The 576716-nt window shown below is 35.8% G+C and overlaps 1 protein-coding gene across 2 annotated transcripts; it reads left to right on the top strand.

Annotated features, from left to right (window-relative positions):
• The first annotated feature begins 319681 nt into the window (after nucleotides 1-319681).
• SLIT2 (slit guidance ligand 2) lies at nucleotides 319682-576103 on the top strand. Of its 2 annotated transcripts, XM_084285500.1 has the most exons (37): nucleotides 319682-319928; nucleotides 321556-321627; nucleotides 322824-322895; nucleotides 339574-339645; nucleotides 466556-466627; nucleotides 476398-476469; nucleotides 480568-480639; nucleotides 483447-483610; nucleotides 486044-486182; nucleotides 501514-501585; nucleotides 502339-502410; nucleotides 502943-503014; nucleotides 504853-504996; nucleotides 505125-505288; nucleotides 506043-506066; nucleotides 509569-509719; nucleotides 516429-516503; nucleotides 519621-519764; nucleotides 521681-521824; nucleotides 522981-523147; nucleotides 523987-524119; nucleotides 527219-527287; nucleotides 529826-529897; nucleotides 530147-530218; nucleotides 531611-531682; nucleotides 534009-534172; nucleotides 540436-540560; nucleotides 540689-540786; nucleotides 542163-542302; nucleotides 554940-555033; nucleotides 556952-557089; nucleotides 557183-557423; nucleotides 557750-557880; nucleotides 561913-562067; nucleotides 568867-569155; nucleotides 574459-574670; nucleotides 575764-576103. In XM_084285500.1, the coding sequence occupies exons 1-37, from the start codon at nucleotides 319753-319755 to the stop codon at nucleotides 576003-576005; spliced, it is 4587 nt and encodes a 1528-aa protein (XP_084141626.1). In that variant the 5' UTR covers nucleotides 319682-319752; the 3' UTR covers nucleotides 576006-576103. The 2 variants fall into 2 exon arrangements, with proteins under 2 accessions (XP_084141626.1, XP_084141625.1); XM_084285499.1 differs by lacking the exon at nucleotides 506043-506066.
• Nucleotides 576104-576716: the final 613 nt, after the last annotated feature.

Genomic DNA, 576716 nt, shown 5'->3' with positions numbered 1-576716 from the left:
AGAGCTCTAAGAATAAGATTTGGCCTCAGAATTCCCTCTTTCCTCCAAACTATGCTGTAAGTGTGGCTTCTTGCCCTTTTTCTTCAGGCTCTGACAGATGTTCTCCAATGAATTTAACTGCTATATGATAAGATGTGTTATTCACTTCTTACCTGTTTTCTTGTCTACCAGAATTTACTGGCTCATAGCAGGAGAGGTAGAAGTAAACATGCTTTGTTACCTGACTCATTCAAGCTCACAGCTCAGAACATTAATCTGAGCAATGCAAGACAGTGGATTTATGTTAAAAACAAACCCATGAAGAAAGACGGTTGAGGCGTAGGTGTGTATCTGTTTTAATATTTTCAGCTTGAGCAGAAGAGCAAGGAACACAGCCAAAAGTAGTAATTTTGTAAACTAGTAAAATTAAATCTACTGGAGACTCTAGCTTTGCTGATCTGGATACTTCAGGAGTAGATAAGCTTTCATAGATGATATGAAGGCCAGTGTATTCATTGAGATTGGTTTTGGCTTGAATAGAGAACACCTTTCCTGGGCTACAGGCAACTTGTTTGGTCTAGAAGCTTCCAAAGAGAAAGGAAAAATGATTTGATCCAACCAAGAAGCACCTCTCTGGCACTTTCTTCAGTCCACATCACCTTAATTTGATTGTCTTCAGCAGAGGTATTTATGATTTTTAGTCATAAATGACAGAAGAATCAGATTCAGTGACAATATGGCTGGACCATGCTGAACTAAAATTAGAACTAAGCAGTATAGTAATCTGTCTATATTGCTGGATTTTCACACATATGTGTGGCATTCAGCTATGTACATCATGAGCAATAATGATGAGGTCACCAAAAAAAAACAGTAGGGATGTGATTCAAAGTTCTCTGGGATTCCCACCTAATGGGAACGTTTTTATTTAACACACCAAGCTGTTGGCCAGACACTAAAGATGAGTTTCATGCTCTCTGCTGTCAGAACAGATATCTGCCCCCCCTTCTCCAGCTTCTTCCAACCATACATGCCTGTTATTTACCTTCTGTCAGTGAAAGCACTTCTCATTCCCCACAGTGAACTAATTAAGATATCAGTAAATAAACACTAGTCCCTCCTTCCTACATCCCTCCCTCCCCCAGATGAATAATTTCCTATCATGATCTCACCAACCCAGTATCAGAATGAGCACCAGTCAGGAAGATGGAATGACCTTTTAGCTGAAGATTGAAAAATGAAAAACAGTATTGCCTTTTCTGGGTAGGAAATAGCTATTAGACTGGCTCTTTTGTGATGTGAAATCCTAACCTAAATCTTTAGGCTGGATTTTGAAAAGAATAAACAAGTTAGGGCTTGATACAACAGAAGGCTAAGAAACATTCTGGCCATAAACCAGTCACAGAGTCATAGAGTGGTTTGGGTTGGAAGGGACCTTAAAGATCACCTAGTTCCAACCCACACCCCCTGCTATGGGCAGGGACACCTCCCACCAGACCAGGTTGCTCAAAGCCCCATCCAGCCTGAACCTTGAACACCTCCAGGGATGGAGCATCCACAGCTTCTCTGGGCAACCTGTTCCATTGTCTCACCGCCTTCATAGGAAAGATTTTCTTAACAATATCTAATCTAAATCTACCTTCTTTTAGTTTAATGCCATTAACTCCCATCCTCTCACTACACGCCCTGATGAACAGCTTTCCTGTAGGCTCCCTTTAGGTACTGAAAGACCACTCTAAGATCTCCCTGAAGCCTTCTCTTCTCCAGGTTGAACAACCTCAACTCCCACAGCCTGTCTTCATAGGAGATGTGCTCCAGCCTTGATCATCCTCATGGCCCTCCTCTGGTCTTTTTCTAATACCTCCCTGTCCTTTTTGTGCTGAACTGAACTGAAGCACTCAGAACTGAACACAGCACTCCAGGTGGGGTCTCAAGAGAGCAGAGAAGAGGGGGAGAATCACCTCCCTTGACCTGCTGGCCTGTCAAACACTTTAACCTACATTCAGCTTTAGGGACCAATGTATCGGACTCAACCTTTGGTAAGAAAATGGTAAGAAAATAAATCCTGTAGGCTCCTATTCAAATATATGACTGTTTTTATTTTAAAATGTAGATATTACTTTAGACAGTATTTAGATAATTATGTCTAATTACAGACAACATAGAGAAAGAAAAAATAGAAGAGGCATTTGGCTTTACCTTTCAGGCTTTGTACCAACTTTGAGAGCTATAGCCTACCAGCACTTAAAAGAAAAAACAATGTTTAGAGAAAATACAAAACCTTAAATTAAATATTAACATTACATTTCCTAATTATTCATTTGTTTTTTATTCTTAAAACCACTGTCACTTTAGTTGGCAGGAAGATGCTACTTAGTTCTTGATCCTCAGTATCCTAAGTCATAATCATAAAAGAAAACGTGAGAGTAATACCATTTCTTAGTGCTGTAACACTGTTATAACATGCATGTTAAATGAAAAATATTCATTTATCAATTTAGAATATCAAGTTGCTATGGTCTTTGCAGTGTTACTATTTGACACGTTTTGATTCCTAATACAAGGAAATTAAATCTGCAACTTGTACCTTGCCAGAGAACTAACAGTTTTGAAAGTCCTTTTTTTTTTTTTTTTTTTTTTTTTTTTTTTTTTTTTTTTTTTTTCCCATCTGTGAAACAAAATAATTAATATAGCGATGTAAATGCAACATGGTTAATCATGGTCAGTACTCTGCAGTTGCCATGTAAGGGAAGCTGGCCAAGCAAGCCCACCAGCACTATTTTTTTGACCTGACCTAGTATAATGAATGAGAATGAATGTCTAGTTAGTGAGACAGAGATCCTGGCCCTAACATACTGGTGTGTGATTCCAAGGTACATGTATTTGACAGCCAAGAAGATTGTTTCACTGGATACCTGTGGAATTGCAAAGGGGAAATATTAACTATTTTTGTGTTAAAATGTAATGACAGATTTATGCTTATAAAGCAGATAAATAACAGAGAGAAAGCAATGACTTTTTTTTTTCTCATGCTGCCAGTGGTGTTTCTCTGACAGTCCTATACTTCTTCTGAGAAATTCAATTTTAATATTATATGTCAGATAAAGATTCCAGACATACCACACACATTAGCTGAAGTTCCATTCCATTGCTCATCCTCCTCTGCCTGTCTGCAAAGCCTACGTATTTTCAGTATTTTTCATTTTTTCTTGAATTTGATTGTACTGTACAAATGCTGAGCAAATCATGGCCTGTCAATAACATTGACAAATTGTACTGCCCTTTTTCAGAGGGCATACTATGCAGATTTCACAGATGTGTATCGTTAGGCAACCAGACACACAAAAATGTGCACTTGAGGTCAAAGCATGAACAATCTTTATTTTCTTTCCTTCTTCCCCATATGCTGTCATTCATGTCTCAGGATACTACAGCTCTTTTTTATCACAGCATCCTCAAATACAAAGCTAGCTTGGTAACTGCCAAGTCTTGCATGTTCTGCAGCTTCACAGCTGTGGTACATATGCTTGAGTGGAAATGACAGGAGAACATCATATTAAGTCAAGCTCAAAATGAAAAGCTCTAGGCCACCTCCAACTGGGGGACTGCAGAAATGATGAGATGATCAACTAATCTGATCTTAAAGAGTCTTTAGAGACAGAGGGAATCGTTCCAAATAGTTCTCAATGCAATTAGACAAGAAAGGGAAAAACTTGGGAAGGGCTACTGCAATAAATATCTTTCTAATAAAAGGTAGACAGAAGTGAAAAAAAGAACGGTTGCATTGGGAATAGATAGGGAACATTTTCTAGTTTGATATAAACATTTAACAAATAAACAAGGAGAAAAGATTACAAAGTGTCTTGTGTAGAAGATTACAGGAGGGAAGACACAGCAGCAAAAATTGTTGGGTATATAGTGACCCGTATTCTGTGAGGACAATGAGCTAACCAAAAGCAATTATACTTTTAATTTTATAAATATAAAAGAAATAGGGATTATCTTTCAAAATCATTGACAATGTTTAGTAATCCTCATGCTCACATCTGAATGACATTATGTCCCAGTTAGCTCATGACTATGTCTTTACAGCTAGCTAAAGCAAACAGTACAATTTTTCTTTCTCTTTATTTCTGAGAATATATTCCCTACAATGAGGAAACACTGACCGTAATGTAGAAATAAAAATGATGCATAAACAGCTATGATTTTCTTCTAATCATTATTTTTCCTGATTATATTTGAACACATAAATACCTTCAGGTACTGAGGTCTAAGGACCAATAAAGGTCCAATAAAAGGAATTCTGAGGTCCAATGAATATTGACAATGAATAATGAAAATGAATACTGAGGTCCAATAAAATGAATTATTTTATCCAACCATGTAGTTTAAAACACAGTAGCATTTGTTACTAATTTATGTAAATAAATTTACTAAAAGACTGAGATAAGTTTGTACGGGTTTCCTGATATGCCAAAGAGATGTAATACTAATTCCTTATTTATTACCAACAATTCTTGTATTCAGTTAATCTAACAGAATTCTTAATCTTTACCAATGCATAAAAACTAATAAAGGTAAACAAGTATACAAAATTTGCATATTTTCAAAAAGCCAAACTGCATATAAATTTTCATCAAGTCCAATCACCCACCAATGATCACAGAATTGGGAATATGTAGATAACAGAAATTGTGGATGTTCCACAGACAGAATTCACTGCGTGTGTACTAAGAGTCATCTTCAGAACACTGAAAGCCCTAATGCAGAAACATCTTGCATTATGCCTCTAACTGCCTATTTTGCCTACCTATTTTGTCTGTCACTGATGTTAGGCTAGTTGTAAGCCAAGTTTTCTGGTTTCCTTCCGAGAGGAAGGAAAAAAAGAGAAAAGATATCCTTCTGCTGATACAGTCTTGTTCTCTACTTTAAGGTATGGAATTAATTTGCATTCTTATCTGTGTTTTTAATTATTTTCTGAGTTGTATTAATATAGGCTCTCCTGATGTACTGGGTCTGGCTGGAATGTTAACTTTCCCGGCAGCAGCCCATACAGTGCCGTGCTCTGTACTTGTAGTTGGAACAGCAGTGTTATCACACCAGTGTTGTGTCTACTGCTGAGCAGCAGTGGCACAGCATTGGGCCTTTCTCTAACCCTCCTAGGGGGTGGGCAAAAAGTGAGGAGAGAAACATCACTAGGGCAGCTGACCTAAACCAATCAAAGGGATATTCCATACCATGTGGTGTCACACTCAGCAATAAAAGGTGGAAACAGGAAGAAGAGGGGAGGGGTGGGCTCTCGTGGAGAAGACGTTGGTCCTCCTCTCGAACACCGGCTGCGTGCGTTGAGGCCTTGCTTCAAGGACGTGGTCAATCATCGCTCATTTGTGGGAAGTAGAGAGTAATTTCTTTCCTCTGCACTTCCATATAGCTTTCATTTATTTTGTTTGTTTGTTTTCCTCCCTTCTTTTTATTTTTCCTTTTCCCCTCCCTTTTCCCCTTTCCCTTTTTATTTCCCCCTAGTTAAATTGTTTAGTTCATAGTAGTCTTTATTTAATTATTATAATTATTTCCCTTTAATTAAATTGTCCTTATCTCAACCCGTGAGTTGTTCTTTGCTTTACTTCTCCCCCTCCTCATCTAAAGGAGGGGGAGTGAGAGAGCGGTTGTGGGGTTTAGCTGCCCAGCACAATAAAACCACCACACCTGAGCTAAATTGTTATTTTCTGACCACATTTTAAACCTCTGATGGATACCCTCTTATTATTTTGCAGTCTTCCCTCGGGTACATAACTTCTCTCAATTTATTAGCATCTGCAAATTCTGTTAATGAGCTGTTTGCTTCCACCTCCAGATCACTAACGAAGTTTAAATAAAACTGGATTCTACACTAACCCTTTGTATCCCGATTCTCCATGATATCACACCATTGATTTAAATGAAATGACATCATCAAAAAAGTGAAGAAAAAATGGAGATTCAAACCCTGTAGTAACTATCAAACTACATCACTGTTTTTTCACTGAGGATGTTTGAGTTTTTTTAAACATTTTGAAATCCATTCATGAAGATAAATTCTGGAAGGAATGTTGCAAGTAATTTTTAAAAAGGGAGTGTGGAGGACAGATAAGCAATAATAAATTGTGACATAGTGACTTTCAAGTAAGGCTATGGGTGGATTGTTGATGTTATGTGGGATCTCTGCTGATTTTAAGTTGCTGTAATCTATGAAGAATTATTGAGTACAGTAAAACTCTGAGTACAGATAATAATAATAAAACTAGATGTTAAGAGCTAGCTCCCCTACTTTTCTAGACTTCATCAGAGGAAAGTTTGATAAAGGTGATTCCAAATTAGAACTAGAAATCTACCACATTGACTGAAAAAACACTGCTTAAGATTTCAAACTCTATTTCAAGAAGCACTAAAAATAATCAGCCATGATATCTGAAATCCCACTTAAACTCACCAGCTAGAGTAGAAAAGCTATAGTCTATATTTTCAGTAAAGATGCTGTATCAGAAGAAAACAATCATTACTTACATATCAGATTTCCAAAAAGATCCTTGCAGTAATTCATTTCCCCTTCCAGCTCCTCACTTCCTGTCTTGCTTTCTAACGACACAGCAAAGAATGAAGAATTCCACAAGAATCTTTTTTGTGTGTCATGTACAGTCACATCCTTTATTTAGCAGAAGTTTAAACAATACATTTTTATCAACAACGAATTACGTGGATTATTTATTTATTTATTTTTAATTTGCCTTCTGGTACTGACTTTTTTAGGATTTCTGTATTAAATATAGCTCATCTTGAATTGAACTGGGAGCCTTCATCTATAAATGAACAACTGTAGGTCATGGAGGTCACATAAATGTCTTAAACTCCAATAAACAAAGAAACAGTCAAAAGACTGGATGTTAAGTGCTCTTCTGAGAAACACCTGGTGGACATTATAGAATCACAGAACCACAAAAGTTGAAAAAGATCTCTGAGATCATCTAGTCCAACCATTTACCAACCACCAAAATTGCCCACGAAACTATGTCCCTAAGTACCACATCTACACTTTCTTTAAATACCTCCAGGGTTGATGACTTCACCACTTCCCTGGGCAACATGTTCCAATGCCTAACCACTCTTTTCTCCTAATTTCCAACTGAACCTCCCCTAGTACAACTTGAGGCCATTACCTCTTGTTCTATCAAGAGTACCTGGGAGAAGAGGCCAACCCCCACCTTACCATAACCTGCTTTGAGAACTCTTCTCCAGACTAAATAACCCCAGTTCCCTCAGCTGCTCCTCATAAAACTTGTATTCCAGACCTTTCACAGTTTCATAGCCCTTCTCTGCACATGTTCCAGGACCTCAGCGTCTTTCTTGTAGCACGGGACCTGAAGTAGAATGCAGTACTTGAGGTGCAGCCCCACCAGACCTGAGTACAGAGGGACAATCACCTCCCTGGTTCTGCTGGCTACACTATCACTATTCCTGATACAAGCCAGGATATTGTCGACCTTCTTGGCCACCTGGGCACACTGCTGGCTCATGTTCAGGCAAGTGTCAACCAGTACCTCCAGATCCTTTTCCTCCATACATTTTCCCAGCCATTCTGTCCCAAGCCTGTAGTGTTGCATGTGTCTGTTGTGAATAAAGTGCAGGACCTGGCACTTGTTTTTTTTTGAACTTCATCCCATTAGCTTCAGCCCATCGATACAACCTGTCTAGGTCCCCCTGTAGGTACTTTCTACCCTCTGGCACATTGACACTTCCTCACAACTTGACATCATCTGCAAATTTACTGAGAGTGTACTCAATTCCCTCATCCAAATCATCAATAAAGATATTAAACAGGATGGGCCCCAACACTGACACCTGGGGAACACCACTTGTGATCAGTCACCAGCTGGATTTAACACTATTCAACACCACTCTTTGGGCCCAGACAGTTTTTAACCCAGCAAAGAGTGTACCTGTCCAAGCCATGGGCTGCCAGCTTTTCCACAATACTGTGGGAGACTGTGTCAAAGGCCTTTCTTAAGTCTAGGTAAACTACATCAACAGCCTTTCCCTCATCTGCCATGCAGGTCATCTGTTCATAGAAGGAGATGAGGTTGGCCAGGCAGGACCTGTCTTTCATGAACCCATGATTTCTGGGCCTGACTCCCTGGTTGTCCTGCACATGCTGTGTGACTGCACTCAAGAAGATCTGTTTAATAGTACTGGTATTAAGGTCGGGCTGTAGTTCCCCAGGTCCTCTATACAACCCTTCTTACAGATGGGTGTCATACTAGCAAGTCTCCAGTCATCTGGGACCTCTCTCTGTTTGACCAGGACTGCTGATAGATGATGGAAAGCAGCTTGGCAATCACATCTGCCGGCTCCCTCAGCACCCTCAGGTGAATCCTATCTATCCCTATGGACTTGTGACAGTACCGGTGGATTAGCAGGTCTCTAACTTTTAGGCATTGGAACAGGCTGCCCAGGGATGTGGTGGAGTCACCATCCCTGGAAGTCTTTAAAAGACGTTTAGATGTAGAGCTTAGGGATATGGTTTAGTGGGGACTGTTAGCGTTAGGTCAGAGGTTGGACTCGACGATCTTGAGGTCTCTTCCAACCTAGAAATTCTGTGATTCTGTGATTAACTGTTTCCACCTGAATTATGGGGGGTTTATTCTGCTCCTTATCCCAGACTTCTAGGTCAGGAGGCTGAGTATCCCAAGGATAACTGGTCTGACTATTAAAGACAGATGTAAAGGAAGACACTGAGAACCTCAGCCTTTTCCTCGTCCATAGTAGTCATGTTCCCCATTAGGTTGCATATGTTCTCAAGAATAAAGGTACTGTTAATAAGTCCACACTTGCGAATATTTAGCTATAATGATTTGCACAACCATCAAGCCAAGGTGTTATTAATCTCCATACAGCATTGGTATGGATTATTGTGTCCATATTTAGGCCCCCTAATTTAAGCAGGATATTAAGAAACTGAAGAGCACGAAGCAGAGTGCTACTAGGTGGCCAGGAGCCTGTAGCACAGAAACTATGAAGAGACTCTGAGATATCTGGGCTCATTTAGTCAGGCAAAAAAGGAGGGTAAGGGTAGCCTAATAGCAGTCTGCAACTGTTTGAAAAGCACTTAACAAGATGACAGATTTTTCCTCATTATCTACGTCCTCTGAATATTTTTTGCCTGCAAAATCATGTAAGAATTGTAAATCATGATATGATGCACAGCAAAACCTGTTAGACTTTTCTGACCTGCTTCTTCAGTAACAAGTGACTATTACCTAATCTAGTAATTTATCCTCAAAAGAAATGGAAATTGGAATCATGGTGAACTCTAGAAGTTTTTCATCATTTTCTTATTTCCATAAGAAAGGTGCATTTATAGTGACCAGCTGCCTCATTTTCCTAATGTGAGATTAGAATATTTAAAGGATAATTTCTTTTCTCCATTCTACATGGTGATTATGTTTGTCTCTGGTTAACGAGGAGGCAAAAAGAAATTTAAGGCATAACCATGAACTGCAGATAAATGACAAGAGTTATGAAAATCAGCTTTGAATTCATTTAAACTTTATACTAAAAACCTTACATTATCCAGTCTCTCATAGAAATAAGTTCTTCTGAAAGGTTCTAAAGAAAGATTAAAACTTCAATTGTCTATAGTAAGATCAGAGGGGTTTAAAATTGCATGATGATTTCAATAATTTAAAGGTTGCTGTTTTAATTATATGGGTGTGTACACACACACACACACATATATATCTCACTGGTACTGTCTGAGCCCTCTACAAACTCAGTGAATGTTTTGCAGACAGAAATTCATCAATACTTTGGTTTTAAAGGAAGATTTCAATAAATGTATTATGAAATATCAAGAAGAATTTAAACTTAAATCTTTCAGAGATTTTAACACTGCCTCCTCCATTCCACAGAAAGTCAAGAGGAGCTTTACCCTTTGCTTATATGGGAGATAAGCATCACATCAAAGCACGATACTTTTTGAAAAATATATTCCACTGGTATTGGAACATATGTTAGTCAATGAAGGGAAGTGATGAAAGACTCACTGATAAAGACTTTACAGAAGAACAGTATGAAGTGCATAGTGGGGCACAGCTGTGCATGGAAAAAATTCCACTTAAAAGAGAGTTCCAATAAACTCTTTCTTTCTATGAAACTGAAGAGTAGCACTGTCATCAAATGACATTCACCAGTTTAGCCAGAATTAAGAGACCTGTGTTACTATCATAGACTTAATTAATAGCCTAAGTTAAGCACCAGGCATGTTTGTTTTAGAGTACATCCAATTCTCTAAAGTGAATGAAATACACCAATGGAAAATGATTAAAAATGGTGCCAGGAGGATGATCAAAGTATTGGAAAGCATGCTTTATAGTCTAAGACTCAAAATCTATCTGTTTAGAGCATCAAAGGGAAGCTTTTGGAGAGATTTGATCACAATGAATCATAAGGGACTGACAAATTTCTTAATGAAAAGTTCTACAACATTTCACCCAATGATGTAATAAGATCCAAATGTTATTGTTAAAAAAATTAAAACCAGAAATATTGTAATAGTTTACAAAATTAAAGATTATAATCCACTGGAAGGATTATTGTGAATCCTTTCTCTTTTAAAATATTTTGCTTTTAGAAGTCAACTATTATTTAATAATTAATTCAGGGGGTCTGTATTATATCGAGAATAGAGTAGAAGATTGGAATGTTCTCTTCTGGCCTAATAATTTTGACTAATAGATAATTTGAAAGTGTGTTAAAAATTTCTGGATATAATGTAAATGAACAGAAATATTCCAATGACATTAATTGGTGAATGTGATACAGTTTCATTTTTTCAACAGCAAAAACATATCTACTGCTCTCTCTTTCTAATTAGGATAATATTTTTTTTCATGATGTCAATTATTCCCTGCTAACATTAAATAGAATTTTACCAGTCTACCTTTAATATATTGGACAATTAAACACCCATCCAAAATTCTTCTTTTCCATAAAATGGCACATACAGTTCAATTAAAACTGCAGGAATGTGAACTGTTTTAAAGTCCCATAAGCTTTGAAAGCTTAGAGAGTTTAAGAAAAGTCATTTCAGAAATCCTTCTTCAACTATGTAAATGCACTAAATTAAATACACTATTTTTGTTCTAAATTCATGTAGCAAAAATGTTCTTACAGGTTTTCCAGATAAAACAGCTGATTCAAATATATAAAGTTCAAAAGGTTTTCTACTAAAGGAGCTCTTTCTCTGCAGTTTGGATCTTTAACAAAAAGCTTAGTGCAGCTCTCATTTCAAGATCATTTCTTATGAGGGTTCAAAAGAGCACAGAGTAGACTTTCCAATATATGTTTTCTCTTACGTTGCCTGACATGCTACTATTGCTCTTTGTCACTTTATCAAGTTACTTTTCAATGAAAACTGATTATTGAGGCTGACAAGAACAATGGATTTATTCTTCTCAGAGGATGTTAAGCTACACGTTTGGAGAAAAGGGACAATCTTAAACAGATGTAAATTCTATTAAACCCTGAAGCTTTTAAAAAATATAATAAAATTTAAAAGAAAATTAAGATTTTTTAAATTGTAAAATATTGCTTATTATTGTACAGTGAAACAAGCAGTCCTTTTGATTTAAGAGGTCTTTATATTTTCTGCATTTGATGTAAGATCTTCATAGGGAGTAGGAATTGAGGGATTGAGATTTTTCTGTCTTTGCTACAGAAGGTGAGAGACCACATTTTTCTTCTATGGATTTTCTAAACAGTTAGTAAACTTGAATGGAGATACCTTATAAATTTCCTTCTCTATAACAAGGCAAAAATGGGAGAGGCACAAAGGACAGACCAAGTCTATGTTTTTGCCTGGTTGAAAAATTTGTTTTGTGAGAGAATGTACTGCAGAATTTAAATAGGGGAAATAAAACATTATTTATTTTTCCTATCCTGATTAATTTATTTGTTTCACTCACAGTTGTCCATTTTCCTGTTCATTTCCTTATGTAATTTGATGCATATATTTTTTAGAACCTAATAAAAATTAACACTCCTTCCACACAGTGTAGATCAAACATCAGATCAGGTCGTGTCTGACAGTGTTGGCAATAAGGATAATATTGTAAAAATAAATTGTGCTTGGCAAGCTCTCATGGAGGCATTGTTTATCTTGTTTGCTGTTTTTAAGGGTTAACTAGTTGGGCCTCCTAATTTTATCAGGAGGAATCTAAATTTTTATTTTTTCTTTTAAAGATTTGTATAAAATAATGTTTATGTTTATTTTCAGACTTCAGACTAATTACCAATTGCTACATTTTCTAATAATAAGTAATAAGTGACTGTTGAGTAGAGACAGGCCAATCTTCATAAGCTTTTTTTTTTTTTTTTTTTTTTTTTCTAGAAGAAACAGTTATTGGAAAATTAGATTTTCTTGAAAGATTTTGAAAATTCTCTTGGTTTTGCTACTTTCTTAGGCTGCCAATATCCAAGAATCAGCCATTATCTTCAATTGACATCAAAAACAAAGAATGGTAACAAATCTCACATAGCATGCTGCAGGATATATTAATTTTGCAATATGAATTTATCCTGTGATCTGAGTTTTGTATGATCCGATTCCTCAAGAAGGAATTTTCTAAGTAACAGGGAAGTGGCACTTAAAAATAGTTTTCCATTCAGACTAATGGCTCATGGTCTAAACCAGAACATATTTAGAAGAGATAATGATGTCTGCAAGAATATTTCAAAGCCCCTTTCAGCTCCGATTCTGATACACCATGGCGCCTTGTCCACAGCAGATATAAGAATGATTTTTCTTCTCTTTGCTGCTTGCTTGACAACTCAAAGATCCCAACAGGACCACAACAAAGGGATCTTTGATCCCTTTCTTTGCTCTCTAGATTTTCGTGTGCTGGTTGAGTTGCTATGTCCAAGACAGGACAAGCACTGGCCTGATGAGAACTACATGAAAAGGGCCACATAATTTGTCTTGCAGTTACATTATTTATGCCATGTTGGTATTATTTGTGTTTTCTCAGCAGTGCTAAATTTGTGGTTCATGTTCAGTTTTTGATCTGTTAAAAACTGTATGTCCTCTTCTATATAACTGTAATTTAGGCACTCACTTCTAACTCCTATGCCAGACAGCTGAGGATACATACCTGTAGAACTCTGCATTCATCCTTGCTGAAGGTTTTCTGTCTTTCTAAGGATCGTGCTGGATCCCAGCACTGTACTCAGAAGTACCTTCAGTCACTCCCACTAGTGGATTCTGTGTACGCAGTCTATAGTGTATGAAACAACTTCTAATGATATAGCTCCCATCCAGATCACGGTGAAATCCTACTTAATATATCCTTCTAAATTGACATTGAGCTTCAAAACCTGGTTTCATCCATCCACATGCTCATCTCAGGGTAGTTTCAAGTAATCACGCAAGATAGGAATCTTAGTGAAGTCGAAACATATAGCACTACATAAGGTCATTAAATCTTTTAAAAATGGGCCATGATTGATTATAAAAAATGCTTAATGTTTTTTGTTTGTTTGTTTGTTTTTGTTTTGTTTTGTTTTTCTGTTTGTTTTGTTTTGTTTTTCTGTTTGTTTTGTTTTGTTTTGGTTTGGTTTTTTTTAATTTACTTTTTATCTTCTAGGTGGTCAGAAATAATGTATTTGTTTAAATGTTTTACAGGAATTAAAACTAAGCTTGTCTATAATTCATCAGTTTTTCCTTTTAAGAAGACCTGCACCAGAGAGTACCTTCGTAGAGGTATTTTTTAATGGACCCCAGACAGCTTGAGAGAATCCTCTAAGTATATGAAGGTGAATAAGTTTCTAACAGTTACTCTAACTGCAGTCTGATTGTTCTTTATCTGTGAGTTGTGTCTACAGAGTTGTCACAGTCTACTAGATAGGAAGTGTGGGAATAGGTCATAGTCCAGGAAGGGAATGATAGTTTACCAAAACCTAATTTATTGTCCTCATACAGAGCTTGGTGCTGCTGTGGCTGCAATACTGGCCCACTAGCAGTCTTACACCTGGCTGATAGTTCTGGTGCTCATAGACACCAATGCAAAATTCTCCTGACTTAGTAGAAGTATTTCCAGGGTTGTCACATGGACCTTTCCTTTAAAACTTGAAACCCACAATGTGAAAACTAGAGGGTGGATGTGTTTGTTTAAGTCTTCTTAGTTTCTTAGTTAACTTCATGCCAGCATGCCTTTCTTCTGTTGAACAGTCATGAAGCTATCATGTAAGTCTCATTCTTGCACAATGGAGCAAGGTGCACTAGGGGAGAAAGGAAGGAAGGAAGGAAGGAAGGAAGGAAGGAAGGAAGGAAGGAAGGAAGGAAGGAAGGAAGGAAGGAAGGAAGGAAGGAAGGAAGGAAGGAAGGAAGGAAGGAAGGAAGGAAGGAAGATAAAGAAAGAAGTGTTGTTTTTATGTTTGATACTTGCTTTACAATAACTAAATCACCTAAATCACCTTGCTTTACAATAACTAATCACCTAAAACAATAATTGCTTTAGGTGAAACTTTAAGAAAGATAACATTTATCAGATTTGTAGCACTGAGAAATCACAGGTTGGCTTCAATGGTTGGGTTTGACCACGGTCCTTCTTTTCTTTTCATTTCTTCCCAAGAATGTTTATAGCAAATAAGAATTATTTTTTACTGACATTTGAAAATGATTCTTCTACCTAAAAACAAGGAGAACTTTCATTTATTAAGCCAACATTTCATCACAGTTTTATCCACACACTGATTCAAAGATCACCCTGATTTTACAGAGGGAAATTCAGAGATCCCCCCTAAACCTTTCCCCTAATATTATGTGACAATATCTTAAAACCCCAAATCACTAATAGTGAAGATGAATAATTCAAGAAAGTTTTAATTTGTGGTACCACCCTGAAAGCTGCAGCCTGAAAATAATTTAATTTTGTTGTGGTTTAACCTCAGCAAGCACCACACTCTTCGCTCACTCTCCCCAGCCAAGATCGGGGAGAAAATCAGAAAGGTAAAAGCACAAGAACTGATGGGTTGAGAGAGAGACAGTTTACTAGGTAAAGCAAAAGCCACATGAGCAAACAATGACAAATGACATTTGCTGTTTCCCGTCAGCAGGCAGGTGTTCAGCCACCTCCAGGAAAGCAGGGCTCATCGTACATAATGTTTTCTCGAGAAGACAAACACCATCACTCCAAATGTCTTTCCCTTCTTTTTTCTTTACCCCAGCTTTTATTGCTAAGTATGACAACACATGGTATGGGACATCCCTTTGGCCAGTCTGGGTCAGCTATCCTGGCTGCCCCCTCTCAGCTTCTTGTGTACCCCAGGCTCCTTGCTGGAAGGGCAGTATCAGAAGCTGAAAAGTGTTTGACTTTGTGTAAGCACTGCTCTGCAACAACTGAAAACATCAGTATGTTATCAACACTGTTTTCATCAAAAATCCAAAACACAGCATCATTCAAGCCTCTATGAAAAAAAGGTAAACCTAACTCAACCAAAACTATGACAAATTGCTGGTAATAAATATTTTAGTCAATTTTACTTTAAATGAGTAGATAGAGAACTCATAACCCTTACAGACAAAAGGTAGTAATAAGTAAAACACAGAATTACTATGAAAAATTAATTAGAACCCTATTTTTGCTTTGTTTATTTCAGTGTACTTACCAGTATTTTCTGTGTTGTCATTTCCATTAAATTTAATATTCAATTATAATTTTAGAGATATTTTCACAAAATAGAGAAAAAATGTGTAAAAATGAATATGTTTTAAAAACTGTCTACTAGAGGCAAAGTAATTCAACACAAAGATAGGCATCAGACAGGCTACTGTCTTGACTATTTTGCAGTGAATAAATTTCAGACTGATTACATTATATTTAAGCCACACGTGAACTTTTCAGAAACTCATACTAGTTTCTTGTAATACTTTTTTATGAGAACTATAACATTCATGCTTGTCATATTAGAACAAGCTTGGAGGCAAAAAATGTTGATTAATTAGTTCAGAAAAGATGTTAAACTGTTATCTAAATTAAAAAGAAATCAAAATGTTTCCATTCAATAGATATTTATTTTTATTATTTCTATACTAGAATAATATGCACTGTGGTTTTGCAGCAACATTTGTTAAGACTTTTCTTATTTATACAAACTCAATACAATTCTAGCTCATGCTCTGTGCCTGGTATCAAAGACAGTGAGAAGGGACACCCTGCTAGACATACCTGGGTGAAGAAATAAAGCAATAACAGCCAATGTGCCACTGGGCTGAATAGCACCTACAAACATATTAGTCTCATACACCATCAAAATTGAGTTAGCGAGGCATCATGGAGTTCAGAAATCTTTTATCAATTGTGGCCATTCACATGGGAAAGCGTTGAACTGCCTGGCTGAAAAGGAAAACCCCACCCTATCTGGGAAAAAAGTCGCTCCTAGTTGTCGGACAAGCAACTAACAGTTTTGGTCCCAGTCAGGCCAGTTGTTTGCTGTTGCTTTCAAGGAAGGTAGGCCATTAGGAAATACGAAAAGTAGCTTTCACTGACCTGTGTATGCCTCATGCTTTTAAAGACAGACAGGATTTAAAAAATGATATTCATAGTGTTCAGCTCAAAAACAGCATAATGGATTCATAAAATAATGAGCATGGCTGCAAACTTAAATAATTATAGTATAGTATATGCTTTAGACATATTTTGATATAGTTAAATTGCATCTTGCATCAAATAACACAAGAATGGTATTAGTTTATTCAAATTACTTGTCTAATCACACTTGGTATTCTTGCTGTGATGCAAATGGTTTTAATTTGCTATTAAAGAATTCATCTTGCTGTTATCTATATTATTAGGCATGAACAAGAAATAATAATAATAAAAAAATTCTCTTCTTCCCTGACAAATTTCAGATCTGAGTTTTCTGAAAACAACCTGAAGAACAGGAAAATTAATGGGTTATATATAATTGACATTTATTTTATTTTATTTTACACCAAACATATTGAAAAATCCTGACAATGCATGCAGGTTTTATGCTCTCTTATCTGAAACTTAGAGAGGTAGATATAGAGGAAGCAGGACTGGAAGCAACTTAATAAGCACAGATAGTAGCAGGAACAAAAGCAGAAATAAAGAGCTACGTGACAGAGCTACATGACAGGCTTTTCCAAGTCCATTGATCCTAAGTCAGCTGATGGGGGGAGCATGATCTAACAATGCTTTTCTGCCAGTTATTGCACTTACCTCATTGTCATCAATCTCATCCCTTCCCACCACACAAAATAATGACGTACTCTGTATCCTATACAAAAATTCAAGTTCCACTTAAAATTACTGTATTACTTCCCTCTACTCATACTGAAGGGTTTTATTCAGAACCTTCTAATTTCCAGCTTCAATTTACTAATGAAACTTTTGTTTCTCTTACATAAACCAAAACCAAGCTGTTCTCCCCCTGCTTGTCTGTACTTTCCTCCTCAGTCTTCTATCTACTGGACTAAATATCATTTCAGTTATATATTTATTTTTTAATTCTCTTCTCATAAAGTAAATAATTAATTTATCTGACTATATTAATGACCCTTTTCTGAATTCATTCAAGTTTGAATTTATTTTTGTCACATAACATCTACCAAAATGCTCACAGAATTCTAGATGAGGAATTGATACTATATCAATGGTATTTCATGGTGTATCTTTGAAGTGCTTTTCAAGACACTTTTCTAAAATATTATTCATGTTTATTTATTTATTTATTTTTTATTTATTTATTTTCAGCCCCAGCCTGTTACGGGGTCTCAATAGTCTAACAATCAATTAATATTAATATATTCCCAGATATTGCCCTGTTGGCAATTGATGAGAACCTTGTATTTTGTGTAAGTTTCCTATGCCTAGAACATGAAGAAACAGGCTTTTGTTTATTTTTTCTTCTTTTTTTTTTTTCATTTTTTTATTTTTTATTTTTTTTAAGACAAAACTTTGATTTTTAAAAAAGAGAGCTAAATAACCAATGACTTATAAATAGCTAAGATAAATCATTATTTCTTGACTTGGAAAGAAACTAAAATCGAACTATTTTTACAAGTGTATTGAAATGTTTCTGAAATTGAAATTGGAGTTTTATTGACATAAAACATAACTAGACATTAACAGCATGCATTATATTAAATGTCTTAAATGGATTTTCTTCCCAATTTGTCTCTGTGCTTATGTGAATTTGGATGTTCTTGAACTTATTTAAAGTATTAATTCTTTAGAAAAATGTCATCACTGTTTTGTTTTTGTTTTTGGTTTTGTTTTTTTCTGCTTTGAATACTTAGGAAGTCTAATCAAGATATTCTATATCTCTTCTTTAATTTGTTAAAATTTCTCCTCAATCTTCAAAGCTTGTAAGGCAGGAAATAATGTCCATCATTAAAGCAAAACATGGAACATGCTTTTGAAAGAAGAAATGATTAAACAGACTTAGTTAAAAAAATAAATAAAAATAAAAAATATAAAAGTAGCTCACAATTTAAAGAGAATAAGACATCTGTTTTTAATCTGTACATATCCATCACCTGCATTTGCTACACAATTAAGAACCTTGTAAAGATCCACTGTGTGAAGAAGAGCTTTTCAGTTACATAACTCAGAAATAATGCCTCATAAATAAGTACTTGTTTTACTTCTGTAATCTATATGTGGTCGTATACACCTAAAATCACACAAATATGTAAAAAAAAGTGTAAAAAGAAAAGCAATCTTTAATTGGGTAATAAGGAACAGACTGATTTACTAATTGAGTGTATTACACAAGTGTGTTCATACTGCTGTACTGTAGTTAAAGGCTTCACTAGTGATTCCAACAGAAGTCCACTAATTTAAGCACTTACTAATTTGTGATTGTATAGCTACAGAATATACAGTAGCTCTGATCTGAAAATTACCATTTGGTGTAATTAGACAGTAATACTGCCCAATTGCTTCAGAAATGTTGTACATTTTGTTGAAAAAGCTGATTATCACATTAGATTGAGACACTTGACAAAGAACATATTTGCACAAATAAAAATAAAAATAAAAAAGGCATAACTTGCTGATATTCAAAAGGTTTTCTTACTCTTCCTGTAGACAATTGATTTTGAGTTGGAGTTTTGCTGCAATTCCAATTAATATTTCCCTGTTTGATTTTCTAGTAAAATGGAAGGCAGTGGAATCGATGTTTTTACCAATAAAGATATATGGGTTGTGGCCTTTATTCTTCCCATGGAGTTCTTTGTTTCAACCACCAGTATCTTGCTATCTTGCTTCAACACTGGAGGGGCAGTGGGGAGGGAGAAGAATGCTATTGATTACAAATATTCTCAGAAGCCCAGAAGAACCAGCATGCCAGTGATCACAACCCATTTCTGAGAAGAAGCTACTCTTAGATTCTGAAGTCTTACGCATGCCCACAGTTTTTCTACCTACTTGTAAACTTGCTGCAGCAAGTAGGACACAGTATTTCAATTTGCTGGTTTGTTTCTACATTGGGAGGAAAAAATAGATGCCTTTAGATACAGAAGCCCCACGCAACAAGAAAATGGGAAAGAATAATGTCATATGAATACAAACATTTTTCAAAGTAGACAACACTTGGTACCTAATGCTTACTTTGTATCTTTAGGAGTACATTGGATTGGATAAGCACAGCTGTAAAGGACAATAAATGCTTTATTCTCAAAGAAGAAAACATTTAAAGAAATGGTTTCAGATCATGAACATTTTTCCAGGACAGTTTACTTTACCAGACCACAATGCGTACTGGAAAACCTGTATGGCAGGTGAAAAGGACTTAGAGCCCTATATGCTTGTATGTTATTCTTCTAGTATGCAATCAGACTAATCAGACAATCAGACTAACAGAATAAAAGCCAGTCTAGATAGTTCAGATATGATCAGTGAGGTAACTTCTGGAAAATGTGTATATCATTTACATTTGGCATTTAACACTCAAGAATAAATTACAGATTATGGCCAGTATGCCTTCAGAAAATTGGTTTCTAGTGTCAGATTTCAAGCCAAACTATGATCAAATTGAATGAAATGGCTTCCCATGGTACCCCTTCCTGCAGTGGGTAAATTCTATCCTCAGTCATGTTTGGTACACAAGGAGAGGGTCCTGCTGGGATGTTAAAACTTCACCCTTTCTCCAGTGTGGGAATAAACAGTCAAATTTCATCATTTAATCTATTTAAATAGAAAGTTGTCTGTGTTATAGTTTGTATCTGTTCCTGAATATCTACATTATCTAACAGTAGTTCTTAAAACAAAACACCCAGGTCTTTATCACCTATTATAAGATGAAATAAGAATCCTTTGTGTGTTAAATTTTATTTTTTTCTATGGCTAGTAATGTCTGTGAGTGTTTGAGAACTATAAATCACTATGCTGATGTAATACGATTCAGTGTTTTTCTGACTTTTCTGAAACAACGGTGATATAATTTAAAGTGGCACCATTAATCCACAATAAGCTGCAAGGCACCCTTTCCATTCTTAACCACACAAGAACAGACCAGAAGTCCATCAGTCTGGCACCTTGCCACTATGAGCAACCACTAACAATAGCTTCAAAGGATGCTGTGAAATCCTCAGAGGGAACCTTGCTAGATAGACTGTTTCATCTTGGGAACACGAAGACTGTTTCATTCCATGTGGCAAATGTTTTGTCTCCTGGATCTCCTGGTTATAGCTATTCTGATTTAAAAAAAAAAAAAAAAAAAAAAACTGTTCTGATTTTTATCTACTGTTTTTTCTCTATACATTTAAAATAACAGCGACTATAATGTTCAAAATGTATTATTATAAGAGAGTACCCTTGCTCTCTAGTGAAGGTAGCATCCATTCATAAGACAAAATTACAATTGTATCTCGTTTTACTTATTTCAGAGAGAATAATGCAAGGATCTCAGTCCCTGAAAACAATTTAAGCTACATTACTGAAAAACAGCATGCAATATTTCATTGTAAAATTCATGCACGTCATCTTACAGCCAGCAATCGTTCAAAGACAGGCAGAACTTATTGTTTTTCACCTTTACATATCCTAAAGGGACAGCTGAGAGTTAAAAACAAAATTTTAAAAAAATTAAATTGCTTTTGAGCTAAGCACTTGTATGCCAAGTCTCAGCATGGAAGGAATTTTAGCTGCTGAGCAACCTCATACAATAGTGCTTTAGAATAGAAATGCGAAAGAACAGACCCTTAACTACAGTATTGTGGCTCTGGTATGGGTGCCACTGTGATGAAAGTACTCTGATATAAAAGTGTCTGCCATGAAAATAAAGACAGAGAGAAGGCTTTGTAGGTGGAACTTGGTTTCTTTTATGTAAAGACTGACCCAGGCAGTCAGAAGGGGAGAGTAAGAGGGCAAGGCCCACATTATGTGGGCACGTAGCTGCCTAAGTGGGGAGTCAGGGAAATAACTGTGCAAAAGGGGAATATTTCCAGAATCATTTCCCACACCTGTGGTAACATTATTAATTTTTCACAGCTTTTCTGTTTTCTCAAAGATGAGAATAAGTTATCTATTTTATTTATTTTATTTTATATTTTATTTTAATTAATTAATTTATTTATTTTAAAGAAACCTCTTAGCCTCCATGCAAAATGCCCAATGCAGTATTTTTAGAAATACTATTGACCTTACCCTAGCAAAAGAAGACTTAAAGCATGATGTCTTTAATAAAGACAAGTTCTTTGTCCTTGAGCAGTGTGGATGATGTCACATCAGCCTCATGAATGTATGCAGAATTACCTACTTTAAAAAAATATATATAAAAAAATACTTGTGGCTCTCATGGCAATAGGAAGTTTTAAGAAGATTACAGACCTAATGCAGAGAAAGTGACTTTAAAGTTTAGAATTAGCTCAACCACTTATCACTTGTTTTTCAAATCGCTGTTAATATTTTTTCAGATGAGATCTGTTTAGATAAAAAAATGCAGTTTTAAAAGAATAGCAACCAGAAAGTTCTGTTCTGTTAATTAGAGTCATCATGGAAGTATTTGAAGTATTAACAAATATTTCAATCTTGCATATGCAGTCTTATTTATAAGAAGTATAGTATTTATCTGACTATCTAGAAACTCTGCTGAGTGACTGAAAAAATAGGTTGGTCAAATGCTTTTTTTTTTTTTAATATTTATTTTATTAAAAGAGAGATGAAAATTATTTTGAGTTAGAACTTAAATATATATATATATATATATATATATATATATATTTATATATATATACCAGATGCTGAATATTTCTTTTTGTTGCTGTTACCAGATTTGTAGTTCAGTTCAAGCCAACTTCCTAAAAATTCAGAAAGTGATGTGGAAATGTGTGCTGTATTGCCAAAGAACAGTGAACCAATAAAACATAATCTCTGATTCCCTATGAATACATTAATACATTTCACTTTCATAGGTTTTACTACTGTATGATTTTGAAATGGAAGGCTCATGGCTTGTTTAATTCAAATGTATGAGAATTTATACAATTATGCTATTTATTAGTAGTACTCATCTAATAATACTGGGAAGTGAATAAAAGTTTTCCTAGTTTTGTGAAAGAACTAGAGGTTAGTAAGGTAGGCAATAAATTAATCGATGCATGTAGGTTAAAAACCAGATAACTGCTCATGTTTAGGAACTTCTTTCTTGCCATGAATCTTGTCTTGCAAAGGTTACATAATGTGATTTTAATTAATTTTATTATTAAGATTGTTTTTCGTACTACACCTTCTTTTAAGGTGTAGGAGATATTTAAGTTTATTTAAAGTGTCTATAACTGAGTCAACAGGGTTTCTTCTAGTAGGGAATACCTATGAAGTAACTACTTTAATTTTTACTGGGTGGAGTTTGTAGTTTGCCACTTGAGGGCATCCTGTCATTATGTTCTGTAATAGAACAGCAAGTCTAAATTTCCATAAAGATGATGTATTTCTGCTGAAACACTGTAATTTACCTAAAGTGCTAATGAAGCAGTGGAACTGAGAGTTTACTGTACTAAATAGGTATTTCCAAGAGCATAGGTCAAACAGGTTTGTATTTCAGGAAATATTAAGTCAACAAAGAAAGAAAAGTATCACAGATGCAAGTAGATGGAAGTTACCTGGCAGATACCAGTGTAGATGTGTGCTTTTTCTACAGATGTGTAGAAGCTTTGGCAAAATTTGGTCATGTCAGACCAAGTTTGTTGACCAAAGGCATAGAAAACCAAAGGATTTTCCTCCATTCTTCACATACATTTTGGCTTTTGGTAATAAGAATGATAGAAGGGGTTTCAAGCCGGATGAGACAGTAGGCTAGGCTACGACAAAAATAGGACCTCCTTTACTTAGTTTGGATCTTCAGTACTCAGTTACTTCAGTAAGTGTAGATGTTTGGAAATTACATATTGTTATACGCATGTTCTAATTTTTTATTTATTTATTTTTTTATTTTTTCTTTTCTGGGTGGTCCTTTGAGGACCCAGGAGTTGGACTTGATTATCCTTGTGGGTGCCTTCCAACTTGGACATTCTGTGACATTAGTTTTTATGACATTGTTTTCTATGACAGCTCTTAGATGTCTTCAGACCAAATTCTACAGCAGCTATTACATCCAGGTCACCTTATCTATGGTTCTGTTATCCAGTGGAAGTCTAATTGTATCATTGTATATGTTAATAGTATCACTGTAAATGGTTCACTTGTTGTTGTTTTTTTTTTTTTTTTTTTTCTTGTTTTGTTTTAACATGCAATGTTACCTGCAAAGCTTTCAGCTCTTTATAGCCTTACTAGATTTGGCTTTGATGGTATCATAATATGTTTTCTTTGTGCTGTGTGAGTATTTGTAAATGTTAGGGACACAGAAGTCGCACTCATCAGACTAGAGTCCGATAACAGATTCTAGTCAAGAATTGATGGTAAAGTATATGCCATATTTCTCTTTCCTCTCTGCAATAGCTTCCTTCATATTAAATACAGAGCACTGATTACGAGCTGTGTCAATGTAAAATTTCCTCTTTCCATGCCTGGCCCTCAGTCAGACTTTTTTCTCTCCCACCTTATAATTTTTCTCCACCTAGGTCAGAAACCACATGCTGTCCCTTTATTAACCTGCCATTTAATCAGCCCTTCTCACTAGACCCATAAACACAACCCTTACAATAAAACTTTATGTGCAAGAAATGTGCTTCTATTTAACAGTCAGTTTAACCTCTCTTGCCTTTCGTTTTTCTTTTCGCCTTCAAATGATACTCACAAGGGGAAAGAGACTCATTCACACTCTTTTCCACATGTTCCTTTCATTTCCAATCACACTGTTCAACTGACTGAAGTCCTCCCAAGGAGGATCTCTGACTGCTGTTTTATTCTGAATCCTCCAAACCACCCAACCACTTCCTAATCTCGCCATTAAAATCCCAGCCCACAGCTGCAGATTGGCTACTCCCTTTTGTTGTGGTCTGTTCCACATTGCTTGCAATCCTAACAAAAATGGTCTTGGGAGAGCTTCCTCCTCCAGTTCTCCATGCAAGTGTTTCCACCACAGTTTTGTCATGTGGGTGATGAGGTGGGTGAGGTGTGAGGACAAACTATTACCAAATACGTCTTCTCCTGTGTGTCCTGGTTTCAGTTAGGACAGAGTTAATTTTCTTCCTAGTAGCTGGTAGAATGCTATGTTTTGGCTTAGGATGAGAAGAGTGCTGATAACATGCTGATGTTTTAATTGTTGCAGAACAGTGCTTACACCAAGCCAAGGACATTTCAGCTTCTCTGTCTGTCCTGCCTGGGCACCCCCTAGGCTGGGGGTGCAGCAAGAGCTGGGAGGGGACAGACCCAGAGCAGCTGACCCAAACTAGCCAAAGGGGATACTCCATACCATTTGACGTCATGCTAAACAATATATAGGGGTGGCTAGCTAGGGGGAGGAGGGCCGGACTGCTCGGGGTTACGCTGCACATTGGTCAGCAGTTGGTGAGCAATTGCATTGTGCATCACTTGTTTTGTACACATTATTATTACTAGTACTATTATCATCATTATTGTTATTATTATTGTTATTATTATTATTGTTATTATTATTTTCCTGTCTTAATAAACTGTCTTTATCTCAACTCACAGACTTCACTTTCCTGTTTCTCTCCCCCATCCTGGAGAAGGAGGGGGGAGGGTGAGCGAACGGCTGTATGGTGTTTAGCTGACGGCCGGGTTAAACCACAAGACTGTGAAATGGCTTTGTCCTCCACCCCCTCCTGGGGCACAGATGTGGGCTTCCAACTTCATCACCCTATGACACCATGCTATCAGCCAACCACTTGTCTTGTTTGTGGAGCAGAAGATGCAAATGAAGTCATTAAGTCCCAGATTTGCACCTAATATTTAGGTTAGGCCTTGGAATTAATTTCTTTAATCACTTGGTTCATGAGTTCGTTTGCAAAGTCTAATTCTTTCTTAAAGTAAATACATTTCCAGTATTTTCTGGTGAGTTACTTCACCTAAGATGTTTGAAAAGGGTATCCTTAAAAAATTTGATTATAGTGTTACTCATATATGTTACTCATACAGGCTCATGCACATCCATTGTAACATCAACAACAGGGGAGAGAGACTGTGGGAGCATCCTGGCAACTCCTGCAGACTGTTCATCCTCACCTCATTACTCTTCCTGAGGCATCTATCACTGCTTCCCATTGGAGAAGACTTACTGGTGGAGATGGATTTTTTTTTCTCTACATAGGGTTGGTTTAATTTTCGTAAGGAAGGAAGGAAGGAAGGAAGGAAGGAAGGAAGGAAGGAAGGAAGGAAGGAAGGAAGGAAGGAAGGAAGGAAGGAAGGAAGGAAGGAAGGAAGGAAGGAAGGAAGGAAGGAAGGAAAATGCAGACAACTTCCCTGATGAGTCAAGAGAAAAAAAAAAAAATCACAGAATCACAGAATCACAGAATTTCTAGGTTGGAAGAGACCGCAAGATCATCGAGTCCAACCTCTGACCTAACGCTAACAGTCCCCACTAAACCATATCCCTAAGCTCTGCATCTAAATGTCTTTTAAAGACTTCCAGGGATGGTGACTCAACCACTTCCCTGGGCAGCCTGTTCCAATGTCTAACAACCCTTTCATAAAGAAGTTCTTCCTAACATCCAACCTAAAACTCCCCTGGCTCAACTTAAGCCCATTCCCCCTCGTCCTGTCACCACGCACGTGGGAGAACAGGCCAAACCCCACCTTGCTACAGCCTCCTTTAAGGTATCTGTAAAGAGCAATAAGGTCACCCCTGAGCCTCCTCTTCTCCAGGCTGAACAAGCCCAGCTCCCTCAGCCGCTCCTCGTAGGACTTGTTCTCCAGGCCCCTCACCAGCTTCGTCGCCCTTCTCTGCACCCGCTCAAGCACCTCGATGTCCTTCTTGTAGAGAGGGACCCAAAACTGAACACAGTACTCGAGGTGCGGCCTCACCAGAGCTGAGTACAGGGGGACGATCACCTCCCTAGCCCTGCTGGTCACACAGTTCCTGATACAAGCCAGGACGCCGTTGGCCTTCTTGGCCACCTGAGCACACTGCTGGCTCATATTCAGCTGACTATCCACCATCACTCCCAGGTCCTTCTCTGCCTGGCAGCTCTACTACCACTCATCTCCCAGCCTGTAGCTCTGCTTGGGGTTATTGCGCCCCAGGTGCAGGACCCGGCAATTGGCCTTGTTAAACTTCATGCAGTTGACCTCAGCCCATCAGTGCAGCCTATCCAGATCCTCCTGCAGAGCCTTCCTACCCTCAAGCAGATCGACACACGCGCATAGCTTGGTGTCATCTGCAAACTTACTGAGGGTGCACTCAATGCCCTCGTCCAGATCAGTGATGAAGATATTAAAGAGGACCGGCCCCAGCACTGAGCCCTGGGGAACGGCACTAGTGACTGGCCTCCAACTGGACTTAACTCCATTCACCACGACTCTTTGGGCCCGGCTATCCAGCCAGTTTCTAACCCAATGAAGCGTACACCAGTCCAAGTCAAGAGCAGCCAGTTTCTTGAGGAGAATGCTGTGGGTGACGGTGTCAAAAGCCTTGCTGAAGTCAAGGTAGACCACATCCACAGCCTTTCCCTCGTCCACCAAGCGCGTCACTTTGTCATAGAAGGAGATCAGGTTCGTCAAGCAGGATCTGCCTTTCATAAACCCATGCTGACTGGGCCTGATCATTTGCTTGCCCTGCAAGTGCTGCGTGATGACTCTCAGGAGGATCTGCTCCATGAGCTTCCCTGGCACTGAGGTCAAACTGACAGGCCTGTAGTTTCCCGGGTCTGCCCTCCGGCCCTTCTTGTAGATGGGCGTCACGTTTGCTAGCCGCCAGTCAACTGGGACCTCCCCCGATCGCCAGGACTGCTGATAAATGATGGACAGTGGCTTGGCCAGCTCCTCTGCCAGTTCTCTCAGTATCTTCGGGTGGATCCCATCCAGCCCCATCGACTTGTGCACATCCAAGTGCCGTACCAGGTCACCAACCAGTTCTTCGTGGATAGTGAGGGCCACATCCTGCTCCCCATCCCCTTCCACCAGCTCAGGGTACTGGGTATCCAGAGAACAACCGGTATTGCCACTAAAGACTGAGGCAAAGAAGGCATTAAGCACCTCCGCCTTTTCCTCATCTCTTGTAACTAAGGATGGAGATTCTCCTTAGTCCTCCTTTTTGTGTTGATGTATTTATAAAAATGTTTTTTGTTATCTTTAACGGCAGTAGCCAGATTGAGCTCCAGATGAGCTTTAAGAGCAACAGTTATATAGAAAAATGGCAAGGGGGGGAAAAGAGATTTCCCTTTTTCTGAGTATACCTTTTATTGTGCACATAGACAGAGCTTTTAAAACTGAGTTCTTGTTTCATCGATGTCAGCTGAAAATAGCCACACTTCAGTGCTTTCTGTCTCTTGAAGTGGGTGGGGTTAACAACATCTCACAGGAAGCCTATATACATGCAAAAATTATATATTTTATCAAAAGCTCACTGCTAATTACAGAAGGGAAAAATAACATGCTATTCAATTATATTGTAGTAATCTAGGTTATCATATGCTTCCTGTTTCTTACTTAGGTTCAGAACTGTATATATGTCCTGTCTGTCTAAATTAAGTACACCTGAATAAATATAGAGACCATAAATAAATATAGAATACAATGCAATGCAATGTTATACAATGCAATTTAATTAACATAATAAATCTATTATGATATGATATAAAATAATATAAAATGATACGATGTAATATAAATGTGATATAGGCTCACTCAGACAAAAAGTACCCATATATATGAGATTCTGCTTTGCCAGTGTCCTGCTAAATTACCTCATGAGAGTTTGCATCAGCGATGACCCTCAGATTCCTGTCTGTAAATATTAGGAACTTTCAGCCACAGTGTCTGGAAATCCATTAGTGCTGAACAATAAATTCAAAGCTGATATTATTAATATGTTTGATCTAGCACAATCTTGGTTGAAATATGTAGTGTTAGTAAGATAATATATATTTTTTCTTCAACTATTAGTTAAGCAGGGTCTGTAATTTTTGAAAACCTTCAGATTCTAAGTGATGATGATATGCAGCATATCTATAGAGATTACAGATGGAGATGTCTTTGTTTAGGTATTTATTTTACAGACATTTCTGAGAGAAAGGACAAGTATACAATTAAGTGTAAGGTAGCAGGCTTACATGTATATGAGTTGAGAAGCACCATTATTTAACATTCAACATTTTATTTTATGTGTAAGTTTCCTGCATCCGACCTTTAGGAAATCAACAGCCTCTTTAAAGTGTTGTATTCCTTCTGCAAACATATCTGCTTACTTTAAATATGACTAGTAGTAAATAGTATCTGACAAAATTTTGGAGGGCTTTTTTCCAATACTATATTTTTCAGGCTCTTCAATATTCAATTTATTGTCATCACAAATTTTGCTAAGTCTTTAATTCTCCAACTTTTGGATTATTAGAAGCTGTAGCAACATCAGCAGAAGGTCACTAGACTTTGTCAATCAATTACTGTTTTGATTCCTTTTCCTGTTGTCATGACTGCTTTAACCTGTCATGACTGCAATTTCTTTCACGCATCTGAAAGTAGGTATCTACTGTAACATATCTTGGAAAAGTTCCTTGATCTACTTAACTTGCCTAGGTTTTTGATTTTGTATGCTTTGGACTCAGAGGTGTCCATTACATTTCTGTTCAACATACAGATAATGACACACACTAAGGGAAGTTAAAAACACAAAGATGTGCTGCTGGATAAAATCACAAATTTTATGTGTTTGGCATGTGTCTCTGATTGAAGGATAGGCTGTTAATTCTAAAAAGAGAGATCTAGATCCAGCCTTATACGCCTCTCTACAGTGCTAGAGATTACTGCATCTTAAAATTTGAAGAAATATACCTAAATTCTTGCAAAAGATCAGGATCTCAGATTAGAAAATCCAGAAAGGGGAAAAAAAAAAAAAAAAAAGCCATGCTTTTTTTGCATGGCTTCTATAACAGCAAAAAGAAATCTAGAGATAATGGGTTTATGTATAAGACATTTTTTTTTTCTCTAGAAAAAAACTTGTCAAGCCCATTTAAAACTCATTTAATATATTTCATAAAAGATCTTTTATCAGACATCTTAGGATATTTCCTAACAGGAAAGAAGAAACTGAAAGAAGCTATATCCCATCCAAGTAAAAAGCTGCTTATTCTCCATAAAATGAAATGAATGCCATGGCCTATTTAAGTGGCACAGGGGAACTATTAATTGTGAAAAAAGATGTAGAAATAATTCTGTAATCCAGACAACATCTCTGGCAATAAATACTTACTATACATGAGCCCTCAGCATCCATTTTCACCTGAAGAGTGTATCTCTCATGTTTAGATGTACTCCATGTACTCAAATTTGTTTATTTACTTCAGAAACAATTTATATACTGCTTTCACGTAAGCATTACATGTCTCCTGGAATTTGAGGTCACAACCATTAAGTCAGTACATGTATTTCTTCAAGAACACATGCAGGAATACCTAAATGTTTCCAGATCTGTCATCTTGAGGTCTTTAAGAACTGAACAAATCTTTTAAAATAATTTCAAATACAGTGAAGAAAAATGTTATGACCATGGCTGTAAAATTCTTATATATCCACTTGTATATATGTCTAAGTATCTTTAGTGTGAGATGGAATTAAATAGGACTGTACTTACAAATTTAGAGTATCAGTTGTGAAATGTTGCTGAGAAGACAAGATCAGACCCCATGTTACTTGTCAATTTATACTTTCACGTGGCTCTGCTCCAACTTTTGCTATTGAATGTCATTGCCTTCTCCTCATCCTGTCATTTGCCTGAAATTGGTGCCCAAGAAGACTCTTTTCTGCTGCGTGCAGACTTTTATCTGCAGGCAAGGGGATTCAGGTGTGAAAAGCTTAGTACATACTTGAGATTTCTTCCTGAAGAAATATAGATTCACCAGTGCACTCCAGAGAAACCCTTAGAGTGGTATAAATTGGTTTGGGAACACGATGTGCACGTTGGCAGGGCTGCCAAATATGATGTAGTAATAATGGTCATTGCATATCTTTTTACTCACTGGTGAGTTATGGAATTTTATTATATTACCATGATGGTCAAGAATTAAAGAAAAAAAAAATGTCTGATCAAAAGCAAGGTGTTTGGTTTATGCAGTAGGTCACAGCATACAATAGTATGAGTATGTCTTAAATCTCATGCAAAAATGGAAACATTCTAAGCTGTATTTATATATGAATGTTTGGTCTCTCAACTAGATTTTCTTACTCTCATGTTTAACTAGAAACCTAAACAAGAAGATCTAAAAATGAATTTTGATTAGTCCAAGTCCATTTATTCATACTGGAATGTGGAAATAATATTATATCTGTGAAAAACAAAAACAAACACAAAAACAACAAAACATCTACATGTAAAACATTTATGGCAGTGGTTTGGATGTTTTTGGTTTTTGTTGTTCTTGTTGGTTTTTAGCTTTTGGTATATGAGCCATGTAAAAGTAAGTGAAAGAAGTGCAGTAGATATTGCCTCTCTTTGTGTGCTGGTACCCAAATTCACAAAGATACTCAATAAAGCCTTAGGAGACAGTGTACTACATGTTGAACACACCATTGTAGGGTGCCTTCACATGATGACAAGTACCAACTACATTGTATACCTTCTTAGGGCATTGAGACATATGACATACAGAATTTCTTCTTAAAGAAAAGACTGTAATGAAAGCAATAATTTGAACCTACAAATTATTTGTGCTGCTTTCTGCATTTTTCATGTTAATTATTAAGTGATACTGTACAGTGTAAAGTCAGTAGAAATAATTCCAAAGACATAGAAAATGCTTAGTAAAATTCCTAAACTTGCTTGTTTCTTCTGGAAGTACACACAACTTTAAAAAAAAGTGAATGTCTGCACTCTGCTGAAAATTTGTCCTGGGCAGGATTGTATAACTTGTGAACTCTGCCATATCAGATTCCTTTGTCTTTCTATCCAGGGTCTACAGTCTGTGCAGATTTGATTAGAAGGCATTCAAATGATGCATTGTTTGTTTTCAGAAAAGGGTACTTAACTGCAAGCCCTATTTGTCTATTTTTCTATTGTCTTTAACATAATACTTTCACTGTTATTAAATTGCTTAACACAACACAATAGTTCATATCATTTATCTTGCAGGCATCTATTCTCTGTGTTTGGATCTTTGTAGAAATTAACTAAATACTACCTTTTAATCTCTGATATCTGTTACAGAGTTAGGAATATGAAGCTAGGACTATGAACCTGTATAAACCCATATAGGTTCCTTCAAGAATCCATATAAACTGCCTTGTACTCTGGAGTGCTCATCTTCTAAGGACAATAGATGTCTTCAGTGGCAGAGTTATAGTTCTGGTCTTTCTCCTGGGCATGGAAGACTATTTTCATCCAAGAGTAAATGTTTGTTAGCCTGTTTTATCACCATTTTTTTTTTTCCCTGTTATTACCATTTATCATTGCTGTGGTAACAGCATTGTGACCAAGGTACATTCCCAGTTTCACTGTCACATAAGAAGGAAAGAGAAAAGAGATGACCTACAAATTTCAAAATGATTTGTATGTCAGCAAAACTTCTTTCACTCCTTCCCCTTTCCAAACTAACATAAACAACAACAAAATGGAAATCAGATGTTTAGAGACTGATATATTTAAAATATTTTGAGAAAAAATTCTGGAGAAAATATTTTTTATTTCATTTATTTATTAAGATGAAACAATAAAGTTCAAATGAATCCATACAGGAAAACAAACAAGCAAACAAACAAACAAGTCATTATGTTCAGAGATTACGGAAAAATTACATGTGGCCACTGACCACATGAAACTGTTGTCTTCTGAATCTGATCACAGGCTATCAAAACCAAACTGTGTTTTAAATCCTTCGGTTTCTACATGGAAAGCATTCTGTCTTGGCCAATAATTGCAAATAAAATAGTGATGGTCTTTCTATGCCTTAATACCTTTTAGAGTAAATATCCCTTTTTTTGCTACTAAATGGAACTTCGTATTTCATATCGTATTACATGTGATTCATAACTGCAAACAGATTGCAAACTGTGCTAATCATTCATTCTGTGCTTTCTTTTACTAGAATAATCCTCTTCAATCTATGTATGTTGATATCAGTCAATATATTTATCTTAATTTTGACAAGGTACATGCCTAGTACCCCTAGTACCTATTGTGTGTCTAATATTTTCTCTGTTTTACAGTATTATCTAAACCTTCATCTATATTTTCTTTTAAACTTCAGGCAATACTAACCAACAGTGCAACAACAGCCAAGTTCTTCACCAATATAAACAACTCTTAATATGATTGAATTTGAGACAGGCAGCTTAATCACCTACACTAAAGTGCACACGGCTTAGATCAGTGCAAAATGGGTATATTCAGAAGCTGTTGCCAACTGCTGGCTTCTTCTGTCCCCTACATTATTACTAAGAACACTGTGTAAAACATTACAGTTGTGAAGAAAATAAAAATTAACCCCCTTTTATTGCAGTGAACATAATTCATGACAACCTTTTCATTGTGTTGATAATATAGCACTGTATAGCATGTCACTGCACTTTGAAAATACTAAAGCAAAAGCTCTGATATTATTTAAACTCTCTTAGAAATTACTGCCAATTATGATAAAAAATATTTTCTTCAAACTGTTCAGTGATAAATCAGACAATATAAATTTCCTAATGGTGAGTTATCTGAAGTGTCTGACTCTCAATTATCAATACAATAATTAAATAAATTATCATCAGCTAATTGACATAAATTATGACAGCTGTTCCTAATCTCTCTCCCTCTCCATCTCCATCTCCATCTATCTCCCACTCACTCTCCCTCTCCCTCTCCCAACTTCCACCACCACACTACAGGAATATATACAGTATTTCTTTACTAGTAGTTTTAGTATATGTAAGCCATCAAATTCCTTAATTTATAAATTAATTAAGTACATGTTATAAACAGGGTTTAAGTACCAGGAATTTGATACATTCATATTTTCCATTTACTCAACTACAATTCCTGTAGTTTTCAAAGATTTTCAGTTTCAAGGTGTTTCATCCTCAGCTGGAAAATACAGGCAAAGCAAGTATTATACATTATCAAAAAAAAAAAAAAAAAAAAAAAGTTATCTGACAGATATGTATACTTTTTTTTTTTTCCACTTTTTTCATGACAGTATTCCATAATACATAATTTAGTCTTTGTAGTGCTCAGTGTAATGAGGAGAGAGAGACATGGAGAATTATTAGGGATTTAATCAAATGCTTTCTAAACTCTTTCAAGAACAATGGAGACATTCAGTAGAACTGGAAGACATGTAAAAAGTCAAAATTTTCCCTGCAATATCTCTCTAATTCATGCCCTCTCATTGTGTTTAGTGAAAAACAGCAGACTATTTACTGTACTAACCATGACTGTGGAAATTATTAGTATTTCATTAGTCTGATAAAGAAAGTACAGGCAAGAGATGTTTAAAGGACCTGAAATAAATTTCAGCGTTGAACTGACATATTCAGACTAACTTTTTGGCTTTTTTAACAATGTTCAAAGAATTTGATAACATAAACTGCATCATTTTGTTAGTAATTAATATGCAGAGGGAACAAGAATTCAGTCTTTAAGGTATAATCTTCTAAATTATATGCTAGTTTTATATTTTTTATTTATTATAATAAATAAACAAGGTGTATATCAAATGACATTGACTCAATGTTTTCAGTAACAGGACTCTCCATTTCAGTGATGACACAAAATAATAGAGAGACACAAATTAATTAAGGCCAGAAATTATATTTTATATTTTGACTATTATAGGTAATCTGTGATATTTTACCCTACTACTAGCTACAAAAAATATTGGATTGTAAAAATTAATTGAGGAAAACTTCACATCAAGCATGTAAATTAAAAGGCTTATTAGAGTATAGTTTAAGTAAGTTTAAGCAAAAGGCTTATTAAGTATATTTATTAATTGAAAGGTAAGGATTTAACAAATACTATTTTGCTGGAAAAAAAAAATAAAACAAACAAAAAACCAAAACAAAACCAAAAACAAACAACGACAACAAAAAACCAGCAGTATGGATATTTAGATTATTCACGTCGTCTAATTTTACACATCTCATATAAGACCTGCAAGCAAAAATCTAGATTTCTAATATAGTCATAGATAATGCAGGAGTTTGCCATTGCTCTCTGAAGGAAGCAAAGCCTTTTGATGTTAATGACAAATTTTAAAATGTGGATATTCACAGAAGATCCATTTCAGCAAAGACAAGCATGAGAACACTGAATGGGAACTGGAGTATATTCATGGGCAGAAAGACCACCACGGGGAGCAGGCACATGCTCTGTCTGGGAATGTGAACCAGGGGGATTGGATCATAGCAAGTAGACAATAAAGAGACTTTGCTATAAAATCAGACCACTCTACAAACCTCACCACACACAGATCAAGAGAGATGACAATCAGCAATAATTAGCAGGAGCATTATTTTCCATGCCTTTAGAAGAGTCCCGTCCCTGTTTCATAGTTCAAAAGCCAATGTTAAAAGAAGAGATTAGCATCTCCTCATATTGTTCTAAGATTCTTATCCTATGATTACTTTTACAAAATATATTTTTTTCTCTCTCTTTTTATTATTATTATTTTTTTTCCCTGGGAATCATTTAACTAGACTGGGTAAACAGATGCACAAACTAGACCAAACTGCTTCCAAAACTGAATTGGCCCTGGGAGGGGCGTATCCATGTTTTCTGGTTCTGTACTGGTGATAATAAGATCTCATGGGACACATCTGGTACAGGTAGAGGCTGTTCTGGTAGGTCTGCAAGTTAGCATAATTTGGTTACAAAACAGACAAGCAGACCATAGGTAAAGGAGACTGACCGTATACAAGAGGAATAAAACGACAGAATAAAATGACTTCTAATTACTGCAAATTAGATTATTTCCTAAATCTATTGTAGAGGAATGCAACTTCTTACATGCATTAAATGTAACCTGTGGAAGGGCCATAAAATATATAAGCAATAAAACAAATAAACAAAAACTTAAAAAGACAGAAGCAACAGATTGTTTTATCTTTATGAAGCTATACTTAATTTGCAAACTAGACAAGATTGGTCAAATGAATACAATGTAAAATCATACAGGGGACATGAAAATTTCCACCATGTTAATGGAAGAAGATTGTCTATAGAGATCAGAATCTCTGAACATGTGGTAACCAGGTACTACAAGTTCACAGTCTGCTTTGTTGTTGTCAAACTATTTCAGACAGGGCTGGGATCTGCAGCTGTGTTTGAGAAAGCAGACCTCTGTGATAACCAATTCTGTTAGGTAAACTTCTCATATTATTAAAAGTTCTTTGTTGTGAAATTTAGAAGAATGAAGGTTGTGTCCAAAATAATCAGAGTTGGGGATGGGTGATGCAGTCGATTTATTGAATAGAAACTGTCCAATAACAATTATAGTTCAAACAGTGAATCAGAGAAGGAGTCGTGGAGCAATTCCAACACCATTATCTTTATTCCAGAACTGAAAAAAAATTATATATATATATATATATATATATATAAAAGTCTGAGAACCCAGATGTACTGGACAGATGCAAAATACCAGGAATCCTACAAATCAAGCAAAATTGTGTTTGTTTCTCACAGGATGCTAAAGATAAGAAAGGAGTCACAAAGAGCACCAGGATGAGAGAAAGGAACAGTGATTGAAAACAGAAGTTAAAATAATCTTCATTTATTATACAGTGACTCTAATCAGACTCATGTGCAAGTCAGGATGTCTTCAGTTGTGATTTACAAAAAGTGGGATATGCAGTTTCAGACCCTGATACGCTGTGAGTATAAATATTAAGCATGTGCTTAGTGCTTATGCTTACTGTGCACTCCATTTAGATGACCAAAAATGTTCTTTATTTGATATCGATCTTTACACAAGCTATAACTGAATTGCTTTGTGTGCAAAAGAGAACAAGAGACTCAAAAGGTTGCTGCTGAAAATGGTACTCCTACACAGCTGTTTCAGTAAACAAGAGGTGGAAATATATTTTTTTATTATCTGCTACATGAAATTGAAAGGTTGGAGATAATGCATATAAAAATCATTCTGCAGATGAAGTGTAGGAAGTAAAGGAACAGCAACAGCATTCAGCAGTGGAGTATTGGCTTTCTTAAATATCCAGTAATCTAACATCAACAGCTCAGTTCAGACCTCCTGAAAAAAAAAAAAAAAAAAAGAAAAAAAAAAAAAGGAGGAATGATGGATTTTTACCTAGTCATGAGCCTTGCCTGTTGTACAGTGGGAAGAAGTCTTGGAAGGAGAATGATGGCACCCCACAAAGCTGCTAGGCTTAATGAGTTTGTAAATGTGAAATTTATGAAAATGCTTTATAGTCTCTGTAAAAGGAAAATATTACTCAGATCTTACAGACATAGCTAACAGTCTAGGCTATTAAATCACTCCATAGTGAGACTGATCAAAAACTGTTCATGTTCACTTCACATTGGAAAGGATCCATGATTAAATTAATACTTTTTATGAATAAATCCCAGGGTGAGTGTTAAAACTGACTTCAAATTTCCCGTCCAAAAATGTATATAGCTATTTATTTTCCTTTATAATAAAAAGTAAATAGGCTCAAAGCTTATATGAAACAGTCAAACTGACCCAAAACAATTGGGTTATTTGAATACAATTGCATACAAAATATTGTATTAAAAATTTTGTCTTTATTTTAGGCCTTTTTAATTAATCCTTTTTTTTTTTTTTTTTTTTTTTTTTTTTTTTTTTTTGTATGGGACAGAAAATCAATTTTCCAAACCCCTCCTTTCCTTTTTGACCCTTCAGCTTCAGGAAAGTGAACAACCAACAAAGAGCTTTTTCATCAAGACAAATAATGTCAAGGCTTTCATTGGAGAAGTTGATTGCTTTTTCTTGCCACCAGGAAAAACATACAGTTCTATGCAAAACTCACAGGCTCACAACTTGGTGTCATGACCAATGCAAAAGTAAACTTTCTGGCTAGTGTAGGGAAATTCTCTCTTTAACATACAAAATTTACAGGTAGCCTACATTTCAAATGGCCAAGGAAAAAGAAGAATGATATTTGGACAACTGAGTCCACAAAAGCAAGGACCTTGGCAAAATTGCAAAATTTAACATCTACAGTGTCAACGTTGGTAGATACTTTCTCACTTCTCAGATCCCTTTGTACATATATTCAATGACTTTCTCACTGGAAGAAAAAAAAAAAAAAAGTCTGAAACAAGAAAAAGGTGAAAAATAAATAAATGATAAAAAATCTCTCAGAGCAAACATTTGCAATATTTTTTTTCCTGATGCCTAAAAGGACAGAAGAAGGAATATTAATCTGTGATAAATCTGAAAGGACTGAATGCTGGAGTACTGTACCATTATACATGTTGAAAGATGAAGGGCTCCATCTCCTAAGAGACTCCTCAACATACAAAGACTTGATGGTGAGATTAGACCTGAAGTATGTCTTACTGTCCTGCTGGTGAAAAAATGTCAAAGGTTCCTCCTAGCTTTGCTGGGAAGGAGAACTTTGGCAGTTCTCCAGCCTACCATTTGGTCTCTTGTCAGCTCCATGGTAGCAGCCTTCTGTGAGCAAAGGCTCAGGACAATAGTCTGTTTAGACAACATGCTGACTATGGTACAGAACAGAAAACTGTTTGCAGTGCAAGTTGATTTGGTTAAAACAATTCCTAAGAGCCAAAGTCACTGAAAAATTACCAGGAATCAAATCTGGCTCCTGCCCAGAAAATGGAATTCCTTGGATGTCTCTGATGTCTCTGCTTCAGAGACTTTGCAACCTTTCCAGGGCATATCAGAAAAAGTCACTGGAAAGCAAAATGGCTATGAGGAGACAGATATCTACCTCAGGGGGACAGTTCATGTCAGAGTAACTGAATTCAGAGATGCAAAAGACATATGAGGTTAACCTGTTTATTTGGTCACAGAGGGGAGGGAATTATTGTTAGTTCATTCGTCTCCTTTCTCATCTTCTTTCAACAGTTCGGAGTAATGGGTCCACTCCTTTGGAAAACAATTCTATAACTTGTCATACCTTCTTTTTGAAGGTTTTTGGAGATGAAAATAATTTTCTTAATCTCTTATATTATTGGCTTTGTCCACATATACAATTTTCTATGACCTCAGATTGGTTAGCCACAAACTTATGGTAGTGAGGAATGTATTCCCTCCCATATTCTTGCTTGCTTTCCTTCTCTAATGTGAAAAAGGCAGGGGAAAAAAAAATCTTACTTCTTAAGTTAGTTTCTTCAATCTTACAGCAAGAGGATTGGGACTCTTAAAGAACTATAACTAAGTTGCCCAGAGTGTTGTGTCTCCTCATTGGAGACATTCAAAATTCTCGTGGGGGACTTCAACTTCCCTGAAATATCCTGGAAGCACAACACAGCTTCCAGGGGCACAGTCTAGGAGGTTTCTGGAGAGTGTGGAAGATAGCTTCCTGACGCAGCTGGTTAGTGAACCTACCAGGGTTGGTGCCCCGCTAGACCTTCTCTTCACAAACAGAGAATGGAGGATGTGATTGTTGGGAGCTGTCTTGGGCAGAGTGACCACGAAATGGTGGAGTTCACTATTCTTGGCGAGGCCAGGAAGGGGACCAGTAAAACCGCTGTTTTGGACTTTTGGAGGGCTGACTTTGAGCTGCTCAGGACACTAGTTGGTGGAGTCCCTTGGGAGGCGGTTCTGAAGGGCAGAGGGGTCCAGGAAGGCTGGGCGCTCTTCAAGAGGGAAATCTTAATGGCGCAGGAACGGTCTGTCCCCATGTGCCCAAAGACGAGCTGGCGGGGAAGAAGACCAGCCTGGCTGAACAGAGAATTGAGGCTTGATCTTAGGAGAAAAAAGAGGGTTTATAAGCTTTGGAAAAGTGGGCAGGCCACTAGGAAATGACTTTAAGGATGTAGCTAGGCTGTGAAGGGACAAAATTATGAAGGCCAAAGCTCATCTGGAGCTCAATCTGGCTACTGCCGTTAAAGATAACAAAAAATGTTTCTATAAATACATCAACACAAAAAGGAGGACTAAGGAGAATCTCCATCCTTTACTGGATGCGGGGGGAAACTTAGTTACAAGAGATGAGGAAAAGGCGGAGGTGCTCAATGCCTTCTTTGCCTCAGTCTTTAGCGGCAATACCGGTTGTTCTCTGGATACCCAGTACCCTGAGCTGGTGGAAGGGAATGGGGAGCAGGATGTGGCCCTCACTATCCACGAAGAACTGGTTGGTGACCTGGTACGGCACTTGGATGTGCACAAGTCGATGGGGCCGGATGGGATCCACCCGAAGATACTGAGAGAACTGGCAGAGGAGCTGGCCAAGCCACTGTCCATCATTTATCAGCAGTCCTGGCGATCGGGGGAGGTCCCAGTAGACTGGCGGCTAGCAAATGTGACGCCCATCTACAAGAAGGGCCGGAGGGCAGACCCGGGAAACTACAGGCCTGTCAGTTTGACCTCAGTGCCAGGGAAGCTCATGGAGCAGATCCTCCTGAGAGTCATCACGCAGCACTTGCAGGGCAAGCAGGTGATCAGGCCCAGTCAGCATGGGTTTATGAAAGGCAGATCCTGCTTGACGAACCTGATCTCCTTCTATGACAAAGTGACACGCTGGGTGGACGAGGGAAAGGCTGTGGATGTGGTCTACCTTGACTTCAGCAAGGCTTTTGACACCGTCTCCCACAGCATTCTCCTCAAGAAACTGGCTGCTCTTGACTTGGACTGTCGCACGCTTCGTTGGGTTAGAAACTGGCTGGATAGCCGGGCCCAAAGAGTCGTGGTGAATGGAGTCAAGTCCAGTTGGAGGCCAGTCACTAGTGGCATCCCCCAGGGCTCGGTGCTGGGGCCGGTCCTCTTTAATATCTTTATCACTGATCTGGACGAGGGCATTGAGTGCACCTTCAGTAAGTTCGCAGATGACACCAAGCTATGCGCGTGTGTCGATCTGCTTGAGGGTAGGAAGGCTCTGCAGGAGGATCTGGATAGGCTGCACCGATGGGCTGAGGTCAACTGCATGAAGTTCAACAAGGCCAAGTGCCGGGTCCTGCACCTGGGGCACAATAACCCCAAGCAGAGCTACAGGCTGGGAGAGGAATGGTTGGAGAGCTGCCACGCAGAGAAGGACCTGGGAGTGATGGTGGATAGTCAGATGAATATGAGCCAGCAGTGTGCTCAGGTGGCCAAGAAGGCCAATGGCATCCTGGCTTGTATCAGGAACTGTGTGACCAGCAGGGCTAGGGAGGTGATTGTCCCCCTGTACTCAGCTCTGGTGAGACCGCACCTCGAGTACTGTGTTCAGTTTTGGGTCCCTCTCTACAAGAAGGACATGGAGGTGCTTGAGTGAGTCCAGAGAAGGGCGACGAAGCTGGTGAGGGGCCTGGAGAACAAGTCCTACGAGGAGCGGCTGAGGGAGCTGGGCTTGTTCAGCCTGGAGAAGAGGAGGCTCAGGGGCGACCTTATCGCTCTCTATAGGTACCTCAAGGGAGGCTGTAGCGAGGTGAGGGTTGGTCTGTTCTCCCACATGCCTGGTGACAGGACGAGGGGGAAAGGGCTTAAGTTGCGCCAGGGGAGTTTTAGGTTGGATGTTAGGAAGAACTTCTTTACTGAAAGGGTTGCTAGGCATTGGAACAGGCTGCCCAGGGAAGTGGTGGAGTCACCATCCCTGGAAGTCTTCAAAAGACGTTTAGATGTAAAGCTTAGGGATATGGTTTAGTGGGGACTGTTAGCGTTAGGTCAGAGGTTGGACTCGATGATCTTGCAGTCTCTTCCAACCTAGAAATTCTGTGATTCTGTGATTCTGTGATTCTGTGAAAAGTCATTTGGGCATGGTCCTTGGCAATCTGCTCTAGCTGGCCCTGCCTGAGCAGGGGAATTGGACAAGATGGCCTCCAGAGGTCCCTCCCAACTTCAACCATTCTGTGTGAAATATGGAACAGTTTTTTACCACTTTTTTTGTTATTTTTCATTTTTATTTATTTATTTTTTTATTTATTGGTAATGCAAATATGAGCCTTTCCTGCCAATAAAACAGTTTAATCTGGGGCCCAACTTTGCTGTAGCGAGGTGGGGGTTGGCCTGTTCTGCTGTAGCGAGGTGGGGGTTGGCCTGTTCTCCCACGTGCCTGGTGACAGGACGAGGGGGAATGGGCTTAAGTTGAGCCAGGGGAGTTTTAGGTTAGATGTTAGGAAGAATTTCTTCACTGAAAGGGTTGTTAGACACTGGAACAGGCTGCCCAGGGAAGTGGTGGAGTCACCATCCCTGGAAGTCTTCAAAAGACGTTTAGATGTAGAGCTTAGGGATATGGTTTAGTGGAGGGCTGTTAGCGTTAGGTTGGAGGTTGGACTCGATGACCTTGAGGTCTCTTCCAACCTAGAAATTCTGTGATTCTGTGATTCTGTGATTCTTAAATGCTTCTATGCAAATGTGCATATCGTGGGAAATAAACAAGAGGAGTTAGAGATATGCACATACCTGTAGGTCTATGATATTTTTGTCATCATGGAGACATGGTGGAATGGTACCTATGACTGAAGGATTATAATGGAAAGATACAGGCTCCTCAGGAAGGACAGCAGGAGAGAGAAAGAAAAGGCATTGATCTCTATGTCAATGAGCAGCTGGAGTGCATGGAAATGCACCAGCAATGCCTGGGAATGAATGAGGAACCAACTGAGAGCTTATGGGTCAATATTAAAGGGAGTGCAGGAACAGGTGACATAGTGTGGGTCTTCTACAGGCCACCCAACCAAGAAGACCAAGTAGATGAGGCCCTCTATGGACAGTAGAGGGCCATATTCACAAGTCCTAATCTTCATGGGGGACTTCAATTACCATATCTCTTGGAGGGACAGCACAGCAGAGCACAGGCAATCCAGGAGGTTCCTGGTGATAATTTCCTTCTCCAAGTGAGAGAAAAGCCAGTGAGGAGAGAATCAATGTTGTATCTCTTTCTCACCAACTGTTGTGGTTCTGCTCAAATTGGCAGCCGAACTCCACCACAGCCGCTCTCTCACTCCCCCTCCTCAAAGAGGAACGGGGAGAAAATATGTGAAAAGGGGCTCAAGGGTTGAGATAAGGACGAGAAAATCACGCAATAATTATCGTAACGGACAAAACAGACTCGGCATAAGGAGATAGTAAGATTTATTGCCTACAACTAACAAGCGAGAGAAGTGAGAAAACAAAGGAAAAAGCAAACCAAAAGCACCAGGGTTATGGTCAGTCTACAGCACTTCTTCTCTGCCGCTCCTTCTCGGTCACTCTCGTCCCCTGTGCTGTGGGGTCCCACCCACGGGATGCAGTCCTTGATAAACTGATCCGGCGTGGGCTTCCCACAGGCAGCAGCTCATCCAGAACTGCTCCAGATATGGGTCCGCACCATGGGGTCAATCCCTCAGGAGAAGACTGCTCCAACCTGGCTCCCCTACGGGCAGCAGCTCCTGCCAGGTCACCTGCTCCTGCGTGGGCTCCTCTCCATGGGCTACAGGTCCGGCCCGGAATCTGCTCCAGCAGGGGTCTTCCACAGGCGGCAGCCTCCGTCTGTGCAGGGCCACCTGCTCCACCGTGGTCTCCTCCACGGGCTGCAGCGTGGAACCCTGCTCCACCGTGGTACTCCATGGGCTGCAGGGGGACATCCTGCTTCACCATGGTCCTCACCACAGGCCGCAGGGGACTTCTGCTCCAGCGCCTGGAGAACCTCTCCCCCTCCCTCTACACTGACCTTGGCACCTGCAAGGCTGTTTCTCACTCCCGGCTGCTGTCTGGCACAGCGTTTTTTTTCCCTGTCTTAAATATGCTCTCACAGAGGCGCAAACAACATCGCTTATTGGCTCAGATCTGCAAAACAATGGGGCCCTTCCCAAACATGGGGCAGCTTCTAGATCTTTCTCACAGAAACCACCCCTATAGCCCCCTGCTACCAAAACCTTGCCACGTAAACCCACTACACCAACAAGGAGAGACTCGTGGGGACTGTGAAGATCAATGGCAGCCTTGGCTGCAGTGACCATCAAAGTGGAGTTCAAGATCCTTAAGGAAGCAAGGAGGGCACACAGCAAGCTTACAGGAGAGCAGACTTTGGCCTCTTCAGAGATCTGCTTTGTAGAGTACCGTGAGACCAAGCCCTGGAGAGAAGAGTAGCACGAGAAGGATAGTTAATATTTGAGGATCACCTCCTTCAAGATCAAGATCAATGCATCCCAACAAAAAGAAAGTCAGAGAAAAATTCCAGGAACACCTGACCAAACCTAAACACAAAAAGGAAGCCTACAGAGGATGGAATCAAGGATGGGTAACCTGGAAGAAATACAAAGATGCTATCTGAGCAGCCAGGGATCAGGTTAGGAAAGCTAAAGTCCAGATAGAATTGAATCTAAAGGGCATCAAAGGCAGCAAGAGGGGCTTCTATAAGTATGTCAGTGATAAAAGGAAGACTAAGGAAATCGTGGGTTCTCTCTGTAAGGAAATGGGAGACCAGGTCACCTGAGATATGGAGAAGGCTGAGGCACTCAACATTTTTTTTGCCCCAGTCTTCATCAGTAAATGTTCTAGCCATACAGCCCAAGTTGCAGAAGGCCAAGGCAGAGACTGGGGGAATAAAGAACCTTCAACTGTAGGATAGGATGAGGTGCAAGAACATCTAAGGGGCCAGAAGGTGCACAAGTTCATGGAACCTGATGAGATACCTCTGCAGGTCCCAAGTGAACTGGTGGATGAAGTTGCTGAGACACTATCCATCATATTTGAGAAGTTGTGGCAGTCTGGTGAAGTTCCTATTAACTGGAAGAAGAATTTTTTAAAAGAGAAATATGGAAAACCTGGGGAACGACAGACCAGTCAGTCTCACCTCTGTGTCCAGCAAGTTCATGCAGAAAAACCTCCTGGAAACTATGCTAAGGCACACAGAAAATAATGAGGTGATTGGTGGAAGCCAACATGGCTTCACTAAGGGCAAATCATGCCTGACAAATCTGGTGGCATTCTACAATGGGTTACAGCACTGGTGGGTAGTGGAAAAGCAGCTGACATCTTCTACCTGGACTTGTGCATGTCCTGGATTTGACACTGTCCCACATGATATCCTTGTCTCTAAATTGGAGAGACATGGATGTAACATATGGACCACACAGTGGAATTGTCTGACTAGTCACACTCAAAGAGTTGCCATCAATGGCTTGATGTCCAAGTGGAGATCAGTAATGAGTTGTGTTCCTCTGGGGTCTATATAAGGTATTATTTATATATATAATGATGGGATCAAGTGCATGCTCAGCAGGTTTGTGGATGACACCAAGCTGTGTGGTACAGTCAACACCCTGGAGGGAAGGGATGCCATCCAGAGGGCCTTGATGGGTTCGAGAGATTGTCCCATATGAACAACATGCAGCTCAACAAGGACAAGTTCAAGGTCCTGTATCTGGGTCAGTGCAATCCCAAACATGGATACAGGCTGGACATGGAAACATGGAAAGAGAACAGCCCTGCAGAGAAGGACCTGAGAGTACCAGTGGATGAAAAACTCAACATGACCCAGCAATGTGCACTTGCAGACCAGAAAGCCAACAGTATCCTGTATTGCATCAAAAGAAGGGTAGCTAGCAGATTAAGGGAGGTGTTTCTTACCTTCTACTCTGCTCTTGTGAGACCTCACATAAATACTGCATTCAGTTCTGGGTTCCCCAACGTAAGAAAGACGTGGACCTGTTAGAGAAGGTCCAGAGGAAGGCCACAAGATGAGAGAGAAGGACTGGAACATCTTTCCTATGAAGAAAGGTTTAGAAAGTTTGGGTTATTTAGTCTAGAGAAGAGAAGGCTCTGGAGAACCTTATAGTGGCCTTCCAGCATTTAAAGGGTACCTACAGGAAAGATGGTAAGAGATTTTCTATCAGGGACTTTAGTGATAGAACAAGAGGTAACTATTTTAACAAAAAGAGGGTAGGTTTGGATTAGACAAAAGGAAGAAATTCTATACTATGAACATGATGAGACATGGGAACAGGTTGTTCAGAGAAGCTGTGGATGCCCCACATCCACAAGGCCAGATTGGATGGGGCTTTGAGCAACCTGGTCTAGAGGGAAGTGTCCTTTCCCATGGGAGGGGAGTTGGAATTAGATGATTTTAAGGTCCCTTCCAACCCAAGCCATTTTATGATTCTATGAAAATAGAACTCTTCATGAGCTCCCTTTCTAATAAAAACTTTTGTTGGAAGAATTGCCAGATCCCCTTAAAGATTAAAAGAAAATTACTTAAAAAACTCTCAGCATGTTAGAACAATTAATAGGTCAGTATCCTATTTTTCCTAATTGGCTCTGTTCATTTTAGTGTTAATATTTTCCATATCTACACAATGACAATAAAAAATTTTGACTTAATATTTAGGTAATACAACTTTCTATGTGATGTTGGTATTATATTACACAATTAAGAAATAAGTCCTGCAAGAAAAGCTTTTCTTCACACATTTCTCTCTGAATATATATTATTAAACTATTGAAATGTTTCAGTCTTATCTGCTCAGTAAATTTACATTCCCATAACATATCCTTAATGTCAGAGTAAAATGTTTCTTAAGTTCACTTTTACATAGCAGATAGAGAAGGGCAGAGAAAAATAGCCAATGTATTTTTTTGTCCATATAAACATGACTTTGATTGTTGTTTTGTTATTGTTGTTGTTGTTTGTTGTTTGTTTGTTTGCTTGATATTTATATATAGTTGATAAGTTGATATAGTTAAAATTCATTAAGATCTTTTAATGTCCTAACTGGGTGCTGCTTTTAAATGACTTACACTCACTTGATAGCCTTGTGCAGGAGGAACCAGAATAGAATATTGCCTCTGCACTCAGCATGTTGTCCTCAAAAGAATGCTTAAACAGATTTAGAGAGATTTAGAGAGCTAAGCTAAAGAAAAAACTGTGAGATGTTTGATTTCCAGAAAACTGGAAAAGTTATGGTCTGTAACAGACTATTTAGAATATAAAATGTAAAGAGGTGAAAAAAAAAGGTGAAGGAAACAGCAAAGCACAGAAACACAAGCTGAGAATAACATACATGTATTTAAGCATTTTTCAGTCCTGTCTAATCTAGTTCAAATAAACTGAAAGCAACAGTATATAAATGTTCATGAAATGAAAAGTAGGTATTAAGAGTTGGACATCAATAGTATTGTGCAAATCCTTTCACATCTATGTAAATTCTTAAAACATTATTTTAGAACAGCAGATATCCAGTGCCTTTTTTTTTTTTTTTTTTTTTTTTTTTTAGGTTAAATGCACTACAGATGTGGCTACAGTAATTTCACAGTTTAAGCCTTGGGCAAATGGAATTTAAAACGGAACTTTGTCACTAAGACATTACACAGTTCTTTCTCCACTGAAAAAGACATGCAGTAGGTACATTAACTCCAAACAATCATTACTTAGCACAGTACCTCTTAGTGCTGGCATTTCTATTTCCCTACTGAAGCATTATGTACTTATGTGGCCCCTATTATTATAGTTCTCCCAACCATTTCTTATGTATTTAGCCACACGATTACCCTTTGAGACAGAAAAAAAGAAAAACACATTTTATGAGATGAGGAAACAGGACTCAGAAGATTGGTGACTTATCTAAGGTCACAGAGCAGTGGCATGAAGTCAGCCTTCTCAAGCAATAGGCTTAGTGCCTTCACTACTGAATTGACCGGATATGCTGCTTGAAACAGTCTGCATGTTGTGTCTCAGAAAATACATTATGAGATGAAAGAACCTGTTGCTGAGATTAGAGCCTTTTCTTACAAAATATTGATTACAGAAATCCCAATTCTCTTAGAAAAGCAAGTAAAAAACTCATTGATCAGTCATGAGTTTCCAATTTACTTGAAGAAGTACAATATTATGTAATTAAAAGTTCATCCTGCCAGGTTACAGACCAATAAAGAGTGGTTAAAACATGAATTCATATTTTTCACTTTTGATAACCTTCATAACCATACTAGAAAGGGATACACCAATAGTACCTTCAGTCACAGTTCAGTAGTGAACAGGAAGTACCTTGTGCTTACACAATAGCACACATGGAATTTCCCTTGGATTTTTCCCAAAACTGCAAACTGACATGTGGCACTGCAAAAGCAGTCCTTTAGTTGCAATTAAAATATAGTTAATTAAAATATGATATATATCATATAAAATATATGTATTATTTATATATTTATTAGTTAATATATGCTATGTAGAGATAATATAGTTAATAAAGATATAATTAAAATATATCATTATAATATATAGTTAAAATATATTTTTTAAAATGTTACCTGGAGTTCATTTTTACAATACAGTTTTCTTAATATTTCATGGCATTATAAACACATGCAGAGACACACATATCTACTCCAAAATTTTCTGTTGAGATCCTCATTGACTAAAATTCCTGAGGTCTGCCACTGCTTGAGATGTGAGCATTTATTTCTACCTCTATATCAGGCATGGTATGGGAAAGCATGATGCCATATAAATTAGTGACACTACACCAGTTTTGCAAGTCTCCATCTCTCTGAGAAAAAACAGTTAGAGCCAATGTGTAATGTGTATACATGCAGAATAATAATAATAATTAAAAAAAGAACTGAAAAACAAAAACTCTTCTTTTGAAGGGATAAGTAACCACAAGAAAAACTATTTCCCTTGCACAAAACATTGGATCCAATTCAGCAAATGCCTTAGCCTGTCTGTTTTGAAGCTCCAGAGGATGTCAAGAACATACAGAAGGCTATTTTTCTGAGCTGAATCTAAAATAGGAGAGTCCATGGAGAAGAATTTGACAAAGCATCTTAAAACACAGCAAAATATGAATCATCTGTAACCTATCTGCATGTTTTAATTGTTCGGGTGTCTCACATTCCAGTATCCTATAAATCCGTCGAGCTGACAGCATTGTAAAGCTAGGAGCACGTTTACAAACCCATTGTGATGGTATTATGTTATGAACACCGTTCTATTCACTCCATTCTGGTCTCCAAAATTGCAGTTAATTGGAAAGGTGTTTTTGCTTGCAGTATAATTCTTGTCACAAATACACTTTGTTAATGTCAAATGAAGCTATGAAGTGATGATGTGCTTACAAAGTGAATCAAATGCATTGAGTTACTGTGAAAGAGCTTTCTCATTAATCACTGCTGAGAGATAGTTCGATTAATGTTTTGAGGGCCAGAGATGCATTTGTAAGAAGAAAGTATAGCATGTGCAAAGAAATAACTTGAGACATCATGTCCATAATGCTTCAAGACAGGAATGAGAACAATAGCTTTATGCAGTCTGAAGCCAGAGGTTGTCCTTACCAGCCCTCTTTGGGGCTGGAGGTTGCAAAAAATATGGTAGGGCATCTTGTCAATGGCAAGTATTCCCCAGGCAGTCCCCTGTAATGTTCATTACTGTTGACAGTGCTAGTGAGTGCCCTTGTACTAACGAGAGGGCAGGTAGCTGGCTTCCAGGCATCAATACATTGCACTACAGGGATCCCTGCTGCCCAACACTGAAATGCTGACAAGCCTAACTTCTGTGCAGGGTGTTTTGTCAATGTTACTGACATCTTGCCTTTTATGAGTACATCTGGTGTTTGGAAGACTGTTGAAGAGTCATCACCCAATAAGAACCTGGGAAGCTGCCCAATGTGTAATGAATAATAATGCTACCTAAGCATTTTATTTTCTACATGTAGATGCTGGACACAATAAAGAGTTAATTAATATCTTATAACAAAATTCTAAGACAAATGCAAGGGTACTATATGGTCTTCTTGTTAATCATCAATCACCACTGCTTTGCCTTTGGAAGTCAGCCCAGCTCCAGCTGCCTTTTGCTTTCCTGGCCCCTCTCTCACACAGCTTTGACTGACTTCTATTCAGACCTTGAATTTAACTCCCTACAGCCTCCTATGTTTTCTAATAGAAATGCTATGGCTCAGCCATACCCTACTGTACATCTCCGTGGTCCTTTCATAAGCTTGCAAATACTCCAAGCCAGGAAACATAGTGGAGTTCTGTTTGTTAGTCTCAAGTGAACTCTCAAATGCGCTTTCAGAGAGAAATCTTTCACTCCAGCTTGTTTTTTCTTCTCAGAAGGCAGAGTCAGGGACTGTGTGATGATGACAACATTAGCATATTCAGCAAGTGCTATCAGCTAAGAGAGAGAGGCAGAATAAATAGAAAGAAGAGCTCTCTAATACTAACTGCATTTCTCGCGTGACCATGTTTAGGTGGATATATGTTGAACTGGTTCACTTAAGACAAACTAAAACAAAGAGATTTCTAACTTATTAAAATAATCTGCCTGTGCCTAATGAATACGCTGCAGGTCAATTCATTCAAGTTTGCTTTAATCACTCTTATCAAGCTGAGATTTACTGCTCAAAAGTGAATTATTTGTATCAAAAACAAACTAAACTGAAGTTTTCAAAGGGGTAGAAAAGTATACCCATGAGTATGCTTTTATATTATTTGGAGAATTATCTTTTGAAACTGTAGGCTGTCAAATCAACTTTGATCTAAAGTTTGCACTGGTAAGAATTCTTCATGAAAGATGCAAATCATATACTATTAAAAAAATGCCATAAATATTATTAAGCAAACTCAAAAACCCTTTAGAAAAAAAATTGACATGGGAAAAGAAAAACAGTAATCTTAAATCCTTAAGTGGACAAGAAAGCAAAATAAGGATTAGGTTTATCAATTCAGTTGTCCTTTTCCCCAGCAGGAGCAGATGAGGGTGGAATTCTTACTCCATACACAGTGTAAGAGGGGCTTTAGGTATCTAAGAAATATTAGCAGATAGAAGGCTGCATGTTTACGGGCATGCCACTGATTTATTATCGGATGAATTTAGGCACTTAAAATGAAGCAGCAGCTCAAGAAATGCTTGGAGGGTCTGCATGAGTCTTACCATGGTATTTAAGCTGTTCAGTTCCTTAGTCCAAACATTAAACAATACAGCCCAATTTGCCCATGGCCATGGTGATGGGCATCTTCTGTGTAAATCTTTGCAATTTTATTTTTATTTTTAATTCAAACAAAAACATCAATTTATTTATTTATTTTTTTTTTTTTTAAATTGCAAATATCATAAAGGTAGCATTATAGTTTTGATTTTCTTCAGTGACAAGGTCTTCACATCTTGACTGACCTTCAGCTTACCATTGTCTTCTTGTCCTCCAGTGAGTTGCACTGCACAGAGGTTGGTTGTTGAAATCCCAGACAGTTTGTATTCTTCGTTATTGTTCAGAAGCATGATCAGCTGGTCTCTTGGCTCATTCATAATTTTGTTTCTCCGTCAGTAAATTAACAGGCAAAATAATGGTATCATGGTACCCTGCAGACAACTTCATATGCTTATCCAGGATGGTTGCTATCTGGAAACTATTGACCACAGATTAAAACAAACAAACAAACAAAAAAGTAGATTAAAAAAGGGAGATTTTCCCATGCAGAATTTATGCTGGAAAACCTTTTTCTGAGCATGCTGGACAAGTCCATTAGGGTGCAGTGAGTTCACTGTGCAGTGGAAAGGATGAGGGATGAGGGCCTTCAGCTGAGACAGGAAGGAGGACACTCCTGTCTCAGGACATGGTGAAATCAGTGTGCAGACAGTAGCTGGGACTGCCAGCACGCTTATGATGTGTTAGATTTGAGATCTAGTGACAAATTTTATTGTAGGAGTACTCTTGTCACAGAAGTCCTCAGTCCTGAGTCCTCTCTGTCACTGTTTTGCCTTGGTTTCCTCCTACCTGCAGAAGCCAAAACTTAGCTTGTCTGTCATTTGAAATGACACTTTGTATGCAAATACTCTTGACAGTTCTATTTGGAGATAGGTACCTTGGGTTTTATAATATTTCATTTAATCAGTTAGTGGATATGAAATATATGTAAATACATTAGAAAGATTCCTCTGTGCCTAATGCCTTAGGCAGCTAAAATTCCTTAATCAGTCAATGGACTAACTAACCTTATCCAGTCTGATCTGTTTAATTCTGTATATAAAAATTGACTGTGAAATATTAACAAAACACATTACACAATATACCTTCCATTTAAGCTCAGGATGTTTGCTTTTTTTAGTAAGCTTTACCAGCTTACTAAAAAGAGATCATGAGAAAATAAAATAATATGGATAAGCTCACTGACAATCTCATTTCCTTTGTCATAATTAATGTTTTCTCCTTCTTGTTTGCTTGGTTTCCTGCTTTGTAGCCATCCTGTCAATTTTTATAAGATTTATTTTTTTCCTTTAAGACTATAATATAGACTACTATGTGTGTTTGGTAGATATGTACATACAAAATGACTACAGGGTCCTATTATAATGACTGTGGGCAAACATTAGTTCAACAGAACTGGTAAGGATGACGTTAGTGTTAAAACTGCTCTTTTATTGTTTTGCTGGACGCAAGAATCAGATGGATGTGTGTACACATATGTATGAGTATATGAATATATTAAAACCCATTTAGAAAATTAGAAAATTTTTAATGCTAAAAATTGATACTTAGGAAATTACTACTAATAATGGGATGAGTAAGAAACTACCCATAGATGGCAGCTGTGCAAAGAATTGTACATTAATTTCAAGGATTTCAAGGAATGCTTATATACAGAGCAATATATTTTGTTGTGATGTGCAAATAAAAGCAATATTACCCAAATACCCAAGCCAATGCTTTTTTTTTTTTCTTAAGTTAAATTTTGTTTTGTTTTGTTTTGTTTTGTTTTGTTTTGTTTTGTTTTGTTTTGCTTTGTTTTGTTCTGACTGCAGCCTGGTTTGGTTGTGCCTGGAAACTCTTCTTGAGATCCAACGTTTACAGAAACCTTTCAGAAGTGGTTAAAAAAAAAAAAAAAAAAAAAAAAAGACTAATATGTGTTGCTATATGCAACACAAACTATGAAAATAAGGGCATTGACTGCTTCTCTTTAGAACAGTAATTCTAGGTTCATATTTGACTAACTATAATATTATATGAAAGATTAGGAAAAAACATCCTTTTGTTAATGGCAAAGTCTATCTCATGTTGAAACCCCCTAAATGCACACTTTTTTTTTTTAATGAGGAGAAATTAACAAAAGTGATCTATATCCTCATGGGATTTACAATGTCTAACTGTTTGGATTTAAATCAGACCTGTCAAAGATTAAAAGGTGTTTACTGTCTATATTTTTTACATATGTCAGATGTTTTCATTCTGATAATAACTGTTCTTCATTGGGAAAATAGTTCATCCTTTTACAAATTTTCATATATATACATGTATATATAATTTTATTATTATTATTATTACTCTAAAAAGGTCTTTCTCTGGCCTTAACTTATGATAACAAGGGATAAGATGCAATTGGCACCATTTTATCAGTTCATATGAAATAAATAAATCATAGAGAATTTAGAAAAGTCAAAAAACAAGATTTGAAGGCAGGTAGAGGAATAAGGAATCCCAATAAGAAAACAGAGGGAGGCATTATTGGAGGAGGACCAGGAAAAAGTGGAGCGAAAGAAACAAATGGGAGGTGCATAAAAAACTATTAAGGAGAAAACTTTTATATTGGAGTAAACACCAATTTGCTAGTATTCTGTCTCACTGTTAAGATTTATTCTAGAATTGTAAGTAACTTTGAAGAAGCCCTACCATTTTTTATTTCTTTGTTTAGCCCTGAGTTCTCTTCTCCTGCTTTCCTTCAGTCCTTAAGACAATTTCCTTTTTCACTAGTATTTAAGTCACTCAGAACTGATGTGTAGCAAAAATAAGGAAAAGAAATGGTTCTTCCATATGGACCAGAAAGAAGAGACTCTGGTGATGGATCTTACTGCATCTTGCAATGAGTGTAAGGAAAGAAGCCACTGACCCAAACAAATTATTGCACCTCATTGTGTGCAAGTGTTCTTAGTGTTCAGCTTTGTAAATTAGGGTAGGCCAAAAATCATACAGCTACTGTATGTGATATTTTGAGAGAAAAAAAAAATAATAATAAAATAAAATAAAATTAAGTGCTTGTTATTGCCTTCCAAAATTTCTGATTTGTAATAATAATGTTTATTATTTATTAAAATAAATAACTGTAGCACTTCTCGTTGCCTAAGATTTAATAATGACCCAGTGTTTCAGTTCAAAGTCAATCTTCAGTATACTCAATAACTACAACAAAAGCTTATAATTTGTTCATACGTCATACTTTCAAAATTTTAAAATTATGGGGGGTTCTTCCTTCAGCTCTTTTCCAGCCACACAGATGAGATGGTTGAATCTCAAAGGACCTGTGCAATATAAATAAATTTAGTCAACAAGCTCAGAGGACTGATTAGCTGAAGATAACTGGGATATTTTTGAGTCCTGGAACCATACAATTAAGATGTGAGTTTGCTACAGAAATATCTCATGACAGCTATTAAAAGAAATACAAACCATTTAAAATAAAAAATGTTTCTGGCAGTTTTATGTATGAACATCAAGACCTATAATGCCATTTTCCATATAAAATAATAACCTAGAACTTCGGAATCTTTTTAGGTCTCTTAAGCTCATTTCTGAATAAACTTCACTTAAAAATATAAACACTAATATATTTATAATATAATTTGAAAAGCTATACTTGTTTAAGAACAGACAATATATTTTCTGATTAGACTCGAGTGTATGGAACCACATTATTTCTGATGTTTTTACCAGGCTTTTGTTTGGTTCACTCTATTTCTTTATTTAGATCCCAGTCAACAGTAATTACAGTTTTACCCAAGTAAAGATAAATTCATATCAAGAAAGTTCCTTCATGTCTTGCCATAAGCATTTTTTTCTCCATTCCACAGCACATAAAAATGGCTTATCTAGGCACAGGCTTATTCTAGCACAGAGTATATGCAAAGTCAAAGTTTATAATGTCGGGGCATAATGGGAAAGGAGACTGATCCTGAAATTTCAGCTGTTAGATAAACATAGTTAGCACATTGATAAGAACATAGTTAAGGCTGAAGTTCCAAAACACCAGAAGCATTTTTGTATTTCAGTGTTTAGAGACTCATAGGTGTTACTCCCTGTGCATCTAATTAGGGCATGGCCAGCGGAATGGTTTTGGCTGCAGTAGACCTGAATTAAGCCAGAAGGTACTCCCCTCTCAGCACTACAGGTTTAACTATTCATCTGCTCATTTTTACATTTTAAAATGCAGGTTGAAAACATGCTTATCATCTGCCTCCAGAGATTTGTTGTTAATGTTGTCACGGTTGTTTGTGCTGTTGTCTCTTCTTGCATCGCTAATCCAAGGCAGCACACCTTCCCCTGCATTGCACCAATCTGCATGGTCATCAAACCTCTGCAACACTGATGAGCAAAATGACCCCAAATAGGTGAAATCCCCTTGAGTCTCTGGCTATCCAGACCACTGCTAAGTGTATTCTTTCCTTCTCTTCTCTTGGTATGTGAAGAATAATCTAAATATTATTCTGAAACAGCCTTCTTGCTACCAATTTTTAGCAAACAGGCTGCTCTTACAGACTGTCTTGAAGTGAATTTGTATCTTCTGAAAAGCAAGCGACATCTTGGGGCTAAGCAGAGCAGTATTCAGACCTTAAGAAATACTATCCAGAAAAAGGGAATGGAATGGCAGGGCTTTTAACTGTAGGAAAGTATTAAGCCTAGTGGAAAAGATTAAGCCTAGGGAAGAAGAGTTCTGGCTTCAGGGACAGGGCAGGATGTCATATGGAAGGTATAATTGAGAAGAAGAAAGGAAAAGACTTAAAAAAAAAAAAAAAAAGAGTTCAAATAGGAATAAAATACAGAAAGTATTTCTCAGTGTCTTCCAGACCCCTATACTCTGCATCTAGAAAAAAGTTCTGCCTTCACTGAAATCAGTAGCAAAATGCTAATTGAGAGCAGGAAGACAGGATTTTGCCCTGTATGAAAAACTGCATCCCTAGACAGACAGAAGTTCTGTTTCTGGAACAGGAAAATAGGGACTATTTTCCCTATTTTCTACTTCCTTAAACGTATGAAGGATTCTAGCTATTACCGCATGAGCAGATGACCCCACGTTCAGTCTTACATATACAACCAGTGAGTGACATTGCTAAAAGGAAAACTCAGCATATATAGAGCCAGATGTGCTGATGACATGAACTAGCAGCTGCTTTGGGGTCTGCACTGACGTAAGAGATAAAATCTGTCCCATGGAGGAGGGTAGCACAACTGAACTCTGTGTGTGTGGCTCACATTTCTCAGTGGTGGAGCCATTTTAGGAGGCTGGTGGAGTAGCAAGAGTCAAAACCAACAGAGAATATGATGCATACTGCAGTCTTCTCTCAAGTTTCTGATTCTTTCTTTCAGAGTAGCACAACACAAAGTAATTTAATTCAAACAGCAACATGATTAAGAAATGAAGAAAAGACAATGGAGTTCATACATTTTTGATACATTGTCTTCAAATTAGTAAATATTTTCTCTTTGTGTCACTTTGAGAAAATTGCAAAAAATACAGGGGTGGAAAAGACAGAGAGGCAACTGTGCTTATTCTTTAGCAAAATATTCTGAAGAACATTACATACATTTCTCCAGCCTTCTACCTGCTCATGCAAAAAGGAAGAACTTTTTGATGTTGTTTTATTTCTATACAACATGGTTTACTTGATTATTTTTGTCCTTGATCTGAATTGAGATAATTTCAGTTCTAGTGAGGATGAAATATAAAAAAGTTGGCAACTTAAGAGTTTCAACTAAAGGACTCATAAGTTCATTGTTATGCAAAACTCTTGGTTGTAAACATTTCCAGAAGATTTCTGTAATTCTTTCTGGTCAGATGGTAAAAACATCCTCTCAGAGTGTTTTTCTGGCCTTGTTTGCTTGTAGTAAAATGAAGAGTAAAATGAATCAACAAGATTACTGAAATTTTTAGACCTCAGGGAAGATTTCCATGACATTAAATTAGAAGAGATATTTGGTGGGTGGAGGGTAAATTGCAATTTTGTCTCTAATACTCACCAGTGGTGGAAAGGAAAACTTGTGGATTTTTTCAGTCCTTAGGGCTGGTTCTGAAGTCTTGGGGTTAGCTAGTAGTGGGTCTTGTAAATCATTCACATGAGCACCTGAATTTCTTAAAAGACATTGTTACAACTAAAAGCCCCTTCTACAAAAATAATTCAGAGACAATCCCTTAATTCATTTTAATGTCAGCTTCCACAATCAAGACAAAGGGTTGGAGCAGTGTACAAGATCTTTTCACTCTTCTGTAATCCATGGTTTAGCCTCTGTTGTTCTGTTTTATATTTATTTTGCAGAATGGTTAAACATTCTAATTCTAAAAGAAATCTCCACATTCTAAAACAAACTGTATGCCAGAGAGGTAAGTGATGAAACAATATACCTTTGCACAGAAGCCAAACACGTGGCAACCACCTGAGAAAGGAAGGTCAAGCATGTTCTGCTACTGCAACAAGAGCTTTAAAAGATTACTGTTGCCTTCTGGCCTGTAAAAATAATGCAACTTTGAGCAATACTGCGCACAGTAAATTTTGTCATTTTCCCATGGACGTTTTATAGATTTCCTCTGCTTATGACTTCAAAGGCTTTGTTTGCTGAGCTTCCCTGCGTTTTCATATATTAAAATTTGTAAAATAAAAATAGATTTTCATGTTTAATACAGTTAATAATGTCCCTAAAAATAATAATTAAAAAAAAATAAATCAAAGTTTTCAAAGCAATATGTGTGAATATTCACTTCTGGTTATTTGACCTTCCTTTAAAATTTACTGGTATTTCATATCATATATCTATTTGTATAAGTAAATATCCTTCTGTAACCCAAACCTGTAAATTTCTAGGGCTGAGACTGTTATATGGTTTGTAAATAATGGACATTCCCTTAAATCTTAGGATATCTTACAAAGTAAATTTAATAATGAGTTTTTATAAACAGAGTTAAGTATATAAAGAAAAACATTGTCACAATACCATTATAACTACTGTTCTTTACTTGTTTTTGTTGTGGCAGAAACTGAAAAAAGCCCACCAAGATGATGTCTTAAGGATCATGTTAGGCACTTTGTATTCTAATTATGATTCCAAAAGCTGTCTGTTTAAATTCACAAATTCTGTTTAACCAGAAGGTCTTTCTATCCTTATTTTTTCCTGCTTAGATTTAGAATTAAAATTTTGTCTGCAGCTAGCACAAAATGAGTATTAGAAAGCTGTTTCTGGTAGTGGTTACACAAAGTCTAAAAATAGCAGCAGCAGCAGTAGTAGTAGTAATACCAATACTAATGCTAATGGTAGTATGGAAAACTGCTTTAATGGATAAACTATTTCTTTGGCAGTTAACAACTGTTACTGATCTATGAACACTAATGAGTGCTAGAAAATAAACAAACAAATAAATAAATAAATAAGAAATCTAATAAAGGTCCTTGGTAGAACAAGAAGAAAATCTGATAGTTTTAACAGAAGTTTTAATAAAAAGTAGGAAGTCTATCAAACAAGATCTTTCTTTGACCTGAAAGCATACAAACACAAAGGCAATCTACTACATTAGACTTCAGATTAATTTAAATCTAGCTACTATTACAGTTAGGACATTTTCTTCTACTCCTGGGCAAAATTTTTCTTGCAACAATACAAATCTTTGCACTAATGAACATGGAAGATTAATTACCTTAGGATAGATATTAGTAGGTGATCTTTTCTAGGTAGTAGGTTCTTATCTTTTGACTATTTACTTAGTGACTCAAGGGCCTTTCTTGCATGCTGGACCGATGGGCTGAGGTCAACTGTATGAAGTTCAACAAGGCCAAGTGCTTGTCCTGCACCTGGGGCGCAATAACCCCAAGCAGAGCTACAGGCTGGGAGAGGAGTGGTTGGAAAGCTGCCTGACGGAGAAGGTCTTTGGAGTATTGGTTGATAGTCGGCTGAATATGAGCCAGCAGTGTGCTCAGGTGGCCAAGAAGGCCAACGGCATCCTGGCTTGTATCAGGAACAGTGTGGCCAGCAGGGCTAGGGAAGTGATCGTCCCCCTTTACTCGGCTCTGGTGAGGCACCTTGAGTATTGTGTTCAGTTTTGGGCCCCTCTCTACAAGAAGGATATTGAGGTGCTTGAGTGAGTCCAGAGAAGGGCGACGAAGCTGGTGAGGGGCCTGGAGAACAAGTCCTACAAGGAGCGGCTGAGAGAGCTGGGCTTGTTCAGCCTGGAGAAGAGGAGGCTCAGGGGCGACCTTATTGTTCTCTACAGGTACCTTAAAGGAGGCTGTAGCGAGGTGGGGGTTAGTCTGTTCTCCCACGTGCCTGGTGACAGGACGAGGGGGAATGGGAGTTGCGCCAGGGGAGTTTTAGGTTAGATGTTAGGAAGAACTTCTTTACCGAAAGGGTTGTTAGACATTGGAACAGGCTGCCCAGGGAAGTGGTTGAGTCACCATCCCTGGAAGTCTTTAAAAGATGTTTAGATGTAGAGCTTAGGGATGTGGTTTAGTGGGGACTGTTAGTGTTTGGTCAGAGGTTGGACTCGATGATCTTGAGGTCTCTTCCAACCTAGAAATTCTGTGATTCTGTAAAACAATCGGTAGACTCTATGGAATAATTTATGCTGATGCATTTGCTTCCCAGTGGCTCCAGGACCTTACCCTCTCTAGGTCATTGCCATAAGCAAAGCAGAATAAATTTTTGATCTGAATGGTTATAGCTCGTGAATGATTTCTATAAACAACTCACTTCAAACATTTTGAACACTAATCTCCACTTTTACTGTGTAACTGCACATTTTTTCTTCCAGTTGGCTTCCACCTTTCATTTTGTTTTTGGAGAGAGGTGTTCTTACACAGAGAGTATCTCAGTGGGATTAAAAGGATGTTAGTAGGATTAAAAGGAGGTTTTATTAGGATTAAAAGGAGGTTGTATGTGCATGTTCCTTCCATGCTGAATTCAAAGGGATTAAGGTGAAGTGTGACCAAGGGACATGGGCCTGACTTAACAGTATTGCTGACTATGTCTATAAAGGTTTTAGAGTCATGGTGAAAAAAGCAGTGTCCCACATGAAGCAAAATGGAGAGAATGTGAACAAGTACACATAAAAAGCACTTCACTACTTAATTCTAAATGTCCATATGAATCTCATTATAGTAGTGATAACATACTCAGAAAACCTACACCTCTTTGAAATGAAAAATTAGAGATATTCATTGCCCACAGTAAAACATGCTGCCTGTATTCACCATTCTTAACAGAACTCCAAAGTATTGCAACCCTAGGATGCTGTTAGCAGAATCATATGTAGACAGAACTGTAGTCTTTTTATTTTTAATGGAAAATTAAGGAAAAGTGCTCTATCTTCTTCAGTGCTTACTTTTGTAAAAGTGAGAAACTTCATTTATTCAAATGATATCCAAAACCATTAGTTATAGACTAAACCAAAATCACAAATTTCCACTTGGGACTATAGATGAACAGTAAATAAAACACAAATGACAGAAGTATTCTTCATTACAAATGTTTTCAAGTATAATTTGCCTCATAAACTCAATCGAACAAGCTGTACAATTTTGAGGCTAAGACAGACAGTATGCTATCAATTAATTTTCCTCATTTTGAACAATGTTATTTTTAAAATTATATGAGAAATGCACAACTGTTACCTAGGTTTTTATCTTCTAGGCTGTGGGTGTTAAGTTACTCCAAATTTTTTTGTCAGAATTCTGGATCTTAGGTCATTTATTTGTGATAATGATATCAGTGTACAACTAGACACTAGCTTCTATTTGTCCTGTTTGTTTTTGTTTCTTTGTTTGTTTGTTTGTTTTTGTTTTTTACTCTGCCTTGTTGTATTGGATTTGCATCGCAAGGTATTGACAGTTGGGATCTATACTGGTGGCCTCTGTGAGAAGAGATCGGGCACTACCCCAATGTGGGACAGAGGTAGTTCCAGACAGGTCCTGCCATTGGCCAAAGCTGATGCTGGTTGCATCTCTGAGATAACATATTTAAGAAATAAGAAAAAAACAGTAGGCACCAGCTATGAGAGACAGAGCTGAGGAAGACGCAACAGAAATAACCCTGCCAACACTAGGATGAGTGAAGAAGAAGGGCAGGAGGTGCTCCAGAGGCCAGAGCAGAAGTTCCCCTGCAGCCTGTGGTGAATCAGGACCATGGTGAATCAGGCTGTCCCCATGCAGCCCATGGAGGACAACTTGGGAGTAAATGTCAACACTGCAGCCTGTGGAGGATCCCATGCTAGAGCAGGTGGACTTTCCCTTAAAGAAGCTGAAGCCTGTGGAGAGTCTACACAGGAGCAGGCTATCTGAAAGGAGCTCTGGTCCATGGGGGACTCATGCTGGAGCAGTTCATTCCTGAAGGATTGCACCCCCTGGCATGGACCCATGCTGTATCAGTTCTTGAAGAACTGCAGCCCGTGGGAAGGACCCACATTGGAGCAGCTCATGAGGGACTATATCCCATAGGAGGGACTTGAGCTGAGGAAAAATGTGAGGAAGGAGCAGTGAAGACAAACTGTAAACAAATGACCACAAACCCACATCATTTTTTGCCATTTGGGGTGGGACAAGGAGGCAAAAGAGTCAGTAACAAATAAGTGAAGTCAAACTTGAACATTGTTCAGTTACCCATCTTCTCTAGAGCACAGAATATATTAGACACTTACGCTGATTACAAATCTCCTTGTGTTATGCTGTTTTGTAGTTTCGTCCTAACTTAGTGTGCAGCCAAGATGAAAGATAGTCTAAATTCAGCATTTAACCTGGAAAACAAGTCAAAATCCTTTTTTTTTTTTTTTTTTTTCTATCTGCAAAGTTAAATAAAATAAAACTCTCTGTTGAAAAGGGTGCCAAGCTGTCTCAACTTCTCTTTGGCTGTAGAAGGCCTATGACAGCAGATGTATGTTGTCTGCATGCCATTAATTTTATATTTCCTTGCCTTCCAACATTTGTTTACTTTAGTAGAAACTTCCTCTTGAATGATCAGGCTTTCCAGTATTTCAGATTTGTGAGGTCTGTGTTTTTGTTGTTGTTTGTTTTTTTTATCTATGCTGCAATGTCTTTTTAAGGCGTTTTACAAAAAGGTTAGTTTCATGTCTGTTAATCATTTTTCTTTTAATGACTCAGGCTAAAAAGCAACATTCCAACACAGTGTGAAATATGGCTATGTTTATTATTAACAAGACCATCTTACAATATAATACACACCAGTGCATAACTTTTTTTTTTTTTTTTCCTGAAAACTTTTATTTCTTCTAAAGTTTTTTCTTCTTAGGGGACTACCTTACAGCTGTCACTCCATAAATTACTGCTGAATTATGCAGAAAATCTTACAGACAGTTTTACTTTAAGGTAAACTTTGTTTAACAATTGATTCTGTAATATTTTTTATGAAAAAAATATTTTATGAAATTTTTATGAAAAATGGATAAAAAAACACTTTGTGCATATGAATCTTATTACATATATATGTCCCGAATTCCTGCAGCTTTATATATATATATATATATATACATAATATATATATATTTATATATATATATATAATATATAATATATATAATATATATATTATATAATATATATATTATATATATTATATATTATATATATTATATATTATATATATAATATATTATATATATTATATAATATATATATTATAATATATATATTATATATTATATATTATATATATATATATTATATATATATTATATATAATATATTATATATATTATATATTATATATATTATATAATATATATATTATATTATATATATATATATTATGTATATATATATATAATAAACATATAATATATATATAATTTATTTTTTATAATGGACCAGGCAGTGTTATCTTATTCTGATGTGTGAATCTTATATTTTTTGCAAGAATATTATCCACTTAAGTAAGTAGAAAGAATTTCTCTCCCCTTAATCTTGGATCCAGTTTCAATAAAGAATCCAATTTAAATGAGTCAGTATTGTAAAGCATACTGTAATCCGTAATTCTGCTATGCTACGTCCCTAATTCCTGCAGCTTTATATATATATATTTTATATTTTTATTGTATATATATTTATTATATTAATATATTAATATATAATATATTAACAATATTAATTATAAAATATATTAATATATGTTTATTAAATATATATAGTATCATATTATATATAAATATAATATTACATATTTTATATATAGAGAGAGAGAGCTGTAGGAATTAGGGACATCTCATAACATAGCATAGCAGAATTACCAATTACAGTATGCTTGGTCCTTTATCTCAAAAATTTCAGGTCCTTTTTCATGGGATTGTCTTAAATATTCTTCCTTACTTGATTAATAGGAATTGAGACAGGAACATAAATTGCTACTGAAATTTATTATTAATTAATAGTAATAATAAATAATACATGGAAATCTATTAAAATATGGTTCCTTATGACACACTTAACTTAGACGTTGGCATACACACAAAGTTTACAAAGGATTACAGATCATGTCCAATGAACTGCAGCTGTTTTTATCTTTATTTTTGTCTTGTGTTAAAGATAAACTCTATATATTCCCTATATTTTTCATTATTTGCAGGTGAAAATATCAGTACGCTATTTAGAGATGAAGTATTTCTTGGTCAGTAGACATAATGTGTTTTCTTTTGTCAAGATTCTTGAGGAAATTCTATAATGAGCCTTTTTTTTTTATATTTGCATACAGCATAAATCAGTCTCTGGATAGATGAAGAGACTTGGATAAAGCAGTAAAGGAAAAGGAAAAGGGATGTTTAATCTGTCATCTTCAGAAACTTAGTTGAAAACACGGGTTACAAACTATTATTATTTATATTCTTTATAACTTCATAGTGCTTTTCATTGAAGGATTTAAATGTTTTATTGCAAATATTAAGTACCTATACTGACAAACACTTTAGATCTACACATTACAGACAGGATCAACAGGGCAGGAATTTAGCTGGAAACATGGTGATATTGCAGGACAGGGAACATTGAGTCCACAGCCATAATTTAAATATAATAAAGAGAAGTTTCAGGCAGAGTTTTGCTTATCAAAGTACAAAGGGAACTAAATTTACATGAAAAGGAAAATCTAATTGAAGCCTTTTGAGAAAATGAGGCGAAAAAAATTCTTAATTTGATGTATGCATGGTGAAGAAATAAGGAAAAGGAAATGGAAAAACGTTCAAAGTCACAATGTGCTCCAGAGTTTGTACAGAGCGTAAAAGATGACAAAACCTCAGTTCTCCTGGTAATGGTGATCTGGTGCTAGGGATATTCTTCCACCAACACTGTGTCAGCAGTTTACAGAACAGCACTAAGTCAGGTTGCCAAAGTGTAAAAGAAACTTATGCCTTGATCTTTAGTTTTAAGTAGTTTATATAATATAAAATTATATTCAGATCTTCTTTGGCCACTGATTCATCCCCAGCAGGAAAGATGATGAAAAGACACCATTTGCTCTAGGTATTCTTCTACAGTTTTTAATATTTGTACGTGTGTTCATCTTGTTTTAGCAAATTGATTCCAGCTTAATGATTCACTTATGGTAGCTTCTCACAAGCAAATGCAATATGGTGTTAAGAGAAGCTTTGAATGGGCCTTCTACGTGTGCCAGGTGTTAAAATACTTGCACTTCTTTCACTCCAGTAATTGGCTTTCATCTGTACACATCAGGAAGCAAATATTACAATTTTTATTAGGCTGATAATTCATATTAATAACAATAAAACTAACTTCTCATTTCAGGTGTAGTCTATCACCCTTCCCTTTGGTTTCTCAGAAGCTACAGAAAACAACCATAACATATACAAATTAACGTAAGCAACGTATATAGCCAAAGATGGCTTGAACATTCTAGACTCAATGTGAACAGATCAAAAAGATGATTTAATTTTGCTTACAGGGGATGCATAAGCACTACTGCTTTCAGGTTCGGTGTGCTGATAAGCCTCTGTCTGTATATAGCAACTTTTCTTCAAAGATGACAAAACATGCGGAAAATATTAGACCAAATGGTGGAATTGACAGGAGATTAGAAAAAGTCTTCTGCTTAGGATATAGTGACAGGTACTTAGGTCTTTTACCTTGGACCACAAAATAGATGAATAAATAAATCAGGATTGGAATTTTATGTTTGGCAATAAGAAATTGGTGGTTTCCAGAGAATTTTTTCTCTTCTTCCTGTTTTGATTTGATTCCTTACATATGTCAGAAGTGCTTTGGGTTTTTTTCCTCATCAAGGGTGTATATAATTTTCCATCTGGCAGTCCAAAATCTGAGGAAAACTTAATACAAATGTGTTACTATGGCTCGATCCAGGATAACACCTACACAATTCAGTGGATGAGTTCCTTTTCTTGTGGACTCTGGACAACACCCAAGTGAAGAGTCACATTTATAATTTCCATCAAAAATATGAAGAAATAAGGAATGTTAGTGCTTTGATAATATATATATATATCAAAGGAGGAATAAAATTGTGTATTCAAAACCAACACAATTAAGTCTTAAAAGTCTCTTTCCCCTTCCTCCCTTGCTCTCTGTATATATGCATAATCAATTAAAGACATGCAATACCATTTTCTTTCTAAATATCCTCAGTTCTCTAACAGGAAAACAGCCCAAGTTTTTATTTTCTGGAAAACATACTTAGTTAGCACGGATAAATATTTTACAACTACTGTTTCAGTGACTAAAAATTGTTTTTACTGTATATTCAAGGACTTAAGGATATTTCATAATACAAACATAAGAAAAAAAAAATCAATTTATCATAGAATCATAGAATGGCCTGGGTTGGAAAGGACCTTAAAATTCATTTAATTTCACCCCCCCTGCCTTGGGCAAGGATGCCACCCACTAGATCAGGTTACCCACAGCCTCATTCGATCAGGTCTTGAACATGTCCAAGGATGGGACATACACAGCTTCTCTGGGGAACCTGTTCCAGTGCCTCCCTCTGAGTGAAGAATTTCTTCTTAATCTCTAACAGAAATCTCCCCACTTTTAGTTTTTTAGTTTAAAACCAATCCACCTCGTCCTACCATTATCTCCCCAAAATAAAAGTTGCTTGCCGTTTTGTTTTTTTTTTTTTTTTTTTTTTTTTTTTTTAAGCTCTCTTTAAGTACTAAAAGGTTGCAATAAGGTCTCCCTGGAGCCTTCTCTTTCTCAGGCTGAACATCCCCAGTTCTCTCAGTCTTTCTTCATAGGAAATATGATTGTTGATTAAAAATATGAGGTACATTGCAGTTCACTATACTTTATGTTATTAGTATCAAGTCATGATCAGGACTCTTCCATTCTTCTTTTACAAACAGAGAAAAAGAGATCATTATTACAAATAATTTTATGTGATATCTACTACTTTATTAATGATTAAGGTTTAAGTGGACACTTCCAAAGTTAAAACTCACTCCTCTCCATAGAAATGTAGCAGAATCACACCTTAATAAGCACAAAGGAGGATAAATTACTCATTGAGAGTGTGTAATAGTTTAAATATAAAGGTTAGAGCTGACTTCAGTTATTACTTCAGTAGTAATAACTTCAGTTACTACTACAATAGTAAAATCCATTTACTTCAGGGTCAGTGGTAAACCACTGCAAGTTTCCTATGCAATAACTCATTGTTAAATGTATTAGTGGGAATAGGGGAGTAGAAAGCTTCCAATCCCACAGAAAATTTCAATTACAACAACAGCAACAATAGTAATAATAATAATAATAATAACAACAAAGTCAAAATTTTATATTTCATATTTTAAGGTTTATAAAAATGAAGATCTGCTATATTCTTCATCTAAATATAGTCAGATTTAAAATATATAAATAATAAACCAGTTTTAAAAGGCAATTTTTTCAACAAATAGTGCATCCCAAGGTCCAGATTAAGCCTAATGGAAAGGGAAAATCTCAGTGAGCCATACAAATGGAAGGTAGGAAGAGAGAAAAGGAAGAGTTACATTAGAAACAACAGCAAAGTATGTGAAGTTGCAAAATTTTAAAAAATATACCGTTAACAGCCTACTTGCCATTTTGTAAGAGAGTCTCTACTTGCAAGAGAGCAAAATTCCTGATAGAGGAATTACATACAAAACAGGATTAAGAAAGAGTTTACAAATCTCCATACCATTCTTTTCTCCTACAAAACAAACTACTTTACTGAATGTCTGTTTTTCCTCCTTATTTTCTTTTTTAAGTACATTTTCAAAGATGGGTCATTCATACTTTTTGACAACCTGTTTTCCCTCCAGATCCTCTTCTGATTCTGCTTAGTTTTCCAGCATTAAGAATCCTACTACCTCTTCAATGCCTCATGCATCTATCATGTTGTTTTTTTACAATTTTGAGAAACAGGAGTTCCTGTGTCATTTTGATTGCTTTGTTGTGATATAGAAAATGTTCTACCCCCCCCCCCCCCCCCCCCAGGAACTATTAACGTTTCATTAAAAAGCTAAGCAAAGCAAACCAAAAAAAACTACCACCACCACTAACAACAACAAAAACAACAACCCTTCCTGTGTTTGGAAGTTGTACTTTACTCAGTATGGTTTGGACAGAATCAAATCTCTAATTAGCAATGGAGAGGATGTTAGCCAGTGTATATGCAAGGCCTGTTTTCCCCTTAGGCAGAACATGCCCTTGATTTAAAGACAGAATAACTATGAGCAATAGAAAGTAAACTTTAACAAGAAGCCTTTATAGTCCTCTATAAAAATCACTAGAACTGAAACATTCACAAAATACTATAAGCTGACAATAATTTAGATAACACTATCAATCTCTCTTTTTGCCTTTCTTAGCGAAACATCTGTACAAACTAGTCACACAGCTCATCTAAAATGAGAAAACATGAAAAAAAATAAGGTTGTGTCACTATACCCCTATTTCTGCATCTTCATTAGCTTCATTTACCTGCTGAATTTTTAAAACTCTGATTGTCTTCTATTATGTTTATATGGTGTCTCATATAATGCAGACTGGATCTGGTTAGTTTTTTGTTTGCTTGTTTGTTTTTCAGGAATTGGCATTATTAATTAGATTTTATTAGTCTTTACAATCGTGTATTTACAAGTACTTACAATTAAATACAGTCCTTTTACATCTCCATAAATGAAAAGTTTTTCTAGACTCATCTCTAAGTAGATGTAACATGCTTACAATATATTATGCCTAATAGAATGTATCTGTTGTCACTGATGTTGTAAATTACTGATGTGTCATTAAAGTACTGCTATCACTTTCTGGAAACACAGTCTTCAGAGCCTGTCTGACTGTATGTGTGTAAGAAAAGTGGCTAGCACATTGTGGGTGTCATTGGAATGTAAATGACACCAACTCTACTGTATATAGAACTTTTGCTCAGCAACTCGAAATGCTGCATTTATCATTTATCATTATATCATGCATTTAAGACTACAGATGTTCTCCATAGTGAGTATCACATAGCAGGAAACCGTACTGAGAATGTCTAGCAACTAACATCTTGTCATCAGCTGATTGTATCAGGATGATCAGGACTTTCCAGGGTTATAAATACCACAGGTCTCATTGTCAGATGGGGAAACTGAGGCAAAGAAATATGAATATCTCACTTGTTAGGTTAGTGTTAAGTAGCAGTAGGAAAAAAAAAAAAAAAAACAAAACAAACAAACAAAAAAACCCACCAACAACAAAAATTTCATAATAATGTGTTTTAATTTAGGTGTTTTAAATACTTGTATAATTGCTTCAACCTTCTCTTAGATCATCCCTACTACCAGGCTGTATTAAATTTTTTTTGTTTAAAATTAAAGTTTTGTTTTGGTTTTGTGCAACTAAAAATATAACTCTTTTTTTTTTTTTTTTTTTTTTTTTTTTTTTTTTAAGTATTGTAACTGATAGTTTCCTTATGCATCGGATAGATAGGACTCAAACTGACCTCTCTTTTTTCCTTGCACAAATGTTCTTCTTGCCTGCTTTAGAAAACAAAATGAAGTACCGACATCTCTTATTCCTATGATTATTCTAATGTGTATGTGTGTAAATCAGAATTTATATGTACATAATAGAACAAAGATGTTGTTACATCTTTTACTATTTTTTTCTCAATGTACATTTACACTTTTTTTGTTCGTTTGTTTTATTGTACTTAGAAATTCTGTATAACTGCCATTAGTTCCATAGCTTTCTTATATCTGTGACATAACTTTTAGTATCCATTTTGTTTCTTCCAGTCCAGCAAAGACAGTAAATAGGAACCCATGCTTCAATGCATATAGATGTTTTAAATACATATTCTTGAAATCACCTATATATAAGTGGTTTTCTAGAATATACAACAGTGCTGTTCATTTGATGTTTACTTATAGGTTAGCCTCCTGCAGGGAAGTAATAATTTTACCCCTACTTTCTCCTTTCAGATTCTTCCTGTAAACATATTCCAGCAGTAAAACTACCAACTTAATACCCTTCCAGACTAAAGCTGTGTCTGAATGCATTTACAAATTATTTCTGAATAATTGCTTAGTCCATAGTCTGTTGTTTTCTGATATTAGGAATTATTTTTTTTTTCCAAATTTCAATTTGTGGCATCATAAAAGTTTGGGACATCTGATATAAATTAAGATAATAATGTTAATAGTCATAAAACTACCTTCTAAGTATACTTCTAAGTATAACACTTTTCTCACGTATATTTTATTTTTTCTTCTGATCTGTTTTTTGCTTCCATGTTTGTTTCCACTACATTTTTGTTAAGTATGAATGTTAATCCATCACAAGATAGGCAGCTGCTTTACTCTTTGGAATGAAATAATCTGCCTAATATGAAACATTATCTTAAATACTCCTATCTGTACTTTGTGTGATGATGGTATTATGTACATGATGTTGGGTGATAGGCTGTAAATATATATATTATTTCATATCAAAAGACAAAATAAGTAACAGCTTTTTTTCCTTCTCCCTCCCACTTATATTTTTAACAGATGTCAAGATTATAATCAGTTTATATATATATATAAATATATATTTATAAATATATTATTATTTATATTTATTAATATATAAATATAAATAATAATATATAAATATATATTTATAAATATATAAATATATAAATATATATTTATATTTATTAATATATAAATATTAATATTTAAAAATATTATTAAATATTTTATTAATTTATTTAATTTATATTAATTAATTTATTTAATTAATATTTATAATATTAATTAAATAAATTAATATTAAATAATGATATAAAAATATATATTTATAAATATATAAATATATATTTATAAATACATATTTATAAATATATATTTATTTATATTTATTAATATATAAATATAAATAATAATATATTTATAAATATATTTATATATATATATATATAAACTGATTATAATCTTGACATCTGTTAAAAATATAAGTTACAGTTCCTGGGTTGTCACTGATGTCCTTATCCAAAACCCATTAGAAGAGTCTGTCCAGTAACTTTAATGGCTATTGATTAAACCTTGAGTAGAAGTGTCTTGCAGTACTGCTTCTGTCTTGTATTCTGAAAATATCTTTCTCATTACATTCTCCCCAAAATTTTTCCTTCTTGGGAAATAGTATGTGATTGGCACATTCAAGATTGTGATTTGAATTCAGTTTAACCACTTTTGTGTGGTTAAAGGCTAGGGAGAACTAAGTCTATTTTTTAAATCCAGGTTGCTCTGTTGCTGCATAATTTAGACATTCTCACACTAATTGCCATAAACCAACATCTCCTTACACCTGCAATCATCAGTGAAGAAAAAATGAAGAAAAATGACCTTGAAGTGAATAGTAATGAGTATAATCAAGTGGCATCTACATATATATGTTGAAGCACACGCATGCACGTACATGCCAAAGGCTTGAACCAATAGTTTGAAATAGTTGCAAACATAAAAATGGAGCTCTGCTGACCATCACTTTGTTGAGCTGCCATCATCCGTTTTCCCATTACTAAGAATAAAATATTTTTGCCAGCAGCATGACCACAATGGCTTTTACACTAATTCCTGCTTAAGTTTTATTCCTGTTTTAGCACATTTGATTATTTAAATTTGTGAATTAGAAGCTCATGTGGTAACATTTGTAGATTTCATCATATACCTTTGGCTGAAGTAACTTTTCTGTGAGCACATCTTTGAGAGAATTCTAGTATTTTGGATTCCTAAACAATTAGCAATTGGATTCCCAACCTGTTAGCAATGAAATTGTTAACAATTACTGTTTCTTACAGTTAACACTCCAAATATTTTTTTTTCCTTTGCACCAAATGCAGAATTTTCACCATAGCACTATGCTAGCTGATGGCTGAAGAGTCATATGCAAATGCATTCTTTTGAAAAAATCTTATTTTAGATCAAAAAACTTAAAACACTGACATGCTAACAGAAAATGAGATTTTGTGGGAAACAGCAGATGATAAGCTTCCTTAAGTGTACCACTGATTGTGTTTAAACTCTGAAGATCCAGGACACTGAGTATTTTAAATTACACCATTAGTAGAAGCAACAACAACAAAATAGTTCAGGGTAATTTGTGAGAACTTTTATGTCATGAAGCATGTTTATTCTTCCTCCATTGGCTTTACTGTAATGTGTGTGATGTGACAGGCAGAGAAATACATCTAACAATCCCCATACTTTTTAAAGACTTTCAAACACTCTAAGATAGTTTTTGTGTAACATATGTGGCACATTTTATAACCTTACTGATGAGCTGTGAAATGAAAAATGTGAACAGAATGTGGTCCTTCTGAAATGTATTTGAAAAAGAAAGTGTGCCATTGTGTTAAACATCCTATGCACCAAAAGTGATATTAATGTTGGCATTATCATGGCATCACAAGCAACAAAATCTTATGCTAGCTCTGGTTGTAAGGCTGCCTTTCTTGTCTATGAGTTCTGCTCTAAGTGTTCCTGTCCTCTTCCTTAGAAAATGCAACTGCTCACCATCCCTTGCTGAGGTCTAAATCCACAGATTAATCCAAACACCTTTTTTTTTTTTTTTTTTTTTAAATGTATATTTAGTGTGTGTGTGTGTGTATGTGGTTTAAATTTTAAAACATCATCCGTTTTCCCATTACTAAGAATAAAATATTTTTGCCAGCAGCATGACCACAATGGCTTTTACACTAATTCCTGCTTAAGTTTTATTCCTGTTTTAGCACATTGCTGCTGCTAATAGTTACAGATCCCTGTTTTCTGAAATGTTCCAGGAGCACAGTGGCCCATCTCTCTAAATAAAATGCTTAAAAAGGCTTCTGCATGAATTATGAATAATACATTGCTTTGTATACCTTCCTCAATTCCTTTTATATTATAAAACAATTTTATATGGAATCGTATGTCTAAATCTCAAGTATTAAAGCTTAAAAGAAAACAGCTTCTGAGAGGACAAAACATCCAGACAATTTGTGTCCCAAAATAACTGACCCAGAAACAACTCCAAAACCACCATATAGCAGCATCTGGAGATCTGTGAAGAACCAGATGCTGCTGCAAAAATATCTTCCACAGTTTGACATTTGGTGCTGTGACTGACGTCCAAAATACTGTTGTAAATATAATGGAACATACCACCTCCTTACCACTACTTTTTTTTAAAAAATAGAGGAAAACACTATATAACATGATTTAAGATTTCTGATCAGTTTATATACAGGGAAATTACAAGAAAAAGATCATGTGTAAACAAAATAAAGAAATAATAATTTAAGTATCTTGCTCTGTACTTGAGTTCCTAGTCATTTCTACATAGATGAACTCCTATAATAACTCTAGATTTGACCCAAAGGTCTTGAATTAATTCACAGAGTTTCCCCAAAGTCTCTTGTATCAGAACTTCAAGATATATTTGTCAATTTTTTAAATTTTCAGAATACCTTGGAAAATTAGCTTTTTTTTTTTTTTTTTTTTTTTCTTTCTAAATATGAGTATGTTTACTTGGAAGTTTACTTTCAATGAAAGTAAACATTTTAACTGATGATATTTATCACTGGTAATCATTTCAAAGTAATTTAAATCAGCCTTCTGCTTTTAATGTGTCCATTTGGAAATACTCACTTTCCTTTCTCCAGAGGCAAATCTAACAGTATACACTCTCAGGTCTGGTATAATTTTCCCTGTCTTGCTTGCCTTCTTAACTTCATATGAAGTCTTCTATTAGAATCAACCTTCTCATCTGCTGAGGGATGGGCTGAAGATCACCTAGACCACGTATCAGGCAGAGAATAAAAAAAAGACTGACTTTGATCATGTTACAAGGAGTGGTTTGGATAGAAGAGGCTCAGAGTAAAGTGAGAAAAAAAAACAGAATAGGCTGAGTAGGACGAGATAAGCAAGTTAACAGCTGATGTTTATCAGTTAAAAATAAAGGTACAAAAAAGAATATTAAGCCAATCTTGCCAATCTTTTCTGAACTCATTTGAACTAAAATTAATTCATAGTAATGAGTTTGAAATCAAAGGTTACGTTTCTGTTGTTTACCAAATTTCTATGCATTAAGCATTCTTGGTAATTTTTGTGTTTGCTCTGTTAGTCAACAACTCTAAAATAATAAACTTCAGGGAGAAAAAAAAAAAAAAAGTCATATTATTCTGCCTTTGCCCCAGGTGAAAGCAGTGCACACAGGCAGTTCCCATGGCTCAGCCAAAGTGTTGTTACTGGTTAAGCCATGATAAATTTTGCAAATGTCTTAGCACTCATGTTAGCTCTTGCACGCTCTACAGACACTCACAGAGAGGAAGTGGGGCCAATCCTCAGTATGTGCAGATCGGAAAACCACATTGACACATCCTTAACTTGGTTTCCATTAATTCCTAATTGCTTTAAACCATTTTAGCATTAAGCACATGCTTAACTTACCGTAAATTATATTTTAGATAGGAAACCTTCAATTTAGAAAGAAAAGGACTATGGCAATTTATTGCATTTCTGGGTAGCAATAGTCAATTGTACTGTGACTGAAGCTTACTACATCAAGCTTAATTGTCTCACTATTACTTAATATTTTCCCCATCTGTTAGTAGCCACCTGTTATACCCTATGTGGATTCCTGATTAGAGCCTCTAGACATTCCTGCGATAAGAAATAAATAACACTCCACATAATAACAATGAGATTTTCAAGATACACTGAATAATTGGGTCATTCATGCATTCTCTGTGTGTGGAAAAAACAATAGCAAAGAAACAAAACCAACCAACAAAAAGAACACATATAAAAAAATCTTTATACATTCAACCTTTTTTCTTTCCAGAACAGGAATTATTCACTATTTATACCTCAGAGATGGTTGCAGTTGGCAAAAATAATCCTAAAATCTTGGAAACTGGCTAATGATCTTTGGTTTTCTACTTCAGATCCTTTAGAGGGACCTAAATATGCTCTGGAAAAAGAAGAAAAAAGACCCTATAAAAACTGGAGGCTGACTTCACTAGCCAGTTTGGGGTAATCTTGGCTGAAGAAAATTCTCAAAGTAGCAATACATCTTAAGTAAATTGTTTGTTTTTTAGCAAAATCCAAATGTTTTTGCTGAGGAAATGTAAAACAAGATGTTTTCAGGCATTCCTGAGACACTGAGATATGAGAAGAAAATTGAAATTGACCTCATAAACCAAGCATATGTGGTTGCTTTAATCCAGGACTGAAGCTGAAGAAATGACTTGTTTCTGCACCCTCTACAATATGCTGTGTCTTAAATGCATAGTTAAGATATAAGTTTCCCAACCAAAAGCTCAAAAAAAAGCATAACAGTGCCAAGAACAACTCCCTGTCTCCTGTCTGAACCATGGAACCACATTAAAAGTTTGTTGTTGTTGTTGTTGTTTTTGTTGTTGCTTGTTTGCTTACTTTTATTTTGGCATTTTCCTATATTGTTAATAATTAAACTGGTTTATCATTTGAATATAAATTCATTTTTGTTTTAATTTTCCATTTTTTTTATGTCAGAAGTAAACACACTAAAATAGAACCACAATGAACATTTTTATAAGACTAGCAAATACACCCTGTGATTCCTTCCTATCTATAATTTTGAAAAGTCCAAGTGGTGGTGTAGGAACAGAGTGCCTTTGTTGAAAATATGATGGGAATTGGATCACCTCAAATTCACTTGGCACTATGGCCAGCATGGTTAACCTAGAGGTGGAAACAGTGGTGACTGGGGGTACTGTTACAGGAACATGAAGTATGGTTCACGGACAAGACAAAGGGGACCTTTTGCTTGGTGTGATGCAGATGCAATTTTAGAATTAGAAGAGTCCGTGGTGGTCTGTTGAAGGGCATGAGTCATCTGCCTTAAGCCAATATTAACATTCAGCAGCCAAGCAGTGGAGAATAGGTCTCCCTCTGCTCCTTTTTGAGTTTCTTGGCTTGACACATCCACAATTGTTTGTACCCACCTGGCAGTTTTCATAGCTATTTGAGCATTCCTCTTGCTTAAGTGGTATCCTGGGGTAGCACAAAACTTAAGCCCCATATCCAGAATTTGCAAAGTTAATACTTTTGCACAATCTTGGGGCTTTATTTGGAAAAGGATTGTCTTGCTAAGTTAGAAATATCTACCATGGTTGGTGATCGCAAGTATTTGACCAGATATCTCCAATTGCATTGGAAGTCTTTGCTTATATAGGCAGAATGCTTGTGTACAAGGACCAAAAGATTACTTCCTATTCTCTGCATCTAAAAGCTGCAGTAGGTTTGGCAACAGATCCATTCCATCCAGCAACTAAAATCTTTGTCATCCTACGCACTTTTTAAGAAAGCAGTATGCTTAAAGTTGTTGTTCCTCTTGATACTGAGGAGACAGTGTATTTTTATTGTTGTTGAACATCGTGTCATAATATTAAAGAAATATTAAGTCAGGACTGTACTTCATCACCCTATTCCCCATTGCCCACATGTATTGCATACAACACTATAATGCTTATCAGTTCATTATTCCCACGCATCTGCAAGAGAACTACAGCAAGGAAAAGTTACTGCTCCTCTTATATATTCCTGTAGGGCTGCATATTCCAGAGTATCATCTATCTACATATAGTTTTGCAAATTCAGGTTTAAATGGGAAAATACTACCTAACTCTCACAGCAGCCCTACTTACCATGTTTTCTAGTATCCTACAATATCAAGAAACAAGCTGTAATTAAAATACATAGATAATACATAATTAAAAAACCTGAGACTTTTAAGCAATATTGTTCATTCATCACACCCATCACATCCATAAATCAGAACAGTCATACAAAATTTATTTGAACTTTGCCAAACCTCTTTGGCTAGTAAAGTAGTCTGGCAGTATTCTGGGAACAGATATACTTTGTGGTATTTCTGATGCAGTCCCTGCCAAAACCTTGTAATTCATGAAAATTGACAAAAAAAAAACTAAAAATCTTGAACTTGAGGAAAGATTCAAGTAATTTCTTATTATTTACAGATGGGATTTCTATTTCCTAGTCACCATCAGTGAGCAATAATAATATGGAGTAGCCAGATTAGTATAAATGAAAATCTGGGTGTTTGATGAGCCAAATTTTCAGTTCCTCATTGAAGACCAGCTGAGTTTTCACAGAACATTTAAAAGCTTTATCTTCTAATGAGGTTATTTCACTATAGTGTCTTAGGGAGTTTAATATAGTCCCTATAATTAAAACTTGCAAGGCGTTTCTTGGAAGTCTCACAAATCTGTGAGGTTCTGTTTCCCATCTCTGCACATTCAATATGGATCATGAAGTCACTTCTTCGATGGATGTTCCAACTACCTGCTGTTGCTCCCTGTAACAGGTTCTGATATTAACTGTGACTAAATGTTCTCATTTGTCCTCTTCTAGTATTTTCATGAATTTCTTGGTTTATATGACCCTTCAATTTTTTGTTTGTTTGTTTGTTTGTGCAGGCAGCTGGGTGGCATGAAAATGATCAACAAGACATGGTATTTGAAAAATATTTGGTCACATGGATTATGAATAAAAATTTTAATTCAATTTTTATTGTTTTTGTTTTTGTTTTTTTTTTTAATTATTATTATTATTATGCTAATCTCCTTAGTGAAAAACTGTGTTCAGTCAGGCAGCAGACAGTATATTGCAACTAGTTGGCAAAAGTGGCAAAGGGAACAGTTTGATACTTTTCAATAATCTGAGGCTAATATGTCTCTGATTTGTCAAATGGCTGTGACTTACATCTTTGGAGAAAGGAAAAGTGAATGACAAACAGATTACATTCCCAAGGAATGTTACTAAATATTAACATCTAATTCAAATTTCTAAAACTCTTTAGAGTTTAGTCAAATTTCTAAAACTCTTTACAATTAAAGCTAGAAAAATACATCAGTTAACATAGTATTGAAGAAGAAATTAAACAAATATTAGTAGAACATTGGGTGGTGAGGAGCAGAGTAGCAAAGGACACAGGAGCCAATGAAAGGAATATGTTACAGCAAGTAGAACAAGAAGCTAGGGATAAAACTATGAAAGTGAGTGAAATAAAAACCCAGAGAAAATACTCAGATAGACTTTAAAAATAATTTTATCAGCAATAGGAGGCCTAAGAGAAAATTGAGCAGTGTGTAGGTTGGCATGTTCAAGGGATATGAGGACATATTTAAGTGACAAGATTATTTTTTCATGTCAGCCTTTATCAAGAAGATGATGAGCTGTTAATTAATCCTTGAGCAATTTTTGCAAGAATTTAGAGTGAGACATTGTCAGAGATAAAGGATGGGAACACTGCAGTTACAACAGTTTTATTAAGTATTCTGATGCTTCAGGGCTGATGAGAACAGAGTGAGCCTGAATCCTTCATACGTTATTTTACATTGTAAATGCCAAGGCTTGGTGTATCCCAGATCCCAGTCTGCAAAATACATGTTGTCAGAGCTGCTGTAAATCATGACTTGCCTAAGAATCCCTTTGGCTGACAGTTTTCAGTCACTTTTTTTTTTTTTTTTTTTTTAATCTGGTCATATTCACTCCTGAAAGATATACTTATTTTATTTATTTATCCCTACCCCCCGGACAAAAATTCCTGATGTGTCCCTTATCTTCTCAGTATAAAAATGTAAACAGGGAACTGCTGAACTCTGCTACATTAATTTTTCATTGCTACTATTCATTATATTTTATTTTTTCCAGGTCTTATTCATTCTGAGTTTGTTCATTCTGATTTTTTATTTCCAGATTTAATATTCATAATAATACGGGAGTTTAGTTATTTTTTCGATAGTTCCAGTGTTTTGATGGTTGAATCTTCTATAAACTGTTAAATCAACCTTAAGTTTACCTCTTGAAGACACTCCTTCACCCTTAATATGCTTACTGTTTGTTGTCTTTTTGGAGGCATGTCATTTTTTAACTTACTAGCATACTATTTGCATTGAGTGCTAACAGGTTTCTTGTTAGCATTTTATTTTTTTTTTCATAGTTAATTGTTAGGAATGTCTTTCACAAAGACAAATAGTCTTTTGTTTATTTTAATTTTGGATTGATACTCAGAATGAATGTTTTAGAATAATCTTTTATACCAGCATTAAAACATGCAAAGCCAGAAGTATATGATAATGCCAAACTCTAAGACAAATGTAGGCACCTTCCTTTGTCAGATATGTCTCTACTACACCATTCACCCAAGTGTGCCTCTGTAAAGTGCTGTACCATATGGAAAGCCTTGACCTCACACATCTTTTGGTACTACATCACTACATCCTTGGTTTTTTTAATGCTATATGCTCATTTTAGGACATTAAATTTATGGTGCCATTATGCATGAGCATATATGATATAAGGGATGATATTGTAAAAAAACAAGCTGTTAGTTCTTGCAATAAATCATCAGGACTCCCTGATACCCATCTGAAAGTCCCGAACTTTTCTATGCTCCTAAAATTAAGTGCTCTGTTAGAAGGTGAGAATCCCTCTTCATTGCATGAAGCTCTGAAAAGTTGTGCTAAGATGAATAACTTATTCAGTGAAAATTTTTGTTTCATAATGAAAAAACTGTTGAGGAAAACTTACTGTTCAGAGGAAAAATCACAGAATACCAAAAGAAGTATAAAAACTGTGAAGGAAAATCATTTGTCTTCAACGAGCTCTTTTAAGGAAATAAAAAATATAGTGGGTAATTAGACTAAGTAACAGTGATGTGTTAAGATGCTTTAAATTCCCCTGTCAAAGTTACTCAACAGCTATGTTTCTAGCTAGTTTTCAGAAAAGGAGAGATAAACTAGCAATGCTTTAGAAACATTAAGATAAAGAAATAATGTGAGGATAAATGACTAAGTTTCAATGTGACTTTATATATCTTTATATAAAGGTGTCAATGGGCAGGTACTAGAGTAATTATGCGTTTATCTGCATAAGCAGAGAGATGAATTAGCAAAAGTCACAGCTGACGTACAGTAATTAAGGCAAGAAGTACTGAAAAAATCAGATAATTTTGCTAAATTACTCAATTAGCAGAACTAAGGAAGATGAAGTTAATGTCATCAGTGTTCACTGGAAGGAAATTCTGAGCTGCTCTGACATTGATAAAGCCTAAATTGAATTTGATTAAATTTGAAATTAGTAAAGAATAAAATTCTTTATGGACAGCTCAGTGAAAAGTTGTCTTAAAGCACTGATTCTGTGATTCTGTGAAAAAAAAAAAAAATTTGTAAAAAGCCACAAAACATGGGAAAAATAGAAAATATCAAATTTAAGTTATACAAAAAAAGATAACTAGGAAAAAACAAGCATATCATTTAACAAGGCTAGATAAGGCTAGATATGTAGAATGAGAGCCACATGAAGAAATTATTATAAAGAGTAGTATTGAGCTAAATAGTAATGACATGAAATAATTACTTAATCACTGTAGATAAGAGTATCTATTGCACAGTGCTATTTTACTTTCTCCCTTCTTCCCTCCTCCCTTTCCAACCCCCCCCCCAAATAAGAGGTTTAATAGAATAAAAATTTCAAATACATTTATCTAATCAATCAAATTTACTTTCCTTGTGTATTTTATTTGCAAAAGTGGATTTAACAGTATTTTTGAGACAAGTTGTTTAAAATTATTTTTTTAAAAAGAGCAAACTTTTTTTTTTTTTGGTGTATAAATTATAATTATTATTATACTTATATTTTATGCAGGATAAATAAATAAACTAGACATTAACTCCTGTGTTTATGTCATAAATAGATTAATATTGGTTTTAGACTGGCAGGACTGCCATCAGATAAATTATTGTATAAATCTATATTTTGTTGTGTGAAGCATCACTAGGCACAAAATAAGAGAGCAGAATGATTTTTTGACTAAGATAACATTTATAATTCTCCAAGGAAGAAGTGGAAGAATTTATAAAACATAGTCAATTAAATGTGTGTCTTCAAGGATATATATTACAGGTTTTGTGCTTGCTTTAGTTATGAAGGTGCTCTCCCTTTGCCAAACCTTTTTAAACCCTTTTAAATAAAAGTTACCTTTAGAGTTTATTGAATTAATTCTTCTAAAAAATATTCAGGTTCAGTTTATGTGTTTGAGTTTTGTGGTTTTATCAAATTCACTAACAATTAGAAAGCTCTAAATGCTTTTAAGACAAAACAATAGAAAATTAGGTAGCCACAAAGTCTGGATTTTAAAATAGTAAATACCTTGCAGACTTGCTCAGACCTTCATGGGTATTACCCTTGGCTGAATACCAAGTTCATAATAGATCTGTTTGGTTGAAAATATTTCAGTTTACATAGTCAAAATGAAAAATGTTTCAGGTTTTCCAATCACAGAATTTATTTTTTAGCTTAGTTTAGATTTAGGAATGCATAATGTTTATTTGTGCTTGCAAGTGTGAGGAAACATCCCAACAGTAACAGATCTTAGTAGGACCTGACTGCTCCTCTGAAGTCCCAGTATGACATCTGAAAAAGAAACACATATGCTCCTTTGAACAGCACAGTAAAATTTACCCTAGTGCAGTCTGGCTAGCAATTAGCAAAGATACTAGATTGCATTTACAGCCACAGACTGCCTGGCAATATTTTGCTGTCTCCACATCCCTGTGAAAAGGTTATGAAGGTTTGTTCTCTCTAAGTAACTGAGCAGAAGCCAAAATCCAGTGCTTGATCAAAACAGATATATTAATACAAATATATTTCTTACAGTTATACTTTAAGTATTATTTTTAAATAATGATATATTTTAGGAGAATAATATTAAAATGTTAATTTACATGGATCCTCCAGTTAAAACTTTTTACACCATTATTTTCTTTTTTTCATTTTTGCAATTTTTTACTTGTTTTCATTTTCTTTTGCTTTTTTCTCTGTTTTTGGTTCTTTTAGGTTTTTCTTTTGCTTCTTTAGTTTTTTTTTGTTCACTTTTTTGTTTGTTTGGTTGGTTGGTTTTCTCTGATCTCTTTGCTCTACCTTTGTCTGTCTCTCTTCAGCTGCATTTTCAATCATGAACTCATATTTTACCACTACACAAGGATAATCCATCATATTTTTTCCGTTTCTTATTTTAGCTCTTTGCAATAAATACAAAAATCACAGACTTACCTATACGAACAAGTCCAAGTTCAGAAAGAGTGGAATGAAAATTGCTGCAATATTACACAAGCTCATCCACTTTTAATAAGGACAACATGGTAATGGTTATATTGTATTAATATTATATACATTGTAGACTATCAAATAAGAATAGACACGTTTGTTTTGTATTGTAAGTTATGTAAACTCTTTTTTTGTCTTTCCTGACCAAAATCAGTTTTATTCATTTGTCACCCTCTAATTTGACTTATATAGAGAAAGATTGTTTTGCCTTAATTTGTTGGAGATAAATAATTAACTGTCTGTAAAATAAATTTATTTTGAATTAGTCCAACAGTTGTGGCTTTCTCTGTTATCATCTTTAGTTTCTGTTTTTATCTAGAGTAAATCACAAATAAATGAAATGACTACAGAATGATTTTGCCAGATTTAGCTAAGTAAGCAAATGACTTCACATATTAGCTCTTCAAAGAAAAAAAAAATATATTTATATATAATTATATATATTATATATTGTATATTTATAAATATATTTTATATATAGTATATAATTATATATAATATAATAAATAATTATATTACATATATTATATATAATATATATAATATTTATTTATTTATTTATTTATTTATATATACAGTATTCATGATTACTGGTAAAACCAGGAGAAAATCATCTAAAATATTTGTACCTGAGTTTCAGCAACACCCATTCTGTACACCATAGAGTTGTACCTTTGTCCTAGTTTCAGCATTCTACCAGCTACTAGGAAGAAAATTAACTCTGTCCTAACTGAAACAAGGACAACCTTAAAAAGAAACCAACAGTAAGAGCTGCCAGTTAGAATCAGTGTCAGATCTGCAGTTCTCCTTACTGCAATATCTGCAGTAGCCACTGAGGTTTTAGTCCTTCATATCAATAATCGCCACATCCTCTGACTTTTGTTGCACATAGAGGAAACTAAAAAGATAAAACTGAAGCTAACAAGAAGAGCAATGTACCTTTAATCAACGATATACACAATATTGTCACTCACAAGCTAAAAACATTGGGTAAATAAAGATTTTCATGAGAACTGTGCTTAAGGGATTTAAGGTGCTCATTTCCAAGCTAAACAAAAGTTTTAAACTTTGTAGCTAAAAATCCAGCCTCACCACAAACAAACAGTTTATGTGCTGTTCCTTGGGTTGAACTACTCCTTTCTATTTCTAGCCGTGTAAGTGCCAAGAAAAAGCGTTGCCGCAAACTAGTGTTTCCAAAAGTGTTTACTAATATTTTTCCAAGCATTTGTCAGACTAAGCTGGATATATCATATAAGCCTTTATTGCTGCCACCTCTAGAAACTATTTCAGTGCTGTCTCAATTTCCCAGTGGCTGTTGCTGAATAATTTACATTTACATCCACAGGATATAGGAACATTCCAAGAGCCCAGAAAAATAACTTTCAGTTAAGACAGTCCACGTGTTTCAGTGGCTGCTGGCTCAGAGTCTGGGAGCATGCTGGTTCAGAGTAACCAGAGGATATTCACCTTGAGAATACGGAAACATTCTTATGTTAGTAATTCTACACTTGCTTTATCATTTGAAAATAACTAAGCACAACAATAAACATTTGCTTTGCAGACATGCTATTTTTGACAAGTGATCTTTCTAAATTTAAATTTCAGTGCATGGGCCAGGTCATATGTGGCTTTATTGGTCATCAAGATGCATCATATTCCTGGATGCACAGAAAGTTAAGAATCAAGGCATGAGAATAAGAATTCCACAGGCTGCTGAAATCACATCAACACCTGTTCCTCCATAGCTGATCTCCATAATTACAGAATCACAGAATTTCTAGGTTGGAAGAGACCGCAAGATCATCGAGTCCAACCTCTGACCTAACACTAACAAGTCCTCCACTAAACCATATCACTAAGCTCTACATCTACATGTCTTTTAAAGACCTCCAGGGATGGTGAATCAACCACTTCCCTGGGCAGCCTGTTCCAATGTCTAACTACCCTTTCGGTAAAGAAGTTCTTCCTAACATCTAACCTAAAACTCCCCTGGCTCAACTTTAGCCCATTCCCCCTCGTCCTCTCACCACCCATATAGGAGAACAGACCAACCCCCACCTCGCTACAGCCTCCTTTAAGGTACCTGTAGAGAGCGATAAGGTCGCCCCTGAACCTCTTTTTCTCCAGGCTGAACAAGCCCAGCTCTCTCAGCCACTTCTCGTAGGACTTGTTCTCAAGACCCCTCACCAGCTTCGTCGCCCTTCTCTGGACTCTCTCGAGCACCTCCATGTCCTTCTTGTAGTGAGGGGCCAAAAACTGAACATACTACTCGGTATACTATGGTGCGGCCTCACCAGAGCCGAGTACAGGGGGACGATCACCTCCCTAGCCCTGCTGGCCACACTGTTCCTGATACAAGCCAGGATGCCGTTGGCCTTCTTGGCCACCTGAGCACACTGCTGGCTCATATTCAGCTGACTATCCACCATCACTCCCAGGTCCTTCTCTGCCAGACAGCTCTCCAACCATTCCTCTCCCAGCCTGTAGCTCTGCTTGGGGTTATTGCGCCCCAGGTGCAGGACCCGGCACTTGGCCTTGTTGAACTTCATACAGTTGACCTCAGCCCATCGGTGCAGCCTATCCAGATCCTCCTGCAGAGCTTTCCTACCCTCAAGCAGATCGACACACGCGCCTAACTTGGTGTCATCTGCGAACTTACTGAAGGTGCACTCAATGCCCTCGTCCAGATCATCGATGAAGATATTAAAGAGGACCGGCCCCAGCACCAAGCCCTGGGGGATGCCACTAGTGACTGGCCTCCAACTGGACTTGACTCCATTCACCACGACTCTTTGGGCCCGGCTATCCAGCCAGTTTCTAACCCAACGAAGCGTGCGCCAGTCCAAGTCAAGAGCAGCCAGTTTCTTGAGGAGAATGCTGTGGGAGACGGTGTCAAAAGCCTTGCTGAAGTCAAGGTAGACCACATCCACAGCCTTTCCCTCATCCACCCAGCGCGTCACTTTGTCATAGAAGGAGATCAGGTTTGTCAAGCAGGACCTGCCTTTCATAAACCCATGCTGACTGGGCCTGATCGCCTGCTTGCCCTGCAAGTGCTGCGTGATGACTCTCAGGAGGATCTGCTCCATGAGCTTCCCTGGCACTGAGGTCAAACTGACAGGCCTGTAGTTTCCCGGGTCTGCCCTCTGGCCCTTCTTGTAGATGGGCATCACATTTGCTAGCCGCCAGTCAACTGGGACCTCCCCCGATCGCCAGGACTGCTGATAAATGATGGACAGTGGCTTGGCCAGCTCCTCTGCCAGTTCTCTCAGTATCTTCGGGTGGATCCCATCCAGCCCCATCAACTTGCGCATATCCAAGTGTCGTACCAGGTCACCAACCAGTTCTTCGTGGATAGTGAGGGCCACATTCTGCTCCCCATCCCCTTCCACCAGCTCAGGGTACTGGGTATCCAGAGAACAACCGGTATTGCCACTAAAGACTGAGGCAAAGAAGGCATTAAGCACCTCCGTCTTTTCCTCATCTTTTGTAACTAGGTTTCCCCCTGCATCCAGTAAAGGATGGAGATTCTCCTTAGTCCTCCATTTTGCGCTGATGTATTTGTAAAAAGATTTTTTGTTGTCTTTAGCGGCAGTAGCCAGATTGAGCTCCAGATGAGCTTTGGCCTTTCTAATTTTGTCCCTGCACACCCTCATAACATCCTTATCGTCCTGTGGCCCGCCCACTTTTCCAAAGCTTATAAACCCTCTTTTTTCTCCTAAGCTCAAGCCACAATTCTCTGTTCAGCCAGGCTGGTCTTCTTCCCCACCAGCTCGTCTTTGGGCACGTGGGGACAGACCACTCCTGCACCATTAAGATTTCCTTCTTGAAGAGCGCCCAGCCTTCCTGGACTCCTCTGCTATTCAGAACTGCCTCCCAAGGAACTCTTCCAACCAGTGTCCTGAGCAGCTCAAAGTCAGCCCTCCGAAAGTCCAATACAGCGGTTTTACTGGTCCCCTTCCTGGCCTCGCCTAGAATAGAGAACTCCACCATTTTGTGGTCACAGCTTCCAACCCCCACACCTCCCACCAGTCCTTCTCTGTTTGTGAAGAGAAGGTATAGCGGGGCACCTCCCCTGGTAGGCTCACTAACCAGCTGCATCAGGAAGCTATCTTCCACGCTCTCCAGAAACCTCCTGGACTGCTTTGTCTGGGCTGTGTTGTGCTTCCAGGATATATTTGGGAAGTTGAAGTCCCCCACGAGAACAAGTGCCGACGATTTCGCAACTTCTGTCAGCTGCCTGTAGAACTCCTCATCTGTCTCCTCACCCTGGTTCAGTGGTCTATAATGGACCACGACCAGGACACTAGCCTTGTTGACCTTCCTGTCAATCCTAACCCAAAGGTACTCAACCTTGTCATTACCAACCTTGAGTTCCACAACATCGAAAGATTCTCTAATATAGAGAGCCACACCACCACTCCTTCTGTGCTGCCTGTCCCAAATTGTTGCTGTCTTTCCCATTTCTTTCTCACCATTCATATTTGACATTTTTCCATGCATTAGGAGCCCCACACTCACTCCTTGTTTTCTTTTGGGGCTGTTTTCACCTGGTCCTGTGCTACCAATTTCAGATTTTCAAGGAAAAAGACACTTATGGAACAAGTCAAAGTACCAACTGCACACTGACAGCTTGCAAAACATTGAGTTCTGGTGGCTGCAAGGAAGGCTGTCACGTGGTGTGGGGAAACAGTTGCTTCCTTCTGCTAGGGAGAGGCCATTACTGAAGTCCATAAAAGACCCAAAGACCCCACATTATTCAGGGCAGGGTGGAGCATGAAGCTGGGATGAGGTGGTTCATACATCCTCTTAGACGCTGGGGAAGTGGTCATAGCCCTCCATGAACCTACCAGAGCTCAAGAAGCATTTGGACAAAGCTCTCAGGCACATGGTATGACTTATTGGATGGTCTTCTGGGGACCCAGGAGTTGGACTTGATGATTCTTGTGGATCCCTTCCAACTTGGATATTCTATGTTTCTATGAGACTACTGATCACTGTTAAGCAATAAAGTCTTACTGAGTGACAAGTCCACCTAAAATAAACTATGCAGGTTTTGTCCTCAGTCCATTTAACTACCCAATCAACTAAAATTCATTGCTTTATATGACTTCTGATTTATCTGTAAAACAGCATTTAATAATTGTCACCCTACATAAATTCCCTTTATTTTCTTCATTTTCCTGTGGAAAATATAAATAAAAAATGAACAGACTACTTACCTCTTTTACAGAAGTGTTAAATATCTGGGTTGTGCCTATCCATTACTGACATCCAGAAATGCAGAATGCTCAATAACATATTAGGTCTGATTTTAAACTCAATATTGTCAAATTAAAACTGAGGTAATTACATTTTTAAAATTTAAGACTTGCTCAAAAGGATAATATAAGCTAAATGAGTCTCTTAATTGATATCATTAGGCCTGCTCCAAGGTATAATATAAAGCAAAAGAGACTTTTAATTGTTGTCATTCACTTTGGGATCAAGTCCAAAAAGTGAATTGTAGTTTTCACTTCAAGTATATCATTATTCATATGTGCAATCTAGGTAATATCAGAAAATAAATATATATATATATGTATTGTGGTTGCAGTTTATTCTGTTCAAGCTGTTATTGATTACTGGTTTTCCAGAACTGCCTTAGCTTTTCTTGATGAAGTCCAGGAAGAGTGCTAATTAAGGTGGCAACCTTATGTTAGTTCAGAAGTATAGCGATTACTCTTTAAAGGTAATATTGCAGAAAGCAGACAAAAATAAATTGAATAGTTCAGATCTGAGTAGTAATATGATGATATTCCTGGATTCACTTTCAGAAATGCCACATTTACACATAAATGCAACTATGGCATCAATTCATTATATTCTAAGATGAGAAATGAATAGGACCTGTGAGGAGAAGGGGATGGGTAAGTCTGAATATTTGTTCCCCACCAGACAAGAATTAAATTGAAGATGAATGCATCCAGTTCCTCTACATGTGCACAGTTTTATCGTAAATCTGAAAAAAATCTGTCACTATCTCTTATCAGTACCTATTTGTCCTTAAAAATCTGATTTAAGGTACTGAAATCATTATAAACAAAGCAGTTTTATGATCTCATTAACAGATCTCAACAGTAAAATTATATAATTTGTCTGAAAAAGTTTTGGTTGTTTATAGGGGAACACATGAGAGGATGATTAAGCTGACAGACACCAGACAGTCATGTCCTATCATACCAACTCTGGTACGAACATAAATTTAGAATACAATAATTTTGGATACTTTCAGTGTCTGGTATTGGCTCGTCATTTTTCTGACTCTTGCACAGCCCAAATGGGAATATATGTCTAATTTAAATATGTTTTAATTTTATATAAATTAGATGTATACATCTAGTTGTCTTTTCATAAGATACAATAATATTGTACTCTAAATTAAGTAGCTATGTTTATAGATCTGTGAGATCTTCTTCAACTGTCAGTACATCATGACTTTGAAACACGGTAAAAGCTGTCATTTTACTCCTCTATGGTGATTCTATTCAGATAAATAAATTCTCACACATCTTAATAAGTAGGACAGTGGACTTATGTTTTACATTTACACCTGATAATAAGTATGATTTTACTAATAAAAATATTGCAATTATCTATGAGGAAACGAGAACAGTGGATGCAGGGAAGAATTTCATAATTATTATGAAAGCATTCATTCACATTTCCTATCAGTTTCCCACACTTGCAAATGGCAAAGCCAACTATTTCATATTAGTTATGTTGATGTCAAGGCCTTTGCTTGAAGAGTATCTGACACTACTTCAGTTCAACAGATTGCTGAGTTATAGGTGGAAACTAAAATGAGAAACCTGGAGGAATACTGATAAAACATGTTGTTAATGGCATCTATCCAGTCCATGGATATAAGCATATCCATGGTCACCATGGACCATAAGCAGTCCATGGTCACAGTTCTGTTAAAGTAGTTATTCAACCTTAGTGAAATCTTTATTTATTTTTCATTATCAAGACCTTGAAGGATATCATTCTCACTGAAATTTCTGTTGTTGTTGTTTTTCTTTGTTTGTCTTTCGTGCTTTTTGTTGTTGTTGCTGGTTTTTTTTTGTTTGTTTGTTTGTTTGTTTTTTTTGTTTTTTTTTTTTGTTTGTTTTTTTTTTTTTTTTTTTTTTTTTCTTAAGGCTACATTTTAGCTCAAAATCCAAATTATTCTGAAGGAATTTTCTCCCTTAAAGTCTCTGTCAGGCCCTTATATGCTCCAGGATGCATGCAATGGCTCAGTTCTCCCAGTCAGAGAACTCTCAGTTCTCTCAGTTAGCTGTGCCCACATTTCCTGTTACCTTCCATCCTGCCATCATGTTCTCCTCTTGTTTCAGCCATGGTGGTCATAAAGCATTTTGTGTGCTCTCCTGCTTATATACATATTATTGAAAATTACTGTCACTGAATTTTCATTCCATTCCATTTCATTCACCACAGGGTGAACCAAAAAGGGATGCTCTGAGAACTTTGTATAAAACTGTAACTCCTAATGAAACAGTCCATCTTTCTCATCTGTATTACTTTAAAAAATTTCAGCATTTTTCATAGCAGAAATGCATTTTTGTCTCTATTTGAGGAATACCATGTAAGAAGAGACCCGAAGTCTACACAATTTCAGTAAGAGTTTTTGGTCACCTGGTGGGAATAGGTCAAAGAAACTTCTGCTGTATTATATCAACATAAGCAAAAAACTATTAAACCTTGCTTGCCTCAAGGTTAAATAAAGTTCACAAGCTCTAAGTTGTTTGTTTCATATGTCACTCTAATACATAACAATGAAAGACAATTTCATATGAAATACTTATCTTTAGTTAACTTCCACTTTTTCAAACCTTCAGTTTGAAAAATGCTCACCATACTAGTTCTTAGTTTCACTTTTGTCCATAAGAGTTTTTTTGTTTGCAGAAGTAACATTTATTTGTGGAATTAGCACTAATCTTGATACCACAAAATCTATCAATTACATAATTCCAGTGGAAAATCATAGTAAAAAAATTCCACGGCCTTCAGTTATTCCACATGAAAACAACTCAGTTCAGAACCTCTGTGCACAGTACTTGTATCTATAATTCAATGAAAGATAAAAATATATAATGAAGAGCATCACAGAAATTATCACTAGCCTGGAAAATTCTTCAGGATGTGAGCTTAAGAGTCTCAGCATTCAACTGTAAATTTGGCCTAGTCCCGAGCCTAGGCCTTCTGAGGCTCTGATCCACTATTGCTAATGTGCTAATTGCTAATTGCTAACTCAAAGGACATTACGCCCCTTTTTCACTTAGAGGTAGCACCTGAGAGGTGTACATGTACCCTTCCTTAAAAAACATCAGATTATACAAAATTTCTTGACTTTACAGTCAGAGAAAGAAATTACTTAGCTCATGCTATTCTTGAGCTGGACTTTCTGGAAGTTCTTACCAGAATATATGACTAAATATGTTCTGTATTCACTAGCCATGTTAAAAATAATAACTAACTAACTAACTAAAAACATTTAAGGAGGAAAGGGATATAATTTTCTGATTTATATTCAAAATACTATTAATATTTGCATTTAGAAAATAACTGCAAATAACTGTTATGTTTCAGGGCAGCAACTGACTGCCCAAGAAGAACCCTTCACTTAGTCTCTTTACTTCTTTCTACTTTTCTACTGTGGAGCATTGGAACTTGGCTACAGATAGAAAACTGAATGGAATCAAAACCAATATATCTAATTCCAGCAATCTAAGTCATATGGTCAGAATCTAACTTGTTTTAGCTATCGAAGTCATTTGGTTATAATCCAACTGACCATTAGATCAAACCAGGTCCTTAACTTAGTTTGGCAGAAATACATAAAGCATACTTTTTTACCTTCTAACACATCATAGATCACTAATCATTAAGCAGAATCACCCCAGAATAAGACATCTAATCAGTTCCCAGGGGCAATAGTAGTTGCTGTCTTAGCAGTTGCTGTACAAAGCAAAATATATACTTATATATATATATATTCTACTGAAGACTGGAATGTTTTGTTCTTACTAATGATGTTAGGATCAGTATAGTGGTAGTGGAGTAAGTGGCCTGTGGTTTAGACAAGGTTCAGATGATTTAGTTTTCTCTCTGATCTTGAACATTGTGAAAAATGTGTAGGAAAAAAAGAAAAAAAAAAAGAAAAAAAAAGAAAAAAAAAAAAGGTGTGAAATCCAGCTACAGTCTATGCTTTTAGAGATAGACATATTTTGGTTTTCAGGTTTTCAAGTCTAGAATATCTCTTTGGAATGTGCAAGTATGAGATTTCAAATGTATTTCTTTTCAGAGATGTAAATCTTTCTTAGGCAACTGCATTCACATTTTTGTTTAACACCTCAGGCCGTATTTGTTATTTAATCTGCCTAATGTCAGAAGGAAGCACGGTTCTATAAAGCCATGTGGTGATGAATAATGCTGCTAATGGAGTTATAAATTGAGACTAATTGGTTTACGTGATTGTTATTAAGTCCTATTTCATCTGGTTAATGGAATTTTGTTTGGCAGGGGAACAGAGCTAATGTTACCAGATAATTTTCTTTTAAAAATGGTTTAAATTTCAGTCTTCTGGATCCACAGGTTCTAAATAAGTCAAGACCATTCTCCCTAAAAATAATAAACAAATAAATAAATAATCCTCATAATGTATAAGCACAACAAAATAAAAATGTTATCAGTGACTTTAATATTTCAGTGCATTTTCACACCTTATTAGCATGTCTAAAGTTGCCTCTAAAAATGGTCAAAATATTCCAATCAGTGAAACATTTCAGCAGAGACTTTAATCCCATCTCACTATTGCTTGAATGGTTTCAAATGTCACATAATGAACAAATAAATTGACTTTCATGAAAACCAGATTTAGCAGGAATGCATGAGTGCCTAGTTAAATAAGCAGATTGGGACTTAGGGTTACTTTTACCCAATTTGTTGTTTTTCAAGTGTAATAGTTCCTAAATTAGTCTCAAAACATGGATTGGTTTGAAACTTGAAATCAATACCCACATGTGATTTGAAAGTTTATGTCTTGCCTGATCATTTTAAAGTTTTGAGGACTATTTTTAATTATCAGTATAATACAATGTTGCCAAGTATAATATCCAAATAGAAATTTGTCTGCATCAGTAACTGAGGCTTCCCTTAACCCTTGTCAAGAAGATTAAGAGCACCATGCTTAAGATTAGGTGGAGTTCAAAGTTCATGGAAATAAACAATATTAACATGGTATTCCCTATTTATAAGGCTCATCAAGTGTATACTTCAGCACATTATATCAACAACAGTAGGACATCGTTTAACAATCACAGGTATTAAAAATAAAATGTATATGAATTGATTCCTATGAGCACAAGAAATAATTAGAATTAATAATAAATAATTAGAATTAGAAATAATTAGAACTTGTACTAATAAAATTAGTAATTAGTAATTAGTAATGTCCTATAAATAAAGCTTCCCTAAATCATCCAGTGAAGTAGGGTTCAGACAGCATGTATGCTTGTACCCCTATAAAAGAACGTGTACAAAGATGTGTGTGGTTGCTGCTAAAGGATAGTTGCATGAAACTATGTCCCTGAACACAGGCAGCTGTTCTTAATTGTGACAGCAGCACAAAGGGAGAGTGAAGGTTCTTAGACACTTCATACTCAAACCAAGAAGCTATTTATAGACCACAGCAACATCTTGAAAGCAAATCTGGAGCCAATGATGTTTAATATTCTCTCTACAGTTATCATCACCAAGCAACCTGGCCTCTGCATAGCATACCAGCTGTAGCTTCTGAAAGGCCTTCAAGTGTAATCCCACACTGAGTGAATTACAGTAACAGAATCTGGAGGTTACAAAGGCAAGGATAACTTTGGAATGGTGCACACCAGAGACCTAATTATAACCATCAAATGCAAATGCAGGGTGGTGATTTTACTCATGCATGTAACGGGGAAACACCAGCATCAAGAAGAAACTGGGGGAAGGAGAATATGAAGAGTAATAAAAAAAATGACATGTATTGACAAACTGTTGGCAAATACTACCAACCCTGAAAGCAGCTACCATTTCTTCTGTGTTGTTAGATTATGAAAATTCCAGTGTCAACTCAAAATTATTCAGAGTTAAGTCTCAACCAATTTATTCTCCAGAAAACAAAAACAAAACAAAAATACCTCACTTTCATAATACATTTGTTTTTCTTGGGCATTTATAAAATTCATTTTTGTTTTGCAATTTATATTTTTTTATTCTGAATTTCTGAACATGAAGAATGAGTACTTCAAGAAGTTTCAACACTACATTAGCAGAAAAAGGGAAAGCAATCTGTTTTTAAATTATTTGCATAACATGCTTTTACTCCATTTTCTCAATTTGAAATTGTAGATATGCTGCCTATTATTTGAATAACAGTAATTGTTTAAAAATAAAAAAGGTTTGGGATTTAGAGTCCATAATTTAAAGAGCATAGGTCCAAGAGTTTATTTATTCTGACTGTACATGTTGGTCTAATAAAAAAATTATCTCTCCCTACATACAATACTTTGTAATATTTTCAGATGCCTACACCTATGACCAATGAACACAAATGATCAATAGTATCCTTTTAATTCCTTTTAAAACAGATAGTTTCATGAAGCAAAGAAGAAATTCTATGTTAGTTTTTTGAGTATACATACTTTTGAATATGAGTAGTTCCCAGAAAATGCAGAGGTTTGACTGGCTTTTCCTAGTCAGAAGACTATGGTTGGCAGAATCAGGGTTCCTCTGGAAAAAATGATATTCCAAGATGCTAACTCATATTCTAACCTACTGAGGGGTCTTAATCAAAAGCTTTTTAACACCAGAGTCCAAGTGATCCCCAAATTCTAATTTTTCCATGTACTTCTTGTAATATCTGAGTCCAAAAGATGGTTATACAATTAAAATTTTAGGCACAAATATGTTAAATTTCATGTGGTCACTTTCTATCACCACCTACTTTGATTGATTTTCAAAACCATTTTGGAAAATGTATTCATAATTACTCAAGAAACAACATGAAACTTTTGGAACCATTCTTAGTTATGCAATGCAGTCAGAAAAGCAAGTTTCAAAGAAGTTTAATTAAAGAGCTTAATAGTTTTGAGAATAATCTCGGCTATTAAATACTTTGAAAAACAACTATGATCCTTTCAGCAGTATTATTCATGCAGAAAAGGGAGATCAGTTAATAGCAGAATGTCAAACCAACTATCCATTACCTACATGTATGCGATCCACTATACGTTGTGTTTTTCTGGCACAGAACAATCTAATTTGTTTCATTATCTCTAAGCTCTTACTGGAAGACTGTATGTGTGGCTTTAAATTCTCTTATCCCTTCTGACTTTTTAATATTGTTTCAAATAGAGATAAACCTGGAATTGAGATTTGAAAAATCTGATTGAGAACAGGTATGGTAAGTATCATTTGACCGTCTTGTTGCCCTCACGATACTTTGTATTGCGATCTTACAGAAGATCATTGTGAGTTTATAAGTATAAAGACATATTAGGAAGAATTAGATAACATTTATTTCCTGAGCTAATTTATTGTTAGACATGTTTTACAAAATACTGAATCCAAATAAATTCAAAGGAAACTGGTATCAAATCTTAATTAAAAAGTCTGTTCTACTCTCTGCCTGGTTGTCACCTCTGCATATGACAGAGACCAAATAGCCAGGAAGCAGACATAGATTAAAAAGTTAGGATTTAAAGCAATTATAACTAGAGCTGCTTTTTTATTATTTTCATTTATTTATTTATTTATTATTTTTTCACAATATGCTGCAACTGGGAAGGAAGAAGAAAAGACAGAGGGAAAGACGGGGTCATGTTGAAACTAGACACTAGAAACTAGGGTTTAGATTTTTGTATATATTTATTGTGGTTATTCATCTCTCACATTTAAACTGTTCTCCCTCTTCTCTCTCTCTTTCTTTCTTTCTTTCTTTCTTTCTTTCTTTCTTTCTTTCTTTCTTTCTTTCTTTCTTTCTTTCTTTCTTTCTTTCTCTTTTCTTTCTTTCTTTCCTTCTTTCCTTCTTTCTTTCTCTCTCTCTCTCTTTCTCTCTTTCTCTCTTTCTCTTTCTCTCTTTCTCTCTTTCTCTCTTTCTCTCTTTCTCTCTTTCTCTCTTTCTCTCTCTCTTTCTTTCTCTCTTTCTCTCTTTCTCTCTTTCTCTCTTTCTCTCTTTCTCTCTCTCTTTCTTTCTCTCTTTCTCTCTTTTTCTCCTCCTTTCTTCCTTTCTTTTTCTTTCTTTCAATTTATTTTAAATAGTTTCTGAGTGTCATTACAATGCCTGCTGTAACTGATACTATCCACATGCTTTGTAGCCTTGATCCTGCACAGAGAACTGCCTTAGAATTGAGTACACCTTCAGATTCCTCAGAGTGAAATCAAAGCTCATATCAGGAAAAACAAAAATGGAGATGCATGACGCAAAGAGAAAAAGATGAGTCAGAAAAGAAACAGCTCACAGAGAAAAGGAGATAATTGAAAAGGTTATTTATTTGGAGCAGAGGGGAGACAGAAAAGGAAAAGGAAACCAGGAACCACTACTAGGTGTTTAGGAAGTCCGTTCCTAAATTAAATTACTGCTGAGGAGTAGTTAAAAAATAATAATAAGTGAAGAAGAGACAGAGAGAACTGACAGTTTTTATAGCATTTCTTGGCCTTCTGCTTTTGTACTAACAAGCCCTAAGTAACTTTAGGGTCCGTGTTAAGACCTTATTTTTTCCTGGAAGATTGGGTACCCTAGTACTTTTTCAGTCAGAAGCTTGTGTTTAGTGAGATGACCACGTCATTCTTTCAGTTACAAATTATTCATATCTTGATCACCATGAAACCAGTTTGCTGTAATGTGTTTTTTATGCAACTACTTCTTGCTATTATTTTGAAGTGCAGGCAATATTTACCACTAACACTCTTTAACCAACTTACCTACTCTTCACTGGATACAAGTAATTTATCTCGTTACAGTTTAGTGTGTGGATTTTAAATTTCACAGCCACAGTAATTCTGAAACCTGCTTATGTGGAATTTTCATGTTTTCATGCAGAATAACCAATGTTATTCTGCACTCCCATTGGAGGAGACAAGGACAGGGATTTCCATTTGGTGTCCTCTACTCTGGAACTTGATTCTGATCCATTTTTATTTTTATTTTTATTTTTATTTTTATTTTTATTTTTATTTTTATTTTTATTTTTATTTTTAAGTATATATTTTTTTATTTTTTACTTTTATTTTATTTTTTGAACCTGGCAAACATCCTGTATAGTTAGTTTCTCTCTCTTTTTTTTTTTTTTTTTTTTTGGAAGGGGGAAAAGGGGTGATGTCTGGGGGGGATGAGACATGAGCAATGGATGAGTTTGCAAAATGCAGGGATTTTATTCTTGCAGTAATGACTGTACTTGAGCACAGTGTAAGTCTTTGTTTAATGACTCAACTGTAGTTTAAAATTTGCTTTATTTTTTAATATTTATGCCTAATATTTTAAAGCACTAAATGTAATTGTTAAAATTTTTAATAAATTGAAATAAACAAGATAAAACCTTTTCAAATATTTAGTTTGTTTCTTCCATTTGTAACAAACAGTATTTTTTTATTTATTTGCATTTTTCTTCCCTTCCTTGACTACTATGCCGAAGGACATTTCCTATTTTATCTCTATGCTTCTGAATTTGTACTCTTTCTCTAGTAAGAATGTCATGACCAACTCAGTTGTCATTTATCTACATTTAAACTATCAGTCTCTGATGAGAAAATGCCATTTTGCATTACTACATAAAGTAATGCCTTTATGTTGTAGCCTTATGCCCTGCATTTTTTTCTTTTTATAAGCAGACACAAAGCAAGACACAAGTAAAGGGACTCATATGATTGTGAACACAGTGGGACTGCACAGTTCTTGAGTTTTCTTTTCATTTCCATTTATTGTGTGTAATGTTTTGGAAGGACAACCTCCCAGTGCTAGGAAACCAGCCACCATATATTGACACTTCTTTCTGCCTTGGTCACGTCCAAGTCAGCTCTGACTTTCTCCTGGTCTCTTCCCTTTTCCTCCCAGAGGTGAGTGCTCAGGTTTCAGCTGTGGGCTAGTGGCTGCCCAAGGGCTTCTTGGCCAATTCTATGGTCAGCCTGAACAGCCAACAACGTAGTCCCATCAGTAGGTTTCAGCTGTGGTGCAGAATATCAAATAACATGAGAGCTTAGTGTGAGATATCAGAGTTTAGGGAGGGACAAAAGTCAGTGTTACCTGGCAATGAAAACATGCTTGGCTGAAATTATGTGATCTATATTTCCATTTCCATATATTTTCCATAATATTTCTATTAAGTCCATCACCACAGGACATGGGAGCTGTCTAAAACATTATTTAAAGACATAAATAACTTGTAAATATTGCAGCACCATTTGGATAGCCTATTTTAATGATTATCCCTTTTAATCCTTCAGAGATTAATATTTATTTATTTATTTATTTTTAAGTGAAATAAATGAAATAAAATGTTTCACAATACTTATCTGTCTTTTTTTTTTTTTTTTTTTTTTTTTTTTCCTGCTGAATTATTGGGAGTGTCTGAGTTATGGATGGGAAACTTCCTGATCTCCCTTGTAAGAAACCATACCACTACAGAAAATATGTATAAATAGATTACATCTTCTATAATCTGCGTTGCTTGTAGAGCTTGCTCTTACCAATACTATTGCTAGTCATACATCCCCACAAATAGAACCAACCAGTGACACTTTGACCCACTCCAAGAAGACTGATATTACTGACTCTTGCTAACATGCAAGAATGATATTTAATGTAGCAGGGAGTCAAACAAATTAGGACTGCATATTTAGTAAAAACTGGGTCAGGCTGACTCAGTACTGAAAAGTGCAGGATCACATTGGGTATTTAAGAATGTCTGGGAAATAGGGTGGGTTGTAGAACATGTCAGGAAACTCTGGAGTGACTGACATGTCAGCAGTGCGAAAGTTGCCAATCCGCACCCACCCTTCTACTAAGGTATTTAAAATACACTGGAACATCTCTTTTCCTTAACCCCCAACAAGAATGACTAAGAGAGGGTTTCCTGTAGTCCTCATAACCCTGAAGGACAACAATGTCCTCCAGTAAATTCACTGTACTGCATCAATGTGATCAGCCTCTAGAAGGGGAAGGAGGTGGGGGTAGTTAATGGACCAGACAGTCTATGATCCCAACTGAAAAATGCAACTTAACTTCAAAATATGATGAACAAACAATCCCAGATTAAGCACAGTGGTGACTTTCCTGTTCCCATATTTCCCTGCTGCCGTGATTTTACATGTTATACCATGGCAGCCGTGCAAATCAATTATAACTGGAAATGACAACTCTTCCAGTAATGCATATCACCATTGTTTAAAAGATGCAGAAAGCATTCCACAAGTAACATACAATCTCTTGCCTCATCTCCACAAAGAAAAAAAAAAAAATAATAAAAAGCATTCTTACTATGCATACAATTAAACCCATGAGAACCAAGCAAGAGTACTGACAATACAGCATTTCAAAATGTAAACTGTATTGTGAATGGTACATGTTTTTTTACATGGTACATTCAGAAATAATGTTGAAGAACAAAACTGTGGAACACACAAACTTGTTTTAATATAAGATATGAAATACTTATTTTAATGTGGAATAGATTCATTTTCAGGTAATAAATATAAATATACATTTTGGATTTTTGAATAGATAAAATGAAACGCCAGTCATTGTCTATTTTTTGTATAGGTTAACAGATATTGTCTATTGGATTTCAGATCTCATTTATATGAGAATGAATCAAGCTGTACATTTTATTTTTTTTTTCATGAAGGTTGTCTTACAAAATGTATCAAGTAACATTATGTGATTTGCAAACTTTCTGAATTTTGTTATAATTTCTTTACTGTAGGAACAGGTAAATTAGCAACTTTTATTATTTTTAGTTGTCAAGCCATTTTTTCTCCAAAACAGGGATTATTTTTTTCTCAAAATTAGATGTGTTTTTATTTGAAAATGAATTTTTACTCTCAGGAAATTAGTGTTATTTTTGCTTCAAACTGTTGCAAGCCTTAGGGGAAAAAAATAGGATAAAAACAAAACAAAAAAAAAAACGAACAAAAAAAACAGGTGCACTTCCAAATTACACTGAAACAAAATCCTAAACACCAACAATTTTCTATTTAATTTCTGTATTTTGGAGATTTTCAGTAGTCAGAGATTATACAGATTTGTCTGATCAGCAACATTCCTGTCACATTGTATAATATGACAGTGTCATCTTCACAGGATACTTTGTCCACATTGGTGCTTTATTCTAAGGCAGTAGAGCTAGGTTACAATTTTTCATAGTGACAGGATTAGAATACGTAATTTATAGGTTGCTCTTCCCCTCCCACAGAAGAATCTCATGCCTGCAGTGGACCTCAGGCATATATATAAATATTTTAGATACTTATACTTCTTTCCTTTTGCATTTCTTCAGGATATGGTTTCCAGCCCAAATATCCAATATAAGCCATGATGATTAAATAAATATATTGTGTCTCACCAATGGTTTTAACCATGTGCTCTCAGAGGCACTTTGTTCTTATGACGACTGTTTAACAAACTCTCAGATCCAGAATGGAAAATGTCAAATAGTTAAAAGTATACACCTCCATCTGCACAATAAACAGAAGGATTTCATTTGCTGACACTTCAGGTGCACCACAGCTCTGTTTCTCTCTTACCTACTTCAAAACAACTTTGTGTGTGTGTAAAGTATCTGAGATGGAGTACAAGCAGACAAAAAGCTCTTCCCCAAAACATAGTTGTGTGGATCGAGGAACCAAATTTTTTTTTTGCCACAAACTGTTACATTTCCCTTTCCAGCCCTTGGAAGCTTAGAGGAGTGTATTCCTCAGGCAAAACCAGAGATGATCAACGTGCCATCAACTGCTCTGACTGCTTTAGTTCTTAGGGATTGATTAGGTGGGAGGTGCCTGCTTACATGTGCCTTACATGCTATTTTTGTAATGTCTTTCAATTAATTGTTTTCTATGGTTGCTTTGTAATGAATTAAGACTAAATTTAAGAGTAAATGTTGTAGGAGGTTTTTCCAAGCAAATGTCTCTACAGAATCTAGTTAGAATTACAGCTCACTTTTTCTCCTAAACATAGGGTTGAAATTTCATGAAATTTCAAGTTACAGCTCTAAATACATATGGTGAAATTATAACCAGAGAGGAAAAAAAAAAAAAAAAAAAAAAAAAAAAAAAAAGGCTGAGCCTGGAGATTGTATAACTGTAGAGGAAAGTTTAAATTACATGTTGCCACAAAGACTGAAACAACACCCAAAACCTTGCAGTATTGCATCTTTACCACCAAATATACTGGTAATTCCTTCCTTCCAAAAATCTGTTGCAGAACAAGCTCTGAGATCACACTTCATTTAGTAAAGAGCTTTGATTCTGAACCACTAAGTCCAGTTAGGGCTTACTTAACGTTATCATTTTGTATACCTATTAAATATTTAGCTTATGAATTAGAAATTGAAACTAAGGGTAAATGATAGCAAAATATATTAAAATAATTTGAAAATCCTCCTAAAGTTAATATTTTCCCCTTCTACTCATTCTGCTCTTTTGAGGAAGGATAATTTTCATGCCACCTCATAATAAGCAGACTATATTGCATTGAATATATTAATATATTGTGATACATGTGACTTGAAAGATATCTGCAGATACATTCACAAAAGAACATGAAATCAGAACTAGTTTTTCCTATACTAGTAATTCCTTATGACTTTTTCCTTGTTATGCATCTTTTAATAAAATATTTATTAAAAATGAAGTCATGATTTTATAATAGGATTCCACACAACATGATTTTGGTTGGGAACATGTCCCATTTATCCTGATTTTACACAGACGGAATAATAATAATAATAAATAAAAAAAAAACTTACATTTTTATTCGAAATCTGTTTCTTGTGTTTAATAAGTAAAATCCCTTTATTCAATCAGTGTTTTGTGAACAACCTAAATCTCAAAGCCTGAGATTAGTGAATATTTCTTGTAAATCCTTTCCTGTTGAGGAAAGGATTGCTAGATAAAATCTGTAGTTGTGTTATGTGACTGTTGGACTAAATAGGTTATTGGGTCACAGGAGACCATTAGAATGATAAAATTTATTAACTTTTTTAGCTCCTTATCAGCTGCAATTAAGAAAAAAAAATAAAAAAAAATAATTTCAATTACTAATACAGGTTGTCTGGATCATTTTTATCCCAGACATGGTTCATGCTATTGGATTCATACCCAAGGATCAAGTTGGCCTTTAAATGTCAAACATGCATCTTTAGACATCTTACATTTAATAAATATGTATATATTTATTTTTGCATGTATAGATTTATTTGTGCTCTCCTAGATGGCTACCAGAGGCATTGTAATTCAATAAAACCTATATTAGCTGTGCAGAAACAATGCCACACTGGTGATTTGCACTGTAAATGTTAGTCAGATCTTCCATTTTGACTAGAGAATGAGAATGTATGTTGATTTCAGCTGGTTGGATAACAGGAAGGCAATTTACCTTAGTGCAAAGTTTAAACTTTCTAAAGAACAATGTGTAAAAAGGGTCCATAGGGACCCTTAAAGTTTACACTTTTTGCTGTTGCTTTCTCTCCATAAAAGACCAAAGAGGAAATCAGTCAAAAACTCTAGCAAGGAGTTTTCCATTCTTTATGAGGGAGTTCTCTTTCCTTTTAAAGATAGAGTGCAGAGAAATGCTTTGTCTCTTATTTTTTGCCTGGTTTTCTTACTCCTAATAGGTGTTATTCTGCTGATTTTTTTTTTCCTGGGATCACAGATATGTTAAGAATATGAATCTTTTGAAATGATGAAAATAAATTGGCACTGGCAGATAGCAGTTCTGTTTAGAAAATTTTATTCTGCTATCAGCATGTGTAAATTACTGAAAGTGTGTGAGTGTGTGGATTACCGAGAGTTATGGAATTTATGCCCTTCATCATCTTCTTCAGATGATCTTCATAGATAGCTGGGCAAAGGAACTCCTGTTACCATATACCATAAAAGTATTTTCCTTTAAAATAGTATAGCATACACTGTATGGGATAGTATATACTGTATATATATACATATTTATATACACTGTATATACTGTACATGTAAGGGATACACTGAAAAGATATTTGAGCCTTGGGTCTGCAACAGAATCTAGTATAACCTTCCCTCCATGATGCATGTTAAGAGTTAATCAGTTCAGAAACAGGTTCTAAAATAGTAAGTAAACAGGAGAACAACATGATGTTAAGTGCTGAGAAGTCAAGTGTGTCTTAAATCCACTTCTCTGTGGGATTCGCATGATTTGCTGAGAGTTGTAGAGGAATAGTTTTATTCAGTTTTTCCTGGAAGCCTGGAACTTAATGCTACAGGTAGGACCTCTACTATCCTAAAAATAGAGCAGGGCTACTTTTGTAAAGCACAGCAATATGGTGATACTTCTTCCCCTTCTGTGGGCAGAAGTTCAGTGGCTACACTTTTAACCCAAACTATGGACAACATAAAGACGGTTTCTAAATGTTAGAAGCATAAGTGACTGTTTAGGGTGGGTGACTCTTTGGGCTAAGGCAAAAATGTCCATCCTGCAGGTGTCTACTTCTGTCCTTTGCCACAGTGAAACCTGGAGTGCAAGAAAGGAGTGTTAACAGATGAAGAACTGGATCTAAAGGCAATATATTTAGTGTTGTGTTTTTGGTTTTTTTCTTTGTTTGTTTGTTTGCTTGTTTTTAAATCCTTGCCTGCTTGTCTGCTTCTCTAAATAAGAGGGTATAAGCAGAGGTAGGATTGGGTTAGACTATGCAAGTGAACAGATTTGGTGGAGGTCTGGATGTGCCAGGAGGTGGGTGAGTTACATTTCCAAAAAATAAGCATGGTGAAAGTCTTAGGATGACGTTACCTGAGAGAAGAGTTCCCCATCCTTACTCAGGTTCAGCTCTTTCATGTTCCAACCACACATCCATCAATATTGCCACTTGTGTGGTAACTCCAGTGAAAGTGACCACCAAATAGGATCAAACTGACAACAGAACAAGATAGCTAAGTAAATAAGATTCACTGTCCCCTAAAACCTCCCTGATCTAGCTTTTCTATCTCTACTGGTTGTTGAAATTTCCCTGGATCCTCCCAAATTCATGCTACTTCCAGCACACAACAGTTTAAAAATTATGTATAAATTTTGTAGCATTCTGTTGCTGCTAGGATAAAGGACATCACTGGGAAGCAAAGAGTATAAACTTACTATTTTCAGGATGGCACAATTGGTTCTGTTTACTTTTCAGAGCAGCTTCATCTGGCTCCTGTTGAAATTTATTCCTCTTTCTGCCTGAAGCTTTCAGAATAATCTCTGTCATGTTCTGGATGATATTGCCTTAGTAACATCTATTGGTCAACATGAAAGCAATTTTTTTTTTATGCTGCAGCTCTCCCATTCTGGTAAAGCGTATACAAATGCAGTCCATCTGAAACAGCACTAGCAGAGTCCTTGCAGGCAACTTAGTAGGCAAATCAAGTCTCTGGAACTGAGGGAAAAATACATGAATACATGGCTGGTCCTCAAGCAGTCTTTAAAATTCCCTACTTCAGCATAGCAGCATACAGTAACCTGAAGGCTGAGTAAAAGAGTATTCTTGTCCTTTCCTCTCAATCAACACATTTTCAACTCCTTTCTGCACTGAACATGGCTTTAAAAACAGAGCTGGAAAACTACGTTCCTAGAAGGGACTGTTGCATGATGAGTAGGGCTTTCCTTATGGAAATGTTGCTTGGGTTTTAATCCTTTAAGGTAACAAAAGGAGACATGACCTAGATCTTCCACATCTGTATAAGTGCTGAATCTAACAGCATATGAAAACTGCACTCTTGGACTAAAACCAGAAAACAGTAGCTTAAATAGATCACCTGCTGCAATGAACTTCTCAAAAGAAGGAGCTGGAGGAGAGATCCAGATCAGAACCAGAGCAATCTGTGTATGAGATAAACATCATGCTGCTTGCCTCTGACAGGACCAGGAAGCCTGGGAACTTTAAAACCTTAAAAGTAAGGCATGTTAAGCTATGATTTTCAGACTTTGTTTTTTGGCTAAGATACAGAACTTCAGTGCAAGTTCCAATTTAGCCACCTGCTTTCTTTTTAGACCTTTATAAGCTCCAGGTCTCATCAGAAACAATCTTTATTCTCCTGTAATATTCTTTGATGATTACATGCTCCTTAGAAGCAAAGCATTTATGTTAATGGGAAGAAAATTGTCCATTTCATCACACCTTCTTTGCAACTTTTCGTTGACATGTTACAAGAAGCCAGGGGCTCATTTCATTAACACTAATCTCATTCTTGTGTCACCTACTTTTGTAAACTGGCTACAAATTTGTATCCTGCAAAGCACAGCACAGTATTGGTAACAGGTATTGCCAGTGTGTACCTTCAAATGAATTATCAGCTATACATGTATGTTGTGTTTGTCTGCTTTGTGTCAAAATGCCTGAAAAGGAGAAGCTGGCTAACTTTGCATCACTTTCAGAAACAACAGTTTCATATAAAGTGAATTAGCATTTTTCTTTTCATTAGATTCTGATTTGAGTAAATAGGTTGCAGAGGAAGAAACAAGTATAAGAGGGATCCATTACTATGTAAAACTACTGAATGATTTTAATTGCAACATGAAACAATTTTTTTTTTCAGTTAAAACAAAGTGAAAATACAGGTGGTAATTACTTCTATTGAGTTCACTTTCAGACTATGCTTCCAAAATACAGCATAGAGGACCTAACTGGAGAAATATGTTTTATGATATGCTCCATCTAGACAGACAAACACCTCCACAGTTCAAAACCATCAAGAATAATCAGAAACCAGCATACTTTGTGTTTGAGTAGCTGTTCTGGACTTTAGTACAGCTGAAACTTAAAAATACAATAGCTTTCCTAAAAATGCCATGTAGTTTTCAAGAATGATAATTGTTCTGCTTGGTTTTTCTTTACTTATGTTTGACATTTTGAAACAGTTATAACTGACATTATAACTGACTACCTTTCAGGTTAGATTGCATTAAGTTTCTAAACAACATCATCTCTATTGATAGTATTGTCTATCATTGACATCACATTACCTTAAGTGTTACTGCCATAAGAACTCTTGTAATTAATTATGGCCAAATTGTTAAAGCATGAGATATCTTCACATTTGGAAAAAGATGAAAACTTCTCATCATATGTGAAACTTTCTTAAGCTGGTTATACCTTTCAGTCATTCAGAAAGTGACACATATTGCAGATAAGAGCATTCATTGTGCAGTCCAGGATACAGGAAGAAGTAAGGTTATACCCGTACTCAGAATGACAGAATCACAAAATGGCTGAGGAACTCTGGAAGCCATCTGGTCCAATCCCACTGTTCAAGCAGGGACACCCAGAGCAGGCTGCCCAGGACCATGTCCAGGCAGCTTTTGAAGATCTCCTAGGAGGAGATTCTACTACCTCTCTGGCAACCTGTGCCACTGCTCCATCACTGGTACAGCACAGAAGTGCTTCCTGATGTTTAGACAAAACCTGTATTCCAGTTTGTGCCCACTGCCTCTTGTCCTGGCACTGGGCACCACTCAATACAGTCTGGCTCCATCTTTGCTGTCTATTGATCCAACCCATATTTCAGTAGCTGCTCTATGAGCATCTTATTGGGGACATTATAAAAGGCGTTAATGAAGTCCAGGAAAACAATATCCACTGCTCCCCACTCATCCATTAGACAGGTCATTTCTTTATCAAAGCTTTTCAGGTTGGTTAAGCATGACCTCTCCTTGGTGAACCCATGCTGACTACTCTTGATTATTTTCTTCTCTTTCATGTGCCTGGAAATGGTTTCCAGGCTTAGCTGTTTCGTCACGTTCCCAGGTACTGAGGTGAGGCTGACAGGCCTGTAGTTCCTCATGTCTTCCTTCTTGCCCTTGCTAAAGACAGGAGTGACATTTGCTTTCCTCTGGTCTCTGGACACTTCTCCCAGTTGGCACAGTTGAGCAAATATTATAGAGAGTGGCTTTGCAATCACATCGGACAGTTCCCTCAGCACTTGTGACCATCAGAGCCCATGGACATGTGAATGTCCAGTTTGCTCAAGTATTCCCTGATCTTATCCTCTTCTACCAAAGGTACATCTTACTTGTTCCAACCTTTCAGCCTGAGATTCCTGAAGGCATGTCTTCTGGTAAAGACTGAGGCAAAGAAGGCACTCCATGCCTCAGATTTTTCACTGTCCCATGTAGCCAAGTCAGTTTGCTTCATTACTTTTAATGTCAGACTGAAGACAGATAACAAGAAGGACATAAGACTGTTCTTTGTCCCAGGAATGTCCAAAGTCACAATACATGCAAACAAGATCCTGTGCTCCATTTTAGTCCTCTCCTTAGCATTCAGCCTAGGTCTCAAAGGCCTTCTTCATGTCCTCAAATCACCCAGTGACAAGTATTACAGGTGTGATGGATAATGATCATTCTTGCATCTAAGAAAGATGAAAAAAACAAAAAAACACATTTCTTCTAAAGGGAGGAAAACATCAGTTACCCACCACTTGGTTTCTGGCAAGAACAACCAGACACAGTCATTATGAAAGTGTGCTCTGACATGATCTTTGCCTGTTGGTCCTGGAGAAGCTACACCAGAGGTTTGATAGAGAGTATGCCATCTCGTTCATAGCTCTGGAGTATTTTATCAGCAGCCTTCTGAAATAAAGTCAGTCTTAGGCAATCTATGGTAGGGAGGCAATATCAAGAATTTCTGCACCAAATGAAACCTTCTGTTTTGCCAACAGCTTTTGACACCTATGAACAGTAATCTCAGAAATGTCATGAGCTTCTTCAACAGTCCAGATTAACTGAGCATGTATGGCCAGAAGTCCAGCAAACACTCCTGAGGGAATACTGGCCTGGGCCTTTGCCCTTACCACTCTTCTGTTTTCCAGTCACAAATGCCTGAGACATCTCAGCTGTGTACAAACACTTGGGATTTTAGAAATATTTTGAAGAATCTCTGGAAAAAATCCTTTTTTTGGGGGGAGCCAAAATAATAATAATAATTAAAAAAAAAAAAAAAAAAAAAGAAAGCTTAGATTCTAGCCAATCTCTACCTACAAATGCATGCAAAACCAAAACTGGCCCAGTTTTCTGAACAATATTTTCTTTGTGCATTTTCTTTAGCCCAGTTAACAAGCAGTATTCAACAGAATCTCTTAAAAGGTGGCTAACTTAGTAAAATAATTGATCATTTTTTTTAAAGATCTGTAGCAGAAGAAATGAAAATAAGAAGGTTTAAATGAAAATAAGAAGGTGTAAGTAGCAGTTCTGGAGTGAAGTAAATTCACAAAGACAGCAAAGTCTTACCAGTAAAAATGAAACAATTAATGATGCAGGCAGACCTAGCAGAGGAAACCTAAGAACAAGTCTAAGGCAGAAGAAACAGAAATCTAAAACAACATTTGCAATTTCTTTTTGTTTTCTTTCTTCATTCAAAACAGCATGAAGCTGTGGTAGATGTGGTTCAGGCTGGATATTATGAAAGGTTTTTCACTGAGAGGGTGGTTGGGCACTGGTACAGGTTCCCCAGGTCATGGCACAAAGCCTGTTGGGGTTCAAGAAGTGTTTGGACAATTCTTTCAGATACATGGTCTGATTTTTGGGTGCTCCTGTGTGGACTCAGGAGTTGGATTTAATGATCCTTACAGGTCCCTTCCAACTCAGAATATTCTATGATTCTATGGTTCCATTAAAAGTTTACTTCAAGGTTACTTCAGTGACATCCTTGAAGTATGATTTCTCCTGAACCCACAGTTGAAAACACTTAAATGCCTGACAAGACAAATGGTTTGCCCATCTGTAAAATTATTTGGAAATAATAAAATGGTACATTTAGATAAAACCAAAGACATGGATTAAACTTTAAGCTTTTTGGCTCCTTGTCTTATTTTTTGACATAGTTTTGTGGCAGTTCCTCCAGATGAAATACCTTGGGCTAAGTAGGGCTGAACAGTGTCCCTGGAACTTGGAAGTTGGTGCCTTTAATCTTCTAAGCACATACAAATGAATATTCTCACAGATGGGTTTTGTCCCATGCCATTGGTTTGTGTAAGACTGGGGCTTAGAGGATAGAGGTTTTTCTTCTCCAATTGCTCTTGCCAAATATGTTCGGACAAGAAGCATGAAATTATTTTCAAATAATCTGACTTGTGGTGGTTTAGAATCTCCTCCTGACACTTTTAGGCCACTTAAAATCTCATGGGATTTCTGGTCAAAGTATGTTCTGCTTTCTCATGAACACAGTCAGCAAGGAGCTAGTGACTCCAGTAGAAGTTAAGGTTGATTTGAAGCACAACATTCATGATTTGCTATATATATGTGTGTGTGTCCGTGTGTGTGTATTTGATTAATTTAGTCATTTATTCTTTCAAAGTTACAAAAATAAAATCCTCAGAATGATAGCATTCAAGCAGTTTTCATGGTTATTCAAAAGGAAATTATTTGCTGCATGTATGGTGGAAATTGCCTGAGTAATTCTCTATTTGTTCTCTGCCCTGAATCTTCACTGATCCTGGAGCACCAGTAGGATTTATCAACAATTCAGAAACTATCAAAAGCAAGTTCTAAGCTGCCTACAGTGATTATCAGGACTTCACAAAACCCCTGACTACACTAGTTATGTGACTGAATTTCCAGAGCTTCAGAGGAAGAATATTTCAGAAACAATACCCTCAGTCTACAGGATGTCACTAAATGCTTTGAATTAATTAAATCAAGAAACTTAAACCATTTTGAATTGTAAAACTGAAAGTAGCTCAAAGTTCTCAAAATGTCTAAAGGGCAGCTCTCCAATGGAAAGTTTTGCAGGACAGAGACAGATAAATACTCTAGGGGAAGCTGTCAGTACGTTATTAGTGTCATCAAGTTACTTCTCTGTGGACCAGAGTTACCCAATAACCGTAGAAGCGATGGGAGGGGTGACAAAGACTATAGTAGTCAGTAAAAGGTTGTATGGTATTCTTTTTTTTCCTGCCTGCCCATTTATTTCTTCATCCCACTTCTCCATAAATCCTGTTTTGCAAAACATTTTTAGGCTTCTTCAACAGTAGAGAGTCCAGAATCTTTTTAAGGCACCAGGCCCCAGCTGTTTCTTGGTCTAAATTCTCCCTCATTCAGATTCTTGTTTTCCCAAGTGTAGTTTGCTCCTCATACATTGACTTTTTGCTGCAATTAAAACTGTTCTCACTAGAGTATTTTTTCCTGATTTATCATCCACAGAAAAATCAAACTAGCATCATGTTAAAAACATGAATTAAATGTTACTACACGGATGCATTTAGCATCTAGCATCCAGGTAGTTGCTATTGCGTGTCATTACTATTATAATTAGAGAATCTTTATTATTTTCAGTCTCTCCATCATGCTACAGTCTGACAGTATAAGCATGCCCTGAAATTGATTAGAAATGTCTGTTTCTACTCTTTCTTTGTTCCATTATTTAACTGCCTTTCTGCTTCTCCTGCAGCCCAGAAGCCCTTTGTATCTTGAAGACAAACCCGAGTGAGTTTTAAAAATGCTTGAGTATCAGAAGTACAGAGAACAGCTGAGTATTTCAACAGATATGAGAACTTCATATGGCCCTCCAAGACAAGATTGCTACATGGGATTCAAACATTTCCTTGGCTTGGGTATACTTCAGGGCAGATATGTTTAGAGATAATGAAATTACTTAGGTCTGATTTGGTTTTTCATCTACATAATAGCTTACTCTTTCACAGAAACCAGAAGATTTTCAAGGTCTTCCTATTCCGCATTACATCGTCTATGAGAAGGAATAGGCCATCTATCAAGTAATTATTCTCATACTTTTATTCGATAATCTCCTTATGGTAATGGGAGAGTGCTTAATTAAAAACTGAAGAAAATACTAAGGGCCTCAGAATTTTATCCATTGTTTTTTAGTTTGTTGTCTTATGAGCTCTTGCAGTGATGAAAGAGTGCCATAGGGTACATTCTCAACAGTACTCTGTAAATCTGGCTGAGTGACTGAGAGGTTTGTGTTACAGTGGCAGAATGCTTGCTTGCTTGCTTGCTTTCTTCCTTTCTTTCTTCCTTTCTTTCTTCCTTTCTTTCTTCCTTTCTTTCTTCCTTTCTTTCTTCCTTTCTTCCTTTCTTCCTTTCTTCCTTTCTTTCCTTCTTTCTTTCCTTCTTTCTTTCCTTCTTTCCTTCTTTCTTTCCTTCTTTTCTTCTTTCCTTCTTTCCTTCTTTTCCTTCTCTTTCTCTCTCTCTCTCTTTCTCTCTTTCTCTCTCTCTCTCTCTCTCTCTCTCTTTCTCTCTCTCCTTCCTTCCTTCCTTCCTTCCTTCCTTCCTTCCTTCCTTCCTTCCTTCCTTCCTTCCTTCCTTCCTTCCTTCCTTCCTTCCTTCCTTCCTTCCTTCCTTCCTTCCTTCCTTCCTTCCTTCCTTCCTTCCTTCCTTCCTTCCTTCCCTCTCTCTTTCTCTCTTTCTCTCTTTCTCTCTTTCTCTCTTTCTCTCTTTCTCTCTTTCTCTCTTTCTCTCTTTCTCTCTTTCTATCCTTAAGATTCTGCATCTGTAATAATTTAAATCCAATTTACTTGAAATGAGAGGTCACAATGAAATCCATTACACTAAAAATTAAGACATATAGCTGCTAAGAATAGGTCTTTGCCAGGAATATACTTATTTACAATGGTATTTTTTGTGATAGTACTTTACTAGATAGCAAAAAAAAAAAAAAAAAGCAGTAGATGATCTTGTTTAAAAATGTATTGCAAATTATTGATTTCTTTAAGATAACAGCAAAGCAAATGTGAAAAGAAGGATACTGATCATATACACCATGTGCTTTCACTGACAGTAAATACGCTATTTTAACATTTTCTATTAAAGGTGCACTTTGTCATAGTGCAGGGGGAGATCCATACTGATTTATATCCCTCATAAGCTATTGGCTTTCCTTGACAAAAAAAAAAAAAAAAAAAAGGATATTTGTAAAAATGAGGTACTGTATTGATCAGTGTTGGTTAATGGATTTAGAGTATTTTATTTGGTGAATGTATTTTTCTGCACAGTGATTTTCAAATAAGTTAATTAAATGTATCTAACCAATTGTGTAAACCTACTGGAGATATGTATTGTTGGAAGTCACTAGTTATCTCATAGATAATGATTTATTTATTTATTTATTTATTTATTAATGCTCAGTGGTTGATACACCATCATTCTTTTTTTCTTTTTTTTTCTTTTTTTTTTTTTTCGTTGCTGTTCTGCTGTTACTTAAACTCATACTTAAACTGAGCGAACACCAAAACGTTTTCAAATGTACACATGTACTTTAATCATAGAATCATAGAATGGCTCAAGTTGGAAGGGACTTCAAAGATCATCTGGTTCCAACCCACCTGCCATGGGCAGGGATACCACCCACTAGATTAAGGTTGCTCAGGCCCTCATCTAACCTGGTCTTGAACACCTCCAGGTATGGAGCATCCAAAGCTTATCTGGCCAACCTGTTCCAGTCAATGCCTCAGCACCCTCTGAGTGAAGGTGGTATTCTACCCACATCTATCCATTAATCTCTGTTATGATGGGTTTTAAACATCTTCTGTCCATACTGAAGATATGAACATGTCATTTAGGACTCTTAACATTGCACATGGCTTCTAATTTTAACTGTAAACAACAACAGCAAAAATGTTTTCAATAAAATATTTCAAATCTTTTTTTCTTCCTACCTTTTTTCTTTTTTTTTTTTTTTTCCTTGTTTTGAAGTAGATGCTCAGTTGCCATAGTGTGGCTGGGTTTAGTGATGCTATGCACTTTTATGTGGTTCCACATATAAATCACATATATCACACATATAAATCACCCTAGTAAGACCTACTATTCTGTGTAAAGTGGTTGCTGAAGTTATTCTGAAAATATTAAAGAAAGTTTCAGATGAACAGGAAAACAAACAAACAAAAAAAGCAAAACCAAACCAAACCAAACCAAACCAAAACAAAACAAAACAAAAAAGAAAACAAACAAACAAACAAAAACATTAAAATATATTACAGTTTTCTACAGTTTCATGGGTTGTTTTTCTGCTATTGATAGAAAATAGCATAAAAATGTCTTTGAGAAGTAAGGCTAAAAGACAGTTTGTGTTCGCTATTACTAGTATGAGACCTTTCACATAGTTACACAACTGTAACTCCATACAACAGTGGATAGAAGTACCCAAGAATAATAAACAAAATAAAATCAGGGGAGAAAAGGAATGTCACCAAGAAAGATTAGCAGGGATTTTGGCTCATACTTATGCTGTCTCTGCTAGAGCGGCAAGCAAAATTCAAGAATAAATTTCATTTATTCCTTTTGTCATGTTACTCGTTAACACTAGTAGCTAAGCATTGAAGATTTGATTCCAGACTCTCATAGCAGTCTGCAGGTCAGGAAATCACATAAAATTAATTTCATTCTTGTAGAAAGAAGTGAAAAGAGAAGATTAAGTGGTAAACATCAGATACATTAATACATTCTTATGATAATTCTGATACTACTCTTGTTATGGTTGTATGGTCATTCTCAAGTGTTACAGAGATACAAAAAAAAATAAAAATAGAATTGTTGATGGAATATCTGATAAAATTATTTTCACTGCATCAACATTACACCAAAATTTAAATGCATTACATCAAGAAACAGTTAAAAGGTATGCATAATATTATGTGTTACTTGGAATACAAAGGTAATAATTGAATATTATTTTCTAAACTACCAGTATTCAGCCATCTGCTGAAAAAAAGATTTTTTGAAATTTATACTGTTAAACTGAGGGTTTTTGTTTGTTTGTCTGTTTGTTGTTTAATGGATTTAAGACTTTTCACACTTCATTCAGAAGTAAAGGAGGAAAATTCTAGAATTATATTCCAACTAAGGAACACTAACCCATTTGTTACATGAAGCTGTTTAAGCAGAAAAATAAGGCAAGACATTATTTTTTCTATTTGTGTTTAAAAAAATAATCAACTAGAAATAGATAAAATGTAAATTCCAATTTGCCAAATACCAGATAAGCAATAAATAAATAAATAAAACAACACCAAAAATTTGAAATTAATATTTATTTTACATGTAAACTTCCTCCAGTAAAATTTCAACATTTGTCACACTGTTCTTGAAATTTACCCCAATTCTTGAAATGGTAACAAATTTCTAGCATTATTTGTATACAGTCTCAAAAAGTTTGGTAGGTTTAGTTCAGCTGTTGTGAGTCTACTCTTTTAACTTAATAGTAGGCCATATTATATGAAATGCTAAAATCATGATTATAAGCAGTCACCTTCACTGGTTTCCATCCACTTTTTGTTGTTGATTTGTACTTGTTGTTTGTTTGGTTTGGGGAATTTTGTACTTTTTTGTACTTATGTAATTTTGGGAATGATATATTTGTTCTATATACCAAAAAGACAGCTGTATACTTCGTTATTCTATAACAGATTTATACAAGTGAATAAAACACCAAGATGAACATATGCAGATATTTAAACAGACTGCTTCAATTTATTTGCTCTTTGGAAAGCAAGGACATCACTAAGTAGCCATGTGGATATGAGGAATGTCTCCAGACCTCATTTTAAGAAACATATACCCCAGAACTCCTATTATAATTGGACCATAATCACGATTTCAGTGTTAGAGAAAAATACAGTTAAGGAAGAATCATTTTGTAGTTCTGTTACCTATGTCTATCTGTCATTTTTCCTCGTACTGGAGTGGTGCTAGATAAGATTTTATTTCTACCTTCAGAATCACTTGTATATCTTTATATGTATATATATATATCTTTATAATCGACTGAAAGCTTATTAATATTATATTAATATTATTAATATTTCTTATTAATATAAGAAATAGAGACACATGCCAATAGAAAGAGTTTTTTTAAGTGAATTGCTGCAGGTAGTAGAATGATCATAAACAACAATGTAACACTCTACTATGAATATTGAGACAGAGAGAGATCTAAAGTATTGTAATTCATAAGCCCTTATCAGCAGACACAAAATACATGCTATATGGCAATGCACCTGACTATTTGATGAAAATAATAGGCCTCAACTGATATGTAAAGTTCTTAGTGTTATGAGAAAGCTGTAGCATTCAAAGGATCTCATGCAAAAAATGAATCTGCGGCAGCAGAAAATTATAGCTATCTCAGATCTCATTTCACAGTAGTGATATATGTGAAAAGTTATGGCATTTAGCACAGAGGTATGTGAGCTCTGAAAATTTTACTGGAAAATTAGAATAAATAATGTTCCCCAGCTTTTTTTTTTTTTTTGTTTTTTTTCATCAGATCATCAGATCCTTTAACTTTGAATGATAATACCGACTTGACTCCTTCTGAAACAGATTAACCAAAAAATTGGACCCGCAAGCTAACCTTGAGTGAAACTTTGCAGAAGAATAACTGGATCTCCCGAAGAGCAAGTTATTTTTTAGAGTATTCTTTCCTACATGTACAGAACCTGGCTTCTGAGTTTTCCAAGTTTAGTAGCCATTTGTTTCAAATGTTATCATAGTACCAATACATACTGAGAGACATATTGTGTTACAACATTGCTACTTGCAAAATTACACACACACTCTTTCCTGTTAGGAAATCCAGAGCGTAACACCATCATTATAATTAGCACAGTCCGAATATTGCTATGCAAAGCTGGTTCAATATGCACAAAGAACTCCATGGCAATGCATGGGTGAATGTCAACAACTCCAGCATCCTTTGTTATACCTACACAGCACACTCAGTAATTATAAGGACAATAGTTCTTGATAACTGATCTAGGTTTTCTACTGTTGTCATATACAGAAATGGAACAGCAAAAGACTTCTTGATAAGACTGTGTAGGAGATTAAGCTCTATGTGTTTGCCCTCACTTCCCTTCAGGCATTTGCACTGTGGATAAATGGAATAAAATAAACAAGTATAAAAATAAATGACAGTAGACATTTCCAAATGAAACTAATGCCAATGCATGAGGCAAAACCCAGTATTTGTGGCAGGATACAGAATATGTAATTTTATTTACTTAGTTAAAGTGACAAAGGAAGTGAATATACAAAATATTTAAGGCTTCCAAATACACAAATATTACCTCTTGGACAAAACAGTATTTGAGAAAATAGGACCTTTTCAGCGAGTCTGATTCTTTTTATGTAATCACCAATTACAAATGAAGGTTATCCTCCAGGATCAATATTGTTCATAAGGTAATAATTGATATGCCTTTTGTTTTTAAAATCTTCTTTATGTTTGTCTTTTTACTGTTTTCAGTCACAAACAATCTCCTTGGTAATGCCAGTGGTGCTGTTTGCATTGACGTCAGTGAAGTAATGCTACTGTAAATGAGACCAGAATTAGTTCTGTAACAGAACAGTGCTGCAGAGCCCTCCAGATGAACAATGATACTGTTTGCATTACAAATTCCTAAAAATTCCTAGAATTTACTGCCAGAAACAGTTTCACACTGTGGTTTTTGCTGATAATTTAATCAGCATTCTTTCCTTCCCAAAATAGGGGATTTGGAATCAATTCTTATAACTAAGATGCTATGAATATTTGAGGAAACATTAAGGTTAGTTACGATCTTAAAGAGGGAACTTCAAAGAAATAAAAAACATTATATGAATACAGACAACTGTTTCATTTAAACATGAAAAAATTGCTAGTGAATTTTGACAAAGAAATAAGAAAAAAACAAAAAAAAACACACAACAACAACAACAAAAACTTAGTTTTAAGAACATCTAACAAGTACACAACAGAATGAGGCATATCCAGTATTTCTGCAATAAGACCATTCAGGAGCTTAAAATTAAACAAGTGCTAAGAGCTTTACTGGCCCATTGCCAAAATGCTCAGTAACCGTGCAGTTTTTCTTAAGGTTTAAATAGTATTGAGGTATTTTCTGTTATAATATTTACTATCTTCCCCTGATGATTGCTCAATGTAACAAAATCATTGTACTTAAGAGAGGAACATGAGATTTCCCACTGTTGTCCATTTTCCATACTGGAAATTAATAATACATTCTTAGTCTGTGAATTTGATTCTTCTCTTCATTTATCAGTTTTATACCAATGGAATTATAGTGAATAGCTTTTTATTCTGGAGGACTTCACAAAAAGCTTTCTGAAAATCAAAATAAATTACATTGACCTTAGTTTATAGTCCCTGATCACTACATTTAAATAGGTTTGTTTTGTTTGTTTTGTTTGTTTTATTTGTTTGTTTTCTGAACATATCTAATATATCCCCAACTGTTACATAGTTGGTAAACTATTCTTGCTATAATCTCTGTAATGCTGACTTGCTTTGTGAACCATGTAAATGATTTCAATATAAGAACTAAAACTAGAAAAAAAAAAAAAAAAAAAAAAAAAAGGAAAACACAAAACCCCAATTCCCACCTTCCCTATAAATCCTTAGTTACAGTGGTAGCAGAGTAGGAAGAGGTTAAAGCAAAATCAACATGTTTGTTCATTAAAACAATCTGAGTAACTAGAAGTAACCATGGCACCAAATTAGTAATTTAATGTCACTTTTTCTTATCTTCAACAGAGAAAATATATATATATTTTTTTTCATTTCTAATTTATAGTGAATCCAGTGTGCTAATACTGTAGCAATTATCCAGACACTGTCAAGAATATATATAAACAATTTATTTCTTTGTAACATTTAGCTTAGTACTTCAGAATAATATACTCAGTCTAGCACAATTAGACACAATAAATATGAGAATAACTATTCTGATACTAACCAGCAATACCGGTTGTTCTCCGGATACTCAGTACCCTGAGCTGGTGGAAGGGGATGGGGAGCAGGATGTGGCCCTCACTATCCATGAAGAACTGGTTGGTGACCTGCTACGGCACTTGGATGTGCACAAGTCGATGGGGCCGGATGGGATCCACCCAAGGGTACTGAGGGAACTGGCAGAGGAGCTGGTCAAGCCACTGTCCATCATTTATCAGCAGTCCTGGCGATTGGGGGAGGTCCCAGTTGACTGGCGGCTAGCAAACGTGACGCCCATCTACAAGAAGGGCCGGAGGGCAGACCCGGGAAACTACAGGCCTGTCAGTTTGACCTCAGTGCCAGGGAAGCTCATGGAGCAGATCCTCCTGAGAGTCATCACGCAGCACTTGAAGGGCAAGCAGGCGATCAGGCCCAGTCAGCATGGGTTTATGAAAGGCAGGTCCTGCTTGACGAACCTGATCTCCTTCTACGACAAAGTGACGCGCTGGGTGGATGAGGGAAAGGCTGTGGATGTGGTCTACCTTGACTTCAGCAAGGCTTTTGACACCGTCTCCCACAGCATTCTCCTCAAGAAACTGGCTGCTCTTGGCTTGGACTGGCGCACGCTTCATTGGGTTAGAAACTGGCTGGATAGCCGGGCCCAAAGAGTCGTGGTGAATGGAGTCAAGTCCAGTTGGAGGCCAGTCACTAGTGGCATCCCCCAGGGCTTGGTGCTGGGGCCGGTCCTCTTTAATATCTTCATCGATGATCTGGACGAGGGCATTGAGTGCACCCTCAGTAAGTTCGCAGATGACACCAAGTTAGGTGCGTGTGTCGATCTGCTTGAGGGTAGGAAGGCTCTGCAGGAGGATCTGGATAGGCTGCACCGATGGGCTGAGGTCAACTGCATGAAGTTCAACAAGGCCAAGTGCCGGGTCCTGCACCTGGGGCGCAATAACCCCAAGCAGAGCTACAGGCTGGGAGAGGAATGGTTGGAGAGCTGTCTGGCAGAGAAGGACCTGGGAGTGATGGTGGATAGTCAGCTGAATATGAGCCAGCAGTGTGCTCAGGTGGCCAAGAAGGCCAACGGCATCCTGGCTTGTATAAGAAGCAGCATGGCCAGCAGGGCTACGGAGGTTATCGTCCCCCTGTACTCAGCTCTGGTGAGGCCGCACCTCGAGTACTGTGTTCAGTTTTGGGCCCCTCACTACAAGAAGGACATCGAGGTGCTTGAGCGGGTGCAGAGAAGGGCGACGAAGCTGGTGAGGGGCCTGGAGAACAAGTCCTACGAGGAACGGCTGAGGGAGCTGGGCTTGTTCAGCCTGGAGAAAAGGAGGCTCAGGGGCGACCTTATTGCTCTCGATAGGTACCTCAAGGGAGGCTGTAGCGAGGTGGGGTTGGTTTGTTCTCCCACGTGCCTGGTGACAGGACGAGGGGGAATGGGCTTAAGTTGAGCCAGGGGAGTTTTAGGTTAGATGTTAGGAAGAACTTCTTTACTGAAAGGGTTGTGAGGCATTGGAACAGGCTGCCCAGGGAAGTGGTGGAGTCACCATCCCTGGAAGTCTTCAAAAGACGTTTAGATGTAGAGCTTAGGGATATGGTTTAGTGGGGCCTGTTAGCGTTAGATCAGAGGTTGGACTCGATGATCTTGCGGTCTCTTCCAACCTAGAAATTCTGTGATTCTGTGATTCTGTGATATTAACAAAAAGAAAAGTATATATTTTTCTTTTTCAGAAGGAAATTCAATATGATATGGAATCATCTGTCATTTCTACCTCACATATGAAAAGAATTTCAAAACCATTGAGACTTAAACTAGAACAGGAAAATCACTCTGAATGCAGGTAGGCCTAACGGATCTGAATATTTGAAGAAGAAATCTCAAAAGGATGGGCTATCATGTGTAGCACTTGACATACAAATTTTGAGTTGCCTAAGTCACTATTCAGTAACAAGATTACACATTTTATTCCCACATTTGTAAGCAGGAGATGCTCACCACAAAATATTCCATGAACTACACTTCAGTATAATCTAGTCCCAAATGAAGAAACTTACCATCAGTTCTCTGAAGTCTGAATTGCCTAGAGTCCAGGGAAATATTAAAAGTGAGGGGAGAGACATTAAAAGAAATGTAGGGTTGTGCACAGAGAAACTCCAAGCTTTGACCACTCAGGCTTTACTCAGCTCTGGTAAGGACACACACTTGAGAAACTGGTGCCACTAGTATTTTTTCAGAAGTGTTAGCTGGTCTGTGGAGGTCTGCTGAGACTACATGCCGATTGTGACATCTGCTATCCCACTTGTCATATGTGGATCTGGAGCAGGAGCTCCAGCCCTCAGAGCAAAATCTGCAGAAGCTTGTAACCAAGCTTTCTGGTTTGGATTAGTACAATCACATCCTGTGGAGAGCAGGCACAGATGGAGGGCTGTAATACACATTCACCAGTGAGTTAGAACCAACACAGGAAGGATGTAGCTGATCTTACACTCCTGAATCTGTCAAGTGCCACTAACATATCAACAAGTTTGTGCATCTGACTTGTGCACTGAAAAAGTGAAAAGCTCTTCTCTTCAATCCCTAATTCACCATCATAAGGAATATTCTTTATTCCAGTGAGTGCCTATGGATTTAGCTGTAAATTAATATTCTTCATGAATTGATCATCACAGCAAATTAGCACGTTATAGGAAAAAAAAAAAAAAAAAAAAGAAAAAGCTACATAAAACCACTTAAACACACAAAAGCATGACCAAAATTCAGTGTTGATAGCAGGGTTTCTTTAATATAGAAATGTCAACAAGCTTAGTATGACATATAAACTTGCAGATAAATGGTTAGAGCTGGTGTCCTGGTGGTTCTCCTTTGCTTGGAAGAAAGCTTTGCACAAATGAATTTTGTATGAGAGAAGCTCTGTCTTACTAATTTCTAGAGGAAGCATTTATTGTATTAGAGTCTCTTTCACTCCTACTTAGATTTGTGGTGGAATTGTGGGGGAGGACAGCTTAGTACAATGATCTACTTGTAAGTGTATACAAATAAATGTATATGTTTTAATTGCAATATATTAGAATATATTTTCATATATTAGATTGCAATAAAGTAGCACTTATTTAATTCCAGGAATAAGGTTGCACTAAAAATGTACATTTTAATGTGTTAATACAAATGAGAAAAAAAGCCAATACCATGTTTTAAACTGGTATAATGTATACGTGGGAAAACTTGTTTAACTATTTTATATAAAAGTATGTTTTTGAGTAGTGACACAATTCAGTTTAATGTTGAGTTTATGTATGCAGAGGAGAGAAGAATCAGCTTCCTGAAAGTTAGTTTGATAGTTAGTTTGATAACCAAAGATATTTGCACTGCAGCAAGGCAGAAGTACAAGGGTGAGTAGAGAAGAAAAACTATTTAAAGAGTTTTGTCTGTTTGTGGCAGCTGAGATAGTCCGGTGAATCCTGCCTTGTTTCTAACTATTGGTGCAGGGCATGGATTTTGTGTGGGCTCTTTGTCACACCTGCCAGCTCAAATGGCACTAGATGCCTCTGTGTAAGCATCTGCATCTCTTTACATTTCAAACACAGCTGGATATCTAGATCTTCTCACACCTTGAAATGGTCACAGCTGGGTGTTGGCTCAAAGCCTCACTTCCTCATGAGGAGGGTGGAAAGAACTGGACCTGAGCTGTAAGGAGTCCAGGTTTTCAGGTTTTCAGTCCAGTGGGAATATAGCAAGCGAAGAACTTTCTGAAAAATCTGCCCAGAATTTCCAAATTAATACTCAATGGACACAGATACAAATCATGTTTTTTCTTCTACATCTAAATCAAAACTTTTACAGTCTCCTCCACAGTATAAGTGCAGTTGTAGCTGTATATCATATTTCTTTTTCATCGTTTCTACTCCAAAATCAAATAAACTATCCTTTTAATAGTGACTGCACATTTCTTAATTAGATATGACTTTAAAAATGAGATGTATTTCCTCTTTTTGACAGTTCTGAAGGACAAGCTTTTAAGCGGAACTGTCTATTTGACCAGCTGGAGTTTTGCCTAACTAGTCACAGAAAAGAATTGCATGACCTTATGTGTCCAGTACTATAGGAAAATGTAAATATCTCAGCTTCCAAAAACTCCACTAGAAATTATGAGACATTTTAAACTTCTAACCAATACAGACATTTCTTACTTAAGACACATATTTTTAGTTCAGATTTATTAACAAAATTTGAACAACTTAATTCAAAGTAAAAAGTTCAAAGTAAAAATATTGCCTCTGGGAGTCAAATACTTTCTGTTGCGAGCCAAACCTGACCTCTGAGTGTGTTCCAGATACCATAGACTCACTGCTTTCTGGTGGGAATTATTTGCAACATTAAGTTTTTATTAAGGTTATAAGCTATTGGATCCAATTTTGATGTAAATTCTCATCCTAAACAAAGTAATTATAATTAAGGATGCATATTAAAAAAAAAAAAAAATGTTTTATTGGAAACATTTGTTTCTCATTATAGATTATTTTGGTTTCACATTGTTCTGCCCCATTATTTTCTTAATATTGATCATTGCAGCTTCCATTTTGAGTTTATTCACTGGATTATATTGAGAAAAACCTATATGCCTTTGTTTTGACCAAAACTATGGAACACGAGAGAGCTTGCTAAAAACTATCAGCAGCAAACTGTGCAATTGTAGGTCACTGTTCATACTGATGTGCTAATCTGATCTGTGTTGAAAAACCCCAAAGATTCTACGAGAAAACTGTAAGAAAATTATCTGTAATGGATTTCCTCCTCATTTTGACTCAGAGCAGGAAGAAATGTTATGAATCTCATGTAAATTGCATCAGAATATTTTGCATGTTAATACTTATATTCAGGAATCTTTGAGAAGAATGGTGCTGACAGAAGGACAAAATAAGAATTCTGTCAGAGACATTTGACCGGAATACTTTTCTACATTATTTCATTTTTGCACACTTCCTTCCAGTGGTTTCTGAACTTCATTGTGATGGTAACAGGAGTGGTAATCACTGTAAGTCTCACGAAGTCACCATAATGGTGATGTAGTCTGGTTCAGCTGTATCGAAATTGAATGTCTCTTGATCTGACTAAGTCCATGGAATTCTTCCAAATGACTAGGGTGAGTTGTCTGTGTTTACCCATTCTTAGGAGGACTCTTTTTGAAACTGGCAAGACACAATTAACCTAGAAATAATAGAAAAAATGGAAGGCTGTAGCAAAGGCTTCTCGGAAGCTCTCCCACTCCAAATAAATGTTAGTCTCCTCCAAGGACTCTGCTGGCAGATAGTTCATAGAATGTTTGTCGTTTGTTTGTTTGTTTTTGTTTTTAATTTACAACCGCACAGATTTAATTGCTTCTATCTCTGGAGACAAAACGAAATATTATAGTAAAGAAAATATGTTTAGATTATTAGATTGTTTTAATTTAAATAAATTGTCAGATAAATGTCAAATAAAAGACATTAAATTTTATACTGAAAATAATTTTTGAAGAATTATTTATATTTATTAGTTATGTAACATCAATTATTTCAAAGAAGTCTAAAAATAACCAGATATATGACTGCATTCCAACAGGGCTCAGCACATGAAGTTCCCATTCCAGCAGCATCAATAGAAAGTTAGATTTTCAAGAGAGGTTTTCTGTTTCTGACTATTATGCAAAGTAGCCAAATTTAATGCAAAGCTGGAGACATGCCAATACCACTGAAAATAATAAAGTACTTTCATTAAGATACCTATTTGCAAGTTTATAAAATATCAAGAAAGTGTTTCAAGGAAGTATTTCCTTCCTCCATGTATTTCTGTATATATTTATATATGAGAGCACTGTATTTGCTTTGGATTCAACAAATACAATCTGATGCAATATAGACCCTATAAAACATAAATTATCACTGTTGATTTAGGTTAATTTATCTACCTGTCCTTCTTAAATCCTTTCATATAAGAATTTCACAAGTCACAAAAATATCATGAAGCATAGCAGAGGTCATATGAAATGTGTGTGGCTTCACCTTAACTAATGTGTGGCTTCAACTAATGGGAAGATAAAGATATAAATACTTTGTCTTGTTATGGCCCATTCCTCTGGGAGATAAGCACTGATAAGATCTGTAGGGAAACACTACAATATGTGTATCTGAACATATGCTGTTTGTTTCTGATTAAAGCACACAGTGTAGGAAAAAGAGCAAATATGTATATAGACATTACATCGTTCATTAATACTCTGTACTAACCGGTAAAAACCTGTCTCTGTATTAATGCATCATAGAATCATAGAATCATGGAATGGTCTGGGTTGGAAAGGGCCTTAAAGATCACTTAATTCCAACCCCCTTGCCATAGGCAGGGCTGCCACCCACTAGGTCATGTTGCCAATGGCCTCATCCAACCTGGTCTTGAACACTTCCAGGGATGGGGCATCCACAGCTTCTCTGGGCAACCAGTTACACTGGCTCAACACTATTTGAGTAAAGTTCTTCCTAAGATCTATTCTAAATCTACTTTTTTTTTTTTTTTTTTTTAAAGTTTAAAACCACTACTCCTTGTCCTCTCACTACACTCCTGACAAAGAGTCCTTACCCAGCTTTCCTATAGGCCTCCTTTAGGTACTGGAAGGCTACTTTAAGGTCTCCCCAGAACCTTCTCTTCTCTGGGATGAACAACCCCAACTCCCTCAGCCTGTCTTCATAGAAGAGGTGCTCCAACCCTATGCCATACTTCTGAATCTGAACATTCCTAGAGCTGTAACTGGGAAAAACTCATCTTATGACAAAATTATATCTGAATTTATTTAGAGTATTTGGATCTGGGAATTTGTGTTAAGCTCATCTTTACCTAATACTAAAACTCTTTGATTTTCCTAAGTAAGACCTTCCATTTTTCTTTTAAGTCTGCTAAAGTCCATGGAATCAAAAACATTATAAACAAATAAACTTGTTATAAATGAAGTCTCAACTCAATCTGAATTTAGTAATATTTATAAAAGAAATATTTATAAAAGGTATAAAAGGCAAGTAAACAGCTCCAGGTCTGCGGAAAGTCTACGCTCCACCAACATGCACACATGAACATCAAACATTCTAAATATACAGAACATGGCTTTTACATACTAAACCCGAGCACACCTATACATATGTACAATCAAAAAAGGTAACAAACAATCCTTTTTTTCCATTCATTTTCTTAATTACAAACAAGTCTTCATTTTCCATTCCTTATGAACAATATGTCTTGCTTTGAGTTGTCAAGCAACTCGGTCTTTGGGCCTTATGTATCCCGTTCTTCCCAGATCGAAGAAAAGCATATCCACCTCCTTTTCAAGGCCAATAGGGCCTGGGCCAAAAGGCACGTCAGCAGGGGGCGTTAACAGCAAAAGCCTTCAATGGCTGTAGCAGCAGAGGGACTGATGGAGTGGCAGTCGGATCAGTAAACAAGCCCACAGCTCCCTCACTGTCTGGCAAACCACACGTTTATGACTGTGGTCCCACATGGCTCTTTAAGGCCTCAGAGATTGCTCGTCAGGTGCCGAACAACTCCACTGCAACGTTTTTAGTTGCCGAGTCCCACACCTTGGCATCAATTTGGTCCCATATTTCAGGATCATAAGCTGTCTGTTAATAAGGAGAATAAGCAGTAAGGTTACCAGGACAGTCTTTTTCTAAGGACGTATGATTCCCCATAATGTGCAGCTGCTTACCAGCGAGAGGCAGTTGTGTGTGCAGGTCCGCTTCTCTCAGCTTGAGCTTCTCTCCAGCTCCAGTGCACCTATTTCCAGTGACTTTCAGTATGAGCTTCTCTGAGCATTTTGCTGACTTTGGCCGAACCTATCTTCATGAGGTGATCAATGTGCCTGTTTCCGTCCTGGTCTCCGTCCTGCTTGCCTGTTCCTTTTAATTCCTTCTTTCTACTTCTTTATTGATGACATAACTTCATTGTGTTGACTTTTTTTTTTTTTTTTTTTTTTTATCTTGAGGACAGGCTCCCCTCTTATACCCTTCTCTCCACCGCAGTTCTTTTCAAAACAACTTTTCATTGGTCAAACAACTTTGCGTATAACAACAACAGCAAACACCCAGAAACTTCCATGCCTTAACGGCTGGAGCACAAGCACCCCGAGACTGCATGGAGTCTCCTGAATAACCATTCTGTGTTCCCTCTAAACTCTTTTACATTCCTGTTGGCCTCATCGTTAAGAGTCTAATCTTATCATCAACCACGGGGCTTTCCAACACCCATGGCCAAACTCCCACATCTCCCCCTTCTTTATTAATATCAACTACTTTCTCGACACGAATTACCACTCCATATATAACAAACTGAAACTAGAAACTATGAAAATTAGTAACTTTCCAGATCCTAAATGTGCTGTTTCCAAAAGATCAGGTAGGTGAGGAACATTTCTCAAGAAGCAGAGTACAGGGATAGATGAATTCCAGAAAATAAATAAATAAATAAATTTACTTAAACCAACAAATTTCTAGACCAGAAATGTCTAAAATAAACATTAGTAACACGGGAATGACCACTGAAAATTGCACATAGCAAAATGGCAGAAGAAAATGCTCAAGCACTTTGTAGAAGTGTCCTGGTTTCAGTTAGAACAGAGTTAATTTTCTTCCTTGTAGCTGGTAGAATGCTATGTTTTGGCTTAGGATGAGAAGAGTGCTGATAACACCCCGATGTTTTAATTGTTGCAGAGCAGTGCTTATACCAAGCCAAGGACATCTCAGCTTCTTGCTCTGTCCTGCCAACAGGCAGGCTGGGGGTGCAGTAAGAGCTGGGAGGGGACAGACCCAGAGCAGCTGACCCAAACTAGCCAAAGGGGTATTCCATACCATCTGACGTCATGCTAAACAATATATAGGGGTGGCTAGCTGGGGGGAGGAGGGCCAGACTGCTCGGGGTTACGCTGCACATTGGTCAGCGGGTGGTGAGCAATTGCATTGTACATCACTTGTTTGTACATATTATTATTAGTAGTACTATTATAATCATTGTATTATTATTATTATTATTATTTTCCTGTCTTATTAAACTGTCTTTATCTCAGCTCACGGGCTTCACTTCCCATTTCTCTCCCCCGTCCCAGAGAGGGAGGGGGGACGGTGAGCAAACGGCTGCGTGGTGTTTAGCTGCCAGACAGGTTAAACCACGACAAGAAGTCACATGAAAACATTTGTCATTATTTTCTTGGTCCTCTGTCAAAATATAGGATCCACACTATTATCAGCATACATCTTGTAGTGTATCATGCAAAGAGCAAGAAGTGGAATGTGGTTTTTATCTCAGCTTGTAATAGAAAACCCAACAAATCTCAGAGAAAAGGCTACAAGTGAATTATGAGGGCCTTATCATCTTATTTAGACAACATATTTTTCTTCTTGTAAGAATGATGGTGTTGATTTAAAAGTGTGGAGAGGAACACAAATGAAAAATAGGAAAGTAAACTAGAAGGATTTTATCTCCCCCTATACCCTCTCTACTTCCTCCCCCCTTTCACTCCCCCACAATAAAAAAAAAAAGTAAAAAAAAAGTATACTTACTCTTTTCTTTTTACCTTTCAGAAAAAAAGGATTTTATTTTTATTTTTGTTTTATTTTATTTTTTAACATGATTTTATCATCTGTGGAAATGATGACCTTTGATACATCAAGTGATGTTTTTCTTTTTTTCACAACCTTTAGTTATGCGAACATCTAGTTTTGTTATCCTAAGTCTACACTGGAGTTTTCTGAACTCTCTGTCCTTGTCACTCTCATAGATGAGATGTAGCTCAGGCATGAAGGTCCCTAAACTCTGGCTTTCCACAAATGACTGGATTACAAAACACTTAGTTTGATTCACACATCTGCCCAGTCTAGCCAGACAGTTTTAGTGTCCTGCAATGAGTTACTACTCCCCTTTGAGAACAGTTGAACTTCGGTAAGGTGATTTTGAAATAAGCCCAGAGTTTACTGACTGAATAATCAGTGAGCATGTTCATGAGAAAAAGCTTGAAACTGCCTTTGTCAGTGTAGCTAAAATCCTGAATACCCTAAGAAAGAACTCCTTTCCAGGTGTTATAAATGAGGTCTCAATTCAATCTGAATTTTGTAATATTTATAAAACAAATATTTCTAAAAGGTATTAAAAGGCAAGTAAACAGTGCTGGGTGTGTGGGGAGTCTACACTCCACCAACACGCACACACAAACATCAAGCATTCTAAATACACGTATACAGAACATTGCTTTACATAATAACCCAAGTATGCCTATACATACATACAATCAGGATAGGTAACAAACAATCCTTTAAGTTCCATAACTTAACAGTCTCCATTTTCCATTCCTTTTGAACAACGTCTTGCTTTAAGTTATCAAGCAACTCAGTCTTCAGGCCTTATGTATCCCGTTCTTCCCAGATCGAAGAAAAGCATATCCATCTCCTTTTCAAGGCCAATAGGGCCTGGGTCAAAAGGCACGTTCAGGTCAACAGGGGGCGTTAACAGCAAAGGCCTTCGATGGCTGTAGATCAGTAAAGGAGCCCGCAGCTCCCTCACTATCTGTCAAGCCACACGTTTGTGATTGTGGCTCCACATGGCTCTTTAAGGCCTCAGAGATTGCTCGTCAGGTGCCGAGCAATCCCACTGCAACCTTGTTGCTTCTAGTTTCAGAGTCCCACACGTTGACCTCAGTTTGGTCACATATTTCAGGCTCATAAACTGTCTGATTGTTAATAAGGAGAATAAGCTGTAAGGTTACCAGGACAGTCTTTGTTCCTAAGGACGTATGATTCCCCACAATGCGCAACTGCTTACCAGCGAGAGGCAGCTGTGTGTGCAGGTCCGCTTCTCTCAGCTCAAGCTTCTCTCCAGCTTCAGTGCCACCTATTTCCAGCGACGAGCTTCTCTGAGCGGTTTGCTGAGTTTGGCTGAACCTATGAGGCAATCAAAGTGCCTGTTCCCGTCCTGGTCTCCATTCTCCCAGCCTGTTCCTCTTCACTTCTTTTTCCTGCTTTATTGATGTAACTTCATTATGCTGTCTCTTTTTTTATCTTGAGGGCAGGCTCCCCTCTTATACCCTTCTCTCCACAGCAGTTCTTTTCCAAACAACTTTTCATTGGTCAGACAACTTTGAATGTAACAACAGCAAACACACAAAAACATCCATGCCTTAATGGCTGGACAACAAGAGAACCAGCTGGGGAACAAGAAACCCGAGACTGCATGGAGTCTCCTGAATCACCTTTCTTTGTTCCCTCTAAACTGTTTTATATTCCTGATGGCCTCGTCATCGTTAAGAGTCTAATGTTATCTCAACCACGGGGCTTTCCAACCCCCATGGCCACATTCCCAAATCTCCCCCTTCTTTATTAATATCAACCATTTTCTCGACACGAATTACCACTCCATATATAACACAGGGAAGCATCCTAATAACTGTTAAATTTAAAAAAATAATAAAAAAAATAATAATAAATAAAATAAACCCTACACATGATTTCTCTAAATTGTGAGGAAAATAGAAATTCCATGCTGGGTCTACCTGGAATTTCAAAGGCCATTGGAATGAACCTGGAATTTCAAAGGCCATTAGAATGAAGAACATCTGCTTCAGAGCAGGTCCCTCCTCAGTTCAATATTTATTCTCCACTAATTAGACTCATTAAGCATATACCTTACTTGCCTGCCTGTTGGAACATACAATTATTGCTGTTAAAAAAAAAAAAGTAAAACAACTTGGACTTGGACAGGGGCCACTTCTATACTTTCATATTCTGTTTAGGGGAAGAGATCCATGAAATCCCATTGTCTTAATGATTCCTGTTCTTTCATAGCTTGTACTTCTCTTTGGGGTTAAAAGAAGAGAAAGGTAGTTAAAACCATCTAATTCTTTCATTGTGCCACATTGGAGATATGTGGAATAAGTTGGAAGCTAGCATAACCTCCTAAAAAAGAACATTTCTGGAGTTTACTGAGTACTCTTCATTCTTATTTATACTTCTGTGAATGCTTTTTTTTTTTTTTTTTTTTTTCTTTCTTACTCTGACATTTTAAATTTACATTCTCTATCTGTCTGGACCTATACAAATTAAAACAGTCAAAAACTATTAATACCCTAAATATGAAAATATCTTTTTTTTTTCTTTTCTTTTTTTTTTTTTTTTTTAATAGTTTGAACTATTTTACTCAAAGGAAAGCTCTCCCGAAATAGCAAATGTTTTTGCAAACACTTTGAGTTTGGATGCCATTTCTTCTTTGATTCTCTACTTGACTTAAAAGGGAATGTATCCATGGATGTCACTGCATTTAGTAAGTGGAAACTAATCTTTCATCTGGCTTTAAAAATAGAAAGAAAGGAAGTATACTTATCTGAATCATGATCAGCTTCAGCCTTATGATGCAGAAGCTACAGAAACCTCAGGAACATTTTTAGGCAATGCCAATAAAGACTGAGGAAAAAGAGATAGATATTTCTGAAGAAAATAGAGCTTTAAAGAACAACATATAATAATATGTAATATTGTGTATATGATATGATATATTTTATATATCATATCATATATATAATATATGATAATATATAACATATTAACAATAATACTCTCATAATTTATTAGCAATTAAACTACAGGGAAGAACTGAAGCCGATGTAAGATGATATACTGCCATTAATATAACTTGTTATAAAGTTGTGAGTGAATTACCTTCTGAATTCCAGAGAGACCTATGTAGTATCAGAAATACTTACAGCCTGGCTGCCATAAAGTTAGGTCTCTGTCCAATAATGCAATCCACTCTGATAGTATGGATTTCTGAGCATAATTCCTGTAACTGAATGCACAAAAATAAGTAGGTATTCAACCTGTCTCATTCACAAAGCCTTTATGTTAAATGTGGGAATGTGATGGCATTTAGTTAAAAAAAAAAAAAAAAAAAAAAAAAAGGCCCGACAAACCTTTTTCTAAAGTATTACGCTCTCTTATTTATCAACGATAAAGCTGGAGATATCCTGAAAACACTTACCTTGTTACTAAAATTGCATAATATAATATTGTGATTGGTTCCCTTTAGTTTAGATTGGTTCTGTTTGGTTCCTGCGGTTGTTCCTACGGACTGCAGCTGCAGGATGGGTAAAAAGATTCTGAGATCTTATTTCAATTTTTCTCTGTCCAAGCTCTCAGGACATATGCTTAGTTTGCAATTTTCAACCAACCTTTCATAGATGCCAGGAACCACAGCAGGATGTTTTTAGGGTGCATGTGAGGAAGGGTTGGTTGAATGTGAGGTCATGATATGAAATATATGTAATCAACTCTTTTCCAGCTATATCTCTTTCCATTTAAAACATAAAACCTGTGGTTCCTACTATTGCTTTATTTTTCTTTTATTTTAAATGCATCCTTTGCAGTAAAGCCAAACTGGCTCTGTCTCCTACTAAAACACTCCCCCAGAACAAATGAGCATTTTTTTTAAAGCATGGGGATAGTGGAAGAATTATGATTCTGTTGGATAAAATCTGTTGTTTTTGTTCTTGTTTTGTTTTGTTTGTTTAAAATAGTTACTATTTTTTCCATGAGAAATCAGACACCTTGTTGGAGTTTTCTTATAGTAAATATGAGGTCACTGGAAGGAAACAGGCTAGATGGAAGATCACCATGGTATTAAATTACTTCCATCTTCAAACATTGTAAATCCTGTAGACATAAAAAGAAAAGTTATGATAAGAACGCTAACGTGTCATGTATCTGGACTTTAAAATGTTCTTATGCTAAGGACTTTATTCTACTGCCAAGATTAAGGAACATGAAGTCATGACTCAGGAGCTGGGCCCTGTCAAATGCATTCTTCTCTAGAAATGTCCTCCTTACTCTTGAATTTTCTTTTTCATTCTCTGTAGAAAAGATGATCTTGAAATATTGACTGCCCATTATAATTTCTTATACAGACATTTTTTTAGGCACTGACTTGACACTATTTCTAAGACTAAGATGAGTGTCAAAAATGTAAAAAAATTATTTTCTGTTTATTAATTCTCCCTAAACAGACATCACGTTTTCTTGGTTTTAGTTCAAATCTATCTCAGGCTGTAAATCCAAACAGACCATTTTCTATATACATAGATCTGCAAGTGCTTACTATATGTGCAACTTTACACATATAAATTACTTTTAATTTATAGCAATTACTTTCAAAATGTGGTTTTCCAACATCATTAAGGTGTTTTGTTTACTCATCTTACATGGTGTTCTCTTGGTTGATGGTTATAAAACTCCTAAAATTATAAATTTTTTCAAAAATGCTTTGTAAAGATTTTTACTACAGTCATACATATCATTAAAACATACATTAATTACGTCTCCTTCAAAAATTGTATGACATAAAACTGCAAAGTGAAATGAATGCAGTTCAAAAAATGTAGTATTCTTCACGGCATTTCTGTGAACAATGACATACAGATAAATAAATACATGAGTAAATTCCATTCTTAGAGCACCAAGTATTTACATTATTATAAAGAGAATTTCTTGTCTCAATTGCAATGTTACATTTTTTTTCTTTGTTTACTTTAAGGAACCTATAATTACAATTCTACAAATGCACATTTTCGTATAAAAGGATTAATGTGTCTTGTGGATTTCTATCAGTTTAGTAGAGATTGTTCGTTGCAGTTCATTGCATGCACTGAGAAAGGTTGAAATGTGAATTAATGTTTTTTTTTTTTCTCAAGGAGGTCCTGCATACTTGCCTAACAAAATACATTACAAATATAACAAAAACATATCCACAGACCACAGATATAAACATTTTACAAGGGTAACTCCCATTCCCGTCTGTCTTTTCCTTGTGTATCAAACAAATCACTGCAATGTAACAAAGGAAAGGCTGTTCCTTAAGTTGCTTTTCAATTGGAGCCTTGTCTTTATCTATGCATAGAGAGAATAAGAAATGTTTATTTATACATGTGGCTCTTTATAGTTGCTACTCAAAAAGTGCTGCATACAAACATCCAGAATTTCTCTAGCAGAAGGAACACCAATGCACACATTGAAGATAATGACTATAGGTGAAAGTTCCATTTGGCAGTTGTCCACACAGCCTGAAGATATTAACAAGGGGGCTTTAGAAAGAGATGCCAAATTTCTCTTCATCACTACCCAAAGCATTGTTAGAGAGATGTCTGGCTCCAGGTTCAAGTATTTCTTTCCAGCTAAAAAGAACTCCAGGAGTTTTCTTTGATTCTGCCTCTGATGGGCCCCCAGTAGCCCTCCCAAGATGATGATGATGAAAGACAGTGAGGAAGAAACCTAGAAATTTCTTAAAGAAAATCACCCTCTCCACAGACATTCAGTCCTGAGGACTAAGCTAAGAAAAGAGGAAGAAAAGACCTAGGCTGGGGGACTCATGAAACTGATGCTTCTGACTGTGTTGGAAGAATATCAGATTTGCACAGTGGTAACAGAGCCTTCATTCCAGTCCTCGCTTCTTATTAGAATATTAAAATATCTTAACAAATAGAAAATATATATAAAATATATTCTCTTCACATTTGATTCTGTTCAACTTTTCCCTACTTTAGTCTTCTCCACAGTTGAATGAATAATAACATTTCAAAAAGATTTACAGAAGAGTATCTTAGAATTTCTATACCATGTTAAATAATTTGAAACAAAGAAATTTTCCTTCATTGATTTACCTAAAAGGTCCATCTACCTTCTCAGTCAATACAACAGTGGTTTTCAGTCAGCTAAAACCATACATTGAGAGATAATTAAATTTATTTTCCTGTAGAAAAGTTCTCTCTTAGTGCTTTGTGGTGGTTTTACCGTGCTGGGCAGCTAAACCCCACAACCGCTCTCTCACTCTCCCTCTTTTAGGTGAGGAGGGGGAGAAGTAAGAAGTAAAGCAAAGAACAACTCACGGGTTGAGATAAGGATAAATGAATTAAAGGGAAATAATAATAATAATTAAATAAAGATTACTATGAACTAAACAATTTAACTAAAGGGAAATAAAAGGGGAAGGGGAAAAAGGGAGAGGGAAAGGGAAAAATAAAAAGAAGGGACGAAAACAAACAAATAAAATAAATGAAGGCTATATGGAAGTCCAGAGGAAAGAATTTACTCTCCACTTCCCACAAATGAGCGATGATTGACCACGTCCTTGAAGCAGGGCCTCAACGCTCGCAGCCGGTGTTCAAGAGGAAGACCAACATTTTCCCAACGAGAGCCCACCCCTCCCCTCTTTTTCCTGTTTCCAGCTTTTATTGCTGAGTGTGACATCACATGGTATGGAATATCCCTTAGGTTGGTTTAGGTCAGCTGCCCTAGTGATGTTTCTCTCCTCACTGTTTGCCCACTCCCTAGGAGGGTTAGAGAAAGGCCCAATGCTGTGCCACTGCTGCTCAGCAGTAGACACAACACTGGTGTGATAACACTGCTGTTCCACCTACATGTACAGAGTACGGCACTGTATGGGTTGCTGCCGGGAAAGTTAACATTCTAGCCAGACCCAGTACATGCTTGCAGGAGATATATTGGATTATTTCCATGATTTCATGGATTTAGTTAGGATAAAGTTAATTTTCTTCATAGAGGCTTGTATGATGTTGTGTTTTGGATTTTTGATTAAAACAGTGTTGATAACACACCAATGTTTTCAGTTGTTGCTGAGCAGTGCTTACATAGAGTCAAGGATTTTTATACCTCTTGTTCTGCCCTGCCAGAGAGGAGGCATGGCATGTACAAGGAGCTGGGAGGGGATGCAGCCAAGACAGCTGATCCAGAGTGGTAAAAGAGATATTCCATACCATATGGCATCATGATCAGCAATAAAAGCTGGGGTAAAGAAGCACATAATTTTTAATGATGGCATTTGTCTTCCCAATAAATTATTATGCATGATGAGTCCTGCTTTACTGAAAGTGGCTGAACACCTGCCTGCCAAGGGGAAGCAGCAAATAAATTCCTTGTTTTGTTTTGAATTCATGGCTTTTGCCTTACTTAATCTTGGTCTTTATCTCAACCCACAAGTTCTTGCACTTTTCTGATTCTCTCTGGCACCCCACCTGTGGAGAGTGAGTGAGTGACTGTGTGGTACTTAGCTGCCTGCTGGGGTTAAAACACAACACATGCCAGTATATATTCATATACAATGTTGTAGAAAGACAAGGTATTTTCAGAATGGAGTAGGCACTGTTCTATTCTTCTAGTATCTATAACTTCCAATTTTATTTTTTTTCCTCAGATATTTATGGTTGAAATAATAATTCCAACTCCTAAACCAACTATTACAATAACTCTCCTTCTTTCCAACCTGTTGATTAGAAAAGATGAAAAAAAAAAAAAAAAAAAAGAGTTTAATCTTAGGAAGGGAAAAATCATTGTTGTCTACTGAAAAATCTTGAATTTTAAAGCTAAGTATCCCTGTAGAAAACTATGGGGAAAATAATTAGCTGCAGAAATATGGTCATATGATCCTCTTGTTTTTGTTTTATTTTGCTTTGTTTTTCTTCTTCTTCTTCTTTTTTTTTTTTTTTTTTTTTTTAATGTGTGGCAAATGCATTTATGTGACCAAAATATGGTTATATATGTACGTAGTACAAGAATTCAACCTTGCAACCCTGAAAATCCTTTGTGTTCATTGAAGACAAACAGTAATTTTGTGATGAAATTAATCTCACCTAACTGTAAATGCCAAAAAGAAGTCAGAAAATATTCACTCTTAATGACCCGATTCTCCTTTCTGACTGCAAAGTGAGCTGAGGTTGTATAGTTCATATGTACCATGTAGAGACTTAAGACAAAACACTCACTATTTCTTTTGTCTTGATTTTGAGGAGAGAAGATATCACTCCTTGATTAGCAAACAATATTTTCAAGCAACCAAGGCGACTCAAAGAAGGCAAAGAATGCTTTGCTAAATTTCCAGGTTGCTCTTTAAATTGTTCCCAAAGTGCTCATAATATTCTACTTTAAGTCTATTTTCTAGTACAAAACTGCTAACACTACAAAATTATGAGTTTTGTTGGACTTGTATTGTCAAAATACAAATGTAAATGAAATGGACTGGTAGACAAGCTACAGTAACAGTGTTATATCTCTTGTGTTTCCAGTGTTTGTTGCACCCAATACTGTCACTTGCATTGTAGTCTGTGTTACATCTTTGTGGGGCAAAGGCTTCCTCTTCTGAACTAAAACCATTTCCACCATAAGAATGTGTTGTGACTCCACAAAATCACAGTAATGTGTCCCTGTTTGTTGGTAGAAGTGAATTATTAACTAATTACCAGTTTGAAATAGAAAACTGAAAAATACAATTTTTAATATCTACTAATACCTAAGTATTTACTGAAAGCATTTTAAGGTAGATATGCAGAGCCTTGGAAACAAGAACAAAATGGAGAGTAGACATAGGAATGCATGTAGTTAAAAAACTCAAGTAATGATTTTTGTAATAAGATATTGTAGATAGACTACAAATGGTTTAAATTGAAAAAGAGTATTGATAGTAGGAGATTAAAACTAATATGTAAAGGTAGGAGGAAAGGTAGGTAGGATTTCAGGAAAATCTTTTTATATCAAAGTATAACAAGACTTTAGTTTGTTTAAGGATGATTTCACTCCAAGACAAATGGAAAATACAATGATTTGCTATGTATATATTTATATGTATATGTACATATATCTATTCTTTCATATCTTACAGCATAAAAAAGCCCCTTTTCTGGGGATTTTGTTTTATTAATAAATATTTTTTTCCTGAGTGATGAACCTCATTCCAACAGCATTCTTCTAAACCATGTTGTTTCCTCTAAATCAAATATTTATGAACCAAAATTCTAAGATACAAAATCTCACGTTCCACTCTCTAACTGCCTTGCCTGGTAGACATAAAATATCTTCCTTGAAGGGATACCTTTCCCTCACAGCTGAGAGGAGACGCCTCCAGAGGCTGGTGGGTCGTGCTCCATCTGCAATTGCTTTGTCAATGCCGGCGTCTCGAGCAAGGGATCCCAGCCGCTTGGCTTCCCTGCCGTCTAATTCCACACAATTGGCTCCAGAGTCCCAGCACCGGAGCAGCCAGGTGACAAGCTGCTCACCTATACAGCGACCAAAATCTTTTCGCACATCTCGTAGCTCGCGCTCGTTTAGGCTTCGGGTAGTTACTGTTGCTCTTTCGGCATCCTCATCTTCCTCCTCCTGAATCCTTGACGGCCCAGCGTCGTTATCATCTTCGTCATCTCTATACTTAGTTTTGGCAGAAGCCTTACCTGGATTGGCAGAAGACTCTCTGCGTTCTAAACGACTTGAATTTCTGTACCATATTTTCACCTTCTCTACAGGGGCAGCTTGCACTGCTACTGCTCGTTTCTCTGACTTTGTTACAGGGTCTGCCACAGGGGTTGGAATGCCCTCTGCAGGGTCAACTTGCACTGCTACAGCTCGTTTCTCTGACACGGCCACAGGAGCTGGAGCGGCTACAGGAGCTGGAGCAGTTGCAGGAACCGGAGCTGTAGCGGCTACAGGAGCTGGAGCTGGAGCTGGAGCAGTTGCAGGAGCTGGGACTGGAGCAGCAGTAGGAGCTGGAGCTGGAGCGGCTTCAGGAGCTGGAGCTGGAGCGGCTTCAGAAGCTGGGACTGGAGCAGTTGCAGGAACTGGGACTGGAGTAGCGGCCGGAGCTGGAACTGGAGCGACTGCAGGAACTGGGACTGGAGCAGCTGCAGGAGCTGGAGCTGGAGCGGCTTCAGGAGCTGGAGCTGGAGCAGTTGCAGGAACTGGGACTGGAGTAGCGGCCGGAGCTGGAACTGGAGCGACTGCAGGAACTGGGACTGGAGCAGCTGCAGGAGCTGGGACTGGAGCGGCTGCAGGAGCTGGGACTGGAGCGGCTGCAGGAGCTGGAGCTGGAGCGGCTGCAGGAGCTGGGACTGGAGCGGCTGCAGGAGCTGGGACTGGAGCGGCTGCAGGAGCTGGGACTGGAGCGGCTGCAGGAGCTGGGACTGGAGCGGCTGCAGAATCCACCGTAGGGGTCACAGTGGCCGTTGGATCTGTCACAGGGTTTGGAGTGGCCGCAGGGTCTGTCACTAAGTTGACAGCAGTATCAATGGCAGCTCGATAGGCATGAGCCAGGCCCCAGCACGTTACAATGATTTGTGTTACTTTGGAACTGCCAGAATCATTACACCTTTTTTTCAAGCATTCTGCCAGTTTTTGAGGATTTTGCCATTGTTCAGGGGTGAATTTCCAACACACTGGGGGTGCCAACTGCTCTAGATGCCTGCCCATATCCACCCATACTCCCTGCCACCCACAACTATACTGCCTCCGGGCAGATCTCCGGATGAGCTTCATAAGTAGTTGTTTAACTTTAAGCAGAATCTGAAGTGCATTCATGAGGCAGAACAACAAGACTATGGTATTCTGAGTATTCCAGAAATATTCAATATCTTGGAGAGCTATTGTAACAAGCTCAGGGGATAAGAGGGTGGTGAAGGAGGAAGGCAGAGTGACCCAGGAGGATACAGGGGTGGTGAAGGAGAAAGGGAGAGTAAGCAAGTAAGGAAAAATATCCTCCCCTTTCCCCTCCACAGATTGACTCTCTAATGGAGAAAAACAATAGGTATAATTGCTAATAGTTCCCAAGATGCTGTTTCCAAAGTACAGAGTCCACGATGTTACTGAGTATAAATACCAAGTTAGAGTCATGACCAGATATCTTATCGTCTCATAAGCCATTGCTATAACACTTAGTACCATAATGGTCTGAAACCAGGGCCCGGAGAGGAGAAACAACACTACAGAGAGCAAATACGGAAAATAATGTACTATAATACTCAATTTGGAAAACAGGCACAGCAGAGTTGTGATTAAAGCAATCAGCATCATGACAAGTGACTATTAAGCAGGTCTAATCCTTACACCAATTTTAGTTTAACACACTCTGATCAGATCTGCCGTTATCTCAACCTTTCGGGCCCCACGTTGGGCGCCAAAAAGACTGTCGTGGTTTAACCCGACCGGCAGCTAAACACCACGCAGCCGTTCGCTCACCCTCCCCCCTCCCTCTCTGGGACGGGGGAGAGAAATGGAAAGTGAAGCCCGTGAGTTGAGATAAAGACAGTTTAATAAGACAGGAAAAAAAAAATAACAAAAGTAATAATAACAATAACAATAATAATAATGATGATACAATGGGGATAATACGAAAGTAATAATAGTATGTACAAACAAGTGATGCACAATGCAATTGCTCACCACCCGCTGACCGATGCCCAGCCTAACCCCGAGCAGTCCGGCCCCCTCCCCCCGGCTAGCCACCCCTATATATTGTTTAGCATGACGTCAGATGGTATGGAATACCCCTTTGGCTAGTTTGGGTCACCTGTCCTGGGTCTGTCCCCTCCCAGCTCTTACTGCACCCCCCAGCCTGCCCGTTGGCAGGACAGAGCAAAGGCTGAGATGTCCTTGGCTTAGTATAAGCACTGCTCTGCAACAATTAAAGCATCGGGGTGTTATCAGCACTCTTCTCATTCTAAGCCAAAACACAGCATTCCACCAGCTACTAGGAAGAAAATTAATTCTGTTCTAACTGAAACCAGGACACATTCATATTGTAATACCCTTTTTTCTGAGCTATTTCCCCAATTCATAGGTCCCTTAATTCCCTGAAATTCCCTTTTCCCCTGGTTACTGCCCCGATTCTTCCTTTACTTCATGCAGTCCAAAGTTTGATTTTTCTTGTAAAGCTCCTTAAAGCTTAATTTCCTAATTGTAATTATGAAGTTAGTAGTTATATACTTATCAACTTTATTATATAATTACCAATGATTTCTGCTTTTCTTTCATCATTGCTTCCATTACTTAGTTAACAAGTACTGCTTTTAACGTTATGCATCTTCATATTTTTTCTCACATACCCCAAAAGTATGGAAAAGTATCCCACTCTTTTATACTCTCCTTCAAATATTTTCTAAAGAGTTTTCTTTAAGATTAACCTACATATTGATTGTTACTCAACAACTGTTATGTATCAGATGTCAATCTCCCTTTGCTGTGTTTCAGTCTCATTTATTGTTCTTTCTCTTACAATTATTAACTCTTACAAATCTTCTTCAAATCCCAAAACATAATGTGTATAATAGATAACTAAAATATATAAGCAAAACATTAAGTATCCATGGAAATATTCCTGTTCTTTCTCATTTCTTTTTTCTTCTTTATACTCTTATTCTCCACCTTTTATTTCTTTGATATCTTCTGATCTTCCTACTGCACATGGCAAGGGACTTTTTATCTATTCTTCCATCATCCTAAGCTAAACATAACTAAAGCTTACTAGTTGTCACTTCAGACCTCTGTCACTATCATGATACGAGCATTTAGTACTAATAACAGACCTGCAATTTTTTTATGACTAAACATTAACTTTAATCTCTGATCAAATAGAGAACTCCACTATTCAGAGCTCTCAATACAGTACCTTAAATAAAAAAGTTAATAATCAGTTAATTAATTAATTAATAACAAGTAATCAGTATCTCCAATCCAGAACTAAAATAAAAATTTTATTTCTTTTTTACTGTCTTAGGCTGATGAACTCCATATCAATAATAATACAAAGGCAAGAAAATTTTAATATTATTATTCATGGGTTAAGAAGGATTGGAAAGAAAATGAATCAAAAGCATGAAGTGTTTTCATCGTTTCTGTTGCAAGTCACTTCAGAATTTCACTTTTGGTCTTATTTATTAAGCAAAACACAAATTACTCTGATGTCAAGGAAATATAGCAGGGAGGAAAATGAAACAAGAGTACTTAAGTACTTACCAGAGTACTTAAGTATTTCATGTTATTGCAATGTAGATACAATGTTCTTCTAAGAATTTTTACATTTTTGAAGAAAAAAGAAAAGAAAAGAAAAGAAAAGAAAAGAAAAGAAAAGAAAAGAAAAGAAAAGAAAAGAAAAGAAAAGAGAAGAAAAGAAAAGAAAAGAGAAGAAAAGAAAAGAGAAGAAAAGAAAAGAAAAGAGAAGAAAAGAAAAGAGAAGAAAAGAAAAGAGAAGAGAAGAAAAGAGAAGAGAAGAAAAGAGAAGAGAAGAAAAGAGAAGAGAAGAAAAGAGAAGAGAAGAAAAGAGAAGAAAAGAGAAGAAAAGAGAAGAAAAGAGAAGAAAAGAGAAGAAAAGAGAAGAAAAGAGAAGAAAAGAGAAGAAAAGAGAAGAAAAGAGAAGAAAAGAAAAGAAAAGAAAAGAAAAGAAAAGAAAAGGAAAGAAAAGGAAAGAAAAGGAAAGAAAAGGAAAGAAAAGGAAAGAAAAGGAAAGAAAAGGAAAGAAAAGGAAAGAAAAGAAAAGAAAAGAAAAGAAAAGAAAAGAAAAGAAAAGAAAAGAAAAGAAAAGAAAAGAAAAGAAAAGAAAAGAAAAGAAAAGAAAAGAAAAGAGAAGAAAAGAGAAGAAAAGAGAAGAAAAGAGAAGAAAAGAGAAGAAAAGAGAAGAAAAGAGAAGAAAAGAGAAGAAAAGAGAAGAAAAGAGAAGAAAAGAGAAGAAAAGAGAAGAAAAGAAAAGAAAAGAAAAGAAAAGAAAAGAAAAGAAAAGAAAAGAAAAGAAAAGAAAAGAAAAGAAAAGAAAAGAAAAGAAAAAGCAGACTTTATGGAAGCACTTCAGCAATTAAAATTCCTCTCTCCCATGTCAGCTTTAACTGTCAAGGTTTGCAGTAGCATTGACACCAGTTCCAATTTATTTTCCCTTAGGCAACTCGTGCTTCTCTATATCAGAGAGATGTTATAATACTTTGAATCATTATAATATTTCTCTCTCTCTCTCTCTTTTTTTTTTTTCTTCATAGATTCATAAAGATATTAGTAAGAATCAAAAGATATCTTTTCTAATCTGCTTTATATCATAAACTATTATCTGTCATATAGTTACCCAATTTTGAAGCCTGCAACTTCTCTTTCACTAAAGTTTAAATGTGTTTACTTTGTTCTCCTCCAGAAACACATCTTGCCTTGATCTGAAGACAATAAAGTCCAGTGCATAATCCACTGTTTCCTTTGAAAATTTCTTCTTCAGAAGTACTAATAATTCCAAGCACTTTTTTCTACATATTCCCCAAATGTTTGGGTGCCAATTTTATTTTCAAATCTAAGTTCCATACATGTCTTACTGTAAAATGAGCTGTTTCCTACTCATTTTTCCCTGATCATTCTTCCAAGGTTTGTATTATCCCTTATTGTCTCAAGCATACCAAGAGCCCTTGGTCTGCTGGGACATGTTCCTTATAATTAATATTCTGTATATCTGCAGGTAGGGTAGCATTCCTCATTTCTCATTAATTCTGTTTGTATAACCAAAGTTTTCCTGTTTCTTTATTATGGATTTATAGCTTTTCATTCATATGATACATTCTACAAAAAGTCCTACTTTTCATTAATGCTTTTTTATTTTGGTGTTCCTCTGTATCAATTATATTCCTAGTATTCATCACATGTGAATGACTTCTTCCTTTGAATCATGTCTTATTTCTGTTATTAGTGCTGATTTGCTTTTACTTACTTACATTAAATATAAGTTATGAACAGTAGCCAAACATCAATGTCTAGGCAAATAATTATTATATTGTCTTTATTTCTCGTCATGAAATTCACAATATTTTGATTCATCCAAATTACAGTAACTTTTGTGTTAGGGTTCACAGATTTTTAATGTTGTATTTATGTATTAATGTAATACTGTTGTCTGCCTGAAATTTTAAACATTTCTTCCAATGCAGGTCCCTGTGTTTATTCTTTCTTCACAGTAGTGACAGAAAATGAACACATCATGCTTTTGTGCAAGTCTGCGGTCTGTCACGAAGTCCTACAACCTTCTGAACAACATTTTTGAACATACTTAATTGCTACTAGTACCAACCATCCAAATGATTAAGAGCTTTACAATAGGTAACGTCTGTAATAAAGGATATCACCATTTTTGCCCTCTATCTTTTCTATCTTTAGTATATAATCTAAAACCTGTGATTTTAGATTATTACACTGAGATTAGATTTATTACATTGTGTAAGTTATGGAAACTGGTTTCACTATTTCCATCTACATAAAATTTTTTTGCTAACAAGAATTTCTGGTTTGTCTCATTTGTTACTCACATTCCTAGTATATGGAAGCTGAAGAACATCCTTTTCTTTATGCTCATTATTTTTCATGATATTCCAAGTCTTAGTTTTACGTTTGACTTCCTCATATTCTTAAATGTGTAGTTAGGTCTTCATGGAGCTTAAAGGGAGCTTAAAGGGAGCTCTCAGTTTAATTCTGTTTAAATGTCACAGTAAGCACAGCAAAAGCTGTGAGATTAATAAGGATGTTCCAAGAATATTCTTTGTGCTCTAGAATATGTGGGCTCTTTGTGCCTACAACCTATGGTTACCAACTGACCTCTCCTGCACAGAAGAATAAGTCTATTTTACTTAAGTCAAAAATCTTGCACAGTATCTTAAATGAGTAAAACTATTGTCACTAATCACAGAATCACAGAATTTCTAGATTGGAAGAGACCTCAAGATCATTGAGTCCAACCTCTGACCTAACACTAACATCCTCCACTAAACCATATCACTAAGATCACTAAGGTATAACCAATTTAAATACCTCAGACACAAAAAGAAAATAAAAGAAAAAAAACTTTTAAAGATTTTCTGTCATGGAGGGGGAAAACAAACTCAGTGTCTGAGAGCCACACTGCTATATGGTTTAGTGTATATCTCTGTGCAAAGCATTACTTGTATTCTGCATTAGAAGATCTATTACCCTGCTACATACTTTGTGTGTTTCTGACTTATGGTTATGGGAGTGCAGGGGACATAGTAAGGATGAGAATGTGGAAGTGAACAGAAAGACTGGATGCTTACTCATGAACTGCTTATCAGAAAAGTTGTCTTTCAGTAGCCACTGTCAGAACCTGGTAAAATATGCCTTTGATTTTTCTTTTATATTGTGAAACATGAAATGTTACCAGCATATATTTTTCTCTGCCAGATACTCAACATATTTGCCTTTTGTGGAATGACTGAAACTGAAATTGTCTCCCTATATCACTAGGGTGATACTTCCTACATTTTCAGATCAGAATTGGACTTTTTCCATAAAGATGTTATCTGATTTATGGACATACCTACTGTGATGTCTGTCAGGCACTGACTTCCCACCTGACCATTGCAAACAGCTGCAGAGGAGTAACAAAACTGGCAACCTAGTTCCAGTGAGTGGGAGGTCAATAAAACATCTGTCTTTCTTATCTTATGCTTATTTGCATGACTGCATTTTTTTCTCTTTTGCTGGTCAGAGTCTTTTAAGCATTTCTGTAGTGCTTGCTTCACTGCATGTTTTCTTAGGTTTTCAGATTTCTGTAACTCATTTAGGACTTGTTTTATTTCAAACAGAGTGGGTAAAGTGGATGCAGATTTTTCAGCTTATACATTTCCAGTATATCTCCTAGAGTTTAGATTATGATAATAAAATCAGTAGGAAGCAGGTTTATGCAATTTACATGTATATAAAAAAAAAAAAAAAAGTAGTGGCTACTTCTACAGAGATATATGCTTGAAAGCACATCTAATATAGCAATAGCAATGCTAAGAAAGAGAAGAGTGTGCAGCTTCATTGATATTGTCTGGTATATCTTCATTGTCTGGTATATCTTTCATTCTTAAAACCTTCCTCTCTGTCAGTGCTATGAACTGACAAAACTGTCTTTCAGAAATAACATTAAATCATAGGAATATCTGCAATGCTCATATCTCATCACAAGGAGAAGATTGTGTCAACCCAGTGTCAGAGCATGCAAATACCTTCTAAGATGATTTCTGAATTCTCACATTTGAGGGGGGGGGGAGGGGAGAGAGAAAAAAAGAGAGAGAGAATTACGGAATTTAAAATAATATGTTATCTTTCTTTTCCCTTTATGTTGTGAGGAAAATCTACCATTCTCTGCTTCTATATTGTCCACAAAGTACAGTTGCAAGTACATTGAGTGTCAGACTCACCTCTCTATTTCAGTGAAGCCTTTAAACTCACTGCTCCTATGCAGCCCCTCAGAGCAGGCTGAGTTGCTGGTCCTTGGGTACATCTCCCATCACTTTCACAGTGCAGCTCACAACATGAGAGGAAGGGAGGTGGTGAGGAAGGTGTGAGGATATGGAACATGCCAAGGACTTGCTTCTACCACGGTAAACATTTCCTTTGCAGAAGTACATTATGATACTGATCTTTCAGTGAATCATCTCTAAGCATGCAGAGGATAAAAAGGTGATCAGAAGTAGTCAGCATGGATTCACCAAGGAGAAATCGTGCTTACCCAATCTGATAGCCTTCTATGATGGAATGACTGACTGGGCCAATGAGGGAAGAGTAGTAATTACTGTCTATATTGACAAGGTAGGTAGGCAAGGCTTTTGACACTGTCTCCCAAATCATACTCACAGGCAAGCTGAAATTGTGGGGTAGATGAGCGGACAGTGAGGTGGATTGAAAACTGGCTGGATGGCAGAGCCATCAGTGTCACAATCTAGTTGAAAGCTTGCAGCTAGCAGTATTCCCCCAGGGGTCAGTACTGGGTCCAGTCTTGCTCAATTTATTCATCAATGACCTGGACTAAGGGACAGAGTGTATCCTTAGTAAATTTGCTGTTGACACAAAACTGGGAGGAGTGACCCATACACCAAAGACCTATGCTGCCATTCAGAGTGACCTGGACAGGCTGGAGCATTGGGCAGTGAGGAACCTCATGAAGTTCAACCAAGGCAAGTGCAGGGTCCTGCACCTAGGGAAGAATAACCCTATGCACCAGTACACATTGAGAGCTGACCTCAAAGCAGCTCTTTGGAGAAGGACTTGGGAGTCAGCAATGTGCCCAAGAAGGTCAATATTAACCTGGGCTGCTATAGGAAGAGTGTCGCCAGCAGGTCAAGGGAGGCAATCCTCTCCCTCTACTCAGCCTTAGCAAGGCCTCACCTGGATTATTGTGTCCAGTTCTGGGCTCCCCAGTATAAGAGGGTCATGGAGCTCCTGGAGCAAGTCTTATGGAGGACTGTGAAGATGATTAGGGGACAGGAGCATCTTTCATATGAGGAGAGGCTGCGAGAGCTGGGCCTGTTTAGCCTAGAGAAGAGCAGACTGAGAGGGGATCTTATCAGTGTATACAGATATCTGAAGGGACAGCATCAAGAGAATGAGGCTGGACTCTTTTCAGTGATGCCCAGAGACAGGACAAGAGGCAATCGGTTCGAAACAAAAACCAGGAAGATTCATCTGAATATGAGGAAAAACTTTTCTATGAGTGTGACAGAGAACTGGCACAAATTGCCCAGTGAGGCTGTGGAGTCTCCTTTTGTGGAAATATTCAAAACCCACCTGTGTGTGATCCTGTGCAACATGTTAGAGATGACCCTGCTTGAGCAGGGGGGCTGGACTAGATGATCTCCACAGATCCCTTCCAACCTCAACCACTCTGTGTGACTGTCTGTGTGGGACTCTATATTTTTGCACCTTGATCTTAAATGCATGTGTTTGTAGGGGATAGGAATTTGTGAAATAAAGGTGTAAAGAAAAGGTAGAATAATAACATGTCACAGGGAAGAGAAATTTGCCTTTGAAAAATAAATTGGTAGGACTCAATCTCCATTTTTATTTTTATTTTGTTAAATGTCACTCTCATCTGAGATTTAGCATTACATGAACAAATCAGCACCAGTTAGAAATATAAAACTGTATTATATTTTTTAAAAATAGAAATTATATTAAATAATTTTAAATATTTAAATTGTTTTACATATGCCAAATTTTATCCACTGTGCTTCAATTGAAAGGCATTAACTAGCAAATGACAAAGAGAAGAAATACTGAGGTAAAGTCTATAAATGAAAATAAATGACATTCAGAGGAAAAAAAAAAAAGAAAAAGAAAAAGAGTGTAGGAAATACAAATTTCTTAGGAAAAAAAAAAAAAAAAGGAAACTGTGAACAGAATAATAAAACAGCAAGGAATGAATGGAATCTACCAAAAACAAAAGAAGTACTTGAAATTATTTTGACTGAAAAGTAAAAAGAAAGAGAGGTATTCTACTGAGGCTGCTCCAAAACAAAGCAGTTTTGAATTAAAAGCCAGAGTAGATAGGAATTTCTCTACTAAACATTATCCAGCTATTTCTGCATTTAGTTTTTGAAAACAGGTCAATGTTGGCAGTCAAGGGAATCCACGAGCTACGCTGTTCAAGACATGTCAGAAATATCTTCCTGATGGTAGTGGATGGTGTCCAGAACCATTTTCCACAATGAGAAAAAAAAAAAAAAAAAAAAAAAAAGAGAAAGAAAAAAAAATTTTTTTTTTCCTGAATATCTGGTAAATATACAAGTATGACATGTTTTATCAGTTGTGGAAAGCAGTCCACCTGAGTAAAGATTTTAAAATTCAATTGAAAATAAGAACAAAGAGTAGTTTTGAACAGGCATAGGTAAATAAAATAAAATAAAATAAAATAAAATAAAATAAAATAAAATAAAATAAGGAGTAAGAAAGAAGGAAAAAAAAAAAAAAGTAATTGAACACCTATGCAGCCATACAGAATGTACCTGTTTATGTACCTAGTATAGGTACATAATATAGGTAGTTGTGCAGAAAGAAGGAGAAAAGCATAGAATGAAGTAGCATAGGCATACACTCCTGGATATGTTTTAATAAGCAGGTTAAAACGTGTATGACACATAACCAGAAAAGATGGCCAATACACAATAAAAGAAAGAGAGACTAGATCCAAAATAATTTAGAGTCCAGGCACATAAAAATGTCTTTTGCAACTGTCTGCATGAGAGGGGAAATGAAAAGAAAAAAAAAAAAAAAAAAACACATTGAAAAAAAAATTATTTCTAGAGTCACCTAAACTGTCAAACATACGAACATAGACAAAGTGTATTTAGTCATTGCACTTTTTTTTTTTAACATTGCATATTTCCAAGATAGTATATAAGACTGATAGAAGTGAATGATGTGAATTTCTCTGTAATATGCTCAGAAATGTCAATGAAAAATTTTGTTTAAACCACATCCAACAGACTTGTGAAAACCAACCTACCATGAGGAGAAGGTGGCAAGATTTGACTGAGGTGCCATCATACAGCTTTGATTAATAGGATATTAAATAACACTCAGTAATTTGACTGGTCATTAATTAATCTCTTCTTTCCTGTTGATAGATCTTATACCTCTATCTATATCACTATGTCAGACATTTGATATAAGGCATTCAATCATTTTGAACATTTTTCAGATTACTCAGTTACAAACCTTGTGACTGTTTTATCTCATGTAATTTGTTTTATGACAGCCCATTACATTAAAACGTCTAAAGGAATCTAATGAATTGGTTACAAAACTTTTACAGTTAGCAGTAATTAGCATGAACACCTGTGGTGTTTTTTTTTTTTTTTGGTTGGTTGGTTGGTTGGTTGTTTTTTTTGTCTTTTGCTGCTAAGCAAAAGACAAAAAAACGGATTCCTAGAGTGATGCCCTCATTACAGAATAGAAGAACTATCAGGTGTTACTGATGGCAAAAAAAATAAATAAATAAAGTAAAAATCCAGACAGACCACTGAAAAAGGTGGAAAGACACATAGGAGAGATCCTATTTAGGGTTTTGTTATGACAAACCACAAACAGCAATAATAAAACTACAAAAATATGCATCCATGGAAATGTCCTGAATCTCTCAGAGTGGACACATTCACATTAAGAGAGAATTCCAAAATTTCACAAAGGAGTAGAAAGTGCAGAGAATATGCTATTTTTTTTTTAAATAAAAAGGTATGTATTCATACACAGGGTATGCAAATAAGCATGTAGGAGGTTTTCAACTGGGGATCGTTTGGGGATGATGTAAAAACTTTTTAGAAATAGAGCCTCTAATCTTCCACTTGAACTATTAGACTGAATAGCTTTGTCCTGATAGACCACCAATGAAATCAGTTAGTCTTGTAAATACTTATATAAAATTAAATGAAAGACCAAAAGGCCATGACCTCAGCTTTTTAGGAATATCGTCTATCTATCTAAGCATTCTTCCATATATCATCTATCTCTTTAAAAACTGATATTTTACATTTTACATAGTTTGTACTTAAAAGATATCATAGGTTGGATCACAACAAATCTCTGAAACAATTTGCAAATGTATAAGCAGTGTTCGTAATGAAAAAATGTCTAGAAGAGAATATGGATGTGGACTTTTTAGGTACTAGGCCAAAGGAAGCTAAAATGCTGTTGTCTCATTCCTGTTTCACAGTTTTGAGACCCCAAGATGACTGGGGAAAAGAAAGGAGACATGCGATAGGCCCTCATTTCTTGTATTGCACTACATTGTTTCTGTAAGGAGATTCACAAGGGACATACACTGCTCCCAGAAAGAGAAATGAGAGATCAAGAGAGCCACACTCACTTGTTTTCCCTGCAGGCTTGGAATCAAGATGTCTTGGTAATTGCCAGTAAAGATAATAAAAACATGTAAGAACATAATTAAATAGAAAAATAAAATAGCATTAGAAAATCAATGATGATAATAATGATAACTAATGCAATTGACATCTGGCACCACTTTGCATCTGTATAGAGTAACTGAGCAGACTAATTGAACCTGTGTTTCTTAATTTTCAGGACAAGCCTTAGTATCTAAAAATTAAGCAAGGGAGGTTTTCTGAAAATACAAAAATCTTCAGAAGTTATATTGTAATTTCCAGGAAACAGCTGGAATGATTCATGACCTTGTGAGTGCAATAGTTGCAAATCATATAATTCTGCTATATGGATAGTAAAATCATAGGCCATAGTTTGCCTTGATTTTATCTCATTTCACTATACAAACTCACAAATATTATTTCCATTTTTTTCTCCTTTTTGCTGTCACAGGCCTGATTTAACTTTGTATAAGTAAAGCCAAATAAAAGACTTAGACCTGGGAAAATATTGTCTTGTAGCATAGTGTCCAAATTTAATTTCCTTTGGTAATATCAACATACAACTATGTCATACTGTTTTGGTAGCAGACTCTTATCTTGGACTTTTGATGTCCAACTGTTCTCTACTTCCTCTAAGAAAAAGGTCGTGATCTACCTTGGTGTGTGTCATTTTGAAATAATTTGAGTCACACAACACTGTTATGATAATCAGAATCTAGAATTAAGCATGTAAGACTAGAAAAGGAGAAAGTAGTTTAATAGTGTATTATAATGTCATGTTATAAAAAAGCCAAGCTAAAAAGAAATTCTATGGCAAACATCACTGTCAAATTTCAGCAAATAGTGACTGAATACATTTTGAGAGACTCGTAACTACTATTTAGTAGATATTTTCCTGGAGTATCTTTCATATATATATATCTTCCTCTCTTTCAAGATAACTAGGCTAGTCAAGTAAAATTTATAATAAAACATTTATCTCCATATAAATAATGTTTTTAAAAAAATCTGCACAAGACTGAGGCACCTAGTAGAAGTTAAGCAATTATTTAAAAATAAACTCAGCTAAGTAAACTACATGCAAACAAGCAAACAAACAAAAACAGTCCCCCCTCCTCCCCCCCCCCCGCCTCCCCAAATTTAATGTGAATATTACCCTTAGCCATTTCCAGACTCACAGGCAACACGGCAACACAAGTTTTGCACTATATCTAATAGGGCCCATTTGTAATAGGTAAGGGAAGAAGCTCACAAATACATGCATCTTCAGAGGGAAGGTATATACATGTAGCCTGATTGCTCAGGCTATATACAGTTATAGTAGTATGGCAACAGGGGAAAGATTAATTCTTAGGTAGTCAGGTCATATGCTCTATGGATCTTAACCCAAAGAGCTGATGACAAAAAAAAATCCTGTTTGGATACCAAGACATAGTGTTATATGCTCACATAGCAATGCTTAATTCAAACTTTGAGATGCTGCATTATGTAAGAGCATAAAGTTGGTAATGCTGTAAACCTGTATCTCCATGTAGATATTTTCTAATTGTGTAATAAGAAAGGCATAGATAATATGGCAAAGTTATCTGGCAGATTATAACTTCCAGATAGAAGCTCCAAAAGCTAGTTATGTGGACAGCAATGTGCTTTCACTGAAAGTAGCAAAGGTTAAGATCTGTCCAGGGATTCAATTATTTAAAGTGATAAAGAAGAAGACACGTTCAGTAAAATGATTGATATTCTGCCTAACATCTTCCTCAGGGTGTCCCCAGACTGTTTTGATCACATCAGTTTTATGAAGATCAAGCTGAATGAATTTCCCTCCCACCTCTTGAACCGAGAGGCTATAACGATCTTTGTCCCAGCAATCCCTGATCCAAGGAGATGACAAGGTAAACCAATACAGATTTGTACAGCAGTAAACAAAAGGCTCCTATTCTCCTAAGTCATTCAGCTAGCATGCACTTCTAAGGTGTAAGATTGCAACCAGAGACAAATCTTTTATTCATGATACACACGGTAGCATTTAACCCACATAATGTGGCTGAAAACAGAAGATAATGGACTAGCAAGCCACATCACAAAGAATACAAGTTAGCAAAGTTACATCAAATAGGAGTTTTTGATATAGGGTTACAATATATATACCTCATATCTGTGTGCAAATGAAAGTAGCAACAGTTTAATTAAGGGATAAAAGATCTCCTTTTTGAGACTTGTGGCAAAGCCTTAACTGATATTTATGTAGTCTGTTTCAAATTAATTATTCTATGTATTCATATGTAAGACCAAGCTTAAAAGATCATTTACATTACAGAATCACTACATTTAGAAGAAAAGCAATTAATTTAAAAATAGTTGGATGAAGCACAAAATGAACACTCCACTTACTCAGGGATGGAGTTCATCAGAATCAACACCACCTTAGTGTAGTCCTCAAATCCTGTTTAAACCCTTGGGGACAAAGTATCCACTGTGTCATGATTCTGAGGGTACTTGCGGCCCTGACTGTGCCTGCCCAGACTCAGCTGGGCTTCCCCAACCTGACTAGTGGCCAGGGAGCACCATTTCAGCCTGGCTGGGGTCATCAGTCCCTGCCCCAGTGATACCATAGGTGTGTCATCTCTTATACATGTACGTGTCTTCTCCCACTCCTGAAAACAAAACAACAAACAAACAAACAAACAAACAAAATAAAATAAAATAAAATGTGTCTGGTTCCCTCATTTGCCATGTCTGCTGTGGGACTCTGTCACTAGCACCCTTCTCTACCCATTGTGGCCAGGCCCTGCTCAGTGAGGGCAACATCTATGGCCACGACTGGCTCCCAGCTCATTGGCTCCTTGTGCAACAGCCATGTGCTCATAGCTCCCTTGCATGCTCATCCAGGTCTTTTGAAGTTACCAGCAGTATAGACATTCAGCCACTTGAATCCAGGTTGCCTTTGTGGGAACACAGACATCATTATTAAGAAATTCAGGCAATTGTGCTTCAGCATTAGTGAAGTCTTCATAAACATTTGTATAATATTCTTAAAACTACATGTATGTTCTAACTTCTGTGCATCAGGAAGGATGCCACTTTCCTTTATTCGGCTGGGGAAATTGTCTACTGGTGATGGACATCCATCTTCTAAGATATATCTGGAGTTGTTTTTTTTGGAAGCAGAGGTGAGGCTTACTTTTTTGAGCAAGGCACTGCACAATGCTACGGCTTTCTGGGTCAAGCTTGAACAACAGTGGCAGGATGCTGCATTTAATTTAGACCTCCCTTTTGTCAATTCATAGTCTAAAAAAATGTTGAGTTCAAGATTGAGTATACGCTCATGAAATTTCAGACAGCACTTCAGTCTCCTAGAGGACTTTTAATTTAATTTTAATCTTCTGTGGTCATTTTTACTCCAAATTCTTTGTTTAAAAAGGAAGTAGGAAAAATTGATACTTTGAATACTTAGGATTCATCAATGACTCTGTACTCTAGGAAACTTTCATTTACAGTGTGCTTCCTCCTCTTCCCAACATTATAAACAGGGAAAAAAAAAAAAGAAAAAAAAAAGAAAAAAAAAAAAAAAGATCTGGCAAGGTAGATTATTGCCATTGGCATGTGATTGCTGAATTAACAGGAATTAACAGGAAATATTTGTTGCAAGTGTTTCTGTTGTAATTGTAAGAAGCCTTGAGGGTTAGGTTTCTTAAATGGGGTTAAACTACAACATGACTAAGAAAAACTGTTACTTCTTAAACAGTCTTAGATGTAAAAAGTGTTGCTTGATAAAAAGGTCTAATGTATGCCAGAGAAATGATGAGAGAAAAGCAATAACATTACATCAAAGAGCTTCCAGCAGCTGCTGAAAAATGAGCACCCTGAAGCTGTGTTCTTCAGTATACCCTCACCCTGCACATCTCAGAGTTAGGAGGAAGATTGACAAGGAAAAGGAGATTGAATGGGACTTCCCTTCAGGTAAGAATAACACAGAGGATTTACTGCAGCATTATTGGATTCTAAATATTTAAGTGCTAGAAGACTTTTTTCTACTATGCTGAATGAATGGAAGAAAGAAGGAACTTCTATACACTTTAAAGAGCTCACAAAAACAAACAAACAAACAAAAACAATATCCCCTCCTCACCCGCCCTCTGTACCAGTATGCTGAGTTGAACAGAAGAGATTTCTGCTTCAAAGAGGGAGTGTGTCAACTTTGGGTCAGCAGTAAAGCTCATTCAGAATGATAAAGACAAATGTTTGACCACTGCCAGTGAGGAGTCTGTGTTAAACAGGTTGGTGCATCTTCCTACAAGGGCCATACAGCTTCCAAGACTTTTTTCCTATATCTTCTCTTTTCAGTGGTTAGAATACAGCATGTGCAGATAAAAAGCCTCATATTTTAACAAAAACATTTCACTTTAGCAATCCCATTCTTGTTTGTCTTTGTCAGTTTACTCCTTTTATACAAATTCTCCATGAGTTTGTGAAGAGATTCAGATTATCCAGAAATGTAATATTAAACAGTTGAAATAAAGAGCAGTAGAGCAATAAAATGATGTGTTCATCAGATGGCAATAGTGGAGGGGGAAATAATTTAAATGTTCCATATGCATCTCCTTTCCTCACTTAATGATAAGATTCAGGGACAAAAAACTTGTCTTTATTATATGGGAATAAGAACACATAAACAGGATAAAAGGGAAAGTGGAGAACTATGAAGAACCTTGTTGGCATTACAGTTTTCTGCTCCAGTCATGTTTGTTATTAATAAAGTATAGTTTTAAGGGAGCATTTTAAATATAAACACATCTGTTGCATTAACAATGGGTACCAGCTCTGACTTCCAGATACCTCCACAAGACACTTTCTTAAACTTAAGGGAAAATATATTATGCCTATTCTTTCCTATACAAAGGTGAAGTTTACAACAAGCAAATTAATGCCACCTGTTTATAGCGTATTGTACTTTGTATTGCTTGCAGTTAGTTTATACGCACAACAGAATATTAAATATTGATGGAACTGTGGACTTAACAGCTGTGTTTATTAGTGGTTATATCTTTTAATATACTTCACTTTGCTATAGACTATTAGGTTACATTCTATGCCTATAAGGCCTATAAGGCATGAAACACGAAATGGTTGCCATTTGAATCACTGTGAAGTATTAATATAATACAATAGACTAGCATAATAGACTAAATGTGGTTACTACAAGATTGCCTCCAGCTGTGAAGGAACCAGGTCTGATATTTCTACAGTCTTGCTATGTTTCTTCATTGCTATGTTTCTCTGTTCAATGTTTCAGCCCATTAATACAGGTAAAATGTTTACAAAAGTGTAATGTCAGCAGAACAGAGTAATTCATTTGTTAATGCATGTCTCAGAGGGAAAACATTACATTTCTTGTTCAAACTAATGTAGACTAAAAACAAATTAATTTGTAAGGTATTTAAATACTTTGTTGGACCATAATTTGTTAATTTGGTTGGTATTAATTTTTTGCTTCCATTGTGGGCATTGACAGAGAGGTTTAAAAAGTTCCTCTGATGGAAATCAACAATCAATTTATTGTGAAGACCAAAATCAATTACATACTTTACCAGAGTAAAAATATCTACATCAAGGAGACAACTTCTTCCTTCCACATAACAGCTACAGCTACATTGATACTGATACAGATACACTGATTACTACTGATACACTGCACAAACATTGACGTTTTCTTAATTCAGAGACATATTCTCATGATTAGAAAACACAATAGCAGAATTGACTACCCTGTCTTATTCCCACTGAATTGTTACAATAATTGTTACAAACAATCGTCCAATTGTTACAATAGCAACAATAGCGGATTTATATTAGAGAATCATTCTACAAGCATGGCTTTGACACTATCATCTTTTGATCTCTACCTTTTCTTTTGTTGAACTGCTTAGTGTATTTATGGCTAATATTAAGATATTGATAATCCTTAGTCTGGCAAAATGGCTTATTTCAGAACAGTTTAACTATATTGATGAAGATAAAAGTTAACAAGCCTTTGGTAATTCATTGTTCAGCTTATGCACTGATTAATGAATCTTCCTTATACTATGTGGTGTACTTTAAGGTTCTTGGTGCTCATGGCTTCACAGACTCTCTTATGATGAAAGAGTCTTCTGAGCCTAATGATTTAAAAAAGAGGCAAGCTCTTTCTAAACAGCAAAGAGTATATTCCTACTCAAAGCAACTACAAAATCATGAATTTAATGTTTTTATTTACTAATAAACTTCTATATATTCAAAGAGCTGCATGTTTAATAAATAGGGATAGACATCTTTCTAGACTTCCCAGGAACATGCCCAACCCCTAGAATTCATTAGGTTATGCTCTATGAAAATCATTATTTATTGTTAGTGTACTTTGTTATTTTTTTAAGTTACATAGAATAAAAGTTACAAAGTTTTAAGTTACAAAGAATAAAATTTACATCTACAAATGTATCTTTTTTTTTTTTTTTTTTTTCCTAAAGTAACCTGAAATCTGATTTTTAAATGTTAAAGCATTTTTCCTTTTTTGGTAACATTCTTCATATGTTTGTTTTGAGGTTAATAGTGTAACATATGCTTCTGTCAGTGATATATCAACAAACTGCATTTATACTGCATAGTATGTTCTCCTAGCCCACCACAGCTGAGGTCTGATTGAGACTGTAGCCTCAAGTGACTATAAACTAAACAATTATTTTTTTAAACTAATGTGTATGCTTCCTAATGATTCACAACATTAAACTCTCACTTGGCAGGACAGCAAAAACTCTTATTAATTAATTTATTTATTTATTTTGCTCTAGGCATAGAAATTCTGCAGAACATTTTTTTTAAATGGTTGTGGGTGACCAAAATGCAATTTAAAACTTCAATGGTATTTGGTCAGGGTTGCTTGCTTACTTGTAATTGTTTCCAGAATGTTTGTTTGGAAATTTGTTAGATTATGTATCACACGCAATAACTCTATATGCCAAATTCACTGCTGTAATACTTGGCACTGCAATTGGTTATGCTTATTTCAGCACCATGTAAAATAGCTAGTTCTTTATGTAAGCAAGAATAAAGGTGATTTCAGTCTATGGCTCTTTTTTTCCATATGCAATAGCATTAAATGAGTTGCAGCAGGAGTTATTACTGACGATATGTTTTGTAATTTGTTATGGTCACTTTTTCCTCTTTCAACAAAAGTAAATTTTTTTTGTCTTTTTCTTTTTTTTCCTTCATTTTTTTTTTTAATTTTCTCTATCTTTTTCTTTTTAATTTTCTCTATCTTTTTCTTTTCTTTTCTTTTCTTTTCTTTTCTTTTCTTTTCTTTTCTTTTCTTTTCTTTTCTTTTCTTTTCTTTTCTTTTCTTTTCTTTTCTTTTCTTTTCTTTTCTTTTCTTTTCTTTTCTTTTTCTCCCTCTCTTTTTCTTTTTTCCCCCTCTTTTTTCTTTTTTTCCCCCTTTTTTCCCCTTCTTTTTTCTTTTTTCTCTTTTGGGGGGAGGTTTGAAGTTATTTTTATTCTGTTAGCTGGAATAAACTTCAGATTATTGTAACTGAAGTCTTTCATACACACAATATATTTCAAAGCTAAATCAAGCTTTCTTGCACATCAGAGATACAATCATAGAATCAGAATGGTTTCTGTTATAGACGGCCAAACCAGGATGAGGAGACGGATGAGGAGTTCTACAGGCACCTGACACAAATTGAAAAATCTTCAGCGCTCGTACTCGTGGGAGACTTCAACTTCCCTGACATATCCTGGAAGCACAACACAGCCCAGACAAAGCAGTATAGGAGGTTTCTGGAGAGTGTGGAAGATAGCTTCCTGACGCAGCTGGTTAGTGAGCCTACCAGGGGTGGCGCCCCGCTAGACCTTCTCTTCACAAACAGAGAAGGACTGGTGGAGGATGTGATTGTTGGGAGCTGTCTTGGGCAGAGTGACCACGAAATGGTGGAGTTCACTATTCTTGGCGAGGCCAGGAAGGGGACCAGTAAAACCTCTGTATTGGACTTTTGGAGGGCTGACTTTGTGCTGCTGAGGACACTGGTTGGTTGGAACCATCCCTTGGGAGGCGGTTCTGAAGGGCAGAGGAGTCCAGGAAGGCTGGGAGCTCTTCAAGAAGGAAATCTTAATGGCGCAGGAGAGGTCTGTCCCCACGTGCCCAAAGACGAGCTGGTGGGGAAGAAGACCAGCCTGGCTGAACAGAGAATTGTGGCTTGAGCTTAGGAGAAAAATGAGGGTTTATAATCTTTGGAAAAGTGGACAGGCCACTAGGGAGGACTATAAGGATGTTGTGAGGCTGTGCAGGGACAAAATTAGAAAGGCCAAAGCTCATCTGGAGCTCAATCTGGCTACTGCCGCTAAAGACAACAAAAAATCTTATTACAAATACATCAACACAAAATGGAGGACTAAGGAGAATCTCCATCTTTTACTGGATGCGGGGGGAAACCTAGTTACAAAAGATGAGGAAAAGACGGAGGTGCTTAATGCCTTCTTTGCCTCAGTCTTTAGTGGCAATACTGGTTGTTCTCTGGATACCCAGTACCCTGAGCTGGTGGAAGGGGATGGGGAGCAGGATGTGGCCCTCACTATCCACGAAGAACTGGTTGGTGACCTGGTACGGCACTTGGATGTGCACAAGTCGATGGGGCCGGATGGGATCCACCCAAGGGTACTGAGGGAACTGGCAGAGGAGCTGGCCAAGCCACTGTCCATCATTTATCAGCAGTCCTGGCTATCGGGGGAAGTCCCAGTTGACTGGCAGCTAGCAAATGTGAAGCCCATCTACAAGAAGGGCCGGAGGGCAGACCCGGGAAACTACAGGCCTGTCAGTTTGACCTCAGTGCCAGGGAAGCTCGTGGAGCAGATCCTCCTGAGAGTCATCATGCAGCACTTGAAGGGCAAGCAGGCGATCAGGCCCAGTCAGCATGGGTTTATGAAAGGCAGGTCCTGCTTGACGAACCTGATCTCCTTCTATGACAAAGTGACACGCTGGGTGGATGAGGGAAAGGCTGTGGATGTGGTCTACCTTGACTTCAGCAAGGCTTTTGACACCGTCTCCCACAGCATTCTCCTCAAGAAACTGGCTGCTCTTGGCTTGGACTGGCGCACGCTTCGTTGGGTTAGAAACTGGCTGGATAGCCGGGCCCAAAGAGTCGTGGTGAATGGAGTCAAGTCCAGTTGGAGGCCAGTCACTAGTGGCGTTCCCCAGGGCTCGGTGCTGGGGCCGGTCCTCTTTAATATCTTCATCGATGATCTGGACGAGGGCTTTGAGTGCACCCTCAGTAAGTTTGCAAATGACACCAAGTTAGGTGCGTGTGTCGATCTGCTTGAGGGTAGGAAGGCTCTGCAGGAGGATCTGGATAGGCTGCACCGATGGGCTGAGGTCAACTGCATAAAGTTCAACAAGGCCAAGTGCCGGGTCCTGCACCTGGGGCGCAATAACCCCAAGCAGAGCTACAGGCTGGGAGAGGAATGGTTGGAGAGCTGCCACGCAGAGAAGGACCTGGGAGTGATGGTGGATAGTCAGCTGAATATGAGCCAGCAGTGTGCTCAGGTGGCCAAGAAGGCCAACGGCATCCTGGCTTGCATAAGAAGCAGTGTGACCAGCAGGTCTAGGGAAGTGATCGTCCCCCTGTACTCAGCTCTGGTGAGGCTGCACCTCAAGTACTGTGTTCAGTTTTTGGCCCCTGACTACAAGAAGGACATCGAGGTGCTTGAGCGGGTGCAGAGAAGGGCGACGAAGCTGGTGAGGGGCCTGGAGAACAAGTCCTACGAGGAGCGGCTGAGGGAGCTGGGCTTGTTCAGCCTGGAGAAGAGGAGGCTCAGGGGCGACCTTATTGCTCTCTACAGATACCTTAAAGGAGGCTGTAGCGAGGTGGGGGTTGGTCTGTTCTCCCACGTGCCTGGTGATAGGACAAGGGGGAATGGGCTTAAGTTGCACCAGGGGAGTTTTGGGTTGGATGTTAGGAAGAACTTCTTTACCGAAAGGGTTGTTAGACATTGGAACAGGCTGCCCAGGGAAGTGGTTGAGTCACCATCCCTGGAAGTCTTCAAAAGACGTTTAAATGTCAAATTTAGGAATATGGTTTAGTGGGGACTGTTAGTGTGAGGTCAGAGGTTGGACTCGATAATCTTGCGGTCTCTTCCAACCTAGAAATTCTGTGATTCTGTGATTCTGTGTTGGAAGGGACCTTAAATTTCTTCTAATACAACAACAATATAATTTTACTTTTTTTTTTTTTTTACTTTTTTTTTAGTACGTTTACACGATTTTAGAGAACAACAGGAATAACATTACATAAACATTGCATTTGAATATTAATTTATGAAAAAAATAATATGTTGATGTTCTCCAGTTAACTACTCGTAATATCTTGATGTTCCGAGCAACAATTATATGCCTATTTGAATTCATGTTGATATCTGAATCTACTGAATCACAGATTCATTTACATTATAAGGTACCTCTCAAGATTTTCTAGTCTAATACCCCTGCTCAAGAAAGGTCTGCCACAGCAGGTTGTCCAGGGCCAAGTCCAGTAGGATTTTGATTATTTCCAGAGATTGAGACCCCATGACCTGTGTTTGTAACACATGCCACAGCCACAAGGAAATAGTGTTTCTTTGTTTTCTGACAGAATTTCATGTGTTTTAATGTGTACCTGTTGTTTCTTGTCCTGTGTCAGTGGACACTACTGAGGGGAGTCCAAGCTGGACAGTCCAAGCTCTCTCAGCCTTTCCTCATAACAGATGATTCAGTTCCTTAATCCTCTTTGTGTCTCTGCACCAGACTCACCCCAGTAAATCCATATCTTTCCTGCACTGGGGAACCTAGAGCTGGACACAGAATTCTAGGTGTCTCTTACCAGTGTTTGAGTATAACAATCAATTCCCTCAACCTGCTGGCACTGTGCCACTGGCACAATGCTGTGCAGAAGGCATTAGCCATTTTTTCTGAAAGGGTGCATTGCAGGCTCATGGTTGACTTGTCCACATGGCCTTTGAAAGATACATATCTACAAGCCGCCTCATTTTCCTTGGGTCACATTTTTCAGCACAATCTAAGATAGAAGTCTGAAAAAGTATAGGTACATCTTGTTTACAGGTAGAAAGTGACTAGACAGAAGACAGTTTGTGAGGATGTTGTACTGGCACTGGCTGGGATGGAGTTAAAATTTCTTCATAGCTCCTACTGTGCTGTGTTTTGGAGATGTGACTAAAACAATGTTGATAGAACATCAGTGTTTTGGCTATAGCTGAGCAGTTCTTATACAGTTTCAAGGCTTCCTCTTTTTCCCATTCTGACCCCCTGATGAGTACCAGGGTTGGACATGAAGCTGGGAGGGGAGACAACCTGGACAGATGACCTAAACTGAACGAAGGGGGTGGGGGGGATAAGGTAGCCATTTCTTGCAGACTGTCTGGGCATCAGTCTGTGGGAGGTGGTAAGTAATTTTGTATCACTTGTTTGTTTATTTTTATTTGTTGTTATGTGCTTGTTGTTTTTGTTTGTTTGTTTGTTTTGTTTTGTTTTGTTTTTCCTTCCTCTTTTCTCAACTTACGAAACTATCTTTATTTTGACCTATGAGTTTTCTTGCTTTTGCTCTTCCTATTCTCTCCCCTGTCCCACTGTGGCTGAGGGGACTAAGTAAGCAGCAGTGCTTAGCTGCTGGCTGGAGTCAACCCACCACAGATGTCCACAGTTTAAGCCCATGTTTCCCATCCCAGCTATCATTCTGATTTACATATAACAGAAGGCTTACATTGTTTGGCTCACTAATTTTCTGGTACTGTGTTGACATACTGCTAGAGTTTCCAACTGTGTGAACATTTTGTATGAATAACAGCTTTTAATCCAGATCTATTTATTAAAAATAATCCTAAGGATTTACAGTGGGTAACCTGCATGTCACTTTTGTGTGGCATCAGCTAAGACAGTTTACCTTCTCTGTCAAAACAACTATAAATGTAGGCAATTTACTAGTGTGATTTGCATAACTTTTCAGGCTATGTTAAATAAATTAAATATGTATTATTCATGATAATCTACCTCAGAAACTTTATTGTCAAATAGACATTCTGTTGATCTGCTACTGTCATATTCACTTGCAATATAATATTTCTAATACAAGGCTCAGAACTTTTTGGTTCAAAGAATAGTTATAGAAAGAGCAAGAGTGGGGGTACTTGATTTAAAAAAATTAGACTTCAAAAACCTAGAGACAGAAATGTAATTAAATATAAAATGAATTACATGTATATTATTCCCTAAGATGTGTCATAAAAGTTATGAAGAAAATAAATAACATTCATGGGTTTTAATGCAACACAAACAGACAAAAGATTTCATTTCTACATTGGTGTTATAGAGTTGAAGATTATTTTTTTTGCTGAAAAACTTAAATCCTACTTCTAAATAGGTAATGCAATTCTTAGTATTTAGAGCTTGAGTAAAGCCTAAAATAATGAAGAAATCTTCTGAATATTTTTCAAACTTTCCATCATCAAAAGGTTGTCTGAAAAGTAGTCTACAAAAGGGAAGAGACTTTGATTATGCTCAGATTTTTCTACCCTAGTTTCAGTCACTTAACTCTAGTATTCAGATTTGGATACTTTTTCTTTTACACTCCTTCGTGATCACTCCAATATCTCAGGGAGGTGAGATTTTGGAGATCCACTGCCTCCTCTTTGTTCAGAAGGACAGTAGGCCAGAAAGCATTTTCTATCTATCAAAAAACCTATCTAAGCAAATCTAGGCTGAAGAAGTGGAATGTAAGAAAGTATAAATACATTTATGGAAGAAAGTACTGAAAGTATATACAATCATAATCTGCCATCACTATATTAGTTTGCCCTTCATTAGTCTATCTGTAATTTCCATTCCTGTCTCTAATCATGTATGTAAAAAATAAAAGAAACACCATTAGGAAGAATTTCTGCAAATGAACTTTGAAATGTTCTTAGTTGTACTAATGTGCTTCACTTCCTTTCATTTTCCCCCAGCACATATACTTTGTGGGAGAAGCTATCTCACCCAGAAGAAAATCCAGAATTCTGTATTTGTAGCCTATCAAGTTATGAAATTTTAGAAATAAAGGACCAAGCTTAAAGTACTGTTCTTATTTTAAGTTGTAGTCTGGGACACCTACTTGAGAAAGTCCCTTCTGGATAATTGACACAGGAATGCAGGTTTCTTTTTCCCTGTTTTCAGACCTATTTACACCTTAAACTAAAGGAACTGAAGAAAAGCATTAACACCTTTTTGCAAACCAGGAACACAGATGAAAACTTAAAGAAGCTGAAGCAAACTAAGTGTCAGTAATAAGTAGTAAACAATTCTAAATGTGAATGAATATATTTTAATTTAACAAAAGTCAATAAAATCCAAAATAGAAAAGATAATAATGAATATTCTTCCAAATGACACAGGTGAGAGCAACAGCATCCTTATCTCAGTCTGTAAATCTTCTCCTTTTCTACAGTTTTCTTCCAATCCTGTGGGAGAGAAGAGTAAACAAGAGACTTGTTGGGTGTTGGCCAGGATCAACCTGACAGAGTGGCATGATTTTTAACTAATCCATAAAATATTCTGCAACTGGAGAATACTGATACCTTTATTCATAAACAGAAAAAAAAAAAAAAAAAAAAAGAGGGAGGAGAAGAAAAAAAATCTTTCAAAAACCTTTCTAGGCAAATATTAGCTTGTTAGCTTGACTTCATTGCTGTTTAACATCATACAATAAATTTTGAAGGAAAGGAAAATTCATAACATGACAGTAAATGGAGAGTATGGAGAGTATGACACATTTTCAGTCTGATTTTATGAAGGCTATGTTGTATCAAATATTATCTTTATTTTATGGTAAGAATTATTAGATGAAAATGCTGCAGAGTTAATCTATTTACATTTAGGTACAGAAATTAAATACTGCCCCACAAGAGATTATTATTTCAAGCAGAAACGTTAGAATTAATGTGTGCTACAAAACAGGGAAGATAATTGACGAGGGAGACAAGTGAGAGATTTTTTTAATTTGTGGACTACAGTAGCTGGGAGTCTCGACCAATACAGAAGATGGCAGGATTATTATGTAGGAAGAATTAAATGGCAGTGCTGACTGGTGTAAAATAGAATGGAATTTAATAGTGCAAAGAGAAAAGTCATTCATTTTCTATACTGTGAGGAGAGAGATTTACAGGCTTTTTATATCTTAATTTCTTAAAGCAAAGACTTTAAGAAGACAGCATTTCAAACACTTTAAGAGGATAAACATCAAGATACAGATGAGCTACTTAAGTTACAAAATAACACCAGCGCAAGATCAAAAAAGTTATAAATTAGTCATGAATATATTTTGATGCAAATTAGAAGACATTCTAAGCATGTGAAAAGTGATATTCTGGAAGCATTCCAATGAGACAAAAGAAATCTGAATGATTTTACATGATGTTTGATATGTTTATGAAAGGAGTGAAAAGAGGTAAATCTAAATCTAGATGCTTGATTTAGACTAGGGCAGTGATACTACAGTCAAAAAATATTGGAAGAAGGTATTAATCTCCCTTGAGCATAGAGTGTGGTCTACTTCCTCAGTCTAGATTTGATAGCGAAGTCTTCACATCTGTGGGGACTTATGATTTAATGATAAATACAATCTATTCTATCTTCCCGTGATACATCAGACTTGTGACTTTGGTCTTTTAACCAGTGTAACTAAGAAAACATGATGGGTGATAGTAATAGGTGACTCCCTTCTGAGAGGTACGGAGGCACCTATTTGTTGACCCGATCCACTCTTCAGAGCAGTGTGCTGCTTACCAGGAACTCATATGAGGGATGTCACCAACAGACTTCCAAGCTTCATATAGTCTACTATTACCCACAGCTATTATTTTACATGTGCACCATTCATACAGCCAGGAGCAGCCTGAGGAGTTGAAATACTCATAAATATAATACATTATTGACATTATTTATTATTTGTGTTGTGGTACATAGAAGATGAGAGTAAAGATTTTTTATTTTTTTATTTTTATTTTTTTTACTATATGTTGTGTAAGACTAAAAAAACAGTATCTCTTCAAAAAAATTAAAAAAATAAAATGTAAACACAAGCTGTTGAAGAAGTGGCACTCAGATATTGTCTAGTTCAACTTTGTTTTAATTTATGTTTTACAGAATATATGCAGTTTTGGAAATCCTTACTGAACTGTTGCCTGAGAGACAAGTAGATTTTGGAGCATTACAGTGACTGCACTCATAGTCTAAACAATTTTGAAAGTATTTTAATCCCTCAGAATTGTCACATAAATAAATATATATAAGTAAATAATCTCTGATATGTAGAAGCTATTAATTGTATTGAGAACTTCTGTCTGACCTGGAAATCTGCATGTGGGTATTGAAATATGTTTGTCTTGAACTTAACGGTGAAGTCACAATCTCTACTGAAGAGGGAAAAAAAAAAAAAAAAAAAAGTAAATATGTATCCTCATTGCTAGAGAAGTTAGAGAAGTGAATTAAATTTCTCTTGTTGTGCATTGCAGAAATGCTAAAAGCTTTACTTTCTGGGTTTCTGGATTTCTTTGCTATTCCCACAGTTTTGCACAAATAAAAAAGGTAATTAAAATGTATACTCCTTTAAATACTAATACCAATCTCAAAAACAACAAAAAAAAGTTATCAAATATGTACATTTTTAGAACCTTTCACAAATATTTGTTTGTAAACACAAAGATAGGATGGATTTGGGGGCTCACATAAAAGCTGCCACAGACATTTACTATCTAGGAGAAATACTTGATTAGCTATAGAGAAATTACTAAATTTGTAAGCATATGCATCACTGCTCGCAGGACTCCTTAAGTGTGAGTCTCAGGCTTGTCAATAGTTTGAAATTTTCTGAGACCAGTGCTATAGATCTGTACTTCAGAAGACAGATTATCTGCCTTCCAGTCTAGCTTCTGACATGAAATTCCCAACTTGCCTGATGTCTAGCAAGCATAAGTAATGGTAAAGAGTCAATTCTATGGTAAAAGCAGAGCACAAAGTAATGGCAGGACAGACTTAGTATCCTATTTAAACAGGGCAGGAAATTGTTAGTACCATGTAACAGTGAATGCAATAATTTGACTGAAGTATTCTTAACACAATAAACTCATCAATAAGCACCAAGGTTGAAGTTCTTTGATTTCACAGCTTGGCTAACACGAAAACACTTTCTGGGACACTGGGCTTGCATTGGCTACATATGATGCTACTGAATCAATTGCACCAGTCTCATTAGGTTTCTCACATTTCTTGGAGAATTTTGCGTTGGATTTATGTGGCAAGGTCTTGCCAGTGGACAGGGTGCTGGGTGTCCTCTGTGAGGAACTGCCAGGGACTGCCCAGTGCTGCTCACAGCTAGTTCCAGCCAGCTCCAACCATCCCACTGCAGAGCACAACAGACACCATTAGCCAAGCTGAAGGCACCCAGTGTCCACAGGTTCACATGTTTAAGAAAGGGCAAAATGCTGCAGAGCAGGATGAAGAGTGAGGAAAAATACTGTGTGAAAAACAATTGAGGGAACATTAAGGTCAGTGAAGAAAAAGGAGCAAAGTACTCCAGGCACCAAAGAATTCCCTACATCCCATGGAGAGGACCATGGCAGAGCAGGTATGAGTCAGAGGAGAGGTCCACATCATAGAAGGTATCCACACTGTAGCCCCTGGAGGACCCCACGCCAGGTCATGTGCGCATGCCCTGAAGGAAGCTGTTATGAAGCCAACACAGGAGAAGGTTCCCCTTAAAGGTACTGAAGCCTATGCAGACAGAACATTCAATAACCTGTTGATTATTGATTATATATAACCTGGTGACATAATAGACATGCTGATATTGATTGTCTTAATCATTCTAAAGTAAGAAATTATTCTCCTAGTAGAATGAAAATGAACCTGCAAATGTATGTGTGTATTACAGAAAATCCTGATATAACCTAAAGCAATGTAAATCTGTATTTAAATAGAACTAAAGGACTTTATGACTCTTAGGAGAGGAAAAAACAAAACAAAACAACAAAAAAAACCAACAACTTGGTAATCAAAGATCAAAGATCATTTTTAGTGGCAGTCAGACCCTTTGTTTATTGAAGTAACTTGAAGACCTTTTGTTTATTTAGCTAGATAACCATTTAAGCCCAAATCTGCTACAGTGTCTGAGGGTAAATTTAATTTTGGTTTGTATCCAGTAGACCCTGAAAACAAGGTGCTTATAAATGAAGCATAACATTAAAAATACGCATTAACACCTAGACATAACACCTAGACATCTTAATTAAAAAAATTGTCTTCACTGACCACAGTTTATTCCTTAAAATGGATAAATTGCCTTCTTACCTGTGTTATAAATGAAGTCTCAAGTCAATCTGAATTTAGTAATATTTATAAAAGAAATATTTATAAAAGGTATAAAAGGCAAGTAAACAGCTCCGGGTCTGCGGAGAGTCTACGCTCCACCAACATGCACACATGAACATCAAACATTCTAAATATACAGAACATGGCTTTTACATACTAAACCCGAGCACACCTATACATATGTACAATCAGAAAAGGTAACAAACAATCCTTTTTTCCATTCATTTTCTTAATTACAAACAAGTCTTCATTTTCCATTCCTTTTGAACAATATGTCTTGCTTTGAGTTGTCAAGCAACTCGGTCTTTGGGCCTTATGTATCCCGTTCTTCCCAGATCGAAGAAAAGCATATCCACCTCCTTTTCAAGGCCAATAGGGCCTGGGTCAAAAGGCACGTCAGCAGGGGGCGTTAACAGCAAAAGCCTTCAATGGCTGCAGCAGCAAAGGGGCTGATGGAGTGGCAGTCAGATCAGTAAACTAGCTCACAGCTCCCTCACTGTCTGGCAAACCACACATTTATGACTGTGGTCCCACATGGCTCTTTAAGGCCTCAGAGATTGCTCGTCAGGTGCCGAACAACTCCACTGCAACGTTTTTAGTTGCCGAGTCCCACACCTTGGCATCAATTTGGTCCCATATTTCAGGATCATAAGCTGTCTGTTAATAAGGAGAATAAGCAGTAAGGTTACCAGGACAGTCTTTTTCTAAGGACGTATGATTCCCCATAATGTGCAGCTGCTTACCAGCGAGAGGCAGTTGTGTGTGCAGGTCCGCTTCTCTCAGCTTGAGCTTCTCTCCAGCTCCAGCGCGCCTGTTTCCAGTGACTTTCAGTATGAGCTTCTCTGAGCATTTTGCTGACTTTGGCCGAACCTATCTTCATGAGGTGATCAATGTGCCTGTTTCCATCCTGGTCTCCGTCCTGCTTGCCTGTTCCTTTTAATTCCTTCTTTCTACTTCTTTATTGATGACATAACTTCATTGTGTTGACTTTTTTTTTTTTTTTTTTTTTTTTATCTTGAGGACAGGCTCCCCTCTTATACCCTTCTCTCCACCGCAGTTCTTTTCAAAACAACTTTTCATTGGTCAAACAACTTTGCGTATAACAACAACAGCAAACACCCAGAAACTTCCATGCCTTAACGGCTGGAGCACAAGCACCCCGAGACTGCATGGAGTCTCCTGAATAACCATTCTGTGTTCCCTCTAAACTCTTTTACATTCCTGTTGGCCTCATCGTTAAGAGTCTAATCTTATCATCAACCACGGGGCTTTCCAACACCCATGGCCAAACTCCCACATCTCCCCCTTCTTTATTAATATCAACTACTTTCTCGACACGAATTACCACTCCATATATAACACCTGTAATGCTGTGACTTACTTGACAAGAGACTAAATGAAGATGGGGTGAGGTAAAAAGGAAAAAATAGTGCTCAGTAACAAAGCGTAAGAAATCCTGAGAACTGTGTTACTTTAATACTTTTCTTTTGTTAGGCAAATAGATTTTTATTTTTCACAACCTGCAGTGAAGCAAAATCTACTTTCAAAATACATAATTTCTTATTTGTGTCATCATATTCATTCCAAATGAAAGTTGTTATAACTGAGAAAATACTGTTTTGAATATTCGTTACCTAAACACTCAGGAAACATCTTTTGTTTGAGCACAGTTTTCTCAGAAATAACAGCAGCAATGACTCCCTTGTGGTGGTTTGCCCCTCTTCATTTCAGCTTTTGTTTCCATATCTCATTTATTTTTTCCATTCCCAGCACAATATTAATAACTTGCAAGGAAGCCAGAAGGTATGTCCTCAGAAAACAAAGTAGAATAATTGGAATATTAAAAGCACAACACCAGAATAACAAGATGATCTGTGAGAACGTTTCTAGTTCAATTATGGCTTGGCAGCAAAAAGAATATATTCCAATGCACTGCATTAGTCTTTATCTAATCAGAATAACAATTAAAATCTGCAAAAAAATTCTAATCTTTTCATCTGATCTTTCAGTTTCTTCTGGGCTTCAGATATACATGTATGTAGAACAAATCCTGGGAAGCCTCCATTATTCTGAGTTTTTGGAGCTCAGCACTTCTGTTAATTTCTTTGCTGCCTTCCTCTTCTTAATCTTTGTAGCCACCAAAAAATTTTCTGTATCCTGAAGCAATTCCAAAAATTCTTAGAATGTTTACAATTCACTATATTTGGTGCTGTATCTTATTGAAAAGTCTTATTTGTATAATTTTCCTCAAACTGCCCTGAAGGGAAGGTGGAGGAGTAGGATGAAAAAAGAAAACCATTAAAAAAAGAAAAGAAGACAGGAAGAAAATGGGAAAATAGTAATTTTAACAACACACACACACACAAAAACAAAAAACAAAACAAACAAACAAACAAACAAACAAACAAAACAGCTTTTTCTTCTTCTTCTTCTTCTTCTTCTTCTTCTTCTTCTTCTTCTTCTTCTTCTTCTTCTTCTTCTTCTTCTTCTTTTTCTTCTTCTTCTTCTTCTTCTTCTTCTTCTTTATATTGAATGTTTTAATGCACAATATGGAGATTGTCCTGAGCATTGAGTACTGGGGGAAATACAGATTGAAACTTAGCCTTGACATTTGAACCTCAAGACCATATGGAGACTTCAGAAACACTCCTGTGCTGAGCACCATTCCTGGATCATTCTTTATTTCTATATAGGCACAGAATGCAAAAGCAAATCTTAATTTTCAGTCCTGAAAAGCCTGCCAGAACCGGTGTAAAGAATTACAGGGCAAACAGCTGCTGTGCTCCTAACCATGGCAAGCAGGAATGACATGCCTGCTGCCTTCCCCAGGGCATTCTGCCATTCTCTGAATGCTAAGTAACTGGGGGTTGCACCAGCACATCAGCAGGCTTTGTCCACTCAGGCCAAACCTAATGTAAGCCACATCAGTTGAGCGACACATAAGTGGTCTGTAAAACACATCTGTGTCTTTAATTACTAACTTGGAAAAAGCAACAGTGACCATATTAGTATGCTGGCTGCAGAGACATAAATGCTAATTATCAAATGTTCCAATGTAATAGAAAAAAAAATAAAAAAATATCATGTGGTTAAAAGGCTTCCTTGAGGCTATTGAAAGCAAAATGTAATAATTTACCTTCATGGAATTAATTTGTTTGTTCTCTCCTTTTGTCTGAAATGTTAATTATTAATTTATTAATTTTAGTGTAATAGATGTTTAATGCCTTTCAAAACAATGAAAATAGCCCTAAACAAGATTTCACTTTGTATTTATGCATCTTTTTTTTCTCTCTGCCAAGGTCCTGAAACAGACTTATAATTTTATTATCATCATTGTTATTATTGTTTTTCATGTATTCTCTAATGAATCTACTTGTGTTTGAGGTAAAGAACATCTAGCAAGAAATACGGTATTTGCTCCCAGAACTTAAATGTTGGATGAAAACAAAAATGGGCCAGCCACATTAGAGCACAGAAGTTAGTTTTTAGAAGAACTGCTTAAAAAGTTCCTCACACTGAAATAATTGCTCAATTTAAATTTAAATAAAGCTGATGATCCCAACTGAAAGACATTCCTAAAGTTCGACTTCTATGAATTTCTGACTGAAATGGAACTCTTAGAATGAAGAAAAAAAAAAAAACAAAAACACACACACACAACAAACAAACAAACAAAAAAAACCTCTTCCAGTTTAATGATTGTATTACAAGGGAAAAGGATAGCAATACTGACATTAAGCCATTACTCTATTAGATTTTGTTTATAAATCTTGGACCACTCACTATCTTGTGTAGGTACGTACAATTCTACTGATTTTTGTCATGTCTTCGTTCTTCCCTGCTACGCCCTCATCTGTTCATTTGAAATATCATCCTAAATTGGATCCACTAAGAATGCAGTTTTTAAAACTAAAGCCTTCAATGGGATTAGAATACCTTAACTTTCACAGTAGTGTGCAGGAATATTCCACTCTCCAGCTCCAGTGTATCCATAACTTAGCTTTGACAGCATTCATAATAACATATTTAAAGTATTACTTATATCACTCAGGAGACCCACAGAATTATGGGGTTTTAATAACAGACTATTCTATCAGCCGCTTTATAGATCATAAGAATACTATATCAATAGTATTTTTCTATACTGTAAGATAAGATTGCTTGGCATATTATGTCCACATAATTGCTATCAGCTATGGCTAGCAAGAAAACGTATGCATACATATGGTATACACACTTATGTATGAACATATGACAACACATTTCACAGTTCCTCAGAAGAATTATGATATTCATCTATGGTCTCTAGACACCAATTTTGTTTCCTTTTTCACTGTGAAGTCTCAATAATCTCTGCCTAAAGTCATTGAACACCAGTATGAGACAAAACCTCACTCAAACGATTTCATTATACTGCATAATTAGACAGCATTATCCTAATTTTGGTTATGGATATTGGTAGACCTTCAAAATACAAATGTGAATAGTCTTAGTACACCAAGCACCTTTTGTACTACATGTACAAATGTACATGTACATGTACAACAACATACAACATGAATGCACAACAGTCTCCTAAGTTTATTTTCATTAGCACAGTGCAGTTAGAAAATATCCAAGAAACGCCTGTCTATAATTTAACATGTTACAAGGAAGGAATGCTTAAAAACTCAGCTGAGTGAAATGCTGACTTTTTACCAATATGACCTGTAAGTTTTATTCAATGCAAGGAATGACTTAGATCAAAAATCAATCCAATTGCTTTATTGTTTAAAGTTACCAAGGTACAAATAATTTAATTGAGTTTGGGCTTTATCTTGATCTGTAAATACATAGCTGAAGAAAGATCTAGCTCATTAGGTGATCCAAGAAAGTCGTATTGGTTTGAGTTTTAGCTGAACAATTCACTGCTTGACCACAAATTTGTGCTTCATTAAGATCAAGTTGTAGAGCATGTGATTTCTTCCAGTAATGGTGTATCATTTGCCAGCAACAGAGGAAACGTTGTGCAAAAAGCAGAAGAAAAGAGACTGAATCTGAATCCTTGAGGAACATTGTTTTGTTCTGCACTAAACTAGAAGTAATCCAGTGTAACAAGCCAATCTGCTTCCTCTTCATGGATACTTTAGCAACGAATTATAGATGTTCTTTTGCTCATCATTTTAGGATTTCTAGGTAACTGAAGGGTATGATCTACCTTGTCATATGCCATAGTCAGGCAAAACAGCAATATTGTAGTATATCCCATGGGAAGTGCTACTAGAGAGAAAATGAGAAATTAATATGTGCCTGTAATATATGCCAAGGTATCATTTGCAGCAGTTAATAGACGGAAGATTAAAGTAGAGAGAGCTGGAAAGATACAGCTTTCATGGGTCCTGTTAATAATTCTTGCTTCATGTCACAACATTATCACTCTGCAAGAATTCCAGGATATGACTGTACTAAGAATTTGCTCTCTCTCCCTAAAGATACGGATTACACAAAAAGACTTTTTCCAGCTCAGCGTGATAAACAAATTTCCACCCTATCTCTTTTTCTCTAACTTGCCATAACTTGTACTTGCCTCATAAATATTGAAGGAGCACTGTTAAGACTGGTAAGCCTAAAATTAAATCTACCAACTTCATCTGGTTTGCAAGTGTGACACACTGCCCTCTCCCCTGTCTGTTTATGTTGTTGCTGTGAGCAAAAAATGCACTGAAAACTGCAAGCAACCTTTTCTTGAAACCCAGTGTTGTGTCAGCACAGGTGTCAATGTAATCTACATATCTGAGGAACTTCGAAGCAATAAATAGTGAGTAGGTTGTCTGTTAACCTTAACTCTGTCATTTCCATGAGCCTGCTTTAGGTTCCCATCCTTGCCTGTTCTTTTCTTGTATCCCAGGTAGGATACATACTATTCTTTCCCAGTTTCCCTAGTGGCAGCATCATGAACACTGTGACATGGGAGGAAAAAGTCTTCTTGTACCCAGAAACACAGAAGCCTTCAGAAGGCAAGAAAATAATTACAGTGAAAGTCATGAACAAATCCTTCATTTCTGTTACAGGGCATGCTAAATTTCCCAGAGTGAAAAAACCTTTACAGACTGACTGCTGCATAGGGTTGGTCACAGCAGAGAATATGAAGTGCAAATACCGAACTGAGGAAAATCAAGGGTGGACGAAAACATCGATGGAAGAAAACTTCTCTTGATAAGTGTAACCTGAGATTTCCCAGGGGCATGCATTGCAGCCAAATTTTGTTGCATTTTCTTTAAGGTGGTAACACCACCAAAAGTGTCCTCTGGCATCAGGGTAAAAACTGTACTAAAAACTACTGAGTGCCTGTGCTGTGTCCTAAAAAGATGCTGAAGTGTCTCCATGGAACTGTTGCAGTAACAAGATAATGTAAGAAACATTTTCACTAAACCTTACTCTTGAGTATTTCATCTTTCTGTTTCATTAAAGAAACACACCTTACTGAACATTGCAAAAATTCAGAAAGCTTTTTAAAGAGTAGTACTGGTAAGTTTCGCCTTAGTTGTTCTTAATTCAATTTGGTATAGGAGGATTTGACTGAAGTCTTCACTATGGGTGTTGTGGAGAAAATTGGACTTCCTTTGAAATGAATCCATGTTGTCAGTCTCCCCAGAGATCTTCACTTTATGTGTGTATATACATGTATATGCATGTACATATCACGTATATATGTGTATATTCTTATACATGTGTATATATAGAACAATGAAAAAAAAAGTAGTTGTGTTAATTTTTATATGTCCAGACAGTCCTTGCTGAGAACTGTGTGCAACAGAATCAGGCAAACTGGAGAAGTGCTTAAACAAAGCAGTCTCAACTCAGATAAAAACATAAAAGTAGCTTGCTGCCTGTCAGTCACAAATTAAAGCACACAAAAAAAAGAGCTTGCGTAAGAGAAATCTAGCTAGGGACTGTTCTCAAGTAGTGAAACTGAGAAGCATAAAGTAGTTTTATGAGACATTTTATGCATTGAATCAAAAATACATGAATTTAAGCACTTTATGAGAATCATCCATTCCAGAAAGCAATATGTATTTGTTAACTTGGAAATTTCATATTTGATGATCCTTTTTTTGTAAACTAGAGAATATCTTTAAATTTATTCAGCTCATTGGCAAACTAGCATTTCTATGTGAAGCATAAAACAGTTTTTCCTGTAGACTTTTCTTCAGGATAGCTGCAAACCCTAACTAGAGATTTTCTTACTAGTTGAAGAATGTCTGAGGAACCTAGTTCTGTGTGGAATTGTATTGTCTAATAGAATAAGAGCTGTGGTGCTGTTTTTACATCAGTTTGGAAATTTTGTTTGGAGATTTAGAGAATATGACTAAAATAGACATCTAACAATTTCTGTGGTATCATTGTGTCTGATACAGAGATGGCTTTTCTGTTATGACACCTGGATGCCAGGCAGTAAACTCCAGGACAGCATAAATGTTCTTACAGCTCATGTTCAGGCAAGTAAATCATGCCTAAAGAGTTTTCCTTCTCCATCTAACCTAGTTTTTTATGACACTTGGGGCAACAGTCTATCTAAAATGGTTATTTTTGTCAAATTTTGTTTAAATCTGTCAGTAGTTCCAAACACGCAGCCATGATGGTGTCCCAAGACTAGTATTATTAGGAAATCATGTTCAACACTCCAACATACAAATGTTAGGTTAGGAACAAGCCTGAGGAAATAGGCTCCACTCTGCATACAGGAGTTCCCAGTCAACTGCAGATGCCCCTCTAACATCAGATTAGCCTCAGCAAACTGCAGATGCACATTGAGAACTACAGTAACACCCCAAGGACTGGTTGGAGTCCTATTGGGCTTTGCTTAGTTTTCTTTTCCCTCCTCTTTACACAGCAGTTAGTAGCTCACATTCAGTATTTATCCTCACACCTCTCGTTACTCAGACAGATCAGTCTGAGCTATCAATATAAAAAACAAACAAACAAAAAATTCATACTTTATGGGTATTTGCCCCTTGAAAAGCTTGTTCTACATTGTATCTTGATATGTTGCTTATACCTGGAAAATGGATCTTCCTGCTGTGGTGCCCAGGTCAAAAGTACACACTGCAAATAATTATGTTTATCATCAGCAATGGCTCTTTTTTCTCATAAGGTATGCATATTTCTTTCTCACTTTCACTTTGTAATTTAAATAACAACTGTTGTCAGGTGTCTTTTCCCCACAGATACATGGCAAAACAGTTTTTGTAAACTCAGCTAAGATATATTATCTTATATTTTATTTTGAAGATTTAGCATTATTTTTTTATGAAACTACTTTTATCCTTCTTTGATATGTGACTGAGTTGTCACTCTGACCTAAACATCATGACTGGGATTGATATGCATTGGCACCATCAGAGCATAAATACAGAAAGAGGTGATTTTGACTGCACACAACCAATTAACTGACTAGCAAGATCTGCTGCAATAAAATGAAATAAATAAAACAAAACAAAACAAAATAAAGCAGCCTTTAGTCATGATTCCAGTACTCTTCTTATGGTTTGGAAGGCAAAATTGAAAAAAAAAAAAAAAAAAAAAAAAAAAAAAAAAGCTGACTATTTCTGAAGCAAGAAGCTGCAGGCTGTTTTATGGGAATCTTTAACCATAAACCACCTACTGAGCCCTGTAATTTACTTACACTGCTTACTGGGAAGATGATGTCCCAGGGACTTTAACCTGGCATCCCAAGGGTTCCAAGGCCTCTTAATTATTTCCAGAATATTGACAAAAATATATGGGGAAGCAAAGTGAACAGGAAGGACAGAATGCTCAAACAAACCAGTTGCTTTACCAGAAGCAGAAAGTCTGACCTTTTTTTTTTTTTTTTTTTTTTTTTTTTTTTTTATGAACGGATGTGAATACAACTAAATCCTCAGACTTTCTGCATTTTTTGTTCTCCAGTTTATTTCGATAAAAAAGTAGGGGGCAATGAAAAGAAAAATATGACAACCTTATTGTCATACATGATTATTTTTTTTTTCAGCCTATGGCATCACATTTCCTCCAAAAACTCTGAGAAGTCATCAATATTCATTCTGTTTTTCATAGTCTGTGACTTCAGACCACTTCATAAGGAAGAAATCTTGGTACTCAACTCTACAAAGAACAATTTGGATACTATATGCAAATATATATAAATATCATACAAAGTTTAAAAACATTATAATAACAATGGAACTATAGACAGAGACCCCCAAATCAATTGAATTCAGACTTGTAGAGGCCTACCTCTTTCAAGGAGCCTTGGATAACTGGAAGCAAATCCAGCTACTTCAGTTAAATGCTCAAGAGTTAAACGAGATGAAACCCGCTCCTGTCCTAAGTCTACTATTGGAACATGGGTATTTTTCAAGGATTCTTTCAATATAGCTATATAATAAAGTCTTTCTCCCTTGTTCTTCATTGGAACTATATTTTATCAATAACAGTTTGGCAAACATGTTAGGATTTCTGATTAACAGGGCATAAAGACTTCCTGAGACTTCAAAGAACAACTTATGTATCTGAAATTTCACTCGTTTGCTGTTAGACATATAGACATATCTTGGATTGTTATTTCTCAGTAATAAATTATATTAGCAACTTTCTCCTATTATTTTTCAGATAATGATTTACCTCCCCCTTCCTTTTTTTTTTTTTTTTTTTTTTTTTTTTTTTAATGTACACAAAGTTTTAAAACAAGAAGGTAATGTTCTCTGGAACTCTACAAATTAAAGCCATATTGTGATATGTCTCAGTTGATGTTTAGAATAATAGAATATTGGTTTCAAATCTTCTGTCACTAGCAATCCAATTTTTTTGCTACTGACTGTGGTACTTTGGTCAGTAATATGGAAAAACAAACAAACAAACAAACAAAAAAAACAGTTTCTGGTAAGATTTCACATGCACAGAAACTAAGCTACAAGCTTATTCTGCATTCTAGACAAGACTGTATGAATCACCTTTTTTCCTACTTCCTCAGTTTCTCTCTGGCTTTTCAAAGAGGTCTGTTTCTCTCACAACTCCACAGCCTGGGGATTCACATTCTTTCCAGTAATTCTGTTTTGTTATGTATTAACTTTTATTACTTTTATTGCCTTTGCATGAAAGTTTAGCAATACATAATTATTTTAAGAACATAATAGTATTGCTTCATTCAGACCTTTTTTTATTCCATTTTCAAAAGGGTCACTAGCAAATGTAAATTTACTATTTACAATCTAATGCATGTGCTATGTTTTGACAAACCCTTTTTGAGTTTCAAAAAGAAGAGATATCCATTAGTTGCCCTACTGGTAATTCTAAAATTAAATTTCAGATACAGATGACATGATATTGCAAGACAGCTTTAGTTCCCCAAAATGTGGTATGGCAAAAGAATAAATTCACCGAGTATCAGCAGCATTCCAGACCAGGGATTGTTGTTTTAGAGGGTAAGGGTTGTTTTAGTTATTACCAGTACCCCAAATTGTATGCAAAGTCAAACTGAAAACTCAGTGGAAATTTTCAAAGGAGACATACATTAAATACATTAAATACAGAACTACAGTGAATCACACTGGACCTAAACACTGCCTGGAAACCTGCTCAAAAACACAGAATTTGTTCCAAGCTATAACTAATCCCAAGTCTGTATATGATGCTATTATTGAACTTTAATTAAAACAGAGCCAAAAAGTAGAAGAAAAAAAATGTTTAGTTGTTGAGAGCAACAACTTACTGAAATTGTTCGCAGTAGTGAGCATTTACAGGGTGCCCATTAGCAAAGGAGCTTCGGTCATACCTTGTCCCCTTCCTCTCCTCGCTCTGTGCTGTTACTTCTGTACCAGGGGAGATTCTGCGCTGTTCTGCCCACTCCAGCAAGAACCTGTTTAGCGCAAGGACTTCTGAGGTCTGCCTAGAACAAACTAATTACAGTGATACTAAGAAAAGGTTATACTCTGTATTATTGGAATGTATATTAAAATGTATCACGATTTTAGAATCTTACAACATCATGATCATGACTCATCATGTATCATGATTCTAATTTCAAAATAAAAGGTTACTCCTTGCTCTTCCCCTCTACTCCTTCTTGGACTGCTTTTGACATTCTTCTGGCTCTGTATGAGATTTCAAATCACTCATTTTATGTTGCTTTAGGCTAAGTAGACATTTCTTAAAATCTGCAAAAGATAAGTTGATGTAAAAAGAATTATCAAGAAAGGCAAGAGTTAAACACTGTCTTGGACTCAAAGTGTAAATGATTACGTCACCTGAAGTCTATGTCAAATACCTTGAAATGATTTGCAGAGCTGCATGTGAGAATGTCAACCTTTGTTCCCCAGAGTAGTTTAGTGACAGTGACTTTATGAAGTCTAACAGCAGTGTCATGAATATTCTCAAGAGTAGGTGGGTGGCACATTCATTGAGAGATGTACAGTGGATTGCATACAAAAATGACAATATTTTTGAATAACTACTAAAACTGTAATAAATCTGCCACCACTTTACATATTTTAAGCTCATTTGTCTCTATTTGAATCTCAACGATGTTTACCCCAAGCTATTGTTTTAGCCAAGGCAGCAGTATTTTCTTAGCCAGAATCTCTGAACTTGTTGAAAGGAATATATTTCAGGCTAATTTTTAACCTAAAATAACCCCCTTGCTGTATAAACAAATGAAATAGCAACAATAAAGAATGATTGATCTCAAATGTATTTTTGTTCAAAGTAGGTGTCCTTTGGGTCAATTATCAACCTTAAATGTAGCACCACAGGAACTCCGTAAAAAGCAGGTTCCATCTAGAGAAGACATGAATTGTCTGGCCAACCTGACAATCTATATAAAAACCATTTAGAAAAACCAAAATGATTCAGTTCTGGCTTGCTCTGTAATTTAAGACATTATAGCCAAAAATCACTACAGTAGTGGTTTGGCAGATAAGGAAAAGGAAGGGACTTGTAGTTGAAACTCAGACCCAGAACACAGAAAAAGTGGTTTCTATTCTTGGTTCAGGCGCTGACTTCTTCAGTGGCCATGGACCACTCCTGAAAGGTGAGTGCCCAGGGATCCCAGTGACTTCATCTGGGAAGTGGTTGCTCACCATTTCTAAGAAACAGTCCCTAGACCTCTCTATAATTTAGTTTTCCTCTTTATGAAATGATGTTAAGAGATGGTCATTTCGGGGCAAGGCAAAGCAGTGGCATTATTTTATCTTTCAATAGTACAGTTAGGGCACAGGACTAGAATAAGACAGGCATACCACTTAGGTAAATAAATTATTCAGCTTGTTTTCACTATTTATTATTGGCACTACTGGTACAAAATGTGATGTTGATTATCTCCTAAAATCTTTGATGTTTTTCAGTTGTTAGGCACAGCAGTGGGTTTGTGCCCTTTCAGCAACCTTGTATTTCAGGAAACAAACTTCTCTTCCAGCTCCTCAGACCAGGAACTGAGGAATCCTGGTTTATAGTGCATAAGGGTTACAATCACAGTCTCATGACTCTCATATTTATGTTCTTTGTGATAGCCCGTTCTTAGGCTAATACTTCCTATAGTAGTAATTCATTGATTTTACAAATTTGTTCAGCATTCAGCTCATATTCAGCTTTGCAATTAGCATCCCACATTCACACATGCATACTCATGCTTTCTATCACACATACAGATAGAATAGTTACATTTCTAGCTATACATATAAACAGATCTAATTTCATCTAGTAATGAAAAGTGGAAAACCTTAGGAGTACCTACCCTGGCTTTCTTACTGATTTTGCTATAAATACAGAGTTATTTAATCAACTGGAAATTAATTTACTTTGCCCCACAAACACATTTCTTACACAATAATCTATGACGTAAGATGAGTACCTAGAAATCTCTCTGTATGATACTCCTTTTTTCAAGAATCTTGCCTGTATTTTTTTGGTGCCAACTATGAGATCATTAACATACAATATGGATGATTTGGGCAGTTTTAAGATTACAAAACTTCCTCATCTCCATCTCCAAAGATTGTCACAGCTGTAGTTACCCTTATTAGCTAAGATCTTAAAATATGGAATAATATTTTATACATCATGAAACATTTACTGCCTAAAGATAGTCTAAATCACTTCACTGGTTGGTATAAGTCTCCCCAGAGAAAAACATTATTAATATATGTAATTAATTTGGTGAGGCAATATATACAAAGATATGCCACAGTGAACTCATTAATTTCTGTAGAAATAATTATTTACAAATATTCATCTAGTTCCCCAGGACATGTTAATGAGTTGGAAAAAATGTTTACATTGTATGATTGGCTGCAAAATGGCTACTGGCCTTATAAAATAGTACTCCCTTTTTATGATTTCCAAAGAAATGCTAACTCAATTGCATCTGAGTTAATGCAATTTATTAGCAGGTAATTTATTTGCTGAAAACTGCAGGTTTGAGTCAGCTGAAATTAGTAATAAATACAAATAAAAATTATCACATAACAGGCTAAAAAATGAACACCTCTCATAAAAATGTCATTCTGCCATTTCATTTTAAAGTAGCATTTTCACTGGTAAGGTTGCCTTCAGCTAATTTTCAAAAGGGTTAAAAGCTGAAATAAATTTCAGTTTTTTATGCCTCTAATGTATTTGTATTTGTTTCACCAGGGAAATTTATGCATATTTGTTGACTCAATATAATTTATTTATGTATTTATTTATTCCTGTATGGTACAGATAAATCTTGTATTGTTTCCATGGTTTTGCAGCTTGAATCCTTTATCTTTTTTTTTTTTTTCTTTTTTCTCTTGACTTTTCTTAACATAAGCTGTTCCATCGGTAACATGTAATAGATGAAAAAGGGTTCCTTTGACTAATGCTTTCTTTCAGAAGGTATCAATTTGCTAACTCCATAGAGAATTTCTGCATAGATTGAAAGTCTCAACACTCAGATGTTGAGACCAACATTTGAAAAGCATATTTTAATTGTATCTTTTCGTGCTAGTTCTGCAAAAGATTCATTACACGTAATTTGTCCTTTCCATTGACTACTTCTGTGATTTGTCAGTGTGAGAGTTTCTTTCTTTTTTTTATTCTTGGCTTCTTGTTTCATGTTGTTCAATTCTGGCATTGACTCAGGTAATTTTGTTTAGGGAATGTTGACCCAAGATCAAATCATGTTAATGGGCCATATTCAGTTGCCTCAATGCAGACATCTCATGCCATTTTTACCCCCTAAGGTATCCAGGATATCTGCAAGGAGCTGGCAGATATCCTGGGCATGGGCCCCTCAGGATACCCACGCATTTCTGGAGTGCCTGATGGAAGTCTGAGATACATCCTCAAGGGAAAATCCTAGATGAAGAATGAAACAACATCCCTGACTGTTTACTCTCAACATATATTTTTGACTCCCTCACTGAAAATGCCCAATGCTATAATTTTGTCTGTTGTGTAACATGTAATCAAATTTTTAAGGACCTGTGCTGTTTCTACATATTTTACCATTATTTAAGGGAATACAAACCCTATGGAAGTATCCAGATCACATTTATTGCTAATGTCAGTGATGACATAGATACTAATGTGAGCAATATAATAGGGATTTCACTAACTTGTGAGGTTTGTTGTGTTCATGCAATAAAACAGAGCCCTCATGGTCTCTTTGCAGTCAATCTTCTTCCCTAAAATTTTTCAGCATAATGAGGTCATATAATCCTTGTTTGCAGACAGTTCTGTGGGATTGTATTCACTAAAACAGAAAGGCACAGTAACAGAAAGATTTTGTTAGTAAAAATAAAATAAGACACAAGAGAACTGTTTGCAGATAAAGTGTCATTAAGTCACTTATCCATAAAGGTTGTAAGTGACAGCAATAGCAAGTAGAAAATGAGAGATTAGGGTATAATAAAAGTAAGGCACACTATTTTTGTTAAGTTTCAACATATGTACTGTAAGTTTTATGAATTTTAAGCATGAAAGGAATGCAGTGCTTGGCTAATTGGGGCTTCAAATTGGCTATGAGCCAGTCAGGACTATAGGGATTCAAAGTCTAATAACCCTACAAACTCTTCTATGTTTTGCAGTGATTACTACCCAGTTTTAGAAAATGATCAGAATATTTGGGGACAGCTACGGTGTGCTGAAGTTTCCTCTTGACATTTGAACAAAGATGGCATTTGTGTCTTTGTTTTGTTCCAATCAGTTATTTCAATTCCACAATTTTTATTCTTTGTACCAGAAACTGTAGAGGCCACCAAAATTCTAAAACCTGATCTAAAAATGTCAGGGATTTTTAATTGATAGGCTAACTAAAATAAGCCTAGATTAAAGATGTCAATAACTATGAAAGTTAATATAGAATTTGCAAGAAAATTTGGGTCTGGGATTTCAATGAAGATGATTAATAAATCAAATGAAAGTAGGTTCTTTGAAATGTCTTTTGTTATCCAAAGTAATAAGAATTCAGAATTCAGGTGGTACAAATGCAAAAAAAAAAAAAAAAAAAAAAAAAAATTTAAGTACATTGATTTTTTTTCATGTAGATATTTCTTATATTCCATTTCAGAGCCTTGCTTTTGTTTTGAACCTGGCTTTCAGTGGAATCAATGACTTTTCAGAAAGTTGAAAATCAGAACTAGCTGTCACAAATACAGCTAGAAACAGTAAATAAGATTATGAGCTTAAAGAATTTATAAGAATTACAAGCATTTATGTGAGCAACAAAACTAACAAAAACAGATTTCCTGTGGCTTTATCTCTCATGGCTTGGTCTCACAAAGTTTGAGTGTTCACAATAGTTTTCTCTCACACAGATTTCTTGTATCTGATAAGTACTTGAGTTCATGTAATATATGATATTTTCATGAACTTAATCCTATACACACACAGACACACACCAGAAATCTCCTAAGTGACAATTCTTTAACAACTTAGAACCGTTACATGTAATCAGACACATTTCTTCTCTAAACGTCTAACCCCAATTTTAATTCATTGTGCTGTTTTGTAATTATGTCAAAGTCTCTTTTGGATTCTCCAAATCAGCTATACAGCTGTACATTGATTAACATTCTTTAAGCAGCTAAAATAATTCTAACTAATTGCAGTATTTTGTTTAGAGTTAGGATCATAGAAAGGGAATTTGAAGGAAAATAAATAAATGGTGTTTCTAGACTTTCTCAGATGTATATTAAAGTAAAAAGCAAAATTAGAAAAGTGAAACGCTGGAAAGAACTCTGCTTGAAGGAACAGCCAAGGCAATCTCCTATGGATCTCAAATGAACAACATTGTCCTGAGACTGGGGGACTTAATCCCAAGGATTAACAACCCGCTCTACCTTTTTCTTGCTATATTTTGTCAAAAATGCTAAGTTGTACTTTTGTAGTGTGTCTGGCTGTTTTGAGTAATATAGCATAGGCCACTATACATCTCAATGGAGCACAAGCAGTAAAGCTAGGAGATAAGAATACTCCATAAGGTAGACAACCAAAGAAATATGAATATAACTTTAGATATTAACATAATTAGAGTGTGGTTGTTCTCTGTAAATCCATACCAAGGATATATTTGTATAAGTGCAAGGATAATGAGTAAATTAGTATTACCATAGACTCACTGCTAAGGTATTCATTTGGTATTCAGATACAGCAGGGGCAGGCTGAACTATCATTTGGGAATGATACCTCAGCCAGCATACAATGACATTTTCAACCTTTCTGCCTGCTCTCTCCTGCCCTGAACTTCTCATTACACCTCCCATTTAGCTCATTCAGATTGTATTACTGGTAATGCTAATATCTCCATATTTCCTCCAAAGCACATTTTAAAGCAATTATTAGAAATTAGCTTCCTATTTCACTTCTCATATCAAAGTACAAAGTACATAATTTTAATATAATTAAAAAATCCATTGGCAGTCAAGGCGTGCCACAGATGGGACACTAATCAGTTCATATTTTCCTGATGAGAGCTACATTTCTGCTGAATTTTGACCCAAAGAAAGTAAGAAAATGGACAAAATAATTAACCCTCCGCTGCTTTTCATGAGGCCAGAAAGAGATATAGTGACATAGCTTGAACAGACATTAAGAGATGAGACATGCAGGCAGCACAATGACTACACTGTGCATGGCAATGGCACAGACCAAGATGGTAGGATTAATTATATCCTCTCTGCATGAACTCATGAATTTTCTCATTCTGTAAACCTCAAGAATTGGTAATTTGATATCTAAATATTCAGTGATTTTTGCTGTTTTTCCTGCTTTAGTTTGAAAAAATAAAACGCAAATTCTTTAGCTATCACTGAAATATAACACAGCTTTTTCTATTTTTAAAAATGTTTCATCTTTCAAAATCATTGTTGTCTTCACATGTGGGAAAATATGCAATCAGGGAACAGGCAGTGAAAAACTGAGTAAACTGATACCAGTAATAAATCTGATGTATACACAATGAATCTTAAGCCTATACCTGATCAGTTACAGAAATAATCAAGTAGGATGAAACGCGTAAAGGAAATACTAGAAATACTAGATGGAAAATGTTAGAAGTTGAGCTTTTTTCCTTTCCAATACTTGTATTGGAACTTGGAATGTCAAAGGTAGAGATGAAATGCCTGAAACAATAGCATCTATCAAAATTGGCATCCCTGGAGACTCTGATGGCAGATCAGGAAACTTGAAAGTAGACCAGGCATCAGAAAAGGATCTAGTCAACATCATTAACAAGCATGGTTTTATCACTGGGTTCACAATGTTAATCAGGAAAAAACAAAACAAAACAAAACCAAAAAGAAAGAAAAAAAAAAACAACAACAAAACAACAACAACAACAAAAGAGGAAGAAAACAATCCTTTATTATAATATTCACACAGCTGTAAACTTTCCAGTTTGCTCTCTCTAAGAAAAATCCAAGTGAAGCACAACTCATGAAGTGCTTCCCAAGATATAATCCACAAATACAGTTTCCAGGAGAGGGCTCCAAAGCAACACTAGTACTCCAGGGAAACTGCCCAAATATCACTGTCCCACTCTGAGAAACAGTTAATTAGTGAATAATTAAATAGTTCATGCCCTTCTGAACCCTGTCAAAGACTTGAATGTGTTCTACACTAAAATGGAAAGATGAAGCTATGACCTAACATAAGTTGTTAGTATTTTGACTTAGAAGCATACAATTAAAATGGAAATTAAAATGGAAAATAAAATAAAATAAAATAAAATAAAATAAAATAAAATAAAATAAAATAAAATAAAATAAAATTAATAAAAAGGAAAAAAGTGTTTGTGATTTTTTTTGTTTTGAAATATATAATTATATACAATATGTATAAATAATACAAATACATGAATAATATATAAAAACAACATTCATAATAAAAATAGAAAAACAATTATTCCCATATATCTTCTTGAGCTATAAATTTCTGTTTATACGGAAGCTGTCCCATTCTTCTAAGGGACTAACAAATAGCTGTGCTGTAGTTCTTGCTCCTCAACAGCTGGAAAGAGAGAAAATGGGAATTAAGATATTTAAATTTAAATTTAAGATATTATTAAAATGAGATATTTGAAAAGTTTTAAACTAAGAACCAAAGCACATTAGTGATTGAGACGTGCCTTTAAATGGAATATATTATTAAAGTTTTTTTACTTATACCTATAAATGAGATATAATTTAAAATATTTTAAAGTTAATTAGTGATTAATTAAAGTGCCATCTTTTCCCACTAATTCTACTACTACTGAGTTTAAGATTCCTATCAGGGGCAGGTGTTGAATGACCTGAATTTACACTAAGGACGTATAGTCTCAGCCATATTAGACAGATTTAAATTCAAATCTTAAATGTTGAGTGTTTTGATTCTGTGTTTGATTTAGGCCCAGCATAGCATCAGATCCAAGCTGAACAAAGATTTAGGTTTGAAACCAGGATCTAGGGTTTGGCCCTGTCTCCAGTTAATTCTATAAAGCTGGCTCAGGGATTTTTAAAAGTCTCTGCTGAACTTTGTGAAAGATGGATGAGGTGAAATTCCCAGGCACAAAAAATAGAGGTGTAATATGTTACTGTATAATGTACTATACTCAAAAGACACAGCTTATTCCACTCAGGCACAGCCAGAAGAGACAGCAATGCCAAAAATCCTAAGGAAATATAAGGTTAGTTTTGAAATTTTTGGTTTACTTCCAAATATTTTCCATCTTCAGGCACACAGCTAGCCAGAGCCTATAAAAAGTGTGGAAACCTAAACATTAAGTCTGCCATGCTGACCTCCCATTTGTAACACCCTTCAAGTGATAGGAAAGTCTTCCCTGTGCAGTCCCTCCTGTTACCTCAGCTGCTGTATCTGTCTGCTGGACTGCACATTAACTTCATTATGAGATTGGACGTGGTAGTTTGCAGAAGCAGGCCACAGGATTTCCCACTAAAGTGAACTGGGACACAAACATGCATGCCTATTGTATACTGTCTGTTGTATACTGTGAGCAACTGCCTAGAGGTGCAAATTTATGTCAGATGATGCAAGAAGCAAGAGGAAGCTGGAGTTCCAGCTGGAAGCTGACAACCTTGTGTTTTTGCAGGAACATTATTGTCATTACTATTATTCCCTCTGAAGAGCATTCTTGCTAATGTGCTTTTCTGATTTTAAGGAAAAAGCTATTTATATATTTTGCAATGCTAATGGCAGACCCACCTAACTTTACAGTGGTATGTTTCCAGTGAGTTAATGCGTGTAACAAGGATAATGATGCCCTCCTGGTCCTATTTTTGAAACATGTGCATTTTATTAATGATTATCTCATGATTTACAATGCAATACAAAATGCTGTGGTACCGGATGGGTGATCTGCTAGTCAAAATGCTGAATTCCAAAGAAAAGGCACAGATGTTACCATGACAAAATCCTTGCCTTTTGAAACATATTTCTTCATTCTCATGAATCTCAAGCTTCACTAGTACAGTCCAAAAAAACTAAAGCACGTTTCTGGGCAAACAGCTATTTCTTTTCAGATACTTCCAGACTTAAAACCTGACTCATTATAAAATGGCTTTGGATCATTTCAGTTCGTCTGGTGAACCGTCTATGAGGGCTGAGTTAATCCATCGGAACCCTTCTGCTCATTCCAACTGCTGTTTAACATTTTGATCTGTCAGTTTAATGCTGTTCCATCACAAAATATATGTTCCCACTGAAAACAAACATCTTTCATATTAGCAATTGAGACAACTTCAAGGGATGAGGTTATCATGAGGCAATTACACCCCTGAGGAATTACAGGCACTTATATCATGATAACCTTATCTTCAATGTGCCTTATTAAATAATTACAAGTCTGCCACAGCAAACTATAAATACTCATAAGCTTCTCAGCTATAGGCTTATCACTAAATAAAGGTAAATGTTTATGTGAGCCTGGCAACCTCTACCACTTGCACTAAAGCCTCTAAACAAACCTCACCTTTCCATTTAAATTATGACAAACAATGAATGTTGAACTAGTTTTCTCTGACAGGATGTTTGCCATTAGAGAGGGACTTAACAGAAGTGTGAGCTGTTTCTCAAGAACATTCACAGAACGTTTTAGATCGGAAGAAATCCCCACAGGCTCACTCACTCCATTATGAATCCCTGCCGAAGTTCTCTGAAGTGCATAGGACTATGCTGATAATGTTTATATTAAGAATGGCTCTGACTCAGAACAGCATTGCTCATATTTTTTTTCCAGTGCTATTTTCAATATCTACACTGTAGGTTTTTCTATAGAAAACGATACCTCCTTTTTCCACCATGTAATTTGTCAGAACTCTGCAACAGAAAAATAGAAATAAACATTTTCTATGAATACATATTTAAATTTCAAAACCATTGAACTTGTTCATGTTCAGACTTCTCCTCTTCTCTTTCCTTTATTTTTTTTGTGACAGAATTTACTGGCAAAAATAAATTTTAAGGTTCAGTGATCCAATACATACCAAAAATAAATTAGCAATGATATGTGATAAATCCAGCCTGCACTGGTTGATTTTATGACTGCAATTAAACAGGAAAATAATATTCTAAATCATCCTGCACATAGATTTTTAATGTGTCCAGCTATATTTCTTTTGACTAAAAAAAAGATCTTTATATTATGCTAATAACGCCAATAATACATAACAGTACTTAACCATATTAAGAACAATGCCACTGAGATACACCAGATCAGATTGTGAAATTCAGACCCAGTGCATTTCCAAACCTTACAGAAAGAGATAAATGTCACAGGCAAGTCAGAAGAACTGGGAACAGCAAACCAAACTGAGAATAGTTGGCACTGAGAGCAGACTAAGTAAAGAGCTGTTTGCGGCAAAAATTTCCCATGTTTCATGATATACATAAAAGAGCAGATTTTACAGACTGTACAATGAGAAGCAGATTAGAATCAGAGTTCGTTTAGCTATCCTACAGACAGGAGTGGGTAGAAGAGAAAACTATTCTCATAAATGAGGAACACAGAAAGAGAAATAGTCCATGGTCTCTTGTAGGCAATAAGAAGGGTAAAAGAAACAGAGTAGGTATTTTTATTTTTTTAATGTGGAAAAGGGCCTCAAAACTGTGTTGTTGTATCTTCAGTGTTTTATAATATATCAGTAGATACTAAAACAATTAACAGTGTGACTCTAGGAAAATTCCATAGTAAATGCTGTGAATTTGACCCAATAAGCAGTGAAAATTTAATCTGATAAAAATTTAAATCAAGGTGAATTAATTTGACCCCTTTAGGTTTCCATCAACAAATTTTTACCTTCTGGGCATGTGATATAAATGAACTTTTCAAGTATTCGACATAGTGATAGTTTTCCCACATCAAGTATTCAACATAGTGATAGTTTTCCCACATCCAGTAGTCATTTGAGATAAAATATGATTATTTTTATGTAAGCCTAAATCCTACTTTTTAAAATGAGTATGAGAATTTGAACTTTCAACCTATTTTGTTTCCAAGTGATCATTTTTTAGCGAGATATGCTTATTCAATTCTTAAAACATATCAAGTTGGGAGAGGGATATTTATGTATCATATTTGTTTTTCATAAATCCACACTGATGAACTTACTCTCTTCTAATTACTTACAGACTGACAGCTACCACTGTATTAATCACTCAGCTTGCTCCACACAACAATACAATTTACAGGTCTGTGGTCCCCTATGTCCTCTTGTTTTCCTTTCCAAAAATAACCCAGTGTAACAGCAATATTTTTGTTGATTTTTTTTTCCCATTTGACTAGATTTTACTGCAATGAAATCTCAGAAATAAGTGACCCTTTTGCCTTTGTGTTCAGGAACACATAAGAACTGTAATACAGCTTTCCTTCACTGAAAACCAATATATTTTCCTATTATTTTTTAAGGGACAATTCTGTTAAATTTAGACTGAAATTCCTAAATGTGGGTCATGACCTGATGATGTCCATACCTTTTCCATGTATGTGGTAATCATGTTTTCCCATTTCTTCCCATGCTAGAAAGCTAAATTAGTCAGCAGGAGAAGGGGACAGAAATAAAAAAGGATTGGCAGAAAGAAGCACATCTACCAGAAACTGACAAAAAATGGGATTCGATTAGCCCTGATCTCTAAGTTTCCCAAAGGGAGAATTTGCTTTGTCCAGTCCTGCAGATAAGTCTTGTCTTTTTAGCAGATGGTTTTGTCCTTCTCAAACACTTTTTTTTTGCGTGTACTGTCAATGATAATCAGACAGCATCAAACGGATGTCAGCAGTAGCAGCAGCTTGAGCAAGTCTTCAGTATCATGATGCTTTTTCCCTCCCTGCTACTACTCCCCCACTGTCCTTTTCAGGAGAATTTTTCTATAGTCAGCTGCCCAGGCTGGCTCCCTGTGCAGCTGCACAGATAACGTTGCTGGTGCAAGGGAGTGATGGCGCACAGATATGTGGAAGCAGCCAGTCTTGGGGAAGAGGGAGGAAAAGAAGAGCAGTACTTCTTGTTGCAATATGAAGTTTGTCAAACCCCATTATGCAGAGCCCAGACAAAGCCAGTCTGCGGAAATACCATTGCTGTTTCCTGGGAAGGTAAATACAGGGCACAAAACGTGAAGTGGACACATCTGAAGAAGAGGTATGCCCTCTCATTATGGTCTCTAATGTGAACAGTGCAGCTTTACCTATCAATCTGCTCTCCTTTCTACTATTATACATAGTGAGGAGATAAAGTTTCCTGGGCCACTGACCCGTCTTTGAAAAAGGTCTATCAATGGATTAGAGTGTGTCCATGATATTTTTTATACATTTCTTGGTGGACCATATTCACCAAATTAACGAGGTGTCACCTATCCTATAATGTCTTATTTGTGTCACAATAAACCTGAAATTGAGTTTCATGACTCAGATAGAATTTAAAAATACAAGGTGAAGTTGATGGGAGTTAGGTGCATAATCCTCTAGGCACTTTAGAATATCTTTGATGTAGTGGTGAGGAAATGAGGAAGAGGAATTATCAGTTTTTCAAGCCTTAAGATACATTACAGCATAGACAGCTTTTGCTGCTTTGCTATAAACTGTGATTGTGATACAAGGAAATCCATGGTTTGATTTACATTCCAAGTATTTTGTGCTCTAGAACTCAGAACAAACAAACAAACACTACATGCAAACACTAAAACACTACAATGCTACATGCATTATATATGCATTAATAACTACATGCAAAAATGCACTAAAAAAAATGCACTCCCTTATTTAAAAAAATAAGGGAGACAGTTATTTGTCAATATTGATAGATACTATCACATATTGATCATGTGACTACATGGGAAATTTTAGGTAAGCTGTTCTGTGTAATTTTACCAGTATTTCTTTGCATGAACTGCTCTATGGGTCAAACTGATCTGAGCTCTCATTTTTCCCCAGTCCCACTAGACTTCAGTTTTCTCCTGCTTATCCTAAAGTACTGTACCAAGTCTGTGTGCTGAACTCATGCACATTCATTATCTCCATCTTTTTCTTTGAGTGTATGTTAGTCATTTGTCAAACAGCATGCCCAACTACTTTTTTGTCATTCCTCTCTTTCACAACAGGCCTTGTCTTATTCTACTTTCCACCTGCAAAAATAAATAAATAAATAAATAAATAAATTCACAGCTTTCACAAATATTTTGTTATCCTTGAAGATTTAGAAGACACCCATGGCAAAAGGGGTAATAAGAGCTTCTTAGTCCTCACTGGAGAAAGTTCTGGCGAAAGAGGAAGAAACAATAGGACCAAGACCACTTCTTTTGTTGACCTCAGGACATGTATTTTGTATCTCAAGAAATTACCCCTGAGGAAGGCAAGCAAAGAATAATGACTATTAAGGCAGTTTTATGTTAGCTAAACTGTCTAAGGAAGGAAAAAAATAAAAATTAAAAAAAAAAAAAAGCCAACAGAGTAACCAGTATTTTAAAGTATTAAAGATTTTCTCTGATGAATCCTACTTGCATAATGATAGTAAACTACTAGCTTACTTAAATCCTTTGCTAACATCTAGCAAATCTAGCAATTTTTCTCAGTTTCATCTCTTATAGAACATATGGTGAAAAGAAATCACACTAACATTAGAGATTTATACCTTTGCTCCCAACCTGAAAGCTTATCTGTCTGAATCTTTATTTTGTGAAGAACTGTACCATAAGGCTTGGGAATCACAGTTAGAGGCCTGAAATAAAACAGTGTGGGATAAGTCCCTCAAATCATCATGCCTGAAAATCATAAAATTGTTGCTTTGTTTTATTACTTGATTACTGCAGTAGCAGTTCCTGCTATCCAGTTGTCACTGATATCAAAAAATTACTCAGGATTAAGGTTCAATTTACTGGGTCATAACCATGTCTGGTGCAATCCTTCTGTGTCTGCAGTAGATATATGGCAAAGATCAATAGCCAAGTCAGTCTATCTGGAGTAGAACCAGCAGGACTTGGTATGTTATTCATTTGGCAGGTCTAATACACTGGTCTAATTTGGCTGTTAGCTCATTGAATAATCAGCATCAGCATAGGTATGGCCCCATGAAATTTATAAGCCTCTGTAAAGACTTTTTTACCAATACTTGGGGACTCGTGAGGGTGGTCATCCAATTCAGATTATATTCTTGCTATATGTATGTAACCATTTCCCTCACAGTATCCTGCAGTACTATTAGAAGAGCAATTTACCTGGTTAGGGCTTTCATGTACTAACTGTAGTGAAAACGTGCTCCAAGAAAAAGCAAAATGCAATTGGAACAAAAAAAAAAAAAAAAAAATGTATTGCAAACCACATAGCTACCTAACTGACAATGTCCATTTAATCACTAAAACTCCTAATGTATATTTTAAGAAACCAGCATTAAAGTAGGACAATTTATTTTGGAAGATGCTTGATAAACACATTAATGTTTCAGCATGATGCCTTTCACAATTCTGTCAAATATGGATTTTTTTCTGTGTTAGTTGCATATTTAGGTATTTCAAGAACATCCATTTTCAACTTGTTTCTGTTTTTACATTCACTAGGGACCTGTGTGAGGATCTGAAGTACATATATGAAACATTCAAGACCAAATGGACCAGAAAGATTACAAGACTAAGGAGGACACCTAAATTAAACATTTATTCAGAAATGATGTAATCTAGCACATGTCAAACAAAAAGTTGATTTAAAAATGGCAAAGATGACATCCAATCTCACAGACTGCCTTTGAAAATGAAGGTTGTAGACCAATTTCAGTATAGTTGTTAGCTAATAATATGTGCAGAGGCATCATGAGAGATATTTTATGTATTTAGACATCTATTTTGATTTCTAATGCAGCTGCTTATGCTGGTAACTATTCATCAATGTGAATAAGATGTTTTAACCTGTCTGTTCAAATTTTGCTCTTTACAGCTGAAATGCTAATACATTCACTCAAAGGGAGTATTTTGTATAAAATTTATAACAAATTAGTGATTTTGCAAACATTTCCAGATGCTTGCCTCCAGAGCATATACGTGTCCTGGTTACCTGCAAGATAAAAAATTGTTCTCAATTTCAACAGTGTACAGTTTCAAGATAATTCACAGTTCTGTACCACTGAAGGATAGTTTTAAATATGTACTGTGCCCAGTATATATTGAGGCCAAAAAACTTGAGGCCAGTTTTTTGGAAAATCAGTACCTGAAGTCATGAGCTCTTTTGACAGTCAGACTGCCTTGTTTGAATTTGAAATGGGTATTGGGTCATCTGAAGTTGGAGCTTTGAAAGCATTTCCTAAGAAGTTTTGAAAGTCAGGAGATGAACCCAAAACATGTGACTAATTTTGTACTTCCACACTGGGGCATATGGGATAATGGTTTCTCCAGGATCCTGTGCCTGAGTTTAATCTGGCTTTAATTTTTAATACATTATGGATATGAATTTTGATTTGTGTGTTTAATTTATCAGACTTCTTTTATTTAGGCCAGTAAAAGCTAGCTAGCAGTCTCCTTTGACCAGAACCCATCCTTATGGACATGGTTTTGTTGCATCACTTACTTATAGGCATCATTCAGTTTGACAAAAAAACATCTTTACTTAAGAGAGAAGGCTTTCATTGTTCAGTACGCTAGGTACAAAAGATTTTAAACCACTTCACAGAGCCACAGTGATGTTTTCTGTCATCTGACAGATGGATCATAATCTAAAGTGGAAGATGTGAATCAGACTACCTGTTTAGACAGCATAGGAAGTTAGGAGTATAAAAGTCTGGAGGTCATCATCTTCAATGAGGAGAAACTCAGTTCCCCTATTTCCAAGATTCACTTCTCACTTCATTATCACAGCTTTTGTTTTGTTTTGTTTTGTTTATTTGGTTGGTTGGTTTTGTTACTTTTTTTTTCTTTTTTGGGGGGAGTGGAGGGCAGGGGAGTTGTTTATGTTTTTGTTTTTAGCTTTGAATTTGCCAGAGATTTTGCCATTCTGTGGTGCTGCCAGGTGGTTGAGAAATACCTTTCAAAACAGGTGAAGACTTATTAGTCATTCAGAACACAATATCTAGAATTAGACCAGGGAGAAGTAATGAAGCTTCCATATATCTCCTATGATGAAACATTCTGTCTCCCTGAGGCCAAAAGACCCAGAATTTCATTCTGTCCACTGCAGGAAGCATTAGCATTCTTGCTAATTAGCAACTCTTTAGTTCATTTTTTCATACTTGGAGCCTTGGATACTTCCACATGTATCAATACCTTTCACCTAAAATTGTTTAAATATGATGCTTTATTTTATCACTTAGAGCATATGTGGAAGGTGACTTGACTACTAAATGATTATTCACTTTAGAGCAGTCATTCTATCTGAGACCTTAGACCTATCTTTGTTACTAATATTATTCTCTCTCTTGAGAAAGAAGCCTTTTTTTTTTATAATCTCAGTACCTGACCAGATAAAAAGGCATGGAAAGAAATTAGTCACATGTATTCTTCACCAAATAATAATAAAAATAAATAAATAAATAAATAAATAAGCACACTGTGTGTCATCAATAACAGTCAGACCAAACTGTGAAGTTATTTTGAGTACTAGATCTGTTAGTGCAAGTAGTAGATCTGTTATAACACTAAAGACACCTGATTTATTTTTCTGTGCAAACTAAATCAGTACTGCATTTGTAGTCTCAAAAAGGAAACAGTATATTAAAAAACAACCTTTATATTTTTCATGAGTTTGTAGATCTTTTAAATGTACACATGAAAGCAATACTTTGTAAACTCTATTACAGCAAGAGGAATATGCAAATTAAATCCCCTTTCTCTTGTTAATAAAAAAAAAAAAAAAAAAAAAAAGACTTGAAACAATTTTTTCATGTTTTACCATTGGGTTAGCAACTTCACACTCATGCAATATTGTTCAAGCCTTTTCATGCCTCACCTAGCAGTAGTAATTCAATTCAATGACTCTGTTGTATTCCACATTGCAGAATGTCAGAATGTGTTTCATGCAATGTCAGTCATTTGCTAATTTGACAAATTATTTCAGATTCAAATAGTGAGAATTCCTTTGAGGATATTTAAACCCAAAGCACAAAATTTGTTTCCCCAAACTCAAGTTTTTTAACCCAAGAACTAGAATGAGCAAAGCCAATTTCACTACAGATGTCAATCAAGTTATGTGTGGATTCTTGACCTTCCTTCCAGGAGGAAAATATACCCACAGTGTATGTACTATTTGCCAAAATTAAATCAGAGGACATTACTGGTTTTAGGATACTGACAACTCTAAGTTTTTAAAAAATGTTCTCCCTTCATAATAAAACAGTGTCTGAAAATACAATCCCTACCTCCCCATAAAATTACAGACATATTTTTATTAACAGATAAAGACTTAAGATGTTTTAATGTGAGATGAAGCTCACTGAACTTAAACATAGTGTTTATATTTCTATAGGAATAATTTGATAACTTGAAAGCAGCTTTTTTTTTTTTTTTTTTTTTTCTCCTGCTACTCATTGCTGACTTACTATGCTTGCTTATGAAGGAAGCAACCAACCCTTTTGCATACTGCATTGTTCTCTGACTTATCTTTCATCAGCTATTTCTAACAAAGATTAACATAAATGTTTAAGTAAATTCAGCATCAGACTTCCAAAACCATTAAACATCTTAAACCATAGATGTTCCACCAAGACCATTAAGACTTTCTATAAAAATCTCCTTTCCTGAAGAAATTGATGTATTGGAAATAGAGATAAACTGGATAGGAAATGTGACCTACTTGCCAGTGGACAAAATGAATTTATGAAACTGTTAGGTTTGCATTATATGTAGGTTAATTCCGTCAGAAGGCAAAACCATGATGTATTCTGGTGATAGTATCTTTTATTCTTAAAAAAGCCATATATTCCCTGTGACAGACAATTGTTCTCCTTACATAGCTTCTCCAGAGCTCCTACCTATTACCATTTTTTTAATCCACTTCAGATCTTTCACATCTTCTGATGAAACAAGATGCTCACATGGAATGTGCCCTGTCTACAACTATAGTGTTATAAACCTTATAGTGAAAAGCCTAGAGCTGAAAGGTCTCTAACTCCTATTTTAAAAGCGTAATCATTTATAGAAGCTGTGGAAAGCTTATTTTCATAATGGTAAATACAGTTTAAAATGCTTATAACACCATGAATCTCCTTTCCATCTTTGACATTATGAGCAACAACTGTACCTCTCTCGGAGTCATTGATTCCATATACAGCATTTATATCATCCAACAGCCTGACCCTGAAACACATGTCATGGGATTTATATCAGATGTTAACATGTAGGAAGTTTCACTGCATAATCAGAAATTGAGACCTGTAAAACTAACCTTAAACACCATTGACAGATCTGTTGTCCATTCAGTTCACTCTCACCTCATGAAGCTAAGTACAATCGCACATATTTAAGAGATCTTGTAAAGATGATAAACACCACATAAGTGTTAAAAAGCCCACTAGGGAGCCATCAATTTGAAGAAGGGAACTTAAGAAAAAGCAGTACACGTACATGTATAATACAATCTAAACTAGAGGGAGCGTATGATATATATCTAGCATAATCTCCCCAGATTTGTTAAAAAACCCACACATCAGACTGAAGGGAAGTTGGTTTTCTCTAGAAGACAGCACAGCTGGAGATGTATAGTCATATAAATGCTGCTATTTGTGGATGGAATATATTCTACAGTGGGAAATGTTCTACTCTGTTAGTGGAGAAATACTCCACTAATAAATTTGTTTGATTAGATGTTAAAAATTACTCTGTGGAGGCAATCCTTGCCTTCTTTTTAGATTTTATTTTCTAAAGATCATTCTTTTCAAGGTTAACTTTTAAACTTTACTTTGACAAAAGTTTTTGAAGTGTCCTTTTCTGCTCATCACTATCAGTCATATTTTTTGGGGTCATGTGTCACATCTGACATAATTCAATGTGACATTATTGTTCATAACCCAACAGACTGCACTGACTGATACTGTCCAAAGAGTTTGTGCTAGACCTGTAGAGAGCAGTGTGCCAAATAAGCAAATTGGCTTATGAACAAAAGCTTCAGAAGTGATCAGATGATTGCTGCAAGGTTCCCTGTAAGAACTTGATCTTCATTTCTTGCCTGAAGGTGAACCATAAATGGCTGGAGTAAAAGGGACAAGAAAGGGAAAATAAGCCTGCTAAAGGCAAGAGAAGTCATGCGGCAAGAGGTCAAATAAATTCAGGCTTTTTCTTCCAAACAGTAATGCAAATGACAAAAAATAGGAAAGAAGACAAACTGACAGTAGTACTGACAGCAGTAGGGGTAAAAGTTTCATAGCAGGATCCATAGCTTTTCTTACATTTCTTTATTAATTGTTGAAAACTCAAATATGTCATATTCCTTTATAAAAAAATCATTGGTACTTTAAAGTCATTGATCCTCCAAGGCCATGGTTCTGCTGTCGGCTTCTCTGTAGTCAATTAACTGAAAATCCTACAAGACCCTTTCCCAAGCTTTTTCATCTCTAGAACTTTCTGCCAAAGACAGAGATTTCAGTATGTAGTTAACTTGCACTATGGCTTGTAGTTTATATGCAAGCAAAATGTCACTGGACCTACCCTGCAGTCACCTCACAGAGTCCAACTCCCTTACCTGAGATTCCAGATTTATTCAGATTGCAAACAGGCAGCAATGGGAAGCATGCATGGCATGCTTTCCATTACTCACCAGGCTAGATGCAGCACTCAGCTCTGAAATAAAAGTTAGCACTTGAAACATCTCACAAAGACACACACACACGCACACAAAAAAAAAAAAAAAAACAAAAAGCAAGATGATGGATTCCAGTTATACCTCAGAGAAAAAGAAAGTTTCAAGCAAATGTTTCACTAACAGGCATCTCTTACTAAAGAGAACAATACCAAGCAAAAAGTCCAAATGTTCATTAAGGACCAAAGTTACATCCATGAAGTGTTTGTAGCTGGGTTAGATTTTCATGTAGGAAACAAAGCATTTCTTAGTTCACTGTGTCGTACAAAACCTGCCCCATTGTAGTAGTCATAGTCATGTGTCCTCTGTTCTGACCAAAAGCACAAAAGTAAACAAAAGTTTTCTGTGAGTTAACAGATGTCAGTTCTTCAAAGTTGTTTACATTTGTTTTGTTAAAAAAAAAAAAAAAGAAAAACAAAAATCAAAAACAAACAACAACAACAAAAAAGAGAACTACAACAAAAACATCAAAACGCTGCTGTCTTCATTACCTTGAATTTTTCTTTGATTTTACACTCTTAATCCTACTGAGGCATGCCCAGCTCTAAGAACTGCAACTTCACAGCTTGATAGGGGAAGACAAAAGAAAAATTTGGTTTTGAATACTACTTGGTCTCTGTAGATTCCCAAGAATCAAAATATCCAGTGAAAGCAGTTCCTAAGCTTGAGTTACTTTCTCTGGATATTGTTCTTATAATGAAAACAATGTTTCTAAAGTTCAGTCAGTGAAAAAGTAAACCAAAATATATTTACATCAACTTCTAGTTTTTACAATTAATGCTCTGAGCAATTTGAAGATAATATGAACTTATATTGTGTATCCATAAATATATATGTCACTATTTCTAAAAAAAAAAGAAATAATAATTAAAAATAAATTGTGAAGAAATAATTATGTTGAATAGATTCAATATTCATACTAGTTTCTTATTAAACCAGATTAAATCAGATCTGAAGAAACTGATGCAAAAAAAAAAAAATAATAATTTTTAGGTATATGGTATAGTATTTTAAAATAATTCTAATATATGCACAGTTCTAATAAATGCACTTGGAAGAACATGAATTTACACATATTTGGCTTTGGAGAGAAAACAACCATTCACATGGTCTCCTCAACCAGTGGAATTTATCTGTAAGAAGCTTGCCAGAATAATAGCACAAGAATTTGCTGATTTTTTAATGCAGTTGTGTGGCTAGTGAATTATTCAGTGACTCAAACTGCCCATGGATAATTCAAAACTTACAACCTCTGGAAACTAAATACCTCATCCAAAGCATCCTTTCTGTTTTAATGTGTTTTTTGTTTTTGTGGTTTTTATTTTTTTTTCTTTCTTTGCATTAATTTTAAAAATAACCAGGGCATTGGGTTCTTTGTTAAAGTGTTCCTAGAAAAAAAAAGTCTTTGTATGAATTCCTCTTCACTGTTAAGGCAACCCAAAACTGCAACAACTGAAAAACCAGTAAGAAGTAGGTAGAAGAAGTAAGCATTTGCATGGTGTCACACAGCAGGGCTGTGACCTAGACACTGTTCAGGCCTGTTTCTAAATCTGAAGGTTACCAGTTTCAGAAAGGAATTCTCTTATGATTGCAGTAAGACTAGTAGTCTACAGTCTAACTATAGGGGTAGACCTAAGCTTGAAGTCCAAATCAAGATATGCATTTCACAGAAGATATCTGTTTGGATGTGGTATTGTGCCTCTTTGTACCTCAGTTTCTTTCAGTAACCTATGCATAAAGTTACTTTATGCCAGGGAATTTGAGTGGAAGTGCAGAGGTGAGGCTTTTTCCTTCAGAAGTACCGGGCTGCTGCATGGCCGAGCTGTTAAATTTTCATATACAGTACAAACAACTTTTTGCTCCACTCATGTGGGAAGAAGCAAAAACACTGGATTCATTTGCTAGTTGCTGTTTCTTCACAAAATTCGATTAAAATAAGAAGACAGATAGATGTCAGACTTTCCCACAGAAAGTTCTTCAGACTTGAAAATTTATCAGGAAATAGTGTAAGAAGCTGCTCTTCCTGACACTGGATTAGGAATGCGATAGGATGTGGAAAAAAAAAAAAAAAAAACAAAACAAAGCAAACTTTTTTTTTGCAGGGTTAAGTACACCTTCAGTCTTAGACCGTGTGGTGGTTTTACTCAGGTGGGCAGCCAAACTCCACCACAACTGCTCTCTCACTCCCCCTCTCCTCAAAGAGGAAGGGGGAGAAAATACAACGCAGAGAACTCGAGGTTTGAGATGAGAAAGGTTTAATTAAAGGGAAAGGGGATGGGGAGAAAAAGAAACCACAGAAACAGTAAGTCCGCGCGGAAGCACAGAGAGAAGGGAAAAAATTATTCTCTACTTCCCATCAACAAGAGATGTTCAGCCACATCCTGGGAAGCAGGGCCTCAAAACACGTAGTGGTTGTTCAGGAGGAACAGTCCCCTCCCCTATGAAAGCCCCCCTTTTTATTGCGGAGTGTGACATCAGGTGTTATGGAATATCCCTTTGGTTGGTTTAGGTCAGCTGCCCTGGTGCTGTTCCCTCCCCATCACTTGCCCACCCCCAGGCTGGTGGCTTTTGGGGACTTGGAAGGAGTCCTGATGCTGTGCCAGCACTATGCAGCAATAGACACAACACTGGAGTGATTATCAGTGCTGTTCCAGCTACGAGTGCAGAGCACAGCACTGTGTGGGCTGCTGCAGGAAAAAAGGTGACTCCAGCTCAGACAGACCCAACACAGACTGACCTCACTTAAAACAACTGGTAACATTCCCCAGGTCCTAGGGTCATCATTGCCTGATGAGATAATCAGAATATGTCTTATATTCTCCTTGTGAACAAATTATATGTTAGTTAAAAAGATGAAAACAGAAAACAAGGAAATGGATGGTAGATGATGGTTTTCTGGACCTATTGTATTGAAATAAATGGAGATTTTGCTTCTGGATTCAGTGTACAAACTTTCATAAAAATAACAAAAATGACAAAATAAAATGTGGTACATTATTTAGCATGTGGAGCAAAACTTCAGAAGCTTACTCGTTCATGAAGAAGGTAACTGCTTTTTCCAGTAACAGCTCTGAAACACAGGTTACTTGTGGAAAAAGAGGAAGCAACTTTGCCCATTCTTTCATGACCCCTTCATGTCCCTAGTTTGTGTAATTCCTTATTATATCCTAATAGTCACATAAATGTAATGAGTCTTCCCACCCTTTCATATGTTGATGTAAATTAGGGAGCAAATCTTTAAAAGACAAAAGGGTTGACTTATCCTATAATGTGGCAAAAACAAACAATGAATCTTCCCATTTTGGACCATCTTCATTATAACCTGCTCATGTATTTGCGTAAGAAGTTTGCCCTACTATTGTAATTTCCCATCTAGGGAAAGAATGAGATTCAAACACTTCATTCCCCAGAAAGATGGCTGCTTAATCTTATTTTCCACCATAATCTTGTGATTATGGTGGAAATCTCATTTTAACAGACACATCATCAGCTTCTTTCTGCCACTGGAAAGCATGTGAAAGAAAAACTCTTTCTAAACACGTCTGTTTTTTTTTTCCAGAGTCTATCAGGAACTTTTTTTTTTTTTTTTTTTTTTTAAAGATAGTTACAAAACCTTTTTCTTTATGAAAAAAACATTAATGGAAATTAAATGCAAATTAGGTAATCATAATTTAACTAACACATTTGACATCACTTCTGACCTGTAGTGTTTTTAATCAGATGGCTATTGTTCAGAATACTGAAAAATAATAGGTCAATGCCTTTAAGTATCATCCATCATACTCTGACATTTTTCCTTCATGTGTTGCCACTGAATGAATGTGTATTTACAGTGCCATTTGATGTTACACTTGATGAAACTCTCATCTCCTGTCTTTGCTATTATCAATAGACAGTTAAATTTAATTCTAACATTTCTATCTGACTATAGAAGAGTTTTGAGACTTCTTTGAAAATTAAATGGAAGTTTTAAGCATTAGGGGGAAACAAAAATAATTTTCTTAATGACAAAACATGAAATGTTGAACATTGCTCATTGAGCTCAGGATTTCAGACAACAGCAAACAGAAACATAATCATACTCTATCATTTCATCTCTGCCTAGTAAAAAAAATCAAACATTTGTTAAAATAATCACTTTTTTATAATTAAAGCCATTTTATTAAAATTTTGTTGGACTGCAGAATATCATTGTGCAAAATATTTATTCTGCTTATTCTCTGCAATTCCTAGAAGATATAAAACAGATGCACAGAAGGTACTCAAAGTCACCATGTTATAAACTATTAACATACAGCACATTTTCATTAAAAAAAAAAAAAAAAAAAAAAAAAAGAGCTCTTTCTATTCCATAGAAAAGGTGACATCTATTTCCACCATTCAAATGACTGAAATCTTATTAAGACTAGGGAAGAACATTTCTTCAAATGTACCAGATTTTCCTGTGGCATCTTGTAGATCTAAAATTTACATACATTACAAGTACAACACAGAGACTGTTTTCTTAGTTTTTATTGAAGACATAATTTGTGAATATGAATATGAAATTGTGGTCACAGAGAAACTAATGGTTTGTTTTTCAGTTTACCTGAACAGATGAAACAGGTGAAAGCGTCATTCTCTATGATTCTCTATGATTCTCTAGAACACCATTTACTGTATCTGTGTTGTTTCTTTGCAACAACAACAACAACAACAACAAATCACACATTGAAAAGTCTTAATTTTTAGATTAAAAAATCAAACAAGTTGTACACTGAAACTGAAAGTTACTATTCTGTGCTTTGTATGAACATCAACATTTAAAAATATTAACTATGTCCCCTTCACTGCAACCCTAATTATCAGACAGATGTATTAAAGAATAAGAAGTATAAGCAGGTTAAATTGATTAATTAAATCTGTCAGAAAACAAAATATTCAATAGCATGACAAGGTTTTGTAGACAAGTATGTTATCTATATTGCATATTGTACCAATTCAATTTGCAAAACTTTACTTGCCATTAAAATATAATGTAAGGAAGACTAAAAAGGCCAAATTCTGACATCCTTATTCAAAATGAATAAGGAGTTTTCTGGAGGTAGATAGACAATCTACAGCATGGAATTAATAGGCATAGGAAAATTTAGCAATATATTAAGGAATATGCAATTATTTTGCATTTGCAAACTCTGTAGAGTGAGAAATTATTTACTTTGTTTAAATGATGTGTGCAAGTATTATATATATATATATAAAAGAAAAATAATGTATAATTAAAAATATTTTAAAAAGTAGAATATATCAGAAAGAAACTGCTGACAGTTATATTAATTCTCTCATAGAATAATTCACTAAACTGTCTTTATTACCTGGCACTTTCAGTCTAGATTGAATAACAAGAAGATAACAACTGCAAAATAGTTCTTGTACTGGCAGTGGATTGGATTTAATAACTTAATATACCAACTATTTTCTACCTCCCTTTCATTAGAGGACATTTGAGGGTGGAATGAGGTATCCAGAAAAAGTTACCATATTGACTTATCTTTTCATCATGTCATTCACTGAATAATTTATCATCTAAATGTATTTATGGAAAAAAAAAAAAAAAAAGAAAAAAAAAAAAAAAGTGAGAAACTTCCTGAGCTGTTAAACCAGGCTGAATTCTTTATTTATGATTTTCATGTGCTTTTGTCAATAAAACTAACAGTGTGAGAAAGACTTATAGATGAGAAAGGATGGCAGAACACAACATGAAAAAGGAAGAAACAGGTTTTAGTTACATCTCACTGGTCCTTACAGAGTAAAACAATTGGAAAACAATTTTAATTATAAATATGAATCATATTTTCACTTCATAGAAGGCATGAGATGCACTGCAGTAGAATCCTTTACTCAGCCATAGAACTAATGTTGCATGTTGTGAAGTCAGACAAACAGTATAGGAAATATCTACATCACTAAAGACAGAGGTACAGGTTGGTTTTCTGGCTAGTTTGAAAATCCAGTGTAGTAGAATTCTAAAACAAGTACACATACTGTATAAAAAACTCATTCTCTTGAATTTATTTATTTATTTATTTATTTATTGCTGACAGAGGTGAGTAATACAGAGGATGCAGGGAAATATCTAGCCAAAACAGTAACCAGATCTTTTGCCCTCAAGCTCCCTCCTGCTGCTCACAGGGTCACGTTGATTTCCCCACAGTGGAGTTACTCTTTTAAAGTACTTTATAAGATAGAGAAAAGCTGCAGGTGGTCATTTTCTTCTCTCTTCTAATACTTTCCCTGCTTTCACAGTAAAATCTAAAACCTATCATAAAAGGCAGGAAAGGTTCTGAATTCAAATTAATCTAACTTCACCGGCACTGAGTGTTTTGTGAAAACAAAAGCTTAAAGTTTTGTTAAAACAAAAGCTTAAGCTCATTTGGTTTGTCTGAATCCCAGAACACAGGTTTATGGCTCATCAGGACAAAACAGTAGGTATAGGCATGACTGCAGCTAAAACTACAGTCCCAGTGAAGCAGTTGTGTTCCTTCTTAAAGTTCAAGATGTGCAAGCCAGTGAAGTGAAAACTGGTCCTTCTGGAGTTTGGATAGAAGATATGGATAAAAGTAGACACACATGCTGCATCTGTGCTGCTGACTGTGATGCAGGGATACTGCCAAGTCAGCTTCAAATTAGGTAGTTGAGACACCAGAAGCAGGATTACTGAGGCAACACGGACTTCAAAATCAGATGCCCAGCCCACATGAGAAGCAGAATAAATTAGCCCACACTGAGCTCATCGCCGCTTTGGCTAAAGCATTTCTTGTCTCTTTAACCTACGCTGCAGTCTCCAGAGCAGACATGACCACAGTCAAAACATAAATGACTTAATATTAAACCTTGAAATTATAGACAGAAGTATATCTGAGAACATACGTATGGTGATATTATAGGTAAACAAACTGATGATATCTAACTGAAAATGAGCAGTTTGATGTCAGGTGATCTTTTACTCCAAGCCTGCAGCCGTAGCCTGGAGACCTTAGCCAAATCTACTCACTTATATTCTTTATTTTTAAAATTGGATGGTTGCTTACTTATATATCCTGTCTGGGAAAATTATTGCAACATTTGTGAGTCACACCAAAACCAAAGCACATCTGGAGCAGGTGACTGGTAAGGGATATGTAGGGAAGAGTGTAAGAACAAGATTCCAGAGTTTTCTCCCAGGCTCTAGCAAATTGCAGACCCAAAGGGAATGCCAAAGAATATTTCTTCAATAAAATTTTGGGTGACTTTTGGATACATACAAACTTCCTGGCATTCCTTGTCCTGCAGTGAAGATATACAGTATGAAAAAATAATTTTCTTTTGTCTTAAATCACCATTTACTGATTTCTTTTGATGTCTGCTAGCTCCTGTCGTGGAGGCCAGAAGGAACAGTTCTTCCCTATGCGTTTTCTCCATGCCACTTTTTTTTTTTTATGCATGTATTAAATTCTTCTTTGGTCATTTCTTTTTAAAATAAAGATCTAAGAACATACAGGCAATCTAAACAGAGCCCTGGTCCATTTAGCTGTTCTCTCTCATCATTCCTTTTTTGTTTGTCCATACTTTTTCAATTCTCTTACATACTTTTTTGAAATGTGGGATGACCTTTGTGCATAATATGGAAGATATGCACATACTAAAAGTAAAGTGTTTCCATGTTTCCTGTTTTTGTTTTTTTTTTGTTGTTGTTGTTGTTTTACTTTTTTTTTTTTTGGCAATTATTATTTATTTTGCATTATAATCAGTATTTGTCATTGCCCAAATTTTTCACAGAAATATTATATTATAAATCAAAGATTTAATTCCTGAATGGTAGCAATCAGTTAAGAGCCTATTATTAAGTATTTTAATTTGTGTATTTTTTTAATTAACAATTATGCATTATATTTTCTTCCATTTCATAACTCATTCAAAGCTGTGTGGTTCTTCTGTAATTTTTTGGTGATCTCTCAATTTATTACTCTGATAACTTGGTATTGCTGACAAAAGTTTTTAACTTATTGTTCATCCATTTTTCCAGATGTTGAAAAGCATATACCCCTGCACAGATTCCTGTGGGATTTCATTCTCTCCTCTGTAAAAACTGCTCTTTTATTTCTACCCTTTATTTCCTACACTTTAAGCAGCTTTTTTTTTGTTGTTTTTTGTTTTTTTTTTTTTTTTTGATATTACCTTCTCTCTCATCCCAAGGCAGATTAGTTTCTGAAATATCCTGACCAAAAGGTAAAACACATGGTTAATTATTTTATTTTGTTTAATCCAGGTATAGTTATCAACCAAATTTATATGTGAAACATATTACTAATATTATCATGATGCCAGCATCCAGATAACAAAAAATGTTCAGAATTTGGTCTGCTGTAGCATGAAAGAGTGAAAAAATCATTAATAATGGTAAGGATGTTAAAAAGAGAAAAAAAAACTCCTCTGGTAACCTTAATCATTGAGGGCAGTGGCAGGATATTTTACAAAAGTAACTTCAGGCACTGTACTTGCATTTCAGGCAATACCAAAACAAAAACAAACAAACAAACAACAACAAAAAAAAAACCTTTTGCCTACATTCATGACATGGCAGCTTAGAATAAATTCATTTAGAACATTGCTAAGAAGAAAATTATTAGTGTCATATTATGCATTTGTGAGCTCCATGGAATACAGTGTGTGTCAATCTCTTCAGGACAATGCACAGCTCTCCAGAGCTAGACACAATCTGTGATTCTCGGATAACAACAAAAATTAAGAGAAAGTTAGAAGACAATTTCAATTATTTATTTAATAAGAATATTAACATAAACAATGCCAATTTAGTTATACATTGTTAATTAGTTACATATAAACTGACCACAGACCAATCATATGGAGTTAGAACATAAATTAATTAATAGGCATCTTGTGATTGTCCACCCTCTACTTTCTATTAGAGGGATATTACAAATTTTTCATTCTTTCATTACTCATATAAAAGTTTACGTGAGACATAAGCCAATCAGGTCTGATTCAGGATTGATTTCATCATAATGCAATGTTGAGATGTAAGGACTCACGTATATCTATACATGTATATCTACAGCTCATTCAATATATTTGAAAAACAAGACAAAATGTGTAAAACTTCAATTTTATTATGTGTGACTTAGAGAATTTGAATTTCCACCATATATTCCACATTAGAGGGGAAATATATCCGTATAAATAATTCTTTAATTTTGTGTGCACTTGACCAAATCTCCTGCAGACTGTTTATCAGCCAACACACTCCAATCAAGCTCTTGCAAAATTGAGCTAGCATATACATGCAACTTTAGCACTTATCTAACAGACAAATTTTCTGGCCCTAAACTGGAAAGGTTGATGACACCTTTCAAAATTCTGTATTATAGTTGGCTATATCTGAATCCCGTTTGTGATGAGCGAATTTCTGTTCATCAAAAGTGAGAGCAGAAAAATTATATTCTTGCCTTGCCTTGCCTCTCTTATTCACACAATGTTTTGAAAAGTCTTGTTGCATTATGAAAATTTGGACAGAAAAGGATCCTTTGAAAAGAATGTTAAGAATAAATCTTACATTATCAAGGGCAGCTGTCTCTTGTTTGTCTGTGAAAGTAATCTTCCTTCATATCCTGATATCTCAGACATAAGGAAATGATTCACCTCTGACACAGGAGAAAAATGTGTTTAGTTCTAAGGCTGCATTTTTTCTAATACTGGGATATATGATTGAATTATATACACTGGTATTCACATAGCCATATGGGTCAAATAATAAAAGTAATTTTGTAGATTAACATAACAAATATTTATATATATCATTGCTTTTGAAAGTGTAAGTTTCACAAGCACATATTCTGTTTTATTTCAAATTCATGCAGACCACTTCCTCTCTCTCCCAAGAGCTAAAATGAAACAACAACAAAATATTCTAATAATAAAACTTGTCAGAAAAGTGGACTGATGTGTGTTTTCTGGAAAATAATACTGTTTAAAACCTAAATCAAAGCAAAGTTCTCTGTCAGTCCAAAGACAGTGTGCTGTTTTTGATACTACCCACTCTCATATTTGTACTTTTGAGACACAGTGAACTGAACCTGATCTCTAGCAAGTCACTAAGTTTTTATATTGTTTGATACAAGAAAGCTAAAGTGATTAAAATATGTTACATAAATGGTTTGTACAATGGTTCAGTTTTCCATCAAGTAATTTAGAGAGATTTAAATATGAATTTAATGCCTTTTCAGCATCCAAGAAAAAAAAAAATCCAATAAGAGTAAACTTAAGAAAAATATTAAAGAATACTTTTATGGATTGACTTGCAATCAAGGCAATGAAACATACCCTAATCAGCTGAAGTATAAAGTGTTTTAAACTGATTGTATGTTCCAAATTCATCTCAGAATGCTCAATAAGATAAAAATAGCATCAAATTAAATGTTAGAGTTGATGTAATTAATGTTTTATTTACACATCTTCCATTCCATGCAAATATAATGTTTCAGGGCTATAATGTCTGGTTTAGCACCACAGTCCACCATGAGGTTACCTGAAATTTTTGCCAAGAGAAAAAAATAAAATAAATGGATGTTAATGATATCTTACTGACATTTCTTAAACATTAGCCATAAGTCACCAAGTAGAGCAGAAAAAAGTGTAAGTAATGGGAAGGTCAGAAAAAATAGTAACCACAAGGAAATTTTCATGAGAAATATGAATTCACAGTACCATAAAGGTACTGAATACAAGAAGCTCCTTGCAGCTGAGGATTTGCAGCCTCATTCTGGCTACTATTGAGATTTTTTCTTTTACAAAAAGAAGGACAAGAGTGGATATTTTTCTAGTTTCTAGATATAGGGTGGATGTATGTTTTCTCAGCTGATAGTCCTGAACCATAAAGAAGGATATTTCCAATCACTGTTGTTTTTTTTTTTTTTTTGTTTGTTTGTTTGTTTGTTTGTTTGTTTTTCATCCTGATTCCATTAAAAGTCTTAGGACTTCTACATTCAAGTCTTAATTTCATTTACATTGCTGCATATATCTAGATCTAGATTTTGAAAATTGTTGCGATTTCTATAAGAATAAGAGTCTGGGAAATTATACTCTTTCTACATTCATTAGTTGTGTAAATGGTAGATTTTTATGAACAAAAACTCAGTGCCCGTGCATCTGATAAATATGGTACTAATTCACCATGTTCCTTCAGTGATTACATAGTTATCAGTCATATTCATACATATCCAGTTTAGTATTTTACTGTTGAAGGCAATGGCAATGGCAACAGCAATGGCAACAGCAATGGCAATGGCAGGAGAAAAGAGAAGGGAAAGGATCTCATTATAGAATCATTACAATCAAAAATATGTGGGCTTCCGAAGCAACGTGAAAATGACTCCATCATAATCACTCTTACTTAATTCATCTCATGGCCTTTTCACTAATCATGAGAAATTTTGTAGAATTTTATATTTTAAAAGCTCTACATGGATATGTTATCATTTCTGATGATAATTTAATCATATATCTAAACACATGAAAAACATTCCTCTTAATCAGAACACTGTCAGTTCTTATATTTATTTTCATTACATACTTTTGGAATACAATATTAAGCATAGGGACAGGGCAGGGCTCCTTTGTTTTCTTTTTCCTACATTTATATTTTATTTTAAGAGAGTCATTAATATAGAGAAATTATTTTTAAAATAGACAAAGACAGTAAAATGTATTGAATGTAGTCACAATAAAACTTAGAGAATGGGACTGGAAAAGTTTTAGCTTTTTATTGTTGCCATAGTGCAGAGTAGCCTGGAGAAAATCTATGCCCCCCCAAAATATCTCTCTATACTAAACTGCTTTTTATTTTGGGGGAGACTATATCACTAAAGTCATACTATTATCTGAATGATGTCATCCTCTTCATAGAAGCTTATAGGCGGGAACAAATTAGGATCCAGCTTTTTGACTCCTTGTGAAAATATTCAGCATCACTGACCATCTTTTGGACAGATACCTGATAGTTCAAAACCGTTCAACAAAAGCATGTGTAAGACGTTGTGTCTACCCTAGCATGGTACAAACTAATGACATTGATGCTCCATTTTGATACCCATGTGGAGGGTCTTCTGGAGTCACTCAGTAAGCATGACCACCCAAAAGGTATTCAACTTCAACTGTGCATTCATTAATTTATTGCAGGATGATATTAATCTATCTCATAGTTTCCATTTCCCAACTAATAGCACATATTTCTTTGCAATTTTTTATGCCTATACTTCAAAAGAGCACAACCTTTAGAGGCACAGGGATTCTACAGTTCTTGCTGCCCACCACTCACCAAGCTGAATGTTGTGGTTGATACCAACAAAGGAAGAGATGCCTTTCAAAGGGACCTGGACAGGCTGGAGAAATGTACCCACGTGAACTGCATGATGTTTAACAAGCCAAAGTGCCATGTGCTGCACCTGGGTCAGGGCAATCCAGGACATAAGCACAGAATGGGAAAGGAACTCACTGAGAGCAGCCTTATGAAGAAGGACTTGGGGATTCTGGTAGATGAAAGGCTCAACATGAGTCAGCAGTGTGTGCTTGCAACCAGAAGGCGAACTGCATCCTGGGCTACATCAAAAGAGGTGTGACCAGCAGGTTGAGGGAGGTGATTGTCTCCCTCTACTCTGCCCTCATGAGGCCCCACCTGGAGTGCTGCATCCAGGTGTGGGGTCCCCAGCACAAGAAAGATGTGGACCTGTTAGAGTGAATCCAGAGGAGTGCTACAAAGATGATCAGTGGGCTGGAACAGCTCTCCTATGAACAAAGACTGAGAGAACTGGGGTTCTTCAGTCAGGAGAAGAGAAGGCTCTGAGGAGATCTCATTGTAACCTTTCAATATTTAAAGGGGTCTTATAAAAAAGATGGAGAAGGATTCTTTACTCAGGTGGATAATGATAGGACAAGGGAGAATGTTCTTAAACTAAAAGAGGATAGATTTAGACTAGATTAGTAGGAAATTCTTCACTGTAAGGGAAGATGTGAGATGTGAGAAAAACATCTCCATACTTTTTTCAGACAGGATCTTCTGTGAAGCTTTTATTTGCAATTGCAATGGCAGGCGTCCTGCAAGCAGGAGTGCACAGTAAATATATATCATAACCTTACATTCCCTATTACCTGATGTTTGATTCCTCCCGTTTTCTCATTGGCTGAGTAGTACAGGTTCACAAACTACTCGATGTTTACTATTATACAATATATGTACAATTTTATTTGACCAACTGTTAACTTCTCCCCTCCCCCTTTTTTTTTCCTTCTTCTCTCATGACTAGAGGGCCCGTGATTTTTGTTTTTACTGATTTCTCACTGCTAGTCCTATTTTTCTTAGCTATCTTCCTTATTTTGGGAGAGTGGGACCTTCCCGTGATCTGCTTAACATGCTCCCCACTGTCATGCCTGCACAATCACTTTTGAATATGCAAGGTTAGTGGAATTTTCCACTGCATAAACACCTTCTACTGCAAAAACACAACTTTATTTCTCACAGAGAGGCACTGGAACAGGTTGCCAAAAGAAATTGTAGATGCCCCATCCCTGGAGATGTTCAAGGCCAGGCTGGATGGGGCTTTGGCCGACCTGATCTAGTGGATTGCAACACTGCCCGTGGCAGGGCAGTTGGAACTCTGTGATCTTTAAGGCCTCTTCCAACCCAAGACATTCTATAATTCTATGATGAGGTCCTTCTGTCTTTCAGGGCAGCCCCTGGTTGCCAGCAACTCACATGCTGATGTGCACCAGTATGCCCAACTTCATTGTACATTCATCAATTCCTTCAGCATCATCAGCCTGGATGTGCCTTGCCACTAGCCAAAAAAAAAAGAAAAAGAAAGAAAAGGCAATGCGTGAATATCATGAGACCAGAATTTAATAATGAAACAAGTGCTATTCTCATAATTAAACAGTGAAGCTCATTGCTACTAGATTTTAAGGATATCAGAAGAAAAAAAAAAAAAAAAAAAAAAACACAACAGCACAGAATACAGAAATCCATGGAGAAGTGGCCTATCAAGGGTCAATTTAGTAAACACAATGGTGCTGGTTCACTGACTCCTTTAGCCAAAACATACACTGGCAGAAACTGCATATTTCCCTGTATTACTGTGCATTTGCCCTGTTATTAAACTCTTTTCCCAAGTATTCCCAACTGACCATTATCAGAGACAGAATATCCCCTAGACAAATATGACAAACTCTTTTGTGTGACCACCAAGTTCTCACATCATGGAAATAAAAATATTTTCACTAGCTATTCATCACAGGAGTATTGAGAGGAGAATAATCTATTGGAGGATAACCTATGGTGATCTTCATGAGAGCAATGCAACGGTTTTAGAAATATATCAAAGTACAAAAAGCCCCTTAGAAAGCATAATATAGGAAAATATTCTATAGATGTATCATTATTTGATCTTAAAACTGAGGAAAACAATTTTATTCTCTTTGTTTCAAATGCCAAAAAAGTTTCAGAATTATATTGTGTTTTGTCAGGCCTATACGGAAATGCTGAGGAATGTCTCCATAATTTAGGATTAAAGGATCCTAAAATCTTTTCCAGCTATTAGAAATATTTTTTTTTTGGATATAAGATAAGGATTTCTCAAACAGCAAAATATCTTTACCTGATTTAGCCACTTCCTCTGCACAAAATTGTGACTTCAAGTAATAATAAATATTAAAGAAGGGTTGAAACTTGTCAAAAAATTGAACACAGAATGTTTGAGGAACATCATGGCATAAAAGATTTAAGGAGGTATATGTGTATGCTTCAGCAGCTTAATGATAGAAATGATCTCTCAATACCTTAAAAGTTGTGATATTTATTATATTCACTGCTGTCACAAATGCAGCAGTGGAATATATATAGTAAATACACATCCATACATATGTTCCTTGTATAAATAGACTTGGTGAGATTGCAGAAACCTACTAAATATTGATTCCATTGAGGCTAAACTTCCAATTAAAGTTACTTTCCTTCTATATGAAAATATTTTAATAGATATTTCCATTACATGCTTATTCTTAGTAATAAAAATGCTTTAGATTTTTAAACAGACAATATTATGGTTTTAAATTTTGAATTGACTTTACAATAATTGAGTTGTGAATCTGAGGTCAAAAGACAATCATCCTACAGCAATTAATTCTGTAGAATTAATAGACCACAGTGTGGAACTTTTATCAGATTTCTTCCTCCATTGGCATTAATTTGCAAGTTTCATAAGAATCATATATCCACTGGCACTGTTGACATCCTGACAAAAGAAGCAAATAAAAGTGAGAAGAATGTGTTTATTCCTACACATGTTAAATTGATAAGAGTCAGTCTCAGTGACCTCAGCACACAGACAAATGTGCCTCCTTGAATTCTGGAGAAAGGTGAGCACACTGGAGCAGAGATGAGCACATCCACACTGTTTTTTCAGAGTTATGCTGCCATATGGACATTAACAAATTCTAAAAGTCTGCTTGGTATTTCTTTTGTATGAATGCTTTACTGACATCCTCATTCTGAAATGGATGAATATTTGAGTTGTAGTTTGTCTATTCCAGCCAAGGTCTACTTCTCCAAAGCCCTTTGATGAGCCTGCTGCAAAGGCCAACTTCACGCACCCACTGTTATGCAGTAGTGGTTATAGTCTGAGTACCAGACAGGTACACTGTGAGAAAAACACAGGGTTTCCTATCCCCTCTGTCATGGGAAGACCCTTCAGAACATGTAATAATTTAGACTGTCTGGATGTGGTGTTTCCACTGACAGAGAAGTATTGAAGTATAGCCATGGTTCATGGGAGCATATCACTGGTAGTTTAGGAGAAGTAAGGGTTTACAGGAAGGTAGTAAGAGCAGAGTAACACACACATATAATTGTGTGTGTTACACATACAAGATGCACAAATGTTATACCTGGAGTCGAGTAGCTCTCTGAAAGCAATAAAAGACCATCATTTTGCCTTGCTCTCGCGCACAAAAATTCCAAACCAGGATGAGAGCAAAGGTGAGCAGTCATTTCAGACTTTTTTTTTTTTTTTTTTTTTTAGTAAGAAAATATTACTATTTATGTGACCTGGGCTGCTACGCCTTGGTTCAAGCCAACCTTTCTGCGAGGCAGATTGCTTCTAACCAAGAACAAATCAATGGGCTTAGGTTGGAGCTACTGAATTTGAGAAGGAGGCAGACAGATCTGCTAAACAGGATGTCTGAAAGGACACGATTCAGAATTCATTGGTAGTACACTTGCTTGCAGGAAAGCCTCCAATGAACTTATATGTGGAAAGAGAGGAGATGTTCCTAGACATCTAGAACAGACTATTTAAAGTTTGTACCTCCAGAAAGCCACAATTGGCTGCTGGAAAGACAGACTGGAAGAAAATGATTTTTTTGCCAAGGGTACAACATAGTGGCAAAAACACAGGTAATCCGGCAGGTAAGTAGTGATAGTTTGGCACACCTAAAGTCAAGGCCACAGGTCAAAGCCATCTTGTGTAGATGTAGCTGATATGTTTCTCTAGGTGCCTCTTTTTGTTTGTTTGTTTTCTTCATTTACTTCACTGGTTTTGCACTGCTTATGCTTCAGTCAGCATGCCTCAGTAGCAGTTAACAAGCTGTGCATTTGATACAAAAAGTGAAATAAAAAACAATTAGCAGAACCAGATTCTTCTGCCACCTTACATGGACTTCAAGAGGGCACTGGTAAATAACATACTCCTTCCGGCACTGGCACACTAACACCAGAGGCTGTGCTCTCAGACTGGCTAAAATGGCTCTGTCTCTAGTGACTGAGCTGTCAAAGTCCTTGGAAAAAGATTTGGTACAAAAATAAATTAATAATTTGAAGAAAATATTTTCTTTATGAAAGAGACAGAGGGACCCTGGTTTTGACGCTTTCTGTCAGGCCATTTAAGATCACTCTGCTTGAAAAGAAAATCTTCTGTCTGTTTTATAGTAGTCTGTTCCCTGGAGCTCGTTTCCATCAGCATGAGGTCAGTTGGAAGTGGTCTCCGCCCCTTACCAGAACAATTAATGTGGCTCACAAGGTTCAGCAAACACTATAGATTCCCAAATTACGCTCTGCTTAAAAGAACAAAAGACTCATATATTATTTGCAGTGTAAATTCTCATGCAACGTGTAACATGAATGACATAATGGAAATTTTTCACCATGTGGGCTTGGTCTGGTCTCTTGGGCTACTTACAGTAATCTGAGCTTTTTTTTTTCTTTTTTCCTTTTTTTTTTTTTTTTTTTCCCAATCTCTTTCCTCAAGAGCCTACAAAAATGACATACTATCAACTGTAAGATTTTTGTCATTGCTTCTTGCTATTCATTTTGTGTGTGTGTGTACTATCATTTTTCACTGGTGAAAAATGGCAAGCCAAAGAAATTGTATTCAGATTAGATAAAAAATGACAGTGATTTCTGGGGTGAATATATTGTAAAAGGTTACCAAGGCATGCACAGGCTGCAGCTTTGGAGGGGTCAAGGAACATAAAGATAGGATAAAAGGAATCTGCTTGACTATGTGCAGAGGTGGGGCTGCTGTCCAAGTTTCAAACAAGAAACTATGCTAGTGACTTTTCTTCCTAACAAGTGCAAATTAAAGATGGCTTAAACCTATCATGGTGTTCATAGGAAGGGGATGATTTGCAGACACTTATGACTAAGGTATAAGCATCTTTTTAATGAGTAGTGTTCTCCATTCTGAGGACTGTGCAGCTTTATAGTATGCATTTAATATTTACCATTTATTTTAAAATATATTTAAAAATTAAAATTAGAAGACCAGGGTTTTAAAGCTTCAATTTATGTAGTCATGTGATGTAACGAGAATCAGCGCTGCTAACTCAAAAAAAAAGTTTACATCATAGGTTGAAGTCATGGTTCAGCTGTAATCAGTTGATTAAATCTAACCAGTCTCCAGTCTCCCAAATCAGAATAAGCACAACAACAATAACAACAACAACAATAATAATAATCTTTGAGATACATTAAGCCAATTTTGTGGCTTTTACATCCTTGGCTTGGCCATTCCATATTTTGATTTAGAATTATGAGACAGTCTAATGATCAGTTCCACAGAAATAAAAATAAAGATTTTAGACTTCACTAGAAAAAGAAAACTTTTTCAAAATGTTAAAGTGGTGCTAAAAAAATTACAACAGTGTTGCATTAAATGTTTGTCACCTTGTTTCAAGCATATATATCAAACTAATTAGGAATAGTGTTTCCAGACTATAGCCTTGTCTTTTTTCTTCCTTTTTGTAATGATATATGAACAACTAGTTCATGAAGACGATATGATTGAAGACCAGATCATATTATTCTTCATCCATGTGAGGTATAAATTCTTTACTATAAATTTTGTAATGATACCTATCCTATTAGTAGACTGTCTTAGCCTTAAAGAAAAAAATGGAAATTAATATCATGAAAGTTAAACACTCACAGGTGTGGGGTTTTTAAACAGCAGACTCATGAATAGGAAAAAAGATGTAACATATTTGGTATAGGCCTAAAGTGGCCAGTTTTGTATGCAGCAATACTACAGATAGTGGTGCTGTCATCTTCATAAACTATAATATGTTGTTTCATACAAAAAATATGTGAATCCAGTCCATAAGAGTGATGTATTTTAACTGAAGGGAAGGTAGTAAGGGAATCAATTGTTTTAACTTGTAAGTAGGTCTTAGTAACACAGACCGTGCTTTTTTGTTGTTGAGAACATGTTAACTAAACTATTTCCATATGCTGATTTACCTAGTTTCATTGCTGCAGATTGCAACACAGCCCCTGATGAGAGACAGAGCAGATCTCAGATCCCTGGGGAAGTTGGAAAACCATAGCTACTGCTACAAGGGAAAAGTGGGGAAAAAAAAAAAAAAAAAAAAAAAAAGCACTGTAACAACAAACTGTAATAACAAACTGTAACCTGTAACAATTGTGTAGGTAATCTTTATATTTTTTTCATTTTAAATTTTTTATAATATACAGCTAGTTTCCTGGTATTAGTATATCTTCCAACTGGCCTTGCTGCCAATCTTATAAATTTCCGTAAAGAATCTTGGACGATTATCCTTTCATGCTACTCTGCAAAGTAGGATTGTGCATCATTACAAGCTAAAGAACCTTCATCTAGAGGATGTTTATTAATTAATAACGTTGCCTTGAGGGTTTTTTAAGTAGAGGAGCAGTGGAAAAGATTCCCTGACACACTGTTCTGCTACACTGCCTTCTTTCTGGTTTGTAGCGGAAGACTCCTTCTTGGAATTGTCAATGGCTTTGAGCTGTCATTGAACTGTTCTTTGGAATATGAAGATTAATGAAAAATCAGAGAAATGACTTTGTGGCTTTGTCCATGAAACCTGGAATGCTCAGTAGAGCTAACATATGGACACGTTGCAGAAACAACTTTGAATCCCTACAGAGCTGCTGAGATTTACTGTACCCACAATACCAGAATTGCAGAAAGAATCAGAAACCAAGTTTTTGTCTTTTGAAATTCTCACTTTCAAAATCATGTTTGGAAAACAAGAACTATATAGTACTGCCATTTGTCCCAGTTTCTATATTCTACAATGAAATGATATATTCAGTTCTTGAGTGGTTAATCTTGGTTAACCAATATTCAGGTATAAGAGTACCATCCACATTCATTTCTGAAACAGTATTTTGCAACACAGAACAGGTGCACTTAACCCTTAGCCACACAAACACAAGTAAACTGTCATTAATGACACACTCAAGATGTTCAATGATATCCCTCACTTTAAAATTTCCCTAGCATTTGTCTTTTCTTCATCCCTTAGCCACATTTACAGTTCTACTGTATAAAACTGCAAAGTGCAAACTCAGATTTTTATGGACTCAGTCTGTTCTTTCAAAGAGCTCAGGCACTAAGGTTTCTATTTCTCTACCAGTATAGTATCTGCCTGTATGTGCAATGTCTTAAGTTTCAGTATAATCTAGCAACAGAGAGTTTGAAGAGAAAAAGCAGGATATAGGACTTAGCTCTCCCATTTTGATTTTTCCCAGTGGGGAAGCAAAAAGGTCTTTTCGGCCCAAACCATATCCTTCAAAAAGTCAGTCTCTGGGATACAGAGGATTCCTATGCCATTGCTGCTGAAGTGTCTATGAGAAAAGCATGTCCATTCAAACTCACTAGAAAAAAAAAAAGGGGGGGGGAAGGGGGGGCAAAAAAAAAAATAAAATCCAAGCAGTATGTGCTTAGAAAATCTGTAATGGATGGTAGAAAAACAAAACCCATAGGGCATGGAACATTTTATGGCTACCCTACTAAAAGCCACTCTCTTGCAACGCAATTTAATTTATTTCAATTCCATTTTTTTACTTTTAAATTTTTTAAATAAGGATGTGCTTCATAAAAGTATATAAATGTTGTCAAATTTGTTTTTTTTACAGAACCTCTTGATTCCAGTGCAAACTAGTAAGATCACATCACATGGGGCTGATGTCGCTTTCATATATAGATTTGCTTTTATACATTTGCCAGAGACAGTACTGTCCCTTATTCATTTATACATATATATATTCAATTTAATATTTATTTTATTTAATAAAATACTTGGTATTTTATTTTAAAAATAACTATAAAATAGAATACTATTTCTGATGGCTACGAGAGAAAGAATTTGAATTGTTCTGTCAAGTAATATAATAAAACATGATGAATCCACCAAACAGTAGACTTGTTGTTCGTTCTGCTGTTGTTATAAGGAGGCGGCTGACTCGAAGAACACAATGCCAACACCACCAACCAGAATAAGATCTGAGAAAAGAAGGCAAAAAGAAAAAAATATTTGCAAGGAAAATAAGCAAGAACTATGTGATAAGAAAAATCAAGGGATTCATGTCATAAGGTGCAAGTAGCTACCCTGGAGCCATTGACCCAGACATATAAGATATAAGGATCAAAATCAAAGATAATGAGCTAATTTGCATATGACCATTTTTTTAAGATTGTGATCGATATCCTTTCTCCAGAAGGACCACAGCATTGACAATAATTAAGGTATATATTCAACCATACAAGGTCAGCAGCAAAGTCAGCAGCTTGAGTCACATCAGTGAATTATGTCAGTGGAAGACAAGGATTAGGCAAGAAAAAGATTACTGAGGAGCAGGTTAACACATTTAATGAGCAAGCAAGAGCTTGGAAATATGTGGCAGAAAGCTACTAAAAGAGACAACTGTCATATAAGGTATGGGTCTCCTGATGAAAGGGAAATGACGTTACATCAGCTTGGCTCACTTGCAAGCTGGGCTTTTGTGCCTAGTATCCAGGCCACTTATCAACAGGGAGGAAGAAATGAAATATGAAAGTACAGAAACTTGTGCTGCTTCTTCGTCCTGTCCCTTAAACCAGCCACAGCCACAGTTCAAGCCATGCAGTTCAAGCCTTCCATGAGCCAACATGTAAGGCAGAAAGAAATAGGGCCTGAGAATTTTGGTTTAATAGAGAGCTGGTGTAGTAGTAGTAGTAGTAACTGGAATAGTAATATAAAAGGGAGGAGCTTGTCTTGCAAAGACAGATAGGGAAAAAGGAAGAGGTAGGGGTGTAGAAATATCTATTCTCTGTTAAGAGCATGTTGCCTCTTCAGTGGAGAGAAAATCATGAGTGATAGCAAAGGTGAAAGCACTGTGTTGCTATAAAAGAATTCATCCACCACACAGCACCAGAGAGAGTAGGAAGCAAATTAAGTTTGTTTTCTGAGGAATCAACGGAAGACATCCAAAACACTAAGCTTCCATGTGACTGTGAAACATTGACTCCTGGTTACTTCATTTTCATCAGTAACAACTTTTAAATATAAAAATTGGAGACATCTATACAGTGAAAATGACTCAAAAAGCGGGAAATGGTTGAAAACTACCTCAATTGAAAATATCTTGTGAGAGAGTGAAATGATGGAGTTCATGATCCTTGGGATAAGAGTAAGGACAAAACAAAAACAAGGCATTTAAAGAAGGTAGGCCTCAGTAAATTCATAAAACTGGTGAACAAGGAGTCCTAGGAGAGAAAAAAGAAATTAAATTGAACTGTCAGTTCCATAAAGAAACAATATTAAGGACAGAAGTGCAAAATATACTATTTTGCTGAGGAAAGATTAAAGGTGCAATAAGAAATGAGTTTGATGAAATCATGAGCTGTTTGTGTATTTCAAACATAAAAAAGTGGAAACTAGGTCTGGTTACTAAGGTCAAATATAAAAAGTAGTATGAGTGCATAGGAAGATAGTAAGAAGAGAAAATACAAAACCAAAGCTCTTTAACAAGACAAGATAATTATAACAAGAAATCTTTCTGTAAGAGGAGTATCAAGGAAGGGGGTTAGTTCACCTCTTATTGTAGTGGATGAGCTCTTACAGACTGCTCCAGGAAAAGTGAAGAGTTCAATTTTTATTTTTATTTTTTTTTAAGTTATTACTGAGAATGTCATAATTAATACCAGTCACAGAGGGTAAGACCTCCTTCTAAGGAAGGAACAGGTCAAACAATAACTAAATGTTAGATGTTCTCAAAACTGTTGAAACTGCTGTTCTTCACTGTAGTGTAATTAAAGAGCTGGCTGATGAAATCACAGTATCATTAATTGTTATCTCTGAGAAATTGGCAAGAATGGGAAGACAGGCAAACATGCAGTTTTGAAGAAGTACAATGATAATAAGGTAAAGCCAGAAAATAACAATAACCAATAAGCTTAACATCAGCTTCAAGGAAAACATAAGGAGAACTATTCACATTTATTTATTTATTTATTTATTTATTTATTTATTTATTTTTATTAGAAAGAAACAGAAAATGAATAACCACTGTCATGCTATCAACAAAAAATTACGTCAAATCATTTCAGTTTATCCTGCAGGAGAGCAAATGACATGGCTAGAGGAGAAAGAGCTGATATATTGTTTGATTTCATCAAGTTTTCAGCACTTGTAGTATATTCCTCACAAGCAAAGCATGGCCTCAATGAAAATATCAGAAGATATAAATCTATTTGTATCACACTCTGAAAGTAATTACAGTGTCAAAACAGAAGCATGTAATTAGTGCAAATCTGCTGACATCTGTCTCGAGTCAGTGTCCTCATTATTTATGTGGTATTATTAAATGAATAGATTGAATGAGGGTGAGAACTTAGAAGAGTCAAGAAACATTGGAGGTGCCGTCAGATAGAAAACTGAAGCATTTAATAGTGAAAAGTGAAAAGTATTTGTGCAATTTGTGCAAGTGGGAAACATCAGCTAGGCAGTAACAGCAAATAAATGTTTACAACATTCCTGTTACAACAGCTAGCTGAAACATCTAATTAGGAAGTCCAGCTGAAAATGATTTGGAATTCAGTGTGGAACACAAAGACTGAATTAAATTCAAAAACTGATGTACTATTACAAGGGGGAAAAAAAATCATCACAATGAAATATGCTCTGGAAGATGCATCTTAAATCTCTGTTATCAACAACATTCTTCCTTCCGGAGCTCTGTGTGCAGGTTTTGACAAGCTCTTTTCAGGAATGTTTTTCCAATGGAGGAGATGAGAAAAGAAAAAACAGATGCTGAGAAAACATTGCTTCCTCATTAAGGCTGAATAGGACTGTAAGAAGAGGAGGTCGGTAGGGAGTGAGAATGGGGAAGACATAGGAGTTTTCAGATATACTGAAGTTTGCTGTAAGGAGGAGCAGAGTTGATGTTCCTCTGTGTTCATCACAACCAGGAAAGGAGTTAATGTAAGGGAGATTTAGGACAGAAATATGAAGAGTAAAGCACTGAAATTAAATTTGTCTGAGAAGTTTGTGTCTTTTTAACTTCATTAGCAGTGTCTGCAATGTCTGACAAATGTCCATCATCATTGACCTATATAATTCTGCCTTGGACAAATCAATGGGCTGAATGATGTCTTGGGGTTACTTCCCTTTTTTATGATTCTGCCTACCCTGAAGTTATTGCAGCCACCTTCAGCAGCTAAGAGGCAAATGCATACTGCTTTCCTACGTGAGAATCCAGCTGAGATGCAGGAATGCATGACAGGATCACCATATGCTCCACTCTCTCACAGTAGTATTGACAACAGTTCCTTCCTGCCAGCTCTAAAGTATATTTCATTCCTTCTGTATAAACCATATGCACAGGGAGAATGCTGATAAGGAGACACCCTACAGCTAGTGCCAATAGGTTTTAGCAGATGATGCCTGCAGTACTTGCTTGTAATTTGGCTTTACATTTGGGATTCAGTAATGTATCTGCAAGCATCAAATACGGCAACATGACTAGGTAAGTTCACAAAAATACTACGGTCCATAGAAAAATTGAAGACAGAAAAATATAGTAATAAAAGAGATAGGAAAAATAGAGTAAATGCAGAGCTTTCTCAGTCAAACCAGAAAAAGATGGAATATTCCCATAGGCAGAGCATGAGTTTTCCTTGGCACCTTAATAACCTTCAAAACACATTTTAAAGCTATTAGAACATCAGTATATTTTAGAATCTCCAGTAATATTAGAAGGAAAAAAATATGGGAGCATGTTAGCATTTCTTTAAAAAAAAATAAAATATTTTTATGCCAAAACTAACATAAGAGACTCACTCATTTATCACAATTAGGAGAGATTTATTCCTCAAAAAAGCATTCTAATGATAAAAATATATATATATTTTAAAGATTTTTGTGTGTGTGTGTGTTAAATCTGCAACAGGCTGCCATTTAGTGTGGGTACATTTTTAAGATCTAGTAATTAACAAGCCCCAGTATGTCTTTTTCTTGCCTCCCTCTGATATCTGAAAATTAATAACAGCCAGTCTTAATTTCCTGTGTGAAGAAAATCAACCTCTCTTTCCACAGGTATTCTGATTTTGAGCTTTAATCTATTGAAGAACATCTGAGCTCTTTTAAATGAAGAAAGCTGAACAACAATATTCAGTCTAGATAGAATCTTTATACTTGTGTTGTGATAATGGTAACATAACCAGTGGGAATATAAATTCACTGCCCATGACTTTGTCACAGATATAAAGATCTTCTGGAGAAGGCAAGTACATCAAGCATAAGAATATATGACATTTCTCCACCTCTGCAGGAATCGGTTCATCAGATAATCTGTTTAAGGAAATTCCAGCACTGTAATTTGCCTTTTTGCTTTTAAGCAACAATGCGATAATGCAGAAGCCATGTTCTATGATTTAGAGTGATTTAGTTTGCAGGAAGCCCATTAATTTAACCATATTTTCCCATACTTTTCAGCACCATGTCCTGTCATCTGGAAATAATAGAAACCACAGTAGTAAATTCTGAAAGCTAAGAAAAAGACATGCAAGCACAGTTCACGTGGTATTTACTGGTATGCTAATGTTAGCCCAGCCTAACCAAAATTAGAGTTTCTTGGTAAACCTGGATTAGCTTTCGAGTGAAAGGGATACTGAAGTGGCAATCAAAAACAAATGTGTTGTAGTTCTATATTTATTTATACAGCAGCATGAACATAAGCTGGGTATATGAGTCCTGAATCAAAAAGATATGGTAAGTGAGCATTTAGTTGTTTCTGCAAAAATGTATAATATTCACTCTGTGAGTGAAAAACAAGAAAGAGGAAAAGGATCGTCGTATTTCAAGTGTGGCTGTTTTCTCTGCCTCTCACTCAAAAACTATCGTTCAGTGTTTGTTCAGCTTTTTAAGGTTTTTTTTTTTTTTTTTTTTTTTTTTTAATATATATAATTACTACACCTTTTTGTAAATATATCTTTTCTGTATTCTGAAAATTTTCTATTAGTATTTGAATCAGTTACTTCACTGACAATATGTTTACTCTCCTCACAATATTTTCAGCCAGAATACCAGACTAAAACTAAGCAAGACTTTCCAGTAAGACACATAACAAAGCTCACATGTTGAACTCTGTAGCTCCATTATGAGTAGTAAATATATTTTTAGTTGTTGACCGTGTGAATTTGTTTCAAAAGGCTTTAATGTTCCCTAAAGGCAGTTCTTTTTCTTCAGATTAGAAAACAGTCACTTAATGTGGAAAGAAAAAAAAAAAAGAATCTTTTCACAAAAGAGGGTGGAAAAGGAAGGAAAAGATTTGCAAACTCCATGTGCTTCCCCTGTGCTTGTTATGGCTTGTGACTTCTAGGAAATAGTTTGAATTAAAGAGAAAGTAACCAAACACTGGGCCAGTTCCGTTGTCCTTTAGTCAACTGAAAGTGAAGTGCACCCCCTAATATATGCTTCAACATAAAAATATATGTAAATATTCACACACACCTCTGTATAAATATGTATATTTGTTATGTATAAACATAATAAATGTATATTATGTATAAATGTATTTATATATGAAGTAGATACAAGGGTGAGACACTCTGGAAGCTCTGCTTTGAATAGAATATGAAACAAAAGAGAACAGGATATCTCAAAGGCTGTCGTAAAAGTCTGCAGCACCTCTCCTACTTACGTTATAGAAACTGTAATGACCAATGTGGTCACAAATGAGAAATGTTAATATGTATTTGATATTAAGGAATGATATCAGATTGGTCTCAAAGTAGCTGCCTCACAACCTTTATTGCTAATTTGCTTTTGAAGACCTTTAGGTTCCTTATCAAAGTTCTTACCAAACCCTTGAAAGATCTGTAGTAAATAACAATAGAGAAAGAAAAAGAGAAAGAAAATCCTAAGATTGTTTGGTTTTACAGTGTGTACTTAGTTCTTTTACACATTCCTTTACTATTTTCATAATTATTGTATACAAGTAAGAAGATGACATTAAGGGCACAGTGGCCCTTGGAACTTATGCTAGTGCTGCTGGTCTAATAGATGAGTGCAGCTACAATCAAACCCCAGACACATCGCTGAACAGTGCTGAAAGGAATTTGAAATTAAACTTTTTCAATTTGCATGCCTGGTATCCTTACATTGTTACAACTGAGGCCTCAAACTTGTTATACGTCTGAGATTTATGCACATGCATAATCTATTTGAAATGAGACTACTCACAACTTTAAAGTGATTTCCTAGATTTAGTTTCTGCCTTAAACAATATGGAAAAATTGATAAAGCTGTGAGGAATAAAGAAGGATTTTCCCTCAGGACTGTCAGTACAGCACCTTAATCAATAAACAGTCAAAAGTTGAAAAGTAAATAAAGCTGAGGAATAAGATATTTTATTTTCTTCTGTATTACAGCTTGAATAATATTCTCCACTATAGAAGTTTATGGCCCATAAATACCTTTATGCTGATCAGAACACCTAGCATGAAGGACAAGCTGACATGGATTTTTACATAATCCAAGAAATTGAACTTAAATGAACTAGGATGGGAAACACAGAACAGTCCAGAAGGTTTTTTTTCCAGAGATATTCTATCTACACATCAGAACAGGAAGACTGTAGTGACTTTTCTTCCTTTTTTTTCTTCCTTTTTTTTTTTTTTCCTTCTGGATTTGTCTAACTGGCCTAACTGATGAAACAGAGGCAGATGAAAGCATTACAGGAATGTATGCTAAGATTTAATTTGATTTTTAGAAAATGATTTTTTCAAATACTAGTCCTGGCTGTATTTTTATAGCAGGAATATATAATTTAGCCTAATTGTTAGTGGTCACTGAAAGCCACCCTCATTGTACATTGACTTTTGCTCTCTTCATGGACAACACGAAACCGAACTGTTCTCTAAAATCTACAAAATACATGATAACAAATTCAAAGATGTGGGTTGACAGTGAAAATACTCGTAAGATTAAGAATTGCATCCTACTTTGTGATTTCTTTAACACTATGTTTAAGGTCATATTTGGTTTTAACAGGATAGTCTAAAAAGAAGTTCAGTGAATGAAGTATACTGAAACCAAATCTGATAAAATCAGACTAAAATATACTTATTTGTCATCAATTAGTTTTAAGAGTTTTGATACAAAATGAGAATTTGACTACAGGTATCTGTCTAAAAGTAAGACGGGGAGATACATTTTCTCATCAAGTAGCAACTTATGCCTTGTAAAGAATGTAATATGACAGTTTGCAAAACTATGATTTGGAAAAATAAATAAATAAATAAATAAATAAGATTAAGGTTCTAATCTGTATATACCTAATTTTTAGATTATACTTATATCCATACTTCTTGTTCAGCAAGGTATTTTGTTAAATAATTCCTTTTAATGTCATAGGGGGTCATTAGAAAGAACCAGTCTGTGTGATGCTCAGATCATGGGATTATGTTCATCCTCACCCATACACAGCCATACCAACTCTAAACAGCAAAAAAAAATCTGAAAAGACACTTCTGGGTGCAGAACACAGAAACACAGGCATGTGCAGTCACTGTAGTAAAACTGGACTCTGAAGTCAGAATGCCACATGCATGCCCTTCATCATATATAGACAGAAATTAAATTTCATCTAGAATTTTTGCTTAGATATGCATTAGTATATCTGCAAAATATCTCAGTTATGCACAAAGGTGTACTGTCAGACAACCTTCTGGTCAATTCCTGATCAAAACTTAGGATATAGCAAAGATTTGGCAAAGAGTAACTACCAAACTAATGAATAAAGAAATGATGAATTAATTTCATCCATTCTAAACAGTCTCCATCTGCTATCACATGTGATCGTGTTATTGAAAGCAATAGATAAAACAGTGACAGCCTGGTGTGCATGCTTTCTATCTGCAGTCCTGAAGAAATCCTCCTCTAGTACAGTGAGCATTCTGCAGTGCTCTGCTTTCACTTCTTACTGAAATCAATGGCTTAGAGGGCTGAGGATAAGCAGATTGCAGGAAACCAAATGTTGCTGGATTTCACTGATACCGTGTTCTCAAGAAAGTAAAAATGTGAATATATGATTATCTAAGTTCCAGACAAAAAATCAATTCCCTCTTGTACACACATTGTAATCTTAAAGCCCTCCTCAGACAAGGGGGTCAGAATTCTTACCTGAGAATAAGGTCCTACCAGAGAGCTTCCGGAATACAAGATCCAACTGTATGTGGTAAGGCAAGCAATGACATATTTTTCTTCCATGGGCAGGAAAGGAATGGAGATCATTCATGCTGGGAACATTGTATTTGAAAGGCTTCATAAATAACAAGGTGGAACTAAAGGTTACAGCCTGTGGTGGTTTTACCCTGCTGGGCAGCTGAACTTCACCCCAACTGCTCTCTCACTCCCCCACCTCAAAGGAAAGGGGGGCAAAAATATGATTGAAAGAGCTGCCCACAGGCTGCAGTTCTTCAAGAACTGCTCCAACATGGGTCTGTACCACAGGATCCAAACCCCAGGAGCAAACTGCTCCAGCACCGGTCCCCCCAAGGTGGCAGCTCCCCCCAGAACCCCTGCTCCTGCGTGGGCTCCTCTCCATGGGCTGCAGCCTCCAGCAGGCCACATCCACCTGCTCCACCAGGGGCTCCTCCATGGGCTGCAGTGTGGAGATCTGCTCCATGTGGGACCCATGGGCTGCAGGGGGACAGCCTGCTCCACCAGGGGCCTCTCCACAGACCTCAGGGGAACTTCTGCTGCATGCCTGGAGCACCTCCTTTTGCACTGGCCATGGTGTTGATAGGGCTGGTTCTCTCACATTTTCTCACTCTTCTCTCTCCCTGTTGCTGTTGCACAGCATGTTTTTTCCGTTTCTTCAATCTACTCTCCCTGAGGCCCACCCAGTGTCACTCACTGGCTTAGCTCTGGCCAGTGGCAGGTCCCTTTTGGAGCTGGCTGGAGCTGGCTCTTTGACATGGGACAGCTGCTGGGCTCTGCTCACAAAGGCCACCCCTGCAGACCTCCTGCTAACAAACCCTTGGCATATAAAGCCAATACATAGCCAGATGTAAAGTAGGTTACTGACCACTTTTAGTGATGGAATGCAATCTGCCCATACATCACATGTATGTCTGTACCAACATGATGGGACTTGAACCAAATGTCCGTAACTGTTCATGCTGCTTACTGACTGGCTCAAATTCTGCCTGTAGAATGGAGCAAGTCATCTGTTTCTTAAGGCAAACCAACTCAGACACAGTGGTATTATCTCACAGTCCAGATCTGTCTGTGAAGGTAGCAAGATTGAGTGTGACCTTGAGTACAACTACCTAAAGGCAATAGAGAAGCCAAACTATTCCTTCCAATCAGTGACTATCTGCTTAGAAATGATGCTTTGGCTTGGAATCAAAAAAGCCTACAAGGAAAAGCAAAAGCAAAGATTAAGAGTTGGCAGCTCCTTTCAGGTTGAATATTTTGAAAGAGAGGGTTTCTGTAAAAAACAAACAACCAAAACTTGGGGAACTGAGATTGGAACAGTGGTAGAATATGGGTGTGTGTCTAGGAGTTAGAGAAAAGTTGCTTAAAAAGTAAGTAACTGATCTGTGGCTGGCCTTAGAGTCATTAAATTAATATGAAAATATATCTAATATTTCTACATATTTCAGTGTATTTAACAGTATCTGATCATTGCACTTTCCTAAGGGAAACAGCAGTGATGGATTCAAGAATACATTCAAAATTGATTTTCAATAATCTTTTATCTGCGAACCAAAAAACATTTCCTAGGGCAAATGGAGACATTATTAGAAAGACACAATTTATGACATATAAATATGGGAAATATTCTCTGCAATTAGTATTTCTAATGGCTTTTAGTAGACGGAGTGTAGGAATTTGATCACCAATAATACATATTCCCAGTGAATGAAAAATGATATGTAAAATACTGTTGTAACAGTGCATATTTACTTTGTGAATAATAGTAAGAGGGTGAGGAAACCAATCTGAAATGACTGGATTCCAAATACTGTTTTATTAACAATATGGAGATATATAAGGGCTAGCTCTTGATGTTGCTAGCAGCCCCACCAGTGTTTAGACTGTAATATTCTCAGGGGCCTCTATATTGTCATTTGCAAATAGATGAATCTGCAAATTTCTAAAATCATTCTCAAGGGGGAGCAGCCATATTTTGCATAAAGTTGTGTATTTACCGTATATCATAATTTTTAACTATTGAGTTGTATACATTATGAAACCATGCCTGATGTAAAACTATGCTGTCAGTGAGTGTTTTCCACTCAAAGGAGTGGAGTCATTATGCTGGTAATATTTTTCTTGCAGATACTCCATGGCACTGTTGCATCTCTCTGACATATTTAGTCAAAAGTGATCCTCTCATGCTTGGTATAGAGTCAAACCAGTCTCAATCACCAATGCCTATTTTTTAATTGATTCATTTAAAACCCCATTTTTGCTTGTACTGTGCTTTAAAATGTCATGGACTTGACTTTTTTACTTTCTGAAGTCAAACCCTATAAAGTTTAATTTTCCTCCCTTCTATCTGTAAAAATGACAAAGCTGTGCAGGCATTAGTAGCTTTGGACAGGATGTTTTGTAAGACTTCTGCAAGCTCTGAAAATATTCTGCTTTGTTGCTTTAGTCATTAAACTGTGAAGTTGATCACAGGTTTAAAGCCCATTTTTATATCATCACTAATTTCATTAGCTGTTTTTGTTCAAACCTCTCATTAGAAATGGACAAGTATTTCACTCAGGTGTCAATAATTCAGTGCTTCTCCACTGAAAACATTTAAAACTTTTTACTGAGTGTTCAAGTGTTACATACCATGGTTTTATAAATTCAATCCCTACACTTCTGCATTTTTTTTTCTGCTGTCTTCGTAGAATAGATTCTCACCTTCTCTATCTGTGGTGCATACAACACTTATAATGTAAGGAAACCACATGAACTTATTTGAATTTCAAATTACCATGTTTATTAATTATAAACAACTATATGGATCTATATGGTATAAATAATAGCTGCTCTTCATGATCTGAGATTACAAATATAGTCATTTGGAGTAGAAAATGTAGAGAGCAAAGACAAAATCCAGATGGCCTAAGAATTCAGAAAAAATATTTTCAGCAATATATACAGAATAATTTGGGGAAAGAGAAGCTTCATTTTCTATTTCTTCATTTGCGCAGCTAATGCCATATTCATAGCTGGAGAAAAATCAACTCACTGTGTGTCATCTATTTACTTATGTGTTACTGTCTCCAAACAGGAAAAAAAATAGTATATATATAAAATAATAATAATAATAATAACAACAACAACAACAATAATAATAATAATAAAAGGTTTACAAATACTAGAGATGCACAAGGAAAAGTACAAAGCATTTTATTTATATATATTTTCCAGATGAAACATTAATAAAAGCTTCTGTATTTGTACTGCAAGAATGCAAACAACTAAATGAACTATGGTCTTTCTTATTAACTTAGTATTTCTACACTGGCTATTAAACAACTCTTTGAGGTGCTAAATACAACCATCCTATTGGCCAATATTCTCATTCAGAAACTGGATACCTTCATTTCTAATACTCACTAGATAATTTGTTTTTGAATGCTTGAATTTCTGAAATACACCTATTTGTGGGTTTTCTTCTTAGCTTCTTAAAATAAGGGTGTGAAAAAAGCATTTTTTTTTTCCAGTTATTTAAGACCATGATGCCATGAGTGTTTACAGATGAATTCTTTCACACAGAGACTTTCACAGGTAACTACAATCTTAGTTAGTCTACTTTGTTAAAATAAATACAAATATGCTATATCCCAAATGGCTTAGGATTCATTAAATCAAACCACCTGATACCTTACACTTTATATATATATATATATTACACACACACACTCATATATATATATTCCTCCAAGAACCTGTTTTTAATACTAAAAAGATTGTGAACTTTTTGCCTTATTTTCCTATGCAGGAAAAATAACTGCTTTTCGCCTATTATTCTAGCTACCTAAGTAGTAGCTAAGAGTAGCTCAAAGCAAACACAAAAGACCTCGGGAAAACTGGTAATACATTGCATTGTAGGATTTTAAAACACCATTTCTAACAAAGACATTGTGATCTGGTGATTTAATTCTACATTCTCCAAATTTTACCACATTTTACCAAAAAAAAAAAAAAAATTTGTGACTAATTCCAAATTTTTTAATGCACTAGATATATGTGAAGCTTTCAGAGCACCAGCAAAGCTCTTTCATTGGTATTTTTGGTAACACTGTATTTTTTACCTGCTACAGGTAAAAAATTTTGTCCCTTCAGACCAAATTTTCTTTCTTTTTTTTTTTTTTTTTTAATTTGTGTACTAGTTTTAATATCATATGAAAACCCCATAAATGTACATGAGAAAATACCTTTATTTCCCCTCTTCACCTTTTCCCAAGACATCTTTGAATGAAAAGAAAGTGACATTTCCTCTCTCTAGCTTCATACTCTTTTCCATTCTAAGGAGGAACAAGCTGTTGAAACAGCTCTGTAACTGTGTAGTACTGAGAAACTAGACTTTTCTCTGTTGTTGCCACAATTCCTATATGATTCTGATAAAAAATACTTAACAAGGGAGTTCAGATATGTTCAGAGACATGCCTGACAAATTTTACAGTCTAATTTGCAAAAGTTATGAGCACCAACAGCTACAACTGAAGCATGTTCTTTGTATCACGTCTTAGCATAATGGGTAAAAAGTTCATAGGTTCACAATAAAGAATAGAATAGATTTTATAGCTTGCAGGCAAAAGAATTTCCTACAGCATTTGGTAATGTTTACCAAACAACTGGCCTTCTGGAAACTGCATCAAATAAGGTTACTTGTACATGAGCCCAGATCATAGGTAGATATGAATTAAATGAAGAAGCTTCATTGACACCTAGACACCAATTCATTAATGAACATGAAACTTCAGGAAATTAAAAAATGTTTGTAAGTAGAAAGAATATTTCTCTCCTTTTCTTGTCTGTCTTGTGTATTTAATGTGTCAGCTCTTTAAATCAGTGTACAAAACAGCAAGAAGTTCATCTGTTTACAGGGCCCCCTGCCAAAGATGAATACAACCTATTGTAATAGATCATTATCACAGATTATCACTGAAATAACATCAGTGTTCATACTAGGTTTAGAGATATAAGTACAAACTTGTAAAAAATAATGGTTTCATTATCATTCTTCCTGAGATCACAACATAGAAAATGGCTTTCAAAAGGGGATATCAGCCAGAAGTCATACGGCACTACAAATTATATCTTAAATTAATCACCTTTGCTAATATGATACACCAGAGTGTCTTCACTCAGAGTGTCATACTGTCAAGTACAAGAGTGTTTTCTGCTTACCATCTGTCTAGTTTTCCCAGAGACAAGAATTGTCACAATTTGTGTGCAGGCAACTCAGGTCATCACTCTTTCACCTGCCTCTTCCGAACTGTGATCAAGCTTTTGTACGGCAGTAACAAAAAGGAATCATTACAAGGATAATCACAAGAAAAAATGCACTCTAACTAAAAGTACTCAGGAATCAGAAATGTACACAATACTTTCCTACCATACTTTTAGTCAAGATGTACAGAAATCTGAATTATAAGGAAAGACAGAAGATCTAACACAGTTAGCTTTAAAGGAACAACATTGGCAGAAAATGAGGTAAGAATTGATAATAAAATGAATATTCGATGCAGAAAATTTAATGAACATACTACAAAGGCTTCATAAGTGTCATGGTCTTGCAAACATAATTCCATTATTTTTTATGTGTAGTAGTAAAGGTTTTGACAGCTAGACAGATTCATTGCAAAATATGCTTTCAATCCTGAGATAATTTATGTTATTAAAGCATTGCCTCTGATAGACATTTAAGAGGTACAATAGTATTCTCACTTTGCATGGTAATATTTGCACTATTGCTAGGATGTAATTGTAGAAAACTTGAAGATGAAGAGGTTCAAATAAAAGACGCTTTAAAGTGACTGTGATTACATGTATGTGTTATTAGCATGTTCAAAAAAATCTCATAATTGCTTTTTACCATTGCCATATGTCCCATTTCCCTATCTGTATACCAAAAACTATGGAAGTGTCTGGTAAAACACTTAAAAACCTATTATTACAGACAGCTGTTCATCTGTTTTCTGCTTTCAATTTAATGTAACTTCAAATTTAGGGGAAAAAATGCACAGATTGTAGAACTCCTAGGGAAAGTAGCTACAAATTTAATTAAAAGAAGTAGCATAAATACATAAAAAAGTGTGCTTAATTTGTCGATAATATCAGTGTGGTCTTTAAGAGGAGCACAGGTCTATTTGTTATTTTTTAACTCATCCTGGGATTTAACAGAAAGGGGTCATGTAACTAGAGATCATTTAGGAGAAGGAATATGAAAGGCTCATTGAAGTTCAATGAAGTGAGAAAACTCAAGATTCAATGAAAAAGAGAAGAGATACATACTGGAGTATGTATCCTCAGGGGAGCAGAGGATCAGAAGTCTGGGGTCCTAATGAATAGCTGCTCTTCTGCTTCAAGCCTGGAATAGAGAGAGTATCCAGACTCCCTCAGGTTTTGCCTGTGCCAGGTAGAGCTGGCAAAAAATCATTAACACTGTGACCAGGGGATGAAGAAGCCTCAGAAGATAGGGCATTATGTATAGGGCATTATGTTTTTTGTTTGTTTTTGTTTTTTGTTTTTGTTTTTTCTTAATTTTAGAAGAGGAAAGTTTGCTTCGGCTAGCAAGTTAAAATAATTTAGCCAGGCAAATTATCTCATCACCCCAGCAGGACTGTGGGCTACTGTAGGAACACAGACACCATCTTCTTTTCAGCTTTTGCTCTGTGTTCAGCAGCAATAGATTCTGTAATATGTAGTACAAAATGACTCTTAAATTCAGTCTTCTCTCAGAGAGGAAAATGAATCCTCCTCAAAGCCTCTGCACAGATGTGCTTGGAGATAAGCAGTGTTTCATGGGATGGCTGATGCCCTCGCCGGAGACCTAGAGGGGTATGAGCTTCCCGAGCAAATTCAGCTGCTGAGTCACAGCTAGTGGTGCAGATACTTAATGTAGACTGGCAGATTATAATTTTAATGCCTTCTTATATTGAAGAGATGCCTTCCTACTGCAACAAGCTGTATATAAAAAATATCACAAGGAGCTGTTCCCCTGACACCAACCCACCAGCAACAGCATAAAGAGTTAAAATGATAAGTATAGCATAATTACCATGTTTCTTCAGAAAACCTACTCACAACAGTCCTATGGGAAGAGAGTCTGGCATGGATCTTAGAATAATTTTGTTCCATTTCAGAAACAAAACTTAACATGAAACCTTATAATATTCAAATTCAAAGAAATCAGAATATACAAACCATCAAAGACTGATTTTCCACTAATATTTGATAAATACTTTTACATACGTTTCTTTACATGTAGGTCTTTAACGGGAGATCATTCAAATTTATAATCCCAGATTTTCATAATACAGTGCCTGTCTTTATTTCATATGTAAGGTAGCATTTAAAAATGCATGGATTTGAATGGCTTTTATTATGCAATGACTTAGCCTTTCTGAAAAATTCCCCTGAAAATCATGCACTGATGTTTGGAACAGAAACTTCATATATCAGTCTTTGATCTTGGGTGGAGAAAAACTAAAGGAGCTGTTTCTAAACTGGCTATATTTAGAAGAATCTGGGTTTGCTATACAAATAGAGGTTTGGGGAACAATTTTTATTTACTTGTATAGATGTCATTAACTACTTCAAGACTACACTGCCTTAGCCTTAAGAATGCAAATTATAAGAGAAAAGTTGTGAATGTGAGATCTGCAAAGTGGTATTTAGTACCCTTAAAAACACATTGCTTGGTAAAACGAAAGTTATATGCTCCTGACAAAGTCATTTTAATGGGATGATGTAATAGCTATCTAAGTGTGAAAACAACTGGAAAGATGTCTCTAGTTGCAAATTTGACTTCAAACATTTATGGAAAGAAAAGGAGGGAAAAACTTCAGCCATCACATCATAATGGTGTAATGCTTAAAATTGACATCTGAAGCTGTCAGCCAAGTTTCCTTCAAAAAAACAAGACATTTCTAACAATAAAGATGAAGAAAAATGTGTATTTATTTTGATATCAATAAATACAGATACACTTCCAGACTGAATGATACACTTTGCAGTAACAGCTTTTGGACTTTTCTGTGTGGTGCTAATTCTGACTGTGGTGATGCAATGATTAACATTAGCAACACTTAGCAACTGGGCACTGGCCTTTCAGAACAATTTCTGCACAACCACAACTGATGTTAGAAAAAAGTCTCATTTTGTGGAGGATTTCCTCTGTCTGTGTAGCACAGATTAAAAGGTACTGTGCTGGTACTGTGAGGACTGTATACAGGCAATTATTAACCATTTTTGTGTTGTTTCCAACTGAAAAGTGCTCATATCAAACATCTGACTCCAAACACACTGATGAAAAATATCCTTACAAGATGGCATCCACCTGCTTTTTAAACTAAAGCCTAAAGAGTAATATGGTGCATCTACCAATTATAGGCTGCTTCTTCCCAGCAGGCAACTAGAAATGAAATAGTCTTACTTGTTTTGAAAGCCCACAAGTATTTTTGAAGTTGGAAAAAAATTATATAAAACATGTTTTCCTAAGCCTCCCCAGTAAAGGAAGTGCAATTCTGGTTTGGTTCAACTCATGCTTAATCCTCCTATATACTCTTTTGTGGAGATTTTTTGAGTTAACATTATATATAAAAGGATGCAAGAGGCCAATTTAATGGCCTGTCTGTGAAAATTTAGTCTGTAGGTGTACATTTTCTGCTTGAAGTATCTTATTTATACCCTTTACATTTGGCTAAATCTTGTTTCAGGTGACCCTGATTTCTTTTTTTTTCTTTCTTAACATTAACAAGAAAATGATGTGAGAATTATTGTATGAATTATAATCTTCTTAATCATACATGTGATTAAATGAATCTATCACAGGGTTATAAAACTGCTGCATAACATGTATCATCACAAAGAAAAACAAACAAACAAACAAAAATATATGATTTTTTCCTTAGAATATGGGACTGAATTTTATCATAAATAACATAATGCATCCTATTGGCTTCTTGGTCCATCCGCAGGTGAATGTTTTTGACTGGTATAAATATGTAGAATGTTTGGACTTCCTTGCAAGTTGCTTCTCCTTTTTTTTTTTTTTTTTTCCAAAAATAGATGTTGTTTTTCTAAATATATGCTTCTGCTCCATACACAAGGAGATAATTCTTTCCAACTTATAATAGACATAGTTCTGTCCCTGACCCTTGGGTGTTCCAGCTGGATGCACTTGACAAGCTGCAGGCATAGAATCTATTTGCATGACCTTAGAACTTGATATGTCGAGTGCTTTAACTTTCTCATGATGCTGACAAGCATGTTTTGATGGATAGGACTAATGAAACATAATTCTGTAGTTATGAAACCCCCTTGTGTTAATAGTTGGGTTAAATCTCTTTGAAGCAGGTAAGCATAATAGCTGCTTCTTAGAATAAATGTAAAGAGATATTGAACTCTTTAATGAAAACAAATAGCTGAAACAATATGAGCCATGACCAAAATATGGTTGCAAGGGAAGGCTGCCATGGAAGCTAAACTGCCTGTCAATTGGCAATATATGAAAGAGAAGGTCTGGTGGAAAGAAATATAAATTTGTACTAGGACACTATCACAGAAGTATCCTTGATGGTATTGTGATTCTCAGGAAAAGCTATGAGAGCTTATGAGAATCTTAAAACAAACAAACAAAACAGAATGCTAAACAAAACACATGCAACCATGTGTTGACCACATATACTGCTTCTTTATTCCTGAAAAATATTTATACACAGACATGATATTCAAATTGATCTAATTCTAAATAATAGTTTAGCTTAAACAAAATAAATGACAAAATGAGGATATAATGCCAAAAATGAAGCAGCTAATATAAGTTATATGACACAATAGTATTTTCTACTTTTCACCTTGACATTTTGTATATTGAAATAAAACTAATTAAAAAAAAAAAATAAATAAATAATAAAAAAAACTCTGGAATTCTGTCAGATTTAAATGAAAAATAACATTACAGATTTTCAGATATAAATAACACCAAATTAACTGACTTACTGTGATGCCAGATAAGATTAAAAGCCTGCTTCCAGGAAAAAAAAAAAGGGGGGGGGGAGGTGGGGGCAGGGGAGAATGGACGAATGGACCAGAACAGCAATAGATATCTATTCTACTTTAAATTAGTCATTTTTAATTAACTAGTCATTTTTCATTAACTAACTATTTTCCAATATATGTCCTCTTTTTTTTTTTTTTTAATTGACCCAAATTGTTAACCTTCAATTACTGAGTAACTATTCTGAACAAAAATTACAGAAGTTGTTTCCTCTGCAATTGTTTCCAAAATTCTTAAAAGATTAATCTAGTAAAGTTCATATTCATGTGAGTGATACAAGAATAACTTAGGCACCACCTACCTCAAGGTCAGATTATCTTTTGGGATTCTTTCTACAAGGCTGTCAGGAAGATTTCTATCTATCTCTGAATATATGAAGAAAAATAAATATCCTTGAAGATTTCTTAGTATTTCAGTAACAGGGAGTGGTGCTGACTGGCTACCATTCTGTACTTTAAGTTTCTTCTCTCTTTGCAGGTAGAAAATCCACTTGCAAAATATTCACCCTGTAATATTGCCACTGTAACATTTAGAGACCTGACTTCAAATGCAAACATACAGTATTTGAGTTTGATTTTTTATTGTTATTCATCTCAAGTACCAAATCAAATGGAAGAATAAGCTAGGCAATCAGCTTTGCTTAGGAAACTAAGAAGTACTTGTTTCATTAAAAGCAGAAGCTTAGATATGTCCCTAGCTTTCCCTGCAGGAATAAAGCAAAAATGCAATGACTCAGGTACTTTAGTTTTGCTCTGACTTTGTCCACAATAGTTTCTTGTTGTGTGTCTTTTCCCTGAGAGGCTTGTTTGAGAGGTAGGAGCTCTGATTCACAGTGTATCATAATAATATTGTCAGTCTTGGGTTTTGCAATAGAGTGAACTGGGTTGATCACAGAAGTGGAATTAACATTCTGACCCAATGTTGACTCAAATATGTGCATTGATTCAATAGGCTTTGAAGCATATCCCCCAGAATGATGTCCTGTGAAAGATAAAGACCCACAGATTTTAACAAAAGTTTAATCTAAATTAAAAACTAAAAGAATAAGGATCTTTGGATTTGTATCCCTGAATTTATTGCTGTTCCTATTGAGTAAAGCACTCATTTAATAGAGGATATACTGTAGATGTAGATGTGCTGTTTGGTACACTGAGCCCTACCTAGCACAGACAGAACAACCAGGAGGAGGTGGGTGCATGACCTCATCCTCGCTGATAGGAAGCTGAAGATGTATCTAGCCGTCATGTGCAGAGAAGGGCATCCAGGTCCTGCACTTTATATGCAGCCTTAGATTAATAATAGACAAACTGATGTAAAATGGAAGGGTCCATCACAGGTAAAAAATAGAAGTGTAGTAAGGAAGTATTTCCCTCTATGACAATGTGAAAAATTCTTAAGCTCCTTTACCATAATCACGTAAAAGGTGAACAGGTCTAATCAGACAGTGAATAAAGGAAACAAAAATCTTTTTTCTTCTGCAAAAGAAACTAAGGCACTGTGTTGAAATGGAGCAAAGGGGACAAATTTGAACTATCCAATTGTACAACACTTCTGAGCTGCAGTTTGTGAAGCCTACAGTAATTTAACACATGTCATAGAGCACTTAGAGATGTAATAAAAATCCTGTTTATTACCAGTGCAGCTCTGGGCCAAAGCATTCATGTGAGACTCATCTGATCCTTATAGTTGATGACCTTAGAATCTATCTCCATCAGGAAGAAAAAGAAGATTTATTGTTCTAGGGATTTTTAAGCCCTGCAATACTTTCACAGGCAGATTTTATATAAATATGATTGTTTACCAAAGCTTAGACTCCTCTGTGAGTCTCAAAGTAGCCCACTGCAGATCTAATATTCTTTTAGAAAAAAATAAGAGTTCCACTGCCAGCACAATTTCCCTCTTCTTTTTCCAGATGGTTACCTTCCTCCTGAGGAGCATGGACAAAGAATGGATAAGGTTGGTTGCCTTCACTCATAGATTTCAGCACAGAAAATTCATCTGTCAAGTAGCACAGCTCTCCTTCTTTGTTCCGCATCTCCTCTTAATTTGTCTTTACAAAAGGAAGATATCTAGCCAACCTAACATGCTTGAGTGAAAAATCAGACTGGAATGTCTGGGGCCTTAGCATGAAGGAGGTGTGGGTAAACCTACACTGCAGAATTTGCGAAATCTCCAAACTCCTTCCACTACAAATATTCCTATACAGAGACTGGGAATTTAACTACAAGAAATTTTATTTCTTGACTACAGTATTCCATCTTCCCTTGAACTTTTCCATGCTGTGTACCAGAATAAATACCCCAGCAGTGCAAAAGCTGTTGCAAGAGGAACTTGGGAAAAATAAATTTTCTCACAAGTTCTTTTGCAGAGGTTTTTTCCAATGTGTTCTCTCAGCAGATTTTTGTTTTGCTCTTTGTGTAGGGATGCAAAGCAATGAACAATGAGAGTTGATCTGTTTGATATACCTGGCACCACCTGGTCCTTAAAACAGTTTTCCAGTCTGGATCAGACAATTTACATAATTGATTTAGCTTAAGGTTGAAGCTAAGGTGGGGTGGTATTCGTGTTCTCTAGCTCTTAAAACTCTCACTATTTATGTACATTAATAGCTATGAAAAACAAGCCATTGATGCAGAAGGTAAAAATGGTACCTGGAACCCATCCTTGAGCATCCATTGCAGAACTCCAGTCATGAGCTGAACCTCCACATCTGTTAATTCAACAACATTCCAGTTCTGTGGACTTCTAGGTCCACAAATAGGAGGAACTATTTGTTTCCCATGCTGTATGTGCCTTTGTACATACACTTGCAGCATTTCAGACAGCTTGATATTCTTGTTAACTATAAAACCAAATATAGCCTAGTGTAGCATTAAAAGTATATCTCAGCACTTCTAGGATTGAGTCTTTCCTAAAATCATGCCACTTTGTTTCTTTGTTTCTTTTTTTTTCCTTTTAATATGAATTCTGTTTGGAGTGGCATACTAGCAGTACTAATGTTCTTGCAAGCAGTCCTTGGATTTTTTTTCCAATTAAGCTGAAGACCAAAGTGACAAAGCCTATTGAAATCAATTTTACAGCTATTCAGGAACAAAAATAACCTAGACAAACAAACCTACAACTAAATGACTTATTGACTCTGAAATGCTTCTTGGTATTGGGATTTATGATTTTTCTAATCAGAAATCTTTATTTCTTGCCTCCCTGTGTGCCTACCTTTAATATAACAAAAGAATCTGAAAGTTTCACCTCATGGCCCTTCACCGAAGTTGAAATGAGATAAACCTTAAAGTGTACCATGTCTGAATCCTGCCATGCTGCATGCAGTAGAGGTTTTTGCAGCCTCTCAGCCACATTTCATTCTCCCTTGGGTCCCCTCTATTTTGCTTGCCAGCCAAGAGAGGCATGGGGATGGTAGACAATGGGGGAAATGCAGCCCCAAAGACTGCACTCTGCTTACAGTCAATGAGCAATGAGCAGGCCCTGCAAAGGTGAGTTTTGAGTGGACCAACTGATGAGCATCCAGTTAAACCTGAGATACTCTCCAGAAAGTCTTATGACCTAATAGGATCAAGGAAGAAAGACAGAATTGGGACAGGATGGTATAATGGCTGAATATTTCAATACTTCTGATTAAAATGGATGTAGAATAATCAATCTTTAAAGTCACAAAAACATGGAGCATTATTGCCTAGGAAAAATGTGTTTATTAAAAGAGAAGCTAGTAGCATCTGCTTCTGTTGACAAACCTAAGCCAATATTCTGGCAACAGTGTAAGATAATCTCAAGTAAAAAATTAATTAATTAATTAATTAAATCACAGGGAAAAAAAAAAAAAAACAACTGAATTTTGCCTTGCAAGGTTAAAATGGTCTTCATTTTCCAGTGCAGACTGATGTACTTACACGTTGAACAGTAAAAAAATAAAATGCATTCCACAGGCATCCAGATAACACAATATATAAAGTTTCATTGCACTAGTAAAGATTTACAGCACATTCTACAGACACTATAAGAAACAAACAAACAAACAAACAAACAAAACAGGTAAAACATTCAGCAGTCTTGTATCACTTTCAATAATTCATATTTGATTCTGCATTCCCTCAGTCTTAGGTTTATAAACATACATAAACAAAAGGTCAAAACAACAGCTAGAAGATAAATTTCTTAAACAGAAAATGGAAATGCAGTCACTTGTATATAGATGAGTGTATCACTTGCACGGGGGAGGAAATAAAAAGATGGTTGGATGATCACAAAAAAAAAAAAAAAAAAAAAAAAAGATTTAGTCACCTCAGCTACTGTATTTGAGGTATTTGTCTGTCTACACTTTGACCTGTACATTTCAGTCTTTCCATGTATTTGCTAGCTGCAGCTTTTAAAAAAATAAAATAAAATAAAAAATATGCCCCCCTGATGGACACCAAAACTCTTAGTCTTTTGAGTGAAGCAGAGTAGAATGGGTTTTTGTAAATTCATGACACATATGTATTTCTACAGTTGTGTTTCAGGTTCATCTTCAGAGGGAACAACATTTTTGAAACAGCCAAAGAGGTGCACTTTTCCTTAAGATAGGCTATTTTAGGAAGATAATGACAATTTTCTAAAGAGAGACCTTCATACCTCTTTAACCTACACTTGGTCTTTAACCTACATTTTAACTTTGGCGTTTTTTGTTGTTGTTGTTGTTTGTTTGTGTTTTTTTATTATAATTATTATTTATTTATTTATTTATTTTTTCCCCAAGAAAAAACAAGTCTTGGCTCTCTGTCAAATTCTAGTTACATTCTATATCTAGAGAGAAAAAAAGTGTCCCCTCCTACACCTTGACCATTCAACTGCTGAGTTTTTTTTCTAATGTATGTTTAACATTTCTATATTAGGTCACTATTCTTCCTAAACCTGTATTTTTCAAACCTTAAGTATAGTACTTCTGCAAATGTCTATTTAACCCTTCAAGTTAATTGGTTTCTGTTAGGCTTTGCCTATTGTTTTCAGGGAAGCAGCTTAGTTTGGAATTTTGGAGTGTTTTTCTAAAGCTAACATTCAACTCCTAATCTTTCTTGATTGTTAAATATTAATTTATTGACAGACCACACTGAGTGTGTCATAATATATCTGATATTTCCTGTGCCCAGAGGACTAGCAAAAACTCAGGTCTAGGAACTAGTGCATGCTAAGCCCTGGAGCAATCCTCTTTTTTATATATATTTATATAACTGTAGTGCCTAGCCAGGTCAGCACCCAATTACATTAAGTGCTGTATAAATATTAGCATCCACTTCATCCTTCACAAGGTTCTTGACCACAACGAAAGGTGTGAAAGATCATAAAAAGGCATAGATTAATTGAGGTCCTTGAAGTGATGTAATCATGGTGGTATGTCTAACTGACTAAGTAAAAGCAGCACAGTATAGATAGTCTAAGAGCTATTCTAAGGTTTAGTCAATTCTTCTACTTTTTTTTTTTTATTTTATTTTTTATTTTTTATTTTGAACCACGGAACCATGATTCCTCATATTAAAACTCCCATCCACATCAAGTGCTATAACATCTGGCCAGATCATTTATTTCTTCTTCAGGCTGTAAATATTTTAGTAGCCTCTAACATGAATTTGATTCACTTATTGTAATATTTTTGTTTGTTTGTTTGTTTGTTTTGTTTTGTTTTTTCCACCATCCAATTAAAACCAGCTCTACTCTGAAAATAACTATGTTCTTGCCAGGCAAGCATATCTAAGCCTCTGCTAAGTCTTCAAGTCTTACAGGAATTCATAAAACTTAATTAAACTTGAGAAGCAAGTGTCAATGAAAAAAAATAAATTAAAAAAAAAAAAAAAACTTTGGAGGAAAACTAAAAAGCAAGAGTTACTTTTTTTTTTTTTTTTAAATCTGAAAATTAAGGTAATTGCAAGGAAAAAAAAAAAAGAAAAGTTGCATGTGTGAATAAAATACTTTGGTTCAATGTTTGTTCTTATTATCTCACATTCCAGCTAACCTCTTATGTATTAATTGAAAGGTCATGTAGTTTCACTACAGCTTTGAAAGTATGCCTGCACTCTGTTGAAACTTCCTATAACAATGCTCCTCAGTGAATGACTGTATCTTTCTCAGCTGCAGTAACCCAGGGAGACTATTTTCTTGTTTTTCTTCAGATAGTGGAATAACATTTTCACAAACAGCTCACTGAAGAGCAAAGATACACCTCACTGGCAATTGCCATAATCAATTATTCTTTGCAAGCTGCTTTGAATACGTCAGGCTGTGCAAAGATACCCAGATCAGGTAGGTCTCCTTAGAGAGATTTGGCAGCAAAAGAAATTTTTAGGAGTCTGAACTTTAGTTTTATTAGCATGGTGGTACTGGTCTCAAAGCTCTCTTGTTTTTAAGAAAAAAAAAATAAAAATAAAAAAAATAAAAACACAGGAAGAATAAAGATTCTGTTCCAAGGTTCATTAGTCTCTTGAATTGAAAATGACAGAGTACAACAATGCATCTAAATGGAGTATTTGAAGAAAACAAAATGTATATTATTCAGTGTATAATATATTTCAACCTGAGAAAACGAAGGTCGGAAAGTATGTACAAATATATATGTACAAATACAAACATCTTTTGAACTGTTCTAGACCTTAATGTTGAGTTTGATGAACTATATTGTTGGCAAAACTTCTCAATATAATCCATCAATTTATTTGGCCAGAATGTATTTGCAGCATTTTTGGTAATTTGATATTTTCACTTGATGCTCATTGGACGTAATAACAAGTTTTAATGTGAGGGTGATTTTCTTTTATATTTGCAAAATGAGCTCTCTCCTACCTTAAATCAGATAGTGTTTTTAATTTTTAATGATGGAATTCCTTGAAGTCAGATAGGCATCTTTGTTATTCTCCCAATGATCTACAAATGCAAGTTAGGTAATAAGGCTTATAGGCCTTGCCATGGAGGAGTGAAATTCATTAATGAATTTCATTAACAACATTATAAATTAACTGTATAAATATTCTTATAAATTTTAAATCATAGTTTAGATAGAAATTCAAAAGAGCAATCCTTGTTCTGTTGAGGCAGTTACTTGATTTCATTCCAAATCCTAGAAATGTGTACCTGTCTTTTTCAGTATCATTAATCATGTCAGGAATTACAAAAAGAAATCATGATCTACAATAAAAGAGTAATCAGAATTTTGTTTTAGCCATTAACCAGTCTATAAACATGTGTAAACCATCATTCTTGTTTTACCTAACTTTTTATCCTGAATTTATGATATACTTTACTATTCTTGTACGTTCTAAAGGCTTTTCCTCTTAAATCAATTACTTAAGGAAGAGATATACTACAAGAATAGTAACGAAGTAACAGACTTATATTTACTTCCTTTTCTTCCAAAAACATTCTTCAGATTTTTCTAATGTTCTGACACATCAACATGCCCTTACAAGGCAAGAAAATCTGAAACTCACTGGTATTTCTTGATGTAGCCTCTGATGGAAAGTGTGAAAGTTAAGCAATGTCTTCTGCAGGTGGGACAGGTAAGCTTCAACAGACTGCTGAAAAAGTATATAAATTTTTGCTGGAGCCAAGACAAGTGAACTCTTACTAATTGCTTCCTACTGCTCCTATTTCTTCTAGGCTGCTGCAATACCAACCAGAAGCTACCAAAGAAGAGGAGTCCTGCTAGGTTACTTATTTCCGGCTCTATGGCCTTTTCAAAAGTTCCTTGTTAATACAAGTTGACCTCTTTCTTTCAAAAAGAATTGCTCTCAGTGTTAGGATCCAGACTGCAATGAGCACCAACGAAAGAACTTTCCAGCTGCTTCTGATTCTAGAGAATAGAGAAGTGCTGGTAGGGCTATTGACACCACTGACCTTCTTGATAGTGGTCCTCATTCATGAGAAATAATATTTTTAAGTTTTTATTTAGTAATGGAGGATGGGAGTGGTTGCTATGAAGCAGTCCTTGCTAGATCATGTATGGAGCAGAGCTGGTGTTGCTTTCTGAGGGAGCTACTTACTCTGCTTGCTTGACTGGTTGCTATGGTTCAGAGAAAACAGCAGCTGCTCAAGGAAAAGGAGGGAGAACTTGTAACAAAAGGACATGAAAACCATTAGTCTAAAAAAATTGATTAACTGTTAAGGCAGTGATATCCTGCCTATATTCCTCTGGCAAAGCTGAGAGAGGAAACAGAAAAGATGGGAGAAAATAAAGGACAGAAACATTATTTTATTCCATTTTGTCCACTAAAATTTACATTATTATTTACATTATTTACATTAAAATTTACATTATTAATACTATATCTCTCAGAAGCTTAAATGAATAACCAAAATGTGACAGTGGAACAGTTTAACTTTCTATGTCCATATTGCTGATAGTTACTATACAAAGATATTTGAGACAAAATCTCCATTTCCTTTTCTGAGTACTGAGGAAGATGTGTGGTATTTTAGATGATATTGTACGGTAACTATAGGGAAATACCATTTGTTTTACAAGAAAAAAGATTCCTCATAAATAAATAATAGTTCTTTAATAGTTCTTACTTAAAATAGCATGCCTTCTACATTGTACAATGCTGTGGGGAAGAAAAAACAACAGCAACAACAACAAACAGCAAAACCATATTTTAGTCTGTATTTTTTCCTCATAAACAAGTTGAAAAGCAAATTCCCAGTGTATAATTTTACCAAAGTTTTATTAACCAGTTCTACTCCTAACCAAACATGAGGCTGAAATATGAAAAATATCCAAATATTTGAAGCTGATAGAAGCAGGTTATTTCGCTAAAGAAAGTGGAGAAACTTAGCAAATCATCGGACGTAAATGATTTCTCATGTAGGAAACATGACTAATAAGAAACTCATCAACACGGAAACATGGGAAAGAAAACCTGCTCAGAGAGGAATAGTTCACAATCTGACCTTAATCTTTAAAAAGATTAGTCTTAATCTTAAAAAAAAAAAAAAGTAGTGAATCTATTTCATGACTGTTTTCACATTAAAATTGCAAAGAAAGCTTTCTAGCATCTTGAGGTTTCAGGGAAACAGTTTTCACAGAAAGTCAATGTGCTCCAAAATCTCTTGAAATGTTTCCCTATAGAAAGTATAGTCTTATGTCAAATATTCTGCCAGTTAAAAGGAGTACATGATATAATACGTGATATAGTATGTTCTGGGTTATATTACTGATGGAATTTCTATCACTTCTTTTGGGAAGACAGCCCACAAAAAAATACGTATACCTATCTGAATATTTATTCTATTCAAATGCAAATTAACTGAAAAATGTATAGATTATATGACTATCTTTGGAATAAATACTGGAAAAAGTAAATAATGTAACAAAACTTACAATATTTTTTTTAGTTGGATCTACTATTAAGGAATATCAAGAAATATTGTGCGTGTATTGTCAATATAAAGAAATATATAGAATGAGCATAAAGTACTAAATGAACATAAACTAGTAAGTTTGTAAAGGCATAAAAACTGAGATAGAAAATGAAGCTGAGAATCACCTAAGCAAGTTATGTCATATATCTTTTTTTTTTTTTTTTCTAATTTTATTCCTAGACTTAAATGCTTGCCATTTGTTTTTACTTGTTAGTTCTTTAACAGTTTGAGGGCATAAAAGAAGTCTTTTGATTTGTTGTATATCATATAATTTGTAACTGTCTGAAAAATAAAAATAAAAATCAATTTTAAAGAAAGCTATGGAGATTGCTTTGTCACCAGTGTCCACTTTTGTGTCTGTCTCGATGTAGTTTGTATAAGCACCTTTCCCTGACAGACATGTAATTTTAGAAATACTTCCTTTCCCTTATCTCCATATACGAAGATGCTGAAGAACAGCATCTTCACACCTATTCCTATAGAGTTCATCTATTCTTGGGAGCTTGTTAGCTGGTTAAGTTTCTTGAATTACCTGTTCTTCACCTACCCTTCCAGTAATCAGGGATCAACTTACTGAATCACCAAACCATACAGTGTTTTTTAATATTTAATGAGTCCTACTGAACTTAATATTCATATTATAATATAATATGAATAATAATATGATATGAATAATAATAATCATAAATATATGAATATTTGGATATCTAAATGTCTTTATCCTTGAAAGAAAAAGCAACAAACCAAAATATTATGGTTCTAAAAATATTAAGAAAAGTTGTCATTTTTTTTAAATATATTTTTTTCCTTACAGCTAGTTTAAAAACTGTCTGTTGTTCAAGGTGATACATCCAGTTGTCAAGGCCCAAAATAATGCTTATTTATTTATACATATTTTTTAATAAATAAGACTGCAATTCTGTGTTCCTGTGTATCATATTGTTTCCTGCAAATAACACAAAAATAACAGAAATCTAATGTAATTTGAAGGATAGAATACTTGGGAAAAAAAAAAAAAAAAGCAGTAGTTTCATAACAACATTGTTTTATATGTATATATATGTTTTACTAAGGCTATTAGTCTTGTTAATCTAGATAATGATTGTGTCTTCTCACACCAAATGGAAGGAAAACTGTGAGTGCATTGAAGGAAGTTATTTTTCCCAAAGTGTCTGTCAAAAAAGGAGTGTAGGGTTGAGTCTGTTTGCCTTCTACATACAGATCTGAACAAATGGGTCCAGCTGCAGCCGTAACATTTGCAAAGTATCATGAAAATTAGCAAATCTTTTGTCATTTTTCCAAGGACCCTCTCTGTGCTGTTCTTGTTTCAGTGAAGATCAGCTTTCAGTTATAATTTTTCAGCATACATCACAGTATTAGGCAATTAAGCTATCTCATTAGATTATCATGACCTCACCCATTCATGTAAAACCTATAGCAATTTAAAGTCTATTTTTTCCTTTTTTTTTTTTTTATTTTTAGTATTTTACTTTAGTTGAAGAGCAACATATATTGTGAGAAAAAAAAAAAAAAAGAGCAAGAGAGAGAGAGAAAGAGAGAGAGATTCACATAACCTAATGTATGAAGAAAAATATTCACCTATCCTTTCCCACAAATTTCCAAAAAGCTTTAGGATTGTCTTGAACTTTTTGATTTCTGTTGAACTGGTAAACTAAAATACCCTTTTTAAATTTCTCTTGTTCCCCTTGTAAATTTGACAGTAAAAATACTGTTGATTTTAATGAAGATAAAATTAATTCTTCAACATTCTTAATTAGTGGAAATGAGAAACAACATTTTGAAGAGTCTGGTCACACAGTGATGAAATCCTTGTTTTCATTGCTTTTTGTAATAGCACGCAGAAGTTGAAATATCTTAACAGGATTGGTGCGGAAGGGTTTTTTTTTTGTTTGTTTGTTTGTTTGTTTTTACCTTATAAATGAATACGTTTCCCAGGAAATGTTTTTCTGAGCCCAGTCATGCTTTAAGAAGTTTTGACATTAACACAAAAGATATAATTTGAGGGGAAAACAATATTAAAATATCTAGAGATATTAGAAAACTTTATATTAAAATAAATACCTTGAATAGTCCTCTTTCTCAGCAACAGTGCTCTAAACCCATGCAAAATGGTTTTAGAGAAGGAAACCTTGAGAGGAAAAGAACCCAAAGTTAAAACCTGGTTGATTCACAGGTTTGAAAATGCATATCAAAGGTTAATATTACTACCTGGCTAAATCATAATGAAATTTCTCTAGAAGGACCATGAGAAAGTTCAGAAATATTTGTGACAGCAGAAGAGCAAGGGTAAGCCTCTTAGACAGAGGGAGACATATACTAGTAATTCTCTCAAAATCAGAACCATAAATCTAACTCTGAAGAGAACCCTATTTTTAGACAAAGACAAGTTACTGAATACCTCCATTTTTCCTTCTATTTCATTATAACAGATGTAGTGAAAAGTGAGACTACAGCATGACCATTTACAATTATCTCTGGTTAAGAGATGAGAACCTTGTTTTTATCACCAGTAAATATTGCCAAAATGACTTAGAAAATATAAAAGGAATCAAAGATTTCTGAAGTCAAGTGGAGTCTCTAACTTCAGTGCACTTGATATTAGGTATTATCTTTGAAGCCTGCAGAAACTCTGTGTGTGTCTAAGTCTTAAAGAATCATAGAATGGTTTGGGTTAGGAGAGACCTTATAGATATTCAAATTCCAACATCTTCTGATGGAATGGACACCTTCCACTAGAATTGCATTTGTTTTATGATTCTGCCTCCTTCAACTTGCAAGCAGTTCCTACTTGATGGGAGTTTATGTGGAGCAGGAAAGAATTAAAAGCTTCCATAACTACACAGTGATCATGTTGTTAACATGTAGCATTAAAATAAATTCTTTTTTTAAAAAATAAAAAAAAAAATTATTCATGAATACGTTTGAAATAGCCATTAATCCAAGAATAGATAAATTTCTGGGATTAGGATTAGGATTAGGATAGTATAGTTCAGCTGTAGTGGACTTCAAAAATCATCTAGTCCAACTGCTTGACTTCTTCAGGTCTATCCAAAAATTACAGCATGTTATTGAGGGAATTGTCCAAATGTCTCTTGAGCACTGACAGGCATGGGACATCAACCACCACTCTATGAAGCCTGCTCCAGTGTTTGACCACCCTCACAGTAAAGACATTTTCCCTTATATCTAGTCTGAACCTCCACAGGCATAGCTTTGTGCTGTTCCTGCATGTACTGACATCGGTTACTAGGGAGAAGAGACCGGCACATCATTCTCCCCTTCTCCTCCTCAGGAAGTTGTAGAGAGCAATGAAATCACCTCTAACCCTTCTTTTCTCCAGACCAAGCAACCCAAGTGTCCTCTCCCTCTCCTCACAGAACATGCCTTCCAGCCCTTTCACCACCTTTGTTTCCTTCCTCTGGATGCTTTCAAAGACCTTAGCATCCTTTGTATATTGTGGAAACCAGAACTGCACACAGCGTTTAAGGTGAAGCTGCACCAATGCTAAATATAGCATGAGAATTGTCTCTTTTGACCAGCTGTCTATGCTGTGCTTAATGCATCCTAAAAGGCAGTTCCTGGCTGCCAGGGCACACTGCTGGCTCATGCTGAGCCTGCTGTCAACCAGCACCACTGAACTGCTCTCTAGCTACTCATCTGCCAGATTCTACATGCATCTGGCATTACTTCATCCCAGGTGCAGAACACAGCATTTACCTTAATTGAACTTTATGCCATTGATGATTGCCAAATGCTCTGATCCCTCTGCGAGGGATCTTGTCCTTCCAGAGAGTCAACAGCACCTCCTAGTTTATCATAGAATTATAGAATCATATAGAATCATGGAATCATAGAATGGTTTGGATTGAAAGGGACCTTAAAGATCATCTCATTCCAACCCCCCCGCCATGGGCTGGGACACCTTTCACTAGACCAGGTTGCTCAAATCCCCATCCAGTCTGGCCTTAAACACTTCCAGGGATGGGGAATCCACAGTTTCTCTGGGCAACTTGTTTCTGATCCTCAGCAGCCTCATAGGAAAGAATTTCTTCCTAAAATCTAATCTAAATCTACCCTTTTTTTAGTTTAAAATCATTACTGCTTGTACTATTTTTGTGACCCTCCTCTGGACCTGCTCTAGCAGTTTCATGTCTTTCTTATGCGGCAAGCCCCAGAGCTGAACACAGTACTCCGTGTGAAGTCTCATGAGACCAGAGCAGAAATATCACTTCAGAGTTGAGGAAGACCACCTTTATCCTCTCTTTTGGGTTAGGTCCTGACTTAACATTGGGAAGTTATCATTGCCAAAGTAAACTTTGGCAGTCAATAATATTGCTATTTTATTTAAATCCTACTGCAGTCACTGAAATTCACAGAATCACAGAATCACAGAATCACAGAACTGTAGGGGTTGCAAGGGACCTTGAAGGATCATTGGCCCAATCCCCCTGCCAAAGCAGGTTCCTCAGAGCAGGCTGCCCAGGTAGGTGTCCAGACAGGCCTTGAATATCTCCAGAGAAGGAGACTCCACAGCCTCCTTAGGCAGTCTGTTCCAATGCTCCGTCACCCTCACCATGAAGAAGTTTTTTCACATGTCAGTGCAGAACTTCCTGTGCTCTAACTTGCAGCCATTGCCCCTTGTCCTATCCCCACAAACCACTGAGAAGAGGTTGGCTACATCCTCCTGTCCCCCACCCCTCAGATATTTATATACACCAAGGAGATCCCCTCTGTCTTCTCTTCTCCAGGTTGAACAGACCCAGGTCTCTCAGCCTTTCTTCATAGGGAAGATGCTCCAGGCCCCGTATCATCTTTGTGGCCCTCCGCTGGATTCTTTCCAGAAGATTCGTGTCTTTCTTGTACCGGGGAGCCCAGAACTGGACACAGTACTCCAGCTAAGGCCTGACCAGGGCAGAGTAGAGGGGGAGGATCACCTCCCTTGACCTGCTGGCCATGCTCCTTTTAATGCACGCCAGGATGCCATTAGCCCTCTTGGCCACAAGGGCACAGTGCTGGCTCATGGTCAACCTGTCGTCCACCAGGACCCCCAGGTCTTTCTCCTCAGAGCTCCTCTCCAGCAGGTCATCCCCCAGCCTGTACTAATACTTCAGGTTGTTCCTTCCCAGGTGCAGGACTCTACACTTGCTCTTATTAAATCTCATTTGGTTTCTTCCTGCCCATCTCTGCAGCTGGTCCAGGTCTCGCTGAATGGCAGCACAGCCTTCTGGCGTGTCAGCCACTCCTCCCAGCTTTGTGTCATCAGCGTACTTGCTGAGGGCAGACACTATTCCCTCATCAAGGTTGTCGATTCCTTAATTTCTTTTAAAAGTTTTGCCTGTATTATTCTTCACTCTACAACATTAATATTTTTTTTGAAATATTTAAAATTTTTTTTTTTGGAAAAAAAAAATTTTTTGAAAAAAAAATTAAAAAATATTAATCATAGTGATTTATCTTTATATTCATCTCAAATTTAAACTGTTATCTCATATACAAAAAAATAGAGATTTTGAACAACAATTAAATGAATATACATTAAAACATATATTGTACAAATACCAAATCAGTCTTTAGTCATCTTTGTATCTGCTTACCATATTTAAAACTGTAGTTGCCAAAAGATATGCCAAGAGATACATAAAACCGCAGAGAGTGGCATGCTTGAGAGACACATAAATTTAAATAACCTCCTTATATCCCAAAGTAAGTGGAATTGGTATTCACATCAGTAAAATGCAACTTTAACAAAGAATTTTCAGTTAAGTGTAAAGATGTCCTGGGGACAGGAAGGATTATTTTGATTAATCAATGTAAACATTTAAAAATTCTAGAAAAATATTTTATTAAATTACTAATACTCTGGGAGAGGGAATCTTTCTTGTCAATTCAGTTTTAGTACACTTTTCACTCCTCTAAAAAATTAAAATGACCAAGTTCAAGCTTGATGACCTGAATCTAATCTTCATATAATCAAACTGGAACAATTTTAAGTGTTATAAAACCTAAACAATTACAGTTGTAACTCTACTGTCGTATCAAGAGACTCTATGTAGATTTCATGTGTTAAATAAGCAGTCATTAGATAAAGTGTTTAAGAATGAAAAACAAAAATAACAATAACAGAATTTCTTGGCAATTTAATTGCAAACGTATAAGTCTGATTTGTATTTCAACTATTTAATAAACTTTGACAAGAAAAAATACCCACAGAACTAACATTTGGGGGCATCCATTTATTGCTGAAATTTGCAGCTCTGAAGCAGACAAAACAATTTCAAGTATGACTTTCATATTTTTAGCAAAATAAAACATTTTAAAAAAATGTCAAAACATTTCTTTTCAGAATGATAAATATTTTTTTATATTTTGGGGGGTTGTTTTTGTTTGTTTTTTGGTTGGTTGGTTGATTGATTGATTTGTTTTTCTGAAGAGGTAAGGGGATTCAGGCATTATTTGTTAAATACAAAATAGAATATTAAACTATGTAATGGCCAAGAGACACCACCCACTAAAACAGGGGCTGGAATCTATCTGTCTTTCCATCCAGTTAAGTACTCTAATCATCACGCTATGCAATGTCATTCTTACTCTTTGGTTGAATTAATATTTAGTTACACTAAGTAGAGCCTCTTCAAAAGGAGATTGATATTTACTCATACCAGAGTATCCTACAAGCCAATATTTATCACATTCTCTTGAGATGTTGAAGCATCAAGTTCGTCTTTGCTGTAAGCGATGTGTAAAGAAAGTTTGGGTCTCAGCACAGCAACTTAACTACAGGCTGTGGATGGAAGTAGCCACCCTCTGTTCCGACTTATTTGTGAATGATACTGAAATAAGCCGGTGAATCCAGCTCTCTTTTTCCACATTTCTCTTGTTCTTGATAAAAATTTGCTCATGATGCATTATATTTCACTCCACTCAACTAAGGTTTTTATTCATTGGGAAAAAAAACTGAGATCACAATAAAACAATTTTAACAGATACTGGCTCTGCTTATTACAGAATAAAATAATCACATAGAACCATCAATAAATACCAACATTTTAAAGGAATTACATGGATTGACAGATGAGAGGTGTGTGAGAAAGGTGGCTATTTTTGAGTAAAACTGTGCCTCAAGATCATCATCACAAGCTTAGTAAATGTAACACAGTGTTAAATAAAGTGAGTTTCTAACTATAATCAAGGAAAGGTTTAAAGAAATTTGGTTTGTTTACCTTTCCTTTTGGTTGAATTAACAATGTTAAGTACCTACACTGATCAAGACCATAGACAAAAATACGCTTTAGGTGACAGGAACCATAGTGAAAATTATATATTTTACTATACAAACATCATGAAGGGAACAAAGGCTCTCAAAGAAATGAGACAGGGCAGCCTTACTGAGGGAAAAAAAAAAAAAAAAAAAAAAAAAGTAGAATTTATAAATAAATCAAGCAATGTCTCAAAATTGACATCATAACTAGCTGAACCTATGGGAGGAACTTGCAGTAGGCAGACCAAAGCCTAACCAGACAAAGACTGTAGTTAACTCTCATTTTGAGATGCCAATTAGGTGCTCCCGCAGGCTAGTGTCAGGAAGCTTTGTCACTACCTCTTTCCTGTCTGTTTCCATCCTTATTAGTCAAGCATCTTTCAGGAGTCTTTACAGGGATGGGCATAAAAGATACGTTTTTAGATAATCAATTTCTTTTTCTTTGGTCTGCTCTATGGGTGTTATTCGATAGGTGCAAAATTGTCCATGCCAGACATCTATCTAAATTTGTTTATAAGCAAGGTAAACACTTAACAAATTAGTTTTGCCTATAATTCTGTGAGATAACAAACAAATGATCCTAGCAATAAAATATGCTTGTGCTCTCTCTTTTGACTGCTGTTCAGACTTGTTTTGGACCATGAGAACTGTTCAGTCTTTCACTTATCAAGATTGTATTTCTTTTTACTGCAAAGAGATCATAAATAACTGTACGGGAAAAACTTTCCACTGAACAATGAAGGTTAGATGAGGCTTTTAAAATAAAAGAAAATAAAGCATTTAACAGTGTTAACACAGATTATATAGCTTGAGATGTTGACTTTCTTGGCAACGGTTGCTATGTAAGGTAATCTGATTTGATGCCATCAACTATAATGAGTGAATATTTCAGGATTATTGCACTACATTAGCGAAAGAATAATGCAGAGACTCTAAACAAATAAGTACAATGAATTCCAACAGTCAAATGAAAAGAAATACAATGGGGAGTAAAAACTACAAAAAAAAAAGAAAAGAAAAAGAAAAGAAAATGGATGAAAAAGCAAAGATGTTCTGCACTGACTGCACTTTTGAGTATATTTCAGTAAATTCTGCACAGAAACCATTATCAAATGATAGATACCAAATGTAAGAAACAATGATTCTGTCTTCAAGCATCACAAGAAAAAATGATTTGGTGAAATTCACTTATGCTTTATACACAGGTTTCTTCAACATTTTACCGTTCATTAGTTTATAGGTATTAGGCTAACATTCCCTGCATATAAATTCATTAGTACTCTGCATTCTCCAGTGGTGTTCATGATTGTTCAGCAGATATTGCCTTGACTTTACAGTTTGCATTCATCCACACTTACTGCCCTGTCTTTTGTATAACAATGAGAGATTTAGCTATGTTTGATAAGGAGGCCATGAATCAACTATGATTTTTGTAAATATCTTTCATTAAAGTCAATTTTAACAAATCTGTGTATAGAGTTTTGACATGACCTAAATGATTCTCAGAACTGATTTTGATTTTTATTCAAAACCAGTATTATAAAATTGGTGTAAAGCTTCTTACAAGATGCGTGTCCTTACTTTGGCTATAACATAAAAATCCATTCCTCGAGACCATAATTTGATTCTAGAGCTAATGATCTAGCATTCTGGTCATGCAAAGATGTGAAACTAAACTACTGACTAAAAGAAAAAAAAAAAAAAAAAAGATAAGCAAAAGTTCTCAATTTTTTCAGGCTTGTTTTAAAGTGTTGCTCCTTTTTATCCATATCATTCACCTCTGTACATTTTTTAATGATAATCTTTCAAGTATTTTAAACATTCTTAATATTTCACTTCAAATATTTAGTTTTCCACAGTAACCTTTTAGGGTATCTAAATCTATTTTTTCCTCACCATTGACTATTCACATACCAACAACTTATCTCTATGTCTCCTTTCTTTGAAGTAAACAAATAAAGCTGTGGGTCTCTGTCTGCTCAAGTAGTACATAAGCTCTCAACTTAGCTCCTTTCATGAACACTTTATGGTTTTCATATTTTGAAATGTCAAGGTAGTGGAGATCCTTTATTATGGACATTGTGGTGCTCACACTTCCTGCTTTAGATCGTCATTCAGACTTACACTCTTCAAAAGTTTCCTGTAATTATTTTCTTGGCATTTCTATCTTTCACTTCAGTCCAAATGGTTTATGTTGGCAGGAAATTTGCAAATGTCATTCTTTTCTTCTGATATTCTCCTTTTATATATATTATACCACATGTTCCAGTCCTCCTGAATCACCCTTTTTAATAGGCTTTATATCATTATATTTTAGGTCTTTTTTCAGACTAAGGCAAAAGTCATTCCTACGTAATTCATCATGGTTTGCTTCAGAGAGAGATAAAGAAAGAAAGAGAGGGAGAGACAGTCAGACAGACAGACAGAGAAAGAGAAAGAGAAAGAGAAAGAAAGAAAAAGAAAAAGGAAAAGGAAAAGGAAAAGGAAAAAGAAAAGAAAAGAAAAGAAAAGAAAAGAAAAGAAAAGAAAAGAAAAGAAAAGAAAAGAAAAGAAAAGAAAAGAAAAGAAAAGAAAAGAAAAGAAAAGAAAAGAAAAGAAAAAGAAAAAGAAAAAGAAAAAGAAAAAAAACGTTTACTTTATACCTGCAGTTCAGCTACTGTGTTCTCATTATCCCTTCCTGTATTGAAAAGAAACAATATTTCAAAATGCTTTGGCTCTTTTCTTTAGGAAACCACCATGTTTTTCTTTCTATTTGTTACTTTTTACCTCATTACACCATTCTGCTTTAATGACACTTACCTGCCATCAATTTCCTTCTGTCTCTTCCTTTCTTACTCAGATGCAGCTCCTGTTCAATAGCTCTCAGATTCTACCTATGAGTGGCAGGAAAGCTAAAGTACAACTCTGCACCTTCTTCCTCACAGTCTCAAGAGGAGATGTCTGAACCACGTTTTCAAAAGCTTGAATCTCCGCTCTTTGTCATTTATACCCACATATACATTAGCTGCCTTCCCTTGCCATCTAAATTATCTTATCACTGAGCTGTCTACGACTCTCTTTAGTGTAACAATTTCATTTCACAGTGAGTACTGCACTTTCCCTGTCAGCTCTTTAATTACAATGTCAGGAAAATTGGTGGAGGTTGAGGAGGAAACAACTATTTCTCTTTTGCTTTGAGGGTGGAGGTTGTGTGTGTTGGGAGGGGGGAGAGGAAGATGAAGAAAAGGCAGTGAAGAAAAAATCAAACTAAAAAAGAGGAGAAGATATGTCTTTCTCCAGGACAGTCTCAAAAACAATTATTTGCACTCTTTCTTCGTCTTTGAGATTCTCAGACCCAGGAAAGAGTCTGCACATCTCTAAAATCATTTTTAGCTTATGTACTGCCTATAATTTTGTTGATACTTTTTAACCTATCCTTAGAAATAGGTTGTATAAACTTTCCTCTGAATACTTCCACCTAAATATAAACATCTCATTATTCATCTAAATAAACACTAAAAATTCAATTTTTCTCTTCTTTGAAGCACAAGTTTTTCTGTTTGGTTGGTTTTTGTTTTGTTTTGTTTTGTTTTGTTTTGTTTTGTTTTTGTTTAAACTGCTCCATCTCTGTTTATTGAAGTGATTTTGATTTAAATGTACAAGAAGATACTGTTATTGTCCAGATTCATGGTGAGTCATGTGAGGTATTATACCTCACATCTTCAGTGTAAGCAATGCAAGGGTGCCAGTTTTTATATTACTGTAGAACCGCATCTACAGAATCACAGAATCACAGAATTTCTAGTTTGGAAGAGACCTCAAGATCATTGAGTCCAACCTCTGACCTAACACTAACAAGTCCTCCACTAAACCATATCCCTAATCTAACAAATATGGAACAACCTGATGGCTTAGTTCTGACATAGAGTAAGATATTTTGAGAATCAAATCTTTTTCTTTGACCTTCCTAAGTACTTTTCTGGTAATCACTTGCAGAGCATGATGCTGTGCATGACCTTAATTACAGATGAGACATTTTGTCATTTATATTTGAAAGGGGTTTTGTGCATATGAATCCTGCAGAAGTTACTGGATAAGTGATGATGAAAAAATATATCTATGATTACAACCTGACCCTTTTGCTATTACTGTTGCTTTGACAGATAGACAAATAAATAAATAAATAAATACTTTACCTCATCCCTTGTAAAACATTGTTTCATTTTTTCCCCATGAACACCAGAAATCCCTGTTGATGCTGATCCTTTTGGTAAAGATACAGTGAATCATACGTCATAAAATCTTTCAGATAACACTCTTTTGCAGGCTTTTTCTTGCTTGTGATTTCTTTCTATTCTAGAATTTTAGTCTAGATAAAATTTACAGTATTATTGTTAAGGTAATATGCAGCTTAAAAAGAAAAGCAAGATACTTTTAATGTCACAACAGTATCACACCTTATCACAACAAAAATAATTTGAATATATTTAAAATCTAAGCCTGTTGAATAGTATGGCAAGATGGGAACAACAAACTAAATAACTTTTAAAGTAATTGATCTTTGTAATGATGTTTAATAAAGTTTGTGTGCTCTGAAATACACAAGCTCTAAACTGAAGCTGGTCTGGTTTACTCACATAATGTACATTCTGACAGATTTAAAAGCATATGCCAATATGCCATGCAGTTGCTTTATCCATTTATCCCTATCCATACATTTATCCGTAAACTGTTGATGATCAAAGGAAATTAGATTAAGGGTTTTGAAACATGAGGGATTTTGGAGGGATTTTCGGAATTCCTTTCCATGTCTAAGTAAAAGGTTGAACTTCAGCAAACTATTTAACATCAGGTCTTCAAAGGTGAATAATCTACCAGTTCCCAGCAATAGAAATTAAGTTCAGAAGTACAGCTTGGGAGCCTAAAATCAAACTGAGATAGTAACTGTTCCAGATTTTCAGAATCACAGTTTGGGATTTTGTCTTGGGAATGTCTGAGTCAGAAACTAAGTGTGTCAAAAATCAAATATTTCTCAGGGATGGATCCAGCAGGTACCTGGCTACAGACTACTTTGAGGAATTTTATGCTTCCTGTTAAAATTGTGCCATGTAACAAAGGAGACAAGGATCCCTGGCTAGAGGATACATTAGTCTAACTTAGTGATGAAGGTCCTTTAGGTAGCACAGAAAGAGGAAAGAACCATTTTGGCTCTTACACCAGTCATAGTGTAAGAATTTCTTCTATAATTTGCCCAGCAACTAATTCGTATGAAATAGATATATAGTTCTTGAACAGGGTCTGTATACCAATACCTTTTTTTTTATAAGCTAGGAACTTCTGGTCCACCCATCGTCCAGCTGATCTTTTACTCTATCTTTTTATATATTTGTCTGGCATAGAAAATAACTGAATATTATAATATGCTGGTGATTTGGTGTATTTTCCAAACAGGAAGGATTCAAGGTTTTTAAATACTCAGAAGCTGAAACAGGATTGCCAGATGTCAAAGCCTCTGTCTATCATGAAAAGGATTGATCTCATGATTTTCTCTGTGCTCTCAAAACTATAAGATCATTTTGCAGATGCCTAGTATCCTGGGATGGTAAGCTCACAGAAAATATTACACTAATTATGCAGATAAAGTATATCTTCAAATCAAAATAGCTTTAATTTCTGTTTAACATTAAATGATCTGATGGGTTTTTATTAATGGCAACTTCGCCTTACTCACTCTGTCATTGTTAGGTAGGCAGGTAGACTGATTCATCTAAAAAACATTTTTCATTCTGAAACTTTCCTGTAACTGGTGAGGGGTTTTGAAATGTGGCATCCTGATGACAAATTCCTGTTCTTGTACTGTTTTTTTACTCTTAATCATGGCATTAAGGTGGGTTGCACATTTGAAAAAATAAGCCAGGAAGGAGGTTCTGCATCAAAGATGTACTGATAATCATTTATAAAAGAGTACTTCTTTTCAGAACAGTTTACTTATCAAAACACCGCTACAAAATATGGAAATATCAAGCTTCTATTGTTATTATGCATCTGATATTGACTTTACTGTTTACCATGCATAAAATAAGAGAGAAATATTTTGGTACTGTATAATTACAGAGCTGTATAACTATTGATATTGATCACTTTAGCAACATTCTAATGAAATTATGCTAACCAAGGGAACAAAATATTTTCTTGGTTTGTATTTTACTTTAGAATTTTAAAAGCTCCTTAGTATTTTTCCTAATTTTTTAATTTTTTAAAACCTTGGTAAGAGTTTAAAAAAAAATGCCTAGTGTTAACAGCTTCTGAAAATCACTAGACACAGTTTTCCATCCATTATACCTTCTGTAAAATACCATTTCTATGTATCAGTGCTTCATTAATACTTATTCCTAAAGATACTTTTAAACCTTCTTATTTTACTTATTTCAGACAAAAGAATGGGCATAATAAAGACTATTTTGGAAACTAAAGGCAAGTAGCAAAGCAGCACATAACTCCTTTGTTTTTTTGAGAAAATGAACCGTATATTTTTTCATTCATATTTCTTCCAAAGTTTTGTACAGCGAACAGTTTGATTTAGTAACAGCCTAATATCAGGTTGTGCCTGGGGATCTGTGGTAAATGCCTATTAATTCTGTAGATCTTGATCTCAAGCCAATGGAAAGACTCCTGCAGACTTGAAAGAAATTAGAACTGGTTCTGTTATCCTTAAAACTAAGGAGCAGGAAAGTTTTTTTCTTTCAGGGTAACCTTAAATTCATATCGTACTCAAGGGCACAAAGGCAGGGAGACTGCACAAGCCCAAGAGCAGCTTACTGTGTCAAGATTACATGGGGAAACAACCTGGGCAATTCAGACACTTTGTACTCTTTTGGAGCAAAAGTGCTGCATTAAACCAATCAGTTGCTGACTGACCTAATTACATATTGACTAAGTATATTGAGTATAATGTATATTGACATATGTTGACCTGGTATTCTGGGTTCAACAATTTCAAAGTCAGCAGCTTGCCTTTGCTGTGGAGAAGAACAGCAGCATCCTGGTCTGTACGGGCAAGAGAGCAGCCAGCATGCTGAGGGAAGTGATCCCTCCCCTCAATTTGGCACTTGTGAGAGAGGACCTGGAGCCCTGTGCCTAGTTCTGGGTTCCACAGTACCAGCTGGGCCCTGACATACCATAGTCAGTGCAGGCAAGGGCTCCCAGGATGGTTCAAGGACTGGCACACAATGTACAAGGAGAGGCTGGGTGAACTTCAGCCACCTAATGATGAGAAGGTGCAGGGAAGGCACAGCCTGCCTCTCCTCAGAGATGCACAATGATAAGACATGTGGCAGCAGTCACAAGTTGCACTGTGGGACAGTCCTTATGCTTAGACATAAGGACATACTTTTTTTTCCACTCTGAAGGTAATCAATCAATTCCCAGATGTCTTACCTTACTCTGAAGTTAATCAATCAATCAATTCCCAGCTGTCTGGGAATGGTCCTGGGAAAGCAGCTCTCAGAGGCCCTGCCTGAGCAGGAGGACTGGACCAGATGGCCTCCAGAGTTTCCCTGTTTGACAGGTCAGTTTTCCGTTTTACTGGAGATAGATGTTCTAGATAGAACAGACATAAGAAAAAAATATTCTTGGTAGTTTGAGCAAAGTTCTTGTGCTCTACTTCAATTAGTCAAATTTGTTTAGTTATCTTAAATATTTATTGACACCCCTAAATCTACCTTAGAATTCTGTATTACAGTGTGCCCGGCTCTGAAGTCCACAGCAGATAGTAATAAATTGTGGCCTTCTTGCAGTGGGACAACTTAACTGCATAATCCTTGAGACTTGCTGTAACATTGTACTTATGTACATTAGCTATGTACATTGGTTCATAAAGGGGATAGTGCTGGATAGTGTTTTAACTCTCTTTCTTCCCTAAAGCCTTTTATAATTTTTATAGAAAACAGAATACTCTTGACACTTTCAGTCTGATGCTTCGAGTTTTCTCTTAGTGACAGAGATAGTGAGCCTTGCTCTTTCTAGTGGCAGGAAGTTCATGCATTTAGCTATGTGATTTTAAATACCACAGTGTGCTATGCCCTTCCTACTGTTTTCTCTGGTGTACCTCAGATAAGGTAGTATTGCTATGAAGTTTCATTTTATAGAGAAATCCTGTCAAACATGGTATTTAAAATCCTGGAAACTATCTTCTTCTTGAATAGAACAAGATCACATTGCATAGAGTAGGATTTCTCAGGTCAACCACAGTACAATACCTGGGGAAGGGGGAGAGAAATATTAATAGGCCAGCTATGGTTTTCATTATAATTCACCTTAGTGATTACAGCAGCTGTTTTTAGCACAGTTATGGGCAATACATACTAAATTGAGAGAATCTTTAAAACAAAATATATTGTTAATATATATAGAAGTATCTACCATTATATTTTTTTTTCTTCCTATCCATGCTCTTTACATTCATAACCCATCTAATTGATTTACATTTCATTTCTAATGGACTTAATGGTTTTTTGTTTTGTTTTGTTTTGTTTTGTGTGTGTGTGTGTGTGTTTTGTTTTTTTTTCTGACTTTTCTAAAGTTTTGGAAGTCTCTGGAGTATGACTATAACTGACAGGAGTGAGCAAACTGGATGCATTGAGGTTTTGAATGCTAACATTCACATGTAATAGAAGAAATGTCATGAATATGTGTGTATGTATAACTGAAAGCAGTGTCACTATATGTATGAACACCTGATTGTGGTGTCTTTTTCTCGAGAAAGGTTAAGAGCAACAACAGCAAAAAGCTAAACAGGAATGCCAAAGCAACATCAGAGTTGCAACATAGGAATAGACTATTTTGTATTCCATATGTGAAATACAACCATTTATGTTCCAGAAAGATGATGACATCCTTGGAATGTTTTATAAGGTTTTTAAAATGCTAAAAGAAAGATAAAAATAACAATTCCAGCCTGTAAATCCCAATGTAATAATTGTAAAGTAGCTACTTTCTTCCTGAGTTTAAATTCAAAACTAAAAACCTGATCAAACCTGATCAAACCTGATCAAACCTGATCAAACCTAATCAAAACTAAAAACCTGTTGCACCTGGGACGGGGCAACCCTGGCTATACATACAGACTGGGCCATGAGACGCTAGAGAGCAGAGAGGGATCTGGGGGTTGTGGTTGACATCAAGTTGAATATGAGCCAGAAGTGTGCCCAGGCAGCCAGGAAGGCCAACCGTATCCTGGGATGCATCAAGCACAGCATTGCTAGTCGGTTGAGGGAGGAGATTGCCCCGCTCTACTCTGCACTGGTCTGGCCTCACCTCGAGTACTGTGTGCAGTTCTGGGCACCACAGTACAAGAAGGACATTAAACTGTTGGAAGAGTGTCCAGAGGAGGGTGACAAAGACGGTGAAGGGCCTAGAGGGGAAGACGTATGAGGAGAGGCTGAGGGCACTGGGCTTGTTCAGCCTGGAAAACAAGAGGCTGAGGGGGGACCTCATCGTGGTCTACAGCTTTCTCGCGAGGGGGAGTGGAGAGGCAGGTGACCTATTCTCTGTAAACACCAGTGATAGGACCCGCAGGAATGGTGTTAAGCTGAAGCAGGGGAAGTTTAGGCTGGACATCAGGAAGAGGTTCTTCACCAAGGGGGTGGTTGCACACTAGAACAGGTTCCCCAAGGACGTAGTCACTGCACCAAGCCTGCCTGAATTTAAAAAGCGATTGGACTGTGCACTTAGTCACATGGTCTAAACTTTTGGGCAGACCTGTGCGGTGCCAGGAGTTGGACTTGATGATCCTTATGGGTCCCTTTCAACTCGGAATATTCTATGATTCTATGATTCTGTGATCAGACTGGAAGCTAGTTTTAAACTCAGCAAGGGCAACTAGTATGGGACTTCAAAATGATACAGCCATAATGTTCAAAAAATTCCCACTAACCCAGACCAGTACCTAATGGGACACCAAGGAGATATGAGGCTCTGTGGCAGACTGATTATTTGTTAAAACTGCTTGAAACTCTTGGGGATTTGGACAGTTAGAAAACATGTTACAGAATCACAGAATCACAGAATTTCTAGGTTGGAAGAGACCTCAGGATCATCGAGTCCAACCTCTGACCTAACGCTAACAGTCCCCACTAAACCATGTTCTGGTAAGGGCATTGATATTCACAGAGCAGATGAACCAGAAAAAGTCCAGATAGGTGAATATTACAGCAATGCAATAAGGCAAACTATCAACAATATCTCCACCTGTAAATTATAAGACATTTATTCCTTTAATAGATATGAAGAATACTTCCAGACATCATGAACATGACAAGCTTATTAATACTGAAATGCCACTGAGCATGAACAAATGAGAGTCTGTTTTCCTCAGTAAGGTATATGGTTTTTCCTTTGACTCTTTTATCAGTAAAATCAATCACTGTGACCATTCACTGGACAGGCTTAGAAACTGCAGGAGTTAAATGATTCACCTTGGAATCTGTTTTCCAGCACTACATTATAGCTGTCAGATTTGCATGCTTGCTTTTTCTTTGGCCTTTTGTTGACTTACTTTTTCTGCGCTACTCCTGTTCTTCTGCTCATCAACATGTTACAGAGACATTTTCCAGCAATAGAAATTAAAACTTATTTATTGGTCATATATTGTCTTCCCCCCCCCCACTTCTCTCTCTACAGAGAAAAAAGAAATCAGATGAAAATATATTTACCCAGGATGTGGGAGGCAGAGGGGCATAGGTCAAAGTCAAAGTAGCACTCTCTTTGGAGTAGCAAAGAATGAAACATATAGTAGGTTTTGCAGAACTTCTTTCCATAATCCTGCATGGGTTCTCAATAAATTATCTTTGTGCATGTGTTGGACAATCTCATTGTGACAGGGGACCTGAGTTGGCATTCAACATTCTTCTATTGCTTCTTTATGGCTTTTCCTACACTGTTTCTGATGGTGTTATGATCTCTGGAGCTCAACCATAAACCAAGCCTCAAGATCATGAACCTGATACCATAACAGCCAGTACAACAAGCAGAGAATAGAGCAGTAGTGTTCATGGCAATCAACATTAATGAGGATCACAACATTTTTAACATGGCTTTAATTTGTTATTGGGTGAACTACAAGGCTGCAGAAAGGACAAATACTTATTATAATGTTATATGGTCAAGCTGAGAACTGTGAAATTCAGCTATTTCCATAAACATGAAATATATTACCTACTGGCCTCAATTTTGGTAAAATCAGAAGTTTCTGAGCAACCTTGTCTTTCTTTTCTTTTTTTTTTTTTTTTTTTTTTAACAAAAATTTTCATAGACTTAGCAAAATAAATTTTAAGATTTCTTCAAATATATTAAAGTCAGAAGGAAATATTTTGATTACAGCCCCAGTTCTTGTTCAGCACCAGACTCTGGTTCCTGCTATCATGTTCTGATATATAACATTTTTTCAAAACAACCTCCTCTTGTGGCCAGCAGACTTCAGAGGATGGATAATCCAGCACTCCTAAGATAAATTTAGTCCAAATGATAATATTCTTCATCGCTAATTTAAAACTGGGAGAGAGGGAGAGAGAGAGAGAGAGAGAGAGAGAGAATCCCATACAAAGGAACTTAGTCACAGTTTGCTTTTCTTCAATTTCTGTCTAAAGTTAGCTAGAAATTTTCCAGTGAAACACTTGTTTTGTTTTTTGTATGTTTGTTTTGTTTTGTTTTGTTTGTTTTGTTTTTATTGCAAATGTCAGTTGGTCAAAGCCCATGCATTTATTAGAGGTCCCTTGCTTTTCTTAGGAAGGCTTCTCAAGTATAGGATGAGACAACCTTAGAATAACAAAAAACCTGTTGATTCAGAAATTTGCAGTGAGTAATGGGGACACCAGTCTAATCTCTTTGTGATCTGTAACAGGGATGTAAACCACAGTATGCCACATTCCATGCAGATGCATGAGACATACTGGCATGCAAACATTCCTACTTATTTCTGAACAAATTGAGAAAGTCTCTTTCCTTATCAAAATGCAAAGAAAATACTAAAATACAAATAAAATGAAAATATCAAAATAATGAAGCTTACTAAGACTGCTCTTACACTGTTTCTTACCATTGAATTTGGACCATACTTTTCCAGCTGTATTGGGTTTACATGTCCAGGTTTTAGTAGAGGCAAGGTGGGCAGGGGCTGCAGGAGGGCCTGTGTGAGCAGAGCTCATCAGCTGCCCCTTCTCAGAGCACAGCCAGCTCCAGCCAGCTCCAAAAAGGGCCCTGCTGCTTGCCAGGCCAGGGAACAACATTGGTTGGGCCTTGGGGAGAGCAGATTGAAGAAAGGCAAAAAAATGATGTGACACAGCAGCTGGGAGACGGGGTGAGAAAACGTGAAGAGCAGTTTGCTCCTGGGGAATGGACCCCATGGTATGGACCCATATGGGAGCAGTTCTTGAAGAGCTGCTGGTTGTGGGCAGCCCCCACGGTATTAGTTTGGGAAGGATAGCATCCCATGGGAGGGACCCCACGTGGAGCAGGGTGTAGTGGGTTTACGTGGCAAGGTTTTGGTAGCAGGGGGCCATAGGGGTGGTTTCTGTGAGAAGGATCTAGAAGCTGCCCCATGTTTGGGAAGGGCCCCATTGTTTTCCAGAGCTGAGCCAATAAGCGATGTTGTTTTGCGCCTCTGTGAGAGCATATTTAAGACAGGGAAAAAAAACGCTGCGCCACACAGCAGCTGGGAGAGTGAAAGGAGTGAAGAACGGCCTTGCAGGCGCCAAGGTCAGTGCAGAAGGAGAGGGAGAGGTGCTCCAGGCGCCGGAGCAAAAGTCCCCTGCGGCCTGTGGTGAGGACCATGGTGAAGCAGGATGTCCCCCTGCAGCCCATGGAGTACCACAGTGGAGCAGGTTTCCACGCTGCAGCCTGTGGAGGAGACCACGGTGGAGCAGGTGGCCCTGCACCGATGGAGGCTGCTGCCTGTGGAAGACCCCTGCCGGAGCAGATTCCGGGCCGGACCTGTAGCCTGTGGAGAGGAGACCACGCAGGAGCAGGTGACCTGGCAGAAGCTGCTGCCCGTAGGGGAGCCAGGTTGGAGCAGTTTTCTCCTGAGGGATGGACCCTGTGGTACAGACCCATATCTGGAGCAGTTCTGGAAGAACTGCTGCCTGTGGGAAGCCCACGCTGGATCAGTTCATCAAGGACTGTATCCCGTGGGAGGGACCCCACAGCACAGGGGACAAGAGTGACCGAGAAGGAGCGGCAGAGAAGAAGTGCTGTAGACTGACCATAACCCCCATTCCCCCGTTCCCCTTCACCGCTCGGGGGGAGGAGGTGGAAGAGGGTGGATGGGGGGGAAGGTGCTTTTGGTTTCTTTCCTTTGTTTCTCACTTCTCTAGCTTGTTAGTAATGAGCAATAAATCTTACTATCTCCTTATGCTGAGTCTGTTTTGCCCGTTACAATAATTATTGCATGATTTTCTCGTCCTTATCTCAACCTTTGAGCCCTTTTCACATATTTTCTCCCCATTCCTCTTTGAGGAGGGGGAGTGAGAGAGCAGCTGTGGTGGAGCTCAGCTGCCCACTCGAGCAGAACCATGACACAGGGGCAGAGGGTGACTGTGAAGGAGTGGTGGAGATGAAGCTTTAGGGACCAACCATGACCCCCATTCCCCATTCCCCTGCACCAGTCAGGGGGAGGAGGTGGAAGAGGGTGAATGGAGGGAAGGTGTTTTGCTTAATTTTCTCACTGCTCTATTCTTTTACCAATAGGCAATAAATTACATGCTGAGCCTGTCCTGCCCATAACAGTAACTAAGGAGTGATCTACCTATTCTTATCTTAATACGATTTTTTATTTTTTTTTTTTTCACTGTATCTTTTCCCTGTGTCCTTCTGAGAGGGGTTAGTGAGAGGGTGATGTGGTGGATTTTAGCTACCTGCCAGTGTGAAGCCTCCAACCACACCAATCAAATCTTTACTCTGTAAGAGTCTATGAATACATGACTCTAACTGAACAGGAAGTGGAATGAGTGCCAAGCAACTCTTAAGTTGTTTTTTTTTGGCTATTGTCTCAGCTTGGTTGAGGATGAGGAAAACACTAGTTTAGAGTCAAACTTCTTCTCTCCATCATTCAAAGATAGGCAGAGTCTTTTCAATGCACCAGGAAAATTTAGGCTATGCAGGCAGTGTAGGTTATAGGGGTGAAGAATGAACACTGGTTGCTTTAGGGCTCTGCTTGTCCCATTCCCCAAAGTGAATGGCTGGGGTTTAGACAGCTGTGCTAACAAATAGCCAACTTCCACTTGCAGCAATTACCCAATATTATCCTGAAGAATGCACATTACTTAGAGTAGTATCTGTGAGCAACCTTGCTGTGCAAATTATTGTTACCTGTGAGATGGCGGAGTTGTGAGCTTCAGACACCCACCATACTCTGCAGTACTATCCAGATATAAAATCCATTCCCTGCAAATATGTCATTTTCTTCACTTAGTGATGAATTGTTTTTGTCTCTTGTGGACTGAAATGAGAAGATGGCACGACATGCTTCTCTGACATATGTATGCATCACTAACTTCCTGAAATAACAAGTACACTGCATGTCTGCACAGGGGCAATGAATGGTTCTTAAAATGCACATACATATTTTATAGCCTCGTTATAGTAGGCTTGCTTTATATTTCTCTTTTAAAGTCTTGTATTTTTAGCAAGGTATTTTCCCATTGTGGCAGTCAATCTAACAAAATTATGATAATTGGATTTATCAACATACCATTTGTTGCCCTCTGGGTAAAATTCACTTGCACTCTAATGAACTGACGAGATTTGAATGAATACATATTTCTTACACGTGAGAGAATCAGCTATTTTCCAGCAGCATAAGTATACATGGTTATAATTATTATACTTGATTTTATCTGAAATGTGGGAAGTTTAGGTAGAGAAAGAAAATAACTTCACATACCATTACATTTTAGAATATATAATTGAATGTATAAGATGTATAAGAAAATTAGACTTCTTAAGTTCTAGTTGCTCGAAAAGTTGGGTTGATGAATCTAAGTGCATGGTAGAAAGGGTTTTCCAGGGAATTTTGTATCTGAATGTGCTGTCATAAGATTGACGCTGCCTTGGGTAACTTAAATCATGTGCTAAAGGTAGTGCTGCTAAGAATTAGCTTACCTCTGGAAATTTACCTTCTAGATCACACTTTCCCAATTGTAGCATTCCAGCAATTCCTCTCCTTGGAGCGGAACCCAATTTATCAGGCACAGAGAGACAATATATTTGCAGACTTGCTGTAAGTTTTATTTCAAAGGTGAACCAACAAAGAAGGAGCAGTAGTTTTTGCATTTGCAGATGATCCAAAGTGGAGAGTTTCATTCACAATCTGAAAGCTGGCAATTTTGCCAGACAAAGTGAAAAGTGAAGATTAGTTTGTTATGATGGAAGCCTATCACAACACCATCTTGCTAACCAATGTAATAAACATTTGTGTATTGACAGCCCCAGAATTGAAAACTATAAGACAGGCTTCAAAAAATCACTGCATTCACAGTTCACAAATTTTAGTAATAAATATTATTATTAATTAGTCTGTTTTCTTATTTTTCAGGGGACCCCCTCTTCATATTTTCTAATACAACACATATATGTGAGTCATGCCAGTTCTTACTCACATACATCTTATACATCATGTGGAATACATAATGTGTAGTACATTATGTCTCTCTGCTTCAGGGTTTCTTTTTAGACAATCTAACCAAAATAGCTGACTTGCTGAATTCATTTTGTTAATAAATTTACACAGAAATATTACACCAACACTTTTTAGGGCAGTTAGAGATTATAAAGCACCAGTGTTCCAGTTTGAGTTCCTTGTTCTAGTACTAACATGATATATATATATGATCATATGTCATATGATCATGTTGTGCCCTCAACAACAGGACTGCTAGGCTAAGTACAGACTTTCCACATACAACTTCAGGCTTTTATCATAAGGCAAGAAAGAGAAACATAAGCAAGAGAAATGCTGTTATGAAAAGACAATATAGAAATATAGAAGTGAGACTGAGTGCACCCAGTTTTAACCATGAAGTAGAACCAAAATTATAGTTCTCTGGAAACTGTGTTTCTCTGGTCTTTGTTTACATATGTTCCTATTTGCAAGCATCATGAAATGGTTTATTTATCAGGACTTTGAAGCTTGCCTTTTCTTAGAAGTCTGACCATTTGAAATTTATAGGACATTAGGAGTTAGATTTATAGATGTTAAGGTTTGTTTCTCCATGTTAAGTTACAATTACTGTAGTGTATTTATTCTTTAAACATTATTTGTGTCTTATTGCTCTTAGGTTGTTATTTTCCTTGTTCAAGATCATAGCAAATTTCTTTTGAACTAACCAGTTTTGAATATTTTTTTTTTCTTTGGGCAGGTTCTTTAGAATTCTCTTGTTCACCTCAGGGTCAACAGGATTAGATTTCCTTCTCACAGTTCTCCAAAATCTGGTCATGGTTTCATTTTTGTACTTCAGGCATCTGAGCTTAATGGCCAAAAATGCCCTCCATGAAAAAGTTGATAGCAGGGCTGACTACCAGAGGCAAGTTAGCTGCATAGCTGCAGGTAGCCATGATTTAGGGACAACTGAAATGATAAATCATTTTATCTGATTTATCATCAGACTTGCCATTTAAACCACATTAGAGGAGCAAACAAGCACCTACTGTTCTGCCTGAGCTGATATAAAGCAGGTCTTGTAACATGTCCCCTGTAAATGATTACAGAACCTGACACTCCTTCACACTTGCTTATAAAAAGAATAATACAGAGTTCTTCTGAGAAGCTACTTCTCATTGCTGTTAGAACAGTGCAAAACTGCAAGAAGTGGCCCTTGATGCAGCTGTCTGGGACAAATTCTGCCCCTGGATATGTGTGTCTCTGATTCATACTGAGGTCAGCATTTTCTGAGTCTTAAAAGTAGCAAATGAACAAAAGTCTTATGTATCCTGAATTGAATTATCTCATAAAAAATAGATGAACAAAATTATCATCCAGAAACATTAAAATCTGCTCTTGAAGTATACTGATATAAGCAGAAGTCCAGCTTGCCAGCAAAGCTGGCTTTTTCCAAATCTAAGTGCTGTTTCATGGTACTGAAAGACATTGCATAAAATATATTATTATGTATTTTAATAAATAGATGGGACACACAATGCAGTTGTGCTCAGTCCTAAATAATCCAATATGTCCAAATTAATCTAAAACCTGAAATCCTTATCCACTCTTCAGAGGAGGAAAAAAATAAACAAATAAAATAAAATCTGTTCCTGTAAAAACTTGGTCTTCAGCTGCTTTATAGGAAGAATAATGGGATGTTTTTTAGACAAAGAATACAGTGTTTTGGCTTTAAAACTTTATTTATGGTAATAATGAAAGGTTTTTCTTAAAAGCAATAAGTGACACAAGTTGTTAGGCACTTTTCTTATGTCTACATCTTACACCTAGACAAAGCTGTATGTGCACAGGTTAATAAGTTCTAAAATTTTGAACTTTAAGCCTAGTGTTCTGTATCTATCAAGGGATGTATAAGGCAAGGAGGAAATCTTGGCTTTCTGGTTCCTCCCAGGCTTCTCATATGTCTAAATAATAGTCTTATATTAAGAGAAATATTCCTTTTTTATATAAACATAGCAAGTGTTTTCATATTTAGGTTAGCTTATTTGTTTAAATAGCTCACATACACAGATGAATGATTTGAAAGGAAATATAAATGTTTGAGTGATGGGATATGGTTGTTGAGTGATGTCTGTGGGGACTGCTTAGTGTTGATAAATAACTAAGGAATTTGTCTATCAACATTTTGCATAAATGTCAGTCATAGAACTTGTGGTTAGGCTAAGGCAGCCCTGAATGACAATGTATTTCTCATTTACATCACAGCTTTAAAGGGTAAGGATAGGGAAATAGAGAACTTATCTCAGAATAGCATATGTTTTTTGAATGTGGGTGTCCTCCAACAGAGTATTCTCTGATTGCACCTTGTGAGACTTTGCAGAATGCAAATAAAACCCAGACCAAGTCTTGTCTTTAGTAGGTTAGCAAAGTAATATGAATGTGTTCCATGCTTAAAATATTACATTTCAAAGACTCCTCTACATTAATTCCAATATCAGATTAGTCAAGTCTACAGGCTCTTTAAAACAACACTGTCATTTCACATGTGAGAAGTGGAAGGATAAGAAAGCTAGACAGCATATGTACTATTGACCTTTTTTTAATGCTTACACTTATTCAGACAATTAACAAATCATATGTAAGAATCTGAAATTCCCACAGAGCTGGAACAGCAACAAAAAATAAATACTAAAAGGATGGAACAGATACTTTGACAGACTATGTTTCTCTTTGTATTTATATAAAAATAGATCATTTCATATTATAGAAATCTGAATCAGCTCACCCAAAAAGCACATAGTGTAGCTCGGAAAGGAATACACAAAATGTTATCCTCCCAGCATGATGAACCCACTCTGGGTAAGCTCTGTCTCCGAAGTAGTTAAGAGACTGAATACAATGTTCACAAACAGGCCCCGTGAGCTGATAAAGCACAGCTATTGTTTTAGATTAGGAGAGCCTAGAGAATTTCTTTACTATTCAACTTTTCCCTAATTAGTCATCTTGAAATAGCCTGAGATTGGTATGCATAATATCACAACAACTTCATACCACCAAACAATCTCTTTGCTTTTAAGATCCCTGGTAAGTGATATAGATGGGCTTATCTCTGCTCTCTTTGAACCTGCTGTAAAGCAGGGATAACTTGAGGTTACTCTTGGTTTACACAAATATGAATGAGAGCAGAACCACGACCAAAGGTCTTACAAGAATTGTCTACCTCAAAGCAGCAAGATGCAACATCGAAGACACTGGCCACTACTGGGCCTGAAAAGTGTCAATAGGCTAGGCTAGAATTCCTACTACTAATTTTCCATAATAAAAATGATTTTAAACTCCAAATGCCCCCAGAGTCATCTTTTCTAGGTGAACTCCAGCATTTGCAAAGTACAGAAAATAGCTTTCTGTGACATTCTGAACCTAATACTCTTGCAGCTATATAAAACTGTGCAAACTGCAAAAATAGATTATGATAAATTTTGTTAGCTTAGATGTTGCTTTGGTTTCTTTTATGTGTGCCCAAATCCCAATAAAAAATGTTAAGTTGATGGTATTTTGCATGTTAAACAGGGATGGAATATAACAGCAGAGAAGATGGAGAAAAACTAAATACTACTAGAAATGGTAGCAATCTTCTACTACAAGGCATCTTACCTGTTGAGACAGCCTCTACCTAGTTCCCTTCTTAATGTGGAGTTGGATGAGCTTTGCTTTATTGACTTCAGTAGAACTTCAGGGAACTCCAACACCTATGCAGTCATGAAATCTAGGGGGAAGTGTTCCTGGGGAAAAAATAATAAAATAAAATAAAATAAAATAAAATAAAATAAAATGAAATGAAATAAAATAAAATAAAATAAAATAAAATAAAAAATAATAAAATATACTAATTTTTTTGTGGACACCTTAAAAATGTTTTTATTTTTCATTCAAATCTTCAAGCATGAATTAAGCCTTCAGAACCATATTTGTATTAAATGCAGAGTTACAGTGGGATTGATAGTGGCAATAGCACTCATAATGGGGACCTGGATACACTGCCTCAACAGAGAGGGGAAAAAAAAAATGATGCTTGGTTACTTTTACCAGAACTTCTATGAGCCAATTTTAATAATCTTCAGCATCTCTAAACCACCATTGTCCCGTTGATTGTGTTGGAACTATTGAAACACTGATATTTACTGAAAGGTTTTCCTTTCATATGCATTAATTGAACAAAGACCCTGGATGAGATAAAGTGTCCAGTAATAATAATGACTCATTTTTCTGTCATCCATTCTTAACTTAAGATCAAACATCTAAAAAAGTTCAACATGCACAAACATATATACTTTCATTTGGAGTGCACATTTTAGTCTGTGTAAATAGTTTGCAGAGTAATCTGAGGTATTAGGAAACAAAGAAAAAATACAGATTTAGTCAATTACAATGGCAAGGAGAATAGCTCCTTAGGGTTAGACCAAAAAAAAAAAAAAAAAGGATAAATAAATAAAAAAAAAAGTTCCATCTGTCTTCAATACTATGGACAATAAGACAATATAAGACAATAGCTTTAGGAAGTATGCATAGGAAAAAGCATTTACTGAGACTGAAGAGTAACTATGCTCTTCTTGATGTATATTTTAAAATCTTATTAATTTAGTCAATTCAGATAAGCCCTGAGTCTGAAAATACTGCAAGCACTTCATTTGCTCTGTTCTCTACTTGACACTGTTAACATACTCAGTACTTTTCTACAGGCCTGTCTCTCCTGAAACTCAAACAAACATTAATGATCAAACAGGAAACCTGTGGAAAAGAGATTTACACCTCTTTATAACTAAGTTTATTTTCAAGTTTGTTACATTTTTAAATGCTGTGTCCTTCAGCTGCAACCAGAATGATCTCTTAAAAAAATGCCAAATCAAATCTCTGGGGAATACAACTTCTGAAATTCTGAGTTCAGTTTAAAGGCAACTCCCTGATATCTGTGGTAGATTATATATATATATATATACGTATATATACATATATATATGTATATATATACATATATATACATATATATATGTATATATACGTATATATATATACATATATATATATACACACAAAAATATATATACACATATATATACATATATATAAATGCATATTATGCTATTGCATGTCATGCATTCTTTCTTTCCCATTCATTATGCATACATCACTATCAGTTTGATTCTAGATGCATCCTCCATCCTCCACTCTTATCTGATTAAGAATTCATACCATCTCAGGGGAAAAATGGTAATGGAAGGTATTACAAATTTCTTTAACCATTCCACTAATGATTAAACATGTCAGATAAGGTACCTTGCTTATAAATAGATTACCATGGAAATTTTATTTGCCTATATTCAGTTCTTAAAATATATATAATAAGGTTTTCTTTTTTCTCTCTTCTCTTCTCTTCTCTTCTCTTCTCTTCTCTTCTCTTCTCTTCTCTTCTCTTCTCTTCTCTTCTCTTCTCTTCTCTTCTCTTCTCTTCTCTTCTCTTCTCTTCTCTTCTCTTCTCTTCTCTTCTCTTCTCTTCTCTTCTCTTCTCTTCTCTTCTCTTCTCTTCTCTTTTCTTTTCTTTTCTTTTCTTTTCCTAATATCCCTCCCTAAATACTGCACATTGTACAAACTTGTATTAACTTTAGTTCATATCCATTTTGGTTTTGGAAAAAGTGACAGTGAACTAAGAAAAACTGGAGAGTTTTTTAAATGTTCTTTGATGGTTCGTTCTGAATATTTTTTTTTCATAAAGCCTGCATCTAAACTAATGGTTTTCTCCTTTTCCCATTGAAATCAGCTGGAAAATATTTTCAATTCCCATATGAGAATGCCCAGCACTTGAGCTTTGTCTTCCTGCTCCCTCAGAAGGCATCCCTATGAAGTGTCTTGGGCTGAACTACCTCAGCTGTGTCTCCACTTCAGTGGTATTGGAGCCCTCCAGTTGCATTTGCAGTTCAGCAGGCTTCTCTGAATTAGGCTTCTCTGTGAAGACAGCTATCCTACAAATTGCATGATATACCTCATATGGCCTTTAACATCAGCAGTGTGTGTAGCTTATCTGCACCACACACTACTCATGACCCCATGTAAGGACCAGTGAAGAAAAGGAGCTGAGCTCCCCCACAGGCCTACACAGCACCACAACAGCAACAATAGTTATTAATATTACTATACTGGTTAAATATATATAGATACTCATTTAAGTACTCATATGGGTACTCATTTAAGTTATTACTATTTAAAATTTTATATGAAGATAAATTATCATCTTCAAACATCCCTTTACCTGATCCATGTCTTCTCCTAAGTGAGTTCCTAAGCTACAGGTACTCTGTGATGTAGTGTCCTATATGACAGTCTGAACTGGGTGTAGCTTTCAAGGTGCTGGCAGCATGGGAGCTGCAGTGGTCATATCTCCGAGAAGACAACGATGGGAACCCCAAGGTGAGGAAAGGAGGAGCTCCAGGCACTGGAGCAGGTATTTCTCTGTAGCTAATGGAGAGAACCACAGCGCATACCCACACTGTGGACCCCACATGGAGAACCCCACCCCAGAGCAGGTAGACATATCCTGAAGGAAATGCAGCCTGTGGAAAGCCCAGAATGGAGAAGAGGGAAAACGTGAGGATGAAGAAGCTGCAGAGAAGAACCAATATGTAGTGACCATACTCCTCACCCCTCCTGAATGCTTGGGTAGCAGGTAAAGAAAACAGAAGTGAAAGAGAGAGAAGTTGAGCCCGGGAGAAGAGGGAGGAAAGTTGTCGTTTTAATTTTTGTTTTCATTTCACACTACTTAAATCTATTTTTAGAAGCAATAGATTTCAAATTAAATTTTCCCAAGTCAAGTCCATTTTGCCTGCAATAAGAAATGGTGAGCAATCTCCTTGCTTTTATGAGCTTTCTCAATCTATTTTCCTATAAGTTTTCTCAAATTATTTTCTCCACCACCACAATAAGGAGGAGGAGTAAGTGAGTGTCTGTTTGGCAAACTTAACCCACCACAGAGCCTCAAGGCTTAATTTAACTTTGTTCAGCCTGCTTAGGTAGAAGGAATTGGGACAATACAAAGTGTTGTTGTTGTTTTTGTTGTTGTTTTTGTTGTTTTTGTCTGGTTGGTTGGTTGGTTTTTAATAGTCTTCTGGTGACTTTCTAAGAAAGATCCTAATATCATCAGATGAGGTTGGTAGGCAATCTTCATCCAATCTAGATGTCTATGACAGCAATGCTAGTGACTGCAAGTGTGTATAGGACTTTGTTTAGGATTCAGGATGCTTCCAAGTGTATTCTGCAAGGACCAGCATAGACAGACTGCCTTGGAGATGGATCAAAGAAGATTTGGGAGATGCTGATGCCAAGAGAGGAATCTGGGGAGTACAAATACAAAAAGCAAAGCAACGACCATTTTATTCTCTGAACTTTTCTGAAAGCCGTCTGAAGCAACATTGTCTTTATTTCATTTTAACTGCCAAGAACAAATAAATGATTTTTTTGGTTCTCCTATATTATGGACATTCTGACCATGATGACTGGACAAATGTGGTAAGGTAAAGGACTTTCAGGAGATAGAATTGCTGGTTTGTGGTCAGCAATATGTACTTTTCCCAACGAACCAAATTGTACAGGGAAAGAAAGGGGTGGGAAAAAATAAAAGTGAAAAGACCTTAGTTGTGAGACAGATTATACCTGGAACTAACCCCAGCAAACTCCCAGGAAATAAGACAGTATTTTATGTGATGCTATTTCTGGGGGATTTTTTGACCCATTTGGCTTGGAAATGTGTTACTGAGACAATGTGCTAATTCAAGAGCTGCCTAAGATGAAATGTGACCTAGCTCACCGTGAGTGATGCAGTGACAAATACATTTGTGGAGCTTCTGCTAGAGATGCTTTCCCTTTCTATCTGGCTAATCTCTGAAAGGATGACAGAGTGCCTGTGGCAAAGATAAACTTCCAGGTAGGCTTACCTGCTGCTTGGGGGTATTATTAGTAAACCACTCCAGAGGTGAATAAATGTTTCATTAGGCTCATTAGATACACTTCTGACAGGGATACCAAACATTGTCATACAACTGTGACTATAAGTACAGAGTCATTCCCAATGTAAAGACAGTACCAAGCTTATCAAACTGCATCTTGGCCAGCTTCCCAGAAGGTTTCTGACAGCTCAGACTGAGTCTCTGAGAAGTCTACTTTTCTAGGATTAGTAATGGAACATGAGTGAACTGACAAAAATGGCTGAAATCAGGCTAGGCCTGCAGAGAAGCCAGAAACAGTGAGAGAGACGCGATTCAGTCAGAAGCTTGTTGAACCAGAAATATATTAATGTTCTAGGTTACCTGCTCAAAGTGGTCCTGCTTGAGCAGAGGGCTTAAGCAAGATCCCAGAGGTGCTTTCCAACTGCAACCATTCCATGAGTCAGTGATTCTGTGAAACAAGTGTCTTGTCTAGTCTGGAAAAAAATAACTATACCAAGTTATGATGACTGATATTGCTTTGAACTATGTTTCTAACGTAAGTCACAGACCAGGCCAGTTGGGAACAGCAAAGCTCTCAACGCTGCATGTAAATGTGAAGACCATCTTGCTTCTTTCACGGTCACCCCATTTCAAACTGAATGAAAAACTATGAAGTAGTAAAGCCTGTTAGGATGGACTGAAAATGTGTGGCAGCAGAGGGACCCTCTAAATCAATGTCAATGAATTATTTATTAGTCCTCTCCTTTATCAGTGTTCCTCTATGCCTTTGGATGCTGGATAAAGCAGAGCTGTTACCTTTTTCAAAGTGATGCTGGTGACAGGGCTCATCCATGTAAACAAGTGGGAGCAGGGAGCAAGGTCAGGTAGGTAACAACTGTTATCATTTATGCAAGAGGTTAGAGTCAAACATGACAAAAGCTGCTAATAACATTGGACAGAAAGACATACTGTGGTTGACTGCTTTCATCTTAGACAAGTAGTTGCTAAACAGATTTGTTCATGTGACAATTCTGCTGGAGCTTTTTATGAATTTGGAGTAAGGGTCCTGAGAAGCATGCCCTGAACAGCAGAGCATGCTGAGCTAAAAGGAGGACAGATCTAGTGGCTATGCCAATCCTTCTAGGCTATTCTCCACTTGTCATTGCAGTGGTAATATAAAACCTGGCAGACATGTACCCCCTTTGCAGGATGGTGGTAAATTGCCCTGGAGGAATGAGGGGTGGACATGTAAGAATTAGTGCATTGTTGACGTTATAGAGTTTCTGAAGAGGTTCCTGGGTTATGAAGGTAAGATGGCGACCAGAAATGGAGGTGATGGTGACAGGAAATGGAGGTGGTGGCTGTGCTGGGATCCTGTAACAGAAGCCCTGGTAAATTCCAGGCACATCAGAGAGCAGGCACTGTGAAATGTAGTATTTGTATTGTTCACTTGTGTCACCAAGGGCTCCTCCAGGATTGGGTGCCTTTAGGGTTTCTTCCCTTCTTCCTTTCCTTGAAAATCTTTCCTAATCATTGGGAAGAATGACACTATTGTAGCTTGACAGCGTGGATGGGGAAACAATAGTAAAGAGATGCCAAGAGTGATCTCACAGCACTATGTAGGTACAGCCTCCCTTGTAGTCCAGGCCAAATTCTCCTGAAATCAGATGGAGTACTTCCAGGTATTTCAGATGTGAGACTTCAAGCACTAGTTTAGCCTTTGTTATTCAAGACGGCTAGGAAGTATTAAATTTGAACAGTTCAAATATATACATTATGCAGTCCTGACAGGATAGATGTTGCTGACAGAGGACTACCTGAAAGTAGATATAAGGACTTTGGGATCCTTTTTCTTAAAAATAATTCAGTAAGGGTCCCAATAGTTGTATTTAAATGACTTAAAGAATGTGAGTGTTCATTAGCTCAGCTATAGATCTGGTATTTGTCTGCCTACAGAATGCTGCCTAATTACATACCATATGAACATGAAGTAGAAAGAGGAACTTTATGACTTCCTTTTTTTATGGATTCTCATTCCACATTGGAAATCTCAGCTATCCCAGGCCTGCCCTGCAGAAAAATTTCCCATGCATTTCTTGTGTTAGTTTCTTTATATATATTAAATAGCTTTATATTTCCTTATTGAAAAACAGATTGATTTTTCTGATGCATTTGTGTTGACATCACACAAAATACTCAGCCCTTGAATTCATACTGAGCTCATATCAATCCCCAAGACCCTTAGAATGACAGTGTAATGCACTTGTAACTTTTTTCTTCAATTATCTTCTGGCTATATCAATTACTTTTTCATGCATTTTCATTACTTTTTAGGTGCTACAGCATAAGTCCACCTATTTACATATGAGAAATATTCTATACCAGCTGATAACAGTGTGCCCTTAGGATATATTTGTATATCAAAGTCAATACCAGAGGCATGCTTATTTGCTTTTGGCAAGCGCTATTTTAAAAATATTTCGACGTTATTTAATTTAATTAGTCTAATAGAAGAGTGTCCTACGATCCTTAGAAAGATGCTTTGATCTTAATCATTGATCCATTTTTCATAAATATGCAGATTTTTCAGCACTAGAAAGAATAATGGATAAGTGTAGTGTTGTGAGTCAAAAGGGGATTAAAATTGTTTTACATTCCTTAAAAGAAAGGCAGAGGGGTTATAGTTACATCACACGCACCAAAAACAAAAACAAAAACAAAAAAAAAAAAAAGAGAGAGAGAGAGAAAATAAAAAGAAGAAGAAGAAGAAGAAGAAGAAGAAGAAGAAGAAGAAGAAGAAGAAGAAGAAGAAGAAGAAGAAGAAGAGGAAAAGAAAGAGGAAGATGAAGAGGAAAAAGTTTTAACATATTATTGAAAAAGAAATAAAATATAATGTTCAATCTACTATTTGCTATGAAAATATGTTAGTGCCCAAAAACCTACGGTGATAAATTAACTAGTTAGTTAATTAGTTGCCCTTACTAAGAAAACACATCAAAAGCCATAATGATACTGTAAAGGAGGTGAGCTTCATTACAGGTAATATAGACATAGCGGAGGGTTTAGACCAAGCTGAAGGGTTTCGATCCAAGGAATCAACCTACAGGAACAAAACAAGCAACGGAAGTCAATTCCACACCAAATTTGTGTGAGGTCTGTTTTAAGTTGGAGATGACTGGATGAGATGTTTACATGCTGATGTACATACTTGGATGGAGTTGCCTACAATGAGGGGTAGGAGGAGAGTCTTGGTGGCTGACATGCTAGAGGAAGTAACGAGGAGCGGCCCTTGGGTTTTATAGTCAGACACCATGCTCAGTCAGGCTATGAAGTTAACAGAAAAGCTTACTCTAATGCTGATTAATATCTGGGTTTGAAATTAATATCATATGGGATTGAAATGGCATGTATGGCAACCAGATGGAGGAAATATTTGCTGAAAGAATACTGAGGAACTCAAATTCTGAAAATGCGCAAAGGATGACACTGGCAATTTAAACTTTCAAGTATTGACACTACTGCCTCTTGCTTAGTAGCTGGCCATTAACTTGATGTTGTCTCCTTACAGAGGAAAACAGAAGACAATAAGTGCCTGTAGTCTCTTAATCTCGTCAGCAGAATCCATCTCTTGGATTTTTTACTAATCACTTGACATTTTTTATGAATCTCTGTTTCCACTGGTGACTAGCCCTCTATTATCATCACAGACCACCTTCTCTCAGTTTCTCAGCTTTTCTCAGTTTCATATGACATTCCCAAACCTTGCTCGTTTTCTTAATGTTTCCCTCTTTCACTTCAGTTCTGATCACTTCTTTACCATTCATCTTCTTTTCCCTCCCTGAAAACTATAATCAAAATATTCAATTTATAGAAAGAGGTTCACACTACCAGTGCCATAGGTTTGGCATAATCCCAGCCATTTTGTCATTTTTATCCTCTCTGACTTACCCTCATTTTAATTACCTTTTAATATATACGTATATTTTAGGAATTTGTATAATGTTTGACCTGAAAATAACATTTAAACAATAATGAATACAATGTGAAAATACAACTTTGCAGACTACTTACATCAATTTATTTTTTCCTAATTTTTTTAATTTGGAAAAGGAGTAGAGAAGGTTTTGTATAAAGAAAAATCAGAGTCCAACTTTTGTCACAGATTCCAAAGCTAGAAAATAACTTTGTTTTTATCCAGTCTGGTATCAACTTGAATGCTTGACAAGAGCTGGAAGATTTATTTATTTATTTATTTATTTATTTATTTTTAATTAATTACTGTTTTAACTGTACGTTTTTTAGAAGGAAAAGCTTCAATTTTTTGTTTTTAAATGTGTGTCTGAGATGCACATACATAAAATGTTCCAACTGTTAATTACTCTCACTGCTATTAATTTTTTTTTCTAGTATAAACCTGTCTATTTTAAATTATTAGCCATAGTATATTGTTATGCATTTTTCTGATAAAGAACACTCTAATTGATTTGTTTTCCCCATGAAATATTTTTACATTGTTATCAGCCCACCTCATAAACTTATCCCTTAACCTTTCCTTCTCATATTTTCCTTGTAAACCTCCTCATTTTTCCTTTATCATTTTAGTTGCCAATATTAATACACATGCTCTTAAACAAATGACTTGATTTTTCAATATCTTTCAGAAGTCAGTAGAAGGTACGGAGATGGGTCCTTTGAAGATCAAGCCAGACATTGTGGCTAAATTTGGTCTAATGAATTTAACTTGATTCACTCATTTTGGAGACATTAGTATGTATTACACCTTCAGAGAGACAGATTCTCTTGTGATTTCACCTATTTTGTATGGCGATAATAAAAATAAACAAACAAACAAACAAAAACACTTTGCCATTGATCTCATCTCATTATAATATCCATATTTAATACACACGGACTCATCTGTTTCACTGGTCTTGCTAAATGACTTTCAGTATTTCTGATGAGAAAATAACAGATCATACTTCTACAAAATAGAAGGGAATTTTTTTTTATTTTTTATTTATTTTTTTTTAACCCTAGGGTTGCCATTTCACACTGAACAAAATGCAACATTCTAGCTCTAACCATAGCAGTGGCTTCTGCATCTGCTTTGTTGATTTTGTTGCTTCATTGATCAAAGATAAATACATAACTCTCAAGTGGTAGGCCAAGGATTAGGCCAAGCTTATTTTCTTTTTCTGACATTTTATATTTAGAAGGCAGTCCTTGCATCATCACAGTTATTGAAATAATAATAAATAATAATAATAATAATAGTAATAATAATAAAAGCTCTTCTCAGTTCGTCTGGAGAGCTTCTAAAGTTTGATGAATATAAAACCATTCACATTTATAATGGTAGACATTAATCTATTTATTATCTATGCAGTACTTAAAACTTTTTAATAAACATCTAGCAAAGTTATTGGTATAAGCGAAGCTAGAGAAAGAAAAAAAAAATGAGATACAGACATAGCAACAAAATCAAGAGCTAATTATGGAGTAATCACAGCAGCTTACTAATAGATTATGGAGGAATGAATGTTAATGATCTCTTATACATCATTACAATTGTTTTTATGAAGTACTTCTCATTGAGTAGGTTATTAATGTAGTCAAGGCAAATGGCCCCAATATAATCTCTTGCTACATATACATGTCCAAAAGAGGAATGGCTGTATATAAAATTATGTGGTCAGATTGCTTTGTTACATTGACTTCAGATGACAAAATAGTGCCTCAGAGACTGTTAAAAATCAACATAACTGACTGCTCTGATGTAGACTGGGGAGGTTGTTTCAAGGACCCCTGAAATCCAGGAAGGCAAAAGTAACTCACAGCAATTTCTGTCCCTGACCCTGAAATTGTGAATCCAAGAGAGACAACAGACTGACCTGACTGAGGGATGGTAACCTTGTTGTAAAGTCTTCAAGCTCATGGGATGGCAGTTCATGTCTGCTGAAGATCACGGAATCATAGAATGACTTGTATTGGAAGGAACCTTAAAGATCATCTAGTACCAACCCCCCCTGCCATGGACAGGGACACCTCCCACTAAACCAGGTTGCCCAGGACCTCATCCAACCTGGCCTTGAAAACCTCCAGGGATGGGGCATCCACAGTTTCTCTGGGCAACCTGTTCGAGGGCTTCACCAACCTCTGAGTAAAGAATTTCCTCCTAATTTCTAATCTAAATCTCCCCTCTTTTAGTTTAAAGCCATTCGCCCTTGTGATCTCAGTGAATGTTGTGTAGAAGTTTCACTTGAGATCTCAGTGAAGGATGTGTAGGAGAACCACTGGTTCTTCGCATCTTTTCTTCCTTGTGTAAGATCTCCTTTTACAATGATATTTACATTGACACATGGATATCTTCCTTTCTTTTAATGATTTTAGAGACAAAATCCTTTTAAAACCTGCCTTCAATATAAAGGACAATGGAAAACATTCTGTAATGCAAGTCTTATTCACACCTCCCATAGCTCTTTTTGTTTAAAGCCTGACAGTGTTTAGTTGTCTCATTTCTACTGTTAATGTAGAAATGCTCAGAAGAAAGATCTGTGGAAAGATACTAGTTTCAGAAAAGAAAGTTTCTCTGACACATTTTAGTGCCACCATAAGGTCACTTTAGTAATGAACATCATAAAGATTTTTTGCTTATTGTTGGGGTTTAAGTCTTGCAAGAATTACTTTCATGTATTGTACAACTTTAACAACTCACAGTTCTTTAATTTTGTGTATTTATGTGCATGCTTCTAGAAGTAAGAGAGCTGTTGAGAAATATACACTCATATTTTCTAGTCTTGACAATAGCTTGTCAAAAATTCTAGAAAAGTAGAATGGGAGCAGGAGGCAAAATTTACTTAGCCGTTTTATCCCCAAAGTTTTAAATATGAATTCTCTGTTCCTAAACCAAAATAAGCTTCAAGAAATCACATATCATTTTACAAAATTAAGTGCAATATATCACACGTGAAAACTAAGATAAAGCAAGGTGTTTGCCATGTCCAACATTGTTCAGAAAAGACTAATTTCATACTGTACCTATATGAAACCAGAATATACTTCACCTGAGGAATGGAAACTGAATTCTTGCATGGATACTTTATCTCTGATGCAGGTGTTTCTAGAAGTCAGCCATGGTTATGTAAGACATTTAGATAATTCTAATTCAAAAAGGTGATTAAGACCAAGAAGTTTAGTAAATTTAATAAATGATATAAAGATACCTATATTCATACCTTCAATTCATGTATCTTATATGAAATGGTATACAGAAAAAAATACTTCTGTTTCAACAAATGCTAGATATCTTTCATGGTAGGGCTACTTCGTATCATGTGAATGTCACCATATTACAATTTTCTGACAGTTTGTTGAGTTTACTATCTCTTGTTTTAGGCTTAAACTGGACAATGAAAGGACTGTATAGATTATACAACTATTTAATTCCCTGTACCATGGAATTAGGTCTGTAGCATACTGTCTATACAAATAAGTACAAATAAATTATGCATCAAAGAGTAGGTCATGGGTTATCTCTAAATTGAAGAAAATTTAAAAATATTTGATAAAGAGATTATAAAATGAGATTAGTTTTCATTGCTCTCTTACTAGCATTTGGTTAAGTTTTTCTTTGTATTCAAACAGTTGAATCAGTTTGTCTTCTTCCAATATATGTATGAAATAACCCTTTCTTTATGGGCTTCCATCTTTCTTTTAGGTAGTCATCCAGTATCTTTCTGATAAACTTAACAAGTATTCACCCTTTTCTTTCTCTTTGTTTTGTCCATGCTGCTATAATTGCAAGCAAACTCATGAGAGAAAAGAGGTAGGATAAAGAAAATGAAAATCCTTGAAATACACAAATGTGTTCTATCAGATAATAATGGAAGCATCATTCTCTCCTAAGCTTTATTTCCAAATGTAATCATGCAATATTGAAGTAGAGATAATTAAAAATTCCTTTTTTATTATTTCCACTTCTATTTTCTTCTGTCTTTAAAAGTGAAAAAAATATATATATATATATATAAAAATCTTTTAACAGATTTCAGAAGCTCTTTATAACAGATTGGTGAAAAAATGGCATCTATCTAGAACATATTTGATGTGGGCACAAAGGTCATTTTACTTATAATACCAGTGAAATATATTGTTATGTCATGTATGTTATACTATCTAGTAAACTATACTATCTACTAAATAGACTGAGAAACCAATTCAATTAATTAGGATTCTGAAGAAATTACTATTGAAGTTGTTGTGATAATTGTATTGGCACTCTGGCCAGCACCAACCAAATTACTGCATTTTCTCAATCTTTTCCCTGTGTGCCAGGGCTCCCAATTTCACTTTTACTAATTCCTCAGCTCTTTTTTTTTTTTTTTTTTTTTTTTTGCCTATCCTTGCTAGAAGCTTGTTTTCCTTCTATTAGATGTCCTTCTCTCTGCCAGTTTCCATCTGTCACTTTTTCTCTCAGATCCTTATTCCATCAATGAATGCATCATACTAATGCCTAAGCCATTGTCCTTTATTTATCCACACACATCTTATACACATCTGGATTCCTTACACTCCTTCCCTTTTCCCTGTGACTCCATTCTTTGTTTCCCTTTGCCATCTTTCTCTCACTCTTCTCTCCTGGAAATGAATAATTCAGATATTGAAGATCTGTAGAGTGTTTGGGATAATGAATTGCAATAGCAGGTAATATGCTGTTAAGCAACTGGACATTTACAATTAACAATTGATTAGTTGACAATTATGTGGGTAAGTGAAACAGATGGCTGTGCTAATCATGTGAAAGAGCTGCATAAGTTCCTATTTTCTCCTCCATTTCTGTTTACACCAAAATTGCCTAGATTTTCTCTCCACTGTCTAGAGCATCCCCTGCAGCTTTAAAATTGATTTGCTTGTTTTCAAAATACTCCGCATTACTTCAAGATAAAAAGAGAAATAATACCAAGCTGAGTGTAGAGCCTCACTTTGCTGTATCAAACTGTACAGGTAACAAAACTTTGGGTGAAAAGTCATATAGAATTATTTTGATAACTTTCTGCCCAATGACTTGAGAAGAGTTTGGCAGACTTCATCTCAAATCAATAAGCATTGCATGTATCCTTATGAAAAATTAAACTGATGTATGTAGCAACCCCAGCATCTGTCCCTGCCTCTGTTGAAGTTGGTGGAGAAACTTCTGCAGCTTCTGGAGAAGCAGACAAAAGCCCTTAATTTTACCCATTTTAATTATTATTAGTCATGGTTCTGTATTGATTAACCTGTCTCTAAGAAAGGAGGGAGAGAACAAAGTAGAAAAAAATGTTTTAAATGGAAAGTTTCTGATCCTAGATTCTGAAATGTGCACACAATGATGGCCAATTCTTGCAAATGACTTGTGCTAAGTAATTGCAATGAAGTAAAAAATTACAGCCTAAGTATTTTTAAGAACATATAGTTAGTTTAATTTAATTTAATTATACCCAAACAGTATAGGCATCACACTTGGAAAAAAAAAAATAATAAAAAAAAAGACATTTATCTGACCACCAGTTCTGTGTTAACATTATTCAAACAGTTTATACCTAAAAAAAAGTGTTTTAATATTGTCTAATTTTGTAACGATGTTGTGCTGGTTCAATGACTGAGCTAAACCAGTAACTTTATAATAATGCATGGAAGGTCAGATTGGCTTCTTTAGTTCTTTTCTGTTGCGAAGCTAGCAAGAAAGGCAGGTGATGAAAAAATTCCTTTGAAGAATAATGGAAGAAGGAAATCACTGTGTTAGATTACTCAAGTCCGTGTTCTTTTTTCAAATTATTTCTAGTAACAAGGGGTCCTCATCAAGACTGAGAAACAGCAGCATGTAACATCCACTTTTCTTTTAAAATCAGCTTTTATAGAAAAAAAAAATGCAATAAAGCAAATGCTCTTTGTGTCTTCTTAATGACCTATAACTCAAAAAGCCAATGAAACTACTACACTGAAAACTTTTTTCAGAAACATTTTTTTCCAGAATTGATAATGACATTTTATATATGATTTTCTTCAACATTTTAAAAAACTTTAGTTTTTAAAGTTTAGAGAAAAAGTGATTACATGACTTCTTTTGTTGTTGCTGCTGCTGTAGAATAGAATAGGATAGGATAGGACAGGATAGGACAGGATAGGACAGGATAGAGTAGAGTAGAGTAGAGTAGAGTAGAGTAGAGTAGAGTAGAATAGAATAGAATAGAATAGAATAGAATAGAATAGAATAGAATAGAATAGAATAGAATAGAATAGAATAGAATAGAAAGATGTCTCTCTGTAATGAAGCAAAAAACAACACAGAAAGTACTAGTCTCTGTGCAACCTTTCACAGAAAGTACTTCAGTAATGCCCTAACATTTAATTAGAATGTTTTTATGGAATCATAGAATGGTTTGGTTTGGAAGGGACCTTAAAGATCACCCAGTTCCAACCCCTCTGCCATGAGCAGGGACACCTCCCACCAAACCAGGTTGCTGAAAACCCTGTCCTGATTTGAAACGGACCCACAAGGATCATCAAGTCCAAATCCTGGGTAAACATGGGACAACCCAAAAATCAAGTCGTTTGTTGGAGAGTATTGTCCAAATGCTTCTTGAATTCTGACAGGCACGGTGCTGTGACTACTTCCCTGGGAAGCCTGTCCTAGTGCCTGACCACCCTCTCAGTAATGAATTTTTTCCTAACATTCAGCCTGAACACACATCCTCTTCACATAAAATTCCTTCTCAAATTCCATTTGTAGATGTATCAAATACTGGAAGGACAGTTGAAATTCATGGAGCTATGCAAATTTATGCCAGTTGAGGAACTGGCTTTAATCCCCCTGTGCCTCAGTTTATCTGAAAGTAAAAGACATCTTTTCACACACCAGTTAAGTCTGCTAACCGACAGCAGTGTATTTATCCAGCACATCATTTACAAAACCCAAGTGCTTAAAATTGAGGAAATGAAATGTTAAAGATGTAATAAATCTTAGTGTTCACAAAGGGTCAGAACCAGCTTTTACTGAAGTACACATGAGTCTCTCCAGTTATTTAAGTCAGAGCTGGACTGGGTCCATAATAAACAATTATTTTGCTATATGTATGGCCAGGTATGCCACTAAAGGATGCTGATCTGTGAATGTGAATGGCCTAATGTGGCCTTGGCAGTAGCAATAGTGTGTCATGTTCTAGTGCAAATAAAAAATCTATGGAGACCTCAGGAAAAAATGATGCCATGAAAAAGTACTGTTTCCTAAATGTCAGTATTGTTTTTTTCTTCTCTAATTTACAGCTTTTCACCACTTGGATCAAAGAATCTGAAACACAAGAGGAAAAGGCTGGTTCTTGTTTCTTCTCCTTCACCTAGAGTGTTTATTGTATAAGGTAAGAATTGTCTTATCACTTTTTACTACCTGTGCAATCTATGTATTTCATAACCCTTCAAGGAAGTAAGGTTCTTTTTCAAACATTTATTTTTTTTAATAAATACACAACAACACAGTAAGACAAAATGTAGCTTAATATGTACAAAGTTGTTCATCTTTCTAATTTCTTGAATATTAACTTCATGCATTAAAGACGTGGACCCATGGTATTCTTATGCTTTATGTGAAAGCTATGTGAAAGCTTTATATGAAGCTTTCTCATTCAGTATTAGCAATAATGAAGTATATGTAGTATCTATGCAGCTTGCCAGCACACACAAAGTTTGAGCATCTTACACCAACTAATCATTTCAAACTTTTTCAGAATCCTTTCATCCTTATTCATTCCATTACATGGCAAACTCCCATTAACAACACAATTAAGGAAAAAAAGGATTTGAAGGACTCTGAGCTCATCTCCTCTGAGGGAGAATAATTACTTCGTATTTATTTTTTCTTCAGGATTGCTTTGTAAGATGTCATTGATCTTTCTAAATTCAAATAGTAAAGACATGTTTAAAAAGGAGTGCAAATATGCAAGCAAAACCTAATTTCATAGTTGAAAGTTTGCTCTGTATATGTAGACTCGATTACTGGTGGCACAAAGCTCTTGAATGAAAAGAAGCAATGGGAGAAGCATCCATAAAAACACCATTAAAATGCAGCTGGTCCAAATCTGTGGACCTGTCAGAAAGTAGATCAAAGAAACTTTTATCAAACATTGACAAAATTAGTCCACCATGACTCAAATTACACATACCTGGAGGCATCAATCTTCTACTATAATCTTGTGAAATATGATGGTCTGTATCAAACTCATGTTGCTAAAATATGTCTTTTCTTTTTTCCTTTTTCTTTCCTTCTGGTAAACTACTCTGGTTTAGTAGACTTTTAGTCTACTAAGACAAGCTAATATTTAGGAAGGAAAACTGTAGAATAAGACATTCTACAGAAGTGTTTGTATAATAGTATCATCAAATGATAACAGAAATAATATTTTACAGTAGCAGCTCAAGTGGCTATATTTATCCAAATGACAGATGTGGCTTAAGGCTATGATTTTCAACACTAAAACAGGTAGATCCAGTAGAATAATACATACTAACCATTATAATATGCCGAAGAATTCTTATTTTTCTCATGCAAATGATAACACTCTAAGATTTAGATACAGCTTATAACACAGGAAATCCAGTAATTCCCCCAAGAAACCAAATAAATTCAGTCTCTGGAACTGTTTATAATCTGATTATAGCTTTGTTACAACTAGAGAGACAAGAATGAATGTGTTGCAACATACACGTTTGTTATGTTCCCAAACTTCTTAACTGGTTTAATATATTCAGCATATTAGCTCTGTCTCAATGTTAGACTCATCAGACTAGAACTGGCTCCTTAAATCCGTACCCAGTGCTATATCACACATTAAGCCTGATTCAGAGCGTGCTATGTTTTTCCTTATTTTACCTCAAACAGTAATCTTGAAGTACTCATTGGACATAGAGCCAGACCTTGGTGCATTGGGTTGGCTTGTTTTTGTCATGAATTTTAATGGTCAGAAAGTTGCATCTGTTCCTAACTGCCTTTCAGCTGTTAGTCACTGCTGAGTAGCTTAAACTAGAGCCCAGAAACAGATGGGGAAGAGGAGTGTTCTTTTGGTAATCAGGTATTGAACTCAACTGGGACATCAGTTTGTGGAGTTAATGGCAATGCTTCAGTGTGTTTGACCTCAATCTCAAACTCAACATCCAGTGAAGAGTATCTGAGATAGTTCTGGTTATTTGCACAGTCTTGTAGTTGAGCTAATAAGCCTCAATGGATATGGCAAGGTTTTGCATGGAGTTAGTCCTTTCAGAGCAATTTCTGTACATATGGAGACATTAATCTGCAATCCAGATAAACTATCCATACTGGCTTGTGACGTACACACCTGTGAGCGTCTAGGTACACTCATTTGCTTAAGTATGCATGAATAATAGGCAAGATCCTTTGCATTATTTATATATAAGCTTTCTGAATTTTTGACTGACAGATCTGACTTAATTTTTCAGATATTGTGATGGATGATACTCATTCTGCTTGTAAAATCTGATATGTTTAAAGACAGCACCTGTGAAGCAAATAAGAAAGTTGCCTGTTGAATTTTTTGGATGTTGTACTCTATAACACTCTGGAGGATAGAATGGAGTAGAGAACCCCCTGAATGGAAGACTGGGATTAATCCTCTGTTGAGAGCTAATGAGCATAGAATATTATTATGGAGTACAGAAATTTGCAAAGCTTAGTGTCATGCAAGCTGGCAAAATGAAAGAGTGGGGAGTATATATTCAAAAACTGAATATAAAAACTTTTTCTAGGAGCCCAGAGAGGACTCTGGAATTTGTTACAACTTGGAAACCAATGAAAAGGTTTCTAGAATGATATATCTTCTGAAAAGGATAGAGTAAGTATGGGAAACTTGGGTACAAATCCTTTTGTTTCTACTTTGTCCTACATAGCATTTTCTCTATGCTAAGTTCAATGTGCAAGCTATGTTCATATTAAGTCCAGCTTTACAGATTTTTGTATATTTTTGTAAGAGAAAGGTTTAGATATTCTCTTCTGAAAGCACTGCTTAACTTGAATCCCTGCACAGCTGTGTCAGAAAGAGAGAGTGCATACTGGTGAGCAGCCCTAAGCCTGAGGTCAGGACCTAACTTGACTACAGGCAAGCAATTCCTCTGAAAACTAAGGCTAAGACCAAAACAAGCAAGCAACAACAACAAAAACTTCATCAGAAAAGATCTGAAAACTACTTAAATAAATAAAATAGATTAATAAGGATTGTGAGCTTCTAAGTAATTTGAAGGATATCTCTGGGACAGAGCTTTTAACCTGAAGGTTAAATATATTTAAGCGGAGCTTCGAAACAGTAAATTATAACTTGAAGAAAAGACTAATTTCAGGTATGGTTTGTATTTTCTTCCTTTCAGACTTATTTTGTAACCCTTTCCCATTTTCAAATCAAGAATATACCCCAGCTGTCTTTCTGAAGCTGTACTACCCTTCTAAAGAAAATAATTTTTTCCTAATACCTCATCTGAATTTCCAAGGTTCGATATGTGAATTTTTCCCATTGTTACAACAAACATTGTTACACATTTTTATAATGAGTTTGGTTCCCTCATGTTAATAACTGTCTTATAAGTAGTTCTAGACAGATACTAGGTCATCCACACCTCCTTCGCTAGGCTAAGTCCAGCTTCCCCAGCGGCTCCACAAATTTGCCTGTGCGGTCTAAGACTCTAACAATCTTTGTGGCCCTCTGCAGACGCTCTCCAGTTTCCTGACATGCTCTGGAGCAAAGGACTGGGGGCACACTAGGCTCATTTTTCCAGATGGAGCTTTACCAGTGCCAAGTCTGGACTATAACTTTCCTCAATCCGTTGGCCATGCGCCTCTTAATATAGCCCGCTATGTCATTTGCCTCATTTGCATCATTATCTTATGATCTTCAACGTGGAGGCAACCTTAATCCCCCAGGTCTTTTTGAGCAAGTTGCTTTTCATCTAGTCACTTCTCAAACATGCTGTGGTGGTTTCATCCTGATGGACAGCTAAACTCCACCACAACAGCTTTCTCACTTCCCCTTTGGAAAGGACAAGGGGGAGAAAATACAATAGAAAAGGACTCAAGAGCTTCCCACAGACAGCTTCCATATGGGTCTGTACCAGAGGGTCCATCCTTCAGGAACAGACTGCTCCATCATGGCTCTACAACGACTGTGGCCTCCTTCAGGCCACATCAACCTGCTCCACTGGGGGCAACTCCTCAGGCTGCAGCATGATCTGCTCTGCTGTGGGACCCACAGGCTGCAGGGGAACTGCTGCTGCATGCCTGGAGCACCTCCTGCCCTCTTGCTGCACTGACCTTGGTGTCTGCAGGGCTGGTTCTCTCACATTTCCTCACTCCACTCTCCCAGCTGCTGTTGTGCAGCAGATTTTTTTCCCTTTCTTCAATTTGCTCTCCCAGAGGCCCACCCAGTGTTACTCTCTGACTTTGCTCTGGCCAGCAACAGGTCCCTTTTGGATCCGGCTGGAGGTGGCTCTTGTCTGACATGGAGCAGCTGCTGGGCTATGCTCACAGAGGCCACCCCTGCAGCCCCCCGCCACCAAACTCTTGCCATGTAAACTCAATACATATGCACAGAATCATGGGGTTTGTTCAGGGCTAGATGCAGGACTTTGAACATATTTTTGAACTTCAAGAGGTTTCCATAAGTGCAGTCCTCAGATTTCTCAGGCAACCTCTGGATTGAGGCTTATAGAGTTGTCATGTTAGGTGCTGTCCCAAATGAAAATCATTTCATAGAATCATAGAATCATAGAATATCCTGAGTTGGAAGGGACCCTTAAGGATCATCAAGTCCAACTCTTGACACCGCACAGGTCTACCCAAAAGTTCAGACCATGTGCCTAAGTGCACAGTCCAATCTCTTCTTAAATTCAGACAGGCTCGGTGCAGTGACCACTTCCCTGGGGAGCCTGTTCCAGTGTGCAACCACCCTCTCTGTGAAGAACCCCCTCCTGACGTCCAGCCTAAATTTCCCCTGCCTCAGCTTAACCCCGTTCCCGTGGGTCCTGTCACTAGTGTTAATGGAGAAAAGGTCTCCTGCCTCTCGACACCCCCTTACGAGGAAGTTGTAGACTGTGATGAGGTCTCCCCTCAGCCTCCTCTTCTCCAGGCTGAACAGGCCCAGTGACCTCAGCCGTTCCTCGTACGTCTTCCCCTCCAGGCCTTTCACCATCTTCGTAGCCCTCCTCTGGACACTTTCCAACAGTTTCATGTCCTTTTCATACTGTGGTGCCCAGAACTGCACACAGTACTCGAGGTGAGGCCGCATCAGCGCAGAGTAGAGCGAGACAATCACCTCCCTTGACCTACTAGCGATGCCGTGCTTGATGCACCCCAGGACACGATTGGCCCTCCTGGCTGCCAGGGCACACTGCTGGCTCATTTGTAGGACTCATTCTGTGTGACTATCCAGTGAAAATGTTGAAAAAAATGGGACCATTATTGATACTAAAGTACCCTGCTCACAGTCTATGTACATATTATTTTATTTGATATAAGCATTACATTTGTGAAAACATTATTAATGGTTTCCATTTGAAGATTTCAATTACATTTCTGTAGGCACATGACTATTACTTAGGGGATTTTCTAGCCAAAGATATTTTATTTTCAAAAGTATTTTATTGTCTTCTTTTTCAGCTAATAACTAAGTCATTCCCTCTACTATCACAACCTCTCAGTTTTTAAAGCCTTCTTCACTCCCTGGCTTGAGTAATGTCTTAAATTGTCTCTGCTTTTTCTAGGGCTCAGACAGCATTGGGATGAACAGCTTGAGCATCTGTGTTACTCACTGCTGCTCTTTTCTGTCTAAACTTAAATTACATCTTTGAGAATGGTTGGACATTTGGTCTGAGGGTCTTTTTCACAGGAGGATTTAAATGTATATTATGAATTTTAAAATGCCATTGTGTGGTTTAATATTTATTAGAGCTTGCCACTTCCCTGAAATATAGGTTAAATTCTCATGAAAAACAAGAATTTAATTTAATTGGTACCTCAGGGCAAATTGTGGCAGGCTGGAAAAGCCAAACTGGATTCTTCATCCATCAATATTACCTGTGAAGGCTTGACACTTAGACAAGACCACCTTCAGCTGTTTGCTCATTTGTACAACAATGGACTTAGCAATTACAGTATTAAGCTCCATTTCTCAGTAGTGTTGGTTCTTCTGCCCTTAAAAAGTACTTAAAATGAGTTCAAAACAATGTATTTACATATTGGGAATAATAAATTGATTTTTTAAATTCTCCTTTCAAGGTGCAATAACATTTCAACGCATGTCTGGATCTGTCCTTTGGCCTATTTCTAAAAATAAAATTTTGGACTAACTTCAAGCTTTTCTTCTCAAATGGTGTATTGTATCGGCCTTTGTTTAAAGGGTTTGTATTTGAGTGGTATGTTATGTAAGTGATTATAAAGTACTTTCAGAATGTTTAGATGGGAGTGATTACTACTTTGGATAATTGGTCATGTTATCCATTACTGGCCTTTGCTGCAAGTTCACAATATAATAGCTTCTGGTACTTGTGTCTGATTGTTTTGTACAAAATTGTTTGATTCATCCTAGACATTTGCCTAGATGTTGGTAGCTTCAACTTTATCACATTTATATTTATATATATGTTATTTCTATATACTATGTAAGCAGTGGAATTCCATTAGATTGACTTCTTTTTTGCTTGTTCTTTCCATGCAGCAGGGTTCACATTTGAATTGAGTAAACTAATTTTATCTAAACCATAAGAGATTTTTCCGCATTTTTGCAGTGATTTATCAATAAACTTTCTGTTAGATGATGAGAGGAATGTTTAATCTACAACATGGATTTTAGATCTAAAGAAATACAATTTATTTTTTTATTTATTTTATTATTTTCCCGCAGGGTTAGTGAGTTAGTCCCCTGACTTCAGGAAAACTCTTTTTTTATTTTTATTTTTATTTTTATTTTTATTTTTATTTTTATTTTTATTTTTATTTTTATTTTTATTTTTATTTTTATTTTTATTTTTATTTTTATTTTTATTTTTATTTATTTTTACTTTTTCCTTTTTACTTTTTACTTTTTCCTTTTTACTTTTTAATATATATATTGTTTTCATTTGATTTTCTACTAATTTATCTTTTTTATTCTGAGCTAATTTTTAATTTCATGTCTTCAGAGGTTTACAGGAACAAGCACTCATTACTAAATTACTTGGGAAATTTTCCCTTTCTAATGAAATTACATTCTTTGAATGGTATACCATCTGCTTGCCTAACCACAAATCTTTTTCTTTTACTTGTCACCTGTTTACTGTGTGGCAAAATCTTTCTTTGGTAATCAGTTCAGATTTGCAATAAAGTCCCCTGGACCAATGCTCTGTAAAAGTTGTATGCAGTCCAAACCATGCTTAACCATACTTATGGGCATGCAATTGTATTGAATAAACACAATGATATTTTCTAATTTTTTATTTATTTCTCTGGCTAATGATCACAACAAGAAATTCTATGTTTCACAAAGATCTTCCACTTCTGCTTATTGCCATGAGTAATATTAATCACTAAGGAAAAGTTTTGACCATAAAGAATGAAAATGGCTTTATACTGATTCTTTCTTCTCAGAAACTTTTGTTTTGATATGCAGTCTGGTGTTAGATTAACAGGCAGAAAGAGACTTCAAGTTCCCCAGCTTGAGTTAAGCTTTTAGGAATATAAGAATTCCTGAAACAATAATATGGCTACCTCTTATTTACACTACAAGGAAAAGCAATGTATTTTCAATAAATCTGTTAGCATAAGGCATTGACTTTTGAACAAATGTTTACATCTGGAGGACATGACTTTTTCCATGAGTGGACAACAGGATTTGTTTGGTTAAAATGTAGGTTTGTAATTTTTATGTTTCATTTAATTCTTGTGAATATGCTCTCAGCACTTTTAGATCTCTTAACTCCTCTATCTATGAGGAAAATAATAATAAAAAAGAACAACAACAACAAACCTTAAATGTTATAACTGAGCAAGATTATGTAATTTAGACTTTTAGAATACAAGAGAAAATGAAAACTACAGATCAGACAATATTTCAGTATAAATGCATTGCAATGCATTGTACGTCCAAGGTCCTCCAAGGAACAGTAGACCACTTTTCAGAGGATCTCAGAAGAGAAGGCAAATGGCATCAGAATAAAACTCTAGTCAGTATGATGTTTATAGCCTAGATTTGGATATATGTAGCTACTGATTACATATATTTATTTATTTATTATTTATTTATTTATTTATAAAGAGGAATTTTAATTTTTGGAGGGATTAGAGGCAGCCGGTGGATGGACAAGAGGCCATGGATACAAATCTCCAGTGGTACATTTCACAATCAGCCTTTCAGTGACTTTGTGAAATCAGTCCTTTGTGGAACATGGGAAAATATGTCTTCCTTTTTGGTTTATTTTGCAAGGCCATGATCTGAGGTTAATTTGCTAAAAATTATATTTGATTTTCCAGAAGGAAAAAAAAAAAAAAAAGAAAAAGAAATTAAAAGAATAAAATGGAAATAAAATCTTTATTGAAAAAGTTGTGAAATTATAAACTAAAACACAATGTGTCAATTGCAGCTAGACAGTAAAAATTAGAAGGCTTTAGTGTCTTTTCACCAAAGCAAAATGTGGGTTACTATGAATGACTTGAGGCTATGTCCCAACATATAAATAAAGCAAGGATCTAGCTTTGTTTCACAACCAAAACATTTCTTATTCCTAGGAGACTGTAGTCAGAGATTAAGTACCTGCATAATTTAAAGGAAGAGCAGTAGTTCCATTGGCTTATATTGGTCTACTTAATTCTAGGCATATTTATAAACTGAAACTTGTTCAAAGTCACAAATGTAAAACCTTCAACTTTATGTCTTGATGCTTTACTGCTTCTCCTATCAAAACAACATCTTGCTACTAATAATTAAAAAATTCACTACTAGATTTTTAATAAGTCATTCCAAACAGATTTTATTCACATATGCATGCTGATTTTAAATACAATGCATCTAACTTCAAAAAGGTAGGCTTTTAATTAAAAATTCCATCTCAATTATTTAAGATTTTGTTGTTGCAGCTGATAATTTCCCTTACCTCCTTGTAATGTGCTCTAAAATAAGAATACTGTATAGAACTTTCAGCTCCATAGAAGAATAAAGCTCAAAACTACAGTAACAAGTGTTATTCTTTTTTGTGCAAAAGCAAATACCAGACAAATTGTGAAGGCTTAAACAATTTTAATATGCTCGTTGTCAATAAAATATTTTTATATTAGAATACAACAGAATTTAAATTTCTAAAAGCACCGTAAATAATTTTAGATCTTTTCTTCAGTCAGGTTTAGCAGCTAATTAAGCTGGGCATCTTTTTTTAACTTAAGTAGTAGATTGTAATCTATTAATAATGCTGCCAGGAAAGTTAACATTCCAGCCAGACCCAGTACAACCACAAATATAGTAAACAACACAGATAAAGTGTATAGAGAAATGTGATTAACATATAGATAGTCTAATCCATCTTGGGCTGTGTAAATAAAAATAAAAAAAAAAAAAAAAAAATTAAATGAATGGAAAATATTATGAGTGACAAATTTCTGTACTGACCTTTATGACTTAACCAGCCAATTCTAAGCTACCAATATATGCCTGTATGTGTGTATGTATTTCCCTTAAATCAGTCAAAACAACTTTGTCTGAAGAAAGGTTCCCCTACTACATTTCTCTTGCACTGAAGTCACTTTTATGCATAATTTCCCTGCTCAAAACTGCATGAGACCAGCTTTGAAACCGAATCTCTGACCTGAACTAAATAACATTACATTTATTCTCAAGTAAACTGGCCACCTGTTAGTGGCACTCAAGGTAAAACTTAACCATTCTGAATGCATATACTTAGATAATAAGTTGGCATAGATCTCATATTATTGTCACATATAAACTTTGTCATATCTGTATTTCATTGGTTTTGAATCATTTTTGAAATCGTTAAAAAAAAAGTTCAGTGACTGAGTAATATTTGTTTTGTTTTCTACTGGTTTTCCTTCAGGCCAGTAGTTGTGAAAACCCGCTTTGCTCTTTACAGAAAGCATTTTCAAAAATGTTAGTCTGTAATAGTGCCAGGAGAGTGCACTTTTGGAGCAGATGAACTGAAAAATGTGTGGGTTTTGTTTGCTTGTTTCTTTGTTTGTTTTTATTAAAAACATAAATCATCATTCCAAGGTTTTAAAAATGAAATCATGATATTGCACGGATCAAAGCAGCACTGGTTCTGAAAGCAAGTTACAGAGGGTCTATTTGTAAATCAAGTAATTTACGAGAAGAAAAATACCAATGGAACACTCATTTTAAGGTGTCCGCCTATTCTTTTGATTCCTTTTGCAGGAGGCTCTTAGGATAAAGAGAAGGCATAACGGTTCCCCACCATGCCCAGCAAAGGTTCTTGGGTGATAACGAGTTCTTCAGCAGGAAGGATAGAAGGATAGTTTGCTTTGCACCGGCTAAGTGTTGAACCAACAAATATTGAACCCCATGTGCTTCTAGCATCCTTACTGAGCTAGTTGAGATTCCTAGAAACCTTATGTCTAGCAGTAGGTATTACCATATGGCTCAGAGAGAGGTGCAAAAATTCAGTAATGCAGTGATGGAATAATCTGCTTGTACGAGAAGCTTCCTCTGAGCATTTACAAGAGGGTGTTCTTGGTACCTGTTCCTATGAATTTCTGCTAAACAACTGATTTTTGTGATACCATCTGGCAAAGGATTCACAAATTATGTGAAGTGGAAAAAATATAAGAACAAAAGTAGGTATTACATCAGTAAATGACTGTACCTAGAAACAAATGAGGCTTCCTGAGGATAGAAATGATTCTTTTATATGCAGCAGAGAACATTGAAATAGAGGTGTTGTGTAACAGCAATAAACAATACAGTAGGAAGGATTCTTTTGTCCGAGTTATTTCTGAAGGAGGAAAAATTGTTATGCCTACATAGTAGAGTGACCATGACATTATTCTACATATGACTATTAAAATATTTATAAAACTTATCATTACATATGAACTTATTTTTTAAAGGAAAAACAAATAAAAGCATTTTGGAGCATCTGAATAAAGCTGAAGAGTGTTTGTTCTAAGAAATATTCATGTAGACAAACTACAAAAGAAGACATTTATTTGATGGCTGAATTCGCTGCTGTCTAAAATGCCTCTTGCTTGATTTGACTGTTCTGATACAGTTCTCTGAAGTCTATTAGAACTGTTATTTTTAAAATTCTGGAAACTGAAGATAAAAATGTTTTGGAGCAATTCAGTTTTCTACAAGGAATTTTAAAATAACCATTTACAAGAAACCTTTCTAATTCCACTGTTCTCCAAGTCTTCAATTAGCAAATTACTGTACCCATCAGGACAATACAAATATATATATATATACACACATATAGTTTTCCTGGTGAACATGAGAATTTGGAAATAGCTTGCTTCACTATTACACCCTGAGCTATTGTAACATTGTTCATGATTTTTAGCCATCCATCCCCAATTCAAATGGAGCATAGTAGGATAATTTGTTACATAAGCTACCTCAGGAAATTTACAGCAGTAGAGAAAATTAAACAGGAGAAATTCATTCTGTCATGTTCCCTCATTCTTTTTGTGAGCAAAATGTAAGAAAGGATGGTGGTGTGGAAGACACTGTAACCTGGAGGAGAAAGAGGTACTTCAGGAGAGTAATCAGCATGCTGTCAAATGACACGTAAACTTTAATTAATTTCATATAACCTATGTATTTAAATGAAATACCTGAACTAAGAGATGATTCCAGTGTAGGAGTATTCCTACACTCCTACACTTTCTCTTTAGTCAATGAAGAGAGAAAGACACCCTTGGAGCATGACTCAGGTTTCAGATAGGATGACTCACTCTGGAGAGGTGTCTTTCACTTTTTATTAACTATTTAGAAACACCAGGATTGTAAATTGACAGTCTAAATTTAGATGAGAGAAATCCCTTACAGAAGTGCCTAGTCAGAGTCATTGAAAAGAGATGCGCATCTCTAGAGGGTGATTCCTTCTACCATAAGAGAGATGTCTACAATGTGTGGGAAGTTTCATGTTCTAGAGATTCTTATCTATCTGCAGTATTGTAGTGAAAGCCTAGCTTAGGCTCTAGTAATATTATACTTTAAATAGCTGAAGTTAGGTGAGACTAATCCTTTCTTTAGATCCGTTCATTACTTAAGCATGTCAATGAGAAAGGCAAATCTAAGCAGGATGAACCTGGAATATAATATGAGCCATAGAGTACAATGATTTTGTTGGAGTAGGTTGGCTTTAGTTTAAGACATCATTTACAATGACTGCTGAGTTTCTGAGGGTTGTGCATACTCTTGCATTTTTCTGAATAATCAAATACATCCAAAATACTCAACAGAAAACAGAGAGCCTAAAAGCTAGACTATTTAATGTTTTTGAGGCCTCTAAAATTGTTGATACTTTAACAAAATATCTTTAGTCATTACTCTGCTGCCTTAAAAGCTTCATTACCTTTCAAAATCTGCTTCTGTGTGGCCAGTTAATACCCCTATACTTTTTCCTCTACTAATTCTTTACCTGTATAACCTTCAAATCCAAATTGAGCTATAGTTGAGTCACGCTTATAGAAGTAAAACAGGCAGCTGGGAAACAACTCTCTCCTGTACTTTACATTATAAAATATCTTTTAATTGTTTCTTCACTGAAGGTAATCTTCTCTCCTCTACCCTTCTCAGCAAAGCAGAGAATGTATCCTCCTAACGCAGCACTGTGACAGGTGTACGGCTTCAATGTTGTCAGTTATAATCCTTTATATGTCACACCTTCAATCATGCACTGGGCCATGCATTTTAAACAGAAGTCTGTTTTCTAGTCTGTGGCAACAGAGTGCCAGGACATACACTGTACAACCATATGGGTGTCTCTTTGCAGGACATATGTTGTACATCCTTAGGCACTAAAGCAATTAACAAGCAACTGTAAAGTAAATGTGATCTCCTCTGAAAGGCTCCAGAGCAGCTTTCAGTTTTTAAAATTATATTGCTAATTTATGCCATGAAGAGATTCAGAATGTCAGAGGCAGGTACAGTTATCATAAATAAAAGCAACATTAAAAGGTAAATACAGGTTTCTCTTCAGAAACAACTATAGTATTTTGCATGCTGGTAAAGTATTATGAAACTAAAGATGTTAAGAAGTAGTAACATCCAAAGCAAAATTCAGTGTAAGAATATGAAAATTTAGTAGCAGAAAAAAAGACAGTAAAAGCAGAATGCAATAATTGAGACAAACATCATGTTTTACTTGCTTGTCAGTGTTAATAAGTTTGTCCAAGAAAACCATGGGAGAAAGCTATATTTATATTGTATTTTCTCCTGCTCTTGTGAAATCTTTGTGGAACCTGCTAGCGGATGCCAAATCCCATAGCTCAACACAGGCAAAGCTGTCCCAGCTCCACATGCCCCACTCTGGTCAGTAGAAAGGCTGCTTCACAGTTGCCTCACCCACAACCACACACGTACAAATGGGTCTTCCTGGTAGCTGGTCTAGACCTAAGGACTCACCAGGAGCTGACCGCAAGCCCCACAGTCTCTCCAGCTGGCTTAGACCTCCTAGGCCCTCCTCTACCCAACTCTCAGATCCAGTATCCCAGCTTTGACTTGTGGTAACTTCAATATCAGGCTTCCAAGCCTCTTATTTCATCCACCAATTTGTCTGGCCTGATACTGGCTAGCAATTGCACACTGATACATTCACCCATGCAACATGTGTGCACTCCATTTGTGCAGGGGCCCCTGTGACCCATGGTCCCCACTCTGGGTGCTGGCACTCATTCCCACCCCACATACGAACATAAGACGGTTCTCCACCCAGGAAAACAGTTGGAGTTGTCCAGCCCTATCCCCTGCCCCCCCATTCCATCCCGCCCCCCACCTCCCCCACCCGTGTCCCTGCACTCCTTCAGCTTTCTATCACATAACCCAACAACGTGGAACTGTTGTGGAAAAAAAAAAAAAAAAAGCCATGCTGGATTAGACCAAATGAGAGTTTAGACCCCTATTTTGTCTTCATCACTACCCAGTTTTATTTACTGACAAAAAATATTCAGCAAAATTCTACTGAAGGTAAATGTGAGAGAGCCTTCCTTGTGAAATAGATGTGGTTTATAGTTAGAGATATTAAGCCAATAATTTGAAATGTCTTCCAAAATCATTATGTTAAATGCTATCCAGGACAATCTTGAAATATATATGTAAATACATGAAGAGTTTTCCATCTTTGCATGTCCTTGGAACTTTCTGTGACTTACAGTGCTGGTGAATAATTATGTACTATACAAAAATACTTCTCATTGATTTTTAATCTGACAACTTTAACTTCAGTTCAATATGCTATTTTCTTATACTAGAAAAGAAACTCCCAGTATGCCTTTCTTCACACTGCTCATTACTTTTTTTGCTTTATTACAGCCTTTATATACATGATTTTCTATGTAGGCAATCTTTTCAATCATTCCTCATGTACATTTTTCCTCACTCTTAATCACTACTGTTGGCTTTGTCTGAACCTTTTCTGGCATATAGTTGGCAAATTTGTGACCAAACATTCATATCCAACATTCATACATTCAAACATTCATAGCCAACGTTGTGCCCCTCTTGCAACTGATCAGAGGGAACATACAAAATAGAAGGGTTTTTTTTGTTTGTTTGTTTGTTTGTTTTTTTCTCTCTAGGAAAAACGTGGTATAGAAATCAGATATTTTGAAAGATGAAAAATAAGATTCAGCAATTGGTATTGTTCTTTGGTGGTATAATTAATATTATTAATTGATTTGCTGTACTTGTTTCATGGAAAGAAAATGCCAGTTTTCATTGGCTATGAGAACACAAGAGACATGCTTTTCATATTCCAAGATATGCAGAGTACAAAAGGTTAATGACAGGAAGGATGTGTGAAATAGGTGCTGTTCTTTTATGTGTTTGAAGTGAACAAGATGAGAAGAGACTATTACTCACTAGCTTTTAATTGTTCTGATGCTGCAATGCATTTCTGGAAACAAAATTTAACTGGTCTTCATGACTTTGTCCTCATCAACCACATAATATACACAAAGTACTGACAGCCAGTCCGAAGTTTTGCTAAAGATTCAGTGGGGCAACACAGATTAGGAACAGTTTAGATTTTACAATTAAAATTACTGTTCTTCTAAAAATGCTTCTGTAGCTTGAGCAAGACCTCCTTAGTAGTGCTCTGAGGCTTTGCTCTTGATGATATTCCTCATGACACAGAACACTGACAAGCATTTTATTGCTGTGATTTCATATTCATGGAGTCTGAAGGTCCACAATCAGTAGGTTCACACCTACAGTTACCCAAACATACAACGATCAGGTGAACAACACTTGGAATATAAACCTACTTTAGGAGGCCTCACTTTATGCTTTGCAATTTCTGAAATATTTTTCTAAACTTTTCAAATGTAGCATAGAAATATATATTATAGCTCTGTATAATTCATTTTTAATTGCACAAGAATGCCTAACTTCCTCCCTATTTTAGACTGTCTTATACTATTTAAAGAAAACACTTCTGTATATGAGGAAAAAATATTTACTCCAAAATTAAAAACATGTTTCCACATGGGTGTTCCTGGGTTCTCGTGGGTTGCCAGTTTTAGAAATATTTTGGCTGAAAATTATGCTGTGGTCTTTATGGGGCTTTGAAATTAATAAAACATCTTAGCATTTTTCCATGTTTTAATATTACTTTTTATCTATAATTTTCCATTTCATTTTATTTTATGTCATTATTGTAGTTTCTTATCAAGCTTTCATTTAAAATAAAGATTTGGAATGTGAAGCATTACCATGGAATTGTTTCATAGGACATTCTTATACCAGTGTAATGTCTTGAATGCACATAAATGTAAACAGCAGCTGGAAATTAAGCTAAAAACTCTGATGAAGCCCCAGTCTCATGAAAGACAACAGTTTTACCACTGGCTTTGGTAAGACATAGAATTCACCCCATCATGAGTTTGCATCCTTCTGCAACACAAGCCTGAAATGCTTCCAGTAAGCAAAGATAAGAACAACATTTAAATATGAGAAATAGAAGTATGTTGCATAAAATTTATTCAATATTTTGTAATCTTTATTAAGTGAAGAATAAAAATGAACTTAAGCACTTGCTTACAGAGTTTGCTGACTTTGGCTTGTTTGAAATGAGTGGTATTAATTATAACAGGAACAGCTTCCAAAGGCCCAAAAGAGAGAGAGATAATGGAGGAGAGCAACCAATCCAGTGCACTTCATATCACTGCAGAGCACTGGGCTCAGCTCTCTTCTTCACTCATACTAGCGAGTTCCTCAGCTAAGCATTCAGTTCCTATGTTTTCCTGATGAAAATCCCCATTCAAAATAAATAAATAAATAAATCCACATCTCCCCTCCTAGCTTTGCTCTCTCTTCCTCACAGTCTACCAGTTATTTAGTCCTGTTTGTTGTTGTTGTTGTTCCTGTGTCCTTCTAATGTCACTCCTTGCTTAACAGTTATGACAGATGAGGTCCTGTATTCATGAGACTGCGGGGATTTGACCATGCTGGGCAGATGAACTCCACGACAACTGCTCTCTCACTCCCCCTCCTCAAAGATAAAAGGGGAGAAAATATGATGGGAACGTCTCAAGGGCTGAGATAAGGTCAGGGAGATCACTCACCAATTATCATCACAGGCAAAACAGACTCAGCATAGGGAGATTAAAATAATTTATTGCCTATCACAAGTGGATTAGCTTAGTGAGAAACTAAAAGCAAGCTAAAACGACCTTCCCCCCATCCACCCTCTGCCACCTCCTCCCCCTGAATACTGCAGGGGAAGTGGGAATGGGGGCTGTGGTCAGCCCATGATACTTCATCTCTGCTGCTCCTTCATGATCACTCTCTGCCTCTGCCCCAACGCGGGGTCCCTCCCACAGGATGCCGTCCTTCCTGAACTGATCCTGTATGGGCTTCCCACAGGCAGCAGCTCTACAAGAACTGCTCCTGTACAGGACTGTACTACTGAGTCCATCCTGCTGGGGAGAAGCTCTGCAGAGAAGGACCTGGGGGTCCCAGCAGTGTGCCCCAGTGGCCAAGAAGGCCAATGACATCCTGGCGTGCGTTAAAAGGAGTATGGCCAGCATGTCAAGGGAAGCAATCCTCCCCCTCTACTCTGCCCTGGTCAGGCCCCACCTGTGTCCAGTTCTGGGCTCCCCAGTACAAAAAAGACAGGGATTTCCTGGAAAGAGTCCAGAGGAGGGCCACAAAGATGATATGGGGCCTGGAGCATCTTCCCTATGAGGAATGGCTGAGAGACCTGGGTCTATTCCAGGTCTATTCTCATTCATTCTATTCTCCTTAGTCTGGGAGGACTAAGGAGAATCTCCATCCTTTACTGGATGCGGGGGGAAACTTAGTTACAAGAGATGAGGAAAAGGCGGAGGTGCTCAATGCCTTCTTTGCCTCAGTCTTTAGCGGCAATACCGGTTGTTCTCTGGATACCCAGTACCCTGAGCTGGTGGAAGGGGATGGGGAGCAGGATGTGGCCCTCACTATCCATGAAGAACTGGTTGGTGACCTGGTACGGCACTTGGATGTGCACAAGTCGATGGGGCCGGATGGGATCCACCCAAGGGTACTGAGGGAACTGGCAGAGGAGCTGGCCAAGCCACTATCCATCATTTATCAGCAGTCCTGGCGATTGGGGGAGATCCCAATCGCCAGGACTTGACTGGCGGCTAGCAAATGTGACGCCCATCTACAAGAAGGGCTGGAGGGCAGACCCGGGAAACTACAGGCCTGTCAGTTTGACCTCAGTGCCAGGGAAGCTCATGGAGCAGATCCTCCTGAGAGTCATCACGCAGCACTTGCAGGGCAAGCAGGCGATCAGGCCCAGTCAGCATGGGTTTATGAAAGGCAGATCCTGCTTGACGAACCTGATCTCCTTCTATGACAGAGTGACGTGCTGGGTGGACAAGGGAAAGGCTGTGGATGTGGTCTACCTTGACTTCAGCAAGGCTTTTGACACCGTCTCCCACAGCATTCTCCTCAAGAAACTGGCTGCTCTTGGCTTGGACTGGCGCACGCTTCGTTGGGTTAGAAACTGGCTGGATAGCCGGGCCCAAAGAGTCGTGGTGAATGGAGTCAAGTCCAGTTGGAGGCCAGTCACTAGTGGCGTCCCCCAGGGCTCGGTGCTGGGGCCGGTCCTCTTTAATATCTTCATCGATTATCTGGACGAGGGCATCGAGTGCACCTTCAGTAAGTTTGCAGATGACACCAAGTTAGGTGCGTGTGTCGATCTGCTTGAGGGTAGGAAAGCTCTGCAGGAGGATCTGGATAGGCTGCACTGATGGGCTGAGGTCAACTGCATGAAGTTCAACAAAGCCAAGTGCCGGGTCCTGCACCTGGGGCGCGATAACCCCAAGCAGAGCTACAGGCTGGGAGAGGAATGGTTGGAGAGCTGCCTGGCAGAGAAGGACCTGGGAGTGATGGTGGATAGTCAGCTGAATATGAGCCAGCAGTGTGCTCAGGTGGCCAAGAAGGCCAACGGCATCCTGGCTTGTATCAGAAACAGTGTGGCCAGCAGGGCTAGGGAGGTGATCGTCCCCCTGTACTCAGCTCTGGTGAGGCTGCACCTCAAGTACTGTGTTCAGTTTTGGGCCCCTCGCTACAAGAAGGACATGGAGGTGCTTGAGCGGGTGCAGAGAAGGGCGACGAAGCTGGTGAGGGGCCTGGAGAACAAGTCCTACGAGGAGCGGCTGAGGGAGCTGGGCTTGTTCAGCCTGGAGAAAAGGAGGCTCAGGGGCGACCTTATCGCTCTCTATAGGTACCTCAAGGGAGGCTGTAGCGAGGTGGGGGTTGGTCTGTTCTCCCACGTGCCTGGTGACAGGACGAGGGGGAATGGGCTTAAGTTGAGCCAGGGGAGTTTAGGTTAGATGTTAGGAAGAACTTCTTTACTGAAAGGGTTGTGAGGCATTGGAACAGGCTGCCCAGGGAGGTCGTGGAGTCCCCATCCCTGGAAGTCTTCAAAAGACGTTTAGATGTAGAGCTTAGGGATATGGTTTAGTGGGGACTGTTAGCGTTAGGTCAGAGGTTGGATTCGATGATCTTGAGGTCTCTTCCAACCTAGAAAATCTGTGATTCTGTGTGATTCTGTGATTCTATTCAGCCTGGAGAAGACAGAGAGGATCTTATCAGTGTTTACAAATATCTTAAGTGTGGGAGACAGAGGGATTTGGCCAACCTCTTTTCAGTGGTTTGTAGAGACAGGACAAGGGGCAATGGCCACAAAAGGTATCACAGGAAATTCCACACCAACATGCAAAAGAACTTCACAATAAGGGTGATGGAGCACTGGAACAGGCTGCCCAGGGAGGTTGTGGAGTCTCCTTCTCTGGAGATATTCCAGGCCCATCTGGTTGCCTACCTGGGCAATCTGCTCTAGGAAACATGCTTTGGCAGGGGGGTTGGACCCGATGATATCTGGAGGTCCCTTCCAACCTCTACAATTCTGTGACTCTGTGATTCTATGATCCCCCAGGAGAAAACTTCTCCGGCACGGGTCCCCCATGGGAGGCAGCTCCCCCCAGAACCCCTGCTCCTGGGTGGGCTCCTCTCCACAGGCTGAAGCTCTGGCCTGGGGTGTGCTCCTGCGGGGGCTCTCCATGGGCCGCAGCCTCCTGCAGGCCACATCCACCTGCTCCACCAGGGGCTCCTCCACGAGTTGCAGCATGGAGATCTGCTCCATGTGGGACCCATGGGCTGCAGGAGGACAGCATGCTCCACCAGGGGCCTCTCCGCAGGCTGCAGGGGAACTTCTGTTCTGGCACATGGCACACCTCCTTCTGCACAGACCATGGCATTGGCAGGACTGTTTCTCTCACATTTCCTCACTCTTCTCTCTCCCTGCTGCTGTTGCAAAGTATTTTTTTTCCCCCTTTCTTCAATCTGCTCTCCCAGAGGCCCAGCCAGTGTTGCTCTGGCCCGCAGTGGGTCCCTTTGGAGCTGTCTGGAGCTGACTCTGATCTGAAATGGGGCAGCTGCTGGGTTCTGCTTAGAGGTCACCTCTGCTGCCCCCCTACTATGAACTCCTGTCACATAAATGCAATACAGAGGCTTAATGTTATACTCATTGTTTTTGAATATACAGGAAAAATAGTTTATTATTATTATTATTATCAAATTCAGTGATCTGTCATCTGAAGTTTAATTACTTACTTCTCTTCAGCAATTTCGTATCCTTCTGCCCTCTCAGTTGCCAGGAAGGACATCTTGCAAAAGGAAACCAAAACAGTGGGTGAAGAGAAAATAAGGTAGGTCACTTCACAACAGGAATGAGACTGAGCTGGGTACCATGATTAGTTGAGGAACTAGTCAGGTTGAGGTTTCTAGAAAAGAAAAAGAGCTGTCTATATATGGAGGAGTGAAAACTGACTGTACTTTTTATATTCTAGGCAGGGATGGTGGCACCATCTGTCATTACAAGGTCTTCTTTACACTGTCTTATGCACTTTGCCACTAAACAGAAATCCTATGGGACTATTTCACACTTCATTTTTAGGAGCAGTTAAAAAGTGATTCAGGATTTTTAGTTGTGGCCTTTTTTCGTTCCTTATGAGTACTTTTGTTTGTTTGTTTTCTGGGGTTGTTTGTTTGTTTGTTTATGGGGGGAGAGCAGTTAGGCTTGATCTTTTTGAAAAACTTTACCCTTCCATGAATTGAAGAAGAATCTTCAATTTTAGCTATGGTTGGAGTAGTCTTCATCAGAGGCAAGCCAAATATTTATATATTCTTCTTTCTGAATATGGATGGGAATCAGATGTGATAAATCATTGAAAAGTTGCTTTCTATTCTTCAAACAGCACTAGATTGCTGCAAACTTTGTCCACTGAGATTCTGAAGCCCTAAACTGAAAGACGGGCTGGGATGATGTCTTGTGTGATACTACAGCCAGGTACAGTGTGGAATGGACTCTGTATAATACTAAGAAAATAATACTCTGTGTATAATACTCTGGGTCATAGGCATCTCAAATTGGACAACAATGATTTAGTGAAAACTTTAGACCTTCATTTCTTTGTGCATATAGAATGGTGATTAAACAATACCTTCTCATATAGTTGCTGTAAATATTTATGAAGTGCATGAGATGCTATAGCGACAAGCAACATGCAAAAACTCAGGATGAAATTAATTTTGCTTTCAGTGTAGGATATTATTAGCATACATGCAAAAACAACATGGGGGCTGAGAAATTCCACTGACCACACAATGAACAATGTGGGAAAAGCAAAATAGTGTTTATCTAAAAAATACAGCTTATTTTGTGTACTGAAAGAAGTGGAGCCCTGTGGAGAATGTCTTTGCTTTTATTATCATAACACATGTACCCCAAGGACTGAAGTAACAGAGACACTGCAGATTTTGCCTATGCTTCGAACAAGAAATATATGTGATGAATCAGGTAGAACTGAAGGCAAGTATGTATTTTTTTTCCAGCTGTTAACATCTGTACTTGTGATCTATAATTCATGGGTCCCATTGAGGTTTTCAGATCTAGATAAAATATTGGAGTATTACATTCAAATGGACTACAAAGCATTGAGTATTTTGTTCTGCCTTCTGCTAGCTATTGACAGCAAATTTGTGTGTTCATAAAGGCTTCTCTTTAAATCAACACTCCTGTAAAATAATATTGCCCCAATGAGAAACTAATAATGCAAGAAACCAGCATGTTTAAATACATAAAGACCACAGTAGGGTAGAGAAACCACAACAACACAGCAGGCCTGTGCATGACTAGAAGTTACAGCGCAGAGAAGAGGATTAAGGTGAAGACTACCATATAAATTCAGCATTTATTAGCTTAGAGAAATTATTTAGGATGACTGAGGTTACAAAATGACAGTGAGAGAGGTAGTAAAATGGAATTTCCATGCTGAAGTAATCCAGGTGTCTTAACAGTTTGAAAATAATTTTTCAGGTCTGTCTCACTCTTCTAATACGCTAATCCTGATCAAAGGGATTATTTGTTTAGTAGATGTCGAAAGACTGGTTCTAGGGAAGTCAGCATTGACAAAAATGATTAAAAATGCTATTAGGGAACAAATACTCTGTATTGTTTTTATTTGCTGTTTATACACTGTAAAACAAATAATAGTAAAAATGTCTTCTATTTCATGCAACTTTCTTCCTGTTTCAAATGTGGGTGTGAAGTTCTTTGCATTCATAATCTCTGTGTTAATAGAGAACTAAACATTTCTCTGATGTGGCAAAGAAGTATTCTGCACTGATGCCATGGACAATGTGAATTTCTTTCAAACTAATTGCATGGTTAAGTTGTACCTGTTTGCATTTGATTGTATGATCTTTATACACGTATCAAAAGAAACCTGAAGTATTTCCTTTCAAGTTGTTAAACTCCTGTTTTGTACTTCACATGTAGTTATGTTCAGATTTGTTAGAAAGACAACTGCCCAATATTTATGATTCTGTGGATGTTAGCAGGAAAGCCAGCAGAGGAGCCTCTTACTCAGAATTGAATTAATATTCTGGCTTAATATCATGTCCGCTGGGCTGGTGTAAGTGATATATCTCAGATGAGACACATTGTTTTGCATAACTAAATTCTGGCAAATAGTACTTATGTTATCAGGACACTGGAGTAATTCAAATTATGAGTTAAATTATTCTGTGATCTCTAATACTGAAACCAGATCTGTCTGTAGTTTCAGCAAAAAAAAAAAAAAAGTTTGCAGTTAGTATTTCTGTAATTTCAATAAAAGTATTCCTATGCTTAGAGTATATACAAGTATTGTAGTCTTTGAAAGACCAAAGAAAGTCTGTTCTTACATTAAAAAAAAAAAAAAAAAAAAAAAAAAAAGTTCAATTACAACTGGATGAAACAATCTTCATTTTCTTATTCTAAACTGCCAGAACTGTTTGTAATCCACTTTGGAATACATTAATTATTCTTTAGGTATATCTGCAAGTTATGCTTGAAAGTAAGTTAACATGTAAAAAATAGTTTGATATTTCTGTGCAGCCAAGGAGCATAAGAATGTTTTCAAATGACCTTTTTGAAGGCATGTTTTAATCTTATCTGTGTTTTTTTTGTTTGTTTGTTTTGTTTTGTTTTGTTTTGTTTTCATCACAGTGAATTGTGATTCTATAATCATTCTGGTTCTTCTTCTTATATCCTAAATTTTTATGTGTACCTAAATGTGGAGCTTCATACCTGTGTTAACCTTTTCTCTATGATCAAGTTTATACAAGCACAGATGATGTCCTTTTTCAAGTGTATCTAGAGTACATTCAATTTCACCTCACTCTCAGTGGAGCCCCATTACTTTTTTTTTCTTTATTTTTATTGCTATAAATACTTTGCTCTTAGTTAACAACTATAAAACATATTAAACTCTTACATCTCTGCTTTCATCACATGCTTTTTTTTCAGGTGCTTATTCATAAATTTGCATCTGAAACAGTTATCTTTTTCCATTTGTATGTCCTTGGAATACAACTGAAAATCAAGCTGATCACTTAAAGCAATTCCAAGCTTTCTTCTCTTTAAGGAGCAGAGTTCCCAGATCAACTGGGTTCATAAACTATTTTCCTGAATTTATTAAAGTTAACCCTTATATAATCAATATATCATCTAAGTTTAAAAGAATTGATAATTCAATTCATATGACCATTTTTTTCTAGAAAAAAAAAATATATATATATATATATATATATAAAACTCTTAACAAGTAGAATCTGTTCCTGTTTTTTTCAGGAATTGTTTGACTATTAAATCTGCTGCCTGTTACATTTAGGGCTATCTGTTTCGTCCCAGTATTAGCAGTAATCTCTACTAGTAGAATCACACAATTCTCAATACTAATAATCTTTCTCATAATGCTGAAGATCTTCATCCATTTCTGACTTTATTCCTAGGGGACTACAGCAAGCCCCCATCATTAATGCAGTAAAAACTTCCATCTTTTCATACTCTCCTCAGGTCATATCCAAAGCTTCTGCTTAGAAATGCCTCAGGAAACGAGACTGGATTTATGTGACTACTTCATTTCCAGATCAATGATTGTACCAAAATTTTGGAAGATATACCAAATGAAAATTTGAGTCAGTATGAGGGTTTTGCTTTTTGATTCCCTCTCTCTTAAAAAAAAAAATAATAAAAAAAATAAAAGGGCATCAAATCACCATTTCAAATGAAAATCAAATGAAGTTAGGTTCGAGCATGTCAAAATAATTTTCAGCTAAAAACAAAACAAAACAAAACATTTTAATTTTAATCAACACTGCTCATAGAATATTGAATTTCCAAATATCATTTGTTGATCAGAAAATGCATTTTTTTGGTGAGAGAACTGTTCATCTGAGGAACTTTCTTGTCTCTCTTCATTTTCATACTACTATGTTTTCTTAGAATTAGCTCCAGGAGTCTTGCTTCAGCTGTGGAAAAATGCTAATACACAATATGCACAGAGTAAGTATTTTTCAGTATGTATTATTTGAAAGGTCTGCAGTGAAACTTGAAGTCCATACCCTTAACACACACTGTTCACAATGGATTTTGGTAGTGAAAAAAAAATCTGCAATTCAGAAATACAAATCATAATTTCAATCCTTTCTATGGGGAAACAAAGGCATATATTTCTCCCTTCTTCTACCCCGTACTCTTCGTCCTCTAGTGTCTTCACATCCATGCAGCAGGTGTAATGGAGTGGGAAAGGTGAAAGAAAAGGCATTGATCCTTTTTGTTATACTCACACAATTTGTTCAGGAGAGCTGGCAGTCCTTCTTCTTGAGCTTTGTACTGTCCTTTACAGGACGTTTGAGTCTGTTTCATTCTGCTTGAGTATGAGCTGTTCAATAATCCAAAATGGAATTTTTAAAGGGCACGCATCCTTAACACTAGTTGATTTAAAGTAAATATTTGTAGGTCACCCTCTTGCTCTGTTTAGAGAATCTTTTCCTTCCTAGAACCTTTCCTTAGTGGAACTGCTTCTGTGGTAATGTCTTCCCCATTGTTTGTGTGCTGTTTTCAGACAATAGAGCAAAGTGTCAGGTATACAAAACCTGTGAGGGTGGGAGGCAAAAATATTTTGGTGAACACTAAGTCACCACATTACTAGGATGAATATATTTCATGTTCCATTGTTCTTCAAAGAACACACTGTGGCTAACGAGTCAAAATTTGTTCATGAATACATTTTGCTCAGCTGAAAATACCTACCAACTTTCTAGCTAAATATTATTTCTCTAGAAAATGCCTTATAAGTTATCTCTAAAGAAAGAAACCACTTCCTTTCAGGAAAAATATGTCTCACATACTCAATTTTAAGCAATAAATGGAAAGCAAAGATTCAGCAATGTCCTCTCTAGGAATAATGCGGTTTCAATCTTCATCAAATACAATTGAAATACATTATCCCATCCTATGGGGTGATAAATAAATAGGCAAAAATAAAGTACACATATGCAGTCAAATTAGTATGTGCTTAAAAGTTTTTGTATGCTTAGACAAAAGCAGGTTATAACAACCTTTTCTTCCTTGAAAACTGCTAGAAAAATCTGGGAGACCTTAGCACTCAAAGTATACTTATTAAATCAGACATCTTACAATAAGCCTTTACAACCTCTCTTTGACAAAAAACTCCCAAACCCAGCCTTCTCCCCTCTCACAAGATACTCTGCAGAACCCTATAGAAATGCAGAAATGTCCACTGTATGTTAGAAAACAGGAAGACCAGTGGAGCTTCACTTGGAGCTATTCCAAGTGAAAAATATACTAGAAGATTTAAAAGCAGACTTATTTATCTGTGTATTTATTTATTTATTAGAATAGAGTCTTCAGAGACATGACAGAAAGTGCTGCATTTGCTTGGCATAGCCAGCAGATAAATAGTTAACTGACTCCATTTTCCCTTACAGAGGGGCAAAGGGGAATGACACAAAGATGGCATGTGCTTGTTCACAAAATTTTCCACTTTTTTACATTTTTGGAACAGAACCAACCATTTCAATTGAAAAATGAAAAACAAAAACAAAAAACCCTCTGTATTATCATCAAATTCATCCATTTGATATGGACCTTTAAAAGACAGAAGGATTATACAAAATCTCAAATCTGTTGTTTTCTAGGTTTTCAGTAGTATTCAGTATCATAGAATAGCAGATGTTGGAAGGGACTTCTGGAGATCATCTGTTCCAACCTCCCTGCTCAAGCAGGACTGGAGCACACCTGTCATACGAGGACAGGCTGAGAGCCATGGTCATGTGTAGCAAGAGGAGACTGAGGGGAGGATGAAGATGGTCTCTTTTCAGTTGTGCCCTGTGACAGGATGAGAGGCAACAGACACAATCTGAAGCACAGGAAATTCTGGCTGAATATGAGGGGACCCTTCTTTACTGTGAGGGTGACAGAGCACTGGAACTTGTTGCCCAGAGAGGCTGTTGAAGTCTCCTTCTCTGGAGATATTCGATATTCAAAACCCCGCCTGGATGCTATCCTGCAATGGCATACATGGATCTAGGTGATCCTGCTTGGCAGGGGTGTTAGACTAGATGATCTTCAGAGGTCCCTTCTGATCTCGGCCATCCTGTGATTCTGTGATTAGCAATCAGGCATTGAACCTGTAGAAATCTTTTCTAATTACGTTGGGACAGATGTGTTTCTACACCTGAGGAGGTAAGAAGAAAGGCTTGGTAAGCTCATTACAAAAATAAATAAATAAATAAATAAATAAATAAATAAATAAATAAATAAACAAAATTGGTTGGTGCATATTCCTTTGTGCCAGGAACAAGTGTTCTAATTCTGTTGTTACATGAGAGTAAAAGTAAATTGTGAGTTGTTTTGGTGGAATAGGCAACAGTTAATCTCAAGAAGTAATGCCATTTTATCCACAGATTCAGTTACAACAGAGGAAGCCTGACAAAATAAAGGTTCTGAGAAAGGATATGCTCTTTGTTTAGTACTACATCAGGGTAATAATCCCCAGGGAAAGAAAATAACAATTTAACTTAAAGGCCAGGCATCAACATCGAAACAAATGAGTATAAAGTGGCATGACTATGCCTATGGTGAAAATTAGGCTTCCATTAGCAAATTACCAAAAAGAAGCCCAAATGAAATTGCTCAAAGATGGAGCTTTTCTGGTAACTTTTTGTGGTAGGAGACTAGATCCTCCACCCCACAAGGGCATGATTAGCACGAATTATCAGCCTGGATGCAGAAATAGCAGCTTTAGTCTTCTGCCTCATGCAGAACGTCAGACTAGATGATTTGAATGACGTATTTTAGTAACGAATTCCTAAGAGGTCAAGGAGATGAAACTGAGTGTTAGGATACTCAAATACAAATTCCTCATAAATTATATTTTTTTAATTTAATTTTTATTTTTTTATAGTTGGTAAAGTTCTTAAGCTGCATGAGATGGATCAGGTCCTTTGTGCCATCCCATGGAAGATGAGTAATATAGTGTGTGTATTAATCTATGCCATATTGAACATACAACAGCTGTCAGATTTTCTAAATTTCATAGCACCTGTGAGGTCACTGGTGAGGGTTAAAGATGTTGCCAGCACAAATTGCAAGATTTTCCTGGTGGATGAAGATTTCACATGTTAAATACTAACCATAAAACAATTACATCTATGCTACATGTAAATAATGAAAATAATTGTTTTACCTTTTAAATAAGAATTTGGTGAAAAGATTTGTAATGTTAGACCTGTTTATATTGTTATTGTTGCTGTTGTTATTATTCCTACTAAAACACTTCTGGTGTTCTCCCTTAAAGTTTCAGTATACCAAATTTTTATTCTTTGGACATTCATCTTCTTAATATAGATTGGATAGATTTATCAATATATATAAAGTGTCACATGACTATTGTTGGCTGGGAGCCTTTCACATAGCTCCTTAATCTACTAGAAGGCATAAGCAAAAATTAGTCTAGCTTTCTCAAAATAATCCCATGATGCCATGTGAAGTCTAAGCATAAATGAAGCAAAGAATAATGTCATGTGTTAGTCTGGGTCATGTAACAATGAGTGCGTTTACTCATCTCTGACACTTCCATTTCCTCCCTCAGTACAATATTTTAGACCTAGCCATGAGGTATTGTAAATATTTTTCATAAAGGGGTAGCTTCTAATGAGAATCTTGCTGTTCAACAGATTTGCATGGAGTACCTGAAGTTCTGCTTATTGGATAAACTAGAATAAAACCACTCTATTCCATTAGAATAACAATGGAGTCCTTCAGAGTTTTACTTTTCTACTGCTAAAACCAGGAATTTGTTCAAATAATTTCCTTATCATACTTTGTGATAAAGCATTTTGAGACACTGTAAGGCTCCACAGGAGCCTAAAGGTTTTACATGTGTGAAATCTGTGACCTTAAAAATTTGATAGTGTCCCTTTGATATTGGATAAACCTCAGGTCACTCAGCTTTACATTAAGGATACATTTCTGAAATATTTACTACCAGTTGTAATGTTTATTATGGGTGTTGTTTCAGAGAAGTCAAGAAGTTTGATCCTTAGCTCCCTTGGAGAAGTTGTACAAACACAGACATGGTCCGATGCCCCCTTCCTGCCAGCAAGAGTTTGCTTTAATCTTGTATTTAATTTGGAGGTATTTCAGACCTGTTCTAAACTTGGCTGGCTAACAGCCAGAAAAGATAACTAGCAACTAAATATGATCTTCATCAACCGAAAATATTGTATTGTTATGCTTACAGTTTCCAAGTTGCTCTTTAGACTGTAGTCACCTCCATACACACCTCTGGAGTGCTGCTGCCCAGCTAGTTATTTTGTTATTTATGCATTTGAATTTCTTTTGGGAATGCAAGATTATGTTCATGTCTTCCTTAAGGTTTACTAATTCATGTGTTTTCTCCAGTTTATCAAAATAATTTAGAATTGTAATTCTGCCTTGCAAACTCCGTATCCCTTTTCATTCTGGTATCATCTGTTAATAGTTGTACTTAATTTTCAGTCAGTGATGGAATCATTCAGTGACATAGTAGTTTTAACAGCTTTTTAAAGGAGTCTATACGTTCCCAGATTGACTATCAACCGTACTCTGAATATAGGGTTTGTTAAGTGCTCACGTTCCAGCAATTAGATTTTGACTATATTTAAGCAAATTACTTGGAAGAATGTTAATGTGTATGGTGGCAAATAACTTGCTAATGTACCATACTTCTCCCTTATCCACAAAGCTAGTTACTTCGTCAAAAAAATAAAACTAGATAAGTTTATACCGTTTATTCTTGATACACCCCTACTGGCCATTTTTCTATCTCCTTATTGACCTTGTTATTTACAAATAGATGAGTCATTTGTTTCAGTACCTTTCAGGCATGCTGTCCTTATAGAGCTATACAGATGCTCACAGAGATGATGCTTGTTCACAGAGTTCACTCAGACGTGTGCTCAGCCTTAGTCACTGTTAACCAACTCAGATTTTTGTATTTTAGTGCTCTGGATCCTGTTCTGAAGATGTTACCTCTCAGTGTTGACTTTGATCTCTTTATGTTATTAGTTCTGGTCTTACTCTCTGTTTCTATCTCTCTTTCTCCTTTAAACTCTCCCTTTAGTATCTCCCTTTTTTTGAGGATGTCTGTCTTCCAAAAGGGAGAATGCTGTACAACGAAATCTGGAGAACAGAAAACTTCCTTTAGCTGATGTCAGTGTTTTCTGAAATGGCTGCAACAGAATTTTTACTCTTCCACTGATGAATGCCTGTAACTGCTTTTTTTTAACGTGCCTTGTTGTTATTGTTTTTCCCCATCTTCCACCTCCATGGGTATGTTTTCCTTTATGACTTTGACAGAGGTTTCTGCAGGCAACATAGGCAGCCATGGGGCACTCTGCAGGGTGAGGTCTGTGGTCCAGCAGTGACACAGTACTGTGGCTGACCAAAGGCCTTGCCCTCAGACCGTCTGAGGATTTAGGGAGTATTCCCGTTAAAGAGTTTGGATTACAAAAAGAAAGTTGCAATGTGCTGGCAGGCAAGACACTCAGAAAAATCAATCTGAATGAATGAAAGGTATGCTTCAAAGGTAGGTATGTTAAAAATCAATGATACCTCCCCCCCAAACAAGAATAAAAATTGATCTTGCATGTACTTTAGTATACTTCTCTTTGAAAACAAAGTATATTAAATTAAGACCAATTTAGATTTTGAATCAGCTGTGCGTAGAGCAGTTTAGCAACTTTTAACACTTTAAAAATTGATTTGGATTTTCTGAAAACTGCTGATTTTAAAAAGGTTTATTATTTCTTCTCCTTGTGTCTTCTGCAGCCCTCAGTAAGTTGTTGGTACTTGAAAGAAATAATGAATAATAACAAATGGTTATGTTAGTATTTTCTCTGCCTGGAGTTACAAGATAAAGGATTTTAGTAGAGGCATGAAAGCAATATGTTAGAGAAAGTTTTTTTTTTTTTTTTTTTTTGTTTGTTTTTTCCTTGTTAGAAAGTCCTTTCTAGATCCTTTGCAAAGACCTAAAACAACCAGTTGAAAAGAGTAAAAAGCCTTCATAGAAGCTGGTATCTTCCCCTTACAGTCACCGAATTCTCATTCCTGCATCAACCTAAACCTGGTGTATTTCGGCATATCTGTGAGATGTAAGATGCTATTATTACCATGCGAAAACTGCAACGATCATATTTATCGGACATATCTCAGCACATAGATGGAAAAATAAGCAGTTTTTAGTAGATACATATGTTTTTAACTATTTTCATTTTGGTGCACATTTGGTGCAAGAGAAGTCAGGAGTAACTTTGCTGACTACCAGTTCAGCAGATTAACTTTGACCTAGGATAGCGTTTCTGGGAAGAGAATTTGTCCTCTTGGTAACAAGCAAAAAGCAAGAGTAAGCCTCTTGTGCAGCAGAGACCCCAGGGATGAAGAGACTCAGCTGGACCCAGCCATATGGAAGAAGCTATGGGCTCCCTTGAGCATTTACAAACTACACCTTGCTGAAGGCTTAGTCATTGCTGCTGGGGGTTGCCATCTATGAAAGACAAATCACTTTCACCTATTACTCGGGTCTCAGGAGCTGTTATAAATCGCATAGAACCGCATTCACAAGCAGGGAAAACTGAAAACAAATAGAATTTACTTAGGAGCCTGCTTCATTTAATATTTTCCTAAGGATGCTGAAGATGCAATGACAATAAACAACGCTCCAGGAGAATTTAGCAGGAACGCTGGGTGTATTTATAATACAACTTTTTGAGACGGAAGGTGTTTTTTAAACGAGCACAGCAGTGTTGATGTCGCTACTCAACATATTTTAATGTATGGAGTGACACTTGCCCATTTTATTTTCGAAAATAATTTGCGGGAGATTCTGCTGTGTTTCACACTAAGCCTGCAACTGAAGAAAACGCCAAGAAACCCCCCTCTCTCCCTCTCCCTCTTTAGCGACTGCTGCACAACACAGTTAAAACGAGACCCTCGGCGAGCCGCCGGGGATATTTACAAGTGCAGCAGGCGACGTCGCAGCCTGCCCCCCCCCTCACCCCCCCCCCCGGCTTCCCTTTCAGGGCAAAACCCAGGCGAGCATCGCGGCGGCCCCCAGCCTGCTCCCTCCTCTCCCCCCCCGGAGGCCGGGGCGAAACTCTGCACACCAACTCCGGAGCTCCGGGGCGGGGGGGGGGGGAAAGCACCGCTGCCACCGCGCTCCCCGGGGGGGTGCTGCCTCCCCCCGCGCCGCCGCCTCCCTCTTGCTCGCCCAACTTTCATTCATTGTTGGCGTCGCCCGGAGGCCCCCCCCCCTTGTTATTTTCTCCCCCCCCACCTCCATCTCTCGCCGGGCCGGGGCGGGCGGCGGCGTAGCCAGTGAGCGCGGCGCGGGGCGCTGCGGGCGGGGCCGGGGAGGCGCGGCCCCACAGCCCCTATATAGGGCGGCGCGTGGGGCGCTCCCGGCTCCGTGGGAGCGGGGCGAGGCGGAGGAGGAGGAGGAGGAGGAGGCAGACGCGGGGGGGGAAGCTCTCGGCAAGGTGCCGCTGCTCCGGAGCACTTTCGGCGGGCACCTTGCGGCGAGGAGGAGAGCCGGCCTGCGGGCGGCGGTGTCATCCTATTGTTCCAGCGGCGAGGCTCGGGGTGTGAGGGAAGGAGCCGGCGTGCCGCCTCCCTGCTCCGGTTTCTCCGCCGTTTTCCCCGGTGCCAGAGAGCCGAGGGGCCGGGCTGCTCGGTACCAGCACCCCCCAGCTCAGGTGCGGCGGGGGAAGGAAGGGGAGCGAAGCCTTCCTGAGGCGCTCGGGGAGAGGAGGAAAGTTGCTCCTTAGCCTGCGGCCAGCCCGGGAGCTGCTGAAGCGGCCTCACCTGGAAGGACCGAGCGGTTCCCACCTTTCCCATCAGGTGCCTTTGCCGCAGCCGAGCCGCGGTATCCGGGAGACCGCGGGGAGCGGAGTGCCGCGCCGCCGGGCCGTCTGCCGTGCTCCCGGGATCACAGGAGGATCTACTGCTGTGATCTGTCACCGAGGAGAAGGAGGTCGTGGATGAACTCCCTTCCAGCAGGGCAACGAATCACTTCTCGAGCTGCTTATTATTATCGTGCTTTAGGACCAGCCCTTTCCTGCTAAACTTGGCTTGGGAGCTTACGGCAGGAGGGGGGCGCGGGGGGTGGAAAGCCAAGCCCGACATCATCTCGTGTGTTTGACTTTTTTTTTTTTTCCCTCCCTCCTCCTTCCGTGAGACAGTTTGATGAATGCCTGCGAGAGGGGTATGATTTGCTGAGGCGCCTCTGGCAAGGCGGTGTGTGCGCCGTGTTAGCCCCGCCGCCGCCCCCCGTGGGGCTGTGGGGGGACACGCGTGGGAGCCGAGCGGAGCGCAGGGAGCGCGCCTCTTGCGCCGACCGGGCTCCGCGGCCTTTAGCCGGGGGCTCGGGGGGGAGTCACGGCTTTGCAAGGGACGAGAAGGAGCCAGCTCAAGTCCGCCGTAGCCCCAGCCCGTGGCTTTGCTTCGCCTTCGCCGGGAGCGTGTGAAGAAGAGCTCCGAGCGCCGCCTCGCCTCTCCCCGCCACCCGACGGGCCAGCGAGGGAGGGCCCCGCTCCGGCCCCCTCCTAGCCAAGTTGCCTTCAGCAGCGGATCGCTGCCACCCACCGCACTTTGCCGGGCTTGTTTTCTTGGCTTAGCTTTGGATAGAGAGGACTCCGCTTTCTCCGCACCCTGAAAGTTGCCCGAGCGGTCCCCGCGGCGAGGAGGAGGAGGAGGAAGAAGAGGAGGAGGAGGAGGGCGGCGCGCCCCGCGCCTCCCCGGGGCCGAGGCCGGCGGGCCCCGGCCGGGCGGCAGCGGGCGGTGATGATGTGCGGCTGGGGGAAGCTCACCCTGGCCCTGGGGCTGCTGCTGGCCATGGCGGGCGATGTGGCGCCGCAGCCGTGCCCGGCGCAGTGCTCCTGCTCGGGGAGTACCGTGGACTGTCACGGGCTGGCGCTGCGCGGCGTCCCGAGGAACATCCCCCGCAACACCGAGAGGCTGTAAGTAACCCGAGCCAGCCCTCCTCCGCGGGTCCCCCGAGACCACGGGGGCAGAGGTGGCCCCCGGGGCCGCTTCGGGGTCCCGCCGGCCGCCCTGGGTGCGGGGGGGTGGTGGCTCCGTCCCCTTCCACCGCCTCTTTCGCCGCGATGCGCGGGGACAGGGGGGAGGTGGACGCGGCTCCCGGCACGCCGCCTTTCATCCTGGGGGGAACGACCACCCTTACACACCCTCTTGAACATCTCCCCATATCCTGAGGGCCCCCGTTTCCCGTCCAGCTGGGCTCTTGGGGCTTTTTTCCCCGAGGCCGGGCCTCGGCGCTGCGCGGGCGGGCCCCGGGGGGGTCGCAGAGCCGAAACCCGGCGGTGCTCTGCCAGTGGGCGAGGGTGTGTTTGGGTGCTGTAGCCCCACTTCCTCTCGCACAGCGTCGAGCTGAGCTTCAGCTACGACCCCCTCAGTCCTCCCGACCCCTTTTTGAGACTGCTCAGTGTCCTCCGATGAGGGTATTTTCCATGCGTGAGGGAGAGCAGGCATGCAGGCGGTGCTCTCTGGTATCAGGAGGGGCTGAGGAGGAGAAGAGATGAGCACGTTATTAACCTCTAAGTCATTTAAATGTTGGAGTATGAACACATCTCAAGTGATGAATTCCACACCGGGAGAGCACCAGGGCCACTGCTTTCTGCTGGGACTGGTGTGGTTTCCCTACGGCATTCTGGCCGCGTGTGATATAAACACCAAAAAAAGTGACTTTTTCCACAAATGCATTGGAAATGAGCTGTAATTGTTAGGGTAGTTTCCATGTGATACCACTTCCTAATGGCTTACCTCAGGAATTGAAGTCGGTTTTACTTGCAGTGATTGCAATTGAGGGAAGTTTATATCTTGACCTAAAATATTAAAAAAAAAAAAAAAAAAAAAAAAGAGGGGGGAGATGGACACTCAACTCTACAGAAGAAAGTAGTGCTGAAATGTGAACAGAAATGCTAGGGCCTAAATGCAGTTTTCTGTTGCCATGCCTTATGTTCTGCAGTTAATCCAGCTTCCTGTGCTGTGAGGAGTTCAGTTTCTGTAAAATCATCTTTCCAAGTATTTACCCTGCAACAATCTTGTGCTTGTTTGAAAGCTAATGTTTGCTACAGAAAGTAAAGACCTCTTCTGCCTCTATAGGAATACTGTGAAAGCTGAAAGTTGTTAAAAACATAGAAAATGGTCTTGATTTCTGTCACTTGTTCAGTTCTTGTAACTCTTATCAGCCAACCTAACGTACTGTCGTGTCCCTATAGTAGCCTTAGTGGTTTTCCAACTGCAGTCATAACCGATGTTCAGACAATTTTTGGCTGTTCTATGTTGTTAAAGATAAATGTGAGCTATATAGTGGTAGGCAGAACTGACTTTGTGAGGTTTTCTTATTACAAAGTTTGAAACTACTACTTTTGAGATAAACCTTCATTCAGGCACTTGGAAATCTGGAACTCGCGCAGTGGTAGTTGCAGGAACGATTGGTTCACCGGGATTGCTTATGTCTTGCAGTTCCAAAAAATGCTGTGCCTTTGAAAGCAAACAATATAACTTAAAAGAAAACAATTTCTTAATGTTTTAATTTTGCTACTTCTGAATTATTCTTCTTAGGGATCTTAATGGAAATAACATCACCAGAATCACCAAGACCGACTTTGCTGGTCTAAGGCACCTTCGAGTTCTGTAAGTTTTCCCGTTCTGTCACTGATCCATTTTATGACGTGCAGCTTCAGATTATGTTTTAAAAATATTGAATCTTTCAGTTTAAAATAATATTTAAAAATATTAAATCTTTCAGTTTATAAGTTGGCTAGGTTATCTATTGCTTTAACTTTTATGCTACTGCATCTGAATTTACATCCTCTCCTCTATGTTATAGACCAATATAAATAAGTTAGCAAATGACTTTAGTGTCATCTTGTTTATATTTCTTTTAAGTCTCTACCTGAGGTTGTAAAATAAATGGAGATTTTAATTTGGCATGTAGATAACAAAAAAAGAGTTGTTAAAACTTCCTGAGTAACTGTTGGAATGACTTCAGTTTAAGCTTAGTAAATTTATAGTTCACATTGAAAATAGGAATGCTTAAGCTGAAGTGTAAGGGAATTCATTAAAGAGGTAAAAAGTTATTCATTTAATTGATAAAAAGCTGTTGACTATTACTTTTTAGTTTCTGGGCAAAAAGAAAATGCTTTAACAGTAAATTTGATCAAGAAATAATTTGGATTCTTTTTGTAAATGCTTTTGTAAGCATTATGAAGCTTTTCAAAATCTGTGTGCTTTGGGGGAGGTAGTTTAACTAATATCACGTTTAAAATACTACATGATTTACATAGCTTATTTGTTAAGGCTATTTTATTTAGACCAAGTAGTTGTATACTTTTTCCTTCTTAAACAGAATATCATGCTGTAGTAACTTTTAATTTTTTGTTAAACTATTGTTATGGTTACAGTTTCAGTGTAGTCTTTCACTGATATTTTTTCTAAACACCACTGTTCTATATTTTTGTGTTGTTCTCATGTGAGACTAGTTTTGCTTTCATACTATTCAACTGGAATCTTAAAGCTTGCCGAAGAGTGATAATGTATGTGCGTGTATGAGCACAGCATATATGCAAGATGTGTAACCTTTTAACCTGGGACTCTTTGAGTAAATGTAATATCTATTTCTGTCTAATTAAGATTTTTTGTCTTTTTGGGTATATGATGTAATCTAAAGTGTTGGATGACAGGAGTCCAGGAGGTTAAATTGGATGTCACTTCAGAATAACTGTTGTAGTGTTTTAATGAAGATGAGGTTGTCTTTAAATAGCTACTCTTAGCTCCAACATCACTTGTTGCATTATTGAAACTTACATACAAAAACTTCTACGTTTCAGTCAGCTCATGGAGAACAAGATTAGCACTATCGAGAGAGGAGCATTCCAGGATTTAAAAGAACTGGAGAGGCTGTAAGTATTTTTAATTCTAAATGTATGAGGAAAATAACTTCCTGTCAAATCAGTTATGTGTTAATGCACTCAGGCCTATGGTTTTCTGTTTGTTTTTTCTAACTTGAGACATCTTTATCCTTATCAAGACATGAGAGCAGTAAAAAAAATTCTCAGACTGTGTGTGGGGGGGAGCTTGAATGAGTAGTTCAGATTTGAAGTGTAAACTGCAATTGTCATTCAGGGAAGAGTTTGAATGCTATGAAATGTTTTTCCCCTGAACACAAAGGAGTTTTTCAAATGTGAATACACCTACAAAAGCCTGTTTCCTTGTATATCACACGAGATGCTTGTCTTGAAGATGCTGAGTGTTTTATATGATGTCCTGTTGGAAGTTAATGCTAGTTGTGAAGGTTAGTCTTAATACATTCAGTATGAAAGCAACAGTTGAAATCTATGCTGGTTTTTGAATTAAGCTTTTACAAAGACTTAAGAAAAATATGGACTGTGAACTTTCTGAAGTGAATTGGATTTGTCCTTTTTTTTTTTTTTTTAAAAAAAAAAAAAAAAAAAGAGTCCTGTGGGGAAAGAGGATGGAGCTGGGAAGACAAGGGTTTTGGCTAGTGAAGCTGAAGTGTAAACACCCGCTTTGTTGCAGTGGGACATATAAATAGCAAATGAATAAGAGACTAGTAAAGAAAGCTAAGCAGGTTTGGGAATTAGTTTTCAGTATGTGTTTTCTTATTTTGCCATGTTTTCTCAAATGAAAGTCTTTTTGAAAATATACTGTATGACTTGTATTACAAAATCCATCTCATTAAAAGCCAGATGCTGGTAGTTGAATATAGTTTGAGCTAGAAAAATCTATGGGAACTACTTTATTAATGTATATTCGTGTAGAACTTGAGAGTGGTGTCTTCATTATCAGGCATCTTTGTTGCTCCATTTTCATTGTCACCTTTTCTTTACGCATGCCTCTGAGGTCTTGTTTAGCCTCTCAATCACTGGTGCCTTAACTTCAGAAAGGTATTTCTACTTGACTCCATTGAATAGCATCACTGGCCTAAACATTCTCTGTCTAATTATAGTTGTGCTCTGGATCTACAGTTGCTGTATGTTTAAAACAAACAAAAAAATTGTTTCATGTAAATATAGACAAAGCTTTTCAAAAAATTTAGTAACCACCACTGTATAATTATATTTCTGAAATCTTTTTTAAATAAACTAACTTTTGACCTAGAAATTGAAAGTGCTGTTATGTTCTGAAGCCTTTTTTTAATAATCTTAAATGAGACTGCTCTGAGAAATGCATAGTCAGAATTTTCAAAGCTATATTAAAACAGACTTAATGCAATGTTTTTTACAATGTGTTTTAAACTTAGTACAAAGCATAGGGATTTAGTGCAGCTTTTCCTGCTGAGATGTATATTGGAATAATATATACACATTCCTAAATTTAGTTTATAAGGTCTAACTAAATAATTAAACAGCAGTGTAGTTCATATTGCAAGAGTAAGTACACATACATGAAACATTAATAAACACTAAAAAAGTTGTGCTTTCACTATGAATGTGGTTTACTGAGATACAAAATACTTGCTAAGTTTTAAAACGGTATATAATCAACTTTATTTTGTGATTATTTTGAAGCAAGTTCTTGTTACATGATTATGAATACTTCCAAGAAATCTTCATAATATGACGTGTTAAAATTCATTTAGTTATAAGATTTCTGATGTTGAATATAGTACTGCAATACTAAAAAAAAAAAAAAAAATTGAACTTCATTAATTAAAACTTTCTTGTCTGAAGTGTTCACATCTTGCTATTAGATTTTTTTGTTGCATTTTCTTGATAAGTATGTAAAATATTTGGAAAACAATAGATATCTTACAGTTATGTGATACTAGTTCAGAAGAAAAATTCTAATAATTACAGTTACTTTTTTGGGTTATTTTCATTCACACTTCAGCAAGCAAACTGACATTTGGAAGTTCAGTCAATTTTAGACCTAAGAAGTTAAATTCTGCTTTGTCTTCAGGATTTTCTGTGCTCCAGTAATTGTCAGTTTTCGTGTTTTTTAATTTACTGAAATTCAGTCAGTGTTAGGTGTGTGGGTGACTTGTAGCTTGAATATATATGCAGGATGTCTTTAAACCATCCCAGCTGTTGGCTAAGAGCAAATATTTCATATTTGTGAGGAAAAGCTGAGAAAATTCCTCTTGTTTACAACTGCCAAGTCCATCTGATGAAGACACAATGTTATCTGACAGCCAATTCATCTCCTTGGGATTCTGAAATTCAGAAGGATTTCTCAGTGAGCTTGCGGATACTTCAATTATTTTCTTTGATACAGTAAATCGCAAGCACTCTGAAGTTGTTTATATATGTGTAGGTGTAGGATGCCACATTTCCACTCTAAGTGTAATCTGCCAAGCTACTGTCAAGTAATACCTGATGAAGTTCTTTTGGTGTGCCAATGGACAGTGTAAGAATTTTACTGGATCTTACATGAACTTGATTTAATTTATAAAACTGTTTACAAGTAATGCATTTCTTATGTTAGAATATATTTATCTCTAGATTAAGTGGTGCTACTTGTGTGTTTTTGGTATTTTTTACTGTAATTTCAGTGACAAAATCATTTGTTACTCTGAATTTCAAAGAACCGTTTGGTTGGTCAGTGATTCACTTGCTGTGAATACCCATTTGAAGCTCTCATCGTGTAAAATGCTGAATAACTTAATCTTTTAACTGAAGTGGGAATTGGAGACCTGGAACACTCTGTAAAATTATATCCCTAGGAGAAAAAACTCTCATCCTTTTCTTCAAAAGGAAGCTACTGAAGATACAATTCGTTTGAAGCTATGTATACCTCTTAGGTGGTTAGAAATGTTACTCAAACTACAGGAGAAACAATAAATCTGTAGTATACTAGATCTGTAATACTATGTACACAAAGCTATTTAGACCTAGTATTCTCCGTAACAAGAATGTCACACCACTGTGGTTGTAGAAGTGTAATGGAAACTACAACCACAATAAATACTTCTGTGACAGGTGATTGTTACTACAGCAGCACTGCTGTTATTTTCAGTTAGCAATAAATGATCATGTAGTAGTTAGTGCCTGCTACATAAGGACTGGGAGGGAGTAAAAGATGGAAACTAGCAACTTAATCAGCTAGTTCTTTGGTCTGTAGAAATTGAGTTTTGAAGAGACCTAGGTTAAGATGAATGTAATCTTGCTATAAGCCTTTCAGTTGGATGCTCTCTAAAAACTCTTCAGTCAGATGTGTATACTTTACAGTATTCCCTTAAGTATAATCTCTGGCAGTATTATCTCAGTGCTTAAGGGCTACTAGTTTTTCTCCCAACCAATTTGGTACAACACTGCTTGAGCTCTGAGCTAGCAAGTCTGCCCTGAATACGTCTCTTTGCAGCCTGTTCCTTGAATGGCTGAATCAAATGGTCTATTGTGTTGTGTAGATGTTCTCAGCATCTGTTGAAACAAGCCTCTTTAAACTTCTATATAGATAACCTATTTCCCAGTGAATGGGATAGCTTGTACCTTTCTGTACATCCTGAAGCAGTGTCAAAAACTATTGGATTAATTACTATCAAGTTTATGTATTTAGCATTTGCAAAACTTTCTCTATCAACCACCAACCTGTATTATTATTTAGGAAGAAATTCTTCTCAGATGGTGGTGAGGCACTGGAACAGGTTGCCCAGAGATGCTGTGGATGCCCCATCCCTGGAAGTGTTCAAGACCAGGTTAGATGAGTCCCTGAGCCAGAACAACCAGATCTATTGGGTGGTGTCCCTGCCTGTGGCAGGGGGATTGGAACTAGATGGTCTTTAAGGTTTCTTCTAACCCAAGCCATTCTGTGATTATGTGCTTGTGTTCATATGAGTAGGGTCACTTTTCAATGGTCCTTAAATAGTTCAGTACATGACAAGTCTCATAAAGGCTCAGGGTCTGATCTGTTACATTGCCTGAACCAATCTTAGATAGACCACCACCATATGTTAGGTTTTGTTTTGTGGAAGGAAGGCACAATGGACACAGTCTGGAGATTTTTTATATTTTTTAAGAAAGTCTAGAGACTACTGATTTTTATGGGAGGCAATCTCTTCACTATCATTCTTACAAGAATGTTAATGCTCAAGTTAAACACTTGTTTCTTCTTTTTCAAAGGTGTCATCTTGTGTGATGTTTATAATAGTTTGAACAATGAAGATAGTTTTTAGAAAGTGGTAATTTTCAGTCTAATACCACCACTGGACACGACTTTAAACTGACTTTTTAAAAACTTATCATTTACTGCCAAGAACACCACCTTCTGTGGTGTAGCAGCTACTCTTGTAGTATCCCAGTGTTTTTACAAGCTATTGTCACCTGGAGGGAAATAAAAGCTTGAAGACAGTTGCTATAGGCTATGAACTGGTTTTGTTAAGAGCTGCTTGTCTAAAATTTACTTGTATTTCTGGAGTAAAAAGAATTTAATATAGACAGATTATGAGGGTAAATGGACTATTTACTTGATTCTATAGCAGAGCTTTTCATTTAGGGGCAAGTTTTTTGGCTGATAAGAAAATTATTTTTAACGGTAAGTTTTTTCTAATAACTGATGTCTCAAATGCTAGGTAAAAATTTTATGATCACTGTAAGGCTATGCTGAACATACAGAAGGTGTCAGAACAGGAAGAGTTTACAGCAATAGTTTGAAAACTACTGTGATTTTTCTTCCTGTACTTGAGAATCTTCCATTGAGGAAGAAGTATGTCCCTAAAATGCTAATTTGGAGTCTGATTCTGCAGACATTTACCACATGAATAGCTTGGTTTGCATGAGTAGTCCTGCTGATAACTCTGCTGAGAAAGGTTGCTTGTGTGGCCTAAAATGTTTCCAGGCCAAGCCATCACACTTTTGATACTTGAATTAATAGAACTTCTAAAGTCCATTTTTTGTCTTAATAAATCTACAAATTCTATTCTTTAGAATTAAAAACAACAAAACCCGTCCAAGCAAAAACAAACAAACTAAAACAATGCTAAAATTCACCTACTTCTGCTGAAAGCTAGTATAGAGAGGCAAAATGTTACTCAGAGGTTGTAGAACTGCAGTCTCTGATCTAGTACCTGAGCTAAATACTTATTTCCCCAAGAAAACCAGCCCCCCTGAGTTTTATGGTGTGACTCAGCTGAAATCCTTAGTTGAAGACAAGAATGCTGTAAGGGTTGAATTCATGTTGATACTTGAAATAGCTTTTAAACTGAAAGCCTTATATATTGTCTATTTTCATGCTGCTTAAAATGTATAACTGAATGATGGAGAAAGAGATATTTCAAGAATTAAATACTTTGTTATAGTTCATACACTTTTTTTGAACTTTTTACAGCACAATTCTAAAACAGCAGAACTGAGGAATTGCCTGTACTTGTTACATATTGGGGGCCACATCTTGACAAATGCATTAAAGCAAGCTATTAAAACTTCTGAAGGGGAGAATTAACTGAGGAGTGTACGCCTGAGTACTTGAGTCAGTAGTATTGAAAGCTCTTAGTTTTGTTCATCTAAGGGTGAATGATTTGAAACTTGTAGATTGTGTCACAGCACAGAAATAGAGGTATGTATTTCAATTATATGTTCTTAAGGAGAAATATTTTCCACTTAGTAAACAAAGTGAAGTACTATTCAGATTTCTTTTCCATATTCCAATCTATGTATAAAACTGCCGTTTGCAGCTTCTGGATAATACACAGAAATCCATCTTTCCAGTCATATGGGACAATATGGGTCATATTAAAGGATTTTTAGCTTACCCTAGCCTCTGATAAATGTGTTAAATGCATGCTGTATTAGCAGTTTTTGAATTTTTAAATGAAAAACTCACTTCTGAGTTTTTATGATCTCTGAAACATGCGGTGTTTTACAGAGCATCTCATCTTACAAAGGCATGTGTAGCAGGATGAACTAAGAAATAACTTTTTTTTCATCTAGAATAAAAACAAATACAGTTTGTCTTGGGCAACACAGCCCACCAGACCTAGAAAACTATGAAGGGAATTAGCAGCTGCTTCAAAATGGACTGGATAAACTAGTACGCTTCCTTTTGTCTAGTCTAGGAGTCTATTTCATGTATGTTCTTTCTTAGGAAGCAGGAATAATACTGCTCCACCAACACTCGATAATACTGCATGACATGAAACTAACTATTGTGACCTCTCATAGCACTGCTGATGTTTCTCAAACAAAAGATTGACTGTATGTAATGGAATAAAACATGCTCTCTTGAGCTTAAAATAAACCTGTGTACTAACTTTTTATTATCTATTGGTGTGGCATGAGATCATGTTTTTATTCCAAGTATTTGAGAAGCTCCATCCATAAGACTTGAGTTCCAAGTAGGAAAGCTAGTAACTCTTAAAAGAATGATTTTTAATTTTCTTGGAATGTGATCTCTGTCAATAAATCAATCGTAGAATATTTAATCTTGTTTTGAACTTTCCTTTGGAGGGAAGTGAACTGCTAGAGTATAGCAGTTTCAACCCTTTCAGTTGCAGAACAGAAATGTTACACCCCTCAATCCTCTACTCCCCCACTCAAAAAAAAAAAAATCACTTCTATACTTCTGTATCTATATGATCAAAGCTCAGGAGCTGGGACTTCTGGAAAAAATGCCAAACATTGCAAAACAACATCATAAAAAATACTTAGTTTTTAACCATGAAGCAAAATTGTATTTTTTCTAATTTACATAGGTTTAGATATGAAGTTTAAAGGTTTATGTGGAATTTGGGATCCACCATGAAAAGTGTTTTTAGTAGTTGAGTCACTGCTACTGTTCATTACTATCATTGGTAAAAAAAAAAAATAAAAATAGCCAATTAATGAATTACTTCATCTTTTTTTTGTGCATGACTAGATATGTAGTCTCAAGAAAAGCAGCTTTTTTGGCACGAAGACCTTATTTTGTATAAGCAGCAGAGTTGTCATCTAAATTGATGGTGTACTGAGCTGTTAGAATGGGTTCTTAGTACAAACTGTAAAGGTGTCTCCAGTTTTTCTCACTGATCCCTGTTCTTCATGTTAGTGTGCAAGTTCATTCCTGAAGCCTGAGAGTAATTTTTTCATTTGAGGTACATTGTGAACAGAATCTGACTGCCACCATTGGGAAGGTCTGTGTTGTGCTGCCTGAAACTTGGGAAGTTTATACATAAACTTGTTTTGAAGTCTGTTGTTATGATTTTCTCCCCTTTGAACCATTGATACTTAAGCACCTGTCTGACTTTGGTCTGGAAATATGAGCATTGAAAGGGTTAATACACACCTAAAGGTATAGGTAGCGGAAGAATAATGAGTTCAGGTAGAGAATATGTTTTTGAACAGCCCTGAAGGGGGTGAACAGTTATTCCTTGTTAATCACGGATGTGAAAAATCCTTCTCTTTGTTAATCCTACATAGTTTAAGGGCAATGCATAGTGCATTCCTCATTTTAGAACAGGGAGGAGGCCGTGAAGCCTGCGGTGCTAATCACTTACCAAAGGAATGTGAGACCATCTTACAAGAATTATACTGGGGCACCTGTATTTATAGTTTAAAAAAAAAAAAAAAAAAAAAAAACCTACAGTAATTATAATGTATTAGCAGACTTTTGTCAAAACAACTTCAAATATCTTTTCTAGAAAAAACGTCTGGTAAATCAGAAAATAGGCAAAGGCTATATTTGAAGATGATATTTTAAAAGAGAAGCACGGTTCTAATAGTGTTTTAAAAATCAGCTTATTCTGCAATCAAAATGCAGCTATATAATACAAAATACCTGATAAAACTTTTCAGTCCAAGAGCCATGTTCTTCTTTTGAAAGCCTGGTAAACTTTCATTATTATTTTTAGTATATTTTACTCATTTGAGTGTAGTTTCTCATGGGACTCCTTTTATAGGTCTAGAAGTCAAATTGCAGTGAGAAGTCCTGTTTGCTCTTTGCAGACCTTTTTACAGATTCCAGGGCAGGAAAGCTGTTTATTTTTCCCACATCTGTTTTGTGCTCATCCTTTGTCACATTGTTTGCTGGATGCTCTTCTTTCTTGCTTCCTCCGAAATGAGTAATTTGCACTGTTGCAAAATGTTGAAACCAAACGTGATTCTATAGAACTGTTTTATCAATGTTTTTCTTTCAAATAGTGTTTTGTGGTCATAATATATTTTAAACTGATGCTACAGAAGTGCTGATATTAAACTTAAAACAATACATTTCACTTCCCAGATCAAGTTAAATAACTACAAAAACAGATTTAATAGTAGATGGCAATGGGTAAAAATTAACTTTTGACAGTATGTTACCTTTTAATATAGTATATTTTGGAGGGCATCTAAAATGCTCCTTACTTTAATTGTGGAAGCCACAGTTTCACCTGGAATTTTACAGTTAAACTCCAAAAGGCATGAGGAATTTGGCTGCAGGACTGTTACTTCAGTGACTCATACTGTTATATTACCTCATTTAATCTGAAGAGGCTGGATGAAAACTAAATCATAAGAATGGTGTTATTTTCCTTGATAGTTTGTAGCATATTGGGGTGGCTTGTTTTTAACAATAGCCTAATCAGATACAATGTAGCAACTCCTCTCTTAATTAAAACACACCAGGCTGTCTGAGTTTAGTTTGGCAGGATGCCTGTACAGGTGCTACACAAGAATACTTGAATGAAAACTTACTGTGCTGACTTGGTACCAGAAACACAGTTACAAGCCCTTCTAGACCATTCCTGGGCACTTCTTGTCTGCTTTCTAAACAGTCCGCCCAAAATAGATCATATCCCCCAATCCAACACCATTCCTCTTTCTTTTTTTTTTTTTTTCCCTCTTGGATACCCTTTCTGTTGTCTGATCATCCTTGCTTCATCCGATACTTGATCCCATATTACTTTATGGAAGTCTTCTAATTTGTTTCCTTCTGTTGAGTATATGTCCATTACAAAATAACTTTAGAAAAATTTCTTGGCTTTGGAAAAATTTTCTGTAGTATCTGAGCAGCCCCAAATGCTGAGGTTTGGTAAGGTGTTTTACAAACTTTAAAATAAAAGGCAATTCATTCAATTGATATGGTCGAGTTAGTGCTCGAGTTATTTTGCATGCTTCCCTGGGTCTTTACTACAGTGAAGTGTTGTTATAATAAACGTACTTGATTTTTTTCCCCATTTCCCAGATGAGGACAGTCATGTCTGGGGTAGGATTTGTGCCCTAGTTGTTAAGGAGATTTTTTCCCTCTATCAAGACTAAATCTTCTGGAGTAACAAGCAGTTCTGGTCTAAATAATGAGTCTTCAGATATATCTTGCCAGTCACTCTGATATTCTTGCTGCACCGCCATTTCTGCTTAATCAGTCAGGATGATAATGGTCAGGACAGATCTGGATGCAGAGTGAGAAGCAGTTTGGCAATGGCTACAACCATCTCTGATGGACTGTTGCGACCTCCCAGCAACTGGTTATTATAGGAAACTGCTTTCCCTATCAGAGAGGGGGGAACAAGCCTGAAACATGGTACTGACCTTTGGTACCTTTATTCTTACTCTCCCATAGAGTTGACTTACTCAGCATCTGTCCTTTAATTATCATACATTAATTTGTATGTCAAAATTGAGAATGGAAAATCACCATTTCTCAAAGTAGAATAAAATCCAATGGGTCTCAAAGAATCACAAAATTGAAAATTTTATGGGAGCTTATCAAGTCCAATGACACCACATAAAGCAAAGTCAGCCAGGGCAGGTGGCTGACGGCTGTCTCCAGTTGGGTTTCAAATGTCTCCAATGATGGATAATCTTCAACATCACTGGGAAATCTATTCCAGTGTTTAACCATGCTCTTAGACAGGTCAGGTTTTCCTTATGTTTAAATGTAACTTCCTGTTTTGATTTGCGTCTATTGTCTGTTGCTCTTTCACTGGGCACCACTGAGAAGAGTTTCATTCGGTCTTCCATACTAGGGAAGGAAGTCCATGAAGTACATATACATGTTGTATTTATACACGTTAAGATCCCTTTGAACCTTTTTCTCCCTAGGCTAAACAACCCCACCTCTTTCAACCTTTCTCCTTGTGACAGGTGGGAAACCTTCACCCTGAATACTCATCTTTGCAGCCCTTTGCAAGACTTGCTCCAGTATGTCCACGTCTCTTGTAACAGTGAGTCCAGAACTGGGCACAGTACTCTAGCTGTCTAACCAGAGCTGAGCAGAGGGAAAGAATCCCATCTTGACCTACTGGCAGCATTATTCCTTGTACAGTACAGGATGCTCATAGACTCCTTTGTCATGATGGCACACTGCTGGTTCCTTTGATTTCCCGTTCACCCTGGACCTTTCTCTATAAAGCTGTGTTCCAAGTAGTATTTCTCCAGTGTTTGCTATTGCATAGGGTTATTCTTCCTCAGTTGTAGGACTCTGCATTTCCCTTTTGTTGAGCTTCATGAAGTTCCTCTCTGCTCAGTTTTCCAGCCTCAAGGCTGATCAGCCTGTAGTTCCCTGGATCATGCTTTTTCACACTTTAATGGGGTATTTTTTGACAGCAATTTTTGACATGTCATTTCATATTAAATTGATCTTTAATGAAAATTTTGTCTGTGTGTTTTTAAAGGATATGAATATTTTGCAAATGAGCTTCAACAAAAAGGTGTTATGTGTTATTTTTAAGTGGTGTGATGATAATGTCTTCAAACACTGCTATCAAACAATGAATGACAATCAAACAATAGGTGTGGATGTGCTTCTTTGAGTTTCTAAGCTATACTGTACTGTGTGTTACTATGCACAGAAAGCATTATTTACTTCTCAGCGAACTTCAGAGGAGGAATGAAGAATAATGGCTTCTGCTATCATTAACTTTGTGTGAGTTGGAAGCCTTCTATCATTCCTGAAGCAATGGATGTAGAATAAAATATATTTGTGCCTTATATGTGGAGTTTCAGAGGGCTCTCAGCATCTATGCACCCAGTGGGACTGACTGTTTCTAATTAAAGAGTACAGTTGAATTATAATTTACTTGGAACTGCTCTTAACTTAGATCAGTTCTTAAGTTAGCTTTGAAGGCTTCTGCTTTCTTGGGGGCCTACAGTTAGAACTGCATTTACTGGAACTAAAACCAGCTGGAAGTATTTTAGCTGGGCTTATCTAGGCTGAAGAAGACAACTTGTAGGGAACAAAATAGCAGCTTTCAATTACTCGTGAGAAAGTTATCAATAAGCTGGAGCCAGGCTCATCAATGTGGTGAGACAAGCATAAATTGAAAGGTGAGATTACGACTAGGTAGAAGGGGAAGACTTTTTCACTGTAAGGACAGTTATGTTCTGGAACAAACCAGTTGCCCAAAGAGGCTGTGCCATCTGTCCTTGAAGGCTTTTCAGACTGTACTGGATGAAGCCCTAAGCAACTTGTCTTGATCTCATAACTGACCCTGCTTTGAGCAGGAGATTGGGACCTCCTGAGGTCCCCTGTTACGAAGGTCATCTTGGAACAAGAATGGAATAGAATAAAGACAAGGCTACATGGGAAAAGATGAGGGCTTCTCTGACTGTATGAAGTCAATTCACTGCAACTTGCAGTGAATCCACTGTAAAGTACTAACAAGTCTCAAAAACAAATACAGGCATGCTTGTGAATTGTAGTAATTGCAGAAAATTAAACTGCAAACAGTGAAATTAATTTTTTTTTTCCCCACCTCTTCCTCCCTACCTCTGCGTGATTAATAGTAGATTGGTTACTGTGGCAAGAAAACTTAGAGTGACAACAGAATGGATGGATGGGATGACCAGACTACGCTGGGTTGGGATACTGTCACTGGGAGCTTAAAATGTTCTCCCCAAAACTTCCTCTGCCTCTAACTCTGTCATCTACCGACACATCCTCTGGCTCCATGCAGAAGACAAGTAAAACCCAGTTACGTTGCCATTTCTGCAAGGATAGCTTATTCTCTAGAACTCGTAACAAATGTAAATCATTTCCTTACGGGCAGTGATAATAATCACAGCTCTGCATGCGTCCCTTAAATCAAGCCATTTATATATATATGTATTTATTTTTTCTGCACTGTTTGCTTTGCTATGTAACCTGTTGCTTGTCTGTACCTACATCTTATCTGCCTATTGGTATCAAGCTTTCTTTAAGGACTATTTTTGTCTGCCCATCTGTCAAAGATTCCCCTTCTGTGTCCTCAAACTGATTCCTCTGAAAGCTGTAATATCTTTGAGTATATTCATACACTTTTTCCATCACTTCACTTCAAAGTTGGTTTTTCTAGCCCTTACTATATTTAGAAGACCGAGCTCTAGAAACTCTAAACTGAAGTATTTAAAACATTTTGTGTAATTTATGTATTATGTGGACCTTGCTTAAATTTATCATGAAAAGCTCAAAAATTTGTCTGAGTCAGTCTGTCAGTTTGCCCCATCTCAAAGCTGGATTCAGTAATGGAAGAAACAGAAATTATATTTATTTTAATTGCAACTGTGGCTTAGCTTTGTTACATTGAAAGAACTATGTGATGTCAGACCCTCATCCATTTATTTCTGGACACTACCCAAGGACTTTACAGTTCAAGGTATTGTAATATTAGAAGAGATTCTAACGTTTTCTGTTGCTAATGCCACTAACACTTCATCTCTTCTGAACTCTGCTCCTTTGCTAGAGAAATGCCATTTTTTTCTGGCTTGGTTGGGAAACTGAAAGGGAACAGTACGGAATATTTCACAACTCTTTTTTCAGTGGTATACCTTGAACTTAATGCCAGTTCTGGGAGAGCAGTTCAGTTGATGCAACTGAAATTTCTCTTCTCACATTGTCCCAGGGGAAATGCTGTCTGCTAGCAAGCTGCAGTGAGGTCTGTGCTGACACGCTGAAAGAAAAAGCGATTATTTTTTATTTTCTGGTTGTTTTTGCTTTGCAGTACCTGTAGTTCTTGCAGATTGTAATGACTGTTTGTATGTTCTGTGTTTGTTTGTTTGTTTGTTTGTTTGTTTTTTTCTTCTCTCTGCTAAATCTATGGTTACCTTAGTTTTCAACTTCTGGGGACAAAGACAATCATGTCTGTCTCACACTTATTCCATGTCTGCATGTTGAGGACAGGCACTGTTATTTCAGACAAAATTAAATTTGTCTGCATGAGCCAAAGGTGCCACAGGAAAAGGTGGCAATGTCAGTATCAGAGAACCAATATCTGTTTTAAAGTAGGAATGTATTTTCTGGACTTTTTGTATGTGGCTCTATTTCAAAGATTGCAGACTCTTCATAGTTGACTGTATACATGAAAGCTGCTGTGTTCCAGCATACTGGTGTATGTGTGCCAGGTTCACTGCACATCCTTTTCATTCACTTATGTTTGAATTCATAGATTGATTTATTTTTTAACACATATATTGTAGTCTTGAAAAAATGTTTCAGTAAAGTCATAAAATTTACTTACAAGAAATTTAAGAAAAACAAATTCACCCTATTGAAAGCATTTTTTTAGTATATAATATTTTATATATATTTATATAACTTGTTAGGCTTAGCTGAAGCCTCTTTCTTGAAGTCATACTTAAAATGAAATGTCTCTCATCGCCTTCACAAAAATTAACAATATTTGGTACTCTTGGGCACAGGTAATAAAGGATATCCAGATTTTTGGTAGAGAAAGCTGAGCTCCTAAAAGGAGCTGCAGTGAGAGGGATGAGATCATTCAAAGTAGAAACTACAAAATACTGAATGGTCAGTAGTTTATTTAACTCATGTCCCCTTAATTCACTTAGTGCTCGAAGAACAAATGTTTTAATTTTATGAAAGGCAAAGTAAAAATGCAGGCTGAAACTAATTCTAAGTGCCAAGCTCTGTTGGTAGAAACTCTTGAGTCATGAATGTACTGCTATTATTGTTAGGTTAATTCATGAGTTTGATTTACTACCTATAATTTAGATTTTTAATGTCTGTACAGCAGCATGTGCATCCTTTGTTAAAACTATGTATACTCAGTTGCGTGGGCCGTGTGAACCATAGGTAGCAATAGAAACTCACGGTCTAAGGTATTAACTGCTTGTATGGAAAGTTATGTATTAGTACAACTATTTGGCCTGTGAAGTATACTTATCAAGTGATGCTGAGTGTATCCTTTTAAGATTGCTGTTGCCATTTAGGGAAAGACAAGCCTGTCTGAAGAACTTGATGAAATTGATGGTGTCATCAATTAATGTTACATCATTGTATGGTATCACCATTTTGTATTATGTTGGGCATACAGACAATGTGTGATTTCATTGCACCTTTAGTTAGAGCTAGTGATTATTGCTTAGTATCTGAAGCAAATAGTCCTTACAAAAATATGAACAGATTTTTGTCCTTAATAGTTTCTGATTAGAGACTAACCTCCCAGTCTTTACAAGTTTTCCCATTTTATTATTTATTTATTTATTTATTTTTTGATCTGTAATCATATCCTTAGAGGATTAAGTCTGAACTATCTAACAAGGAGAAAGGGTGAATGAATTTTACTTCTCTTTTTATTTAACCATTTGCTCACGTTCAATATGTCAGAATTCCGTCATGTTCTCAATACTCCTTTCTGATCAGAAATGTAATCATTTCTTTGAAACAGTTTTCTTCCTACTACTTCAGTTTTGTTGTCTTTAATTCTGTTCTACAAAAACTTACTAAAGGTAAGAAAGTGTCTGTTTTTTTAATTGCCTTATTTTGAAAATGCAATAGATTACAAATAATAAAATACTATTTTTATTTTTTTTTTTAAACGTAGGTACAGTTTTCTGAGGCAGTGTTCAAATCAAAAGTTTTCCAGCATTTATTAACTTCTTTTTACAGTTGTATATTTCTTTTATACTGAAAACTTTCCTTCTACTGATTTGGGAATATGATTTGTGGGATCACATTTTTGTTGCTGTTGGATTAAGCTTTTTTTCTATTTCTTATTAAAATGCATCTTCACTCACCTCACTTTATCCCAGTGGTATAATCTTTTCTTTTCAGGATGTTTCTCTCACTCAAAAGTCTCTTCTAGTCTTCAAAGTGTGTGACTAAAATTTCTTCTGCTTAAAGATACTAGGACTTCTGGTGCTTGACTAACAAAAAGGAACATGACATTAAAATTGTATTGCTGTCAATATCTAGACCTCAAAAACCTGATTGCTCTCTCACTGTTTGAAATGTGGGAGCAAGCCTGTGGGTATGTAAGAGTCTTTCTCAGGTTATTTTGGTCTCATCAGTAGTCACATTGAAGTTTAAGGGAACAATAGTTAAGTGAACTAAATCAAGTGGCTAAATAAAACTGAGTCTTGAGCGTGTATCTATCTACATTAGGGAATATATAGGAAAACCTTTAAATTGGAAGGGCCCTTATGTGGAACAATGGTTAAAGTATGAATAATCAGCCCTGAGAGACTGTTTGAATTCATCCCTAAGACTAAGAAGCAAGAAGTTCTGAAACTTTATGAAATTCTAAAACTTAATTTTGCATAATTTCTGTCCAGTAGCTTTTTTTAACCTTGTGGAATGTCTTGATAAATACATATTGACATAAGTAATGCTTAAGGGATAAAATAAATATCAGACTACAGTGTGCGGTCTGGTGGCCAGGAATACCCTAGAAGTAGTGGATTGAAAAGCACTGTGCATTGTGAACTTGGATTGTGATGAGGTTGTTAGGAGGAAACAGTTTTTTCAGTATGTTGCCTCGCTTGAATGGTAGGTGACGTGTGTTGCATTGCTTAAAAACAAAAACCTGTTTTGAGTTTGAATTCTTGAATGGTATGACTGTATGCTCCAGGGCTGTCATTTATACATGTTAGAAAGAATAATCTGCACTGTGTGTTTAAAAAAATCATAAAGATGGAACGTATTTGTTTTGGAGAGGGGTTGTTCTGTTACCTATTGTTATATTACAGTGGACTTGGAACTTGTCACATCAATCTATATAGGTTTAAACCCTGGTCAGGATGTTCAGTGAGAAACTGAATAGACAAATAGGTATCTTCAAATTCCAATTTCCAATTCTTCTTTTGTAGTGTTTTATGTATCTTCTGTACAACTTTTTTTTTTTTTTTTTAACTTTTGAGTATTTTACAGCTATAGACAAAACCATATGCCAAAAACAAATAAATAAAACCTGTAATGCCAAATATAAGTCGTGACTTTCTGAGTTTTTTGGCTTTTGTTTGATCAGGGTGTAACAGTTTTTGTTGTTATTGAAATAGGTTATATAGATCTATTCTCTCATTACTTAACTAAGTTCATGTGTTTGCTATGTTTTCCCTTCAACAGTATTTCAAGGTCACAAAATGTTTGTTTGCTTCATTATACTAAGAGGAACACAGTTGGAGGAGGACTGAAGTTACTCTGAAGATTTTGTATTTTTTTAATTTTCTCATTTATGTGGGATAGAGTCCTGAATTAGTGGTTGATTACAGAAATTCAAAATAATCTTTCATAAAATGAAATAGGTAATACAGTCTGTTGGGGAAACCAGAAAATGTAATTAGTCCATGGTGAATTTACTGCTGGACCATGTCTCCGCTAATGGACCAGCATTACATAGTCTTTCTGGTCTTTAAAATCAGCTTGTTACAGCACAGGAATCTCCTCAAAGTATATGCATTGCATTGCTGTAGCACTTTATTTGTAATCTAACACAACATTTTCTTTTTCTTTCAAAAGGCGCCTAAACAGAAATAACCTCCAGTTGCTTTCTGAACTGCTCTTTCTGGGGACACCGAAGTTATACAGGCTGTAAGTAGCCACAACCCAATAACTATTCTTGAAAATTTGGAGCTGATCTGTTACTCTGTTATGCATTAGGTTTTTGTCTTTTGCCTCAGACAGGGCTAAAATGCATTTAGGAGCAATGATCTTTTGGGTACTTCCTTTGACTACTTTGCAAAATTTTATTATTTTTTTTTTAGAATCTGATAGATGCAGATACTTGCATGAAACAAAATACTGCTTCATCCATGCCCCTATCTGTTAACAAGTCTTGTTGAAAGAATGCTATGTTTTTCTTCCTTCCTTCCTTCCTTCCTTCCTTCCTTCCTTCCTTCCTTCCTTCCTTCCTTCCTTCCTTCCTTCCTTCCTTCCTTCCTTCCTTCCTTCCTTCCTTCCTTCCTTTCATTTCATTTCATTTCATTTCATTTCATTTCATTTCATTTCATTTCATTTCTGTTTCCTTTGTTAAATGAGCTGCATGTCTATGGAGATTCTCACCCAGTGACATAGCACTGTACAAGCACTTTGTGAGGTTTCTGTTGTGGCTGTACACACTCGATCAACCAAGACAATCAGTGTTGGTAAATCATAGCCTGTGGAGATGTCTCTCCCAAAGAAAACACAGGTGGCAACATAAACTCAGGAAAAAAAAAAAAAAAAAGCTATGAAATCCTCTGTGATAAATAAAAAATATATCAAATTGGGTAATGAGTTGTTGTTTTGATTCTCTTCTTTGGTTTGATAATGTTTTACTCTTGGCAAGATTTTTAAATTAATGTTTTGACCCATTGGCAATTTGTAAGAATCTACTAATTTATGTTGTAGTGTAAACATGGAATGAAGTTCAGATACTGATTCCTGTATTTATCTATGCAATCACTTATTATTATTAAATAAATTTCAAGGTAACTTTGCAGTATGTGGTGTGAATGGAATACAACATGACATGCTTAAATAGGCTTTGAAAAAATTAGCCATCTTTTAATTGAAGATTTGACACATTTCTTTAGGCTTTAGGTGAGAGTTCTGCTGTTGAAATTGTTGTTGAGTTTCATGACTTGTGTGCTTGGAAAAAAATGAGTGTAGGTGAAGGAAGGTGGGGTTTCTCTTATTTATGTTTTCACTTTAGTATATGGAAATGTTTGTGAGAACAAATGTTATAATGCAGCTTTGATTTTTAGGTGTTTATTTCTGTTCTAATATTGCAAAATAGTTCTTTTTTTCCCTTCTTGAAGTAATTTGAAATGGAAACTGAAAATGACTCTATTATTGTTGTAAACATTTAGTTCTTTGTATTTCTGTTTCTTCCCTCTGCTTTGGATGCATGTGTTGTTTCCCAAACTTCCCTGTAGATGCAATGAGTTGTTAAATTACTAGGCCAGAAAGCTCCTGAAGGCTTTTGTTCTGACAGAAATATTTTTACACTGCTATAATATTATAACATATTCATATGTGGTTTTATGTATTAACAATTCAGTCTCTTCTGTAATTTCTATCAGCAATCATGGAGATATTACTTCCATCAGGAAGGAAAATGAAAGGGATTTATGATCATTTTATTATTCCAACTGTAGTGTAAAGGTTCTTACCTAAATTTGTAAAAAAAATTGAAATGAGCCATAATTTGCAGGAAAGAAATGGATGCAGACTTCATGCAAAATCATACTTGAATGCGTTTAATTCAGAATTGTATATTTGATAAATGTTAGTCTTAAATCTATAATATCTTTTGACATAAAGCACACAACTGCTCATAGTGTATATGGTAGAAAGTAAGAGATCACTAGCTTCGCAGTATTAAATTTCCTCTGCCTAAGGGTTATTGTTGATCAGACCATGAAAATGAATGTCTGGTTATAATGTATTCATGTTTAAAAGAAAATACGAGTGATACTAAAAATCTGTGGTCACTTAACACTAAATTTGTAATTAAAAAAATATCAGTCCTACAAAAGTATTGATGCTAGTTAAATGCTCTTGGTCAACTTTCAGATTATATATAGTTTGACCACTATGAAGAATATTAAATCTTTTCTTAACTTTTGTTGTATGTGCTTATACATATTTATATCCAAATAAATACATTTTTAAGGACAGTTAAAGTTCTTCAATGATCAATAAAATGTATAATATTCTTTGGGTTTAGTATTTATTTTTGGCATTTAACAGCTAATCAGTGTGTGCACTGCAAGTTTTCAACATACTATTGAGCTTCTGTGAATAATAATTACCATTTGACCCTTGGCTGTAAATGAGATGCCAGGTGAAGAAGCACATATGCTTGTTGTGTAGTCTAAATGCAATATAAAAGAAAGAGGGTACACTGTATATGAATTATGATTAGACACAGTTGGTTGCCGCCAGCGGCCGGCTATGCTTTCCCTTTGCTGTCTGCTCCAATTTCTCTTTGGACGGGTTGAGAGAGCACTGCATGTTCAGGTCAAGATGTTTGCCTAGAAATAGTAGTACAGTTGCAGCTGTGTTTGTTGGAGCAGGAGACTAGTTTAAATAGCATTACCATTTATCCAGTCCATTAACAGAACTCTGTAAAATAATACCAACTCTGCATAAACTACAGGACACTGTAATAAAATTACAAGCACTTGTTGACAGATGGGAAGTGTAAGTAAAGGAAAGTGATAGGTTGAGAGTTTAAAAGAGACAGTGCATTATTTCCTATGTCTGGAGACTCTTGATTCAAAGGTAATTAAATGAATTATTTTTCAGGTTACTCTCACATTTAGCAGCCTTCCAAGAAATCTCTCTTGGAACCAGTTAAAATGGATAATTTTAGTCAAAGCAGAAACTGATTCTCTCATTAAGAGTTATCTGCAAAGGTGTTTTGACACATACATTTCAATAGGAAGTAGTATGCTAAAAATAGTATGACTAGCGCTGCAGGGTATATGAATCTTACCTTGCAAGATCCCTTTCAAAGGAAAATGTACATGAACCTCTGTTTTGACGCAATACTGTTAAAATATAGGTGCTGTTGTAAATCCCAGGGGGTAACACAAGTTCTTGTTCAACAAGTATTTTTCTTGCAGGAGCGGGATGCGTTGTTTTCAGTGACCTGTGTGCTCATTCAAGCTAACTCGTACAGCATCAGCAATGGTGCTTTAGTGCAGGGAGCTAGTGTGTGCTTGGCTGAGGCAAATGGATTTTGACTGCTTACTTTGGCTGGTTAGATCACAGCTCATTGATTGCCGTTTGCTGCAGGATACTGAAGGCTGGGCCCAAGCTGTTTGAGGATTTGGTTTTAAAAGATAACTTTATTAATTAGTTGCATATAAAGGATTTTAAATGCCATGCACAAAGCTTGTCCCTTTTGATCTACGTTGCTTGCACTTGGAATGAGGTTAAGCTCCCTTACTGACCGATATTTTCTATATGACTAATAATGACAATATTGGCTTTGAAAAAAACCACAATATTTCTAGTGGATGTGGTCTGATATTAAATACATATCAGAAAGGAAAGGTATCTGATACAGTGCGCTTGAAAAGAAACACATTGTGAATAAGACATTTCTCCTCTAAAGGAAAAATCTTAATACAGTCTGATTAATAAACCCTTGGTTCTGAGGTATCTGATAGTGACTTAAAACAAAACAAAAAAACCCTATCAGATAATACAAGAAGAAAAAAAAATCTAAAAAAATCTAAACATAGGAAAAGAAAATTGGAAAAAAATCCTCGGCCAGAACAGCAACAGCAGCAACAACAACAAACCACGCTGCATGGGGGGCCCTTGCAAAAATTCCTCCTGAATTAATTTCTGCCAGCTATGATTAAAGTGTGTGGTACTAGATGTGTCAGACACCATAGTTCTCTGCTTCATTTTACTCTTGGCCTCTTTGGCCCCTGCCACAATAAATCCCACAATGGTTAGGCAGGAATTGCAGGTTACAGTTGCCAGGGTTACCGTTGTCCAGCCGGACCGACATCATTACTCATCCAGCCAGCTACCCCGAGCGAGCAAGTGCTGCTGCCCGCTTCTGTTGCGGGGAAGGCTGCGGACGGCTGATGCAAAGAGGAGGAAAGTTCTCTGGGCGGCTTTCAGCTCTGTTTTTCCAGCTGCTGCAGGGGAACCTGTGATTTGCATCATTTGCGGTTATACCTTCTTTAGGTGTTTGCTGAGTGGTGGGTGGTTTTGTTCTCTTGGTAAAGGTAAAAAGCAGTCAGAGTGGAAAATGCGATCAGAATGGAAAATAAATAATAATAATAATAATAATAATAATTAAAAAAAAAAGTGGCGTATGTTAAGCAACTAAAGCAGTGACTTCTAAAATGTTTTTAAGATGCCAGTCTCATTGTTAAGGTAACTGTATTTGAGGCTTAATTCATGGATTTGTCACATCCCATCCTTTTTAATAGTAACCATGGCAAATGAAACTGCAGTTGTAATTTTATCAATAAGACATTTATCTTTAATCTGGAATGCCTTAATGAGTAGAGAAATTGCTCATTAAAAAATGTTCATTATCCCAAAGCCTCCAAAATCTTACTCCAACTGCAGACAGGTGGCTCTGGATGTTAAAAATCCATTGATGAGCAAGTTTTCCCTTCTCAGAAAGCACTACTGGTGAATCCCTCTTCTGCAAGCGGATTGGTATTGGATCTGCTGCTAGATAAGAGTACTGGGTAGGTTCCCACTGGTGCGTGTGCTGCAGTGACATTAGTGTGCTGTGCATTATTGCAGAAGTGTGCTGGATGTATAACCAAAAAAAAATATTGCGGGAGGGGATTTTTTTTAACCTCTCCATGAATTAATAGTTCACCTTTTTGTTAGATCCTTCCTGATAAAGAGTTTCTTAGCCATTGGTTTCAGTTTTTATGGTTTGTTATGGGCCATTTTAGCAGTCTGTACAATACTACTTGATTTTTATTTTTTTGTATGACAGATTTGAATTTTATCCTTTTAAGAATAAATGAAAACAAGTCTTTCATCACACCAGTATTAATGACTTTTTTTTTCTACTGTAGTGATTAATTTCAAATACAAGAATGCTTAAATTGTTTTCTCTAAACAAATAATAGGTTCCCAACCAGTAAAGTCAGTAAGAACTTAGCAGTTCTAATACTGATGAACTTTTAATTACCAGCATTATTTTATTAGCATAATTTTTGTACAGTAAGTATAGTTCTTAGAAAATAAATATCTTTCAAAATTATTTTTATTAACAAAGAGATCCTAAATATCATATATGTATAAAAAATGTACAATTTTGGCTATGTTGTATTATAAGCCAGTAATTAAAAGGAAATCCCTAATTTAACACACAAGGCTAATTACTATTGCTTGCAGTGTGGATGCGCCATTATCATAGCGGTGCTAACTCAGTGCATTGTCACTAATTCGAAGTCTTAATGCCCTAATCTAAAATGTTTTCAGAGTGAATTTGGTCCCCTATGCTGTAAGTCTGCTGTCAGTTCTGTGAATTTTATTTTTGCTGTAATTTCAGTCCATGAGTAAAGACAGGACTATAAGAATACAACAATCGATATATATTAGATATATCAATGCGATATATATTAAATATATCAATGTTAAGGTTCATTACCTGTATGAAGGAGCTGAGTAACTAAGAATCAGTTGCCTACCATGTTAGGTTTGTTGTCTCTCTTCTTTGGCATTCATTCCTGGTATGGAAAATCTAGGAGGCAAAATTCTGTAAGACATTATAAACTGATTTTTTAAAAAAAAAATTATTTAATTATTTATTTTTTGCTTCTCTGTCACCTGTTCATTCTTTGATCTAGGGAGAAACATAAATCAGGAGCTTGAATGCTTTGCTTGAATGCTTTATGCAGCTTAGCTTGTGTGTGTGTGCTTTTTCCTCTTGTCCTATTACTTGCCTCTACCTTCAGTTCTCATTCTCTGTTGTAATGTTTCAAAACTGAGAACTCAGTTTACAACCTAGTGAGCAAAACAAATATTACTACAGCTTTGTTTCAGACATAAGCTCTACTTGTGTAAGGTAACAGATGGCAAGATGGCTATCGAGATTTCGGAAGTACTGCAAAAACTTGTACAGTGCAGCGGGTGATTTATTTTTTGAACACTTAAATTAGAATTATATATATGCATTTCATGTGCAACTTGCAGTAGTTATATCCTAGCAACAGCAAGCATTCAGCCTTAGGTTTAGTTGAGTAAAAGTGTTGGTGGAACCAGGATGAACTTTTGAAATGTAGTTGGGAGAAAAAAAAAAAAAAAAAGAGTAAAATGTATTATCACTGTGGCAATTATTACTTAAACTTCACATTAAATAACTCTTCCTGCCCTTTAGTGTTTTAGAGTCTCTTAATCTATAGGCTTTTCATCAGCTATGCTTTTTTTTTTTTTTTTTTTATTTTTATTTTTATTTGTATTTTTATTTCCACAGCACAGCATATGATGCAGTGCAGGGAGGGGAAAAAAAGGTGTACCAAACATAAAACATATAAAATTCAGATTAAACATTGCTAGTTGAATAGTATGGTATTTTTTAAATTGGAAACATTTTTTTTTTCTTGTTTCTCTTAAGATAGATGTTTGGTTTTAATTTTGGAGATAATTGGGAAGCATCTTTAAATTGCAGTTAAATGTGTCTTTATTTCTTGCAAAAAAAGTACAATTTCATATATTGTTTTAATGGTGATATTTCATTTGCTGTGGGATAAAATGACATATCATTAAATCTTTACATAATCTTCATTACCAAAGCTATAGTTTACTATTTTCAGAAACAAGCATCTGTAGGGATACTTCTATTGACTTTTTATTATAACAAATATTCCCAAACTGTTTATAGTTGCTTTTAATCTTAATTTGAAAATCATGTTAAACACCAAGGAAACACAAATATGGCTTACAGCGATTCTTCTGGACCAACACAAGTGTCTGTGGTAGTCATAATCTTTTATTGCTGTTAGCATTTAAATATATCTAATGTAAAAACATGAATCATTAATAATTACTTATTTAACCCATAGCACTTTTAAATAACATGGTGGTATTCAAATTAATTAAATCTACTTTAGTAATTATGGCCTTGTTACCTCGACCTCCTTGGCCTCAAGCAAAAATAATTATCCTCTGTATTTTTGATGATATGACAGTAATTAAAGAAATGGAGAATTGAGATAACTGCTTTCTTAATATGAAAATTAAAGTAACTGGTTTTGGATCACCTGTAACCATATTAATGTCCAGTTGGAATCAGTCTCTGGGTTGTTTGTGGAGGGTTAACCATGAAAGCTTTGGTAAATTGTGATATAGGAAACCTTTTAGGCAAGAGTTAAGTAGGAAACTGAATCTCAGTGAAGGAAGTAATGAAAAGTAAAAAGGCATGTCAGAGGAAATGCCATTATTATGTGGTGCAGAAACATGGTGTGAAATGTTATAAAGGGGACATCTGTAAGTCTCAGCTTGCACAGAATGGACGTTTAAGTGCAGCCATGTCATCTTGATTAAAAATAAATAAATAAATAAATAGAAAAGAGGAATAAATCAGGCCAAGGGAAAATGTGAAAGTACAGAGACTTGTCCCTATGATGGTAGGTTTCTTCTGCAAGTGGAAGATTAAAGCCTGACGTAACTGAATAGCTCAGAAAAGTCCAAAGAAAGGTTGATTGCTTCCCCTCCAACAGTTCCAATTGATTGAAAAAAGCCTAATTTAAAGTTCTGTTTGTTCTGTGTCTTAAACCATCAGAATTTTCTTTTAGAACTGGGGGAATGCTCTGGAAGAGAAAGAATCCAAGGATAAAAAGTCATTGCAGGCCAACAATTGTTCCTAATCCTCACAAAATGCTGGAGAAATTAAATTTATTCTTTATTGCTCAAAGTGTTACCTAGGTCACTGGGCGATGGGAAAATTGAACTGGAAGTCGAGTAGGCACAATCTTTGTTTTGTGTCTAGATGCTTAACCTTAGACACGACAAGGCATCTTAGCGTGTTGTGGGAACTTGGTTCAGAGTATTAACACCAGGACGTTTATTACCCTGGATTTATAATAGGCTATGCTGTCAGTAGATGAAAATGTCGTGTTTACATTTCAGTGTTAAATGATCATTTAATTAACACCTAAGGAAAAAAAAAAAAAAAAAAACAAAAAAAACTTGTGAAATTCTTAGCAGCTTTTATTGTTGGTTGTTGGTTTCCTTGGAGGTTTTAATATCCAAGTTACTCTGCAATTGCTTCTATAAGTACAGCTAGAAAAGACATTTATGAATGTAGTCAAGAAGGACAGACAGTTTAACCCCTGTTGACCCTTCATCCTGAATGTTGATTTATATAGCATTTTAAATGCATTGAATTTGTTTTAAAGCTTCTCTAAAGTTACTCACATAACATTCAAACAAGAGACGTGTTTTTCCTTTTAAAGTATGTCCCTAATTGTACATTCTTGTAAAGAGAATGTACGTGAAAGAGAATGTATATGAACTAGAATTCATATTTTTCATAGAAAAGTACTTACAAAAATAGAATGTATTAACAAAAAATTTACAATAACTTAATATTAAGATATTTTTTTTTGCAAGATTTGTCTGTATGATCTTAATAGGAATGTGAGATTTTCTAAGAAGAAGGGTTATGAAACAGTATATCGTGCATTGGTTGTAGTAGCTACCATCTGAATTTTTCAAAAGGAGTAGTAAATTGGCAAGGGAAGCAACATTACTACAAAAATGCATATCCACTTTAGGCAGCACTGATCTACTTTCATATGTTCCATTGTATCAAAGAAAGTCAAGGCTATCTAAAAGCTTTAATTTGCTCTTGGTCCTTAATAATGCTCTTTGTTGTAATGACGATCTACAAATGCTTTTTGCAATAATGTTCCTACAAAGCATGTTTGAATAGTTTTTTTGCATCCTGGAGCTAAGGCTGGATGAAATGTTCTTTGTTAAAGAGCAGCTGCTCTTCAACTGATTTTTTTTTTTTTTTCCATAAATATTCTGTAGTAAAAACTGAAATTACAGCTAGGTTGAAACATTGTATTTTTTGGAGTTCTTTTTTTTAGAGGCGTGTTTTTAATCGGACTGACAGGCTTTAAAACCCCAACTTTAAAGCATGTTAGTAGATTAATAATAAAAACACAGAACAGATTAATTTAATTATTGATGACACAATTTTTTTGGTATACTCTTTCTGATGATCATATCCTTTACACATGTCAATAAGTGAGCAAGAAAACTTAGGAATCTGCTGATACAGTAGATGTTTCTTTTCTCCACACAAATGACATAAAACATCCAATACTCGATGAGATATTACAGCTGCAGTGTGAGTTCTATCTGCCAGTGAGATGTTTTGCACAATTCCCTAAATATATTTATTAAATTGAAACCTAATATTCAGATACAGGCTTGTCAGATGTATTTGCATTTGCTTTTCTTGAAAATATTTGACTGTTTGCAGTTAAAGCAGTGTATTCACATTCAGCTAGTACATTTTTTCATCGTGTTTAATGGGAGTTTCTGCAATACCTATTCCTCTAAATTGTGACATCAGGTGAAAGAGTACTTGGGATAAAAGAGAGCCTTGCCCTGCCCCATACTTACATTACCTTCTCTTCACGATACAGTCCTGCAATAGATTTTAGTTTTATTGAACTAGTGAATAGTTAAAGTAAGTATGTAAGGAAGTATGTAAGTATGCAGGAAGATGCAGACTTAACTTTCCACAGACAGACTTCGGCTGAAACCATGGTGCACTGTGTGGGATGCAGAGTCCCAGTGTGTAGGCCACATCGATTATCTAAGCAGCAATTAAAGGGACTCTCATTACGGTAAGGATAAGGAAGAGCGCAAATAGACAAAGTGCAGTGTTTGGCCTCAGAGAGGAGAGCTGAAGGAAGGGCTGCTGCAAGGGACAACCGAGCCTGTTGTCTCAAGCCTTGTAAGACTATTGGAGCCTAGGCTGGTGGTGTTATTTGGGAAAGGCTGCTTATTAATACAGAGCGGAGTTTATTCTCTCCTGCAGACACTTGAGGGGCCGGCTCTGCTAGCGGCTGTTCAGGCCCACCTCATGGGGAATAAAGCTGGGACTTGCTGAACTCTTTTCATCTTTACAGCCAGGCCCAGGTGCAGGCCCTTCCTGGCTCAAGGGTGTTTACAGGACCATGCTCTGAAGGCTTCTTTCCATGGCCCTTAATCTTTAAGGGAGAGAAAGAAGGGGCTGAAATGGGGGGTAAATCTTTAAGTACTCCTTGAGGATTTGCAGGGTAATGCATACAAGAGACAAAATCCTCGCCTCTTTCTTTTTTTTTCCCCTTCTGTCCAGACAGTTCAATGACATTTTTATTTTTATTGTGAATGTCTAATCCATAGAGTTGTACAGAAGGGCTGCTTGCACTTTATAAGGTAGCACTTCAGAGTGTGCGTGAGGGGAGGTTTCGTGGCTGTGGTTCAATGCTTTTATTAGTACTTTAATACAAGGGAGATAGAGGAAACATCAAGCCTCTTTTTTTTCTTCTTCTGTGGATTTTTCGTAGGAATTCTGGATAGCTGGAAGGGATTTAGGTAGCTGTTTGACCTCAAAACTGAAAAGGTTGCATCTTGTAAGTTCGATAAGGCCCACAGGGAAGGGTTGCAAAGATAGGATAACAGCTAATGTAATGAAAGGGTATTTGTAGTAGCTGCTTCTAAGAATATAAAGATATGAAAGGCTAAATGGAGAGAAAAAAAAGAGTGTAAATATGTATCTTAACGTGGGGGGAAAAATCTGAAAAGCTTAGCAGAACTAGAGAGAGTAATCAAAGTGAATTACAAATAAGACACACCCAAACATATGCAGACGCTTCATGAAAGCAGCGATATTTTCTGAAATTAGAGAAAATTCCTGTTTGGTCCTTAATACTTCTACATTAGTGTTAAATGTAGTATGTGATTAGTTGGTTTTATCATGTTCTGTTTTTTATGAATTGTGCATCCTTTGTAAAAAAAAAAAAGAAGAATCTGGCTTCCTTCCTTAATTGTAGTAATGAGTTTGTAAATTCAATAGAAGAAATGCTTTTGTTTTTTTCCGTTTGTCAAATTTTACAAAACTTTTCCTACGTTGTTCTTTGTTATCATTATTTATACCTCTTCCATCACTTATGTCTACAAGACAAAAGGACAAAATAATACCACCCAAAAAAGCTCCTTATATCAGAGTGATTTTATAGAAATGAAAAAACAGAACTCTTACAAAGTGGAGAGCCTACCAAATCTAAATAGGAGTGACTGCTGCTTCTTACCAGGTACACTGTCTATAGCAGAGGTGGAGAAGCCAAAAGTTTTCAGCTGACACAAAGTGCAAAGATGGTATATCCTGTCTGAATTTGCTTTTTATGTAGGTTTGGTAGATATATCATTTAAATTTCATAGAGAAAAAAAAATTGTAACTAAGAGTAGCCAGATTTGAGGGTCTAACTGCCAAAGCAGATCATTGTCACCATTCTGGCTGATAACAGTGGCTTTATTTGTGCAAAAGAACATAATCTTACACCATATTACGAGACTTCCTGGGACAGGAAATAATCAGAAAATTGTTACAGCTATGTTGGGGTCTAAAATAAAGAGTACTGTTAGTAAAATTTGTTCACCTAGAGTGCCATATGAACGTGAAAGTGAATTCTGCAACATGCATTGTACTGCTACCTTTACTTTGTAATTTTACATATTAATTTACAATTAAGTTCAAAGCTGCTGGGGTATGGCCAGTTGTGCTACAGACTGTTGAAGTTTTAGATAAGGTGCTGAGCTGAAATATTGGGTCCATTGTCTTTCTATCCTGTTGATGACTGATCTAGACTGTGTAAACAGCATACTGATAAAACTTGTTAGTAGGGATAATTTAAAAAAAAATAAAAACAAAAAGAGGAAACAATAATAAGGGATTTAAACATGAAATAAATGAAGTATGCCAGAATTGTTTATCCTGTATGGATGGGCTGGGGTATGTGGAAAATGTGAAATACTTAGGTCAAAATCAAGACTGATCACAGGAGACACAGGTATTTTATGACACTTAGTGATAATAAGACATAAATCTACAGTGCAGCATGGAGCAATAAGATTGTGCAGTTTTATGCATATGTATAACAGACACTATGGGAAATGGAAAATACAAAAAAAAATTGAACTACACTATGTAGCTCTGCAAAACCAATGGAGAGGTTGGGTTGTTTTCTTCTGGCTAATGTTGTGGAATATGCACTTTATTTTATTTTATTTTATTTTATTTTATTTTATTTTATTTTATTTTATTTTATTTTATTTTATTTTACTTATTTTATTTTTTATTGCAATGCCTAAAATCATTTCACCGTGATTTTGCCTAAATTGAGTTTTGTTTGTTCTTGTAATCAGGTTGCAAAAGCTTTTTTTTTTTTTTTTTTTTTTTCCTCATTCAAATGAAATAAAAATGAATGGGATTTAAATTATGGGGAAGGCTTTAAAATAAATATGTGCTGTTAGCTTAGTTATGTAACAGTTGAATAGAAGCAGAATAGAAGCATTGTGTGTGCATATACAGAGTGAGAACAAAGAGCAAAACTAGAGAAATGTAATTGAATTAAGAGGTTGGTTGGTCAAGAAAAGATTTCTGTGATGAGTTGCAAGTCTTTGAGATGGGTGACCTAAGAATGATCATTTGGCATACAGTCGGTACCCTGGTTAAAATACTAGTAATGCTTCCAAAGTCAATCAATTCTTATTAGAGAAGTGGAACTTGACAGTCTGCTAAAATTATAAATTCACAAAATTTAACATTTAGGAGTAAGAATGGGTATTGGATTCACTCTGCAAGAGCAGGAAATCAAAGCTTTCTTTGCCATGAATTTTATTCACTGCAGGTGTCTGTTATAATCTGTCTTCATAGTGAATTTATTCACAAAGGAGACAAGTGGGGAGAATGGCCTAATTCTATTTTACAGTATGACAGCTTGCACTGTTATGCTTTATGTAATGTATTTGACTAGGATGGTGAAATAGTCAGAAGGAGCAAGCATTGCTAGCAAATGGTACATTTTATTATTAGATAGGCTCTAGACAGTGAGTTGGTAATAGGTACAAACTTATAAAAACATTGGGAAGCTAAAATTTTTACCTGAAAGTGGTGAATACTGTATTTGACAGTGTAGATTAGAAATCAGCTGATGGCTGTTATACTTGTCTTACAAGAGCTGCAGGTCATCATGATAGCTTTTAACAAAGGAATCTATCAGTCTAAAGAGCCTGCCAACACTGGCAGAAGTGTTGAAGTGTTATTAGTGTATTATTTCAAATGCTTTCTTCTAAATAAATTCAGATTAGAGTACACAAGGATTTTTGCATGTTTTAATAAACAAAAGGAGAAAGAATTTTGTATCTAAATGTATCTAAATAAAATCACAAGGTTATGCAACTTGCCTTCACGTATTCCATGGAAGAGGAATTTGAGTGTTCATGCCTTTTATGCATACAGCAAGGCCTTAGTGTGTGATATGTCAGTGTGCAAATATATTAGCAAGGGTAATTGTTTGGGCTTTCATGATGGTGTTTAAGAACATAGAATCATAAAATGGCTTGGGTTGGAAGGGATTTTAAAGATCACCCAGTTCCAACCTCCCTACCTTGGGCAGGGAGGGACACTTCCCACTATACCAGGTTGCTTGATGATAACATATGAACAACAACAACAAAAAAAATAAAAATAAAAAAATCCACAGCCTTTGAAGTAGTCAGAGGAAAGATATATTGCAGCTGGAGATGCCTCTCTTAAAAACATTTTTGAGCTTGTCCAAAGGAAACTAATCAAGATAAATATTATCTGTAAATATTACCTGCATTAATCTTGCATTGTTATTTGTTGAATTAGATGTATGTGTTTGGAACTTAATGCCTTCATAGAATAAGAATGTGATAAAGGATGCTATAGTTCCAGAGTTCTAGTTCATGGTTCCTTAGCAATGTAACATTATTTGACTGTGCACTTGGTTGAAATTGGAACCTTAGACTTGTTTTTTGTAACAGTATTCATTGCCTCTTTTTTTTTGTTTTGTTTTGTTTTGTTTCTTTCCCCATGATCTAGCTGTGGGTGAGCTTGTTTTGTAAGAAAGTCTGCTGTTCTTAATCTGCCTTTTTGTTCATTTTACTTGCATTTTTTAATTATAGTCATATGACTTCGTATTGTCCATTGTGTTTTATTTTGGCTTCTGAACTCAGAATGACTTTCCAATTACTTTGCTAAATGCAAATGTTGCAGAAAACCTTTTAGTGGTGTAACATCTCACCCTGCTCAATACTAGTGCCAGGTCTCATGAATTTGGCAAGTATTTAAGCAAAAAGTAAGAGTAGTTTTGTATCTTCCAAAGAAGTTACAGACAAAATGATCAATGTATCCCTACTGCTCAAGTATGTGTTCATAATTATTTTGATACTCTAAGGTTAATGAATTTGCTTGGATCTGCTAGTAATCTCTTTCATTTTAATGTCAGATGTGGAAAATCCTGGGTCTATTTCCTGTAAAATCGGTTAGGAAAAGAAATGGAATACAGAAACAAAGTTATGACCAGTAATTAAAAGCTAAATTAATAAAATTAAATTAAAAACAAAAAAAAAGGAAAAAATGTTTCAGTTTAAAAAGTTGGGTGGTCCGGAAGATTGAAAGGATGTTCTGACTTTGGTGTCAATTCCTTACCAGTGGAAAATACTGTATAACCAGAAATCACATTTTAATTGATGCTTTGTTTTGCTTTATCCTTAATTAGAATATCCTGCTGGGTGTAGTTTTATCAGCAGTGCTTTGAGATTGTGTAATGGTTAAAGAGGATTACACTACGTAAAACTTTCCAGATAGGAGTGTCATTTTATTTATTTTATTATTTTTATTTTATTTTTTTTTTAAGAAATGTGGTGTGAATTAACTAGTTTTGAAAGGAATCGTGGTGAACTTTTTTTTTTTTTTTCTTTTTTTTTTTTTTTTTTTTGAGGGGGGGAAGGAGAGGGCTTAAAGAACGTTTGAAAAATATGGTTTTGTTTGGTCTTTGTTTTATTCTTTTTGTTTTGTTCTTGGATGTGAAGTTGGAGATGTGAATCAGAAGAAACCGCTCCAGAATGTATGAACCATAAGGGGAAAGTAAGGCAATATCTACATTGAAGTTTTATATAGAATTGGTACTCCGAAGTAAGCCTAGGTAGTGTTTGAACACATGGGAATTTCTTAAAATAAACACATCCACAAAGGGAAAATGTGATAATGACTTGATGATGATGAGTGTCTGCTGTTACGGGTCCAGTGAGATGCAAGTGCCAACACCCCAGCCTCTACACTATGATCCAAATTGTAATGAAGGAATTTGGCAGCTCTGATGCCTTTATGTGAATGTATTACCATGGCTATGAAGATAAATATTTCCAAAGTGGAAATACTAACAAATATTTGGTCACTTCCAAGCAGATTATAAGTGAAGAGGCATACTAAAAGAACCAAGATAAATAAGAAAAGGAAACATATCTTCTGAGTACGTGTGTTCCATTCCTGCTTCTCTGGGCTTGGTCTTTCCTTTTAAAATCAATATATTTAGACAGATAGATGCATTCTTTGTGAAAGTTGCATGCTAGTTTCTTAATTTCTTCCAACTTCCTTCCTGTTCTTCCCCTTTTGTGACTCTCCTCTTATGCAAACATCCCTGATTAAAGCCTGAAGCTTGCTGGAAGTTTTCTGTTCTGTATTGCAGGCCAGCGGGCTGTCCGATACCACAAACTATCTACCAAAGTTCAAGATTATTCACAAGGGCAGGCTCCCCCTTGTGGGTACAGAGCTGGTTACTTGCCAGCCTTTCATGAGCTCCTTGGTGCTGCATGAATTTAACCTAAACTTTTTTTTTTTTTTTTTTTTTAAGTTAATATCTTTATATAATTCCAGAGTAATTTTTTGTATCCTCAAGTAGCTATCACGGCAGACTGACCTGAAAACTAACTCAGAAAGCAGATTTATAGAATGGGAAAAATACTGACAGAACACAAAGATCTTTCCTATTTGTGTTGCAACCCCTTTTCCTTCTTTTTGATGTAAACTATTCCTGTATAAACTAAATACATTGGCTTTTTCTTAATATTCTGCCTAGCTTCTCTGCTAAATAGGCTTGTGTCCTGTAGGGTGGATGTCTACCATATGGTGCTGATACCTGTGGTGAGTATCAGCCCTTGTGGCTGGCAGATTATTTCGTGTCGGGTTCTCTGGGTTTCTGTGCCAAAGGTTAGGGAGAGCTGTATTGCTTTGGGTAAGATGAGGTTGTCTGTCCTCTGTTTTGAATTATGATGCACGATTCTGCAATGGAATCTGGGCTATGGCAGAATTTAGAATTTCAGAAATTAAAATTTTGAATTTCAATGGTAGAATTTAAAATTGTTAAAGGTAGTTTTTCCAGTCTCTTCACTTGGCTGACTCCTCCTTGTGAGGTGTTCGATGCAGCTCAGTGAGTGACTTATTTACAACAGCTTAAGAGGCTTTTCTCTTTGCCCGCTAGCCCAAGCTGAGTGAGTCATCTGAGATCAAGCTGTTGACAGAGGAGATGCTTTCAGAGCTGCAGATGGCACTGCCAGCATCTTAATGAAAGCTGGTGCCAAGGCAAGCATATGAAAATGTAGGAAACAATACCGTAAATTGCATGTGAATCTTAAGAAATAGTGATGTGTCTGTAGATGAAAGATGCTGTGCATTTTTCATAATGACAAGAAAATTAATCTTCCCCACTTCCATTTCCATCAGTGCCAGCTTCCAGCCCTGTCTTTAATGCCTACAGTTAATTGGGCTGATAAATCAATCAACACAATTTCCTAGTATTTGGACATAGTCTCTAAAGTGAATAACTATCTGGGGGTAACATGCTTACCTCTTGAAATTCAGAATCCTTCTGGTTCTTCCAGATTCTCTTTTTTTTTTTTTTTTTTTTTTCTTTGACACTACTAGCCAGTACTTCTGTAATCTACATATACAGGATTCTGGCTGAGGGAGCTGAACTCTATATCTCTCCATTATTCTCGATTTGTTCTCATTACCCAAGTTTTTTGGCTGCTCTTTTCATACATTTTTTTTTTTCAGTGTGAAATGGGTAAGATGACTGTAAGAACGTAGTGGCAGACGATACCACCAAGTGATGTAGCCTGCACATTGAGCCAGAACCAAGAAACATTGCAAATTATATAACTTCCTATCTTGCAGGTGGTCACTTGAAAACGCTGATGATAGTTCCCGGGGATGTTGTTTAGCTGTAAAATATCTGTAAGGCATTTCAGAAATAAAGAATATCTCCATGCATTCATCTCTCTTGCACGCCTAAATTATGACAGGTATTAATTCCTGAGTCATCATCCACTTTATATTTGGAGAAAGATGCTATGGTTTCTCCTGTATTTGTGGACAGATATTTTGGGTTATGGACTTTGTTGTTGTTGTTGTTGTTTTCCCTCCAGCTCTTAGATCTTAGAGTTTCAGGGTTTTCTTTTTCTTAATGAAACACAGGCTTGTCAATTCTGAACACAGAGTCACAGGACAGGGAATATTTCCATGTCAAAATTTTTATTTCCTCACCAACACAAGCTCTGACAGTGTATAATGCACTTAAACCTGTAATTTGACAGTGTTCCAGCTTAAGTTTCCTGGGCAGTCAGGAGGAACTTCATGCTAGTCAAATCTCCTTTTTAAATATCATGGATCAATGAAAGAAAAAATTAGGTGCAATGAAATAGAGGATCATTTAATGGATAAGGTAGCAATAATTTCTGATGACACTTTCTTCTTGTATAACTTGTCAGAGCTCAGGGCATATCATGTTTAGTCATGCTTCTTCCATTTTTCAGTTATCACCTTTATCAGATTCTTGGGTACAGTGAAAGCTTTTTGTCTTCTCAATTTCTTCAGCATAATATTTCTAATATTTTTATCCTTTCTCCTTTGCTGTAGTGTCCTGAACTTTGATGTGACCTTAATTATTGGTGACTTTCACCATTGATAGACACAGTGATATCTAGACTTCTGTCTTTGCTGGAGAAGATGACTTTTTTCCTCCTGAACAATTTCCTTTTCTGCATTCTTAATGGAAAGTCTGGTTAGTCTAGCTTTATTATAAATGATTTCCAAGACACTTTGTATAAAAATACATATTTTCTTTTTTACTTTCTATGGGAAACATTGTGTGGAGGAGAATAAAAATTATGTGCTTGACTTAGAAGGCACTGCCCCTATTAATAACACATTTACCTTTTTTTTCTTTAAAAAAAAAAAAAAAGAAATCATACCTGAAAAATAAATATCTATTTTAAATAAATGACTATAAGTGATTTTACATGTAACTTCCAATTGCAGAAGGGTAACCATGACATTACTTTTTGTTCCTTGTGCATGTTAGTAGCTTTAATTTAGTAGATTTGTTAAATGTGTCTGTCATTGTGTTAAAAATTTTAATTACTGAGGTTTGTGAAAGTGCTTCCAAATACAAGAGGTATTTGTAGAAAGCTGGATAGATTGACAAGTGATTGACAGGGTAAATAGTCCCACTGTGTTCTGATATCCCATGCTGTGGTGCAATGCTACAGATACGACATAAGCCTCAGGAAGTAGCTGCAATCCAATTTTTATTAAATTCTTAGTACCAATGTATCTTGACATTATTGTTAATTAGCAAAATAAGTGTACCACTATTTTTAATTCTTCTACTTAGAGAGCTAAACTGTTATTTTGCAGTCCTATAACATGCTAGTATAACTTAATACTTCATCGGTGGAAAAAATCATACGAAAAAAGCCATGTTCCATATAATAACTGTAGACTAACACTGATTGTCCTAATCTGCCTTCAGAACAATAACTATCAAGTCTATGAAGCTCTTAATTTTTCGAAAAAAAAAATAAATAAAAAAGTACAGTTTTACCTTCCTCTCACCCTCTCCTTCACCCCGCCTTCATGAAGGGGAAAAAAACAAAAGAAAACAGCACCACAAAAAAAAAACAACAAACAAACACACACACAAAAAAAAACCCCACAAACTAACACAAGAAAAACAAACCTCTAAAAGCAGAAATGCATTTGTTTGTTCACTGTGAAGGTCTTTGCTTTGTAAAAACCGGTAAATCTGAGGATGTTTATTGACTCTTGAGTGAAGAAAGTAATTCTCTCATTTTGAAGGTTTTGCAGTTATAACTTAACTACATTTCTTCTAGGGAGCCAAAAGGCAGCCAGTGTAACTTTTATGCAATGTTAGAACTTAATCTTAAAGAATCACATGTGGATCAGGGAGATGTATGCCTGACACATCTCAGGTTAAGGGGGTGCGGTGGTTTTACTCAGCCGGGCAGCTGAGCTCCACCGCAACTGATCTCTCACTCCCCCTTCTCAAAGGGAAAGGGGAGAAAATACAATGAAAAGGGCCCAAGGGCTGAGATAAGGACACGGAGATCACTCAATTATTGCACAGGCAAAACAGAATCAGTATAGGGAGATTAAAGAAATTTATTGCCTATTACTAACAAGCTTGAGAAGTGAGAAACAAAGAAAACAAACTAAAACTACCTTCCCCCATCCACCCTCTGCCACCTCCTTGACCCAGGCGGCACAGGGGAACAGGGAATGGCACATCATCTCCACTGCTCCTTCATGGTCACTCTCTGCCTCTGCCCCAATGTGGGATCTTCCCATGGGATACCATCCTTCCCCAGCTGATCCTGTGTGGGCATCCCACAGGCAGCAGCTCTTGCAGAACTTCTCAAGTATGGGCCCATACCATGGGATCCGACCATCAGGAGCAAACTGGTCCAGCACAGGTTCCCCATGGGTGGCAGCTCTCCTCAGACCTCCTACTTCTGCGTGGGCTCCTCTCCATGGGCTGCAGCTCGAGCCCGGGGCCTGCTCCTGCGGGGACTCTCCATGCGCCTCCTGCAGGCCACATCCACCTGCTCCACCAGGGGCCTCTCCACAGGCCACAGGGGAACTTCTGCTCTGTGCCTGGAACACTTCTCACCCTCCTTCTGCACTGACTGTGGGGTCTGCATGGCTGTTTCTCACTCCTCTCTCCCTGCTGCTGTTGTTTAGCACTTTTTCCCACTTTCCTAAATATGCTTTCACAGAGGCACAAACAACATCACTTATTGTCTCGTCTCTGGGCAGTGGTGGGTCCCTTTTGGAGCTGACTGAAACTGGCCCTTATCTAACATGGGACAGCTTCTGGATTCTTCTCACAGGGGCCACCCCTGCAGTGCCCCACTATCAAAACCTTGCCATATAAACACACTACAGGGGGCTGGCAATGTTAACTGCTAACCGGATCTTTTGCTGTTTTGAAGTCTGTCTGAACCAGACTTCAGATGTGTTCTCAAACTGGACCCTCATTTCATGTAAGTAGCTATCTTTTCCATGTTGCCTAGAGGTTTCACACAGTTTGACAACTTGCTTTTCATTTCCTTCTGAATGGGTCATGGCCAAGTGTCTAACTGTGTTAAGAAATATTGTAAAGTCAGGCTCAAAACTCCTCTTCACCTTTGTTAGTACAGAGAAGTCTAGATGTTAAGTGAAGAAAGACTTCTCAGGGTTCTACTGTGGTATTTTTTGTCGTTCATTTGTTTTTTAAAGCAATATCTTTAGGCTTTACCCTTAGCCATCTCTCTGCTAAATTTAATGAGCATTTTCACTTTGCATCTTCCTAAAATGTCAGTGTGGTGCTCTAACCTTGCCATGTAACTTAAGAGATTTTGATCGTGAATGATTAGATAGTGAACTATGTAGTAGGCGTTTCCCTAAAAATACACCTTTTGTGGCTGTAAGTATTAAAAGAGCTGGCATATGCTAGTGTGTTCTGCTGAGTGTAGTGGAGAAGAAATAGCTGAAAATGTTGTGAAAGGGAAATGGAAAGTCGATTTTGGGAATGAAATCAAAGCTATTTCTTTATACAGTACATGCTACTACCTGGACCTGTCCATTTCCTTCCCCAGTGCTTTGGCAAGTAGCTTCAAAACCTGCAGAACAGAGGCAGCATGGGCCTGAGCTCATTCTGTTGCCTCTTAGGAAACTGCTGAGTGACTGGAGCTGCTCAGGAGGATGGGGGTCCCGAGTAGAAGCTGAAGGAAGAGCGTTCATGCCCCTTCCACTTCTGAAGAAGCAAGAATGCAACTGAGAAGAGGAACACAAACACTCTTTTATAGAAGATATAAATAATTGATGAGAAATAATTGATGAGCTCTCAGATTTTTGAGAAGATCTTTCTGGAGGGTGCTGAAAAGAAATACTGACTCTCTTCCTAAAGGTCATTGTTGTAGAAAACTAGCTTTTTAATTTGTTGCCTTTTGGACATGTTGTGTCTTTTCTCCAAATGTTTATGATCCAATGTTCCTACTCCTTCAGATACTTCAGATAAAACTAATCCTCCTGCATTAGTTGTAAAACCTTCTTGGTTTTACAGAGGGTGACTGAATAAATTCATTGTTAGGGTAAGGGACTTTTCATGAGAGGGGTAAAACAGAACAGAGACCAATAAAACTTCATCTATAAATAAAAGTAAGAAATTATTAAATTGAGAGTTGAGTGACTTATGTGTTGTAGTGTGTTTTTGTTTTGTTTTGTTTTGTTTTGTTTTTATGCTTTGCCAAACATTTCAGCATCTTAAATAGGTTTTACTTTGGCAGTAGGTATGGGAGAATTTTTCTTCAAGCATTGTTATACTTGAACTTTTCATAACAGAACCCAAGTATTTTAATGACAAAATTACTAGGTCTCTTCTGATAACTGGAGTTGCAAAGGCAAATAGTCTTATTCCAGAATCTAAAACCTTCCTTATCAAGAAAAAATCCAAAATAAGAGAAAACTCAGAAGCATTTTTTCCTGTAAAGAAGCATTTTTCCCACGTTATGTGCATTAGTGTCTCTAGCATTCAGTGATACTTAATATGAAAATAATTGAATTTTCAGAAGGCTGTGTCCTCAAAGCTACCTGAAACCTGCAATAAAGAAACTTAGAAACTATCAACATCTAAAAAAATATATATGAACACAGAACGTAGAATTAATATGATTAATTTCTTGCACTTCAGAATGGTGTTGAAAATACTTTCTGTTTTCTGATTTCACTAATGGATGTCTCCATTGAAAATTAATTCAGAATTCACAAATTTATATATAAAAACACTTCATTAAGAAACTATTTTATCTGAGTTGGTGGAATCGTGTTGTCTGATATCTTGTCATTACGAGTTGTTGTCTAGGTGAAACCATCTGCATTAATCTTCTAAATTGAAGAATATTTTAATGTTAGAGTTTATAAGCTAAAAAGTATGAGGACTGGTTTTCATACTCTTTGGTCCTATTTCTGTAATACCTTTAATAAAATGTGACTTAAGTAACACTGCATTTTTTTTTCCATTGGAGCACACTAAGACTCTTTTGTGGGTCATGGTTTTGCAGAGAAATGTCCCAAACTTTAAACAGAGGTGGATAATAAGATTAGAAGTTAAAGCAAAGAATTGTAACTGCCACTGAAGGAATAGCTTTGGTTACAGAAATGCAGATACAATCTTGTGATTTTTGCAATACGAGTAAGACAAACACCACCTATTTCTTAGCAAAGTCTTATTCGTCTGGAACCTGGATAGGACTGATGTAGAAGAGGGAGAATAAAATTATTAGTTTGGCCCAGGTGAAAGAATGACAAAAACAGTGAAATACATTTTTTTTTTTTCTCTTCTTTGTTTGGCTTTTACATGCTTACTGTCATTTTCTTTCCCTTAAACTAAGGTCAATACCTTGCACTTGCCAGCCTGCTCGCATTCTGGCTTGCATCAGGAATAGTGTAGCCAGCAGGACCAGGGAGGTGATCGTTCCCCTGTACTCTGCTCTGGTGAGGCCACACCTCAAGTCCTGTGTTCAGTTTTGGGCTCCTCACTACCAGGAGGAGCCTCACTACATTGAGGCCCTGGAATATGTCCAGAGAATGGCTACGAAGTTGGTGAAGAGTCTGGAACACAAGCAGCTGAGGGAACTGGGGTTGTTTAGTCTGGAGAAGAGGAGGTTCAGGGGAGATCTTACTGCTCTCTACAACTACCTGGAAGAAAGCTGTGGGGAGCTGGAGGTCAGCCTCACAGATAACTAGTGATAGGACTAAAGGGAATGGCCTCAAGTTGCACCAGGGGAGTTTAGGTTAGAAATTAGGAGACGTTTCTTCTCAGAAAGAGCACTCAGACATTGGAACGGGTTGCCCAGGGAAGTGGTGGAGTCATAGTTTGTGGGAGTGTTCAAGGAAAGGTTGGACTTGGCTCTTAGGGACATGGTTTAGTGGGTGATATTGGTAGTAGGGTGATAGTTGGACCAGATGATCTTGAAGGTCTCATCCAACCTTAATGATTCTGTGATTTCCTTCAACCTTCAGGATCCTTCGCTTCCAGAAGTTGATGTACCTGCTGTGTTCCTAGATATATCTAGGGGTTTCCTGACAGCAAAAGCTGTCTTTGCAGATGTTCTCCCCCTATACTTAGACTTCCTGACCCTTGTCCTCCTCATCCAGCACTGGTATCTTCTCCCTGTCTTTTGTTCGGAGTTAACTTAGCTATTTTTTAAATGTATTTGCAGAATCTGGTCCTATCTGGAAGCATTTTGTTCCCAGAGATCCAGATGAAAAGGGTAAGGCTGTGGAAAAAACAAACAAACAAACAAAAACTTATTTCTGACTCCCTAAATGAATCTAAGGAGGTGAAAGCTGAGACCAACAGGCTATTCCCTACAGTACATTAATTTGATCAAACTTATATTCACTGCCGTCTATCAAAGTGGCATATTTTTCAAACGAACCATAGAACTCAAATACTTGCTTCAAGTGAGCTTGGTAGCTCCAAGTCAGCTTGTGTTTATGAAAGTATGCATGCCTGCTTAACGCTCAGTGCAGTTGGAATGATTGTAAGGCTGCTGAGAAGCTATGTTGTTGCTCTGTTTTTATCTCACTGAGATGTAGCCTAGTGTTTTTCATATGTTTATATGCCTTAACAGCATAAGGCAATGTTACACTCCAGTAAACTGAGAGCCCAACCGTATCCTGGACTGCATCAAAAGCAACATGGCCAGCAGGGTGAGGAAGGTAGGAAGGTGATTCTCCCCCCCGCTCTGCTCTCATAAGACCTCACCTGGAGTGCTGCATTCACCTCTTAGACCCCAGCACAAGGACATAGACCTATTAAAGCGAGTCCAGAGGAAGGCCACAAAGATGATCAAGGGGCTGGAACACCTCTCCTATGAAGACAGGCTGAGGGAGTTGGGGTTGTCCTGTCGGGACACAACCTTAGAGTAGCTTTCCAGTACCTAAAGGGGGCTATAGGAAAGCTGGGGAGGGACTCTGTCAGGGAGATTAGTGATAGGACAAGGTGTAATGACTTTAAGCTAAAAGAGAGTAGATTTAGATTAGGTATAAGGAAGAAATTCTTTCCTATGACAGTGGTGAGGCACTGGAACTGAGTTGCCCAGAGAAGTTGTGAGTTCCTCATCCCTGGAAGTGTTCAAGGCCAGGCTGGATGGGGTTTTGAGCAACCTGGTCTGGTGGGAGGTGTCCCTGCCCATGGCGGGGGGTTAGAATTAGATGGTCTTTAAGGTTGCTTCCAACCCAAACAATTTTATGATTCTATGATAACTGAAACTTTCCCAATAAAAAGATTGGGAGAGTTCTTTCCAACCTGTTTCTATAACAGTAAGAAAACAGTAGTCATTTTAATAATCATTGATGTCACCATATTAAATACTTCCCGTTATCTTAACTTGATTGATTCACAGACAAAATCTTTTAGATAAATTATTTTCTGTATTGTTAGTGTCTTCTTGCAAAGACACAAAGTAAGTTATAAAATAAAATAAATTTGCACTTTTACAACTTCATTCCTATTGCTGCTGTTAATAATGCAACAGAACAAAATTAGTTCTTGAGCTGTTGAAGAAAGAGTCTTAACTAACCCTTTTTTTCCTGCTCAGTGGACTGTTCTGTTGATCTGCATATAAGTTACAGCATCAGTGTATTAGGTGCTCTGATCTGCTGTATTTTAATTCTGTTGTTGAATACATGAACTACTACCCTCCTGAAGTAGTAATTGCTTTAGTAGGTGGAACATTTCTTTCATTGATTATTACTGTGAAAAGCTACAGAATGGCTTTTAACAAAAGCTAAAGGTAGTGTTCCAGCAGCAACAGTGAAGTTAGGTGGCCTTTCAATGCATTCATCAAGGTCCTGCTTTTGACAGAGAAACAACCATTTACAAAGAAAAATGCATTTGTATTCACAGTAGTGCAGAAAATGCAAACCTTCTGATATACTTTGATAGTGTAAAAGAGGTTGAAGGTGGAAAGAAAGGCTTTAAAAAAAGAGTGGCTTAGATTTTTTTCCTGAAATTCCTCAGCTCTCTCTTATTTAAACATTTCAGCTGTTTTTTCCCCACTATTGACTATTCTGATTTATTATTATGACTGAAAAAAAGGATTATTTAAGTTGGAATTAGAAATTAAATCTATCTATCTATCTATCTATATAATAATATCTATTGCCCTTTTATTCTTAAAATCTCACTTCTGTGTAGTGCAGTGTGTCTTGCTGAATACTTGCAGATAGTTTTCAGGCTGTTTCTAGTTAGCTGAAGAATCTGGCAGTTTATCTAACAGGGGAGAAAAAACAGAACACATCATTTATGCCCAGAGCATTCTATTTCTGTCCTTCAGTATATTTCATTGTGAGACATGCAAATGTATTATGTTCCTCCCAAACTAGGTTTGAAGTATTTCATATCACTGGTTATCTGCTTCATATTATTTAAGGATCAACATGTAGGGCTGTTTTCAGAAGAGCAGAGACCTCTCTGTTCTCCCATTAATTTCATCTGTTTTCTTACAAATGCACTCATTTCCTTTTTTTTTTTTTTTCTGTAGCACTTCTACAACTTTTTTTTTTTCTTTTTTTGTTTTTTCCCTAGCTTCTGATTGGTTTCATTTTCTGTGCCTTGATTTTAAGCATTTTAGGATGCTGAAACAGAGACAATAACTGTCTTTTTACAGCAGTCATAATATAAATTAAAGCTCTGTTTGTGGTGTTTTTCTTGCATTTCAATTCATGTTAATTTCAAGTATATTTTCTATATGAGTATAAAATCATCCTGTTTTCAATTCTTATTAATTAATTAGGGATGTGGCCTTTGCTTTTCGTCTACAGAATATCTGAAAAGATAGGAAAGTAATCCCCCCGGCACCTTGTTTTAACAATGATGCTTGTGCTTGTTTTTGTGAGTAATCAAGTAGTTGACTATTGCCATATTTACATATTTACAGTATACATCTGGGATATTAGTTATGTTTTCCTGAAACGTGTAGAGGTGTGGGAGAATTTGTGCTCATCTTTGATGCTGAGTAAATAGATCAGCTGAGTAAATAGATGCAGCAGGACTAAAGCAAAACATACTAAGCTAGAGTCATATGTCTAAAATAGCCAGGGAAGAAGTCACTGTTTATATTCTACCCTCTGGGATTTTTTTAGAAGTGGAATGAATATCCTTAAGTTGTTCCTGAGGCAAGGAGACTACGTATTTCTTAACTTTCTGGAGGCAGTCTATAATGGTCAAGATGCATGATTTTCTGAGATGTTTCACTGCTTAATGGATCTAAAGCCAACTGAGTCAAAGAAAGAAACTGTAACGCAATGTTTCAGTGTGCAGTCCACAAATTGGGTCCATGCTTCTCAGCTTTTTCAAGACTGGGATGATGCTTGGCATGAACAAAGGCTGCAGTGTAGTTACATGCTATATTGCAGGTAACCTCCTCCAAAGTCAAAGTGCCAACTGAGAGTGATTTAGGTTTGCAGTTTGCACCCACGTGCCTTTACTCGTCTTGAAATTCCTCACTTTTATAGTAACTTCTTGTAAGTCTTGAATTGGTGCCCAGGTCCCCTTTTAGGTGTCAAAAAACAGGTTTATTAGGAACTTGCAAGCTGGCAAGGAATAATTTAAGAAAAACAGTAGGAAATGCTGAGGGCAGATGTGTGGCTTAAGAGTTCTTCCTCCACACCTGTTGGGTGAGTCTCCTTTGTATCGTTGCTGGTGTACTTTCTCTTGACGTTGGGCTAGCTAAACTTTTCTCACAAGAAACAAGAGAAAGCTAAACACAAGTTATCTGAATGAGAAAGGTGACTGCTGTGATTTATCAAGCTAGACAAATAGAACTTTCCCATTGAAGGCTGATTTTCGTCTGCACCCATGCCTTGAAGAGATGCATCCAAGGGCCCAGGAGAAGGTTGTGCTCAGGTACTGAATGTTTTGGAACTTAGTTCTCTTAATTTTTTGTTTTGAAAATATTCCACTGCACAGTGAAAATGAAAATTGGTTTTAATTCTGCTCTCTGACATTGCATTATCACTGGTAACTCCTCTCTCCTTTTCCCAAAGCCTTTTTCTGAATATTTGGTTGCTCTTGCAGAGTAAAACAGTGTTGGAAGAATGCTGAAGCCTGGTGGTTAGAGTAATCACCTGAGATGTAGAACATCCAAGTTTCAACACTTTTCAAAAAAGGTGATGTGAGAACAACTGCACGGAATCTCTGGACACTAAAATCAGCCTGTTACTTGAAACAGTGATCTGCTTAGGCCCAGCAAAATCTGTAGTTTGGGGATGGAGTTGCTTAATTTTGTCAGGGTTATGGCATTAGGGAGTCTGCAAGTGTCTGAATGTTCGAACTTAGGTGGTCTTCTACGTACTGCCTAAATAGCACAAATGCCCCTGTCATAGAGTTTTTAGTTATGTAGAGGGTTAGGTTGCAGCTGAGCAGGAAATTTGAGAGCATCAGTGATTTCTGAATATTGGTACCTGCAACTAAGGCATTTTGTGGATTTAGTTCTTGGTGTTTCCTGCGGGTACAGTCCTTTTGTATGTAGGAATCTTTGTTATTCAGTTATTAACATTAAAAGAGCTTTTGCAGTTTGTCATGTTAGAAGCTTTAAGTGGTTAACCTGAAACATGATGCTGCCTTAATATAAGATCGTTTTAGGTTACCCAGATTCCCATTGAACTCGTGTTCATTTGTTGAGATGGATTGCCATTGTTATCTATGGAGTTTATAACTTCTTAAAATGTTCTTGCAAATCAGTTCTTGAAACAATGAACAATGTGCTTAAAAAGAAAAATCCCAGAAAGTAATAATTTGGAGCTAGTTCAGTTGTACTGGAATAAGGTGTTTGGTGTTTGTTTCCCCCCCTCCCGCCCTGTATTTAATAAGAACACCTCGCAAAGAAAATATATAGAATTTATTTATAATAACAGTTCACAGTATGTTTTTATACTACTAATAAAATGCTGGTATTCGACAGAGAGCTTTCAGGTGCTAGATTTATTAAGACCTTTTTTTTTTTTCTCCCCCCCCCCCTTTTTTTGAAGGCTAGGTTTGGAAGAAGGCCATTTTGAATTTTATGAGGAGAAATTTGTTACAGTTGAGCCAAGATATAATATCTGTGATGCAGTGTTAGAAATAGAACCAGTAGTAAGGGTGTCTTAGAGACAGAGTAATTTTTAGGAATTGAAAGCATTTTTTAAAAAAATCATATATTATAAATAACTTAAAGTATCTGACATTATGTATACAATTAAGTGTCTGAAGTCTTAACAATGTCTGAGTACTTACAGAAAAGGCATAAAGGTTTCCCCCTATCATTCCCCCTCACAACTTGTAAGTGCTTTTAAAAAGCATCACTAAAAAGACATCAAGAAAACAGGGATCAATCCTGGCCCTTGATTTGTGTGTTTCACAGGCAGCCTAGTCTGGAGGGACTTCTAAAGTAGGCAGCAACTCCCAACCTCACTCAATGTTACTTTCTTGGCATAGCTCTCCATTTGAAGTTTTATGTTTAAACTGCAGTTTCTTCCACCTATATGTGTTGGTCTATACGTGCCCACCTTCATACATAACTTTATTGCTGCAGGCAGTCCTAGTCAATGTTGTATCAATGTAATTTTTCCTCCCAAAATTGGAAAGACCATTCTCTTGATGAAGGATAATGTTTCTGAATGTAAGTACTGTATCACCTGTGGAATTTTTATGGTGGTGTGGGATAACTGTGCAGAGCCCGTTAATCCGTGAATGGGTTGATATTCACACGTTTCAAAGCAAAAGATAGCTTTTCAAAGCCCATGATAGCTTTTACACTGAACAGTTAATTATATTGCTACTACTTTGGACTTACACTATGCCTTTCATCCTGCGATTTTCAAGCATAGAAAAAACATTAGCCTTGCAGCATCCATGTCATTGATGTAGGTAACAGTAATAAATCATTCTGAGGCTTGGTTTACTTTTTTTTTTTTTTTTTTTTTTTTAGTAAAGTAGGTAAATGGGCTTATCCAAGGCAACTACTTGCGCATCTGATCAAGAACTGCATTCAGAGACTTTATTTTCAGCCCCTATCTGTGTAATACAATAAAATTTGTGCTCTCTGAGAAAGATTTGGTTGCTTTCAGAAGTTGTCTGAATTGATCTTCCATGTTCCAAAACAAGTTTTAGGTATATTCTTCTTAGGTGCTGAAAATGCAGCTTTGGGCACTTCAGCTTCCAGGGGTGAGAAAAATCACTGGTGATTTGATTTTGTCTGTGGTGTGTTTTTGGTTGGTTGGTTGTTGTTATTTTTTTTGTAATAGTAACCCATTTAAGAAGTAAGCCAGTTGACTGTTGCCTGTTTAGACCACCAGAGCTGTCACCTCTAACAAGAAGTCCCAGTGGGTTTCTGCCTAGAAAATAGATGCATCTCCTATCAGGACTTGACAAATGGTATTTTGTTGTAATATTGATTCTCTGGATTGGCGCCTCTTAAGAAAAAAGTTTTCCTATGGTGGTTACTGGCATTCCTGAAAATTCAGCATTAATTTAGTTCAGTGATTTATTTAACTTAAGGTTAAATTATAGTGTTTCATAGTAGATATTTCTGCATATGTTGCATCGAATTGAGCTGAATGTATTTTGGTGTCTTAATAGAAATTTTATAGGTGTCATATAAATAATGTGGGTGTACATTCTGCTACTGTTTGGATATCCGTATGCCAGCAGAGTCACGCTTACTGACATCCCCCTCGGTGCCACCAGAATGCAGATTAGATTGTTCAGTGCTATGTATGGCTCATGGTTCAGTACTTCACAATGCAGTCTGACGCTTCTTAAACTCATGTGAGTCTAGAAAAAGACATCGGGAGATAGGAAGGTTGAGGAAAGCTTTTTGCATCTTCCAGGTAGGGATCTTAAAGTGTTATTTGATAGTTGTCTTTGAAGTGTTTGTCCTCACATCTTAATTTAGGAGAAAATAAAAGGTGCTTTTTCTTTAGTAGGAACAAATTGAAATGATATATGGATAGGGCAGAGGTTTTTAGATGGTACTACACTGAAGCTGATTCTGTTTCTTTGTTCAGCTGTAGATGTTTTGTCATTTTAATGTTGAATCTTGTAAATGGATAAATATCTTTGCAGTGTTGTGTGGCAAATTAATAAGATGACTTGTAAATACTGTCTAGATGAGCAGTATGTGATTCATGTAATTTACTCTGATCATTCTTGCTTCAACAGACTAGTCCTGTGATTAGTTATTTGTAGTGATTTTTAATTGTATGCTTATAAATACTGAAGAGCTCTCTGGATGCTGGGTACACCAGAACAGAAGGAAGATGCCTTACTTTGTCAGATTTGGCTTATAAAATGGAATTCTTGTGGAGTTGCAATGCAGAAGTTTTCCTTTGACCATTTGCATGCTGCACTGATTTGCATGCATAGAACATGAGTGCAGTTTATTATTGGCATTTCAGAATCAGATTCTTTTTGGAAGTATGTGGCTTGAATCTTTCCTTTTGGCTCTGGCTGTTGTACACTCTGTACATATGCAGATGCAGTGGAAGACTGAGAGATATGTAGTAATTGCTCTAACTCTAGGATAAGAATCTTTCTCTTGGCCTCTCTGGCCAACGGCCAGATAATGCATTGACTCAGTTGAAATGCATTATTATTTGAGTCAGGTAATTTTTGTTATTAGGTTGACAATTTAAAAAGTTAATTGCAGTGTTCATTGCATGACTAAAATTACTTTTACAATTAAAATCATCTTCGCAATCGTGTGCATATACATGTTTGTATCCACACATAACATCCATTGTATTCTGGGAAACACAGCATCTCTTAACAGCAAGTATATTTTTGTGTGCCTTTTTCACATTTGAGTCAGTCAGCATGTGACCAAAACTATTAAATCTTATGTGAACCACTGTTCTTCACATCAAAGAAAGTAGATGACAAAGCTGAAGATCCAAATTAGAAAAACGTGATTTTAGCTTTGATTTCAGTCTAAAAACTAGTGTACAGGCATCTAAATCCCTGTAGTAAACCCTGGTATTGTTGTATTAGAAAGTCTGCACCATCTCTGAACATTTCTTCTGAGCTTTTACCTAATATACTGTTTCCTAGCAGACAGAAGAACTATCTGATATACTGTTGCTTCCATGTAAGAACATTTCAAACTGGAACATATTTGTGGTCAATTTTTCTCTTAAAGCTTATAACATCTTAGATAATGTTGCTCCTTACTGTTATAATAATATTTGTGTCCTGAAAATGTTGATATTGGTTATTAATATAGAAACCAAACTCTGAGCAAATGCAAAGATAAAATAATAATAAAGAGGGCTAACTGGGTTTTGAATGTAGACTGTAGTTGTTCTTCAAACCCAGTATTAGATTCCTGAGTGCTGTTAGTACCCAGCACTGTCTTTACTTTCTCCCATTGAAAATGCTGGAAAGTTTTTTTTCTTATGCACTACATTGAGTCTGAAAAGGAATTCCTTTGACATAGGTGATTACTACCGAGTCATGGACACTGATCCTATTGATCTCTTCCCATGTTAAAAAACACCTATTTACTCTGTGTTCTTTTGTTGCATACTACACTGTTGAAGTCCCTTAGAAAAGAATCCAGTATCACTGAGATAAGTGTGGTATCTTGAGAGACAAGTTTTACAGATCACAGTTCCTAGGGAGGACAGTGGTATGATAAAAGAAATAGATGACGTTGTAATGTTTCTTACCAGAATTCTTATTCAGGATTGACTTGGGTTATTTATTAGTGCAAATGTTATAGTCAAGGGTATTTTAACTGTAAAGTGGTGTTTGGATATAAAATAATAGAGTTATTAAAATAAACAATATTAATATATAATCTACTGTAATAGTCTGTGTGCAGGACACTGATGTTAATTAAGAATTATGGCATAAGGACTCACAAAAAGCCTTTGTGTTTAATAGTACAAGCTAATATGAGAGTAGCAGTTACTATTTTTAAGTGACAGATGTAACTTTTTTTTTTAATTATTATTATTTCTCAAGGAAATAGGTGTTATAAAGACTGTTTAAGTAGAAATGTTATGAGTGATGTAAATAATAATTTAACTAGAGTTCTTCATTATGACCAAGATATTGAAAAAATAAAAAGACTACAGATTTCTTTGGTGTCTCCAACCTCAGGTGTCCTCTCAGGGACTGATTTTAGTAGGTATTGAGCATCCAACTTTGAAATTCTTCTGCTGTTATTGTTCCACCTAATCTGAGGTATTGTATTTTGGCTTCCAATCTCCAAATATTAGATTTTTATAATCTAGTGCATAATTTCTGCATAGTTTTCAGGAGCACTGGTGACTTGTATATATTGCCATAAGTCAATTTGTATTTAGTGAATATAGCATAAAATTGAAGAGAACACACAAATGGGAAGAGGAAGGTTATGAGGACATGCTTCAAGTTCAGAGCAGCTCAAAAACGATTAGGAAATATAATAAATGATCAGAAGAAAAGAAAAAAATAGTTAATTCTAGTGTATACATATGAAAAAATAGATATTTTCAGTCTGGTACGTGAGCATTTTGATTAAAACCATCTAAGGAGTGCTCCAGAAACCCTAATAGTTGAAGGCAGTTTGATCTTTTAAACAACATCAGATTTTCTTGGCAGATGCCTCCATTTGAGGTTCAGAGATTCTTTTGTATTAAATAGTGAGTGCCTAATTAGAAGGGTTTAGAAATAGAGAAGTTTCAGTGTAAGCAAAGAGGAAACTTTAAAATGTTAAGCTATTTGCTTTACTTTGTGTAATGTCTTAAAGCAGTAAATGCTGAAGATGGAACAATTTCAATTTTTTATTGAATCAGTCCTAGCACGTGAACATTAAAATGGAAATGACTGGAAATAAAACATGTGTGTGAATTTATGCACATTTATTTATAGAGAAATGATTTACTTTATCTTTTTTACATTACATGATAAGCAAACTTGTTTTGTGATTAACTCATTATCTATTTTAATTAAATTTTTACATTTTTACCAAGCTAAACCACATTTCATTTGTGGGTTATACAATGCCATTATAAAGTATGTTTGTAATAAAGACTTGCTTTATGAAGGCAGTGTTACAAGCAGAATAACTATTTCTTTACCATCATTGTGGAGTGCTGTAAGTACCATTAGTTATTCAGACAAGTGACACTTTTAGGGAGAAATGCTTTGAGTTATTTTATAGGAAAACATTTTCCTCAAGCATTTTATCATTGAAGGAAAGGAAATATAATCTCATTTTGATATTATACCCACTTAGGAAGGAAGTGAACAACATAATAATTGGAATAAAGATACCATTATAGTGAAGTAAATTAGAATTTACTATTTTTTGTTGTAATAAAGTACTTTTTTCTCTTAAATTTTTGTTCTTAATCTGTGTTAGGCCTTTTGCTGCTCTTCAAAAGAAGTTCCAAGTAATATCTGAATATAAAATCCAATTCAAACAAGTGAGTTTAGGTTTATTAACTGTTGTGTGGGTCCTGCCTATAGCTAAAGCAATCACAGAATGTGGAGTAGCTCAGTCAGGCCTTTACCCAAAGCAGAGTGAACTATAAATTTAGAGCAGCTTGCTCAGAGCTTTGTCCAGGCAGGTCCCAAGGGCCTCTGTGGCTGGTGATCCTGCAGCACCCTGGGGTGGCTTGTGCTGGTGCTTAACCAGCCTTGGCCCCAGAGGCTTTCTACTGCTGGAAATCAGTCCCTGCTTTATGGTAGGATTTTTCATTTAACTGTTAAAGAAGAATTCTCTTTCTTGTAATCATGTGGCTGCCTATACTGCATCAGAATGCGGAGACTGTGGGAGAAGAGTGGGGAAAATAAATATTTGCACAGTAGCATCTACTGTAGGAAGGAAGAATTAGGTAAAACTGAAAAGACTCTACCACAGGATTTTAAAGAATTTTTTTATTCATTGAAAGTCATAGTGCATGAGTGACATACCCCATTTAAGATATGCCCTACTTTCATCTGCCTGGCTATTGAAATTTCTGTTTCAAATTATAATAATTCAGTAAATGAATTGCTACACCATGCCTAGTTAACCTGTTTCATCCCCTGTAGTAGCAGTATGTCACTATTCAAGAATTTTATATTTATTGATCAATATATCACAAATTTTGAAATACTGGAGAGTTTAATAAAGCTGAACCAAGGAGGAGGAAATCCATTCAGAATTTTTTCTCCTGCTATTTTTCTTATTCCTTGGTATGGACCTGCATGGCATTGCTCCTTTGTTCATTGACTGTTACTTGACTACTCATATAAAGTTCAAGGTTTTTATGAGCTAGGAAGACTTGATGCATTTATCTTAATATGTATTTTTTGTTTGTTTTATATTGCATGTTGAAATAAAGTAATTCAAATTCACCACAAACATGACTGGGTTCCTTATCTGTGATTAAATGTGCTATTGTTGCTTCTATTTTCTTCATTAAAGAATCGATCACTGAATTATATTTATTGCGCTGTTTGCTGTGGTGCATGTCAACATACATGAGTATGCGCTATGAACCAAAATCCTAAACTCATGCATGTATAGGCCAAATCTGAGATGAGGCAGTATAGAAAACTTTATGAATACTGTCTTTACGTAGATTTTTTTTTGAGAGGAGCCAGGGTGCGGCTGCAGTCATCATTAAAAAAATTCTGAGTGTAAAGCAGAAAAGACATCGTTTATTGATGTGGTCCCTGATTCTCCCTCATCCAAGTGGATGGTGTATGTTCCAGCTTGTACTCATGGTAAGGTGCCAATTGGCACCAGCAGGTCCAACTCCATGGACTTTGGGATACTGTGATTATTTCCATCCTATTCTTTCTCGTAGCAATTTGTCACTTTGCTCCATGGGTACCAGGAAGAATCATGTAGTAGTTGTTTCTGTTCAGTATCTTTACTGAGCTAGTTTGGTGGCTTGTGCCAAAGGGATATGTCAGGGCTACAGGCATTTTCTGCTTTTCTGCTCTGTAATGTGTCTTGATTGATTTGTGCCTCTATTATTTGTTCTCTTCTCAGTTCAGTATTTCATTTCAAAGACACTTTGCTCATCTATAACTTCTTGTATTTCTTTATGCCAAGACCATGGAGGAGCTTGTTGCGTTCCTTTTGTCAGAAGTGAGTTGTTGTACCGGGCATTTAACAAAGCCCAGTAGGTTCCTTTTCATGTTGCTGCCTGTTCAGTGGACAGAATTTTCTCTCATTCAAAGAATTAATACCATTAGTATTTGATAGATATGTAAGATAACAGGCAGTTATGATATGCATTTTCCAACAGAATCATTTTTCTTATATCCCTGTGTAGTACGTAAGTTGAGGGTACTCCCTCTGAGATCAGAACACTAAATTGAGGTCGCACTTCACTAAATGCTAAAATGAATTGGCCAGTTTTATTTTCTTTCATTTTGAAATTGTTCAAATTCTCTCTTTTTTTCCTACCATTGCAAGCAATTAATGATTCTGTTGAGGTGGAGAGAGGGAACTGTACCTCTGTTGCATCCCAGTTTTATTTCTTACTGAAAAAGATCAGGAAAGAGAAGTACATTTATTCACGTAAGTATTGAAGGAAAAAAATAAAAGAGTGAGGGGGTCACTTAGAGGAAAAGATGCATCTTATTACAATTGTGTTTTAAAGTCAGGCAAATGAAAATTGCTCTAGTATAGAATTCCCTTTTTAATATTTACTTTTATTTTTAGGTAACGATTATTCTTTTGTAGGTGTGAATAAATTTAATGGGCCTAAAAGATTAGGAAATGTACTGCAGTTGAGGCAAGGAGGTGAAGGGTTAGTAAATTGAGAAATAATTCCAAAAATTCCTAGAAAGACTTTTATTGGTTCATTTATTTTGGCCTCTTTCCTTAATAACAAAAGAACAGGAGCACTTAGGTATATTGAGAAGGAACCTCACAAAGAGGAATAGCTCTGAGGCAAGTCGTACCTCTTTGCAGAGCATTTCCCTCCCATCTGTCTTAGCTCTTTCTTTCACAGAGATGCTGCAGCAAAACCCTTGGGACAGCTGAAGATCTCTGGGTATCAGCTTGTGAGCTTCATAAGTTACCTGGGAACATTTTTGTTATTGTGGTCTTGTTGATTACTAATATAAGTCTGAAAAATATAAAATAATGTTATTATCTCTTATTTCTGATACTAAGTTGTATCCAAAAAGTGCCCTTGAAAACCAGGTTTAGGCACTCTTCTGCTAGAGTAATATTGTATTTCTGCTTCTCAACTCCTACTTTCTGCAACATAGATGTCTTCCAATTCCTATTGCCTTATTATTCTTCTGAGTTGCTTACCTGCAAAAACTGCTTGTAGCTCCATCTATATACAGGTCTATAATCAGAAAAACAAGGGCATTAGGTCAGTGATAGTGACATATCTTGGCCTGTTTATGTGAACTGCATATGAGATGTCGGTGATACACAGGGCAAAGAATTGATTACATGTCAGTTTAAATGCTTTTGGCTACTGCAACAAGTTTACCAATCTGCCATTGAGAAGATAAAGCAAGAATAAAGGAAACTAGACAAAGTTTTCATGCTATTTTCATGCTAAACAGCGTGACCAGCAGGGCGAGGGAGGTGATCGTCCCCCTGTACTCAGCTCTGGTGAGGCCGCACCTCGAGTACTGTGTTCAGTTTTGGGCCCCTCGCTACAAGAAGGACATCGAGGTGCTTGAGCGGGTGCAGAGAAGGGCGACGAAGCTGGTGAGGGGCCTGGAGAACAAGTCCTACGAGGAGCGGCTGAGGGAGCTGGGCTTGTTCAGCCTGGAGAAGAGGAGGCTCAGGGGTGACCTTATCGCTCTCTATAGGTACCTCAAGGGAGGCTGTAGCGAGGTGGGGGTTGGCCTGTTCTCCCACGTGCCTGGTGACAGGACGAGGGGGAATGGGCTTAAGTTGAGCCAGGGGAGTTTTAGGTTAGATGTTAGGAAGAATTTCTTCACTGAAAGGGTTGTTAGACATTGGAACAGGCTGCCCAGGGAAGTGGTGGAGTCACCATCCCTGGAAGTCTTCAAAAGACGTTTAGATGTAGAGCTTAGGGATATGGTTTAGTGGAGGGCTGTTAGCGTTAGGTTGGAGGTTGGACTCGATGACCTTGAGGTCTCTTCCAACCTAGAAATTCTGTAATATTTGTCAAAAACTTTTTTTTTTTTTCTTTTTGGCACTTTTTCCTTTATTTTTTAACATTTTTAAACTTCTGTCTTCAATGTTGCTTAATTTATACTTGAAATGCTAGCAAGAAGACTGTGTTCTGAGACATGCAATTCAAGCCACTGAGATGAAGCCAGATTGAAGGGGTAATGTTTTGTGTTTCTAATTTTTGTAAGTAGATTATTCTCACAGTTAATATTTATCTCATCAGTAGATGATAGGGTAGCTAACCACATAATTTATTTGTCAAATATTGATGCAATTTAAAAGAAATTTAATTACTTATAATCATTCTGTGCAACTTTTTTTTTGTTTTGTTTTGTTTTGGCTGTGCTGATAAGTACTTTTTTTTTTTTTTAAATTGCAAAAGATAACATATTTTAAGAAAAGCCTGGAACATCCTTAATAAGAAAAAGGTAGGCTTATAAATGCAATGGTATCCCTTCCCCTCCCCTAAGGAAAGGAAAAACTCAGGCAGAAGAAGGAGAAACCTTGTTACATGTCTGGAAACACCAAATACGTTGCAGCAGCTTTTGGACTGAGGATAGGAGAAAATCAGGCCATGCCACATTATCAGGGATGGGAAGAGGACTTTAGAATCCTTTCTGATTTGCTAAAATATATGACTTGGGAGAAAGTGTGGAATGAGTTAATCTATTCTGCCCCATCCAATCCACCTTTCAGAGGATCCAAAGTCTGAAATACAAAATGTTATGGGAGATACTAAAAGGATCTTAATTTTGAGAGTTTGAGAATCGAAGTAGGTATAAAAATCTACTTGTTTAAATGAATTGCCCAATTTGCAAAAATGCAGCAAGTTCTCTGTACTCAATCTCAGATTCTTGCAAAACCAATCTCCAAAAAGTAAAAAATAAATAAATAAATCACTGAATTCATTTTTCCTGTGCATGAAAATTACTGTTCCGTGTGTGAACTTCATTACTTGTGCTATCATAAAAGCATAATTTAGATAATGATGCTCATTTCAAAGTGAACACAGATGACAAATGTCTTAAAGCCTGCTTTTGTTAACAGTTTTGAAACACTTCAGAAAAACAGTCTGTCTGCAATAGCTCACTTCATCTACAATTAGGGTTAACTCTTAGACTTTTACTTTTCAGTCGCTGTTCCAATTTAAATTAATCAGGAGAGAAAGAAAAGCAAGTTCAGTTTAGAAACATAAATTGTTAAATGATACTTTCCTGTCTAGTTGTTAGAGAAGCTTAGCATGGTGCTTAAAATATTATGGTTGTACTTTTAGTATAAAATATTCCTCACTGCTGAAGGATGGGATTTCTGAAGAAGGTTAAGATATTTTCTTGTAATTTAGCTATCAAGTGAGATGATTTATTCATGAATTAGTACTAAGTTGAGTACAGCTATATTCATTTAATTTCATAATATCAAAACATTCCACTGTGCCAAGTACTTTGTGAGGAGACCTGAACTCTTACATTTGCAATTGGAAATAGAAATAAGCAACTTCATGTATAGGAAACTGTTTAGGAAGAGGTACTTAAAAATGGTCTGCAATTGCAGTTCAAAACACAAAGCAGACATGCTGGAGTTGTTGTTGTTGTTGTTGTTGTCGTTGTTGTTATTGTTTGTTTTGTTGTTGGCATTATTTTTATTATTTGGGGGGGGAGGGAATGGGGGAGGAGGTGTTCATTGTTTTTTAATTTTGTACAAGACGAATTTTAGTGATGGATTCAGGGAGCATAAGAGCAAGTGCTGAAGTAATCCCAAAGGATTCTGTTAATATTATCAAACTTGAATTAATGAGGTTTGAGTTGTAAATGGCCAGATAAATAGAGATGTGAAACTTCAGATTCCACTGACTTTAAAAGAAATTTGAAGCATTTAGCAGCTTTGAACATCAAACACTTCATTGAGGATGTAAAAACCCAACTTTCACAATCACATTTGACTCAGTCTTCATTCCTAAATTCACAATAATTATTGGTTGTGTCTAGAATAAAAGAGAAGACAAGACCTCCTTCATAGCGTTCGATCACTTACAGTTATCTATCTGTTTTGCCCTTTTCTTCAAGTTTGCTGATATTGTCAGGAGTTCATGATGAGCTTTTTGGGGAGGCTATTTGTACATTTTCATGTATTCTGTATGGCTCTGAAAATGTGAGTCTGTATGAAAAGCATGCAGTGTTTGCCTTGTTCTTACATCAGAAGAATTTTTTCTTTTGTCCATTTTATGCTTGTTTCCAAAGGCTTAAAATGCAAGCTTTGTTTCTGCAATAATGGCTTAGTGTAGGCTTACATTGTTGATCCCCTCAGTAGATGCAATGTAATCCACTTTAGTAATGTGAATTTTTAAACAATCATCAGCCTTTGCTATTAACCCTTCTATACTAATGGTAATACCCTAGAAGAACTACAAAGGAATTTGGTGCTCAAGCTTAACATAAGACTTGAAGGACACTTAGCGGCATTTGCATTCCTTAGTCCAGTCACAATGAATTGCAGAACTGATGTTGAACTTGATTGGTACTGTATTCAATATAAAATAGTTGGTTGTGAAGTTGATGCTGAAATAACAACTTTGCAGGACATTTCTTTGGGAATATGAAAAATTCCTTAAAAGGTCCTGAATAATTAAATGCCACTTGAAGACTCTTCTGTCCTTTGCTTTTGTTCACTATTTAACTAAGCCAGTGGTGTACTGTTTTTCAAAATGCTTGTTCTTTCTTTAAACTACATATGCTTAAATAGCTGCTGAACAAAGATATGCAAGATGTATTCAGTAATGTTATTTGTCAAGCTATTTGCGAATGAGTCTTTTTTCCTTGTAATTGGTCCTGTGACATCTTCGTAGCCGAACATCACACATTTTCTTGATGCTTATTAGCGTGATTTTTTTTTTTTATAACATCTTACTCTGTTTTTTCAATCCTACCTGTTGACTGTTCTCCCTATCTACCTACCTCAGTTCTTGTATGTGAATGCAGGTCAGCAAAATGAAAACTCATTGATTATAGATATGACCTTTATTGTGAAAAGAGGATGGATGATTGGATTTTGTGTCTCAGCACCCAGAATTACTGCCCTGGGTATCAATAGTCCCACTGCAAAGACCTATCCAAGTTAACCTGTGTTTACTACCTCCCCTTGGAGTATTTTGGGTACCTCTTCTGTGATGCAGTAGAATGGAGAGCTCTCTTCTGATTCAGTGCACTGTGGGAAAACTACTCTGTGTTTCCTGAGGCCTGGGTTTTATGAGGAATCATTGAAGGACTATTAACTGTCTCAATAACGTAGCTTACATCCTCACTACAAAATTATTAACTCAGTTTTGTGAGCTGAGTTGTCTCATAACCAAAAAAAAGCCACCTGGCTTTGATGAATATCTCAAATAAGTAGTAATTTTGTGTGTTTGTGTGTTTTAGAAGGTATGGGCAAGAGATTAGGGCCAGTACTGTGCAGGAGCAAAGACTAAATCGTCAAAGACCATAAATTCAACTTTCTAAGAAAAAATATTAAATTACCATAAATAGCATTTTAGAAATGAGCATAGTTTCTTAGCAAGGACAGTGCCAGCCAAGCAGCTACAGTCTTACTGTACCTTAAAAGAAGACAACTGATAAGATACACAAGATATGCACAAAATAAAACTCTTCCCCCTAGCCCCTGCCTCCTGGATTGCACTGAAAGGACAGTCACCTTGGAACAATCAAACAATTAAGGAGTATACAACACAGTTAACTAATAGGCTTGACTTTACAGCCAATGTAAATGGAAGAGCTGAAGGCTGAAAACAGGGAAGGTTATAAAACTGCTCTGTACTTATTACAGGAGCACTCACCAGTTGGGGATTGCTGCCTAGGGGACAAGAAATTTCTTGTCCTCCAATAGCCATGTCTACACAAAGTGAGTTGATCATTTACTACTTTCAGTTATAAAAAAATCAAGTTCTGTTACAGTTAACCTTTAATTAAAAAAAAAAAAAAAAGAAAGAAAAAAAATACTGAGAATATGCTTTGTGGGAATTGGTTGGTTATACGTTCTGGTCTTGTTAGTCTGTCTACAAATGAGTTTGAGGACCAATGTACAATATTCATTTTAAAAGGAAATATTTTTTTACCAATGTGCATTAAATTATTAAATGGTGATTTTTTTTTTGAGCCTTGCTTAAATATTTTGAATTTTTTTCTGAGTGAGAAATTAAACATTATGAAAGCATTTTGTATCATAAATTTAATTTCTAAATCATGTTAAGTCTTAGTATCTATGGCAATATTGTACATAATTCTCCATAATGTTTTGTAACTCAATTTCAGAAACAAAATAGTGAGAAATAAAAATAGTGAAACAAAATAGTGAGAAACAAAATTCTCTTTAAAAAAATGCTGCTACTAAAGCATAGGTTATTTTGAAAATTCTGTTACCTACTTTTCTGTTATTGTATAATGAGCAATAATGCTAGTATATTCCAAAATTGAGAAGAAAAAAAAAAAGAAATGGAACAAAATAGGCACAAACCAAAATCAAAGTAGTTCAATATAACCATTAAAATGTTCTTTAAAAGTTCTGAATTGCTTGAATCTCATAATTTAACTTCGGAAAACAAGAGGGTACTCTAAACATTCTTCTAGTGTTCATTTTTGATGCTTAAAACTTTTTTCTTAAAAAGCTAATTTCTGAACTAGAGAAGATTTTATATGTATAACGGTTTAAGATAGAGGTGCCACATCTGTTTTATAATGCAACCTACAGGGACATAGACTATGGAAACCTTGTCAGTAGCTGGAAGAATAACTGTGGAACTTTAGAGTTGAGAGGCATTGGTCCATAGCAGCTTCAATCTAAGAAAGACTGAAACTTGGAGTTGATGGATCTGTATGAATTTGTATGACAAATTTGTATTTCGGTTTTAACTATCCCCTTAAATTTGGGTATTGTGCATGCTTTGTCTCTTGATGCTCCATTCTGTGTCTGTGAAGTCTGCTAATTCTGGATAAAGGTTTATGGAGTGCCTCTCCAGATGGATTGTAGTCCATGTACTCTCACAGGTTGGTTCTACCTTTGGTGAAGGATTGCGATGATAGGAATACATCTGAAAATTATAGCCAGGGGGTGAAGAGTTGTGAATCATTTCTGATTTTGTATGTATGTCAGAAACCCTGTGTGCAAAGGAGACTACAAATGAATATGATGTTTCTCTGCCTTGTTTAACCTCCATCTTATACTGTAATTCCCCAGAGCAGTCATCTAGAACTAATAATATAAATATTTAAACCTTGATGGTCTCAGCTACATGGATTCGACCTTGTGTGATTTGCTAGTTACTGCCTAGATGGATTATTAGTTGTCATCCCACACAAAGGATTACTCATTGAGAAAACTTGATTACCTGAAAATGATGTTGTGATGTTGCATATTGTCAAAATTAATGGGAATTTTAAAAGAAAGGGATGATCACTGGCTATTTTAGAAGAGGCCAGGAAGAGTGATCTATCTGCAGGAGATGTGTTTTGAGTTGAATCCATATAAAGGAGGGGTAAAATAAGAAGCAAAATGCTGGTATCTGAGAAATTTGTCTCAAAGCATTACGAAGAGTAAGATTTGATAGGAGTCAGAGAGCTACAAAATTACTATACTGTTTAATAAAGACCTCTGTTTCTTCTGCTGTTTAAAATTCTTCAGAAGACAATAGTTAGATTCAAAATAATCTAATTAAATTGAAAGTATCAAAACTGTTTGTAAAAGGGCAAAAATAGCACTGTTAAGAACTGCATCCAACACAAAGTACTATGTATAAGAGGAAAATGTCAAATGCATTTAAAATAAGAGATAACAGCCTATGCAGCACCAGAATCCAGGATATTAGGGCATTTCTGGATATTTGCTCAGTATTCAGCCAGAATATTATTCACCAATGCAATGATTTTTATATAAACTATATTTTAAGACTGTACTGTATGTGCATTTCGGACATATAGCAGAGACAGTAGGTGATTATTCCCATCGAGCTGATAGTGGGGAGATGTCAGTCAGAATACTGCAGCCAGATTCAGGGCACCACTCTTGCAGAAAGATGTGACCAGATTAAAAGAGGGCCTGATGCAGAACAAAATAAGCTGTAGGTTCAGTAAACACAGTGTATGAGGTGAGTTGGAATGAAATAGCTTTGTTTCATTTAGAAAAGAGAAGATTCAGTGGTTATATAGCAGTATTCAAATATTAATGCTTGAGGGAAGACTGGTCCTTCAATTAGGAGAGGAAGTAGGAAGGATATTTGAGTTAAAGAGAAGAGCTGCTGAAGTAGGTGGCAGCTGATCACCAAAAAGCTGCTTCTGAGGAGCACCTACTCAGGACTGCTGAATGTGGCTGCAGCCCAGCTGAAATGAGCTTAGAAGAGAAATTAGGAGATCGGGAGTCCTAGAATGGGTAAGATATACCGGAATGCTTTTGAGTTCCTTTTAAGACCTTTATTTGTATATTTTTCACATTGTATTTTAACTTGGAGTCATACAGAAGGATGCTGTTACAGTAATGTTTTCAGATTATGAATTTTAATTCTGTGAATATATATGATGTGCTTACGTAGGAAAGATTGAACTTAAAAGATATTGCGTAGAAAGAATCTGAGAGTTTTCAGAGAAAATTTGAAAGAGGCCCTGTTAGCTAACAGTGAAGAATTATGATATTAGAAACATTTGTAAAGCCCTCTGCTACAGAACATATGGATTCAACATGCCTTGTGTTTGTCCAGCTGGGAGCTTGACATACTTACCTTGAACTGCTCCCCCTCACATGATCCAGAGGTCGGCAGACTGGTTGGAAGTGTCTGCTGGTCTGCAGTGCCCTTTCTTTTTTGCTGAATGAAGCACTACAAATAAGAAGTGGAAGAATGCTGTCACCTCAAAGAATAGATGGAGACTGAAAGCTTGTGAAGCCGTGTGATGATGTTTAAATCTATTTGAATGAATAGGAATCATCAGGACAAGTAATGGGCTGGTTGATTTGGCCTTAGAATTTAAAAACTTCTCATTCATTGTCCTCTCAAATGCCTCTTGATCCCTTCAGCTTTTAAAATATCTCTCCCATTCCTGTTGTTGCTTCAGTCTTCGGTTACCATCAGATCCTATCTTCTATCCCCCTGCTTCTTTTCAAGTTTTATTTTGGAGTTCAGATGCCATAAATCTGTTTAAGTCCAGTTTATTCTGTGGTGCTACTCTATTCATTAACTGACTATAGATTTTTTATTTCACATGCTGTAGAGATCAATATTCCAGTAGACAGGATAGAGAACTGCATCAGTTCAAAATATTTGCCCATCATAGTATGCTACTGATAGGTTGGTTGGAAGTATTGATGTGCTGCTTTGTGTGAACATACATGATTGTATACCCAATGCGGTCATACAAAGTTAAATAACAAATGGACCAAATAAGATTGCATCACTTAAAAATTTATTTGTAAAAAAATGTTTTATACATATACATACCATATAGCTTATTCAGTGCTTGAAGGACATACAAGTTCTTTGTCAAAAGCTGGCAAGACACTTTTTTTTTCATTTGATTTTCTTTATCACGAGCTAGGGATGAGTGGAATGGAATGGACATGGGGGAGAGACGGTTAATTTTTGGTAAGGCATTATAGTGAGAAGTCTTGCGGTATTCCTTAATTTGTAGAAAGTGTCAATATATTGAAGAAGTCCTTTTCTGATCAGTCTCGTTTTGTAGGTGTATATGTATGTACTATGTATGTAGGTATATATGTATGCATATATGTAGGTGTATATGTATACACTGACAAAAATACATGTAATATCAGTCAAGATTTAAAAAATATGTTTTTCTTTGTACCTCCTGTGCTGAGATATTATGTGATAGTGATATTAATATGTTGAAATATGGCAAATGTAATTGAATCAATAAAATGGAGTTTCCATACTTAACCAGAAGCCAGTTAGGGAAGGATGATTATCTTTTTGATTCATATTTCCTGAACAAAAAGTATCACAGCAAACTCCTAATAAAGTTGAAAAGGCCTTTTTTATGATAGCGTGGTAGATTAGTTCCTTCAGGTGGCATAAATTCAACAAAGGAAAATGGCATCACATTGATTTATGCTTTAAAACATTAAATTAATTGCAACTCTTTCTTCTGGATCAGTGTGATTGTTTCCAGTAATGTCATGTGCCTACTCAACACTTCTTGTTTATTGGAAAATGAACCTTTTTGGAGGAGTCCCAAATTGCTTGGAATTCATTTTTCATCCAACAGGAACAGTGTTTGATCACTTTTCTAATCTCTGTCCAAACCAAGCTGGCTAATTTTAGACAAAGAATCAGTGCAGCTGATAAAGCAGTGATATAATGTAGCAGACACTTACAGCAGAATGAATAAGTCTGTATCAGCAGTTATTATTCAGCGGATGAATACAAAAAAGAGTTAAGTATTCAGTAAGAAAAAAATACCATGATAAAATTCAGTGTCAGGTGATGTACGTTATGATTTTTCCTAAATAAATAAATATTAGTAAACTACAGACTAACATGTTTCTGCAGTTTCTCCTAGTATCCTTATTCTTAATTAATCATTTTTATGTTAGAAATGTCAAGATGATTTTCTGAGCACACAAATGAGTGCCTTATCAGATGTGTGTCATATGTACCTGATGTACAGTGAAGAAACAGGCATAACCATCAAAGGCTTGCAAAAACTGATTTCCCTGTTAATGCTTTTAAACAAAAAAATAATTCTGTCTACTAAAGATATTTCAGAGAAATGGACGAGAGAATGATTCTCTTAAATGTGCACATGAGTTCTTGCACCTGCTAGGGGTGTGGGTGCATTTACAGGCATAAACGCATATCTGAGCCCTAAAAAGGACATCTTGTTTGCTTATAAACAAGATGTTTATATATATTAACACTGAATCTACATTGGGAGTGTTTATTAGAAAGTATAGATTTGTTAGGCAGTATTCTATTTGGTCTGTTTTATTTCTTTGATCTAGTTCACTGGCCTACCTTTGGCAGTAAACATAAATAATGAGGTAGTTGTGGTGAAAAGTCTAAGAACGTTATTTTCATAAGGCCATTTTCAAAACAATGTTGTAATGCTCTTTCATAATATAGGCCAGTTTGCTAGGAAGTTAGTGTATGAAGGCTGAAGACTAGTCTGTGAAGACTAGTTAGTCTATGAAGTATAAGAAGACTTTCAGCTATGAATTGCTAGACAGTTTCTGTAATCTTCAGTTTTAAACTCTACTGTCTCAAAACACAGAGGTGAAACAGTAAAGCTGGTGGCTTGTCCCACTAGCTAGCAGTCTTCCAAAGGAAACTCAGCTGTGACACCACTGTAACTGGATAATCTGGACACCACCCCAAAATGTTTCTGTCTTAATGGCATACCAGTGTGTCAGTGACCTGCATTTGAATGAGTACTGCTTTGTCAGATGCAATTTATCTGGAGATACTGGGAAAAAATCTCCCTTGCATTGCAAGAATGCAAACCATTTCTTCTCTCTTCTAAGCACGAGTCATTATTATATTATTTGTATTACACTAGGGACTCCAGTGGGTTTTCAGATAAATCCACTTTTCTGAGCACTTGGCAAACATAGAGTAAGATGGTCCAGGATCTCAAGGGATGCATGGGTGAAGTAAAAGCACAAGGAAATGTGTTGATTTTTTTTTTATTTTTTATTTTTTCAATTTCATACTGCTCATTCAATGCTGGTCAGAAGAACTCATGTTCTGCACAATTTAGCACCCTGAGCACCCTGACCAGTCTGCTGTGTCATCAGGTTTTCAGGCTGAAAACAAATTACTTGAACTTAAACCTAAGTCCAGCTCTGCTGACACAATGAAACTTCACAGATTTAAAAAAAGTAAAAGATAAATTGGAAACAGAAACAGTAACACTATGCAGTTTATTTGTGTGTAATTCAAAAATTTGAAGGACTACATTCTCTTCAAGGAGAAGATGTTTTAGGAGTTGGAAATTTGTAATTTTTTAAGACACCTGGATGATCTTGTTTCATACTCTCTGTAAAGACTAAAATGCATTAAAAATGTATATATACATTGTGTATATATATATATTATGTATGTATATATATATTTTTGTTTTTTTGATTATAGTCATAATTTTAATCTTTCTCTGGAAATATTGGAATATGATGGTGTTTTCAGATTGTTATCTGTCCTTTTGCATGCTTTATGTTCAGGCATGTTTTGTGAGCTAGTAGTAACAGCAGCATCTGTTGGAAGTGATCTTTATTGCAACTTGAAGAAAAGCCACTGACTTGCAGCAGATTTGTCAAGTTTGTCTGATGTTTGTCAAAAATACATTTAGGACCATATCCTGAGCTAACGGTAATAAAGATTTGGATGTAACAAGTATGTAGGTTAAGGAAAATTAAGTAAAAGCAAGCAACCAAAACCACCTAGATCAGTGGGATTTTCTAGATGTTTGGCATGTTTGAAATCCTTGCATTCTAATCACATAATTTTACAGGGGCCTAATTTTAGGCTCCCACAGCTGATAAAATCTCAGTGACTGAGTTTGTGGAATGTGGATTTTGTTAACACTTAATGCATATACTTCTTTCTTCTTCTTAATTATTTTCTTTATGATCATGCTTTATTTATTTATTTATTTTTATCCCATCTCTGCAGGTGAGGGATATGACTTCTAGTCTTCAACTCCATTCTTATTTTGAATCTTTTATCCTGATTCACTGACCTGACTGTTTTTTTTTTTTCCATAATCTTTACTTTTATCATACACATTGACCATCTGCTCTTTGTGTTAGTGCTTTCTTGTGTGGCGAGAGGAAACTCTGATTTTCTGTCTTCTTCCTGATTATCTGCTTGGATCTAACTCCTAGCAAATTTATTCAGGAAATAATTTAAACTAACTCAATTTCCCATGGTACTTATGATCTGGACAACAAATTTGCAGGATCTTCTAAGGAACTAAAGAACAGGCTTGGTTATACCAGTGGTCTTGTCAGTGCAAGTTGGAAAATGCTAATATAGAACATTACTGATGATAATTACTATAATTTCATGTGTCTCTGAAACAGTCATATTTCTCTGTCTGACACTTAAAACTTGTTATCCTTTAATACCCATTTAAGGCTGATGTTCACGTTGAGTCTTACAACAATCCAAAGAAGTTTTGGTTTACTGAGGTGAAATAAGCTTTCAGTGTTACAGAAAAAAATAACATATATATATATAAAATAAATATAAAAAAAATATATACTTTTTATAAAATGTAAAAATATATTAAAATATGTATGTTTATATTTTATATAAATATATATATATGTATATTATATATTTTAACAAAGCATCTTCTGGTTAATTAGCTTAGAGCATTCTATGAAATGCAGAGATTGTGCATGCTATCCTTGGTGTTGGCCATTGGGCAAGGAATTAAATGGGGTTTTCAATCTGTCTGATTTCATATTCCCTATCCCATTTCCTGGGAAAAGCTTAATGGAAAATGAGAAAAATTAATAGCTTGTTCAGCTCAGCTGATAGTCCTGTTTCTTGTACAAGTTCATGTTTTCAAACATTCCTCAGCTTCTGACATGGGTGTTTTATAAGTCCAGTTTAAAGGATAGCAGAGCTATATGAGCTCCTTGGGAATTGCATGGGGTAAATAGTACTGGGGTTCATGGCTTGAACACACTTCCACCTTATGAAGCTTATCTTTGCCTTTTAAATATAAGAAAATCAATAAAGGTATAAAAATGCAATAAATAACAATATAAATAAGTCAAATAACTGCATTGTAGTGACTTGGTGATGGAACTGGAAGGACATGGGCTAGTTGTGGCACCTACACTAATTCAGAATGTTCCTGATGAATTGTTTTCAACAGCTTCCCTTTTCAAATATTGTTTTAAACATCTTATGGATTCTTTCCAAAAGGCTGCCAGACATACAGTCTTCTGCCTCCTATGGAAACTCTTAACTTTTGTAACTTAATAAAGCTCTGTCTTGATTTCTTTTGCACAGGTGGACTTCAATGTTGTATTTCACAGAACATTTTAAAAATTGTTTTCACTGAAGGTTTTCTCCTTCTGTCAGCCATTTGCACTCATGTAGCAAGTTCTAGGATTACTGGTCTCAGAACTGTTGTACTTTGATACTAACTTCTATAGAGATGTAGGACAAGAAGTAGATGCATCAACATAATTTGGCAGGTACAAATAATGTATCAGATGTAAATAAGTGGCAGAGAGATCTCTCTCAGCCCTTCTCATTATTGTCACCCTGCAGTTGACACTATATTTAGATTTTCCAACATTTTAATATCATATTTATAGTTTATACTCACAAAGCAACACAATCAAAATCTGGTTATAGCTGTCTGTATGGTTCATGATCTTGCATCTTTTTCCTAGTTCCAAATGTTGAACTCTCTCCCACTCCCATCAATATATCACCAATTAAAATTCATTATTTACCTTCAGATTTAACTTTGTTAACTTTGGTGCAATTGATTATGACCTTCCCTTCCATGGATTTCTTTGTATTTGAATATGCTTGTTTTCATGAGTGTGAAAAGTAAGCAGTCGTCTTGGTGTTTGTCGTTCTTTATTCAGACAGAAATTAACTTCAGTAGAATAGCAAGCGGATAAAATGAGCTGTTTTCATCTAGCCGAAAGTTTAATCTTGCGGAACACTGCTGATTGTATTCACTTGACAGGGTTAGTAATTATACTTAGGGAATGCATATTGTTTCTTTCTGCCACGCTGCCATAAAATAAAGGTTTGTTGATTGTTGTTGCAACAATTGGGCCCTCTTTGTATTGTAATATTCTAAAAATAAGATTGAAGTTCCTAGTGGAATCTAATACTCTCTAGGCAACTGTTATACTTTATAGCAACTGATGTCACATAGATTTCTGAAATTATGCCCGTGTGTCGAACACCCAGAATTTTTAGTCTTTTTTTTCCATTTTAATCAAAACCAACTGTGTCATTACTCTGTTCCCTCTCCCTTTTCCAACCAGTATTTGGTTTCTGTTGTATGATTTATGAGTACCTGTTATAGTCTTTTGTGTTGATAGTGTTTACCCATCTGGGCTGTCTTAATTTTAGCCCAGTGTAATGTGTCTTTTGGCCAGTTTGCTCTGTGCTGTCTGTCTCTGTTTCCTGAAATCAAAATGCACAAGGAATTTAGCACCTGTGAAGTGATTCCAGAAGGAGGTAACATCAGTGAATCCATTACTTACTCTTGTTCTTGTTGCAATAAAGTAATGCTTAAAATCAAGAAAAAACCCAAACACAACCATTTAATAGTAGGAGTAATTGAAAGGAACCAAGATCCACTCTGTTTAGCACACCTAAAGAAACAAAGCTTCATTCTTCTCATAAAGTTAAAAGCATTTTCTCTATACACTTTTTTTTTTGTATTTTTTCTTTTTCAGTCTATGAGGAAAATTATTTATGTTGAAGGGTGTTTGTCTGTTCTGTGAAAGTTTGATTATTTTACTAGAAAATAGGCAGAAATTCATACAAAGATGGAATGCTCTCTAGATTACAAAAGAAGCTTTTTGAGCATGTGAATTCAGTCAGAGAAATTGCATTTAGAAGAAAATAACTTTATATATATCCTTTTATTCACAGACTTATCTCTAGCTCAAAAATCATAAGGTAAAACATCCTTTTTTGTGTTTGAGTGCCAATGCATGTCAAAAGTAACCAATGATAATCTGGTTAAAAGATGGTGGATAAAGATAATTCGAAAGTTTTTTGTTGGATGGGAAATTTTCCAGTCTTTCCTGGACAATGAGTTTTTTTCCCTCACATTTTACAGCTCTGATAAACAAAAAATGTACATATAAGCGATGTGCAGAGGGTTACAATAAAGAGTTGTATAAATACGGAAAACTATTTTTCTTTCTTTGAGGTGCTGATTATAGCATGTGGCATTTGATCTATTGGTACATTTGTGCACTATTTTTGTTTTATTTCTGTGTCCATATAGCTGTAAGCATGATTATCCTTATTTGTCTTGTTTGTTTTTTTTTTTTTTTTTGTCTTGTTTGAAGCATTTCCTGTCTTCTTAAAGGCAACTGTAAAAATATCTTCATATTGATATGTTTATTGATTTTCACTTAAGATGTATTATGTAATTATATGTGTTAATTATCCTAAATATTGAGATGTGTGCTTTTAGCATCTATTTAGTGTAGATTCTGTGAGAAAAGAAATAGCTCATTCTGCCCCACAGAGCACATAAAGATTGTTTGTCAGGCAGTATCAGAAATTATTGCAAGTAGTGTCTACAGCTTGCAAAGAAGAAGCAGATACAGAGTTAGTATGAGTTAGCTGTCACTATTTGTGAAATGAGTGTTATTTTTGCTGTAACTTTCAATGAGATACTTAGGAGCTCAAGAATGCAAACACTGGAGATCAAGGATTCCACTTAATTTTTTTTTTTTAAAAAAGCCTAGATGAAAAATTGACGTACAATTTGGAAGTGACTGAAATTTTGGTAAATAGATATCTTAATAGCAAACAAGGACTCTCCACTGCAGTTACAGGTAATCCCAGTGACACCTTAAGTAATCAGCCCTACTATTTGACCAATTCATTCTGGAGTTTAAACAACACCATGGCATCTAAGTGAGCAATCATGAAAATGAGCTGGTTAAGGATGCTGTTAACATACATTTTGTAAGCAATAAAGTGTTTACTTCTGAAAATAATTTCTTTTAAAGTAACTAATTAATGGACTGAAAAGTCAAAATCTGGAGGGAGACTTGTTAACTGGAAAAAAGCTCTTCCATCTCTGATGGAAGTTCCCCACTTCCATCATGGGGAGTTCCCCACTTCTCTGAAGTGTTTTCATACTCCCTTAAATTTTGAACCATAAAATATGGTGTAGAACCATATTTGGAAGCAGGAATCAATGACAGGAATGCAAGTTTAACAAAAAATTGTATTTTGAGCAGAAATGTCTACAGTATCTATTTCTTTCTTATTTTTCTTTTTCCTTCCATTTTAAAAAGCAAGTACAGGTAAGCACTTCTAAGTATTGAGTATAAAGTAAGTACAGCTGCAGATGTAGTTGTTTAAAGAATGGGATGCAGCTGGCTTCCCAGTCTTGTCCATGCCAGATAAGGAAGTGGCTTTCCTTGGAGAAGAGGATTAGGAATGTGTCTCCTAAAAAAGAAAGGAATAATAGATCCATATTTCTTTCTTAAAGGTAGGAAGCTCTTGCACTGGGTATAAAAAACAAAGCCAAACAAACAAACAAATGAACCTCTCACTGTTCTGAAGTGAAAGTTCTGAGCAAAGCTATAATGCTGCATGGTTTTATTCTTTGCCAGATTTCCACTTTCTAATAAAAGCTGTGAAAAAGTTGCCATTATATTATTATAATATTGTAATCTGATTAAGTAAATATGAGCTACCTGTTACTTAACACATATTTATGTCATTTTAAGTCTGTTACAGTGAGTGTATGAGTGTCTCTAAGTTAAAAAGGAATAAAATTTGGAATAAACAAGCTATAATTTCTTCCAAACATGGGATGTATCTTTCAGATATTTGTCAAAGAACACATATCATGGGTCTCTAGTCCAAACAAGACGTTTATGTATTATAAACATAATTACAAACACTTAGGATGAGTCTTTATTGCAGTATTCTTGATATAGTACCTTATCTGTTCTTGCTTGTAGTAACAAAAAGGACCTTCAGTCATTGAGTTGGTCTTCTATTAAGTTTTAGTAGTTACAGTGAAGTTATGGAGTTGCACCTGATTTTGTTCAAGTTATCGAAAGTAGTTCTGGGGGCATGTTTTGGTGCTTTTAGGGGGTGTAAAGGGGAGAAAATATTTAGCATTGGCTTTGCTTTCAGTTGTCATTTTCACCATACAAATAATTTGTGGTCAGTGCAACCCAGCAAGGAGCCTCCTTTTCCTCCAGATGGTTGTGACATTTGAGTAAACCTTGGAGGATTAAAGGCACTCTAGTGAGCACTCACTATAAACTCTTGACGCAACATGACAGTCCTAATCTGGGTTCTGGGCTGATTAGGTGGCTATGAGCTCAAAGGAAAAAAGAAAAAAAAAAAAAATCCAACTGTGCAATAACCATTTACCATTAAAGACACTCCCCCCCCCCCCCAAAAAAAAAAAAAAAAAAAAAAGGAAAACAAAAAGGAAAGTCTTGTATCCTAAATTTAGTCTAAAGATTAATATGCATACAATGCAAACTTATGTAAGTTAAGTTTTCAGATATAATAATTAACTAACTCTGTACAGTAACTTCACTTTGTGTAAAGCTTTTCTGTTTGTGCCTGACTGAGCACAGCTTGATAGAAATGTCTTTTCTGTATATTAAAGACAGTTTGCAAACAATCTAAATAGTTAAATGATAATAGAAAATACAGAAATTGATCTGAATGAGACCCTTAAATCTAATTATGCATTGTCACCATTTGCTGTAATAGGGTATTAGAAAGATGTGGAAAGATATACTCTACCTTTGTTTGGAATAGGGCAAAAAAGATCACTATTTTACATTTATTATGAAAGAAGAATTCATTTGCTTAATCGCAAGCTCATCAGAAATTATGCTTTTTATTGTTCAGTGTGGTTATAAATATTTAAGACAAATATTTGATAAAATATTATTTTGATTTGATTAAAATAAGAATGTGTGGGTGACTGTGTCTTTTTTTTTTTTTCTCCTGGAATTATAAGAACAATAATAAACTTTCAGAAAATTGTATGGCAACAGGTGTAATTATTCAGCATTCCACATTTTAAAGGTAATTTATTTGTTTTGGCTGAATGCCTGCTAAGTTGTACTCCTCAACACCTCTCCTGGTACAAGAACAATGCTTCAACCATGGCTTGTAAATGGTCTCACTTATCTATAGATTATTTTTACTGCACAGCAACTGAATAATTTGTTCCTTTATATTTTTTCTAAGTCTATCAGAGCATGACAGTCCAGTATTTTATTTTGAAAGAAGAGCCAGTGATAGTTTTAGTTTTATAGCCTCTGCCTTTCCCAACTCTTTCTTGTCTTCCATGGTATTTTAGCACTCAAGTAAGATGTACCACAGAAATATCAGCTGAAATATACGTTGTGATTTATTCTAGCAAATGTAATTCCACTGACATTTCAGAAAATAAACGACACTGTTTAAGGACCAATTCAAAACCAATGGTAGCACGTAACATATTCCAAATGTTCAGGTATTAGATAGTACAAGATTCTGTGTTTTTGCAAAGCTCAAAAAATCCTTAACTATGTTTGAGTATTTGCTGAAAAGAAAACCATTGCACAGAATCTGCAAGAGTTCAAAGAAAGTCTGACTAGATTAAGTTATTTAGTGAAATCTTCTAAATTATTTGTTTGCATTCTGAATTTCCTTTATAAACATTTCAATTAAAACATCAGGCTACCTTTTAAAAAGAAACAAGTTTTAAGGCTTATGCAAATTTATCATAGATGTTATTGGTAGAAAACTGGGATTTCATATCAGGTTGCCCCATGTAACATAAATAATTGGAATGCTTTGATTAAAAGGAAACGCTTTTTAAACAGCTTCATTAAAAATATGCTGTAAAAAATAAGGAAAAGGAAACGAAAACAAAATAGAAATGTTATTTCACCATATATTTTATTCTTCTACCTATCTTTTCATTTGCAGTCTAATACCACTAAGTAGCTATCTGGCATCTGAGTTACATCTCTTCCAAACCACCACCGATTTGCTCAAATGCGTGGCCTGGATTTCTTAGATTTTGCCAAATCCTCTGTAAACATTAAATAAGAGTGTAAAAAGCCTGACCACACTCAAATGTCTAGCAAGGATCCAAATTATAATTTTAAGGGGCTGAGCTGGTAACTGGTTATGAGAGTAACTGGCAATTTCAAAACACCTACTTATCTTTGTTGTAAGTCAGGACTGGGCTTAGATCAAAATTCCAAATGTATTTAAAATATTGCAGTACAATTTTTGTGTTTTAAGTATTTCTTTAATCCTTTTGCTATATTCTGCAAGAAGGGGAGTTAAAACAATGCCAAATTTATTCCATTTGCAGATGCCTCTGCTCACTCCCATCCTCAGGTTTGTTTTTCTTTCATTTCTTATTCTATTTAATGTGGCCTGTATTTATAGCCACTCATGGTGGGAATACAATGGTGTTGCTGCAGGCTTCCCTTTAATGGCTCCTAGCCAAAGATAGACATTGTTCCCATTGCTTGAGGCTGTTCAACTGTGCAAGGTTGCCTGGAAACCTTCAACTGAGTAAAACCTTCCAGTCACTCTCCTTTACCTCCCAAGTCATACCATTTGAGTGCTTAGGGATTCAGAAGAGGATCACAGTCAATGTGGTTGCTTTTTATGACCTTTTTGATGCTAAACCAATGACCTCTTAAATGCAGCAGTGTAGCTCCATATTGTAGCGTGTGTGAAGATCTAGCTAAAAAACAAACACCATGCCAGCCAGGAGGGAATGACGTTGGGTGCCCTCAAAGTCCATTAGCTGGTGATTTAAGGAAAAAAACCAACCAACAAACAAACAAACAAACATAACTGGTAGCCTCTGCTTTAGATACCATAGAGAAAATCACCTTTAACTTGTGTTGAGACAGTTTGTCTTACATGGTCTGTAATTAATACTAAAGCAATGTAGTCTGGCCCCAAAGCTCAATATACCTATGTTTTCCCTAGCATACACTTCCCTTTATCATGCTGTTTCTTTTTCTTGGGTTGCAGAAATCATATTTTACTTGAAACAGAATTTGAGTGAGTTGTTAGTTATTATTTTGAGAAAGGACAACAGGACAAATAAAATCCAATGCTAATTTCTCACATTTATTTTTAATACATCTTTCTACATAAAAATCTAAATAATGTTACTTGCTGATCACCTGCTATGTTAAACCAATGACTATTTCAAGCAGCAAGTACTCTAGGTGTTTTCAATTGGTTTGTAACATGTTATTTATATGTATGATAAATGCCGAGGCATGCTGTCTGAATATGGACCACATGATTTCTTGGTAGTAGATATCCCTTTAATATAAAGAATACAGTTGAAACAGTCTGTTATAACACTGTTAGGAGAAACGTTGACTGAAATATAGGTGAAACATTATCTTCTTCCTGGAGAACTGAATACTGCCATCACTTCCCCAAGTAGCACAAGCCACAGATCTGTGGAAACAGATACTGCTTCATGATAACTTAATCAGTCTTCTATTCTCATGGTTTTCAATTGTCTTCTGCCACTATTTTGAGTTAGTGATTTAAGTATTAGGTTATAAATACACATTATGCTGTGGATCAGGATGTCACTGCTGACTTGGCCATGTGAGGCTTCAGGAGTTGATTCATGCTGGCACAGACCACTAAGGACATCCCCAAATTCCCACCATTTCCCCCCCCCCCCCCCCCCTTTTTTTTTTTTATTTACCTGTTGCCTTTTGCTTTTACCCAACCTTCTCCTTCCCTGTTAAGGCTAAATCTATACTGAACTAACTGTCAAATACACCTTTATTGCGTATCCCTACTCTTAGTATTTGAAGAACACTGTGTGATACCATCTAGTTTGTGGCCTAGTTGTACTGTGTGTGTTCTGCTCCTGCATTGAGTTCTGAAATTATGAAAAGATGACTAAATAACACTGGAAGGGTTGGAACTAAAGGATAAATTACACATATTGCCTCTCTTCTCCTGCACCCAAATGTTTTAATTAGTCCACAGAAGCAAAAGGAGTAGGTCCTTTTCCCAAAAGAAACTAGGTCCAGTTATGAATATAAAATAGCAAGTTGGATTGAAAGAGTAAGACTCATCTAGAATATAAAAGAAGAGAGAACACAGTGACTCTGAATTTTGCTAGCCTCGTTGTAATCACTATGTGATGTGAAAGAGACACACAATTTTATAACATGCTTCTTTTTTTCCCTCATCCCTAATAGAAGTTGAGATAATTGGCTGTGACTTGGGGTTACTAACTGGTACTTTATGTGCTCATATGTAAAGTCTAGTTATAATTAAGCCAATAACTATGACAAAGAAACAACAACAACAGAAAGATTCTTAGATAAAATAGATAAACTGTAACTACCTGTCCTGCTGCTAGCATTCTGAAACTATGTCCTGCAGCTCTCATCAATGCAATTTAATACATGGGCATCCATAAGCAGAACAGACTTCAGTCTTGCTACAGAATGAGGTTCACAGTTATTGCAGCAAATAACTTCTAACTTCTCAAATCAAAAATCTGTGTTATGAGAACATCTTTTGCGTCAATAAGAATCCCAAAGTGATTTTGTTATCTACTGCCTGGGAGATTGCTTAGAGCATAGCTCCAGGTTACCGGGATAACCAGCAATTTCTGTAAATGTATATGGACGTAATGCTACTCTTTTTTTTTTTTTTTTTTTTTTTTTCCTGCTAACTTTGTAGATTTTAATGGTGTAAGTTCATAATTGCAGTACCTTGCTTTGCTATAGATAAAACTATAGTTAAAAAAAAAATCCTCAAGTTGTTTTTTTTTTTTTTTTTAATCCTTACACTGCTGTTTTAGGCACTGTGAAAATAATAACTTATCAGGGTAGCAAAAAGACTTCGGGAATAGAGCAAGTTATGCACAGCTGGAAAGAACAACTATCACATAATAAAACTTAGGACCTCTTTGTTGAAGTGTCTGTTAGTCACCTATTTCTTTGTTTTCTTTATTTACAGGATTTAGTCTACCTAAGTATCTAAACTAACCTCTTTTAATTTATTTATTTATTTTATTCCCTTTAATTAATTGAATAATGTTTTCAGTGCAGGAAAATAGTGAGGAACAGTGTGAGCAAACTCAGAAGGATTCAGTCACTCCATATTCATGGGCCCATGGATGCCAACTGTGGTTTAATTTGGAAAACATAAAACAGTAGTTCTAGGGTTCCAGAAACCATCATGGGCTAAATGGGGGGAAAATCCACTCCATTACTGGGAATTAGGGGCTTACACTCGAGGAGAAAAAAACACACATGAAATGTAGACACAGCAGGGCTTATTGGGAGTGTGAAATATGAGTTGCAGGCTACCTTATGGTAGCTCCATTTGCTGTATTTCTATCCTTGTCTTGGAGGCCATGCAGTGAAGGAGTGTAGTGACTATAATATAGTCTTAAGGCTGTAGCATAGTCCTATAGGAGTTCAGTGAAGTTACAGAGGTTGGAACATCAGTTGCCTTGAAAACTGAGTGGAGAATGAGCAAGGAGTTTGGAAAGACTGTCAAGGAACAGTGAAGATAATGCATGTGGAGTGTTTACACTACTGAAGTGACATAATGCTGTAACATAAATCTACACAGAAGACGTGAAATCACTGCAGAGCATTACATGATTCAGTAAGGAAGCTGATAAAGACTTACTGATCTCAAAATATAGCTAAATATGTCTCTACATTTGGGGGAGTTGAGAGATTTTAGGGAAAAGCAGAAGTAGAAAATATTTTTCAATTTCTTGCAATAGATATTTATTGTGATATAAATGATAAGTTCAGCGATGCCCTGAACTGAGAAAATAGGATTCCCTATGCACTCATGAGAGAGGCAGCACAGGGCAGTGAGACCAGGGTGCAGCAGAGAGGGATGGCGCAGGAGGAAAGCTGACAAGGAAATTTGTATATATAAATATAGGAGAACATAATGAAGAAGTCTGAGTGTTAAAAAGAATAGCAGTGAGGAAGGATAATAAGAGGAAGGGTATTAATGAACTGGGTGGATTACAAAAAGGAGGTAATAGAGCTGACTCTGTGAGTTCTGCTCCATTTCTGTATGGGGAGGTGAGTCACTCATTGTGACTTCCCAAAGAAGGAAACCATAGTTTCCAGTGCCTAGACTCACACTTTGAACATTCAACATTATTTCTTTATTGCTTTGTATGCATACATATAAATGCAAAAGAATAAAGCAGCACATCTGTATAAAAATACAGGAAAATCTGTCCTTTGCCCCACTGCGTGGCATATGAATGAAGTCCTGTTTACACGATGAAACAGTATTTTAAGGTGGTCATTTTCAGTCATAACTTCTTTGTAATAACCCTAAAAACATCTTGGCATAGAGTGATTTGTTTTCAACTATGATCTCATACGCATTAGGTCTTATTTTAAAAATTTGCTTCTATAATTCTCACGGTAGTGTGTAATGTATTGTATGATCATATATATGTGTGTTCCTGAGTTTCCTTAAGAATTTCGTGTCATAAAGGTTCTAATGTTCTCTGGCAGTAGGTTTTAAGTGACATATAGTCCCTAGATGAATTTACTTTTATTGTCAAATATAACCTTTAAGTTACTGTAATCAAATATATACAAGCCACCTTTATTTCTGATCATCTATCAAGACACAGTGGGAAAGTTTTAACAATGTGCAAGGAGGCTTCAATCGCACTTTATTAACACTTGTGAATTTCTCATGTGGTATGTGCTTCATGGCATCCGCAGAGATGCTTGAAGTCCAACAGGAATAGGTATGTAATGCTTTTCAGTTAAAGAAGTACAAGTAGACATGAGCAGATTTCAGTCCTTTAGCAAAGATTGGAACAAGCATCAGAGTCACAGCCCCGAGCACGGAAAGGTCTGTCAGTGGGAATCTAACATTTCAGTGAATGTGCTGTTGCACTGATGTTGCACAATGTCTTATTCCTCTAGGATTACCTGAGCATGCCAAGATATTACCCAGAATAAAATAAAACTGAAAAAAAAAAAAAAAAAGGCAAGAATAAATACACAAATACTTTGCAGAAAGCATTTAGTAATTTTCAAAACTGGAATAGTAAAATGCAAGTGAAATCACTGATTGTACATTTGACAAAAATGAGCAAAGCTTTATCAGTTAGAAGGAAAGGTGGGTATATTTTAGCTCTAAAAGTAGAGAACTGTGGCTAGTGCATTTTTTTCCTCTCATACACACACATCCTTGGAAGTATTTGACTCTGACAAGGGAAGGAGAGAATGCCTCTTTTTTTCTTTGCATTTGAACTTACTAGTGAGCTTGACCAGCACTACTAGTTTCAATTACAAAGGGATACAGTTCACATTCTTGGAAGATAGAATCTAATTTGTATAAGCATCTTCATCAGTGGAAACAAAGTGACCTATGAAGGTATCAAACTATCCCAATGAAAAGAAATCAAATAGAATAATATATGGATCTCACTTCAGAAATCAAACCTGCTAAACCATGTTGGTTGTTTATTATGAATTTTTCATCTTTGCACAAGAAAAAATTAGACAGTCCAAACCCAAAAACTGGGGTTTCTGAACTGTTGTGAGTGGAGTTTAAGAAAGCTGCTAACAACTCTGTGTGTATATGTATGAAGTTATGGTACAGCTCCACTTTTAAAACACGACTGCAGTTAGTGATTCATTGTAGTTCTAGTTAAAAGGTTTTCAACATTTGCAATAGATGGTGAAGGCCAGATCAAAGAATTATCATTAAGTCTAACTGTACACAGAAATTTATGAAGTGATTCCTGCATTAAACACTGTTTTATACTTAACTGAGATAAAGCAATAGAAATGAGTCAAGATAAGCATTTTCAGTTAGCCTCCTTGTCTTTTTGTCCAAATGAAGAGAAAAGCCAGTGTGTACTTTTAGGTCTGGGAAGTAGTATTTAATGTGCACCACCCCTTGAAACTGTTTCTGCTCTCTAAGCCTTCATTGTCTGAAACAGTGGGAAGCAAGTTTCTTAGCAATAGTAAGATGTAAGGAAAAAAAATACATTCATATAGATTTTAAATAGTAATGAATAAAAACCAAGCCATGGATTTTGCTCTTGGATTTAGATTCCATTAGCTGGAGCCTATTTTTTTTTTTTTTTAATCTCATACTTCTGTTTTTATTGTCAGCTGTGGTGTGGTGATGAAGCTTTCCAATGGAGATTAATACAAGCAGTGTAGATTTGCTGAAATAAAAATCTTTAAATCTATGAGAATGTAAGACATCTAGAAGATTGATATTATGAACACTGAAAGGAAGTGAAACTTTGTGGATTGCCAGTGCTCAGATGTCTCATATGAATATGAAATGTTCTGCTTAAAAATAAAGGGAAATCTTTAGGATTAAGTTTTTTATTAAGTGAGAGAGAAATATTAGAGAACTATTAGCTGTACAGACTAAACAATCATGATACTATAAAACAGAATCCAATATGTGTGGTAATTTTTTTATAATGTGAAACACTTGCATAATGTATAGCATACTCTGTAGATTTAAAAAATAGGGGGCGGGGGTGTGGATATATGTAATATACCCATCTGTAAAAAGAAAATGAGCAAAGAATTGGGGACATAATATGTATCATCATTGTTTTATATTTTATACTAGCAAAGAAAATAAACTTGGGAAAAAATCGTATCTGCTTTTCTTAATTTTGTTTTGTTTCGTTTTCTCCTGAGTTTTAGTTGTGTCCCATTGTGATGAGTAAAATTGGGGCCACCTGTTTTCCACTGGGCCTTTTTTACTTTTTGTAAGTTTGTAATATAACATGTAAGTATTCCTATCAGAGTTGTTTGGGAAATCTTTTGTGAATTAATAAAAATCAAATAAATAAAATAACAGACTGCTGTTCTTTCTAAATGGTAAAGAAAATAACATGAAATGGCTGCTTTGTGGTGGAAACCAGTGAACTTGTTCAGTGGCATATAAAAGATTTGTGTTTTAAAAACACACAATATATACACACAATATATACAATATAAACACACAAACTGTAGTCCCCCATCCAATGCCTCACAATGGATATTTGAGTTGCTGAAGACAATGGGGTATATTTTGGGGTGACACCAGGGAGAAATAGTTGGACTGTATATAATCTTGTTGAGCTGAATTGAAAGGATTTCTCATATGTCCTGTGGCAGTTTTAGTGTTTCCTGTCCACAGGGTTAGTTCTGATCCATCTGAGCTGCAATGGGTGCAGAAGGCTTTCCTCGGTCCTCTGCAAAATGGGGGAGTACACTTCTCCTGTCAAACCCACTGAAGAAACAACCTTCTTGTCTCCCAGAGTGTCCGTAAATAAAAGGCCATCTACTACAAAATTGCTTGTGAAAAGGAAGAACTCGATCTGCTTCTGGTCAAGATGACCTATGTAAGAATTTGCATGGGACAAACCTTTACTGAAAAATTTAAGGATGTATAAATCAAAACACTTTTGGTAGTCTGAAACACTTTCAGACTTTCTCTTGAAGAACTACTTTCTTTTGAAGAAATAAAAGAAAGGAATTGTCCATGCAGTGTTTATGAGAGAAATAATCTATATCTCAAGTTAACTGCATATATGTCTCTTGCTTTGGTTTTGGTGGGAAGGAAGCAGTTCTATATTTTGAGCATCATTTTCAAATGAAAGTAAGAAGCTCAAAGAGCCATGTGGAACCTGACCAGCATGGGGGTGCAGGGAGGAAGAGTGTAAAGTAGAAAAAAGACACATGTATTGAGAGAGAATGTTTTGAAGAATAATGCCATTTTCAAAGTGTTCTTACTGTGTTTAGAAAGTGAAAGGTTGATAATCATACTACATACAAAACAGAACTTTAAAGTGTATCAGCAGTACTATAAACTTTCCTCCATTTCATTACAGCACTTACATGTAGATTGTAAGTAGTAAGCACAACTTTGCTATCTCAGACTGCAGTTAGTGCTGTGTTCCCTGAAGTCAGGCATTTTGGGAAGTCTTCCTTGGTCTAGTAGAAATGGTATAAGATAGACTTATCTATATATGCTTGTTTTCTACCTGAGAAAATACACATTTACTAGAAACATGCCAAAGCGGCGTCTCTTCTGTCCACCCTGTAGATTCTGAAAAGAATTATGGGAAGGCAGATTTTTTTCTCAGGAAGGGACTCTTCTCCAAGGCCCACCACTTGCCTCACAGTGCTTACCACCATTTTGTGGAGAGAAAAAGTAGATCTGTAAACCAGGTATGCTGACAGGATCTGGATCTTTGTTTATGTTCATACCTGGTACACAATGCAACATCCCAGTCATCGTAGTCTCCAGGTCACTGCTAGAGGAGGAGTAGCTAGAAATAATGTTGTACATCGTTATTTTCCAACTTTCTTCTGAAAGCAAAATAAAGACTCTTCACAAAGAAATTTGTGAAAAAAAAAATCACTGAAAATCTGATTTTTCAAAAACATTCAATTAAATGTTATTTAACATAAAGCTGTTTCAGTATTAAGATAATATTCTATTTGTTTCAACTGAAAATATTGGTTCAGCTCTGTAATAAAACATTACTTAAATTTGTAAATTCAAACTGCCATATATTGTTTGTTTGTTTATTTATTCATTTATTTATTTTCAGTTTTTGTTCTCATTCTCTCCTGCAGTTATTATTTTCTGGAAGATCATAATTTCTATAACACTGTAGAAATTTCCTCTTGATCAGAAGAGACATAGGGCATTTTAATATCTGCAACCTAGCTGATAGGCATTTCCAAGGTACCAGCTTCAGTCAAATGATAGTACCTTTTTTACAGTCCATGAGTAAACTGTTGAAAGAAAAGATTAAAAGATTTTTCCCCTCAGCACTGGATGTTGCAATTATCCATTTGTAAAAAAAAAAAAAAATAAATCACAAAATGGGAAGAAATGCAGTTCTTCATGTTGAAATACGGACTATGAAAATGATCAATCACTCAGAATACTTGTAATTTTTTTTTTTTTTAACTCTGAAATTCTATCTAAACATGAATGTGAAGGTATAAAGCATGTTGAAATGTCAGAATTATTCATAACATAGAAAACTTTATTTTTGTTCTGTCTTGTACATCACTGTTTCAATAGTTTTTCTTTTAGATATATTTTTGCATTTGAAAATGACAGTGTAATATAAAAAAAAAAAGAAGCCATCTTTAAAATCTTATAGTCATGCACACTAATTCTTATTTGGGGTAATATATTTAAATAACATTTAAAAATTAGTGGCCTGTGTGAATGTTAAAAATTGGTAATTTTTTTTTTTTTTTTTTTTACTGATGCTTGTGATAACACTATTTTGCTGAAAATTTTGTTTATGGCTTTAGTTAAGTTTTAATTTGACATGGAGGTAGATTTTTGTTCTGATGGGTAGAATTGGTCTATTTATGTTGTGGATTACTCTGTGGGCTGCAAGGAATTTGCATAGCATTGGTAAAGAGGGATTTCTACTTTCACTAATCCTTACAGATGTGTGGCTGGTGACTAGAAATTCTTGAGTTTCTCAGTGAAATATTGTCACTTCCCACAGTTTTCCTCAACTGTTCTGATGAATTTCCAGACAGATTTCACAGAATTATTTGAGGTAACACTTGCAGGATGAGATACAGTTGCTTGTGCCATACTGTTTTTAGACAATGAAACATCTTTATCTACTGTTGGGCAATAAATTATTATTTTTACCAAAGGTTGTGCGTGACAGGAAATTATGTAACTCCTGTGAAGATAATGAGGGAGGTAATGTCCTGCTATGTCAGTTATACTGATTTTTATATGAACTGGAGTTAACTTTAACTAAGAAATTATGTAGGAGTATCTCTCTACATTCTTGAAATCTACTCAGGTTTGTGCTTCTACTGTCTTAGAAACTGTTTTGGTAGGCAGATTCCTATTGTAAAACTTGCTTCTTAACTGTGTTTGAGAGAATTATTACGGTAATATATTTGGGGAGAGGTGTATGTTCCTGTATTTTTTTGTGTATATATATATATATTTTTTTTTTTTTTGCATTTGTAATTTATTTTTCCATATGGGACATAACAGAAAACACCTATTGAGAGAGTTTTAGGACATTTTGTGTTTTTTTAATTCTCTGGCTTCTTCTCAGATTTGGCTGATGCTAAAACATCTGTGAGAATTTACTGCAATAAGACCTAACTTTCTTTATTGATTTAAAAAATGACAGCAATAAATTTCCTTTAGGTTATGTCTGTTAAACTTCTTTGGGATTTCAGTAGGATTAGTGCATCAGAAGAGGAATATTTAAGGAATTTCTGTATCTGCAGGTTATAAACAAGAACTCTGGAAATGAATGTACTATAGGTATATCCCTTTATTTACCCTTAGGAGAAGCTGTAGAGTATAATTATATGTTTAGTCCAGATGAACAGAGTAGATAACACCCGATATAAAGATGTCTTTTTTTTTTTTTTTTCTTTTTCTTTAATACCACTTGTTCTCTAGCTGAATAAGCACTGTCTGTATGTGTAAGGCCCTGAACAGATCCTGGAGCTGATAAAGTCAGTGGTAATGAAGTGCAGTTGCACTAAAACCTATAGATGTCAAAGTCCTATTGAAATAGAAGAAAAGTTCCATAACTAAGTGGTTTTTGTGCTTTGCAAATGATTTTCATTGCTGGATTGGAAAGGCAAGCTCCCATGAAGACGAAGGAAAAGAGTTGTTCTCCACAATGAAGACATCTGATTTAGAGCTATTCATCCAAGCCCCCTTTAAGTCAATTTGGAGAAAAGCAAGTCGAAGGTATAAATGGATAATGGGTGTGAGTTGCTTAATGCAGAGAAAATCTTAAATTGTTTTGATTATTTGCATCCTATAAATGTCTCTAACTAAAGGGAGCATAGATTAGTTCCCCTGTGCCTTATAGACTTCAGAAGCTTAGTGAGACGAATCTAGCTTTGCCACACCCATGTTTTTGTAATTTAATATCCTATTGAACTTTGATGTCATATTTGTCTCTACAAATATTTGTTGGTGGTTGTTTGTAGATTTTTATTTTTTTTTTTCTTATCTGACAGGCAACTTTTCAGTTTTTCAGTTTCAGTATTAAAGTTTTTTGTTTTGTTTTGTTTTAAACTTTTCTCTTTGGAATGTGGAAAAAGTGTACAACCTTAATACTTCCTTGTTTTACTTCGTGAAGAGAATAAAAAAAAAAAAAAAAAGAAAAAAAAAAAAGGGCTCACAGATTAATCTGTATTGAGTACAGAAAATGAGAGTCCACCTAGGAAGAGAAAAGGAGGGATGATATATAGTTGTTGATGTCATGGTAAAAATGCCATCTAGCATGGCATACACAAAGAGCTTACTGGAGCATTCAGGTATAAAGAGCTGGGTTGAATGCCTACTAGGGGACTAAGTACTGCTGCCTCTGGGATATTTAATACATGCCTTGCATTTTCTCATTTCAGCAGTTCATATGAGCTATATCTAACCCCTAGGGTTTAAAGAGGGGAGGTTCATTCTAACTATCAAGTTTGAAGATTAACAGTCTTTTGAATTAGTGGATATCCCAAATGCCTTTGCCTTTATATGTGTTTTTATTGCTCTATAGTTGAAGTTCCACTTGGTCGCATAAGTGATTAATTTACTTAATCAGCTCTTAGTTCTGTATTCTATACGTAGCGCCAGCAAAATCCAGTTTTCCTTAACCATGATGTCATTTCTGTTTTATCTTATGGCCATTGTATGTTACATTTACTTACTTATACTTTCAAAAACAGCTTTATTAGGAGATTGATGCCTGTTAAATAGCAAAATCCTTTGACAGAAATTCTGTGGAGGGTAGAGGGTTTTGGAGTGATGATTGACTTTTTGTTATGTCTTTACCTAGTCATCATCGACCTGTTTCACAGTGAGTAGGTCGATGCTGTCGATAAAGAGCTTACAGATGCTAGACACGTTCATTTAATCCTTTCACACTTCTAACACTATAACAAGACCAGAAGTCTATTTCACAGGAGCTTGCTCTGCCAGAGTTTTTGACTCCTACTGCTTTTGAAGACTGGTCTGGGAAGAACCAAAAAGGGAAAATGACCTCTTTCCCCCATCCCACTCTTTTCTAGATGATCTTTCTGTTCTGGCAAAACTCAATGTTCATGCTTCACAGAGACACAGAATAGAGTCAGCCAATGAGACAGCAAGTGGTTTTGCACGTCTAAAATGGCATTGTGTGTTTACAGGTCACTGACAGTTCAGAAGCAAATGATCACAAAAGTGTAAGAATCTATGCTTTAAACAGTTATGTGTAATGTTAGACAGTGGCCAAAGGTTACTACCACCTACCAAATCACAACTGAGGACAGCTTACCCTCTTCATTAAACACCAAAAAGACAGTGACGATCACAACTTGGTTTTTATTCTATTGATAACTGGGGATGGCAGTGAGCTGCTAAAAGTAGGCTTTTTTAATCTGCAAGTGCATACTACTTGTCTCTGAGTTTTCTAGTACTTTGCTGAGGATCTCTGTTGCTTTTGGGTAGATTGCAGTAAGTGAACTAATTTTTAAAAGGATAAATGGATTTGCACTTCAGATCAGTCTTGAAGAGGCATTCTCCTTACGGTTGCAAATAAGTCCTGGAGAAAGGAGTGAGAGATGAGAAGAGTGGACCTTCTGTCTTTATAATCTGAGAAGCTGTGTTTCAGGATCACAGAATGAACATGGAAGACTTCTCTTTTAATAAAGGCACTAAAACTAATTATTAACTTCTTTCATTATGATCAAAAGTGAACAGGAGAATTAAAAAGGGTCTGTGTATGATACCTGAAACTACCTGGCTAATAATTTGTGAATCTTGGTCCTATAGTTATCTCAAAGTCAATTAAAGTTAATTTATTTAATGATATTTCAAAGAATGCTTAATTGTCTGAAGGTTGTCTGATCTGCATCTTTGTGAGAATCTGGCAGCCTTACAAAACATTATAACTATGTGATGAAAAGTTTGGCAGAAGAGATAAGTTCTACCCCAAAAAATAACATTTTGAGTTAAAAGCAATTTTGTATCGAAAACTCTTTCACCACAGGAAAAAAAAACAAAACAAAAAAAAAAAAAACAGATCATTAGATTGTATGAATTGACATAGCCATAGCAACATCTCTGAGATGAAGACAATTCTTACTGTAGGAGCTGAGCTTCTTGCCTGACCTAAGGGAAAAAAAAAAGAAAAAAAAAAAAAAACACCCACATTTTCACCCATGAAAATTTCATTAGCTGCAATACACCTGAGAGCAACAGCAGTTAAATTGTTTAAAACATAATACAAGTCCTCTTCACCTAGCATCTACTGCCTTTATGTTATCAACAAACTGTATTGACAAAACATCCTCAAATTTAATAATGTGCAGAATGCCTCAGATAGCCAAGAGGCTTCTTCAGCATCATGGTAACATGAGATGCAATTTGGTTGTTTCCTGCCTCATGTTTTGCTTTAGCTCTCCTCAGATCATCTGCTACCTTACGTATATCATTTATGTATTCATAAACACTATGGAGCATTGTGAAACACTTATAAGCTCCTTTATAATGATGCAAGGGAGTTCTTAAATTAAGAAAGTACATGCATCATTTTGTTTTATCCCTTGCTGCTCCATTTCATAAGTCACTTTGACTTCTATTACAATTTTCAAACCCATGCCACCACAATTTCAGGAAAGAGGGCAGAATTACAACAGAGAATCTTAATCAAAAGACCTTGGAGAATATAATTTGAGATGTTTTTTCTTTATCTTTTCTCCTGAAGGCATTCACATGTGCTATATAAACACACCCTTCTTGCCAAAGGTTCTTGAAACTTGTACTAACTTCTCTGTTTTTTTTGTTTGTTTGTTTGTTTTTTTCCTTCAAGAAAGCAATTTCTTGTCCATCTCTAAAGAGGGTCCCTTTAGATAGTCAGTCATGAGTCAGTAGGAGTCACTGGCAGGCACATTATAGGCACCTCACATTTGGTCTATCTATATCCCGTACTAGGAGAACATTGGGAAGGGGAAGCATTTCAGTTAGCAAATTGAAAACTAAATGCATGCTTCCATAATGCATTTTTTTCAATATGAGAGTTATTTCCAAATGCAAATTCAGGTTTTATTTATTTATTAAGGACTCAATTCTTGCTGCTGGCAAAGGAATTTCCTGGCACTGTGGAAAAAACCCTCAAGCCTCTTATATTTAGGAACCTATAAATATGCCAATGGACCCAAACAAAACATCCTTCACCACTACAAGCTAAAATTCCATATTAATAAATGTAAAATATTAAGATACTAGAGTGGCTATTTAAACAGGTTTTTGTACAGATTTAGGATTTTAATCAGAGACAACCACAAGAATAATCATGGCTAAGACAAGGTGAAACATTTGTAATTTGTGGTAACATATGTAAACAAAAAACAGATTGCAATTATTAGACACTTTTGCATATGTACAGCATAATAATATATATATATTTTTTTTCTGACATTTTATGCCAAATAAGTTATTTCAATACCAAAATATTATTTCTCATATTGCATCATCTATGCCTCCATTTGGCGCACACATACACAACAAAACTCAAAGTCAAGTAGTGGAGATAGAACAATTTATGTTTAGAAATACGCTTATTTTCTCTGTCTGTAACGTACACATTTACACGGTTGCTTAATACCTCACCCCTGGGCATTTCATATAAAAATGTTTCAGATTGCCAGTTTTATATATTCAGTCTGATAGTCTTGCATTTTCAGGGCATAAGCTTGTGGAGAAAACACTTTATGGAGATAAGAATCAGTTGACTGCTTTTTCCATTCCCCCATTTGCTTCAAAAAGCAGCCTGACAGAGCTACTACACATGCTGATGTGTCGTCTGGTCTCCCAAAGTATGTAGAAGGCTTCTGCTGCAAGCTGCAAGTCTCCAACATAGTGATGTTTCTTTAGGACAAGTTGCTCCTGAGTTGCTGTTGACTGTCATGAAGCCTGTTGTGCATTAAAACTATCTTTTGATTGATCTTTTTGAAAAATCAGAAAATACAAAGATTAGTGAAGCCATTGGACATATCTATTTTTTATTTTATTTTATTTATTTTTTGTTCTAACATGGGGCTTTCAAATGAAGCCATGAAAAGACCGTTTCCACTTGAATCAAATAAAGAAAAGAATAAAAATTATTTGTGGTGTATGCTATACTCCTGTTCCCTGCAGACTGAGCATTTGAACTCAGCTACCATTGTTATGATAGCTGTGTCCCTCATCTGATTTCTAAAGGTTAGTTTGTGTTATCTTTATCTCTGCAGAGATTTCCTAGGAAAGATCATGACACAGTTCAATGATCACAGTAGGGTTTTTCCTTCTACAATTTGTAATATTAAAAAATACCAGAAGATTACTGTATAGACTCTATCTATGTCCTTTACTATGTACAATGAATAGCACAATTGTGGTTGTGCATTGGTGTGCAGTGATATGAAATATGAGCAGGATTTGAAAAGGTAGCACTGCCACATGGAATCTATGAAAAAAATGATGCATATGCATCAGATATAGTGTTCTGGTAATGTCCTGTGGCACTAGTTTTCATCTCTGAATACAATGATTAATTAGCAAATAACTGTGAAAAACTCCGTTAATAATGTCATTTTGTTTGTTCATTGTACTGGGACCTCAAATCATTGAAATACAGTTTGTTAAATGCTTATTTGAGTGATGATTACATTTGAGTACTGGGTATTTCCATTGTACCTTCTCAGAACTTTAGATCTTTAAGTGACTAAAATTGGTAATAATTATTTAAACATATGGCCAGAAAAGTAAGTTGTTATTTTTTTTTCCTAGTTCACAAGACTTGTGTAGGTGTTGCATGCACTGAAAGCTAAACTGTAGGGAAACTATATTGAAGTATACATGGACTGCAATGTCTTGTTGTTGCATTTATATTTAGCGTTGGGTTCTCCTTGAATAATGTCTGATGTAGGTTTAAATACTGCAGAATATTTTCAGTATGTAAGACTTTCATTTAAAAAAAAAATGCATAGGGAAATTATCATTGTATAATATCAATTATACAGAAAGTTTCTTGATCTTTGTAGAGACTTCTCAAGAGGAGTACACCTTGAAGAGTAGATGTATATATACATAGAAGATGTCTCAAAAAAATTCATTACTGTGGGGTGGAGGACTTCAGCATTAGTGAAGAGGACATCAGCTTTTTGCTTCAATCAGAACAACTGTGTTCTGATTTGGGTCACTGGTGACAGAAACTCTTACCAGGAGCCCATCCTGAGCCCATAAAAATCAATGTCATGGTGTCACAACTTAATTAGAGAACGGATGAGGCTTCTGGTGCCATACTCCAGTGCCTATGTGGTGTTAGGTCTGACAGCTCATCACGATTTTCCTTTTTTCAACTCTGCAAGTGCAAAACAGAATAAGCTTGCTACAGTATGTGTTAACAAGCCTAACGTTCTTAAGTTAGTTATTTCACTGCAGTGTGATCCTCTGTATATTTAGAATGCTTTAATGACTATTACCATCTTTGTGTATTTCTGTAATCAGAATAATTTGATAAGCTTTAGTGTCATTATGCCAGTTTGTTTTGTGTGCACATGACATGAGTAGCTTCATGACTTATTTTTGAGATCTAAGGTAGTAGTGGTAACATAATTGTCTTCCTGTGCAGACATCATCAGTGTGGGCAGCAGTTAGAGCTGGGAACAGCCACTTTTAAGAACAGTTTGTGAGAGAGAAAATTTAATTCCTATGCAATTTGTCAAGAGGGGCAAAAGCAGTATTTTGCTTTTAGGTCAGGAATATCCTGATCCCTCCTTCCACAGAACAGGCTGGTTAAGTGACCAAATTACAGGCTGCTGGATGCTTGGACCCATTTGGTGTCCCTGGGCTTGTTTTGACCAGCTGGGTTTGTTCTGTATGAGGCTGATGGGCAGTGTGGAGCACTAGGAGTGAGCTTTTTACTGCACCTCAGCTGGATACCAAAAGTTAGGCTTTGTAGATTTGTCTTCAACCCCACTGGGAGCTCTGTTGAGAGGATGTGTTTTTGGTTTCCTTTTACACTTTAGTTTTTACTTTCTTGTTATTGGCATGGTTTTTAAATTGTTCTGTGCCCTCTCTTTTTCCTCTGGAGGAGATGCTGTGCTGTCTTTTACTCCTATATTGATTATTCCGTGAAGTCTTCCCCGTGAGTATACTGGCTTAAATCCAGACACTCAGGGGTCGAAGATAATGTGGTATTTTGTTCTAGCTTATTGATAGTAACAGTTCACAGCATATATTTTAGGTACTCCTGGAAAATAAATAATTAAATGAAATGCTAAAAACTATTCTGGCATTAAGTCATAATCAGGGAAAGAGCTGGATGAAGTTAGGCAGTCAGTGGAGAATTGATTCTACTCCTATTAACTGAATATTGTGCTTTAGAGTAGATGTCAGAAAGGGAAGGATGTATGTTTGTGTGGTCCTGAAGCAGAGAGGATGACACTGTAATGACTGTGTATATGAGCAATATTTCAGTCGATAATGTTATTAGCACCATATGCAATAGCACATCATTGTAGCTGTTCCTGTGTTTGTGTGATTTACTTCCATGTTTTACTGCGGCGAGATTTGGCCTGCTGGGGCTGTAGTTTTCTGTGGTGGTAGATCTGAACTAAAGGTACCTTACTTCAAAAAGGTGGTACTCTTCTCCCTTCCCCAGCCTGCGGCACAGACTGAGCTGGATCTACAGACAGTCCAAAAAGAAAACATGGTTAAATTTTCTCTGGGTCAGCAGCCTGATCTGCTAGATCTAGGCTTGCTAGATCTGGCACAGGGGAGATGGTTATACAGACGGACATGGGTGGCCACTGCAGGGAAAGTCTCCTTTTGGCAATCCACAGTGAGACTGGATTAAGTCCAGAATGAAACTTCACTCTCTGTTTATTATTAAACAAAACCTGCAAATAATTAGATCCCAGTGTAACAATTACTATCTCTATTAGTATTCTGTAAACATACAGATAAGCTATTTTTGTGTACCTATGTGTCTCTTTCTGTGGTTTTGCACTAATGATATAAAACCTTAACTGATAGTGACTGTGGAAACCTATATAAACAGCTGTAAATCTAGTCCATATCTATATATTTCTGTTGATTGAGGTAAGAATATGGTTTCAAGATTGATAATAAAACTGCATAGCTATGAAATTTGTCCTATACAGAGAATCCAAGTAAGCATGACTTTTTAAAAATAAAAATAAAAATCTGGTATAAGCACAAGTCTAAAAATGATCTTAGGGTCTTTTGCTGTCTCTTGGACTAGAGGGGAATATAATTCTGCCACTATTATTCTGCATACTACACTTTTCGTTATAGGTGTATGTGGATTTCTGCAATCTGTTCTGGCTTAATAGTGAAACATAAATATTGAAAGATTGTTTTTTCAACAACTGTCTTTCTACAATAAGAATATTTAATTTGCCTATTTTGTTCTTTAGGCTGCCCAAAGAGCAATGTAAAGAGTATTATACATTTGGAAGGAGATGATCTTGAACCACTTCTAATTGGGTCTGAATGTTAATTAGTATTGCATATTTATAGGTTGATGGATTAGCAAAGAGGAGTGTGATGCATCATTTTCCACCTCTAGTTTTACAGCAGGTTTGATGTGTGTAAGTATGCTGCCTTTTGTGTTATTTTTAATTTTTGTAGGATTATTTCAAAGCATTCATCCCACAGAGTATCCTGTAGTATTGAAGCTAAATAGGTTCTTGGGGAAGTGCCCATCAGTTGGTGTTAAGCTATATGGAACTGTAAAGTGGAGAGGCTGCAGTAATGTCATAGCTACTATACAGCTGCACTTCTGAATTACTGTGGGGCATATGATTGCTTTCATGAAGAAGGAACATCAAAAAGTCCATTCCTGTTCCAGAAAGCTTGCTTAATTATATGGTGTCTCCCTCTTGAAGACTCATATTGAGTTCACTTTTGTAGCCTGTGGCATATAGGTTTATAGTTGTATACTTCTCAAATAAATTTGCTGCTAAAAATTAAGAAAAAATCTTCCTGCTTCTGTCCCATTATAAATTGAAATTAACCAATATCATTTCTGACTTAATACTATTTGAGCAGTTTTGTAAAACAAATGTGCTGTAATACTTTGAGATACTCACTAGTCCAGGCAATCTTACACACGAATTTTGATTTTGTATTTCTCCCTACATTTCCCTGTAAAGTTTTGGAGTGCTTTCAACTAACCATAGTTAAAATTTTCTTTCTTAAAAATTGTATTAGTAAAGGCTTGAATTAGAATTTTTCAATTTTTCTGTTTGATGCTGCTTTATAAGCCACAATGATTGTGTACAGATAAGAACACTGGAAAGGAGATTATTTTGGGGGGTCTAATTACCCATTCTGGCTCTGGAGTGCACACTCATGTACCTGATATTTTTATTTATTCAGAAACCTTAACTCTTACACTAAGTATGGCCTCAAATTTTCAGCTTTTATGAGCTGATTACAGGCAGAAAACAAAAACATAAAGAAACAAACAAACAAAAACATTGATAGTGCAAGGAGAATTTCTGTATGTGCTCAAAGTAGGGGTTCCCCTGTCAGTCACAGGTACCTCCAGCAACTCGCAAACAATTTTCAGGAAGTTTTTGTCATTAGTGTGGAATTACGATGTATTGTACAGTGGTGGAATAAAATCCCCGGAGATAAATAGAACTTTGGAAAGAGGTATAGTACATATTGGCAATTGCCAGAAAGAGCAGAAGGTCCAACTGACAGGTGAATGGGATTGAGAGGTGTTATTTCACATTGATAAGTATAGGCTTTATTCTCTATCATGTGTTCTATGTCTATCTCCCTTCGAACCACTTCCTGGTAGTTGTTCAAACCTGTTGACTGGAAATTAAGTATTGAATTTAATTTTTACTCTTTCACATATTTTGTCAACAATGATATATTAACTCTGTAAACATTAACTAGTAGTATATATCTGAATGTAAGACCTCTAATAAAACTTCTACTTGCATTAAAATGCAGAGAACTAGCTTTCTAAAATTGTATTTATTGATAAAACCTTGTAAAGTAGCTCTACAAAGAAAAATACATATAGACTTTAAGGTGTTTTATTGAAAGTGGTTTGGATTCTGAACCCTCTGCCATGTCACCTCTTGGAGCTTGGAGTAAATGTTAATCCCAGATGCTTAACCATAGTTGTCAACAATTAAAACTTCAGGTGCAAGCACACAGGTATTACACAGTAATTGTGTAACAGTCATTTTCAAATACATCACTGCATAACAGAGTACTGCTGAAGCTAAGGCAGGGTGAGCTTTCGTTAGCAGTGTGTTGGTCATTTCTCAGTGCTCTAAAACTTTCTTCACTAAGAGTTGTGTTCTCTAAGAAGTTCAGAAGAGTTGAGTTTACCTTTGTGCTGGAGAAAGACTCCAGAAGTGCTTCTTGTAGAAGCGCTGTGCTCTACCACAGGTTTCAGTATTATGAGATTTAACCAAAGGTTTAAAATTTCTTGACTCTGTGTAGAGTAGCAAGAAGAATCTTCACAACCTGCACTACCTTGGTGTGACATCATGAAGCTTTTCCCCAGCCCCATTCCTATTCAGATTGAAATTGAGCAGAGTTGAGTAGTTGTTGTAGGAGATTTGATTGTTGGCTGTAACTGGATATTGCAACCCGTTACAAGTAGGATATAGTAATTACTGTCTGTAACTTGATCTGTATCACATGGGAGAGCATAGAGAGACCAGGATTTCTTTTAATGTTTAGTTTAGTAAATGCATTTATTTGAAAAAGATATTTAATATATTGAAGAAAGCTAGAGTAACCTCTTGAACTCAAGAATAGAGTGCTGGACTATATGATGTTTTTCATATAATAAATAAGGATACACTGAAGGCTTAGTTAATTAAATGTATGTTTCTCTTACTATATGTTATAACTTGTTTTATACTATATATGAATTTTGCTGATAAGTATATTCTGTTTTGGATTTGGGGAAATTTCTGTTTGGGGATTCTCACTATGGGGTTAGAAAATGGGGTTAGACCCATTTTCCGTATATCTCAAGACATCTTCTCATATGGAGCAGTGGTTTGGTTCTCACACTACCCTTCTGTGACTGTATGTAATGACCATCCAATTCAAATAAATACTAGGATTTTTTCTTTTAAACAAAGAGCACTCAGTAGCCATTTGCTACAAAGACTACTTTAGATAGAAAGAATGAAAAGATCAAGCTTTTTTTTTTTTTTTTTTTTTTCTTTTTTCTTTTTTTTCTTTTCTTTCTTCTGTTTAAGAACAGAATATCTAAAGCAAGAGCAGAGGGAATCCTTCAGCCACTTCCCATGCAGGAGGAGAGCAGTTTAGGATTTTTTCTCGCTCCCTTTTCCATTCCTCGACAGAAAGAAAAGCCAGCCAGCATTAGAGAACCTCCTGTAATTTCTGTACACAAATATTCATGGCTACTGGCACTTTACTTAATAAATCACATACCTGAAGTAAATAAATATTTAACTTAGTCAAACCCCCTGTGGTGGAAAAGGAAACCTGAGACAATTATTCTGTTTAACCATATAAACGGGTTGTTTTATCGTTAAACCAAACTTTATATCTCTTTTGGAGAAAGCATATATTATTAGAACAGTAGAAACTGGAAAGTTGGCTTTTCGAACTGTTCTAATGAATTCAGTTCATGTTTTTCCATGAAAAGCTTCAGTCAGTGAGACACTGCTATGTACACAAATGTAGTAAAATACTACACTATTTTATTTGCAGTGTCGCAAGATTTGGACCATGAATGTGAAAATACACATACATATGCACACAAACACAGAAACAGACTGATCGCACAGTAAGAATATTAGGATGCATGCCACGCATTCTTTGATAACTGCTGGCACACGGCTTCAGCACATGAATTTGAGTTCCTAAAACCACCTGGTAGGTTGAGTTGAAAAACCTTTTGAAAAATACATCAAAAAGTTGCTATGGCACTGCAGGGGATACTTATGCATAGAATAAAAGAACTAGTGTAGTGTTCTGTTCAGCAGTTCTTCACCAACAAACAGTTCTGAATTCTAAAAGTATTTTGACACTTCTATGTTAAAACACTACTTAGTGTTGTTTAGTGTTAACATGTTTGGTCTATCTTTTTTAAAGCAAAATCAAAGTCAAGCACTTAGTATAGATTTATTTCCTTCTTCTTCTGCTTCTTTACAAATATCATGTGAAAAGTTTTAGGTAAATTCTCTGGTTCCACTCCTGGAAGGCAGTGTGACCAAAAGGCAGTGTACATGCTTCTGAAACATATTCATCTTCTGCAGTCTTTAACAGAATTCTGATTATTTTGTAGGGAAACTCCATATAGTAAAGCTGATTTTAGACTGAAAGGAACAGAATTACATGGCTGTCTCGTGGGACTGTGTATTTCTGTCATTGAATAGACAGACTTTGTATAAGTCCAGTTTAACACTGCCATGAGGAAGAACTACAGGATTTGGATGTGGCCTATACTGTAGCCCATATTATTTGCAATGAAATAGTAAAAAAAGAAAGTCAGTTGTTTCTGTGCTTCATTGATAACTGAAGAATTTATAGTATTATTGAGGTTTTACATTGTTCTATGTACAAATTGCTGGTTTTGCTTCTACTCTGACATATCTAATTTTTTTGAGGTTACATTTGACTCAAAATTGAAAATATAAATACAAAAAAAGTAAAAAAAATCAAATCTGATTTCTTTTGCAAACATAAATAACATGATAATCAGGTAATTTGAAACTGCCTAGTAACAAAGACAGTTCTGTATGTTCTATAATATTATGAGATCATATCTGTATTCCAAGCTGTCATTTATGTCAACATTTCAGTTTCTTAAAGTAAATCAGTATAATGTACTGACTCATCCAAGAACCATCACAATATTCTTGATGCATGAAACAACTTCTGTGAACAATGGGAACACTGTGTGATATGGCCATGTAGCAGACAGGAAAATAGAGAGGAGCTGAGACCACCTAGTGAAATCCCACTAGCCTCATTCTTCCAAAAATTAATAAACATGACAAATAATACATTTTGGCATAATGCTTACTTTTCTGAAGAAGTCAAATGAATTTTTTTATTATATGTCAGCTGCTGGTTGTTTATAGAAGACAATTTTACTGGACATTTCAAGCAAGAATCATAAAATTTCAGCATCAGGTAGTACTGTTCTTAACCTTACTGTTCTTAACCTTAGGGAACCTAAGTAGTTGCCAACATGTTTTCAAAAGGAAATTTTGTAAAAAGGGAAGCATTTTTTATGAAAGACTGCTTGAAATGCTTTTCTCCCAGTAGACTTTTCCAATTTCTGTTTATTCTTTTCTGTTAATGTACCATGCTTTGTATGGGTTATCTATCTTCAGGTTTCAAGTGTATTATCTTCTTTTAAATTTTCTTGAACTGCCAAGTGCACAGTTTGAACATCTGAAGTATTGTCACCACAGAGCCAGCTTTCTAGATCTCACTTTAGTTCTCTCTTTTCCAGTTTTCCATCATGGTATTTAGTAATGTTGGAATCAGAAGAAAAAAAAAAAAAAAAGAGAGAGAGAAAAAAAAAGTGTATTTGCAGAATTACTTTCATGCTCCAGGTAATAATATCACATAAAATAATATCACATGCCTGTGTTACACAGTTTACAGAACTCTGTTTTATTGATGCTGTTAGCTTTGTCAACTGATCTATATGTCCATCAAACAGGCTGTTTGGCAAGACCCATTTTCCATATGTGTCCATTGATAGTGTTCATCATGTTTGCATTCTTTAATTGCTATTTCTCTGCAAGTTAGAGTGAACTTGAAATCCACAATCAGGTGAAATTACACTTCTTGTTAATCAGAAGAGAATCTAGGACCTAAAGCTTTTTCTAATTAAGTAGCCAACATCACACAACTATCTCATTATTTAGAGCATCTATCCACTTGCATGGTTTAACTGTCTTTTAAAATGATGCCAAATGCAATTGAATGATGGTCTGAAATTTGAGAGAGATGTTTTCAAACCATTGTTTAAGGGGTTCTCAGACCAAGTTTTTGAGTGTGGAATCCATTGTAGATATAAATAAAGCAATCATCCAAAGTTCGGTGAGCTAATAATTGTTAATAGGGACACAAATGTGAAGACTGTAAGGCAATAATTAGTGCCCCTGACAGCTGTCATATGGAAGTATCATCAGTTGTAAAGGACACTTGCATGTTCCTCCAATAATGACAGCAGGCTTTCTATGGTTCCTGGAATCTCTCCTCCTCCTTGCAAGAAAATTTATGAGGATTAGTAAAGAAAAGAATTTGTGGTGGTGTATATTTATTTATTTTTTTTTAGTAGAGAGAATAATAGATTCTATCAGGATGAATGCAATCAAACTAAAGTTACTACACCTCTTTACATCCTTTCAACTGTGGTGTATGAAAAAAGAATGAATATTAGTATTTACATGTGTAAACCAAACTGTCATCTTGATACAAATTATTGGAATAACCTGCTATTAATAAGTCTTTTCACACAAGTTGCAATGACATTATTTCTGTTTCCTTGCTGGCATCTGGAAAACCTTAGGACTGTGATTATTATGTTTGTATTATATTTACATACTCTCTCTTGATCAGTATACTGGCTTGTATTTTCAGTCCCTCCTGACACAGTTTCTTACAGCTGATAGCAAAGCATGGTGCCTAGAAATGTAAAAGAAATTGTTACGACATGTAAGTTTATGCACTAACCTTGTAGTCTAGCTCTATTTTACATTCTGCTCATCATCTTGTCACACCGGTCCCCAGTCCTCCTGCTAGAGCACCCTACAAAGGGATTGAAGTCAGCATAATTTCCTCTTCACAAGGTAAGAGTTGTGCTGAACAGCAAATGTCTTCACAGAGCCTAGCTTTTCATGGAGCATGATCATTAGCAGTTGTTCCCATTAAGTTATCTTATTTTCTACTTTCCAGTCTTATATCAGAGCAGCCATGTAATTGATCAGATCTGTGTGGTGATATTCTGGTGGTGTTTGGATCAAAATACAGATTTCCCGTGTAAAATGAGACTCTCAGGTCTGAAGGTGATGCTTTGATATCTTCTACACGGCAATTGTACTGAGAACAGCATTACCATTAACTATCTAACTGCTAGTGGAGTTTAAGATGCATCATTTTCTGTGACTTTCTTTAAAGTCATATATTTATTCTGTGGAAATGTTCAAATTATTTCAGGATACTGCAAGTAAATAACAGCTTTTTAAATACTAACAAGCTAATTAAGTAAAACAGAAATTCTGAAACCTCCATAGGACTAATAAACAAGGAAAGTGCTATTTCTAAACAGGCACCACATAGCCTTCACTTAAAAATCTCTGCATACTTTTAAATTGAAATTGAATACAATTTCTTTCTAAAGACAGAAAAATAAATATAATAATCTAAAAAAAAAATAAATAAACTAGAAATTAGCTTTAATCATTCTTTCAAAAGAAACGAAAATGCATTCTGTCATATATAGACTGTACTATTGTTCTGTCCTATTTCAACTCACATGGCCAGAGAGAAAGAGAGTGCACAATCAGAGTTTCATAAAAAGGTAAAGCTTAAATTTTCTTCAGTCTCTCTCCTTTTAATGCTCTTCGGGATTGAATCCATTAGGAGCCAAACAAAGCACATCTGTGTTGTTGTCCCTACTGACTCTCAGCATACAGTACATTCAAATATTGCAGCCAGAAGGCGCTTTACAAAAACAGCTTTCAAGATGTGCTCTTGAAATGCATTTGTGTACTCATTATGCAGTGCTATCTTTTGTCAGTGGGGAGTTCTGTAAATAAAGCACCAAGGTCTAATATTGCAGTAGCTGACAGCAGTAAAGTAAACTAGAACAGAGTAATCCTTTTTTTTTTTTTTTTTTTTTTAGTTTACAACTGTGAAAAAAAAATAATTAAAAAAGAAGTATAGAAGTCTTTTGTTATTTTTGAAAAACCTTGGAATATTTGAAGAGGCTCTGTGGAAGAAAACAGAGTAGTTTGTTGTCAAACCTTTTATGTTTATGATTTGCTGCTTTAACTACCCTATGTTTGACCTGTTTGAGTTAAACAACTATTTTGCATCAGTATATGCAGTTGGAAAGAGTACAGCTGCATGGAATATATAGTCCTTTCTGTTCCCAAACATAAAAGAATTGTTAATCCCAGAGTCCCACTGCAAGGTTGGTATAAATGAGATTTGTAATTCAGATTCTATAGGTGAAGAAAACAAAATGGGTGCTTGAATATTTTGGTGATGTTCACGGGACCCTTAGTGAAAATTTGGAGTTTAAGCAGTCTACTAGACCATCCTTGCTTTTAAAATGTTTTCTTCTGGCATCAAAAACAATGGATTACGTTTATAAAATTATTGTTGAATTATCATGGTTTTATTCCAAATACAATGAAAAAAATAAATGAAAAAACTTAGCACAGGTGCATATATTTGTTTTAACTACTGCCTTGAAAATGAAATTTGAATGTTGGCTATTACATTCCAGTATTATTGGATGGCATCCTAAGAAAAAAGTACTGTTAATTGTATTTGTAGAAAAGTAACATGCAATTAGCACAGACCATGAAATAGCACTAAGTTTTCAGAATATTGAAACACTTTAAAATAAACAAACACACAAACAAAACAAGTGCAGCATTGTACTTTGACTTTTCAGAGAAATGCTTGCTTAAAAGTACTCACCTTTTAAATATCTAGTTTAAGAAGGAAACATGATGAGATGAACTTCTTTTGTACAGGCAGTGTTCATTAGAGATCTTACAAAGGTGAACTGCTTCTACTGCATTCACATGAGTGAATCTAACAGGACAGGAATATCCCCCTAGCTTTTAGTGTTGCTGCCCTATTTTTATACTCAGTAAATGTGCATTTACTGAACCTAATAATAATATCTACTGGAGGCTGTCTTACAACTGGGCATTGAACTTCACTTTTTCAAACCTTTGTTGGTGGGACACTGGTTTCTGGATTGCTATTCTGTTAGCATGATGAACTAATTGACCTAGCAGGACTCCCCGTGGAATTGCAGCTTCTGCTTAGATCATCAGGAGTACAATTTGTTGTTTCATTTCCTCTTCGAGTCCCATCAGGGAAATTGAATTGTGAAAAGACTACCTACTGGGAGCATTCAGTCCTCATGACTGAATAAGTAACTCTATTTTATTATTTTTTTTTGGTACTGTCTTAATTAACAACAAAAAGGAGACTTTGTTATGAGGGAGTCTGCTGTGATTCTGATACAGATGACTTACCACAGTTATAGAAGCACTTGATCCACATGGCCTCCTGGAGGCTGGGGGCCCTGTGCAGGTGCAAAGTTAACACAAAGCTTCAACAAGCTCTAAGTGCTTCATTCAGGAGAACTTGTCAAGTGTTATTGGGCCATCACCAAGCCTGAAGTCGGCAGGTATTAGCTGTTTAGCAAAAACATTCCAGAGTGAGAGGTCTGGCTTGTCTAGACTTTCAATTAGTAATGTTAATTAATGTTAATTGCTCAAAGCTGTTTGTAGTTATCTGTGAAAATAGAGAGGCTTTTGGGTTTTCAGTGCCATGACGTTGTAAGATAGTGATGTGATGTTAGGATTAGAAATGGTGCCTGGAGTTTTTTTATTAGCAGGACACATGTACTTCTCTTATTTATCATATTCCTTGGTAATATTTGGATAAAATAAGCTAAAAATAAATGTTTAAATTTTAATTTTGCATTACTATAATTATTTTTCTCCAGCCTTTTGAAGTTCCCTTTTGTGTACAGGTAAAAAGGAGTGAATATTGTAACTGTTCACTTAGAGGAACCATTTCTATGTTTTTCTTAAGGAAACAGGTGAATAAGTTCTTTTAGAAAGTTTAATGCTGACAAGTTTTCTCAGGGTACCACAATACAAAAGAAAAGGTCTAGGAAAAATAATAATGCAGGAAGCTCTCTCTTGGTGGGGAAGCAGTTTCTTCAGCGTAAATGTTCTCTGTATTCTCAGTTGTAAAATTTAGTATTTTGAAATAATAATAAATTTGAAATTACAGCTGTAGATTTACAGTAGGATGCTTAAGGCTCAGCAAAGATGGCTTTAGAGGAGCTTTACCCATCATATGCGAATCTGTCTTTGCAATAAAATGAAAGTCACAGGGAAGATTCAAATTTTATGTTCATACCCCTTACAAGATACCCCTTGCAGTTTATTGAAGGAAAGCTCTTCCTTCATAGAAGACGGAACCTACCTCAAAAAATAGAAAGACAGCAGCAGCTATATTTATTTATGTATTTTGCTTCTGTGTCTGAGTTTGGTCTTTGCTAATGTTATATTAAGTTCAGAAGTGAAATGATGTTTTCATTTTGGTCAGAAAAATATAAAGCCGAGGTGGTATCTCTAAACTCCCCTTCCTTTCACTATTTACTCTCCCTATGCAATTTTATAGTCTTCCAACGTGAATTCTGAATGTTAGATGTTAACAAACACAAAAAAATACTGAAATACCTCCTGAGGACACTTAACTTGTCCATTGGCATAAGGGTGAAGTGCAGCATACCAACAGCTGTGCTGGGGAAAGGAGCAGGTAAATGGGGCAATGCAGCACCATGGGTCTGAGCTGAGATGGTGAGCAAGGCCGGCCTCATCTTCATTTCTGGAAGGATCCTATATTTTGAATACTCGTGGAGAAGAGAAAACACAACTATCTTCAAAGTCAAAGAAAAAAAATACAGGTTAGCTTCTGGAATATGTTTTTATTTTGCCATACATATTGATCATGACTGAAAATCAAAAGTGTTTATTTGGATGTTACAGCTTAAGGGAATACCATTAACAGAAATTTGTAGATAGTCGTTCTGTTGGTTTCATACTAATTCTCTTTCCTTTGAATTCCTGTGTTTCCTCCATAAGATACGCAGGTACTTCAAAGCAGAGATATATCAGAAAATTTCTTTGGTTGAAAAAGCAGGAAAGCTGCTTGTAGTGCAGAAGATGAGATAAACATTTTCTTGAGTTTAATTAGCAATAGCTGTTGTGTATGGTGTGTTTTTTTTTTTTCCTTTTTTATTGCTTATGATTGCAAATGGGTGTGTCTATGCTGCTCTGTTTCTGTGCCACTCTAAACACCCTCCAACAATGCAGTGCACAGCTTTTAGTGCTCCGGTGGTTCCTCTGTATTTGGAGCATTTTGATAAATGTATTTTCATTCCAATTTGTGTTATATATGAAGATCCTTGAATACAACCTACTGGAAATCGTTCTTTTCAAATGATGCAAACATCTGAAGAAGTTAATATTTGGTCATATTGAAAGAGTTTTGTGCTTGATTTTCATGGAATTATATATACACCATTAATCATGTTTTTTACTTAAATATTTTAGTAGCTTTTTTAAATGTTTGAATGGAAATTACATAAAAGATGCCATTTCTCTGGCTTCCATATAAGGTATAGACCTTTCAGAGATTATCCTTATAGAAAATTACACTGATAAGTGCAACCAATGTAACCAGTAGACCTCTGGTTTTAGGAAATTTGCCTTACTTCTGTTAATATTAGCAGAGTTTTCCACTCTTATAAATTGGTACCTAGTTGTCATTACCTTTTCACGAACTGTACAAGCTAAGTCTTCTGTTGATCAACTCATTCAATGTGTTCTAAGACCTTAATCTCAAGCAAGTTGAGCGAGCGTTTCTAGAAATCTATTTACAGATCTATCTGAATGTTAGATGTGAACAAACACAAAAAATACTGAAATACCTTCTGAGGACACTTAACTTGTCCATTGACATAAGGGTGAAGTGCAGCATACCAACAGCTGTGCTGGGGAAAGGATCAGTTGGAAAATTTATATCAATAATTTATATCAAATAATTTTCTTTTTCACTTTATGAAGGTTGGTAATTTTTATTCACTAAGATTACCTGCTATACTCTTTGAAGAGGAGATTTTGTGTGTGTGTGTGACTGTGTGTATACACAGATATTTATATATATACGTGTACATGTATATAAAGCATGTATGCACATCTTTTAACATGTGGAGGAAGACTTTTTGACTATATTCAGTTATTTATCAGTTCTATAAAAAGCTTCATTATCTCTAGGTTCTGTACTGCCAAATAAAAGTAATGATCACAGTTTCCATGCAAATAGATTAGCAATCCAAAATACTCCTTTGAGATCTGCAGTTCCTCAGGCTTAGGCCACTAGAGAACCATTACAGATTTGAATGAAGAACGATGTCTTTAAAGCATAGTATCTTATCCTTTATCCTGGATGCTCCTGGCATGACTGATCTTGGTAAAATTAAGGGAACCCATCGTGTTGCTTAAAGTTACCTTGGCTGTGCCTCTATCCCAAGTAGTTATTTTCTAAATATATCTGTGTGTGCTGGAAAATCCTAACTGAGACTGAGAATCTGGCCAGCAGTGCTGCACTGTTTCTAATTAGGATCTTGTACGTCATTTCTATGATACCCTGATTGAGCCATAGAGACTTCCCTTTTTGTTAATTAGTTCAGTTCACGCTGCATCCAGCATGGTTGGGTTATACAGGTGTGCAAAAAATATATTAAAAAAAAAATAAAAATAAAAATAAAATAGAAGAAATCTTTAATGTAGAGCATTTTGATAACCATTAATATTGTTGCATTTTCCAAAATCTTTTTGTTGCTATTACTTTTTGTTTTGTATGCCTCAGAAGAAATCTTCTGTTGAAGTTCTGATATAATTGTTTTTTAATTTATGCCAGTTATTTTCAGGTGCCAGGATAAGAGGAGCGTAAAACATTACAAAAGAAAAGTAAAGGCAAATACTTGCTATTGTATAAGAACAGACATTAATATAAATAATGCTATTAAGAAATCCAGTATACTTATGCACACAAGAGGTTTTGTTGCCAAAGAATTTCATATTCAATTTTCATGTTCTTTTTCTCTTACATCAGATACTTTGATCAAAGCAGGCAGCTTGCCAAATAGCTTTTTATCTTATAACAACAAAAATTATGTAAAATGTGAAGTAATTAAATTTGAAGTACTCATAATGAGGTGAAGAACCATATTCAAGAGGTGCTGGGAAGTGAATTATGTATGGGTGTTCATGGGATACTTGCTCTGCCTTCTGTGGCAGGTATTTGTGTTCCTCTAAGGTCAACGTTAGTAATAATGAACGTTGCCAACTCTTTTTTTTTTTGATTCGGATGTTTAATGTTTCCTTTCTCTATTTTTATAGCAGCATTGTTGTGGATTGCTATGCTGATCATTTGAAAAAGAGGTCAAATGAGAAGTTCCTTTATAATGCATAGAAGAATGTATTAGAAGTTGCAGCCTCCTTTCTTATAAAGTCATGTTAATGTAATTTTACATTCCTCACCAACTCATCTGTAAAATAGGATTGCCTTCCTGCTAAAAGAAAGCTATGATGTAACTTTTTTTTTAAAAAAAAATATTTTTGTGTGAGTGGTATTGTGTCTGAGAGGACTTTTAATGCACTACGTAGCCATCTGTACAATGTAGCTTGTCATTACTGGGTTCTGCTTTTTATAGCATTCTGCCTCAGGAAATTTTTAAATATTTGCATAGAGAGCATTAATAGTAACTTGCATCCTGATGCTGTATTTGTGTGATTCTGAAGTGAGTCATCTGTATGCAGCGCTAGCTGAGTTCCTATAATTGCTTCATCCCGTGTTTGATACGAGAGATAAGAGAATATTTCAAGCCAGGGGAATTCCCAAGTAATTGCCCTCTCCTTATTAATTGCAAGTTATGTCTCAGTTAGAATTGCCTTCCTCTCTTCTACCTCAATGAGACATTTTCTTATTGTAAATTTTGGAAATATTTTTGGAAATAGCCATGGTTTCATACAGAAGGCAGGCATCATTTGGAGCAGGATTTTACTTAGTTGTCACCCATCTGTTTTTCTCAATTCAGTAAAACTGCAAGTTCAGTTTTGATGGATTTTTATGACTTGGCTTGCTTGTTTGTTTTTCTGGCTGCATGATACACCCTGCCCTCTGGCCAGGGGGCCAGCCTGCTTCCCCAGGGCTTTTGGCAGTCTGGTAGGAAACAGCGCCTTGTGGCTGGCCACCAGCATGAGTGGCATGGGAAGCAATGTTGTGAGGTTACAGAACTTGGGGAGGTTGGGAAATTTTTTATTTGTCAGAATAACTCTACTACATTGTCTCCATTCAGATGTACTCAGGCTAAGAATTTTTTTCTCAAGGCTATCGCTGGTATAGATTGGGACGCCTTTGACCAAAGAAGGTACCAAATCCCACACTGGGGATTGCAATCTTCATAAATAAGACTTGTATAGGTGCTTCTTTAACATTACTTGATCATTAAATGGAATGTACCTGAATCTAGGCAAAATGGATAGACATCTTTGAACCTTTCAGTTATAATGATCTTCTGCTAATTTTTATTCACTTCTATGAACATGGTACTTTGTCAAACCTGAGATACCAAACCTAGGTATTTGTAAACCTAGGATAGGTATTTTATTATTTTCCATTAGCACTTAAATGCTTACTGTATAGACACTTTGGTCATAAACAAATAAATAATCTAAATGGCATTGTTGATGTAAAGTTAGGACAGTTTCCTAGAGACATTATTGTTGCAGATGTATTTACTGATATTAAGTTGGTTTCTATTGATTTTGGGTCAGGGTTGAAATAAGAGTAGCTTTAGAAGTAGAGGGGAGATATACAAATGCAAAAGGAGTTTAAATTCATGTTTCACTAAAATAGCAGCAATTTAACTTTCATTGTTGGAAGTACAAAGATATTACTGCTGTCATTACTTGATTTGTGGTGTGTAAGAAAGCATAGTGCTTCAGCAGAAAATAGTCCGTAGTTCATGCAAAGCAGTATGGACAGACAGAACTGCTCAAATGTGTTTTACACTGTGAGAAAGAACTAGGTGACTCTGTGTGTGTCTAATTTTGTTTGAAATGTTTGCTTGTTGCAGTTGTCCTGCAAGCTTTGGCTTGAACTGAACAGTTTTCTTTGCTGCCTCTTCCTCTGGCCACCCTTAGGCAGCTCCTGTTCCCCTTCATTCAGTCTCACAGCTAGTCAGTACCCAGAAGATTCTGGCTAGCTGATGGGTGCGAAGATAGTACCTGTCATGTGCAATATCCCCTGTAGGAGATAAAGTTCCTGCAGATAAATACACTGCTCGCACAAGTAGTGCTACAGATTGTGCTGTTTTGTAACTCCTATATGTTTGTGAGACTGCTCTGTACTTCTAAAACCATTCTATGTCCATGTCATCAATTAACTGGTGTTTCAAACTGTTTGGATAAGTTACTCAGATAAGCATTTTAACAAGATTTAATTTAAATTCCGAATTACATTTTCACAGATGATTTACTGCCAGTTACTACGTGAAATAATTCTGTTTGAGATTAGTTTGTTTTAAGAGTGTGTCTGAGGCAAGTATTAATCCATGCTACCTCTTTCTGTAATGATAGAATTTCAGCGGCCCCTTTGCACCTTAACATGGATTTGCATTTTTCTTTTTCAGTTTTTGGCAAAGTTCTTCTGTGCCCAGTTTTCCTTGTATATGTGTTAAACTGCACATACATTTGAGTTAGCACTGGAGAGTTATACAGGCACAGCTTCAATGCAGCCAACTGCATTTTGTTCTTCTCCATTTTACCCTATGGAGAGAGTCAGCTTAGGTAGAGGGAGTATGTGGTACCTGGGCCTTGGAGAGAAGTGTGTGCCAGCTGAGGAGCAAAGCTGTGGTAGTGGCAATGAAAAGGAAGGTTTAAATACTGATCATCTTTGAGACTTCTGGCAAAAACTGCTTCAGTTTCTTTTGTCCTTGTTTCATTAGATATTGCAAGGCTGTCATGCCTGCCTTTCAGTTGTTGCTCCAGACGCTACTGGCTACAGGTGGAACAAATAAAAATATTATTTATAAATGGTAATATCAATCTTAGCTAGAAGTGAGCATTTTTAGCACTGCACTTGAAATATACAATGTAGGTATTGCAACATTGGGGAACAAGACCACCCAGTGCTGTGATTTTCAAATGCCAGTAATTGTCACTGGGCCTCCAACTAAGGGAGGAAGAGCTTTAAGGGAAGGCAAATGATTATCAGGATACTAATTTGGCTTCAAATGCATAATTTTAAACCTGTAATTCAGTAGCCAATCATCTACAAACTCATATAACAACAAAGATCTATAAACCATTAACTCATATCCAATCAAATTCCAGGTGCACATTGCATATTTTTGCAGTAATAAATATTAAATAGTATGTGTTTTAAAAAGCAGTGTGTGTCCTAGCATTCTGGATAGGAAAAAAGAATTCATAAATTTTCATCCTGGCACTTATGTTGATTCAAAGTATAGCTATGGGCAAGTCACTTAACTTCTGTCTCTATTTCTTTAGCCATAAAATAGAAATAACAGTGCTTATTTTCTTGCTTCCCACAGGAGTTGAAAGAAATTTCAACATTTGTATAACTCTTCAGAGAATGTTAATTTAATGTCCATTTAAGCTTTTAGCCATATCCAAAATAAACATAGCCAATGTTATTTTTAGAAAAATTATTTACATTTTTACAAATCTATTCTGTTTGATATTTCACCAAAGTAATCATCTTTTCATGGTAATACAACGTACTGTTTCCTTGTAAATAAGAACGCTAATTAACTCAACGGACAGAATGAACAGGAAACTTTATCCAATAGGGAAAAAAAAAAAAAAAAAACATAGGAAAATGGGAAAAAAAATCATTTTAAATAATTAGATGCATGTAAATGTGCATGTACTGTGACTTCAGGAGAATATAACCATATAGATCATTGTGTGTGCAAGAAAGAGGAAAACTACCAATGCATTTTAGAAATTTCATTTGTTCAGCATTTGTGAAGATAGGTGGAAATAACGCTCCAATTCATGTGGATTTTCAAAGAATTGCTTACTGCTAACTTCTTTCCTGAAATTGACATTAATACTGAAGAAGTTAATTTAACCTGAAGAAGTTAATTTAACCTGGAGATGGAGACAGGATCAGGAGGAAGATTCTGGAAAGTTAATGTAAAATGTAGATTTTGGCACATAATGAGTACAGTAGCAGTTTGAGGTCTACATGCATATATAGATGGTAAAGAAAGTATCAGCAAGATGTCATAGGTGGTTGTATTAGTAGGGTGAAAAAATTGGCCCTGAAAATGATATTGGATAGAATAGTGCTGCAAGCACTTGGGAAGGACATGAAAGAATATGTTGAGCAAGCAAATTTACACCTTGTGCAAGAAGCCCTGCAGATGACACCGAAAGAGATGACCACAAACGCTGGCCCTGGAATAACCCACCTGTGTCAAAATTAACAACTTTACAATTGAAATAATACATAGAATCTGTATTTTTTCAAGTCAAAAGCTTCAGTAGTGTTGCCCACTGAGAGGTTGACTTCCGCATAAACTTGGTGAGATGATCTATAGCAACGTAAAGTTAGTTTCTAGTTTTGCATACTACTAAAACTTGAGAATGTGAGAATAGGAAAGTGGGTCCAGTAGCTGAAAATTTGGCATTGAAAAGTATTGGCTAGGAGAAAACTAACACTGTAAGGTTATTAGATTTCAGAGAATAAGAATTTTGCAAATATTAAAGTATGCATTGAACAGCGGTCATTGAAAAGACTGAAAATCAGCTTTGAAAAAGAAGTGCTTGCATTTTAAGAGTTACTAAGCAGAACACATTAGCCAATATAGTGCTACAAAATAGTAACATTCTTCTGGAAGGGGGAAAAAAAAAAAGATGGAAAGGAGGAGGAAGCAGCCAGCACGATTTGATGAAAAGAACTCAGTTGAGTGGAAAGGCAATCTACTCCATTAGTTTTGAAGTGTCTGTAAAGTCTATGTGCTTATGTTTTTATGTTTTAGAATGGTTTCTGAAAACATAAGGATTAGAAAATTTAAATTGGTTTTCAAAAGAGATGTTGTAAATATTCTTCTTTCATCCTTTCCAGTAATAGAGATTTGGCAAGTCATGTCCTGTTACACCTGCACAAATCCAGTCACACAAGTATTGCTGTTCATTCCTGTTGCTAAAACAGCAGCAGAATGGGGAAGCAAGAGACTGAATGTTTTGCCTCCTTATTCTTCTGCTATTAAAATTAAAAAATAAAATAAAACAGTTTTGGAGAAAAACGTGCATTAATAAATAGAGTATATTGTTCTTGCAAAGTTGCGTAGGTGCTTAAAATTAGCTACTGTATGGCTGCTGCAAACAGGAGGACGAAATCTTGGTTCCATTGGAGTCAATAATAGAAGCCCTGTTAAGTGCATACAATTAATTATTTCCAGGATTAGGACACCCAGAAAATATTTAGAAAATCAAACCTACAAGGTTCCATGTGATCACACCTGCTGAGCTTCACTTTAAGGATATGTTTTGTTTGTTTGCTATAACAAGGTCTACTTCATCTGCTGTCGTTTATATGTAGCACAAAACCATGATGAAGTTAACAATTTTCTGTTCACTGTTGTATACTGTGGAAGGATATGGGATGATGGGGAATTTGAGAGAGGAAAGAAATAGTACTGCTAAAAAAAAAAAAAGGAGGGGGAGGAGGGTAGTGAGAAGATGCTATAAATTGAGTTGTATATATCTGTCATCTACCAGATGTTTTTAAAGCAATCAAGCATAATGATTAAAAAAAAATAATAATTTTCAGAGCACTACCTGCTCCTATTGAGTTCTGAGGAGAAAGCTGCAGGTCCCAGACACTCAGTAAGTGATTGAATGCCATAGTTGGGCACCTGTATGTCCAGCATTCCCTCAAGCAGACATTTGTAAAGAAATAATCTAGCTAACAAGTCACATTAAATCTCTTTTTCCACAACACTTTGTTTCCCCCTGAAGGGCAAAATCTTTTACAATTACTGGAGTTACTAGAGTTAAAAGAAACAATTCACTTTCATGAAAAATGTAATTAATTTTCTACAGTACTTCATATACAGGATTTCAACAGTCCTTCACAGAACTCTTAAATGATGCCTGGATATGTGTGCTAAGAAAATTCAATTAAAAACAAAGGAAGTAAAGATTTTCTTATTTGTCAAACTTAAGTGCAAATGCACTTAAGAGTCACATGGAACCTGTGGCTCCAGTCTGACAAGCCTAAAAGTAGGCAAGCAGGTCTGGTCTCTGTACCAGTCTTTTTTCCAGACTCATTGGAAATGCTTCATTGCAAAGAGTTCTTCCCATCTCCCTTTAGAGAAATTGTGCAGTTTATCCTGCTGCAAACACGAGATATTTTAATCCCCTGCCAGTTGCCATTGAAGATGGAAGGGGTTAAGTGTTTTGATTTTTATAATTTGTTGTGAAAGAAATATTAAGGGCTACAAGATTTGACAGTTATTGGAAGTTCATAGTGTAAATTCCTTCAAATAGCTTGTTGGTCCTGATTTTCTCCAGGGAAGCCTTTAAGAAAAACAGAAGTGTGCTGAAAGGCCTTGTGAGTCCCGAGTCGCACATGCTTTCTGTTTTTCTGTGTGGTATGATTGGTGGATGTGGTCTGAGAAGTTAATTCCATTTAAGTTGACCTATGATGAGTAATATGTAAACAGTTAAAAACAAATCCCCAAATGTACAAATAATGAGTCTTGAGCACCACATTGTTCTTATTCTAATGAGATGTTAGTGAAATAAGTTTCATTTGTTTTCTGTTAATATTTAAGCTGATTTAAGCCAGGAAGAGACACCTCAGATATGTTGCTTTTACTATTCACCTTTAAGTAAATTTATCATAGTCATGAGTCTGTGTAGAACATGGAAAAAAAATGCAGAGAATTGTAAAATAGATTAGATTCTGCATTTTTTTGTTTCATAGACAAAATAATGAGTTACATCAAGGAAGTTTTGTGTGTACCAGGATTAAACTCCCAAGTCTGAGGTGAGATAAATATGCATAAAATGCTCTGTCTGTCCTTTCCAGCTGATCTTCAGAGGTCCCTTCCAACCCTGCCCATTCTATGATTCTGTGATCTGTGAGTGTTAATATTATAAAATCAAAAAATATATATATTTTAAAAGCATATTTTTTTTCACTCATAAAAAATGGAAAACAATGGCTCGTAGATCAGTAATGGAATCTCACTGTTCATGATAACAGTTCCACTAATAAAAGACCCATGCAGAAAATACTTTCAGCTTGATTTTATGGATGCAGTAAACTGGCCTTTGAAGTTATCTCCATAGAGATTTTATTTGGCATTAATAATATCTTGTGGAATGGTCTTCCTAATGTCTTACTTATCTAGCCCCTAAGAGATGCATAATTAGGATTTATTTAAATTCTGCAGGCATGTTAACATCCATAGTATTGTTTGGAATTGTATTCTTTGAGTCAATAAATAATAATTTATTCAAAAATTCTGATCAGTAATTTATTTTTTTTTTATTTTTGATTTTTGAAACATTAAGAAATTTAATTAAAAAAAAAAAAAAGAAAAAAAGATAATAGAGATTGTCCAAAAAAAAAAAAAAAAAAAAAAAACCTGAAAGATACTAATGCTATCTTCCTCTTAGGGTACAACTTAAAGCTCTACTTCCATTATCAGTCTTTTCAAATCCTGCATATAAAAATCGTATCCAGTTTGGGGCTCCTCATTAGAAGCCAGAACACATAAAGCAGAACAAATTGGGTCTCTTCAATCTAGAGAAGAGCAAATGAAGAGGAGATGTTGCAAACTGCAACAAACTTATCAGAGGATGCAGAGAAGATGGAGCCATGCTCTTCACAGAGGTGTCCAGTGATAGGACAAGAGGTGACAGAAAAGTTGGAATACAGGAAATTCTGTGTAGGTATTAGGAAAAAATAAACACCATGAGGGTGGTGTAACGCTGGAGCATGCACAGACTGATTGTGGTGTCATTTTCCCTGGAGGTGTTCAAGACCCAACTGGGCATATTCGTGAGCAACCTGATCTGATTAAAACTGCTCAAATTACAGTGGTTAAGAAAATGCATTGTCATCTAACTCATTTCACTGCCAGGTCAGGACTTCTTTTTACTGAAACTCATTTAAAATAACAAATTCTGGAGTAAAACCTATTTATGTTATGTCAGAACTTCTTCCTATGTATGTATAACAAGACACTTAAGCATTACGTCACTTTTTTCCAAAACTACTCTCATTTTATATAGACAATTACTAAAAACTCATGTGGTCATATCCTTGCCCATGTTGTTCTTCTTTAAAGGAATATTTCTTCAGTATCTTCATAATACAGAGATACCACATTTGTTATGACTTTGGTCACAAATTGTTGGCCTATGACTTAGTAATGTATCTGCATATATCACAAAATCTTCTGTATGATTAGGTGGTGTAGTTTGTCATGGGTCTACTTCTGTGGTACAGCACTTCAGTCCTTTGCCTTCTGCATTAACTTAGCATATGTGATGCTTTATGAAAAACATACTGTTACAATTGACACGGTCTGTAAGTTGTTGTCCATATAGACCTTTTGGTATTTTATGTAAAGTGTACCAGAACTTTAAAGCTGTATTTTACAATGCAAAATGATTATTTTTAATGAAGTTCTGTGTTTTCTTCCCCAAAGTAACTTCCTTGTCTTATGGTACCATTTGGTCAATTTATGAAAATGCAAGTGTTGCTTCCTCCATGCTTACAGCAAGGCTGTTCCCTATGTTAGCTGATACTAATTAAGGATTCACTTCCTAAGCAAGGAGAGACCTTTGAGAACTGAGTTGAATGACCATAGTTTGAGAAGCACTGAATCACAGAATCATATAGGTAGGAAGAGACCTCCAAGAGGTCTCATCTAGTCCAACCTCTGACCTAACACTAACAAGTCCTCCACTAAACCATATCACTAAGCTCTAAATCTAAATGTCTTTTAAAGACCTCCAAGGGTGGTGACTCGACCACTTTCCTGGGCAGCCTATTCCAATGCCTAACAACCATTTCCATAAAGAAGTTCTTCCTAATATCCAACCTAAACCTCCCCTGGTGCAACTTTAGCCCATTCCCCCTCTGCATCTTGGAAACTGATGAAACTTATAGAAAAAGGAACATAGTCTGACTAAAATCTATCAAAATAGGCATTACTGGAATTGATATAGTGAGACTATCGAGTATGAAATGAGAAACAAATTTTGAAATCAAAAGTGAAGGCTTCTTTCATTTAGTGCAGTAATTACTACAGAAGCATAAAGGCAATACACAACCCAGGCATTAGAAAGTATTAAGAATTTTCTATTTAGAAACTACTTACCTATTCTTTGACTGGTAAGATAGATATGTTATTTTTTAATTCCAATAAATGTTGTGTGTCCACTTGCTCATTATTTTATTTAGATTTGCACTACTCCTGTTAATTCACGTTTGCATAAGTGATGTAAGTTTGCTGAGCCAGAGAAATAACTCTGCTATGGCTTCCAGGGATTGGCAACTAAATGAGTGCTTTGAGTACTTGGCATAATACTGTTTGCTGTTCTTTGAAGGTGTAGTAGTATTTGGTAACTGTGGTAAAGCCAACCTATCAGAATCTGAGGATTCTCAGCCTTCTAGTTTTTGGCAACTGGGTTCAGATGATGAATGCTCTGATTCTGGAAGTCAAGGATGAAGTTTTATTTTCAAAGCCTGATCAGAGCTGCTGTTCAACCAAAGCCTTCCAAACATTTCCAGATTCCAAGAAGAACACTGAAAGCCAGATGTTAGATAACCTGCCAGATTGATGTTTTGGGGGATGATAAAATAGCTATTCATCATTTGGTATATGCACTGGTGGAGATAAAGATGTGTGCATATTGTACAAAACCAAAATGAAATAGAATGCATGTGACCTTTCTTACTCAGGTAGCTGAAGGATTGAGAGCTTTACAGCTACTTGAAAATCTATTTTTATAAGTAAGACATGAAATATTTCAGTAGAGTTGCCTAGTGAGATAAGAATTTTGTCTTAACCTATAGAACAAGTCAACAAGCAGCATCTTAAAAGTGAATTTATTTAGATCTCAAAGCATGTATCTCACTGGTGGGGAAAAGAGAAGCAGCTGTTTTTTGAATTCACCAGTATATGTATCCATTGGCAACATTTTCCTCTCTTTATAGAGGTGCATGAATCTTGTCTTGATATTTTAACTTCTGACAGTCCAAGGTTTTTCATACGAATATAATTTTATATTCATACTTTTCCAGTGCCTTATACCTATGTAGATACCCTATATGGAATAATGTAAATTTAAACCCACTAATCATTTATAGAAAAACCTTTTTTTTTTTTTTTTTTTTTTTTTTTAAAGGCTGGAAACCTGTATTTCTTTTAATATTTTAACCCTTTTTGAATATATATAACACTATAAATAGACCGTATTTATGCATGTATACAAATATGAATGCATGTTATACAAACAATTTATGTAATTCCAATGCATGTATTTTCTGCCAAAAGGAGTGAGTTTTGTTATCTTTTTCAACCTTTTGTTAGTTGTCAGTTCTGGTCAAGTAAAGTGGCTTTCAAACAAAACTGTTTTTTGTAAGAAGGGCAGAAGAGAACTTTCAAGTGTCTTAATAGCTTTAATTCTCAATACCTCTAACACATGACTATATAATCACATTCTTGATGTTGCCTTCTCTTGCCTACTCTTTTTGCTTCAAACTCAACTGTAACTTCTCTGAGACAGTAGCCATATGTCTTTTGCACAGTAGTACACAGTGCATAATTCCAGTGTTTCAGGGTGACTTATTAATTATTGTGAATTTATTAATGTATTTGTCTCTCTGTGGTATCAATAGGGACTGTTGAGACAATGCAGTGGTTTGTGCCCAGCAAGCTTACGAGGGAAACTAAATCAACAGGAAAATATTTCTGATGTTGTAGAGCTTCTGTAAGGATAAAGTCATTAATGTTTTAAACACATTTGAGTATTATCAGATAAGGGGCACTATGTAAGTGTGAAGTAATAACATATGTATGTATATTCATAATGTAAAATACATTAGTACAGTTCTGTTTTCATTAACTATCTTATGTATGTTAAGTATTTCCCAAGAGGAAATTAATCCTCATTTCCATTCTGCACTGGCATTAATTTCTTTAAATTTTATTTAAGTGAAGCTAAGATTTGATGAGTATTCTCTTCCTGAATTAAAATCTTGCTTTTCAATAGTAAAATAATTCCATGTGGAATATTATTTTTGGAGAATAACTGTGGAAGTTGTTAATAATGGTCGGGAAAGGACTTTGAAATTCTTAAGGTTATTTTTAGGGACAACTCTTTGTAATAGGGAAAATAATACAAAAAATATTGTGTAATTTAGTATGGAAATTTATAGTTTGACTCAGTAGGAATTTGTTACAGATTTCCTTGCTACCTGCTTTCATTCCCACTCTGATATATGAGGAGGCTTCCTGACTGCTTGGAGAGCCATTTTGACAGTTACACTTGAATGATTTCCATGGAAAGTTTTGCAAAGGGACGTATAGATTTTTCCTCATTTTTCCTTCCTCCTCATTCACCCTCAAGACAAGAAATCTCAACAGCATGGTGAAGACTTGAAATTTGAAGTAGTGGGAGACAATATAAATTCTGCAAAACTTTCTTCATTTATCAGATCATCAGCCTTTTGAAGAGAGCGATAAGGGCTTGTAAGCATCTTCCAACCAGTTTTTACTTCTGAGGATCTGGTACCCATAGTGTTTTCTATCTCTTGCCTAAGAGAAGTTTTCTGATGGCCTTAAACACCACAGCCCTGCTAAAAGGCCATCACTCTTTTTTTTTCTTTTATATTTCATGGTCTGCAGCAGCAGAAGTCCTTGCAGGATAAGTCAATACCTCTCTCCCTTTGACATTTTGTTGTTGTTTGTTTGTTTGTTTTTAGATATTTCTGAATTTGTTCCCTGTGCTTGCCCTTTAGGTTCCTTTAGACAAATACAAGAATCTTGAAGTTGCTTTCAGTCAATTACTTCATCAGGCACTTCCAGTATATGTAATCTAGACTCCAGGGAGAAAATACTGAAACATGGTAGACTTGCCCCTTCCTAGCAGCCTTTGGGTTCCTGCAGAAAGTATCAATGGAGAAAGCTCTTCCAAAATGAATTGTTGATGAATAATCTTGATTCCATCCACGTAAAAATACTGGCATTGGGTTGTTTCCCAGAAGTTAATTGGACAATGACAGTCTTCTGATGTCTTGGTGCTTTAAGTAACTCTTACATGGCACAAGTAATACAACAGCATCTCATAAGAGCTCTAGTTTTGGCAAGTCTCTGTTGTATAGTTGATGTAAATAAGACGTATATGTTTTCTGTTGATTCCACATGTAGGCAGTTTAACTATAGTCACGTGTTGACACATAATCATACTTTGTTTAATGTTTTTCTCAGTCTCTCTGAGCTGGTCAATAATTGTCTAATCTCTTTGCCATTTTGGGTAGCAGGTTCAGGAACAGCTTACTTTCCGTGCAACACCAAGAGCCCATACGATTCCGATTTAGATACTCAATGCTTTTAAGAGTTATGTGGTGGCAGACGGTTCAGCTGTTTTCCATTCAAGATTGTTTCCCAGGTAAAAGAGACTTACCACTGGAACAAGTAGACTCGGAGTTGAGGGACAGATGTTCTTCTAAATATTACATAGTAGGCACACTTTGATAGTACATGCCAAAAACATAATTCTCTTGAGTGTTCTGTTTTTCTTTCCAAGTTTTTTTTTCTCAGCCTTTATAGCCTATGAGAGAGAAATCTCAATTATTTGAGAATTTGTACAACAGTTACTGAAACGCTAAAGACTTCTGAAAACACTATTCAACTCTGTTTTTTGCACATGGTCTTAATTGTTAGAGCTGGTGGATTATATCTTGCTAATTTAAAATATATATTTTACAGTGTAACTATTTTCTGTCTCTGAGACAGTTTTTATGAAGCTGAGGAAAGCATCAAAGTTCAGTCAATATTAGGCAAATCCATACACTACCATAAGCCATGACTACAATTCAAACAAAGGTCCTACATAAGTAATTAGGCTAATTATCAATGGATTTACAGCAGAGGTGTTGTTTGTTGTTTGTTTGCTTTGCTTTTGTTTTGTTTTGTTTTGTTTTTTTTTTTTTTTTGAAGTTATAGATCACTAAAATAGTACCTGATAATTAGAAATAAAGCACACAATTATATAAGAAAAAATTCCCATGCAAATCCTGTTTCCACTGTGTTAAGTTTCAGAGACTTTAGACTGAAATTCTTGAGTGGAAATTCCTTTTTCAGAGAAGCAGAAACATGTTATTCCTTTCTCCCCCTGCAACTTCAAAAAACTTAGTATTTTTTTCAAAAACAAGGCCAAGTGCCGGGTCCTGCACCTGGGGCGCAATAACCCCAAGCAGAGCTACAGGCTGGGAGAGGAATGGTTGGAGAGCTGCCAGGCAGAGAAGGACCTGGGAGTGATGGTGGATAGTCGGCTGAATATGAGCCAGCAGTGTGCTCAGGTGGCCAAGAAGGCCAATGGCATCCTGGCTTGTATCAGGAACAGTGTGGCCAGCAGGGCTAGGGAGGTGATCGTCCCCCTGTACTCAGCTCTGGTGAGGCCGCACCTTGAGTACTGTGTTCAGTTTTGGGCCCCTCGCTACAAGAAGGACATCGAGGTGCTTGAGCGGGTGCAGAGAAGGGCGACGAAACTGGTGAGGGGCCTGGAGAACAAGTCCTACGAGGAGCGGCTGAGGGAGCTGGGCTTGTTCAGCCCGGAGAAGAGGAGGCTCAGGGGTGACCTTATCGCTCTCTATAGGTACCTCAAGGGAGGCTGTAGCGAGGTGGGGGTTGGTTTGTTCTCCCACGTGCCTGGTGACAGGACGAGGGGGAATGGGCTTAAGTTGAGCCAGGGGAGTTTTAGGTTAGATGTTAGGAAGAACTTCTTCACTGAAAGGGTTGTGAGGCATTGGAACAGGCTGCCCAGGGAGGTCGTGGAGTCCCCATCCCTGGAAGTCTTCAAAAGATGTTTAGATGTAGAGCTTAGGGATATGGTTTAGTGAGGACTGCTAGCGTTAGGTCAGAGGTTGGACTTGATGATCTTGAGGTCTCTTCCAACCTAGAAATTCTGTGATTCTGTAACTTTAATGCTCTATATATGCTTACACGCTGTCTTTGGAAACATTGTCAAGTCTCAAACCTAACTTCAATGAGCTTGTTTTTTTCTTAATCTCTAGTGGTTGAAACTTTATTTAACTTGATTATAAATTGGATTCTTTAGGTCAGTGCTTTCTATTAGTCTAGCTGCTTTTGCTGCTCAAATCTGAACTAAGTTTTAAGTTGAAAATATTTTAGCAGGAATTCTCTTCACAGAGTTAAAATATGTGAGAATCAGGATTGTAACTGAGTAGACAGAAAGGTGAGATAAGAAAACTTGGTACTGATTGCAGTTTGTCTCTAGGTCCCTGCATGTGAAAAGGTTATAATGATGTTAATCTAAAGGAATGCTTGTGACCCAATATTCTGAAACTTTGAAAGAGACATGCTAAGAACAGAAATAAGAAGAAATGTTAATTTTCAATTTATCATCTAGCTTTTCATGTCTCTCCAGTTGTATATTTTTTTCAAATATTTCAAAAATAAGTGATAAATAGGTTATTCTACTATTGCGGACAGGAAAGGGAAAAGCTGGCTCAAGCTGATAAATGTCTTGTGATTCAATAATGTAGTGTATCAAATCTTCCACAGACAAAATTTGATATGAAGTGATCTGAAACTCCCTTTGGCGTAGTTTCCTTTTTCTTTTGCTGCTTTTGTAGAATTTGTGCATGCCCTCACGGCATGTAAGACACATCTTTGCTCTCATTTCAAAAGTCATGATTGCTTTGCTTTTCAGATGCAGGACATATCACTCTTATCAGAATCCAACAGGAATTGGTTTTAGATTTTTGTTATTGGTATACCATCAAAGCTTGCTGCTATCAAAAGAACATGCTAAAAGATGGTCAGAATTTGGAGTTTCATTATTTTTATGTGTGCATATTTGTTGTTCATATTTCTCTTCAGAATGATAACTTCTCTAAAACAATATTTTGGTTTTCCCTAGAAATAACTGTGGACATACATATCAAAATTAGACTTGCAAGTCTAATTATGAAATAGAATATCACAGTTTGTTGAAGGTATTAGTATGACTCTGGCTGTTACTTTCTTTTTCCTTTCCTCTCATAAGCAGTCAATCCATATGCTTCATTATGGAGCAAGTTTCTTCATAACTTTCATTATGAAAGCAAGTTTCAAGGAATAAGATGTAGGCACACTGCTGCCAGCATCTTGGGATAGAGCTCCGGTCACTAGGCAGAGCTCAGTTTTTAACCATCACATGGTTTCTGATATTTCATTTTAAATGTGAGGGCAATTAGTTTAACATTGTGCAGATACAAGGGATAATTATGCCTTGCAGTACTGCTGAAATCTCCAAAGAGCTTTCATGCCAGGATCCCTGAAAAGTTGATTGCTAACATGGAATAAGTAACAAAAGAATTATACATAGGAAAACAACAATTATTGACAAAACACTCATAAATTTCCTTAATGATATTTACTCATCACCTCTCTGTGAAATAACTTCCTAATGCTGGTTGTAACAGGAAATTGGGCTGCATTCACTCTAAAAAAAGCTGTTGGTTACCCATAAAGTATAGCCACATGATTGTTTTATAATATCTGTGGCATGAGACATAATACTTGTGCAAGTGACCATGAAGACATGATTGTTGTACAGTGGATTTTCAATCTTTGCTTAGTCAGTTGTGTGACACTGTACGATGCTATTGACATTCAGATAAATAGGCTAAGCCTGCACGGTGGTGAGCTGCATGAGATGGAATTAGCATCCTGGGGTAGTGGAGGTCCCTGCTACAATAGTTGCCCTGATTTAAACCTAAACCCAGGAAGCAACACAGAGGAATAATCCATTAAAGAATGTCTATTCTTCAAAGAACGATATTTTCTCCTCTCATTCAAGAACTGCTTATTTGTCTAACTATACTTTGTCTTGATGTTAAATCACAATTGAATTAAAATATTTTTCCGTATGTTCATTATATACATGGAATATGTACATATTCCCTGCAATGCTAGTACTTCAAAACATGAGTGGAAAGACAGGAGTTTAAGCATATTGCCATAGGTTGTCAATCCCATTGGTCTGAGGAAATTTCTTCATTATCTTTTTTTATTCAGTTTAATCAAAACTATAATGTTTTGAGCTGGGAAAGCTCAAAACTGGGGAATTGGATCCCTCAACCAGACTATGATAGTTAGTAGATATAGCCAAAATAACTTAATAAATTATAACATGCTTGCTTTTGTAAAGAATACTGTATTTTAAGGTAATGCAACAGGTTCATTAAATTCATTAAAATTACAGTAACTGAACTGCAACTTGCTATGAATTTCAGTGATGAAAAGAGAGCTGTATCTAGGCCACGGTGTCGTTATTAACCTTAGACGAAGCAAGTGCTTCTCCTAAAGCAAAAATTTCCCCTATATTTATCTCTATTCCAATTCAGATGCACATTTTACCATAATATATAGGAAATACATGACATCTGGTATCCCATTAAAAAAAAAAAGTCTGTTCTCTAAAGAAGCTGACTGGCTTGTTTACTTATTACATCTTATATTTGATGTACAATATAATTATGAAATACCCTTTTTCATGCCTGCAGGTGTGTTGAAGACCCAGAATGCTTCTATCATTGAAACTTCTATTACAGAATTAAAACCTACTTTTGCTTAAATAAAAACATTATGAAAATAGTCAAAATGGTTTTTGGCTTTCTGTGGCTCTCCCCCTGATTACCAGTGGCAAAACGCTTTGAATTTTTTTGTAGAGAGTTGTAGAATATTTTTACTATGCTTAACTAAAATCCATGGTTTACTTACACTGAAGAAATTATAAAGGACTTACTGTGGTTGCTGACAACTTTTTAGACTAGAATAATTAACCCCTCAGTAGTGTTACAAAGAGAAACAAATTATATGAAGTAGTGTTACAAAGAAAAACAAATTATTTTTTATTATTTTATTTTTGTTTTTGTTAAAACAAAGTTCCCAATTCTAAAAGCAGTAAACCTCCAATAACCAATTCAGTGTATGAGACAGTTAAAGACTGTGTACTACTGGCTCATTCCTCACAGGATGTGGGAAGGAATGCCAATCAGAATACCCATCCTATATATGCTCTGGTTTCATACTCATTACTGTTTTTGCTGATAATGTAACCTGCATGTGTTAGCATAGGAGGGTAGGTCACTGCTCTGATTGGCTGTTTTAGTTGGCTGATACAGCTTTGGTGAAGTGACATAAGATTTACTTTAAGCTTTGGAAAGTCTCTCTCTGGTTTCTGTTAAATTTTTCCATACCTAAAGGATTACTTTTATTCTTTTAAATAAAAATACATCCTTTATTTGATATTTATCTTGATTATGTGTTTATAATTTTTAAATGGGCTAGTTGTCCACAGAACCAAAGTGAGGGGAAAAGTTTGTTAGAAATAGAGTATTACCTCGTGGTTATTTTGAATGTTTACTTCAGGATTTTTTATGCTAATGAATATTCTTGTATTTTGAAATTATATACATATATATATTATTTATTTATTTATTTTTCTCAGAGGCAGGGAGGGCTCTGGGAGAGCATGCCCAGAGCTTTCCGCAAGCTGGAGCTGTTAGACTCCTGGCTGTGTATTCCAGAATATTGCATTCCTGGAGATGGAGCACCTTCACGAACCACCCCTATATTTTAGCACAATTTCATCAGAAGGAAATGTTTCTATAAGTTGACAAGTGCTGTAATACAAACAATGCTAACAGAAGTCTCTTTGGCTAACCTCAGGTGAAACTTCATGTTTACATGCAATTGCATTTTCTATTTGAAGTCTTCTCAACTTGTTGTCATGTTATTATATAAGTACCATTCATATATAGAGAAGGAATGTTTTTAGACCTGGAGTGGTAAACAGATCTGCAAGTTCAAATATTAACTGTTAACCCAGGTGGCAATTTAAACAAATTTGGCTATAATACCTGGTGACTAAAGAGCAGCTCTGAGTGGGAAAGACTGTCAAATGCTACAAGATGCTAATCCCTGCCTCCTTTTGGGAGAAGGAGTAAAATTGTGTGGTAGTTGTCAAGATCTATAGCTTTAAACATTTTTTGTTGTTGTTTTTGTTTGTTTGTTTGCTTTTAATAAAGACTGCCCTTCTGTCATACATGTATTTTAAAGCAGTTTGTAGAGTTTAGATGACATTTGTTGGAGAAGGGCAGCATTCTAGTTTGTTTTTGCTAACCAGAAAAATCCTGCGTTAAACAACCTAATTAGAGAATGCCATGTGACGTACAAATATTTATATTATATTTACAAATATCCTTGTGTTTGGGAGACATCAGTTCAGTACATGGCCACTGTGGCCTGTTTTTGTGACCTTGGTTAGGCAGTGTGGCAGGATCAGTCTGTGTGCATTTCTAGCCTGAAGTTCCTAGACTTGAAATGCTGAGTCCAAGCTCACTTTCAGAACTTCTCATATTCTCAAATTTGAAGATGGAAGCAAAAGTGACTAGGTGACCCCATTGCTCGTCTCTTGGTAGTGATTGCTTTTTTCCCTGTCTTAAAATGAGATTATGCTGCATGTATTTACTTTGCTTGATTAAAGTTTATTTCTGTTATTTCAAAGGTATTAAATATGTATAGTATTTAGGCAACTTGAAAAAGGAATTCTACAGTTGCTCGAGATAGATAAACTATCCTTTAGTAGCTGTATTCTTTTTAGATCTACAATTTGCTTGAGTTGGACAGCACTTCTGCTCATTTGTCTATAGTAGTATTAGTCTCTCTTACTATTACTAATGCAAATGCTGTTATCTGGTATATGGTATCTTACATGCAGTATATCCCTGGATTTTGAGAAAACTGGCCTGGATTTAAATAAGTAGATGTAAATCTCATTATGGTAGAAAAGAAATTAAGTCTCCTGGGTTTTTCTTGTCATTCACTAAAATAGTACCTTGGTTTTATAAACATGTTTCTGGTTTATTTTTGATTATTGCTTAGAATATTTGGCCACAACTTGAATAGGACTTTCTTTCAGTCCATGAATGGAACTGTGTTTCATAAGGTGATTGACTACTTGATAATACCTTTTTTTTTTTTTTTTTTTTTTTCAATCTGCCAGTCAGGATAATAATTTTAACCCACTGATAACTTCAATTTAAAAATTAAATTTCTGTTGATAATCAGTGGTATTCCTCCAGTAACTAAAGAAATAGCTACAGTAGTTGTAAAATCTGAAATCTGTGAACTTGATTCTGATATACACTGAACTGAGACTCACTAAGATCTTCATAGAACACCATTAAGGTATTTTTAGAAAATCACATGTGAATCTGTAGAACAGAGGCATGTTCAGCAAATGACTGGTTTTCTTCATTTCAACAAGGTTAAAAATATTGAATATCCATTTCAGGCTACATATGGTACAAGGAGTGGTACAAGCACTTTGGTGAGTGACTAAGAAAGGTTCTCTGGAAAGTATTATGCACATGACGAAGCTGTGTTTGTCCAGAGAGGTAATACCTGTCACTAAAACAGCTGATACATCTGGAAGAAAGCAACAATTTGTTGGGCATACAGATCCTCCTTCAGGTCTGAACTGGATCATGTACTACAAACATAATGTGTATACATGCATGCAAGGTCTAAGTAAAAGTGTAGTAAGCAGCTTAGCCTTAGCTTTCATTAAGGAGAGAATGCTTTTCTGTGTAATAGAAATATTCTCATGGCACAGATTTTTATTTTTTTATTGTTATTTAATGCTGGTTTTAACAGCATGGTTGTTTTTAATTTGTCTCCAGTAATAAAGCCTGTTGAGATCTTTATACCTATAACCAGTTGTTCCTTTCACTGAAATCAGCTCCTGACTTTGTAATGCTACAGTACCAATGTAAAAATGAACTATATATTTCATAACTGTTAGGATAGAAAGAAGTGTTGGTTTATGTGTAAATTGTTTTGTACTATTAAAGTAGTGAAAGGTTTTTTGCCTTTTTTCTTCTTTTTTTGAGCCTTTACATTGTAGGTTAAAAAAGCTGAAAGCATATGGTAGCAATTTTTTAACCTCTCTACATGAGGTGCTTGTCAACGGAGGTCCATACGGCCAAAGCTAGTTAATAACAGCTGCAGGCCAAAGTTCCTTTAAGAGCTATTGCCATGTTCCAAGATTCTCAAGACTTTGAACAAGTGAAGTTAGCCACAAGGGAAAGAAGCAGGTCTGCATTCTGCTTGTTAAGTGAACCCTATTTGGGGAGAAAAAAAAAAAAAAAGTGGCAGAAAGTCAGAATATTCATACTATAAAACTTGCCATAAAATATCAGATATGATTGGCTAGTAGGCTGCTGCATTTGAGCATTCATGAACCATTTGCATCAAACTAAAATTTTATTTTGCTAATTGCTTCAGTGAACATATCTAGTTCTAGTTTGGGGATGGGGGGTGAAGATAGGATTTGAAGGCTAATTACACTGAGTCTTTTTTTTTTTTTTTTTTTTTTTTTTTTTTTGAAAGAATTCAGAGAATCCTGAAACATAGGAGTACAGTTCTGTTTGTCTACATTTTGTGTTTCTAAAATATGAAGTAGAAAGAGAAGAATGCATGTGAAGAAGAAAAAATTGCCATTCTCTTGACCTTGTGCTGCTTTCTGAGTTTTATATTCATTTCCATTTTGCCATGTTCTTTTCAAAGCTGTAGTGAATTATAATTAAGAGAATTCACTTGAGACAGCTTTCCATGCAGTTTGTAGTTGCTTTGCTGTTTGGAAGAAGTCCAGACTTAAAATGTGAAATCACTTTCTCAAATGATATGGTCTGTATATTTTCGCCTATTGGTTGAAAACCTTCATGGTATATTAAAGCCTTTATCAGAAAAAAAAAAAAAAAAAAAAAAAAAAAAAGCTGTTCAGAAGCATTTATAGGGAACAAGGCTGTCTGGTTGGTTATCTGCCAGTAATCAAGTATCACTAAACAATACTCGTCATTGTTGTTCAAGTAGAATATAAGGCAGGATGTTTGACAGGAATATGTTTTGTGCTTTGCTTCAGAATGGTGCTGGATCAAAACCCGAGCTTTGCTATGCATTTCTAGGACGCTGAGTGCCCCTAGGTGGTCACAACTAAAAGTACAGCAGAAACAGTTTTTCCCCTGTTTATCTCATTCCTGCTGATGGACAGACAACCTCTGCTGGGCATCGGCATTTCTCTTGGGCTCAGTGGCACATTTTTGGGAGGCAAAGCTATTGAACAAGTTCTTCTCTTGCTTTGAGAAATCTCTACTTTACAGAAGAGCATTTGTGTGGTATTAATTTTAATCTGGAAATTGCTGACATACTGAAGCGGCAGTCTATCATTACTCCCACTTATGGCTCCAATTTAGCCCTTGTCATTGCAGTTGTCAGTATCAATTGGGGATTAGACTGTGTTATGGCATGCAGAGCGGATGGTCAGTGAATAAGTACCACTTTTCATTCCATTTTAACACAGTCTTTTTATTATCAAGCCCATTGATAGAATTTTGTTACTGCTTTTCACTCTTTTATATACGTAAAAAGTTTTAGAGATTATTCAACTCCAGAGTCACTTTTGGGTTCTTTGTATTCTCCATTGTATTTGAAATATGTAAGCAGTGAAATGACAGAATTGGTACCATTTCTAAAGTTGCACAGTCTGTTCAGAAAATGCTCATTCATAAAGCACTGATCTTTAGAACTTGCAACTTCTACAGAAATATGTTGTTGATCTTCCAGTGTAATGGAAGTGAGCATTGTACAAATAATGGAAATAGGATTTACAAAGATTGTAAAGCTAGTTCCAAATGTTAAGGTTTTAAACTGAATATTGTAGTGCAGTGTGATACTTTTTTTTTTTTATTATTTCAGTCTTCATCAAATAGATTATGTCTCCATTGTCTGAGTACAATATGTAAGAAAGCAAACTTTTCATTTTACACTAATATTTAGGTTTTCACTCATGGATATTTCTGCCATGAGGGAGGGGAAAGAAGAAAAAGGTAAATCTTTTGTTGCTCTCTGAGAATTCTGGTGAATTTGCTTCTATGGTAACCAATTAGCCAGAGCTTATTATTCATGTAAAACAGGAACTGTTTGCATTTTTAAAACCTTCATTTGCAAAACAGCATGTCTAAATGATAAAGTTAAATTTCTTTCCCAAGACCACAAGTGTTCTTTGTAGGTGGAAACAACTAAGTTTACAGTTTAAAAAGCAAGGGAAAAGGCGCTCCTAGGCAGCAGCATCCATCCACATTAAAAGCAAATATTTGTTTTTGGAAGAGAGAATGGCTGTCCCCGGAGCAGCCAGCTTAGCAAAAGCAGGAATGGAAGGGCAGAACTCATCTTTTATGGAAGTCAGATAAATTTCATGCTCTTTAACATCGACTGTGACGGCAGGCTTTTCACTGAAGCCTGGCTCCTTCCTCAGTGTGAACAAAATAGAAAAAGCGATTAAAGTTCACTCAGTCCTGGACAGCAGGAGGCAACTGCTCTGGTATCTTCAGCTGAGGGAGAGGGTGAGAGGGCTCTTTAATAAGACTTGTGAGGCTTCTTTGAAGAAAAGAAACAGGACTCATAGGGCCTATAGATGCCTACACTAACATGCGTTCATTTCCTGTACTTCATATGGCTTCTTTGACACATTGTAATATTGTCATCCTCTTCATTAAAATGTTCATAATGAAAGGGGAGAGAGAGAAAATGTAACTGTTAACTGGAGTCAAGGGTCAGCAAGTTCTGCTGTGAGCAAAGGGCTTAGAGCTTCCTTGGATGAAACAGTGGCTTTGGGGCAGATACGGCAGACAAACAGGAGATGTAAATACAGAACTTACAAGTTTTCCCATTTAGTGTCCTGTCTTCTGAAGGACAGGAATCTTGAATGTCCTGTCAAGTCTCCAGAGGATGAAGTAGCCAGCAGATCCTCCTGGATCATGCTGTTTGGCTTTTTCCCTCTGTCTCTTTCTCTTTTTCTCTTTCCCTCTTTTCTAAGTTGTGCAATCACTATTCACACATTCTTATAACTAATGGGATTAGAGGCGTTGCAAAGGGATTTGAACAAGATAATTAGTTTACTGCTTAGACCACAATGTAACAGGCAAAACCCCTCTGAGAAAAGGCAGACAAAATGGGTCAGAAAATGTGTGGGAAATGAGGTAAGGCCTCTCAAACACGGCCTCAGTCAGCTGTACTATTATGAAAGGCTCCTGGAGCATTCATTCACTGCTGCAGACTGTTGACTTCTTTGACTTGGCCACCAGAGGTGTCGAGGAGGGAGACTTAGCTGAGAGACTGGACGTGTTTCTGGATACTAAGAACTTTGTTTCAAGTACTTAAATGCAGTTTCAAGTTCTTTACTACCACACTATGTAACAATGCTGAAAAATCGAAGCAAGCAGCTCCTTACAAAGATGGGGGCCCACCAGACAAGCAAGGCCTCCTCCTGTAAATCCAATTGTAAATCGCGTGCTCAGGAAGAGACAGGCAACTCTAAAATGTTGAATCAGGAAACCTACGTTATGTTTCATATTCTGTTTGAATATTTGTCTAGCAGAGTTATTTTAATCATAAATCTAGCAACAGGTTGAAATGATCCACCTAAATGCATCTTCTTTTATTTTAAGAAATGCTTCAAAGAAAAAAAAAACAAACACAATCCAGTCCTGCACTATGCCCCCTCATTGATACCAGTATACTATGTGAATTACCAAGTAATGATACTAGCTTTCCAGAAGAGCAGCAGGAAATACTTCAAAGTTCCTGCCCCTGTTTTTTTATTTTTTATTTTTTGCCCGTGAAACTTGTATGAACCACCAGCCTGATCAAAGCTGCCAGAAGTTGTTAGGAGACATGTTAGCCTGGGCTTGCCTGTGTGGTGACTTAGAGGTGCCTCCTCTTCGGTGGAAGAAACAGCAGGAGCTGCTCTAATGAACCGTCCAGCAGCTCCGTGGAAGTCAGCGTGCAGTGTGTGTGTGCAGCCAGAGGTGAGAAGAGGTTAATCCATAGGGGAACTAGTTAAGAAAGCAAAACAAAAAATACCAGTGAGTTGTAGGGCCAAAATTCAACTTGAAGTCAGAGATGGTTGCTGAGATTTGCTGTTTTCTTTTAATGAAATTCACCTTTCAATCTGCTGCTTTTTGTGCAAGCTTGTCAGTTTTAAATACTTTATAGTAGTGCAGTAGTATGCATTATGTACAAGATAGCGTTATGTTACCTGTAGTGCATTGATTTGCAATTCATTTTAAATAACTATACCTTTTATTTCTGGTGAGGAGTAGGTTACTAATCTTAAAATTAGTCTTTTTTAATTTCCCCATGGATATTTATTACTGTTATTTTTATCTGCTCATAAATGTACATACCTGTTTGTAATGTAAATCCTTATGTTATAATCCTAGCTGTTGTGATTTTTTTTTTCTATTAAATGCATATACCATCAGATTTTTATCCTATTTTTATTTGTTAAAAAATCCAGTGGTTCTCCCTTCACTGTTTAAATACTTTTTCTGCAATTCCCTCTACAACTGCAAACAAAAGTGTTGTCTCTGCCTCAGCTAGGAATCTCCTTTTCATGTTGCTTATTACTGCATGGATGGAGAGGGGAATCATGAATACTGAAAATGCCATGGAAAACTTACCCTACAAGATATTTTCTGGTGTTTCAGGTCAGGAGTCATAGCACACAGATATTTATGTATGTGGAGGGTAATTTCACAGTGGCAGTGAAATGTGCCCCTAACTAAATCAACCAACCAAGCAAGAAACAAAAGAAAACAAAACAAAAACAAAAAGAAAAAAGACAACACAACAACCACTATAAACAGTATAGGCACAAATGTATGTAAGGATGCATGTCTGTGTAAAATTCTTCCTCTACATAGAAAGAGATACTAATCAGTATTATAAATAGTATGTATATATAAAATGAAATTTCAGCTAGGCTAAAGGAAAAGGACAATTGAAACAGAAATTTAAGAGAATATTTAAATATAAATGAGAGTTGATGAGAGCATTTAATTTTAAGCATAGACTTAACTCCTGAATAAAGTCAATATGACAGACACACAAACTTAGGGTTTATTTTCTATGGCCTTGTTTTTTTGAGCATTGTGTTTGAATCCAGTAGGTCATTTTCTTTGTGATGTCAGGACTTTAATTTTTATTTAGGGATAGGATAGTCTAATCTCTTTTCAAGCATCTATGTAGTGTCTGTGTAATATATTTGTATTTGTATGATATGTATGTTTGGTTAGACTGTTCAATTAGTAGAGCTCATCAAAACACTTTGGGACACATTTTCCATTCAGATGCTTATGTAATGCATGATATCAGAGAGGAAAATTTGGCGTATTTTCAATATTTATACATGTGGATGGGAGGATGGTTAACAGAGAGCAAAAGGAGATACGGAAGAAAAAACTGCAAAAATTGTATTCTGCAGATCCAGGACTTAATTAGATATTCTGTATCCCTGCTGAATGCTGAATTTGATCTTTTCATTTTCACAGATTGCAGACCTCTCATTCTCACCCACAGTCTAGTTAAAATTGATACTAACGGAAAATACTTGAATACTTTTCTCAGTCTGAAGCAAACACTTATAGACATATCCTCATGACTCCTTGGTTTCCTTTTTGTATTTTTAGTTCTTTGGTAGTGTTGTTTTTTTGTTGTTGTTGTTTTTTGTTTTTAATATAAATACAAAGAAAAATGGTGTCTTCTTTGGAAATAAATGTCCTATCTATTTATAATACTGATTAGTATCTCTTTCTATGTAGAGAAATCCCACCAAATTTAATCAAAAGGTTTCCTTCTATTTCAGTGGAATTTGGCAACAGTGCTCAGTACCATTGCAGTCCGTCTCTTGGAAATCAGTGATGAATCCTTATTTGCATTTACTTTAGCTCCTCCAGTGTGCTTTTTAACAATTTTTCATTCTTCCCAGAAGACCTGCAATCTACTATGCTGTCCCTGGTATTACAGTTCCTATATTATTTTGCAGGGATGCAGACCTGACACAATGCTTTGAAGTATATTCTTTGAAGGCAATTCTGACTTTCTAATGCTGAAACTTTCCTCTCCCTGGCCAGGACCCAGTGGATATTTCTATATCTGATATTGAGAAAAATCCTTTAAACATTGTCATGAGGAGTGCTAAGAACTCTGTGAGGACGTTCCAGTTTCAAAACGAAAATCACAATTTATTATTTTTTATTTATTATTTTCTATTTTTTTTTTTACAGGAGGTATCTGAGAATTTGTCAAGATCCATCCTCACCCCTCAAAGTCCAAAAAGCAGCACAGAAAAATTTAGCTGAGTTTTATTAAGTATAAAAGATAATTTTGAAAAGGACTTAGATATGATCCAGTTTCCTTGAATGTTATTTTTGGTAATTGAGCATGATATATAATTGTTTCTCACAGGCTAAGAAAATGTATAAAGTAGGTATGGAAGGGAAAACTATTTTCTTATTTTCCTGTTCTTTTTCTATATCTGAAGAAAGTTTTGTCTTTGTTCATATATCCTTCAATTAAGAGAACTTATAATTTAAAATGTGCTCAATACTGTTTTTCAGTAAGAAGTTTGTGATTCAGAAAAATATTTGATCACATGTTTAACACTAAGCATGTGAGTAGTTACAGTGAATTCAGTGGGATTTAAGCACATTAAATTGTAGCTGCTTCAGTGCTTTCCTCAGATGGGATGACATTATTTGTGTGCTCTCAGTTTGAGAGCTACATTTAACTGAGTTAGTGTAATTTTCCAAACTACATCTCTGAAGGTGTTGTACCATAACCTATATGCTTCATGTTGTCACATCTTACAAGAGTATATTAGATTTTCATTTAGTTGATGAGCTTTAAAGAGTAATGCTTTTGTTTTCAGAACTGGCGAGGATAACAAGAATTCCCATAAATGCACTTCAATCCTAATGTATTGAATTTAGGATTATTGACTAGCAGAAAATAAATAAAATAAAATAAAACATAAAAGATTGTTAGTTTATTATTATTATTATTTTTAGGTCAAGAGATAGTAGCGCTGTTTATTCAAATGCAGTCTGTTTTTGCAAGTCAGGGATGAGAGGAAAAGGATAGGGTCAAGCATTATGTGAAAGAAGTTTGATTTTGCTGAGCTTGTTGGAATTAGTGTTCACTGAAACCGTTTTTTTTTTTTTTTTTTTTTTTTTTTTTTTTTTTAACTCTATAAGCAGCACAGCCGGTGCTGAACTCACTACACTTGTCTGCCTGTTTTCAAGATAGATACATTTCTATCTTGAAAAGTTTCTTCAAAGTATATATAAGTACTAGTTTATGATAGGTGTTCATAAAAACTATTTATTATGGTCATCTCTCTTCCAAATCACCTTAAAAAGGAGAATAGGTAATTCCATAACTACATTGTGACTGACCTGTATTTACATGTTGGTTTTAAATTCCTCACACCTTCTCATTTATCTGTGTATATCTCATGCATTGGTTAAGAATTAAAGCAAGAAATCATTCTGATAAATGAATGGAATGGGATACAAGGTTACTCTGTGATTTAATACATTTTCCTAAGTATGTTAGGTGTATAACTCGATAGAAACTTTATCTCTTAACTGCCATGAAACTGTAACTCTCATAAATGATGTATCCTCAATAATTTTACAGTATTTTGATTCATAAAAGTTGAGTAGATTGGAAAGGGTTTTCAAAAAAATGCATTTTAGTAGGCCTTTTGACAAATGTGATTTAAAAGCTTAGAGAAAGCAATGTACCTGTCACTTTTAATTGCAGAAAGCTTTCCATCTATTACCTTTATTTTGCCAGAGCCTTCTAATGAAAAAGTTCCAGTATCTAATTTAATTTAATTTTCTTTGGGTTTGCCAGAAGAGCAATTAATTTTTAAAATTTCCAACTATTAAGATGTGCTTCAGGAAGCCGTCTCTGTATCTTAGATACCATTAAGTTTCATCATGTGCTTGTCATACCTTAGGAACATCTTGATATCCTTGAAGAAATGCAGCAGTGAAATGTAGACATAATGTCGGTGGTACTAGGTGTTAGGTTTGCAAATACAAATGTTAGTATGATTGGGTTATTCCTATCCATCATTAGTTTGCACCTCTCCGGAGCTATAAGTACATCTGTGCCTGGCAGGCTTGTGTTATCACTAGTGCATATGGAGACCATGTGTCAGTCTTCCAACAGAGATATATAGCCTTCTGTAGAAGCAGGATTGGATATGCTTGTGTTTCAGCCTCTAAATCAATTTCTGGGACCTCTTCTACAGATGTTGGAAGCTGCAGGTCTGTAAAACAGTATACTGTAATATGAACTGCAACAGAAGAATAAGCATGAGATGGAATTGGCCGTATGGCAGTAGATAGCAAGTGCAGCAGAGCCTGTGTAGAAACAAATCCTCACACTTTCTCATTTATCTGTGTAAATATCATTTAAATTCAATCACCTCAAAGTTCTGAGCTGATCCTGTTCTTAGAGATCTGTTCTTTCTCGGCTAGAAGAGTGAATGCAAATACCTGTGCTTGCAGTTGCAAGATACACATCCTAGAATTTTGGGGCTGGTAAAACTTACTGAATTATTTAGAAGTACAGATGGATTTATGCTGACTGCTTTAACAGAAAGCGTAGTTGTGTAATACAGATAAGTTGTTCTTTTTAACAGCTATTGATATAAACCAACATCTTTTGGTTTAAAATTTAGGTTCATTTCTTAAACCTCAGTTTGTGCAATCAAATTAAATTTTTGCTTTTTTAACATAAGTCTTTAAATATTTCATGGTATATTTCAGAATTAGACCATATGCAGTTGAGATATTTATTCCCATTGCTATCACTCTCCTCAATCTCTGTATAGTTACTTAGACCTCTCTATTCTGAAGTTGTCTATTTACTCACAGCCAGTGTGTATAATGCTCTGTGAGTTCCACAGTATGGGTATCAGTATCACCCATCATCATGGGGTATACTATGCTCTCATCTGATTACAGCTACTAATCTGTAACTAAATGATATCCATCCCATCCAACTGCCTTTGTGACCAAAAATAAGCAAAGCAAAACCTCTTCCAAGAAACTGAAGAAAAAAAAAAAGGAAGAATAAATCCACACCACACAGAAAACTTTTACTTTTTCCTCTAATTTTTGAAGGTTCTCGGGACAATTTTCTGCTCAGATAAATATCCAGGAACTCCATCAGCAACTTAGAGGAAGTCGAAGAAATGTTTGAAAGGAAACAATTTGGCATGGAAGTGATTCAGGAAAAAAAAAAGACTGGAAAACCTACTGATAGAGGAAAAAATGTGAAGGAAAAAGGCGAGATTAGCTTCTAAAGTGCAATTAAGAATAGTCACTCTTTGATGGTGTCAGTGGAAAAGTGCAGTCCTGGAACAAAAAAAAGTCTGAGCTCTGTAGACTTCAAAAGTGAATGCCATAATGAAAATCACTACTAGTGCAAGCAGCTGAAATTTTGTAACTTTGAGGGGGAAAACAGATAAATATGGCAAAAAGAAAAATACAATGATTTTTTTTTTTTTTTAAAACAGCATTAAATTAAGTTTTGCATATTTTTTTCATAGATGAATTTTTCTAGAATATTTAAAGGTAGCGTATGTAGCATTATCATGGTATCATAGTTTGTTCAGGTAACAATGTAAAGTATAACTTCTTGGACCAGACACCCAGCTGTGATTGTCACTGTACAAATGCAGTGTAAAAAAAAATAAAATAAAAGATTTATTTTTTTCGACAGAAATACTTTACAGTATCAGAAATGACAGATGGCTATAAGCAGATGGGTGAAACACAGAAAAATGATGATAGAATATTGGTCATCTTGATAAGCACTAATTATGACTGAAGCTTAGTTGTCAATTTTTTAATCATACTTACTAATCCTTTTATAATTTGTGTTTTGTATTCCTTTTTTTTTTTTTCAGTTTTTAGGGTACTTGTTGGCAGTGACAGGCAACAGTATCAAAGCCCGAGGTATACATGTACACTATGTGAATGCACACACATTGTGTAAAGCTAGGGCTGTGCAATAAATCTGTCTTGTTAAGCAATCAGCCTGTCTCAAGAGAGAATTCAAAAATTGCATTGTTCGACTCAGGTGAAGGAAGAGTGAGCACAGTGCCATTCAACATTAATAACCTGCAAGATCATTTCTGGCTTACTCTCCAAATTTTGGCTGCCCCTTGACAAACTGTTCAAGGTTAGGTTTACTGTTAGGAACCACTTGGAGTACTCAGTTTATTGTTAGATTTAACAGTTTGAGCCTATACTTGATGAAAAATGCTTGTGTTCAGGGATGTAATTATTACTTTCTTGTTTTGCAATAGCAGCAATGAGTAATGGTGCTGGATCAGGAATCTGCTCTGCTCAGTTTTTAGCAAAGAGAAGAATTGCCATGGTTCACTGAGTGATATTTCAGAAGAGAATACGCAAGGGTTATAGACTGTGGAGTGAAACTAGACAACATAACAGACAACCTTTCAATCAGTTCCTGAAAGTGCTTACTGTTTCAATTCCAAAGCAGGTGAAACAATATTAAATATTAAAGACACGTTGACTGCTCCAAACTCCTGCTAAAAAGAAGTCTTGTTACAGGGAACAGGAGTGATAGATTTTTCAGACACTGTTGGAGAAGTCCTTTGGAAAGGCAAGTGTGCCATCTCATCTATTCTGAATGGGAGCAGATCCCTAAACTAAGCCAAGTGGATGTTTCAGCCATGCCTACGCTGGGCATGTCACTTCCCAGAACTGAATGCTACCTGGCAGTATCTTGTTTTATCCATTTTTAAAACCTTAATTTGTAAAGTCTTCTCTAGTCTATCAAATGTAATAATAGATTACAAATTCACCAAATCACCTATTGGAGACTGGTGAAATTAAAATAGCAGAATCTTCACTCTTTCCTTACAAAGAAATGTCTTACAAAATGTCTTTTGTGGCCTTAAATAATAGCACATAAGAGTTAATATAAGTTTTTATTTTGTGTTTAATTACAACCTGGGTAAGTAAAAAGGAGGAAAATATGCAGGAACAAAACATATATGTGCTTTAGAAGTTATTGGCTGGACTAAATTGTAATTTTTGAGATGTTAAATGCAAGATAAACTTCCATATAAAAGTCGCCTCTCACTATGCAAACTCCAGGTAGGGCTGTAGGATCCCTCACACTTCACAGCTATGCTGCTGTATCAGGCATCAGAAGGGGAACTGGACTGACAGAAATTCAGGACAAGAGGCAATCAGTAGTTGTGGCTTAGTACCTTTCTTCAGCTTGACCAATTTGAGAGCTTATGGGAGATAAAGAATCAGTGAGTTTCTCTCTCTGTCTCTCTCTCTTTTTTTCTTTCTCTCTTTTTTTTTTTTTTTTTTTTTTGGTGGGGGTGTTCTTAAAGGGCTTCAAGTTTTTCTTTCAAAAAAGGGTTATCAAAAGGGTTATACTGAAGCCAAATTTGAAGTACCATTACAATGCTCGCTCTTGGAAATTGTGGGTGGTCTGTTCCTCTTTAAGAGCTAAAACATGTAATTATTTCTATTTTTTAAAGTCCTAAACAAAGAGAATTATATATTAATTTAGTGGAGCAGACTAATAAAGACTACTTGCCTTTTCAAAAATCATTTTCTAAGACTCCAGTGAAATACATGTGTGGTCCTAATACTCCTATTTTATTTTACAATAAGCTTTTGTCACACTAGGACACTCTAGCACAATAAAGAATAAATAGCGAATCTCCTTGAGCAATTATTTTCAAATGGTACCAGAATATACAGATTGATTTAAGTGCACTTTTGGAGACACTGTAGAGTAGAATTGATTCTGTGGCCTATAGATTAACATCCATGCCAAGACTGCAAGAGGAGGCTTTCATTTTTTCTAAACCCAAAATATGATCCTATTAAATAGTAGGGAGGCCTGGTACATGGACTCTGTGCTATTCTGGGGAAATTACCAATTAGTAATATGCAAAATTATAAACAAGTCAATATCATATTGTATTGGATAGGTATGTGGAGTCAGCCTGTTTCTCAAATTCATTTTTGATGACTTGTCCTAAAACGTAAGGTTGAAGGTACTTATAAACTGGAGTTAGCAGGCTATCAGTACTTCTAGTGTAGCTCATTAGTTTTTGTTGTTGTTGTTTCCTTTTGTTGTATATATTCTATGCTGTATGCATAAATGACTTGTATCAATGCTCTAAATAAATATGTAGATAAAACAGATAAAAATATCTGCTGCATAAGGAATACAAATGATAGCATACAAATAGCTACAATAAGCACTTTTTAATTTAATTATAGATTTATAAATGGATAACAGATGTTAAAAAACCCTGAAGCATTAAGAATTAAAGGAACTTCAGTGATATCATTAAAAAACGAGAGATCGAAGTGAGCAGGGAAACCTAATCTGAATATTCTTAGAAACGAGGAAGTCTTGTTCCTTACCATGAGAACTGCAGTGACTCAAATCATTCTGCCCATATTACAGTGGTGATTGCCCTACGTTGAGCAATATGAAATATTCAGCTGGACAATGTAGCACACTGTGGCATGGGGAGTGATCCTGCTTTAGCGTGGGAATAGATTGTGTCTACTGTTTACAGCATCTGGGTCTCTGGGGAGTCTACAGAGCAAATGCAAATTAGTACACAATGCAGAGAGAACCTGCAGTTCTGTCATCTAAATTCTTCTCATCTGCTTTGTGCTCCTCAGCATAGCACTGATGCATACTGCTACTGATAACATACTACATTGGCTTCACCATCTGTAAAAGAAGGTTAATAGTACCTTTCTCAGATCTGAAATATCATTTCTCATTTGGGAAGCAGGTGGAAATTATATGACTAGAGGTAATGATTTACAGGACTAATGCTAGAATTTATAATTCAGGTTTCTGGTCATCACAAGGAGATAAGTATTCACCTAGATACATATTGGCTACTGCTGGTAGTATTGGACTCCTTTTGTATCATAATTATCAAGAGGAATAGCTGCACTGGATGCTTTACTGAGGAGTAGAAACAAAAATAATAAATATGAGACTAAGTTGTTAATTTCATGGCCAAAAATGCTGCAGCAGGTTTTTGGTATTTTTTTTTTTTTTTTTAACAGCAAGATATTAGACTGAATTGTTAAGCATATAATTTTTAAACATTTCTTTATTTTGTTTGTCTTAATTGATTTGTAGACCTGCCAAAAAGCCAGGCCTTGATAGAAGGACATGAGAACCCATTTAGGTATAAAATTATCTTCATAAATAAATGATGCAGTACTGCAATTTGTAATACTGTAACTCTATAAAGCCTAACATACATCAGTATTGTAACAATTAAAGGGTAAGCCTCATTTGGCTGATAGGAAATGTACTTACTTGTTTTGGTATAGTAATATATTTGCTGAATGTGAGATAAAAAGTGTTGAGTTAGAGATTAAAACATTCATGTTTGTTTAGTAAGCTCATGCTATGCTGTGGTATATTTCTACCATCATGGAAATTTGAATTCCAAACAGGCTTTAGTAGGTTCAGTTCACCTGAGATTTTACTTGTAGAGGAACTGTCTCTACATGATGTTTTCCCTGCATTTAGACCATAAAGTAATACTTCAGCAGCATCTCTATTGCTGAAGATTTGTTTGATTTGATTGGTTTGATTTCCTCTATGAAGTTCTGAAAATAATTTTTAAGCTTCCTAGTACACTAAAACTGGAGGTTGCTGAAGCATGCCTCTGTAGCATTCAGAAAAGGTCTTAGATTAAACTTCTGGTCATGCTGAAACCTTGCAGTTGAGGAATACAGTTTTCCTGATAGTGTGACAATAAATGAAGGTTCATAAGAGGGGTGAAGAGAAAATCTGATCAAAAGTTTTCCGTCATAGCACAAGCCATCTAATATGGAAGAGAAATACATATTTATATTTCAAATTTAGAAAACAGAAAACTGTTTGACATTTTAGGAGTGAAATCCAAATCAGAGATCCAGCAAAACAGAAGAAAAATTACCTTGCCTTTTCAGTCTGTCCTCTTCACATTGTAAAAACCCACTGCTACAGTAGCTTTTGCAAATGCAGGCTGTTGTCAGCATTCTCTCAAGGTCCTCAAAATAAAGTTATTTTGGATGTGAGAGTTTTTTCAAAGTTTAATGATAATATAAAATAATTTCTCCATCCATTTCTCAAGACACAATTGGAACATGTGGCTGTGGCTCACTTCTACTCTGCTGTCATGTCATAGTATGTTATTGCTTTCCTTCAGGAGCTTAGGTTTTCCTTCCGGTGCCTCCCAGTGAGGCTGATTACTTCTTTCCTTAACATCAAAACCAGGGGAATAAATAGGGGCTTGTGCAAACCTGGGCCTAGCTCTGGAGTATATTAGATATTTTAGATGGGATGCCCCATTAAGGACACTGTTGCTGGAAAAGTGTCTCAGGCCATGCCAAGGCCTTATGATAAGCACTGATAAGCACCATTAAGATGATCTTAATGATCATCTTAATGGTGCTTATCAGTGAGCATCCTATGTTGATATGTTTCATGTGCTCTGTTTGAAAAGAATTGCTTAATGAACAAGTAGTATATGTTTTTTCCCCACCTAAATCTCTGTACTTTTTAAGGTATACACAGACAGAAAGATATTGTGGGGATACTGGATCATAAGCTGGAAGAAGCAAATCACAGTAAAAGCAACTGAAATTGAACGAATCATTTGATATTCATAAATGAATATCAATGAATTCAGTTACTTAGTTTTATTTCAGGGTAAACTATGTAATTGACAATTATGTTCATAAGAAAAGCTGTTAAATGTCTGCTAAAATGCATGTTTGTTTGTTTGTTTTACCACGATCTTTGTATTCCAAGTGAAAGTCTCCACATCCAAACTCATATATTTGATTTTCAGTTAAATAATTTACAGAAATTCTCATTCTGTTCATTCTTTGCTCTTTCTTTTCTCTGTAGTCTTATTATGTGAGACTGTTTGCTGCCCTGCGTGGAGTTTCATGCAGAACGTAATTAGCTATTGTTGAAAATATTCTTTTCCAGTAAGAGAGGAGTACTAAGCAAGGCTTACTTTATTTGTTTCAGAAGTAGTTAAATAATTATTCAGGTCCTTGATCATGGAATGATCTGACCTTTTGAACTGTTTTTATGAACCAACATAAATAAACTGATAAGTATTCAATACTTTGTTTGACTCAGTGTTTCTGCCTTTTCCTTTAAAAAATCAAGACACATTACTTATTCCCAGTACTCAGTATTTTTACAAAGTAGAGAATGGCAGTATAGATTTATGATATCCCTGGTCAGACACTGAGGGAGGTTAAACCGTAGAGGAAAATAAAATTACAAGTAATTAAATTTACAAGCAGGTTTGCCATCTTGAAAAGATTTATTGTTTTAGAACGAACAATGGTTTTAGCCACATAAGAAAACAGTGATACCTTCACAGTGCGTGATACAGATATTATACATGGTGTTTCAATTTATATGATTAAAAATTTAGCATTCCTTTTAAGGTTGAATGGGATATTCAACTGGGAACTATACATGGTGAGTAATAAAATAGCTGCAATGCAGTACTGTCTGCATTTTTTAAGAGCTGAAGTACTCTATCAGGCTCATTAATATCAGGTTATCTGAGGGCTTTATCTTCAGATAAAGAAACAATAGCATATATAACTTTTCTAGTTTTTCTGTGAGAAGAGATTCATGTGTATGTGACATTCATACCAATGTTATATTGTTACAAATTTCAAATGTTAACAGGATTCTATTTTTTTTTTCCCCGATATACTTCTACCTACTAACCAGTAAATATAATAAATAGAAATATATTATTTCCATCCTGTTTCTTAGAAAGGATTCAGTAGTAACTAGGTTTTTACAAGGTCTTTTTGCTATTTCATCAAAGCATTATGTATCGTGTTTACTAATGTATTCCACAGGAAAAAAATAATAATAATTAAAAAATTAACCTAATACATAAAATGAAGCTGATTTTTTTTTTTTTTTTTTTTTTGCTTTTTGTGGAAGCTGGAGGTAATAGGTTTATTATTATTATTATTATCATTTTAATTTTTTTTTGTATTTCATCAGATTTTGAAAAAGAGAGATTTGGCATAATTATTTAATTATCTGGCATAATTTCAAATTAGTCAAGTTCTACTGTTGCACCATTGCAAATATCAGATTGAAATCCTTAATCTTTGGAAACAGGTTTAAAAGCTGAGGTATGTGTGATTTAAAAGGGAATTATATTTTCTGTAAGTGTAATAATCCCAGAGCTTCCTTCGTTACTGATCTCAGAGACACTATTGCATGTGTATGTGCTTTTATCACTTGGGTTTTATTTATTTTTTTATTTAAGTAAATTATTTTAGTAATTTCATTTAGGTGCAACATATTTAGTATCTGACTTAGAAATATACACCTGACCTTCTGTGCAGAAAAACAAAAATGTAAGCAAGCTTTTTGGAGAATCAATACAGCCGGGCAAAAGTTCAGACCTCTTTGTCACCTTTTGGCTTCATGAAACTAGCCTGAGAGCAATCTTTAAGGACATTCCGCACTAAAAGATACTGAAGTTATATATAACTGTTCTGGCCCTGAAAACTTTTTTGCTCATATGTGAGCAGGGCAGCACATTGAAGGCTGGGTGATGGAGGGCTCCACGCAAGCCAGCAGATGACGTGATGGAAGCCCTCGAAGTTGCACTCAGTAATTTTCTGAAAGGGTCAATGGCTAAAATGCTCCACTTCAGACTTAATAATTTGGAATGTGTCTTTCTAGAAGTGACTTAACAGAGTTGAGAACAATTAATTGAAAGGGGCCCATAGGACAACTAGGATCTGTGTTAAGATGAATTTGATAAAATGTGTTATGTCGTTGTGCTTTCTTTCAAAAACTCTGTAGGATATTCTTGGCTTTTTCACTCTAGTTTTATATGATATATTTTGAATCAATTCTGCTATTCCACAGATACACTATTTTTTTTTTTTTTCTCTGTGAAGTCTTGGACTGTTGTAATTACAAAGAATAATTTCTTCTAATGACAGTATCTTGGTCAGATTGTTGGGTTCAAATATGAAGACAGGTTCATGCCTCTCAGAAAAACAGATTTATTCTTGTAAAAGCAGGATGCTCTGTTCTTCAATGGCTTAAATTTTGTTTAAATTCATAGAGCCCATTTTATTTTAGGGTTACCAAGTGTCAGTATTACTCAGTATCATCATAAATGATACTGAGTGTACAGACATAATCAAATGCTGTCTCTTTTTGAAACGAGAAATGAAGGGAGTTAACACAGTTGTTAGTGCAGGAAAATAATGCCCAGCAGGCTGAAAAGGAGGAGGTTTGCACTTTTATTGCAAAACATAGGCTGCAATGTAACTGTAACAGAATGTATGAATGTCATTGTAACAGAATGACCTGCAAAACTGTCTGGCTTTATCTACAAAATATTTTTTTTCCCCATTCCCACTTCGTGCTGCTTGTGGCTTTTGTTTTGTTTTGTTTTGTGAGAATCTAAGAATTACAGTGGAATGAGTTAAAACATCATAAATAAATAAATAAATAAACAGTAACTGGTTACTGAGTCCTTGGTCTGCAGTGTGAAGTGTAGGTGTAGTTTATGCAAGAATAAAAAGTTAAATGTTTGTTTAACTCAAGGTTTTTATAAGGAAACCTGTTTAGAATGAGCAGATGAAAACTTGAAGCAATCAATAAATAATTACTAAAAGCTTACCTATTACAAATAGGTATAGATTTTATGTTGAAAATTGTATTTTCTTTAAAAGAGAGGTAGAATTTTGCAATGAAAAAATGATTTAGTAACTTCTGTTACTTAAACAATGATGAGAATACTTCACAACCCAGCAGATGCATTGCAAAAAAAAAAAAAAAAAAAAAAAATCCTGGAAAAGACTTTTGCCAACCTTACTTAGCTATCCGCATTTAGAGGGATGCTTTAAACAGTGCCTCTTACAGAAAGTTAGAGAACCTTTGCAATGAAGTAGTTTATATTTCAGATGTGCTAAAATTAGCAGAGAGCACTGTACTTTAGTCTGCATGAGCCTGTGCTACATGTAAATAATGCTGACTGCATGGATCCAGCTGGCTCTTTCACATGTGCGTACACGTGTATATACACACATCTCAGTGTATGGGTTATCAAGGAACCTGGGTTGTTAATACCTGTTACTTTTTAAGTCCTTGCACTTGCTCTAAGATTTGTATTTAGCCAAAGAAAGAAAGATTCTGACCATTTATATTTTTATTAGTTTTTTACAATAATTTATGTGTTGTCTCAATTTTGCTCATCTTCCACTTTTTAATTCTAAAAAATGGTGAATGATGATAATCTATTAACTCTCATAAAAAGTGTAATTCATTATTACCCGTTACCTCCTGCAGTATATATTTATGAGTATGGCAGTAGTTTACATAGTGGTACATATATCTGTATTATAAAGTAATCATCGATCATGATAAAAATCTGTATTGTTAACCACTTTATACACAATTTCTATATTGGTAAAATGTATTAGTTAATTAAAGAGAAGTGTAAATATAGATATTTGCTGTTTATATTTGTAATAGAATTTTTTGAAGGAAGTAGGTTGTTAAATCATGTTACCATAAATGCTGAAGGCTGCTCTTTCACTCATTGCTATTGAATTTATTGTCAGAGCAAATGCAGTCATATCCTATTTCAAGCTTACTTAGGTGGCTTGAAAATTAAATCACAGCTCACAGATTCTCTTGTTTTTCACACACTGTTAATAATAGCTAAATCTGGTCTAGTTTTAAATATACTTTGCAAGGTATTGCAGTACAGTATACAGTATTGCTGAAGGTATGAAAGATTTAGTAAATAAAACTGACAATGACTTGGATAAAATGAAATTGCTGTCGGTGTAGGTAGAATTATTTTCAAAAGGATTATGTTACATAAATTTTACTAAAGTCAGGCAGTGTGGGTTTTTATAAAGTCCTCAAACTATTTTTTAAGTTCATAAATCTGAAAGAGATCTCCAGGAGTGATTCCTAATAACTAGAAATCTGAGCTCATTCTAGATTACATTTTAGGGAAAGAATATGTTAAAAGCATGACTGTATAATTAACTAATGATTCCTTCTTGATCATGTCAGCTCAGCTACATATCTTATTTCTATGCACTGTTTTGCAATGTTTCTCCTAAAAGCTCTCTTAGAAAAGGTCATCTAAAAGTTGTCTCTAGAAAACAAGACATTGAAAAACATTACTGTTAGGGACTGGAGTGCATTTAGATTGTGATTTGGAGTACTTGGTGTGCTTGTGGAATGAAACTCCTGCTTTGATTTTAGCAAAATGAAATCTAGCCAGCCACAAGAAAAATGATCTTAAAATGACTTCAAATCCTAGTGCAGACATGGCCTATGTGCATCAGATTTGTTTCATAATTCTATTCAGATACTCAAGCAAGCCTCTTCATCTAATTTCTTGTGTTCTCCATATTTTCCATAGATACACACATATCTGAAGGCCTCCAAAACTATATACAATGCTATATGAATTTATATAGCAATAATTTATATAGTAATTTATATAGCTACTTTAATCTATTGGTCATATCCTGTTGCACTGAACTACTCTTAATGGGGTATAAGCGCTTGTACCATAAGTGAAAAGCCCTGAATTCTACTTTTTTTCTTTTTTCTCCTTTTTTTTTGTTTGTTTTGTTTTGTTTTTTACTTCAGTTTTGTAGATTGTTTCTAATATGGAACTGGTAAATACAAAAATATTTCTAAAATTTGGAAAAAGGGTTGTGTGTGTATATATTTATGTATACTGATATATATATATCAGTTATCATTATATATATCAGTTATATATATATATAATGATGATATATATATATAATGATATATATATAACTTATATATATATATAATGATACATATATATATAATGATATATATATACTGATGAAAAAAATGAATAAGAATTTTAATAAAACATTTTGGAAAAGATACTAGTTTCAGATAGCCTGATAAAGCTGGTTGCAGGTTTTTTTGTTTGTTTTGGGGGTAGGGTTGAGAGAGCATCAATGGTGCTTCTCTGTCTGCTGCTAGATGATTTTTAAAATATATGGTTCTTGGCATTGTGAAACAAAATTCTAAAATATATTTATCTGAAACATTTAAACAGTTTGATAGCTGTTGTTTCTCAACAGCTTACTGCTACTTATTTTTGCATGTTTTTTTCCATGCATAAAACTGAACATTGGACACTTCATGTCATGTGTTTGAAATGGGTTGAAAATTGAAATCAATCAGTTAAAAATGAAATCAGTTTGGCCTTCATTGTTAAATCATATAATGCTTCTACTTTTTCTTTGGCATATTCATTGTTGCTTTGTAAGGAAGCCATCTAGTACAACAAGGATAAACTAATTTGAGTATTACTGCTGCTGCTTTTTCTTCAATTTCAAATCAGTTAAAGTAATAAAATAAGCTTCATCAGAAACATTGATTGAACTGTAATGGCTAAAATTATTTTCCTACTTTTTGTTGCTGTTGTTACATGCAGAAAAAATATATATGGCAGATTTTAAGTTTCAATTTTGTTTTTTTTTTGTTAGTGATCTTAGTGAAAATCAGATTCAAGCTATACCAAGGAAGGCATTCCGTGGAGCAGTAGACATAAAAAATCTGTAAGTATTTTCCTCCTTCTCATATGCATTCTGTTTATAATGCTTTGTCAATACAGTGTCCTTTTGTTCTATCAGGTATCTTTTTACTAAATACTTTTATAGCTGCTTAAGGAATCTCTGTGTAAAACCAACAGATATCACTTGTGTTGGCAAAATGTTTTAATGCATCTTAAGCATACTAAAATTACCCAATATGAAAATTTAAACATTGAAATTGAGTTGAATACAACTAGGCATTGTAAGTATTTGTTTAACCTAACCTGAAGTTCATATATGAATATGAAAGATGGTTAGTTTAAACATTTCATTGTTTCACCTAGAAAAAAAAAATGTCCTGGTCTAGGAGTTGCCTTTTGTTCACTTGGATAAGAGAAAGAAAAATCAAGCTATTATCTAGTTTTATTCTCTATTATTATTATTATTACTTGTGTAATTACTTTTCTTACACAGTTTTCTTTTGTGGCAAAGTAACTGTTTTCTGAAAGCTAGATTCTAGCTTTCCTGGAGATACTGACCCTGAAGTTCATGGGCAAGTTCTGAATTCTCAGGGCTTCCAAATGAGAAAACATGTTTCAAGAGTTTCAAGAAAAAAGAAAGCAGTGACTTTTTGACTTTGTGTTTAGAGTAGTGAGTCAGTTTAGTGGACTGAATGAGCTGAATGACCTGGTGACTGTGATTAACTTCCATAGTAGGAAACCTAAGGTCATCCATCCAGAAGCTATAACTGCAACTGTAAGATGGGGCTCATCACTTGTAAGCAACCAACAAAAACAGAGGACACACATTCTACTGGATTAAAGAAAGACTGTGGAGTTCCCAATGTGATGCAGCTGTGAAAAAATATGCTGGCTGTCCTATGTGACATCAATAAAAATAGGGAAGTATTAAGCCATTAATGAGGTTTTCATGTAATTTCCTTTAAAATAATTTTATGCCAATAGCAGTTATCAGGGTTAGAGAAAGATTAACTTTTGTAGTTAAACTTTGAAAATGTAGTGCTCCATGATTATAATACAACTACAAGATAATATGTTTAATTAATAAGATATTATAATACAACTACAAAAATATGTTGTATTTTTGTTTTTTAATTTAAACACATTTGTGATACTGTCTTTCCCTACAATAAAGTCCTACCCCAGCTCACTGGAAAATCTGTTATGTTCAAATATGCTTAAAAACATGTAAGCACAGTTCAAAGTAGTTTTGTTACTTTATTTAAATGATGTTTTACGAGTTTCTACTCAGAACTGGTGCCAGCATTATTCATGGGTTAAGAGAGGATTGGCTACAAGGAGAAGCCTGCTTTTTTGTGTATGTTCTGTTATATTTGAAAATTGATACAGCTAAAGAAAGAAACTTTGGTAGTAAAAATAAAAGCATCATTGAGAATTTTCTCATGGCAAGGCAGTATTTTAGAATATAATAAGTATACTTATATATAGTGAGATAGCTCCAGTCAGAAAATGAGTTGGGATGCTAACCTTTAGCTAAGATAGTATTTATATCTTGGTGTATATTTTCATGGTAAGGAAACTGAATTATGTCTAAAATGTGCATAAAACAGTAGATCTGCTCTTTAAAGCCTTTCTGTTTTGGAAGAGAATTCAAACAAAACTCACATAAAGGCTGTAGCATTGCTACAAAGTCCAAATCTGATATGTGGCATATAGTTTATAGTTTTGTGACAGCAGGAATATCCTTTATTGGTGATCCCAGAAAATAAATAAATAAATAAACAAACAAACGTATAATCGGAAATACTTATGATCAGTTGAAACCTCTAAGAAACACATCCCTCTACATTCTTGGTCATACACCTTATGTTGTGTGAGGTATAGGTGTATCAGAATGAAACATGAGTTCCTGGGGTGAGCCACATGGAGTCTAGCACATCATTTGTGTAACTAGGTCACGTATTCAGAAAATGAATGGTATTTGTGCATTTCCACAAGCTTAGTCAAGACAAAGAGAGATGTGAACCCTAGCCTAGGCTTTTATATTATACTTAGAGAACGGTGATTGTAAGAATTGTACTTTTTTATTTCATTGTCCAAGAAAAGTAAGGAGACAATAGATGAGTGATGGATGTAGAAAGCATCACTTTGCAAACAAAGAAAACCATGAAATGAAATAACGTAGCATCTATGGAATGATTATACTAAAGTCCTGAAACTACATATCTATATTACTGAGAACTGTCATAAACAGAATTCATTATTTGTTCTAATTTCACTGTTTCTTCTGTAATTGCCTAGTAGTTAAGCATCCTGTTAAAGATATTAACTAAGCTTGTGGAAGAGAGATGGAAATAAAAGGAGCAAAGAAACCTGCATTAGAACACTGTAAACTCAAGTTTTGCTTTGTCTAACATTAGATTAGTTAGGATATAAATTGAAGGGGCTTTTTTTTTTTTTTAACGCAATGCATGATAAACAAACCAAACATTAATTCTAGTAAGCAATTTCAAAGACAGTTAAAGCTCACAGAAATTGAAGTGGTTATATATTTTATTTTGCTAAATGGACATTCAGCTTTCTTTCACTTCCCCTAAATATTTCCCCCCTTGTTGGAACATTGTGGGAAAGATTCTGTGGTTGCCAAAGAATGTTGTCCTAGTCTTCACAGAACAAAAGGAATTAGATGTTAACTCAGATCATCTGAAGGAAATTGATTCCTTTTAAAGTTGATGATACCACTAGAATCTTTTGATTTCCTGCTAATATGTTCATTCTAGAGTCCTCCTGATGATTCTTAGAAGAAGCTGCCCAGTTCCCATGAAACGTGGATATATTTCTTTTACGGGCATCTTAATATTTACAGGATAGATTCTGTAGAAGATAAACAAGTAGAGAAAGGCATTCTGAGGAATTACAGCCCCAGTGACATGCCCCACCATCATAGTTAAGAACAGCGAGAACAATAAAGTCAGTCCCCACAAACATACTAACTGTGCCCTCCCATTAGGCACTTATAGGCTATAAGATCCCATCCTCCTTCACCTTGCGTTTTCCCTTTCTTCTTAAGGCTGAAAAGGTACAGCTCTTGCAGACTCTCCTCAGACATCACCTTGATGGCCCTGGTCAGACTCACCCAGTGTCCATCTTCTGCTAGGGAGGCTGAAGCTGAGACCAGACACAGTACTCAGGTGTGATCTCCTAAATGAGAAACAGATAGGAAGGATCACTTCCCTCATCACCCTGACTTCACTCTCACAGCTGCAGCACCATTGTTGCTAATGAGTCAAGTTCTTCAAAAAACATGCCAACAAATGAGGGAATCTTAGCTTCTACAGTTTTCTCTGACTAAAAACACAGTATCCAGTATTGATTGTTCAAATTCTAAAAGTATAATTCAAAAAGCTGCTCCTGACGTGGTGCTTCTTCTGGGAGAGAAATTTGCATCAGGAAGTTAGGTTTTCCACTTCAGAGAATGCAGCGAAACCTTCTGTGTTTGTTTCTTTGTTTGTTTTAATATGTTGAAATTATCATATAAATTAGAAATTAAATACATGTTTTTAATATACACATTAATGATGATGGTGATACAGTACTTATGGCAGAATTGTGATAGTAAATATATGCGATGTCAAGATAATACCAAGAACAGGCAACACTTTGATCATATCTCCATGCCAGTATATTGTGTCCTGTTTTTCTTGTCCTAGTCTTGTCTCATCTTAGACTACTCTGTTTTTCAGTGTCTTTGTGTCCATTTGGTTCCATTTTTTTTCCAGCAACTGGGGACAGTTGTGTCCTCTTGAGAATTTTTGTTCCAGCAAAGGCTGCTAAAGAGGGACTGTGTTCTTCTACCCCCTGTAACAGAACATAAAGAAAGAGCTTATGGGGACAGTGGCTCCTGGGTCAGAAAAGTAAGGGGAAGCGGACAGTCATGATGTAGGTAATGATGGTGGTGGATCATAGGGATGCTGTTGGATCCTATAGCTGTCACCTCATCTTTGAGGCGACATCTTTGTCCAAAATCTTCAATAATATTTTGATACTTGCTGTTTCTCCAAGGCCTTTTTGGGCCTATTGTAAAATATGTAAAGTTAGCCTTGTCACTAAAGGCATTAACTGAATTTTGTAATTATCTTGGCTGGCAATGACTAGACTTCTTGAAGTTCAATTTTATTAACAGTTGAAAGCCTGCTGAGAGTCCTGCTGAAGGTGTTCTCTTACTGGTTTCTTCTTAGATTATGCACAAAATTCCACTGCAACTGAAAGTGTATGTCTGCTCATCTGCACAAGTGCTAATCCAAACGCTATAATAATTTAGAATTGACATATTTCTCACCCCTACTACTAGTCATAAACTTAATTCAAATACTTGTCTGTACAGCTACCCATATTTCAGGTACACATCAAGAAGAATTTTCACTGGGTATTAATATATTCCGTGCATATTTAAGATTTTTGGTAAAGTCAAAAAAATTCTCTGCAGGACTAACTGAAAGCATAGGTAAACTTTTCCAGTGATGCCTAAAATTGTTGTTGCTAAATAGATCAGAGAATTTATAATCTTGAGGCAAAAATGTTTTTTTTCTGACTGTTTCAATAAAAGACCATTTCAATACAGGAGCCAAATGCTATTATTAAGACTACTTACCTAAAAATTAGCCTGCAGAAAAATGTTTCCTTTTAGTCACAAACAAATCACTTACACACTGTTAATTGTGTTTTTAAATCAGGCTTTGAAGATGAGTTTCAAATCAGAATTCTCTGAAAGCATATTGAAAACTTTCTTTTTCTTTTCTTTCTGGCACTTGAAACACCAATGAAAAGTATGAAGTAGATAAAATTTAAAAATCTATCCAAAATTGGTATTTATTTGTATAACAGTACATAAGTGAATAAAACAAACCTGAGAATAATGCAAATTCTGTTTGAGGATTTGAATCTTGGAGAAAATTAGTTTATGCTTCTATTGACCTTCTAAGATATACACAGAACTTGACTGAACTCTCGGGAGCCTTTAGGCCTTTACACATCTCCACTACTTTGGAAAGCAAGACTGCCTTTGCTTTACTAAACATATTCATGCTTTTTTTTTTTTTTTTTTTTTTTTTTGAGCAACTAACTAGAAATGGCTCTACAAGTAAAGATTCTATAATTATTATTTAAATAAACCGTTCTAACAACTTTCATGCGATATGTGCTTACCCTGTGTTCCACACTAGAATAGGTACCTATTTGCTCCCCCATTTGTAACAGTCTTGAGGCTGTTTGCCGTCTAACTGGCTAAATTAAATAATTTCTGTGAAGTCATACTTATGTCATAATATCTTTGCATTACGTTAATTACAGATGTTTCATTATGTGGTTTTGCTTCTTTTCACACAAGTCTCCTATTTCTTCTTTTTATCGTTATTATTTTATTTTTAATTTTCTTCATGGAGAATACTTGTGGATTTAGATAAATGAAGTGCTCAGTAATTTTGAGAGGATGGATCTATAAATCTTTTCTTCTTTTTCTTATAGTTTATTCAGTATGTATGCCTAATTTAGAGTTTTTTGTTTGTTTTTTGTAAGCTTTGCTTATTAATTTTGGGTTAAAAGAAAAAGTATATATTTGGTATATAATGTGTATTAGAATATTATGCATTCAAAATGTTTTACAAGACGTATTAGGATAGAACAAAACAAACTACATTAGCAAGTGCATGTAAATAAAAATACTTTACCTCTGAACAAAAGAATAATAGAAATAAACAAACACAGGGTACAAACAGTTTTCTGAAGTTTGATTAAAGACTTAGAATAGATTTTTGCACAATTATGTTACATCTTTCTCAGCTAATGCCTCTGAAATTATTGATCCCTCTTGAAAGTGAAATAGAGAAATAGGAAAGCATAACCCAGTTTTGTTGTAAAAAATACAGGGCAAAATTAAAATAGTGACTGTTTCCAAAAATTCTATTGCAATGATAAATATTCTGCACTCTGTTCTTTTCCAAGGAAAAAAAAAAAATATATATTATATAATATATATAATAATTTTGAATATATATATATATATTATATATAATATATATATAATATATATATATATAAAAATATATATATATTATATTTTTTTTTCATATATATATATATGAAGTACAGCATACAGTGTGCTACAACTAGAAACTTTTTCTAAATGTTTACTGTTGAGGAAGATACAGCAGGGATCTAGAAAAGTTTCTGACTCTTGCTGATGGCTTCTTAAAAATGTTTACCATTAAGTTGATCCATTAGTAGAATATAATTATCTGTGAGCAAAAAAAGAAGCTAAATCTGCATGGTGCCTTTCTTGCGTTGGACCACAGTGTGTCCTCAAGTGCTGAAGAGCAGGAGAGTAAAGTAGACATAGACTGAAACTGTTGTAACTTTTAACTCAGCTTCTATGAATGAGGAAAAAATGTTTTCTCTGTCAGTCAGATACAAATTAATTATTCTTTTCCTATATGAGAATAGAAGTTTTCAAATGTGTGCTACGTATTCTGTTAGTTATGAAATACTCTTCTTGTGACATAAGGGTTTTTTTTAATTATCATTATTTATTTGTCATCTGGTAGACAACATATGCTAAAAATTAAAAAAAAAAAAATACAGAAAAAAGAAAGGCAAGATGTATCAGCAAAACTAATAAGTAAACAATATTTTAAGAAACACATTTTCACATTTTCTTATCAGTTGAATGGTCTTCGCTACCCATGAACAGTAACATTTTAAATAGCAGTAGGTAGTAAGTATATGAACTACCTGGGTAATGCTGAAGGTGCAAAAAATAATTAATTCTCTGTGACATCTGAAATATTTTGAGTATAGCAGCTGTTGCTTGGCATTTTATGAGCTTTCCAGGAACCACATTGCCCAACATAATTAGCTACTATGTGGAAAGTTGGAGGGAGAAAAGTAGAGGAACAGAGCAACTTTTTGAAGAGAGGAAGTGGTTCCACATAGAAAAGACCCATTGTAGAGATGGTGGGGGAAAAAAAACATGAAGAGATACTGAGGAGTGGGGTAGGATGAGGATGGGCCATGGATATATGTGCTGGTCCATGTCTGGTCAGCTTCTGTTTTTCAGGGCATTTCAATCATGTGTAAAGAACAAAATAAATTCTCATGGAAAAAAAAAATGAAAACCAAAAAACATGCTCTAAAATTAAGTTAGTATTATTTGTATAGTCAATAACTTAGTGGAGAGAAAAGCTTTTTATTAGCACATAGCGTTATTTTAATATATGGTTTTGAAAGTCATCATGCTAAAAAAAATAAATGATAAAACATTTAAATTTGAGACATGTACTTTTTTGCTTTCTTGCTTATGTCTGAAGCCACAGTGCTCACGCATTTTGCTCTCAGGAGACAGCCTTACCCCAAATATTCTGACTGCTTCAGTATGTCCATTAGAGAGAAATTATACATTAATGATACACTGATTATGTCTAACATTTGTCTAACATTTTGTTTGCGTTATATATGCAGTATATATCTTTACCTTAACAGATACCATAAGTTACTGTTCAAGCCATACACACTTCAAAGTCAAAGCTACCTTTCATAGCTTAAAAAAAATGTTATGCCAATTGTTCATAGTATTTTTTTTTATGTATGTATCATGGTGGAAGACCATCTAAAACATGAAAAAAGTAGTATTTTTCAATGATAATTTAGAAACACAGGAAATATTTGTCCTCCCTCATCCATAAAACTCCCTTCCCCCCAAACCTAAACCAATTCAGTGTAAACAAAGTAATCTTTCTGGTAAGAAAATTTAAATGAAAACAACTCACCATTCGCTAAGATAATGGCAATGGTGATTCACTAAAGGAAGACGTCCAAAGGTTTCCAGGTGCACCACAACTGCTGGCAGTCCAGTGGAAGAAATCTGCCTTTCAGTTTGTGTAGGACAAGATTTGCTCAAGTGCTTACTCTACTGTTAAAAGATTTTCCTTTGTGTATAATATGGATGATTTAGAAGAAGCTGTGTCAGCACTGATTTATACATTGACAGCTAAGGATAATAAGATATGGGCAAACATACAGCTCACCCTTTTACAGATTAACCTGCAGACTGCATTAGGCAAATTCGATGGCATTAAAAGATTTTTCCAATTTGTCTGGAAACAATTTCTCTTTTGTATTGTGTCAAGGGTAACATTTCATGCCATTGTACTAATTTAAATAGCTTTGATAAATTGTTCAAGAGGTTAAAGAACTGTACTGTGTATATATTTCACCTCTTTAAAATAAAAAGGCTATTAACTTAATTGTTAAATGAAATTAATTAGTAAAAATGAAAAGAGCCTGAGAAAGTAGGCTTTAATATTCCAACACTGCAGCACTGGTGCTGTAACATTGCACCAAAATGATTAAAGATCATATTCAGGAAATTATAGTTTGCATTTCGGTATAGCTTTCAGTACAAAGAAACACAGACACCACTATAGTTATGATAATATTTTATTCCTACATAGTAGTAATTCAGATAAAAAATATGGACGAAACTATAAGAACTTTATAAAAGTTGGTACTTCACACTCAACAGTGGGTGTGATGATTTATTAATAAAGTAAAAGGTTATCAGAGATTCAGAAGAATCATAGAAAATGCTTTAGTAAAAGCTTCATTAGCCCTGGTAGCTAATCTATAATTGCAGACAGAGAGGGCAGAGTTCATTTTTATTTTGTTCATTTTCTTAGCAATGTTCACACGTATTTACTCATACATCTTATCTGATACTGACAAGTGTCGGGCTTGAAGATCTGGTTGTTTAAAGTGAGATTGTATTTCCTTGCAAGTTGTGCCTCAAAATGCATATTTATAGGAATTATATTTATAGGCAATATTTATAGAACAAGCTTATAACAAGGGAAATTGGGATTTTGTATTTGCACAGTGGTTAATTTCAGCAGACTTTTTAAAATTGTGCAATATGTACTGTATCAATGTTATGAAATGAAAAAGTAATAGTATTCTTCAGAGAAATGAATGTAAATTTTTCATAACTTAATACTTAAAGATTAATAATGTATGGGTTGGATTGCTGAGTTTTATGTCCAGAATTCAAGTGCTCTGTGGCAACATCTTATCTGCATACAGTTGCAGAGAAAACAAAATGCAGAAAATCACACACTGAAGCTTCCAGCAGAAATGCTAGTTTCATTTGGAGCAGAATTAAAGGATATAGCTAACTGGGTATGTAAATACCTTGAACACTAATATTTCTACATTGGGAAACATTCTAGAAGGCAATTATTGTAAACTCCCAGCCTCAGCCCCACACCTCCCATCTGGGGCAGATGCACCCCTAAAAGTGGTCCCTCACTCGCTCCTGCCAGGGCGCAGGGAATTAACATGCAGCTGGGCTGCTCTGATAAATGGATTCTGTTAGGTCACCGAGGGGATGCGTGTGACATTAAGTGATTTACCGTCCTTTACCTTAATGAAATTGTTTCAGCAAGATGACGCTGAGAGCTTTTAATGGATAGCTTTTCTTGATGTAATGAAATTGCATTCCTTTGGCATTTAATATAAGGTGCAGTTATTATTTACTGGAGCTCTCCTGGAGCTGCTGTTTTGCGCAGACAGTTCAGAACAAAAAGAGATTTCTGTGGCAGCATCCAGGCCGGCATGGTGTATGACAGTCTTAAGCATACGAGTGTATTTGCAAGAGCATTTCAGCTAGTGTGGCCTGGCCATGCAGACCATTCAGGAGGCTTGCTTCACACACAGCACTGCCAGTGCTCATCTCTTTTACAAATACCTTCCTAATCTGTTTAACAGGCAACTGGATTACAACCAGATCAGCTGTATTGAAGATGGGGCATTTAGGGCTCTACGCGACCTGGAAGTGCTGTAAGTATTTCTCTGACTTTTAGCAAGAGCTTGATATCTGGGGAGTACTAATGCAAAAGCTTATCTGCGAGCTGCAGCCTGGTGTCAGAATGGTCTAGTGAAAAGATGTCTTTAAAATAATCCACTGCAATGTGCTATAAAATGGTAAAATTATCTGGGGAGACAGAGATGCTCCTTTACTCTGCAAGACAACCATACTACACAATTAAATTTTTTTTTTAAAAAAAAAAAAAAGGTATAATGTAGATACTGTAAGAAAAGAATATATTTCTTATTAAAAGGGAAGGGAAGCATTAATGAATCCAATTCTTTTTGTAAATGATACATCACTGTAGAAGTGCTGAACGTTTTCAGGATTGCCTTTGTTGTACAGTCTGACATCAGTTTGATCTTTTAGCCTCTCTACTTAAGGAACAATATACTAAATGTATCTGACAATCTAGATGTCTTCAAAGAGGCACTTTCCTAGCAAAATACTGTTGTTTTGTGGTGAGATGTTTAGCCTGTCCATATTAAACAGAAATTTTGATTTTAATTCCTGTGGGTATGTGTATAAAACATATACAGAAAATATCATTTTATGTCATTGAAGGTTTGTAGGTGCAGAATACTCTCTACTCAGAATACAACAAAATACTCTTTTGCATACTTTTTTCTCACTGTCTTAAAGTTGCCCTCAGTGAGGTTAAAGGTAACAAAATTATCATCAGTGACCCCTGACCTGAAAATAGTGACTGTAAAGAGCAAAGTGTCTCCATTCCCAAGGAATATGAGACACAGCACACATTCCTGAAGTATTTTCTCTGACAGTCAAAATGTCACGTTTTTTTTCTGTGCTTTTTTTTTTTTTTTTCTTTTTTTCTTTTTTTATTAAGGGAACTGAAAGACTTTGTGAATCAGTGAGTTACTTCATGTTAGTTTGAATCACACTTGGTAAATCTCACCTTGGGGTGGGAGGAAGCTTCTTTTTTTTCTTGTAAGATTCTGAAGTAAAAAACCTTTACTGATTAGTTACTGATAGTGTCCAATAATATGTCCAAGAAACTAAGAATGTGTGACCTACTGCAGTAAAGTTTTATTTTAATATGCAATAGTTGATCTTACTTATGAGTGAATGGTTCTGACAGCTGATTTATTTATTTATTTATTTATTTTACAGTATAGCAATAGAAAATAAATCTATTGTTAACTTCAAGGTATAAAATAATGTACTGTAGGTTCAATATTGTCTAATGGTGAACTTGATAAATTGTTATTTTTCTATCAGTAAATCTGATGTTCTGTGAGATTTTTATCTTTGTATCTCATGTTTTTTCCAGTGGTGACTTAATCTGGTTATCATGTGTTTTAATACGAGCCTTTACATCTGGAAGTTTTAAATGTGTATGCATGTGTGTGTATATAACTGAATATTTGTAGTTTTTAAAGCTCACGATTTTTAGTAGTCTAAAAAGCTCATCCTTGCCAGTAGAAGTTAATGGTAGGAAATTCACATTGATTTCAATGAATGCAAAAGGGAACAGAACTATATAAAAATAATCATCTGCTTAAAAAGTAGGTAGTTAGAATTTTGTGAATATACCTTAACTATTAGTATTCAAATATACAAGTTGTATACAAGTTGTATATCCTGACTTATGTTGTGTGATAAGCAATGACAGTTTAGAAAATAAATTTTAAAGAGATATTTTGAACATTTACTGAAAAGTATGCATCTAATATGACTTCTTTTCCAATAAAGCATTAAAGATATGTAAATCACACCACAATATATACACAATGAGTAGTATAAAGACTATGTATTTTGTTTCCATTTGGAGTTAATTATTCTAAGCACAGAATTTATATATTACTTCAAACTATAAGTATATGTTGAAGCTTTTAAGTAATTTTTAAAGTTACTTGGCGTGAAACAGTCTTTAGTTACAATTTGAATTTTTTCAAATTTTTTCGAAGTAACAGGTCTTATAAATTGGTTAGACAACTGCAGAATCTTGGAGGCTATTAATGTTAAAGATACAAAATCTACATGAAATTTGGAAAGATGGAAGCAAATTTAGATATAAACCTGCCCACTTGTTAATTTGCTAGCAGGTTTCTGTGAAATCTTATCTTTTTTTTTCTTCCTTTTGCTCTTTCTTTATATAAGAGAAAATCAGCCATACTGATTTTAGCCAAACATTGACTATGAGAAAATATATTGTGTTGCCATATTAAAATAATAAAATATCTAAGAAATTCAAGAAATGTTTTCTGTCATCACACTTTTTGCAATAGTGTGTAACAGTTTTAGATATAAGTATGGAGCAAATTCTTTCCTTTTTTTTTTTTTTAATTGATTTTAGATTTGCAATGAAATCAAGCATTTTGGATTACAGTAGCTATAAAAATGGTTTAATTTCTTATGTATCTCTTACATCAACTCTTACGTCTTTCTGTGCCTTGCAAAAAGATAAATTAATAGCTCTTGTATACACAACAGCAAGTCAAACACAAAATATCTGAAATTTAAAATTAAAACCTTTTATAGATGTACATTCTTTAAACAGTTAACAGCTATGGAAATATGTACTTGTTTCCATTCCCTTAATTGAAAAAAGGATGATTTAAAAACCTTTTAAGAAGTCGTGCAGAAAGAAGTATTGGAGCTGTCATTTAGCATGTGGACACTAAGAAAATCCTGGAAAAGTCTACTGTCATTTGTTTACTAGGCTGTCATTTGTTTACTAAGACACCTTTTGCAGATATACCCACTTCCCACTTGGCCATTTTTTTTTTTAAATTCCATTTTGACCCCCTCCCCCCCAATTTATTTATTTATTTATTTATTTATTTCCATTGATTAATCTCCTCTTTGTTTATGTAGTCCTGAGGGCACACAGGGGAGATGCCTTATGCATAGTGAAGAAAACATTTAGGTTGTTGAATGAGTAAGCACACAAAGGTAAAATGCAGCACGTTGCACCAGTAATTAATTGCTTGGTTAATATGGAAGCATATAGCTTAATGCTGTTCAGTGTGCTGTGAGTTTACCTTTATGTGTTTGGGGATCACAGAGTAGTTAAAATTTACTCAGAACATGCACAAATTACACACTGTTCTGTTTGTTTTTAATAGTTCTTGTTTTAAAAAGGAAAAAATAATAAGATTTGGGTAGTGCAAATTATTATTTATTAGTCTCATAATTGTGTTTACAACCATACAGCACATTCTCCATTGTATTCAAATGAGTAATCTCTAAGCTGAAACTGTAAATTCTATCACTTGTTTCCTTGTTCTGGAGTCAAGCTTGTTTGCATTTTATTTGCAGCCTAAAGACAATAGTTAACTGTAGGATTGTTCATACAGTTCTATTATCTTTACAAACTACACTTACTGTGTGTGACAGTTCTGTGCTAGCCAACAATTGATTAAGATTTATTCCTAGTTTTTGTCTCAAGTTCTGGGCACCTTGTCTAAAATGTAAATTATCTGTTAGAGAATTAACGTTCCCGCCTCCTTCCATTGTATAGCAGAAGGTCGCCTATTGTTCATGCAGCTCTGGATCATCTGCAGCAACACTGTTCTGTATAAAAATTGACTGCAGTTCTGAAAAGTTCAGAAGATTCATGGAGAAAAAAAAAAAAAAAAAAAAAAAAAGGCAGATCTTGAACTCTCAGAAGCTAGAAAGGGAGACCAGAATCCTAAAACCAAGGACTTTTCTCCAAAAATACTCTGGAACTCTTCTTTACATCAGGATGGCAGTCTTGGCTTTAACATTCTTAACAGTATTTATGTTACCAGTCTTAACAGTGGCAGAAGCTCTGTTTCTGTCCTCTGAGTTGATCATAGGTTACTGGGGTCTCTGTTTACTTAGGGTAAATGGAATGGTCAAATCACAATGTTTTAACAGGGATTGAAAAGGGAGTCAAAGCGGACCTCAGTGCATGGTCTTATTTCCCCAGTAGCCATGTCTAAAAGCAGTATGCCTTGTTCTTCATTAGCCATGCCTTGTTAAAAAAAAAAAAAAAAAAAAAAAAAAAAAGTGTAGTCAGTGTAACATAAATAAGTGTAACATGCAAGTGTTACATGTTAACATGCTTCTTCTTTACTTCACAGCACTCTCAACAATAACAACATCACCCGGCTGTCCGTTGCAAGTTTCAATCATATGCCCAAACTCAGAACTTTGTAAGTAGTCCCGTGGAAGCTGGCTGCCATCATTATCAACCCAGTGTGTTCAGTATACCATTTTCCCCTCAATCAAGTTTTGTCAGTGGCCTATAAATGCATATTCAGGAGGAGATGGCATACTCTCAGTCAAAAAAAATATTGAGTTTGGTGAGCATGATCTTTGCGTATGCCAAAAAACCCTAAAAGGTAAAACTGTCAAGTGACTAATATCTGAACTCAGGAGATCTAGAAATATTTATATCATTTTCACCCCATTTCTTTAGGATATGGGGTGATGGGAATGTTTTCATGGCCTTTTTCCAACTGGGTGTTCCATAGTGCTGCATTTGTTCACTGAAAAGCTTCGCATTCTTACAAAAAAAAAAAAAAAAAAAAAAAAAAAAAGGTGGGGGCAGGGGAGATTCTCTTTTATATTTTACAGCTGCATAGAGTAAGAAATTGATGTTTTTTGAAAGTCAAAAATTTGTTTTACTTTGAGCTATTGAATAGGTCACATTTCATTTAGGAACATGGAAGAATCTTTGATTGGCTGTCAGATGTGATAAATGGGAAATCTTTATGCTTTTATTACTGTACTGCTAGCAGACCTAATTAAACTGAACTGGCTCTCCAACATTCTTTGTAACATAAAATTATAGGATCATCCGGTAGTGCTATTATAATTAAAGTTGTGTCAGCATTTACAATAAGGTTTCCATTTTTAGAGGTTATGACTTTTGCAGAATACTTCTTATACTGGAAGAATACTAAAACAAAACACAGTGATAAAAGTGTATATGCAAGTGATACAATTTGGTGTTATTTATTCTGTTTATACTGAACTAAGAATAAATGTACACTGTGTTAATCAACAAAACCAGACTCTCTCAAGGTTTAGTTCTGACACACTGTCAAACAGACTTTCCACTGAAGTGGTAATCAGAAATGAATGGGATGTTCCTATCACAGTTCAAGAGTAGCTTTTGTTGTTAAAGAATTAATTTTGCAAAGAGCCTGTCCATTTTCTTTTATGCATGTTTACTTGCACAAATGTTTTAAATCATTAGTGCTATTGACTTAAGTTAGCATAACATTAGTAACTGAAAAAACTGCACTCAGGTGAGTAGTTCTGTTGACTTCAGACTTGTAACTATTCTTGTTTGGATAAATGCAAGAGCTCTTGAATTGTACTGACCATGGGCTTTGGTGGCCTCACTTATATTTTGAGAATAGAATTTCATTCAATTCTTTTGTGTCTGAGACTTGAAAAATTGAATATCCATCTGTTCCTCTTTCAAACTTTGAAATCCAGTTTATATTCTGAATTCCAGATTACAGTGAATCAAATTAGCAAGTTTTGTTATCATTTACATTTTTTGTGGGTTATTTTATCTTTTTAATATTTATTTTAGAAGCAAAAGAAAACAGGCACATAGTCCTAGATTATAGCTGTAATATCCCATTTGCAGTCTGAATATGCTTGTATAACCGTATTAATTTCAACGGCATTAGTTCAGATTCGCAATGGTGTTCTTGCCTACAATTGGCCACAGATTGTATTGAATGTGTATGCTGTATTCTGAGCTATGTTTGCAAAGCACCCACACAAGAATCAGTGCAGGAAAAGGCGTTGCCTTTAATTCTAGTCATTTTTTGTAAATAATTAAAAAAAAAAAAACAAACAAAAAAACAAACAAAAAAAAAAAAAACACTGAGTTAAAGTCTTTTGGTTTTGTTGGTTTATAGCACAATTCATGTTGCTTTAAGGACTTTCTATGGACTAATTAGACTTCTTGTTTAAATTCTCATTTTCTTGCACTTTCTTTCCAGTGATTTAGTTAGGATTGAGCACATTATCTAAAAGGGACCAAAATGACATTATTCTGTTATGGATGGTTCTGAGTAAGGATTTGATTTATAACTGCGGATGTCTTTTTCTGTAGTTTGAGAAAAACGCAAGAGCCAGGGAAAAGTTAGAGCCAGAGGAAAGTAATTTACCAAATTTAGTGAATACATTTGTCTGATGTTTTATCAATGGCAAAGTGCTTTCTGCCACTTGGCAAGGAGCCGTGGTCTTGTGTCGGTCTCTGCCAACCAAGAGGCGACTTCCTTAATTCCATTGCTTGCTGCCATTTGGTCTTTAAATTTCAGGCATTGCTTAGGCTGTATTTCCCTAGGAGCCAAAAGCAGCTAATCCCCCTTTCTGCGATTAAACAAAAAGAGAGGAAATCAGAAAAGGGATGTGAAAGAAGGTGTTTTATATTGAGTTATTACTCTGTCTTGTTCTGCAGAAAATGAATATGACCTGTTAGAGGGATTTTGCAAGCTGTTTCTATAGAGACTGATAAAGGACAGATTTAGATGTATCTAATTGGAAACCAAATCTTTTATTAACTCTTTCTTTTTGACAGTATATTATCACTATAGGACACTACAGTGATATGTTACTTTGGACATTTCTGTCTTATTCATCATTTGTTCATATCTGGACTAAGACCTCTGAGGCAGCTTTCAAGCTCGTGTGTTTACTTTTTTCTTCAGACAAGAGGAAAGAAACTATAGGTAGTTTACTTTCTTAAGAAGTCTTCATCTTTTTTGTGATTTAGACCACAATTAAAAGGTCATTTTGCTGCTTGTATAAGCTTTGTTTATTAGCCTGTAACTCCCAGACTTTTAATGAAAGATGTAAAACATTAATCGCTCGTTCATGATTTTTGTTAGTAAAGCAGCACAGTTTGGTGCTACAGGGGGGAACAGGAAGGATGGGTTGCTCTTCTATTTCTTCTCCCCAATTTAACCATATGGTCACGCTTCTTCTCATGCAGTCGCCTTCACTCCAACAACCTTTACTGCGACTGCCACCTGGCCTGGCTGTCTGACTGGCTGCGGCAGCGGCCTCGCGTCGGCCTCTACACCCAGTGCATGGGCCCGGCCCACTTGCGGGGGCACAACGTGGCGGAGGTCCAGAAACGGGAGTTCGTCTGCAGTGGTAAGGGCAGCACATTTGCACGGCCTGACAACAGCTCAGCAGGGACTGTTCATGCTATGCTTTGCTAGCTTTTGCATAGTTTTTTGTCTTTTTTTTTTTTTTTTTCTAATTTAATGAAGCTAATCATTTTTATCAGTATTTGTATCTTCTGTCGCGGTGCTTCTGTCCTTACAAATTTTGTGTGAATGCTGCATAGCCATCATAAAGAGTGGGGAGAGAAACGAAAAATGATATAAAAGATACACGGACTGAGAACATAAGGCCTTTTAGTACTAAGGAAAAGGACTTTAGTTAAAAGGATTAAAAAAAAAAAAAACAGGTTGTTTTTTCTTTTTTATTTTTCTACTTCAGTTTAAACAGTTTTCTGAAGCCCCAATAAACTTCTGAATGTTACTGGTATGCTTTTATGATCTTGTGGGTGGCATCCCATGGCAGGGGGTTGGAACTACATGATCCTTAAGATCCCTTCCAACCCAAGTGGTTCTATTATTCATTCTATGATTCTTTAGTGCATCAGGTTGTTTTCTGATGTGAAATGACAAAATGACAAACGATTCAATACTAATCACATTTTCTCTATTTATTTTTTTTCCTTTATTCATGCCTCCTAGATGAGGAAGAAGGCAAGTTTATCTTTCTTATTTAGATATTTTTAAACTTGATTGAAAAATTTCTGTAAACTTTACCTGCTGTTTCAAGGTTCCTCAAAATATTGAAAAACAACTGGAAAATAGCTGTCTGTTCATTCATTCAGCAGGACTGCTTCTACTAGTTAATTTTCTGCAGACCCCCAGATCGCTATTGCCAAATATGCCAAAATTTACACAGATCTGTTTGTGGTTTTGTTTGTTTGTTTTTAAACAGCTTTATGCAGTTTCTATCCATACTGAACTGCTTCTAACATCACAGTATAAGGCACCATGACATCCTAACATGGCAAATGATAACCACATTCTTACCATACTTCAGCCTTTTATGTATACTTAAAAGAGCTCCTAACAAAATCACTTAAAGTATCTTGTTTGTAAACTGCATAGTTTTATAACTTGGACACTAATGCTGATTTTGAAGATGGGGAATGACCATGTTTTATCTCTGGATCACTGTTTGTTTTTTTTGTTTGTTTTTTAAGTAAGATGGGTGAAATATTTTCCGTTTGTTAGTTTTGGCAGCTGTTTGCACTTTCATAACAGATACCTTAACATTAAAACAAATTATTATATTGCAAACTACTATCTCAAAAGACCAGCCTTTCCAGCAGAGTAATTTTAAAACTTGAACAGTTATTTGAAGTTGTAAATAGGAACAGCACTGGCTGCAACGTTAAAGTGATATGTCATACGTTATCAGTGTACCCTTTCCATCTTAATATATGACATAAAATACAACAAGACAGATTTCATAGTCCAGAAGTTTTTTTTTTTTTGGTTTGGTTTTCCCTAGGTGTTTCAAAACAGTCTCTAGCTTTTTTACCTTAATAGGAAAGAAAATGGGAAAAAAGGGGGAAGGGGGGAGATTCATGCCTTTCTTGTGCCTTCATGCCTTCCATATCATTACAAAACAGTAATTTAAATCATTAAATCATTATAATAATGACATGCTCTACTTAATATATTATGTATTATATATTATAACATGCAACCTATTTGCAGGAAAATGTAATAAGATATTTATTTTCTAAAAACATATCTAAATATGTGAGTATTAAGGTTACATGTAATTATAAATGCCAAATTTAACATAAAACTCTTAGGGGATGACATAAAGTTGTATAAATTCATGGCTGCCTGACTAGCTAGAAAGACTGTTAAACTGGGGGAGAAAGTCTGTTGAGCTAATACAGAGTGAGAGTATAAACTATGTAGTCAAACTTATTTATTTATCTCTGTGATTGGATGGAATGGTCATAATTCCAAACTTGTCTGTAACTGGTGCATACACTGAAGGATAATACTCATTAATGAGTATTTGCAGAACTGAACTAAGAGAAGAGCTTCAGTGTTCATGGCAAAGTTCATTAATTTCTGTTGACATTCATTTTTAATACACAAAATTCTGAAAACTGAGTAAAACAATAATTGTTTTTAAAACCACAGAATAAATAAAATATACCTAAAAAATGGACTACACTTAGCCTTCTTTAAAAAAGTGATTTTGAATACAAGTGTATGAAGTAACTGAGAAATGATGAAAGAGCCAGCATAGTAGTTGAGCATTTTTCTTTAATCTCATTATTGTGTCAACATGTTGGTATTAATTAGGTATTTAAAATAATGCAATTTGAAATCATGGATAGGAAACAATGTTTATTCTTTTAAGTTCTGTTTCTATTTTTTCATGGAGGTGTAAAATGTGACGTTTTACTTTTGAGGTAAACTGGATTAGTGCTTGACAGGTTTATACAGTTTTAGAAGAAACTCTTTTCTTTTGCAGGTCACCAGTCTTTTATGGCTCCATCCTGCAGTGTCTTGCATTGTCCCACTGCATGCACCTGTAGTAACAACATTGTGGATTGTCGTGGAAAAGGCCTTACTGAAATCCCAACAAATCTTCCAGAAACCATTACTGAAATGTGCGTAATCTGATTTTTTTATTCTTTCAATGAACTTGCAGAGAACAGTTTTGTCTTACGTACTCATTGTTGTTATTTGTACAATATGCGTTATACAGGGTAAGAATTTTGTAGTGCACATTCACATTCAGAAATAAAAGGAATATATAGATACATGAAAATATTTAAGACATATATGTTCTCTTACGAGTTAGTTTTATATGTATTACTCACAACTCGCAGTTAAAACTGCATTCTGAGTTGGTTTAAAACTAATTCATGAATCCTTACTTTTCTGCAAGTAAGTGGCTTCTCAATGCAGGCTATAAACTCTGTTGCTTTCACTGTTGCTCACTTTCCATCACCTTATTCAAGTCAGAGGAGCATATCTTGCAACAAAGACAAGAGACCTGCATTGTTCATACTAAGTATTCTGCTAAAGCTGCCTCCTCAGAAGGATAGTTTAAGAAGGCAAAAGTGTGGTGGTTGATTGCAATCTGTGGTATAGTCATTGTGTTAATACCATATAGCCGTGGTTGGAAGAGCATGCATGCTGATAAGGTTTCATGACATGGCATAAACAACAGCAACGTCTACAAAATGTGCAACTGCATCCTTACCACCAAGCAGAGTCATAGCAGTGTGGCTGAGAGGCTGTGTGAGTATATAGAAAGGCTGCTGTTGTGTTGTTGCAGGGGAGGAGCAAAAGCAAAAGGTGAGTTTACAAGGGCACAACTAGAGATTGCAAGCATGTTCCTAAATCTTTATTTTAAGGGTCATCAGTCCCAAAGAAATTATAGGATATAGGAGTTACTAGTTGACCCTGAATTCACTGTCAAAAGAAATGACCATGAGGCAAAAACAAATGGGAATTTACAGAATGGAGATGTGTATCATCCTGTCTTCTGCTCACCTGTTGCTCTAGGTAAGAAATGCTGATGTGTTTTAAGCATTTAACAGATGTCCAGCATTTGGTTAAGCATTTAACAGATTGCAAACTGAGGCTGGATGTTTCCTGCTAGACTTCACATTGTTCACATCGCAGAGTGAGGCCTTTTCACATGCTGAGGTCCATAAGCCATTAATATTGCTAAATATGTATGCTTAGGTGCTCATATAAATATGTATAATATGTGTGCTGTGTTATATGTATAGATCATAGTCATACGCTGTAAACTATCTGATATCTCTGTTGTGTATCTAGTTCATAAGTGAAGTTTACATTAAAAAGCAGATTGCAGTGTTTTGTACGGTTAATGCCATTCATAAATAATACACAAATAAACATACATATTCAAAATCTGGTACAAGACAAGTTAGGACATTACAAAGGCAAAATTTAGTATTTATTTTAAATGAAACAGGTATGTACCATTGAATGCCAGTGTGATGAGAGAACTGGACTTCAGTGATTGACTTAGTTTCTGAGTAAACAGGAAGATTGAGATATGATTTGAGTCAGTGATAGGCTGCACTTACCACACAGTGAGAACAAAAGTTTCCAGTTGTGTGGAAAGTAAGGAGAGAAATGTACAGGCAAAGAAGGAAGAGAAATAAGGGACATGAAAAACTTTGAAAGTCAGGGGTAAACTCAGTGGAAGAATTAGAGTAAGGGATTTTGTGAGTATTTGATGAGAATCACTTAATCTTTGCTGCTTCCATGTCAATAGGCTGAAGACGAGTTGAGATTTCAGTAAATAAGCATGTTTTAAAGGTTGTATGGAGAAAGCTTTACACTTTACCACTTTAATGAGAGGAAAATAGTGAAACTTGACAATTTGCATAGCTTTCAAAAAAAAAAAAAAAGAAAAAAGAAAAAAAGTTTATTCTTTGAAATATCCAATCTGCGTTAGAATCTACCGTGTTCTTAATTGTCAAGTTATTTTAAGCTGATAAATTGAGGAGGGGAGGTGGGGGTTCAAAGCTTTGAGCTTTAAATATAGTCTTTTAAAATGTCATTAATTTTCTTTGTCTTTGTGAAGGATTATGTATTAAGGTCCATAATTTGTCCTGCCACCTTCTATTTTCCATGTCACTCTCATTCCTCTCTTATCTAAACTTAATGTTTCATGTCCATTCAATCTTTTTGAATGCCAAAACCTTTGATTTCTAAATTAATCTCCTCCTTTCTCTCCAAACTCTTGGTTTTCTCAATTTTTTGACCTACATTGACCAAAGTTGAATAAAATATTCCAGATGACAGTGAAACATCACTTTATATGGGGGCATTTTAGTTTCCTTTCTGCTTTCTGCACTGTAATACTTTCTTTCCTTAACTGCCAATATCCATTGCAACACACCTGCCATTGAAATGACTATGAAGACCACGAAAAGTCCTAGGTCTTTTTTTTTTTTTTCCTCTTAGCTGTTTTTGTCAGGAACAAGAATTTTATAGATGTAATTTACAGATGTAATTTACAGATGTATTCCATCCACATATCACCTTATGTTTCTGAACACTGAATCCAGTTGCGTATTCCTTTTTAAAGCTGCTCTGTGAAAGACTTCGGTCTCCTATTCTTTTATCTAACTTGAACATACAGAAAGGTTCAGATGATCGTATCTTAAAGCTATTCTACAATAAAGTGTGTAAAACCTTTGTTTTTAGAGAAGTACTTTGCAACTATTGTTTATAACAACCCTTTATGATTAAATTACAAATAATGATTGTATCTCATCCAATAATGCTTTTTTTTCACTTATTTCTATATGTAATTGTTATATTTGTGCCAAAGTGGTAACTGAAAAGAAGCACTTGAAGAGATGAGACCGTGTTGTCACAGTAGCTTTAAAGAATGCCAAGGAGCTGTTGAACATGGAGGATAAGAGAGACCTGAAGTGTATAGTGAGCACTGTATTTCCACCACCATTACACAGTTCTTTATAATCTTTATTACACATGACTTTATTATCTTAATCACAGTTTTGAGCATATGCTTTGGCAAGAGCTCCCCAGTTCTCAGGGAGAAAGGGAAAGAGAAGCGAGCCGGTTCCCTGTTGAGTTTTTTGAAGGATGTACAGAATTAACAGCCAAATTATTATTTATTCAGTGATTTTATAATATCACCATCATTAGATTCCTGTGCGCAACATTGGCATTATTCTACCATTTCACATGGGCCAGATGTTCTCCAGCCTTCTCAGTATTTTTTTCCACAGTCATCTTCGGCATTTTTAACTGAGTATTCTCTTCTGATTTTATAAATGTACTTTATTGACAGGAACATTTGAAAAATCCATAGTACTTGTAAGTTCCCTTAGTCTGGACAACTTTCTGTGTCCTACAGTTGTAATAGTTATCACCTGTTTATAGGCTGTATTTGCAGAATCCAGTGCTCAGTACTACCAAGCTGTCATGTCATGCTTCAGCCAACACAATGGTCCACAAACACCTCCGGGGTCTGCATCTTTCCTATATTTTGTCTTTACCTAAATTATCTCATGTGAATAAACTTCTCCTATTAGAGTAAGATTAAACTTTATTGTCAGCCCTCATGTATACCTTTGCTAAAAATTTCATACCTGTTTTTTGACAGATATCACATTTCCATCCATTTCTGCTTTTTCTTTCTTACATGTTCTTACATGTACAGAAGGTTAGTAAGAATATAATCTTTATATGGTTTCAAAAAGTCCATAATCCAGTTATTTTTTTCTTGTTGTTTTTGTGAAGTTTGCCCTCAAAAAATACTCATGTTTTTTGATGTTTTGTGGTGTTCTCCATCCATTTCTTCCATCTGTTCTCTCAGTGGGAAGCTTGACCTCAGTACCTTATGAAGCTTTGATTTCTTGCTCTTTGCCCAGCACAAGCTTCCTTTACATAAAATGTGTGTCTGCACCAAAATACTTTGTATTTGTTACATTGTCAGTCCATGTGAGACAATGCTGCATAAAGTCTAAGTGGTATTAATTATTTTATTGTTCTCTGTCCTCCTGGTTTACATAAATAAACTGCAGGTTTTAATGTGTATGTTCCATTTCAACAAATTTACTTTTTTTTTTTCTTTTTTTCTTTTTTTTTTTTACTTTCTGGGAGTTGATTATTTATGTAACAAGTTAATTTATGTGCCAAAAACCCTTTAAATGAAATATTCAATTACTTAAGTGTTGAATATTTGCAGTTTGAATTGAGTAAAAGTTTGTATGTCAAAGCTCTGTATTAGCTCTTTGAGGAAAAGGAAGGAAAAAGGCTTTCTCTTTAGAGCATAATACTGATACTATGACTTTGTATTGTCTTGGTAGTTCTGCTGGATAACCTTTTGGGGATGACATTTTAAGACAGTAGGAGCTGTCTTCTCTGCTGATGGCTATTGCCTCTGTAGCACTGTAGCAGAGTTGGCAGACTATGTGCTTGCATGGCTCTTCAGCCTCCCTGTTTCTGAATTTGGTGTAATAGCTGAAGCCACTGAGGAAGAGAAGCTGAAGTGGTTTAGGAGGGAGCAGGTGTTCAGTGATGGTGGTAGCAGGAGGAGCCAGAGCTAGCTGCAGAAACAGTGTTTTAGCCCAGTGCAGGTGGGTTTCCTAGCGAGCATCAGGGTGCTGGTGAGAGGGTTTTGTTGTACCACTCTGTCTGGCTTCTCAACTGTTGCAAAAGTCAGTAGCAATTCCCATTGTGTGCAGTCAGTTATCAGCCAATGCATTGTCTGCCTGGTACCTCTTGGGAAGATGCCTTCAGTAGCAGGGCTGCTTATCTCCAAGTAGCTGCCAGTAAAAATGGAAGGAGAATAAAGCCTTTGGTGGTCATCTCTTTCTCACTTTCAGTGTGATAAAGCTCAGAGGAAAATTAAGAATTCTGTATCTCAGTAAATGTAATTCTTCATCTTTATTGACTTAGTACAATTGTATCTGTACCAGCTATACCTATTCTGCAAAATTAATTCTTCTCTTTTATTATCTAAATAAACTCTCACACAGCTAAAAATAAGAATACCTAAGCTTTTCTTCTCATGGTGAGTCCAATCAATGCTATATTATTTGAGAGAAAAGTATTTCACATTCCATGTAGTAAAAGATAACTTGATCACCAAGACTCCCTTAGTTTTAGCGTATCCACTAATTCTAGAGGAAGCACAGAAATAAAATATAACCTCTCTAGGCCATCTTTAAAGGTTTCACAGTATGAGTGACCTGCAGGAAACATTTTGGGAATGCTTCCCGTAGTTCTACTATTTTAATGCCTGTAACTGTAAATGTTGTGAGTCCAAATACATTGACAATAGATGTTACATATTAATAGTTTTCAAACACTTGGTTTATAATACATCATACTTAAGCCTTTTTTTCACTTAAGCAAAACATGATATAGTAGCTATTCACTTAAAAAATATTATATATTAGTAGTCTTCAAGATTCTGCTATTTAGTACGCCTTGCTTAAGTCTTGTCTTATGGACAATCTCAAATCATGAGATAGTATTTATCCATTAGAAACATCAAAGAATCATAGATTGCTTTGGGTTGGAAGGGACCGTAAAGGTCACCTAGTTCCACCCACCCCTGCCATGGGCAGGGACACCTCCCACTAGACCAGGTTGCTCAAAGCCCCATCCCACCCAGCCCTGAACACCTTCAGGGATGGGACATCCAGAGCTTCTCTGGGCAACCTGTGCCAGTGCCTCACCACCCTCATAGGAAAGAATTTCTTCTTGATGTCTAATCTAAATCTACCCTCTCTTAGTTTAAACCTATTACTCCTTGTCCTATCACCACAGTCCCTGATAAAGAATCCTTCTCCAATATAATAAGTCATAATATGACTTGGTTTAGATTTGTTGTTTATACCTCTTACAGAAATTTGTGTGGGAAGCTCTTTCATTGTCATGTTTAGTCTGTTGAGTTCAACCAATTCAAGTAGTCTAATATACCTAGCACTTTCCTCTGCCATATAGCTCTTATATTAAAGACATTATGGGTCATTCTTAAGGTTCAAAACTATTACTTTAATTGGTTTTAGAAAGTATAGCCTTTCCTAACAGTGATAGCGTTTATCAGCCTCTATGCAGGCATTCCTTACACATTTTAGTTTTTCAGCACCATTAATCTCTTTTCATTTGGTTGCATTTTAGAATCCACCTTCCGCATGCAAGTTATTTAAAAGGTATGCAGAAATAATTCTGGTTTCCTTCAAATTGAGACTTTTTGGCACATGTTCAAACAGACTATCAGAAGCCTTACAAATGGTGACCCAGCAGCAATTTTATTAAATGTAGTGATACCTTTTCTCAGAATGGTGTGAGTGAGTGACAGGCTCTTATTTCAAAAGGAGAGGCCAAAAAGCCATTAATGAGCTACCCTACCTTGTGAAAATGCTCTTCTTACATTCTTCTGATTTTCTTTTCTCTTCTGTGGCTTGAACTAGCAGTCAAAGTGGTTCTAAAACCTCTTTCTTTACAGTAGTGTTATGAATAAAAGAAAATAAATACATTTGCAATAAGTGCTGCTGAGGGTGTTGATTTAGTGGGGGAGAGGAATGACCTGCTTTGATGACCACAGCTTTGTATAAATGACTATTTAAGCAATCAGGCATGGAATTAAGTTGATTTTTTTCTTCATTTTTGTTAATATGAAAACCATTTAATTAATTGTAGGAGTAAATTGTTTTGTTTGTTTGTTTATTATTATTATTATTATAGAAGGATAGGAGTCCTTACAATGGTGATATTGCAAAGAGAAAGGTTTGTTGAAAGGGATGGTGAGTGGGGGATTGCCACTGTTAACTAAGCAACAGTTGTATAAATAACGTGAGTCTTTGGAACGGACAGAAAATACCCTAAACCATATAATGTAAGAAATGAAAAAACATATGGAATTTTAATCAGGAATTTTAACAATTCACCTCTGTAAACTCAGTGTAGTGAAAAGTCACTGACTTCTTAATTACTGTGGCCTTCAAGATAAAGTTGCTTGCTCTTTTCAGTGGAGCTTTCTAACATTTGAATGCCAAAACTAGAAACTCTATGGCTGTTTCATGATAAGTTTATTTATATTTCCCTTGACAGTTTACTAATTTGTCCCCTCAGTTTTGTCTCATCTTATCTTCCTAGTTTCTATTATTTTTCTTCATGTTTTCATCTTCTTCCATCTCAATCTCCTATACTTTTTAAGTCTGTTGATTAAAGATTGTGTATTATGTCAAGCACTCAACTACATCTTTGTGAGCCCTGTGATATTAAGCAGGATTAAAATCTCTTGAGATTGGTTCTCACAGAAACACTCATCTTAAAGGAGAAGTAGGGAAAAAAGAAGAAGGAAAGGAGGGGAAAGGAAAGCTCTCTGAAATTAGGTCTGACAGAACTGAACTTGACAGAGTTTAACCAAGATAAGGTAAAGAGTGACCTGGTCACACTACTTGTGCTTTGTGTAAATTCATAATTTTATCTGAGAACTGGAAGCTGTATGAATGAATCTATTCCAAGCTAAGCTCAGCATCTATACAATTACAATATTTCTGTTGTTTCTTAAAATTTTTCCTTACCTGAAAGTCCAAAGTACAGCCTTAAGTCTATTACAGCCTTATGTCTATTGACCAGGGAGTCTCTTACACTGAGATGCAAAGATGTCCCTTTACAGAGAAAAGTCTCTATTGGTCTTAAGCAAATTTATTGAAAAAGTTCAAAGACTTGCATAAGAAGAAAACTCAGAAACATCCAAGACAAAGCAGCTTGCTCTGGTTTTAGCAGCTCAGAGTGTGATTCAGCTACGGATCTACGGTAGCCTGACAGAAATGAGACCAGATCCTGCATGAAGATGCAGGGTCTTGAAAAGAATGGGTCTGAATGCTGAGGGGAGGATGCAAGAAGTTACAAGACATTTTAGCAATGACTGTTTTTCAAAGTCTGTATTTGTTTCTGCTTTCTAGTTTAAATCAAAACATTGGTCTTTTTAGTTAGTAAAACTAGTGTGTAAGTCCATTACGATATATAAAAACAAATAGTGTTTGCTTTATCAAAAATGAAGAAATTTGCTAAAATCTTAACATCTTTTATGTAACACATACATATAAACCAACAATTGCATGCGAGTAGTGGAAAACACATCCGCTTCAAGGCAATGTCTTGAATAAATGTGAAAAATTAAAATTATGTAAAGGAATCTAGTGAGGTACTTCATTACCTTAATGCATTTAATTTTGCAACACAGATTTAACTGAATTACTGTTAACTGTTTGGGATTCGTACCTTAATATTTTTTCAGGGAAAACTTAAAATATATTCCATTTGACAGAAAGAGATGGAAGTTTTTGAAGCTAATAGATTAGGCTTTTGCTAAATTGACAGCTAAACCTGTCCACTTAGCACACAAGAGAAATGATTTGTCATGCTCTTACTCAAATATCTCCTTAATCTGACAATTACTGGTAAATCATGGGGCTTTATGGTTTTGTTTCTTTTTTATTTCTTATTTTGGTTGTCAGACACAGTGTTTTCTATAGGTAGAGTATTTAATCTGTCTTTTATTAGCATGTGTTCTATGCTACCATTGTTCAGATCTTTGGCTTTCTTCATACTCTTGTGTCTTACCTTAAAAACTAATTAAATTTGCAGGACAAGGGTAATTTCAACAGTCAGTAAGATGCAGAGACACAGAACACAGCAACTGCACAGGAAACTTATTCTAAAGAAAAAGGAGGAGGTCTTTGTGTATGTAACCTTATGTAAAGTATCACACAGCACACTTAGCAGAAGAGATTATGATTCACTCTTGAATTTAATCTTGAAATTGTATGGCACTCTGTGGTGGAACTGGTGCAGTGGCAGGGTATTCTTCCTTGAAGGTGGAAATAGAAGAACATATCTTTCAGCCTTAGCAAACTTGTTGTTTTTTTTTTTTGTTTGTTTGTTTTTTGTTTTGTTTTGTTTTGTTTTGTTTTTCAAAATGGAGGAACAACCTCAGTGCTGGTTTCCAGCAACTTTGGAAGTAGGTACTGGCCAGAATGAACACCACATTGTTCCACTTCTGGGAGGTTTGTGCATGTTCTGGTGGTACTGGGGTACGTTGAGGGACTTCTGCCAAGAGAAATAAAATAAGTCAGGCATGCTATAAATGAATATTTTATACAGCATGAAGAGAAGCTGGAGAAGGCTTCTCCAGCTCTTCCAGAAAAACCCTCATAGCTTTCTGACAGCTGTGCTACACTCCAGAGGCATCGTTACTCTTAGATTTTATTTTTACATATGATTCTTCCTCAGCAGTAATGTGAATGAAGTTACTGTAAAAGAAACTGAACATACCAACTTAGAATCATAGAACCATTTTGGTTGGAAAAGACAATGCTGCCTTCATTATTTAAACTTTAGTAAATACATGGTCCCATAAGTGGCAAACATCTGTGGAAAGTATTCTCAGTAAAAATATTTAGATTTTTTGTGGTAAATTTATGGTGCATGCTCAGGTAGTGTTAACAGGTAGTGAGGACTACTACCACACTGTCAGCCACACAGAGCAATGGGATTCCCAAGCAGGTTGACGTGTCATCACTCATGATGAGCCGAGTGTAGCAAGATTACATTTATTTTTGTCAACTTAATACAGTTATTCTGAAGAGCTCAAGTAGTTTTTGTATTGTAACAGCTCTCATCAAAAATAGGCTAATTAGAGAGGCTTTAACTTGACTCTAGGTGACTCAGGCTAATTGCACAGGAGGCACGCTGACAGATGCTAAAGTACTGAGCAAATAATTCTTTAAGAATTGGTGCATTTTGCCTACAACCTAAATCTGTAACAATTAAGGAATGTAAAGCCTACCATCATTAATGGTGCTGTAGGGTTCAGAGCATGAGATGGCCTTATCTGTGATGAAAAATTTAGCAAATGCAGGTTTGGGACTTGCTTTTAAATGTGATGTATTCTTTAATGGCTTTAGTACAGCAATCCTTGTTACTTTTTTGATGTAATGCAGACTATGGAGATGTCTGTCATTTGCAGTCAGTCCCTGAGGAAATATTTGATAGAACAATTAGACTGGATGTTCGCGTTTTGGCAAGCTTTAGGGCAACATTGACAGTGATTCTTTATATGCAAATATTTAGGAAACTGTCAACCAGATTTATTAATACACAGAATTAGAGACTGAAATTTTAAAGTGCAAGTAATATAGTCATTCAAAATACATCTTTTGTTTTGTTAGACGTAGATGATATTACAGATTTCAACAGAATTCTTTTGCTGCTGAAGTCAGAAGAGACATTTACTGGATAAAAGCACTCTGGAGGTTCAGTTGTTGGGGAAAGAAAAAAAAAAAAAAAAAGAAGAGGTACTTAGTATGATAGCCTGAAGGATTTCTTTAGCAAAGGGAGACCATTACTCCTTCCTCATTTTAAGAAAACAAACAAGCAAAAACAACAACAACCAAAAACCTGGCAGATGTTAAATATGATGAGAGATGTGTTGGCTGCATATTGCAGTTCTTCAGATTCAGAAGCTGCACTGAATCCCATTGCTGAAATCTATTTTCTGTTTTCTGACAGCTGTTTTTGCCATTTACTTTAAAAGCAGATGGGGAAAATGCAAAGAAGAGCTGTCAATTTTATTACCATGTATAATCAGCATCTGTGCAATACATCAGACTCATTGCACAGCTTACACTTTCTTCTCTGTAGTAAAAAATTCTTTTGGGGTTTCTCGACAATCTTCCTACGTGTTTTATGTAAATGAGTAGATGCTGGAATGAAGAGTTTAGATCAATTAAATGCTAAAGTGACTAACATGACCAAATTTACTTAAAACAAGATGATAAGTCCTGATTGATAATAAAATATGTAGTTAATTTGCTGCTCCATATTCAAATTAATGTTTTCTTAAGGAAGATGTTTGTATGGGCGTAGCACATCTCTATGCAGTATAAACTGTGTATCTTTCTCTACTGAGCAGGCTTGGTATATTGTACCCCACCTGCATAATAAAAGGAAGAAAGAATTTCGTAGAGAACTGGGTGTTCTCTACAGCCACTTTTCATGAGCAGAAGTCTTTCATAGAAATGACTACTTACAGTGGTAAAATAAGCTGTTTTGAAAGTGTCAGTATAAATAAACATGTCTGTCTCTAAGTGCGGAAGTAGTAATCACTAATGGTGTGCTGCAGGCTCCTAGCAGAGAACAGCATCCTCCTGGAAAGTGTCAAGGGATTTATGTATCACAAGGCTGTGTGGGGACATGGTGGGAAGAATCTGTCTACTCACTGGGGACCTACTTTGATTTGATTTGATTAGGTTGGAAATCACAACTGCAGAACCACCTTTGTTTCTTAAAATAGTAGGTGGTTGTACATTATGGTGTCTGCAGGGATGAGACAGGGGGAAAGATTTAGAAAAAGAAATACTCACAGTACATTTCTTAAATAGGAGAGATTAGGGAATAGTCTTCAAAAAAGGTTTCAAAGGTTTCAACTAGTTTGGCAATGTTAAAAGACACTGAAACACTTATGTATTGATGCAGGACTTCTTTGAAGTGAAACACTAAAAGGAGCAGGAGACTCAATACTAAGAGCATTAATTAGCATTTGAGTGGTGATGGGCAGAGTACTTCTTATACATGAGGCAGTGCACGCTTTGATGAAGCATGTACTTAACTGTCTTCCTCCATTATCTTATCTTATTAAATATGCTACTAAAATTGACTGTGGCTTTTGAAAAAGAAACCACCAAGGCACTGTTTATGATACATGGATGATCATTTATAAAAAAGAATGACTTCTGGGATGACTTTGAAAGGCAATGCTATGCACAAAATTTAATACAAGTTTCATGGAAAAATACTGATATTAGCTTTTTGTTCTTCTCTAATATAATGGTACTTCGGGCCATGTCATTTGTGAGCACTTAATAGCAGATTTTTTCAGTAATAGATAACTACAACCCATTCTATTCCAGAATTAAAAATGTTTCATTTAATATGAGGAATTAATATAAAGGAGAGTTTTTAATTACTATGGGCTTTATCAGTAGAATGTAAATTTCCTTTAGATATTATTTTATCTGTGCTTTGTGACACTAGAATATATCTAATTAGATTTTCTTCTGCAATGGTGGATGCAAATTTTCACTCTGTGAAATTCAGCTGATTCTAGGAAGATAAAGCAGAAGATTAGAGGATAACAAAGCTTGAAAATGTGAATTTGATTTACTTTCTTTACAGACAAAACAGAGTATAAAAGATTTTTCTTCTGTATTTAGATAATCTCATTTTTCCTTTCTTATGCTAATCTCATTTTCTAAAATACGATGTCTTCCAGTGCATACACTTCAGCATGAGTTAATAAAAGACATAGATGCTCCTACTATAACAAATTATTTATCCAGAAGAGCGTGTAAATTTATCCTAGTACTACACAGTCTATCTGTTAGACTGTAGCTTTTTCACTAAAAGGAAATCTTAGGCAAAGTTGACATAGAGTTCATTTTATATATCCACCAGTGAATTGATAGTTCCCTTTATTAGAACTGCTAGAAAATTAGCTTTCAGAAATGTATTGGAGTAGGATTTCTTCAGGTTTTGGACCCATATGATTTGTAGACAAATTGGGCAGCTATAAATGAAATCTGCTATTCCATCTTCTCATATCAAATGGCATACATATATCCTGCAAGTTTACTTCCATTTATAGAATGAATGTACTTTTAGGTTAAAAGAGTAAACTGGAAAATACTTTGTGTCTTAACACTAGACTTTGTCTTTCTCAAGTTACATGCCATATCGTGTCTAAATAATAGTGTTTTATGTTTAAACATAAGTGAAAGTGGACAGGAGTCCTCCAGCACTAGCGCATAAGTCTGTACATTATGGACTAATAATATTCATACATGAGGCTTGTGGCAGACTGATGCGGGACTACCGCCACTGCAGTATCTGTCTTTGCCATACACACACAGGCGTGATTCCCCAGTGTCTCTCCAGCAATTCAAGTCCTCCTCTGTAATACGGCCTAATCCATTCCTGTCCCTTTTTAGCCACCCATTTCCAGTCCTTTGTGTATGCCCTACACATTTTCCTGTGCAAGAGATCCTTTGGCTGATTTTCAAAGCTTCACACCTGACAAACGTCCAGCCAGGCTATTCCTGGTGGTTGTGCAATCTTTTGCTGCCAAATAGTGTGTGTAATGGGAATGGATGGATAGTTGCTGCTCCCTTCATGGCTGGATTAGTTTGGTTTCTCAGCTCCCTCCCAATGCTAATTTAAGGAAAGGTCTAGAAATTTATTATCTGGAGTTTTTACCTCTCTGTGACCTGAGCTGAGTAGAAAACTATCTAGACAGAAAGCATGTGTAATATTTTTTTTCTTGAGGAAACTCAGCTAAAAATGAAGCATAAGAATAGAAAATACTTGGCTCCAGTGTAACTAGTGTTGACCTTCAATTTAAGCAGGTTTTTACTTATTCAGATGTTTGCTTTCTACATCTACTCAAGTCTACTGGAACAGAGTGACCTTGTCCCCTCATAGCCCATCAGTACTCTTGATCTGATGTAAAACGTGTTTCATAAGTCCAAAAGGCTCAGACAAGGTGAGGAAAACGTGTGAAAGAACATCCTGTTTATGGAAAAAGTTAACAGTTTGGTACCATGGGATTCTCTGCAGTGTTTAAAATATATCTGAAAACTGTAGCAAGGTGACAATATTTTCTTAGTTAAGGACGTTTAAAAATATGAGCCCTGTCTTAAGTTGCGTTAATAAAGTGAGATTTTCTGTGTGTTAGGAAGGGTTTTTTTTAGAGGTTTTCTTTCTTTTTTTTCTTGGCTTCTTTATACACCAGTCAAGAACAAAGCATATTTAGACATAAGAGATTTTGAGTATTAAATATATAAATATGTCCATTTGAACAAAACCTCATAACGGCAGCAAAAAATCTTCTGTCCAGCTATAATCCAGAGAAAGTTATAAAAAGAAATAAGTGTTATAAGAATAGTTACTTGTAAAGGCTTACTCAAAATGCGTTTGTGAGCTTATTAGTTATTCACACATACAGATTCATATGACTCTTAATCAGAGGAAAAGTGAAACAGAAGAGTATTAATAGGACTAGAGTAAAAGGGAAAAAAAAAAAAAAAAAAAAAAAAAAAAACACAAAAGCGTAATATTCCTCCATCTAGACTAAAAAAGGCATTTTACCCTTAACCCTTTACCCTAAATGGATGTCTGAATATTTTCAAATAGAGCGTTAATTTCTACAATTATGATTCATTCTGTGAAATAGAATGGTATTGTCCTTATATGTATAGATCACAGTAAGTTGATACCTGTCCATGAAAGAGGAAAATATCAAGCTTATTAGATAGCCATAATATGTATGTTTGAATAATACTGCCTCTTCCTGATGTTCTTTTTTTTTTTTTTTTTTTCAGAATAAATACTTTCAGTCTTTTATGTTTACATAATATAATGTTTTATTTATTTATTTATTTGTTTGTTTTCAGCGATAAGCATGAAATACTGCATTATGTGAACTAGCTTCTATTTTAAACATGATTTTTGCTAGGCCTGTTTGACTTGTTAGCAAATGCACCATAGGTCTGTATCAGCATAGATTTCCCATAAGCAAAGCTCTGTATGTTCAAAAAATCTTGGAAAACTGCTTCCATCAGCCAGTTCATACTCTGCAGTGTGTCATGTTTCAGTCACACTCAGTATACATACAAAGCAAATATAGCCAGCAAGATAAACTAACATTTTAGATAAGAAAAATTGTTTCAAGAAGTTATAGGTGTAGCTGTGCAATTCTAGTACTGTAGCTGAAAGAAAAGGTATTACATACTGTATGTAAAGAAATAATACGTGTACGTTGAAAAAAAAGGCATTTACCCTACTGCAGGTAGCAACATATGTTATTTGTTCTGTAGGAACAGTCTGCACCATTTTTTGTGGTTTATATGTTAGACTGAGTAACTCAGAGAACTCTTCATAAATAAATTTCTAAATAAAATTTACTATAAAAATTGCTGTATGTGAATCATAAATCGGGTGTCAAATAATACTAACTCAAATTTGAATATTTTAATTACACTTCTAGCTTACGTTTTACCAAAAAAAAAAAAAAAAAAAAAAAAAACTTGTGTGCTCTGAAATTAACTTTCCTTATATTCAGGATGAAGATTGGGCTTTCATTTCTAACATTAGGTTAAAAGTTAAGTTAACTTTAAGTTAAAATAACAGAGAAAAACTATTACTTCTTTTTAATTAAAATCAAAATTAAATGACCTTGTTTCTCAAGGTAAAAGCTGTCCTGAAAATGTAAGCAAAACCAGTGTTTTTTATTACAGTGCTTTCTAGCTTGTTATGGCTTTAGGTTGCTTTTGGCTTCTTTTTATTATTATTATTATTATTTGTGTGTGTGTGTATTTTTATGCTGATGCAATTGTTTTGCAGACGGTTAGAACAAAATTCAATCAAGGTCATACCTCCTGGAGCTTTCTCACCGTACAAAAAGCTTCGAAGAATGTAAGTACCTGATATTTTAGATTTATTATTTTATCTATTTTATATAGAGATATAGGTATATTGATGTATCTAAACAGATTTAGATATAGAAATGTATACATGAATATATTATGTATGTGTATATATATATATAAATAAAAAATCAGTTCAAGATCATAGAGAGGAACTTCCATCAATGTATATAATGAAATAATTAAATAATGTATTTAAGTAATACATAATTAAATACTTAAATACATAATTAAATAATGTATTTAAGAAAGTTTGACTGCTGGAAGATTATCAGATATGACAACGTGATTAATTATACCATATAGCATCTTTTTCCTTTTTTTTTTTAAAAACCAAACATTAAAATTATTATGGTTTTACGTAAAAGCAACATGTTACTGTACTCAACATAAAAATAAAATCATTGGGTATATTCCAATGTCATTTTGGAATATCTTTGAGACTGTATAGTCCTGCGGTCATTTCAAACAAAAAATGTTTATAAAAGATACATAAGCAATTAGGAAGTGTACATTTTTCAGTCTTTTTTTTTTTTTTTTTTTTCAAAATCTATTTTTAATCATGTATTTGTTTTAGTTTACTATCAATTTTGGTGGTTTTATATTCAAATTCTTCAGCGGTGTCTCGCATAAGTATTTTAATTTCTCTCTCTTCTGCAGCTCATTCTACTTATGAATTATTTTAATGTTCACTATTTTTAAAATAGCTTGAATTAATTGAAGCAACTTTCATTTATTTCAGTGACCTGAGCAATAACCAGATCTCTGAAACAGCTCCAGATGCTTTCCAGGGCTTACGTTCACTCAATTCACTGTAGGTATCTATTTGACATGTGGAAACAGAAGCTAATTTCTCATACTCTTATAGTGAATTTATTTGAGATTTGTAGCTCTGCAGGATTTTTATATAAATTCAATCAATACTGAAAGCTGTAAAAATAGTTTCAGAATTTTAGAGTGATAATTGAATATTATATCACAACTGGACATTAAAAAAAGTACATTTTCTTTAAAATATGTTCATGGCAGAGTTGAAGGAAATCAAAGAGTTTGTTTATCCCCCAGATAGTTTTTATTCTTAAAAACAGCAATCCACTTACAGAGATCCCTTGGTAAGGCTGCACACAGTGAGGTGCTGGTTCTGCTGAGAGATCCTTTGTGTGGCGTGTCTTTGGGAAAATATGTGATCCTGCCATCTCAAAGGAGCACAAGGATCTTGCAAGTATTAAGTCACTGCTGTTAAATTCACTTCATCAAAATTGAAAAATTTTTATTTTTATATTCAAAATTGCATTGTATATAACCTTCATAACAGCTTTGTTTGCTTTTTTTATTTCATTGTACAGTGTCCTTTATGGCAATAAAATTACAGAGCTTCCAAAAGGCTTATTTGAAGGACTCTTTTCTCTGCAATTGCTGTGAGTATTTATTTAATATTTACGCTATTTGGGGGTAACCCAGAAGGGCAGACTTGGTAAGAGATAATGCCTGGAAAAGTACTAGCAGGAAATCCTGTGCGTAAGATCAGAGTATAATAAAAACAAATTATGTTTAAGTGAGATGTGGTAGGCCAGCTTGCCATTCATCCACAGATATTTCAGTTAATGTCTCAGCCTAAAATAAATACAATTGAAACTATTATCTTCTTTGGAATTTATAATGATAAAGTATATAACATGATAATGACACTGTCTTGTGATGTAAATACTAAACAGTGTGTATAACATTGTAGGTGAGATACAGTAGAAATATTTGAATGCTTTATATACAGATAATATGTAGTGGAAGTACTATGTAGTTATGTTTTTAGTTGTACCCATGTAAGAACAGAGTTACAGTAAGTTTCATTGATGACTTTTAATATTTTTTGAGACTCTTCAGTGTACAATTCTTTGACTCTATGAACTCTACCTGCTGTTTCTTTTAACAGTCCAGAAACTCCCATGTGTAATCTTATAAACCATTTCTATTTGGATTTAATATTGGGAGTTAAGAGGAATGTCATGGTGATATGTTTATCAAATATTGTCAAGATTAAGTAGGAAAGGGAGTTGTATTGTGTGACAGATTTGTGAAATAGGCCATAAGACAACAAATAGTGCTTTTGGAAGACATTATCCTAGAATCACTGACTTGTTAATCTGAAGACTGGGTGAATTTAGTAAATGGCTTCTTCCCATTTGTTTAGAAGCCTTTAATGTCCAGAGTTTATAGCTGATGATTGGCTTTTATTAATAACTCATTGAGAATGTGTGTGTGGGGGGGGGGGGGAGAAAAAAAGAATTTCAAGATTTAGCACCACCTAGAGGTTTAACATGTTTATTTATTTTAGTCAGAAACTAAATGTTGGGGGGTATGTGTTTCTGTTTGCCTTTAAAGAGAACTTAGTTACAAAAACATATTTAAAATTAAAAAAAAAAAAAAAAAAGAAAGAAAAAAAAAAAGGAAGGGACATATCTGAACTTTTGTTTATTCTATATTAAGAAAAAGTCCATAGCTTGATATATTTTGCATAGACAATACTTTAAATTTCTGCTTGCATGATGAAACTGTTTATCAAAACATTGATTTTCAAATCCACCATTCCATCTGGCTGCAAATGGAAAAAATAATATTTTGTTAGAAAAATACAACTAATTGAATGTCAAAATTATTTTCTTTTCAAAAGTATGAAGGAGTTGGTTTAAATTGACTTGTTTGTTTTAGCTTTAGAAGTCTGGGGTGTACAGGGAAGAAAAGGTTCCCTTTGAAGATGAAGGATCCAAGACAAATTTGGATATATTCCATGCCACCAGTTTTACTACAACTCTGTTAATGCGGCAGCATGCTGATTAGTAACATATAATTAAAAGTGCCACTGCACATCTCTTCCAGCTAATGAACACAGTGTTCAGTTCCTTTTTTGTTTGTTTGTTTATTTGGCAAAAGTAACTAGTTTTCCTTGCATATACTTGATTTTTTGAGCTTGTTTCTTTGCACAAATACCACATGCATAAGTTCTGCCAGCACATACAATGAATGTGATTGTAGCAGAATATACCTGCCCATTTCAACTGTAAGGTGCAAAAATTTCAAAATAATTTCAGAGCACCTAAGTAAGATATTTAAATTCACTGAAATGCCATATATCATTGTCAATATTTGTTCCTGCATTTCTTGTTCTGTATAAAATGAGTACAAAGAATTATCTGTGAAAAATGTTGAATCTTCATTGACACTGAAAAAATCTTTTATTTGATTGTCTTCCTTTAAACAGATTATTAAATGCCAACAAGATAAATTGCCTGCGAGTTGATGCTTTTCAAGATCTGCACAACCTGAATCTCCTTTCTTTGTATGACAACAAGCTTCAGACCATTGCAAAAGGCACTTTCTCACCTCTACGTGCAATTCAGACCTTGTATGTATGCTTTTGTTTATGGTCATCTTTGGTATGACTTCATATTCTACAGTGTACTCAAAATATCAGAAACTGCTGAGACTAAAGGGAAATACTGTGTGAAATTATTATTTTTTTCTTCATGAAAGGCATTTGGCGCAGAACCCATTTATCTGTGACTGCCATCTGAAGTGGCTGGCGGATTATCTTCATACAAACCCCATTGAGACCAGTGGTGCCCGCTGCACCAGCCCCCGCCGTCTGGCAAACAAAAGGATTGGACAGATCAAAAGCAAGAAATTCCGCTGCTCAGGTAATTTTCTTAGTTCAGCTGCTATTTTTCTTTTATTGGCAAAACCAGTGGTTGTAGAAGTTCTAATGAAGGCAGCTGGCTCTCTACAGAATTATTAAATGTTACAAAATCTTTTTTAGTTCTTCAGCCGAAGGGGGGGGGAAGTCATGGAAGTCATAGCCTATTGGATCACGGAACATTACTACACTTAACACATTTGGCACTATTTCTGAGTAGCATTAAATCTAACAAAGAAATGCAATATATAATACTTCAGAATGCAATGCTGAAGTTATTCGCTACAAACATCACTGACATAAATCATTTTGTACAATTTCCACAAGGCTCTGGAGTACGTGAAAGATCTAAAAATTTCTAGCTAAATATGGAAACATGACACATTCATTTTATACAAGGAGCTTACCTCATACTGAAATTTACTGTTTTCTTTTTCTAATCTTATTCCATTTCCTACTTACATTTCTCTAAATCCTTAACTTTTTGTCATATGGTATCCAGCTGTTCCAGGTGCATTTCACATTCTACAATTTATTCACTCTCAAGTGCAAATACCAGATGAGAACTGTTTGTTATCCATGTTCCGGATACATTTATGACTATTCACACTTCGTTGTTTATCAGCTCTTGTTGTGAATACACATTTTTTCATTTAATTATCTGTAGTTAACTGTAGTCCATACTTAATCTAATAAAACTCATTCTTTGCTTGCTGACATTCAGGTGCATCTTCTATTTTTTTTTTCTCTTTATTTAGCTAAAGAACAGTATTTCATTCCAGGTAGGTTTGGCTCTGCAGTAAGATTGACTAACTGCAGATACTCTCTCCCTTTCCTCCCAAAAACAAAGTTTGTTATAGTTTTTAGGAAACTGGTGCATGTATATTAACAATAGCAAATACCTGTAGCTAGACATAGCTTTCATTTGTAGATTACTAGTAGTTCTGATTTCTGAGTATGAGAGCTTAGCATGCAGCTCCATTTACAGTTTCTCTCACAAATTTGCACACAACTCACCAAAATTATACCCTTGTTTAAATTATGTAGAAGGTTGCACCTGCTAGTTCATATTTCAATTCACACCTTTACTTACCTTGTACCTTGCGTTTTCTGCCGCTACTGTTTTTAAAATGTAGCTCCTGAGCTGCTTTTAAACACAGGAATCCATACTACTGTCAAAGAGCTAGTACAACTTAAAATAAATTTTACAAATTAATGTTTTCTTTCCTTTCTTTCATGCTCTACACTGTCTGCAGCTACTGCTTGCTCACTCTCCTTGTGTTTGTGAAATCACAGTGGAATGCTTATAAAGGAAAGCTAATATTCATTAAAGGCATTCTGTGGTGACACATGAGTCACAATTAATCAAAAATATTTTCCATTAAAGAAAATATTACTTTAGATTTGGGGTGAAACAGTAATTTACATGCTGATTAAAGCTACAATAAGCCTATGATATTTTCACAAAAGATTAACTGATGTTGGCCCTAGCTCTTTGAAATATGTTTCTTTATTTATTTTACCTTGCTTGTCAGGTGTGTGCACTGATTTCTTAATTAAAAACAAACAAACAAACAAACAAACACTTGCATTATTTTTCTAACAGATTACAAATAATTTATTGGCAAAATAAACAAGGGCATAATGAATATATTGATGAATTACAGTATGTGATCTGCAAGCAGGGTTTTCTGCCATAGTTTAATATCCAGACAAATATCTACAATAATTGATTATGACACCAGTGCACTTGTTCTTTCAAGTACTACAGGTATATTGTCATTGTGCGGTGTCTGAAGTACTGATTTATTGATTGGTCTTAGTCTTTGTCTTTTAAACTGCTATGTTTAACAGCTCTTCTCCTAATGCTGTGTGATGTGTTACTTAAATTTGCAGCAATTATGTGAGTTCTTCGTGCCTTCATACTAATATGTTGGTTAGAATATGAAGAAAAGACAAACTGAAATACAAAAGAAGGCAGCAATTTGTCAGGATTGGCAGCTGCAAAAAATGTGCTTTAAAGCAGCATAAAACAGAGAGGGATACAGTTTCTCAAACCTGTAGTTACCACTCAATTTCTTAATGAGTACAACAGCTGTATTCCTGCCACAGAGTGACTTCTACTCAACCTTGCCAGCACAACTTTTGTGTCTGAGTTAGAACTGTTTTCTTGCCAGCAAATGTCTTCACAGCTTGTTTATAATATGGCCACACATGCAGTTTAGGTTTGTTTATGTACACTTTTAAAAAATGCTATTCCTGAAAAAAAAAAATCATTCTGAAAGTGCTGCTTCTTGAAATACAGCTCGTATGCTTTCTCTTTCCATCAGGTTATCAGGGAGATGCTGCAAGAAATTCTTTCAGTTGTTGAAGATCTTGTCCCTGAATATTTTAGTTTTTTACATTGAACTACTAATAGTGATTTATTCTGGACACAGAAGAAAAAGAAATTAATTGTAGCCTTGCTCATCAGCATTACAAAATGCTAAAAATACTTCTCTATACTTCAGTAAATACAGTAAAAATATTAACGTTTCTTTAAAAAGTCAAATATATTTTAAATATTTTTTAAAATACGTTATAGTGAGATCTTGCTCTGTAGATACTAGAAATTCCTTATAGAATTTCAGCATATTAATTTGGAAGACTAAACATTAAAAAAATATTAAATCATGAATTTAAAAAAGTAGTTTATCTGCTAGCTCATACAAATATTCCAACTAGCTATGTCGTATGTGTTACTTAGATATTTGCAAATGCTAATCATAATAATAAATGACGACTGCTTTTTCTTCCCTTGAGCTATCTGTTTCTCCCATGTTTCTTTGGTTTATTAAGTATTTTAAGTGGCATAGTGTGCATATACATTCAAAGAAGCAGAACAGCTTCTAACAAACAGATTTGAAACAATGAAGAGATGTGCATGGGAGACATAATTTTCCTATATGAAATTTGTAATTAACCCCAATCTTTTCTTCATTTTTTAATGCCACTTAAAATTAATTATTTTTTCTCTCTGCTGAAGATGGTACCCCTTAGCAACATCCCCTAATCAAACTAAAGTTAAGTAGGGAACATGAGAGCTTAGTTCATGTTTTTGTCTTAATTGGGATTACTCTGTCTTTCTTTCCTTCTTGGCTATCTTTACTTTTGCAGGAGTTCACCATTTTGGCTGTAAGTAAAGTTCAGTGTCTGAGCTAAATCACAATGTACCTCCCAGCCCTGATGCACCTTCTACTAGTCTTTTCACCTTTGTCCAGGAAGAACCCACAGGTCCTTTCAGCTTCTCTTTGTTTTCTTTGTCACCTACCCTCAGTTCCTTACTGGATGTTTTTTCCTGATCTGTTTAGGATGTTTTCTTTGACTGACTGGGAAATGGTGGAGGAAACTTTCAATGTGGTCCTTTTTCCTTTTTCCTTTTTTTTTTTTTTTTTTTTTTTTTTTTAATTGTACATTAATTTAATCTGTGATAGTAATACTGTTACTGTGGCACTGGACATTCAGTGAAAAGAATGCCATGTCATGTAAGCAAGTATTAAACTTCAAATGCTTCTATAACTTATACCTACTCCTTCCTCTTTTCCCTTGCTCTTATCCTTGGCCTAATGGATGCAGTTATGATAATGTAGCGAGATTTTCTGTTGTGCTTGATCTAACCATGTGGTTGTGAGGTATGAGTAAAACATGGTTCTGTCAAGCACCATGGAACGTCACGCAGCTTTCTACAGCATGGCATGCTGCTGAGGCTTAAGTCAGGATCACACATTTTTTTTAAATTAAAGCTGAAGATAAGACTTTCAATCTTATGTGTTTGAGACGATGTGGAGGGCTGGGACAATAAAAAAAAAATAATCACAGAGGTTAATGAAGTCCAGTCAACAATACAAATTTGTAACACAAGAAAGAGAAAAGGTGGCATTTATTCTTGATACTGTGAAAGAAAATAAATTCTAAAAGAATTAGTGGCATTTGTGTGATTAGCTATAAACAAGGCTAGATTGGCTGACAACACAATCAGCAGAAAGTACAGCTGTGAAAAGCTCAAGTTATGTTATCCTGTTATGTGAAATTAGTCACGGTTTCTTTTTCTAGCATATCTTAAGCCCCTATACTTAACCCTCTCTTAAAGCCCCTGTGTCTGTTCAGTATCACAAAGTTTATCATACACTTCCCAAGTTGCCCACCCATTATCTGCATTGCAGACATCTTTTCAACCTTCTCAAAAGAAACAAATCTTCTACTTTATTGACTCAGTATTTGTATTTTGACTTGACTCTTTCGCAGGCACAGAAGATTACAGATCCAAATTAAGTGGAGACTGCTTTGCAGATTTGGCTTGCCCTGAGAAATGTCGCTGTGAAGGGACCACAGTGGACTGCTCCAATCAGAAACTCAACAAAATACCTGATCACATCCCCCAGTACACAGCAGAGTTGTAAGTTGAACCCATAATAAAGCATTATTTGCTTAAGGAAAGACTATCTAAAATTTTCAAATATGAAACCACAGCTTTACTTTTCTGAATAACAAAAGTTTACCTGTGTTGAATTTCAAAGGTTATGTTAATAACCTCAGATGTTAATAAAAATGAGTTATGCACAATTTCTGTACCATTAAGCCTTAAAAATTATGATAAGGTAACTAACTATTCTACAGTGCCATTCTCCAGTACACAAACTACCCACATGGAATTTTTGGAAAGGTGGTGGGATTTATTATGCTTTTTATTTTAACTACAATGTCAAGTAGGACATCCAGCAACCAGGGTTCCATCTTAAAAACCACTACCTAAGTGTTAAATAAAACAGAGCTGACTCTTGTTATGCAAAGCTCACATTATGTGTCAGGCAGGAGACCAGAGGAAGATAAACCAGACAAGACAGAGTTGGGTTAAGATGAGATAATAATATAATGAACAGAGATGAGCAGAAAAGATGTCACAGATTATTACTTGCTTAACAAGTGCCATATGGGAATGATCTGTAGGCATTACAACTGAAGTAGTATTCAAGGAGGGATTCAAAGATAAAATTAAGACAGCTTTACAAGCTTTTCCCATGTGCAAAGCACAGTGAAGGGAATGCAGAGAGATGCTTGAAGAATCAACAGGAAGGCAGGAGATGAAAGTGGCCATCATTGGCAGAGCAAAGAAAGGAGGAAATAGCTGTTTTTCTTGGAAGATTTAATGTAAAGAAGAAGGCAGAATGTTAAGGTGCAAAAGATGTACTTTGATTTGATGTAGTAGAGGGGGGGACAGAGAGATGGACAGAAATGCTGTGATCAAGTTGTGACCCACAAGGGTGAGATGAGAAACAGTATGGCAAATATCTTCAAAGACAGTCTGCAGCTGGCATCAAAGCAACTGTAGAGCAATGAATAATGAGACCATGGTTAGGGATATTGAATGTCTGGATGGGAAAAGGAATTTTAAGTTGAAATATTGTATAAATAGAGATGGAGATTTTTGTCTGACTGAGCCAGGAGAAGGAGTTGAACTTGGTGATGTTAGAATTACAGATCTGAATGGCAATTCTGATTGTACCTAGAATGATAACAGATTCAAGAGAAAAAACGGCATACGTGGTAGAACCAAAGTGTAGTTTTTGGCCACATTTAAACTGTTGATTTCACTGTAAAGTTCAAAAGAAGACAAAAATACTCATCAAAATTATGTAATGTGCTATAATATTTTGACATTTTATTCTTTAATTCAAGAATACAAATTGATGAAATGGGTAGCAGGTCAGACTGTAGGAGGAGTACATAAAGTAATGGATGTAAAAATTATCGTTACTGAACCAAGCAATGAGAGTTGGAGTTGCTGAAGTGACAGGCATGCATTGTTTTGATTCTTAACAGGATTCCCATTTAATTCTCTCTGCTATGAAGAAATAATACCCTTAATTTAGTGTCTTAGTCGTTGATTTTCCTATTCATTTATTTACACGTGGAAGATAAACTTTGGAGTGTTTTCTTTCTGTAATTATGATCCATATATATTGAATTCAGAAGAAACAATGAAATCATCAACCCTCATCTGCTGTATATCCTAAACTCTCTAATTTCAGGCAACAACAACAACAAAAAAGTATGTTTGACTAAAAGATAATTCATATCTGGTTACAGCACTTCTTTCAAAAAAGCATCCAGTCTTGTTTAAAGGTATCGGAGGATAAAAATGTACTATCTCCCTGAGAATGGTACAGAAGTTAATCGTCTCCCTTCATCTATGTTAAAATCTTTTAAAATGAAAACATCACTTTCAGCTGGAATCTGCCTCTCTTCATTTTCCATCATTGCTCCTTTTACATTTTTTGCTGAAAGAACTCTTTTCTATTCAGTACTTCATCAAAGTAAGATGGTCTTCAAATTTAACAATCACTTTTCAACCTTCTTCTTGATAAGCCATGGAGATTGTTCTTCAAGTCTTTTGATGCAAGAAAATTTTCAACAGTCTTGAAAGTATTTTAGAAGGGCAGTGAGATTATTTCTGCATTTTTAAACTTCCTCTAAAAATCCAATTGCCATAGCTTGGAAACAAAGATCTAAAGCACGGAAATGTCAAGATTTCTTTAGATTTCTCTGGCAAACATTTATTTTTTTCTCAAATATATTGTCTGGAGATCTCTGAAGTCCAGGTTTCTTTCCATCCCTTATCCCAGAATGTTTTGAAAGTAACAAGAATCCTGGAACCTCTAAGACAACATGGCTTTCAATCAGTAGAAGATAACATAAGGAAGAAAATAAATATTTTCTTAGTCTGATATAAGAAAGTATCTTCATTTGGCAGTATCATAATATACGGTATGGAACATGCAATTTAAAGATGACAAATTACTTTTATCTCTGTCATTCTAGAGATGATATAGTGAAAAGTATTGCTCTGGTCTACAGCTCAGGAAAATTTGTGATGCTTCTTTTAAATCTGTTTTTAGAATGCTACATATATTTAAAATAATTTCTTCTTTCTGTACTCACATCAAATGGCAAACTTTGGTGTTTCAGCTTAAAAAATTGCAAGGAACAACAGGAAAGTTTCCTGATAAGGAGTTTGAAGGTTTTTTGTTTTTTGTTTTTTTTCTCATCACAGTTTCTCCTACCTGCTTATTTGGCCATATAAACTGGCTAAAGTATTGATTATATAGATAACAACAGTAAAAAAAAAAAAAAAAAAGAGACTGTATCTTCAAACTAGTTTATTGTTTAATAATAATAATACAGTTCAAGAGCGATACTTGATTGTGGAAGGTGAAAAAATGTTTGAACAATTCAAGTGCTAACCATTTCTATTTTGTTGCTTGCTCATAGTCTTCCAGAAAGCCTGGCTAATCTGCCACTGAAGTATTTGAGATAAAGTACAAGTCTGTAAATGAGTCTCAGAAATAAACTATTTTTCAGGCAGCATACTAATATATGAGAAAGCAAGCATTTGATAAATTACTCAAGCCAGAGTCTCCAGGAGAAATTCTAAATAAAAGTAATTTTAGTCCTAAACGTTCATTTTTTAAAAATCTTTGTACAATATCTGATGAAAAAACAGATTCTAACAAGATAATACTTCATGGTTTTGAAGCCTACAGAATATCAATGCAGTACATAGCCTTCCAAGAAGACTTAACACTATAGACAAGATTTTGGTATAATAGCTAACAGTGAAAAGCATAAAATGAAACTGAAAGCCAGAACATTTAGACATCATCTTCAAATGCTTTTTTGTTTGCTTTTCTGTTTGGAGAATTTTATTCCAAAAAAAAGTACTGAAATTCCACATTTATAAGTATTTTTAAGATCATTTTCATGATCCGGTAATTGGCAGATAGCAACTGTCATTATTACCTTTATCAGTAGAGCAATGGACTCCAGAAAGGAAGATACCACCACATGTTTTCCAATCATCTGTGATAATTTTGATTCCTGTGTATGCAGTATCACTTACAACAATAATAGAATGAAATCTTCTTGCACAAGTATTTAATAATTCCATATCTAAATCCAGTAATCTCTAGCCATAGACATGTCATGTGATCCATGTGGTCATTTTTCTGACCACAAACATATAGTTTGTAACTCTTGATGTCCCTTTTTTGTGGATCTGTCCTCAGTGATGATGCATGTATTGTGGTATCACCATAGGTACAAAGTCTGAGAGAAGATACTATTTGTGTTACAGTTTTAACCAAAGACAATAGAGTGAATCGGCCAATGCTTCTTTTCCATTATAGGAAAGCATGGAGAAACTTCTCAAATACTCAGAATCTTCAATATACATGGGCAATTCTTAAATTTGCTCTCTAATATCAAAAGTATTTATTTATTTAAACACTAGTTTAAATAAATTAAAAATTCAAAACCTAGATATTACATTTGGTAAGACTAATTAGCAGTACAAATATAAGATTAAGGAATAAGTAGGCTGTAGTTCAAGAAAAAAGGCTATTGTGATGTTATTATACATGTTAAAGATGACTGAGTGCCGCTTGGCACTGCTACACATTTCATTTGGGGATGTATGTGTAGGCGTGTAGTACCTTATACGAAGTAATTGTTTTGTAGTATATAACAATAGTAAAATATTATCTGGAATGCTGTGTTACAGACTTCAGTTTTCACAGTAGTTATGGATCATGTGGAAAAAAAATAAAGGAGTCAAAGAAAAAAAAAAAAACAACCTTGAGAGGTTGGCCCATGTGAACCTCGTGAAGTTCAACAAGGTTGAGTGCAAGGACCCTCATCTGGGCCAGGGCAATCACAGATACAGGCAAGCACAGATACAGACTGGGCAGAGAATGGATTGAGAGCAGCCCTGAGGAGAGGGACCTGGGGGTGTTGGTTGATGAGAAACCAATGTAAGTCAGCAACGTGCACGTGCAGCCCGGAAAGCCAACCGTATCCTGAGCTGCATCAAAAGCAGTATGGCCAGCAGGATGAGGGAGGTGACTCTCCCTCTCTACCCTGTTCTTACAAGTACTCACCTGGAGTGCCGTGTTCAGCTCTGGGGACCCCAGCACAAGAAGGACATGAACCTATTGGAGTTGAGTCCAGAGGAGGGCCACACGGATGATCAAAGGACTGGAGCACCTCTCCTATGAAGGCAGGCTGAGGATGTTGGGGTTGTTCAGCCCTGAGAAGAGAAGGCTCTGGGGAGACCTTAGAGCAACCTGGAGGGGGCCTATGGGAAAGCTGGGGAGGGACTCTTTGTTGGGTGTTGGAGTGATAGGACAAAGGGGAATGGCTTTAAACTAAAAGGAGGTAGATTCAGATTAGATATTAGGAAGAAATTCTTTACTGTGAGAGTGGTGAGGCACTGGAACAGGTTGCCCCAAGAAGCTGTGGATGCCCCATCCCTGGCAGTGTTCAAGGTGAGTTTAGATGGGGCTCTGAGCAACCTAGTGCAGTAGGAGGTGTCCCTGCCCATGGCAGGGGGCTGGAATTAGATGGTCTTTAACGTGTCCCTTCCAACTCAAACCACTCTATGGTCTATGAAGAACAAAAGGATTGAATGCACTTGTGTGAAAGAAACTTCAGGGACAGATATACTAACTTATTTTTAATATGTAAGAGTTTGTTGGAAATAAGAAGAAATTGCCTTTTTCTAGTGGGGTTAGAATCATTTGCAGTAGAGTACAGCAAGGAAGAATTATTAGAATTAATAGATGTCTTCACAAGCAAGTCATTCTATCAGATGATATAGCACTTGAAAATTATTTGAAAATGTCAGCTTTTATAGAACGTTCGTTGTTTCTGTTGTTCGTTGTTTCACAGAAAAAAAAAAAAAAGGCAATTTACAATGATGATTTTACTTTGTTAATTGCTGCTGTGCAAGGGTTTATTTGCTATGGTCCCAATATCACATTAAGTCATACAGCATTCATTTTCAGAATTGGATTTTTTTTTATTATTATTAATGTCCGTTGTACTTCAGTATAGTATAAAAATGTTCTATGTATATCCAAAAACGTCTTCCTGTCTTCTCTCAGTTTGGTTCTGTGCTGAAACTATTGTACTGCCATACCTTCAGAGTTACAATCTTAATTTCCCTTTTGGCTATCACTGAATGTGAGCAGGAAGGAAGGATGAACAAGCAGCTTTCTCCTGTTTTCTAAGTTTTGTTTTGTTTTGTTTTGTTTTTAATCTTTTCTTGCAATAAGGTAATTCTGAAAAGCATTCTGGTTTAAGAATCATGCTAAATTCCATTTCATTTTTTTTTTTTTTTTTCGGTCATCTCTTTTCCTTTCTATTTAAGATCTCTAAATAACAGCTAGAAAAACATGCTTCCTTAATAAAAAGACTCCATTAAAACATATAGTGTCCAAGACTCATAATTTCTATTTTCTTTTCAAGAGAGGAAATAGAGGACACTGGGTCAGGGCACATATTTTTTGAAATATAGATGGTCCTCTAACCCAGCAGCCACTAAAGGTACACTATACTAGAACAATCTTGACACCTGGGCAGGAAAGATAAAAATCCATATAATCTTTCAGGCAAGTATCTGTTGCTTAGCCTCATGTTACAAAGCAACACTTAAACAATTTCTTGCACAATTTCTGTATCGATTTAGTGGTCAGAAGATAAACCATGGTCAGAGAAGTGTTTTTAAATTCTTCAGAAGACCTATGCACTATGTTTAAGTCCGTATTCCAGAGAAGCAATGAGCATACAGTAATTATTTCCTTCTTGTAAATAGTGTACTGTGAGCACCTCCAGATGTCTGGCAGACCCGACCTGACATCCTTTAAAGAACAGTAAACTAGTCTTCAGTGGCATATATGTATTTATTAAATATTTTTATTTATAAATTGTCATGGAACCCTTTCCTAGCTATATTTTTGTTTTTCTTCCCTTAAAAGGAAAATTAAAAACATCTTAGATTTCTCTGCAGTTTTAGTTGTATGGTACTTTGTGATCTGTTTTTGATTCCATGTGTCTTATGTATTTCTAATTTCAACTAATGAGAACGTCTCATTAATGTCATTCATGGGAATTATCAGAATTAGAAGTGTCAGTATATACTGAATTGTTCTTTAGCTACCAGTTGAATATCAGCTATTCAGTTAAACCATTCTGAAGATCTTCCTTAGTATGGAACATTCTGTACCAATGGCTAAATATTTTTTTTCTGAAATTGATGTCATTTCTTGTAGGCGACTCAATAACAACGAATTTTCAGTCCTGGAAGCTACTGGAATATTTAAGAAGCTTCCTCAACTGCGTAAAATGTAAGTGCAACTTCATTGACCTTATCTATTCAGATAGCATGTTAGCTACCTGCTATGTTTCCTTTGATAGTTTTCATCTATGAATGACTCTGTATGTTCTAGTCAAAAATCAAGAATGGGTTTAAATGAATCACTGAGGTAGATCAGAGATGGCAGTTCTTCTCTATGGGACTAGACATTTCTAGTAACAACTTCTCATGGTATAGCTCCAGCACTTTCACTGCATTGTCCAGCCAGTTGGTCTGTTATGCAGCCACAGCAGGGAGCTGAGCATAAGCTGCTCAGAAAAGATTCCAGTAATCTTTTGTAACTTCCTGTACTACTCCCTAACCAGGCAGTTTTGCCTCTTTCAGCACATTCAAGACATGCATTTGATTCTGTGCTTCATTAAACTGTCATTAGAAGAGGGGAATATCAAAATTATATGACGGAGAAAAGAAAAAAAGGTTTGATCCATGTAAATCCATGTCCACAGCTGATGTTCCAAGATTTGTTTATAATCTTACCAGTTGCAGATGTTATTAACAATAAACCTATGAAAAGGTTTTCTTTAGGTATATGGCAGCCATTCAAGAGCAGATCATTTAGTTACTTAGTGTTAGTTACACTAAATTAGTTACACTTAATTAGTGTAACTAAGTAACTTAGTTAATTTAGTTACTTAGTACTGTGCTCAATCTTTTCCGGATTAAATCCAAGCATAAATAGTAAATGAAGAAAGGTGTGAGACAAAACAGATTAATGAAAATGATGCACTGCTTTTTTGAATGTAGTCACCCAGTTACTACCACTTGTAAAAATTCACTCTATGCTACTAGTGAATAATATTCCAAGAGGAGCCAACTACTAATAAGTAGTACACTACTTATTAGCCTTATCCACATCCTGTCTGGCAGCTGTCATGATCACAATCAGTTAAATACTTATCACTGATTTTTGAGGTAGAAGACCAAAGATTTAAAAAATTTTGCTTTTTACTTATCCAATTAGGTATACTTTGTCAGTTTGGGTCTGCGCTGAGATACTTAGAGAAAGAATACAGGAATTCATGGCACAGCAGTGTGTTGTACAGTAGATACCTTGTTTTCTTTGTTCCTTAAGCATCTCAGATTAGCACTTTTTAGAGCTACAACATGCCTTTGAAATAAATAAAATACTTGAAGTAGCATACAAATACACACACACATCTATTCTTCATATTTAAGAAAAACAGATAAAAGAGAATATATTTCTAGTAATTATGTATCAAGCTATAAAGCTAGGTTAATAGACATTTCATGTCATCTAAAGCTGGTTTGTCTGCTACTTTTTAGTTGAGGAGAAGGTGTTCAAGACAAAAGAAAAAAAATAAAAATATTAATCAGTCTTAGCACAGATGTCTGCTGGAACCCCCAAGAGCTTTGAGTTGTATAATTGAGGAAGAACAAAATTGGGAAAATTAACAAAGTTAACATTTTTAATATTAGTGTTCCATAACTTCCTAATATAGTTATCGATTGTTAAAACATTCTTCAATTCAGAGACTGGTTAAGCATGACTGGAAAGTAGTGGGATGGCGATGTTACAGAGACTATACCATGAGTGAATTCTGTATTTGCATGGAGCTCATATTTCTTGTGGAGGCTCAAATATGTGCAAAGGTCGTTCTGCACAAATGACACTGAAAAATTGAGGCCTAAATGTTTAATTGATTTGATGGTTCATCAGCAATAAAGCACGTATATGTACTGCGTCATTGATTAGTTATGCAACATTAATCCTTAAAATATCACTTTAAATGACCCTTAAAATGTGAAGTAGGTGAAGTAATATCCATGCTATGTCAAGAACAAGTAAGGTTTTAGGAAACTAAGGGTTTGACGTGCACAAGTCAGTTGAGATGAGAAATAATGTATTTCTTGCTTCCAGTCTTGTGCAGCACCTTACAGGAGACTGAACACTGCGAAACTAAATGAAAGTGATGATCATATTCTTCATCACAGGCAAGGTGTATATAAAATTAAAGCTAGTCAGCACGAAGACAAACTCACAGCTCCTTCTTTTCTATGTCTTAGATAATGACACCCGTTCATATTGGCAAGCATATGACTTTTTATTCTAATAAATGTTTCTTGATATAACAATTAAAATGCTCTTCTAAAAGGTGCATCAAATACTGTTTGTTTTTCTTCCCAACATCATTACTTCGATTAAGTAAAAAGTTTTTAGCTTCACTGTATTTTAGATTTTCTCAGAACATTCTTAAGAGCTTTGTAAAAATCACTGGTGTATTATAACACTGTTTAGTGTGTAGATACACTCTTAACTGTTCTCAACAAGAAATTAAATAGATTTACTTGGAAAGAAAAAAAAAAAACAGCAGAAGGAGGCAAGAATACAATGAAAAATCTTTAAGAAAATGTGTGTTGTTGAGTGTGCATGCTTATGGTATATATGGTACACATACTTTCCATTTAGGATGTAATTTCCATATTTAAACTAAAACCCACAAGCACTAAATATTTTGGCAGTGTTATAGAACATTTTCCCACATTTTTGATCTGCTTTGCATGCAAATTGCAGATAAATGAACTCTTGCTTATAAACCCTTCTTTTTTTTTTTTTTTTTTTTTTTTTACTAATGTCAGAAATGATTAACATTTCATTTACTGTTTACATTCACACATTTTATTTACATATGTTGCTGTTTATCCTGTTTTCTTATGTCTACTGAGATGAAATAAAGAAATCAGAGTAGTTAGTTGTGCTAGTACTCATACAGTACCACTTTGTTACTCATTTGTCTAATAATGCTACAAGGATTGGAGACAAAATATATATACCTACATTTGTTGACAAGATTCAGATTATTTATGAAAACATGTTTTTGTGTGGCAGCAGCATGTACTCTAATTGCAAACAACTTCCAAATTTTGCTTTAAAAATCTTTAATTCTGTAGTTTAGCAAGGCATTGACTTTTGCTTTTTCTTGTTTGAAGTTGAATATATTTGTTGCTTTTACTCAGTAGCTCAATTATCTTGTAATCTATGCAGCCTGCATCATTTAGCAGTCCATTTAAGGTATGTAAAAGCAAACAAACAGACAAGCTTTTCTCTGCTTCTGTTACTGTGTAATAGAAACCTGAGCAATAACAAGATTACAGATATCGAAGAAGGAGCATTTGATGGAGCCTCTGGTGTGAATGAACTATTGCTCACTAGCAATCGCTTGGAAAGTGTTCGAGACAAAATGTTCAAAGGACTGGAAAGTCTTAAAACACTGTAAGTGTCATTGTTTGAGTGTCCTTAGCCTTCCTTTCTGCCAGGTATTTTTTTTAAGTAATACTCTACATGTATCTGTCCTGAAAACTTTGATTTTGAATTAGCTATACTCAAGCATATCTTGTTTTTTGTCCCTATTTTACACAAAGCTTATAATAGAGAGTATAAGCATTCGTTAATTATTAATTATTGATATAGCGTAGCTGAAGTTCTCATTGTGGTTATTAGGCTACAAAGATTATGGGTCTTCTTAAATGAGGAAGCAGTTGAGAATAGGTAAATATCCAACTGTAGAAACGGAAATGGGAATGATCATCTGCTTGAAACTAACAGAATTTTGCATGGAAATTATGCACTTTATGTAATGGACTCTGATTCAATCCAGCTCAACCATTATTGGATATTTTGCTAGAGGAAAAAATGATTCTGGTGGATATTGAAATGTGGGAAATGGTTCTCTCCTAACTAATTTTAATGTAATTTCAACAGTGAAGGGAGGAGTAAAAGCACTGTAGCTTGAACTCATTTCATTCTTTCCATGAAGGCAGTTTAGCTCTTTCCATTCAAAATAATAAAAATAAAATAAAATAAAGTAAATGTTTATACTATTCACAGCTTCTTGGCCTTCTTCAGGAATCAGTCCTTCTGATCAGCAGACCAGAGCCAAGATGGTCTTTGGGGCTTCACTTGTCCAAAGACATCAGGCATTCTTAATAAATCAGACCTCTCATTTCTAACTTCTCATTTAAAGCTGCTAAAATTGTATCAAGCAGTTAGACAGGAGTGTGGGAAAAAAATACTCATTTATTGAAGGACAGGTAGAAAAACAGTAAGCTTTAAAGCTCCTGTGGTTTACTAACAGATGCACGAGAGTTTAAAATAGGTGTTTCTTGCTTAATGTTCTGAAATTTTTATTAAGTAGTAGAGTCATGCTAAGAAGGAATCTGGGTAGCCTAAATTCATTCATTTGAAAGACTTGAGAATATAGTAGAAGTGCTTTCTATTTTTATCCTAAGAAAATTCAGGTCAGAAGGGACCATGGGAGGTTAGCTTTCTGCTCAATATAAATAGCAGTTCTGGACTCATTTAAGCTCAGGAACATGAAGTGGGAAGTAGGGACTGCTACATGTATCTGATTTGGAAAATTTTAGTCAGTTTAATTTTATTGTCAATTACTGATTCTGTTACTGGAAAAAAATAAAATAGCAGTTGGGGAAATCACCTCTTACCTCTGCAAAACCCACTCACCTTTTTGTTCTCCAGTGCCCTCCAACACGCTACTCAGTTCCCTTGGTGTCACTGTGGTTCCTCAAGCAGTAGCAGTCCCTCGAGTCACACCTCTTGGCCTCTGCTTGGGCAGCTGTTCAGCTCCAGCCCCTACACAGACCACCACTTTGGCTTGAGCCCCTGTGTGGGGAGCTGCTCCTTTTGCTATGGCTCCTGTCCAGCTGCTGCTCGGCTCCTCTCCCTCCTCCTGCTCAGGGTGGTCCCTACTTTTGATCTCTTCTCTCCTCCTGCACTGGCCTTGCTGCTCCTTTTTGCCCCTACATTTGCTGCCCTTTCTTAAATTCAGAGGTGCTCTAGACTCATTTGATGTGTTAAGAGGCACCACAAATTCCCCTGAATGGTTTGGTTTTGGCACGCAGGGACCATTGCAGCAGCGTCTGGGGCTGGCTATGAGGCAGCCCTGGGCCTCTCCTCACAGAGGCCATCCCTTCACATTTATACCTAGTACAAATGAAGCATTTGCAGGTATAGTTTTTTGATGCTAACTTCTTTGGTTGCCAAAGTGCACAGATGAAATGTCAGCTAGCCCATGTTGTTTATATTTCAGTAATAGAGCAGTAATAACGCAAAATATTATTGAGCGTTTTGACTGTCCTGAAGCTGAGAAATGCTGAGCCTTATTTTCTCAGGATGCTGAGGAGCAACCGTGTGAGCTGTGTGGGGAATGACAGTTTCACAGGCCTGAGCTCCGTCCGCCTGCTCTCACTGTACGACAACCAGATCACCACTGTGGCACCGGGCTCCTTTGACACCTTGCATTCACTGTCTACGTTGTGAGTCACATTCATCTTTTACCAAACACAAATTGAAACCTTTATCAACATTTTGGGGCACTTGTGCTAATATTTTACCATATAGTTTCATAGTAGGAGCTGACGTCAAGGGAAAATTATGAGTTCCATAATCAGATTTTTCAGAAAAAGTTGTTTCTGGACCATCAAGAAAAGTATGTTTTCCTGGTGGCCTTTGTCACAGCTCTAGACTGGTTTACGGAAGTGCCTAAGCAAGCATGAAAAATGTCCTGCTATCCACGCTCACAGAAGCCCACTAATTTGAACCAGCAGAGAAAGACACATTTGGGTACCCCTCACACCAACTGCAGATGATCTAATCACCTTGTTGTCTTTCCTTTTGCACTCTGCTGTCTGATCATTATTTTAAATTCAGTCAGTGGGACTACTAGAGATATTAATTCATACCTGTTTTATAATAAAGCTTCAGTCTCGTTTAAACAACAACAACAACAAAAAAAAAGTGTACCTTTTTATTTAAATGCAGTGCAATTTAAGGGAGGGAAAATGGGGTGAGAAACTGCCTGTCAATTTACTGAAGAAACTCTTTCTGTAGGTAGTATCACTCAGGAGAGTACTTTATCCCTTTTTTACATAAAAAGTGACACTTTGCGCCAAGTGACTAATTTGTGCATATTAAGGATGGCATGTTTATAAATAATGGAATTGTCAATATGTTTATGCTGAAGTAAGAAGATGCCAAAAGTACTGAGACTTCTAGAAGTAAATTCATTTTTATAACTGGCATGTAATCAACGTAGCTGTCACTTTAGATAGAAAACTTATTCTCTGGAGCAAATAAAAGATGGAAATCTTGAGATGACAAATTAATGGAATAGCTGTTGTCAGGTTAAAGCTAATAATGTAAAGTAATCAGACTTCATCTCTATATGAAATTATTGTATTATCAGTACAGAGTGGCTTGACAACAAGCCAAGTCTTTGACAGTTTTAAATTATTTCTAAATGAGCTATATCAAGATTCACTACACAGAGCCTAAATTACAGCTTTCATTTATGGTTTGTACATACTATTGTTTGAAGAACTGTATTTAAGCTCGGGTTTTTGAAAATAGGAATAGCATGCTTAGAATGAAAAAAAATCTGTCATCAGGAGTGAACTTTCATGTTGTTCTCAGAAACCTCTTGGCCAATCCCTTCAACTGCAACTGCCATCTCGCGTGGCTTGGAGATTGGCTAAGGAAGAAACGCATTGTGACAGGAAACCCTCGCTGTCAAAAGCCTTACTTCCTCAAAGAGATTCCTATACAAGATGTGGCAATTCAGGACTTTACATGTGATGATGGTAAGAAATTTAATAGTTAAAATTTTATAACTTCAGCTTTTGTATGGATAGTTTCATGATTCCTGTAGATCTCAAAGCAATATTCTTTGAAGTGACAACTGGTATTCTTTAAATCACTTCATTGTTGTTTCTATGTCAGATTAAAAACCTTCACCCATTTTTGGATGATTAGCAAGCACATGACTGCTGTATATATCTTTTGAGAAGTTTTTCTTGCCTATGTTCTGTACTGTAATTATAACTTAGAGATAATACAAAGATTACATAAATTGATCAAATGTTGTAGTTGAAATGAGAATATTTTCAAATGTTGATGCTTGAATCAAACACTCTTTCAGGCTACTTGATCAAATACATGCAATTTTGCTCAGTTTGTGACTTCCAGAATGTCAGAATTCCTCTTTCCGATTAAAGAAATAACAGCTTCTGTCTTGCATCTCTCTCACACACACTTTAATTTCTTAAATGATTAGTTTGTCAATATGCAAGGCTGCAACTTTACTGTAAAGGGACTCTGTTTATTTTAAATTATTTGCTAATTTTGAAAATCAGCATATATTTTGCTTTATTATATTTCATTTTAATTTATGTTTTTTCTTTAATGATCTTTTTTCCAAATAATAACATTTTTATCTAGTAAAACCAAATCATACTAAATAAAACGTTACTTAAAATGTAAATTATTGGAACAATGGTTTATAGAGATTTTTCTATCCTTAGAGATATCATAATGCAAAAATCTCATTTTTACTTATGGGAATTACATGTGGGACATTATTGCTAATCCTGAAATGTCATTTGCATGGCAAGCTTAGCATCTGTTTGTTTTTATTAACCAGGAAATGATGACAATAGCTGTTCTCCACTGTCCCGCTGTCCTGCAGAATGTACTTGTCTAGACACAGTAGTTCGCTGCAGCAACAAAGGCCTAAAAGCTTTGCCTAAAGGCATCCCAAAAGATGTAACTGAACTGTAAGTGGCACAGTTTTTTCCCTTTTATAAAAATCAATGTCAGATATATAGTGTCAGATTCATCAATGAGGGGAGAAGTGAAGAATTGGCTTCCTTTGTTCAGTTGAAATTTATTAGTATAATGCTTTGTAGAGGTAAAGACTTGCAAAGAATCTTGAGAACTCTGAGGTTATGTTTGAATTAGCAATGCTCTCTAAGTCTCAAAACACTTAAAGAACCCTCTGTTGCTGCAAAGCTTTACAAACCTGTGTATGTAAAATCATAATCACTTTCAGAATTTATAACCCCAACTATGAACCGTCATGTCACTGAATATAGTAATTATATTAAAATGCATTCAATTATAGGCAAAAATGAATTCAATTATTCTCTAGTCATTATTTTAATGGGAAGGAATGAAGAAGTTCAACTGCAATTCAAAAGCAAAAAAGACAGCAGTGCATTAAAGTGTTTGTATATTTTCATAATAAATGGAAATTTGTGATATTCTATAAAGACTGGTTTTAATAGACATAAAGTGAGATTTTGCATATAGGAAGTCATGTAATCTGGAATATTTCATTACTCAAGATTAGTTTTTATATGAGAAAAATGGTACGTTTTATGCAAATATATAATTTGGTGTGTTTATTTGCATGAAATGGCGTGTTTTATGCATATATATAATTTGGATATGCAGATAGACAGTAAAGCTGATATAAAAACAAGTTTGTTACCTCATGTATTGTTTGAAGATAATGACTGAATAGATACTCACCAAACTAAATGAGTCAATTTTTATGCATTATCAAGGGGAAAGTATAAACCCAAAAAATTGGTTTCATTATCTACTTTGAAAAAATGGTTGCAAAACTGAAAGAAATAGTTGGAAATTATTGACAAGAAAAAAAATTTGGTCATATTATCATCCTGAGATACAAATTGCAATTGTTTAGTATTAAATTATTAATCCTTCATAATGACTGGTTAACATGCTGCTTTCTTCAGAAGACATCATAACTGTCTTTTAAATCACTATAACAGTTTTATTTTTTTAGTACTTGTTGTTATATATAAGATTCTGAAATGTCCACTAGTAATTTGGTGCTTAAAAGCATCCAAAAAGAATTGATCATAAATGAAGAGAAATTACTAAGAGTTCAAATTAGCATACAGCTATATAAGCCTGTAACTTTTTTTTTTTTTCTTTTTTTCTAATAGAAGATGACTTAATTAAATATAGTCTGGCATAGTAAACACAATTTGACAATGTAAGGGTATCAATGCAATGTAAAATTAAGCGGCTGAAGAGAGATACTTTTGGAAGTGCAAGTGGAACCCTGACTGTGACCGAAAACTCATTTGTGTACAATTTTGTATGCTTTAATTAGTGTCTAAGCATGCAATTTAGCATATTTTTCAAAAGGATAATGAAGGTGGTTCCTGTTAGGAGTTGCATACTGATTGATTATTCTTGTTCATTAGCATGCATAACCCTTCCAAGATGTACCCTTCATGTATTTTGTAAAATATCTTAATAGTTGCTTCATTTGAACAAGCAGGAGTTTTTATCAGCCAAGTGGATGCTTGTAGTACTTCAGTTCTAATGAAGCTAAAGCAATATATCCTAATTTATCTGTCTGATAGAATAATTTCCTCCGAATGCTCATTTCTTGGAAAAGTTTAAATGTTGTGGGTTTTGTTTTGGTTTTTATATTTTAATAATTATGTCTGTGGTTCATTCACCACCATTTATGTAAATCCATTAACATAAGCAGACATTTTGGATTTGGCAAGCATCCAGAAAGAAGTCAGGGTCTGGGAGGAGAGGGCAAGGAGGTTGATTAGATGTAGGTTATTATTTTTTGGCCTGGCAATCCATTAACCGTGTTTGGACCCATCCATTTAGTTAAGTAAAAGTTTCCAGAGATGTTACAGCATACTTAAAAGCATTAAGCTCAAAATTCATCTAAGAATGTCTGTAGCCAAGACTGCTATTAACTCAAGTGTGTTGCAATCATTTGGATTGCTAAAGTATCTTCTTTGTATAGAGATAATGAGGGCATAGTTTTCAACTTGGGTTCCAGGAGACACAAGCAATACCACCTTAATGCCACCATTGGCAAGTTTAACCCTTTTGAGAAACTAACAGCCTTTTATGTTTGTTCCCCTCACTGTGTGCCCTGTATCAAAGAATTGGGTGCATTCAGCAGTTCCTAGAATCTCTAAACTACTTGCCCTGGTTACACGAAGAGCTCCTCCACTTTCACTTTGTAATTTCTGGCTGCACACTGGAAAGCTTTTTAGGCATGACCTGTTAACCTTCCTTTTCCTGTAATTCAGGTTCTGATATGGTTTGATGGCTCTGCACCTGTTAACTAACTCTAAGGATGAGCAAGTTTGTTATTGAGAGTTATGAGCATGGAATATGAGCAAGTAATGTAATACAGGCTCTGTAAACCTACAAAGAGGAAGAAAAAAAATCAAACTTTTCTAGTGAAGGGTAATTGATTGCTGTCTTTAGTCCATAACATACTGCAGAGGAACAGGCTTGTGATATATCATTTCTGACACACCATGGGAGACACTGAGAAAAATTATGGAAGATGACCTGAATTACAGGCATGACAAATGAATTTGCTCATATTCAGAGCTGATACCAGCCCCATGCTCTTTCTACATTAAAGGACTACGTCTTAAATTTAAGGTTGTGTTCCTGCTTGCAATAGCTCAAAATCCACACTTAATACAAGTCATATATGTCAAATTTTTGCTTTTCCTTTCACCAATAGGTGTGTATAAAATAGAGCAAATAAAGAACTCAGTTTGCAAAGCTTTTAAGAATAACAAAAATTACTATGTAAGGGTTAGCTGTTGATATTATTACATCATAATATCTGATAGAAGAGTATTTGCATCTTAGGCTACAGATCCTCAGTTGTGTCTCTAAAAAACAGTATTTTTACTCAAGGGTTCTTACAAAATGGGAATATTCATACTCAACTTTCTGTACTGTTTGATTTTAAAATTAAATTACTGCATGGAGATACTACTGTTGTAATGAGGAAAAAAAAAAAAAAAAAGAAAAAAACAACTCTTTATTTTATTTTTCTATTTTAGTTATTTGGATGGAAATCAGTTTACCCTTGTTCCAAAAGAGCTTTCCAACTACAAGCATTTAACACTTATGTAAGTAGTTTTATAGTTTTATGTCATCCTTTTCTACTGCTATGGAAACAAAACCAAAAAATCCCCTACTTCATCATATGTTTTTAGTTGTAAGAAAAAACATGAAATATATTATGCCCAAACATATTTTATGATGGGATCACATCCTACATATGACATACTTGGTCACATTTTATAAGCTGGGCTATTTCATTCCAGTCATTACACCACAGAGTAAGTAGTTAACCTGAAAAGAGATGTAATATCTTACAAAATGTGTTAAGGTAATACAGTATTCTGTTATGCAGCTTCATAAAGGCACTGAAATTATTTTACTTATAAAAGAAAGATTCAGTGGTATTTATACAGGAATAGCACTTGCTATGGTTGTGACACTTGAATATAACCCCTTTCTGTTTCTCCAATAATATATAGTTTAATGACTGGAGAGCTCATTTAGAGCTCCTTACTATTACTGATGCACTCTGTGATTTGAGGCAAATCACAACCTGCTCCAAAATTTATTTCATCCACTTCATGAAAGATTTGAATATGATTTCCGTACCCTAGAATAGCAAAGAGGGAGAAACAGGAAGACTGTCAATGTAAATATCTGTAATTCCTTTGTTAGCACCATAAAATTTGCACCAGCTGAGGTTGAACTGCATGACATTCTGAAATCACTTGTGGTTTCAGTATAATCAGAAAACAAGTAACAAAAGTAGGGAATAAGAAAATCCCTTAAATTTCTTTTTGACTGTTTTTTGAGCTTTGATGCTAAAATTGAAAATAGTTTGGCATTCAAAAACAAGGACTTGATTTCCTTTATTTACCTTGTGCTATACAAAAGTGGTCATGGTCACAAATTTAAAAAAGAGATGCTTCCAAAACTTTTCATATTTTGCCAATAGCATCAGAAATAAAAAAGAAAGAGAAACAGAGAAAGAGAAAGAAAGAAAGAGAGAGAGGGAGAGAAAGAGAAAGAGAGAGAGGGAGAGAAAGAGAAAGAGAGAAAGAGAAAGAAAGAAAAAAAGAGAAAGAAAGAAAGAGAAAGACAGAAAGAGAAAGAAATAAAGTAAAAAAGAGAAAGAAAGAAAGAGAGAGAGAGAGAAACCTGCAATATTCTCAAACGTATACAGTGCATAGTGAAAGTATGCAAGATCTGACTTGAAGCACATAAAATATAAACTTTGGAATCTTGGTACATACAAGAAACAAACATAGATTGGACTGCATGTAGTAATAATGTCAGTGGAGACTGGTAATGTGACTGGATATTAAATTAATTAGAATAATACTGTCATGGCTTCCATCACAGAGATTGTACCTACTCCTTTTCTATTTTTGACAAACATAGTCAGAAATTGGATAATTTTACCTCTTAATCAGAAAATACACATAAACTATTTAGCAGACAGCCGTAGTACAATAATTGATAAACTGAACAGTAAACAAAATACAAAGAAGGTGAGTATTAACAGTCTCTTAATACCAGACTTGTGGGGGTACATTATTGTCATCTCTTCTGAATGTATCTTCGTACTGCTGTTTGGAATTTAAGAATGTTCCTCAGCTGTGTTTTGAAAACCAAAACACTATGCATAGTTCTGTGGCTGAACTTGGAATCACATATGAGTCTTCTGAGTTCCAGACTAACATGGAAAATTTTTTTCTAACTTCTTTCTCATATGAATAGATTGCACTGTTATACGTGGTTTAGTATGTTTATTATTATGAGTCAATTGTCTTACATGCTTTCATGAAGTTTCAAGTGGAGAAATATGTATACTGCACTGCTATTCAACAGTACTCAAAGTTAAAATACCAAGGTCCCCTCAGAAACAAATGCTTAAACAGATTTAGAATTACATTTCACCACAAAATACAGTAAACAGCAGTGAAATAGCCAGCATAAAATGAAAACTAAAGCACAATATGAGAATAAAGAAAGAACAGACATTATTTAAATTTCGTACAGCTTTTTCAAATCTTCTTTGAAGCTACCATCTTTGAAGCTGCCAGCATACTACTCCAGCTTCCATCATACTCACACTTGAGATTTTATTCATTAGAATATTGAACAACAAGATGTTAAGGCTATAAATCTTAGATAGTGTTCTTTATAATAATAGCTCTGGGCTTTGATGTGTTCAGCCTGTAAGTGTTAAGGAGATTACTATATGATACTTACTCAGGTGTCATTAAGGATATGACTAAAATGATTTCAACTTTAAAACATCACTTTTATTTCTATACTTGGGTTCATGTAGGATTGCATTATTAACTCAGTAGCATGATGGACATTGCTGTTGTAAAAGAATGCATCACGCTGCTCTTTCATCTGTGTTGAAATGAAAATGCTTTTCATTGATGAAGCTAAACACTTGCTGGGCTTGTATATGGCATGTGAAAATAAAAATGTTTGCTGCTTTAAATATTGATACCAATTATGATACTACTTCTACTAATAAAAGTAATGTGTCTGCCAGTTTAACTTCCAGTGTTTCAGGACATGGGCAGTCATTTTAAGGTCTGAATTTCTGAATTTATTTTTTATAGAGATTTAAGTAACAACAGAATCAGCACTCTTTCTAATCAGAGCTTCAGCAACATGACTCAGCTGCTCACCTTGTAAGTTTAAACATGTAACAATGACACTTTGGAAGCATTACAGTTGTTTGTTTGTTTTTTTGTTTTGTTTTGTCTTGTTTTCTTGGAAAGAAAGGGCATTTTGTTAATATTAAAGCTTGCTTGTTGTGGAGGCTGTAAAATAACTTGTTTCCTAACGACCTATGTGCGCAAAAGCTGTTATGGCCTTATTCTGCATTCTGTTTACTGAATGCCTGATTTACCTGCTGACAGGATTTTGTATATTTTCAGAATTCTTAGTTACAATCGCCTGAGATGTATCCCTGCACGGACTTTTGATGGGTTGAAATCACTTAGGTTGTTGTAAGTATTATTTTTAAACCATTGTTATTTTCCAGAATTTTTATTTGCATATAACAGATAGCAAATCTGTGTGAAATTACTGGATTTAAAAATCTCTCAAGTATTTGAGAAGTGATAATTAATTAGTCTTGAAACTCCTTAGTGTTTTCATTCTGGGAAAGTATACTATTAAAGAGCTGCACAATATATAATACGACCCTGGACAACATGTATACACAAAACCCTACACTTTATTTTTCTGCTTTTTAATCATGACTGTATCTCTTTTTTGAGTTGTATTCTTGCCTGTTATAAGAATTATAGTCTAACAAAAATGTCATACACGAATTTTCATATATATAAGTATTTTTGCAGCTGTATTTTGAAGACATTTATTCCAACAATATCTGTCTTTATTGTTTCATTTAACATTTCCATCAGGATCAACTATTCAAAACCAATAAAAAATGTTTTGATTCCAAGAAAACATTCCACTTTAGCACTAGAAAGAGCATACTTGAAAGGGCAGTGGGAGAAGCAGCAAAATGGAGCAAAGGAAAATTAAATAATGGTCATTCTAGTTTACACATTAATTTAAAAAAAAAAAAAAAAAAAAAAAAAAACCTGCAGAAATTCTGTCTCAAAAGTCCCCAGTTCAGTCTGTAATTTTTGTCTTCATTTGAGTAGCTTCATTGAATAGCTTAGGTGGATTAAATGTCTCAAATGTCTCAAGAATGGCATTAAGTGTGTTTACATAAACTCATTTTTTTGATGTAGATGTGGATCACGTCTTAACAATGATTCTGTATGTGCTAGATATACATGTAAATGAATGAATTTAAATAACAGGACATACGTTTCTGTGCAGGTTTGCTACAGCAGACAATATTGATACTTAATAAGGTTTTTACTATTAAAACAGTAAAAACTATTTTACTATTTAACTATAATAGTAAAAAAAAAATATTAAAATAGTAAAAACCTTATTAAAACCTTATATAAAACCTTGTAAAAAACTTTTTCTATCAACCTTAGTAATTATATTCATGAACAGTCGATACCTGTATTTTCTGTGCATTGATGGAAGATAAAAAATGCATGAACCAAATTAGCAGGAATTTCAGGGAACTGCTAAAAAAGCCAGAAATATGTCTTCAGCCATACCTAAGTCCAGTAAGTACTTTGCAGACACCTTTGAATTAAAAAAATAAATAAATAAATAAAACATATCAAATGAAAATATAAGACGAAAAAAATCAAGTGATAAGTAGGCTGCTGATTAAAGCTTAAGTAAACAAGGCTGGAAACACAGAGGAACTTGAAAAATATGAAAAGATGCAAACTGTTTACAAAAGCTGAAATTTCTGAAATTAATTTGCTGAGATTTATACATTATTTTTTTTTCTTGTTAAGGTCTTTGCATGGCAATGACATTTCTGTTGTTCCTGAAGGAGCTTTTAATGATCTCTCAGCATTATCACACCTGTGAGTATTCAAATTATAAACATAAATGATTTTATGTTATGTTTAGCAAATTTCATACAGTTGAACAAAGACAAATGCAAAGGCCTGCTCTGGAACAGCCCTAGCAGAGGCTGGGGACAGAACAGATAGCTAGCAGCTCGGTAGAAAAATCCTGGACCTTCTGCTGGGCAGCAAATTGAATGTCAGGCATGTGCCCTCATGGCAACAAAAGCTAAAGATGATCTGGGCTGAATTAGTAAGTGAGCAGCAAGGTGACTGAGGAGAGTGGTCACTCACTTCTGCTTGACCCTAGTAAGGACACATCTGGAATATATGTTTAGTTTCTCCAGTACAAAGTAAATGTGTATGGAACAGAGCAAGTCCACAAAAGAAGTAGGTAAGGTGGGGAGGGTGCTGTGAGTTGTGAGAAGTTAAAGGAACTGGTTTTATTTAGCCTGGAGATGGAGATGTCAAGGAGGGACCTAACAGCAGTTTTTAAACCTTTAAGGGAATTATAGCAATGATGGAGACAGGTTTTTCTCAGAGGTTGCAAAGTGAAAGATAAGAGTCAATAGTCACAAGCCATAATAAGGGAAGTTTCATTAACATAATGAAAATTTTTTCACCTTGACAGTAGTTTAGCTTTGGAACAGGTTGCTTGGAGAAATGGCAGAATTTCCCTCCCTGGAGATTTTCAGAACTCAGCAGGACACAGCCCTGAGCAACTCTGCTCTGACTTTGAAGTAAACCCCACTTTGTTCAGGAGGTGGGACTAGATGACCTCCAAAGAACCCCTCCAGCCTAAATTATTCTGTGTTTCTGTGTTGGTGTTTGTTGACGTTAAATTCATGGAATCTGATTTCAGAATATCATCTGAAGCACTATTTCTGTCCTTAATTTTCAATGGGAACATAGATTAGAGCTGTATTTATGAGTAGTTATTAAATCCTTTTTTTCATTTAAGGAGTAAGCTGACTAGTGCCTTTAGATGTACCCATTTTTGATGTTTCTGGATAGCTGTGGTTGTTAATAAAATAAAATAAAATAAAATAAAATCTGCTTCTAATTCAATAGTGGACTTTTACATTTAATTTGTCATTTCTCAGAAATTTGATGAGCCCAATCAAGCTTTAAGTCATTGATCAGTCATTCAAATGCTACTACCTCATCTACATTAAAATCAGTAAAGTTTACATAGATTTGCTTGTCTTTGCTGATATTTTTTATATTTTCTTAACGTTTCCAATTATCCTTGCTAATATTCTGATTTTAGCAGAGCCAACTGCTCAGTTCACGCTGACATAAGGTTGACATTCACTCTTGTGAATATGGCCTGGACAAATTGTAGGTATTTCTCTTTACATGTGAATTTTGCTATTACACAACCATATTACCAGGTCTGATTTTTGTTAATGCTCTGACTAAAGCCTGAATGAACATGTATATGTATATATGTGTATTCAATTTCTTCTGTTCATCTGGAAGCCTGTAGCAATAATTAAGAGGGCTCAGTGTGGCAGAAAAGAGTGTGTCTGTAGTAGTTTCTACCACCTTTGCTTTTGCTTGCCAAGGATTTTACTCCCTTTCTTGAAGATCCCCTTATCCAAAGTTGTGGAACAATCTGAAAGAAGCTCTATGATTATTTTATTGAAATGAATATGGGTATGTCTTTATAGAAAAACAAAATAGGGGCTTAAAAACCTTTAGAGTAATTAATCCCCAAAATCCCTAGCTAAATTATTTTTTAATTAAGAAACAATCAAATTTATTTAAAGAAAAGGATTTAATTTCACAACAGGGCATCTCTTATGTAAGGGGTAGTGTAGTTTTATTTATGTATACTGCAGAGATCTCTTACAGAATTCTGCACATAGTTGTGAATTCAGTGGGAGATCTTGAAAGAGGAAATAATTAAATCAAATTTGGAATCTTAGAAACAGGTGGTTTGTACCAGCCTGAGAGCCATAAACTGAAAAGGAAAATATCTGGGTGGAACTTTGTGGGGCTGCTTTGGAAGAAATATTTTATTCTTCCTAACTTATCAGTATCAGTTTCATTCCGATGATGCAGTTGATATTGCCCATTACATATCAAAAGTGACACAGAGCTAAGTTTACAGAAATGCAGGTAAGAATGGCTAGGTTCTTTACCAAATTTATTGTTAAAACTGTTACTTCTTGATTTAAAACCTAAATATAGACACTTCATGCACTTACACTTAGGGTCAGTTTGGTGGAAGAAGGTACGGTTTGTGATTTGAGATTTTTGCCAACCTCAGTTTTCTGTTCTCTTTCTAAAAACAAACATTTAAAATTGTATTCCATTTTTGTTTATCTGTTTTCCAAAGGGCTATTGGAGCAAATCCTCTTTATTGTGATTGTAATATGCAGTGGCTGTCTGACTGGGTAAAATCAGAATATAAAGAACCTGGTATTGCGCGTTGTGCTGGCCCTGGAGAAATGGCAGATAAACTTCTACTCACAACTCCATCTAAAAAATTTACTTGCCAAGGTACTGTTGGTGATTGCTTATTTGTTATTTAGATTTATAATACACTTTTTTTTTACTTTTTTTTTTTTTTACATTCATTTACAGTTGTGCATATTATCCTTAGCATAAGCCATGCACAAAAACTTTGTTGAATGGAGCAAGAGATGACTGCAGCTCAAACATTAATACAATCAGGCAAGATCTGTAAAACCAGCTACAGTGTTTGGAAGTCCTCACTGATTTGTGTCCTTCTCAGTACTCACTCTTGTCATCATTTCTCCTCATACTTCTCTAGCCATTGGTTCCTTTCAGGAATTGTATTTATTTTAAAAACTTCTGTGACATTTTGTTTTGTTTGCTTTTTTTTTTTTTTTTTTTTCCCCAATCAAGAGAGAGAGAAAATAAGTCTAATTTCTTATTCGCAGTGTAATACTCATCAGTATATAGATGTAAATAGGTAGCTGGTACTGTCTCTTTAATGAACTAAAATTTAAACATCTACCTTCTCTTAACTAAAGAATGTCCTTTCCCTTCAGACTGTTTACAGTAAAAACTGTAAATACAACTGTAATCCTTGCAGTCTGCATTATCTCAGTGGTATGTAATTGCATCAATATGCCCAGAATGCTGTTTTCTTTGATGTTTCAGAAGAAAGCCTAAAATACACAGAATAGATAAAAGATGTGATTACCTCTAGAAGTCTCATTCTAGATGTTATTATATAGGTAGGTTTCTTGGGGATTGAAATAAGTATTTATCTCTGTGTTGGTACCAATATTATTGGCACTTTTATGACAACTTACATTATTTCTGTTTAATTCTCAGGTTCTTTTTCTGAACTTTAGTATTTTTTGTCTTAGAACAGTATCTTTTTTATTCATATGTGAGAGTAGACTTAGTTTGTTTTGCTGTTTAATCTTCCTCAATTCTCTCAATTTCTCCCCTTTTAAGTATTTTGGATGCACGCCTTCTGCTATAGCTTTATTTTTTCAGATTCAGGCTTATGCTTGTAAGTTGTCACTAAACTTATAGTTATTTTTGAGGCATCAGATAAATATGATCTTATTTTTGTAGAAGTAACTTATTCTCAGAGTATAGGTAGTCATTTTTACGTGTTCATCTGTTAATGAATTATCAAAGGTAAGCATTATCAAAGGTATAAATTCTTCCTTAAAAAAGCATTGGGATGTCACCAGAGTTAGCTATCATCCCAAGTTGTTCCTTACAACGTTCTATTCATTATGTTCATTCTTCTCTCATTAGACTTTCTGTGAAAAATTGTTTTTGTAATCAAAAAACACAGGAAATCCAACCCATTATTTTGTATGTGATGCTAATTAATTATCCTTCCAAATCCTTCTTAGAATTTTTCAATAGTATTTCTTTGAGGTCATACCTGTGTTAATTGCATATGACACTCATCTTTTGCAAAGTTCCTTGGTATGATTTTAGATTTGGTGGCCAGTCCAATCATTTTTTCAACAAGCATCCACAGAAGAATATTATTGCAGTTATGCTTTTATTACACATTGTTGTAGGTATATAAGTGAAATGAAGGACTTTTTTGGTTATTTTCTGACTATGTCATTAAAAAAAAAAAAAAATCACCCCTTCCTACAATCATTATTATTTTTCTGTCAGACATTCCATATAGTACATCTTACTTCCTCTTGCCCATCAGAAAATATCCTTTGCCCATCAGAAAATATCCCCTTATGCAGGGAAAGTATTGTATTTCTTTCACTTCCAGGAATAGAAATCTGGTACTATGGGTACCTTTGCGAGAAATAATTTTCCTGCCACTGTTCTTCTGTGAAGATGTCATAATTACAGATTGCCACTCAGCAGCTTTTCAATGACAAGATGTCCCTATAAGACATTATATGTCTGTTATCCAAAGATAAGTAATTTTTTTCTTTTGCTTAGAATCATAGAATCTCCTGAATTGGAAGGGACCCACAAGGATCATCAAATCCAACCCCTGGCTCCACACAGGACCACCCAAAAATCAGACTATGTGTCTGAGAGTGTTGTCCAAATGCTTCTTGACCTCTGGCAGGCTTTGTGCTGTGACCACTGCCCTGGGGAGCCTGTCCCCACCCTCCCAGTGAAGAACCTTTTCCTAACACTCAGCCTGACCCTCCCCTGTCACAGCTCCATGCCATTCCCTTGGGTCCTGTTGCAGTCCCTAGAGAGCAGAGCTTAGAGCCTGTCCCTCGACTCCCCTCGTGAGGGAGCTGCAGGCCGCCATGAGGCTTCCCCTCAGCCTGCTCTGCTCTGAGCTGAACAAACCAAAGGACCTCAGCCACTCCTTATACATCTTCCCCTTTAAACCCTTCATCTTTGTAGCCCTCCTTTGGACCTACTGCTAGTTTTTCTTATATTGTTGTGCCTTAAAATTCACATCGTATTTGAGGTGAGCCCACACCAGAGCAGAGCGGAACAATCCCTTCCTTCAACCAGCTAGCAATGCCATGTCTGATCCACACCAGGATACGGTTGGCCCTTTGGCTACCAGGACATACTGTTGACTCATAGTCAACTTGCTCTTAACCAAAATCCCCAGATTGTGAGGCTCTCTCAAGCCTCTCGTCCCTCAGTTTGTACGTATAGCCAGGTTTACCCCTTCTCAGGTGTAGAATCCAGCACTTAACTCTTCTTAAACTTCATATCGTTGATGATTGCCCAGCCCTCTAATTGTCAAGATCTCTCTGCAAGGCATCTCTACCCGTGACAGAGCCAACAGGTCCTCCCAATTTAGTGCTGTCTGCAAACTTAGTATACCTTAAGGTCTTGTGTCCAAGTAATTTATGAAAACATTAGAGAACTGGCTGAATAGGAATTAGAAAGATGCTATATTCCTATTAAGAAATAGTTGACTTTTTTTTTTTTTTTTAACAGATATATATCTGTTTATTTTCTGCTATTGCGTACAGACTAACAGGCAAAATGTGTAATTCCCTCCTATCAGTACCTCTGGATTCAGTTCAAAGTGAAATTGGTGCTTGAATTTGAATCACATAAAAATAGTTTCCTGTGAAAATGAGCATTTTAAAATGAAGTCTCAGTTATAAAATTCCATAAATTTAATTTATGAAACTTTATGAACTACTTTCCTCCAGGAACCATCTTAGTGTTTTCTCCTTGCAGATGTTTTTTCTAGGTTTATGGGCTTTTTTTTTTTTTTTTTTTTTTTAATGTGGCCTCTAACAGATTCTCAATCTTTTACTCCTTTACCATCCATGCCCTGCTTCTAGAGATTCCAGGGCCTTGTGGTTTTCTGATACCAGGTAAGGTTGTAAGTGATGGAATGGGTGATATGTTTAAGAACAAACCTTCTGACCTTCCTTTTGTGAACCTCAGACAGACTTCTTTCCTAAGACATGCATGTTTCCTGTTTGTTTCTCCCTTTGATGAATTTAGAACTGACTCTTCATGATATATCATTTAACATAGTTGTATAAAAAGGTTTGTATTTTAAAAGTATAGATTTAGGGTCTGAAAAATGCAGTTGAAATGATCATTGCCACTGCATTGTACTGAAATCAGTGTCATTAGCAGTTGTGATATAAGTGACTCTGCAGATACTGATTTTGAGGCCATTTGCAAGAGCAAATAGGGGCTCCTGAGTCATAAAAAGTCAGGATTTCAAGTTTTCATTGCAAAGGTTTTGCTAGGATCTGGTCTTGGGAGAGTTTATATTATGCTTTTCTTCAAAAATATTAGACAAATAAATGAGTGTATGTGTATATTTATCAATAAAATAATATGCATTTGGTTTTTCACTCTTTATGAAAGAACAGTGTTTATTTTGCTTTTATTTTAAGTTTCTTTTTTTTCAGTTATGGCTTATTCAAGGATATATATATATTTCTGCAGTGTTAATAGTTAAAAATAGGGTATTCTATTTCATACAGAATACTTTCTTTTCATATGCAGGTCTTTTAACACATGCAAGCAGATAAGTGAAGGAATGATATAGTGAAAATTAGAATAGGTTCCAGAACTTCCTTTTCATTAGACTTGAGTAAAAAAAAAAAAAAATCTAAAACTTTTTTTTTTATCTTATAGCTGAAAAATGATCCTCCATACTTAATAATTTGAAATAAATGCTTATGATACAAAATCAGAGCAGTGTTGTTTACTATCTTGCTGGGAATTGTGTTCGCATTTGCTGGCTCTTTTTCAGAAGTGAAATTTAGATTGCTAATCCATACAGGAAAATAACCTGTTACTGAATATTTTTTTATTTCATGCCAAATAATTGTCAGTTTATTTAATAAAAAGTAGAAATGAGGCCATAATGTTCACCCTAATCAGTTGAGACAAGGAAGCAGAGACTTTAAGGCTACAGAACAGTGTTACAATTTATCTTCTTTTAGGTATGTGCTTCTCACTCCATATATTTTTCACTGAACGTTTTAATACAATCTATCAATAACCATAAATAGTCTACAGTAAATAGGCAAGACTTTCTGTATGTCAATTCTGTGGTTTTTGTTTCAACTCACCTACCTTTACTGTTTGCTGCTTTAACAAATTATAATCAACTATAGATTTTTCTTTCAAAATAAGGTAATGAAGACAAGAATAGTCAATGATCCATACAGATGGTGACTTTGGCAATTGTCACAAATTACCGTGTTCATCTCCTTGCATTTGCTTGCAAACTGTGACACAGATGGATACCAGCAACTGCAGATAAAAAGAAAAATTTGTCAGCCTATTCCCAGCATCCCTACTGTATCTTTATAATCATATGGCTTCCTTCCATGCCAGCTCCTTTTCAATGACTTATCTGAGTTTAATTTTCAAAGAAAAAAAAATAAGAAAGTTAAGAGAATAAAGACAAAACAAAACAAAACCCACCATACCTTAGTAACAGTGACCTGTTGGTTTGAAAAACATTGCAGTCTGGCTCATTTTGATGAGAGCAATCAGGCAGTTCCACCACCAGTAGGTCTGAGAAGTTTTTTGTGTGTGTGTTTGTGTGTCTGTCACTGGAGAAACCACTGTTTATTCTTTTGAAATTTACAAATTATCTGTAGATAAGTATAGATTTTTTTTCCATTGGTTAAATATGAAAATAAGCTGGAGGCAATAATGTCATCAGGCAATAAAGCCGGAAGTAGTAGAGAAGGTGTGTTCATTCTCTTAATAGGCATTTGGCCAATTCAACCCTGTTTTGTTTTACAGTAATCAATCTTTCAATTTTCATAAAACATAAGGAAGCATTATTATAAGCAGGTGATTTCTAAATTTAGACAAATAATTAGTGATTTCTTTGGTTGTCTGACAAAAAAAAAAAAAAAAACAACAAAAAAACAACAATACTTGATGGTTTTTAATTTGAAAATTCAATGTGGGAAAAAAAATTACAATTGTAAAGCAATGAAAAATAAATAAATGTCTAATAAATATTTATATTATAGGGATAAGATTTACATACGCTAAAGATCTCAGTCACAGCTCTGTCTGGCTTGTGAAACTTTAGATTTTGTCATTATTCATTTCTAAATTCTGTTGTTATAATCATTAATATAAGAAACATGACCACAGGCATTGATGGCAGTCCTCATTTGCACATAGATTCATGGTATAGTCTATGGCTATTTTGAGGCTCAACTAATGCAGCAATGTAAAGAACTGGGCTGACTTCGTAACAGAGCAAGCTGCAATACAGACCTACTTATGGTGAGATAGCTTGAACAATACAGTTATAGTTCACATTATAGTTCAAAACATTGTAGTTCACAGACATTAGACCAATTTACAGGTAATTCTGCCAGTTCATTTTTGCCGTTAGTCCTATGTGATCCTGAAACAAACAATTAAAAAAAAAAAAAAAAACACAAAAACATTAAAAATTGTGTTCTCAGTAATACCACCAAGGGAGGGATTAGAAACTGCTATAGCTCTTTTTCTCATAGGCAATTTTTACCCACTAAAGGGACAAAAGCTGAAATTGTATTTTTCATTAAATAAAAAGGAAAGGTAATTATCATGGATCAAAACTGTGCAGATTTCAGATAATGGGGATATAGGAATCACTTTTAGGTCAGCTTTTTACTTTTTTAAAAATGATAATTAAAAATCAAGTGAACAAAATTAAACCACAAATGTATTTGGGCACGTTAGAGGAATTATGGACAGTCAATTCATGTAGAAATACCACAGTCTAAAATACAAACGTTGTTTTAAAAATTAGAGCAATGCAAAAATATATCCTGTCAAGTATAAATCAGTGTTAGTTCGTTTATGACTATCACATTTGTATTTTTAAGGGCCCGTGGATGTTAATATTCTTGCAAAGTGTAACCCCTGTTTATCGAATCCATGTAAAAATGATGGAACCTGCAACAATGATCCAGTTGACTTCTATAGATGTACTTGCCCATATGGTTTCAAGGTAGGTGAATGAAGAGGAAAAAAATACTACTGAAATGTAAGCCTCTCCTTTTTAACATTTACAAGGAGTTTTAATTTACTCCACTAGAGTCTGTATTTTCTTAAATGATGTCCTTGTTCCCTGCATAGGGTCAAGATTGTGATATTCCTATTCATGCCTGCATCAGTAACCCATGCAACCATGGTGGAACTTGTCATCTGAAAGAAGGAGAAAAAGATGGGTTTTGGTAAATTGTTTTTAATTGTAATATCAGAATGGAAATCTGTTGACTCTTATAGTATATGAAATAACTTCGGTGTTAATCTTTGGGTTCTCTTTGTTAATTGCACCACAAAATCAGGTTTTCAGTGCTTCTCAAGTTTTCAGAACATGTTACTGTCCATGGAAAGCTAAAGCTCTGAAACTGTTAAAAACAACAAATGATTGTGATTAGTTGAGGCTTATCAGGTCAAGACAACATAGTATTGACTCCATTATGCTAATTAATAGCTGGCTAGATCCCTGCTGAAAAAAATCTCACAATTCATCTGTTGTTGTGTGTATTACTTCAACAGACAGCATGTAAATGATAAAATGTAAATCCCAGTGAAACAGAAAATTAATGATTCATTTGAAACTCACTATGCCAGCAGATAAACATGCTGTGAGCGTTTTTAATCTTGAGTTATTTAATCACACAGTACAATTACTCCAGATGTACTTCATGAATTATGAAATAAAGTTCTTTAGCATTCTTCTGTGAAATTATTAGTCATTTAATAATCTACACCTCAAGCTTGTTAAAAATGACACTTCAGAAAGAAACAATTCATTATCCTGCAATTCATTAAGACATTATTCTTATTTTTTATTCTAAATTCTGCCCAAAGATTAGTTTTCTATTAAAAATTAAGCATATACATCTCAATATTATGCCTCTAGAATTTAAAGTGACAATCACATCTCAGAATTTGACCTTTTTATTTTACTTGTTTAAATACTACATATTTTGAAAATTAAAGCAATCTTATAATCAAAGTTGCAGGAGTTATAGATACTGCAAATTGCATGTAAATGTATTCATGGTCATATTTGAGTGACCTTTTACATTTACTACCTTTTTATATATTTGTTTTGCATAAACATATGTAAAAGCAAAATAAAAGTTACAGCTTTGAAGAGTTTATATAGTCTTTGTTTTTGCATTAATACATGTAAATACATTAATACTTGGAACTTTAAACAGAGCTTTATGATGGTGCATTTAATTGTCCATGTGTTTAAATTAAATTTTCCATGTGTTTAAAATAACAAAAATAAATAAAAGAAATATAATCTCATTTTATAATGTAACAGGTGTTTCTAAAGGAGTGCCCAGTTATGAAATTTAAGCTCCTTTAACTAAAAATAATGGCACAAATTGTTATTGTTGCTTTTTTCTGTAAATTAACATGTTAAAATATTTTGGTAATGTTTGTTATATGTTTTTTTAATATTATATCATCCATTTTCCTTTAGAGAGGATAGTGATTATGAATTAATGTATGTATTAATTACAGTATTTCTTGTCTGGTCTCCCCAGCTAAAAAGTTCGTGTGGTTGGTTTTATTTTCTGTTTTACAGGTGCACTTGCGCAGATGGATTTGAAGGTGAAAACTGCGAAATAAATGTTGATGACTGTGAAGACAATGACTGCGAAAATAATTCTACTTGTGTGGATGGAATCAATAACTATACTTGCCTCTGTCCACCTGAATATACAGGTAAGAGTATAAAGAGATGTACAGGTAATTCAAGAATTCCTAATAGAGAAACAGTCATGTTTTTCAGTTTGCAGATGAATTAGTGGTCATTCTACAATTGGTTTGAAGTCAAGTTTCCCTCGATATTTTTCTTCAGTAAGGCTTGTAGTCGAAAGTAGACTTTACACCCATTCGTTAATTCCTCTGTTTTGAAATTACATTTTGATATTTAAAAGTTCTTTCAAAATGTGTCCCTTACATCTGTTTACCTAAACCAACCAGTCCAGTGAAGAATCTCCCTAGTTGTTGAAATCTGAAAAATATTCTTCTTTTGCTTTATATTGTCCAAGCTGCTACCAGGGCAAAAAAGTATCCATCTGTGCCAGTAGGAAACTGGATTTGGCATCCCTAGATGCTGTCCTGCCCTCCTGTAGAAAGATTAATGCAGATTGTGATGCTTTCTGCTCTAGCACACAAGAAAATAGCATTATTAGAGTGTGCAAAATTGTTCATTTCTATCAATTGGCAGCCAGGCCAAAGCATTACCCTTTCTTTCTTTGAAATGGGGTCTCTTTTGATTATTTTCACAATCTCTGAGAATTAGGAACTATTACAACAGGAACACTGGAGAACAAGAATTAAGATCTATTGTTTCTGTTGATCTGTTGTTCAGTTTTTCTAGAAATCTATTTTCTGTCAGCTAGTGAACCACTAGAAGAATTCAGAGCTTCCATTCACAAAACCATGATTTGAAATACATGACAAAGAAAAGTAAAATCCTCCATAACCTAGGAATTAGATATAGCTAGTCATCCTATATAGTAACTATAATTAATCCTATTTTGGCTGTCAGATAAGCTTTTTAATGTCCTCAGGGAATGCTACATTTGAGCATTGGATGACTCTGAGGAGAGGTGAACTCATGAAGTAATTTCATTTGTTGCAAAACAAAATTAGCACCTTTTTAATCCAAGGTATTTTCATCATTAGTTCTGCAACCTACTGGATTACCCAAATGATTTAGGGCATTCAAATTTAAAGTCAGTATTTAAATCTTGGAAACCCACAGTGAGTGAAAATGATAGAACATCGGTAAGAGAAATGCATCTTCATAATCTAATATATGTATTTGTGCAGTTCTTATTCTGAGTAAATGTTTGGAAAAAATTTCTTCATGCAGAATGAGCCACAATACCTAAAGCAATACAGGTTAAAAGGTTAAGTCGACAGAATAAGATACATAAGAATAACTGGGTGGTCCACATCTGGAAAATTAGACATAACCTTCTGCTTAACCATACTCATTTGGCAGGTACTGTTACATTAATACCTAGAAGCAACTGACAATTCAAGCCTTAGAAAAAAATAACAGGTAACAGCTTCAATAAGTAGTGTTAGATGTTTGTTATTTCTCGGATTATTAATATTTTAGCCATGTCTGAGTCAAGCTTCAGATTCCCGAGATTCAGTTGCCATCTCCTTTAAAAAGGATTGGATACTCTGCTGTGTAGGATGGTAGAGAGCAAACCAGTCACACCAGCTGAGTCTTCCTGTTTGGTGATATCATGCTAGGACGTTTCATGTACTTATTAAATAGCAGACAGTTCATTTGCACGTCCATTTCTCCTCAGCAGCTTCGCAGTTTTTTTGGCCTGTTACCTGTTTCTTCATTTTTGACATCGCTCTAGGTGCATTTGGACTGCTAGGGCCAATAGCTTGTTGTATTCACAATATCCCATGGGAAGGACTGCTTTGCCTTAAATACCCATGAGTGGATACAAAATTTATGTTTATGTGGTTTATGTGTGCTAGCCTAAAATTTTGATTAAGTGTGCTTCTTGTATTTCTGTAGTATTGTAATTGAAATGTGTGGTTTACATTTACAATTGAAACTTCAATTGTAGCATTTATATATATATATACATATATATATATATATATATATATGGTTAGACCAAAAAGGGAAGCATAAGGATTTGTAAAATATTTAACTTGATGTATTGCAGTTTTGTTTTTTGTTTTTAGTTAAAATACAAGAAAGTGTATTTTTTAATTTGACTCGTCACTGAGGAAGTGGCGATTACTTTTCTTTGAGGAGCCTGCTGTTGCTGTAGAACAGTTTGTGCCTAACTCTAAAGGGAAAATGCTATGAGTTTATATGGCAAGTGTTCTTGTTTCCTAACAGTAATCCTTGTAGAAAAACAGATTTGCTTTTAGAGATTCGATGCCTAGTCATAATCGTTACTGAAATCAGTAAGTCATGCGAATAGGTGAGAATCTTCTCACCAGCTCAAAAATAAAACAAAACTATCTATTGGTAATCAGTAAGTTTAGCTGTTTTGTTCTCAAAAACTGTTGAGATTTTACACTATCTCATTAGATTGTTCTAACACCTTACCAAAAACAGACACACATGCAAGACCAGAGCCTCATTTCATAGATAAATTGGACATAAGTTGTAGCAAAATTTCATTTTTTTCATTCTACAGGATACAGTGCAGAATTCTACAGTACACTGTCTTACAAAGCATCTGAAGATAGTCACAAGGTGTGAGATCTTAAGTTAGTTTTAACCCAGATAAATTGTAAGGAGAAAATGTAAAACATTAAGCTGGTCTTTACACCTGTAATCCCTGATCTTGCATAGTAATTAAATAACTTGGAGCGTTAAGAGCTAAACTGACAGTGGTCTGGACACATTGGGTTCTAGAAATGGTAGTGTTCAGAATACAAAGTAATCTTACAGTTGCCGCTAGTGTATATGAGATACCAAATTATTTGTAACATTTTTTTATCTAGCCAATAGCTTGGTTTCAAAGATAAGTAACAAAATCCCTGACAAGTATAGATACAGTGATTTTTCATGAGGAACTTTATAAGCATTTAGATCTTGGTATCTGTTCTTACAGGTTAAAGCCAGATTTGCATATTGCTAATGTGGTGTGTTTTTTTGTTTTGTTTTTATGGAAGGTATTTTTCACTTGATGAATTCCTGTACTAGCTGGGCAAAAATAAACTAAACGTCAGGAAAACTGTCTATATATTCAGCAGATTAAAAAATACATGTATTTTTAAATACAAAGGTATCTCTAGCTCAGAAAGTCCATGGGCTGTAAGGTGCTGGAGGCTTGGACAGTGTATATAACTGAAAAATACCACCATAGACAATTCTCTTTTAATTTTATTGGACATACGTTGAATTGTTTATGTTCAAGATGTCACAGAACATATACACTGGATGTGGAAGTGCACCAGCCCAGAACTATTTTTTTTTTTTTTTTTTGAGTAAATGGTTATCTACAAACATGCTTTATATTTCACACAGCATAATATATGAAAGAAGTCAGTTGGAACTTGTTGGTATGAATTGTAAATCATTGTTATTTAAAGTTTTAATTTTATGTAGAAGAATTACTGGAATCTCACCTCTGGAAATACATGTAAAAAAATACAAAACAAACAAAAAAAAAGTTATAGGGAATGTTATAGTGCAAAACCAAACCTTTAATTTTTTCCTTTTATAAAAATCTAGTGAAAATTGACACTTCTCAATTAAGCATTGTTGATTTTAATATCTATGTGTATATATATATATAGTACGTATATATATAGAGAGAGATATATAAAAGCCTATTAGCTTATGTTATTGCTTAAGAACTGGGAATCCACAGTTACAGGTGGAAAGACAAGAAAGGTATTTGCATGATACTGTGAGCTTTCTTAAGATCACAGATTGGAACTGTGAAGTAACAGGAAATAAATGCAATCATCAGACATTCAGACTGTCTGATGAAACCTTGAGAAATAAAACATTTAAAATGCATCACTATGTCCTGCACTCTTTAACTCTGCTATTCTCTTAACATTATCATCTTCTTTATTTTAAACTCAGTCTAGTAAACATCAGGTCATTTTATGTACATTCTATAGATTACAGATGATCATTTCTCTTGTTCATTGCCATCAGTCATTAGATCACAGATCTAACCGATCCAAAAGTAAAACCTTTCCTATGCCACCAGTGGCATGTACTTCTTACCTTTTCTGTTTCTTTTGCTCTGCTGTAGGTGAGACTCTGAAGCTTGCTTCATTTTGCTATATCAACCTCTCTTGCTGCTATAGTTGTGCATTAGCTTAATGTGCTATGCTGTTGTATTACAATGTAAAAAGTCTCTTGTCTCTTCTGTCTTTGTCACTGCAAGCTGCTAATCTGAATGAAGTGGAAAAAGGTCAGTTGTCTTTTAAGCCTATTTTCACTTACTTTGTTTTTTTTTTCACTTTCCTTTCCTTAAAGGTGCATGGATTTCAGTTCTTAAATAAGATCAAATGAATCGTATATAGGTATCATTTAGAAAGCTCACTACAAATCCTCAAATCAGGCACCTTGATCTAGCTGTGAATAGATGTCAAAAGAATCTTGTTTAAGCTACAGATCGCTGTGCAGGAGTACTTTAACACTACTTTCACTGTCTTTTTTTTTTTTTTTCCAGATATATTAGAAATTTGTGCATCCTGATAGGACTAACAAAAAGGTTTACATGGTGATCTTCTGAAATCTTTAGTCTCATTATTTTTAAAACATACCTTGGTTCCATTCTAATGTATTCTGTATTATATAGCACTGTTTTTCTGTAATTTCTTCATTAGATGATGGTACTAGAAATTTTTCTGGAGTATAAAATGGCAATCCCCTTTCTTATCATATCTGTGATTTTTTTGCCATAAATATCTAAAATATTTGAAATGAACACATTAAGCTCAGACTATTCTATAGGAAAAGTAATGGTGGAAATTTTTATGACACTAACTTTGGATGTTCATGATCTTTTTCATGATCTTTTTAGTTTTAAAAGTTTCTGCCTAACACCTATTTCACTAACAGAGTTAAAGTATCTTCTGTACAAGCTGGTTTATTCAATCTGAAAAATAACATTATCCGTAACAATATATATATAAAGTTATATTTATATAAAGTTATTTATACTTCTACAACTAACTGTATAGTTCTGAAAACAAATGAGTCAAGGTATCTTGTAGTGTATTTGCTATCAAGTTAATTTGATAAACCTATTGTGCTGTCTATAAAACAATATGATATTTCACTAGTAATGAAAAATCTTTCTCATTAACCACTAAACAGCATGTTGAGCAAATCTGCAAGTATACCATCAATTTTGGTTATTTTAGACATCTGGAGAATTATTCTTACAACTTAAATTCAGAGTCTAAACACCCTCTGCAACTGATGGAGTGAAACAGACATTTCCAGAAAGTAATTCCAACTGTAGGTGTTCCATGGTTAAGGTTGTATTCAATTTAGACATGTTCCTCTATTTGCCTTTTACTGTTGTTATTTGGACAAAAAACGTAGCCCCCCCCCTTTTTCTTTCCCCCTTGTCACTTCCTAAGTTTTTATGTCTATAGTGTTCTGTTACTGTCCCTGTATTGAAACTGTTTGATTATATAAAAAGTATTTAACGCGAGGAAAACTAGAAGAAGTGAAAGCTCAGTTTAGAGAAATATAAGAACTGAGTTCTTTGTTATACTTGCAAATATATTTGTATGCTTAATCGTAAATCAGCCAAGCAGATTACAATAACTTGTTCGACATCAGTGACTTATGGATAAAATTTGCTTTGTCACTGATTTCCAGCAGTGTAAACTGAAACATTTTAGGATTTTCTTTTGTAAATGAAACAAACAAAAACCCAACCTTATTTCCTATGTCCATGAAAAAATGGCTTTTTAAATGGAAAGTAAACTGAAGATGCTACTGTGGAAAGACTCAAGTCCCAATTTCAAGTTGAATCAGATGTTATTTGTGTATAATTTGGCTTGCTTGTATTTTGCATGTCTTTACAATGTGATAAAAGGTAGAAAGGCCATGAGTCCTAAACAGAACTGTAGTCATTGTAAATGTATGACACAAGTGTGAACTATAACATGTTAAAATTACTGATTTTATCAAGAATACATTTCTCACAAACAAATTACTCAGAGATATGAACTAAGTTCAGCATCAAAGTTAAGCAGATGTGTGTGATAAATGCTTGTATTTTCTTGCCAGCTGAACATGAAAGTCAATTATCGGTCTATAACTTGCTTGAAGGATCACTCAGTTTTATCATGGCATACATCTTTTGAATTGTGACAGTTGTAGGAAAACAGGATTATTTTAAGTAATCATCTCAGTTTAGGCAAGCCTTAGACACAGATGTAAATTCTAGTTTCATATCTTTCAAAACTTCATTACATGGCCTTCTAGCTGCTACAGTAAGGAGCTAAGTTACCATTTTCAATTCAGTTGGTAACCAGATAAGTACCTGCCTAAAGTTTAAACATGCAAATAAAATGCAAATCATACCATATAAAACTTGATTAAAATTCTAATTATTTTATTAGATCAGGATCATAACCCTTAGTCTTGTAAGAATTGCACATTAACGTTACAACTTCTAAAAATAAAACAATACCTTTGCAACCCCTGCTTTTCATCACATGTAAAATTTTCTGTTTCATGAAGATTAATAGTCAAGCTCATAATATATAATAGTACAGTCATTTGAAGTATATTAAAATATTCTGGCTGCATTTTCATGAAGAGGGAGTATACATCCTTGGCAATCTAAGCCACTTGCTTAGATTGTTTGATAGTTTGATCACTGCCATTAGTGATTCTAGTCTATGATCATAGAATCACAGAACGCTAGGGAATGGAAGGGACCTTGAAAGATCATCTAGTCCAATCACCCCACTGGAGCAGATGATCCATCGTTCTGTTTTCCTTTAGCGTCTTAAAGCTTATTTGCCTAAAGTTTTTTGTTTTTTTCTGCCAAACAGCATAAATGCAAAATAATTTAAAATGTTAAAATAATAAGCCCCATCTTGCATATCTACAAACATGAGACTTAGCTGAACAGAAGTAATCAATGGTAAAAGTCAGGAAAAGTCTAGCAATGAATCACATTTAGAATTTTACTTTAAAATTAAGTTCCAAAAATATTTTCCAATTAAAAAAAAAAAAAAAAAGTTAAATATTATAAACTTCATCCTTCTGTAGCTGTGAAAAAAAATAAGCTACATTATCCCTTGTAGAGTAGATATTTTTGTCTTTTGTGAATAGTGAGCTCAGTACTTTAAATACTTTGTTGTCTACTGTTTGCTAAACCGAAGACTTCATAAAAATGCAGAAATTTCTGTATATATTTTGTTAAGTAGCAATAATGTTTCCTAACCATTCCCACAGTCTGTTAACTATTTCAGTCAGAAGTAATTAACAGAGACACCAAATCAAACACTTGGACTATAATACCTAGCTTATAAAACAGACTGCAGAAGTTAACTCACAATTTATGGCAGGCAAGTTCAGAAGCTGGAACAGTTAAATATGTACACATATTTACTGTGTAAATATCCTGCTGTGCTAGTAATTACCCATAATTCTACAGTATGTATTTTAGTTTTGGAGCAATTAATAAGTATTCTAGCAAAAAACTGATTATGATGATTAAAATTGACCATTCTTTCTTTTGAATCATTTCTCTAATTTATATTCTAATATCATACTCAGTTTTGCTAATACACTGGTGATTTTATGCTTGTTTCTTCAGTAAGCTTGTCTGTAATTTTCAATGTGCTGTAATATTCAGCAGCCCATGTTCATTTGTCTTAGAGCTCTTCTCTTCATTCAGAAATATACTGGGTCACATTCCTTTATATAATTATATTTTAAATTTATTGCCCAACTAGCAAAATAGCAATGATGTAAATCATTTTTCATATCATTGCATTGTTCTTTATCATTTGTTATACTATATGTCTTTATATATTGGAAAATCCAAAGTTATTTTTTTCTACGATTTATAATCTCATCAAATCATAAGTGTATTAACATATGCAGAGGAAACAAAAACTAACCTCTGAATCTAGCAACTTATATCTTTGGTTGCACACAACACATTATCAATATTGAATAGTGCTGTCTGACTGTTTAAATCTGAAACATCATCTATATCTAGTGGTAAAATCTCAGCAAATATTCCAGTTTTGGTGTTGGAGGGTCTTCATTCAGACTACGTCGATGACACAGTTCCACTGGTTTTAGTGCTACTACGTACCAGAAAGCAGACTCCATAGCTTTTCAGATATCTCATGAAAACAGTTACAACTGTTTCTAATTAAGTTTTGGAACTTTTTTTTTTTTGACACTTATGTACTGATTATTTTTAAACAAACTAGTCTGTTGCTTTTTTTTTTTTTTTTTCTGCGTACAATAATGTTCCCATCGTCATCTTCAAAAACATGGTTACTTAGCCAAGCTCAGTTACAACAGGCTTGGTATTGTTATGAGTATAACATTGGTAGTAAGCTTCCTTGACCTAAGACTTTTTTTCGCAATTGTTTTACATTATTTTGTAGAATGGTTTTAAAAACATGTCATGTTTTTTTAAAATCAGAGAACTCTCTGACATTTCCTTCCAGTAAGGCCAAGAAGCATAACTAGATAAACCTGGTATTTCCTTCAGTGAGCTTTTCACTTTCATCACTCTCTTCATTTCAACAAAATTATTTTCTCGTCTTCACCTTTGTCTCAGTTAAATTCTGAATAATACATTGGTTATTCAATATGCTAAAAGATGTTACTTTATGAGGAAGCTATTATTCAGTGATTCAGATTCCATGTCATGTATTTCTACTTACTTTTTCTATTTACTTTTCCTCAAACAGTTATGTTTTCATTACAGAAAAGCTCCACTCAGAAGATAAATATATTAACACTATAAATTAAGAACTAGTGGTGTTTTAGTTTTGTTTGTTTGTTTGTGGGTGGTTTTTTTGGGGTGGGGGAGGGGGAGGGTGCTCTTCTTACTTATATTCTCATGGAGAAGTTCAATATCTGATGTAAATTCTTTGGATTCCATCTTAGTGGTTTTTTTTTTCATTTTATTGATTCTTTGTGCAAGTCTGTCATGAATTCTACTGTTTCTTTATAATGAAAGAGTTTGTACTTCCTGTAAAATTGACCTTTTTGTTCACAGGCCTTTGAACATTCTCCTTTCACTACATCTTCACCGCATGGAAGGAATGCCATGTTTACCATGTCCTTTCATTGATTCCAGTTTCCTTTCCTAGTCTGGTTGCTAACTGTTTAATTGAAAGCTCCCTGCAATATTATTCTAATTTATTTCACACTATGTACAATTGCCAAATGCAGAGATACTTTCCTTCCTTTTACTCTATCACAGTACGTAAAGCCCTGTCTTTTTAAGACAAGTTTTGTTTTTCTAATCCTCCTTTATATAGTAGAAGGTTTCCACAGACTACTCAAACCAAAATCTGACCATAATTTCAAAAGCATCTGATGATATTTTCACACCATTTGGCTGCAGTAGGTCTGGTGGTGTAACATTGATTTTACAATTTGAATTGGATACTTTTCAAAACTGTAAGCATTTTTAAATCCTAAATGTCTAGTTTTACTCTCAACCTATACGCAGGATTCCCAACTATGACTTGGAAATTAAGACTTTTCAAGCATCCCTGAACTTTTCATGAGGTAATTCAACTTTCACTGTAGTTCTGAAGACATCAACACCATCAATTCATGACTACTAAAATGCAGTGTACTCTAAGAAATTATGTTATAAGTATCTGGATAAAAAAAATAAAAAGTGGACATGCTTAGACACTGCTCACTTAGAAGTCTTCAAGAAACTTCAGAAGTCTATAGTTATCTAAGCCATGGCCCAGTTTCTCTTTGTACCAAAATCAATGCCAATTCAGTGAAGTTGACAGTAGATTGCTTGCTTCTATAACACCAGTCCTGATTTGTCTTCTGAAAAAGTATTTATTTTTTTTCCACTGACCTCTTATTGTGCCTACAGAGACAGGACACCTGCAGCCCTTCTGGAAAGATGGGCTCAGTGTGTCATATTGGAAGGTCTGTGGTATACTATTAGGATTAATAATCTTGGGAATGTTTAGAAAGGTTTTTGTCTTAGTCTTATAAGTACTGAACAAACATACTTTTTTATTATTTGTAATTGAGTTGTCATATATATGTATATGTGTGTGTGCACATAAAAAAGTGCTTTTTTGCTTGTTCCACTGCATGTTATTGAAAATATGAATTCTCTATCCCATATTCAACAATATCTCACTCTGAAATATTGGTGGCCTTTAAGTGGCTTTTAGCCACTGCAACAAGTTCTACAAATTGACTAAAGGCTATGTGAAGAGTTACTTCAAACAAAACCCTTTGAAAAGAGAAACGGATCTGTTTTTTGTTTGATATATCATGGGATGCTAAGAATCCCTGGTATTTCAGGATTCTTTGTGCGCTGACCTAGCCATAACAGTTTCACGCTTCAAGACTAGTAAGTCCATAGAGATTTTGAAGAGGCTTTGAGGATAGAATTTAAATCCTGTGTATTAGTCATCTTCAGTGGCCTGTATTTGATCTTCATTCAATTTCCTAAATATATTTACTATCACATTGACAGCTTTCCCAAGGTCTGCTAAATAGCCTGTGCTTGAATACCATTGTCTTATGTTAATTCAAAGCTTATTTAGTTTTGTATGGGAAATACTCTACTTGCAAATTGGTAAGGTGCTATATTTTTTTTTGTTCTTGTTATTCTTGTTTTTTAAACCTTTGTATGGAACCAGTGGAACCAGTTTGGATCTTATTTATTTATTTGTTTGTTTTTGTTTTTGTTTTTGTTTTTTTTTTCCCTGCTGGAGGGCTGTGATGCAATTTTGTAGCAGTTTTTCTTTTTTTATCCATGTTCCATGTTATTGTGAGGTTCCATGCCTTATAGAACTTCAACATATATATTAATGATGTGTTTTTATGCTCTTGTTTAACCATCTTAGCTCTTGTTCAGTTTTGCCTTTTTCTCTGTCATTGCTGCTAATGGGGACTGTTCCTCAACTCTAAATTTTATTTATTTTTCTATTGTTTGAAATAAATTTTACATATCCTAAGAAATAAGTTCTGGAAATAATATGTGAGGTCTTGAGTAGTCATGATAGTGTGTAGTCTTAAACAATGGTATGTAAGTATGCTTGCTGTGGAAATGACAGCTTTCTAGGGAGGATCAGTTGAAGCTTCCCCTCCTCACCCCCCAACCCCAGGGGAAAAAAAAAAAAAAAAAGACAAGAAAAATAGGCATTTAACCATCTACTGTTGCTTTCAGTTTATTATTATGTGTACTTCTGTGATGCCAGAGAAGCCCATGTAAGACAGAGGGTAGTTTGTGTTGTGCTAAGCACTCTGAGAAATTGACAAGGAGCACTTTAAGATGTTAGAAACCTTATTGCTTAATGACAGTAGTAGCTGATGAGCTGGTTCATACACATATACGTGCATATGTATTTTGGAAGATATCTTAATTCGTATTCCTGCTCTAAAACTCCATTTTGATGTTATTATCCTATACCTTTCTGCCTTTTTCCAATCCACCTGTTTGTGATTCTACCCAAGATGTGTCCCTAAGTGGTCTGCCTTTCTTCTTTCCTACACTGCACTCATGATGATGCTGTCCTCATCCTCAGTACTGTACTGCCTTCCAGCAGATATTGATTGCTCATTCGGGCACTTTTCATTGGTGGCCACTGCCCAGACAAGAGTCAGTGGGCACGAACTGGAACATGGGAGTTTCTGTCTAAGCATCAGGCAGCACTTCTGTGGTGTGCAGGTGACAGAGCACTGGCACAAGTTGCCCAGAGAGGCTGTGGAGTCTCCTCCTTGGAGATCTTCAGAAGCTGCCTGAACATGGTCCTGGGTAGCCTGCTATGGATGGCTGTGCTTGAGCAGAGGGTTGGGGCAGGTGGCCTTAAACATGCTGTGATCTAGCTACGCTGCTGGCCAGCACCACACTTAGCTGGGTAAAACTGAGGATTGCTAAGTATTGTTCTTCCTGAATTAAAGTTTGACTTGAGCACTGAAGACATCTGCTATCTTCTGCTCTTTTCTTCCTCATTTTGGTGCACAGTTCAATTTCTTTACTCACTTGACAAATAACAAGGAGCAACCCTGCTCCTTCCATAGTATTAGGTCCCAATACGAGTCTCTAAATTCATCAGGTATAGGGTTTAAAATATTCTTCTTATGGATGCTAGAATAATTATACTTCTTTTACAAACCAGTGGTAAACCAGGACATTATTCATGGTATCTTCTGATTAGTTAGGGAACAAGACATTAGTTATCTGTTTACGTATCTATAAGTGTTTACTTTTCAAAAAGTTGCAATGAGATCCTATTTTAACCATATTAAAATATTGTATAGATTACCCAGCCCATGTTAAGCTTCTAACAGCAGGGAATTATTTTTCTTTTTTTTTTCACAGAACGGGTATATTATGACATATTATGACAACAGATTATTGTGATATATTGGAGTGTCAATTAGGAAAAAGTAGAAAGCAAGTTTTCATTGCTGGGTAATTGGAATTATATTGTCAGACAGTTGTATTAACAGTAACAACTTACAGTACAAATCAATATTTCTGTGTGAAATTTATTCATTATATCATGAGGTATGTATTTTTTTAGTGTTAACAAAAAAAAAATCATAGCAGTTACTTTTAAAATACAATTATTTTCAGGTCACTGTGGTGTTTTCACTGAGTTGACAACATACGTTACATTTCAGGTGAGCTCTGTGAGGAGAAACTAGATTTCTGTGCTCAAAACCTGAATCCTTGCCAACATGACTCAAAGTGTATATTGACACCCAAAGGTTACAAGTAAGTTTAAAATATTGTCATGGTCTAGCTGAGTCTAAATTTCTATTTATTTATCCTGTTCAACTTCTTTTCTTTTAGTGGAAATAAGTTCTATTGTCAAAATACCGATTTCAATTATAATCAAATATTGTGGTAGTATAGACCCATTTATTTTCAGGTAGATCTACATTATTATCTTAAATATGTTTATGGAATTAAAAGATCCTTAACAGTTCTAATTTCAGTCAGAATTTAAAGAGGAACAAAATATAGAGTGGTTAGTCTATGTAACTGTCTATACAAAACTTTTGTAGTAGCTTAGCCAATAGGAAAATAATTACATTTAACTGAAGTGGAATTATTATACTGCTTTCTGAGAATTAATTGTGAAAGAGGTTATTAGGAAGGTACACTGAAAGATATAAAATAAAGTTAATTCCCAAGAAAACTAATCTGTAATTATACCATATCCTTATAATTAATTAGTACACATACTTAAAAGTGTTTTTAATAGGCTTTAGGTTAATAAATTTAGGAAACCTGCAGCTTTCGCACGTTTTATGCACATTATGTTCTTGTCCCAGAATCAGCTTATCTAGGATTGATAATCATTTCAACTACTTATGAAACAATGTGTTATTAAAATGTGGCAAAAAATATTCAATTATATCAAATATTCATATGAAAATGAAATGAAGTTGATAGTTTTAAACTGGAAAATAAAAAACTTATTGGATTTAAATTTGTCTGTGTTATGTTTATTATCTTCATGTCATTTCAATAAGCCTAGTTTGGTATGTTATACTTGACTGCCCAGTTCATTAATTTTCCATCTTTAAAATCTCACTTTCTGAGATTTTAAATCAGAAGCTAACACATGCATTAGCTTCAAGCATGTATCTCACTTAGCTTTTTAATAGCGTGCCTTATATTCTCATTCCATTTTCTTATTCATATTTGCTGAATAAAAATTGGGACATATTTTATTGAAGTACTTAATTTAACATTACACAGCTATTTGAAATGACTCTGCTCTTTAGAGCAACTCTTAGATACAAGAAGAAACAACATCAAGAAGGGAATCACAGAGTCTAATGAAATCAATCACATACATCTTAATAAAAAGAAGAGCATGTGAATGTATGAATTAGTAATCTTTTCCATTCATTTTTCACAGAGTTCTGAGCATTCACTCAATCTAACATGAGAATTCCTTGCAGGAATGCCATTAACATTAACAGTGAGAGTTGCATGAGTAAAATAATAATAATAGCAAAAAAAAAAATTTACACACTATTTTGATAATGTGAAATTTCCAGTCCAGTGGGGATTTGGGTCTCAGGGAAGGGTTAGGGTGTGTTTTGAGACTTACCGTTAGTTCACTAACCATGCAGCTATCGGTCTGGTTGAGCTTTTTTTTTTTTTGGGGGGGGGGGGGGGGAGGGGAGGGGCGAAGCTATGAATAACCTATAAACTGAATAAATGAATCATTGGCCCAATCCTAGTTGCTCAGTTGACAAAGGAAATATCCATCAGTATAATAGAAACTTTGGATTATTTTTCTCAGTTTCAGCAACTAAACATAACTGATTATTTTTAGTGTTCACAGCCACTTACCACATCCCTTAACTTTCTGCATTACTCATAAATTCCAAGAACTGTCAAAATGATTCATGAGGGCTCTCTAGATTTTAAGACACAAATTATTTGATATAATGTCAGATAATGAGTAAGCATGTGTAACTGGCAAACCTGGATTCCATGCACTGTAGACTCTCCAAATAATAACATGATTAAGCTACATAGTTTTTATATACAAAGTCACAGCAATGATTTTTTTTCCTCAAGTTTTAAACAATTCAGTAGGTCCTTATCTTTGTCATAAACACACTGTTATTAAGAGGCACTGTGTTATCCAACCTGCTTTCCTGTTTCACAGATGTGACTGCACACCTGGATACATAGGTGAACATTGCGATATTGACTTTGATGACTGCCAGGACAACAAATGTAAAAACGGAGCACAGTGTACTGATGCAGTTAATGGGTATACATGTATTTGCCCAGAAGGATACAGGTGAGGAAGATCTGAAGACAATAAAAACATGTATGTCTTTCTAAAAGTCACATTTTATTTTTTTGAAATACTGATTTTTCTATTTGTATTTAGTGGCTTGTTTTGTGAGTTTTCACCGCCAATGGTTTTACCTCGCACCAGTCCTTGTGATAACTATGAATGCCAAAATGGAGCCCAGTGTATTATAAAAGAGAGTGAACCAATCTGCCAGTGTTTATCAGGCTACCAGGGTGAAAAATGTGAAAAACTGATCAGTATAAATTTTGTCAACAAAGAATCCTATCTACAAATTCCTTCAGCTAAGATACGCCCCCAGACCAATATCACTCTGCAGGTAAGATTATTTCTGTTGCAGATTCTGATCTGGAAAATGGTGTAAATGATCTCTCATAGTGTGGAAAAATACCCAAAATGTATTGGCTCACTTAAACAGCTTTTCACAGTTTGAGCTAAAAATATATAAAAATAATAGAATAACTCTATCATACTGAAGTAGATGGGCTTATTGATTGGAACAGAAAGAATTTTGTCATGTTGTCAATGAAGGAAGAATTTTACAGTAAAGTAATAGGCTATAGTAGTAAATTCAGAAATTCACTTGCTACAGCATTTTGATTTAATATTTTTAGTTCTTTCTAAGTGTTTCTTTCTTTTAATTAGATTGCCACGGATGAAGACAGTGGGATCCTTCTCTACAAAGGCGATAAAGATCACATAGCAGTAGAGCTGTACCGTGGTAGAGTGAGGGTTAGTTACGACACAGGATCTTATCCAGCCTCTGCAATTTACAGGTGAACACAGATTTAAAAAAAAAAAAAAAAAAAAAAAAAAAAGTAACTGAAACAAAAAAGTCTTAATTTTTTATATCAAAATCACATATTTTGAATAGATCGTTAAAAGAACTACTACATGCTATTTAATGTATAGTCAGATATTTTATAATTAAAACATTGCCAAAAGACATGATTTTGCTTGGGAAATAATGCATGTATGTCAAAAAGATAATACATTATTTGATCCATTAAAACTGAGCAAGAGTTAGCCTTACAAAAGAATATTTATACATTTGTGTAAAAAATGTGAAAGTGTTTTTTTGTTGTTTTTTTTTTTTTTTCCTATGATGTTACTGCCAAATAGTTTTCTAGTGTGCAGGGTAAAGTGCAGAACTATACTGCATAAGCAGAAATGAAATGGCAGCTTAGTTTGTCTTCTTTTCTGTGTTAGGCAGTCTTAAAAAGTGGGACTTTTCCTGGCAAGGGAGGAGAAAGCTAAAAATTTAATTCTAAAAAAGGCACTACACTTGAAAAATACATGTTTTTTGCTTCCAGAATCATCAAGAGATAGAATCCACATCTGTTTCTAAAGTCAAATTTCTCTGATTTTCTGAAAAAAATACTAACTGAATTTCCCAGGTTTTCTTGTCACTCTTTTCAAGGATTTGCATACAGACATTGCAAGAGTGAACAAAAAGACAACAGGCATCAATTTGTCATTGATCTGCCTGCTGTTTCAAATAGATTCAGAAGTAATTGGGGAGTATTAATATAGTTTTCCCCAAATCTTATTTTTTCTGTATTTACATATCTTGCATTGTAAAACTGTATCTAGTGAGTAGTCACTTGCTGGAGATTCTAGCAGCTGACACTGTTCTGACATAACATTGAAAGTAAATGATTTTTAGAAATGATTGCACCCAAATGGCAATATAAAATCAAAACCTTAAGTCTCTGTAGCAGGGAAACAATGCTAAACTTTCTTAGGTAATAACAGCAAGGGAACTGTGGTTTTAGTAGTGTTCTACAGGAAAAAAAAAAAAAAAATAAGTAAATAAGTTGATTAATAAAATCATATCATTTTACAAGAAGGGTCTGAAGATTGCTTCTGTTTTCTGGTGCAATATATGATTTAAAACATTGTTTACAGTTCCATGAGATGGTTTAACCTTTGGAAATACTATATGTATTTTAATTGTATATATTGTCATATATTAAAAATAGGATTTGACTTTACAGAGAATCTAAGTATTTAACAGAAATTTAAAATTGCAGAAAAGAATAAGGCAATCCGTACTTCACTAAGCAAAGACGAGATGCCTGAAACAGATGTCAAAAACAAACAACAACAAAGACTAGAGAGATTAAACCAAGTTAAAATAAAGTTTTATTACATAAATGGCAGTCAAGAAATGGTGCATTAAGAAGGAGTCAAGCGGGAGCTGTAAAGCCTGCAGATGTGCTTGTAGTAGCAATAAAACAAAGTTGCAAACAGATGATTTAATCATGATAAATATGGAGAATGAACAGTAACAGAAGTCTAGCTTTGTAGAGTGAATGAGAACTGCTTTACCAATCTGCAGAAAGAGCCATCATCCCCAAAGCACTCGTAAGTAAATATGAGTAACAAGATAAGATGATGGCAGTGCCTAGATCAATAATGAACATGAATTCATTGAATATGGTTAATTTGGAAAAGTTGATCCACTTGGGTTTTGTTTGGTCTGGACATCCATTTTTAAATTATAAATGTTTTTGTTTGTTTGTTTTATATATATATATAATATATATACATATATTATATATATATATATATATATAAACCTATTCATTTTGTAAAGCAGTTTTCATCATATATTTATTGGAAATATGGGAATATTTCTTCACAAATCATTATTCTTCTACAGAGTTCCAGAAGCTTTAAATCAGTTTTTTTTACATCTTTTCATTAGGATCTATGCATTCAGCTCTTAATTCTCCAATGGGAAATGGGCTAAAAGTAATGTAAGTGCATTGGCAGGAAATATTGCACAGATACGCTTTGTGTTTATTTCCCCTTTAATTTAAACCACTCTTAGCTAGGAGAGTTCCTCTTTCTGCAGTAAATTTTACCAGTGAAACAGTTAAAAACTAGAAGCTTTTAATAAACACATGCTCTTTACACATTATGTTTTATACTTCCCTGGAATAATGACCTCTTTCTATAAAAACACATGTTCTGTGTTGCTATCATCCTTTTAAATACTGTAGTGTGAAAGGTTGCTAAGTTGTAAACTAACATAAGTTGCCTTGGAATAAGAACATTATATCTGGGCTTCTTGTTTACTTCAGCCAAAAAGTCATATCCAATTTTAATTCTTGTAACAATTTTTTTATTTTTCAACTGGATTCATTGAAATGTGTTAAATTTATCCTGGCACTTTTCTTATTGCTCGACCACAGCAAGCAACCTCTAATGATTTGAATAGACCATACTCTTTAGGAATGATAAACTCCACCTTTTTCTTCCCCACATTGAAACTCTCAGGCGGTCTGCCCTCCTGCCCATTCTCAAAAACTGCTTATTCTGCCAGTGTCTTCATTGTGCGTTTATCCTTTCATGTAGAGCTCAGCTTACCTAAAACATGCATGCTGCTATGCAGATCTTATATCCATATGCATCTGGGCTTGTCTACATAGCTGAAGTTAGTAATAAATAGCTAAGAAGCAGCTTAATGTATCACAGCTGTAAACGACTCAGATCAGAGTGCATCTGATCTGTTGCAGGGCAAAAGCAGTTAGGTTAATTAAAACATCATTAAAGATGTTATAAGGTAATTTGTTTGATTTTTTCCTAGAGATTTAGCAAGATAATCCTTTTCCTCTATACTGATTTTGTAATAAGAAGAGCTCACTGTCTGTATGATTGTCCATCTCAGCCTAACATCATGCAATTGGTTCATTTAATTTACATTTCAAAGGCTTAAGCTAACCTATCTGATGGCATTCTATCTGATGCTGCCATGCGAATGGCTGTGTCTGGTCTCTGGGCTACAGCTCATTGTCATAACTTCCATACAGTCATACATTCAGCTCTTAACTCTTCAGTTAAAAATGGGCTAGAGGTAAAACAAGTATTATGATGTATTAAGACCTGGAACTACTCAATTCAGAGACTTACTTCTCTGATGTACCTAAACTGTGCTCAAGTGCAGAGTAGCTACCCTGCACTTAAATATTTGCTGTACTATTGAAGCTGATAAGTACAGACAGCCATTTCTTGTACTTAGTAACATTAATGTGTAGGCTTGTCCTTGCACAGCATAAGTACCACGCTTGAAGAAAGCCTTCTCTGTATGAAACATTTCAGGCATTCTCCTGATAGTGGGTTCGTATCTTGTTAGTAAGCAGAAGGAAATGGTATACATAGGCAAAACAACAGCAACAACAAAAACACCACGACATTCACAGTACAAGCCAGAAACTGAACACAGAAATAACCAGGCCTAATAAAAACTACAAATTGTCTTATTGCTAGCATCGGTAGAGCTGCCCAGACCAATGCTGTGATTTTCTCTGGCAGGCCTAAAGTTAGATGTTGTTCCATATTCCATTAAATTATAGGTTTATATATTGCTGGAGTCAACTCAGAGCAGAATATGTAAACTCACTACTTTGCAACATGTAGGATACACACACACATATATTGAAAAATCACATTGTTGTATAGGAAATACAAACTGTTTCTGTGTTTGGCTTTCTGCCTAGTAAATGTATTTCAACTCATGTCTAGAATATCATCTGTATTTTCACAGTTCATGATTTGATGAGGACAGGAATGACAATGAAAAGTGGCTATTAATAACTACAATACATATTACTAATAGAGTGATATTGAAGGAGTATAACATTGTATTGGCTCTTATGCATGCCTGTGTGTCCTAGTACAATCTAGTTTTCCAGAAACTGTACTCCTGGAGAAGTTTTGTTCTGAAGTTGTATTAACAATTAAAGTGAAAGAAAATCAGAATGGTTCTAACCAGAATTAAATGTATATTATTTATTTTTCAGTGTGGAAACTATTAATGATGGAAATTTCCACATTGTGGAGCTGCTAGCCATGGATCAGATTCTGTCTTTGTCTGTTGATGGAGGAAGCCCCAAGATAATTACCAATTTGTCCAAGCAGTCCACTCTAAATTTTGACTCTCCGCTGTATGTAGGAGGTAAGAGAATCAGCTAATTTAGTCTGGTAATATACATTAATAACTACTTAGTAAGAGACTTATTCAATGAGGTAACATCTTAAAATGAATTTTGAGCAGTTGATCTAAATAGTTTCAATTTTAACAAATAGTAGTGGAAGATTGGCTAGTACTCTAAAAATAAATGCCCTTATACTTTAAATTTAGTTGAAAAATAAAGCATGTCCCCATAAACTGTATATGTTGCTATTTAATCAGTATGGATATGTGATGCCAACTGCAAAATTCTGTGATTTTCTACTGTTCATTGTAATGAACATTTTTATTGTAATGAAGAAATGCACATCATTTAGCTATCCGAAGATTCAGTAACACCTATTCAGAAAGTGTAGAATAGTAGCATTCTGTTTTGGTCATGTTTTGCATTTCTATTTCACTGTACAGGTATCTGCAGGAAATGATAGCAAAGTATAAAGTCTTGAAGTATAATTTCTGTCTTCAGATCTTATTTCTTAGGGCTGATAAGAATTAGTGGTTATTTGGTTTGGTAAGAAGGGAAGAGACTGGAAAGTTGCCGTACAGTATGTGGCAGGGTTGTTTGGGGAGATTTTTGGTTTGGTTTGAGAAGAAATCATTCTTTCAGTAAAACTGATATTATGTTATAGATAAACACAGAACATTACTGATTATTTTCTGCGATTTACTGTATAGAACTATGGATTCAAGCACAGTTTTAAACAGCAGTTTTTTCTGAATTTTTGATGGGCCTGCATAACCTAGGTTGAGTCAAAAACTTCAGCCACCATTTTGTGCCTTCTCACCATCCTGGGTAGCAAGTGTCATTCTTAATGATCAGAGCTTCAGCATAGGTGTTAAATAGTGTAAATCTTCTACCAGTCTTCAACTTCTACTTAGTTTAACCTCACACTCTTACGGGAGACATCAAAGGAGTCTCCTTCTGATCTGTTCTTTCTGTAAGAAGAATACATACTTTCTTTGTCTTTATCATTTTATTGTTGTCCAATTCTTAAGAACTCTTTTGTGTCTAAGTTTTTTTGACTTGAGCGTGTTCACTCTGCAAAAAAAAGGTTATGATACCAATAATATGTTCATCAGTCACCTATTTTCTCTGTCAAATTTATCTTCTTTCTAAATATTCCAATTATTCTAAATACAGAAGACCTCAAGGCAGCTTCTTAGATTTATTTGTAATGGGAAAGACAAACAGACAAACTTTCATTCTGATCAAGAATAGTCTGTTTCTCCTATAAAAACAGAAACAAGTGCCTCAGTCGCAAGTGATGAAGGATGAGTTTTGTCTCTAAAAATCACCGCTGTTTCTTTGAAATACTTCAGGTTTTTTGTCACATCTTTTTGGATTTGGTCATTGCCTCCTTCTGTCTAAGATGAAAAGAAGTACAAGATAAAATTCAATATTACTCATTGCTCCTCATACCAGCAAAGAAAATAATTGGTGTAATGAAATATATGAGTTGCCTTTAAAATTGCCTTGTATCACACATCTTCAAAGGAGGATTGTGTTGTGGAAGTGTATCTATTTTTCCACTTGAATTATTTCTGTAGTGTTATTTACACAGTGTTCTGTGTCACATTTTTTGGAAGGAGAGATGGTCCTATATTCTCAGAAGACACTATGTGCTTCCTTACTTTATTGTCAACATCCATTTGTTGTTTAATGACTGCTAAGACCAATTTTACAACTTCTTGAAAATTAAGATTAGTACAGAATTATTTCCCTGTCTGTTGTAGGCAACTTTTAATGAAATGCCAAGTACAAACATTTAGTAGTAACACTTACTTGTTGATTTCTGACATATGGTTCTCTTCCTTGCATCTTCACCTTGCAGGTCTGTGTCTCCATTAGAAGAATCACATTAATCTGCATCAAAAGAAATTATTTTCAGAAATGATCATTTCCTACTGTGGTCTGATTCCTAAGAGCAGAAGTTTTCTTCATCATGAAGCATATGCTTTAGAGATGTCCTGCATTCCCTCTATTTCTGTTCTTCACATTCAGGCTCCAAGCAGAAAAATACTTTCAGCTATTGTAGAAAATGTTGGTCTAAAACAGAATGAAAACCACTATTAGAAGTGTGTTATTACAAGATGAAGAAAAAAAACAAAGCTTTTATGTTCCTTATGTTTTCATATTTATCTTCTTAAAGTTTTCCAAATGGTTAAGTTGTTAAGTTTCACTCTTGCATTTTTATGTTACTCATCTTTTTGAGATTCATTCATTTTATTTTTTTTTGTACCCAAATCTATGTAGAATTTTTAAAGAATTTGATCACACATTTCCTTCAGTTAAGAACTCAAATTCTCACTAGAATTTTATGCAGTATTCTTATCTTTGCCAAAGTCTTAGTTTGACACCTATATCATCATGTAGCTTACACTTACTCTTATCACCTTTCTGTTAAAATGGCATTTCTGGTAAGCATCACCTCAGCTGGCAGGATGAATGAAATTCAGACTTGACAGCAAGTCCTTGTATGGTTCTCTCTCTCTCTCTCTCTCTCTCTCTCTCTCTCTCTCTCTCTCTCTCTTTCTGTCTTCTGACAAAGCTATTCTTGGGTCACGATTATTTTGGTTGGTTAGGAAGGGGGTAATTTAATCTATTTTTTACAGAAAGGAGGGTAATCAATTTTTACCTTTGTTTGTGTGACATTTTTTCCAACTCTGTGGCTCTCTTTTGAGGTCAGACCACACACTAGATATTTTTCAGTCTTTCTATAATAGATCACAATAAATCTTACTGAAAGCCTATGGCTTTCGGTAAGAAGTCTAACGGGAGAAACTTTCTTCTCTCTTCATCAGGCTTCACTGATAATTCATATTCTACTTTCAGAAATTAGAGCATATTTTACTAGTTGAGAGTGACATCTTGTTTCACAGAAGTTGCTATTTCTGACACAGGTAAGGCATCAGCTGCTTTTCATTTGCAGCTGCTCTGCTCTAACAGCTTCTTAATGAGATGCTTAGTTTCACAGAATCACACAGAAAGGTTGAGGTTGGAAGGGACCTCTGGAGATCATCTGGTCCAACCCCCCTGCCAAGTAGGGTCACCTAGTGCGTGTTGCACAGGATAGCATCCAGGCAGGTTTTGAATATCTCCAAAGAACAGAGACTCCACAACCTCTCTGGGAAACCTTTTCCAGTGTTTTGTCACCCTTACAGTAAAGAAATGTCTCCTCATATTCAGATGGATCTTCCTGTGTTTCAGTTTGTGCCTGTTGCCTCTTGTCCTGTCACTGAGCACCACTGAAAAGAGTCCAGCCTCATTATCTTGACAACCGCACTACAGATATTTGAATACATTGATAAGCTTCCCTCTCAGTCTTTTCTTCTCCAAGCTAAACAGGCCCAGCTCCCTCAGCCTCTCCTCATATGACACATGCTCCAGTGCCATAATCATCTTTGTAGCCCTCTGCCAGACTTGCTCCAGTAGCTCCATGTCCCTCTTATACTGGGGAGCCCAGAACTGGACACAATACTCCAGGTGAGACCTCACCAGGCTGAGTAGAGGTGCAGGATCACTTCCCTCAACCTGCTGGCAATACTCTTCCTAATCACTCATGGATACCACTGGTCCTCTTGGCCACAAGGTCACAACGCTGGCTCATGGTTAACCTGCTGTCCACCAGGACTCCCAGGTCCTTCTCTGCAGGGCTGCTTTCCAGCAGGTCAGCTCCCAACCTGTACTGGTTCATGGGGTTATTCCTCCCTAGGTGCGGGACCCTGCATTTGCTTTTGTTGAACTTCATGAGGTTCCTCATGGCCCAGAACTCCAGTTGTTGAGTTCTCTCTGAATGGCAGCACAGTCCTCTCGCGTATCAGCCACTCTTTCCAGCTTTGTGACATCCACAGACTTGTTGAGGGTGCAATCTGTTCCATTGTCCAGGTCAGTGATGAGTAAGTTGAACAGGACTAGACTGAGTACGGATACCTGCGGGACACTGCTAGCTACAGGCCTTCAAGTAAACTCAGTGCCACTGATCACAACCTTCTGAGCTCTGCCATCCAGACAATTATCAATCCAACTCACTGTCCATTCATCCATCCCACACTTCCCGAGCTTGCCTATGAGGATATTATATGTCAAAAGCCTTACTGAAACGAAGGTAGACAATATCCACTACTCTCCCCCCATACACCCAGCTAGTCATTCCATCATAGAAGGCTATCAGTTTTGTCAAGCATGATGCCCCCTTGGTGAACCCATGCTGGCTATTCTTTTTTATCCTTCACATGCTTGGAGATGACCACCAGGATGAGTGACTCCATCACCTTTCCAGGGATGGAGGTGAGGCTGACTGGTTTGTAGTTTCCTGGGTCCTCCTTCTTGCCCTTTTTGAAGACTGGGGTGACAGGGATTTTCTTCTAGTAATCAGGCACCTCTTCTGTTATCCACAACCTTTCCAAGGTGATGGAGAGCGGCCTAGCAATAACATCTGTGAGCTCCCTCAGCACTTGTGGATGCATTCCCATCTGGGCCCATGGATTTGTGAGTGTCAAATTTGCCTAAGAGATCTCTGACCTGATCCTCATTGACCTAGAAAAAGGTCTCCTTTCTCCAGACTTCCTCCCTTGTCTCTAAGGTCAGAGATTCCTGAGGGCTGGTCTTTGCAGTGAAGATTGAAGCAAAGAAGGTGTTCAGTAATTCTGCCTTCTCTGTATCCTTCTGTGCGTCCTTTATTTTGACAGTATTATTGTATACCTGTTACTTAATAGAGCCCTTACTATCTGCCTCCTTGGGCAGTAGATTTGGTAATTTACCTGTAGAAGGTTCTGTGACCAAAAGCATAAAGGAGGGTGGAAAGGAGGGGCAATGCCAAAGCTGCTTTTTTACCTTTCAGAAAATACAGCTGAAATATGTCTGCATCATTTCAATGTCAGTTCTTTCCCAAACGATAAAGAACTTTTGTCTAAAAATTGTCAAAGAAATATTTCTAAAGAAAAGGAGAATCATTTGCACACATTTTGGTCTTCTAACACTTGCTAACTTGCTAGAAGTATAAACTGTACAGGCTAAAAGCTTGCATATATGTTTCAAAATGTCTTCTGCATTAGAGAACATAGGAAAAAAATTCTCTGAAACGTATGTCATATACCTCATATTACATTGTGTGATATATTCTTATATGCTTCCCAGAAGTCATATCTAAAATTCCTGATACTTGAATATATCTAGTTTAGCATTGCGTTAATGTACTTAGTTTGCAATGGATAAATTCAGTGTACCTATTCGCCTATTAGGTGCCTCAAGTCATATGCCTAAATGTTTGCTGAGCGTTACTTTCAAGGTAAACTTTGGGGTTAAGAGTCCATGATGACTTTGCCTTAACTCTGAATTTTGGAAATACAGCAAATAGTTTTGAGGAAATGGATATTAATGATTGTTTGCAGTCTGAGTCCTTTAATATAATTGTCCTAAGCCTGTTTTACTTAGGTGATAAGATCAGAGAAGATTAAGCCTTAAGCAGTATAGATAGAATATTATTAATTCCTATAATAACTGTAGAATAGCCCAATGAAATTATAATAACATGTAAATGAAAGGCAGATCTCCTTCATTCAGTTGCACAGCCATTCCACAGTACTCTTAACTGTTCATTCTGAGTAACTTTATAAAACATTAGAAGTTTACAGGGTTAATGAGCAACAATGCAGAACATTAGATCTTTCTCTGGTTGTTATCTTACTAAGTACCAGAATTTAAACTGTTAATTTTGCCTATGAATTCACATCTGCAGCTAACAAACATATTTGTTTTCAGGTAACGAAATTTTTTTAGTGCTCAATACACTTTGATTTCCTTTACTTATTAGTCTCAGGAGGCACTGAAGATTTGTGCATTAATTATTTGAATTTAATGTCTTAAGGACTAATTAATATAGGGCAAAATGTTGGCAATAAGTTTAAAAAAATAGAAAGGCAGAATAATAGGAGAAAAACCTTTATTTTTAGAAGGAAAAAATGTTTAAGAGTAGTGTTTGTCTGAATTGTCATAAATTATTAAAGTAACCCAAAGGAATGATAACTAAATTACATATGTGTGACTCTTGCTCCAGTTCCATCTCTTACAATTATAGACTACAACAAAGGAAATATTCTGAAAATAATGAGCATTTGCACTACCTAGAAATATCTACAAATAAGTATTTTTATATTGAATTATTGTTATTATTGTCTATCTTTGATTGCAATGATAATAACAAACTATGAGTGGCTTTTTTATTAATCTTCTTTCAGGGCACGATGAACAGAAGTATTTTTGAAAGTAATGAAACCTCCTCCACTTGAGCTTTTCTTTTAAAGCATATTAACTAGCAAAATTTCACATTTGAAATGTGTATGCCAGCTCCAAATTGATGACCTGGCCCTACTAAATTCTTCTGGATTTGAGCATCTTAGCAGTTGGTGCATAATTTTTGTAAAATGCTAAATTTTGACAATTTTGTTTTTTTCAAGATTCAGACACTATGTACTGTCTTAGACTTACTTGCATTACATCAAAAACAGTCATGTACCCAAACCTTTTCACAGTTGTGAGCTTCCTGTATGAACTTCTATATCCAGTTGGAGCTAAAGACTTACAGTTTTAGAGTTGGTTTTCACGCATGCTTGACAAAGGACATTTTCCAAATGCTAGCTCATTGCACATTGTTGTAGGCTGAATATCTGCACAGAATTAATTAGGAATAAGTATATAAAATTTTAATGTATTAAAAAATAGGGAAAATGGTGTAGAAAACAGTACCAAAAATGTATTGATTATTTGCTATTGTTCATTTCCTAGGCATGCCTGTGAAAAATAACATTGCAGCTTTACGCCAGTCTCCAGGCCAGAATGGCACAAGTTTCCATGGTTGCATCCGAAATCTGTATATCAACAGTGAACTCCAGGACTTCAGAAATGTGCCACTGCAAGTGGGAATTCTGCCAGGTTGTGAGCCTTGTCACAAGAAAGTTTGTGTGCATGGAACATGCCATGCTACCAGCCAGTCAGGCTTTTCCTGTGAGTGTGAAGGAGGATGGACTGGACCCCTCTGTGATCAACAAACTAATGATCCATGTCTCGGAAATAAGTATGTCCTTCCTCAAAACAGAATAGTGTAATATGCATATAATTATCCTCTTATGTATATTTTTTCATAAAAGTTCACACTTTCTTTCAACAAGAAACAAAATATACTGAACATGTAAAAGTGAAAACAGCATCCAAATTATAGTGTATTCTTTCCATAAACTTAATGAAAAAGTTCCCTGTTTAGGGGAGAAGATACACACCTCACAGTGTAGTTCTGCCTAAAGCCTTAACATGGGATATGATTGGAGTCTGTGCTCTAACATACTTCTGTACTGGCTTGTTATGTAATGAATTATTGTAATGCAAGTGCAACTATTGGTATGATACTTAACACAAAAATAATTTTAAAGAATTTGCAAATGAAAAAAAAAATATTAAAGTGTAGTAAAAACTTGATACAATGGATGTATCTAACAGTTTCATATTTCCACAATACCACATGTTTTGGCTGAAAAATAGATTTCTACCTTTGTGGTAAACTTTTGTTTAAGTGTGTGTGCGCTAATTATTTTTGTAGACTTAAAAGAACGTTTTATGTTGGACATTTTATCTATGTTTATAGAGAGGGTCATGTATATATGTGTTTGTATCTATATAGAGATATGAAAGTATTTATATGTATGTGTATTTATCTTTTCGATTTGCTACAGAGACAAGTAAAATTTCTTGGCTCATGATCTCCCAGCACAAGAAGATCAGAAACTTCAGAAGTTCAGTGTACTTCAGGTTGTGTTGGTCATGCACAACAAAGATACCATTCTGTCTACCCTTACCACTGTCCCACTGTCCTTACTGCAGTTTGGCAAATGCCTTTTTTTTTTTTTTTTTTTTTTTTCTTTTTTTCCCAATGGTAAAGTAGTCTGACCTGGACTTTTTTTAGTGGTCTCGTGTACATAGCTTTTGGCTTTTGAGGACCAGTGCCTGAGTTTGCTAGGACATTCTAATAAGGCAAATTTTGACTCCAATATAAAGTTACGTTTAAGTAATCTTTTGACTTAGTGTGTGTTGCGAGTCTGACCTTTTAAAGCTTTATACACTAGTTAGCATGCTTTGTTTACATTGGTTATGGACTATTTCAGTACTATTGGGTTTTGAACTCTTCCCAGAGCCATAGCAGTGAAATTTTGAGGCATATCATTGTAGCACTTCATTGTCTATGAATCTTCTTTCTTACACTGTTCACTTTTACAGTTGCTTAAGAAAGAAAGAAAGAAAGTCACAGCAGGTTAAAAAATATAAATGCAGTGTCTATCACATCTATTTTATACCTTGGGAGTCAAAAATAAGGATCTGTACCATTAAGTTCTATAATAAGAGAATCCAGATAATTTCTTTGAAGTATCCTTGAAAAATTACAGAATCACAGAATCATCTAGGTTGGAAGAGACCTCCAAGATCACTTAGTCCAACCTCTGACCTAACACTAACAAGTCCTCCACTAAACCATATCACTAAGCTCAACATCTAAACGTCTTTTAAAGACCTCCAGGGACAGTGAATCAACCACTTCCCTAGGCAGCCCCTTCCAATGCCTCACAACCCTTTCGGTAAAGAAGTTTTTCCTAATATCCAACCTAAAACTCCCCTGGTGCAACTTTAGCCCATTCCCCCTCATCCTGTTGCCAGGCATGTGGGAGAATAGACCAATCCCCACCTCACTACAGCCTCCTTTAAGGTACCTGTAGAGAGCAATAAGGTCGCCCCTGAGCCTCCTTTTCTCCAGGCTGAACAACCCCAGCTCCCTGTGCTGCTCCTTGTAAGACTTGTTCTCCAGACCCCTCACCAGCTTTGTTGCCCTTCTCTGGACTCTCTTGGGCACCTCCATGTCCTTCTTGTAGCGAGGGCCCAAAACTGAACACAGTCCTCAAGGTGTGGCCTCACCAGAGCTGAGTACAGGGGGACAATCACTTCCCTAGCCCTGCTGGCCATGCTGCTTCTTATACAAGCCAGGATGCTGTTGGCCTTCTTGGCCACCTGAGCACACTGCTGGCTCATATTCAGCTGACTATCTACCAATACTCTCAGGTCCTTCTCTGCCAGGCAGCTTTCCAACCACTCCTCTCCCAGCCTGTAGCTCTGCTTGGGGTTGTTGTGCCCCAGGTGCAGGATCCGGCACTTGGCCTTGCTGAACTTCATGCAGTTGGCCTCAGCCCATCGGTGCAGCCTATCCAGATCCTCCTGCAGAGCCTTCCTACCCTCGGGCAGATCGACATACACACCTATCTTGGTGTCATCTGCAAACTTACTGAGGGTGCACACAATCCGCTCATCCAGATCATCAATAAAGATATTAAAGAGGACTGGCCCCAGCAGCGAGCCCTGGGGAACACCACTAGTGACTGGATTATATATATTAGAGTATATATAGATTATATATATATTATAATATATATTAGATTATATATAGATTCTTACAACTATATGCATCTGTACCCAAACTGAATACTTCTTGCTGTGAATTACAAAACTTGGCAAGTATCAGAAACATACAATTTGGAATTTCTTTCATGGATGCAATTAAGTGAGCACAGTATTAGTATTTTGTTAGCTCTTGCAAGTATTGTTTTTGTTTCAGTTGTATATAGTGCTGTGAGCTTTTAGCAGAAAAAGCCAAACCACAATTCTTTATTTGGAATGAAGGTGGTTTCTGTTCTTTAGCTTCTGCAGAATTTGATTTCTTGATGCACCTATAAATCCTGCCTATCGAATAGGTGTATTTTGTCTGCTTAGTACAATATGATGTCCCACTTTTTCTGAGAAACAAAGTTACTACTATGATCTCTGTTTTGAAAATGTAGGAGATCTTTTAGAGATCCTTGCACACCATAAAAAGCTTAGGACTTTGATTTATTTTACACACCATCAAGTTGCTTGAGTTAGGAACAAAGTGACCAAAGTTTGCTCGATAGTTGCTAAAGGAAGAAACACATTTCTGAAGAGTAAATTAGAACTCAAGTGGTCTAATCACCTTATGGATAAGCTTGTTTTTCTTCATGAGTGTGTGGGGAGCCTATGGCAATTACAAATCTAACGAGTGCCTGACATAGGTACCTAAAATTAGATAAGCTGAAACTGTGCCTGAGAGTTTGCACTTAGCTTGATGTTCCTTGCAGTACAGTCTGAAGATGATTTTTTAATGAAATTCTTCAAAGAACAGGTGGAAGCAAAAGTAAAAGATCTGGCATTAGCTAAGATTTAATCATCTTTAAGTCAAGAAGAATTTTACCAAAGATCCTGACACAGATTGCTTTGGTATATAAAACAGCCTCCATAGAGTATGACATGATATCAGTGTTGCCTGAGTAGCTTCATAAATCAGATGTCCTGAAAGTGTTTGTTTTGTAAGTGGTGAACAGATCTAATGCTACACATGAGGAAAACTAAATGAAAGCTAGCTGCTTTATGATGCTGTCTAAGCCTTCAGTTTTTAGTTGCTTATCTGAGTCTTGGAATATCAGAACTCAACCACAGGTACAATTTGGAATTTTTTAGGGAACATAATTCATTGAGAATTACACTCTTGCATAATGAGGAACTTGGAGGTGCTTAAACTACTAGTTAAATTTCATATTTGCAGTGTTTAATCCCAAACTCAATATGCAGATGGAGGCTGTGTGTTGCGCCATTTGAATACCTTGTGTTGAGAATGTCTTCCCATACTCTTTTTCCTTCTAGTTAATACCTTGCTAAAGTGCTTGGACAGAATAAAGGGTACAGATAGAGAATTGTAATGTAACTATCATTGATGACTCGAACTTGGTGACATTTATAAATTGAAACAGGTTTTTAATAGCTTTTTTAATTCAAGTTTGTCTGACTTAAAATGTTTTGTGGATTCTTTTCAATTTTACCAAAATTCTTACTGTACTAAAGGAGTAGAGTACAAAAGAAAAAGCTTCCAGAAATACTGTTATCTAAAAAATTTGAAAATGAGATGTTCTTACCAGAACTCTTCTTTTACTATGAAATGACATTTTATATATATTTTTTTCTTTATCTTCCAAACCAAAACAAAGTATTTTATTTTAGATTGATTTTTTTTGTTTTGTTTTGTTTTTGTTTTTTTTTTTTTTTTTTTCATCCAAAGCTTTTCATTTATTTACTTATTTACGTGGCTGCCAGAAACTGCTAAGGAGTCTGTGGGCTTGGGATCTTACAGTACAGAGAAACATTACAGTGACCATGACCTTGAGTATCAGGATTGCATTCCTTCCTGCAGAGGAATCTTTGCTGTCTCCTTACAAAACAGTACATAGAAAACTTGTGTGAGGCAGCAGTTAAAGGAAATGACATTATTTCTAGGAAGAAATTTATAGACCTTATGCCACCAAATGAACAAAGGGAAGTGTTATTATTGCAAGTCTTTGGTGATGTTTTCAGAAGATCAGTTTCCCTAATCCTCAACTTACACCTAGGAACAGGTAATTAGACATCTTTCCTAAGAAACATTGGAAACAATTTGGGAAACACCACCTCTCTCTGAGAAGTAAGACTAGCTGTGTGTTCCCATACTGTACAATCAGAACTTAAAAGGTGCAGATTAACTGACAGCCTTTTTGTCTAACAACAAATTTGAGCCTGCCACAAATGTTTACAACAGCCCAATGGAGAGGGTAGCTAGTTTAAATCATTTGGGTGAGACCTGATAATATGCAACTTCATCTAGTGTGAGTTTTGACACAAGTACTAGATGAATACTGCCAGCCTTTAGTGAAGACCTGGTTCATACGTTACATGACCATGCCAATGGCAGTCTTCAAAGCAGACTAATACATTTGATGGGGGGGAGGGTGGGTTGGGATACTTGTTCAGCTTTGAAATTGCCATTGCTTGGAAAAGTTTTAGCTAGGAAGTATCTGATCTGCCTTTGTGCTGGGAGCCCCATGTTTCATGAGTGACAATATGCTTTTAGAAATTATAACAGAATTTCAGGTGAGTATCTTTTTCTCTACTTTATTCTAATGGATTACATTTGGGTTTGATCTTGCCATGTTCTTGAAAGCATGCTACAAATTTAGGTAGACAGGAAATGCTGAATTTAATAACTGTGGACTATAAAATTCTTCCATAACACATCTACAGCGGTTGTTTTCTGGTGAGACAGAGTTCTGTACTGCAGCTTGTTTTGTGTACCAATTATAAGAAGCTTATAAACAATGCATCTCACTGAAAAAGTCCATTAGAAAAAAAAAAAAAGCAATTTCTTCTGAGTACAGTCCAAAGTATTTGTAGTTAATGTTGCTTAGCCTGAACTTTGATGAATAATTTATTTTTATTCTCTTGGGCTTGTTTCCCCTGTAGATGTGTGCATGGTACCTGCTTGCCAATCAATGCATTTTCATACAGTTGTAAATGCCTGCAGGGACATGGGGGAGTCCTCTGTGATGAAGACGAAATGCTGTTTAACCCCTGCCAATCCATCAGGTGTAAACATGGCAAATGCAGGCTTTCAGGACTTGGGAAACCATATTGCGAATGCAGCAGCGGATACACGGGGGACAGCTGTGATAAAGGTAAAAATAATAATAATTTAAAAATCATGTTATTGTCCTGGTCTTAGAAAAAAAGGTTTGTTTTATTAAAACATGAACAGTCAACAACATTACCAACTTTTTTTTTTCCCCCACAATGCACACATTTGTTGCTTTTTTTTTGACCATAAGACTTTATCTCAGTGAGAGAAAAATCAAACTTTTCCCATGAATTTATTTACATTTTGAAGATTTTTCATCAAACGTTTTTCTGTGAAAACTTTTTTTTTTTGCCTTTATTCAGAAACTCATTTTTACTATATTTAACTACTACCTTTTACCTGCTGTATCTTTCTGTATTTATTGTTTTTCTGCCTTCTGCAACTGAGAAGCCAAATCCAATGATTCTGCTCCTAGTTTTATCACAAACTCTACTTTTGACCTCTCAGCTTCAACTGATTTATCACAGCGAATTATGCAGGTGAGATGGATGAAAACAGGATGACTTTTCCCCCTACCTTTTTCTTTTTCCTTTGTCTATCAAAGCTCTCCCTCTCCCTCTTTCCCTTACCCCAGATGGCATTTATTTTGTATTGTACATAGATCTGAATAGAAGAGAGGAATATGGTTGTAGAACTTTAAACAGATGTCTCATTTTTAGCTGGTTTTATACCTCAGTAATTTATGAAGTTAGTGGAATGTAACTTGTATTAAATAACAGATTGAATAATATTAAACTCCAGGTCTAATAAATTAAATTGCATGCTCTCTGAAACATTTCCCTATGGTAAATAGAACCAGCTGCTAGCAATGTAGGAACAGAAGATGTGTATTTTTATAAAAGAGGAAAAGATTTAAGCTTCCAATTTTCTTGTCATTGTAATAGCTTTGTATTTATGGTTTACATATACATAATATAAACTTTACTGAAAATAGGAGGTATAGGAAATAAAACTCAGCATTAATCAAATTATGTTTGATAGAACCACTAGTTCCCATTATGAAGCCTGAGTCAAACTTTAAAATATCAATCCGAACCACAATTAGAAACACAGCATCTTCTTTAGCAATCCCAACCCTTCTGTGACCTGTATCTCAAAAGCGTATCTCTTATTTTAAATGTTGTTTTCTGCAGAAATCTCTTGTCGAGGGGAACGAATCCGAGATTACTACCAAAAGCAGCAAGGGTATGCTGCGTGCCAGACGACCAAGAAGGTATCGAGACTAGAATGTAAAGGAGGATGTTCATCCGGGCAGTGCTGTGGACCACTAAGGAGCAAGAGACGGAAATACTCTTTTGAATGCACTGATGGGTCGTCATTTGTGGATGAGGTTGAGAAAGTGGTGAAGTGTGGCTGTACAAATTGTCCCTCCTAAGTGTCCCTGTCACACTTGTCTTTTGAAAATGTTGTATACTTATTGACCATGTCGGACTAATTAATGCTTCATAGTGGAAATATTTGAAATATATTGTAAATTACAGAACAGACTTATTTTTATTATGAGAATAAAGACTTTTTCTTCATTTGAAAAAAGATTCAAGTGCTTGAACTGAGACTTCTCATAACCAAGAGGATCTCTGAAGGAAAAAAATAAAAAGACCTGGTAACGTTGCAACAGTGATGGGAAGCTTAACTGCTTTTAACACGGATTCTTCTTTATAACATGCTGAAGATACACTGACACTATACATATTGACTTTCAACTTAACATCTCAGAGATGAAATGTTGGCCAGAACATGAGGCTTTTTTTTTTTCACTTTCGTATCAGTATATTTTGTCTTGACAAATCATACCAATCACTTACCTATGGATGAGGATGCATTATGAGTGAAAAGAATCAGATTATACAGAAATAACAATTGTATGAAATACATTTTATCTTTGGTATTATTAAGCATCTTGAGAAGATGGGGTCCCATTTAGTGGATGGGAAATGGGAGATACGAGAATATACTATAATCCTGCAATCTCCTGATGATGTATACTTTTATGTCAGCATGTTAGCAAAAGAAGCATACAAAAAGTGTTTATCTGCCCTTTTCCAGTATTAATTTTTTTGTAATATAAATGTTTGGGGGATGATAA

This window comes from Netta rufina, assembly GCF_964035555.1.
Source record: "Netta rufina genome assembly, chromosome: 4".
NCBI classification, from domain to species: Eukaryota; Metazoa; Chordata; class Aves; order Anseriformes; family Anatidae; genus Netta; species Netta rufina.
The sequence above is the reverse complement of the archived record's forward strand: the minus strand, read 5'-3'. Positions and strand labels throughout refer to the sequence as shown.

Excerpts from the sequence above, each read along its gene's own strand:
- SLIT2 (XM_084285500.1), top strand. The coding sequence starts at position 319,753 with ATGATGTGCGGCTGGGGGAAGCTCACCCTGGCCCTGGGGCTGCTGCTG. Across the intron at positions 521,825-522,980 it reads TTGCATTCACTGTCTACGTT|AAACCTCTTGGCCAATCCCT; the intron begins GTGAGTCACATT and ends TGTTGTTCTCAG. Across the intron at positions 569,156-574,458 it reads GATCCATGTCTCGGAAATAA|ATGTGTGCATGGTACCTGCT; the intron begins GTATGTCCTTCC and ends TTTCCCCTGTAG.